The sequence below is a fragment of the Urocitellus parryii genome, chromosome 5, assembly GCF_045843805.1.
Source record: "Urocitellus parryii isolate mUroPar1 chromosome 5, mUroPar1.hap1, whole genome shotgun sequence".
Lineage (NCBI taxonomy): Eukaryota > Metazoa > Chordata > Mammalia > Rodentia > Sciuridae > Urocitellus > Urocitellus parryii.
In genome coordinates, this window is record NC_135535.1 from 82,903,287 (window position 1) to 83,480,002 (window position 576,716).

The 576,716-nt window shown below is 34.7% G+C and overlaps 1 protein-coding gene and 3 pseudogenes across 1 annotated transcript; all 4 read right to left on the reverse strand.

The window, feature by feature from the left end:
• Window positions 1-47,286: 47,286 nt before the first annotated feature.
• Ccdc91 (coiled-coil domain containing 91) lies at window positions 47,287-379,931 on the reverse strand. The gene is made up of 13 exons (XM_026410706.2): window positions 379,743-379,931; window positions 305,751-305,794; window positions 303,437-303,515; window positions 267,923-268,083; window positions 266,806-267,009; window positions 265,697-265,801; window positions 223,903-223,980; window positions 200,895-201,002; window positions 157,173-157,265; window positions 157,011-157,079; window positions 155,052-155,228; window positions 110,144-110,257; window positions 47,287-48,378 (listed from the first exon to the last, which is right to left on the reverse strand). The coding sequence occupies exons 2-13, from the start codon at window positions 305,778-305,780 to the stop codon at window positions 48,268-48,270; spliced, it is 1,329 nt and encodes a 442-aa protein (XP_026266491.1). The 5' UTR covers window positions 305,781-305,794; window positions 379,743-379,931; the 3' UTR covers window positions 47,287-48,267.
• LOC113198114 (U2 spliceosomal RNA) lies at window positions 218,715-218,853 on the reverse strand (annotated as a pseudogene).
• LOC113198111 (mortality factor 4-like protein 1 pseudogene) lies at window positions 358,076-358,875 on the reverse strand (annotated as a pseudogene).
• A 158,032-nt stretch (window positions 379,932-537,963) lies between the features above and the next one.
• Window positions 537,964-538,754, reverse strand: LOC113198108 (small ribosomal subunit protein eS4, X isoform-like; annotated as a pseudogene).
• Window positions 538,755-576,716: the final 37,962 nt, after the last annotated feature.

Below are 576,716 nucleotides of genomic sequence, written 5' to 3' on the forward strand. Positions count from 1 at the left end.
ACTTATGCAGAGTTTATTGCAAATATATCTTGTAAGTAAAGTTACATGAAGCAATAAAATGTAGCAGTGCTTGCTTTACTAGGCCACTCTGGACTTTTCCAAAACTCTCTTGTTCTTATGCAGCGGCCATTAAGCTAGGAGCCATGATTTTTTGTAATGTAATTAAATGGAAAAGGACTTTTAACATTTTTAATAGGCTTATGAAATATTATTCCCCTGGTTCTTTGAAATATGAAAACAGCAGCACATTGGAAACTTGAAACATTGAAGATTTCTTTTAATTAATCACATGGCTTTGAACAGAGACCATTAAAAAATTTTAAACAACCAAATTTGGGGCTATTTTACCAAGAACAGTAAGCACTGATTGCTTTAGACAAGCCATGATGTAGAAGGTTGGAAAAGTTGGCTTCTGTGACCAACTGTGCATCTTCCAAGGTCTTCTTGACTTTCTAGGCTCAAGTTACTGTGCTTCACCTATTTTGTAATCATAAAATATTGCTGGACAGGTCATCTACTTCTCTCATTTTCTCCCTTTTCTTTTATTCTTTCCTCCTTTTCCTCTTTCTTTATTTCTGGAAACTTAAAAAAGACAGAAAATTACAAAGATTTAAAGGGCAAAAGTCCTCACTCTCACTATTGACAATTGAATCCTATTAGTATTTTGCTTTATTTGCTTTCAGTTTTTTTCTCCATGAACATATGTTAAAAAATCATGAGTATCCTATGATGCCATTGTCTTATTAAAAGAAAAAAAAAAAGAAATAAAAAACCCCAGAGATCAAGTAGAAGTCCTCTTTACTCAGTATCTATTTTTTAAAATATAACCCATATTTTCCTTTCCCTGCCTCTGATGCTTGTGATTAAACCCAAAAACTCATGCATACTAGGCAAGTTCTCTATCACTGGCTTCATCCCAGCCCAATATTCCCAACTTCTGGGAGTATTTATTACTATTAAGAATTAATGTATTACCCTTCAAGTCTTTAGACAAATTGTTTGCATACACAGAATAGCTATACTATTGCTTTCAGTATATTTTAAAATTATACACAAATCAAAACATATTGTTCATTTATTATGTAACTTATTTAATGCACTAAGTATTATTTTTAGGCTCTATCCTTATTGCTACAGACAGCTATAATTCATTTGTTTAGATAGCTGAATAACAATAGCCCAACACTAAATTCCACTTTGATGGGTGCAGATATTGCTAATATAAGGTTTGGGATTGGGTTTGTTTGTTTCTTTTTGCGGTTGGTGGGTCAGTATATTTGTTATATCCTTATCTCTTCTCTTATTACCCCTTAGTTTATATTTTCTTAGCAAAGTTTGTCACTATCACTATCTTCTACTTACCTAAGACCTGATTTTAGTTTTACCTGCTTCATTTAATCCAACTATTGTGCTGTTTGCTGAAATGTTAGTTTATTCTTTTCATAGCTAATATGTATTTCTTCCTGCTGCTTTGTGTTCTGAGCTAGAAGCCACTTGCATTTTCTATGTGCAGGTCTATGAAGAGTGAAGGGACCTCTCCTTCTCACTGGTCTGGCCAATGAACAAGTTTCCCTACTGATCTGGGCTTGGATCCAGATATTCCAGGACAATACAAGAGATCTTACATTGAGACTATAATGCTTCAGAGAACTCCACATTAGGGATCGCATGCACTCACCTGGACCAATAAAACTAGCACTTGTTCCTTAGTTTGATTTTGGATAGTGGAAAAGTACTCAATTAAAATATTATTATCCAAAGAACTATATTGTAATAAAAAAATAAATAGACAGTAAACAAACTAGAAATGTCTAGGCTGATAGAGATTTATCTTTCTCAATGGGATCATAGATGGCTTCTCATTCAGGTACATTTTGATTTGGCCCTTTAGAACTGATAGAGCATGGAAAAGGCAGGTGGGGCATTATGAAAGCAGAAGGAACAGCAAGTGCAAAGTCATGGGGATATGAAAGAGCAAGGCCAATTCAGAAAATGGCACAAAATTCCAGATGACTAGAGAGAAGGGAGTAAGGAGAAGAGTGGCAGGAGCTGAGATGGGAGAAGCAGATAAGGCTGAACTGGACTTGGATGTTTACTGTCATGGAACACTATGTACAAAGACTGGAGGAATTGTGTAACTACGGTTGACACATACCTAGCACATGGGCTCACCTCCCTTTCCTCACCCCTAGGAACATTGATTAGCCATCACACTTCTTCTCAGTGAGCTCTAGCATGGCCTTAGAAACCTTTCACCATGACACTGCCAGGAAATGGTTTCCAGTTTAGAAGAGCCATCATTATTTTTTTTCATCTCGGATAGTAACAATGGGGAGCCTCTGAAAAAACCCATTAGTACTTCACAAAAATAACTTTGGTAAAGCGATGGGCAAAAAGATGGAGCAAAAAGAAACTGAGAAGATGAAATAGGGCAATTGATATGGAAAGAAAGTAATAAATTTGAGAACAGCAGGTGGGCTCAATCCAGATTTGGCAACTAAGAAGAATAGAGAAGAGGATAGTAATCAAAGGAAGCATGGAGAACATTTATGATTTATACAGCTGGCTGGGTGGGTAGCACCTGATTCCATATCCCCTTAAACCTTCCCCATCCACACAGGATTTCCACTGAAGCTTCAGTGGACAATTCATGTGCATGCTTTCAGCATCCTACTCCAAGTACCAGCAAAGTTCTACTACTTTCTCCAGAGTGTTAGAAAACTCTAACTATATTAGTAGGCCAAAAATGTGGTAAAATCTATGACTTTGGGAGTGTGAGCAATGAGAGCTAGTAGATAAATGTCCCAGCCTCCTGCTATTCAGAGGGTCAACTCTGAAGCACATTCTACATGGTTATGATTAGATCGATAGCACACATTTATTTATTTTTATGTGGTGCTCAGGATTGAACCCAAGGCTTTGCACGTGCTAGGCAAGCACTCTACCACTGAGCCACAACCCCAACCCCATGTTTCATTCTTTTATATGCCCTTATGTTACTGATTAGTGTCCTTTCTTTTCAACTTAAAGACCTCCACTTAGTATTTCTTTATTATTCTTTTTTTATTTGAAGCTTATTTTTATTTTTTAAAATTTTATTGTTTTTTTTTTAGATGTCCCATAAGTTCCTTCATTCTTCACTCTTGTTCATTCCTTTTTCTTTTTGATCATCTGACTGGATAATTTTAAATGACCTGTCTGTGATTTCTTATGAAGTAGATCTAGTGATAATATTCTCCTCAAATTTCCTTTGTCTAGGTAAGTCTCTATTTCTCTTTCATTTATTAAGGATTGCTTTTATAGTTCACTTGCTTGGAAGTTTTCTTAGTTTGTTTGTTTGTTTCTTTCTTTCTTTCTCTCACACAGAGGCAAATACCCAGCCTTTTTTTAATATTTATTTTTTAGTTGTAGGTGGACACACATATCTTTATTTCATTTTTACATGGTGCTGAGGATCGAACCCAGTGCCTCACATGTGCTAGGTGAGCACTCTACTGCTGAGCCACCACCCCAGCCCAAGTTTTTGTTTTCTTTTACCATTTTGAATATATTCTCCTATTTGCTTCTGGAGGGAAAAATTTCTTCTAAGAAATCCAAAACTATCAAATCTTATGGGTCTCCCTTATACATAATGAGTTACTTTTCTCTTGCTGCTTTCAAAATTCTCTTTGTCTTTTGACAGGTTAGACCTCTTTGGATTCATCATGTCTGTGTCTGTTGGGTTTCATGAATCTAGATGTCAAATTATCTCCCTAACTTTGGGGAAATTTCAGCTATTATATCTTTAAATAAGCTTTCTGCTCCTTTTCTTTTCCCTTATCCTTCTGAGATTTCTGTAATATGTATATCGTTTCATTTGACGATGTCTCATTCATTCTTCACTCTTGTTCATTCCTTTTTCTTTTGATCATCTGACTGGATAATTTTAAATGACCTGTGATTTCACTGATCCTTTTTTCTACTTGATTGAATATGCTGTAGAACTCTTCTAGTGAATTTTTTAGTTCAGTTAATTGCATTTCTTAGCTCTAGAATTTATTTAATTCTAATTGGTTTCTCTTTGTTTAATTTTTCATTTTATTCATGTATCTATTTCCTGACTTTATTTAAGGTCTGAGTTCTCTTGTAATCAAGTATCTTTAAGACAAATATTTAAAATGAAAGAAATATGACCCACTCACTCTATGTATTTATTTACTTTTTCTTGAGTGGGTCATAGTTCCCTCAGTCTTCATTGTAGTTGCTTGTAGCTTTGTGTTGATGCCTGTTAATGAGAAGAAATAGCTCCTTCTCCTAATCTTGATGGACTGGATTCAATGGGAAAAGACATTCATCCATCAGACTGGCTGAAGAATCTGAGAGGCTCTCAGAAATTTTCAGTGGATATGTCTTCACTAGACTTGTGCACACGATTGATTCCTAATTAGATAGCTTTACTTCTGCCATTATTTCTTTGTTTAAGAACCACTGGTTTCTTGTACCCTGTGGTGTCTGGCTACTGGATAACTGACTGGAACATTGCAGGTACATTTACTCTTTGCCTTCCCTTCTTGGGAAACCAGTATTATGATGGAAAAAGAAGTCCTGGCCCTTGATTTCTTGTTTTTTTTTTTTTTTTTTCCCTCGGTTTTCTCCCTTCATGGAAAAACCAAGGGCCAGGACTTTTTATTCCATCATAATACTTTGAGTTGTGCACCTTCTCCCAATCTTGTAAGCTGTGCAAATGACAAAAAGATCCTTATTTCTTTTGTTCTAAATTGCCCTCAGGTGTTGAAACTGTGCTGGTTCTACCAGTGCTCCAGATGAGATGAGTCAAAAGGTGGTCCCTTGCTTAACACACTAAAAGGCTGAGACATTTCAGGCATTTTTCACTCTTCTGTCATCCCTCTTGGGGGAGAGGCTTCCTAGGCATCTGAAGTATGCTGATTCTATCAGAGATAGGAACCAGGCCTTTGGGCAGCACCACAGGAGGCTAAGGCTGGGGACATTGAATCCTGCTTCACTTTTCCTCCCCTGAGGGAGAGATCACAGCCTTAGGTAATCTGGTGCTGAACTGGGTGAGCTTGTGGGAACGGAAGTGAAACTATTCTTCTTACCTGTTTCCATGTGGCTATTCTTAGATTTGTGCTCATATGAAGTACTCTAATTTTTAAGTGGGTTCTGGATTTCTCATAAAGATATTTTGGTTCATGTACTGTTAAATCTGTGGGTTTTTTATGGAGAAATAAAGGACCAGGACTTCTTATTCCATCATAATACTGACATCATTAATTTAGTAAGACTGTATTACAATTGGCTGAAAAATTATCATCTGATTGATATTTGTAATATTAAGTAGAAAAATAATGTGAAATATCTTTTTACATTATGTAAGCATTTTGCAATGAGGATATTTGGGTTAAATAAAATGCATCTTTTAAAATAATTTCACTTTCTTTTTACTTTCACTTTTTAAAAAGCAATTATTAGAAAACAAAATTATTTATGTGACTAACATTGTATTTCCATTGGTAGTACTGGTATAAAGTGTCCTAAGTCATAAGTTACAGATCCCTAGCTAATGAAGGCCTCTTCTAGGTGTAGGAATTATGATTGGGAAAACCTCTTAGCAACCCTTCTTTGGCTTTGTGCTTATTGTGTGTCTACTGCACTGATATCCTTTAACTTTAGGGGCTGGAGAAAAGTACAAGTCTTATTTTTTAAAAAAGCAAAAGCTTTGTTAGGTTTTAGTTTAGTTTTGTTTCCATTTTTGACCCAGATTTTGGCTTTTTAAATTATCTGTCAGTTTGTTTTATTGAGTTCTTGAACACTGGATTTTCTTTCAAAATGGCAGGAAGAGGGTGCGGGTGGGGCCTGAAGAAGGAATAAACAAAAGGAAGCAAAACAAAATGAAACAAAACAAAAATCCCTTGGCTCTGTTGAGAACTGAGTGAGGGTGTGGCTGGAACTAAACTGGCACCTACTCCTGGAGTCCAGATGTAAGGGATCAGGTGGAGGGCAGCCTGGGGTGGAGCTGAGACAGTCACAGAGGAGAAAATGCTAAGCCAGGGGAGTGAATGTTGTTCTTGAGACGGGGTCCAAGAGAGAAGATGCCAAAGGCAGTTGGTGCCAGGGACGAATCACAATGGTGAAAGCATTGCAAATGAGCTGCTAGAGAAAACACAAGCGTGAGGGGCAAGCCAGGTGGAAGTCAGGGAAGATGGGGCAGGAGGACAGGTAGATGTGTCTTCCCAGAGTCCACATCGTTCTTGCCAGGTGACATGGCTTCACTACCTCTCTTATCTGGCTCAGCAGCTCTGCTGATGACATTTGTTTTCTTCTCTGCCCTAGCAGTCAGAGCAGACTCAACTGGGCTCTCTTAAAATTGATTGGTAGTGCTTAGTTTCTCTCTCTCTCTCTCTCTCTCTCTCTCTCTCTGTCTCTCTCTCTCTCTCTCTCTCTCTCTCTCTCTCTCTCTATATATATATATATATATATATATATATATATATATATATATATAAAATTTATTTATCTCCCTCACTGAGTCAGAATTACCTTCATTTTCTCTCCATTGCCAGTGCCCAGCACAGTTACAAACTATAACCAAGTAGTAGGAGCAGTGGTCAGAAAAAGTGGAATGGAAATTAGGAAATTATGTCATTCAAGGATATGTAAATCCAACTATTTCTTAAAATGTTCTTGCAAATTCCTTTTTGAACAATGCAGATATTTAAATATTCATATATACACATATTAAAATGCAGCGTGTAATAGAAAACTTCCATTTTGGTGTCAATCTAGGCAATGGAGCCCTGCTTTAAATATGAGTTGGGGAGGCTGTTTTTGAGAGCAGTGCTTTGTAACTGCATTGTTCACTAACTTGAAGCAACTAAAACTCTCCCAGAGAAGTGAACTGTCCTCATGAAAATAACTGAAAGAAACACACCAAGTTTCTTGGCATGATGCAGCAAGGCAGGCTGCAATAGATTAGCTCTGCCCTTAACAACAAGTTTCACTGGGCTGATGAGAGATGTTATGGAAACGTATCAAGGGAAAGAGCACTCCAGCTTCAGCTGGCCAACAGACCATCGGGTAATCACTGCAATGAAAACACTGAACCAGCACCAAGACTCACAAAGCAGCTTATTATAAGGATTTAATATACAGTATTATGGAGAATCTTGATAGCTCTTGTAATAGGATATGGAGCCTTGCTCTTCTCAGTCCCCAGTTCAAATTTGGATTGAGTCCATTTTGACTAAAATTAGTTGGCATTTGAGACAATTTGGAGATCCTGGCAAAACAAGTTGGTCATCTCATCCCAGCTACCAGAGAGCTGACCTCACACACGGGGGCCACCTCCAAAAAGTCCTGACTGATGCACACAGTCATGCTACAGGTTTCCTGGTATAGAAATAGCAATAGTGTTCTCACTAACATTATTTGAAGGATGCTCCAATCACAAATTCCAGTTCTGTGATCAGAAGGACCTTCAGTTCTGGAAAGTGGAGGTTTCAAAAGTTGTTATTTGTTTGTTTTAAAAATAAATACCATCTTTCAAGACAAGTTAAGTTCTTGTAATCAAACTTCTTTTAAGTAAGAAACATGGCTTTTCAAATCATCAGCAGCTCAGGTAGTTTATGTGGAGGCTACTTGCCAAGGACCACGTCTGCTCTGCATTGAAGTACAGTTGAAGGTTTCAGAAGAAGTTTTCTCCTGCTTGCATAATACTGGCTTTCCCTGGATCCTCATCTATCATTGTTTATCAAACTCTAACCTATCAAATGGTTGAATCTGCAGAACAAAAATATAAATAAAATGAAGTTAGCAAAGGCTTGCTACCTGTCTTCATCTAATGGGAAGATAGTGTCTGCCATCTGCCCCACATTGCTACCTCCTTTTTTCTCAAAAGGTTGGGAAATAAAAGGTTATCAGAAAAATGCCAGTGAACATCAAGTTAATTGAGGGAGTTGAATGGCCAGGATTTTCTGAGACACTAAAGCCTTGGGAGCATTGTTATGTCCTCAGTTCAGTACCTACATACATCGTCTATCAGACTGCCTCCTACATTGCCTCAGCCAGAAGAATGGAGTAGCAGGGAGAGCTAGGGAAAAGACGAGTAGTACTATGGGCTTCTCCTGCCCACACTCCTGAGTTTCCCTGCACACTGCCACCTTGGGGCTCTTCCTTGTGACTCCAGCATATCTTTTTTATACTAGTCATAAAAATCTTCATTTGAGTGCAGTCTTCCAGTTATCCAAAATCTAGATTGATACATGCTTTCAGGATTGTGCAGTTTGAAGATGACATAGTAGTGAACAGTCACTGCAAGTATCTGGTTTTCTTTTCAAACTGTCATCTTCTCAATCCAGGGTCATTAAAACCAAAGAGGAGATTTGGAAGTATCTCACTCTACCTAAACAATACCCTTTTAACAGGCAGAGCTGTGAAGATTGTCAGTTGAGTGACATCACCAAAGGCATTTTTAAACACTAGAGAGGAGAAACAGCACAGTTCTCTGTCTGGTGTTTATTTTGTTCACTTTCCTTCAAAAATCAAACCAGAAATGATATTTCACAGATAAAATAACCTACCTTTTTCATAGATTGAAAAAACCCAACAAAATGTGCCTAATATAAAAGTAATAAAAGGAAAGTAATTTATATTTCAAAATGTATTTCAATGCGTCTATAGGCTCAATAATCATGGCAGAGAGATCTAAATGTAGCCTCAAAAAGCTGTGTTTTATTGGCAACATTGCCAATAGTGACATGCATTTAATGGAATTATGGACTGAGCTTTTTAGCTTTGAATAAAAAAAAGGACAATCCTCTACATGAGTTGTTCTCCTTAAACATTCAGTATATGTCAAAGCTGAGGAAAAGATACTTTATATAGATCTGCAAACAGAGTAGGGGTTAGGCTGGGGTAATCATAAACAGGTTTTTCACCTTTGTGAATGCCAAGTCATGAGAGATGCTAGGCAATTCTGTATATCTCAGGTCAGATGGCACAGTACAGGATGTCTAGCAACCCTGCTTCCTGATACTTAGAGGTCAATAGCAACCCTCCAGTACTGTAGCAACCAAAAATACACCACCACTTCCTGAAGTACCTTCACCAAGGACCACTGAGCTAGAACATAAGTCTTGGGATTTTGTTCCTGGTGAAGCTCTGTGGTGTGTTACCCCAGAATTTATTGTAAATTACTTGTTCAGTGTCCACTAAATTATAAGTTCTGGGTGGGCCCAGGCTATTTCTATTCTGGCTCATCACTGCATAACCTAACTAGATTGGACTAGACTGCATAACCTAACTGTACTAGACACTCAATAATTATTTGTTGGATGCATCAATAAGAAAATGAATGAGTGGATAAATACATATATTGCCATTAGACCCACATTAATTTATAAATACAGGGTAAGTCTGTGTTGCAGTACTTAAAGCATCCTTCCCTTTAAAAATGATTTTACTTAAGGATAATTATAAACTGACATCCTATTTAATTCTAATTACTTCTATGGCATCTCATATGAATATAAGAAAACTCCTACCTGGATATCTGAAGCATCATAGCCTTCCTTTTCTTAGATCAGAACAATAGAGCTTTGTCCCAGAGAGTCAATATTTTGAGAAAGCAAGTAAGGCTGGCCTCAAAAATCCCAAATCTTTCTCTTTTCCTGCCTTCTCCTTTTTCTTTGGGGCTGTGAGGAAGATGTAACTTTTGGAACCCAGCTCTTTGGACTAGGAGTCAGAAGTATGAATTTTCATGCCAGTTTTACCATTAAACAGCTGTGTCACCTTAAGAAAGTGACTTCACCTCTCTAAGACTCTGTTTCCTTATTTATAAAATGAAATGGTAAGATTACGAGTTTCTAACTGTTCCTTTCAGCTGTTACACTTAACATTTCAGTGACATTTTATAAAAACCAGGGACAGGTAGACCCAGTTGTAAAAAAGGTAGAAACATTCTTTTTTTTTTTTTTTTTAAACACAATGGTTAGAAACTGAGCTTTGCCTTGCTGAATGACAGAATATTCTTGGAACTTCACAGAAGAAAAGAAAAACATGTTTATAAGGATTGTATGTTTTTTTGTAAAGTCAACATAACTAATTTCTCTTTCTCTCAAGAATGTATTTCCTTTATTTATACTTATATATTTATGTGTAATTGATATTATTATATGTTTATATTTCCTTCTGTGTTAGCTGGTCAATCTTTTGCCTGATACAGTTTTATTTTTCTTTACTTCCAATGTTCAAAAGGCCTTAACCAAGCCATCCAAAGTAGATATGACTTTCTGATAATGACTCCCCTCTATCAGAAATGGGATCTGGATATTTCAATATCCATAACAGCAAATAAGTAGTTTTCTCCATTGTAGTTTCCTCAAAACTCTGTGCTTTTGAGTTAAAGTTTAATTACCTGAGAACTTTCTTGTTTAGGCCTAACGACATGTAAGTTTAATATTGAGATTTCAAAGAGATACAATCTGGAATTCTAAGATCTTCTATTGTTAGCCCATGAAATCAGGGTATTGTTTTTTCCTGGGGAAAAATGAATTAAGATGCATCCATGTGGCCATTGGATTTTATTTCAGCAGTGAGCCTCCTGCCAACATTGCTCTCAGAGGGGTTGTCACCTATGCTGAGGTACAGAGCTACGTGATTTAAGCATGAGGTACATCCTAGCTCACTGGAAAACAGGAGCATTTTGAGGGCCACCCTCAAACACCAGGCTAGGCTCCTCCTTAAAGAATCCACAGGTAGATACTGATCCACTTTCTTTCCAGACACAGAGGAATACTGGGTTTATCAGTGGTGGAGAGGAAATTTTAGCAGTCATTAACAATCCTATACTACACCAACTACATTCTTACTTCTTGTATTGAAGGAATCAAAGAAAGAAGAGGGAATGTTGATTGTTCAGTTTCCCATATCCATTTGCCCTAGGATCCTGATGATTAAAAAGGCAGAGAATTCTATTCAGAAGTTTATCATTCTTCAGTGGCTTGAAATTTGGTATGATGGTGGGAAGTTATCACAGGGGGGGGAGGAGAGGGGGGGGAGGGGGGAGATATCCTCAGGGAAGGATCTGGCATTTTGGATGACTTGGATGACAACACTCAGTCCTTAAACTCCAACAGTAAGATGGCAAATTGTGACAATTTTAATACCAACCAATATAGAGAATCCCTGGATGCAATTTAGAAGCCCCAGGCTAGATTCTTCTTCATCTTTCATGCAGAACATGCATGTTTGTTTGGTCTCAGTGATTACCAGAGAGTTAGGCCACTTCCACCCCAGCTTATAAGTAGTTAGAGGAGAAAGACATGGCAGGAATCATATGGAAGATATATCAAATAGGGTTTGTGCCAAGTGCTCAAAAAAAAAAAAAAAAAAAAAAAAAGAATGGACTGATAGCCAAGCCCACTGAAGGGTTAAAGCAATAGACTTTTCTCTCCTCATTAAAGCATTTTAAAGCTTAACATAGTTTTCATTTTTTTAGCATTAATTCAAATCTAAAATCCTCTCCTCTGCCCAACTCCTCACCCTGCCTTGTACTGACTGCTCCAGGAGCATCTTCCCTGTTATTATTAGTGGATAATTGCTTAACATTTTCTAAAGGTAATTAACCTTGCCTTTGAAATGAAAGAAATCCCTAAATTGAGCAATATGATGAAAGCCATTCTTTAGTGTAATTTAGTCCCATCAGCCAATACCAGCCATTAAGTACATCAATTTCTAGCTCAAAGGCAGTACTGCAGAATAAGCAGTGGCAATATTTTAAAGAAAAAACTCAAGGTCTTAATATTGTCAATCTCAATTTCTTCAGAAAAGAATTTCTTCTTCTCTTTTCGCAAGAAGCCAGAGGTTCTGTGGAAACTCCACAGAGTGACCTTGATGGAGGGCATTTGTTAGAAGGAGTCATGTCAAGCTGACAGCATGCCGGAGGTTGCCTGCATACTTGTGGACTCTGAAAGATCACCAAGAACTTATAATTCTGTGTTAAAATTTAATGTCTTGTAACGTTTTTTGGAGAAATAAATCTGTCACATTACAAAGAGCTCTGATATTTTGCTACGGTTCTTCCATCTCCACTAGCATATTTTCTGCAGGTCTGTTTTGTAATTAACTGGTTAAGCATCTCCTCTCTGATCATAGGTTTCGCTGTGGTGAAGATTCCACAGACAACACATTCAGCCTCCTGCCTCCATGTAAGGTTGTGCCCAAATGATTTTAGACTGATGGATATCAGAATTTTCCTCTTGCTAAAAGAAAGATTTCCAAGATGGAGACTAAACAACATCCCCTGGTATCTTGTTCCAAGAGTTGGGAAAGTTCTGTGCCAGCAAACCACTTTGTGGTTGCATTAGATGCTCTCTGCCGCCCTGTGGTTAGCTGGAAGTCAGTTTACCACAGGGCTTTTATCACCCAGCGGCTGCATTTAGCTTTCTGGGTGACCCTGGCCCACTCTCCAAACCAGAGGAAGGCCCCAAGGGCCTTTTAAAGGACCATCCAGAAACCTTCAGAGATGCAGGGAATCCTTGCCAGATCTAGAGATTAATTTAAAAAAAAAAAAAAAGTGCAATGATCACTTTGGCGCCCTCTAGGGGCAATTTTCTGCCATCTTGTAGATTGTGAAATAGTACATTTGGGGAATTTCATGTCAGTGTAGACACAAACATCTTGTTAGCAATTTCCTCATATGGCTTACCAGTACCCTTTCCTACATTCTTTTTGTTGATTATTTTACATGACCACAGGATCCCTTTTCTCATGGAAACTTCATCATAAAATCCTGTACCAAGGGGAAGAAACCAACAACAACAAAATTAAAGCCAGAGATTATGATTGTGTCTATCAGATCTGTTTATTTTGATGCAAGCAGTAAAGGCAGCTCTTCAGCAATCCCTTTTAAATGCTTCCTATTCACAAACAAATATGTGATTTGAGTAGGTTTTATCCCCTTTTAACAAAGGGGGGAACTCTGCTGTGATGCTTTGTATTTAAGAATATGACATTTAGAATCTGTGTGCCTATACCTCAGTTGCACTCTTCACTGCCTTTGAGTAAGTTAGCTACTCTGTGGCTTGGTTTCTTCAAGTATAAATGGGTAAAATAAGAGCAACTTCCTCATAAGGTTTCTGCTAGGATTAACTGAAATAATGCCCATCAAGCACATTGTCACCCTACATGTTTATTGAGTGTTTTCAGATACTCAAGAGAGTAGAGAGGAAAAGACTAAGAAGTCATATAAGAAAGAAACCCACCTTATAGGGTTGTTGAAAGCATTATGTTAGTTAATGAAAGCAAAACGCTAGAAAAAGGCTTGGCTCCTAGTAAACACTACACTGTTTGCTGTTATTGTTATCTTCATTTTACACTGGAGCAAACTGAAATATGCAGAGAGAGAGGTTAAGCAACTTACCCAGAAAACAGATGCCAGTAAGCATTTGAGTCAGGAAATAAAAGCAGACATCTAATTCAATGGCTCATGCATTTTAACTTTTTGCTCTTAATAACTAGTTCTGGTAGTATTACTTCGACTATAGAGCTAATTTTCAAGTAGATTTGCTGTCATCTTACTGAAGAGAATCTTCTTCATCAGCCTGAGACATGTACCCTCCAGAACATGAGCCTGCTACCCTAAGACACTAACAATTTAACACCCCATTAACCAGTCTACTTGGGGGTAGAGAACAAAAATCTTCAGCCGCTTTTCAGGAAGATATTATTTTCCTCCTACTAAATCTTTGAGTTGGTCAGAGAGTAAGGAGACAGTTGAGAGGGGTTTAGAGGGAAGAGTTCTCAGGAAGCTTCCTGTGGAGGTGAACTGAGTCACATGCATGGGATGGCACTCTCTGACCTTTTTCAAAGTCCCCAGGCCACTTCACTTTCTAATGGAATGATGAGGATTGTCTGGCATAGAGAATGATGTGAGTTCTCTGAATAGGGTCCTGAGAGTGTTCACAATTGCATGAACTTGCCTAGAGCTGTACTGTACTTCAACTGTTAAAACATTCCTAATGCAATCCTAACAAATGTGTTCCCTGACTGTATGATTTTTTTCCAGCCATCTTTGTTAGCATATTACCAGCTCTGCTATCTAAGCTGCGAAACCTCAGTCTTCCCAAGTTAAGGATTTCCCATTGATTTTTAGTTTCCAAAAACAAATTTCCAGGGAGGCCATGAAGCACTTATCACCAGATCATTTCCGTTGGTGAAAAGTCTGTTGCTCTTCAGTTTATGGTCTACAATTGCTGAGGCTGTGGAAACTCAAATCTCTGAGGTTGTCTTATTTTCTCTGAGGGCAGAGAGCTAGAAGAAGATAGTTTGTTGTTTTAGGGAAGACACTCTCTCCTTAGACTTTTCTAGCTTCAGGCAGGGGGAAATTGCTAAACTGGAAAATATTGAATTTTTCTGTTGGTGAGGTGCTCACAAATATGTATTAAAACAAATGCTTTCCTTAGAAGAAGGGATGCCCAGATGCATGCCCACCTTGAGTTCAATTTGACTATGAGACATCCTAGTACATTTTCCTGTCCTTTATTTAGCCCAGATGATAAAACTCTTCATGTGTTAGCTCACTCTTCTATTCCTTTATGTTATTTAAAGCAGAGACCCATCAGTACTGATGCAAAATCACCTGAACTTTTTTCTTTGAAGAAAAAGAAAAGTTCTTTTTTTTTATCTGAAGGAAAAAGTCTTAAGTCTGAATATTAGTTTGGAAGACTAATATTTCTAGTAAAATCAGTGAAACAACTGACAATGCCACTTTGTTTTTGCAGTGTGAAACCTAAGAAGTTCTCTGTGTCAAGTCTTAGACAGTCTCTCAGGTATGTAACTGCTCACAATAAGTTTGCAAACATATATGTCTCACTACAAGACAAGGAACAAAATAATTCAACAGAGACAAAAGAAAACACACATTTCTTTCAGTATGCAAAACTGTGCCTTTAAATATGTAGCATAATTTCCAGTATAGGCTTGGTAAGTATGGCTAAAATTAAATGAAGTTAGCCTTAAAGAACGGGAATGCATAATATAGTCATTCATTAATTAAATTGTCAATGAGTACTCACTATTTGCCAGGTATTGCTCCAGGGAGAAGGGAATACAGTCCTTAATCTCATGGTAGAGTTTATACTCTGGTGGGGAAGTTAAGAAGTAAATCAAAATGCCACACCACACACAGATTCACACATTCACATGGACCTTACTGTGAAGTGTGTTGTAAGTTCATAGCTGGGGGTGACCTGAAGAAGTTGAAGAAGCTACACAATTTACATTGGAAAAAAATTGGAAACTCTGGTTGTGTTTTAGTCACTTATTTTGCCGCTGTGACTAAAAGACCCAATCAGCACAATTATAGAGGAGGAACAGTTTATTTGGAGGCTTGCAGTTTCAGAGGTCTTAGTCCATAGAAGGCTGGCTCCATTCCTTGGGGTTGGAGGTGAGGCAGGACATCATGGCAGAAAGCAGCTCACATGATGACCAGGAAGAAGAGAGGGAGAGAGAGAGGGAGAGGGAGGGAGAAAGAAAGAGAGGGAGAGGGAGAGGGAGAGGGAGGGAGAAAGAAAGAGAGGGAGAGGGAGAGGGAGGGAGAGGGAGAGAGAGAGAAACAGAGAGAGAGAGGGAGAGGGAGAGAGAGAGAAAGAGGGAGGGGGAGAGAGAGATGGAGAGGGAGAGAGAGATGGAGAGGGAGAGAGAGAGGGAGAGGGAGGGAGGGGAGGGAGGGTGAGGGAGAGAGGGAGAGGGAGAGGGAGAGGGAGAGGGAGAGAGGGAGAGGGAGAGGGAGAGTGGGAGAGTGGGAGAGAGGGAGAGGGAGAGAGGGAGGAGAGAGGGAGGAGAGAGGGAGGAGAGAGGGAGGAGAGAGGGAGGAGAGAGGGAGGAGAGAGGGAGGAGAGAGGGAGGAGAGAGGGAGGAGAGAGGGAGGAGAGAGGGAGGAGAGAGGGGGAGAGGGGGAGAGGGGGAGAGGGGGAGAGGGGGAGAGACTGACTCTACCCTCCAGATACAAATATATACCCCAAAGCCACACCCCAATGCCCCACCTCCTTCAGCTGCATCCCACCTGCCTCCAGTTACCACTCAGTTAATCCCATCAGGGATTAATTCACTAATTGGGTTAAGGCTCTCACAGCCCAATCATTTCCCCTCTGAACCCTCTCACATTGTCTCACACATTAGCTCTTGGGGGACACCACACATATAAATCATCACAGGTTGGAAGGTGAAAGTGGAGAAAAGTTTCAGAAGATAGCAGAGTGGTAGACTTAAAAAGTGGTGGTGAAGAGAGGGGAGAATGGATTTGTACCGTGTTTCTCTGCTTTTCTATGTCATAAAAATGTATTACCTCTACCCCAGTCTCCACCTTTGTCTCTTTCCTGAGGAGGCTGAGTAAAGATATAAATCAATTCAAATTACTTTTCTGGTTGCTGATTGAACTGTGTTCTCTGTGAAAGAGAATCATAACGATTCCTGACCCACATCTGGCACAACCTTGTTCTGTCTCTGAAATAATCCCCTGCATTAGCGTGTTTTAGAATGAAAACATTCTCACTGGAAGCTGAGGGAAAAGGGAAACAGGAATATTTCTCATGACTGGAGGGTTGAAGGGGTGTCCTGCCAAAGGAAGAAGCACAGGTTGTCCCTCCACCCACACACTTACCAGTTATTGGCAAGATGAAAGTCTGGAGCTCCTTCTATTCCCTCCACCTCCTTTCACCATCCTCCATCCTCTGCTCTAGCCTCCGGGTTCGGATTCACATTTGACTCTGTCCACATGAAGTCTGCACTTCAGTCGCTTTCCCTTTTGCATGCTCCAGACTGCGCATTAACCCATCTTTCAAAATGTTTCCTTTTGGGGTTGGGGATATAGCTCAGTTGGTAGAGTGCTTGCCTTGCCTCACATGCACATGGCCCTGGGTTCAGTCCCCAGCACCACAAACAAAAAATCTCCTCCCACTTGTTATGTTTCTTGAAAATGCTCCTGCCCTCATGATATCTTAATTGCCTCCCAGAACATCAAGTATTTCTAAATTTCTCTATAACCAACTAAGTGATGATACCCAAACTAACCGAGGTCCTTCAGAATGAGGAATGGGGGAAGGGTATAGGGAGTGCACTTTGCCTGTGTGTTACTTTAGCTCCTCTAGGACATCTGAGCAGGTGTTCAGTGGGCAATTCCTCTTTGCTCCCATGACAGTCTTTGACTAAAGGGTGAAGTTCAGATATTAGACAAGAATATGATGGAACAGAATGACAGCAGTATCAGTTGATGCTCCTTGTCCCCCAGCCAAGAAGGTTAATATGTGGAAGGGATGGTGTGGTAGTGAGAAAAAAAAAAAAAAGCTTGTGATCCTAGCCTGTCTGCTCTAAGAGGCCCTTGCTCCCAACATTGTCTCCATACTGTCTGAAGTCTACCAATTAGAAGTGCATTTAATCAAATATCCCAGAATGATTGAGAAGAGAGACCTTCATTCTCTCATTGGGTTAATATATATCTGTTTCCTTTTTTTGTTTCATCAAAGTTTCTGAGATAGGGAGAACAGAATTGCAGAATCACAGAGTGGGTTAGGGACCCTGGATTATCAGGACCAGCAGGAAGGAGTTGGGATGAACACAAACTGAAAAGAGCAAAATGGTGACCACTTTTGTTCTGATCTCAACCCAGACTCATGATGTGAAAGGTAGGTCAGGCCAATGAGGAGAAGATTGCATCTGAGCCCTGTCCTCAGCCAGTATCTTCAGGTTTCCAGAAGGTCCAGACTCAGTGTTCTTATTCTAGTTCCTGCCCTCATGATATCTCAACTTACTTGTCCTTGATGTTGCAAAAACAAAAAACAAAAAACAAACAAACAATTGAAATACCTAAGTCTATTCTTGTTTATCCTGGCCAATGATTTCAAGTTTCATCCAGTCCATGGTGGTACCAGGAAGCATGATTATGTTCTCCGTCCCATCATTAAGTTAAGAATTTGATTTCCAGTTGCTGAGAGGCTTGGATTCTCCTTGGAAGAAAATACCTTTGCCAGAAAAGTCTGTATCAGATTATTTCATCTGTTAGCAGCAGAACCAGAAGATAATGAGGACTATTTGACAGAGACTAGCATTGACAAATGGTACACATTTTTGAACTCATTTCAAAGTACAAATTCCCATTGCATTTCATTTTCTAAGGCTCTGAGTAACTTATAGTCAATTTAATTGCCTGTATTTGGAATAAGGAATTCTTAAAATTCTGAGTATAATATTTGGATTTAAAGAAAAAGACACCATAATAGAGGCCATTGTTCTAGTAAGTAGAGACAGGTTCATGTATTTCAAACCTTGGGTAGAATATAAAGAAGATCATTGAGCTTTAATTTGAAAGAATTCTGCTGAAAGATTCAGAAAACAATCCACTGTGAGAATATGAGACAGAATTAGAATATTTAATAGACAATTGTTTACTAAAGACACATTTATTTTATATCATTTTTGACAAGACCATATTGTCAAACTATTTAAAATTTCATTAGAAACATTTGGATGACCATGAAAGTGTTTACTCTTTCATCCTTCCATGTATATTGGATTACTCAAGGAAGACAATGGAAAGAATTTAAGAAATGCTAGTTTAGCAGCAACTCAGACTGCATTTCAGAAATATTATAGACTATGTAAACAGATACAACTTTTGGACATGTATTATCAGAGCTTCAATATTATTGGTGCAAAGTAGGCACAAAGAAATGAAAAATTCCATCACTATCAACAGAGATGATCCTTTGGACAATGATGGTACAAATAAAACTTCCTTCCCATATAATAACTATGCTTGTCTAGGAAAAAAAGAATCATCTTTATTTTGTTTTGCTAAATACCACTGTTAACTGCAGAAGCTATGATTCATAACCTGTGCAATAATATATGCCCTTTTAAAGTCATTCTGGAGCTATGGCATATGAAGATCTTGCCATCATGAAAGCCCCAGACCATTTGCTGAGTGAACAGCATGTTTGGAATAAGATTAAACTTCTTCTTGACATTAAAGTCACCTTTGGTTATTCATTCTAATACCAAATGGACATTTCTGACTTTTTCTTGTACTATCTGAGTTCTAGGGGCATAATTTACAATGAGGAAGCAATTCTTGGTCATCTGAGGATCAACCAGAGGGCTTGCAACTACAAATTGTTGGGTTCAAGATCCAGAGTTTCTGATTCAGTACTATTGAAGTGGAGCAGAGAATGCATTTCTAATAAATTCCAGGTGATGTGGATGGTGCTTTTAGGGGGGACCACACTTTGAGAACCACTGCAATTAGACAAATGGGCAGGGGTAGACAGTTATGCCAAGATGCAATCTTTTGAAAAAGTTTTCATGTGTGGATCAGGCTGGACCAGTACAAAATGAAGACTAAGTTTCCCCTAAAGTCCAACTTCCTTATGGAGTCCCCACCTGTGCATAGAAACTTTTTTATTTATTAAATTATTTACTTATTCTAATTTGATATACATGATGGCAGAATGCAATTCATATCATAGCACACATGTAGAACACAATGTTTCAAGTCACTCATTGTACACAAAGTATTTTCATACCATTCATGTCTTCATACATGTACTTAGGTTAATGATGTCTAACTCATTCCACCATCACTCCTACCCCCATTGTCCCCTCCCTTCTCCTCCCTCCCCTTTGCCCTATCTAAGGTTCCTCCATTCCTCCCATGCTACCCACTTCCCACCGTTGCCATTATGAGTCAGCATCCTCATATAATAGAAAACATTTGGCCTTTGGTTTTTGGGGATTTGCTTGCTTCACTTAGCATTATATTCTCCAGCTCCCATCCATTTACCTGCAAATGCCATGATTTTATTCTCTTTTAATGCAGAATAATGTTCCATTGTGTATGTATACCAAAGTTTCCCTATCCATTCATCTACTGAAGGGCATCTGGGTTGGTTCCACAATTTAGCTATTGTGAATTGTGCTGCTATAAACATTGATATGGCTTTGTCCCTGTAGTATGCTGTTTTTAAGTCCTCTGGGTATAAACCAAGGAATGGGATAGCTGGGTCAAATGGTGGTTCCATTCCCAGTTTTCCAAGGAATCTCCATACTGCTTTCCATACAGGCTGCACCAATTTGCAGTCCCACCAGCAATGTATGAGTTTGCCTTTCCCCCCACATCTTCCAACACTTATTGTTGTTTGTACTCTTGATAGCTGCTGCATGTGGAAACTTTTGCCTCCTGTTTTTCTACTTTTTTCCATCCAGTTCTAAAAAGAGTTCATAGATCTTGTTATTTTAATTTACCCTAAATTGTAAATTAGTTGTGGTTAGTTAATCTTCTAAAAGACTATTGTGTCTTAACATAAATCAAAACTTTACACTCAATAAATGAAATTCAAACAATGAGAAGTCATTCATTTTAAATGGGAAATGCTTTGTTACACTTCCACTCTCTGGCCTACATTAAAGCAGAGTGATCTAAAGGTCACATCTCTTCATTCTACTTCATTGATTAAGTTCTTTAATGACTATCTTTCTCCTACAGGTTAATTGAAAATTAGCAAGATTTCCAGGCTTTTCAATATATGCCACTGTGATCTGTCCAACTGCACCCACCACTTCTCCCTATTACACTTTAAATAAAACAGTGCTGAAATTATTTCAAATCCTCTGAAAATGTCCTATTATTAACATCAGCTACATTATTTTCAGGACTTAGTTCAAGATGAGAATGCACAGCCCTCTGTTTAAATTTTGCTAAAGATTTTCAAGAGGGCAGATCACTCATTCATATGCAGAGGCTTCTCAGCATGGGTCCTGCATGACTGCAGGTCACAAACTCAGAAAGTATCCTTAACTGTCCTAGAGACAATAACTGCCTTGGCACCTGTATTGGGATATCACAAAGAAACCATTCAAAAATTTTTATTTCCTTTTGATCTGAGTTACTATCTCGAGATTCAAATGAAGGAATGCTCTTGAATCTCACAACCATGCTTTTGCTCCTCTTCCAGGAAAATTCTTGCAGAGCTAGAGCTCTTAGCATACTACCTTGACCCTAGCACCACTTGTGTCCTAAGCCATTGTCATATTCTCACCTCTTTTAGTTCCTTTACAACATATCATTCCCTCCTTTTGAAAAGCCATCCTCCTGTCTCTCATCTGATTAACTTCCACCCAACTAGCAGCCTCTCAACTCAAACTTCTCCTTTGCCATGAGACCTGCACCAACACCAGAGCAGGCCCGTGCACATGTTTCGCACCTGTACTTTAGTGGCTAATTTATTTTTAACTTGTTTGCATGAACATCTTGTTCACCAGACTCTATTCTGGGGTGTGGATAGTGCCTTTATTTTGTGACTGCAGTATCTGCACAATGCCTGGCCTCTGGGGTGACTCAAAAATATTCGTTAAATAAAAGGATAGATGATCATACACCTTAACATTTTTTTTTATTAATTCAAAAACACTTACTCTGAAGAAAATCATTTTTAAAGCCAACAGGTAGCCTTAATATGATCCAGTTTTCTGGAATTATTAGGTGGAGTTGTAAATTTGCTTCTAGTTTCCACAAAGATGGAACATGCTGGAACAATAATTGAACTTTCAGTCTTTCAAACCTAATATAGATGGGTTTGGCCCCAAAGATGTGTCAGTTCTGTTCAGTGCAAGACTCTAACACTTGGGATTATTTGAGAGTCATCAAGAACGCCTTCCTAGACTGGTTGCAAATGGAAAATTTTATTATTAATTCAAATATCCGAAACCATTTGTGGTCTACAGTCAGTTTTCCAGGGCTGGTGATCTAGTCTGTGGTTGCTTTAGGTCCTTTGCTCCTCCCTCTCCTTGGTGACTTCTGACTATTCTCACTGTTGCCCCACCACAGGTGGGTGGGGATACATGAGTGTGCCAAGTCAGACCAATAATATCTGCTTTCTGTATATTTATGGTTCACCTATGAATTACATGTACCCAAGCTATGTTCACCCCTGGCTGACACATAAAATTTGAGCATTGGCAGGATATTATATTTACTTAGGTATTTTTCATACATATATGAAATATAGATACACATGAGAAATATATATGATAAAAATACATATATGAGAAAAATGCACACACACATACATATATACACCCCCTCCCCCCCACACACACATACACACTATTTGGGGCACATTTTTGGAGAAAAGTCAGAAAAAAAAATTACTACAATATTTTATACTTGTGTTTTTAGCAATTATTGTGTTTTGTCCTTATAAACAGTCTAGGATTTGTATTAGTCAGCTTTTCGTTAATATGATGAACTACCTGAGGCAGGAAGTACATTAAAAAATGAGGTTTATTTAGTTCAGTCAGGATGCTAAAAGTCAAAATAGCTATGGCATAGGCTCTGACAATTCCCCCTATCCTGGGCTGTGTCATTTCATGGTAATGGCTACAATGCAAACATGTGGGAGTAGAGATTATATTTTAGAATGGGAAGCCAGCAAGTCTGCAGTCTCATAATCTCTTCTAAGGACAGATCCACAATTGATCCAAAGATCTCTCACTAGACCCCACCTCTTTAAAGTTCCATGCCATCATTGCCACATGATTACAACACATGATTTGAGGGCATACTTAAAACACATCTACAACGCTAGTAGTGTTGGAGCAGTACCTGGTTTATTATTATTCCTGTTTGTTTTTCTAGCCAGTACATGGAGAAAGAAGAGCTTGTTGGTGCTAATGGTCTACCTAAATTTCTGCTTCTTGGTTTTTCTCCCTTCCTTCCTTCCTTCCTTCCTTCCTTCCTTTCTCTTCCTTCCTCCCTCCCTCCCTCCCTCCCTTCCTTCTTTTTTTCTTTCTTTTCTTTCTATCAGAGATTGAACCCAAGGGGTGCTTAACCACTAAGTCACATCCCAGCAATTGTTTATTTTTTATTTTGAGACGGGTCTTGCTAAGTTGTTTAAGGCCTTGCAAAGTTGCTGAGGTGGCTTTGAACTTAAGATATTACCGCTTCAGTCTCCTGAGCTGCTGGGATTAAAAGTGTGAGCCAGCACATGGAACTTGTTTTCTTCTCTCTTGAAGCAGATGGACTTTCATTCTCCCAAGGCACTTCTAGTCCTGTGAACATTACTAATGAGCTGTGACAAAGGATGACTAGGCCCAGACATAAATCTCAAGGCAAGATAATCCTGAACAGTTCAATCTATTTTCAAAGGACATCCATACAGACAGGTGCATTTGTCCACCTGCTGTGAAAGTAAATCCTAGGCTTCGAAAACCAAGCAACTGATTATGAGTAACAGGACATGTAGAAGAAAGTTTGAATTGAACCAAAAACTTGTCTAAAGGGTAAGGCAACTTTATCCTTGCCTTCGATGCTAATGGTTCAGTTTTGCTTTTAACCTGTTTGGCTGGATTTCTTACTTACTCTTCACTCTGACTTCTATTGATTGTGCATTCCCAAATCCACATAATGTTTTCCTGGATATGTCATTCATTTAGGGCTCCCCCAACTTTCTTTCCTCAATTTTGAGTCTGGACTTTCAGGGTTGGGAGGAAGTATGACAGGTTTTGTAGTGTATCTTCATGTGGCAACTGAATCCTCTCCACCACCTCCTTGCCTGTTTTGTGTGTTCTTTGCCTAACCACAACCAGGAGAGAAAATTAACTGCTGACCAAAGTCCCATATCTAATCCTTGAGCAGCTCTATCTGAAATGTCTTTTTTTTTCATAAGCCAGATGTCAGCTAAGGTCAATTTGCCATATTAAGATTTAGATGAAATTATTCTGAGATTCATTCCTTATGTGATAAGTCATTTAACAACTCTTTCAGATTCTATGATCAGAGGACATGTGGTCAGGTTGTTTATAGCTTTCCTGTTACCTCTTGCTAAGGTTTGATCACTCCATTTATGGGCCCCTGTCTTCTCTGTACCTCTTCTTCCTCTGTGTGTCCTGTGACTCCTAGTGAACATTCTTTTTCTTCCTGTTTAGACATTCAACTTGAGCCTGTCTCAAACACAAGGCTCTGTGAGTATGTAGGACATATTTTTATAGCAGAATTAAAGCAACTGCTGAAGTTTATAGTGCAATAATGAAACAACCTATGATTACATATTAGACATTCCTATTTTGCAAAATCATTCAACCACCCCATCACCAGGAACCTCTCTCTCACTGGCCACTTTTCTTGGCAGCTTCAGCCTCCCACATGGCCCTTGGCACACTCTCTTATCCTCTCCCCTCTTTTGCTTCTTTATATTTTTATCCCAAATTTCAGTTAACTTCTTCTACATAGAAATTAGCTTTTGCTTTTGTCTTCTTCTGGGCTTTGACCTTGGGACCTCATACCCTACAACCTGGGCACTATGTCTAAATGTCCTCCTAAACATAGTTCATTTCCTGAAGGCCTTGTTCCAGCTGTTACCCAGCCTCCTCCTGGTTACAGAAAGCCCAAGACTGACTTTCTGCAGCTTCTATTTAACTCATTAAAACCTGACCTCTCTTGGCTGATCTCTTGCTCTGGAGTCGATGCAAGGATGGAGAGAACACAAGCTCTGGAACTAGACTTGAACTTGAATCCTAGATCCACTCATGTTCTTCACCTGTGAAATTGTGGTCATTATATCCTCTAAGAGATTGGTAAATTCTTTAGGTAATGCAGTGTCTGGCACACAGTAAATATTTTCACATTTTTAAATTTCCAATTTCCTTTCCTTCTTTTCTTTCACCCTCACACTTGAGGATCAGTATAGGTAAATCATCCTCAACCTGAACTTTGAACTTCTTACCCTGAGCTACTTGATATATTCAATCTCATGGATACTTAATTTGGTTCCTGCTTTTATCCTGGGTTTGGATTTCATTACTCAGCTACTCCCACTCTATGGAACAACTTAGTGGTCCCAAACTTACTCTCATCTCTGGAATCTTGCATGTGCAGCCTCTCCTGAGATTTCACTTAAATACCACCTTCCCTTCCAGAAAGCTTTCCCTGGTTCTCCCAAGACCAAACTGGGCATGACGACTATCTGTTCCTCTCACACTCTGGGGCTATTTATCTCTATGACAGTACCCAGCAAAGTTTTGAAAACATTCATTACATGACTATTCCATAGATTATCAGCTTCCTGAGGCAGAGGAAGATTCTTCATCAAAAGTTTATCTAGTGTTGGCACACCAGTAATACTTCAAGAATGTCAACATATCCTGCCCTGCTTCCACAGTTCTGCCCTGGCAGATGGTTTTCCACAACCACCCCACCCTGACAGATGATAAACATCACCTTTAACCACTAACCTCTTCTTTCTCCCTTACCATCCTGATACCCCCATAACAAATATATTATAAGAATATGTTTTTCTGAGTTGTAAAAGTAGAAAACAGATAAAACTTAAGATTTATAATTCATTTAACCTTGATAAAAGAAGTTGTGTAACAAAGGCGAGACACCTAGAGGTTAGTCAACACAGGTAAGAATAATAAACTTCAAAAACGCTAGTGAATGACAACTCAGATGCTCTCGTTAAATGACATTTAACAATTGATAGCTAACTATGCAAAGAAACATATGTGGAAAAGACAAAGATAACATATAAAGTTCTGAACATAGTGGTGATACAAGGGCTTTCACATATACACATAAAACATGATATCTTTTTATTATACTCTACAGTTAATATAACAAATATGCAGAAGGGAAAGAAACTTCTTCTGCTTTTCCTGCTTACTCATATGCTCCTACCTTGGAAACTGCTTCAGAGATGACTGGCATTAAGTTATGGCTCACAGATATAACCAAGCTGTGTTGCTTGAGTAGTTCTTAAATCTAGAAATTTGCAAATGATATTAGAAGTATGGGAAGCATTGTGAAGTAATGGACATTTTATGTGTGAAGATGTAGAGAGGTTGTTTGGGATGACTCAGGAAAATTCTGGTTGCCCTGTCTCTTTAGGCATGTTCACAAGTAGTTCAGTACCCCTGAAACATACCCAGCCAGATGCCATGATCACTCTCAAAATCCAATATGCATTACTTAAAATTTTTATGTGAACATACAAAATACCTTGGAACATATTCTTTGTTTTGGTGTTAAACAATTTTGTTTCAAATATATAAAATTCAAACATAGTATCTTAAATACTAGTAGTAAAATTAAGGAAAGATGATAATTTTTATGATGTATTGACCTACCACATGGTTTACCTTAATCTCAGAACCGATTCAGCTTTGGCTGCGGGTAGAGTCTTGGCAAATGGAGGTTCACCAAGAGTACGTCCCTGCCCACTCTGACATGTGCTCACAACCAAGAAAACCCCATCAGGCAGATGTTCCAGAATACACATGGCACTTAGCACTAGGAATTCTTGTGGAATGGAGGAGGAGCTGTATGATTTCACAGGTATTTCCATATTAGAGATAGATATGAGGGGACAGTTTCAGAAGCAGTATATTATCTCTTTTGATAGTCAGATGCTCATATGCACAAAATATAAATGTAAATACTAGTAACAGTTAAGAAGCGGGTCTGGCCATTATAACAAAAGTCAAAATGATTATGGCTGAAAAGAAGCAGAAATTTATTTCTCAGGGTACAAACTGAACACAGTGGTCTAGAGCTGAAAAGGCAACTCTACAGTTTCTGGACCAGGCTGCTCCCATGCTGTTTGAAGTCTTCTCTACTCAGTTTACATCTCAAGGCTAACCTGTTGATTCCCAACTCTTGCCTTCAATTATAGTCAGAGTGGGAAAGGAGGGGAAAGAGAGGGCTCAATCATTCTCTTTTTAACGACAGGAATCACAAGTTGTTTGCACTTTTTCTGTTCACATGCCACTGAGGAGTTCTTGGTCATGTAACCACGTCAATTTGCAGGACAAGCTGAAAGGTGGAATCTTTAGCTGGGATGCCTTGGCCCAGCTGAACTCAGGACTTACCTTGCTAACAAAGAAAGGGAGAATATGTACTTAAAGAACAGCTGGCAATTACTCTTAAGTTTCCTTCCAATATTTTGTTAAACTAATACAGGCAGAATGTTTGACATAATGTTAATGTTTAATTGGTATTACTTTGTATGTTTTTAGAGGCAAAAATTTAAATCCATCAATTTGATAATCAGACAAAAGAAAAAGGCATGTAGTATCTCTATATAGAGATTAACAATGAGCATCAGATGAATAAGGTTTGGAGATAAAGTGAATTGTGTTGGTCTCCTGGCCCTGCTCAGTTCTGGGCACTGAAGATTTTAACTGTGAGTCTAGCATTGACTGGTGCCTCAATCAATCATGATCAAAATGTCTAGTGGAAAATTCTTACAGATCTGTTTCAGGATCTGGTGACTTAGGTAGTCTAAGTTGCAGCCCTCTCACGCAATTAATTTCTCTAAATTCACACATCTGAGTTTCTGTTGCACTTGTTCTCCTTCTCCATTTGTCTGAGCACACCATATGACATAAACATGATGCAAAGGAATATGACACATAATGCGTATATATACTGCTATGCTATTATATTTATACCCATCTGCCTTTCATGCTGGAATTTTCTCCCTACCCTCCAGGTTCAATGGAAGAGATGATTAGAAGCTGAATGGTAGGACACTGTTATAATCTGAATCTGGAATGTCCTTGAAAGGTGAAGATTTGGTCCTCAGTGTGGCAATGTTCAAATGTAGAACTTCAGGGAAGTGATTGGATCATGGGAGCTCTGATCTCATCAATGGATTAATCCATTATAGGTTCATGATTGAAGGGACCATTGGTAGGTGGTGGAAACTGTAGGAGGAGGTCGGGTCTAAATAGAGAAAGTAAATCACAGGAGGCATGCCCTGGAAGGTCAGATCTTATCCCTGGCCTCTTCCTCTCTCTTTCATTCTCTCTCTCTCTCTCTCTCTCTCTCTCTCTCTCTCTCTGTTTGCAGGCCACCCAGGGGTGAGCAGCTCTTCTGAACAATGCACTCCCTACCCACCGTGAGGCATGATGTTCTCCATCACCACAAGCTCAGAGAAAGGAGCCAAGCAAATGTGGACTGAAACCTCTAAAACCATGAGCCAAAATAAATCTTTCCTCCTTTAAGTTGTTTTTCTCAAGTAAATGTCACAGTGACAGAAAGCTGACTAACAAACACTATGCTTGAAGTGATGTATTCCAGAAGAGAAGCCAGAAAAATAAGAACACATATATGGCTGCAGGACTTTGCAATAGCAAGTGGTAATACAAAGTGCTCCATAGACCCTTTATCACAGTACATGAAAAGTCTTACTACATTGAAGGAATGAATGAAGTTGGTAGAAGGTACCAGGAGGGCAAGACCAATAACTTTACATTCTCAAATAAAACTAACACACAGCAGGACAACCACAAAGGCTACACTCACGGCAAAAGGAAAAACATTTTACCATCTGGCTAAGCTACTTTCTAAGATATTTTACTGATGACTAGAAAAATTTCCAATTAACCTATAGTCTGGTTCCCCTGGATCTGTGTAAACATGGAATAACAAATAGGTGTTTCTGGGGCTTTTTTTTCCACTCATTTTATTTTGTTTTGTCAAAAACACAATAATCAGACCAATTAGATCATGATTAAATAATTAAAGAAAGATTTAAAAAAAGAACTCTTAGACTAACAGCTGAAACAGTAATATGAATCAATAAGAGAGCTTCAAGGTATCTTAGTGGCTACTCAAACACAGTATTTTGTAGTTGAAAGAGCTATGATTCTGATAATGATCCTAGCTTTTATCCTAGATAATGGCAGACTCCAAACTCAAACCTAAGGATTGGAGGCCATTGGTCTAGCCAATCTGATAAAGTCCTTTCCAACATAAGAAGAATATATTACTATAAAAAGAAAACATCTCTCATGCAAACTCATTTATACATTCCTAAAACTGTATTTACCAAAAAGGATAAAACAAGTTCTTAGTGTATAAATAATATCATCCAACTGCTATATAATGACCACATTCCTGGGGCATTTGCAGAGTGACAAGTGACGTCAAACGAACATTTGTTTTTGGATGTACATTTTGTACGAGGCTTTAGAGAAAATGTTGATTCAAGAGTGCTGGAGGCCAGTGATCTAAATCCGCTGGGAATGAGGAATATTCTACATTAAAGACTGGTACAGAGAACAAGGCAAATATTTAGGAAACACCCCTTCCTATTTGAGTGGAATAGAATGAGCTGCAGGCACTCAGATATTGCCTTTAAGGGTAAAGCTGTTGTTTGACTCTGGGGATGACTCACCTCATTAGCACGAAAGGGGAGCAGAGGTCAGACCTTCCAGATCAGTAGTTAGAGTGGGCAGGGATTGGCCTGGGAGGCGGTGGACTGGGGTGGAAAATACACTGTGCAAGGCTTCAGAGGACCTAGGTTCCAGTCCCAGGCCTGTTACTAGTTGTTCTAGTTGTGTCATCTTGGTCAAGTTATTTCTGTTTGAGCTTCAGTTTCCTCCTTTGTAAAATGAGAGGGCTGGACTATATACTTTCCAGCTCTAACACTCTGTTTTCCAGAGAATATTATTCAATGCTTTCCACTATGGTTCTCAACCCAAGGTGATTTTGGACCACTCCAGGAACCGTTTGGCAATGCCACAACTGATTGTCACAACATATGAAAGGTGCTACTGGCATCTGATGAGTATAAGCCAAAGATGCTATGAAACACCCTAAAATATGCAGGATGACCTCCTTTACCACAAGGAATTATCCAGTACCAGATGTTAATAATAAAGAGGTTGAAAAACACTAACAAAGAAAAATATAAGGATGAATTCATTTTAGCCAATTACAGTCATGTTGGGAGATCTGGATTTTTAAAAGAATTCAAAAATTTGGACTTCTTAATGTAAAAATATCCCACATTTAAAATATACTAACACATCAATTTCTTTTTTTTAATAAACACTTCAGGAGCCAAATAAAATAGGGCTTCAAGATAAATCCTGTCTGCAGGCTGTCAATTTTTGAAATCTAATTTAGCCACATACTATCTAATTAGTTCATTTTAGCTGAAAGTGTGAATTCCTTTATCTGCATCTGGTTATCTGAGCCAGAGCTAAGCAGGTCAAGGTTAATCTATGTTGTGCTCACACATGTGTACGGCATGGTGGGAAAAGCACTAAATGAAACATCCAGAGATGTTACTGCTCACCATCTGGGTAGCCTTGGGAGAGGAATCATTAAATTCTCTGAATAACAAGGTCTCCATTGGATATCAATATCTGCCTTCTTCAGATTGTCACAGAATAACAGTGTCTTGGAGCAGGGAAGAGCTTCAGCGTTCATCTAATATACAGCTGTACCCAGGGAAGTGAAGAGACTTTTCTCAGGAACTCAGGTAGGAGTAAGAGCTCGGCTTAGAAGCCAGGTGTCTTGTCTCCATGTCCCAAGCTCTCTGAAGGGAGGAAGGTGCAGGGGGCGGAGGTGGGGGGATAATGCCAGATGTGGTCCACCAACAGTTGGGCATCCAGATGTGTCTGAGTAGCACCAGATGTGATCTGAGAATTAAATGGGAAAGCATGTGAAAGTGCTCTGGAGCCTGTAAATGGTTACCCCGTCTCCCAAATGTAAGGTTGGTATTAGTATTAATTTGTCTCTGATGTACGACCACAGTCAGCTCTTGCCAACAGCAGTGTGAATGCCCAATATTGGTCACAAGAAGGGCTGGCCCAGAGTGTGCGGCTGGCTCAGTTCAGGCGCTTTACTCCTAGAAAAACTGCATAAAAGCAGACTAGTAACATTACTGAGGCTGCTGAAAGGCAGTGGTGTTACAATGCCGGAAGGACAGAAAGTGAGGCTGCCATTATTTATTAACGTGAAGTAATGGCACTAAAAGATCAACCTCCAGGGTACCCTTGGTTGCAGACACCAAAACTCAACATTCCCACCACCTCTTCTCGAACCACCTCCCTTGCTTTCCACTATGAGACTTCGGTTCCCTTTCCTCCGCCTACTGCATGTTTTGCCCCATTCTCTCTCCTGTAAGGGCCTTCATCTCTCATGACAAGAGTGGAAGGCTCTCTTTGAGATTTTACCTGCATGAAGTGTGGGCTTGAGTCCACAATTTTGCCACATGGCAGACTTGCTTCTCAAGTCAGATCATGTCTGCTATGGTGCGGGCAAAGCCAGCTCCGTCTACCGACTTTAAGTTCGTACAATCAGCTCTATCTTTGTTTAGTGTGCTGATGGTGGTTACTGTAGAGAGGCCTGAGTTTGGCAGCTACTTTCATTTTTTTTTCTTCCTTATATGTGCTCATTTAGTGCCAAAATTTCTCCTGAGTCCATGTGAGCATTACAACCAGTTGTGCTGCCTGTGTAATGGGGGAGTCAGGAGAGGCAGATGCTGTAGGGCTGCCATGGTGGGCTGGACCAGCAGGTTTTACATTTTTTAGTGTTAACGACAGAGTTTTCAGTTACTTACAGGATGTAATTATAAATACTTATTTGCAATAGAACCAACTTGATGTGCTTATTTTTCCATTAATAGAACACTGCACTTTGAAATGCATGTACCACCCTTTCCTTGAAGCTCAGCTGAAATCTTACCTCCACATTAGGCTCACCAGTCCATATCTTTCTCCTTTAATGTTCCCTAGTTCTTGTATCTGTACCACTCACTGGGGCTCACAGCCTTTCTGTTATAGTTCTCTATCCTTTCATGTGATATCACAAGCTCCTTTAACAAGATTTGCCCATTTCAGTCTTCTTTAACCTAAAATAAATTACTAACTGCAAAACAATACTTCTTGTATTTTTAAATTCCTATTGTTTTAGTTTAGTGTCCTCTGTTTATTAGATGCCTCGTAAATGTTCATTGCTAATGAAGTCTATGAGGGTCAGAGGCCTAATAAAAGTTATCTCTTTTCCCTGTTAGAGCAACAAACATTTTAAAAAATAAGACATAGGCATAACAGAAATAAAAGCTCAATTAATAAAGATTAAGTTGGAAGACAGGTCAATATGAGAGGCAACTGAGTCTCTTCCTGCTGAATCAGGTGGTGGTGGTGCTGGGCCAGGGAAATCTCCCACAGTGGGGAGGAGTCTGCCTCTAGTGAGTAGTGGAGAATGAGGCACCATATTGACAGTTCACTCTTATAGGATGAAGGACAGTAATTAATCTTAATTATATTCATCTCAAATTGGGCAATCTGAAAATTAGTCTAGCTGCACTGAGGAAGAATGGATAAAGGTACAGATAGAATCCAGGAGCTACACCAAGTTCCGTCCTTTTGGAAGGCTAAAGTAGGGAAGAATTGCTCCTCCTGAACAATCATTTCTAAATGATGGTGACATTCAAAATCTGCCCAGATCTCAATATAACCTTCTGATTTTACCTATCCCTCATGGAAAAATAAAAGCAAAGAAGAATGATTTTATAACGTCATGAAATGCTCAAATTATTAAGGATTAAGATGCTAACAATTCAGTCTTATGAACTAGACCAAATCATGTCTATACATGACTGTATAAGCATGAGGTACCTTACAATTCACCTTTATCTATCCAGACACTTCAGAGAACATGGAGGAAAATTAGATTAGTTAGGAAGTTTGTCCACCCACAGAGACTGGTGAAAAGAATGATGTCAATCTGAAAACTTATTTAGGTCAATTCAGGGAATAAATTCAAAGCTGCTCCCAGAACTTTTTGAGGCAAAGGGAGCAGCATTTTAAGGTTTCTAGCTTAGTACTTTGTTATTCTTAATAGTCCCAGTAATAAGCTTAGACTTTGGAAAATGTCATGATGGGAGGATGAGTCCAGAAATGATCGCTCTTGTGGACAAAGACTGGAATTCCCCATGGAGTTTTTATTGGAATAAAGGGTAGAGGAATAATGAGAGACATGGTATCTTGAAGAGAAAAGGAGAACTTGGGGCAAGAAATAAGGTTAGGCACTGGGATGGCTATAGGTCAGTGCTTGGAAAAACATAACTTTGTGGATTTATATTTTTATTATTACTATGGAAATATTAAGTGAAGAGTCAATATTTCCCCCACAATATATCATAATTTTTGTTTCTCCTAGTGTTTAAGACTAGCTGGCTACATATTTATTACTTTGTGAGATAGCAGTAAAGACAGTAATAACAGCTATCAATGAAAGTGAGGCCCATTCCATGTTCAGCCACCATTTCCCTGTTCTAAGTAAGCCTTAAAAGAGATGGCAGTGCTGCACCAAGAAGAGCCAAGGGGACTATACAACTTAGGTGAGTCCTCCCTCAGGCAACCAGATAGGATCATAGAAGAATCTTCCTATTATATCTACATAATTTTTATAAAAAGATAGTGATCATCTTCCAAGTAAGGGACATATTGCAGGGCTGCTTCCCTTCCTAACTGGTTTCTATGAATAATCTACAGAGTTGTGCAACACACAGATGACACATGGAAATCGGAATTATGAATTTTTTTATGTTTCCCACATTGGTTTTTGCCAGTAAATTGTCTCCAAATGGCTTGGAAAGGAATATTGTTTAATAATGCCTTCAACCAAGAAGAGCTACCTGAAAGCATCTGCACTGATATTCAGTAGATCCTATTCCTGTGATTCCCCCCATCATGCCACTCAGGGAGGATGAGCCAGTGAGAGTTTCTTCCTAAGAAACACCCCTCTGGGTTTAAGAGTTTACAGTGCTGGTGCTGAAAAGGTAGAGGAATAAAATATAAAAAGAAATCTGGAGCATCCTAAAAGTCACTGTAATTAAGACACACAGCAGTTTGTGATTATTCTGAAGGAAAACAACATGGAAAGAGAGGCATGAAAATACTAATGTGGTTACCCAAGGCCCTGCTACATTAATTTAAATTGACTTGGGCAGATACGAAATCCTCAGATGCACTGAAAACTAGTTGGAAGGCTTAAAACAAAAGAAAATGCAATATAATTAGGTGGAAAAAACATTGGATTTGGAGTCACCAGCACATGGTTGGTTCTACCATTGACTAACCGATTGACCTTTGGCAATTCATGGAACTTCTCTGTGACTCAAAGTTTTAAACATCAAAACAGGATTCTATTACTTAACCTTGGGTTAAAAGAATGTGTGCAAAGGTTATTTTCTATTTTCAAATGCTGTTCCCCTCCACACCCCTTTACTGGTCTTGGCTTCTTTTCCTTCTACACAGTGACTGACAGCCTCCTGGCTGATCTCTCCACCAGGCACCTGCTTCATTTTCCTTTTGATGTTTTACTTCTTCCTTAGTACAAACTCTTAATTCATAATTTTTTTCTTTCCTAAAACCAGCATTGAGCATCATATTTCATTTTATTTTTTAACTATAAAATAAGTATTTTATTTGAGTGATTTTTTTCTTTAACATTTTTAGTTATCTTAATTTAAGATTTTTTATTTTTTATTTTGAATTGAAAAAATAATTATATGTATTTTATATTTATAGGGTATAGTGTAAAGTTATGATATATACTCACATCATGGAATAATTAAGTCAAGCTAATTAACAAAACTCTTTTAATAATTTGAAATATATAATGAATTATTATTTATTATAGTCCCATTCTGTGCAACAAGCCACTGAAGCCTATTCCTAGGAACTGAAATTTTGTAGCATTTGATCAACATCTCACCTTTTCCCACCTCTCCCTCACCTCTAGAAACTACCATTCTACTCTGTACTCCTTCTACCTAACGTTTTAAAATTAAGTTATTTATATATTTAGTGTTTCTTCAAGTTACACTTCAAATAAGAACAAAAGTTTTCCTTTCATTGCCTCTTATAACATTGCATCTTCTTGGCTTCCACTGTTATCTAAATTTATTATACTGTTCAGTTTGATGTAGGTGAAGTAGTCAAATTAAGAAGGGCTTGTTGAAGTATTCTTTTGAGAAAAGTCAGAGTCACTTCTGTGATGGCTTAGAGAGATTACCCCACTGGTAATAATGTTTATATTTATGATCAAGCTGAAGTTCTTTGTCAAACTTCACTGTGTATTATATTAGAATCATCTGTAAAGTAAGTTAAAACTGGAGTATTCTGATGTCTTCTTCAAAAGTTTTTGATCTGGAAGGTAAGGTAAAAGAACAGGAATCTCCACTTTAAACCAGCAGGCTAGTAATTCTAACACAAGAGTGATCCATAGTCTATACTTCCAGAAACTTTGTTGGAGGTTAGTTAGGCAATTCAAAAATTAATCTGGTGCTTTGAATCCTTGTGATTTTAAAAGAAATATTTCATCAAAAGGAATATTAGCAAAAAAAAAATTATGTTAAAAATGCAATCCTGTGTGGGGAGCATAGCCTTGAATGTGTTCACTTGATGTGTGTGTCTTTGGAAGTTAAATAGTCTTATTTGCCTAAAGCGTAACAAGTCATCATCAGCCACTCAGGGAGATGTTTTTATGAATGACATTATATGTATTAAAAACAAATGAACAACAACAAAAAAACCTAATCAAGAAAAGTAGAATAGGAACGTCGATAATTACCTCTGTGGTTATGATAATTTTAAAAACTAGGTTATTCAACTAAATGAAGAAAAGCTAAGAACAGATTCCACAAATTCCTTTTCCATGTATTAATGTTTTCACTCAGATGAAGCATGAAGGATGTACTTCTCAACACCCAGTGGTATACTTAGACCAGCAGCTAAGGTGCAACCATGAAACAGCACAGGTGGTTGAAAAGCAATTATCTGGAATCAAAAGTAATGTGATAAAATGTGTATTTGATTTAGCACAAAGCACTGCTACTAAATAAATACAATGTAATAGGAAAAACAGTTTTCAATGGCAGTTTTAGACAATCCTGAACCATTCTTCAAAAGAAAACTATTTGTTACAAACTGGCTGTAAATTATTCCTATTGTCTGGAAACCATTTTTTATCTCGTGTAAGATGGTATCAGATGGACTACAATTATAAAGTGCAAATATATTGTCTGGACTTTAGAATTTAATGAGACAAACAGAGTGCCTTATATCTTTTTCTCCACCCCCACCCCCGCCTCCTTTTTTTTGTGGTGCTGGGGATTACACCTAGGTCTTGTACATGCTAGGCAAGAACTCTACCATTTGAGCTATATTCACCAGCCCTCTCCCCTACTTCTTCATACATTTATAACATTTACACAGATGGAATGCCTAATAATGTGTAACATACACTGTGTGTGTGTGTGTGTGTGTGTGTGCGCGCGCGTATGTGTATGCATGTATATGATTTACAAATTAAAAAATTTTTTGCTAAGAGAAAAATTTTTCACTAAAATTTTCTAACAGAGAGTAACTCTTTGGGGAGTATTTTCTAGCAACAGGAAGGAAAAAAGACCTATCTTCATCCTCTTCCTCTCCCTTGTGTCTTGGATAGTGCCTGCAAACTGTAGATATCAAATATTCAGTGTGGTTGAAGTTGATGTGATCTTCTTCAGAACAAGATTTAGGTAGGTTTCAGTGAGTTTCTGAAGGGAGTGGTTACATGAAGAGAACAGATTTCCTCCTAAGTTTTGCTTTTTCCTATTTAGATTATGCCATAGTAATAGAAAACCTCAGGGTCAGAGATTTAACAGAAAGGGGGCTATTTTTCACTTAGTTAAAAACCACTCTTAGTTATAGGAGACCCTTCAAATCAATTATCCTGTATGTGGCAATTTAATGATGCTGTTTTGATCTTGTTTCTCCAGAATCTCAACACAAAGTCTCTTCCACTTTCACTTAGAAGGAGGAGATAGCTTTGGGTGGGAAGGTCTTACAACAGTAATTAAATGTTTTGGCATGGGCATGATCTATATTACTTCTGTTATATCCTATAAGTACTAGCAGCATTAACTGCTGTGGCACAAGGAAATGGAATCCATTCCATGTCCTTGAAGCAGAGAAAAATGGGAAGGAATGAGAATAGGGGATCTCTACTGTACTATTTCAAATGGTTTACAAAGAAATTCATAACAGTGTAATCAACTTCTTTTAAGAGGAGGGAGAAATCATAAAAGATAAATCAATAAACTATTTAATAATAAATGTAATGAACAGGTCTAAGACACTGATTATAAAGGGAATTTCTGTGATTTGAATATATTCTTAAGCCTAACTAAAGTTAACTTTAAAATCAACATGAATTTATTTAAAATAATTTTTAAATACCATGTATTTAATATCTATCTTTTCTTAGTAAGTTTTAGCTGAATATAGAATTTAAATACTAGAACTGTGATGATGGCAGGCCTTATGGAAAGCTGAATCAAATATTTTGTTCTGAGGCAAATCTTCATTCTGTCACTATACAGTATTCAATTATTGGGAGTTTGATTAAAAGCAGTTTTTCCTTCCTTTGACCATATACATTTTTTCTTGTGGAATTCTTTAAAAAATACTATAATGTAGTGATACCTTAAATTCATGATAGGCCAAAGTTTAAAAACACATGGATTGAGCTGATTTCCTGAGGGTTCTTTACCATAGCTTTTCTCCTGGACTTTTTCAACACTGGATCCTGGATGGGTTCTTAAACCTGACACATAAAGCTGACACAAAGAATTTGTAACTAACTTGTTAACATAATTTACCATATTTAGTTTCCTCTTCAGTTATAGAGGTGTGATTAAACTCACTGGGTTAGCCATTGGAATTCGCTAGAGATCCTTGCACAAGAAGCAAACATTGTATGAACTTATAAAAAATAGAAGCCAAGCTTAATTTTAACCTTTGTGTAAAACAGTCTTTAATCATATAATTAATCTTGTTTGGATGTCATGTAGGATAGTTTGAAATACCATCTGCTGTGGAAAGCTCAAATGTAGTACTTTTGGGATGTGCTGGACTAGGTAAAGTCTGCAATTCCCCTCCAGACCTAGGATTTGATGTGTAGACAGAACGTGCAATTTTGCAATCTGCTGAGCCAGAAGAGGATTTAATATTACATTCAGAACTGTACTCAAATTGTCAAAAAATATTCAATAAAATAACATAGCAAATCAGACTCAGTTAAACTAGCTGGCAAAGGTAGCATGACAAAATTGAGAAATAAAGCATATGGGACATAGTGCTATTTACATGTTTTCAGGGCTTACACCCTGGGTGGCTTGCTATTTACAAGTGAGCCAGTTTCTACCCTACCCCTATGCTTTAGATTTGATACAAGGCCAAATCCTCAATCTGACTTCATTTGACTGTGGTCTAGTTCAGATTAGTTTTTGTCACCACTCTTCACAACAGACAGGAATTCAGACTGGAGAAGGAGGAAAAGGAGGAAGAGGAAAAGATTAAGGGATTAAGTCCATTGAAGGTAAACATACCTGGGATCAGCTGCCTGTGATAATGACAACAGTGAAACACAGAAGGGTGCAGGAGAGCCAGTGCTCACAAGACAACAATTTTTTAGATAACAACTGAAGGAAAGAACATCTGAGAATTCTCAAAATATTTGCTGCCACCAGATGGAAAAAATAAAAGGTCATGCAATAAACCACTATTATTATGCACCCTCTCTGAAAATATTTAACAATTCTAAGCTTCTTACTTAGAAGCTAATGGGACATCTGGCTGAAAGAGGACAGACTGTAAATGTTCAAGTAAACTGGTTTAACAGAAAAGAAAACTGTCGACCAGAACCACTGAAGCAATATTAAAAAAGTATTTAAAAAGTCAAAAAAGTAGCATTTCATATGTACTGAAAATATTACAAAAATGAGAATGACAAATTTAAAAGTAAAGATGATGTAAATAGCATTTTTTTTTTCTTCATGAATACAGAATACAAACTTTTAACTATGGGCCTAACACCACTGTAATTGTTCTTCATGTATTAACATTCAAACAACTGTAGGAAATAAATTCTAGTGTCTTCTTTGTAAATTGAGGAAACTGAGGTAATGGGGAGTTTATTTATTAAGCTGATAGATGGCAGACTTGAACCCAGGCAGTCTGGCAGAAACTGTAATAAATTATGGAAGAAAAGAACACAAATCTCTTGTTTTGCAATGGGATCAGTACTCATTAATGTATTTCCAAATTTCTTAATATGTAATGTGACTTCTGATGATATCACTAATGGGCTGTATTAATATGAATTAATTAAGTAAAATCTAAAGAAACAAGCTCTTTATTTTTTTTTTTTTAAACATAGTGTTGTTTTTCATGGTTTGGAACAGAGTGAAATTATTGTATTCAGTCCTTCCTGTTTTCCTCTCTAAAAACATAAGGCCATACTGTTCAATGTGTCATCAAGTTATTGATTTTGGACTGATGTTTTCCCTTAGGAAATGATTAGAGACTGGGAGATTAGAATTCTGGAAGACTCTTTTTCTTTTTGGTACCTGGGATTGAACTCAGGGGCACTCGACGAAAACTGAGCCACATCCCCAGCCCTATTTTTATTTTATTTAGAGACAGGGTCTCACTAAGTTGCCTAGGGCCTCGCCATTGCTGAGGCTGGCTTTGAACTTGCAATCCTCCTGCTTCAGCCTCCTGATCCTCCTGCTTCAGCCTCCCATGCTGCTGGGATTACAGGCATGTGCCACTGTGCCCAGCTGGAAGACTCTTTATTGTTACATTCTATTAGTTAATGTAGTAGTAACTGGTTTCTTGACTTTACGGTCTTGCCAGTCCTTCTCTTCATTTAGGTAATGGTAATTTCAAGTCACTGAATTCAAGCAGTATTGATTTGCTTAAGCTTCACAACAAAAATCTTTTCCCACCAGGTAAACAATATTAATTAAATGGAGTTTGACTTATAAAAGGAATGATTTTCCCACAATGTTGCCCTGTCAGCATAAACCCTGACACTCCATAAACCAGGGACTTAGTATAGACTTTAATGATAAGCCACTCAGGATAATCTGATTGCCAAGAGACTGTGCTTGTGCTGAGAAAGATTACTGGTATCCTTCCGTGGGAGACAGTATTATAAAAGTAAATCCAAACAGAATGTTTTACAGGAAATCACCTGGTACTGCTTCTCTCCAGAAAAGGAAACAGGTGAATGTGGCTGGTGAAAGGCAACATTTGTCATCTGAAAAGCATGGTTTTAGCATTAGGCAGGCTTGGGTTGGAAATCAGATTCATACCTTACCAGCACTGATCACTGGTGAGTAACTTAACTTCTAAGCCTTAGCTTTCTCTTCTTAAAAAAAGGTGATACTTACCTCATTGAACTGTTAAAAGCATTAACTAGTTGTAATATCTACAGCAAAATACATGACATAATAGAAGCTCTATTTCTCTCATTTTAATGAAAAGTTACTTCTCAAAAAGTTATATTATTAGAGAGTAAAATAATTTCGAAGACTCTTACACATTATTTTCTAATCACCCAAAATGCACTTTGCAAGTTCAAATCCTTATGTGGGGTTATTCAATTTCTGCTTCATTTAAAAAGCTAAGATCATTATGATTCTCCAGGATACTCTGAAAAGCAAATCAAGGCTGAATTCATAGTATTTCTTCAAACTTGACGAATCAGTTTTTTATGATCAGAGAAATCCTTTCTTGCTAGTACTAAACTAGCAATGTTCATAGCCCCAAGAGCCAAACACAAGAAGAGTCTTTTCAATATGGTCTTTTATTCTTACACACGATAAAATTAAGTGATGTGTCAGCAGCACTGGTTTTTCACCCTTCCACTGGTGAGGTGCCTTTCCTTGAATTCCTCACCTGCTCTTGAACTCCTGACATGCCTATTTTCTAAACTAATCTTAACAGGGTAGAAAGAAAGAAATTTGAGAAATTTAAAGATTACAGAAAATCACCTGGTTACTGCTTTTCTCCAGGCAAGGAATCTTTAGACTGGCATTCTCCAATATAGTTGCCACTAGTAATATGTGAGTATATGGTAGTAATGGCCACTTTCCAAGTGTTCAATAGCTAAGGGCTATCAAGTTGGACTTGCCATCATCTCAGAAGTAATCTATTAAGAAACATGACAAATGATTGACAGTGAAATGTGCAACTATAAATTTTCTTTCTCATTGAGCATCCCAATAGGCAGAATTTCTTTATTCTTTAAGAAGTAAGCAAAAATACTTAACAGTACAAAATGTAAATGTAAGATTGAATATCGATTCATATATTTAGCCCATCCCTTGTTTTTACTTCCTTAAATTACATCAGAAGAGTAAAATGGCTTCAACTCTGTGGTTCCATGTTCTACTGGTGATAGTATCAAATTTACGCCAGAGAGAAACACGAAATGGCCACCTGACAGTGACCACAGTTTTGTGGAGGTTTTGTTTCCCAAGGGTTAGTGGTATAGTCCATCTCTTAAGTATTTCTATTAGTCAGCTAAATATATAAAAATTAAAATAGCTATGCAAAAAAGGACAGGCTAGAATTGCTACCTAAGTCAGGGGGTTTTAGTGAATGAAATAGCTCTTTTCTATCCTGCTTTTCCTATTTGAGATCTCTTGGATTTTGTAACTTCCCTTACAATCCCACCTCCATTTCATTTACACTTTATATGTTGGCCTTCTCCCTTTATCAACTCAGATGTATTTTTACCGTCTTGCAGACTTGTTAGTATCCTTACCTCAGTGACATAAACTACCACCAATGGCTTGAATCTATTCCTACTATGTGGTCTATGTTCCTAGAATCCAAAAGGAAATAATGAATGCATTTTACAGAAAGATGTAAGTTAAATGAATACATTTGGATTTTAGGAGATCATTAGCTTTTATGTGGAGAACTATCGGGGGCAACTATGGAAGCAAGTGCTGAAGTGGCTATTTCCAAAGTCTAGGCAAGAGATCATAAAGACTTGTGAGGGAGGTAATGGTGAGAATGAATGGAAAGGGTAGGAGGAGTCAGGATACATTTTGGACTAAAGTTGACAGAACTGAGTTTGAAGTAGGGAGTGGAGGAGGGAAGGTAAACAGGGAGGGATAATTTTGCTGTTCACTGAGATGAATATTTATTAAAAAAGACAGATGAGAAAAGATATTCGGTGACAGAGGTGGAGTGGGGATGAAGAGTACTGGTTTTGATATCTTCAGTACCACATCTAAAAGGAAATATTAAGTAGGCAGCTAAACATAGAATTCTGGACTTAAGAAAAAAGAACTGGGCTAGAGATACAAATTTGGTGGTCTTCAGCATATGGACAGTATTTAAAGCCATAGAGCCAGTTGAGATCACATGAATAGGGAAAATAAAAAATTAATGAGGGTAGTAGTCCTGTTACATTTGAGGCTTTAGAGTCTACGTAACAGTGCATTATGGGTTGTAAACAACTTTTAGGCTTCTTTGTGAGCTAATTATTATGTATAATTGAAAATACACATCTACAATTCTAAAGAAAACACACTTCTGAACACAAGTATCATGCATGTGGGGAACTGACATCATAACAAAAGGTTTATATTAGAATCACTGTGGCACTTTGAAAAAAATTCATTAATTTAAAAGTGAACAAATCCTAACTCATCAATGACTGTGGCTGTTTATTTATAATCGATTGCTGAGAATCACACAAACCAGAGTTTTCTAAAACTTCAGACTTTATGTTTCTACCAGTTTACCTAATTCTCTGTAACTGCTAGTTACATGCCAGTTTTAATTTGATAAAGAATGTAAAAATCTTTCCTGTTTTATGATAGAAGAGGAAATTATAAGAAAAATAAAATGTTGTTGTTGCTTCTTTATAGTTACCTGAAAGCATTATTTGTTTGCATATAAAATCGTAACTATGAAGTTTAAGGTCCAAATTATTAAGACAGTAACTATATATTTATTAATTAAATCACTGTTTAAAATTTATATAGTTTAAATTAAACATTTAGATTTTTGGCAAAGATGGAAAACAGGCAAAAGACTAAAAAATATAACCAGAAAAATACATATCTTAAAATGTAGTGCTGTCCATAATAGTGTCTTGTGGGTGCTAGCAGTTTCAGAAAAGAGTACTTCAACAAAAGGGGTAAAATCTCAAATTCATTACATACATATCTTGCCACAAGGAATTTTCTATAATCTGTTTCAGTATCTGAGCTGTGTTGAAGTCAGCAATTTGTACATTCTGTGGCTTCATTTTTTTTTCCTTTGTAAGTCAGCTTCCAGACTTCCGAGAACTGAATGTTTGCCAGAACTGAGTCAAATTTTCCTACCTTTTGAATGAGTTTGTCCCTTGATGAGATGGGTCTAAAAAAACTACCAGACAGTCTTGGTTTTCATTATCATCAGGACTCTCACATAATTTGCTCTGGATAGTCCCTGTTTGAGTCAGTTTTCCATCTCTATGACAAAATACCTGACATAAACAATCTAATAGGAGGAGAAATTTATTCGGGTCATGGTTTCAGTATGTGGTTGCTTTATTCTTGGGCTTGTGGTGAGGCAGAACATTATGGCGGGGAGCACCTGGTGGAGCAAAGTTGTTTACTCATGGTGTCCAGGAAGCAAAGAGTGAGAGAGAAAGGGGCTGGAGTCCCAATACCTCATTAAAGGGCACACCACCCCCAATGACCTAACTTCCTTATCCCAAGCCATACCTCCTAAAGGTTCCACCATATTCCAGTTGTACCCTCAGATGCAGACCAAGGCTTCAACTCATGAGCCTTGGTTGGAGGCTGAAGATATTTGCAATCCAAACCAGAACATTCCCTGATCTACCATCTCTTTTCAACCACAACTCCTACTATTATAGGGTCTTCTGCATCTCCTACTCTTGAATAAAACCCTATGCATTCAACCCCTATTTCAAACTTTTTTGCTCTATCCTTGCTATAATTGAAACCAATGAGTCTAATACTGCTGTATAGCTCTCTCAATGGGAGGCTGTTTCTTACTTATAACCAGGCACTTCTCAGCAGCATAAGAAATGATTTCACATGTAATTTCTCATGTGTTCATCCCTACTTACATTCATAGAGGCTCTTATAAATTTGAGTCGCTCATTTCTATTATTACTATTTTGTCATTCCAGTAGTATTTGAAAATGCAAAGTTGATTTTAGAGTTTTCAGAAAATTTGATGATTTATAGAGGGCTAGCTATTGTTTTATGAGGGTTGTTTACATTTAGAATAGGACTTTCATTTAGAAATATAACAATTTTAACTAAATCTTTTGTGTTAGTCGTCGGAATCTATCAGTTGTATATTAGGTAATTAATTACACTGCAGGTACAGTAATTCTTTTATCAATTGATTCAATTGTTGATAAACTCCATTATATACTAAGTCCTTATTACAGGTAGGCACTGTGAAATGCCTTCAGGATACAACGAACAAAATGTATATAGGTTCTCTCTTCAGGAAGAAGAAAACATAAACAAGAACATGAATTATTAATTATAATAATCAACACAATATATTATTTAATCATGTCAGCACTCCATAGGAAAAGTTCAGTATGTAATGTTGGTGGGTGGATAATTTAAGGGGAGGTCAGCTTGTTGGAAATGGATGCTTTAGGGGAAAGAAAACAGAAAACCAGATGAAAGCCAAGAAAATTTTACCAGCTCCCTTCCTTCTATTTATATATGCCAATAACTGATGACCAAAACTGCATTATGGGGAGGGAGTGTGTGAAAAATATGTATATTTTAAAAATAAACATAGTTTTAATTTTGTCTAGCCTAAAAAAGAAGTCTGGTAGTCACAGCTGTGGGCTCTTAGATACTGCTTCTACCCACTTTCGAAGATGCTAGTGAGGATGCCTAGGTGTAAGAGCCTCCACTGTGGATTCAGAGCACACTGCCTTTCTGCTTCTTGTTAGTGGAGTCTTAGGAGACACAGTAGAGCTGTTTACTGGTATGTAAACAGAACACTAAAGGGTATGTGCCTTGATCCAAGTCTCCTTCTCTAGGAGTTTATAAATGTTATCCAGGTTTTTACATATGTTTTTTCTTAAAACAGAATTTATTATGCAAAGCCTATCTATTTTCCAGTAGATAATGCTTTTGTTTTTATTGTTGTTTAAAACACAGATTGCATGTCTAATTCCATTCAGTTTAACTGTCAAGTTAAAATAAAAAGACGCTATAATTACAGATACCTGACTCAGTTCAGAATAACACCAATCATGGGGACAATGTTCTGCTTTTGATTTCAAAGCAATCACTGAGTGAGCTGCCTTTGATTTGGAACATGAGTCAGCATTTAGCAAAGCTAAATTAAACCACTACTGCAGATTTTGAGTGACAGAAAAACTTTAAATAGGGCACTGCTTGTCCTTAGTTTCGGGTATCTGTGATTTACTTGGCTTTATTAGGCAAAAGAGGCATTGGTTCAGTTATATTTTTAACATTCCTTAAAATAAATCAAAGAGTGTTCCCATTTGGATGTGGATTAGTATGATGGAGGAAATGAAGAACTAACAAGTGCTCAGTATCCAGGGATTATGTGCTGGGCTCTGTGCTGGATTGTGTTCGTTAATGTTTTTTTGGTTGCACATAACAGAAACTGGATCTTGGATAGCTTAAGGGAAAAAGTGTTATGAGCATAGTGGAAGAATGTTTGGGTATCTCCTGGCATCCAAGATTCAGGAAAAGCAGGGGAGAGGGGTTCTCTTATCTCAGAACTGGGGGTACCTATTTGTCTCTCTAGTATAAAGTATTTGAAGTGATTTTTCATGGGATCTCTAGTTCAAGCCAGATTTGTACCTGTGGATCAATCAAGGTTGGAGAATGACATAGGTTAGCTATTGGTCCATGGGCAACCACACCTGCATTTCATGGATAGGTATCAGAGAAGGGGAGATTATTGTGAAATGGTGGACACACCACCAAGGTCTACTCTACTGGCACTCACCAGGTTATTTTCACAGAAAATTTATAAAAATTACTATTTCTACATCACAAATTAGAAAACTAAGTCTCAAGTTGGTTAGGCAACTTGTTTAAGGTTTTGAAATTAGAATGTGGCAGAGCTAGAATATCAAATGTCTATAAGGAAGGTTTTTCCTTCTTGGAACATTGACAGTGTGATAAGGCTATTTGGTTAGACACTTTAAAATATTTTCTCATAGAGATGCCATTAGGACCTACAGGGTACTGGGAAGAGTACACCTACATATTAAAAGCCCTTCTGTTGAATCCTAATTACATTCTGTCAGGATGAGCAGAAAGAAACTCAATCTACTCCATTCATAAATGTGGATATATCATCTCCTTCACAGAGTTGTAGAGAAAACACGGGGAAATGCTTGCAGATTCTCATTTTGGTGGTAAGAAAGAACTTTTCTATTAATGAAAATGAGGATTGTTCAACTATTTAAGCAAAATATGACACTGGTCATAGTCTGAAAGTGGTTTCATCATTCAAAATTACTTCACCCTTCAACTTCCAGCCTTTTAGAATAGTGCCTTATTCATCTAGACATAAAGGTAGAAAATGCTATGTAAAAAGGGTTGAGGAAATCCTATACCAAGCAAAGAAAGTTTTAGATACAAAACATTTAACTATTTCTCTTTGAGACTTGACAGGGAGGTGGGTTCCACATTTCAGGGAAGAACACTTAACATTTCGTAGCACAATGCTTGATCCTCAAATTCTCCTAGTGATTACCACTCTAAGATGAGCTAAGTCCTTTTGATAACCACAACAAAAACAGAATATGATTCTTAATGTGGAAATCTGTAACTTGAACATCACCAAAACAGATTATTAGCTAATTCAGTTTGGAAGAATTCATGCACATAATTCATCAGAATTCTATACCCAGATTACACCAGTTATTTTTAAGGACGTCTTTGTGAAAAAAATCACTGTAATCCAAAACAGTGTATTACTGTACATGGTGAGTATTCGGCAAATACTCATAGATTGATAGGTCATAATTTAATTTGACCTAACAATTTTTAAGTCAACAGCAAAGTTGAAACCCCAAATGGAAACTAAACAAAACAATACTTTGCGGTGGTCAGAGATAAAGGAGAGGAATAGACTACTATGTTGTCTTGACATTTTCAATATCTTTGGATCTTAGACTCTCTTGGTCTTAGCTTCAGTGATCTTCTATGCTTCATACTAAGTCATACCTGACTAGCTTGTAAAATTGTCCTATCGTTTAATTTCATGCTAAAGAGAGTCAAGAGGTTTTAAATAATGAACTATATCACTGTGTTACCTGCTGGCTCCTAAATTAATAACTCTCTTGCTTTTTTTTTTTACTATATTGAATTCAAGTCAATGTCATACTTTATTTAATTTTTACTTGAATTATAAGAGAAAACTGAATGCTAATTGTTAAGACTCTCAGTAACGATCATAAATATTTAAAGGAGAATATTTATAAAACATCATCATACTTAGATACAGAAGTTTAAGAAAGAAAATGTTCTAAAAAGAATTAAGAAAGAATTGAGGAAAAAAGAATTAAACAAGAAAAAAAAATAACCAGTAAGTTTTGGAGCTCCTTTTATTACACTGAGAAATCCCATAAAAGTACTAAGCCCATGAAAGTAGAAGCATTTCAGAAAATAAGACAAAATGTTTGCATCCATACATTTTATTGACATTTTGGTTTTGATGTTAAAATGCTTGTGATTTTGCACTGAAGCACACTGTTCATGAATTAACATTCCAAAGTACTGAGAAAAGATATATATCATATATTACATATCCTACGTTTGAACCTGAATTCCTATAAGTGGCTGAGTTATGTTCTCTGTCTAGAGAGTGAGTTCATGATTCAATTCATAGGATAAATGACCTCATTGATCTACACTGCCTTTAAAGAGCAGAAATGGGAAATAAGCATGTATCACACATACTCCTTGAGTTTAAGTGGGATATCAGATCAAAGTGGAATTAATATCATTATCCTTAGTGTTTTTATTTCTATTTTGTTATTCAGTAGACCAATCAAAGTATATAGATCCAACTTCAGAAAAGAGGTTTAGTAATATCAGAATAATTCTCTATCATATCCAGCATTTCATCCAAATTACATAGGTAAATAGTTGATGAAATTTATGTTATTTCTATCCTTGAAATCAAATAAATCCTTGATTACATTCTAGCATCTTATCAAAAATTATCATGAAGCAATCATAAAGATATTTATTTCTTTTGCCAAAGGCAGTATAACAGGCTATCAGAGGATATGAAATTTACTTAATTGCCTTTTGATAATATGGCACTTTTCAATGGCTTTTGGGTCATATTATACTTTGTTGCTGTTACTACTACAAATAAAATAATAAATGTAAGGGAGAAAATAAGAGAAAATAAATTAAATTCCCTGGTAGTTCTTCTAAATATTGTTTTGCCTTATCCTTGAACTAGAAATCATTTTTCCAAGGCTTGGAAAAAAAATAAACCAAAAGCATCTTTATAATTCATGGCATGTATTTTAGAGGTCTAATGATTTATGCAATACCAGTGTGGGTTAGCTTGTCATGTTCTTTATTCAATGTCAACTGGTTCCGTAGCTATTAAAGCACTTAACTGTTTCTGTGCACAGGAGAGGAACAGCTCCAAACTGGACAGGCTTCTTTGGCGGATGACTTGGTCAAGCTGTTGATTTTTTTTTAAGAGAAAGAAGAGAGAAAACGACTTAGTGAAAGGATAAAGAATATTATATATCAGTGAAACCCACTAGAAAAGCTGTTGTAAATGAGATGATTTAGGAAACCAAACAGTACTTTAAACTGAGTGACAGTGGAGTTACTGCCATATGACCTAAGATGAGATGATGATCATTATAATTTTAGAATTATTTAGTATTTAGTTACTGTAGAAATATCATAAATTTATCTGAAAGTGCCATGATTTTATTATCTTTTAATGATGAGTAATTATTCCATTGTGTATATATATCACATTTTCTTTATATATTCATTACTGAAGGGTTCTAGGTTGGTTCCACAATTTAGCTATTGTGAATTGTGCTGCTATAAACTTTGATGTGGCTGCATCACTGCAGTATGCTGTTTTTAAGTCCTTTGGTAATAAACCAAGGAGTAGATAGGGCAAAGGGGATGGAGAAGAAGGGAGGAGATATGGGGGTAGAAAAGATGGTGAAATGAGGCAGACATTATTACTCTAAGTACATGTATGAAAACACAAATGGTGTGACTTTACTTTGTATACAACCAGGGACATAAAAAATTGTTCTCTATTTGTGTAACATGAATTGAACTGAATTCTGCTGTCATATATAACAAATTAGAATTAAAAGAGAAAAAGAAATATCATATTTTCTCAGAGTGACTTTAGAAAATAAAAAAATACTAAAACATACTGCTTATTAATAAATGTACAGACTACACATCCACAAAGAGTATATAAATATCATAGATCATATAATGAAAGAAATGTATTACAGAAAAGCAGCATAACCACATCATGCATAGGATTAAATAGAATAAATCACAAGTAAGTAGATAATATCCTAAAATTAGAGTAAGTTTTTAGGAAGATATACTTTGAAACAATTTTTGGTAATAGTTGAAATCTATTTGACCTAGTTCTCCTATTTCAGCAGATATTTTTAAATTAGGATTATTTCAGTATACACACAGCAAATTAATGCCATGAACAAAATAAGAGATTTAGTAAGCAAAATTATTTGAGTTATATATAAGAAGAACTTTCTTACATATAAGAGCTTTCTTATGTATACGAAAGAACTTTCTGGATGAAAAAGATTACTTAATACACAAAGAAAAGTTTCCAGTTCTTATGCCCTACACAATTTGCCTATGGTATAAATATAAAAGCAAATGGTGATAACACATTGCCTACCAATTACAGAACAATGGAAGAATTCAAAAGAAAGCCAAAGAAATTCAATTTCACAATATATACCTGTCATATTTATAAGGAAAATTGACATCTTCTTCCTGCAAGCCTCTTTCCAAAAAAAATGAAAAAAAGAGACAAATTCCAACAAGAGCTTTCTATTAAATTATACTTTGATAGTTCACTGATATTCAGAACAACTAATAAACTGGATGATTAAAATTTTGAAGTATTCTAAGAGTTAATGACAAAAAGAGTGCAAATTAGCAAAATCTCAAGAAATAGAACAGAACTCTTAACACTCCAATTCTAGTATTCTGAGACTTTACTATATGTAGAGAAATAGCATTTTGGCTTATCCTTGTTCCTCCTTGTCCCTTTCTCCTTTCTGTATCAGATGATACCTTCAGACAAACATATTCCTTCTGCTTACCAGAATCTATTGTAACAAGAGACTCTAACAATTTAAATCCCAAAGAGCCCATATCTTGTGTATCTTGTTAACTACTTATCCCCATATCATTTAGAAGAGGGACTGGCACATGTTAGACACTTAAAGCAATGTACTAGGATATTACAGAGGCACTTTAAAATTTTTTTTTAGTTGTAGTTGGACACAATATCTTTATTTTATTTATTTATTTTTATGTGGTGCTGAGGATCAAACCCAGGGCCCTGCATGTGCTAGGCAAGTGTTCTACCGCTGATCCACAACCCCAGTCCTGACAGATGCACTTTTAATGCATGTTCAACATAACTTCAAGGACATGTAGGAGATTAGAAGGGATTTTTAAAAAGTGATTTTAATATACATAAAATAGATTGAAAGTTAAATACCTGAAGCTTTTAAATTATTCCATACTTGGTCAAAATTCAAACAGCACAGAAGAGTATCCCACTACTCACTTCCAGTCCATTCCCCAGTGACTTCTGTCTACTTATGGATCCTTTCAAGCATTTAAAGTAGGCTTTAAAATTTTTTTGAAATATTGTAAAAAATATTGTAATTGTTATGTGAAATAGGAGGGTTCATATCATTACACTATTCCACTGCCATTACTGGAAGGTTTTTCCCCATTTCATTTAAAATAATGACTTATTTGATAATATCCCACAATTTATTGTTGAGTCACTCATTGTTATATAAGTTTATTTTAGCTTTTTTGTTTTGAAGCAATAAGGAAATTTACAACCTGAATGCAAGATGTTCAAGGATTTCTCCTGGACAAGATTTCAATATGTGGAATTTCTATGGCATAAAAGTTGTATACTGTAAATTGTAATAGATATTACTGTTTTGCAGGGTGATTATATCAAGATATCAGTCCCAAGTGAATTCAAGATATAACTCCTAGTCTTATAGTGTATAAAAGTGCCAGTTTTCCCCATTTTATTCTTATTGAATACTAGCATTTTTACAATTTAACATATATAAATGATATTTAAAAGTATAACAAACTTATACTATTTTTCATAAAGTACATGTACGCATGCACACACATACACACAAATAAAGCTCAGAAGTATATAATTTTGGGGTACATACATTGGCAAGAAAACATTTCTTTTTAAGGCAAGGAAACAAGAGAATCAAAACTGAAGAGAGTGCAGTCAGGCAGGGTAAAATTTTAAGATTAGTGATAGCTTCATGGGTGTTTGTCTTATTATGCTCAATAAAAGTGCATATATCATTTGTGCTTGTTTTAACAACTCAAAAGCTTCCAGAAATCCCACAATATAATCAGGAGTTTCACTAAAAACAAATCTGACTTCATCTCATAGAACTTATGGGTATTAGATAAAAGAGAAACAAATCCTCTTTTTGAGGACATAGAGCAAAAATTCAGAGTCTAACTAGTATTCAATTTCTGATTCTTGCATAAATAATATAGATTTATGAATTCAGAATTCTAGAATTTAAAATACCAAGGATATACATATAAGGAGAAAAATTTAATAGATTTCTATTACATGCCAATTTCTTCTTTCCTTTTGCTTGTGTTAAAAGTCACACTGGAATTACTAAGTATATAATGATGTACATGCTAGTTTTGGTTTGAGGGAACTGCCAAGGTTCATTTCAGATCTTTCCCCAACACCTTCCCAGAACTCTCTTGAAGTTAAAAATCCATTAAATAAATAGGACCAAGGAGCAATAAGGTGATACTGACACTCTGTTGGGAGAAAGCTAGTAATTGGACCACCATGCTTCCAATTTAGTCTGTTCTTCCTGGCCTGGTGAGATCACCCCTGTGAGAGGGGACACTTTCTATTATAAGGAATTCCCCTCTCCAAAACAAGTCTTTCAAATTGATGTTCTTGGTTAATTTCTGAATTTCAAAACTTTCTGTTGATAAGGCATGACCTTATTATCCTTTATTAATGAAAGAAGAATTTCAGCAAGATATCCAATGTCTTTAGCTCTTTAAACAATGGGACTCAGTTGTTATTTGTAGTTTTTATTTCGAAGTAAAACAAAGACTTGTATTCTGTGACATATAAGTATAATAAATATTATATCCATAGTAGTGATGGGTAAATATTTTTAGATACGGGTTTGTAATTTCTTCATAACAGTTGTTATGGTTTGGATTTTAAACTCCCCTGTCCCCTTCAAAAGCACATGAGTTAGAAGGCTTGGCCCAGCATAGCAGTGCATGGAGCTAGGAGGCCTTTGGTTCTCCAGGGCTCTGACCTTATTAATGGATAATCCATTTATGGATTCATGATGCAATGTTTGAGGGAGGGGCTTTGTTATAACAGGAAGCTTTCTTTTTGTTTCCAGATTGCCCTGAGGTTAGCTCTGTGCTCCACCACGTGCTTCCTGCTATGATGTGCTGTCTAACCACAGTCCCAAAATGATTGGACCAAATGACCCTGAACCCCTGAAACTGAGCCAAAATAAATCTTTCCTTTTTTTAAGTTGTTTATCTCAGGTATTCTGTCACTGCAATGGAAAGCACAATAGTATAGCTCTAACTGCTCTGTTTTTGCTCCAATTTTTTGTGCTTCAGTTTCTATTCAGCTCTTATAGATTCCTGAGAAAAACTTGGGAGCTCTGAGACCTCTGAAATAGATAACCATATTTTACCAAAAAAGTTATAAAATATTTCCCTGTATTATCTCTGGTTTGCTAACTTTCTGCTGAAACCCATTTAGAAGTTCAGTACTACCTATTCAAAGTTAATTTTAATAAACTTAGAATGGGGTAAAGAACATATGACTGGCCAATAATTCCATGTACCTATCTATTAGTGTTTCATACCATAGCAAGAGAAAAATAAAAAGCATTTATTGACCTTAGCTTTTATTTCCTTGCCATTAAAATGCAATATGACTTTAAACCAGTGTTTAAAGTCAATTACATGCAAAATCAATTAAAGAAAAATATGGCTTATTTGAATGTGACTGTTTATTAAGAACCTGGTTCATATACTAAAACACCTAATACATTGTTTTTGAAAAACAAAATATTGAAAAACAAAATATATATCCATACATAACATATTTAGTACCAACTGTGCTTTAAGTATCTTTTAGGCCTCTTCCAACAAAATATACCAAGAAATGTGAAAATATTAGGACTACCTTTAACATCATTACACTTCCAACCAATGTGACTGCATATTTTAAATTTGGGCTTAAGAAATGATTTAATTTTTCAAAATGCTAGAAAGATATCTGGCAAATCACTGATGGAAAGTGACTCACACACAAATGTTATCAGTTTAGTAGCATTTTATGGACTCAGTTTTAACACTGATTAAGAAGCTCTTTCATGGGTATTAAAGAAAGGTCAGATATGATGATTTGGGACTGAAAGTACAGAGGCAAATTTTCCAGTTAACATCATATTGGGTAAAAAGGGTTATTTACCTTCTAATGACAGTCTCTCACTTATTACAAAACTGCCTTTTTAATGCTGTTATTTGAAAATGAATGTCTCTTTCTCTAAAGTTATTATATATTCCTCTTGCTTATCATACTCATCTGCCATTTTATTTACATACTTTGAAGTTGAGCCAATCAATTATTAAACAGGACAATGAGCTGATCAATAAAAAAGGCTGCCCACTATTTGTGCATTACCACTATAAAGCCTGGGTAAAAATGTCGACAATACTCTCCCTGTACTTAAGAGATTTATGATCTTTTTGGAGAGACACGCATGTAACAGTTAAAGACCAATTATGCACTAATATGTGTAGTAAAGAATGAATCCAGTGGAAGATGAGATACAGAGGATGTTATAGTGAAGAGTGTAGCAGGGTCTTGGAGGGTCAAAAACATTCCCTTAAGACAAAGAAAAATATATGGAGAAAATTTCAGAAAAGGTAAATTAATGAAATGAAAGATATGGAACTTTTAGAGACACTGAAGTGTAGTAAAGCCAGTGGAAAAAACCTAATTACATAATTCTTTCAGTTACCCATTTGTTTGCTACAATGTGCCAGGCAATGTTCATGCATTAGAGATATAGTAGTGAATGAGAGGCCATTATACATCTGCCTTCATAGAATTTTCTGGTCTTATCATATATTTAGGATGAAGAGACAAATTAACACTCTCCAGGTGGAGGTCAATGGTATTTAAAAAATGATAAAGGAGAGATATAATGGGTAGGCTGATTAGAGAAGACTATTGGAGGAGGTGTGTACAGATTTGAAGAAAATGAAGGAAGAAGGGAGACATGCTAGAAACGTAAGAGAAGAATTTCAAGGCAGTTAAAACTGCAAGGGAAAAGTCTAAAAATCGTTCAGACTATTTGGAACGAAGATTAAGCAGAAATCAAGTTTGAGTTTTGATGGGAAAACATTGGAGATATTTGAGCACAATTGCTCCACTTTTAAATAACATCACACTTGTTATTATGTGGACAACAGTGTATAAAGTGGAAGAGTGGAAGAAGAAAACACACTGAGAAGACTTTTGGTATAGGGAAGATGTAAATTTGATGTCTGCTGGCAGAAGGTGTAAGAGCAGGCCAGGTTTAGAATGTTCTGAGACAGGGCTGACCTGAATGGCCAATGGATTACAAGTGTAGAAGAAAGGAAAGGAAAAATATAAAGTGTTCCTTAAAATGATGGGGCTATTTCTTGAGATAGGATAGATTGGAGCAGGAGTGAGTTGGCTAGAGGAAAATATGGGTCTTGTTTTGGGATGATAAATTTTTCTAATCCCATCAGATGTGTCACAGCTATCAGATCTAAGAGTCTGTAACTCAGGGGAAAGCTCATCTGCATATAGGAGGCATTTAAAACATACATAAAAATTCCTAGGGAATAAAGGTAGATAAAAGAGAAAAGACAAGAGGACTAAGTCCTGGGGCACACTAACACATGGATCATTATTATAATCGGTTAAACTGTGTTTTAAATCCCAGCCTTCATACATGTGGGTGTGATCTTACTTGGAAATAGAGTCTTTGCTGATGTTAAGATGCAAGTTAAATGAGTTCATACATGACTAGGAGGGACCCCAAATCTAATCACTGTCCTTATAAGAAGACACATGGATATGTGGACTGGGATAAGAGGCCACGTGAAGAAGGCAAAGATTGGCAAGATTGGAGTGATGTAGCTATGTGTTAAGAAATGACAAAGATTTTGCCAGTTGTCACTGGAAGCAAGATAGCAGTGTGAAGCACATTGTCCCCCAAGTCTCAGAGAGATTATGGCCCTGCTCACACTTTGATTCTGGGCTTATTGCCTCCAGAACCATGACAGAATATATTTCTCTTGTTTTAAGTTATCCAGTTTGTTGAAAATTATTATAACAGTCTGAGGAAACAATTATTTTCCACACTGGTCCTTACATTAGAGAAGTATTTCTTATGATATGTTCCACAAAATACTATTTCTATGCATGATCCTTTTTTTTCTTTTGTTTTGTTTTTTAAAAGGGTCATTTTGTCAAGTAAATTTGAGAAATGCAGGATTAGAATTGTTCCAATCACATAAGACTTATCAGACCTTTATGCTAATATGCATTGTGAATTGCCAAAATGCTACTCTACAGGTAGTGTTGCCCAAACTTCTTAAACCTTAGAATCACATGTGGGTATGTATATAAGGCATATTTTGGAAAATACCCTATGAATCAATTTCTTTTGAGAACTTCTCTAGACGCCAAACTACAAATAAAAGGAGAAGAAAAGTTTTCCCTTTAATAATAAGTAATCATGGAATTTTGTGAGATTTTGAGACTTCTTGGTCTAACATCTATGTTACAGTTATGGAAAATGGATTCTTTAATTAAGGACCAATTTTACATTCTTAACATAATCTGCTCTACTTCTTTAAAAATTTTACTTCTTTAAAATATATTTAAAGGTATTATTTATTTATTTTTGATACTTGGGATTGAACCCAGGAGCACTCTACCACTGAGCTACATCCCTAGCCCTTTTTAAATTATTTATTTATTTATTTATTTATTTATTTTGAGACAAGGTCTCAAAAGTTGCCAAGGCTGGCAGGGGTGATAGCTATGCACCACCTAACCTGGTTACTTAAAGGTATTTGACTGAGTTTAATCTCTGCTTAAGAATTCTACTATGTACTGAGGAGATTCTATGGGCTCACCCAGTCTTTGACAGTGGATAGATAAGAGACTCATCCTGGAGTATCAAGAATCAGGACCATGTCCAGAAAGGTGCTGACAACTGCTCCAAATGAGATGATATGACCACTCTTAACTTGAGATAGCCACTAAGAAAGCAGACTATGGATTTATTTTAAAGCTTAATATGCACACACAATTGTAATGGCCTAGCTTACTTTATAAAGTCATCATATATGGTCTCATAAACTTGAAGATCAAGTTTTTTCATGAGTAACAATTATTTTTATTGTGATATTTCATCACTTTTGTGTTCAGTACCATCTATCTTTCCCTTTCTCTTGAACCCTTGAATTCTGTTTCTCATCACTAGAGTTTAAAAAAATTCAGATTTATCTGTAACATTACTGGTTACATTAATGGAGATTCTCTAGTACCTATTTTACTACTGGTATACTCATCAAAAAAATCCTTCTCTTTTAAAATACTCTTTTCTTTATATTTTCAGATAATTAAATTTGATATGAGAGGACTATGTTGTATGTAAAGCTGAAGATTAGACATGAAATTCCCTCCCTGGGAATATAGCTATGCTATTACTGTAAGTCATGCTGAAAAACTTTGAGTCAACTTTAGGATGATACTGTTATATAAAATAAATGTTTCACATAACTCAGACTCTAAAATAAAGATTCAGTATAGTCTTGGTAGTTTTTTTGAACTAAGTCAGTGCCAGTTGCTTCAGTCTTGAACTTCAGAAAATTTAGGCTTACCCTCTCTTCACTAGGACATCCACAGGCCATCATCCATGCTCTATGAAGATTTTCAACTCAGTTCACACCTCCTATTCTCTTTGAGAATACTTTTGAATGTAAAAGTATAAAAGTATATTTTGCATCTATTTAGATAGTTCAAAAATGTCAAAATATGAGAAAGGGGTGTAACTTTCCAGTGTTCACAAGATGAATTACAGATGCTCTTTTAGAGCAAATGAAAAACTGGTATAAAGATTCTTAAACCCCATTGGCCACAACAAAAAAAAAACTTTTTTTTTTTTTTTGGTTTTGTTTTGTTTTAAGATGTCTTAGGGTAAGTAAATTCTCTGCTTTTGAATCATCTAAAGTAAGTTCTACATATTTGGGCTATTCTGCCTTTTGATCCCAAACTATCCTAGAATCCACTAGGAAACAGGATACTCAAATACTCATTTTTTTCTTTACTAAATCATACAGACACAATAAACGAATATGTATTCCAGACTGTAATGTGTGGGCGCACCACCTTGGAACACATCCTTATTTGATCTTGCAAGTTAAACAGCAGCAGTTGGCCAGAGAAGGATGAACTGTGGCGAATGAAGACAGCAGGCATTAAACTACACTTTCCTATGTGAAGTTTAGTGAATTTGAAAAGAGAAGTTTTCTTATTACAACTGTTTTACTTCTTTTGAGCGGGGTTACTAGGGATTGAACCCAGGGATGCTTAGCCACTGAACCACATCCCCAGCCCTTTTCGTATTTTATTAGAGACAGAGTCTCACTGAGTTGCTTAGGACCTCACTAAATTGCTGAGGCTGGTTTTGAACTCATGATCCTCCTGCCTCAGCCTCCCAAGCCACTGGGATCACAGGCATACACCACTGCACCCAGCTTGTTTTACTTCTCATTCTGACAACCTCCAAAGAGGATCTAAAAATGTGCAAAACAACTAAAAAAATAAATACTGTAGATTTAGGAGAACTTTGAGAAAAAGTATACATGGATGAAGTTGCACAACAGGTGTACCAAAATCCTAACTCAGTCTATACTTACCTATTAATAAATAAGTTCTGTGTTCTACCTTCTAGAGGTCAATGACAGGTAAAGAATTTATTTCAAATAAACCCATAGTTTGAGTCTGTCAAGGAATATTTTAATATGACATTCCACATAAAGTTTTTAATACTATTTGTTACATGCTTCCAAGCCATGTAACATTATTGTACAAGATCAGGCAAATATTGTGTAGGATGTCCTTTTGTAAATTAAATATAGGTAAATATTTAAATATTATTTATATTGTTCTAAATATATCTTGCTCCAAACAAAATTCTTGTATTTTTTTCAACTCAACTTTTATTTTAGCAACCCCACTGTGCTAACATAAAGAACAGTATCTGCCAATCACTACTTCCCCTTTTGTTTTGACCTTTAGCCTTTTAAACTTTTGAAGTAGAAGAATTACATGAGCTCTTTGATTCTTGACTCCTCATATTAACTTTAAATCTCCCATTACTGATACTTTGCCATATATGTTTCAATCTACAAAAACAAGCCAAGGGTTGCCCACAAGTTTTATTCTTGAGCTCTTTGTACACATGTATTGAAAATGATTTTATAGTGCCTGGGGAATAATAATCCTGTAATACTAGATTAAGTCTGATCTTTTCTTGTTTTTCAAATAGCTTTAATACTTCTTGATTGGTAGTGCTTACTACCTGTTATGCACAGGTGAAACCTTTTTATGTGTTATATCAGTTATCTACTGCTGTGTAACAAATCACCTAAGTTTAATGTCTTAATAGAAACAATAAATAGTTATCATTTCAGTTTCTGTAATTCAGGAAATTGAAAAGTGAACATGGCTTACCAAAGTGCCTCTGGCTCACGTTCTCTGGTGAGACTGCAATCAAGTTGTAGGCTGGGGCTCTAATTAATCTCAAAGTTCAACTGGGGAGGGATTTGCTTCCAAGCCCAATCAGTAACTGTTGCCAGGCCTCAAAATATTAACTTCCAATTAAGCCCAGGTGAGCTGCCTAATGATATGGAAGTTGCCTAATGCTATGGAAGCTGGCTTCTTCCTAAGCAAGCAATCCAATACAAAATAAGAAAGCAAGGGTATACCCAGAAAGTGAGAGAACACCCAAGACAGAAGTCACAATCTCCAATTCCAGAGCAAGGCATCTCTGGGAAACACCTACTATGCATTATCACAATTTTTCCTCTCTCAATTACCGTATGAATGAGGCCACTGAGACTTAGAGAGGTTATGACTTGCCCAAGTGGCAGGGCTAGGGCTTAAATTCAGGTGTGTATGACACTAAAACCTATTCTCTAAAGCAAAATAATTCACAGCCTTCTTAGATAAGAACTTCAGTTATGTCTGTAGGCCTTGGCACAATATCTGTTTTGATATAAATAGGTAGGAATTTCTTCCATTGTATTACACTAGTGCAAAAACTTGTCAAGGTGCCAAAAGCCCTATAGATACAATAATTAAACCATGTAATTATCTTCTCTTCATAAACAGTAGATTCAATAGAAGATTTCTTTATATGAACATACAAATGGCTCAATACATTTAAAGAAAACCAGCACATTAAATACATCATAAAAGAAATCACTGCCTTAAAGAATCTGTAAACCTCATGTGGCTATATATAAAAACATTATAATACTTCCCCATAGGTGCATAATGAAAGAAAGGCAAAACATTCATAACAGGCTATGTGCAGTACTAATCTCACTTTTTGGTATGGTACTTTGTAGGCTTGGGCAATCTTTGCTTGCTTACCTTCACATTTCCACTACTAGTAAAACTGATAAGTATTCAAAGTACAACCTGCTCCACATCTGGGATGCATACATGATTCCCATTAAGAATTCTAATTCCTTTGTATTCAAAATGGAGCTAATGGAACAAAGTACTATTCAATCAAAAGGAAGGTAATTGTGAATAGACTCCCCCCCTCCCTTTTTAAATGAACAGGGTGCCCTTTCTCATTCAGGATTTTATGGTGAGTATTTGATCATTGATGCCTTAAGAAAACAAAACCATCTATCTGGAATATTTTAAAACAGATTTATCCTGCTGAGGAGAACAAGTGGGAAAATACCCTCCTTATCAGTCCTCTTAAAATCCTTGCTGCCTCCCAGCTGGATCTAGGAATGTAATGAAATCCTAACATTCCTCCTTCTGGTACACAAGTAAAGGAGGGCTGTTTTCACTTAAGAAAGCTAATGCTGGATGCTACTACCTAAAACTGCCAATGACACCTGCTCAAGTAGCAGATGCTGAGTAATAATTAACACTGAAATCAAGGATCATGGCAAAGCTTGGTATTTGCCTCTCTAATATGCATTCTTTTTCTTCCTAACCAACAAGGTTCCAGATTCATTTTAAGAACAATGTGAACATCATTCTCAAGTCTCCCTTGCAAGGAGTAGCCGAAGAAATCTGAGGAGTCAGTGCATGGGATCTCCAGGATAGCATCTTACAAGCATGATAGACAATTATGCCTTTTCTTTTTTTGTTCTATGCATTTTTTCCTCCCTCCACTTTCACAAATGTGAAAGTTTGATGGGGCTCCAGGAGCCACTCTAATGACGTAAGTTAATGTTAAGGATAGAAAAAGAACCAAGACAGAAGGATCCTGAATTCTTTGTGACTTCCTTTAGCTTCTATGCTAGCTCTGAACTGCTTGTTTCTGAGTTTGCTTATGTCATTGTTATTCATACTTTCTTTTACAAGAAACAAATGTAAAAGTCAAGGGATAAAGGTAACAACTTTACATTGTACATATCTACTGTTACAGCAGAAACAAAAATTTAGTTTTCAGATTATTATTTCAAGATTTTGGGAACAAGCTCAAAATGCTAAGTAAGATTGGAATTCCATAAGAACTAGAAATTGTAACTAAAGGGATAAAATAAAACTGATAAACTAGTTTAAGAGTCTATAAGCGGTAAAAAAGTAAATATAAAATAATTATAATAGAGTCATTATGGTGATTGCCTGAACATAAATGTATGAGAGAAAATTATGTTCCTCTTGCATTGGCAAGTACTTCTTTTTTTTTTTTTTTCCCTTTTCTTTTTTCTGCTACAGAGCCTTTGAGCTACAGGCTACAAGAGTGAAATATACTTAAGATGTTGAAAAATATAAAGTGGAGATAGATTTAAAAGTATAGCAATAAAATATTGCCTAAACAAACAAGTTTAACTGATGGTGTCTGGAAAGAAATTTAAGGATCCTGATCAAATTTAAATTATGAATATCATGGAAAAAATACAAATTTTGTCCCAGGAAACTCCAAGCTGTTTCAGCAGAACAGTTATGATAAGAAGACAGAAGCTTATAGCACATATATGTTTATACTGAATCTTTATAAGTTTCACCCTCATTTTTGATGCTTGTTTTCAATTCATCATGATTTTTAATAGTATATATATTTTGATTTGCTATAAATCTCTCTGGAACAAAGAGGTATTTAAATTAATAATTAACAGAATATGTGGAACCAAAGACATTCTGGTCAAACAATTCAAACAGGAAAACCATCCCAATCATTAACAGCAGTATTAGCAGCAAATTCTGAAAGTGAACTTGTTATATCCCAGGCAATGTTCTAAACACCTCCTATGTGCTAACTCATTTAGTTCTCACAATAATCCTATAAAATGGGTAGTATTTTCATCTTCATTCTATTGATGAACAAACTGTGGTCAATTTGAGGCTTGCCAAGTTAAGAACAGCAGTAGGAAGATGAGGCCTCAGAATGATTTTTAAATCCTGTTCATAGGAAAACAAAATCACAAACTCTCAATTTGATTGAGGAACTGAACCATTTGAAGTGATCATTAGTGGGATGAAGTTCCAGAAAGTAAGTTTATACCTCTAATAAATAGTGAAGTGTGGTTTTAAAACTTAATCCTAAACTGCTCTTAATCATATATTAAAATTTTCTAAGATGAAAAGTGTTTCTATATCATGCTCCAGGTAAAGCTAAAAGTCTTTTCCAAAACTGGGACAATGCAGTAATGTTAACAAATGAAGTCTATGAAATATTAATGATCTTTCTGTTCTTTTCTTTTAAAATCTGTGGGGTATTACAACATAGAGCTAGTGGCATTTTAGGCGAAATTTTATAAGTCCACACCTCGCAGGCATTTGTAAGGCTGAAAGAAGCTATTATACATGACTTTTGTTACTACTTAGTTATTCTCTTTCCTTGTCAACTAAGTGTATTAAACTATCATATTTGTTTTTTTTACATCTCAAATAAACAAATGTTTTAAAATAGAATTTTCACAGAAATGGGCCTTTGCCATTATTTACATACTAAGATGGTATCTCAATTGGTAATATGTCCCATTTCCCATTTTTATTTTCTAGGTGAGAAAGATTCAGAAGAAACACTGGCAAACGTTACTTAAAATTTTTATGTAACCAATCTTAATTTCAAATGCATTGGAGCTAGGAGTTAAAATTTATAAGGAAGAGGGTGAGAATAATTTTCTTTAAAAAAAATCACCTATAAGTGCACACTACAATTGGAATGACACTGAAATAACATAAATTAGCCATATCATCCCAAGAGATTTGCTTTTTTTCCAGTGTACAGTATAGTTATTGAGGACTCAGCAAATCAAGGCAATACAGCAATTGCATTAAAACTTTTTCTTCTTCTGTGTTTTAATGTAAACAAATGACATCATGCAAGGGAATGGAAGGATCAAGTAATCTAAATGGTGTGTGGTGAAGCTGATGCAGACAATTATCACACAGAGATTCCATGGGTATGAGTTATCCAAATGACTTGTTGCTTCATTTACTATATAGGTATCATCACTGTGCTTGGAAGAATAAAGATAGTTTTGTTGATGTATTTCCAGATTTCTCTAAGGAGATTAAAGCTTTTAGATAATATAGAGGGAGCCATACTGAATAGAACTGTATACATTAAAATCTGTTAAATGTAAGCATGCCAAACTGCAAATCTAATCATATTCTCTGAATATGTCTGACCTAGTTTTTTATGAAAATCTACCAGTCAAAAGCTATATGAAGATATCATTTTACCCTTCTTTATTTTCTCAAGAAAACCACAAACTATAAAGTATATTTATATTTATGGTCAGCATATATATACACAGGCTTGTCTGTGTTATTCAGGTAAAAAAGAAGCAGGGGAAAGAAGGGTTAATGTGTGGAAGGGAAGATGACTCTGTGAGTGCCAGCCTCAGAGACCTCTGTAGTACTTTTCTTCAAATGCAGCATTAAAACTAGGATTACCAGAACTATGTCCATTCACAGATTACACTGAAAAGCACCAATCTGGTATTCATTTTTAAAGGAGTCTGGAACCACAGTTAAGAAAGACATGTTTGAGGCTTGCCTAGTTAAGAACAGCAGTAGGAAGATGAGGCCTCAGAATGATTTTTAAATCCTGTTCATAGGAAAACAAAATCACAAGCGCTCAATTTGATTGAGGAACTGAACCATTTGAAGTGATCATCAAATAGTGGGATGAAGTTCCAGAAAGTAAAAAAAGTTGAATGGCATTTCCTTGCCTGAGTGACTTCATACTACTCTTTGATGATTAGTCCACAAGTTTCCTTGTACTGAAAAAGCCAAGGACCTGTAATGTTCATTGATACACAACTCTTCATAAAACTTGTATAAAATACTGATATTAGGACTCAGCATTCCTTCCTTTCTTAATTTCACTAGATTCATTTACTATTTTCAAAGGAAATCTCAAAAGTACAATGGAAAGCATTAACTTTATGATCATTACTCCTATTTTACAGATGAGTAAATTAAAATATCAAAAAGTCTATGCCAGGGCTGGGGTTGTGGCTCAGTGGTAGAGTGCTTACCTAACATGTGTGAGGCCCTGGGTTCAATCTTCAGCATTACATAAAAAACAAAAGCAAATAAAGAACAACAAACAAATATATAAAGGTTAAATTCTTAAAAAAAAAAAAAAAGTCCATCAACATCTAAAAAAAAAAAAGAAAAAAAAGTCTATGCCCAAAACAGAACAAAGCACAGTCCTATGCCTGAGGATCACTAGTAAAGTCATATAAAATATGCAAATTTCTTGTTCCAAAGTCTAAATTCATACTGCCACACTGGATTAATGCACATGCTGCATTAATGCATTAATGAAGACTGAATGAAAATAACATTCATGAGGAGGTAAGCATTTAAATAAACTTTATTAAGTTGTGTAAGAAGAGTAAACAATATAGTAAAAGATCCTAAAGTATATAAAAAAGTACTAACAAACATTGTGAATAAAAACATTTGATTAGAAAAGTATTCCAAAGTATTAACACATGGTAAAAGACTACAAAGTACTTTTGTTGCCCAAATCAAATAGTAAAGCTATTGGCCACAATAAAGCCATTGGAAAGGCTAAGGGAATACCTTTCAATTGAAAAAATTGTGGCAAAGCAATATTTTCAAATCCAGTTCTCATTATTCTGCAATATTTTTCAAAATAAGTTTGAGGAAGGTGGAACACAATAAGGATCATTTTAGTGGTTATACTTTCTATATTTTTGAATTCTTACTGGGGGACCATGTTTAAATTATACATACATCAAAATAACTGTTGGTAATGCAGGAGGAACAGTAAGGTTGAGAAATATAATTAAAATATCAAAACTGAAGTTATTAGTAACAATTTAAGTGTGACTTATTGGTGAAACTAACTGATGAAGAGACAAAACCATAAATATCACTCTGTAAGCAAATTTTCCAAAGATATCATGTCACTGGCAAGCAAGCCAGTGACAGAAAATAAAATGAGCAAAGTAATGTAAAAATAAGAATTGCTGTAGAAATGTTCTCCTAATTACGCCTTCAGGAGTTTGATTTTTGACTCTGAATAAGCTAGGTATGATTCCACCAATCTCAAAAATCTGGAAAAGGGATTGAATGAAAACATTTTTATAATAAAACCATTATATAACTAAAAGCCAAGTAACTTGATTAACGTTTCATATAGACATGTGTTGTTATTATAAATGAAATAAAATTTATTAATATTGAAGAAATGCAATGGTGTAATTATCAGATCAAATATGGCACTGGGGCTACTGAAACCAATCAACAAAGTTAAAATATGGAATATTGCAAGGAAATAATAATGATAGTACTTTCCTGATGGTTATTTAATAAAAATATGTTGAATGAATCACTGCTACCAATCCAGGTGCTTTGAGAAGTTCTTTGAACACAAGTTTTAATGACCCATCCTAATATTATTTTTCTAGACTAACACCTGTCATTTTATTCACTTCTGACCAAGGGTGAAGATAGGTACACTATGTCATAAAGTACAGAGAAAAAATATATTACAAATTCATAATGCAGTTCTCAAATTGGTTTAATTTAGTTATCTTCAAATAATAGGTCATGAATACCTCTCCTCACACATTCTTAAGTTCACACCTAAAATTTTCTTATCATTAGGTTTCATAGTTTAAAAAATAAAATTTTCAGTATATTAAACTTGACGTAATAGCTAGAATGTTACTCTTTGAAATGTATTATATGCATACCCTACCATCACCCATTAAAAAACAGACATTCTTGTTTTAAATCTAGAAATTTTGTCATTTCCTTCTCTCCTTAAACTTTGTATTCCTCCCTCTGCCCCTCACATTTTATACATGTATTGCATCTTATGCATAAAACTCATACTGATTATTCTATATATTTGAAATGTATACATATTCAAAAATTAAAATAGCTATGATCATAAATCTTCTAGCAATTAAAACAATTTTAGTACCTCTAATGTAAGATCATTAGATATTACATTTATTAAAGATTGCTCAATTGTAAGTTCACATTTCAGTAAAACACACTAGCAATATTTGATATTCCCTACCATCATCTAAATCACTTTTTTCATTTTCCTCTTTGGCTTTTTTTTTTTTTTTTTTTTTTTTACTTTTAGAGCCTAAGCTCAATTTGCTCAGCCATCCTGTCTTCCTCTCCGCTTCTCAAAGGCTCCTTTCTATACCATACCTTTTTCCCTCCATCTGGATCGTCCTTCTATATAGCTGCATGACTTGATCACTCTCTACATTCAAGTCTCTTCTTAAAGGCCAACTCAGTTCATCTCTGAGCCCTGCCATCACTTCTAAAACAGTATTTAAGCTCTTCAATCTGAATCACTAACTCATTATACCAAAACTACAGGCACCAATAATAAACATTTAAATGTGTCTTAATTGATAAAATTACTTGATGGAGAAAACATAACAATCAATCTGGAAGCAAATATCCACAAGAGTGTATTTTTTATAGGCAAACAAAACACTGATAGAAAATGAATAAATTTAAGTAAAAATAAAGACTCCTTCTCATAGCATTTGCCATCCCAAATGTTATATTTTGCGTGCTGTCAATCTCATGTCCCAGTATAATACATGCTCCCTAGAAAATTTTAAGAAAACAGGGATTCTGATGTATTTACTTCTGTAATCTAAGATCTTAAGTGAGGCACATGTGGACTGACTAAATGTTGAATTTATTGAATAAAGAACAAAAATAGAAGAGATGATTACTAACTTTACACTAGCAATTATTTTTACAAAAAATATTAAAATACAAAAAATTTCAGAAGTCAAACAGTATCTTTGCTTTCCAAAAATTATGTATACAAAGGAGACAAGATAATAAAAAGAAACTAAAAAAATATTTTATAAAGTATTCTGAACTTAAATGGTATTCTTTACATTTTACATTATTTGTTAATGAAATACAATACCATATTAAATGGTGGGAAGTTTGCAATGCTAAATAACAGATAGCAGGCTGCCTTTATTTTTATGGTACACAGGTATAATAATCCTGAGTGGAGGAATCTAAGAGAATTAGTAAATTAATAATTGATATAAATATTTAAAAATTATATTATTTTGAAATTTATGAATTATGTACAAATGAGAAAATTTGTCAAAGTTTTTAACTACCAGTACCTAAAAACCTGATTTATTAAGGTTCATTCATTTCCCAAATTATGTTTGACTTATTTAAGGCACTGAACACTCTAGATTTATTTCTTTAAGGCTTTGCTAATTACGTGCTTGTGCAACTGGAAGAAATAGTTTATGGCATATTGAAATCTCTCTGAAAAACATGGAAGTATTTGCTTTTTAAATAAATAGTCCTTTGGTCACTTTTCTCTATGTATTATTTTGGGAGGGGGGTTATTGAGGATTGAACCTAGGAGTGCTTTACCAACGAACTACATTCCCAGCCCTTTTAATTTTCTATCGAGACAGGGCCTTGAAAGAAAGATGCTTAGGGCCTTGCTAAGTTGCTGAGGCTGACCTCAAACTTGAGATTCTTTTGTCTCAGTCTCCTGAGTTGCTGGAATCATGAGCATGTGTCACCATGCCTAACTTCTCTGTGCATGTTTAAAAAAGTATCCTAGAGGTTAACGCTCTATCTGAGGTGCATGTGGTAAAAATTTCCTCCCATTCTGTAGGCTCTCTCTTTACATTATTGATCTCTGGGATATATAAAAAACTCAAAACCAAAAAAATAAATAACCCAATCAATAAGTGGGCAAATGAAATGAACAGATACTTCAAGGAAGAAATATGATCAAGCAACAAATATACGAAAAAGTGTTCAACATCTCTAGTAATTAGAGAAATGCAAATCAAAACTACTCTAAGATTTCATCTCACTCCAGTCAGAATGACAAATATCACGAATACAAGCAACAACAAATGTTGGTGAGGATGTGGGGATAAAGGTACATTCCTATGTTGCTGGTGGGACTGCAAATTGGTGCAACCATTATGGAAAGCAGTATAGAGATTCATCAGAAAACTTAAAATGGAACCACCATTTGACCCAGCTATCCCACTCTTTGTTTTATACCCAAAGGACTTAAAATTAGCATACAACAGTGATGAATGGCCACATCAATGTTTATAGAGCATCTCAATTCACAATAGCCAAACTATGGAAGCAACCTAGATGCCCTTCAACAGATGAATGGATACAGAAAATGTAGTATATATACTAATAATATACGAATATTACGAATATTACTCAGCTTTAAAGAAGAATGAAATTATGGCATTTGCCAATAAATGGATGGAGTTGGATAATATCATGCTAAGCAAAATAAGCCAATCCTCCCAAACCAAAGGCCCAATGCTTTTTCTGATATGTGAATGCTAATTTACAATAAGGGATAGGCTAGGGAAGAATAGAGATACTTTGGATTAGGCAGAGGAGAGTAAAGGAAGGGGTGGGGCTTTGGGGATAAGAAGGATAGTAGAATGAATTGGACATTATCACCCTATGTACTATATGATTACACAACCAGTGTAATTCTACTGCATATCCAACAAGAAGAATGAGAAGTTATACTCCGGTTATGTATGATGTGTCAAAATGCATTCTATTGTTATGTATAACTAATTAGAGCAAATAAAAACATTAAAAAATTAAAAAGTATTACGTACATATACCTTTTAAAATTACTTTTTGGATCCAAGTCCCACCATGAAGACAGAAAATTATCTCCAAAAGACAATCTTGTCCTTTTCTGCACATATTTCTTCATCCATCTCTGAATTAAGAAGAGGTCCTGTACCCACTATGGCTACAATACTACTCCATAATTCAGTTCTATAAAGCCACCGTTTATTATGTTCATGAATTCTGTGGTTAAAAATTTGAAAATGGTATGTCTGGTATTGGAAGCTTGGGCCCTCACTTACTCTGCACGTGGGCTTCCTCAAGTTGCACCCCTGTTGTTCCCCCACATAGGATACTTTGAATTTTCTCACAGCATGGTGGCTGGCTCCAAAGTGAGTGTTTCAAGAGAGAAAAGAAATAGGTGGAAGTCTTATGCCTTTTGTGATCTAGCCTTGAGGTCATTTTTGTCATGTCCATCCCATTCTATTTTTGAGGTAGTCATAAAGTGAACCTCAGATTCAAAGAAAAGAGAAACACCTTTGTGGCCATTTTTGGAAAATACAATCTGCCACAGTTCCTATTTAAGTACTATTTCTTTGCACTGTCAATTTTCCAAGGGTGTTTATCCTATCTCCATTTCAGAGGACTGTGGAATCAATCAATATTCATTTTAATTAAAGGGGTTATATTGCTATCTCTGATTTATATCCAAGAAGAATAACTTCAATCTTTATGTGACTCCAAATGCAGGAAAAAAATAATGGTTGAGAAATAACATATATGGAAGATTAAATAAATGATGGTGGAGATAATATATGTAAAAGACTAATTAGTTTCCATACTAGCTTTATTTTTTTAGTTTTCAACTAGCTTTATTATTATGACTTGATTGGCTTTTCTTCTTATATTGATTCAGCTTAGGAATATATCACATCATGTCTCTGAAAAACATGCCCTTACTTACACATACATTTCTGTTTCTATTGTCTCAAAATGCCTTCTTCAGCAAGAAGAAAACAAGAACCAGGTGCATGCAGTCTTCTTACTCCACTGACTTTACATAATCCCTTTCTTAAATCTATGGATTTATATTTCTGTGGGTTGAACTGTGTGAAAAGGTTCCTTAATCTTCAGTGTAAATGTTTCTCTAATCTTAATAAAGCCACAAAACAGACCCAGATGAATGAGTAGGAAACTGAGCTAAAAAACTCTCCTTGACCCTGATATCACTGTCAGTGTTGGCATAAACTTCACTGGTCAGCATTTCCTTCTAAACAGAGTATGACTCAAATGGGAAACTGAAACTCCAACATGTACCTGTCTGGTAAACTCACGTCAAAATGTGTGCTATTCTAGCCACAGCTCTGGAGAGAATTTGAAACATACTTTTAAAAGCTAAAGAGAAAATGTTAAAATTCTGGACAGATAAAAAAATACACCCAACACAACAATATTTTTAAGTTGACTTTCTCTTTTGAAAAGCTAAGACACAATATATCATATATTTAGAAAAAGAAGTATAAAGCAAGAAGCATAATCTCTCCTAATTTCATTTCCCAGAAAAGATGTCAGCCATCTTTGTCTTTTGCTTAAATATATTTTGCAATACACACATACACAGAAAGTATATAAAAATATAGAGAAAACTATATTTATATAGACAGGTTCTTAGGATTCTGGTGATTTTGCAACCTTGCTAACAAATATAGAAAAATATCATTCCTTTACATTAATGATACATGAATGATACACAAACTCAGATTTGAGAACTTGTCTTCAAGAGCTTAAAGGGCAGTTGAAAGGAAAGAGGAAGTTATTGAAAGATGTACCCACAAAAGATGATATACTACTTAAAGAAAGTGAAAAAGGCAATTTGTTAAAATGTGTTTGTTGGTAGTGGAATTTAGGCCTTGGACTCTCATTAATGAGGTCTTGGGGAAAACATAAAACTCCTTTTGAATTCAAATCTCAAGCTTGCCCACCACATTCTTGTTTTCTCATTTGAGTTTCTGGCACTTCAGCCTACACAACTGAAGCCTTAGATCAAGCTGGGACTGTAGCTCAGTGTTGTAAGGGCTTGCCTAGCACATGTGAGGTAGTGGGTTTGATCCTTAGCACCACATAAAAATAAAACACAAGCCAGCCATGATGATGCATGCCTGCAGCATCCCAGCAGCCCAGGAGGCTGAGGCAGGAGGATCTTGAGTTCAAAGCCAGCCTCAGCAACTTAGCAAGGCTCTAAGCAACTCAGAAAGAACCTCTCTTTAAATAAAATACAAAAATGGGCTGGGGATGTAGATTGGTGGTTAAGCATCCCCGAGTTCAATCCCTGGTACAAAAAAAAAAAAAAAAAAGTATGATGTCCATCTACAACTACAAAAAAAAAAAAAGCCAAAATAAACAATTTCATTCTTTTTTGTTTACTGGTTTGAAGTAATTTAAAAATATATTACATGAAATAAAACAATAAAAAATTAGGATGGGGAAAATAACTCCAAGAATTAGGAATGGTATCTTTCAAAGCATTTTCTTGGATATTCATACATTATTTAAAGAAAAAAGACATATGTAATTGTGAAAGTAGAATAACACAGCCTTTGCAGCTGAAAAGAGAGGGAGAGGAGTCATATGAATTCTATCATAGACATTACTGAGAATGCAAAAATAAGATTACCTGAATGCACAGGGTAGACACACACCAAAAATTTGTTGATATTCACTTTTCACATTTTCATATCCAGCTAAGTGTATAGAATTGATGGACATCATAGCGAAATCTCAGCAGACTAACATCTTTTTTTAAAAAATAATGAACTTTTTCAGGTACTTACACTCTGTATTACTCTTTTAAAGAGACGACCACTGAAGGCTTTCATACCACACATATCTAAACATATTACTGATGAAACTGAAAATACTTTGACATGCTTAGCATGAAGCACACTTCAATGTCAGAAGACTATTCTCTTCTTAAAAAGCCAGACTGTCCTCAAAAGACATATGTGGACTTATTAAAAGAATATGCTATTATATTAGTCTTTTTGATTAGTCTTTATAATATATGCTCCTTAGGGCAAGAGAGTAGTTCCCTTGGGAAGTGGTTTTGAGTGGAAAGAGGAAGTGGTTTTGTGGAGGAAGGCCCGGGATGTGGGAATAATCTGCTTCTTGACCTGGGTGCTGGTTACACAGGTTGTGTAGCCTTTGTGAAAATTCCTTGGGTGATATTTTTAGAATTTATGTTAAACTAAAATAAATTTTTATAAAGGTGAGCTTCTGATTGGTGTAGCTTCATATACTATAATTTCTGTTATCAAAAAGACATTAATGGGTTACTATTGATAATCAAATAAGATAATCAAATAACCAAATAAAAAGAATGTTTCTATATTGACAAAACAATTGCTAATTTAAAATCTATCTTGTAAATATAAATGTCTTCTTTTTTATTTCATTTTCAAGAAAATTTTATTGTTGCAACTAATGTTGCCTTCTTCCATCTACTGGCATAATCCATGGGGAAAATACTAGGATCAGGTCCATTTAAGTATGAATTATTATTAAAAAAATTATTTAAATCCAGAAGTAATCAAATTTTAATTGTAATCCAATCTTTATTCCTTATGTTTTGATTAATCCAATCTTTATTGCCCTTATGTTTTTTCCCATTTTTTATTAGTGCATTATAGTTGTTCATAAGAATAGGATTTGATGTTACATATTTGCACATGCACACAATATAACAATATTTTGACTAATACAGTATTAATAACTAGTATCTAATACCCTAATATGTCTCATCCTCACCACCTTCCCCTTGGTCCCTTTCCTCTACTCAAATATCTTAACATGTACTCCAAAGAGTGATATAAACAAATTTATCTGCTTTTCTACAGAAAAGAGAATTAGCACTATCTCTGGAGAACAATTCAATTTCCAATAAATAATGACAGTAAAAACTTATATAAAGCACCTATAATTTTAGGCACTGAGCAGAGTTCTTTACATGCATAGTACTGTTTAATCTTTTAACATCTCAGGATGTTTTTCACTGTTTTTACAATAGTACACTGTATTATTTATTTTTTATTTATTCTTTTTATTTATACATGACATTAGAATGTATTTTGACATATTATAAACACATGGAGGGGGATCCAACATGGCGGCCGGCAAGGAAGCAGCGATTCCAATGTCTCCACTTTAATGGGATCAGAAAGACCCATTGGAACAGCTGCAGTCTACCTACTGAGGAACTTCTAGCAAAATTCAGTTAAGAGGAGACCTGCCGAGAACTGGTAGGTTTATTGAAAGTGACAGTTTGTCCCAGAGAAGTGGATCTTGGCTGGCCACGCGGGCACAGAGATCCAGTCCCGCAGCCATAAGCCGCTCCTGCAAGCGGCTCTCCGGGGAGGCCCCGCTCTAGCTCTGCGAGCGGCAGCGCGAGCGGCAGCCCCACCCGCCCGGCTCTTAACCACGCAGCCGCAGGTGCCCGGCTCTACAGGCTGCCCCACGGCGGGTGCAGAAGTCCAATCCCGCGGCCACCAGCCGCTTCTGCAAGTGGCCCGCGTCTGCAGATGCCCCCGCCATCCCGGCTCTCCCGGGAGGCCCTGCTCTCGCTCTGCGAACAGCCACACCGCCCGCCCGGATCTTAGCCACACAGCCGCAGCTGCCCAGCTCTTCAGGCGGCCCCGGCAGCCCAACTCAGCTAGAAGTGTCCCCGCCTGGCCCAGCAGACGGCCGTGCCCTCCGGGCTCTGCTAACAGCCCCGCCCACCTGGCGAACGGCTCCCCACCCCCCAGACGACGTGAAGGGAATATAACCAAGCCTTTACGAAATAGCGAACTGGGAACCAAAACCAAAGATCGTGTTAGACTAGAGACAAACCAGTTCCACCCCTCCCTTCGGACACTCCGGGAAGGAGCCAGGGGCCCACCATAACAAAGAGGGGAAGTCACCAAAGCTCGGCCAAAGAGATTCCTTCCCAGCGGAATCTACTTTAGCAGGTGTGTGACTCCCACCCACATCAGATACAAACAACCGGGAAACTTCAAAACCTCTCCGTGGGCGTGACCGTAAGGGCCAAAGGACTCTCGACACCCAACTCCCCCTACTGACAGTGACAGGCAGACCTGCGACCCACTGGCGGAACAGGCCTAGAGGCCTGCCAGCATGGTAGACACGTCACAAAAATTGGAGTAGTGGCAGAGCAGAGCCACAGCCCGCATCCGGATCAGGCCCAACGACCTGAGGGCATGGTAGTCACGTCACCACAATTGGAGTGGGGGCAGAGCAGAGCCGCCACCTGCGTCCGCAGGGTGGGCAGACCTGCTACCGACCAGCAGAACAGGCCTAGCGGCCCGCCAGCGTGGTAGACAGATCACCCCAATTAGAGGAGGAGCAGAGCCACTACCCGCCCTGCAAGGGAGATTGTTCAACTATACAAGAGCAATATAAATAATTAGGATGAAAATTTCAAAACACAACAGTTTCACCAAGCAGAAAAAAACTTGAGCAGTATGAAAAGACAAGGAAAGAAAGGACCACAAGCAATGCAGGTCAAATCAAATTTAGAAGAGGTAATAGCTGCAACAGATGGAATGTCAGATAAAGAGTTCAGGATATACATGCTTCAGATGATCTGGAGTCTCAAGGAAGACATGAAACAGCAAAATCAGACAATGAAAGATCACATTGACAAACAAATCCAGGAAGTAAAAGATCAATTACACAAGGAGATAGAGGTAATAAAAAACAAACAATTAGAAATCCTAGAAATGCAGGAAGCAATAAACCAACTAAAAAACTCAATTGAGAATACTACCAGCAGAGTAGATCACATAGAAGATAGAACATCAGACAATGAAGACAAAGTATTTCAACGGGAAAAGAACATAGACAGCTCAGCAAGACTGCTAAGAAACCATGAGCAGAACATCCAAGAATTATGGGATAACATAAAGAGACCAAACTTAAGAGTCATTGGGATACAGGAAGGCATAGAGCTCCAAACCAAAGGAATAAACAATCTATTCAATGAAATAATACGAGAAAACTTCCCAGACTTGAAGAATGAGACAGAATCCCAAATCCTAGAAGCCTACAGGACACCGAATGTGCAAAATCATAAGAGATCCACACCTAGACACATTATAATAAAGATGCCCAACATACAGAATAAGGAGAGAATTTTAAAAGCTACAAGAGAAAGGAAGCAGATTACATTTAGGGGTAAACCAATCAGGATAACAGCTGATCTTTCAACACAGACTCTGAAAGCTAGAAGATCCTGGAATAACATATTTCAAACACTGAAAGAAAATGGGTTCCAACCAAGAATCGTGTATCCAGCGAAATTAAGCTTCAGGATGGAAGATGAAATTAAAACCTTCCACGATAAACAAAAGTTAAAAGAATTTGCAGCTAGAAAACCATCTCTTCAAAAAATCCTCGGCAAAACATTACAGGAAGAGGAAATGGAAAACAACAATGAAAACCAACAGAGGGAGGTAGGACAGTAAAGGGGGGAGAGTAATCAAAGAGGAAAACAAATCAGGTTTAGTAACATTAATAAACAAATATAGCTGGAAGAACAAACCATATCTCAATAATAACCCTAAATGTTAATGGCTTAAACTCACCAATTAAGAGACACAGGCTAGTTGAATGGATCACTAAACAAGACCCAACAATATGCTGTCTACAGGAGACTCATTTGATAGGAAAAGATATACATAGACTGAAGGTGAAAGGTTGGGAAAAATCATATCACTCATATGGACTGCGGAAACAAGCAGGAGTGTCCATACTCATATCAAATAAAATAGATTTCAAGATAAGTTAATCAAAAGGGATAAAGAGGGACACTACATACTGCTCAAGGGAACCATACACCAACAAGACATAACAATCATAAATATATATGCCCCAAACAATGGTGCTGCTATGTTCATCAAGCAAACTCTTCTCAAGTTCAAGAGTCTAATAGACCACCATACAATAATCATGGGAGACTTCAACACACCTCTCTCACCACTGGACAGATCTTCCAAACAAAAGTTAAACAAGGAAACTATAGAACTCCATAACACAATTAACAACCTAGACTTAATTGACATATATAGAATTTACCACCCAACATCAAGCAGCTACACTTTTTTCTCAGCAGCACATGGATCCTTCTCAAAAATAGATCATATATAATGTCACAGGGCAACTCTTAGACAATATAAAGGAGTAGAGATAATACCATGCATCTTATCTGATCATAATGGAATGAAACTGAAAATCAACGATAAAAGAAGGAAGGAAAAATCATGCATCACTTGGAGAATGAACAATAGGTTACTGAATGATCAATGGGTTTTAGAAGACATCAAGGAGGAAATTAAAAACTTCTTAGAGTTAAATGAAAACACAGACACAACATATCGGAATCTATGGGACACACTGAAAGCAGTTCTAAGAGGAAAATTCATTGCTTGGAGTTCATTCCTTAAAAAAAGAAAAAACCAACAAATAAACGATCTCATACTTCATCTCAAAATCCTAGAAAAAGAAGAGCAAAACAACAGCAAAAGAAGTAGAAGGCAAGAAATAATTAAAATCAGAGCTGAAATTAATGAAGTCGAAACAAAAGAAACAATTGAAAAAATTGATAAAACTAAAAGTTGGTTCTCTGAAAAAATAAATAAAATCGACAGACCCTTAGCCATGCTAATGAAGAGAAGAAGAGAGAGAACTCAAATTACTAGCATACAGGATGAAAATGGCAATATCACAACAGACACTTCAGAAATACAGAAGATAATCAGAAATTATTTTGAATCCTTATACTCCAATAAAATAGAAGATAGTGAAGGCATGGATAAATTTCTTAAGTCATATGATCTGCCCAGATTTGAGTCAGGAGGATATAGACAACCTAAACAGACCGATATCAATTGAGGAAATAGAAGAAACCATCAAAATACTACCAACTAAGAAAAGCCCAGGACCGGATGGGTATACAGCAGAGTTTTACAAAACCTTTAAAGAGGAACTAACACCAATACTTTTCAAGCTATTTCAGGAAATAGAAAAAGAGGGTGAACTTCCAAATACATTCTATGAGGCCAACATCACCCTGATGCCGAAACCAGACAAAGACACTTCAAAGAAAGAAAACTACAGACCAATATCTCTAATGAACCTAGATGCAAAAATCCTCAATAAAATTCTGGCTAATCGGATACAAAAACATATCAAAAAAATTGTACACCATGATGAAGTAGGATTCATCCCTGGGATGCAAGGCTGGTTCAATATACGGAAATCAATAAATGTTATTCACCACATCAATAGACTTAAAAATAAGAACCTTATGATCATCTCGATAGATGCAGAAAAAGCATTCGACAAAGTACAGCATCCCTTTATGTTCCAAACTCTAGAAAAATTAGGGATAACAGGATCATACCTCAACATTTTAAAAGCAATCTATGATAAGCCACAGGGCAGCATCATTCTGAATGGAGAAAAATTGAAGGCATTCCCTCTAAAATCTGGAACAAGACAGGGATGCCCTCTCTCACCACTTCTGTTCAACATAGTCCTCGAAACACTCTCCAGAGCAACTAGACAGACGAAAGAAATTAAAGGCATAAAAATAGGAAGAAAAAAAACTTAAATTATCACTATTTGCAGATGATATGATTCTATACCTAGCAGACCCAAAAGGGTCTACAAAGAAACTATTAGAGCTAATAAATGAATTCAGCAAAGTGGCAGGATATAAAATCAACACCCGTAAATCAAAGGCATTCCTGTATATCAGCGACAAATCCTCTGAAATGGAAATGAGGACAACTACTCCATTCACAATATCTTCAAAAAAAATAAAATACTTGGGAATCAACCTAACAAAAGAGGTGAAAGACTTATACAATGAAAACTACAGAACCCTAAAGAGAGAAATTGAAGAAGATCTTAGAAGATGGAAAAATATACCCTGTTCATGGATAGGCAGAACTAACATCATCAAAATGGCGATATTACCAAAAGTTCTCTACAAGTTCAATGCAATGCCAATCAAAATCCCAGCAGCATTTCTTGTAGAAATAGATAAAACAATCATGAAATTCATATGGAAAAATAAAAGACCCAGAATAGGAAAAACAATGCTAAGCAGGAAGTGTGAATCAGGCGGTATAGGGATACCAGACTTCAAACTATATTACAGAGCAATAGTAACAAAAACAGCATGGTACTGGGACCAAAACAGGCGGGTGGACCAATGGTACAGAATAGAGGACACAGTAACCAATCCACAAAACTACAACTATCTTATATTTGATAAAGGGGCTAAAAGCATGCAATGGAGGAAGGATAGCATCTTCAACAAATGGTGCTGGGAAAACTAGAAATCCATTTGCATCAAAATGAAACTGAATCCCTTTCTCTCGCCATGCACAAAAGTTAACTCAAAATGGATCAAGGAGCTTGATATCAAATCAGAGACATGGCGTCTGATAGAAGAAAAAGTTGGCTATGATCTACATACTGTGGGGTTGGGCTCCAAATTCCTCAATAGGACACCTAGAGTGCAAGAGTTAACATCTAGAATTAACAAATGGGACTTACTCAAACTAAAAAGTTTTTTCTCAGCAAAAGAAACAATAAGAGAGGTAAACAGGGAGCCTACATCCTGGGAACAAATCTTTACTCCACACACTTCAGATAGAGCCCTAATATCCAGAGTATACAAAGAACTCAAAAAATTAGACAATAACCCAATCAACAAATTGGCCAAGGAACTGAACAGACACTTCTCAGAGGAGGACATACAATCAATCAATAAGTACATGAAAAAATGCTCACCATCTCTAGAAGTCAGAGAAATGCAAATCAAAACCACCCTAAGATACCATCTCACTCCAGTAAGATTGGCAGCCATTATGAAGTCAAACAACAACAAGTGCTGGCGAGGATGTGGGGAAAAGGGTACACTTGTTCATTGTTGGTGGGACTGCAAATTGGTGCAGCCAATTTGGAAAGCAGTATGGAGATTTCTTGGAAAGCTGGGAATGGAACCACCATTTGACCTAGCTATTCCCCTTCTCGGTCTATTCCCCAAAGACCTAATAAGAGCATGCTACAGGGACACTGCTACATTGATGTTCATAGCAGCACAATTCATGATAGCAAGATTGTGGAACCAACCTAGATGCCCTTCAATAGATGAATGGATAAAAAAAATGTGGCATTTATACATAATGGAGTATTACTCTGCATTAAAAAATGACAAAATCATAGAATTTGCAGGGAAATGGATGGCATTAGAGCAGATTATGCTAAGTGAAGCTAGCCAATCCTTAAAAAACAAATGCCAAATGACTTCTTTGATTTAAGGGGAGTAACTAAGGACAGAGTAGGGACGAAGAGCATGAGAAGAAGATTAACGTTAAACAGGGATGAGAGGTGGGAGGGAAAGGGAGAGAGAAGGGAAATTGCATGGAAATGGAAGGAGACCCTCAGGGTTATACAAAATTACATACAAGAGTAAGTGAGGGGTAAGGGAAGAATAATACAAGTGGAAGAAATGTTTTACAGTAGAGGGGGTAGAGAGAGAAGAGGGGAGGGGAGGGGAGGGGAGGAGGATAGTAGAGGATAGGATAGAGAGCAGAATACATCAGACACTAGAATGGCAATATGTAAATCAATGGAAGGGTAACTGATGTGATTCAGCAATCTGTATAAGGAGTAAAAATGGGAGTTCATAACCCTTTTCAAACAAACTGTGAAATATGATATATCAAGAAATATGTAATGTTTTGAACGACCAACAATAAAAAAGAGAAAAAAAATAAACACATGGAGCATTACTTCCCATTTTTGTGGTTGTACATGATGTGGAGTTACACTGGTCGTGTATTCATATATGAACAGAGGAAAGTTATGTCTGATTCATTCTACTGTCTTTCCTATTCTCACCCCCATCCACCTATCCCTTTCCTTCATTCTTTTTTGTCTAATGCAATGAACTTTTTTTTTTTTTACCCCCACCTCTTATTGTGTATTAACAATCACATATCAGAGAGAACATTTGGTTTTTTGGGACTGTTTTTTTTCATTTAGCATATTTTCCATTTCGGTCCACTTACTGTAAATGCCATACTTTCATTCTTCTTTAAGGCCCAGTACTATTCCATTGTGCATATGTACCACATTTTATTTATCCACTCATCTGTTGTAGGGCACCTAGGTTGGTTCTATAGCTTAGCTATTTGTGAATTAAACTAGTGTGGTACATTATGAAAATTCAATAACATTAGCTATTACTCTGCACAGGATTTCCTTACCTTTATGATTTGTAGGGATTTTTTATTTATTTAAACAATAACTGAGAGTCTATGATATGCTAGGCATTACTCTAGACAATATGTTAATCTAAGGAATCTTGTCCTATTTTCCCAGGAATTCGGGAAACCATACATCTGGGAAAAGCTTAACTAACAAAGTTTTTAACGTTTCTTAATTTTAAAGCCTAGTTGAGACTTATAAAGCAATGCAAAACAAAACCATAGAATGAGGGAAGAAAGGCAGCTTAAGAAATCTTTCTGCCCTTCAACATTCTCATCAGCTCCTCTATAAATGAGGTTTTTTAACCAATAACTTTTTTGTGGTATCTATCTCTGTGGTATCAGACAATTTGGCCTTTATTGATTCAATAATTGTTTCATGTTTTAACAATCAATCCACTTAGTTCATAAGCTGTATGGGAATGGAGGTGATGGTTTATATGCCTGGGGTTGGCAAACTTTTGTAGAAGGCCTGAGAATATATTTTAGCCTTTGGGAACCATAGGGTCACTGTCACAGTGGCTCAAATCTGCTTTTTAGCACACGAGCAGCCATTGATCATATGTTTACAAACGAATGTGGTGATGTATCAATGAAATTTTAAAAACACTAAGTAAGAACTGATTTGCTAGCCATATTTGCTGACCTGTGCTTATTCCACAAGTCTTACACCCCTAGAAAGATAGCTGGCCTGAGCAAATACATCTTGTTTGAAAGAGTTAAAGGCACTGAAGAAGGAAATGCAGGAAACAGGAAAGTGGAAGTGACTGAAGTCTCTAAAAGGATGTATTCATGCTCTCTCTGCTTCCAACCTAGAACAAAACACTCTTTCCACTGATTTAGGGAGTTATTCCCTTAGAGAAAACCTAACACGATATTAATATTGTTGAAGCATAAAATTTGGTACTTAGTATGGTACGTTTTTCCCTATAAATACAGACACAGACATTGTACACAAGGGAAGAAAATAACTGGAAAAAAGAACCTATCCATAAAGCAATGCACCAGAGAAACCCAAAGATGGGTGGTCCAACCGGGCAAAAGTGGTTGACAATGGGATTTAAAAAAAATAAAAACAAGATTAACACAAGATGCTAAATACTGACATACAGTCCCACACATTTATGTTTTTAATGACATTCAAAGTCATTTTTATAAAGTGAAAGAAGTTAAATTATTTCATTGAAAACATTATGAAAAATCCTAGAGTACCCTAGAACTGAGAACCTTTTAATATTTTCTTACGGTCAAAAGTCATATTTATCTGCCGGTGACAAGCAACACTCAACATGGGAGACAGAAGACTGCTGGCAGCATAGGAACAGCAGAAGACCACACCAACAGATTTTTTTTTTCAAAATAAAATTGACATATGAGATGCAGACATGGTGCAGGGGGTCCTGTATAAACTAAAGTAACAGAACAAGTACAGCTTTTTGTTAGATGATACTGCAAAGAATTATTTCAATAAGAAGAATCATTCAAGGCTCAGTCCTTACTATGACCTCCATTCTCATTTGTCCTGCAAATATTTACTGAGTGCCTAGAAAATATCAGGCACTGTTGTTAAGTACTGGAAACACATGTTTTTTTTTTTTTTTTTTTTCTTCTAAGGCACTTCATTCTCTTCTGGGCAAACAAGCCAACTATCACTTGAACAGTAAATAAGATGATTCCAGTTACTGGTAAACGCTAGGACAAAAATAAGACACTGGTGGATAGAACATGACAGGTTGCGGAGGATATTATGGAGGTATTTGACCTAAGTTATGGTGGCTTTTCTTAAGAGGTAACATTTGGAAAATGTATGGAAGATTCTCAAATATAATAATGTGATGATTTCATTTATGCTTGGAAAAGATAACCAGCTGCTGTAAGAAAAATGTCCTGCAGTGGGCATGGGAGTGGGTGCAAGAATGGAAGCAAGTAGTCCAGGAAAAGATGATGGTGGCTCCCTCTTGTGACATAGTAGTGGAAATAATGACAAATGACACACTCAGGAGATATTCTGAAGGCATCTTTGACCTGGTGAAAGACCACAGGGTTTGGGCTAGAGAGGATGTAATGGAGAGATAACAATAAGTTGATGAATTTAATAATATTTGGAGTGTATTTGTCAATCTTTCAGAAGACTATATATTAGTTTTAGAAAGAGGATAACTAGGTTTTGGGTTTGTGTAACCAGTGCCATTTATTGGGAAAGACTTGTGAAAGATCAAATTTGGAATAGGTGGTAGAAATCAAGAATTCTGTTTTGGATATATCATGCTTCTCCTTAGCCCAAGTCCTAATGTACACTGAGGGAGAAGTATGGATTTCATGTTCCCAGGGGGAAAAGAATTGTCTCTTAATTCTTAATATCAGCTAAGGTATTAAACACATGACAGAGATTCAACAAATACATGATAAACAAATTTATGCAACATGATAAAAAATTTATATAAATTTATTCATTATATAATCATGGTTAATTTTATTTATCATCTTGACTGGGAATGGGATACCAACATTTGGCTAAAGATTATTATGGAAGTGCAAGAGTGTATCTGGATGAGATTAACATGTAAATGAATAAAGTAGATTGCTCTCTCTAATGTGTGTATACCTATTCCAGTAAATTGAAGATATAACAAGAGCAAAAATGCAGAATAGAAGGTAATTCTTCACTCTGGAATGCTTGAGCTGGGACATGGTTTTTCCTGGCCTTGGGACTTGTACTAACATAGTAACTTGTCTTGGGTTTTGAGCCTGCAGGCTTTTGTTCTGGAATTTATAACATTGGCTCTCCTGGATTTCTAGCTTGTTGACTTCAGATCTTGGGACTTCTTAGCTTTTATACCTGTGTAAGCCAATCTCAAATAATAAGTCTCTTTATTAACATACCCTATTGGTTCTGTTCCTCTAGAGAACCCTAATATACCAACTACTTATCCAAAGTCTAATTATTTGAAAACAACTTGCATGTTAGGCAAGGAACATGAAAAATTTCAGGGAAACCATGTCATTCATTTCCATTTATTCCTTAAAGATCAGCTTCCCCACCCATTTCAATTTTAAGATTTAGCTCTTGAAAGCTCTACTCCATTCTTCACTGATACCCCACATTTTGGTATGACCATATTCTCAAAATGAAGGTTGCAGGATGACAACAGATGCACCAGTAGAAACTGCAACACTTTTATCAATCCAGGGAAAGGAGAAGAGTCCTTGGATAAGATGCAAACTTTGCATTTATGTAAAAATAATACTTCTTCACCCAACATTTTAGACTAGAAAGTCTTGAGACATTAGACTACCATATTAAAACCTACTTGGAAAGAAATATAAATTCTATAATCCTTTCCCTTTTCCCATAATTATCAGCCTTAAAGAATAATCCAATCCAGGGCTGGGGTTGTGGCTCAGCAGTAAAGCACTTGCCTAACATGTGCGAGGCCCTGGGTTTGAGCCTCAGCACCACATAAAAATAAATAAAATAAAGGTATTGTGTCCAACTACATCTAAAAAATATTAGAAAAAAGAACAATCCAATCCAAATATTTTCAATTTGATAGTACCTACTTAGTTCACACATGTTTTTCTATATATAGATCTTTTAATAGCACATAAATTTAATTATATAATGATTACAAGGAATTATTTTTAAAGACAACTTAAATAAAATAATATAAACAAACACTTTAAGTCATTCATATGATTATCTAGCAATAAACTCTATTAAAATCTGACGTACATCATACTCCTATCTAGAGAATAGTATTCCTTTGTTGCTTTAAGATAATAAACAACCCTCTGCCTTGTAATATGATACAAACACTCCCATTACCCACAACAAGATCTGTCCCCACCTTCTCACCGGGGTCTTAGATCAATATCATGGATTAAATTACATCACAATCCAGTGCTGTGTCTGCTAAAAGAAGTAAGGGACTGCATGTTAAAGGATCTATAGGACTTAGTCAACATGTAGCAACAGGAGGCAGGAGAGTATGTATGAGAGTGTGCTGGATTAGGGGAAAACAGAATCTAAGTTTGGATAATATGGAGTTTATTGATATGGTTGCATTCTCTCAGAGGATTTAACACCTTCACAGGATGATTTGAGATGATGCTAAGACATTGCTGGGGGATCAGCAGAAGCCCTCGTGAAACTGTATTGCAATGTTTCCCGTTGTCCAATCTTCCTTCTCCAATTGGTGTTGATTTTCCAGGTATGCACTAATGAGTTTCCTGCACATGAATCTCCATTTTAAAGGAGTGTCTGACCTAAGACAATTGGATAAGGCTGTACTAGTACCAAGTAATTATTAGAATGGCTATGGAATAGTAAAAGGCATTAATCAACTCCTAGAGATGAAAAGGACTAGGAAAAAATATTCTATTTAATGGTAAGACCCTTTTCTCTAGAAGACTAGTTCAGAAAAAGGTGTGGGTGAAGGGGTATGGGTGGGAAGGGAAGGGAACAGTTGAAAAACATTCAGAATAATTTATATAGATGCCCTGGAAAAACTAATGTAGAACATTTACCTTAGTGATAAGAGGCAAGTTATTGAGAAAACTGGCAGTGGTTCTGGAGTCAGTCATTTTGGTTGTTGCTACTAGCAGGACGTTGCTACCGACAGTTACTGGGTAGAGGTCATTGAATGCTGCTGAACATCTGACAATGACTGCACAGCTCCCCACAGCAAAGAATCCCCTGGTCTTAAATACCAATTATGCCAAGGTTAAGAAGCCCTGGTGTCAAGACTACCAGGCACATTACACTCATCCTTTTTGGAATTGGGAATATCAGTATCTCCAGATGGCAGTCAGTAAGTGACCAGAGAATGAGGAAGCTCTGTGCCCACTTAATCTATTCCCTGCAAACCAAGAGGGTAAAAATCTGCTTAGAAAGCTTGATCTGCAGGCTGAAGACTCATGGACAAATTTAAATCCTTTATTATGTTAAGAAACTAAACAATGAATTTGTATCAGAGAAAAATTATTTGAATGTATATGAAATATACATGTGTATAAGATGTATTCCCAAAGTTTGATTCTAATAAAGAACTTGTATGTGACACAGTAGTCCACTAGGACTACTAGTGAATTTAATGTATATATACATATTACGTTTTTTGAATCTTTTTTGTCTTCTTAACTCCTGAGAGACAGGCTCAGGAAATACTACCAGCAATGACAATATACAGATCTACCAAGAGGAGTCTGGAGTCAAGATGTTAGCAGTGTTCTCTCATCAGTCCCAATTTTGCCATTTTCTAGTGGTATGGCGTTAGACAAGTTATCTAACCTTTCTCAAAGCTTTAATTTTCTAAACCGTAAAATGAGGAATTTGAAAGTATTTGAGTACTAGGTCTATACTACGAATTAAACAAGATAATACATGTGAAACACAATGACTGGTAAACCATACAAACTGAATAAAAAGCAGTATTCAACGTTCATTGCTTTTCAGCTTCCATTATTTATTTCTCCTTTCTAATAGCAACTTAAATTTCAGTTATTTCTTATTCTTTGGACTGCAATTAAGAATCCTACCTTTCCCTATCTACAGAGCAGGCTGTAACTCAAAAAAATCCAATTAGATGCCCCTTCCCTGGAATTTATATGCTCAGTGGAGAAACAAAGAGACAGGAATGGTTAGTTTTGTGCATTCCTGGTAACAGTATCTTGAACAGTCTATTCTTCATTATGAGACCATTAATTCTTAATTAAATGCAAATAAGATTTGATGACTTCTCTACTTTCAGAAATATGTCGAATCATTAATTTGTCTTTTGATTTAAGCCTATTTCATACCTACACACAGTGAAATCTACATAGGAATTGAATACTGTTTACTTAAAAGAAAATGTTCCTGTGGAGCAAAGATGCTGTTTAAGCAGTCATCTCTGTTTGCTCTCTGTTGGAGAACTTCTTGGTACAACTTCAAGAAATACAAGGCAAATGAAAAGGAACTGAATGTCTGATTGATGTCTGATTGCATGAGTCTACAATTCTATAGGCTCACCTGAGATCTTAAATAAGAATCTTTTCAGATACAGAGCCTTTCATTATTTTTGGCTTTACTCCTGTGTCTTGGATGTGGTTGCTCTTTGGGTATAGCTATGGGTCAAGACGCTATGTGGTAAATCTGAATCTGCAATTACTGGCATCAGGTTTGGAGGAAAAGAGTGTAGCAGTGGTTTAACTGTGAGTTTCTAAAGCAAAGAAATGAATAATCATTTTGGTTTTTTGCTTTATAGATGCAAATTTTTACCACTTGCACATCAGATAGAGCACTAATCTCTAGGGTACATAAAGAACTCAAAAAGCTAAATACGAAAAAAAACCAAATAATGCAATCATTTAAACGGGCCAAGGAATTGAACAGACACTTCTCAGAAGGTGATATACAATCAATCAACAAATATTTGAAAAAATGTTCAACATCTCTAGCAATTAGAGAAATGCAAATCAAAACTACTCTAAGATTTCATTTCACTCCAATCAGAATGTCGAGGATGTGGGGGAAAAGGCACACTCATACATTGCTAGTAGGATTGCAAAATGGTGCAGCCAATATGAAGAGCAATATGGAGAGTTCCTTGGAAAACTGGGAATGGAACCACTTTTTTTTTAAATCAATATGGTCTCCATTTTCTTTTTTTTAAAATTTTTTATTAGTTGCTCAAAACATTACAATGATATTGACATATCATACATTTGATTCAAATGGGGTACATAATCTTATTTTTCCACGTGTACAGATTGCAGGATCACATTGGTTATACAGCCACGTTTATACATAGGGCCATACTAGTGTCTATTGTATTGTGCTGCCCTTCTTATCCCCCCCTCCCCTCCCCTCCCCACCCCTCCCATCACCTTTTTCTACCCAATCTACTATGACACATTTCTCTCTCTTTTTTTCTTCCCCCTCACACCATCTTATATGTAATTTTGCATAACCACGAGGGTCTCCTACCATCTTCCGTGCAATTCCCCTTCTCTCTCCCATTCCCCCACACCTCTCATCCCTATTTAATGGTAATCTTCTTCTCATGCTCTTCCTCCCTGCTCTGTTTTGAGTCGCCCCCCTTATATCAAAGAAGACATTCTGCATTTGTTTTTTAGGGATTGGCTAGCTTCACTTAGCATAATCTGCTCTAATGCCATCCATTTCCCTGCAAATGCCATGATTTTGTTATTTTTTAGTGCTGAGTATTATTCCATTGTGTATAAATGCCACATTTTTTTTATCATTTATCTATTGAAGGGCATCTGGGTTGGTTCCACAGTCTAGCTATTGTGAATTGTGCTGCTATGAACATTGATGTAGCTGTGTCCCTGTTGTATGCTCTTTTTAGGTAACCCTCAGTCTATACCCAAAGAACTTTATAGATGCTGTGATGCTTTGAATCAATTCAGTTTTTACAGTGGGAAAAGAGAATGACAATTTTCTGGGTTATTTTAGCATTCACATCCCAGAATAACTATTTCAAGGCCTTGGGATATTATGTTTCTATTATCTAAGTTGCAATATGAAGATGCACTAAGCCAGGTACAGTGGCGCACACCTGTAATTCCAGCAGCTTGAGAGGCTGAGACAGGAGGATTGTGAGTTCAAAGCCAGCCTCAGCCAGCGGTGAGGTGCTAAGCAACTCAATGAGACCCTGTCTGTAAATAAAATACAAAGCAGAGTTGAGGATGTGGCTCAGTGGTTTAGTGTCCCTGAGTTCAATAGGAAAGAAAGAAAGAAAGAAAGAAAGAAAGAAAGAAAGAAAGAAAGAAAGAAAGAAAGAGAGAAAGAGACAAAGAGAGAAAGAAAGAAAGACATTTTAGAGCAGGTTACAAAATCTGCTCTTTACCATCACTTGCTATACAAAATTCAGTGTTTCATTTCTTTTCTTATATTTCAGGTTATATTATTCTGAAGGCAAAAAGCAATAATTCTTTGAGAAGGGACTTAAAAAAGGTCAAAGATAACTTAAAAGTCACAAGATAGAAAGTTATCATTGTATAGATAACAAACAGGCCAAAGATTCCCTGGTTCTTAAATTCTTCCACTGACCACCTGATTTCTATTAAAAAGTATAAAAAGAAAAAAATTAATTCAGCAGATACTGTAATTGATAATAAATTTTATTCTCAGTACTATGGAACCTGCTTTTACTAGTTAGAATGTGTACAGTTTAGGTTGTTATATAGCACAAATGTATGTGTATAGTTTAGGTTGTTATGTCTTTTTGTAGCTCATTTCTAAAACTGAAATGGTAACTCCAAAAGGATCTCTACAGATTAGTTAAAATCTATAGAGAAGCTGTTCAGCTAAACTTCATTTAAGTCAGTTAGCTGCCATACAGGTTATTTTTTTTTCTGGACCTATACATGATGAGTAAAACACATATGAAAGAATATTTTAAGTGGCAATATATGACCTCCCCTGGTGATGAGGAAGCCATCGATTCAAGTAGGTCCTTTGTTCATTCTTCCTAGTTATGTACTCTCTTCTTTTAAGCAATTCTATATTTTATGAGAAGTTGCTAGGGATTTCATGGTATTATGGATAATGCTGCAATAAACACAAAACAGAACTCATCAATTAGAGATCTTTTGGATTCCTGGAATGGCATTTTCAACATCATGTCTTAGGAGAATAACAAGTATAATAAAAATCCCAGTGTCATCAATTACTTTGGTAGGTACATTTTAAACCCATAATATGACTTTGCAAGCAAATGTAGCCTAGTTAAAAATATGCTGTGAGATTTAGAACACACTAATTTCAACCATGAAAGCAGATCAAATGATCTTCAGAATGTAGATACATAAAACATTCATTCTTTAACATCCTGAGGAACAAAAGAATGAAGTATATCTCAGTGGATTCCCACTATTTCTTCCATGAAAGCTCTACTTATCCCTTTTTCTCTCCAGAGGCAAGTTCAGTGCTTAACTACTTTTATTAAACTACATCATTTTGGGTTTTATCATTTTGTGATACTGACATATTTTCCATTTTAATTGAATATAAACTAACATACTCACTACTTCATATATCTAATTACTTCTGAGGATATTCTCTGAACTTAAATCAGGGACTACTATAATGTAGCTAAGAAAACTGTAAGATGGTTATACTTTATTTTTGTTATAGGGCATTAAATCCAGAGGTGTTTTACCACTAAGCTACATCTCTAGCCTTTTTCTTTTTGGAGACCAAATCTTGCTAAGTTGTTAAGGCTTGCTTCAAATTTGATATCCTGATTCAGCATCCCAAGTTGTTGGAATTATAGTCATGTGTCACCTCACTTCATGTGCAAGAAGATTATACTTAAAAAAAAGATTCCTTTGGGAAAATGCTAGATGTCAATATATATATATATATATATATATATATATATATATATATACACACACACACACACACACACACACACACACACACACATACATACCCTTGGTCAAAATGCATCTGACAAACTACATCCAGTTCAGGTGACTCTTTCTTATCTGAATACAGCATTTCTGTGGTGTAAACTTCTTCAAAAGAGATATAAACTTACTGTAATAGATTATCTTTGATGGCAAGTAGGCACTTTTAATAACAGAAGTAGATTGCAGAAGTCTACAACTGACTGATGGACTAACTAAAGATATTTCAAAACATGGATTATGAAATTCTTCTTTCATTAATAAAAAAGGAATAGAAGAATGCCATGTTCTTTCAAATACATTCATAGAAAATGACAAAGAAAATACTTTGAAATATTTTCCCAAATTAAATGAGGACAACATACATTTAGAACTAGCTGAGCTGAAACAAATTTCACTCAGGGCCTTAGTCCTACCATGGATTCAGACAAGTAACATTCATTCTGATTGTGAACTCCGTGTCCATATTGTTGATATCACTTCTGACTTAATGCTTGTTTCTCCCCTTCATTTTTTTACTTATCAAAATTCCAACTATTTTTTATCAGTCACAAGTACATTTAGTTATGTGTAACAAATCTGATACATGGCAGTTTAAAAAAGAGTTTATTATTTAATATATTATGCTCCTGGAGATAAGCAGTTCAGAGCTGCTCAGTCAAGGGAACTAGCCCATCTATCCCACAGGGGTATTGTTAGCATATGTATATATATATTTCTTTTTTTTCCTGGTCATAAAATAGCTGTTGCACCTTCAGGCATCCATCTATGATCCAGAAAGGAAAGCAGGTGGGGCGGGGATAGGTAAGGCATATTACCAAAATTATCCATCCCTTTTTTACCAGGAAAACAATAGCTTTCATGGATGCCTTACTTACAGTGGAACCTCAGAGGCCAGAGCCAGGTGACACCCAGGCTTCAGAGGTGTTAAGGAATATGTGTGCAACAGCACAGTGCAACCTTTAATAATCCTGAGGCTCTATGAGGAGGCCAAAGAGGGAGTGTCACATATGTAGGTACTTAGTGATGTCTGTCATTTCAGTGCTAAAGAAGAACCATGGTCTTTACATAGTCTGGCCTGTTAAATTTCAGTCTTCCTCAATGTTTCTCTGAATACTTATAGCAAGATAAGTTCAGTCACAATTATGTATTAAACAATTAGGTATATATTGACTTATACAATGTAGTAATTTTAACATATATTTAGACTTACAAGTCCTTGAAAATGTGGGTCAATCTTTATATTACTTCTGCATCATATAAATATAATAAATTTTTGACTTATTAATTTATTTCTATTTACTTTCATCTCAATCATGTTCTCTGGAAAAGTGAATAACAGTCTACCATTTGTTCCTTTAAAAGTATATTTCATTCCTTACTGCTATTTAAGCAACCTAGCCTGAGCTGCTAGAAACCTTGTCTGAACTCTTTAAAGTCCTAATGGCTAACTATTATGCTCTTTCAAGGTTATAGTTTTCCTATCAACATTATAACAATTAAACAAAACAAAAAACAAACACTATCCTGTATTATTTCAAAAATTAAGGGATTGAGATAACTTTACACCTAGTATTGAAATTACAGTAGTACAAATCAATGATGACAACCATTTTTTTATTCTTTTTCATCTTGATTTTCATTTTAATCATGTCTTCCAGCTAAGAGAAATAGGTAAGCAAATTGAATAGTAATAGTCTTCAAAAAGAAAGTAAAATTTTCTCAGTAAATATCTAAAAGTGATCCCCTTTATGTTATTCCTTTTTAGATCTTTAGGAATATTTCTTAGATAAGATGTGGAAGAATCTATCATTCTAAAAACAGGAACTTAGAACCCCAAAGAAATGCTTATTATTTTATGAATACATATTATTTTATTCACATATTATGCACATTATAAAATATGATTTTCCTAAAAATGAGACTAATACAATTAAACTGTATTTGAAGATCTTGGTTTAGTACTTTGTGATACAGCAATTCCAAAGTTTGGCTCTTGATGTAGTTTAATTCTGGGTTTTAATGGCTGTCATAGCTGAGTAAGACACAAAATGATATATAGGTCAAATGCAAAATGACATATAGGTCAAATATGAAAAAAGTATAATCTGTATGTAATTGTGCTTATTAAATCATGAGCTTATTTTTCAATTTCACCAACAGATTAAGTTTAGTGAAATTTTGAAAGCACTGAAGTGAATATTATGTGAGTTTAAAAACCACTGACAATGTTGTAGTACTTTATATTATGTCCTGCCCACATGCCGCATGGGTGGTGGGAATGGGGTTCCCCTCGATGGAATGGGCTGGCTGAGAAATAAAAGCTAGGAAAAACAGAATGGTGAAAAAAATCACAGAACACAGAAAGTAGGTTTCAAAGCAGGGGCAGGACAGACAAGCTGACCACATGGCTCTAACTTCTGACACAAAGGAGCCCACACCTGCTTTATTCTTTTTAATCAAACAAATTCTCTAGAATGTTCTCCACCAAAATAGGAGAAAAGTGGGCTGTTCAGTTCCTAATGGGTGCCCATCTCCAGTGCTATTATGAGGAACTTTTCTAGCAGAGAGGAGAAGGTCACATGCATTGGGCAGTCTGTCATTGGGGAGAGCCACTGGGAAGTTCCCAATGCCAGGCCTATCCCTCCCTTGCTTCCATGATGAAAAGAAGGTCCTCATGTATTTCACAGATGGCTTCCCGCAATTATGTATGGCTTATTCAGGAGGTCGAGAGAAGAAATGAGAGTCCAGGTCACTTAGGGACCAGCAGGCCAATGCGATGACTGGCTTTCACCCTGATTGGCTTTACCACTTCAAGATTCCAGCAGTGAATTGGCATAATGTGATTTAAGCTTCAAAAATTAGTTGCTTGAACTGATATAGATTTCCATGCATGTATGAATTTGTCGGGATGAACCCAACTACTACATATAACTATAAAGCTCTAATGAAAAAGTGACTTATTATGTTACGAATAGAATTTGGAGTGCAAAGACAGAAGTAAATATATGAGCTAGGAGGTTTTTGCAGAACTCCAGGCAAAAGGGCAGTGGCTTAGACAGTGGTGATAGCAGTGTAGGTGGTCAAATTCTGGATATATTTTCAAGATAGATTTCCCCATGTTTTGGATTAGGATAGGAGACAGGCATCGTTTTTGAAATTTTATCTTAAACAATATTATGCTGAAAAGGGTTCTGTGATCCATTAAGACTTGGCTAATCTTCATTCCATGTGGTTCTATTGTACCCTGTCACCCTTTTCTCTTAGCACTATGTATGGCAATTTCCTGTTTGTTTTTTCATCTCTTACTAGATTATAAGCCTTAAATGAGTAGGAATCATGTTCATCTTGCTTACTGTGCATAATTCAAATAAAAATATTTCATAAATGGTTGTTAATGAATGAGTGAAATAAGTAAAATCTATGTAACAAAAACGGAACACTCAGTTGGTAATGAAAATACTGGGAAAAAAGTGTCTTTGTGTAGAATTATCCAAAACCTTTCTTCTTATTTTGCAATGGTACTATATCACAAAGTTTATAAATGAGTTCATAACAATTTTGTTGTGAACCACTGTAGTTAAATAATAGCATATTCTTCCACAAATAGTGTTAGCTCTTAATGACCAGATCAAAAACATCTAGTAGTATGCATAGCTTAATTCAGGAAAAAAATTTAAGAATCTGAAGTATATATAAACATTTCTATGACTTGTTTTATTTGAAATGTGAGATTTTCCCAAGCCATATACTATCAGACACTAATGTGCTGAGTATAAAAATATAACAACTACTGTTCCAGAAGTGGGAGCTGGTAAATTTCCTGGGTTGACTGCTGATAATGTAGTTCACATCTCTATGGAACACATCTATTCTGAGAATCTTTTGTCATGTCCATGCTTGGTTCTGTATGGTAAACACATACTCTGAGACAAAGTTCTTGAAACAGAGATAAAATGTTCAATGATTAAGCATGGCTTTTCACTAGACTCAAACCTCAGTGATGATATTTAACCATTTACCAAATCCTGTGTGGTTGCTATGTATGAGCATAATGAAAAAAGAATAATACCTCACCATAAAAATATGTATTTTTTGTAGAATCCTTGAAGCATAGATGATAATTTATTTAAACTAAGCATAACCCTCATGAAACATGATGTGTCATGTGGTGTGTGTCTGTTTATAAGGGAATTAGAAGTACATTTAACCAATGGTGATCATCTCTTTAAGAAATCGCTCAAGAGGGTTTTTACCTTGTTGAGTTTACTATATTCAAGAACTGATTTTCAGCTGTACAAGTTCACACTCATCAAAAGACCAATCATGGAACCTTTTCTCAAGAGAAGACTTAGACTAACACAAAATCACAAAACTTTCTGTAAAAACATCTATGTTGCAAACAAATCATAATCAGATGCTGCCTGGTAAGAATGGAATTTGAGAAAATGTGGTTATATTAATGTTTAATGGCATTTCTTCATTCACTAAATAAAATTTTATTCAGTATCTGTAATGTTTCAGGTTTATTCTAAATACAATGAATAAAATAGTGTTTACACTTTGGTATCGGAAAAAGACAATTAAAAATTTTTAAAAATTTACTGATGGTGTACTTCTTTGCACACATTAAATATCTGATATTTGTTCAATGAATGAAGAATAGAATTAAAAACTAACACAATTTCAGATGGTGAAATGTGCTAAGAGGAAAATGGAAGGGGGCATTCATATGACAAAGGTTGGAAAGGAGGGTGGCTAATCTAGATTGTATAGTGTGTAGATTATTGTTTGTCTAATATTCACCCATTCTTTCTGCCTACCTTCATGGAAGGAGTGGATTTTTCCACTCCATTGATATTGAGCTAAACTGTTCGACATGCTTTAGCTTCACGCTGAATGGAATATACTTCCCAGCCCCTGGACCTTATGCTCAGTCACATGACTTGCTTTGGAGATGTCAGCAGATATGTCACAATTAGAAGCTTGCAGGGTTGTGTTTTGGGCTTTCTCTTTTGCACTTTACCACTGCCATGGAAAAACGTGCCTTCAGTAGTGCATCAGTTCCTTCTGAGCTTTGGACACTGTTCAAGTGGTTTAATTTACTTCACTAAATTCAAGGTCTTTGATTCCTAAAGGTGTATGCTATTTTCACTCATCTCTTGACTAACAATGTGGGAGTCTTAAGTACAGAAGTGAGTAAACCAGACTGTATTCTGGTTAGAGAGGTAAGAAGAAGTGATTTTTACAAACTATGAAAGTATATAATAAAAACAAGGTAGATGTAAAACTTTTTTTTTTTTTTTGACTTGACTGTTAAATAACCAGGAAAACCAACTAAGAGCAGGAGGGCATGTTTGTTTAGTCCAGTGGCTACACTCCACCCCAGACAAGATATATTCATTTTCAACATACGATACATATAAAAAGGAAAATGTGAACCACAGGAATGGAATACATACTGAGGACAAAAGCAAAGTGTTGAATATATTATAGTCAACCTAGTAGATCTTAAAATGAATAAGTGGTCTAAACTATAAGGGAAAAACTCAGCAACAAAGTAATTTTAAATGCCACATATCTCCACATCTGAATCAAAAGCAGACATTAAAATTCTCAGTAAATGGTAAAAAGTTACTATGATTAATGTGTTTCTACTACAAGGTATTAATGACATAATATCTACAAAAATAATGAAAAACCATGGTGACAAAAATACTGGGATTATTTCTTGAATCAACCTCAATGTACATAGAATGCTGAATATAGGATTTATCCTAAAATATTTTACTTGAAATAAAATGTTTATGAAATAATCTCTATTAGAAAACAACATCTGGACAAGACTCAGATAGATTGGAAGGATCTATCTTTGAAACTTACTGGTGTATCACCTTGACTGGCAGCCAGGTTTTGAACCAATAACCTTCTGTAACCACCCAGATGTGATGAGGCCAGTGAAAACAGACACCTAGGAGCCTATACACTTCTCAGATAGATAAGTGTTCAAGGCTTCTTTTTCAAGCTGTAACATATATGACTTATTTTGATAAACCATCCTTTGCTACCTAGTTTCTCATCTTTAGTTTTATCCCTATACCCAAAGTTGAAACAGTAGCAGAGGCCAAAAATAATAGGTTTAGTAGCAAGGAAATGCAGAGGAAGGTAGAAGAAACAGACTCTCACTGATGAGAGTGAGATGCAAACACAAGAAGCAGAGGTGATGCCAAGGATGTAAGAAACAATTAAATTTAATCTGCTGAATTCAGTAGAAAGTCAACTTAATCAAGCTTTTTGATTTTAATCAATTTATTGTCATAATTTTATGAAAGTAACTTTAATGTATATAAAATATCCCTGAAATAACTAAGGGTCCAGGGGGAACTGTTGATTAACATATGCATAGGTATAATTTAAAAAAATGCCTACCTATAAACAAAACCCTTTACCTATTCAAAATATTGCAATCCCTTTGAAGACTGTCACAAAATTTAGGGATTAACAGTAGAAATGTTCAGATTACTTGAAAGAGAATGATACTGTCTATGCAAGCAAAGTGGCAAAGTTTCTCCAGGATGTCTGATGGACCTGGCAATTGCTAAAGCTCTGTTTTAATAAGAATGAAACCCACCTCGTTTAACTTCAAAGGATATTTTAGAATTAATCAAGAAACCCAAAAACTAGAAAAATATTTATGTAGTAACCATAGAAACTTGGAAGAAATTTCCAAAGTATGTAGTGGCCATTTGTAATGTTTCCTTATTTTTTGATATCCTTTGTATATTTGATGAATTTCCAACATTATGATGCATACTTCCCCTAGGTAAGACCTGGCAACACAGTTATTTAGAGCCTTCCACTCCTCAGTCAGTTATGCAAGACTTAGATTCAGAAGTGAACAGTTAAACATGTCTGCACAGCACCTATTTTGCTCATAAGGATGGTAATAGAAGCATCCAAATGTTGCCCATGGAAATAACTGAATTGAGCAATAGTTTATCTCAGTGCTTGATGTGAATGTTAAAGCAAAAGGGAGTTTATCTTTTAGTTAGTTTTGTGGTACAGTTTTTGGTTTTCTTCAGGGAAGTTGAAACTTGATCCTGGTTTTCCAGTCCTCTAATAACCTTGGTGATACGCTCAATATTCCTTTAATAAACTCTTCTGTAGTTTACCCAGATGAATCCTGGTTGATATATAAATTGGTACTAGAATCAGTTAAAATTAATATAACATCAGGAAAATCAGAAAGGTATGTGATTAGTTATCTGGCTCTCTAAGGACTGATGACTAAAAATCTAGGTGACATTCTGGAGGAAGAAAAAAGAAGTAAAATATGGCAGTCCATAACCTGCAGTAGCAAATTATTAACTATAGTGACTTGAAATAAAGTGATCACTGAAAACAAAAGTTTGGAAGGTCCAGTGTCTACTGACATGGAAGTGAAAAGCATGAAGAATTCAAAGACAAAATTAGTTGCTGCTAATTTCACAGCACAGCTTTAAAAATTAACAAAATGCTCACAATCCTAAATTCTCAATTCAAGGCAAGAGGCACAGCCACTGGCTAATCACACTGTTTCTTGAAAGGTAAAAACCAGTTATCTGTAAATGGCCATACCTATCTTCTGCTGTTCAGGAGGTTTAGAGGGTTACACTGCTTTCAATATGGATAGTGGGATGCTAAGGTGGCAGGACTCAAGTAGAAGTACTTTGTCATAAGAGACAGGAGGAAATGGTTACTATTATTTCTAATTAGAATTCTCTGACCTGCAGGAACTACTGGTTTTGGGTACTTAATGATCAAACAACCCATATGTACAAAATGGATGGTTTCCAAAAAAGGTCAACTTAAAAAAAAAACACACAAAATATTCAGGTTTAATGAACAGAGGCCTGCCTCAAGTGATTGCAACAAAATTTTGTATGTCATCCCCAATTTCTAGTCTTGAGTCAAATGACAGACTGGGAATTTTCTGAGTGAAAGGGAGACTATATCTTGGGAGATGTCTACTACAATAATATCACAGAGATTAACTGTAAACTTTCAGCTTGTCCTTCCCTGTCAAGGGTTAACTATATAGGAGATGGGGAAATACCACGTATGTTAGTATTGTTGTATAACAGCTCTGAACTAACACTAAAACTGGGGGCCTAGAATACCACTGTGGACTATGGTCAGAAAGGATGCTTGCGGGAATCAAATGATGCACGGAGTTTTAACTTGACTTTGCCTACATCCAGCTCAGCAAGGTTCTAAACACACACTACAGTCACTTCCAGAGTATATAGTTGACACTGAAAAAGGACAGTGAATTATGAGAGACTTAATCAAGTAGTGACTTCAAAAGCTGCTATTACAAATGTGCATTTTTACTAGAGCTCTTAGCACCAAATATATAACTGTTATTGTTAATCTGGCATACCTTTTTTTCCCTGGATCTCAGTAAACAGAATACCTATGAAAGCTATTTTTATATGACAGGTAGAATACTGAATCATTTTATCTTAGTGTTATATAAATTATTTGGCTCTATACCATAGTATATTTTGCAATGTCCTTTACTGTTTCACCATCATGCAGGACAATTATCTTGATGACATATTTCTAGGACCTGGAAAATAGGAAGTAATAAGTATTCAAGATTCTTTAGTAAAGCATACCTCTAAGCCCAAGAAAGAAGAAGACACTGAAAGGACACTCACAGAGTCCATGCAAAGTGCAAGGACCACACCACACACCAGAATGTCAGGCAAGAGGTTTTTTTCTCGGTACCTTGTGTGACATTCTGGTGTGTGGCATGGTCCTTGGGCTTTGCATGAACTCTGCCGAGTGTCCCTTTCAGATATGGCATGGAAATATCAGAGACACACCTCAATGAAGTTCCTCAGTTCAGTAATCTTGAGCATATCAGGACAGACCCTACAAAGTTGAAGGTATCTTACTGTACCTTGCATCTCCTAATGCTGGAGGCATAATACTAAGTGGGCCTCCTGGAAGATATTACATATTGTTTTGAGAAATCTGTTTGATGCATCTATGAACTGGCCTGAAAGCCTCTACCTGTGAGAAAGTGCAACAGGAAAAAGGAGTCTTTCTTATTAGTCCAGGCTGCTGTGTACATACCTGGCCTTAATTAATAACCACCAGATTCACTGGGTGTTAGAACTGTGAATAGTTTATCAGGATGCTATAGTCTGAATCCCAAAAGAATTCTCTAAGGTTTTAGAGCAAAGCCACAAGGTAGGAAACTCTTGTCCCTTTGAAAAGCAGCACTCAGGCTATACTATTAAGTGCTATTAGAGACTCTATATTTGCCTGTGAAACAAATGTGACTTGATTTGACCCAAATGAACAAGTTTTAGCTAATCCACCAAGCTATTAAATGCCCAGTAGCAAGCCATAACAAGTAATTGTGATACATACACAATGAGATCCAAGAAGGTCCTAATAGTAGAAGAGGATTAAGCAGACCACTCACTTGCTTATTGAGAGTTACCTGGTAGTTGGACTAGAGAGATATGTGCAAATTTTTATTTTTCTAAGGGTTAACTGAAGTATTTTGGTATATTTTAGCTGATGCTACTGTTATTACATTTAAGTATGGAAGAATAATGTATTTTGAGGGGTAGGTTTAAGTATAAGCTAAGGGTGTCTAATGACATTGGATAGCCAAGTAGCTTATGTAATATATACCTATATATATATTGAATGAAATGCTTTCTTGCTTTGGCGCTTTTTGAAAACCTTTAAAGTGTTGGGAATATCCCATGCATATACTTTCTGTCTCTAAAAGGTTAAAATCCATCAAAAATGTTGTCTCTGGTTCTTTTGTGTCTAGTATACATACAGGATTGTGACCAAAGTTCTACCAATAAGTTTTACCCCATGAGATTTCAATAAGAAATTAACAATTCAATAAGAAAGACTCCATGAAGGGAGCTTTGTTGCTGCTGAGGATGGTAGCAGAGACTTTTGAGGTCAGTGGAGGATGTGAGATAGGGCTTATACAAGAGGTATAGATGGCGAAGAGGAAGCAACAATGGCTTTCTGTAGTCTTGGTAAGGAAGTGGTAGCAGGGCCAGTTCTAAGGCATCAATTTGGGCTTTGCTTAGAGAAGATGAGCCCAAAAGCCTTTTTCTTCCATGCAAATAGCCTCTTAATCAATAAGATTTTGCAGCTTCTAATGCTTATAATTAAGAATTCAATTTGAAAAAGAACATGCATAGTTTTCAAATGGACCACCAATCTGACAAATATTTGTAGCATCATAATCTTAGGTTGATTTCAAATACTCTGAAAAAAGGATGCAATGATAAAAAGTGTTTCTTAGAGGGTAAACTAATATGAATGCTAGGGATTTAGTCCTAAAACTTGGTATCAAGGAATCTCATCTGAAACAGTTTATGATGAGAAAAATGAATAAAAAGTTACTAGGGAAAGAATACAGATGATGACAAATCTTTTGAAAAAGAGAAAAGAAATGTACAATGATTGGTATATCAATCACAGAGAAGAAAAAGAGTGGTAGGGAAAAAAAGATAATGTTTGACTATCCATTTACTTATGATTTCTTGTTTAAAAAGATAATAAAAATAGTTTGACAGTTTACTCGAAAGCTAAATTAGACTTGCAATATACCCACAATCCAATAGACTCCATTAAAAATAATAATATGATAATAAAGAAGATAGTTTCTTCCTGTTATAAGCTGGCATTAACAGATATGAAATGACTGATCTTCCTTTGAGGAATGAGCCCACAGCCTCCAGATCAAGGCAGGAACACAGAGAGGTCATGTTGGTGCATATGAATCAGCAAGAAGCACAATGTCAAGAAGGTTTTCTGTTTTCATATGAAAAGAAAAATACCACATCTCTTAGAAAGTGATTTTTTTCATACTGTTTCCAAGACTATTAGTTACAAACCAAAAAAATTTTTTTTTGCTATTTTTTCAAAGGAAAAAATTGATGGCTGTAGAGATATATATGATGGAAAGTAACTATATAATAAATCAAATAGATGAAATCACTTCTAAGTGTCATTTAGGAATAATGCTATTTCCTTTCTACTGAAAACAAGATTTTGATAGTGGAAGGAAATAAGAAAATATTCACTTCAGGGGTTTCATTTAAATGTTTCTTAACTATATATTTGAAAAATAAATCAAGGAATAGGAGGTAATACCTCTTTATAAATATTCAGGATTTATAGTTAAAAATAGTATTAACATATTATGGGGGTAAATCTATAATGCCATAGATAAAATTTATATAATCCAATTATTTAAAGTAAATAATCAAGAAGGTTATTATATTTATAAATGTTTTACAATAAACTTGTAGAAATTAGTACAATGCCTGAAATACTGATTCATCATTGTATTTTTCCTATAAATGATGAGAATTAGTCCATACAAGTAAGAACTCACAGCCATTGAAGAAAAGTAGTAGGCTATAGTAAGTACTAGGGTTACACTGCTTAGCTCCATGGTACTAAAATAGAATTACTTTTTATTTTTTTTAATATGTAATTTTCAAGGCAATTTAACTTCAAAACTTAACAGAATGGGTGGTTTCTGGAGTATGCTGGGACCTTGATTCAGGTTTTTTTTTTTAACTTGCTGCAACAAAACAAAACAAAGTCTTATCTGCAGTAATAACTTGTTTATTTGGATAAGCTTTAAAGGACTGAAATGACTCTGACATGTTAGATTCCCCTCTTTCTTTCTTTCTCTCCCTAATTCTTAAAGGAAACACTTTTTTTCTTTTGGTACTAGGGAATGAACAGAGGGGTGTTTATCCACTGAGTCACATCCCCAGTCCTTTTTATTTTTATTCTTAAACAGGGTCTCACTAAATTGTTTAGGGCCGTGCTAAAGGCAATACAACTTTTTTTTTTCTTTTTTTAATAGGAAATACAATTTTATGGGAGCTGGCATTAGCCCATGTTTAGAAAAGTCTTTAAAAAGTGTCAAGTGTTCTTTTGGAAAGAAAGTATAAGAGCACATTCCTTAAGTCATTATGTGAGGTCAAGGGAATGGCTTGAAGTAATAACAGATACCATAATACATGGCAGAGTTTGAACAGAGCTCAAATGTACTATGCTGACAATAGAATTCCAGAAGTCACTTAAGACTAGTGATCAGGATCACATTTTGATTTGAAAGGAGTAGTACAATTTGGACTAGCCTAATACAGTAAAAGGAGGGAAGCCTGTAAGAAACCAAAGAATTTGGTAGTTTCTAGGAATAAACAAGATTTTTATATGAATAATTTTGTTTTAAAATTCTATTTTTAGATTCTTGATATACTTTTTGGTTGCCATTATAGAATTTCTTGGTTCATGAATCTCAGATTTTTGGGAGCAGTGGAGATGAAGGGATTATTTTTTTCCCTAGTGTATTATGTTACTTACCCTTCAACCACCATTAGACGTTATCAAAAGTACACACACAGAGACATATACGTGGGAAGAATCTTCATTTACTCATGACCTATTTGTTAGATGAACTATTTGGTAGGAGTCCACAATAACCTTCACTATGCTATTCCAGCTAAAGTTGTTAAACTGTTTAGAAGAAATGAAGAATGGAGTAGTATTCCAAATTGCCAGCATCTGTCTACACAGCATGTATCTGTATTCACCTTTCCCTGTCTATGTATCTGTCTACACAGCATACATCTGCATTCACCATTCCATAGTCCATCTTAGGCTAGGTATTAAAAAGTATATATGTATATATATATATATACATATATATATATATATATATATTTTTATACACACACATTTATTCAATTAAAGAAGAACTTAGTACCTTTAATAGTCTGATACTTTGCTCAGGATATAAGGACAAATGTGAAAACCAATAAAGAGAGTTTATATTTTAGTATCCATAACAACAATATGTATTTGTTTAGTAATTAAATTTATCAAGATTTTTTACATGTGTTATTTGGCATGTCTGTCATTCTGTTTTACAAACCAGGAAGTCACAGTTTGTAGAAATGCTGACTTTTCCAAGATTACTTCTAATAAACAGCAAAAGTGAGACTTGAGTTTTCCTATTCTTAATGCTGTGCTCTTTCTCTATCTCACACCCACAAAGCTTGTCAGCTTCATCTATCCTTGCATTTTCACTGTGCTCTCTCCAATGAAGCAATTGGCTGAAGAACATTATCAAAACCAAGGCAGTCAAAGACAGTGAAGAGCTACAGTATAACACCAACAGCTCTCAGAGCCAGAGGTAATGAGGAACCTAGTGATGCAGAGAAGGACTGCCCCCCACCCCCTAAAAAAAAACTGGGCCTGCATGTCACCACTACATTAGTTTCTTATGGTATTTTAACTATAAAATGACCAGTCTGCTTTCCAAATTTGTGAAACTATGTCGTTTCATGGAAATTAAGCTTTCCAAGTGAACACCTAAAGACATAATATTACAGAACAGCTTGAAAGATCTTTAGCAATTAAAAAAGTTGCTTATTATTAAAAATTAAGCAACATAGAATTCAGAAAATATTATCCTAATATGATCTTGACAGTAAAGAAATATCTAGAACACTCATTTACATGGAAGTCTAAAATGTTCTACATTAGAAAAATGAATAAAACCCACAACCACTTAGTGCCAGGTTTGTCCAACATACTGTAGTCAGTCAATACTTTTTTGTTTACTGCCTCAATCTGCAAAACAACTCTCAAATAACACTGCACTTCACGGGTAAAGTAAATTTAGGGTCAGTAACATTAGACAACTATTGCAGATCACTAAGAGAGAGAAAAGTTTTTAACTTCCTTCTACCTAATTGTAAAACATATAGGGAATTGGGGAACCTACCTCAGGAACTCTTTAAGACTGAATAATTTAATTTATAAATTACTTTTCATATAAAATAGGAGTTATTTAATGCCTCCATGATGAGACATTTAGCATATTTTTCTACTTTCACAGCCTCCATCTAATTTGTACCTTTTCAATATGTCAGAACTAGATAAATTAAGAAGAAAGGTGGAAAGATGTAGATAGAACACAACCCACATAGAAAATTACTTGAAATTATGCATCTCATAGAGGTAATTTATTTATTTATTTTTGGTGATGCTTAGGTTTGAACCCAGGGCCTTGTGCAAGTGAGGCAAGCACTCTACCAACTGAGCAAGTTTATAAGTCACTTTAAAATAGCTTTTTCATCAACGGGAACTTTTGTATATCCTAGCAAAGACTACTGGTGCATTTTAAGTATTATTTAGTTCTCTTAGGGTTGTAAGGTTTTGATTTTGATAATAAGTAGATGTGGTGTTTTCCTAATTATTGCGAGTATATCACTGATAAAAGACTGATGCCTTACAATTAGTTTCTAATAAATTAGGTTATGAAGTTAAAAATCACCATATGTTTACGTATTATCTGTGAAGTGTAGAGAACAGTTTGTCTTCTTTTGATTTAATTAGTCTAACTCTACTATTCTAGGTACTAATATCTGTACCTTTTGTTCTATCTAGCTCATGAATCGCAGTGCTTGAAACTAAAACTCAAAGCCTCCACTCTTCAGTTCTCATAAAAGTCCTCATAGACATATCTTTGTAATTAATGCATATTTCTACTTAAATTCTAAAGGTAGGTGAATATAATAAGTGGGAGGACACACTATTTATCTTAATACGTCCTGATCAGATAAAAGCATTTTTGACTATAAGACCCAAATCAAAAGTTACAAGATCAGATACTTTAGATTGCAGATAGTGAATTGTTACTGAGATGCTTCTTGCATGCGCATCTATGGAGTTTGCTCCAGGTTGCGTTTTAATTAATTAGGATGGGATGGGCAGGAGGCTCAGGAATGCCACAAAATTGCCATTTTCTATATTAATGTGTGTGTATGTGTATATATATGTGTGTATATATATGTATATATATATTATAAAATAACTACTATGATGAAATTCATTTTTACCAAGAATTAAAAACCCTTCAAGAGGTTTACCAGCTATCGAGAAAAATATATTTTATAGCTTATGAATATAAATTCCAGAAGTATAAGAGACATTAGTGATCTGCTAGTCAAACTTCTGTATTATTAAGATGAGAAATAAGACACTAAGATTAAATAACATCTCAAAAATTATGTCGAGTTCAAGTAAGTGTGTTATGGATCAGGAACTAAAGAAAGTTCATTGTGCCTAAATATTATCTTTTGAATGGTCTGAGATGCAAACAAGCACACAAAAATACTTCAGTGAAACTGAACTAGAAGGGTCCTTTAATAATTAAGAAATTATAACAATGTGTTGACCACAAAATCTTTGATGTAAAGATAATTGCTCCTTATTCCTCTCTGAAAATCTAAAAGAATTCTCCAAAGTGAATGTTATTTTCCTGGAGGTGATTTAGAAAACACAGGCCATAATTCTGGTTCTTAAGAGGAAAAAAAATAATGTTTCATTACATTTGGATGAGACTTTATTTTTTAGGAATCACTGGTTGGCTGTGAGTAGTTGTTGCTTGCAGAATATTATTCACACTTCCTCCCTCATAGCAAAGTCATGTGTAACAGTCTGAACTTTGTGGGATGGATTGGAACTCTTCCTTCTAATCCAGGGGCCATAGGTCACTGTAAACCACAAATTCTTCCTCCCTAGGGAATTGTCAGGGATGTGGTCTTCCCCATCTCATTCTTCTGCCATTTCTTTTATACAAAATAAGTTCACAGTATTAATGACACATCTGCCATATTATAATACTTTATCTGGCAATTTATGTGAAGAGAAATAAATCTTCTCTAGAACCAGCACCTAAGGACTTTCAATTTCAATTGTCCAATTCCACGAAAGAATAAAATTTTTAAAGGACCAAGAGGAAAACATTTTCCCAAGGTAATTTTTTTGTTTGCTTGTGTGCTTTTTGGTGCTAGAAATCTAACTCAGGGGTTCTTTACCACTGAGCTACATCTATAACCTTTTTATTTTTTATTTTGAGACAGGGTCTTGCTAAGTTGCTTAGGGTCTTCCTAATTTGCTGAGGCTGGCCTTGAACCTGAGAGCCTCCTGCCTCAGCCTCTTGTGTTGCTGGGATTATATAAACATGCACCACCATGCCAAGCCCAAAATGATTTTTATAATCAAGAGCAAAGATTGACAATATTTTTTTTTGGTAAAGAAACAGATGGTAAGTATTTTAGGTTATGTGATCCAATGGGCTCTCAACTACTCAACTCTGTTGTTACAACATGAAACCATCCAGGAGACAGGACATAAATGAATGAGTATGGCTGAGTGTTCCAATAAAACTTTATTTAGCCAAAGAGGAAGCAGGTTGAATTTGGCCTATGAGCTATAGTTTGTATCCTCTGGTACAGAATTTCTATTAATGCGAGAGAGTTTGAAGTTAAAATTTTGGTTTTAATAAGGTACAGTATTGTACCATGCAAGTTGCTGTACTTGTAAGTACCTTGCTTATTCTCATGCAAATTAAATATATATTTTAATCTTTAGTTTTTCAGTCCAACATTTCTATAATATAAATACAGTAAAGATGACTAAATCCATTAATAATTACACAATTTCTCTTAAATGCTATTCAAAAATTATGTCCCAAGCTGAAAAATATTAGTTTTCTAATTCCTTAATAAATTTGTAAATTAAATGTAATAATTTTTCTTGGCAATAGAAATAAAGACTTTATAGAGGAGTTTTTAAAATGACTATCAAGTTGAATATCCATTATCACCAAAGTTGACTCATCATTAATTTGAGTTATTTTTCTGGTTTATAATTTAAAAGGTTTTATTTGGATATTTTGATTATATACATATTTTCAGATATAACTTGGATTAACAACACATATATTACATAACTTAGGAAAAATTTATGACATAATTGAGTGTAAATTAGGGCTCACTTAATTAGTACATATGTAGGCAATCCCTCTGTATTGTCCAAGATGTTTAGACCAAATGATTAGTAGGTATATATAAACTAGTGACATCTCTATTGATTTGACACATGAAAAAGGAGAAAACATCATTTAAAATTAAAACTGTTTTCTCAGAATAATTCTAATTTTAATTCAAGCATATTCCTAATTCTGAGTATAGTTTTAATACTCAACAGGATTTGATAACTAACTAAAAATTTACTGATAGATGGTAAAAACTACATTAAGCCCTGTAATGTTCCTTTCAAACGTTTAGTGAATTGGGAAAGACTGTTTAAGACAAAGACATATAGAGACGGGGCCTAACTCAACATTAGACTTTTTCCTTCAAAGATTTTTTAAAATTTCAAGAGGAAAAAATGATTACTTCACAGTCTAGATTGTAAGCCTAGTTGGAACCAAGGCCTGCAGAGCTGAGGTGTAAAATGTTAAAAATCTGAGATTGACTCTAGTTAAAATAAATAAATAAACAAACAAAAAACCCAAAACTGAAAAAGAAAAAGGAAAGGAAAAGCTTTGTTCTGAAAATGTGTTCTTTAATGCAAATAAAAATTCACCTTCCAAAAGGAGAAATAGAGATGAGTGGAGGTAATTTAGTTTTTTGGGAAAGAAAAATATTGTTTCTTCTTAGTTTACAAGCTCTGAGAATGACATCTCATTCTCATTGTAAAAAAACTTCTAGGACCTAAGATATTCATAAAAATCAACTTGAAATACTTTTTTTTTTGAAAGAAGAGGACAAAAAAGACCTTAACTTTTAAAAAGTGAAATAAAAAAAGAGGTCTCAGTAATTGGTCTTTGATTTCAGATATTTTATCTACTTACTTTTCTTTTTTTAAAATTCATATATGACAGCAAGAATGCATTACAATTCTTATTACACATGTAGAGCACAATTTTCCATATACACAATATGTTCACACCAATTTGTGTCTTCATACCCATACTTTGGATAATAATGATCATTACATTCCACCATCATTAATTACCCCATGCCCCCTACCTTCCCCTCCAACCCCTCTGGCCTGTCTACAGTTTGTCTATTCCTCCCATGCTCCCTTCTCCCTATCCCATTATGAATCAGCCTCCTTATATCAAAGAAAACATTCGGCATTGGGTTTTTTGGGATTGGCTAACTTTACTTAGCATTATCTTCTCTAACTCCAACCATTTACCTGCAAATGCCATGATTTTATTCTCTTTTATTGCTGAGTAATATTCCATTCTGTATATAATGCCACATTTTTTTTATCCATTCATCTATTGAAGGGCATTAGGTTACTTACTTTTCTTCATAGCTTTTTTGTTTGAGAAGATAGAAACATTCAAACATTGAACTTATTCCACAATATGTATTATTAAGAAAACTCTGCAATCTCTGAAATGGAAGTAATAAATTTCCTACAAGTAAGCTGATTCAATTAGTTGGAATCTTCTATGAATTAGTACTAGGAGTGAAATAAAATTATAGAATTCAGACTGTAAACTTCAGAGGACACAGAATGTCAAACATTCTTCTGAATAGCATATGTGTAATTATCAAAAATAATGCAACTAGTGGCTTTTTGGTATTGTTTAATAATGTGGTAAATATGATAATAATCATAGCACATATTTATATAGTGTGTGGCTCATATCATCCTTAGCACAACTATTTTACTATTATTAACTTATAAGCACTCTGTGAGAAAGGTATTAAATTTATTCTTCTCATGTAAGAAAAGAAATACAGAAGTGAAAATATCATGCAAATGGTGTTTTATTTTTGTTGTTACTGCTCTTGTTAAGTGAATATCTTTACCCATAATAACTGTCTTATCTGACTAACACAATGAATACTAGTCCTTTAATATGATCTGGTAGAACACACAGATTAAAATGGCAAAATTCAATGTTAGTTTTCTTCAACAGTTAATCTACCTCACACAGGGACTGGATAACTCTTAAAAAAAGGTTTCCTTAAGGAATGATCAAATTATGTTGTATGCATATACAAATTAGGCAAAATGATTCCCAATATTATTTATTATAATGTACCAGTAAAAATACATCTAAAAATGAAAAAAAGGTGTTTCTTATATTATTTGAAATCTTATAAATGGGCTTGCTAATTTCTTTCATAATCTCTTATCCAGATTTAGAGATTGAATACAGTTTGGCAGTACACTATATTAAGAGATATGTGGAAATAATCTAAATATCTATCAAAGATGAATGGATAAAGAAAACTCAGTGTGTGTGTGTGTGTGTGTGTGTATAATATATATATACTATATGTATATATATGTGTATGTATATATATGTGTATATATATGTATACACACACACATATACAACATGCCATTCAGCCTTTAAAAATTAAGGAAATTCTGTTATTTGTGGCAACATGATGAACCTTGAGGATATTATGTTAAGTGAAATTAAGCCAGTCGCAGAATGTCATATACTATAAGATCCCACTTACATGAAATGTATGAAATAGTCAAATTCAAAGAATCAAAGAGTGAAATGGTAACTACCAGAGGGTTGGGGGTCACTAATCAACTGCATGAAGTTTCAGGCCAGCAAAATGAATAAGCACTAAAGGTCTGCTCTACAACACTGTATCCAATGATAATGTCCTGTAGACTTCAAAGTTTGTTTAGAGAGTAGATTTCAGGATAATTGTTCTTATCACGAATTATATAAAATAAATTATTATAAAGGAAAACATGATATAAAAGGATATACCCACAAGAAGCCTCCAATTTATTTCAACTCTATGTTCTTTAACTATTGCAACCAATCCTGTATGCATGTGAAAAGTATCTACAATTTCTTGAATGATTTCTTTTGAACCTCTTTAGGGGTACATATATACCTCCAACTGAAAAGGCAATTGATTACTTTGGGCTCAGAATTTTCTCTTTAGAAGGTTAGACATCATCAGGAGTTTGGATGGAAATAGTTTTAAAAACACCCTGTGGTAAGATGCTCAAAGATTTACTCCCACACAGAATGTTTTTGTGGGTGGTTAATTTATCTGAAAAGGCTCCTTACCAATTATTTTTACTCTGGTGACAAGTTCTCCTTTAATAAAAATGTAATGGTAACCATAAAGATGTGGGAATGTCCTTTGTATTATATCAAATTTGACTTTAAAAGATTTAAGTGGGTGTCATGAATTTTAATTCACTTCTCATCTTCAACTGCCAACTATGGGCCCACCAATTATTTAAGTTTAGATATTATCCATCAAATTCTCTCATATGCATTATGTTTTATGTTATGTTATAGTATATAACACAAGACATAGGTTATATTATATATTCATACACATATAATACATATAGTATTTATGCATAATATGACATCTACTAAACATATAAAGCATGCTAAACATTATATATGATAAAATTATATAAGTATGTAAAAATATAATACATTTAATAAAGATAATAATGAATATCTCATTTTAAGGTGTCTCTTAACTTGAATGTTATTTAAGAAGACCAAAGTTTTGTTGAAAAGACAACAAATCAACTTTGGCTTGTTATTTTCAGCTACTCACTCAAACTCATTAAACCATATTATACTGAAATATGTATTTTGCAAAACTTTAGTATATAACTTAAATTATAACCAGCATATTCTGAGTTATGTTTTTGAAATGGAACTATGGCAGAAAAGCCTTAATTTGCTAACTGTAATGAAAGCCTTTAAAACCACAATGGAGTTAACAGAGAGCTTAAAGGGTGCGTGTAAATCTCTACAAATATTGTAAGAAGTCCACAAATGTATGGCAAAAAATACTAAAATCTATTATCTTTATAGTAATGAGTGCAATGCTAAGTTGGAAATTACTAGAAGACTAGCAAGAAATTATTCACTGTTCCTTTTGTGCTGATAGAATTTATGTTTATAGATTTAACTATTAGGATATATAATTATATATGGAAAATAATCTTAGGGATTTCCACTTCTATGAAAAAGGACATTTTAAATATCTTTAAAGTTTATGTTAGTATATGAAAGCTACTGCTTGAATTCATGGAAGCACAAATTAAAATTTTCAGAAGATACTTACCCTTTTCTGTTCTTTTACATATTCTATCAATTCATCTCTTGTTCTTTTCACTGCCTCTTCTACAGCCTTTTCACTTCGCTTCTGTTCTTCTATTATTGCTGCCTTAACAGTTTCCTGTTTGTGGAAAGAGGAAAAACTCAGCAAGGTAATACCAAGACATATTTGTGCCCATTTTATATAAACCAGAAATACTCTTCAGTAGGTGGGAGCTCTGTTCAAAGCTTACCTTTAAACAGGAGTATGAACTTATAAAATCTTTTGGGATCTGTTACAGATTTCGCAGAACTCTTTCCTAAACTGAGTTAAAGGGAAAAGAAATGGAATAAGCCATTTATTGCAGGGAGCGCCTGACAGACTCCAATGGCTTCCTTACCAACCTTTCATTTGATGTTTACATGATTGATTGCCTTCCTGTACTTTGCACTATCCACATAAGACTTCCAACTTGTGTTTATTCTTCCAAGAACACCCTAATGCTGTTTTATTCACATTTAATTTTACCATCATACAATAATCAAGTGTGGTCTGGGTGGTAAGATTTACAGCTAGTTTGGTTCTCCTGCCAGGTTAGGATGTTGGGAGCTGGACACCATGAATAGAGGTAAAAATTCTACTCTGTGTGCTAACATTTGAAATAGAGACCTAGGGAAGAAAAAGGTATTCCTCATATTAATGAATTAGAAATCAGGTACCTAAGTGCTTCCAGAATGGCAGACAAAGAGAAAAAAGGCTAAAATCCTATAAAAGAAATGTAGCATTTCTTAAGAAGTTGGAATATTCTTTGCTAAAAGAATGCCTCATGGGTTAAAATGTATATTACATAACAAAATTTGTTTCATTTATTTATATAGGTCCTATCCTTTATCTGTTAGAGAATAAGAAAATCAATTACAAAATGCTTTGAAGTTTCTCAGAACATTTCCTTCATTTTTTATTTTTGAGGGCTTTCTGCTTGGTGTGTTTATGTTTTGCCATCATTTTCCCCAATTTTAGATATGTATATATGACCCATAAAATATAAAATAATATTAAGGATTCACTATTCTGAAAATATCTACTATTTTGAAAATAGAGAAAACCACAAAGCAATCTATACATATAAGTGGACTTAGACATCATGAAGATAAGGACCTAAGATGTACATACTGTTTTCTAACTCTAACATGTTTAACTTAAAATATAATTTGAATCCTTTTTTAAGCTATTAGAAATTATTTTATGATTTATATTTCATTACAAAGTTGCATGATAATTTGTTAACTGTTATTCATGGGTATTTTAGTTATTTTAAATAAAATAAGAAGCATCGATATATGTAACCTTGTGGTTAGATATTTATGTTGAATCAATTGAAAACAATTTGGAATTATTTGGCCAATGGATATCAACTCTTTATGGCTTCTGACATTTTATATAAATTTTTTTTCACACAGTAGCCCGTGAGCGTGCCTATTTCTTAAAAGCCTTGATTACATTTAGCTCTATCAGTTTAAAAAAACTTTTGTTTATTTGAAGGACAACAGCATCTTATTCTGCATTTTAAAAAGACTATTATTTGACTATTATTAAGCACTCTGTTGAAATATTGGCAATATACATGCTGCCTTTTTTTTAGGTCCTTGAATACTCACTCTGCCCACTCTAATTTTAGTATACACATCATTTTTGGGATTCCCTTCCTAATACATAAAACTATGTAACAATGTTGAAAGTATATATAATAGTTATTTTGAAAATTGTTACTATTATATTTCCAATCACTAAATACACTAGCCTTTAGTTCCTTTGATAAAATAACAGAATAACACAATAACACAACTTGAAAAAACATAAAGCTGAAAAATTATAGCAATTAAAAAATGCAGACTAATAATATTAGTTAAAATTAAAATATATGCTATTATAATTCTTTTTGATGTTTTACAAATTTGTAATTTGAAAATTACCAAATTTAAAAAGGCCAAAAATGTAATATGTGTTACTAAACCCTCTGAAATAAAACACACTAATAATTCTGTAGTGATGAGTATGAATATTTACATTATATGGGTAAAAGTATCATATCAGTTCAGGTTGGGTTTTGCCACCCACTGAATTACAAAACTGTACTTTTTAAGCCCTGGGCAATTTAGAATTGTAGATAACCATGCACTAGGACTATTTGAATGTAAAAGATAAATCCATCATATATTAACTATCAATCAGAATTTCTATCTAACAAGGGACAGATCAGTAAATTTGATCAGGCCTGTTTGAAAATGATGGTTCAATTTACATAATCGTGCTGTATCTGAAAGAAAAAAGAGTTAGCTATATGTCTTTCACCTGACATTTTTTGGGGAGGCTGAGAGTATATATTATCTTCTCTGTCCAAATATTTGAGGATCTACCATTTTTGAGCTGGCAAAGTATTGCTTAGAAATTTCCTTTGGTTTTCAACTCCTCAGTTGGAAGTTAAGCAACAGTTTTGGTTGTGAAGCTCACCCTGAAAAACTATTAGTCAATAAATATCATTTGAATATAATACAAAAATAAAGTTTAAGCCTTCTATTCTCTAATCAGACCAAATTCTAAATTAGGTGGCATTAACTAATTTGTGTGCTTGTATACAAATGCCTGTGAATATCTGCCTGAAGATTTTATTGATTCCATTGGTGAAGTATATTGCCCCTAAGTCATGAGAAATTAATCTAATATAAAATAGTCCACAAGGAATGAGGAATGTCACCAGTAAATATACGTAAATAAGCAAACAATATTTTTCAGAATGTTTTAGTGATGGTAATACCATTGTAACACAATCTATTGGGTAAGACAGGGTTTCTCACTCTTCACACCACTATTGGTAATTCTACCCTGTAAGGGAGTATCTGTGTTAAGCAGAACACCTGCTATCTACCCATTAGCTGGTCACCAAATGAGAACTACAAACCTAAGGTGAGTAGTTTGGAGAGAAAAACATTCAAGCATACAATATACATGCTGTTATTTATCTGTTAAGATATATTATCACATTTATTGTCATGTTTTAAATATATTTTACCATCTAAAATATATGCAGAAGTATAATGAATTGGTTATATCATGAGTTTATAAATGTAGAGAAAGTTCTTCATACTAATGTTTTAAAACTAAATGACTAAAGTCAATTTCTATAACTTTATGATAAAGTAGGTCATATTAAAAGTCATTTAGCGCTGAAAGCTTATATGACACTTTGTATAAGATTTTTAAATTTCTCCTTATTTCTTAAAAGTGTAGTTTTGCTCCGGCATCTATGAAATCCACCATACATTTCAGTAATCAGAGAATCACAAACCAATAAAACGCCTGAGATTGTATACTTTTTATCAGTGTAATTTTGCAAGACTATAAAAACAGTATTTATGGGAAACAAATCTCAGCAATCAACTCAATTCTGGTCTGTGGCTTATAAATCACATGATTATGGAGCTGTTTAATTTTCTGGGGAAATCGCTTACTTTATTTTTTAATTTTTTTGTAGTGGGAATTGAACCTAAGCGCACTTTACCATTGGGCCACATCCCCAGCCTTTTTTATTTTTATTTTGAAACAGGGTCTCCTAAGTTGCTTAGAGCTTTATTTAGTTGCTGAGGCCGACCTTGAACTTGTGACTCTCCTGCCTCAGCCTCCTGAGTTGCTGCAATTACAGGCATGTGCCACCATGCCCAACTTACTTTATTTTTTGTTTACAAACACAATGTATGCATATTATCTAATTATGTGTCATATTAAAAGTTGAACATGATTGTAGAAATGCATTCTAGAAAATCAGTGACAACTAGAAAGGAAAAGAACAGGTATTACATATTATACCCAGTTCTGATTTGTGGTTGGTAGCAAATTCTCTTCATATGTTCATTTATCTAATTATTTTCTGAATATCTATTATGTGTGGAAAAAAGTCCAAATACTGAAAGCTTTTTTGTCTTTCTCTTGATGAGTTTAAAATTTACTTGCAGAAACAAAACATAAGTACACAGAAATTAAAACAGCAGTATAAAAAAGTAGATTTCAAAGGCACTGTAGTTAATGAGTGCTGGTGATATTAGTTATGAGTTTTATTTAAGGAAGGAAGTGTTGATGTCTCCTATGGTTAGAGAAGGACTTAGAAAACAGGTGGGCTCTGACTTGAGATTTAACAGGTGCTTCACAGCAGAAGCATGAGGATGAAGACTGAGGGAACAATATGAGTAGGCTATATTGAATGTATTTAGAAACAAATGATTATATGACATAAGAGCATGAAGATAAAACCCAAATGTATGTTTGAGACTGCTGGGTGCAGATGAGGGTTCTTATGAGAGAAATGGAAGGAAAAGAAGCTAGATATCCAGACTGGATAGTGGGAAGCCTAAAGCTTAAAGAGCTACCAGTATTGGCATGTGCACTGATGCTGCCCCAACGACTTGTACTATCTTTCCATGAGCAAGCAAATGCACCCTTGGCTTATACTCTACACAGTCATCCTTGCCTCACCTTAAATGGTATATCCAAAGTAAACAAGCTGGCTCTTTATCATGGTCTCTCAGAATTTACTCTCAACTTAAACTAGCTCTAGGCCTGGAAAAGATAAGTTTCTGTTCCCTTGCTATATATGAAGAAATATTACTTAGATAAACAGCACCCTGTGTTCATGGAGATCAGCTGTGATCTAAGGATACATATGCCAGAAATCTGTCAGTTATGCCAATGTATAGATAGAACAATTTCATGTAAAGTTGGGAGAAAATCTTCTGGAGTTTCCTAACTTTTATTCTTTCCTAAATTCTACTATTTAAAACAACTAACATTCAGTATTATGGATAGTGATTTGGAGATAATGAACTAGAATTCTTGTATTTGATATAGATTGTTAGGCAAGATACTAGGAAATTGAGAAACATTTGTGTCTAAAATAAGCAATTCCCCAAATGAAACAAGTTTGTTATAATCAGAAAAGTAAATTTTTATGAACCAAGATATCTCTGTTCATAAGTATTACTAAGCAGGTACACAGATTTTAAAAAAAGGATTGGTTATATATTTAATGATAATTTGATTTAACTTTGGAGCAAGGAATGGAACAAAATTTTTCTTCAGAGGGAATATTGAATTCTATAAAAATAAACAGGCTTAGTCTCTGCACTCAAAAAGTTCACAATTTATTTGGGAAAACAAATATACAGGCTGTATCAACAAAATATAGAATATGTCATGATAGAGGTTTAGAGGGGGGAGGAGTTATCCATACAAGAGTATTATGGAAGGAGGACACCTACAGAAGGAGAATGCATAAGGAATCTGAAAGAAATGCATCTCAAAGAATAAGGGATTACCCAAATAAAGGAGAAGGAGGAGAGAATTATAATCAGGGCAGTGGAGCACGAGGATTGCAATCTGACATGTATGAAGTACAGGAATTTTAGTATCACACAGCAGGAAACATAAGGCAAAGTGTGGCCAGAGAATAGGCTGGTGAGGTAAGTCATGGACAGATGTGCCTCTGATTTTTAAAATGAAAACAGTAGTAGTATCTTTTAAAATAGGTGGGTTATAATGACTGGTTAACCTGTGTCAAATATTTGAGACTTCCCCAGGCACCTAGGGAGTGCTTAATGAATGTAAACACTGTTAGATATCCTGGACTTTAACATACATACATGATGGTGCCTATCATGTCATGATGAGATCTCTATCTCAGTTGGAACATCCTGTGACTCTAAAAGATGGATTTGTTTGGGATAAAACTATAGTCAAGGAGACCCGTTAGCACATGACAACATAGTCCAGGAAAAAGTTCAATGGAGTAAATGGGAAAATCTTAACTGATAGGAAAAAATATTTAGGAAGAAAAATTAGCAAGACAGTGAATAAACAGAAACTGAAGAAGAGGGGCTAGGGTTGTTGTTCAGTGGTAGATTGCTCACCTAATATGTGTGAGGTACTGGGTTTGATCCTCAGCACCACATAAAAATAAATAAATAAAAATAAAGGTATAAATATAAAAAGGAAACTGAAGAAGGGGTGGTAATGGGGGGAGGAGTTATCCATATAAGAGCAACAAGTCTGCTGAACAATAAAAGAAATAAGTTGTGTAGGTATGCTATTAGCTTTTATGCTCCAATAAAACTAGTCTGCAGAGATTTTATATCCTCCCTTTTTAAGTGATAAAACAAATTACAGGACATCAACATAAAAGCTTTTAAAGAACTTTCCCAGAGATGTCTCTTTCTTGCTTCTTTTCTATACATGTAGAAATAATACCTCAAATATCAATTTCTTTATTCAGGGCTACATTAGCCTCTGCCTGGCTAAATAGAAGATGTGCATCTGTGGAATGCCAGAATGATTATGTTTCAAAGCTTGATTTCAAATTGCAGAAATTATTACATGCTCTTTTCTAAGTGAGCTAGAAGAATTAAAAGACTATCCATATAGCTATTGAAACAGATTCAGACAAATTTCACAGTGTATCTGGAAAATTACATTATACTATGTATATAAATATGCACAAATCAGTTTATATTCACAAAATCAGAAAAACTGCTGATATGTAAACACAGTATGTCTGGCCCCAACTTACCTCTCTAGCCTCACTTTGCTCTCCACTCTGAATCACAATCTCTGAGCTTCAACCTTAACACCCTTCTTTTGAACCTGTCTCTGTACCATACTTCCTTTGACTCAGGGCCTTGGCACACATGCCCTCTAATGGCATCTGTACCCTATCTATCTTTTCATTCCCTTGGAGAAGTCTTTCTTCATGTTCAGACCTAAATCATATCTTTCTGTTGTTTTGTCTCTGAGTATCTCGTATCTTTAGTACACAACATAGTTGACCTTGAACATTTTCATGTGTGTTTATCTAATGATTATTTTCCTTACCAGAACATAAGATTCATGGGGGAATATCCAATGCCTATTTTCCTCAGGTGTATATACCCTGATTCCAAAAGAGCTCCTACCACACAGTAGATATGGAATAATATTATAAGAACTACTAATGGACAGTATTATCATCATGCATGTGATTCAATAACAATGGGAAAAAATTGGATATTAAACTAGAAACTTAAATAAATGGAACACATAATCCTTATTGTAGCATTTTATAATCAACATATTTAACTACAATATATAATGTGAATTTCTTTCCTGTTCTACACATAATTTTTAAGTTGTTCTTTATTGTTCTTAACCAAAGCCAAAGTTTATTAGGGAGAACTTGAAAGCCCATTTACCCATTTTATCAATAATTCTTACAATCTCAATACTCTTAGATTTTAACAGTTATAAATTACTATTTATTGTAAAAGTCTGATATTAACCCAGTGAGAAAAAATATCTAAAATATTTTTAGAAATACTCTAATAGCTAATTAAGAAAGGATTAGGTTTCTTCTTTCTTTGGCGTGAGTTCATGCATACTAAGTTCTCTCTCTGCAGAATTATTCCTATGATTAGGAGGATGATTTTCTCAAGGTGATGGTAGAGCTTGCAAATGAAGGAAGGCAGTGAGTAAAGGCTGACTTTCAGATTAGTTAAAAATGAGTCAGTAATTGTATTTTCCTCTGAATAAAATTTTAACTTTCTAAGTTGTTATTATTAAATGTTAATATATGTAAAAAATTTTAACACATTGAACATTATACAAAATAACAGCATACCTATGCCCTTCACCAAAGAATAGAAAAATATCAATAATGATTAAGTCTCTTACCATTATGAATACCATCATGTTTCCCAAATCCCAGAAGAAAACCCTTTATCTCTTTTCATTTTCCTTATCTTTTCAATTATCTCTAAATAATATACTTTGATCATTCTACAGTTTCAGCCATTACTTTTGACTTTTCAGCATGGAGTATAAAGAATTTAAATTGCTTAGAACAATTCCAAAATCCAAAACATAGACATTTTTAGTCCTCTTATCTACCCAGTTTAGATAGTTAATGGTTTTGAGTAGATAAACAATCAATATAGTAGTTTTTGTTGTATAACAAACACTTCAATTTTAGTGGCTTAACAATCATTTATTTAGATCAAGAATTAGCAAACTACCACTACTGAGCCAAATCTGGGTTGTTGCCTGTTTGTGTACAACCCACTTGTGTTGGTCAGCTTTTCATCACTGTGACCAAATCATCTGACAAGAAAAAGTTAGAGCAGGAATAGTTTATTTTGGGCTCATGGTTTCAAAGGGTCAGTCCATGGCTGGATGACTTCACTGCTCTTGGCTCAAGATGAGACAGTTAATGATGGTGGAAGGGCATGGAAGAAGAAAAGCTTCCCAGCTCATGGCAGCTGGAAGGCAGAAAGAGAGAGAAAGAAAGAAGCCAAGGCCAATATATAATCCTTAATAGCATGTCCCTAGTTACCTACTTCCTTCACCCATAATCCCTGTCTACAGTTACTACTTAAAAGTTCATTCAACTCACTAACCCCTAAAATGAATTAATTTACCGATAAAATCACAGCTTTCATAATTATTTCATCTCTGAACATTCATGAATTGTCTAGCATGAGGTTCCCTGGGGGACAACTCATATCCAAATCATAACACTATTCAAATAGGCTTTACATTTTTTTAAATGGTTGAGACAAAAGAGAGTATAAAACAGTTCAGGATGTGAAAATTATATGCAATTCAAGTGTTTTTTCATATATAAAGTTTTATTGGAACACAGTACAACAGATTGTTTTATATATTGTCTATGGCTGCTTTCACACTACCATGGCAGAGCAGAATATTTACAAAGAGATCACAGGTAGCAGCCTCATTCATTCATACTGTTTGGTACATTACAAATTATAGTAAGGCAGTTATAACATGTCTGCATTTGTGTGTAAAGAAGATTACCATGCTCTAACAGTATTGTCATATTATGCCAAAACAAGTAACAAGAACTTCATTGCACTGTGAAGGCATGGTGGAGTGTGGGGTTATTTTGTTACTGAATTAGATGTTCAAAAATGGTATTAATTATGTGGTAAGACCATAATTATTCCTAAAGGATACAATATGTCTACATTACCAAATGAAGCACTCATCACAACATCCCCAAATACCAGGAAAGAAATGATTTGGGAAAATTACAAAACTTAAAATGGAATACCTCAAAACAAAAGAGTTTCTACACACATACAGTGAGCCTGAGAAAATCACATTTTCTAGTAGATATCTTGTTATTCAAGCAAGAAAAGCCATTTACCAAAGGCGAGTTTATTAAATTATTAAAAGCAGCAAGATAAACATGCCCTGAGAAAATAAACTTGCTTGGAGTTAATAGCCTTTTGGTGATAACAATTGACTGAACAGATGGAGAACAGTGGTAGCAAAATCAACAATTAAAAATGTGGCAAAAAAAAAAAAGACATGAAAGACCAGTAGTATAGAAGAAAAAACATAGACAAACCCAAATAAATACAGTTATCCCATACTAGACAAAGGTGCTGTAAACATACATTGGAGAAAAGATAGCCTCTTCAATAAATGGTGATAGAAAAACTGGAAATCTATATGTAACAAAATCAAATTGGACCTCTGCACAAAACTCAATTCAAAGTAGATCAAGGACCTAGGCATTAGACCAGAGACCCTGCACCTAACAGAAGAAAAAGTAGGCCAAATCTTCATCATGTTGGCTTACGAATCAATTCCTCCAATAAGATTCCTCCAGCACAAGAAGAAAATTAAGAATCAATAAATGGGATGGAATCAAACTAAAAAGTTTCTTCACAACAAAGAAAACAATCAACAATGTGAACAGAGAGGCTACAGACTGGGAGGAAAACTTTGCTACCTACACCTCAGATACAGCATTAATCTCTAGGATATATAAAGAACTCAAAAAACTTAACACAAAAAAATCAAATAACCCAATCAATAAATGGGCAAAGAAACTACATAGGTACTTCAAAGAAGAAAAAAATAAGATCAGTTAAAATATATGAAAAAATGTTCAATATCACTAGCAATTAGAGAAATGCAAATCAAAAATACTCTTTAAGATTTCATCTTACTCAAGTCAGAACAGCAGTTATCAAGAATACAAGCTGGGCGCAGTGGCACATGCCTGTAATCCCAGTGGCTCAGGAGGCTGAAGCAGAAGGATCTTGAGTTCAAAGCCAGCCCCAGCAATAGCAAAGTGCTAAGTAAATCAGTGAGATCTTGTCACTAAACAAAATACAAAACAGGGTTGGTGATGTGGCTCAGGGGTTGAATCTTTCTGAGTTCAATCCCCAGTAACTGCCCCGAAAAAAAAAAAATACAAGTAACAGTAAATGTTGGCGAGGATGTGGGGAACAAGGTACACTCGTACATTGCTGGTGGGACAACAAATTGGTGCAAACACTCTGGAAAGCAGTATGGAGCTTCCTCAGAAAACTTGGAATGGAACCACCATTTGACCCAGTTATCCCACTCCTCAGTTTATACCCCAAATACTTAAAATCAGCATTCTATATAAAGACTCACATCAATGTTTAGAGCAGCTCAATTCACAATAACAAAGATATAGAACCAACCTAGGTGCCCTACAACAGATGAATGGATAAAAAAAAAATGTGGTACATACACACAATGTACTATTAGCCATAAAGTAGAATGAAATTATTGCATTTGCCAGTAAATGGATGGAACTGGAGAATATATTGAAATATACTGAATATTATTTCAATATATTGAAATAAGCCAATCACCACAAACCAAAGGCTGAATGTTCTCTCTGATATACAAATGCTGACTCACAAAGGTGGGGGGAGGGGGAGACTGAGGGGGGGAGAAGGGAGAAGGGCAGATTCACTAGATTGTTCAGGGTGGAGTGAGAGGGAGGGACTGGATGGGAATGGGAAAGACAGCAGAATGAATCAGACATAATTTTCCTATGTTTGTATATGAATACATGACCAGTGTAATTCCGCATCATGTACAACCACAAAAATGGGAAGTTATACTCTATTTATATATGATATGTGAAAATACATTCTACTGTTATGCATAACTTTTTAAAAAACATGGTAAGTGATTTGAGCAATTTTTGTTTGTCTCTTTATGAGTCAAATATTACTGATATGGCTCCACTGTTGAATTTTTTTATTTCAGGAATCAGTTTGAAGTGATTAAAGACTCAAATTCCATGAGAGTGTACAAGGAATACCTACAGATAAGATCTTCTTCAAAAGCATCTAGGAACATTAATGCAGTACAACCGGATGTAGAATGTACTATGTTACAAGTGATGTTATTAACAATATGTATGGAACAGGGTTGGAGATAAAGCTCAAGAAGAGAGGGCTTCCTAGCATGCACAAGGCCCTGTATTCTATTTCTAGCAACTGCCCCCCACCCCCTCAAGTGTGTATGTGGTTGTGTCTGTAAAACAAAAAAAGGCTTAGCTGGACAGATGTGACTCTCATGAAAAGATAAGTTATTTAAAACTCATGAGTATTCATATCAATTATTTTGAATACTTAAATTAAATCTATACCTATTATTGAATAATTAGTGCTTACAGTAACTTCCATTGTTTTTGTGGACTAACTCATCATCATTTCTCTGAAGTTTTGTAATAAAGTGAAACTGAATATTCCTGACTTGATATACTATACAACATTTCAGTAGCTTAGCAGTGGTGGTAAAGATTTGCTGTGATTATTTTTGAGCCCAGGGCTGAAAAAGAATTTTGGAATAAAAATCACTCTTACCATAATTATCAAACAATGAATGGCTTTAGAAATTAGCTTTTGTCGTAAGCTAGATATTGTTTCTTACTGAGAGCAGTTAAAAATTACATCGTCTAGTAATCCCACACAAGGTACCTAGCCAAAGGAAATGAAATTAGTATTTTGAAAAGATATCTGAACTCTCTTGTTTATTGCAGTTTTATTCCCAATAGCCAAGATATGGAATTGCAACTATCAATGAATAAATGGATAAAGGAAATATGATACATACACACAATATAATACTATAATGCCATAAAAATTAATAAAATCATGTCATCCATGGTAATATGGATGAACCTGGCATACATTAATTAAGTGAAATAAGTTGGGGACATGAGGCAAAAACCATAGGATCAATCATGTGAAATATAAAAACTTGATCTCATAGAAGTAGAGTATAAAAAGAATGGTTAACAAAGGCTGGAGATATAAAAAGAATGGTTAACAATGGCTATGGTTTGTCCCACAGGTTTTCATTTGGTGGCATGTGCCTAGGGGAAGGTGGTTAGATCACTGAGAATATTACATGCAGAGGTTAATGCTGATCTTATGAAGTAAGTTAGTACTTGTGAGAGTGGCTGTTATATATGAGCAAGACTGGACTCTGAATTTCATTCGCCATATGAACTCTCCCTTTCACACATGCTTCTGCCACAATGCCATATACCACGTTGTAACAGCCATGTAGGCCCTCACTAGAGGCTGAAATAATTCTGCCTCCTGATCTTGGACTTTTAGCATCTAAAACTATGAAGTAAGTAAACCTTCTTTCTGGGTACAGACCTCGTGTAATGTGTTATAGCAACAACAACAACAAAAGGGACAAAAACAAGAAGATAAGGAGAAACTGATCAATGGGAACAAAGTTACAGTTTGCTAGAAGAAATATACCCTGGTGTTCTTTGGTGCAGAATAGTGACAATAGTTAACAATATTATATATTTTAAGATAGCTAGGTTTTAAATGTTTTTGCCACAAAGAAATGACAAACATATAAGGTGATGGATATGCTAAATACCCTGATTTGATTATTATACAAATATACAAGTATTTAAATACCACACTGTATCCCCTTGTTATTTTGTATCAATTAAAAAAATACAATGTAAAACAGCACTTATATGCACAACTTACACTGACCTTAGACATGTGATCTGCAATCAAGGTGTGTGAATTGTAAAGAGAGTCAAGGTGCTTTATGTACTTCCTGTGAAGTATATAAAGTTTCAAAAAACAAAGACTTCCACTTCCACACAAACTTATAAGCTCAAACTACAGTTCCAGAAGTGTTTTTTTTTTTTTTTTGATATACGGGCAAGTAAAAATGAAATTTCCATATTTCAAAATCTGTTCACTGTACAACCAACCTTTTATCTAACTTTAAATTAGAAGTAATTAATCTGCCCAGTAATGACGCATTTGGGGTAAAATTGGGAGTTCATAACCCACTTCAATCTAATGTATGAAATATGATATGTCAAGAGCTTTGTAATGTTGTGAACAACCAATAAAAAAAAAAGAAAAAAAAGGAAACCTACAGAATTTTAGAAATGCTTCTCAAGTAATGAATACACTCAATCAAAATCATAAGCTTTTTAGAGTGATATATTTGTCAACACCTGTGTAAAAAGACATTTTAAAATATGATACATTTGGATTGTTGTAACATCAGCATTAACAAATGAAATTTGAAACTAAACTTTGGTGATACAGATACCTAACTGAATCACAAACAAAATGTTATCACTCAAAAGAGAATGCTACTTTTTTGCATAGATCTATATTACCAAAAATTATCACTATATTTTGAATTTTATCAATAAAAATTGAAATATTTTTAATCATTATATCATCACATCTATAATAGTCTCAATAAAGCCTCATTGCCCATAAGTCTAAAATATCTCTTATCTGGCCTTTTACAGAAAAAGTTTGCTAATCTCCAATTTAGGTCATGACTTTTCAAACTGGCAATTTCTACAAGCTCAGCTGTGCATTTCTTTTGATCCTGGCTGGGCTTTCTTATGTATCTCTGTAATCAGCTGGTGGGTCTAATGGGGCTGGCTACTAGAGAGTAGCCTTAGGTACCAAGGCTTCTCTCCTTTCTGTGGTCTCCCTTTCTCCAGATGGGAGGGTTCTCATGAGTTTTCACATGGAAGCTAGAATGAGTTTCAAAACAAAGAGTGAAAGCAGAAAAGGCCCTTTATGTGGTAATATATACACAATGGAATATTACTCAGCAATAAAAGAGAAAATAATCATGGTATTTGCAGGTAAATGGATGGAGTTGGAGAATATAATGCTACGTGAAGTTAGCCAATTCCCAAAAAACCAAATGCCGAATGTTTTCTCTGATATGAGGCTGATTCATAGTGGGATTGGGAGTTGGAATATGGGAAGATTAGATGAAGTCTAGATAGGGCAAAGGGGAGGGAGGGGAAAGGAGGGGGCAAGGGGGTAAAAAAGATGGTGAAATGAGATGGACATTATTACCCTAAATACATGTATGAAGACACCAATGGTGTGAATATACTTTGTATACCAGAGATATAAAAAATGTGATCTCTCTATATAATATGAATTGTATTGCATCCTGGGGTCATATATAACAAATTAAAATAAAAAAATTAAAAAAAATACAAGGTCTTTTAAGACACAGGCTGGGAAATGATAAAATGACAGCTCAGCCACATTATACTAGCCCAGATCATATTTACTACAAATTGACTCCCCAATTCTCTTCCAACTGTTTAAGCAGCCTCTAAATATGTTCAAAGATATCAGGCATCCTTTTATCTTCTTGGAGGCAATTCTCCTGGAACTATCTCCATACAAAATTGATTCTCGTTTAGATCTGTTACACAGCTGTCCATCCTAGCATCTCCCTGGAGTCACATTTCCAGTGATCATATCTCATTTTAATTGAATCTTTAGCGTTCCAGATCCCACTGGACTCTTTTTTGGTTCACTCCTGTTTTGGCAGAGTATCTCCTCAAGGAGATGCCTGAGAAAAAGTAGATGGGAAGTCAAAGTTTGATATCTGGTTACATTTATACTATCACCACACATGATTGACTGTATTTCTAGGTTGAACATTTCTGCAGAATTTTAAAGGTTGTTGAGAAGTCTGATTATATTTGAACTTATCATCATTTGTGTATTGCTTTTTTCCTTCCAAGACAACTTATCTATTTCCCTTCTGTTTCTCAAAAATTTCATGTTGAATCTAGGCTTATCTAGAAACTCAAATCTTTCAAACTAGAAATCCATGTTCTTTGATTCTAAATTTGCTTTAATAATGATGATGATAATGAGATAATAATAAAGTATTATGATTTCCTGAATTTTATTTCTTAAAATCCTAGGATTCAGCTGAAATGCCTTGTGAAATGAATGCCTCATTGTCTGATCCATTCACTCCAATTTTCTATTTCTTTGTATTTTCATATTCTTTTCTCTAGACTTCTGCAACTTAAGCTCTTAACTCCACATTTTTTATTTTTACTTAAATTTTTAATTTCTATGCTTCTCTCATTTCATAGATGAAAAGTCTTCTCTCATCTCTCTGAGAACATTAATAATAGTTTTTAGAACTTTTAATATCTCCACAAAATCTTTTATTCTCTTCTTTCAAGATAATTTACCTGTTCATACTTGATTATTTGCTTGTGGTTAAAGAGTAGAGCACTAAAAAGTAGAGTAATATCTCAATGCTTGCAGTTGTGGTTTAAGGACTGTGATCTTAATAGTGGAGTAGTCTGGCTGGGTGTTTCCTTCAGGCAATTTCTGACATGGATATATTTAGGTCTCTTTATCTTGGTCTCTCCAGGTTCCTCAAAAAATCATCTTCCAACTCCCCATGTGGCTATCAGCATGGTAAGAGCTGAATAAACAATACAAAATTTCTGAATTTTTATTTAGAAAGTTCTGAATAAGGAGTATAAATGCCCCCTCTTCATCCCATTCCCAACACAGAACCTGTACTTTTGAGTTAGGTCATGTGAGGCCTTTCATTTTGTCTGGTTTGGGAAAGATGACTCAGTATCTAGGCTGCTTATTAAACAGACTTAAAATTTTCTTCTATTTGCTGCCTCTACCTTTAGTAGTATCTAATATCACCAACTAATAAATCTTTTGAAGTTTCAACATGAGTTTTATTCTTCTTAGTCATCTCTACTCCAGCTTAGGATTTCATTTTGGTAAGGTTTTAGGTGCAGAGAAGAAAACAATGAGTATGCTAGATGCTCTTTTTAATTAGTCTATGTTTGAAAAAAATACATTAAACTTTTTATTTTGAAATAATCTTAGATTTACAGAAAAGCTTCAAGAAAAAAAAGAGTTTCCCCATATATTTCATCCAGCTTCCCCAAACATTAACATCTTTACATAATTATGGCACATTAATCAAACAGGAAATGAACCCCATATAATATTATTGAATAGTTTACTGATTTTAATTGTGCTTCATCTGTTTTTCCACTAATGTTCTTTTATTGTTCCAGGATCAAACCATTGCACTTAGGTCTCATGTCTCACTAAGTCTCCAGTCCCAACAATTCCTTGGCCTTTCCTGATGAAAGCACTGGCACTTTTGAAGAGTACTTTTCAGGTATTTTGTAGAAATCTGAAGTTGGTGCTTCTTTTCTCACAATTATAATGGGTCTATAACTTTTAGGGAAGAACAACACAAAGATGAAGCATGCTTCTCACTGGGTCATATCAGGAGTACATGCCATTTAAATAGCACTATTAATATAATCTTGATCCCAGCATTAAACTGCTATCTGCCAAGTTTCACCAGCATTTTAGCATTTTTACTTCTTATATAGTCAGTTCCTAGACTTATATGTTTCCAAGTAATATTTTATTTCATCTTTTAAAATTTATTGGTATTTATTTGTATGGTCTACATCATCATAAAAATTTTCATAGCAACTATGTTAATCATTTATTCCCCTGATTAGCTCCATTAATAATCTCTTTTTCTAAATCAACCTTGTCAGAGATTTGCAGGTTTTGTGTCTTTTAAAAAATGATGGTATAGTTTTTCTCAACATACCAATCTATGTCAAGAAATTTCTGCCATGACCTATCTTTATTGTTCTTGTATTTTCTTTAGATTTTTTTCCTGTTCTTCACTTCCTAACTTTCTGGTAAAATTGGAAGTATTAGCCAATTATCTTCCAGACTTCTCTTAATGTAACTATTTAAGGCTGATTCTCTTTTAAAGTAACATTTTAGATCCCGCTCACAATTTTGTGAAGTTGATAACTATTTTAATAAGGACTGAAATACTTTTTATTTGTGCTTATCTTTTAAAAAAAATTTACATGTAGTGAAAGGAAAAGAGGAAAGTGCCCCAGACAAACCAAGATACTGTAATAATAGAATCTATGGACAGTGCAGTTGACGAAATGTTAGAATGTACATAATTAAAATGATCTATGCATTAAAGAATGACTGAAGTGAGCAAATATAGGCAAAAGTTGATCACTCCACTAAATAGATAAGAGCAAATATAGGCAACCATTGATCACAACAAGAAAGAGATAAGGGAGCACCTATAGGCAATCATTGATCATACAAAGAAAGCAATAAGGGAGCAAATGCAAGTAGCAAAAGACTACTTCAAGAAAGAGAAATTCTGGAAAAAAAAGATCAGCAATCTTTGAAATGAAGGAAACAGTAAACAAAATAAAAAGCTCAATAGAAAGCATCACCAACAGACTAGATCACTTGGAAGACAGAACATCAGATAATGAAGACAAAATATACACTCTTGAAAATGAAGTTGACTACACAGTGAACATGGTAAGAAACCATGAACAGAATATCCAAGGATTATGAGTACTATGATTCGAAGTGTTTTCGACAAAATATAGTACCCCTTCAAGTTCAAAACACTAGAAAAAATAGGGGTAACAGGAACATAGCTCAACATTGTAAAAGCTTTCTATGCTAAGCCCCAGGCCAACATCATTCTAAATGGAGAAAAATTTGAAGCATTCCCTCTAAAAACAGGAACAAAACAGGGATGCTCTCTTTCACCGCTTCTGTTTAACACAGTTCTTGAAACTCTAGCCAGAATAATTAGACAAAAGAAATTAAAGGGATTCAGATAGGAAAAGAATAACTCAAACTATCAATATTTGCCAACAACATGATTCTATACCTAGATGATCCAAAAAAAAATCCCACCAGTAAACTTCTAGCACTAGTAAATGAATTCAGCAAAGTAGCAGGATATAAAACCAAAACCCATAAATCAAAGGCATTTCTGTATACCAATGACAAATCCTCTGAAAGAGAAACCAGGAAAACCACCCCATTTATAATAGCCTAAAAAAAAAGTACTTGGGAATCAATTTAATTTAAGAGATGAAAGACTTCTACAATGAAAACTTCGGAACTAAAGAAAGAAATTAAAGAAGACCTTAGAAGATGGAAAGATCTCCCTTGTTCTTGGATAGGCAGAACTAACATTGTTAAAATGACCATACTACCAAAAGCTCTATACAGGTTTAATGCAATCCCAATCAAAATATAATGACATTCCTCATAGAAATAGAAAAAGCAATCCTGAAATTCATTTGGAAAAATAAAGAGACCCAAAATAGCCAAAGCAATCCTTAGCAAGAATAGTGAAATAGGTGGTATCACATACATACTAAAGCATACTACAGTGATGTAGCCACATAAATGTTTATTGTAGCAAAATTCAGAAGACCTAAATTATGGAACCAACCTAGATGCCCTTCAGTAGATGAATGGATAAAATTACTTTAATATATATATACACATAATGGAATATTACTCAGCATTAAAAGAGAATAAAATCACGGCATTTGCAGATAAATGGAAGGAATTTGAGAATATTATGCTAAGTGAAGTAAGCCAATCCCCCCAAACTAAAGGCCAAATGTTTTCTCTGATATGTGTATGATGATCCATAATGGGGATGGGGGAGGAGCATGGGAGGAATGGAGGAACTTGAGATAGGGCAAGGGGAGGGAGGGAAAGGAAAGGGGCATGGGAGTAGGAAAGATAGTGAAATGAGATGGACATCATTACCCTACTACATATATGAAGATTTGAATGGTGTGTCTCTACTTTGTGTACAACCAGAGACATGAAAAATTGTGCTCTATGTATGTAATATGAATTAAAATGTATTCTGTTGTCATGTATAACAAATTAGAATAATAAAATAATAAAAAGACAGCTTTCTGGTCCTGGATAAAATGGACTCAGCTACCTTGAAATTATAAATCTGCTTTTCTCAGTTATAAGTAAACTTATCATCCTCTAAAGATTTAGAAACTATCACAGAAATGATTATAGAAATAAAAATAAAAAATTTAATACTTTATGTACTCTCTGTAGTGGTAAATTTTAAAATTATTATATTCTGCCTATAACATAACACATTTAAATCCACATAAGAGAATGACAATTTGTACTTGTGAATTTAATGTGAAATATTTAATTAACATTAGGTTTCTGATTTCTATGATAAGGGTATTTGATTTGGTTTATAAACAGTATTTGAATATTTAAAGAAAGCAGATGAATGAAATCTTTATATTCAGCTTTCTTAGGTTCATAAAGCATCATCTAACTGCTTAGGAAAGTTTGGTTAATAAAATGTCTGGGTCTATCCTGTTAGGCATATGAAGACTTTGAGATACTCTTAAAATTGGTAATTATGGTTTAAAAGGCTTAACTGAATTTAATTTAGGTGTTAACTATTTGGGGTCAATTACTGTTAAACATTCATTTTTAGATCATTAATCAACATATGTAACAAATTAGAATAAATAAAATTTTTAAAAAGGAATATTTATGTGCTCCAGAAAGTTCCCTTGTAGTTTTTCCCATTCAACAATAACCAGTAATCTGCTTTCTATCACTGTAGATTTACAGTAAATTTTTGCCAATTTTTAACGTCTTAAAGTTCTAAACACATTGACTGAAGCACATAGTTTTCAAGCTTTTGTGACTATCTCTCTTGTTCACATTATATTTTTGAGATTAATCCATATTGAGATATGTACTGATAATTTGTCTTTTTAAGTTTTTGGTATACTATTCAATTAAATTTAAAAATCATGATTTATTCATTATGTTACTAAAGGACTTTTGTAATGTTTCTACCTGAGACTACCATGAATAAAGAACCTGTTAACATTCCTTTTCGCATCTTTTAGTAAACATAAGAACTAATTTCTATTTTAGTAAACATAAGAACTAATTTCTATTGATGGCATACGTAAGAGCAGAAATGATCTTATCAGAGCATTTATGTGATGAACTCCAGTAGATACCACCATACACTTTAAGTAGGTAGACAAATTTATACTGCCATCAAGAAAGTACAAGAGGCCCAGCTGTTCTTCATCACCAACACTTGGTCTTGTCAGTCCTTTTAATCATACAAATAGGTCAGGTAGGGTTATACTAGAATCTCATTGTGGTTTTAAATTTATATTTCCTAGATGAATAATGATATTGGGCACATTTGCACATGCTTCTTGCCAATTTTTACATGTTTTTAAAGTGCCCTAACTTCTCAATATACCTTATTCTAAGGGATAAGGCAGGCCTTTTGAGGTTTTCAAATGAAAGCACTTGATTTACCAAAGCCCTTCTAAGTTAGAAGGACTTAATCTCCAAATTCTACTTTCCTATTCAAACATCTTTGTCCTTTAAGCTTTTCATCATCGTTGACTTCTTTTTTTTTTATGTTTAAATATTTTTAGCCATAGATGAACACAACACTTTTATTTTACTTATTTATTTTTATGTGGTGCCGAGGATGGAACCTAGTGCCTCATACATGCTAGGCAAGTGTTCCACCACTGAGCTACAAACCCAGCCAAACTCCTCTCTCTTAATTTTATTTTTTTTGTTGCTGTTGAATTGTAAGAGTCTTGCCTTTCCACACATGCACTTCAGTAAGTTGCCAATGACTTCAGGAATATCGAAACACTGATTTTTGTTCTGAGAGTATGTTCTGAAAATTCACCCATTGGCAGGACTGAACTCTGCCTTCTGCCTCAAAGTGTGGTAAAGCTGATGATTTCTACTTGAACTTTCACTCTACAGGATTCCAAATGGAAAATAATTTGAGAGAAAGCCTGAATATTAAATTTGCCTTAAATGATTCCCTTTTTTCAAGCACTGCAGCCCATGTGCCATAACTCCTCCATGATGCCTTCAGAAAGTTGTTCTATTGTTCTACTTTTGAACCTGTATTTTTATAAAAGGGTTAGTTCCACACAAGCTACACTGTGATGGGTGGAATAAGAACTTCCACCCATTGTTTTAAATTTCAGTTATTATCTATTTCATTTCTAAAAATTATTTTTACTTTATAATATTTCTTATAAATAAAATTTTATAATTAAAAATTATTTTTGTTTCTTTTAAAAATCTTATCTGGTCATTTTTCAAAGTCTCTTGTCTTGTTCTTTACCCAGATAAGACACCTGTGAATTAAAGAAGATATTTTCCCTTTTAAATCCATTCTATAAGGCTGGGGTTGTGGCTCAGTGGTAAAAAAAAAAAAGTGTGAGGCACTGGGTTCGATCCTCAGCACCACATAAAAATAAATAAATAAAATAAAGGTATTGTGTCTGACTATAAATAAATAAATAAATCTATCTATTATATAAGAGTGTGTGTGTATGTTTTAATTTAATTTTTATTGGTATTTCTACTTGAAAAAAATTAAAAATTAAAAAATTTAATTTTTCAAATTAAAACTCACTGAGTTGCTTAGGCCTTGCGGTTGCTGAGGAAGGCTTTGGACTTGTGATCCTCCTGCCTCAGCCTCCTGAGTCACTGGGATTACAAGTATACACCACCATGCCTGGCTATAAGACAATATTTAATCTTTACATGTTATAAATGCTGATACATTTTATCATTCAACATATTTGTATTTAGCATATATTTTTATCATTCAGCATATATTTTCTTCTCTCAAGTGATGCTTTATTGTATATAGAAATAATGACATCACTGCACTACAGATTAAGTGGGAAATCTGTTGTAGTATACCAAAATAACTGACACTTAAGTTTGTGAAACACAGTATCTCTTGAATATAATGATTCTGAACCACACCTGAGTTAGACACATATACAAAATATAAAGCTAATAAAATGAAAAATTTAAAAAAATAAGTACTCTGCATCTCAGTAATTAAAATCTGCACCACTATAATGTGGATAGAATAATTTGTTATTTGAAAATCAAGCTATTTGCAATAAATAAAATAATTAAGGAGCTATTAAGCACTTAAATCTTGTCAGTTTGGTAAAAACATTTCTTCTTTTCATTAACTATTTTCACATTAATGATACACCCAAAATGGTCAAATTGTGTTATTCCCTCAGATAGAGATATTGAATTTTATTTATTAAAATGAAAGTTAAAGTCACCAAAATTTCAAGTCTTGGGACATGTTTGATTTTATATCCTGTTTCTAATCACCAGGTTCAGTCTTCTTTCCTCCAAAATGTATATCTGTTCTTCCTTCAACATTTAAATTGCCACCACTTGGTCTTAGGCTGCCCTCTTCTTCCATATTAATTGTCCCAGAAACTTTAACTTCATATGTTCTTAACTTTATACATTCTTCTGCTTTAATGCATCACATGTAAGGCTGCCCAGTTATTCTTTCCAAAAAGATTTAACCCCTGTCACTCTTGACAATAGTCTTCAGTGGCATTATTTCAGATAATGTTAAGTGTGAATTGGCTATTAGATTTCAATGAATCTCATATTCTGTTCAAGCATATCAATTCCATCTCTGTTTTGTATTACTTTCCCCCAAAGTATTTTCAATTTCTGACATATTGATACCTACCAACCTCTATGCTTACTCCATTGTTCATGTCTTCAAATGCCTCAACCAGTTGTGCTTTGTTACCTATTACTCTGTCTTGAATTAGAGCAGTTTATATATTTAACACATTCCCATAGCTTATTGTAAGGCCTTCAAAGACAATGATAAAATTTTATTTATGCTTTCATCCTCTGTAGGAAATACCATTTTGTCATGTATATAATCTGCATTTCCTTGGACATGATACACTCTCCTACTTTGGAATGATTTTCTCTTATCCTTCCCCTCTATTTGCCAGGCCTCCTTTTCCTACTGCATGACTCAGTTTAAGTATTATCACTTCTATGAACCTTTCTGATTTTCCACATCTTCTCATAGTGTGGGGGCATCTAGCAACCCTTCTACCTATGTGTTCAGGGAACATCCTATATTTTGCCACTTTCAAAACATTCTGTACTTTAGAATTGAAATAAGTGGTTTAATTGTCTATTTTACCAACTTGATATCCTTGTGAAACAAAGGATTATATTTATTACAAACCATAAATATTATTAGAACTCTAACAGAGTATCTGATAACGTACACATGCACAGTTTATCCTCATGAACACTACATTCTGGATCGTAATCATCCCATAAAATTTCATGTAGTACACGTGTGGCACTCTTGGAGGTGGTGGAACATTTAACAGGTGGGTCCTAATGAGAGGTCTTTACATAACTAGGGGTCATGAATTTGGCCTCTTCCTTTTCTCTTTCATTTCTTGGCTATGAATAGAGTTGTTCTGTTCTGAAACATGATTTTGCCATGCTAAGCTGTACCCCACTAGAGGCCTAAGGGCACTGTGTTCACCAGATTATGGACTGTAACCTCCCATAACCTCCCATATAACCTTTTTCTCTTTATAAGCTTATTATTTCAGGTATTTTATTATAGCAACAGAAAGCTGACTAATACAATGACTGTGTGAATTTTTCTCCCCAATTCAAAGAAAATCTACTTGAGAGTAGGGACCATAGCTTACATTTCTTTCTTCCGCCAGAACAGCTAATACAATGGTTATGTATTAGCTGTTATGGCTAATATTAGGCTCCTATTAGGACAAAAGAAATGCCTAATTATTCTATTTATAAATTATTTAGATCATAATTCAACATCCATTAAAATATGCAAAACTTGATGGAAAAATATTTTAAATTTATCCTTAACTGCAGTTACTCATGAGAATTTTGTACATACTAGGCATCACACAACTTCTTCAACTTTGGAATAAGTTTGAATAATAACTGTCTCATGTCCTGTTTCATATAGATTTTTACAAGGTACTTTTTGCTTTGTTTTACTTTATATCTCAGAATCCTCACAAATCTAACTTCATAATATAAGCAAAGAGAAAAGAACATAATGAAAATTGATACTGACAAGCTGGTACTTTACCTGGTTTCAATAATTGTCAAGTATTGCTGTGTTGCCCTCCAATTTGTATTTTTTTTTTTTTTCTGGGATCAAGCGCAAGGTCTTCTACATGCTAGGAAAATGCTCTACCAGTGAGCCTCATGCCTAGCCCACCTTCTAATATTTAAAATATCTTATAGCTTTTGAGTTCATTGCAACATCTATGGTTTCTTGATGCACAGTTTGAAAAACACATAATGTAATCACCAATAACCATCAATTTACCTGCAGCTTAGTATGCACTGCATAATGCTAGGTGTTAAAACTACTGAAGTGATTAAGGTGGTAATATTAATAATAGTAATGATCAAACAACAACCGCAGTGGCCAACCTAGCTAGAAACCAACACTTGCTGTTCTAAGGATTGTGCTAAGTAAGTTAAATTAATTTATGCTGAATTATAAACTCTTTTGTAAAACAACTGAAGATTCTGTGATTTAACAAAAACATACAATAAAGAAAGCAGAATTAAACAGCAATGTACATATTTGAAATATATCTTAAAGAATTTTATAGTAATTTCTGAGAGTTTTCTACAATTATAAAAATCATAGATTTTTTTGAATGGTAATAATTGGGTAAAAATCTGTGGAATAGCAGATTGTCAAGTATCTGTAATTTCAGAGAAATAGAAACAAAGATGCTTAGTTTAGAAAGGACAATAGAGATTATATTCTATAATACTTTCTTCAATTTTCACCCAATGCAAACTTTTTAAAATTATTTGTTCTTTTTAGATATACATGACAGTAGAGTGCATTTTATACATTCATGGAGTATACTTATTCTAAATACACACACACACACACACACACACACACACACACATACTTATTCTAAATAGGATCCCATCTTGTGGTTGCACATGATGTGGAGTTGTGTATTCATATATGAATATAAGAAAGCTACGCACGATTCATTCTACTGTCTTTCCTGTTCCCTTCCTCCTCCCCTTCCCTTCATTCCCTTTGTCTAATCCAATGAACTTCTATCCCCCTGGCCCGCCCATTGTGTGTTAGCATCCACATAATCCTAGTGACTTAGGGAGATTGAGGCAAGAGAATTGAAAGTTCAAGATCAGCTTCAGCAATTTAGTGAAACCCTATCTCAAAATTAAAAAATAAAAAAGGCTGGGGGATGTAGCTCAGTGGTAAAGTGCTCCTGGGTTGAATCCCTAGTACCAAACAAAGGAAAAAAAAAAAGATTTCCTATTATAAACAAGGTTACCATCAAATGGTGGTAAATAAAAACTTCAAAACAAACAAATCAAAATTAAAGAAGTTAATTCAGAAAACTTTCAGAATTGTGAAACTATTTGGTCTGCTAAGCTAAACTAGAAATGCTATTTCCTTTTTTCAGGGTCAGGTGGCAATACTAAATTTCTTAAAGAAAATTTAACCGCTGATTGTAATGTCTGTGGCTTTTGAGGAAAACATAACCCCAAATTATAGTGGCTGTGGTTATAGACTATTATGAAGGGCTTCCATCGTCAGACATAGTTTGAGTGTCTGTATGCACTGGAGTCCTTTTACAGGACTTTGCTAGAACAGCAAAATTAATGACTATCCTTTTTTTTTTTTTTTTTTGCAGACTGCGGTGTCAATAAAAAATGTATTTTTCCTTAACAGAAATTTTCAAGGGACACTGAATTAACTTAATATGAAAATGAGTACATCAGAGTCATAAAATCGTATTTGTGTCTTGGGAAAAAAAAAGTACTAATACACAATCAACACCATGGTTTATACTTCATGCATGAGGAGAGAATGCTCCCCTCCAAAAAAAAAGTCTCTTAAATAAGTTCTGAGAAATAATACCATAATCCTTAGGCATTGTGTTTTTGTGGGGGTTTTTTTGGTCACAGTTTAACATTTATCTCCTCAGTTAATGCCAGTATTAGCACACAGAAAACACAGAGGTAAATTATAAACTAGAAGTTGTTTTATCCCTCTTTCATATTTTTAGTTATGTTTATAATGATTGTTCTGAGTTTGCCAATTCTATCCTTTTCTCATGCCTACTGTGACTTAGTGGTCAAAGAAGGACATTAATTATTATCAATTATGTTTTATTTTCAGATTGTTTAAAAACTCATTTGAGTGAAGTGAATTAAACTTTAGAATTAAAAACGGGCTTTCAGGCTTTAAAAAAATCCCTCAGTGAGTGCTCAAGTAGTTTGTAGGCCCCTCAGGAATGACTCTTCAGGCTCTAGGTATTCCCTACTGGCTTCCAGAGACCCAGAGCATGGAATTCGCACTGGATTCTGCAAATTCGCAAAAGCTTAGCAGAAGTGCAGAAGCTGCTACTCACACATGATCCTGAGCATCCTAGAAAGTGTGGATGAAGCTCTGGCCACCCACCATGGATAAGAAAGTGTTTTCAAAAGCACCTGCTGCTGGGCATGGTGGCACATGCCTGTTATTCCAGCAACTCAGGAGGCTGAGGGAAGATGATCATAAATTTAAAACTAGTTTGGGCAACTTAGTGAAGCTGTATCAAAATAAAAATTTAAAGGGGACAGGGGTATAAATCAGTGGGAGGATGTACCTGTATTAAATCTCCAATCCTCTATCCAAAACCCAACAGCAATGACAACAAAAATCCCATCATTAACAATCTTATTATTTCCTTGTAAATACAACAATGTAGATGTGATACTCTTTCTGTTATTACAAGTTAAGCTGAAGTAGCCATATTCTTTCTAGGTAGAAGATGGACATATTCCAGAAGAGTGTCATATAGAGCTCTATCCAGAAAATATTAAAATATTAAAAATAACACATCTGTACTTATTAATTCCAAAGTTTGATCTGTAGTCTTGATGACTCAACCTGAACTCCAGACCCATATTTCTAACTACTTAATTCAACATTTCCTCTAGGGTTGTGAATAGTATTCCAAATTTAATACACACAAATGAAAGTTTTATCCCAATGAAACTCAATTCTTCCTCACCATTCTGAATGAAGTCAGAGACTGAAATTACAATCTATCCAGTAATTTATTCTAGAAGTCATTTTAATCTACTTTATTAAGAAACTACTAACATATGATAAATTTTACAAGTGAAATGCATAAATTCATAATTTTTTTTCAAATAAAACCAGTGGCACAATAAAGTTATTAAACATTATCATAGCCCTCAAAAAGTTCCTCTGCCCTATGGAAACTACTGATTTGTTTTTCCTCTTATATAATTTTTATCATTTCTAGAATTATATAAAAATGAACTTATATAGCATGTAAGAATATTTTATTAATGTGGCTTATTGACTTATTTCCTAAATTTCTGATCTAATAAAAAACCGCTGCCACTCTACTCAGGCAAACACATAACCCCCATTTTTTCTTCATAGCCTGTATCACTATATGGAATTATCTTATTTATTACAGCAGTTTTTAAAATTGAATGTATGCTCCATAAAGGCCTAGGAACTTGTCTACCTTGTTCAGTGCTATATGCCAAAATCTTTTAGAAGTACTAACAGTTCGTAGATACTGAATAAATACTGCAGAATGAATGAATGAATGAAAACAATACCTTTTTGATGTGTTTATTAAACTATCTATTCATTTCCTAGATGATTTAAAAGTCAAATTATATGATCAATGAGATAAATTTGTACTTTATACTAAGATGAGAACATTGAGCAAAGAGCAAGGCCTCTGGAACTAGGCTGCCTATATTTGAATCCTGGCTGTTGCGATCTCTAAGGAATCATGTGGTCTACAAGAAGTTACAAAATCTCTATATGTTTTAGTTTATTTATCTAAAAATATGGGGATACTTCATAAAGATGGTTGTGAATTAAATGAGATTAGACATGTAAAGTGCTTGGCACTTACTTAGAATTGAATTAATGATATACAGATTGTCATATTTATTACCATTTCAATGAATGCTACCATCAGCACTGTCTTACTATTTTCTAAAGATGTAGCTAAGGGGCTGGAGATGTGGCTCAGCGGTAGCACGCTCGCCTGGCATGCGTGCGGCCCGGGTTCGATCCTCAGCACCACATACCAACAAAGATGTTGTGTCCGCCGAGAACTAAAAAATAAATATTAAAAATTCTCTCTCTCTCTCTCTCTCTCTCTCTCTCCTCTCTCACTCTCTTTAAAAAAAAATAAATAAATAAAGATGTAGCTAAGAAAAGTATTCCATAAAAATATGCCTTTTTTGTTGTTGTTGTTATGATAGCCTAGTATATTTGTTTATAATTAAGTCAGTCAAATAAAAATTGAACATGAATAACTATTATTGTTTTCTTGTTTTTAATGTTTTCTTTATTATTATATTGTTTTTATCATTTTTTTGTCATATAGCACTGAATATTAAATTTTTGTAACACTAAATATTTGAGGATATTTCCCAAAGAAATAAGAAGGATATTAATTATAAATATAAAAATCATGTTAAAATTCTCCAGGGTATGAAAAGAATAAAAAAGTAGTATTTCAAACTCCTATCTCAACCAGAAAAGGGGAAAAGTTTATTTGTAGTCTATATTTCTAGTCCTACAACATAACTAATTTAGGATAATTAATTAATCTTGGGGGATTTTTACAAACAATAATAATTCATTGCTTTTGCCAATTCAGTTCTCCTAGTGAATTTTAGATTAATTAATGATGTAATACCTACAAATTTATGTGAAAATAAGGAATTGATATAATTCTCAGGAAGCATCTTCCAGAAAATGTACTCATTAAGGATATTTATTGAATTTTAGTAAGTGAATTTATTAATTTAATTTTCCTATGCTTTGGGCATTTAGAAAAATATTAACATGCCACATCAGATAATGTTAGCAACAGGTAGACTAGGAAACTCCTGAATCCTGTGTGTCTGCATGAACACAATATTCCAACAACAATATCTGTTGTGAGAAATTCAGACACAAGCTGAGAAGTTCCTTCACCTTAAGGAAGCAGAAAATCAGCCACAATAAAGCTGGTTCATCAAGTTGAGACCCAATTATTATCATAATCACTACTCTTGATACTGTACCATACAACTGGAAGGAAAGTCCCAGTCTCAACTCTCTTGTGGAGAGAGACGTGGACTGTATGTCCAAGAAATCTTTCTGGGAACTACCTGGGGACTGGCTTCTGTCTCATCTGGCTCAGAGCAATGACAGGACCTGTCATAGTCTAAATGATTGAGGGTCAGTGAGAACAAACAGGGTAGTTGAAATTAGAATGCAGGCAGCTGCCACAGCCTCCACCTCTGCTTAGTAGCAGAAAACCCCTGGTCATAGCTTCTCACTAGACAAAGAAAAGGTTGAACTACATGTCCAAAGTTTCAACTTTCCCAGAGGCTACCTGGGGGTCTGGCTTCTGACATACCTGTCCAAAGCACTAACCCAACATATTCCAGACAGATGGAAGCTGACTGAAACAAACATGGCAGTTTGGATTAGCACAAAGTTTGCAGTGGCCACCATAATCTCTGATCAGGCTGACTGACGAGGCTTTTCCAACCCAAAAAGTCAAGAAAAATAAACAAACAAGGAATGATGTACAAAACAAAGGAAAGATAACTCTCCTGAAAATAACCCTAATGAAGTAGAGATAATTGACAAAATTCAAAATAGTCATCACTGGCTGAGGATGTAGTTTAGTAGTAATGTGCTTGCCCAATATGCAAGAGGACCTGGGTTCAACTCCAGCACTATAAGCAAAACAAAACACACACACACACACACACACACACACACACAAAAACAAAAACAAAAACAATCATAAGCATGCTAAATGAGCTCTAGGAGAACAGACAAAGGATGCTAAAATACTATAATAGCAGTAGGTAAATCACTTTTAATTCTAGTACCCAAGGTAAAAGAATATTTTTAAAACTATAAAAATAAATGACTATTAAATATGTTAGAGAATATAAAGGGTTGTAAACTGTGACGTCAATCACATAAGCATTTGTGTGAGGAGAAGAAATAAAAGTAGAATTTCGAACTTATTATCCATTTAACATGGACTATCAAGATACTTTTATAAGTATCATGGTGATCACAAAGAAAATACCTATAAAAGAAAATAGAGACATCAAAACAGATTAATATAAAAAAGTAATGAATTGCAAAGAAAGCAGAAGAGGAAAAGAGGCATAATAGAATTATAAGACAGCTACAAATGCTTAATAAGAAGGTGATAGTAGGGCTGGGGCTGTAGCTCAGTAGTAGAGCCCTTACCTCACATGTGTGAGGCACTGATTTTGGTACTCAGCACCATGTAAAAATAAATAAAGATATTACAAAAAGAAAAGAAAAGAAAAAGGTGATAGTAAGTTCTTCTCCCCCAGTAATTATTTTAAATGCAAAGATACTAAACTCCTCAGTCAAAAGATGGAGTGGCTGAATGGATAAAAAACCAAGATCCAAAGATAGTCTTTGTATTAGAGATAAGCTATAATTTTAAAAATACACACAAAATGAAAGTGAAGGGATGAAAACAAATATACCATGCAAAGGTAACCAAAAGAGAACAGAGATGGCCATGCTTATAACACACAAATTAGGTTCAAAATAATTATAATATACAAATATGGCTATTAAATAATGTAAATGCCAATGTGCCAGGAATGTGCACTAATCATAAGTTATATATGTCCCAAAAGCAGAGCAACCAAACATGTGAAGCAAACATTGATAGAAATGAAGGGAGAAATAGACAACAATAAGTAAGAGACTTCAAGTACCACTTCCAACAATGGACAGAATATCCAGAGAAGAACATCAATAAGGAAATAGCAAATGTGAACAACAGTACAAACAAATGGAACGAAAAGTCATATAAAGAATATTCCAAACAGCAGCTGCAGAACCCATGTTTTGAATAACAGCAGAAAAATCCATAATCTTCTGAAGTACACATGGAATATGTTAGGTCACCAAACAAAATAATAAACTTAAGATTGATATTATACTATCTATCTTACCTCAGCACAATGGAAATGAAACTATATATCAGAAAGAGAAATAAAAAATTCACAAATATGTGGAAAAATTAAACTACCTATTCCTAAGTAACCAATCAGTTAAAGAAGAAACTGAAAAGGGAAATCAGAAAATAGCTTGATACAAACAAAAACATAATATACCAAGAACCATGGGATGTAGTTAAAGCAGTACTAAGAGGTAAGTTTACAGCAATAAAGGTCAACATTAAAAACTAAATCTCAGCAACCTGCCCAGTGACAAAGCTGCCACACACGCCTGCAGGGAACATGGACCTGCGACCCACCAGCAGGACAGGTCCAGCGGCCTGCTGAGGGGCAGGCCCGTCCCCTCCCTCAGTGCCTGCAAGGTAGGCGGGACTGTGACCACCAGCAGATCAGGCCCAGCAGCCTGCTGAGGGGCGGAGCCGGCAGCTCCCCCAGTGCCTGCAAGGTAGGCGAACCTGCGACCCATGGGCAGGTCAGGCCCAGCAACCTGCCGAGTGACAGAGCTGCCACACGCGCCTGCAGGGAACGCGGACCTGCAACCCACCAGCAGGACAGGTCCAGCAGCCTGCTGAGGGGCAGGCCCGTCCCCTCCCCCAGTGCCTGCAAGGTAGGCAGGACTTTGACCACCAGCTGATCAGGCCCAGCAGCCTTCTGAGGGGCGGAGCCGGCAGCTCCCCCAGTGCCTGCAAGGTAGGTGAACCTGTGACCCACGGGCAGGTCAGGCCCAGCAACCTGCTGAGTGACAGAGCTGCCACACGCGCCTGCAGGGAACTCGGACCTGCGACCCACCAGCAGGACAGGTCCAGCGGCCTGCTGAGGGGCAAGCCGGTCCCCTCCCCCAGTGCCTGCAAGGTAGGCGGGACTGTGACCACCGGCAGATCAGGCCCAGCAGCCTGCTAAGGGGCAGAGCTGCCCCCTCCCCCCACACCTGTAAGGTAGGCGGACCTGCGACCCATCAGGAGGTTAGGCCCAGCAACCTGCGGAGTGACAGAGGTGCCACTCGCGCCTGCTGGGTAGGTGGACCCACTCATATGGACTGCGGAAACAAGCAGGAGTGGCCATACTCATATCAAATAAAATAGATTTCAAGCCAAAGTTAATCAAAAGGGATAAAGAGGGACACTACATACTGCTCAAGGGAACCATACACCAACAAGACATAACAATCATAAATATATATGCCCCAAACAATGGTGCTGCTATGTTCATCAAGCAAACTCTTCTCAAGTTCAAGAGTCTAATAGACCACCATACAATAATCATGGGAGACTTCAACACACCTCTCTCACCACTGGACAGATCTTCCAAACAAAAGTTGAATAAGGAAACTATAGAACTCCATAACACAATTAACAACCTAGACTTAATTGACATATATAGAATTTACCACCCAACATCAAGCAGCTACACTTTTTTCTCAGCAGCACATGGATCCTTCTCAAAAATAGATCATATATAATGTCACAGGGCAACTCTTAGACAATATAAAGGAGTAGAGATAATACCATGCATCTTATCTGATCATAATGGAATGAAACTGAAAATCAACGATAAAAGAAGGAAGGAAAAATCATGCATCACTTGGAGAATGAACAATAGGTTACTGAATGATCAATGGGTTTTAGAAGACATCAAGGAGGAAATTAAAAACTTCTTAGAGTTAAATGAAAACACAGACACAACATATCGGAATCTATGGGACACATTGAAAGCAGTTCTAAGAGGAAAATTCATTGCTTGGAGTTCATTCCTTAAAAAAAGAAAAAACCAACAAATAAACGATCTCATACTTCATCTCAAAATCCTAGAAAAAGAAGAGCAAAACAACAGCAAAAGAAGTAGAAGGCAAGAAATAATTAAAATCAGAGCTGAAATTAATGAAGTCGAAACAAAAGAAACAATTGAAAAAATTGATAAAACTAAAAGTTGGTTCTCTGAAAAAATAAATAAAATCGACAGACCCTTAGCCATGCTAACGAAGAGAAGAAGAGAGAGAACTCAAATTACTAGCATACAGGATGAAAATGGCAATATCACAACAGACACTTCAGAAATACAGAAGATAATCAGAAATTATTTTGAATCCTTATACCCCAATAAAATAGAAGATAGTGATGACATCGATAAATTTCTTAAGTCATATGATCTGCCCAGATTGATTCAGGAGGATATAGACAACCTAAACAGACCAATATCAATTGAGGAAATAGAAGAAACCATCAAAATACTACCAACTAAGAAAAGCCCAGGACCGGATGGGTATACAGCAGAGTTTTACAAAACCTTTAAAGAGGAACTAACACCAATACTTTTCAAGCTATTTCAGGAAATAGAAAAAGAGGGTGAACTTCCAAATACATTCTATGAGGCCAACATCACCCTGATGCCGAAATCAGACAAAGACACTTCAAAGAAAGAAAACTACAGACCAATATCTCTAATGAACCTAGATGCAAAAATCCTCAATAAAATTCTGGCTAATCGGATACAAAAACATATCAAAAAAATTGTACACCATGATGAAGTAGGATTCATCCCTGGGATGCAAGGCTGGTTCAATATACGGAAATCAATAAATGTTATTCACCACATCAATAGACTTAAAAATAAGAACCATATGATCATCTTGATAGATGCGGAAAAAGCATTCAACAAAGTACAGCATCCCTTTATGTCCCAAACTCTAGAAAAATTAGGGATAACAGGATCATACCTCAACATTTTAAAAGCAATCTATGATAAGCCACAGGGCATCATCATTCTGAATGGAGAAAAATTGAAGGCATTCCCTCTAAAATCTGGAACAAGACAGGGATGCCCTCTCTCACCACTTCTGTTCTACATAGTTCTCGAAACACTGGCCAGAGCAATTAGACAGACGAAAGAAATTAAAGGCATAAAAATAGGAAAAGAAGAACTTAAATTATCACTATTTGCAGATGACATGATTCTATACCTAGCAGACCCAAAAGGGTCTACAAAGAAACTATTAGAGCTAATAAATGAATTCAGCAAAGTGGCAGGTTATAAAATCAACACGCATAAATCAAAGGCATTCCTGTATATCAGCGACAAATCCTCTGAAATGGAAATGAGGACAACCACTCCATTCACAATATCCTCAAAAAGAATAAAATACTTGGGAATCAACCTAACAAAAGAGGTGAAAGACTTATACAATGAAAACTACAGAACCCTAAAGAGAGAAGTAGAAGAAGACCTTAGAAGATGGAAAAATATACCTGTTCATGGATAGGCAGAACTAACATCATCAAAATGGCAATATTACCAAAAGTTCTCTATAGGTTTAATGCAATGCCAATCAAAATCCCAACGGCATTTCTTGTAGAAATAGAGAAAGCAATCATGAAATTCATATGGAAAAATAAAACACCCAGAATAGCAAAAACAATACTAAGCAGGAAGTGTGATTCAGGTGGTATAGCGATTCCAGATTTCAAACTATACTACAGAGCAATAGTAACAAAAACAGCATAGTACTGGTACCAAAACAGGCGGGTGGACCAATGGTACAGAATAGAGGACACAGAAACCAACCCACAAAACTACAACTTTCTTATATTTGATAAAGGGGCTAAAAGCATGCAATGGAGGAAGGATAGCATCTTCAACAAATGGTTCTGGGAAAACTGGAAATCCATATGCAACAAAATGAAACTGAATCCCTTTCTCTCGCCATGCACAAAAGTTAACTCAAAATGGATCAAGGAGCTTGATATCAAATCAGAGACATGGCATCTGATAGAAGAGAAAGTTGGCTAAGACCTACATGGTGTGGGGTTGGGCTCCAAATTCCTCAATAGGACACCCATAGCACAAGAGTTAACATCTAGAATCAACAAATGGGACTTACTCAAACTAAAAAGTTTTTTCTCAGCAAAAGCAACAATAAGAGAGGTAAATAGGGAGCCTACATCCTGGGAACAAATCTTTACTCCTCACACTTCAGATAGAGCCCTAATATCCAGAGTATATAAAGAACTCAGAAAATTAGACAATAAGATAACAAATAACCCAATCAACAAATTGGCCAAGGAACTGAACAGACACTTCTCAGAGGACGACATATAATCAATCAACAAGTACATGAAAAAATGCTCACCATCTCTAGCAGTCAGAGAAATGCAAATCAAAACCACCCTAAGATACCATCTCACTCCAGTAAGATTGGCAGCCATTATGAAGTCAAACAACAATAAGTGCTGGCGAGGATGTGGGGAAAAGGGTACACTTGTACATTGTTGGTGGGACTGCAAATTGGTGCAGCCAATTTGGAAAGCAGTATGGAGATTTCTTGGAAAGCTGGGAATGGAACCACCATTTGACCCAGCTATTCCCCTTCTCGGTCTATTCCCTAAAGACCTAAAAAGAGCATGCTACAGAGACACTGCTACATCGATGTTCATAGCAGCACAATTCACAATAGCAAGACTGTGGAAACAAACTAGATGCCCTTCAATAGACGAATGGATAAAAAAAAAATGTGGCATTTATACACAATGGAGTATTACTCTGCATTAAAAAAATGAGAAAATCATAGAATTTGGTGGGAAATGGATGGCATTAGAGCAGATTATGCTAAGCGAAGCTAGCCAAGCCCTAAAAAAAAAAAAATGGCAAATGTCTTCTTTGATATAAGGAGAGTAACTAAGAACAGAATAGGGAAGAGGAGAGGTGGGAGGGAAAGGGAGAGAGAAGGGAAATTGCATGGAAATGGAAGGAAATCCTCAGGGTTATACAAAATTACATACAAGAGGAAGTGAGGGGAAGGGGAAAAATAATACAAGGGGGAGGAATGAATTACAGTAGTGGGGGTAGAGAGAGAAGAGGGGAGGGGAGGGGAGGGGGCATAGTAGAGGATAGGAAAGGCAGCAGAATACAACAGACATGAGTATATCAATATGTAAATCAATGGAAGTGTAACTGATGTGATTCTGCAAGCTGTATACGGGGTAAAATGGGAGTTCATAACCCACTTGAATCACAATGTGAAATATGATATATCAAGAACTGTGTAATGTTTTGAACAACCAACAATAAAAAAAGCAAAAAAAACAAAAAAACCAAAAACTAAATCTCAAAGGGCTGGGGTTGTGGCTCAGTGGTAGACCTCTCACCTAGCATGTGTTAGGCTCTGGGTTTGATCCTCAGCACCACACAAAAATAAATAAACAAAATAAAGGTATTGTGTCCATCTACAACTAAAAAATAAATTCTTAAAAAAAAAACAACTAAATTTCAAATAAGCAAATATCTACACTAGAAAAAGAACTAAGCTTAAAGTTACCAGTAGGAAAAAAATAATGATTAGAACAGAAAAAAATAGGGAATAGCAGAACAATATGAATAATGAAACTAAAAGTTGTTTTCCTGATAATAAGCATGAAATGACAAAAATTTTAGCTACCCTAAGAAAGGAAGACTCAAATGAATAAAATCAGAAATAAAAGAGGGGCATTACAGCTGATGCCACTGGCAGGGAGTGAGGGAAAAACATAAAAGAAAGAAAAAATTATATGCAAATAAACTAAATAACCTAGAATAAATGGATAATTTTCTGGAAACATAAACTTACCCATATTGAATCGTGAAGAAATGTAACATCTACACAGATATATAACAGTAAAGAAAAGAATTAGTCAAAAAGTTCCCAGTATAGAGAAGCCCAAGAACAGACGCTGTCAATGGTGAATTTAAGCATTTTAAGTAAGAAATATTCCCCAAATTACTTCTTCTATTCCACATTATCCTGACACCAATGTCAGACAAAGATATCAAAAAAGAAGTATATTACTTGCCAACATCCTTATGAATACAGATGAAAATGTCCTCAACAAATACTAGGAAATGGAATTCAACAGCACATTAAAAAAAAAAAAAATCACACACCACGACCAAGTGGGATTTAGCCCTGGGATACAAGGATGGTCCAACATATGAAAATCATTTTATGTGATAAACCACATTAAAAGAATCAATATAAAAATCATATGATCATCTCAGTAGATGAAGAAAATGTACTATAAATCCTAGCCAGAGAATTTAGGCAAGAGAAAGAATAAAAGGAATCCAAATCAAAAGAAGCGAGATGATCTTTGTTTGCTGATAACATGATCTTATTTCTGAAGTTTCCATCTCCAAAACTTGCTAGAACTATAAATGAATTAAGTGCTCACAGGATACAAACTTAACATTAAAAATCATTGATGGTTATATACACAAACAAGAAGCTCTGCATAAAGGAAATCAAGAAAACAATTCCATTTCCAATAGTGTGAAAAAGAATACAATACTTAGAAATAACTAAGGTGGCAAAAGCCTGTACACTGAAAACTACAAAACATTGTGAAAGAAATGAAAGACAGAAATAACTGAAAAGACATCCTGCGTTTTAGGATTGGAAGATTTGATATTATTACAATGTCCATATTATTCAAAGTGATCTAAAGATTAAAGGCAGTCCTCATAAAAATCCTAATGGTATTTTTCTTTTTTACAGAAGTAGAAAAAACAATCTTAAATTCATATGAAACCAGAAATAACTAATAATAATAATAATAATAATAATTATAATACGTCTTAAGGACAAAGCCTGACTTAAAAACACATTACACAGCTACAGTAATTAAACAACATGGTGCTGCATAAAGAAATGCCAATGAAATGGAAAAGAGAACCCAGAAATAAGACCACGCATATACTGTCAATGTCCACAATGATGCTAAAAATTCACACAGGGAAAGAAGAGTCTCACTTCCTTATGTCAACAAATGGTGTTGGGTTCATATGCAAAAGAATAAAACTGGAATTTTGTCTGACATCATATAAAAATATAAATTCAAAATGAATTAAATATTTAAATGAAAGAAAAAAAAACTGGAATCCTAGAAGAAAACATGAGGGAAAAAATTCATGACATTCAATTTGACAATAATTTCTTCAATGCAACACTAAAGAGAACAAAAGAAAAACAGACAATAGCAGTATATCCAACAAAAATAGCTTCTACAGAAGAAAGGGAATAATAATAATAATAATAATGATAATAATAATAATAATAATAGAAAGCAATAAAGAAGAAAAGGCAATGAGAAAAAAATGTTTAAGTATTTGAAAATCATAAATATGATAAGGGACTAATGCCAAAAATAGGTGACAAGGAATTCATACAACTGAATAGCAAAACAAAACAATAACAATAAAAAAAATTTAAAAAAAACAAGGAGAAAATGGACAAAGAAGTTGAATACACAATTTTCAAAGACAACATACAAACATCCAACAGGTATATGAAAATGTATACAACGTCACCAACCATCAGAAAAATGGTAAATTCAAAGTCCAATGAGATACCAACTCATATCTGATAGGCTGACTACTTTAAGACAAATGATAAGTATATGCAAGGAAGTAGATAAAAGGGAATGTTTGTGCACTGTAGGTGGGAATGTAAATTTGTTCAGCCATTATGGAAATTGGTAAGAAAGTTCCTCAATTAGTAAACAAACAAACAAACAAACAAACAAATCCAGCTACCATATGATCCCAAAGCTCCATTTTTCTGGGTATATAATCAAAGGAAATTAGTATCTTAGATATATGTACCTCCTGTTCACTGCAGCATTGTTCATAATAGACAAGATATGGAACCAATATTATTGTTCTCGAATGGATGAATAAATAAAGGAAATACCTCATCCCATCTACACAATACTTTTATTTAGCAATAAAAAAGGAGTTTCTGCCACTTATGAGAACATGAAGAACATTATGCTAAGTGAAATAAGTCAGACACACAAAAAAATATTGTATGATCTCACTTCTACATGGAATTTTAAAAAAATCAAACTAACAAAAATAATAGTGGTTGCTGAGGGCTGGGGTGGCAGAAATGCAAATATGTTGATTAAAGTTACAAACTTTCAGTTAGAAGATGATCAGATTCTAGGGAACTGAACATACAGCACAGATACTGATGTATATGTTCAATAATTTGATTGTGATACTTCATTACATAGCATATAAACATCAAATCAAATACATGCCTTGAATATATAAGGAAAAAGAAGAAAGTTTGGCTGTCTTGTAAAGTCATACTTGAGCACTGTAGCTTCATCAACAATGTTTATCAAAAAAAAAAATCTTTCAATTTGTTAAGTGGAAGACATACCATGTTCCAAATGTCATGGTTCTAACTATGAACAAAACCTGAAACATACTAGTTATGAGATGGTTTAAGATGCTAGCAATTTCATTTACACAAGTCACAGTAAGTCCTTAACACTACTTTTCCAAAGTTGAAATCCCAAACAAATGCACTTTTCAACAAGAAATGATGCAGTACAAATTTGATAACAACAAAATAATTCAAAACGCTATACCATCCATCTCATTTTACATTTCTTTCTCCTTTGTATTATGACAAATTGGAATAACTAGCTTTATTCTACAAAATGGTAATGGTAAGACTTCTAGTACTGGTTTATTACATAATTAACACAAACAGCCTTGCTTGGGAAACTATAGGAGGTAACTAAAACAAAAATGAAATTAAAAATGTTTTAATATAATTAAGAATTTTATTTTGTACAAAAATATATTGATTTGAGATCAGGGGAACAAAACAAGAAAGTAAATTCAGTGTCTTCTGTTTGGGCTACTGTAGTAAAATACCTTAAGCAAGGTATCTTCTAAGCAATTGAAACTTATTTTTGATAGTTTTAGAGACTAGGACATCAGTGGTAACGGGCCAGCAAATTTGATGTCTAGTGGGGTTTCAATGTTCTCATACCTGATGTATTCTCACTGTGGCCTCACACAGTATAAGGGTTCTCCTAGCTCTCTTAAGTCCCTTAAAAGGACATCCCATTCATGAACACAGAAGCCTCATAACCTAATCACCTTCAATAAAAGAGAATTAGAATCACAACACATTAACTCTGAGAGGACACAAATACTCAGATTATAGCACCCAGCCATTCAAAGTCTATTTACCTTGATGACATTTGCCTATTCTGACATTAAGCAGTGGAAGAAAACAAAGTAACATATTTCATTAAAAACAAAAAAATTTTAAAAATGCGACAAAAAATTATTCAGAAGTTTAATTAACTAAAATTAAGAATACAATAAATAGATTTAAAAAGCAAACTAGAGAGTGAATTAATGAGTTGGAAAGTAGAAGACATTAGCCATAAGCATGACAGAAAAATCAATTTTAAATTAACAAGTGATTAATAATACTTAAATTATTAAGTATCTTAGAGAAAACAGTGAAAATTTATGTATATAAATAAATAATTGGTGGCCCAGGAAGAGCTAATGTATGAAAATATAGTAGGATCAAACTTTCCAGAAGTAATGAATCACAATAAGTTGTAGATATAATAACACCTGCTGAGGAATTTTAATAGGATTTATCTGCTGATGATTTTATATTACAAAAAATACACAGCAAAATTACCTCCTGAAGACCCTATACTAGGGTCTCCTGTGTATAAATATGGATGAGAAACTTGCAACTCTCAGATGAGTATGCAAATTAGTGAATAAATAAGTACATGAATTGAATAGGCTGTAAGAGAATTATAAATGTGGAGAGCTCGAAACAGAGAATTTATTTCCCCAACAAAATGGTATGGACTCACAGGTAACAGTTAGGATAAGAAGTAAATGTGCACCTATGTATTCCCCCTTGCATTTACAGCAAAATGAACACTCTTTTTAAAAATTAATGAAGTAGTCCTTCAAAAAATTGTGATGCTAATTTCAATGAGCCTACAATACTCAAAATATATGAGATATTATAAATCTAGAGGCATGGTTTTCTTTAGTTCTTTGAATAGAATTCTAATGGCACATTTAAAGACTTTGTCTATTAAGTCCAATACCTAAGTAGTTTTAACTTTGCTACATTTCTTTATCCTATGTATGGATAATATTTTCCTGATTTTTAAATCTAATAGTTCTTTTTCTTTTTATAAGAACTGGACATTTAAAATAATGTAATAAGTAGCAACATGAGAAATCCCTCCAAAATTGTTGTTGCTGCTTTTAAATATGATTATTGTTGCTATTTATTTAGGAACATTTAATGTAGTAACTTTTTTAGACTAAATCTGTGTGTACTGTCACATACAGCTTCTGAAGTCTCTTACAGGAGTTATTTAGTAGTCTTCTAATGATTGGACAGAGATTTCCTTAAATACCTTGAATTGAAAAGTCTTCCATCCTTTTTCAAGGGGCTCAGGTGTGGGACACAATATCAATGCTGCCAGTTTACAATTCTACCATAGCCTTCACTTTTCTGCTTGTGTACAATTCAAGGTCAGCTAGAGATTAGAGTCTTTTCAGGTCTTCTTAGGGCAGGTATGTGACCTTTAAGAACGCCAGGAGTAACTTAAAAAGTCAGAGGTTTTGTTTTGTTACTTTTTTTTTTTTTTGGTGGTGCTGAGGACTGAATTCAGGCCTTGTGCAAGGTAGCAAATGCAAAACCAATGACTTACAGGCCCAGCCCCCAAAGTCAGAGCTGTTTAAAACCAACTACGGTAAACATTTTCTTCTTGTTTGTTTGTATATTGCCATTCTCTTGTTTGCCCCAACTAATATTTCAGTCCAAGGCAGCTGAAAAGATAAACAGTTTGTTTATCTGAAAGCCCTGAAAGTCAGGACTTGGCAGGAAGCTATCAGGTCAAATAGTAACAAATATCTAGGGACATGCCTCCTGTTTAGTTTCAAATTTTATCTTACTCCTTCAGTGGCTTCTATATCATGGGTTTTCACAGTGTGTGTCAGGTGGGGACTCAGACTCAGGAAAACAGATTCAGGATCCCAGCAGCTTGAAGAAGATGCAAGACACAGTTGGGAGAGTAGACATTTGTTATTTAGAGGTGGCAGCAACGCCTAGCCTGTAGCATTAGCTTCATTTTTGCCCCAGCCACTTCCATTTAGCTTTCTCCTCAATTACCATTCGCCATTTTTATATGCAGTTCAGGCGGAGAAGGCACATTGCCAACAGGTTACTTAAGTGGGTGCATGCTCACAAGCGAATGTTTATGACGACAAATACATATGCCAAATCAGGGTGTTCAGGACCTTGGCTACATACTAAAATCACAGCCCACTTGAAGTCGCATCAAGGAAGCCTAACTATATCCACTTTGGGCTTGCCCTACAGTGTGGCTGTCTAGTTATAAGATTTTCAAGCTTTTTTGCAGCTGGGGAGAGGAGGATGGGAATAGAGCAAGTTAAAACTTCACAAGGTTGACTGTTCTTAATACAATTTAATCATTTGTCTTGAATAAATGCTTGGATTGTTAAAAGTCTTTGGTTAGTATCCAGAGTGCTAAAAAAGTTTCTTTTGAAAAATTTTGCTAGTGTTTTCACTACCTTTATGAAAAAGCTAATTTGTGGAGGTTCTAATTTCACCATTCCAGCAGTCCTGCTTAGAGTTTTCTTTCAAAGACTATCAGAATCTTACAGAACTTATAGAAAAGTTGCATAATTTCTGAATTCTATCCTGTTTCATTAGTCCTTTTGACTATATATACGCAAAACAATACTATACAGTTTTAATTACACCAAATATCTTTCTGCCTCTGAAGCTTTGCTGTGCCTCGAAGACTTTCCTCCTGCCTGACACACTCTTTGCCTAGCCATCCACAGGTGAATTCTTCAACTTATGCGGGTCTCAGTTTAAATGCTGGCTCCATAAAGAGCTCTCACCTGACTACCCTCACTCTCTAGCTACTTATACAGCTTTATTTTCAGGACACTAATAGTCGCTTGGCATTATGTTATATATTTATTAGTTTCCTATCCATCTTCTTTACAAGATGGTAATCTTGAAAATTTCTTTGCCATTTCAGAAATAAGAACTGTGCCTGGAATTTAGCAGGTAATCACTTCAATTATGTAGAACAGCAAAGAATAAATTTGACCACAGCCACTTACTTGATTATCCTGTTGGTTCAAATAGAACAGATTTGAGGTTCAGCTGGCTCCCAAGAAAAAAAGGAATTTATTTATTTGTCAATTTCCTAGGATGGGACCATGAAGTTTTAAAGGGCTATTGGAATGACAGTTGTTTGGTTGTAGTAAAATCATATGAAAATAAGAATCTATTTACAGATGATTTTGACTGCATTTGATATACCACTTTACTTTTGAAAACCTTAAAGTTACAATATTGTTCTTTCTTTTTTAACAATAATTCTTTATTTTTATTAATTTTTTATAGTTGTAGATGGACAGCATGTTTTTATTTTATTTGTTTCATTTTTATGTGGTGCTAAGGATCAAACCCAGTGCCTCATACATGCTAGGTAAGTGCTCTACCAGTGAGCTATAGCTTAGCCCCCCAACAACATTGTTCTTTCTGATAGATATTTCCTGTGCAATTCTTTTAGCTACATGGCAATTAAACACAAATACAAAACACACACACACACACACACACACACACACACACACACACATCTCTAGCAAAACCTTCAAGCATTTCTAAGAAAATAAACACAATGTATTGTAACATGCTTGGATTATCTTCACAATACTCTGAAACTACATGGGACAGATTTTAAAGTTTATTATATATATTACAGTTTGTCTTGCAGACTGCTGACAAACCAAAGGAGAAGTATGCTCTTTACACAAGTATTTTTATTTGAATGATGAATATGTGCTGATTCACTCATGCCCTCTTATTCGATTTCATGGTGAACAATGGCCTACATCTATGCGAGGTTGGAGAAGTGAACTATAGTCCAAAATATATATTTTAGATAAACTCTACCAAATAAGGAAAAATAAACAATAATCTTTCCCTTGCTGGCATGAAGTTTCAAACTGAAAAGATGAACAACTGGATACTCAATATATATTCACTGATACTAACAAGAAGTTACAGTAAGAATCAGAAGGTAATTATTAATTTAATGAAAAATAAACAAACGAAAAGATCTGTGATTACACTATTGTTATCTCACTATAAATATAACCTACAGAACTTACAGATAGGGTAAGCATGTGTTCTTAAGAATGAATTTAACTGGCATCCTTAAAAAAAAATCTAACATAGTCTTGGATATTGGAAACATGAAATTTTTAGGGCTTCATGAAGACGAGTCTTAAAAAATTTATTAGGTTGATTGTTTTGAAAGGGTAAAGCACTTTGGCTACATTTATAACAATATATTTATACATTTATAACAATATAATGCTACAAAAGTAAGGCATCCATGAAAGTTATCGTTTGCTTTTATATATTTGCTTAAGGGATGATTTGTTCAAGTATCTCTGCCCACACAAAGAAAAGACTAAATGGAAGTAGAATAGAACCATACAAATTCAATTATGGAAAATGAAATTTAGGTCAGGTTTTTACTTGTTCACACAAGGGTTAAAAATGTTACTTTGTATATAGGACATGCTTGTATCTGTGTATGTCCTTTATGAGACACAGAGTATATTTTTGAGGTTTTATTAACTATTGTTACCAATTAAAGGTACATATATGTACAATTAGACATAAATTATTTGAATCAAACTGGTTTCTATATAAATATATTACTTTGTATTGATTATGTGTGTGAGAGGAAAAAAAGAACAAAAATAAAAAATCTTAGAATTTTACTATAGTTGCAATATAAAGGTAGATCCGACTTGTGAAAATAGAGTAAAAGATAAAATACACTACAAAATGTTTAATTGAAGAAAGAAAAGGAACATTAAAATATTAAAAATTACTAGAGTTTGAAACATTAATATCAAAAAACACTAAACACTGCTGAGTCTACTAAGGTAATTTCAAGTAAGACAAAATAATAGAAAGGCTACTTTATTTAGAGAAAAATAAGAAAAAAAAATGTTTTCAAAAAGTTTATTTTACTAACCTGACTTATTTTTCTTTGTTCTTGTATAGCTGTTTGAATTGCCTGGGATACTTTTTCTTGATCTTTTGCATGTTCTGTCTTCCATAATTCCCTTTCTTCAGCATGGGCTTTTTCCAAATTTTTTCGTTCTTCTTCTACTGCTTTCATAACTATCTCCTTCATTGCTTCTTTCTCAAGCTTCCAAACAAATAATGACCAAAACAAAAATATTTCCATGACTGACCTGGTTGACCCAAAACATAATTTGATCTTATACAGTTTAATTCTCACTTGCTATTTTTATTCTTATTAAATAGTTACATAAAATCATATTGTTCTTTTTTATTCCTACTTATTAAAATCCCTACTTATTTCCCAGGCATTTGTATACTTCAAAGAAGTCAAGCCTTTGTTTAGAGTAGCAGAGTTCAAACTGGTCTTAAAACTCCTTTACTCAATAACTGAAAAGTTATTGAGTGTATCAAGAGGTTTTGTTTATGCTGGAGATATATCTATATATCTGGATATCTAAATATACATAGATATAGATATTGAAATTCATTTAAAATTAAAAACTATAGTTTCCAAAATTTAAAAAGTGAGAAGAATGTTGTTTGTAAACTTCTTTTAATATCTGACTTAGTAGAAGACTGCTAGATTCTCCTACCTTCCTTCTGTATTAAATCTGTAATGACAGGTTTTGGTTAAAGTACATAAGGAAAATTCAGTCTTGTAAAAATAGATGGTTAAAAAGCCAGGAGGAGAAATATTTAGTTAGTTTAGGTAACTGTAGATGTTCTTGATTATTTCATACCAAAATTTTTTCATACTGTTATATTACAATTCTTTCTTATACTTTGAATGAATTCTTCATCAACACATGATTTTCAAATGTGTTACTTAGAAAATATTGATCGACACATTTCTTTATATATAAAAGGAAATTTGTTAATATTATTATCTATCTAATCATAAAAGTCTTGAAGTACTGGAAAACAGATTCAAATTTTCCAGATTTTAATTTTAATTTTCACTACTTCACAGTCCATTTCAAAGATAGAGCTTTCTATTTTGTTCTCTAATCCATGCTCTGGGAGTTTAGAACCTGGTTGTCTTTGTTATCCCCACCAAAAGTATGTTGATTTTTATCTTCTCTTTCTAGAATTAGTCTATTTCCTTAATTTCCAATCTACTATTAGTCTATTTTTAACACTCTTTCTAACCCTGACTTTAAATGTACTCCATTAATTCCTTCCCTACTTTCAAGCTTGTGTTTTCCCAAATTTTCCCCAAATTAATGTCATACTTGTGCTAAAAAAAATTCAACATGTCTTCCATATTTATGAAATCAAACTCAGTTCAGGATGCTAGCCACCCTTTAAAGGGACATTTCAAAAGTAATTTATTGTTTAAAAACTTCTATGACATGAACATACCATATCTTCATGTTCCCCATAGTTTAATTAATTCCTCCTTGCCTTATTAGCATATAAGTAATATATTTTTTCTTAATGGGTTAAAATTCTTTATGACAAAAATCAGTCATCTTTAGATTTGCAACTTTGGCATAGTAGTATGCACATGCACGTAAGAGTCATTCAGTATCTATTAACTAAATTTAATTTAAAATCCAAAACTTCAAAGTTACTATTATAAACACATTTGTTAATATACATGTATATTAACCCACACAAACACCGATACATGCTCTGTATCCTACCAGGTGGACATTCGTGTCCTAACATATATGTTCATTTTAATATGTAATTAACAACATATATTTAAAAGCATTTTGGTGCCATCAGGATCTTATGTAATATGAATTTAACAAAAATGTAAAAAGTCATATCCCGAGTTTAAGAGGAAAGAAACATTTTTTGAATGAAACATTATAATAAGTAGACTTAAAAATTAATGAAAATAGTTTTCAACTCCACTTATTTATAGAGAAAAGAAACCCATTATCACAGATGAAAATACCTTTGCAGCAGACACCAATGCCTCTTTATTTTTTTGCCTTTCTTCCTCCAAACATTTTTCTAGTATTTCCTGTAAATGATGATAGTGAGAAAGAACCTAAATGAATTATTTGAAGTAATAAAATGCATTCTTTCCATACTCTGAGCACACTTAAAATATTACCTTCTGTTCTTGAGATTGCTGAATCAAAGCTTCCTTTATTTTTTCTTTAAACAGATCTTTCTCTGTATCTAGCATTTCAAGGAGCCTCTGATGCTAAAAGGAAAAATAACTGAATTATGATTGTGACTCTGATACAGATAATATATCAAGAAGGAAAACAGCTGATAAAATTTATTTGCCAAGAAGCACTGAAGTAGTTACTAGAGGAAACAAGTGGAAATATGCTTAAAATGGAGGTGGAGGAACCCAAGACAGTGAATTCACCTTTCTCCAATCAGCCTAAATATATTTTTTAGCTCCCAAGTTCAGTAATCTAATTTAGGAAAAAATACTCTAAATTAGAAAGTTAATCAGAAAGTGATACAATATCTTTTTCCAAAATTAAATTTGGAAGAATATTTCCCTAAAATGATTATTATCTTGTAGCCACAAAAGTGATCAGATTGTAATTGAGAAAAACTGTTTGCTTAATGAGCAACTATTATACTATATTATTTATTTCTAGTAAAGCACTGTGGAGAAGACTGAAAGACTTATTAATAGTTCTTGTCCCAAGATTTAACCAGTTTCACAAAATTAATCTATGAAGTCATCCCAACAATATGATGTCATAGCACAAGTATCAACATTTGGGGGGTGGAGGTGCCAGGATTGAACTCAAGGGCACTTAATCACTGAGCCACATCCCCAGCCTTTTGTGTATTTTATTTACAGACAGAATCTCACTGAGTTGCTTAGTGCCTCACCACTGCTGAGGTTGGCTTTGAATTTGTGATCCTCCTGCCTCAGCCTGCAAAGCTGTTGGGATTTACAGGCGTGAGCAACTTCGTGCAGCCCAAGTATCTACTTTTATTATAATATGCTAATAAAAAAGCATAGAACTATTGGGCAGTTATCACGGACTAAGTGCTTGGAGTCTGAATACAGCTTTCTAAGAAAATTAGACATATAGCCTTCAATATCTCGAATAAAGATAAGCCATATACTGTTCTGAATCAATGCTCTGATATAAATACAAAACTAAATATTACTATTCACTTATACTTCTCATTAAGATAATGCAGCAAATAAAATTTTTTTTCAGATTTTGTAGGTAGAAACATCAAAACACCCTTTAAACATAAACTCATTTTGATATTCTACATTTTAAAACAGATTTATGTCTTTCAAAGTTGTTTTGGTTTGAAACATTTAAAGCACTTTTTAACAGTGAATAAATAGTCCTTGTCTATTTAAGATAGTCTGTTTTTCTTGTTTTTAATTGTTATGTTATTTTTCATTTAAGTTTTCAAAAGAGTAATAAAAGTCACATGAAAGATGTGGTTTTTCCTTAAAAAGCAAATCTAAACTGTGATACAAATCATAACATGATTCTGAGAAATCATTACTACCATCTGAATTTGTAAAATGCAACTGAAAAACAAATGAGTATTCTGTACAAGTAATAATACCTGAGACTTTAATTTTGTATTCTAAGTAGGTCTATATGCACAAAAAATTTCAAAGGACCACAAATAATACTTAATCTATCTTAGACACACACATGAGAAAATATACAGATATATCAGGAAAATAATTAAGCTTAATATGAAAAATATGAATCTCATGAAATTAATAATAGTCAATTTAGGTTTATAGAGGGGATAATATACAAATAGAACAAATAAAATTGTGAATGCTAATTCACAATGGGAGGGGCACTAGGGAAGAACAGAGTTACCTTAGATTAGGTAGAGGAGAGTGAAGGGAGGGAAGGAAAGGGGACGTAGGTATAGGAAGGATATTAGAATGAAACAAACCATATATATATATATATATATATATATATATATATATATATACACACACACATATATATATACATACACACACACACACATACACTCTGCATGACCAATATGATTCTACAACATGTATAATCAGAAAAGTGAGAAATTATATCCCATCTATGTATGATATATCAAAGTGCATAAATGATTCTGTCATATATAACTAATTAAAACAAAAAAATTAAATCACTGAATCAAGAAACAGAATGAAGCTTTCATCAAAAATAACTCTGAAATTAATTTTTCCTTAAAATAAAAAAATCTATTATGACAGTAAGGCACATTAATGAAGTCATTAAGTAATTAATTACAAGTGGGCCAAGTTTCCTCAGTCATCCAACAAGAACTAAATACAAAGAGGATACTAAGCTAAAATGACAATTTTTATAAAATTCATTTTGAATGACAATTCTTAATTCTGACACTATGCTATATAGAAGACAGCATTCAAGCTTGCTTGCACAAAAATAAACCCGAAATTATCCTTTGAAACAAGCATTCTACTTAAAATACGCCTGAAATGAATTAATGGATCTGCTTGGGAAAAAAATACAATTAGGTTACTGGGTTTTCTCATTCATTATTTTAAACACAAGGCACTGTTAAATTGTGCTTTACATGAAGTAGTACCACAAAACCCTTACAAAAAACCTGCTATCTTTGGGTAACTTGCCAGATTTTTAATGAATCATTTCAACAATACTCATATTCTATTTACTTGTTACCAGAAGAGGTAATTATTTAGTAGCTAAAATTAGCTCCAGTACTTCATAGTTATTACCTATAATAACTAAAAGCTGCATGATATAACTAGTATGTTAGGTAACACTTCACTTCCATTTGGTTATAATAACATATGTGCCTTTATTCTTTTTAGAGTACTATTAAACTAAGATATAAGTTCTGGTCTTTCTCATTCTTTCTCTTTTTATGCATGGGAGGAGGGGACAAAGGGTGGATTAGAAAAGTGGATATCATATTCAACTAGATTTAAAAATCAGTTTTTAGAAGATTTTAATATTTTGTGGGGATATTATATCTAGGTACAATGTAAGGAACTTTACAAATGTTATTAGTAAATGTTCACAATAACTTGGAAATGTGTTATTATTTATCAATTTTAAAATTAAGTTACAGCTACGTCAACTGCTTTGGTTCAATGGACTAAGAAATGGTTAAGTTGTAACTCAGACTCAGGAAGAGCTGAATACAAAGAGCATGGGATTCTTTAGAAATCCGAGGACTCTCAGATCTCTACTCCATCACCATGAATTGCATCATTGACTTTTTGGATTAGTCATATAATCATAGTACTTATCTAGCCTTAAAATTTATAGGAAAAAAAACTTTTCAAAAAACCCTGTAGTTATATTGAGATTATGGTGAGTGCCTCAACTCTATTTCCCACTCCCTCTCCCAGGTCAAGATACAGTAACAGAGACTGTTTAAGACTACAAACCTAGAAGGGAATGAGGAATCATTCGTTCTTGACAGATATACTTTTTGGAAAGTAAGAATGTAAAACATTTAGATAGCTGAGTTTCACCCACTAGAATGCCAAGAAATACATAGCAATAAGTAATTCATTCAGCAGTTAACAAACAAGTTGACTTGTTTACAAAGATCATACATTCAGAGAAAGAGAATAGTCTGTGGAAAAAAAACAGAGACTAATATCCAAGCCACAATTATAAACTCTGTCTTATACATTTCTGTAAGTGATTAAATGTATTCTTTAGTTTAATTTGCATTCTGGAGATATATCTCTTAAGAGGCAGCATACTCTATCAGATTTATCATAGGCATTGAGACCAACTGACTGTTGTGTGGAGTTCACTCACCAGTATTTTATTTACTAACAGTACAAGTTAACTTTTCTAAGTCTCTAGTTTTGTTTACTTTTTTTTAATGTAATGCTAGTAATGCCAACTTCATGGTATCATGAGAATTAAACTAAGTAATGTAAGTGATGTATCTGTCACTCAAAAATGTTAACTAGACTTCCCCTTGGATAGTTTACACAATTATGACAATTAAGTTCACTTATGAAAATAAGTGTTGTGCATATGAAGGAAAATATTAGTTTCTACTGAAAATAAAATGCCTCAGAAGCAATGTTCATATACTTTTGCAAAAAAATATATATATAGTATAAAAAAACAAATATCAAAGTATCTCTCCCTAACATATAATACATTAACTTTTATAGTACAGACCAATGTCAATCAAAGAAAAGCAGCAGTTTGGGCATTCTGTCTTGAAACCTCTATCTTGAAACTTTTCAAATTTTTATTTTATATCCACAAAAATTAGGATTACAATGTATTTTTTGTTTACAGTGTGACTGTTGTCTTTCATAGCTCTTATAACTATAATAGTGGGTAGGAAATAGTATCTCATGGTTTTTAATTGTATATCTCTAATGACTGAGGGTGTTATGCATCTTTTAAAATGCTATGTTATTTTCTGATACTATAGCAACAACTCTTGTAGTATCTGCACAAAAAGGGAAATCATTAGAGTGCTTTTGCAGCCTTTGTAAGGGACTGCAGGAAAAAGTGTATGGTTTGAAGTCTGTCTGTTGTCTGACTTCTGCCAGAAGTAGCAATGCCTTTCCTTTCTGGGACAGAGCTTATTTGGGTTATTTAATCACAATTAGTTAGAAATTATAAAGTACCAAGATAAAGCGTGGCCAAAAAGCTTTTCAATCCCTTTATTCTATCTAACATATAAACCATATCTGGAAATAGCCCTTATTACTCTTACCTTCCATGTCAATATGAAGCTCTTTAACTATCTGGGCATTCCAGCACCCCAGAAATGGTTTCCTTGGGGTGGCTGAGGAAGGGTTGATACTATTCCACCTTACTAGCTGACTAAGGTAGGGATGTTCTAAAAATTAACTGTTACATACCTTAGAGCAGACATTCAAAGCAAAGGCAACATCATAAAATTCATAAGGATCATTTTTAAAAATCTTATTCAAGACACCAAACTACAGGATTGTCTCTGTTCTTAATAGAGACATCAAAACATTTATAAACAAAGAAGAGATTCCAACAGATTTTTTAAATCTTACATGTTCTCTACACTTACAGTAGTTATTTTTTTTATTTTTGGGGGGTACCTGGGATTGAACTCAAGGGCACTCAACCACTTAGGCACATCCCCAGTCCTGTTTTGTATTTTATTTAGAGATAGGGTCTCACTGAGTTGCTTAGCACCTCACTTTTGCTGAGGCTGGCTTTGAACTCAAAATCCTCCTGTCTCTTCCTCCTGAGCCACTGGGATTACAGGCATGCACCACCACACCAGGCCTACAGTAGTTATTATAACCTATTGCAATAAACTTTACAGACCATTACATTTAACTCCAGACTTTGCTTATATCTACTAATTCCTAGAGGACTTTAGATTCTATACAAAGGATATCTGGAGTTTCTAATGAAAAATTCTTTATTTGTAAAGTTCCTAATAACATAGACTTTTCTCACAGGAGAGTTAAATTGAATTATACATATGAAAACATATTACAAACTATTTCTACACAAATATAACCAAGTATATCTTGACTTTGCTATTTATAATTATGGTTTTCTCCAAAGTTAATAACCTGTAAGATACTATTTTGTTCTCTGCATATATTTTATACACTGTAGCTTTATGTTACTACCACTGGATAATTTTTCATTAGTACTACTGTATTTTACATTATACAGAAAGTAGATGAACCCAGTCATGATGAGGATTTAGCATATGAATCCAAGGAGATGTTGATCAAATGGTAAAATGTTTCAGTTATGGAGGATGAAGAAGTTCTGAAGATCTAATATACAACATGTTGACTACAAGTTAATATTGTATATTTCATGATTGACATCTGCTAAGAGAGATCTTAAATAGTCTCATGTTAAATTGAGCTAAAATTTGTTTTCACATGAAGGGACTGTCTTTTTAAATCACAGAAAATAGCTAACCTCCCTGTAAACATTTAAAAATAAAATCCATTTTTGAGCATATCTCCCAAAAGTTCTCTTCTCTAGATCAAATATTGCCACTTCCATTAGTGATTTTTCATGTGATCTGGTTTGAGTTCCCTCAAAACTATACATGTTTTCCAAGATTTAGTGGAATAAGATGTTTCAAGCATATAGAAAGCAAACAAAATAAATAATGCAAATATCACTCATCTTCTAACAACTGTCAATAATCTACAAATATTTCACCATCAATAATGTCACCTATGGCATAATTGACAAGAATGATTTTAAGTCTTTGTCTTTAGCAATTTTTATATACATGAATATATACAAATCTTAACTACACAACTTTGAAAAAAACCTTAGCCATGCACTTTGCTGCATGACACACATATCTTATCACCATCTGTGTTGTCCAAGTAGCCTTCCCTAGAAGCAATAAGTGTTCAGATTTTTTTCACATTTGTTTTGCAGATTTTTGAAATATCTATCTTTATTATCATAAAGTATAGATTATTTCATATATGGCTTCACTGGGTCTATAGAAAATTTTTAAGATTAATCTAAATAGTTAACAATGTGTTATCAGTAACTGATTTATTTATATTCCTGAACAGCATTCCTCTGTATGAATATATCATAATTTGTTTACCCATTCTACTTATGATAGACATTTGGGTTGTTTGCAGTTTTGGCTGCTGTGAAAAAAAGCAGTCATGTTTACTCTTTGACACGCACTTTCATTTCTTTTGCAAATAGGAAAGTGTATGTTTAAGTTTATAAGAAACTGTCAGATAGTTTTACAAAATGGTTACAATACTAGGAATTATGAGAATTTCCATTGCTACCTATTCACCATTTGGCTATTTTAGTCTGTTTAATATTAATAATTTTAACAGGCAGAACAAAGTCTGTCACTATGGTTTGAATGTGAATTTTTATAATGATGTGAAATGTTAAATGTTTTATCATGTGCTTTTTGGTCATTCTTAAATTTTTCATGTTTTTGTCTTTTTCAAGTTTTTGTCAATATTTATTTCAGTTTCTCTTTTATTACTAATTTATAGATATTTTTGTATAATATAAATCATTGCCAAATATAAGTTTCATGAATAGTTGCCCTAGTTTCTGTACTGCCTTTCCACTTTTTATTTTTCATTTTTTATTCATTTATTTATTTATTTTTAAGAAATGGGGTCTAGTTATGTTGTCCAGGCTGGCCCCAAACTCCTGGGCTCAAGTGATCCTCCTGTTTTAGCTTCTTAAATAGCTGGGACTACTCACATGCCACCAGGTCTGGTTCTTTTTGCTTACTTTAGGATTTAGCTAGCAGAAATTTTCACCTTGATGAAACCTAATTTACCAAATTTTTATAATTATTGCTTCATTTGACATAAAATTATTGTCTAAATTTTGTTCTTTTAAAACTTAATACTGTTTTAATAGAAATGCAAATACAAAAATATAGAACAACTTCATAGAGAATAGCAGTAGACTATCATGACTGACCTACAGCAGTTTAAAAAATAAATAAATAAAGGGTGAACATGTCTAAGTTGTGCTTAAAATATTTGATAATAATTAAAGATACAATCTTGTCTTCCACATAACAAAAATTTAAAAAATAATAAAACTGTTTATTGATGTCCCAGGAACAATATATCTTTTCTGAAGTTTTTATTTTTAAAATTAGCATGTAATAATTGTACAAATTTTTAGAAAGTGCAGGAAAACACAGGCAAAAGGAATAGCATACATTATGTACATTCAGTTGGATAAAGAAATAAAAATAGTCTAGAAATGAAAACAATTTCTCAAATCCTACCTTATTGACCTCAGAGTTTAAAGTCTGCCATTGGAACTTTATGATCTTCCATAATGAAACCCTAACATATTCTTTTTCTCAATCTACATGAGAAGACATTTCAACATTTTGATGGTCAACTTATTTTCTCCCATATTTCTCTGCTATACCACCATTTTTCTGTTTCTATAGATATTTAAAATCTTCTCCATCAAAAGTGATTTCATGGGGGCTGGGGCTGTAGCTCAGTGGTGGAGTACTTGCCTTGCAAGTGTGAGGCACTGGGTTCTATCCTCAGCACCATATAAAAATAAATAAAGATAGTGTCCATCTACAACTAAAAAAATTTTTTAAAAAAGTGATTTCATGGATCAAAGATTGATTGTAAGCTGTGTATTTTTAATGTATAACCTTTATTAAGCTAATAAGAATTTTAAACCACTAAGCAGAAAAGAATATACATGATTACCAGGTTTCTCTACAGAATATATTATATTTCTATGCTGGGAAATGTGGTTTGAGAACTGGTTTAAATAATTACTGTCTTGGGTTGGTTATTTATTATGTGACTTTAACTATTTTAAAATAATTACAAATATAAAGTTGATTGAAAGCTTATATGTAGTATTTACATTTACTCATAACAGAGGAATAAATAAAGATGAATTTTATATTTTTTCTGGTTTTAGATATAGAATATATCATGAAAAACCCAGTACAAAAACGCTGAATGTAAAATATAAAACATACCTTTAAGTTATCTAGATCTTAAAACTAAGCCTCAAAGGATTATCAGAATTAAATTTCCAATTAAGATGATCTCACAAATATGAAAAACAAAATGCTTGAGGAAACAAGCTACCATGAGTGTGAGTCAGCACAAGTGCAGAATCAGACTTTAAAACACAACAAATGGTCGAACTACCAGATACAAGGTATTTCTAAAAAGTACATTTAACATCTTTTCTTAAGCATCAAAAATATGAGTAAGAAATCAGATGCTACAAAAAATGATTATGTATGCTTATAAAAAAGGAGAATATAAAATTTTAAAATATATTGGTTGAAAAAAGGCCAGTAATTGATTTACACTTCAGTTTACAAAGAACAGAAATGTGTGGCCAGGAAGACAGATTCTGAACAGATTACACAGAATGCAGAACACAGACAAGAACTGAAAAACATACTAGAGAAGTATGACATATCAAAGTAGAGTTGGAAAAGAAAACAACAGGAAACAATGGGGCAGAAGAAATTTTTCCAGAAAGAAGAGAGACATGTATACACAAACTAAAACACAATATGACATAAAAATAATAATTAAAAAAGTTCTCACCAAATCACATTAGCAAATCTCAAAGCAAAAGGAGTGTATTAACAGTCATGGAAAAGTGGATTGATTATCTTAAAAAACAAAACAAAACCCCCTTATCACTAGTATTAACCCATAACTAAATATGAATTAAAACTACTGTATCAAAATAAGGAGGAAATAGATGTACTATCATAAAAAAATTAAAGTTTTACAACAATATATCTTCATTGAAGGACTATTCAGTGCTACCTAATAACACTTTCAATTTCAATTCAGAAATCACATGAAAATGACTAACTTAAAGAAGTTAAGACTAATGGCCCCCCTCCAAACAAAACATCTAATATATGGTCAAGTATGTACAAAGTTGATTACACAGAATGATAACAAGAAAGTTAAAACTGTGAAAATGAAGATAGGACAGGATTAAATAAAAATCACAGGAGAGAAACAGCATCAATATCAGGAATGGAGTAACTGGTGTTAAAGCATTCTAAGGTTCTTATAAAATTCAGGAAAGTGATGATTGGTTAACACTATATTTTAAGTTCAATATTTATAGTAAATTCTGTAATATAACTTCACAACTATCGATTTTAGCACACTTCTCACTAATGGAGCTGAAACAAAAATCAATGAGGATATACATAATCAGCAAAATATTCGCTAAGACTAAAAAATTTGGTATGTGACTTGAAATTTTGAATAAAAAAGAAAAAATAAAGAATTAACCAAAAAGAAGGTAAAAAAGAAAAAGAGTATTTTAAAAGCTAAAATTGAACAATAAAATTTAAATACAAAAGTATTGTAAGAAATGTAAACTCCAGTTAAAAAACAGATTATTGACTTCCAGTTTCTGATGCAGACCATAAGAAGCTTAGTAGTTGCCACTATGTACTAACATCAAGTAAAATCCTAAAAAGAAAGAAAGAAAGAAAGAAAGAAAGAAAGAAAGAAAGAAAGAAAGAAAGAAAGAAAGAAAGAAAATGAAAAATCCACAACTATTCTTAGATTTAAGAAGTAAAGTCACAGGAAAAAGTGCTAGCCACAAAATTTAAAACATACCCAGGGAGAAACAAAGAAATCACAACTTACAAGAGTAGAAACTTCTAAATAGAAACTTTCTGTGGAAGAAAAATCCAAATTGAAATCAATGAACTGCTGGAGGCTCAATGTGAATAAGTTGAAAGCTCTGCAGAGATTCGATTACAGAGCAGTAATGTCTTGAGCTTCATCTACAAGAGCTCACAAGGTTCTAACACAATATCTCAGAAAAATCCTTTTATGCTTGCTTCCAGTCAATAGGAGAGCAAAAGGAATGATTTTGAATAGTCTAGATATTTCACTCTCCTTAACAAAGTCAACCTTCGGAAATTTAAAGATATATTAGAGATTACAAGAGGTACTTACTCTCCTGTCACAATGGAACTAAAATACAAAACAGTATAGCTCAACACAAAGAAAGCTGAACAATCTCAAGCTACTTGGAGATTAAATAACAGTTTGAAATAACATATGCAACAACAAAAAAAAAAACAATCTCTAGAAAAATTTTATAGATACTTTAAACTAGAAGAAAATTAAATTAAAACTTACCAAAATTTGTGGGATGAATAAAAAGCAGCACTTAGAAGAAATGTTTAGCACTGAATATGGATATCGGGGAAAAAAAGAATCTAAAAATCAATAATCTTTCCTATTAGTTTGGATCCTCAGTGTTGACTAAAGGTGGGTGGCTTAAAGCTTTCTCTCCACAGTGGTGCTACTAGGAAGAGAGCTATGGGACCCTGCTCCCTCCCCTTTCTTTCCTTTGCTTCCTGGCTATGAGGTGAGCATTTATGCTCCTCCACTGCACTCCACTATGAAGTGTTGCCTCACCATAGACACAAACCAATGAGGTTAAATGATCATGGACAGAAACTCTAAAGCTGTGGGTCAGAAATTAACCTTTTTTCTTTATAAGTTGATTATTTTAAGTGTGTTTGCTCTAGCTTTGAAAAGCTAGCATATCTACCATAAGAAACAAGAAAAGGAGAAGCTAAGTAAGTTCAAAGCTGAAAAAATGAAAATAAGAACAAAAATCAATGAAAGAGAAAATCACTAAAACCCGAAGCTAATTATCTGAATTTAATAAAAATCAATAAGAATCTATCCAGGATAACCAAGAAAAAAAGCGAGGACATTAATTATTAACAATAGAAATTAAAGAAGCTACAGAAGAGGCTATCACTCAGAAGCTATAGATATTCAAAGGAAAACAATACTAAGAAAACAAAATCTATGTAGACAAACTGGATAACCTAGAAAAGGTGAACCCATTCTTGGAAAAGACACAATCTTCCAAAATTCACCAAAGAAGAAACAGACAATATGAGTAGTCCTATATCTTTTTAAAAAATTAATTAATAATTAATAATCTTTCAAAACAAAAAGCACCAGATTTGGTTTGGTTTTATAAATTCTAACAAACATTTATGGAAGAATAGTTAACAATTCACTATGATCTATTTTTAGAAGGTAAAAGCTGAGGGAATAGTTCTTAGCTTATTCTATAAGGCCAAAATTATCATAATAATGAAATCAGACTGGGACATTATAAAAAAAGAAAATCTCAGACCGGTATCACTCAGGAACACAGATTCAAAATCTTCAACATATTAGCAAATCAAATCTAACAAAGTATAAATAGAATTATTCATGACACAAAGTAGAATTTATATTAGGTATGTAAGTCTGGTTTACCATTCAAAAATCACATTTTTATCAACAGAGTAAAATCACATGCAGACAAAGCATGTGACAAAATCCAACATGTATTCATGAAAAATTCTCTCATCAAACTCGGAAAAAAGGAAAACTTTCTCAATCTGATATGGAGCATTCACAAAAAGTCTACAGCTAACATTGTTAAGTTTTTCTATTAGGATCAACAACAAAGAAAGCATGTCATTTTTACTACTATTTTTCAATGTCATACTGGAAGTTCTAGATGATGCACTAAAATAAAGAAACAATAATACTAACAATAAAATAAAACCTATACAGTTTGTGAAGAAAGAAGTAAACCTTTGTTCACAGAAGATGAAAATCACAGTTTCAATGTAATCCCAAACAAAATCCTAGGAAATTATTTTGTGGAAAATGATAAACTAATTCTAAAGTTTATGCAGAGAAGGAAAGGCTCAGAATAGTCAACAAAACACTGAAGAACAACAAAGTTGGTGGACTGGTCCTACCTCACTTTAATACTTCCTATAAAGCTATGTTTACCAAGACATTGTGATGCCGGAATGTGAATACACAAATAGTTCAACAACAGAGAATGGAGGAGCCAAAAACAAACACATGACAGTCAACTGGCATTTGAAAAGGAGTAAAGGCAATACAATAAAGAAAACATAGTCTTTTGAAAAATGGCGCTACCCAAGTGGACATTCACATACAAAAAAAAAAAAAAAGTCTCTAGATCCAGCACTTCACAAAAGCAAATGCAAAATGTTAGATCTAAATGTTAAAACACATTATAAAATTAGTATAAGATAATATATGTGAGAAATATATAACTTTGAGTTTGGTGATCAGTTTTTATACATAAAGAATACTGAAGTTGCAATTCATGAAAAATAACAGATAAACTGAACTTCATCAAAATTAAAAGCTTCTGCTCTATAAAAGATGTCAGGAAAATAAGATTACTATCAATTAGAGAATATATTTGAAAGAGATACTTCTGATAAAGCACTGTTATGCAAAATATACAAAAGCTCTAAAACTCAACAATTTAAAAAATAAAAATTAGTAAAAAAAACTTCAAAAAAAAGCTTGCCAAAGAAGATATCTAGATTGCTAATAAGTATATGAGGATGAAAACATATGTCTTGAGAATTAAATTGACAAGATACCAGAATAAAACTATTGAAATTGTAAAAATCCAGAATACTGACATCAAATTCTGGTGAGATATGGAATAAGAGAAACTCACATTCATTGCTGGTGGTATGAAAAATGATATAGCCACTTTGACAGAAAGTTAGACAGGGTATTAGAAATCCAAAGGTAATTTTGACATACTATCCAACACTGATTAAACTGCCTTGGTATTTAAATAAATAAGATGAAACATGTCTACATAGACACTGGCACATAGATCTTTGCAGCAGCTTTATTTAAAATTCGTAAAACTTAAAAGCAACCAAAGTATCCTTCATATAAATGGATAAACTGTGGTACATGAATAATGAACTATTATTCTGGGCTAAAAAGAAATGAATGATCAAGCCATGAGAAGACAGGTTGGAATGGTAAATTCATATTACTAAGTGACAGAAGCCAATCTAAAATGTCTACATACTGAATGATACCAATTCTATGATTCTCTCAACAAGGTAAAACTAAGGAGAGAATAAAAATGTCAGTGTTTACCAGGGATCAGGTAAGGGAAGGATTATTAGATCATGGACAGTTTTAAAGCAATGAAATTATTTTGTATTCTATTACATTGTTAGATATACATTGTGATGTAGTTGTCAAACCTCTTAGAATATACATCAACAAGAATGAACCATAAGGTAAACTATGTACTTTTGAGATAATGATATAAAGAATTTCTCCTTCACTGACTAAGACTAAGGGAGAGGGATGCCTAGAAATATTACTCTCTACTTCACTCTTGATTTTATCTTAATTTAAGTGATAACTATAAAATTGTATAAGCTGGTCCAAATTCATAGAATAATACCAGCTATAAAAACAAATTTTACTATGAATAATATTTCAGTAAATATGAAGAAATAATAATATACATGTTAAAGTAATTTAATTTCTAACACACTATTTCTCTATAGTCATAATACCTTCACTTTCTTTGTGAAGTCTTCCCCAAATACTTAGGAAGAATTAACTGTTATCTTCTGAAGAGTTAAACGTTCTGACTTCCAGATCATTTTGTTTCTATCACTAATGTATTAATTATTATAATGTACTGTGCTTTATTTCTGATTCCCATGATAAGTTTATTAACTACTTTAGGACTAAAAATGTTTATATTTTAAAAATTCTTTCTAGTACAAAACTGTTATATTGAAAGCTCTCAAATTACACTTATGACAATACTCTAGACACTAACATTCTAGAGAAGTTCTATCAGTTATCAAAATGACTGCTTAAGGACCACTTAAAAGAATACAGGACTAATATTTGACTGTGAAAATAACAAACAACTGTCTTTTTCCAAATCATGATGAAAGAAAAAAGTAGGGGTCACCTAAAAACTGTATACAAACATTATTGGGAAACTAATTAAATAACTCCCCTAAGTGCAACTTGACCAAAGCTTTAACAAGGTTACAGTCAACCACACCAATCATCTGGTTTGCAAGATTTCCTGCTGGACATCAACACCAACCACTCGTTAGACCCCAAACCACCTTGGGAAATAGCTGTGGCTAAGATTTACACAGACCAGTAATGGACTAAATTACTGGTTCAGTAGAAAAACAAGTCAGAAGCATATATAACATGACAGAAATTGGAAGGTCAATAAAAAGATTTATATATCTGACTCCTTGCCCCACTCCTCAAAATTTAGCAGAATTTTTTAAAGATGTGAAGTTACTAAATGACTTAAGAAAGCTCCAGTTGTTCTCTTATATAAGCCTTATAATTATCATTTAAGGCAGATTTGGTAAATAACATCTGGGGAAAGATTATCACATCTTTAATGTCTTTGAGATTGGAAATGAAGCAATCATATCATACTTTTGGTATATTTCCTTAAAAGATTAAACATCCATCTAGAGAAAGAAAGTGGAAAACAAAAAGGCAATGCCTCTTTCTCCTTGATATACAAGAAATAAACATTCCCTAGATGAGAAGGGGAATCTCAAGTAGCACAAACTATTTTCTAGTACATATGTAGTATATAATTCTACATATATTGGAAAATACATCTTTATTTTCCTCTCTCCAAAATAAACTATATTTTGGGATATATAATAAATACTGTAAATAATCATAAGTGAGCAAAACATGTAATGAAAAATACAATCTAAACAAAATAACATCAATAAAGTTTGATTGCTAGACATAAAAATGATAGTGTCCAGAAGGGTTCAGTTCTGATGAGTTTAAACTTAATACCCACATTTTTCAGATTTTTTCCAGCAGAGTGCTAGATAAGTCAGAAGCATATATAACATGACAGAAATTAGAAGGTCCTCACTTCAATTAGAACTAGTATGCTTTTACTGGTCTTGTTTGTTAAGAACACAGTCTTAATCTAAGAAAAGGTTAATGTTTAAAATAAATTTGTATACTGATAAAATTTGCTAAAGTAATGAAAACATAAATTCAGATTTCATATCTGACACATAAAGAGCCTGGAAGTCATCATTTATAAGAAAAAACTGATCAAACTAAAGATCAATTATACTCCTTAAATCTGTCAGAACTATCACAAACTGCCACCTCAAACTAGAGAAACACACAAATTCAGTGATCTGCGTATCTACAAAAGGAACTGCTGGTACAATTTGTTTGACACTCTTATATGATAATTTGGGATATTGCTTTGGTGCAAATAAGGATATTTATGAGAATGAGAACTTCTGTTGTTTGAAAGTCTTATTGGAGGGTTCTCACACTTTGGTTTCTCACCAGGAATCCAATCAGAATCTCACAGTGAAGAACCAAGAAAGTTGCCTTCATGGGTCTGGCAAGGGGAAGAAAAAAGTAATCAAGTGAAACAGTGAAATAGGCCCAGAGCATTCTAAATTACAAAGTCCTATTCTTCAGATAAATAGACTTTATCAGAACTTTCTGTCACCTGAAAGATATTACAATATCTTCTAGACTTCATATCTCATATAAAGAAGGTAGAGTGGGGAGCTAACCAATACCTACAAAGGTCAAAGGCTCCTGGAGATTCAATCACATGATTACAGATGGCTTCCTCTCCTTAGTACCTTATCACCAAATCAACAGCATTCTGCTATATTAATAGTGACTAAGAGTCTCACAGGTCTTTTAGGTATCTAAACAGGAGTTACTTAGAGGTTAAAAAACAAAAACAAGGATACTTAAAGGAGTTTGAACTCCCTTAAAATTTACAGCCAACAGAAAACACTAAACATCTAATCCTAGACAGATAATAACTTAACACCTGCCCCTAAAATCTATGGACATAACACCAATCACATAGTCTTTTAACAGAATTTATAAGGCATATTAATAGGCAAGAAAGTCTGAAGAAGCAACAAGAGCATAAGGACCACTTTCAGATATAAGAAACTTTTTGGAATTACCAGAATAAGAATTAAAAATCAAAAATGATAAACATATTGAAGAATGTAATGGAATGAATAGCATGCAAAACCAGATGGATAATGTACGAGCAGAAATTGAAAGAGACAATCAAAATACTGGAATCAAAATGGGAAAAAAATGCCTTTGGTGGGCTCATCAGTAGATTCAACATGACCAAGGGAAGAATCATTAACATGACAATAGGGTAACAAAGACTTCCTAAATATAGTGCAAAAGTTTAGATTAAGGAAAACAAGGGGAAAAAATGAACAAAAATATAGACCAGAAGAGGCAAGAACTGTGGGACAATTTTGAATGATGTAACAAAGTGTACCTGAAATACCAAAAGGAAAAGAAAGAAAGACTGAAGTGGAAGAAGTATTTGAAATAATAAGGGCTAAGAATTTTCTAAAATTAATGACAAACAGCAAACTGCAGGTCCAAGAAACTCAGAGAACATTAACAGAATTAATACCATAATCCACACATAAGCATATGTTCAGGCTGCAAAATATCAAAGAAAAAGAAGAATCTTTTTAAACAGCCAGAGGAAGAAAACACCTTCTTATAGTGGTAAAAATTCAGAATTACATGTAAGAAAAAAGGGAGTGGAGTCAAATATTTAAAGTGCTGAAAGGAAAAAAAAAACACCAAGAAGAAAGAATAAAGATTTACCATACCATCTATTAATATACATCACACTATAATAAAATATAGTTATAAAACATATTATGGTATTTATACAAGAATCAACATACCAATAGAGCAAAACAAAAAGCTCAAACAAATCCATGTATGTGTAGCAACTTCTGTGTGATAGAAAAGCACCATGAATATTGTATGAAGAGTACACTGTTTGTTAGTTCAGTGGCTCTCAAATTTTAGCATGAATTGACATGTGGGCTTTTAAACATGGAAGAACACACAAATCAAGAGGCAGAGAATTGGCACAGACATGGGGATTGTCTCAAGTTGCAGAAGTCCCAATCAGAGAGCTGCAGAAGTTATATGAACCCCAGGGAGAAGAGGAGGAAAGGAGAGGACTAAGAGAAGAAAGTACTGAAGAGACCTCTACGCTTCTCCACTCCTCCTTCCAATAAGCAGGCCTCAGCTGAAGGGTCTGAAGATCTCCACCAAACTCCTCAGAGACCTGGGAACAAGCACACCTGGACTAGGAAGAGAAATATGCAAAGAACGGGCTGGATACTTGATTTTGTCTCCCATCAAACACTATAACTTGGTAGTCTAGTGGGGGGAGAGGAGATATTCCCTGTGAATCTTGTCAGGTAAAGCCTTTGGAGGTGCCTTTGGGTCAGGCTAGAAAAAGTCACACAAAGGGTTTAGGTTTGCTTGTTTTGGAACAAGGCATGGAGTTGTATTCTTCAAGTATAAGCTACTAAGAAAAGTAGCTCAGCTTAGAGGGGAAAATGAAAATAGATACTGTATCTTTCCTTAAAATCACATATAAATTTAAACTCCATAAATTCATTTAAAGGGATGAAATACAAAAATGGAAAAAGGTAAAATTATAAAGTTAATTTGCAAAAAAAGCACAAGTAAATCTTTACCTGTGAGGATAATTAAGAAATTCTTAAAGAAAACAGTACAAACCACAAGGCAAAAATTGATTGATTGAATCACATTAAAATCAAAGATTTCATTTAACTACAAAGTTAGTATATTCACTTTACAGACAAAAGACATGTGCTTCATATAAGACCTTTAATGGGTTAATAATGTTATTTACAAATAGCCCCTGAAAATCAGCAAGAAACAAAACCTAATGAACTTCAACAGTGAAGGGGGGGAGGGTGTTAAAAACTGGCAATTTATTGAAAAGTAATCCCCAAAGTTAACAAACTATGATAAAAATAGAAGTTAGAAATGAGATTATCATTCACTAAAGAGTACAAATTACAAACTGGATAACACTAATTATCTTGGGGGAAATGGCATATAGGAATATCTCGGCTTTGTTGGTAGAGTGTGGGCTTACACATCACCATCATTCTAAAGAACACACTAGTGGTACTTAAATTTAGGCATAACCTGTCATCAAGAAATTACACTCTTGGATGGAAATTATGATTGACAACAAATAGATCAGTGGATAAAGAGCCAAAGTGACAGACGTAATTTTCTTTTTTATCTCACAATGAACTGTAAAGACACACACTTTTTTTTTCTTAAAGTTAGTGAGAAGTTAATAAACAACCCAATGTCCATTACTGAAAGAATGGATAGGGAAAATATTGAGAATTCAGACTATGGATTCTTCAATAACAAAAAATGAACTCAGTTTACACATTGTAACAGATGAATGGTATAGGATTTACGTACACATACAGCAATTGTTTACAATTTTCAAAACATGTTTAATGGATCTCAAAATAGTCCTTAGTGGAAAAAGGCAGGAAACAAAATAAGTTCTGTTCTATACAGAATGGATTTTTTATGAAATAAAAATAGATGCACACAAAATAATATAACACAGATTATGAAAACACAATAAATGTTCAAATAAGTGTAAAGGGCCATAGAAAACCAAACAGGTAATAATACCACAAACTGAGGAGGATGACTGTTTTCTCCTGAAGTTTAAAAAGAAAAGAAGATCACAGTTATACTGATAAAGTGAGAAAACAATATTGCTGACAACCAACCTATGAGAGAGAGCTATAAATGGAACTAGAAACTACATTTTGCAAACTTTTGAGTTACAGAACAAATAAATTATGCTATACTTAGCCATGATGTGCGTAACACATCATTTAAGCTCAAACCTTTTAGCAATACTGCATTCAGACTCTTATATTCCAAGATAAGACCAAAGAAAAATCAATCTATAAGTAACCTGGTACAGACTCATGTGTTACCAGGTTATTCCAACAAATTCACTTTGTAAATTCTGACAAATCTCTGCAAGTCCATTTTATGACTAATCCTAACTCCCAAATCCTATAATTCATTTTCCTTACTCCTCCTTTTGGATCATTGTTCTCCCAGTATGTATTATTCTTGCTCCAACAAGCTTCCTTAGAACACAGGTGGATTCTTGGTAACCTCTGCTTACAAGCTTTGACAGCACAGCTCAAGTGGTATGTAAACAAGAAGCTGCTTTGGAGCAGCTGGAGGCTGCTGGTAGTCTAGAGCTTTCATTTGTTGATACAACTACAAACTCTTCATGTAGCTCTGTTCTAGGTTGTCTAATCTATTTTCTTCATTCCAGTAATATATAACATGAAATATAAATGTCTATAATTAAGTATTAAATGAATTAATACAGTAAAATGCTAGAGACTGAACACACCAAACAATGTAACTGCGCATGCTTTTTGGAATAGGCTGCCTGTGATGAGTATGATATTTTTAAACTCTTAACTTCAACCCTGACTTTACCTACATACTTATTTGTTCTTTCACTAGATTTCATACTATCAAAATACTACAGGCTTTACAATAGGTAAGACAGATGAAGAACTAATAACTCTGAATAAAATTATAAGATACCTAATGAATCATCATTTATTGAAAGAGACATTGAAAGTGGTTCAAATGATGATAATTTAAATGCAGGCTATTACTGCAGAGCTTGATTCAGATAATTCTTGTGGCCTCTGAACATCCAGGTAACAAGAGAGTTTCATCTAACATCCAACTTCTATCATCATACAGTACCCATATTACATATACAATATTACATATAATAACTTTCCAATTGGAATCCATTAAGCATGAAGATCTTTCTCATACCTCATACTTTAATTAGAACTGTTATTTAAAACATGACTTATTATAAACATCTCTGAGCAAAGAAACAAAGTTAGTGGGTAGAAACTCATTTTCAATATAACTTTTCTACAAAAAGGTAGCAAACTTAACCATATTTTCTGCTATCTACTTAGGACAGTTTTTCTAGTAAAGTTTAGTATTTAACAAAAGTTATTTCAAAATATTAATTTTATCCAGAGTGAAGATTTTAAAGAAAATTATCAATATTTCTGAAATAAAGTATCAAATACACTGGTTTATAATAGAAAAAAGTGTTAGAATTTTGCTTGTTTGTTAAGCTGTCAACATAAGGAAAGCAGAAATGGTTTTTAGAAATATTCTCATTAAAGATTGGAGAGCAAATGGCCCACCATTGCATACAATTTTCTATTCAAATAAGGACATATTACTTTAAAATTGTTCCCCCTACTGGAGGGGAAACAATGGGAGCTGCAAATGAAGATAAAAATTTAAGTTTAGTGACAAATGTTCATGAAACCAGATAAATGAAGACATTCTAGGGTCAGGAATGATGATGTCAATCATGGCAATGCCCTGATCTATCTGGATCTTCATTGAGCAAATGTATATTAAGTGCAAAAATTAAATTCAATTTCTAAAAGGACAAAACCTTGGGATTTAAAATAAACTTAAAGAACACAGAATCTGATCACTCATTTAATGCTTGAAACCTCTGTACAAATTACCCATCAAAAGAGTATCCATGCTATGATTGGTTACTATAGGTAAAGAAAACTTGCTACTTCAATGGAAAATTACACACTACCTCTTTATATTAGGTAGAACTATATTAAATAGCTATTTTGCATGCAAAAATTATCTAATATAAGGTAAATATAATATAATGTCAGTATAATATAATTAGGTTCACCCTAATTCAATTTTAAATTTTCATAATGAGTTGAATGTGCATTAATTTCAATGCATTCACCTTAGTTTTCTGTGTATCATTGTAACCAATATACCTGACGAGATCCACTTAGAGAAAGAGAAGTTCATTTTAATTCATGGTTTCAGAGGTTCAGTCTGTACCCAAACTCATGGTGAAGGGTGTAGTTGAAGAAAGCTGCTTAGTTCATTACAACCAGGAAACAGAGAGAGCTCTGCTCACCAGAGAGAAAACCTACACTTTGAAGACTTGCTGCCCCCCCCCCACCTACTTCCTCAGGGTACACCCTACCTGCCTACAGCCAACAACTAGTTAATCCATTCAAGTAGATCACCCCACTGATTAGATTATTGCTTTCATGATCTAATGGTATCACCTCTGAACATTCTTGCATTGTCCCACACATGAGATTTGGGGAGATACAACATATCAAAACTATAACAATAATAAAAAAAGTCTAATATTTTTCCCATATAATAATCTTCCAAATAGGCAATTTATTTCAAGGACTTTCAGCTGTTATCCATATATTTTCCTTTCCCTTCAACTCTATGTTCATGTTCCTATAAATATTCAATCTGAATATAACCTTAAAAATATAATATCCTTAATACCATTTTTTAGAACTTAAATTTCTATTATATGAGACTAAAATTACCTTTTGAAACTCACAATAACAACAACATCAAAACACCCTAAATATCAAATATATGTTATATGGTCAAGTTTGATTCTTCCTAAACCTCCATTGATGCAGAAGTTTTTAGAATGAGGCCCTAAAATTTATTCCTTGTGAATTTCACTTTGGATGTAGTCCCACTATTTCAGGTTTCTAAAATACCTTAAATATGACTTTTACATACTAAAGTGAATATATGCTTTCAGTATTTTTAACAAACATTGATAACAATATTGAGCAGAATAAGGATGCAAATAACATTCTGTAGCATTTCACTACAGATTTTCCTCTAAGTGGTACTGATCCATACACTGAAAAATTTGGTACAGTCTTTTAGACAGTTTTTACTCTAATGCCCTTGTTCTCATATATTTCCCACTTCTGTTCATAATGATTTTATGAGAAACTTAATTTATTAAAAGTAAGCAATTTGGTTCTTTCTCATCTTCCTGACTAGTCTAACAAATTTGTTCCTCAAAAATTAAGGTTTGCCTGACAATAATTTCTTAGAAATCCATCTTGCTTACAATGTTACCATTCTTCTTTAATAGTTCATTCTGGAATCATGCCTATCGCCATCATTATGAACACCATCTGGAAAAATATCGTTTTGGAAGTTAAGATTATTACTTTCCATTTGCATAGTTGAATATAACTAGGTCACTCTTTAAAACATCTCAAAAGATCATAGGCATCATTTCACTGTTTTCCTTTGCATGTTCCTTGATCACAACTATCCTGGTCAGGAAATCATGCACATAATTTACAGTCTAAATGCACAAATACAGCTTTTTTTTTTTTTTAACTATTCTGGGGCTTCTGTTTTACTCAAACAAGTCCTCTATCTAAAAGAAGTAATTTTGTACTAAGGGATGTTAGGGAAGAAAAACATCGAAGAATCAGAGAAGAAAAATATAAATACAGGAGTTAGGAAGTACTAATTTCCCCTTTTCATTATATAAAATTTTCCCCAACCAACGAGCAGAACTATTCTTTCTCTACTTTCTTCTTAATGTTACTTAAATGTTACTTTCTTCATAATATTACAAAAGGGTTTTTTCAAGTGAGAATAATGATTTCTCTACTTTCTCAAAGAATGCATTTAAGAGAAGCAGAGTGTCTTATTTTATGAGTAGATTTCAATTTAAAGTTTTACTTCTTTCACTCTTTAATTTGCCAGATGTGGAGGATAAAGAAAAGTAAAGTATGTGGTAGGAGAAAAATAGTTTTATGACCAGCTACAATCTGCTAACATATTAATATATACATTTGGGACAATAATTAGCAGTTAATAAAAGTGTGTTTTCTGGCAGATAAATAGTCTCAAGGCACACTTTTTTATCACCCTATTTTAAGAGATTGAAATCTTGTTGGTATGCTAAGAATGCATAATAATGCCATAACTCTTTTTACAAAAGTAGTGTTGTTATTATTTATGGTACCTGTAAATGATGTTAAGTGAAAAAATAAAAAAAGAATTAGTAATATTTGCAATTAACTAATTCTTATAAATTTTGATTTTGATACTTAGCTTTTTATCCCATATTACCAAATAAGGATTAGCATGAAAAGATAATTGCTGAAAACAATATTGAATTAAATTGACCCAGATAAATTCTGCTGGAAATCAATGAGAAAACTAAACTTTGACTATCCTGATGTGATTATAGTACTTTTGAAATGCACAGTAAAGATAAAACCCCAAATTTTCAATATCTACCTAAATAAAAAAACCCAGACCATACAGATAACATTAAGCATTTGTTGTTCTCAAAAGGAGAAGTGCTAGATGCAAATGTTCCATTAGGGACTCTATCCACCACTAAACAAAACTCCAGGAGATAATAGCACAGACTACATAGAGACAAATCAGAAAAGCACCACAATATAAAGCTAATAACGTACCCTTCCCACGGTAGAAAACCCCCCAGTATGGGGGGAAAAAACTTGTTTAGGAAGAAAAAATGAATTTGTATATTCTAAATTATTGAATGACTCTAAAAGAATGGACATTGGAAATTAAAATATTTAATGAAAATATCATTGCCCCCAGTAAGTTTTCAGAGTAATGAGGAAAGGGGACTTAAAAATGCATATCTGTAATACCCTTAAGTGAAAGGTGAAGATGTCATATAACCTATAATCACAAATATGGGGAAAGAAATAGAACAGAACTGGAACAAAAAATACTACTTGAGTGTTTTTCTTCTTTTTCTTCCCTTACCCTTTTCCCCTCTTTTTCTCTCTTTACTTCCCGTTTTCCAAAGAACATGTAAACTAAAAATTCCTTGACAGTAAAATTCGCTATTTTTCTAGCACTCAACCATGTCTAGTACAAATGTCAAATAAATATCTACCTAATTATTATACTTTTAAAACAGGGAAAGTAAGATTTTAAACAAGAGAATACATGTTTAGGTTTTACATTTCTATTTTCATTTACAGCTCTATGGACATCAAGGTCAAGCTGACAATAGTACTAAAATTTAACTACAATAATTTCAAATTTTCTATAATGGCTAAACTTCTCTAAATAGTTTCAAGCTGAATAAAGTATCAATTGCTATTCACAAAGAAACAGAAAAGGGAAAATCTTACCTAGAATTATTTGTAATGTATCAAATTTTGTACATATTTTCTAGATATCAGAAGGTATAACAGTTACAGGCAATTTGAATGAAATTTTTATCTACCAATCCCTCTGTCACACCCCGCTATGGGGTATAACTCTACCCTTAGCACTGTATTTTATATGAAAATGAGAAAGTACATTCAATCTATAATTCTACTTCTGATTTAATTTATCATGTTATATTATTAGGTTATAAATTTTATAAATTTCTCCAGTCATTTGGCAAAGAAAAAATTCAATGTCATATGTTCTTTCTACTTGGAAATTATTAGGTTCAAATATTCTATAATTATAATTCAAAATTTCTAAAGTATATGCTATGGATCACTAGTATTCTCTGCATAGAAACACTATTCTTTAGGGAGGGAGGAGTGTAATATGTGAAGGATGAAGAGGAATTAAGTTTATAAGAGGACTGAAAGCCAATACCATACATAGACTTGTAACCATCAAACTTTTTTTCTTAATTCTTCAGTTCCCCAATTAATAGCAAATTATTAAAGTTTTAGTTAGTCTAATATTACCTGTCATAGACATATCATTATGTTTATTTACAACAGAATTTTTATTAAATTCTCTTTGCATTTGTGGTATTTTTTGCTTTAAATTCTGAAGTTAGATTTGCAATCAAATCCAAATTTGTTAATTGCATGTTATTCGAGTTATTAAAGTTTATCAAATTACCAGTTATCCCTCAGTGTTTCAATAAAGAAATCTTAAAAAACAGTAAATGAGAGGAACCTATTGCAGTACTTGGCACACAGTAAATGTTGTAGATGTTACTATAAGTTGTGATTTATTTATTTTTTTCTTTTTGTACTGGAGATTGAACCCAAGAGCCCTTTATCACTGAGCTATATCCTCATCCCTTTTTAGTTTTTCTATTGAGAAAGGGTCTCACTAAGTTACTGAGGCTGGCCTCAACCTTGCCATCTTCATGAGTGGCTGGGATTACAGGCATGTGCCACCCCATATGGCAACTGTTGTCCTTTGTTACAGATTGACCTACATCAACAAAAAAGGCTTATAAAATGGCTTTTAATAAATTTTCTTCAGTATTCTCAATGGACAAAAATAAACACTTTGTTGATAATGGTGTATACTGTTTATTGGAAGCGGACTGACAAAGAAATATTTGTTAGTATTTTTCTCATGATATTTTCTTTTGTCAGTAGGAAATGACTGAATTTGCTTTCAAATCCAATCTGATTTGAAAGGCTTAACAGGATAATGAAAATAAGACTGTAGTTTTACTTGTTGGCTTAAACCAGATGATGTTTCTACCTAAATGTGATAGAATAAAGGAGTCAATGTATCTGTAAAGCATCTTGTCCTGATTCTGTTATTACCAATTATTCTCATTTTATTGTAATTGCCTGGTAGTACCTTTGGTTTTCCTCACTTGACTGTAAGCCTGTGGCTTACACTTTCTTTCCTAAGGACCATTTTCAGGGTTTGATATAAAACATGCAAAATTGTTTCCTGTCCTTATATATAATATGGACAAACAAATGAAGAGTGCATAAATGAACAGATAAATAAAATGATGTCTATCAAGCATTTTGACCAATACACAGGATATAGTTAGTCCTCATTAAATATTATAATTATTTAGTAACTTTCATATTTAACTGTTGGACTTATTTCACCTTTATCTTCTATAATTATTTTGATGGCAGACGTTTTACTTTAAGTTCTATAATAGCCACATTAAATGTCTCAATAAACATTCTGAATGTTATATTTACTTAAATTTGGCTGTGCAAAACACTAATCAAAATTAATCAGATTTTGGAGATATAGCTCAGTTTACTTGTATTCTGGATTTTTTTCACCATTTCTTAGATTATTTTAGTTTTCTGTTTTTATTCCTTTGGTTTTACTTACTAATCTTTGATCATACTCAAATTACTAAAATTCATGACAAAAAGGAAGTTTCACGATGGATACTATTGAAATAGATAAGACAATCAGAAACTATTGAAAATTTATACCCCAATAATATAGAAAATCTTGAATACATCTATATTGTATACATGAAGAATTCAATGAGCTTCTTATTTCTAAACCTTCTTTCCCTTCTATTTTTTTAATGTTTTATCTTTTCAACTTAAAAACGAGAATCATATGATCATCTCAATAGATGCAGAGAAAGCATTTGACAAAATATAGCATCTCTTCATGTTCAAAGCACTAGAAAAACTAGGAATAGTAGGCACATACCTCAACTCTGTAAAAGCTACATATGCTAAACCTAAGGCCAACATCATTCTAAATGGAGAAAAATTGAAAGCATTCCTTCTAAGAACTGGAGCAAGACAAGGATGCCCTTTTGTATCACTTTTATTCAACACTGTTCTTGAAACTCTAGCCAGAGTAATTAGGCAAAACAAACAAACAAACAAAAAAAAAAAACAAAGAAAGAAATTAAAGGGATACCAATTAGGAAAACCAAGCTATTACTATTTGCCTATGACATGATTCTATATTTAGAAGATGCAAAAAATTCCACCAAAGAACTTTTAAAACTAATAAATGAATTCAGCAAAGTAAGAGAATACAAAATTAATACCCATAAATCAAATGAGTTCAAATACGACAGTGATGAATCCACTGAAAAAAAACTTAGGAACACTACCCTATTCACAATAGCCTCAATAAATAAAATATATGGGAATCAATCTAACAAAAAAGGTGAATGACCAATACAATGAAGGAACCCTAAAGAAAGAAATTTAAAAAGACCTTAGAAGATGGAAAGATCTCCCATGCTCTTGGATAGGCAGAATTAACATTGTCAAAATGGCTATACTACCAAAAGCGTTATATAGATTTAACATAATTCTTATTCAAATCCCAATGATATTCTTTGTAGAAATAGAAAAAGCTATCATAAAATTAATTTGGAAAAATAAGAGATCCAGAATAGCCAAAGCAATCCTTAGCAAGAAAAGTAAAGCAGGAAACATCATAATACCAGATTTAAATCATTACTAAAGAGCCATAGTAACAAAAACAGCATGGTATTGGCACCAAAACAGATATGTAAACGAATGGTACAGCATAGAAGACACAGAGACAAATCCACATAAATACAGTTATCTCATACTAGACAAAGGTTCCAAAAACACACACTGGAGAAAAGATGTCTTCTTCAAGAAAAGATGCTGGGAAAACTGGAAATCCATATATAGCAAAATGAAACTAATCCCCTATCTCTCACCCTGAACAAAAATCAACTCAAAGAGGATCAAGAACTTAGGCACTAGAACACAGACCCTGTGCCTCATAGAAGAAAAAGCAGGCCCAAATGTCTACCATATCAGCTTAGAAAATGATTTCCTTAACAAGACTACTAAAGCACAAGAAGGAAAATCAAGAATCAAGAAATGGGATGTAATGAAACTAAAAAGCTTCTTCTCAGCAATGGAAACAATCAATAACATGAAAAGCTTACAGAATTAGAGAAAATCTTTACCACATGCACCTCAGATAAAGCATTAATCTCCAAGATATATAAAGAGCTCAAAAAACTTAACACCAAAAAACCCAAATAACTCAATCAATAAATGGTCTAAGGAGCTAAATAAATAGACACTTCACAGAAGAAACACAATTGATCAACAAATATACGGAAAAACTTTCAATATTTCTAGCAATTAGAGAAATGCAAATCAAAACTAAGATTTCATCTCACTTCAGTCAGAATAGCAATTATCAAAAATACATGCAACAACAAATGTTGTCGATGATGTGGAGAAAAAGGTACACTCATATATTGCTGGTGGGACTGCAAATTGGTGCAACCATTATGGAAACCTTTGAATGGAATCATCATTTGACCCAGTTATCCCACTCCTTGGCATATACCCAAAGGACTTAAAATCAGTAATGTAGCCACATCAATGTTTATAGCAGCTCAATTCACAATACTAAACTATGGAACCTAGATTCCCTACAATGGATGAATTGATTAAAAAAATAGTGGTAAATATACACACAATGGAAATTACTCAGCCTTAAAGAAGAACAGAATTATGGCATATGCAGGTAAACAGATGGAACTGGAGACTATCATATTAAGTGAAATATTTCAATCCCAAAGAACCAAAGGCTCAATGTTTTCTCAGATATGCATATGCTAATTCACAAAAAGAGGGGCAGCCAAGTAGAATGGAATAGAGGTTCTTCAGATTATACAGGGGGAGAGCAGTGAGGGGAGAGGGTATGAGGGTAGGAATGATGTTAGAATAAATAGGACATTATTATCCTACGTGCATATATGATTACACAACATCATGTACAACTGTAAGAATGAGACCTTATACTCCATTATGCATGATGTGTCAAAATGCATTCTACTATTGTGCATAACTAATTAGAACAAAAAAAAATCTTTATTTATAATATCAAACTGTTGCCACTTCACTTCAGACTGCTGGGTGTGATGGTACATTCCTATAATCCCCACTACTTAGGAGGCTGAGGCAGGAGGAACCCAAGTTTAGAGTCTGCCTGGGCAACTTATCAAGTCACTGTCTAAAAATAAAAAAAATAAAAAGGTCTGGGGATATAACTCAGTGGTAGAGTGCCATAGGTTTAATTCCTAGTACAAAAGGGGGGGGGGGAATGAGACAAACTAGGTTTATCTTTCTGCTTAAATAAATAAAACACAAGAAAAAAACATAACATTTGTGAGGTAGTAAACTACTGGCAGTCCAGAACAGCCCTGAAAACAGGGAATCAAATGAGATAAGTTCTAGAAATACCCACATTTCACTGCCTGGAATTTTTCTGGGGCTCAATGAAGAAAATGCAAAGCAAAGCAAAACCTGGCAATATCCTTCTCAAGATAAAAAAGAGATGAGATTCCAGAGAAGCCAAAGCAAGGCAGTTTACCTAGTGAAGTACCAATGAAAGAGGAGTACCACAGAGATCTTTGAAGATCTGCAAAAGGTTTCTTCCCCAGAATCTGGCTGAGTGTACATGTGAGAAAAACCATCCCAGGTTAAAGGGAAAAAAATACCCCAAAGAAGAAGCAGTAACAATACCCAAAGTTCACACAAGTCTAAGAATAATTAGAATTTTTCCCAGCCAGATTGAAGAAACCCCCCTAGGGCACTAAGTAGAGGGATCAAAAGGATACTGTCTCAGGAGTTAGGCAACATCAGCCATAGATTACAAGCTGCTCTGGTTTAAAAAAATTATAAAAACAAAGTTTAAAAGGGTCAAAACTATTTCTAAATAATAATTATACCCCAGGGAAAAAGCCACAGAATGCTGTTTGAAATATCTAACTATCTAGCATCAATGAGTAAAACTGACAATGACTGGCATCTTATCAAAAACTAGCAGGCATGAAAAGAAGCAGCAAGATACAATTCATAACATGGAGAAAAGGAAATCATTCAAAACTGAACCAGAAATTATACAGATGATAGAATTAATAAGAACATTAAAATGATTATTATAGCATAAGCCATAGGCTCAGGAAAGTGAAAAGAAGCATAAATATACTACGATTGAAATCAAATTTTTAGAAATGCAAAACTGAATTTCTGAGATGGAAAAAAAAACACAGAATGGGAGTTAATGGCGGAATGCAGAATGTAGAATTAAAAAAATTAATGGCGAAAGACCAAATGCTTTCCTCCAAGACTGGGAACAAGGTTAAGAATATCTACTCTGATTATTCCCATTCATGGTTTACTGGATAAATTGTCCAGTGCAGTAGGATACTCCTCCCCCCACCAAAAAAAAAAAAAAAAAAAGAAGAGGAAGGGGAGGAAAGAGGAAGAAGAGAAGGGGAAAATATGAATATCGGAGAGAGAGTATCTGTATTTCAAGATGGCATGATTTTCTATGTAACAAATTACAGAGAATCTCTAAAATAAGCTCCTAAATTTTTCCCATTGAAAAAGAGTTTGTCAAAGTCACATGATACAAAGTCTATATTTTTAAAGCATCATGCATATTCTACTAACAAGAATTGAAAATTGATATAAAATTGGAACCATTTATAATCACACTAAAACATGAAATAGTTGTAGATCTAACAAAGTTTATATAATATTTGTACATAGAAAACCACAAAAAACTGTACTATGGTTTCAATGTAGTTGGTCCCCTTTGAAACAAATATTGGGTTTAATAACCACTCTGAGGTATTATAAGTGTGGAAACTTAATCCAAGTATGGTGTTTTGAGGTGTGGCCTTTGGGAGGAGATTAGGATTAGATAATCATGGGTGGAGCCCCCATGATGAAATACTGAGAGAAAGACATATGTATGCTTCCTCTCTTGCCATGTGATTCCCTGAATGGCCTTGGTACTATGCCAGCAAGAAAGGCATCACCCAGTCTGGCTTAGCTTTGAACCTCTAAAACCATGAACCAAAAAGAGCTTTTTTTTTTTCCAATACTTATCTATTCTGTGGTATTGTATTACTAGCAACAGAAAATGGACTAATACATACTGATAAGAGAAATCAAAGGCGGACTAATAAGAGATAAGATCATTGTTCATAGGAAGATTCAATAAATTTTTAGTTTCACTGTGGCAATATAATTCAAATCTCAACACATCACCAATATATTTTGTATAACTCAACAAGCTGATTCTAAAATTTATGTAATTATGCATCATTTAATAACAGAGATACAATTCTGAAATATGTATTATTAGAAAAGACATATCTACTATCTTGGTAAGAAGCGATATTGCTTCCATTCACAAAACACTGAAAATTAAGCACTCAAATCTTGTGTACTGTCCGGGAAAATAATAATAATATAAATTAAACTGTTGAGTTTAAAAAGTACTATTTCACATCAATCATTTTATTTTTCAGTATTTCATGGGAGCATCAAGGAAATAGCAGGTTTCTTATGAACTACAACTACCTAATAAAAACAAGGAAAAAGGTTTCCTGGGCAGCAGCAATTTGCCAGAGATAACCCTATACTAAATATGAGGAAGAACAATTTCTGCAGATAGTTAGCTATCATTGTCATGACTCAGCAGAATGTTTAATTATTATAAAAATGAAGTTATAGACTATCAAGGATATTGAGACATGAAAAACGATTCCAAAAACCATGTAGAAAAGATGGATTACCTATAAAACACAATTATTTAAAACAATATAAGAGATAAGTAACAGAAGAGATATAAAGGTATAATTATATCTTCAGTGGAAAAAACTGATATTGAATTTCATATAACTTATCAAATTTCATAAAACTTGTTAAAAACAGTATGAAATATTATTCATTTATTAATGGCATATCAAAAAATTTCAGAAAAAAACATTAATGAAGTTTTATACTTTATAATTAATAAATATCATAAACAAGAAAGAAAAATAATTGAACAAAATGGGAGAGGAAACACAAAGCAAAAGGTAAAAAAAAATTTGTAAATATGGGGTAAAATCCAGTGAGACCTATAGAAAAAGCATATTTTATTCTAATTCCAAAGTCTTAAATTGGAAGGGAACCTGTAACAAAAGATAATTTAATTAAATAAAACAAAGTCTTAAATTGGAAGAGAACCTGTAAGAAAAGATAATTTAATTAAATTAAAAAAGCAGAAGTTTACTAACGTTTGTATTTTAGAAAACCCCAAGAAATGAGTAGTTCTTCAAAAGATGGTTTTGAACTCCATCTTAAATAACATTTACAAACAACAGTGACTTTTTAGAGAGGCGACAAGACAAGGAAAAGACCAAGTCTGTAGGGGTGGCAACTTATGGGGAAAGGCAAATGATGGCAGATAAAGGTTGGTTAGTAGAGCTTGTCAATGCAGATTCCTCTGGTATCTTCTCCAGGCCAATTGGGATACACTGTTCTTCAGTACCTACTACAATGAACTCTAATGAAAAGATTTCAACAAAGAGGTATAAGGAAATTATATAGTTGCCCAAATCTAAATACAGAATAAAAATTATGATGTAAACTGACTGACTTTTCAGCTCACAAAGATATAAAAATATAAGCACACTTTGCTCTAACCTATACCATTAGCTAATTTGAGGCTAAAGGCATAAAATAAGTGGAATGAGAAATTCAGAATAACAGTTTCTGGATAAGAATAATAAGAAAGCAGTGTTTCTCTTCATTGATAAGGATTATCTAATATACCTATTAAAAATGTAGATATATGAGCTCAAACTAAATCACAAAGAACCAAAATGAATAGGGAAGAAGTCTCTTACTCTGCACAGTTAAAACACACTCTATCCCCATTCCCGCACACTATTCTCAACATCAAAACAATTTGCAAAATGATATGACAAATCATGTCTCCCAATATTGTGGAAACAATGAATAAACCCAGTTCTTGTTAAAAAATATAACAGATGGAAGTGTACCAAAAAAGACTGCTTTTGTAGACTAAAACAGCTAAATATTGCCAATTTCCTAAGGTTAAATTTCATATATTCTTTTACCCTCTTAGAACTGCTTCATCAGACTATGCAGGAAAAGGAGCATTATTAAAAAGTAATACAAGGGATTTTTTCATGATGTTGAATATTTGAGTAAAAATTACTAGAAAGAGGAAATCAAGAACCCAAGATTCCCAAATCTTCCAAATTATACCAGTTCCAAATTTTACCAACTTCAGAAGCAGAAATTGGTTGAATTCTTCACACTTCAATTCTGACCTATAAACTAATTTGTGAATAAAACTCTTATTGAAACACAGAGATGCCATTCATTTTTACATTGTTTATGGCTGTTTTCTCACTATATTTTCAAGTCTTAAATTGGAAGGGAACCTGTAACAAAAGATAGTTTAATTAAATAAAAAATAAATAATACCCCCCAAAAAACAAGGAAAAAGGTTTCCTGGGCAGCAGCAATTTGCCAGAGATAACCCTATACTAAATATGAGGAAGAACTGCAAGAGAGAGCAGCAAATATTTACTATCAATCCTTTTTTTAAAAGTGCCAATAACCTTCCTTTAAAGCAATCATTAAACATTACAACAAAGAATTATAGATGACAGGCCAACAAAAAACATAAAATTGTATCAGTACTCAAAACAGCAGTAAGCAGAAAATTGGGAAGGGGGCAATGAACACTTGGGACAAATAATAAAATGATAAATAATAATGAAATGATACATTTAAAAATATTAATAATCACAAGAAATCTAAGATATTTAAAAAATACAATTAGAAGTCAGCAATTGTCTGTTCAAAAAAGCAAGTTTTTTCAAAAAAGTTCCAAAACATTAATAACAATAAACTACCTTAAAGCTTTCAACAAGGGATCCATTTTAAACATACATAAATAGGTAAAAAATGAAAAGGCCACGGAAAATACACCCCACTAACAATAATCAAAATAAAGGTGGAGAGTTTCTATTAATATGATTGACACAGATTTTAGGGAAAAAATATTACCAGAAAGAGAAGGGCATTTCACAGCAGTAAACATACAACTAACTATATTAAGAGGATATAATAATTCTAAATGCACATGTTTCAAATATATGTGTGTCAAAACTAATAGAATAACCTGATAGAACAGTATGCAAGACCAGTTATATCCATAACTACAAGTCAGATATTTCAACGTCTGCCTCTGACTGGCAGAACAAGGAGAGTAGAAAACACTAACAACAGCAGAATACTTGACCAAGATGATCAAAAGCCTGACCTAAGTGATATTTGTAAAACTCTCCACTAACAGCAGCATATACAATCTTTTCAAGTAGATGAAGAACACTTATCAAGACAAACCATATTCTCGGCCATAAAACGAACCTCAAAAATACATCGAAACCACATAAATATGTTCACTTTCTGCACTACAGTGAGATTAGAAACTAATAAATGGAATACATCTGGAAAACATGAAAATATTTGGAAACTATGTAAACACTTTTAAGCCCTTTGGTTAAAAAAATCAAGAGATAAATTAATAAGCATTTTAATTGAAAATAAAAACACGACATTTGAAAATGTGAGACATGAACCCAAAGTAGTACTTAGAAAAAAATTTATGTCATTAAATGGCTACATTTAAAGAGAAATATCTTAAACAATGACCTAGGTGTCTAAGGCGCTAGAAAAATGTAGTCTGAAATCCAAATAAGCAATAGAAATTAAATAATAAACATTTAGAGAAGAAATTAGTTACACAGAACTCAAAAAAAAAAAATCAATGAAACCAAAATTTGGTTCTTTGAGAAGTTCCAAAACATTAAGGTTTGTTTGACTTCTACCAGACAAAACAAGAAATAAAGAGAGAAGACACAAATTATCAATATCTGGAAAACAACTACCAGAGATCTCAGCAAAATTTCAACATATTTTAACAGGAATATTATGAAACACACACACACATATCCACGTATACAATAAATGTGTGTATATATAGTGTTTGATTTAATTCAACATCTATTCCTGAAATAAAAATTAGTACTAGAAAGAAAAAACACACTAATAAAGGATTTTGACAAGGACAGACATAGATAAAATGTTATTTAGTGATTAAAAAAAATCAAACACTTTCTGCACATGATCAAGCAAAAGGGACAGTTACCAACTTGTTATACTTCTATCTTTCCACTCTACTAGAAGTTCAGTCAATGTGGTAAGGGAAAAAAAATGCATCAAGAATAAAAGGAAAGATATAACAATGTCCTTACACTCAGAAAATTATAGTTGTATATAAAAAATCCTAGGGACTTAACAAAAAAACTACTGTAATAAGTTTTGATCATTTAGAATAAAAGATTTAGAGCAACTGTATTTCTATATCATACTAATTAAAACCAGATAATTGAAAAGGAAAAATCATTAAAGTTCAAAAGTGAGCATTCGAATTATAAAATACTGGGGCTGAAGCTATGGCTCAGCAGTAGAGAGCACTTGCCTGGCATGTGTAAGCCACTGGATTCAATCCTCAGCACCACATAAATTGAAATAAATTAAATAAAGGTATTGTGTCCATTTACAACAACATCATCAAAATGCAAATTAAAAATTTTTTAAATAAAATATAAAATACTTGGGTATAAACTTGACAAAAGATGTAAAACACTGATCATTGAAACCTTATAATATTGGTGAGGGAAGTTAAAGAAGCCCTAAGTAAATACAGCAATGCACCATGTTTATAAACAAGAAGAACCAAAGATGCAAAAATATCTTTTGCCCAAATTGACTCAATTTAAGTGCAACAAATAAGACAAGAGGCTTTGTTGAAAAAACTGATAGGTGCTAATAAAAGTTATATGGAAATAAAACATACCTAAAGTAGCTAAAAACAACTTAGAAATATCTGAACAATTTTGGAGGATTTATCCCACTTATTTTAAACACTAACAAACTATCTAGAGTAAATTAAACATAGTAGTACCAGAGACAGACAACTAGTTTAATAGAAGGAACCAGAATCATGTAATAGATCCACATAAATATGTTCAACTAGTTTCATTTTATTTGTTGATTTTTGACAAATGTACAAAGGAGATTCAGTGGTCGAATATTCTTTTGAAGCAAATAAAATTGGAAAAAGAATGGATACTGATATGCAAAAAAGGTAGTAATAGTTCAATCTACATCTAGCACCATATATAAAAATCAACTTAAAATGGGTCAAATTAAACTTGTAAATTATTTTAAATATCAGAGAAAATATTTTAATGATGAATCAGGCAAGAGTGTTTATTTTTTTAAAATATGAGACCAAAACTACAACCAGTACAACAAAAATGGATAAATTTAAAATTATAGCTCTAGAAAATACATTAGTAAAATAAAAAAAGTTACAGATTGTGGCAAAATATTTACTAATCCTTCTAATGAATGATTTATATCCAGAATATATAAGGAAATCTCAAATTAATAATAAAAAAAACATCAAATGGCAAAAAAATTCAAAGACTTTCCACATATACTTACCAGATCACCTAGTTAGGTATCTCCAACTAATTAGTTATTCAAGAGAAGTAAGCATAGATCCATATAAAGTCTTATTCACTAATAAAGACCTTGTACAAAAAACAAAAATGTAGGGATTTGTTGTTAGACCAGTTTTACAGGAAATATTTACAGAAAAAGAAAATTATATAGGTCAGAAACTTGGAAGTACATAAAGATGGGGAAAGTATCTGAGATAAAACAAAATTCTATAACATACACTATATGTTTTTATGGTTTATGTTTTAAAATGAAACAAAAAATTTAATTTTCTTATTCCTAAGTGAATAATAAAGTTTGCTCAAAATAATAATAGCAACAAGTAATTTGATTATATGTACATATATATGTGTCAGTGAAATAGACAATAACTATAATGATACAAGGAACAGGATAGAGGCATTTGGATTGTTTAATTATTATGAAATTATATTCACACTATATGCAACACAGGTAGTGTTTTTAGGGCACCCACTACAAAAGTTAAAAAAAAAGTATAATTGACATGCTAAAGAAGCAGAAAATAGCATTATGTAAATGCTCAATTAAAACTCACAAGGAACAAATAAAAAGGGCAATAAATATAAAATAGTAACAAATATGGTAGATATACAATTGACCACATCAGTAATCACTGTAAACATCAATGATTATATAAACATACTAATTAAGAGAGCATTAGAGTGATGCAGAAAACATGACATGACTATATGTTGTCCAAACGAAATTCACTTTAAATATAAAGACACATATTTTAAAAGTAAACAAGTGGAGAAAGATATGCCATGATAACACAAATCAAAAGAAGCACAAGTAAGTACATTAATTTCAGAGGCCACAGACTTCAGGGCAAGAAAAGTGGCATTATAGAATTATCAATTCTCCAAGAAAATACAAGAATCTTTAATGAGTGTGTACTTAACAACAGAGCAGGAAAATCCATGATGTGATTATAAACTTATCAGAAGAAATAGATGAATCTAACTATTATTATTGGAGACCTCATTGTGATTCCAGTATAAATGAACAGATCCAGTAGTCAGAAAATCAGCGAGAACACAGTTGAACTTAACACTAATATCAACTGAATATAAGAAATACAGACTGCACCTGCAAACAGCAGAATATCCATTCTTCTTGATCTCTCATGGAACAATCTCTAACACAAACTACATTCTAAACCACAAAATATATCTTAAGAAATATACAGTAATAGAAATCATACAATATCTGTTCTTGGATCTTAAAAGAATTAAACCAGAAATTAGTAAGGTGGATGGTGGGAAAATACCACAATACTCTTCTAAATAATTCATGGGGTTAAGAAAAAGAAAATCTCAAGAGAAATTTCTAAATATCTCAAACTAAGTGAAAACATAACTTGGAAAATTGTGGGATGAAGCAAGTAATGGGAAATTTAGAGCAGTGAACATATATATTGAGAAATGAGAATGACCTAAAAATCAACAATCTCTGCTTCTCCCTTAGGATTTGAAGAAGAGTAAACTAAATTTAAAGTAAGCAGATAAAGAAATAATAAATTAATAGGAGATAAAACAGGAAATATGGAGAAATCAACAACACAATACCTGGCTTGTTGAAATGAATCCATAAAAAGTGATAAGGTTCTAGCCAAGCTAACCAAGGAAAAAAGAGAAAAGACAGAAATTACTCATGTCAGAAACAAAAAGGGGCTATTACTACATATCCCATTAATATGCAAAGGTTAAATAACAGATTACTATGACAACGTTATGCTCACAAATTTGATTAACCTAGATAAAATAAACCAATTCCTTCAAAGACACAATCTGCCAAAATGCACAAAAGCACAAACAGACAATATGAATAAATTTATGTATTAAATTTAACTAAGTCAATAATTAACTGCTATGGTCTTACAGTTAATGTCTCTGGAAAATTAGCATGTTAAAATACTAACCACTAAGATAAAGGTAATAGGAGGTACAACCTTTGGGAACTGATTAGGTCATGAGGATTATGGGATTAGAGTCCTTATAGAAAAGATTCCAGAGACATTCCTTTACCTTTCTGCCATGTGAGTTATAATAAAAAGACCAGTTTAGGAATCTGTTTCTTGTCATATGCTAGAGCTGCAGGTGATTTTTCTTGGACTTCTCAGTCTCAAGAACTGAAAAATGAATTTTTAATGTTTATGAAATGCAAGTTTGTGGTATTCCATTACAACAGTTCTAATAGAGTAAGACAACTTTCCAAACAAGAAAAGGACAGAGCCAGATGGCTTTACTGGTGAATTCTAATGAAGAATTAATTAAATATTTAGACTAATTCTCCACAGTCTCTTCCAGAAGGTAAAAACAGAGTATATACTTCTTAACTCATTCTATGACATCAACATTACTCTAATACTAAAACCAGACACAAATATTAAAAGAAACCTACAGACCAATTCTCTCATGAACACAAAGGCAAAAATCCTCAACAAAATATTAAAAAATTAAAAATCAAATAACATAACACATCAACAAGCTAAAGAAAAATCACATAATCATATTGACACAAAGCATTTGACAAAATCTAATCAACATATCCAACATGTATATGTGATAAAAACTCAATGAAATGAGAACAAAAGATAACTTCCTCAAAGGAATAAATAATACCTAACAAAAATCTATAGCTAACATCATATTTAATGATGAAAAACTAGAATCTTTTCCAGTAACATCACAAAAAAGCTAATGCTTTAGTTGTAGATTGACACAATACATTCATTCATTCATTTATTTGTTTGTTTTTGTGATGCTGAGGATTGCATATGGTGCCTCACACATGCTGGCCAAGTGCTCTACCACCGGGCTACAACTCCAGCCCTCTCACCACTGTTTCTTCACATCATACTAGAAATCCTAGCTAAAGCAAGACACAAGTAAAGGAAATAAAAAGTACATGGATTGGGAAATAAAAGTGTCCTTTTTTATAGATGACATGACTGTTTATGTAGAAAATTCTAAAGAATGGGCAACCTCTGGAATTACTAAGTGATTATAGCATATCAAAGTTATAGAATGCAAGATTAGTATACAAAAGTCAATTACTTTCCTATACACTAGCAATGAACAAATGGAACAAATAAAACTCAAAATATATTACATTTCCATTAGCAATCTTTAAAATGAATCATTTTATTAATCCAACAAATTGTATATAAGATCTACATGAGGGGAACAACAAAACTTCAATGAATTAAATCAAAGAATTACTAAATAAATAAAGACATACTCCATGTTCATAGACAAGAAAGTATCAATATTGTCAGGGTGTCAGCAGTATCTGAGGGCATTTCTGGTTATCACAATTGAGGATGTTCCACTGCCACCTAGTAGGCAGATATGAGGGATGTTGGTAAGCATTTTACAATGCATATGACAGTTCCTCAAAACAAAGGGTAATTAAGCTCCAATAACATTAGTGCCAAGGTTGAGAAACACTAGATTGAGTCCATAAATCTGTACACAGCACCTTTCTCCAAAGGTGTTAGAGTAATGAAAGTCTTTTCTCTGAAAGGTGCTAGAATAAATGGATCTGCATATGAGGTGGAGGGAGAAGACATCTGATGATATCACCCCATCATAACCCAAATTAAAAAACTGATCACATAATTAATTGAAGAAAATACACATCTTTTGAAAATACAGGAGGAAAACCTTTGACAGCTATAATTAGGCAAAGATTTCATAGATACAGAATTAAAAGGATGATAGATAAAAGAAAAAAATTCCATTCATCAAAAGTAAATGGAATTAAAGATAGCATTAAGAAAATAAAACTAAAATAAAATATTCATAATGCATACATACAGTCAAAATTTTGTGAAAAATCTTATTATTTATGTATGCAACTTAGGAAAATGAACAAAAATTCTGAATATGTATTTCACGAAAGAAAATATACAAACAGCCAGTACTCACATGAAAAGATGTTAACCATCAAAAGTCATTCAGATAAATGCCATTGGATTAGATACCATTCCCCACTTTCCCCTGTAAAAAACACTAAATGACTGAAAATACCAAGCTCTAAGAGGATAAATCAAAGAGAATTCTTATACATCAGCAGTTAAGAATGTAAAATGGAACAAAACTTTCAAAAAGCGTTTGGCACCTAGTTATAAAGTTAAACACACTTACCATGTGATCCAGTAAGTCAATATCTAAATATGTATAAACAAAAATAAAAATATGTCCCAACAATTTTATGCAAACATTCATAGCAGCCCCTAACTTTAAGCAATCTAAGTATATAACAATAAGTGAATAGATAAAAAGATGCTATATGCCTGTATAAGAAAATATTATTCAGTAACTGAAAGGTATAAATACACCTCCCCACCACATACACACACAAAGAATCTCAAAATATATTATGATGAACCAAGGTATACAGACACAGAAGAATCTAAATTATATTTTATATAAAATTATAGAGATGATCAAACAGGGCTAGGTTCAGTAGTAGAGCACTTGTCTAGCATGTATGAGGCCCTGGGGTTCAAACCCAGTACCTAGGGCGAGGGGGAAGGAAAGGTGAAACAAGCAAATAGCAAGAGAATACAGATTAGTGGTTGCTTGGGACCAGAGATCATTTGAGGAGCATGACTAGACAATAATGAGAAAGCTTCTTGAACTGATGCAAATGTTCTATGTATTGATTATGATGCTTATGTTCCCTATAAGTATCCTAACCTTGAGTGTTCTTGGCCAAATATAGGTACACACATTCCTTAATAAAGGATGCAATTAATTTTACGTAGAACATATCTAAAATAGTTGATAGGCTTTGGGGCACAGCAAATTAGGTACAGATAGATTAACAGAATTAAGCGACAAATCAGGGTTGAATCCAGTTTTTCCCTTAAATTTTCCCTTAAGTTTTTCATTTAAGGAAAGAGAGAGGGGAGTCAATTGATTACTAAGGAACAATATTGATGCTATATTTGTACTCCTCCCCCAAAAATTCTTCTTGTTAAATAAAATTTACTTACTTCCAGTTTGAAATGACATCTTAAGAGCTAGCAAATGTGAAATCACCATTTCTAGCACTCATGTGGTTTTACAAACTAACCATCACACTGAACTTCTTATGTTCCCTATAAGTATCCTATCCTGGAGTGTTCTTGGCCAAATACTTCCAATTAATAAATAGGATACATCTTTCCTTTTAGGCAACTTTACATTTCTTTTAGTGATGTTTTATAGTTTTCATTGTAAATGGTTTTCTGCACCTTGGTTAAGTTTATACCTAGGTATTTTCTTAACTTGGATGCTATTATAAATGGAATTGCTCTCTTTATTTTATTTTCAATTCTACTTGGTGTAAAAACAACTGGTTTTTGTATATTAATAATTTAATCCAAAACTTGTTTGAAACCATAAATAGCTTTACTCTTGGCTATTTTTAATGAGACATCACTAAAATAAATTATTTACAAATTTATAGGAAAAAGTCAATTCACAAGCATCAAATCACAGGAAAGGTTCAGAACTTTGGGAATTTGCAAATTCAAAAACCAAATTAAAAACCTTGGACAAACTTTAAGATGACAAGAAACAATGCACTAGGGACTTCTTCCAAAAACCCTAAAAAGAGAATCATTATCAATCAATTAGCAATCCCTACACCCAGACCACATGCTTCTGTTTAACCTGTCAGTGAGATTCTATAATTACTACATACTAAAAATAGCCATATCTTAAATTCTTTAACTTTCCTCTTGGGAGTAGTTACAGTAAATGCCCTACCTTTTATACTAGATACGCTTCAGGTAAACAATTTATATTTTAGTTCCTAGTTCTTCAGATCAAAAGGAACCATATCTGGACCTGAGAATAGAGACTGCAGCACACCAAACCCTTCCCCTATCACCTACAAATCCTGGACTTTTCAGTCCAAGGTCTTAGTAAGACAGACCTTTCAGATTTTCTCCTATGGAGACAAGATATATAAATTTGCCTATGAGATGCAGGCTTCAAATACATGGTGACCAAAAGAGCACTGCAATATATTAGTGCAGTTTAACAAATATCTCTTGCTCTCTGCCTTTCAGATGGATGGTAAGATCTCATTAGCTGGCCCCATTATGATTGGAGTTTGGGGATATGTGGACATAAATTGGAATTGAAAATGTCAACTCCAGGTCAGAGTACTTAATTATTGATACAAAATCTAACAGGGCTCTCTCACTCTGCAGTGATATACTATATTGAGTATATTTCAATGTTCCACATAGGAAATATACTCAATATAGCTGCCTTGATGGCAACATGAGACAGAAACCGAAGAAAACCTTCAATATAATGCAGCATGAGTAAAATATAAATGTTTGTTTCCTGGAGCCAGAGTCTAGGAAATATTTCGACTAACATATGTTTTATAATGCTTCAAAGTTCTATGACTTGAATTTTTCTCTGTGATATTTCTGTGCATAAATGAAGTCATTACACTTTATACTACTGATGGCATGGTATTTTACCACCCAAAATAGTATGATTGTTATATCCAACTTATAAAATTCCCTGTGTGTTCCTTTTTTCAAGCCATTTATTAAAAGAACACTGAAAAATATTTAATAGAACTGGTCCCAATCTTCAGGATGAGGTGGCACATCTATAAATCTATTTAAATTCGCTATTTAATTTTGTTTTCTAAATTGTAACTAATTTTCTTTTCATCCTATAAACATTACATTTAAATAAAGTTGATTTAATTTTCAACTATATTATTGAAAAGTTGTACAAGAACATCTTGCATACATTATTTATACTAGGATACATCTACAAATTCTCCTCAGTTGATTCCTTAACCATTCAAATCTTTAAAGACAATAAACATAAAAAGGGACAAAAAGTAATAGAAAAATTCAAACAGAAACCATGTGAAAAAAATGTAACTCAAGAATAAGTGTTTTGTTACCTCCATTAATATGTACAATTTTTAAGTTTTTAACATATTCGTTAAAAATAAATTATATATGTGTTATTATTTATTTATTTTGGTACTGTGGATTGAACCCAGAAGGTTTCTACCTCTAAGCTACATTCCCAGCTCTTTTTATTTTATGTTTTTGAGACAGAGTCTCACTAAGTTGCTAAGCTTGGCCTCAAAATTGTGATCCTCCTATTTCAGCCTCCCGAATCACTAGGATTACAGGTATGCACCACTACACCCTGCCTGAATTTTCAAAATTCAAATGTTATTAACTTCTGGTCACTAAAAGTCATTCCATTGCCATAGTGCATTTGTAGTTATCCCTTTGCTTCTGCTATTTGTTGAATATTATTACAACCCCGAAATTAACATAATAATCATTAATTTGGGAGCAAGCCCACATATTTTAGGACTTTAGTCCTATTTTAGGTCTATCATAAAAGTCTCAAAATTTGAATTTACATAAGCATACTTTTTCTCCGAAATACATCAAGTGAAGTAAATGGCATGAAACTGAACAAACAGCACTAGAGCTCTCAGAGGAGGAGAGTCAAAAGAAAAGCATAAATATACACTGCATGTGCACTTTTATTACCTGAGTATTTAGCAACTCTTCACACTTGTGGGCTTGTTTCTCAATTGCACAGATGTACTGTTTTTCAATAGCTTCTACTTGTTGCTTAACTGAAGACTGCAGTAGTGCCTATAAACAAGCAAAAGAAATCATTTTGATCACAAACAACCTGAAGGTATACTGTTGGCATGTGAAGTTTTTGACAGTCATACAAATTGGAAATATAACACCCCTTCGCATTACAAAATACATATTTCTCAACAGAGAAGTCCATTTATAGATATTACTTTAAGCTTTCAATTTTAGGTTTTCCTATTTGCTAATATTATAGTTTTTTTTTGGCTCACCTATTCATTCCACACAACTTCTCTTTAAGAAAAGCCAAGTCATAGAAAATGATAAAGAGAGTGAGTAGTTCTGTTAAATATAAATTCAGTTCAGTGAAGACCACACAGGACGAGAAGCATATGAAAGCTGCTGGGAAAAAAAAAAAAAAAAGAAAGAAAGAAAGAAAAAGAAAAAAAGAAACATGAAAAAAAAAAAAAGCCAGACATATTTCACTGGCTGACAAAACTCCACATCCTCTCGGCACACTGTAAGATCCCATGGGCCAAGCATGATCTACAAGACCACAAGTCAAGTAAAAGCAGATGGAAATTCTGAAAAACTTCAAACATAAAATAACTGCCCCCCAGGAAGTTCATGCCGCCAATGCAAAAAGATATAAGTTAAAGTATGTAAGTTAAAATCTCAAGGCAATCTTCATAAAAAGTAATAAAATGTGAGACTCGACAATCAGAATATAAATGCAAGAAATTAAGTAATATATAAAGATATAACCACTGTTCTAAGAAGAGCCAAATCATCATTTGAAGATGTTCCACCAACTCACCTTACTGGAGATGTTTAAAATATTATAATCTCTTTTCTTTTACTTTAAAAAACTTTATTTATGTTATGCTAACATGATTGTAATGGTCTCTTCATGCTATTTATAAGTTCTCAATCATCCTAAAATAAGCACTCAACCATGTACATAGAGCTCTTCAATATTCTATTTTTAAAGGTCTATCTGGATAATAAACTACTCATAATCAGAATAGTAAGTTGAACAGACAAATCTTATAGAAAACAGACCATTGGCACATTCACTGAGAAAAGAAAAATAAGTCAAATCCCTTAATCTCTGTTTTGAAAACAGGTTTATTAACTTGGAAACAACATGCATTAAAATGATAAATAAATAGACATGTATTTTCAAAAATAGACAAAAGTATTTTTTAAAGGAATGACTAAGTCTCAAATTTTCAAATAATTTTTTTCCAATGCAGACTATCTGATGATGCTACTATTACTACATTTCATTAGTTACCACTGAGAAACTGCAGAATTACTAGTATATTAGTAAAGAAAAATAATATTAGGAATTGCTTACCAGAGCCATGTTAGACCTCAATATATATAAGATATGTCTTCTGGATTCCATAATGATAGATTTATATACAGCATCAAAAGTCAATCCTTTCACACTGTATCTAGATGCTGTAAATCTTTAATTTACCTTTGGCAAAGTGTAATATTTGGTGAATTTATAAAATTTTAATTAGAGAATAATAAAGACAATTCCCTTGGAATAAACATAGTGTCTTTTGTAAAGACAAAAATATCATTCTTTGGGGTGGGGTGGGGATTAAAGATATGGCAGAACTGTTTGCACAGTTACAAGTTATTCCAAATTTAAATACACAATCATAATTTTTAGTCAACTATATTCTTTGTAGGCCCAAATTAATAAAATAAAATAACATTCTTTTTATATAATTTTTTTTATTTTTATTTATTTATTTATTTTTTATTATTATTGGTCGTTCAAAACATTACATAGTTCTTAATACATCATATTACACAGTTTGATTCAAGTGGGTTATGAACTCCCACTTTTACCCCGTATACAGATTGCCGTATCACATCAGTTACCCTTCCATTGATTGACATATTGCCTTTCTAGTGTCTGATGTATTCTGCTGTCTGTCCTATTCTCTACTATACCCCCTCCCCTCCCCTCCCCTCCCCTTTTCTCTCTCTACCCCTTCTACTGTAAATCATTTCTTCCATTTGTATTATCTTGTCTTACCCCTCCTTTCCTCTTATATGTCATTTTGTATAACCCTGAGGATTTCCTTCCATTTCCATGCGATTTCCCTTCTCACTCCCTTTCCCTCCCACCTCTCATCCCTGTTTAATGTAAATCTTCTTCTCAAGCTCTTCGTCCCTACCCTGTCCTTGTTTACTCCCCTTATATCAAAGGAGTCATTTGGTATTTGTTTTTTAAAGATTGACTAGCTTCACTTAGCATAATCTGCTCTAATGCCATCCATTTCCCTCCAAATTCTATGATTTTGTCATTTTTTAATGCAGAGTAATACTCCATAGTGTATAAATGCCACATTTTTTTTTTATCCATTCATCTATTGAAGGGCATCTAGGCTGATTCCACAGTCTTGCTAATGTGAATTGAGCTGCTATGAACATCGATGTAGCAGTGTCCCTGTAGCATGCTCTTATTAGTTCTTTAGGGAATAGACTGAGAAGGGGAATAGCTGGGTCAAATGGTGGTTCCATTCCCAGCTTTCCAGGAAATCTCCATACTGCTTTCCAAATTGGCCTCACCAATTTGCAGTCCCACCAGCAATGAACAAGAGTACCCTTTTCCCCGCATCCTCTCCAGCACTTATTGTTGTTTGACTTCCTAATGGCTGCCAATCTTACTGGAGTGAGATGGTATCTTAGGGTAGTTTTGATTTGCATTTCTCTGACTACTAGCGATGGTGAGCATTTTTTCATGTACTTATTGATTGATTGTATGTCCTCCTCTGAGAAGTGTCTGTTCAGGTCCTTGGCCCATTTATTGATTGGGTTATTTGTTATCTTATTGTCTAATTTTTTGAGTTCTTTGTATATTCTGGTTATTAGGGCTCTATCTGAAGTGTGTGGAGTAAAGATTTGTTCCCAGGATGTAGGCTCCCTGTTTATCTCTCTTATTGTTTCTTTTGCTGAGAAAAAACTTTTTAGTTTGAGTAAGTCCCATTTGTTGATTCTAGATGTTAACTCTTGTGCTATGGGTGTCCTATTGAGGAATTTGGAGCCCGATCCCACAGCGTGTAGATCATAACCAACTTTTTCTTCTATCAGATGCCGTGTCTCTGATTTAATATCAAGCTCCTTGATCCATTTTGAGTTAACTTTTGTGCATGGCGAGAGATAGGGATTCAGATTCATTTTGATGCAAATGGATTTCCAGTTTTCCCAGCACCATTTGTTGAAGATGCTATCCTTCCTCCATTGCATGCTTTTAGCCCCTTTATCAAATATAAGATAGTTGTAGTTTTGTGGATTGGTTACTGTGTCCTCTATTCTGTACCATTGGTCCACCCGCCTGTTTTGGTACCAGTACCATGCTGTTTTTGTTACTATTGCTCTGTAGTATATTAAATTATCACTATTTGCAGATGATATGATTCTATACCTAGCAGACCCAAAAGGGTCTACAAAGAAGCTATTAGAGCTAATAAATGAATTCAGCAAAGTGGCAGGATATAAGATCAACACGCATAAATCAAAGGCATTCCTGTATATCAGCGACAAATCCTCTGAAACAGAAATGAGGACAACTACTCCATTCACAATATCCCCCCAAAAAATAAAATACTTGGGAATCAACCTAACAAAAGAGGTGAAAGATTTATATAATGGAAATTACAGAACCCTAAAGAAAGATATAGAAGAAGACCTTAGAAGATGGAAAAATATACCCTGCTCATGGATAGGCAGAACTAACATCATCAAAATGGCGATTTTACCAAAAGTTCTCTATAAGTTCAATGCAATGCCAATCAAAATCCCAACAGCATATCTTGTAGAAATAGATAAAAGAATCATGAAATTCATATGGAATAATAAAAGACCCAGAATAGCAAAAACAATGCTAAGCAGGAAGTGTGAATCAGGCGGTATAGCGATACCAGACTTCAAACTTTTTATATAATTAAAAACATAACTTGAATAGTAATATTTCCTTTATTGATTGATTTATATATAATATACTCATTTTCTTCCAGACATCAAGGAGGATCATGAGTTAAGTCAGAGCTAAAACTAAGGCTGTGGATCAAAAAGAGGAGCAATGCAAAAGTAACTAGCTTCCTATAGAGTTCAAACCTGTCAGTTTAGTCTCAGTCATTTATATGTACAAAGGGTATATCTATAAAGGGGATACAAAGGGAGGTATGTATAGATTTTTTAAAAATATCTTTACTCATTGAGTTTAGTCTAACATTGAAGACAAATATTCTCTTGATAATCACATACTATAGTTATGTGCAGGGTGCATAACAAAGAAAGAAAAGATACTCAAGATCGCCTGTAAAGACTCAGTACTATACACAAGAATATAAAATAGATAAGAATAACTAGAGTGTGAAAGGTAAAGTTAATAAGATGGAAATAGTGAGGCAGGGAGGAATGAAATTAGACAAGTGCCAGATATTAAAAGATCTTGTACAGCACAACAAGGATTTTAAAATTTTGACCCACACTACTCAATAGAGTGATTATTAGTGCCATAGTCCTAGAAAATGAGGTAATTTTCTAAAACTGTCCTTACTCCTAGAATATTAACTATTATGGACATACTTATGTTTACATATTAGTACTAGCCAACTGCTTTTATGGCTTGATTTACTATTATGTAATTGAATATGTATCATTCAATGTAATATAACATAATAACTGCTTTTAAGTTTCTCATATATTTTAAGTACAAAAATGAACATAGATCTTAATTTTCCAATTCATTGTTTTCTTCTGCAATTGTCTTTATAAATACTAAAAACAAAAGCATTTCCTCAATACAACATTATAAAAAGATATATGAAATTATTTCCTTTCTAATCTATTTTAAGTCATTCTTAACACACAGAAAAAGCATTAAAATTCTCCTGGTGTGTGTGTGTGTGTGTGTGTGTGTGTGTGTGTGTGTATCTATATCAGAGATAGAAATGCAAGATGTATATCCATGTATTCCATATTGAAAAGAATGCTACCAAGGGCAAGAAATGTTTTGTACCCAATAAACTTAGGCCTTGGTCACTGTTCTATCAGAGATTGGCAGTATTATCTCACCGAATCCAACTCACTAAGCTTGGGGAAAACTCATTACCATACTTGAGGAACACTGCAATTTTAGAAGTGTGAGCAAGATTATAGGTTCCTTTAGTACAAGAACTCAGTGGTACTTGTCTCTATACCCATGTGCACTCATTGTAGTGTTCCCTGCACTTAGTGTGAGTAATGCTATTCCCTAAATGGTAGTCCATTTTTTTAAAAAAAAACTTCTACCATTAGAAAATGTAGGCCCAACTCCCCATCATATTGGCTTAGGAACTGACTTCCTTAAAAAGACTTCTAAGGCACAAGAAATAAAATCAAGATCAATAATTGGGATGGTATCAAACAAAATGCTTCTTCACAGCAAGAAAACAATCAAGAATGTGAAGAGAGAGACTACAGAATGGTAGTCTTTATCACATGGACCTCAAATAGAGCATTGATCTCCATGATATACAAAGAACTCAAAAACTTAACATCCATCAATAAAAACAAAGAATCCAATCAGTAAATGGGCAAAGGAACTGAACAGGCACTTCACAGAAGAAGAAATACGAATGGTTGAAAAATACATGCAAGCTGGGTGTAGTGATGCTCGCCTATAACAACAGCTGGGGAGGTTGAGGCAGGTTGATGGATCTCAAATTCAAAGCCAGCCTCAGCAAAAGCAAGGTGCTAAGCAACTCACTGAAAGAGACCCTGTCTCTAAATAAAACACAAAATGGGCTGGGGATTGGCTCAGTGACCAAGTACCCCAAGTTCAATCCCAGTAGCTCAAATACTAGAAACTATTGATGTGCATTTCTTTAATGAATTGGATGTATGCTGGAATTTAAATGACAAAAAAGAAGCATATCCAAAGTGGACTATTGCCATCAGACTACAATTCATTGTTTCAACAAATCTGCCAGTTTTTCTTCTCCTTTGAAATTGCCAAACTGTTACAGATCAGATTCCAGCCTCCTGAAATTAATTACTTGTCCAGATTTGCAGAGCAGATGTGTCTTTCAGAACCAGATGGTATCTGAAACATTAATATGATCTTGGTAGTTATGAAGACCAGAAAAGTATACTAGTTAACAACAGTTATTATTATTTTGAAAGTCACAAAAATTTTATCTGTCCATCCTTTCAGTTACACTTACTTACACAAATGGAGAAAAGTATAAGCTACAGAGCAATCCAGAGGCAAAACTTACCATAAACAAAATATTCCAACTAGGATTTAAGCTGTAGAAAACGGGAATCTTTCCTCAACTCACAGACACACACGACGTACCTACGACAATGTCTAGCACATAAAAGCCATTCAACAAATGTGCTGAATCAACTGAAAAATCAATCCTGATTTTGATATGTCCAAATCTGTCTATTTGCTTTTCAAGCACCAATTTTTCTCTATCATTTTAAAATATTTCAGTCTTTTTTTTTTCAAACTTCTTTTCTTCTTTCAAACTTTCTTTTCCCATCATAGCTAAAAAGAAAAGGAGCATAACTGAAAGGTATCTGCAAAACACTTAAATTAAGAATGTGAAGGGATACTTTTATATTTTTTATGGTGTAAATCTTCTTTTTGAAGATGGTGGAATGAGATGAAAATCATTACCTTAGGTACATGTATGAGTGCATGTGTGGTGCGACTCTACATTGTGCAGAACCAGAGAAATGAAAAGTTGTACTCCAACTATGTACAATGAATCAAAATGCATTCTGCTATTATGTATAACTAATTAGAACAAATAAAAAAGCTTCCTTTTGAGAAAAAGGGTACTTCAAATTTTACAAAGCCAATAAGTTGTTAGCATGTTCTGTAATATTCCCTAAAAAATTTCAAACATAAGCAAATTTTTAAAATTATTTTTTATTTTGTCATATAATTTATACATAATACTTGGATTATAAGCAAGTTTTATTATTTAAAAGGAGAGCCCCCTTGAATAAAACTTTGTAAAAACTTGACTAAAGCACCTATGTAAAAAATGATCTCTTACTGAATTATTCATTTATTTTTTTTCCATGAGAAAGGTTTTAAATACCTACTTTACAAATTAAGAAACAAACACTATGATTAAGAGATGTGCCCAAAATCACAGAAAAGACAGTATAACAAATAATTGAATTTCACTCCATTTGCTTCTGTTTGTCTTAGCTACTCTAACCCAGCTAAAGCAGACTTCTTTTTCTGAAAAAAACACTTATTCTCATTTTTGTCCTTCATTTAATTATTGACCCATTCAACAAATATTCACTGAATGAATACTTTATTCCAGACACTGTTTTAGGTACTGGATGTACAAAGTGAATCAAAAAACAAGGTTCTTAATCTTCTGAGTTTACATGGTTGGCAAAATGATTGAAAGGGCAAGGATCATAAGGACAATTGAAGGTCAACAACACAAATCATTACTGATGATACTACCTGCAATGAAGAATATAAGAAGGTAAAAATTAAAGAATAGTGGAGGGTAAATTTTTCAGACAGAATATTCAAGAAAGGCTCTCTTTAAAGATGGATAAATAGAGTTTAACTGTCACAGGTGGAGAAGGAAAAACTCAGCCATACATAAGTCTAGGAGTACATTCTCATCTGTCTTAATTGGCTTTTCATCACTGTGACCAAAATACCTGACAAGAACAACTGAGAGGAGGAAAAGTTTATTTTACACTCACAATTCAGAGATTCAGTCAATGGTTGGCTGACTCCATTGCTCTGAGCCTGAAGTGCAGCAGAATATCATGGAGGAAGAGCAAGACAGAGGAAAGCTTCTCAGCTTGAGGCAAGCAGGAAGCAGAGAGAACACAAGAAGCCAAGGGCAAAATATAATCCCTCAAGGCATTCTCTGAGTGACCTACTTCCTCAGGCCATGCCCCACCTGCCTACAGTTTCCACCCAGAACAGTGCTCCTTTCACATTATCTATCCATCAAATTGATAATTCACAGATTAGGTTATAGCTTTCATAGACTAATTTTACCTCAGAACATTCCTGCATTGTCTGACATGATCTTTTGGGGGATAATATGCAAACCATAATACCTTTAAAGGTCACAGCACCAAGTCCTGGAATAAAAATAATACTAATGAGGAGTTCAAGAACTAAAATAAAGTCTAGGGTACAAACCAGGGAATTTCAATAGATATGCTCACATTGGTCCTTCTTTTGTACTTTAATAATAGGCCAAACTCCTAATCCTAGGGTGTATAGTTTTGCAGAGCTCTATATCAGAATGAGTTTTCAAACATCAGAAAAGTAGGTAGAAAGCCAGGATCCAGTGGGGCATGGCACCTTATTTCTACTGTAACTGCCATGAGAAACCACTACAAAGCTTTAAGCAAGAAAATTTCTATAATCTGACATATTTTTAAAAGCCTTCAAACAATGTTGCATGGTATAAAAGTCACTTAAATGCTATCAAAACTTTTCCCATCAATGTACAATTAAAGAAAAATGTAGTATTTACTTTTCTAGGAAACATTAAATAAATTAGAATCAAAATTAACACAACATGCATGGATTATTTTTTAGTACTGTAGGGTCAAGTAATTAATGCAAAAATCCTGCCTGATAATGAAATTTAATTATAATAAGAACTCACAGAATTATTTTCTTTTTCTATATCTTCACAAGAAAAATCCTACAGGTATACATAAGCCTATCAAATAATATTTACTTGAACTTCATCTGAATATTTTCTAACATGCAGTTTTTCTACAGTACTTACAGTGGTAATAATGACCATAAAAATGAAGAAATAGTGCCCAAATGATGGCAGCTGATTACATCTGGTTGTGAATGTCACTCTTGATTAATAATTTGTCCTACTTATTAACTCTTGGCTATTTAAAAATATTGTGTGTCAATTTTGTGATCTAAAACTTCAACCCATAACTTCATTGGTTTGTTCTTCCAAAGAAGAAAGTGAACACTTGATCTCATTTATTATTATACACACATATTTTAAAACAGCCTCATATTGGTGAGCTAGTAGTCACACTAAGGTACAGAAGTTGTTGGTTGTGTAAGAGGAGAAACATCAGGCACCTCAGAAAACAGTAGACATTTTAGAAAATTTTGTTGGAGTACGAACAGAAATAATGTGATTAAAAACCTCTTATGGAGAGATGATTTAAAAATACAATGTAAAAAGGACAAGGGAATAAAGTTTTCTCAGACAAGGATTTAATCTGAATTTAAAACTTTCCTTTGTTCAAGTCTGGCTCTGGATTCAAGTCCAAGTTCATGGTCTCGCTACCCAGCTGGCAGAGATTAAGCAATATTCAGACCCTGGGAGATCAATCTTTGGGGAGAACATAGGTGCAAGAGTAAATGCTAGTGGTCTGAGAGTGATGAGAATAGATTTGACCCTATTTCTTTTTAGAAAGCAGAACAGAAACTAATACCTAATATTTTGAGGGAAAAAAATGGGCTAAGAAAAAAAAAAAAGATTTCGCCCTTTTTCCTTAATTTACAAAAAGAAGAGAAATTTCAAGGTCATGTTGAGGCTACTGAAAATTGATCCTGTTTCATATCTCAAGCAATTGGAATTATGATTGGAATTGCAGTGATTCTCAGATTTTTCTATGTATTTGAAGAGTAGTGCACTGTTACTATACAATTCAAAAAGAAAAATGTTAAATTATGGGTGTAGATCTAAACATGGAAATTCAATATAGTCTAGCCATGCTATAAAGTGCTCTGCAGGCTGTGAAAGCCAAAGAAAATCTTCAGGACAGAGGGAATCATTCCTGTTGGCCTTGTTGTTAAGGGATTCTAGTAACATAAGAGTTGTTACCTCAAACACCACAAAAGTCTCCCAGTGAAAATTTCTTTTGTGCCATGGACAACACATTAAAATTAAGAAGTTTCTAAAATTAAGTATAGCACAGAGACTCTACATGTCTGCCTTCCAGATACTTTAACCTTCTGAAATGCTGCCACATGGATAGGCCTCTCCCGCAGATGCCACAATATTGCTCCTTGTGACTTGAATCAGAGCTACAGTTTCAGTTAAAAAAGAGAGGAAAGGAAAAAAGAATTCTGACTGGAACAACCTCTTTATAATCTTTTATAGCATTAAATAAAGCACCTGGTTATTAACACATGAGCCTCAATTCCTAAAATAAGGAATCAGAGGCTATGGGAAGACAGACACTCATATAGATGTCAGAAATATTTGGCTTCAGCACAGATGTATGAACTTTCTCCAAGGAGGCAGTATATTTTGTTAAATAGAGTCTGGAATCAAGTCTTGAGTTAGTAACCCGGCTTTTATTTAAAACTCTGCCTTTGTTTGTTTACATGCATGTATTCATTGCACTATATCTCTCTGTCTCAGATTCCTCATACAATAAATGTGGAGAATTCCAGAATCTCTTCTCTACCAGTGACAAAGAAATCCTGTCAGATTATGACAGTTTACTTAATCCTTTGCATTAATGTTGATATTATACCTAAGACTGTTCTACTAATTTGTTCTAATAATTATTCTAATAATCTGTTGTTTTTTAAGACTTATATTCATGCTCTATGGATTATTTTCTTAGTGATTAGATTTAAGACCATTAAAATAGTAATTTCCTTCAAATTAACTGAGATCCATTCATCAAATACGTATCTCAAATAATAGAAAATAAATTTTCCTCACATTGAAAATTCACCAATAGTTAAAAAGAAATTAGTGATTTGATTTACATAAAGCTCATCAGTAGAAAAATTTAAAAAAAAAGAAATGTGTCACATTAGATTGGGTAGAGAGAAGTGATGGGAGAGGAAGGGAGGGGGAGGGGAGGTAGGCAGGGGTAGGGGGGATAGGAAGCACAGCAGAATAAAGTAGACACTAGTATTACAGCCCTTTATTTTGATATATATATACATGTCTGTATAACCAATGTTATTCTGCAACCTGTACACTCAAAAAAATGAGAAATTATACCCATTTGATTCAAATGTATGATATGTCAAGATCATTTTATTGTCATGTGCAACTAATAAAAAAAGAAAAGAAAAATAGCCTTCAAGATTTCATTTATTCATAAAAAGAAGTAGTTTGTGAACTTATTGACAATTTAAAAAATACTTCTACTAGATGCTTTTCTAGTTAACCGTTAACAATATTACATTATAGAATCTATTACATTAAGGGTAGTATCTAAAATACTTAAAATCCACTGATGTAGGCACAAAAATCTCAGAAGACATCACTCCCAAAACTAAAGAAGGTTAAGGTCCTCAGTAGTGTCAAGTCCTAGCTTAATGGTCAGTAAGGAAAAACCCCAGGGAAAGTGACAAAGTCATCAAAATGTCTCAGAAAGAATAATACTAATGAGTATAAAAATGTCTCACTATTATATCATGGCACAAAGTAAATTTGCTGGTTTAATAATAGACTAGATTGGGTTTTATAATGGAATAATTATCAAAATCTGACTACCTGAGTATCCTGATAAAACAGTAAGGTGAGGTAACCTTATAACTTCATGCTCCAGGTAAAATAGAATAAATCAAACTTACATGTATCATTCCTCAAATGGAAATCCCTTTTTACTTGAAACAAAGCAACTTGACAATACACTGTTAATCAGAAATGTGCCAATTTTAAGCAAATTATTTGACCTCTACTAAGATAAAGGTTGAGGAGAATAAAAGCCAGCCCTTTATTTTGATATTGTATTATACTCTAATTAGAAACAAAACAAACATGTTAAAATGCTATTCTCCAAAATGGTATTAGTTATTACACTCCTGCTTTCCTTTTTCAGATCGTGTTTGATAGTTCAAAGTAAAGAATAAACTGAGTCACTCTTTTCCATCAAGCAAAAAATTTAAAAATTAAAAGTATACACATTCACATATATATGTATGTATCTGTGCATTTATTAAATAGTGGTACTGGGCATTGAATCCAAAAGTGCTCTACCATTAAGCTACAACACCAGCTATTTTTTTTTTAGGTTTATTTTGAAATAGGGTTCTGCTGAGTTGCCCAATATAGCCTTCAACTTGTGAATCTCCTGCCTCAGGCTCCTGTGTAGATGAAATTACATGTATGAGCCACTGTGTCCAGCAGTGATGGGAAGTATAGTCTTCCCATCAGCTTTACAAATAGTTTTTTTGTAATATCCTCATCTGGAATTAGAAAATGTAATTGAGTAAAAAAAGGTCTAAAGTATCACTGTATTTTCAGAGCATTTTCTCTGCTGGCAATATATGACCTTTTACTAACTGGACTATTAAGTGGCCAGTGAATAAATAAATCTATTAACAAAAAAAGATTATTTTTCCCTCTAAATTCTAATTAAGTAATGCTTTCCAAATTCTAAAATTGAAAATACCTCAATCTACAAAAGTCTTGCTGATAGTTCAGTTCATCAGAAAAATTAAAGCTTAAGGAATGCATAATTGATCCACTACATTCACAGGAATAGTTATAGAAATGTATTTTTAAAAATATTTTTAGTTGTAGATGAAAACAATAACTTTATTTTGTTTATGTATTTATTTATTTATTTTCTATGTGGAGGTGAGGATCAAACCCAGTGCCTCACAGGTGCAAGGTAGGTGCTCTACCACTAAGCCACAACCCCAGCCGTAGAAATGTATGCTTTACAGATACTATAATATGAGCACTAATCCAGCCATAGAAATCTGATAAATCAATTTAGATAATGGGAAGAGTCAAACTTTCAATTCCATCAGAACATGTCAAACTTCTATCAGGTGAATATAGAAAGATAATATCATTTATACATTTATAGACTCAGAACACAATAGTAGTAGTCTCAATTTTGTGATAATAACCAGAAATCTGTAATTAATCAACAATATCAGGGTAGAATAAGACTGATATTGACAAATTGCTCAATCCTTACCAATATTTGTCATATATATTAATCTAAAAAATCTATAACATTTAAAGTACATTAATAAGGTGAAGAATCATTAAGGGGTAAGAGATAGGTCTTACAAACCAACTAACACTCCCTTCACTTTGAAATTTCTTATCCCTGGAGTTCTTTTTAAAAGACTATTCTGAAATTCATATACATTGAAATTTGTATCCACCATACAGAATGCAGTCTTACCCTTTATTACTCTATCAGGATGATTATTTAGTAACAATATAAAGGCAAGCCTTAAATCTATAATAGAACAAGTTTTCTTGCAATGTTTCCAATGCTTTTTGGGTTTGGCCTGGCTAGAAAAACCACAAGAATAGCCTTGCATGCAAAATTCTGGTTTAGCACAGGAAACTCACAGGCATACAGAACTATTCTCAACTACCAAACCTTTCTCAATCCTCCACTGAGGTTAAGTTTGGTGGGAGGGGATAAGAAAGGACAAGCCAAGTCATTAGTTCCAAACCAATCACCAGTATCTCTAGTATGCTGTTAGGCCAAACTTTATTGGCCACAGCAAACATCTTTAGTTGTCCAGGAAAAATCTGATCATATGATAAAAGTTGGAATTTATGAGAATCCTTGTTCAATCAAATAACTGAAACTATAAATTTATTTCATACCTTTGGGTTAACAAAATGGTGGAATTCAAATAAAGATATAGTCAGATCTTACATCTCTTAAGTTTTACTTTTCCCATATTTGAACAAAGACTTACCGATATCTAATCAAGGGAATATATTCAAAGAATAGAAAACAAAGTTGTTTCTCCCTCCTTGGAAGAGAACTTTATATAATACAAGTAATTCTACACCCTGGGAAAAACTGGATTCCTAAATGTAATACATTCTCCCTTATAAAACAGTACAAACAATTCAAGAGTTCAAATAAAACACAAGCAAGTGGATGCTTTTGAAAAATGGAATACAGGACTCATGTGATACTGCAAGCTGGCACACAACATACATTATGTTGCTAAAATTCAAAGCAATCCTTACAAAAAGGAATTTAAGGCATATTTAACCTTTTCAGAGAATGCATAGAGGACCAAAATGCTCAATAAAATAAAGGGTAGTCAACATGAGAGATTAATGTTATCAAAATTTCAAAGCAATTTTATATAGCAATTTTGCATCATTTTTCACTATAAGTAACAGAAATTCATGTACCTAATGAGACAAAATTTCAGTGTATCTGATTCAATGATCTAATATTGGAGAGGGAAAATGTATCAGAAAATCCTCTTCAAAAAATATTCTAAGACTTTAGAAAAGAATCTGTCCATTCCTTGCCTTCTCATTAAAATAGTCAAGTATTTATAAGAACTATTTATATGCCCAGCATGGAGTGGTTTTTGGCATTTGGATTACAATACACTAATTTAAAATAATAGATTTAGTTAAGTTTAAGAAACAAAGACCACAAAAGGGCAAAGGGTCTATACATCTGCATGTCCAACTCTGGTGAAAAGATTTTGAAATGTTTAGCTATATTTGAATGAGTTTTTAAAACTTGAATAACTGAACAAACAAAACAGAATGCCCTAGAGTTTGAGAAGACTTTATAAAAAACTCATCTAGTTTCCAGATTAATATGATGACCAGTAATTAACTTTCATATCACCAAAAAATATGGCACAGCAAAGGGTCAGTTTAGCCACCCATAATTTATTAAGTGTTGGCATAGAAACTTTATAACAAACTGCATTTCATTTTTTTTGCTTTTTTATGGCTATTTTCAAATCTGTATTTTGATGAATCTTGTCAACTTTGTCAAAATTCAACAATGTTTCAATACTTCTCCTATGTTATCTGCAAAATGACTAAACCTTTGAAGTTTAAACAAAGAACACAAAACAGTATAATTTAATTGCAAAAATAAACAAACAAACCAGATTTAAAAAAAAAAAACTTACAAATGCCACTACAGGATGAAATTTTTAAAAACTGTATAAGAGTTTTAAAAGGAAGAGCCTTTATGCAACTGATTTATAATAAAGTAAATATCATATTTAAGGAAGGAAAAAAGAAAGGAGGTGGCTACTGTTGTTGCCTTGAAAGAGAAAATTCTATATACAGTAGCAAAACAAAAATTTTAACTAAAAAATATGTTCATATCTTATTTGTGCCAAGTTGGAATTTTTAATGAACTGAGCTCAAAGTGAGATAAAATAAAAACAATATGTTGAACTTAATTTCTTGAGTGCTTTCCACTTACTATTATAGAATGTTAGCAGAAGTTTTGACTTTGAATTTTAACACACTGAGTCAACTAAGTATTTCCCTTGGAAAATTCTTCCCAAAAGTTATTTAGGGCAAAAAGAAAAATCATTTTGAGTGGGTAAGTATTTAAAATGGCTTTACCTCAAGTATTTATATACAAAGTATTAATTGAATATATGTATACACAGATACTTAGGAAAAGAAAAACAAGAGACACATCTGTGCAAGAGGATATTTTCTCTTTAAAAAGAAAAGGCCTTTTGTTCTTTAAATTACACAACTACATCTGCTTTAGCAAATATGCCGCATTTTTTCCATGTAGGACTTTCTTTGATAGTTCCTCTGCATTACTGTACCAGTCCTCCGCTATAAAGGATTTTTTCCCTTACAGTGATCACTTATGCACCTCCAGGAAAACAAGGCATAAGTTAAAAAAAAACAAACAAAACACAACACTGGACATCAAATCCTTGTTTCTTAGTTATAGGTTAACTTCCAGAAACAGCATCCTATCCTACACTCATTTAATTTCTGTTAAGAATTTCTTTCTTTCAACTTTCTTATATGGAAAAATTTCCCAATGAGTTTAATGGGATATAATACACACAAATACATGCATACATAGATGTAAGCACCACACACAACCACACATCTTGACAAAGTCAATAATATATTACAAAAATTGGGAAAATGACAACAGCAAGCTGAAGCAGAATAGACTGACAAATATTTACAAAGGAATAAAGCAATGGTTAACAATTCACTTGGAGGGGCAGGATAACTTACAGAACTTTAAAGCAATACAGATACCCAGATTCTATCTATACCTAAAGATTTAGAATTTACAAGGAGTAAACCTGCACTGATTGATCTTTTTCTTAAAAACAACATAAGTAATTTATTATGTGCTTCAAAATTTGGGAACCAAAGGATTTAGGTAATCTGGTCAATGACAACTGCTGAATGTACCTTAAAACAAAATAGCATCACATTAATATAATTTCTTGTTTTTCTTAAAAAAAGATACTATAAAACATGTGTAGTAATCTTTAATAGAGGAAAGTACAGACATTAATAACTTCTGAAGTCTGAGCCAGTGCAGATATTAGAGAATGACAATTTCAAGACAAAAGCTCAATTAAACAAGTAAAGGAAAATTTTTATAGTTCCTGTGGTAAACAATCTTAGATGTGGCATGCTCTATGGAAAGCCTTCCAAGATCTACATTTACTTTACTGTTGCTAATTATCAGGCTAAAAGATTTTTAAATTATGACATAAAAGAAACAAATAAAATGAAGTAAACATTATGGTAAAAGTTGGCATATTGAGCACATGAGGTTAGTATTAGATTTGTTTTCTTCTAAAGTTTAATAAATTTATATATCCTTTTCATCATTCTTCAGTTAGCTATTTATTTCTAAATGAACAAAAGAAGCTGTTTTTTTTCAACAAGGAGTCCAGTATTATGATGGGCTTGGCTACCATCTACTTCTCTTAAGTGGATACTTCTACAAAGCTTACAACAAGAATATGTACGATATAGTTTTGAGAAGTACACTCACTAGTAATCAGCCATAAGGTAATGAAAAGGAATTACAATTGCTATGCTAGATAATAAATATGGTAAATATAATTAACAATAATAGATAATATTTATTAAGGGCTGGCTTAATTACTAGCTACATAGAATTTATTATTTTCACTACATGCCCACAACACTTTTGTGAAGTTTCCATGGCTTATTCCCTCACTTACTGTAGAAGTTGTATTTTTTTTTTTTAGTTGTAATTGGACACAATACCTTTATTTATTTATTTTTATGTGGTGCTGAGGGCTTTGCGCGTGCTAGGTGAGTGCTCTACTGCTGAGCCACAGTCCCAGCCCAGAAGTTGTATTTTTAAAAGTTGCCCAATGTCTCACTATCAGCAAATAGCAGAGGTGGGGCTTTGACCCAGGTCTATCTAATTTCAAAAATCTAGGCTCTTAATCAGTACCTCTACTAATATAAGTACTTAGCAGATTCACAGTAGAAATTAAGACAGATGTGTAACATTCCTTCAGATAACCATGGGAAAAGATATATAAATAATTCCATAAACTTACTAAAGATAGCATAAGATGAGAGGCCTAATACTAGAAAATAACTACAAATCTTATAGTTGTTTAAATGTGGCAATAGATTGCATATGGTCTTTAGACCACTCCTGAGTAGATGATTTAAAGTGTGTGAACATAGTTATTACTCAAAAGAAATAAATTCCAATTTGATGAGGTGAGCTAAGCTCTTAAATACAAGGCTAACTCAAGTTGAACCCAAATTTTCAATTCCTCGTGAAAAGATTAAGTCAAAACACAGCTTGCTTCTATTTTTAAGTGAGAAATTGCTGATCACATCATTTGGAAGCTTAAAAACTGGTGTTTCATGTGAATGGTGTTAGGTACACATGATATGCTAACAAAAAATGAACTGGAACTTTAGGGTTTTTCTGCATGTATCTGATTATGTGTATAGAATAAGAATGGCACTTTGATTATTAAGGTTTTAATTAATATTTGGAAGTTGTGGAAATTTTCTGAGACAAAAATCACAAAATGTAATAAAATTTATAATCTGAGAAATTATTCATTTAAAAAGACCCATACTGATAAGAACATATACTACACTTGATCTTAGCCAAAAGGCCAAGAAGCAATTATGTCTATCTAGAGGCCTGTTGCCATTTCTGTCTTCAGTGAAATTTTTGTCCTCAGAAATGATAACAGATTGAGCTGGTGTGGTGTATTCTTGGTTATCAAAAAATACTCATGTAGCTTCAGGATTTTGAATTGGTGAATATTCATGATGTGTGGAAAAGCATGATATACACCACAATCTCAAACATACAAAATGGGATATTGTGTATATATGCACAAACCTAGAGGGACACATCCAACTAAGCTTCTTGTGACTGGATGACTTTGTTCTTTGCTTGTGTCTCTGTTTTTTTGTTTTGTTTTGTCTGTAATGTACAATTTACTTTTAAAAAATGAAAATTATTTTTAAAAAGTCCCATACTTTAAAAAAAATAGAAAAGTCATCAGTAAAGATCTGGTGGTTAGCCAGACACAGTGGCACATGCATGCCTGTAATCCCAGGAGTTTGGGAGGCTGAGGCATGAGGATTTCAAGTTCAAAGCCTGAGTCGGAAAAAGTGAGGTGCTAAGCAACTCACTAAAACTCTGTCTCTAAATAAAATACAAAATAGGGCTGGGGATGTGGCTCAGGGGTCGAATTCTCCTGAGTTCAATCCCTGGTATCCTCTCCACCAAAAAAAAAAAAAAAAAAAAAAAAAAAAAAAAATCCAATGGCTGAGGATCTCTTATATGAGAAAAGGATGTACACAAATCTTTAACTAGTATGGATATAGTAAAAGTACAAATAATGTCCTAACTCAAGATCTTCATTATCCCCATTATAGTCATTTTTAAATGAAGGTTTTATACACACACACACACACACACACACACACACACACAAACATATATATACACAAAGTAACTACTACTTTAATTTGGATTAAAAGACATAAGAAGAGGGTGGTAGGACTTCTGGAATGGCAACAGCAGCCATATGACAGATGCAGTACTTGTCCTCTTTCCCCTTAATTATAGCTCCCGTTCTAAAAGTTAGATAAGGGTAAGGAAATCAAGAATAAGCGAATAACCATCTTAGTCTTCTGGCACCTACACACAGTATTACAGTTCTCTAATAAGGAAGACTTACAGAAAGCCTCGAATACTGGGTACAAACTGCCCTTGCCATGGGGGATGATTGCAATTGGATCAGAATATGGAGCAATGTATGCTCCAGGGCACAATCAAAAACAATAGATCAATCATTTTGTAGATGATAGGAGCTAATAGCATGGTATAAAAAAAATACAAAAAAAATAAGTTAGAAGCTAAGCAGGGAAATCAGGTAAAGAGGGGGGAAAAATGTGTTTAAGAGAGTCTTTAAATACTCTTCAGACTAATGCAAGCAACACCAAACCATTCCATATGCAAAAATAAAGCAGGCCACTGGGTGCAGTGGTGAATCCTTTTATCCCTGCTACTTGTGAGGCTGAGCCAGGAGGATCACAGTTATAGGCCCACCTCAGCAACTCAGCAAGAGACCCTGTCTCAAAATAAAATTAAAAAGGACTGGGGATATTGCTCAGTGGTAGAGCACACATGGGTTCAATCCCCAGTACCACAAAAAAGGAAAAAAAGGGGAGGGGAACCAAAAAAGTTAATTACGAAAGTAATTTTAAATGACAACATAATTAGACCTTTCTTCTTCTTTTGTCTCTTACTTATTTAAAAAGAAAGTGCATAAAACTATACACACACATAAAATTTGTGCATAAGATAAACTTTATATTCAAAGACATAAATGGTTTCAAAGTAACAATATGGGGAACATATACCATACAAATAGCAACCAAAAGAGAGATAAAGGGGCTTTACCATTATAAGAAAAAAAAGTATAACAAAACAACTTCTTAGATTAAAAAACATCATAGCAAAAACGTCAAAGTATAATGAAGACATAAAAATGCAAACGTATAATTAGAACATTTCCAAAATAAGCACAAGAAGCAAAAACTAATGAAATTGAAAGGAAACAAATAATTCAATAATAATAATACTCAGACATTTAAATACCCCACGTTGAATAATGGATAGGAAAACTAGGTAAATTATCAATGGCATATAGGAGACTGAAACAGCACTATAAACCAATTCCACCTAGAGACATAGAGAGAATACCTCACTAAACCCAGCAGTAGTAGAATATTCATTCTTCTCAAGTGCACATGGAAATTCCACAGGATAGATTATAAACTAGCTCATAAAATGATCCTCACTAAATTTTAAAAAACTGAAGTTACCAAAAATAAGTTCTCCAACCACAATGAAATTAAAGTGAAATCAATCATAGCCAGAAATTGGGGAAATTTCTGTGGAAATTAAACAACACATTTCTAAAGAACTAATGGGTCAGCAAAGAAATTGCAAGGAATATTAGAAAATATTTAACATGAATAAAAATGGAAACAATATAACAGCACAAATTACAGGATGAAATATAGTATAGTTCAGGAGTAAATTTGTAACTTTAAATGCCCATATTTTAAAAAAATACCATATCAATAACTAAATTATTTTCATTTTTAAAATGTATATTATTTTTATTAATATATATGAACTATACATATTAATGGAGTTAAATGTGTCATTTCAATGTGTGTATAAGGCATTCCCTGATGGACTCCAGAGTTCCTTTATCTATTCTATTCCTTTCCTTCCCAAATTCTACCGGTTACTATTGTATGTCATTAAGGTTGGCTTTTAATTAAATTTTATTTTGTACTGATCACTGCTAGGCATTACTTTAGATGCTTGGATATTTATAATATATGGAGAAAAGCATTTCTACTACATAATAAATCAAAATCTCTAAAATACATGTCTGAACTACATTCAAATGTCTCCAAGATTACAGAACTATATCAGACACTGTTAGAAGGTCTGCTGCAAAAAACATAATTTAGAAAACTCAAAAGGAAAGTCTATTATGTTTACCCATGTTTTTCCATTTCCCTTTGTTCTTTTATGTTCCAGGATTCCTTCATCATTTCCTTTTTGTTGCAACAATTTCCTTTAGCCATTTTTTAAAGGTAGGTCTGCTGTGATAAATTCTGTTTTCCTTCATCTGAGAATATGTTGACTCCCCACAACGACTACTTATTCCTGAAGTATATTTTCACCATATATAGAATTCTGGGTTAACAGTTTCTCCCCCCCCCCCCAATAATTGATAGTTCTTCCATTTCTTCTGGTGAAAACTCTACCATCTTTCTAATTGCTTTTCTCCCATTGGTAAAAATGTAAATTTATTCTCTCTTTTCCAAGACTGATTTCTATTTAGTTTGGAGAAGTCTGGCTCAGAGTCTCCAGAGAAACAGAATCAATAGGATGTGTACAAAGATAGAGGTCTGTTTTTAAGGAGTTGGCTTATGAAATTATGGAGTCTAACAAGTTCAAAATTTGCAAAGATGGACAGATGTTCTAGTTGAAGTCAAAAGGATGTCAGGATGCAGACCTAAGGAAGAGCTAATGATGCAGTTCAAGTTAGTCTGTTGGCAGACACTTGTTTGCTTGGGGAAAACTGATCTTTGATCTTCAAATAATTGAATGCTGCCAATCCACATCATGGAAGACAATCTGCTTTACTCTAAGTCCACAGAGTTAAATGGTAATCTTATCCCCCCAGAAAACACCCTTGTGGAAACATCCCCATCCCAGAAGTGACAAAATAGCTGAGCAACCTGGCCCAGTCAAGTTGACATAGTTAATTAACCATAACAATGTACCTTAGCAAAGATCTTTTCTTTGCTCTTTTGTTTTTGTTAGCATATTTGGAATTCACTTGGTATCTTGAATATATAGTATTATATATTCTGCCATATTTGGGGAATTTTCAGCTACTGTAACTAAATTTTTTTTTCAAACTCCACCCTCTTCTTTCAGGACTCATTTAATGAAAACAAATTTTAGAACATTTCTTGTAATCCCACAGATTCATAAATCCCTACTCATTTGTTTTCAGACTTTTTTCTGTTCTCTATTTTCAAGTTAGGGATTTCTATTCTTTATTTTCAAATTTATACATTCTTTTCTTTTTGTTATTCTACAATCTGCTGTTAAACCATCCCAGATTTTTAAAAATTCTGTTAAATGCATTTTCTACTTCTAAAATTTCCATTTGATGCTTCTTTAGATAATCTATTATTTTGCTAAAGCTTTCTGAGATTTTTGTTTTTCCATTTCTGTTGTGATGTACGTAATTTCTTGTTAAAACATTTTTTATGAAGGATGCCACCCTTGTCAGAACCTTAAAATTCTTGTCAGATAATTCTAACATCAGTATTAGCTGAAGATTGGCATCTGTTTGTTATGTTTTGTTTTTAATTAAAATTAAGATTTTCTTGTTTCTAGTATTGGTTGTACTGGTACTGGGTTTTTAAAATTTGTAATTAAAGCATTACAATTATACGTAGAATTTAGGTTCATCTGACAAAATAATACATATGAGGAATTTGATTTCAATCCCCATTCTCCAACTTCCCTTCCCTCCTCTCTCTTGTTATTCTTTCTCCTCTCCTCTATTGATCTTCCTTTCATTCCCTTATTTATTTATTTTAGATCAGTATTTTCTACATGTGTATATAGGTGAAATCCTTTTTAGTACTTTATATACAATTATATCACGCTATTGTTAAATTCATTCCATATTTCTATCCCGATCCGTTTCTTCCTCCTTCCCTCTTATTCTCATTTTTCTACTGATCTACTTTATACCTTCATTATATCCAGTCTCCTTGCCACTTTCTTTTCCTCATTTTGTTCCACAGAGACAAAATAGATAACATAGGAATGAATTCTACAGTATTTTGTATTCAGATTTCTTCACCTGCTGATATCATATTTTCAAATAGACTAAGTTTCACCAATACAGTGCAATATCTAGCATTATCTTGTAATCCACCAAGTATGTTGCAATGGACATTGATTGATCAACTGAAAGGAATGATATACCAAATATGCTTCACTATAAGTGTACAATTTTTGTATGTTTGCACATGATTTATGTGTGTAAAATTTTTACTGAAGTTTTTCAAGTTTAAAAGAATAAACAAAGAAATTCTAAAACCTCTACCTTATATTCATCCACAATAATGCTAAGGGCTTCATGACCAGCTTTTCTCATGTCTTCCAGTTCTTGTTTATGTTTTTCCTGAAAGAAAAAAAAATCATGATTTGTTCTTCTCTTTTGTTTTCAAAATAACTATAAAACCCTTGACTTTTGCTTCTGTGAATGATCAGGCAGTTTGTAGAGTTCTAATGCTGCAAAGGAAATAAAAGTTCTACTTAAGAGTACTGGGAAGCACAAGGCCATGAGGAATTGAAAGCAAATAACTGAAAAGAGAAAACCAGAAAACTGTGCTGGGAGGTTAAATAAAACAGGTAATAGTGTTTCCCCTGGCAAGTTGCACAAGTTGTGCCTACTTCTAAATGTAGGCGTTTCCTGGTGATCAGACCTCTTTTTAAAACACTAATTAATCTTAATTCTATTACCTTAAATAATATTTATCTGTAACTCCTTACAATATATTCCCAAACTCTGTCATGGCTGACTGCCAAATTTATTTCTCTACTAACCTAATTACATGGGTATCTAAAAAGAATCTGAAAGTTAAGAAGTTCAAAGTCAAAATCCTGGTTTTCCTCTATAAATCTTCCCATGCTCAGACAAAAAATCTCGAAATCATTTCTAATTTCTCTTCTTTTTCTCTCACAAACCATGTGCTACAATTCTTTATAAAATCTTGTTGTCTTTTTTTTAGAGAGAGAGAGAGAGAGAGAGAGAGAGAGAGAGAGAGAATTTTAATATTTATTTTTTAGTTATCCTCGGACACAACATCTTTGTTTGTATGTGGTGCTGAGGATCTAACCTGCTTCGCACGCATGCCAGGTGAGCGCGCTACCGCTTGAGCCACATCCCCGGCCCAAAAATCTTGTTGTCTTGATTTTCATTTTAAATTCCTTAAGAAACTCTTTAATAACATGGCATTGTTCTAAACCCTTTACAAATATTTGTTCCCTTAATTAATTTATTTAAACATATTATAACCATCAGATGACCCAGTGTCTGAGCACTTTGTAAGATTTTCACTGCTACTTCTCTAGTTGCACCATGAGCATTCTTTACCAGGATTACTACAATGCTCTCTTGTTGCTGAAATTCCATTATCTCTCTAGTAAAGTAGCCAAGACAATCCTTTTAAACTTTCAGACAAATCAGAAATTTTATGTAAAATAATAAACATTCATCATTATCCACAAATTGTACTTCATTTTTTTCATAGAAACTATCATTACTGAATGTTTTACATTAACTTATCACTGCCTACACCACCACGCCCTCACACACACATACTATATTAGGAGAGAAAATGATAGTACTCTAACACTATGGCTCTTGATAAGATGAGAAAAAGACAGATATCAGAAATATTTCAAAGTCTGACACATGTTTAGTTAGAGAAGATAAAGTTTTACTTGATATTGAATATATATATATTATGGTGCTTTATTTATAGTGTCAGCTTAATAAATAAGGACTGAACAAAGAAAATAGAATGGGTAGGATTTGAAGGCCAAACATATGTGAGAAATGAGAAAATAATTTTATTTTTCAAAGAGAGACAGAGCTACTTTAAATCAAAATAAGAATATTAAAACATGTGGAAGATGATTTTGAATTTAGGTTCATATACATGTTGGATGGGTGAACAAATAAGATTATAGTTAATGTTCTTTTTCTGATTTGTTATACATATAAATTAACAAACATTTTTTGGTCATATTTCTTTACCTGTTAAGTAAGAGAGTTGGATTAAATTATTTCTAAGACAACCTTCCAACTTTCTTTAGGCTAGTCTAGGATAGAGTATGCTACAATTAGATCAATCAGCTCTACTCTGCTTACTTCAAAGTGGCATATCAGGCTGCCCAGTTATCAAAAGAAAAATACAGGAATAACCAAATACTACATATACATAGTCTGAAATTTTTATTCAAGAAAATAAAGTCAAAAATTTACAACCTATCTTCAATGTAGTCAAAACCAAATTTAACCACAATGATAGCTTTCTTTCAAAATGTCAAATCCCAAAGCATCAATAGAAAGGGAAGACTTAGGAAAATGTTCTTGCCTTAAATAAAACTGCAGAATTTTTAAACAAAAATAGATGTCAAAGATAACTATTCCAATGCACTCATTTTATTATTGAGAAAAGTGAGGCTTGAAAAGGTCAAGAAATTTGTTCAAGGTCAATGAGTTAAATGAGGGCAGGGCAAAGTCTAAATCACATCTCCTGACAGTCATCTCAGTATTTATTTAAAAATATCCTAGGCTAACCATGTAGCTCAGTGGTAGAATGCTTGCCTAGCGTGTTCAAGGAACTGAATTATATACCTAGTACCGCCTCCACCCCCCAAAAAAATCATGTTAAAAAATGAACTGTTTGAATGTATTCCCAATCTTATTAACAGGTTTGCTTTCTGAATGAAATTCAATAATAGAGACTTATGTCACATATCATACCTTCTGAAGAAACTAAGACACAATTGGTCATTCTTGGTAAAACCTGAAATAGTCCTTCATCAATTCTTTACAGCCAAGTAGAAATTTTGGTCTGACAAAAATGCTGCAAAATAGGAGCTATTCAAAGCACATTCCCACCAACCCTCCACTACACATAACCACTTGATCCCAACTCCTTTATTTTCAAAATGATTAAATATCTCATATTCTTAATGTGACTGGACATGATTAGTAATCAGAAAGTATCTGTTGAATAGCTATGTAAACAAGGAACCATGTGCTTTCCAGAAAAAGGATAAATTAGCAAACTTTTTATTGGTATGATTCAGATACCTGACTCAAGATTTATTTATAAAAGACCTGAAGCTATGGTACAAATTAATAAATATTTTTTAATTCAAATTCTATCATTGTTGTACATTGCAAAGCCACACTGAACCCATACTAATCATCTCTAATAAATTAATCCAGGCTTAGCAAACAGAATTCTTTGCCACATAGATGGTTTTAAAATCCAACATTTGATTAATATGTTTAGAATAAATTATTATAAATCTTTAAAAAGGGAAAAAGAGAAAAGAAAGAAACTCCAGGGATCAATCAAGCATTACATTCTACCTACTAAAAGACAACTGATGTTAGTTTCCAAATTCTTTGGCCATGAGCCAGTCTATAAATAGCCTACCAGAACATAATTAGCTAATATCATCTGATTGAGAATGGTTTTTCAATACAGACTTCACTACTTTCTCTGAAGCCACAAGACTGCATGCATCCCTTTCATAACAACTAATCAACTACATTGGAAAAGGCAGGCATAAACACCTCCAGATTATCCAAAAGGAAATCTGTGGGTCAAAAATCAAAATAAAGATAGTAGGCTAACATCCAACTAATGCACTGAAAAGTTCTGACTGAGACATAGTATAAAATTCTTCTCTACCACAATCTGAAGAATCTAGCACACTTTGTAGTCTACTTATAAATGCCAAAATAGTACAATAAAGATTTGTTTAGACCATACTATCAAAACAGAAGAAAAACAACAAAACAACACCTCTTCATTTTTCATTAATCCTAACATCTAAGAGTTGCAAGAAGCCTAGTTGATTCCTAAAGAAAGCAAAATTCTCACAGTCTTATGCAACAGAAATTTTCCCACTGAATAAGTGTTTACTCTTTATCTTTCCATTCTATCTGATTTCTCAGTATCTTTATACATTCCAACAAAAACAGCACATAACACTTCAAATTCTTCCCCAATTGGTCTCACAGATTAATTATTTTTAGCCAAATACTAAATGGAGAAAAAAAATTACATAGGGATATCAGAATCAGTCTAAAGGTATCACGTAATACTACAATTTGAAATAAAACATGTTTGCGATTAACATCAATCTCTGGCCCTATCCCATTAATGGCTACCTTAACACGCTGCATAAATTTCATCAGCTAATAAATACAAACTTTCAGCTGTGCTGAATCCTCTCAATCAAAAGCAACATAATAAAGCAAACTCTTTCTGGAATTTTCTTAACAGATAAAAGATGAGGTATGCAAAAACCCCTACAATCTGCTTGTATTAGCAAAGAAGTAACTGATATTTCTATGTGCTAATTTACAAAAGAAAGACATGACAATCTCATAGCCATGTCCAAACCAAAACTTTTAGGAAAGGAATTAATAAGTTAGCAAATGAGGAATTTATAAGCTAGTCACCAAATTCATCATTCTGAAGAAGAAAACAACTACTCATGTGGAATTCATAAGAGAAGATGTGTTTACAACAATGCAATTATTGTTGTCATTGTCATTTCTCCATTAGCATAACATCTCCCTTACCAGTTACATGCTGTTAACAAAGGCCAAATCCTGCACAGCTTGAGAAACTTAGCCTCTTAGAAAATCCTGGCTTATGATGGCTAATTTGTTGATTTGATTGGCTATATTTCTACTGCTACTTCAATGTCACATTATTATTTGCTTCAACAGGAAGAAAAAAAAGAAACAACTCAGCACCAGATTAGATTATTATTTATCTTCAGCTTTGTTAAGATCTTAAAAGGTTGGTTACCTTGAGAAATAGATGCTTAAGATTAACTCAAGCCAAGCAGGGAAGAAAGAAATGGAAGCGAGGTAAGGAGGAAGAAAAAGAAGGTCAAAAATAATGAAGGAAACAAGGTGGGAGAGGGAAGAGAAAAAGGAGGAGGAAGGGAAAAAAGGAAAAGAGGGAGGGGCGGAGGGAAGTGTAGACAACATTTTGAATCTAAAAAAAGCTTCACATACTTGTATTTAGGACAATTACAACAACCCTCCCCACTCTGTGGTTCCAGGTGTGGCCATCAGTGTAGAAAGGAACAATTTCCAGCCAATGATAACTATGATAAAGAAATAACAATGATAAAGAAAAGACCTTATATGTACACTCAATCTATAAACATTACCCTAATCATTGTAGATATAAACCTCTCTAAAATTTTTATATAAGTTTTATGACTATTTCCTATTTTAAGGCTGTTCTCCAGAGTTTGATTGGACATGGCACTGCTACCATATGGACTTAAGAATTCTGACATTCATACATAAATTTATACTATTTAAAGTCACCAAGTTTTGGAAAATTTTTATCAAAAGCTTAAGAAAATAATATAGATTTTGGTACTAAGAAGAAAGGTGATGCTATAACAAGTACCTTAAAAAAATGAAAATGACTCTGGAATTATGTTATAGGCAAAGACTGAAAGAATGCTCAGATACAAGTAAGAAAAGCATAGATTGCTTTGAAGATGGTTAGTAGAAATATGGGCATTAAAGGTAATATTGATGGGGGATTAGGAGGAAGTGAAGAACATGGTAGAAAAAGCACTGTTACTTGACCTTATATTTTGGAAGGAGGGGAACTGGTGCTGGGCATTGAACCCAGGACTTGATGCATGCTGGGTAAATGCTCTACAACTGAGCTACATCACTAACCCTGAGCATCTGTCATTTGAAAGTGTAAATAAATCATAATGAAAAGAATACTGGTAGAAGTATGAACATTAGGGTGCTTCTGGTGAGACTGCAGACAGACCAGGGACACAGGCCCAGAGGCAGAAGCTCAAGTCATGGATATAAGGCAGAAGCCAGCAGTCATAGTCACAGAGGAAAACAGAGCTCCCAGTGCAAAAGGTAATAAAGTCATAACCCTGGGCACAGAAGGCACCTGGAGTGCAGGCCCATACATCAACTGAGCTGGAGGCACACATCCAGATGCTCCCCACACTGGAGCCACAAGTGCAACACATAAAATCACAGAGGATTATTCTCAAGCCTTTGAGACCTAATGGAATTTACTATACTGGCTTCTGAACTTTTTCAGGACTGTTGATTTCCCCCTTTCAGATGGGAATCTGATGCCTGTACCACCATTGTATTCTGGAAGCAAATGACTTCTTTTCTGGTTTCACAGGTCTATTGACTGAAAGGAAATATACCCCAGGACTGCCTGTACCCAGAGTCTCACCCACACCTGGGTTAGATGGTTTAGATGATGACATTTGGAGCTTTTGAGATGGTGGTATTTAGATGAGATTTTTTAGACTTACCACAGATGTTTCAGTGAATTGAAATTTCTAGGGAAGTTGAGACTGAATAAATGAATTTTACACAATGATGTATAAAATTTGGGGGTATCAGGATAAGACTGTAGTGGGTTGTGTTATGTCCCTAAAAAGATTTGTTCAAGTCCTAACCCCTGGTACCTATGAATGTAATCTTTTGCAAATATAATTAAGGATCAATGAACTAAGGATTTAAGGCTGGCCCCAAATCCAATGACTAATTTCCTTATAAGAGAAAAGAGAAGGTGATTTGAGACATAGGGAAGAAGGCCATGTGAAAATGAAGACAGAAAATGGAGTAATACTGCCCAAAGCCAAGAAATGTTGTATATGAAAACCTAGAAAAGGCAAGAAAAGATTCTTCCATGCAAACTCTGAGCAAGTGTGTCCCTGACAACATGAATTCTGACCCTTACAACTTTGAGACAACATATTTATTTTATTTTAATCCACCAAGTAGATGATAATTTGTTATGGCCACCTTAGGTATCTAATAGGGTACTTTTCCATTACCTTTCTTTGAATGAACTTCTTCCTTTAGACCTCAAGTGCTTTCACATTTACTCTGTCCCATGTGTGCCCAGAGGAACTAGTATGTTAATAGAAAATGTTTTTCCTGATGAGACTATTGCATAGCCTCTATCAAATTTCTTCTTAAGTGTTAAAAATAATAATTACTATTTATTTGAGTTCTCTCTCCTAAATGGAATTCTGGAAATTTAATATGGATCTTAATACTAGCAATAATACCAGATCTTTAAAATAGACAGCAAAACATACACAAATCATTTACGGTTGCTGCCATGCAGAGTGCAACTAAAACACTGGAAAGTAGTTCTTGTTTTTCTTATCAAAAAACCCTACAGTTAATCCTATACTATACCATGCCTCATCTGTAATATGGAACTTCCAATCAAAACTGCTTATGCCTAAAACTCATTAATAAGAGGTATCTATGAACCACCAGCCATTTAAAAAGTCCTTAGATGGATGACAAATATTAGAAGACAATACCAGAAAAAGAAAAAAGAATATTCTTGAAAAAAACAGATTATGGAGGATTGAAAAATAACCTTAACTTCATGGAATTCACAGAAAATAGGACATTCACAAAACAAGAACAAATACTATAAAATGAAAAGATTCAAAGAACAACAATAATATAAAATCTCTTAGAAATTCAAAACAATTACATGAAAACATCAACTACGAAAAAAGGGATTAAAAAAACAGCCAAAAACTGAGATAGAAATAAAACATGAAAACTTAATACAATAAAACAAGCATTTCAGTAGATACAGGAACCATACAATAGTTGTTACAAAGCAAAGAGAAAAAACAAAACAGAACAATTCATCAAAATTCAAGAAATTCCCCAGAACTAAATAGCAAGTTGTAAAATACTTGTTACAAAAAACAACATTCACAGATCCCTTATTATTATGTTTGAATTTCTAAGAGCTTTTTAATTGTTGTTGTTCTTTGAATCTTTTCATTTTATAGAACTGAAGAGATGTTTGAGATAGCTCCCCAATGGACATATATAAGTCCAAGACTTCTCACCTCTAGTTCTACTGACTACTAAAAAGGACCACCATTAAAACATATCTAACTCATACATTTACCTTAATGTGTACAATATTATTTGTCTTATAGGAAATAAGGGGAATTAACTTAAGGTCCAAAATAAAATAATCTTAAACGAAACATCATTTTTATGTGGGAAACACTCCTAAAAGTCAGAGTTGTCTTAAGAACAAAGCTCATAATAGCCTTCCCAATCAGAAAAACAAATCTGGGGAAGCAAGGCAAATTAAAATAACTTGTTATTAGTAAAGACCCTAGAAATGTATAAGTGTACTTCCAGGACAGTTGACATACTCCAAATTAACAAATGAGTCAAACATAAGGTCATAAGTTCTAATAACTTAATTAAGATTAAACATATGTAAGATCATAACAAAAATTAACAGAAAAACTTTTCATAGAAAAAAATCATAAAGAGTAAGAAGCACAGACAACAATAAATTCAAGATAAACAAAAAGTTGTTCAGGAAGGGAAAAAAATCATAATATGTGATGTCATTCAGAGGACAATAGCATTTACATAAAAATTATACTTGAATACTGATCTAACCAAATTTATGATACAATTGTACTAGAGAATAAAAGGGCATCAAATGTGGATTAGAAGTACGATTTACAAAATCTGAAAAAACAAGGGGTACAAATACTATAAAAAGTATGTTACTTTAAATATACTAAAGTATATCATTTAGAAGCTGAGACAGAAATACTAATTTAATAATTGAAGGTAGTTGCTGTTGGGGTAACAGAAAAAGAAGGAGTGGGGAAAGGATCTGTGAATGTTGTTTTTCATAGCAAGTATTTTACAAGTGACTATGTTTTCTTATAATTCTGATAAATTATTTTTTAAAACAAATATTATCTGTGCTTAAATCTCAGACTGCAATAACTATACATGATGAATGATTAAATACTTACACAAACCCTACAGTTTTCATACTTAGTAACAACATCTAAATACATAAGAATGTGTAGGTAAATGTAGCGAAAAGTTAAAAACCACTTAAATGTTCATTTTAGGAAACTCACTAAATGAGTGTTAGATGCAAAAGCAAAACAGAAACATTCAAGGGCAAACTCCAACATAAACACAATTTCAAAACGTCCTTTCCTTTTGTTTCAGCTAAAACTTTTGGGTGAAATTTAGGAAGAATCAGCAAAGATCATAAAGCCACTTTAACTTTTCTTTTAGGATCCTAAACTTGGCTCATTATAAAACTGAACTGAGCATACCAAAAAAATCTTTCTGTCCTCCATTTAACCATTGTAACATGTGCTCTTAAGACCCTGAGTTGAGCATGTCCAGAATCCTGTCAGTCTTTCCTTCTTGAACAATGACCCTGAACTGAGCACACTCAGAAACACACATCCTAAACTAAGCCATTTCCTAAAAGGCCTGCCTCTATGATATGTATAAGCTCGCTGAATAAAATCCCTGTGCTTCTCTTCCTTAAGGAGAACATCCCTTTGCAGAAAACTCTGGTGCAACCTTACTCACTGATGTTAAGAAATTCTTTTGCATTTTCTTATCTTCTGGTCATACTTACTGGTTTAACACTCACCAAGGAGAGAACCTCTTGCATTTGGTTACAATAGATGATTAAGGAGAAGCTCTTACTACTATACTGATATAATATATGTTCTTTTTTTCTTGTTGTTTATGTTCTTAACTAAAAGATCACATGATACCTTTGTATTTAAAAAGGAGAAAAATTAATACATACACATAAATATAAACAGTATACGTGTATATACCTAAAATATCCATGGAAGGATATATAAGAAACTGACAGCATTGACTGCACAGCAGGGACAGAAACCAGGCAGCAGAAACTGTGAGAAGAAGACTGTATCATATTACCTTCTGTACTTAAGATATTGAACCATGTAAATATACTGTCATTTCGAAAATAAATTATTAACCTTTAAGATAGTAAACCACAAAGTATCCATCTTAATAACCTAACTCAATGAAACAAATTCTCTCATAAGATTTCTGATAACATGGCTTAAGATAAGTGTTCACATTTTGAGGGATAAAACAATAATCTCAGCTTCCTCTCAGTTCATTATGTGGGCAGGTACCTTTTCTATTGGCACCTGAATGACATTAAGAAGTGAATATAAACAACCAATGCTTTTTAAGAATTTACTGAGGAAGAAAATGGTAGAAGGATAATTGGCCTAGAAGAAAGACCTGAATGATGTCAAAAACTAATATCCTCATTGGTAAAAAGAGACAATAAACTTACAGGTTTATTATAAAATTTAAATAACTAATGCATACAAAGCAGACAGCATAGTGCCTTATACACTGTAACCGATCAGTAAATACTTGTGTTCCTCATTATCACCTTTCTTTCCCTTTTGACAAAAACTGTAGATAAACCAAAGAGATTTTAACTTAAGTTTTTGTCTCAGAATAAAAACATATTTAACAATAAAGACTGAAATGGAATACAAATAAACATATTACACATATGAATTTTTTCAAATGAGAAAAACAATTCATAGAAATAGGGAGAAAGTCTAATGCCTCATAAAAAGTTTTTGTTCTATATATAACCACAAACATGATATTTTTAGTATACATACTGTTCCAGATTTCCATAATACTAAAAACAAAAACAGTTAAATATATCTATTGACAGAAAAATTGCCAAAATTTACTATTTTCCTTGAAAGTGGTCCAGTAATTAGTATGTGGTTGTATTAACACTAAATTAGGTATATTCATATATATATATATATATATATATATATATATATTTTTACAGCTCACTAAATTCAATTCTTACATAAATATTACCTTCTTGATATAATTTTAACCTATGACTATAATTATGGCCCTAAAATTTCATACTGCATTTTTTTCTACTTTTGAAATATCTATTAGTTTGAAAGTATAAAATTAAGAATTATTTTAAATATGAAATTAAAATACCAGATGAGGGCTGAGGATGTGGCTCAAGCGGTAGCGCCCTCGCCTGGCATGCACAGGGCGCTGTTCGATCCTCAGCACCACATAAAAATAAAAATAAAGATGTTGTGTCCACTGAAAACTAAAAAATAAATAAATAAATAAATAAATATTAAAAAAATACCAGAAGAAATTGTTGTATAAAATATAGATCATAGCCTTCAGATGATAACCTACTTTTTGTTCTCTCCTACTGTGACAAAAGTAGCTAACAAGATAGCAAAAGAATTATATCACTCAGAAAAGTCATGTCAATTTTTCTGAAATTAATGTTAGAATAATGCATAGTATCTATGAAAAAATAGAGGTTCAGCTTTGAAAGGACGATAAAATCTTCAGTGCACCAAAAAGTTAAATAACATATATTTCTAGAGAATTTGTTTTATAAAGTAAGATAACAACTCCCTAAGTACATTTATTATTTTAAAAACTACTATTAAATCAGTAAATTGTTTAGTTAACATAATTATACAACTAGTAAAGATCATAAAGATGAGAAGGGCATATTTTTCCCTTCATATTTTATAATTAATGAAAGGACTGGTAAAGAAATTGAACTGCTGGGTCTTTTCCCTGAGGTCATTTTTCTATATGATAAGGAAATTCAGTAATTCTTCTGGCCTCTTATTCCACCTACTCTTTCAACAAAGAGAAAGCAAGATGATTGCTTATTCCTTCAGTTGGTAAGAAAAGGTTGAGTATGTGTGGCTCAGTACCCTTCCTCTCAAGCTCTCCCAACCCCACACCTCTATATACAGATAGGAGTCTATATATGACATTGTGCAAATGTACATATCAACAGGTTACATTGTTATATATTATATTTGAGAAATAGAGATGTTAAGGGAGTTGAATGTATGCATTTGAATGTATATGCATATTGTGTGCATGATACAGGTCCACATACATGTGTATTTCCTCTCTATGTACTTCTGACTCTCTTCTCATCTCTTTCTCAATCTGTTTTTCAATCTCTCTCATCTCTCCCTCTCTCTTTCAACACACACACACACACACACACAAACCTGACTACACAAAATATGTATTTTACGCCCTTTATCACCTTAAGTTTACAGGGCCAGTATCCTCAGAGGATTATGTAGGACTTTCCACCTATGCCAAATAAAAAAAACAAATAAGTATGTCAAATTCAGATACAAGGTACTAGTGATGTTTTTTTAAACAGCTGAGCCTACTGGTTCACAATTTCTTCACTCTGAAATCTCCAGTATCTCTTCAATTCTCTTTTCTCCAGTCTCATAAAACAGAAGATGACTTCTTACATATGCCTATCTACTGCTCTATATATGTCTGGACCCATGTATGTAGTCTTTTCTACAATTATTGTGAAAAAACTGTGTTCCATATAAAGACAACACACTTACTTTTCAACTAGATCCTACATCTCCTCAACTACCAGGAACCTGGCTCTCTTCTCGGAGCTTCTCTTTAATTTTCCCACTCAACTAAATCAATCCCACAATCATATTATATAATATTTTCTAGCAAAAAAATAAAAATTCTCTCTGGCCCCTCATCCACTGAAGAATTTTGTCTACTCAGTGTGTCTCCACTTCCATTCCTCTCATTCTTTTAAATAAGCTCCAACAAGGTTTAACCCCAGCCCTACCAAAGTTGCCCACTGAGATAATAAATGGCTGTATCAATTGCTTAATCACTGCCATAACAAACTACTATAACCTTAGTCATTTAAAATAACAAAAGAATATTATCTTACAGTTCTGTATGTCAGCAATCAACACAAGTCTCACTGAGATGAAATCAAGGTGCTAGCAGGATTGTACACCTGTCTACAGAGGGATCCTATTCTTTGCTCATCCAAAATGTTGGCAAATTTACGTCCTTGCACACAGCACCTGTATCTGAGAACCAGCAGAGGGAATCAAATTCATCTAATGTTTTCCCACCTCTGTCTGTCTGATTTACCTGTTAGACTGAATCCACCGGGAAAATTAAAGTATTTCTCCTCTTCAAAGCCCAAAACCTAATCATAACTATTAAGAATCTTTTGCCATATAACACATCCACAGGTTCTATAGATTGGGGTGTGGACATCTTAAGGGGAATGTTATTTTGCCTAATATGTTCACAAAATAGTTATTTCTCAGTCCTGAGTTTAGGTAACCTCTCATCATTATTTCACACGGAAACCACTGTCTCTTTGAAATAGTCTTTTCTTGGCCAGAATAACAAACTCTCAGTTCTCCTGCCCACTGGCCATTCATTCTCAGGCTCCTTTTACTGATTCCTTCTCATCTTTTCTCTAAACATGGGGTGCCTCAAATTTCAGAAATAATGGCAATGAGAATTAATAAATAACAACAAGAAATACCTTCAAAGAAGTACACTTTTCAAAGTATGGTAAAGAAACCCTAAATATTAACAGGATGAGTAATAGCCTCCTCCTAAAGATTACCACATCCTGATTCCTGGAACCTGTGAATACATCAGGTTACACAGCAAAGGGGCTTAAAGTAGCAGATGGAATTAAGGATGCTTATCAGATAACCTTAAAATGGGGAGATAACCTTGGTTCATTCTGGTGAGTCTAATGTCATCACTAGAGTCCATGAATGCGAAGAGGGAGGGAGGCAAAGGGTCAGTGTAAAAGTGATGCAATATGACAAAGACTCAAACAGCCATTCCTACCTTTGAAGACAGAAGGGGTCATAAAACAAGAAATGCAGGCTGTTACCATAGCACTAGAAATCTAATGTACCAAGTGTAATGCAACCCTTTCAGAGAGGTTATAATCTCAAAACCATTTAAATAAAATTACTAAGATGCTGTTCTTTTCACTCCTGTTCTCTCCTGAATATACAGTGGATTTTTCTAGAGGTTGCATGACCTATGATATCACCAGAGAATGAATAAACTCACTGTCTTCCATAAGCCTAACAAAAATTATAAACAATCCCATTCTCTTTATTCAATTTGCTTGTATTTTTAAAAATGTAGTTGCTTTCATTTTTAAAATGATACTTATCAGGTAATGGGTTTATTGCAGTTTTTAAATGCATATTTTAAATTTTTTAAAGTTTTTTATTAAAGTATGATGAATATGAAGAGATATAACCACATAAATAAAAGCTCTTTGAGAGTCACAACAAGAGCATTAAAGGGTCTCAATACCAAAACACTTAAGAGCAAATGACAGAGCGCCTACTATATAGGAAATAAAGCTCTAAGTAGTACATATATTAATATAATCATCACAATTACCCTAACAGACAAATACTGTGTTTAACCTTATTTTACAGATGAGGAAATTGAGATATATTAAGAATAAACTACATGCCCAAAGTTGAGTGAGGTGAGATCCAAGCCTCCCCAGTTAGGCTCAAATTTATGATTGACAGCTGCCTCTCAGGATTCCAAATTTTCTTTTACACTGACTTTGATGGAGATCTCATCTCATCACATATCTAACTCTTTCATTCCAAGCCCCTACTACAGACTTATAGTTTAACTACCTATTCAACATATGACTGAAATTTCAAAATGATATTGTTTTTTTCCAGCTTCAAACAACAAAACTTGTAAAATGTAATTTAAATATACCAATGAATACAAGAAAGCACTGACAATGTAACTTAATCCAAACTTTTCTGAATCCAAATTTAATTTTATGCACACATTTCCATCTCTAATTCAGTAATAATTCTTCTAATAATGTAGCTGAAAATAGCCATAAATAAAAACAGGTTTTTCTGCATAAGAAAATGCAGAGATAGGGCTGAGTTCATAGCTCAAGTGGCAGAGTAGCTTGCCTAGCATGCACAATGCCCTGAGTTCAGTTTCAAGGAACACACACAAACACACACACATAAAAAAAAGAAGAAGAAAGAAAGAAAGAAATTCAAAAGAGAACATGACTTTAAAATAGTAAAAAAAAAAAAAAATTAAAAGAATCTAGATGTATTACAAGGAGATGATTTTTAAAATTATGGTTCATTTCTCTGATAAAATATTATGAAATATGTTAGTAAAGAATGTATAAGAAAATAGGGAATGTTTGCTATTTTAAATGAATTAATAGTATATGTTAGCATGAATTTGACCACAGTCAAAATACTCATCAAGAACAGAAACATACCAAATGTATGCTCTTATTTGGTGGAAGTACTATGGATAATATTGCCTTATTCTTGGAATTAAAGAAAGATGTCCAAAGAATAGCAATTATCTTCAAAATTGTGTCACAAATTGAAAAAATAGTAAAATTAATCATTTCATGTTGGGAACAATTAACGTAGGAAAGATACTTGACATGGAGGCTTTACTAAAGGCTCTGTAACTTGAAACACCAATAATGCTGGAAAAATATCATGCGTAACCTCTTGGTAAAACACAGCAGAAATGAAACAAAGATTTTCTTATAGAAGCAATTGCTTTAAATAAACATACTGTAAATGGAAGATACTTTTAGTTAGGAGCAACTCTGTAAATAAAGCTGAAAATTACATGCAATGATCCATATAAATACAAAAATGAAATAATTAACAAATTTTAGTTTAGAAAAAAAATTGCCACCAAGCATTCTGGCAACGAACGACCACTTTAATTTTTCTACTTTTAGGAGTGGGAATATTATGTTATGTTGTGATAGGACATCCAACATTGAACCACCCGTGGGTGTAAAAGCATAAACAATGACAACTTTCCTAGTCTCTCATCTACTTTCATGTTTATAATCATTTCCCCAAATGTCACTCCATTTCTAGGCACAAAAAAAGTCATGCATCCTACAAACAATTTATCAGTAACATGAATACAACTCTTTGAATTTTAGAAAAATAAATTGGTTACTAGTAGACTAAGCCTACCCCTCTGCCAAATGTTAGCTTAAAACAAAATTCTGAAGTTGAATTATTAAGTCATGAAAAGTTCTTTAACAGATAATGTAACCACAACTACAAAAATCACCACAGTGTAACCATGCTAAAATTTCCAATATGTATAATAATATACCGTGTAAATCTTATTTCTTCCAATAGAACTTATGGAACACTCTTTTAAAAATCACATTTAGCAGAAAAATAGGGATTTCCCAATATTCCAACAATTATTCTGATTAGTGTACCTATGAATCAGATTCTCTTCCTGCCCTGTCATCAATTATTAATTGTTTTCTGCTCACAGCTAAGCAGGCTAGACGAGAATAAAATATTCCAACCAATTCCACCCTGGGAGTATCCTGTTCTTTTGAATTAGGGACCTAGTGACTGGGAGTTGCCTGTTTATTTTTTCCATTTATTACTAAGAAATTAGATAAAATGATCTGTTTGTGTTTCCTTGGGAAGGGGATTAAGGGTAAGAAAAAAGCAAGAGGAACTGCTTTTTGTTTTTAATCCACCCCTCAAAGTAGCTCAAATTTACTTTATTATAGTAAACTAATCATCATTTCTGAGAAAATAAAAACCTCTGGCAAATATCTCTTGTTATGTATAAGGGGGGGAAAAAAGTTGTGGTTTTTCTTCTCTTGGTTCCCTGTAGGAACAAACAGTTCTGACTCCTCTACACGCCATGATGGCAAACACTGTTTACACATCAGTGTAGGAACTGGTACTGAAAAAGCTGTCCTTCCAACAAATGAACTGTAAGAATAGTTAAAATAACCTTTAAAAGTAAATTAAAACAAAAATAAAAGATGGGGGAAGGTTTGTCTTATATTGGAATAAATACTTCTAAAATTAAATGATGAACAAAACAATAATGAATATTTAGTATCTTCTCTGAGGAAGTAATTAAAGTCTCACCTTTGTATAGGTAAATGCTAAGGATGTAAAAAAGAGACATTGGGAAACAGCCTGACTGATGGAAGAACACAGCTATACCTAGCATTTCTCACCTGAAGCTATGGGTATATTTGTTCCATCTGGAGAGGGGTTTTGTTATGATGCTGGATTGTTTACTTTGGGGACCAAGTGTTTTCACTCTTGCCAGTACAAAAAGCTGAATTTCCTATAAGCTGTTTATATGATGCCACTCCATTTGATTGGATTTCTTTATTAATCAAACCATAAGTCCAGAAAAACATTTTTAAATTTTTTATTTTTAAAAAAGCATCCTCATGACTAAATACAAGTATAAAATTTGTGTGCTCTACAATATAATGCATAGGAAGAATGTCCTCAAGTTTAATACAAAAGCCACCTGCCTTTCTTCCCACTATCCTAACAAAACTAGTTTACTGATTTCCAAGACTTCTGATGATTAAAAGGTGCAAGGAAATGAGAAGAATATGGTAGGGAAAGATAGTGAAGAAATAAAAATAGATGATTTTAAACCAAGAGAACTCTTTAGAGAAAAGGTTTTACTTATTTATAATTCCCAGAAAACAAAGAGTTCATATTAAATGCTTTTTAAAATTTGCTTTAAAGAAAATCAGTTCCTTCTTCAAAAAGCAGTCCTTCAAATTGCCAGAGGCCATCCAGCTCGATAAAGAACAGAACTCTGCCAATAGACGTGACTCTTGCTAAAACCATGTTAAACGTAGAAAAGCAAGTCTTCCAAGTAAAAGACTTATCTACAGCACCTCAAGTTCCTCAGGCAATTAGACTAATGCAACTCAAATGCCTTCCCTACTGGGCTCCTAAGAAATGTGCACATGCACACATACACAGTATGCCAAAAATCATCTCAACTCCACATAAAGGATAAGTGCAGAACTGTAAAAATATAGAAACAAACCAAAATAAACCACCAGGGATACTTTGTGATTGGTAATAATTAACAAAAAAGATTAAAAAAATGGTAACTAAGTAATTATAGAAAAGGTCTTGGACAGAAATGTAACTACAAAACAGAAAAATATTTTGGAAAATTTATAATTCACATTATTATTTGAACATGAAAAAATAAATGTGTGAAAACTAGAAAGTCATAAAAGTCTAATCTGAGGTAAGGAAAGACCATTCAAAAACAATCCTAACGATTCTTAAATTTAAAGCTACAATAAAGGCAATCATGAACAGTGCAAGAAATAAAATAATGAAAAATGAGAGTGCCTAAAGAATGTTCTCCAGAAATACAAAATGATAGATACAAAGGTAAAAAGCAAAAGATGAGACACCAATAAAGTCATCAGTTCCCAAAAAGAGTGGATCTGCATTATTCACAAATTCCCTATGTATGAATTTACCCTCTTGCTAAATTTAATTGTAACTGAAAATCAACACTCCAGGTGCTCCTGCTGTTGTTCATACATGCTTAGTAGTGAAAAAGTTGAGTTGCCGAATAAATGTAAACAAGGTAACACTGCCTTTGTGTTCCAGTTGTCATACTGTAAACAAGAGTCATTTTCATGGTCTTTTTAGCATTGTATTTTTAAATCTGTGTGCTTATTATTGGTGATTTCACTGTTTAAAATGGTACCCAAGCATTCCAAGAAGGCTGTGATGTGCTATCAGACAAAATACTTGTGCCAGATAACCTTACTTCAGGCACCAGTCACAGTGCTGTTGGGTATCCGGTCAGTGTTAATAAATCAATACGATGACTGCCACAGAAATATGCATAATATATGCTGATCAATTAAAAAAAATAACTAGGAAAACTACATCTTAGAAAAACTCAGAAAGGAAAAATGACATCCAACCATCTTGGTCAACTTTTACACTATCATCAATCATAAACACATGTAATCTTTAATGACTTTCATAAAATACTGAACTCATTTCCTGATTCAAAAATTAAGACAAATATTCTAAGAATTTTTTCTCATTTGTTAACTTATTCCTCTGAAAGATAATATGCATGTATAAAAAAGTATTTTAAACATTATTTTTAAAAATAGTTGAAAAAATTCAAGATACAGTTCTCTATACTTTCAGATCATGCTGCCCTTTAGTTATTTAGGATGTTCTTTTCTGAATCTCCTTCAGGCCTTTCAGCATCTTTTCTTAAAAATGCAATCTGTAAAAACTAAGAATAAAAGTTATTCTTAAAGTGTCCAAGAAACTTCAGCTATACTTTAACCTTAACTCAAGCTAGTGTACATCATGTTATTTACTATCTGCACTTTTTATCAATCAAATTTTTCTTCTTCTTCTTTTTTTTTCTTTTTTTGGTCACTAAAGCAACATTAAGAACCAAATCTGGCTTCATTCTCTGTTACTACTTTACTTTCAACATCCACACAGTTTATTTACTCATCAAGTACTTGTAAATTTCCTACTAAGCATCATTAGCAACTTTGATCCTGTCTGAATAAGGGCTAAAACAATTGCAGAAAAACAGTGAACTGTTTTCTAGGTCTCAGTAAAGAACTGTTGCATAGAGAGTAACCTTTCTAAAAATAGACTAATTTGTTATGACTATCATCACCATAATGTCCTGGGCTTAAAAATTGGGGAAGATTATATTTCAAGAACTGTGACATTTCCACAATGTTTTCAAAATGATTTTCCAAAAGGACTAGTGGCAAAAAGTACAACAGAATCACCATTTTCATAGAACACAATACTTTTGCTTCTCTTTTGTCCTGCAATTATAGCCCAACCTGACTTTTCTTCCTCATATGAACCTCTGTCAGAAGGACAGCTGTGTTGGCAGCAAATAGCCAGTCCACAGTATTCATCCTGGAGATTACTGACAACTCAAAAACCACAAGCAGAGAGTTAAGATAGTATTTAAACATGTCTTCGGGTTCAGAGTGTAGTATTTAGCTTTAGTACACATCAGTTTCGATTTGACCAAGGTGAAATAAATGTGAGAGGAAATCTATGTTTGATCATCTTTGCCCTGGAATATTTCCTGATCTTTTTAATGAATTCACAAACTACTAGATTACAGTTTTAAAAGATCCTTTGACTTGGATATTTAATTGAAAATGCAAACATACATTCTGATCTGTAAGTATACACTTTTCTTCCTCAAAGAATACAAAAGAGTGGGCCAAAATTCATGTTATTATCCTTATCTGCAATAGTTAATAATCTCTTCTCAAAAGGCTTTCTCCCATGACCCAGGGATTTTGATTTCATTTTTAGAAGGGGCAAAACTTTAAAGTATGTGAAATAATAGTAGCAAAGTACCTATAAGCCATTTAACTGCAACAAGCTCTGTAAGAGCAACCTTGGGACTGCAACACCTAGTATTGTGCCCATTGAGGCACTCTACTAAATGTATTAGCACCCATCTCAGTGTAGGCAAAATGTCCTTAATAATCTGATAATTTACATTATATGCACTACTTTGTAGGGTAGTCACTAATTATTGATTTGGCTTCTATTTAAATAAAAAGTGTGCCAAATATATTCAACCCAAAGATAGAAAATCAAATACAATGCATTTAAGTATATGCAAGAGAGTTTATGGCATATGGAAAAATAGTTTAGCTTATGGAATATATCTTTAGATTTTAGATCTTCTATGTCCACATTTTATGCCAGAGATACAAAAGGAAAAATTTAGTGGGAATAAAATGCATGCCACAATACTATAAACAAGCACTCTAAAATGAATAAAATGAAAGAAAGTCAACCAAAGGACAAAGATTTTAAAATCCAATCCAAACACCTTACTTTAGTAATACTTTCATAAAAATTATTGGCCCTTGAAGTCCAACACTGAACTCAATCTTTTTTTTTTTTTTTTTTTTTTTTTTTTTTTTTTGCATTAACAGGCAACTGATTCACATTTAAACTTGCTTTCTTCAGTATTATTTCAGGAAGACCTCTTTATTTTCCATTCAATACCATATGCAGAGTCCAGGTATGAAAAATGCACTTTTAGTTTTCAAAAGGCAGATTTTATGATACTAGTGGGAAGTAAATGGATTACATTTTCCCCAAACATCATCATTTCTCATTTCTTTTCCACTGTCTGAAGCTCATAATTTGCCTGTACCATTAGGTCACCAACTGATATTTTTTATGGTAAGCATCTATTCTCAATAAGATATTCTGTAGCTCAGTAGTCTAAAAGGGAGACTGACTGTGTTTATTCTTTGTTTAAGAAAAAGAAGGTTTACAAAAATGGCATCTGTTTATTTAGCTGATGAACTCCTTTATAAAAACAATAATTCCTGTTTCTCACTTGCATATGGAAAATGTGATGCCTCTCCTATAAAATAAACAGAACATCATTATGGATAGAAAAATAAAGTTTTATTCTCTCACTATGTCTTAATTTTACTGCTTTTAAGTATAAGCATTTTACCCAAATTCTAAGGCCTCATTACTGAAAATTCTATGAAACTTTTATGTGACAATCACTAAGGAAGTGGAAAGCTTTGCTTTATAACTTACCATGTTTCCCTTCCTGTTTAGGAAAATTAGAAATCTGAGAACCTGCAGTTCAATTTTAACAATGCTTAAAAAGAAACCACATATACATTTATTTTTAATCTTGGTCTTAATATTCAATTCTATATGTATATTCATCATTGATTCTGATTTTTTTAGTTTGCACTTTCCTACTTTGATGTTTAAATCATAAAACATATCCAAAACTTTGGGGAAACAAGTCACAAGAAAGTAAATGTAAAAAGTACAGGAAAAATATTCTGCTCACAGAAAACAAGTAACAACCAAAGTTACAAACATCTGTGGTGAAAATTTGAGTGGAAATATAGTTCAAATATCTTTCTCTAAACAACAATGTAAGGTAGATGGCAATATGTCTAAGTTTCATTTTCCTGTATTCTTTTGGGGAGTGGTTATGATCCCATAAAAGACACAGTAATTTAAAAGTAAAATTTCCATGTTGAAGTTAGCAGAATACCTCTATATCCTCAAGGATATATGACACAAGGGTATCCACTAAAGTCGACTGAGGACAAAATCTGGATGATTTATCACCTCTCATATCTTTTAAAAAAATCAGGTATGAACCTCCCTAGAATAAAGATTTAAAACTATCTTAGAAAAAAATTTAAATCATTCAAGTACTAAGTCTTCATAAATCTACAAAGGACATATAAGAAAATCTCAAATAGCCTAACAAATTTAATCTTGTTTGAAAACTAATTCTAGTTTGAGCTACAGCTTCAGTTCACAATTTTAAGGGGATAATGCTAAAATTGTATGTTGCTTCTAGGAAAAATCTAAGCTTTGTGCCCACAGTAGCACAAACTTAAAATGGGGGACCTGGAAGAAAAATATGAATTATCAAGGAAAGCCTTAGACCAAAGATTTTTTGGAAATAAAAAGTATGCTCAGCCATTTCTGCATCAGTCTTCAAGAAATAAAAGAATTATTTTTACTAATCAGATATCACTCACAAAGAAAATATATGCTATCAAAAGATTACAGACATCCTGTTTAATACAATGTAAAGTCTATTATTTCTTATGCTACTTCTTACTGTGGCATACTCTTTAAACACAATTTGGTTATATCTAAACATTTTCTTAAAAATGTAAATAACATACTCTTATTAAAATAAAACAACATTACCTAATAAAAGTAAAAGTGACTAAGCCCTTCAGATCCCTGCCCTGCTTTTAACTGTTAGGTGATCTCATCTATTATACCTTCCCCTCAACCATTCTGCTCCAGCAAAACTGGTCTTTTTATAGGTTTCTACTTTGGATCCATTTCACTGCTATTCCTTATGACTCAAATCTTCTCCCTTTACCATCTTCAACTTTGTATTCAAAACTCACCTTAAATAAAATCCTGATCACTTCCAAATCCCCCCTCCACTGTCACAGTAATCACAATCCCTTACCTTGCACTAAATTCTTCATGATTTAATTACTTTATACTTTATAATCAACCTATTTTATGTTTATTAAATATATTCTTTCTCATCCATAAAAAGTCTTTGTTTGTTGTTATTGTTCTTCTTGCACTGATGTATTTCAAGCATCCAAAATAGTGCCTGTCTCATTAGAAAGCACCTAATAAATATTTGTCAGATGAATGAATACATGAACAAACTCATTTCTCAACCATTTTGGTAGAAAAAAATACATCCAAACCCTTAATTAATCAAGTTACAAGAAAACCATGTTAAGATACTTGCAATTAATAATGCAATGTTGCCATCATTTTTTGTTTGTTTATACATATTAAATTACTTCTGTTACTCCATATATAATCCCTTTCACAAATAATACAAAACATTTAAGAGGAGCAATCTTACACAGAAATAATTAAATGCAACTGGTCCCGAAGCAACACAGGATACTATGAATAATTATTATCTATTACATTATAACAAACATTACAATTCTACCTAAGCATTTAAGTATCTGAGTGCTCCATCATCATACTTCCAGAGGACATCCATTTGTTCATAAACTGACTATGTATTGGGCAAGTAATATTATTAAAAATGTGCTAAATACTGAGAATCTAATACCAAAAGAGAGATAGACATCATTTCAATTCCTATAGTTCCTACAGTCCAAATAAGGAGTTAGATATTAAACAAGTAATAAAAATAACATGAGCAAACATTTATATAGTGTTGTATGCCAGACATTGTTCTTGAACACTTAAGAGTATGATCTTATTTAATCCTAAATATAACCAAAGGGGAAGTGTTATTGGTGGTGATGGTTGTGGTTTTAATACCTTATAAGGCATTCTGCAAGACTTTCCCTTAATCCTAAACAAAAGACACAGCCATTGAAAAGTTTTAAGACACAGATGAAATGATTAGGTCTGAAGAATTATGCTGCCCCATGGTTGCAGTAAAGCAAAACTACAATGCAGTAATCCAAGTGAAAGGTGATTGCTCCCCGGGCTAGGGTAATTATATTCCTAAGGGAAAGAGTGCTAAGAATTTAAGAAAGACTTAAGATATATAATGATTAAATGCAGGTAGAGATTATGTGTCCTCCTCTGACAGTCCTCTGAAATTATATAATAATTGCATTTTTAATTTGATAAATGCTAAAGGAAAAAACCACTTTTATGATGCATACATTTATAAAAAAATTTTCACAGGTAAAGTGTATAAATTAAGATTTAAAGAATTTCACAAACCCAAAAGCAAAGCCATTCTACACTCCTCCTTCTTCCTCATTCCCAACAGTTACTGAATTCTGTAAGTTTTCTACTTTATTACCTTGAAGATACTTTTCTCCCTCCTCTCCACCTTTATTTGCTATTTCCCCATTCCAATAAGATTCCATTATATGTCTCTTGGATCAATGAGTCAGGTCTAAAAAGGACCAAAAGTCAGGTTCTACTTAACTCTAACTCATCTCTCTCCAACTCATCCTCATCAACTGGAAATAATGTCCTGAATATGCAAGTAGGTTCACTGTTACTCAACTGCTAACAATATCTTAACAGCTTCTAACAACCTTTTCAGAATCAGCTATAAAAAGCCTTCCTTTGGTATCCTCTGCTGACATACAAACTAGATACTCTCACTACTGAAACTCTAATACTAGCAGTTTTTCAACAGATCAACTATTTTATAACTGCCAGACTTTACATATGACACTTCCTCTACAAGAAGCTCCCTTCCCACCTAACTGCTTGGCAAAGATCTGTTCATGCTTTAAGTCTAAATTCTAATGACTTCTCCTCATTTGGCATCTTCCATACCATATATCTATGCCATTCTCCATTAGAAACCTCAGATTGCATAGCAACTGCTTAAGCACATTTGTTCATTCATTAACCCAATATATTTATATGTGTGAATCTTCATTGCCTGACACAGTTTCTGGGAGAGCACAGATGCTCAAGTTTGTCACACTGAATGTCAGCACAAAAATGATAAGAATTTCAGGTGCTCAAACAACTTTTTACCCCACAGACTGAAAGCCAGGGCACGATTACAGGAAATCTGATTTCTATATAAGGTATATGTTTATTATATGTGAAGCCAACAAAAAGTTCTTAAAAGTTTGAGAAACAAATTAACAAGTGTCCAGGAATTCTCAGAAGAAAACTGTGAAACTCAATTGACAGTTATTTAGAGATAATAAAACAATGGAGAAACACCTTAATATTAAATAGAAAAACGAAACATATAACTGTCAATTTTACATCTCTAAATCTAAGAATAACCGAATTTCTATCAAAATGCCAAGAGGATTATTTTGTGGAAAAAAAAAAGATTAAGTGATTATTAAATTCAACTGAAAGATTAGAGGCAAGAAAAGGAAATATAGCTATATCAAATGCCTAAATAAGCAATAAAAGAATAAAAAACAATGTAGGTGGTATTGCTACATGAATACACAGACATACATAAACAGAATAAAAATAAAATCCATAATATGCCCAAATATATATGTAAATTTAGTATGTGGTAAAGGTTCAAGCAAAATAAGGAGGGGGATTATTATACATACATCTTAAGAGCAAGAAGCTACACATTTGGGGAAAGGAATCATGGAACCTAACTTCACTCAAACAATAGAAAATACAGCTGTGCCAAAAGATAAATGTAAAACGACAGGAATAAAAAATACCTAAATATTTGTGAACCCAAAACTAATATATAATAAATGAAAATACTTTATTATATTCACTATAGTAAAAGGTATCATTAATATAAAGACCAAAAAAATCCTCTACTAAATGGAAAAGTGTAAACCATCCTAAAGATTCAAGGTTTTCATAAATTATTTAAAATAAGATAAAAACAATTTTTTTGAAAAACAACAACACAAAAAAAGGACAGACACAGAAAATATAGAGAAGAAACAAGAGATCAATAACCATTTTATTATTAAGAAAATGCTAAATATTAAAAGACTGAAATGTTCAATGTAGGCAAGGATACGGTAAAAAAAAAAAAGGCACATTTATTCATTTGTTGGTGAAAGTATAAATTTGCATGATATTCTGGAGAAAAAATCAACAGCACCTGTCTAAAAAGTTGTTATCCATAACATGAAATTATGGGCATCTTTCATTTTTTAAGCTACAGATTTATGTATTTGAAATTCTGCTACACTACAGTGCTAAGAAAATTAAGTGTGTCTTGAAGGAAAAAGGGTAAAGGAGAAAAAAAAATTTTAAACCAGAAATTGAATCCAAGGGCACTTAAACACTGAGCCACATCCCCAATCCTTTTTTATTTTAAGACAGGGTCTCTCTACTCCTTTGTAATTGGTAGGATTTGCCCTGTGACATAATATATGGTCTATTTTTGAGAAGGCTCCATGTGCTGCTGACAAGAAAGTGTATCCGCTTGATGTTGGGTGGTATATTCTGTATATATCAATTAAGTTTAAGTTATTAATTGTATTATTGAGCTCTATGGTTTCTTTGCTCAACTTTTGTTTGGAAGATCTGTCCAATGGTGAGAGAGGTGTGTTAAAATCTCCCATGATTATTGTGTTTTGGTCTATTTGACTCTTGAACTTGAGAAGAGTTTGTTTGATGAACATAGCTGCACACCTGGGAATCAAGTTAACAAAAGAGGTGAAAGAGCTATACAATGAAAAATACAGAACCCTGAAGAAAGAAATAGAAGAAGACCTTACAAGATGGAAGGATTTACCTTGCTCATGGATTGGTAGAATTAATATTATTAAGATGGCCATACTACCAAAAGCACTTTACCCATTCAATGCAATTCCCATCAAAATCCCAATGACATTCCTTGCAGAAATAGAAAAAGCAATCATGAAATTCATCTGGAAAAACAAGAGACCCAGAATAGCTAAAGTAATTCTAAGCAGGAAGAGTGAAATTGGTGGTATTGCGATTCCAGATTTTAAACTATACTATAGAGCAATAGTAACAAAAACAGCATGGTACTGGCACCAAAACAGGCTGGTAGACCAATGGTACAAAACAGGACACAGAGACAAATCCACAAAATTACAACTACCTTATATTAGACAAAGGTGCTAAAATCATGCAATGGAGAAAGGATAGCATCTTCAACAAATGGTGCTGAGAGAACTGGAAATCCATATGCAACAAAATGAAATTGAATCCCTTTATCTCACCATGCACAAAAGTCAACTCAAAATGGATCAAGGAGCTAGGAATCAGACCAGAGACTCTGCGTCTAATAGAAGATAAAGTTGGTCCTAATCTTCATCATGTGGGGGCAGGCCCCAAATTTCTTAATAAGACACCTATAGCACAAGAGTTAAAACCAAGAATCAACAAATGGGACAAATTCAAACTAAAAAGTTTTTTCTCAGCAACAGAAATAATATGTGAGGTGAATAGGGAGCCTACATCCTGGGAACAAATTTTTACCCCTCAAACATCAGATAGAGCTCTAATCTCTAGAGTATACAAAGAACTCAAAAAGTTAAACAACAAAAAAGCAAATAACCCAATCAACAAATGGGCCAAAGACTTGAACAGAAACTTCTCAGAAGAGGATATACAATCAATCAACAAATACATGAAAAAATGCTCACCATCCCTAGCAATCAGAGAAATGCAAATTAAAACTACACTAAGATACCATCTCACTCCAATAAGAATGGCAGCCATTATGAAGTCAAACAACAATAAGTGCTGGTGAGGATGGGGTGGGGGGAGGTACACTCATACATTGCTGGTGGGACTGCAAATTGGTGCAGCTAATTTGGAAAGCAGTATGGAGATTCCTTGGAAAGCTGGGAATGGAACCACCATTTGACCCTGCTATTGCCCTTCTCAGACTATTCCCTGAAGACCTTAAAAGAGCATGCTACAGGGATACTGCCTCATCGATGTTCATAGCAGCACAATTCACAATAGCTAGACTGTGGAAACAACCTAGATGCCCTTCAATAGATGAATGGTTAAAAAAAAATGTGGCATTTATTCACAATGGAATATTACGCAGCACTAAAAAATAATAAAACCATGGCATTTGCAGGCAAATGGATGGCATTGGAGCAGATTATGCTAAGTGAAGTTAGCCAATCCCTAAAAAACAAATGCCGAATGTCTTCTCTGATATAAGGGGGGTGACTCAAAATGGGATAGGGAGGAAGAGCATGAGAAGAAGACTACCACTAAATAGGGAAGAGAGATGGGAGGGAAAAAGAGGGAGAAGGGGAGTTGCACAGAAGATGGGAGGAGAAACTCATTGTTATACAGAATACATATATGATGTTGTAATGAGAAAAAGAAAAAAAGATTGTGTCACATTAGAGTGGATAGAGAGAAAGGATGGAAGAGGAGGGGAGGAGTAGGGGGATACGAAGGGCAGCAGAACAGAATAGACAATATGATTGATGTATGTATATTCCATGTATGTATTATATATCAAAATTCATTCTGCTGTCATGTATGACTAAAAAATAAATAAATAAATAATTTTTAAAAAAAGATAGGGTCTCGCTAAATTGCTTAAGGCCTCACTAAATTCCTGAGGCTGGCCTTAAACTTGTGATCCTCCTGCCTCAGCCTCCTGAGTGGCTGGGATTCCAGGCATGTGCCACTGCACCTGGCTATAAAAGAAAAATTTAAAGAAGAAAAATGGAAGTCAGAAGGTATTTTAGGCACATGTAAAATTTATACATACTAAAATCAAACTCTCTAAGCAGCCTATTACTTGAGAATAAAAACACATTTATAATAAGAGAGGCTTCCATAAACAATTGAGGAACAGTCTGAAGTGATAGAGTAAAAAAAGTTTCCTGAAACAAAGCAAAAGAGGAGGTCAATGATTTTAAAAATGTTTGAGGTCCTAAAGCCTAGTAGGACTAGAGCTGTGGCCGCATCCATAAATTCCTAGACAGTAAAGGGCAGGTTAGTGTTTGCCAAGAAGACTGGCCTTTTCAGCTGCTGTAGGATTCATGGTGCTCTTATGATTTTAGACACTGCTTTAACTCACAGAACTTCTTTGGCAGCCAGTATGTAATTTTAGATGCAGATGGAGGGGGTAATACATTTATATCTATACTTTTCTTATTTAAAATGCTCTCAACTCTGTATCTATAGCTAAAAGCAAATTCAATATTTTCTTAGAAGATGTTATATTAGCTTGAAAGAAAATAAACATTTCTAAGTCTTTTATCACAAAAACCTCCTCCAAAAACTATAAAGTCCCTTAGTAGTTTTATAATGTGAAAAGGTATTTTATTTGTTTAAAAATTGAATCCAACAAAGTTTTAACATAAAGATGCACGCTAAATAGATGATAAAATATACTACAGCTTTAAATAAAGAAAAACTATACTCCATCTTACATTATTGAGACTGCCAAAAAAAAAAAAAAACTACAGATTGGGTTATCTACAAAAGAAATTTATTTTCTCACATTTTAGAGGCTAGAAATCCAAACTGAAGCTGCAAGCATGGTCAGATTCTGATAAGGGCTCTCTTACTATCTTACATGATGGTCTCTTTCTCCCTAAACCCTTTCTTGGTAAGAGAGGGAAAGACAGAGCAAGCTCTCAGTATTCCTGATAAGGGAATTAATCCCAGGATGACAGTGCCACTCTCATGATTTCATTCATATCTATTTCCCAAAGGCCCCATCTCCAAACACCATCTTATGGGGAATAGGTGTTCAACATGAATTTGGGGGGGCAGGGTGTACACAATTCAATCCATAGTACTCTCCAAATCACACAATGAAATCGATTAACCACCTAACTAACATGTATTTTTTGTGTGCAGTAAATACTATTCCAGGATCTGAAATGAAATGGTTTCATAAGATAGAATATGTTCCTCTTAGGAATGTTCATCATGGGATGAAGGGGAGATAGTCAAACAATAAATACATAAACAAGACATAAAACATAAAGTGGTCTCAAAATTTAGACCTAAATAACAAAGATAAAGTAGCAATGAATAAGCTAACAAGTACAAAATGCTCAAAAAAGCATTTATTCTTCATAATCATATTCCCAAAATGTGGTACCATTCTCTGCATTGTTAAGAGTTTTAGATGATAGATTTTGTCCACTCCTTTCAAAACCACAATATCCTTCTTCTCTCAGAATATATAAAGACACATGGCCTTCTCAAAAGTAAATACTCAAAGAAAAACTATAGTACTCTTCTAATCAAATCTTATCAACTCATAGCAAATATCCCCTAAATTACGCCTTTCCATATTAAACATTTATACCTGAGAAGAGTTCAAAATTCAAAAATCCTTCAAGTGAATATAATGAAAATAGACCCAGGAGACACATAACCCTAGCCAAAATTTTCTTCTATTTCTAAGCCATGGATATCATTCTTTCTTGAACATTCTTTGGGGCTACTATAAATACAAATGCACCTCCCTCCACTGTCTAGCTGAAAAACAAAGGCTCTTGACTTATCTACTAAATAAAGTATATGGATTTTAGGAGACTTAGCTTAAAACTAGTCTTTTCATTTATTGCTGAGGTCTGTGGCTTTGTTCTAGCATGGCTGAGGTCAGAATCTGCCCTCAGATAAGTAGGGAAATATAGTAAATAACATCCCTTGAGATTGTAAACTAGGGTATTCAAAAATAATAGGTTTGCCATACCACTGGATGAGAATGAGACTTAGCCACATTTTAAGGCCATGTTTTCCTATTTTGCGGCAATGCCATTATGCATGATAAAAACAACTATCACACTACGCACTTATAAAAAGCATTTACTAAGTATGCAAAACATTTGATCACTCTGAGAATAATCCTTGAAAGATTTACAATCCAAATGAAAACACAATATGTACATCCCTCAAGTAATAAGTGTACATGCTGAGAGCCACAGCTGAGTTGGAATGGCCCATGGCATTTAGCCAGAAGTAATGGTTGTGAGGCAAGCCATTAAGATGATGATATTAAGTTAAGCTGTCCGCCTGCTGTCCGCCTGAGGCACCAGCTACTTTGGACATTGGTTGCTGAAGTTCTGCATTGGTTGGTGAAGTGTGTGTGTGTGTGTGTGTGTGTATTGGGGGGGGGTAGGGAGTTCCAGTTGGTGTGTGGTGTTCCAAGGAAGGGCCACAACAAGTTTCTGAACAGCAGGGGTCTATATACAATTGAATACACAGCCTGTTTCAATCCAGCATCACAGCAGTTATAGACAGCTTAACTTAATAAATCATCTTAATGGCTCGCCTCTCAACCATTAATTCTGGCAAAATGCCAGGGGCCATTCTGACTTGGCTGTGGCTCTCAGCACATACACACAAAACAACCTAATATCTTATGAAATGGTTATTAACATTAGAATCATAGTTTACCAAATTATACATTATGGAAAAGACAACTTTGAGTTATATAAATTTAAAAATCAAGTAAAAAATCAATGTCAGAATAAGTATAATTACAATTGTATTTCTGCAATGTGTTCATATATCTGCAATTATATTAGCACAGATCACACGAAGTCGTATACTAATTTTTCAAGAAAATGTTTATTAAAATTTAGCATTTACCCCTGAATCACAATTAAAAATGAGTAAAATCTTTTAGATTAAGTGAATATACAGAAGTAATGCATGTTTGCTAGAGAGATTTTATGAAGAGTCCTAATATGACAACTTAGAAACCCTAAATTTAAGGTAGGTTTAATGTATTTTGGGGAGGAAGGGGGTACTTTTTTTTATCTGTAGAACATCTCTTTGATGAGCCTAATGTTTTGAAATGATGGAGCTATTTTTATTTATTTATTGTTCTAATTAATGACACATAACAGTGGAGTGCATTTTGAAACATCATACATAAATGAAGTATAACTTCCCATTCTTCTGGTTGTACATGATGTAGTTACACCAGTCATATAATCACATATGCATATGCACACAGAGTAATAATATCCCATTCATTCTACTCTTATTCCTAATCCCATACCCTCTCCCCTCTTTTCACTCCCCTTTGTCTAATCCAGAGAATCTCTATTCTTCCCTAGCCCCAAGCCCATTGTGAAGTAGCATCTGCATATCAGAGACAATATCTAGTCTTTGGTTCTTTGAGATTGGCTTATTTCTCTTAGCATGATACTCTCCAACTCTATTAAATGATGAAATTATTTTTAAATTTAAAAACACAGAAAACAAATTTGTTTTCTATGTACTAAAATATTTAAAGTTTCTTTGCTTAAACCCAGCAAAACTTTGGTTTTTCTTCTTAAAACATTTTAAAGGTCTAACTAAACTATTTACGATTCTTAACATATTGAAAATATTTGGGATAAAAAAATCTCATTAACCAAATCTAAAATGCATATTTTAACATGTTTTTAGACTTTTAAAATAAGGATTTCTTTTTATTTGTTGTTCTTAGTTATATGTAACAATAGAATCTATTTTGATATATTTATACAAGCATGGGATATATCTTATTCTAATTAGGATCCCAGTCTTAGGTATACACAAAATTGAGACTCACTGTGGTGTATATACTTAGAAAGTTACATCAGATCCATTTCCTATTCCTATACTCCTCCCTGCCTTTCATTCTCTTTTGTCTAATCTGCTGAACTTCTATTTCCACACCCCCATTTTGTGGATCAGCATCCACATATCAGAGGGAACACACTAAACCTTTCATTTTTAAGAATAGGTCTCATGTTGTATTTCCAATACCCCTGAACCTTTATTAAGTTGATGAGCCTAATGCTTTTAAATGATTGAACTATTTTTAAATGTAAAAACAGAAAAATAACTCAAAATCTATATCATCTTGAATTAGAGGAAGTATTAACATACACTTTAAATACTAATATTAATCTGTAAATTTTGGGAACACGATTTTCCCAAAGGCTTCAAAACACTTCAAAACACCAATTTAGTTTCTAAATAAAGTAATAACTTGATTTTCTGAATTACTAGAACAGGGATAAGAAGATGCCATACTGGGCTTCAAAGTGTAAAATAGTATAAAATTTTCAAAAACCTCCTATATTTCAATTATTAAAAATCCCCTCAATCCTGGACACTATTTTTAGAATAAAGGTCAATTTTCTCACTACTACTATTATTCAGTAACAAATAATCAAAATTTTAAAGCTGGTATTTTCCCCCATTACTAGAAAAATACTAAAATAATTGCTTTTGATTGGTTACTAAACTGGGTGCAAGAGTGCTTTCTTAATTTTTTTTTTTTCCCCTCAGCACTGAGGATCAAACTCAAGTCCTATATGTTAGGCAAGTGTCCTATCACTAAGCTACAGTCCCAACCAACAATTTCTTCATTGTTTAAATTGTTATCAATTTAGCTATATTTTTTATAAACAAAAGTTAAAGAAAGCTATTTCATTTTGTAAAAAGAAAATACTAATTTTTTTAGTATTTTAGTATTTTACTTTTTAGTATTTATTTTTTAGTATTTTAGTATTTTATTTCTTAAAATGATCTTTAAAAAAAGTTGCTAACCTCTTCATTATAAACACAGTGAAGTAGTTAAAAGTATAAAACTGAAGTGTTTGTTTTGAAATTTAATATTTGGAGGAGAATGGCTTAAGGTTGTTATTGTAAATGTGTAGTGATCTGCATCTGCAAATACAGATACAAAGGTACAACAATAGTTAAATCCTATAGTTGCATTTGTAAATACTGCCTCCCCCAACAAATAAACAAAACACCAGTTTACCCTCTTCTTTAAAAGAACAAGGAAAGAGAGCCTACATCTTGGGAGCAAATCTTTACCCCTCACACATCAGATAGAGCACTAATCTCTAGAGTATATAAAGAATTCAAAAAGCTAAGTACCAAAAACAGAAATAACCCAATCAATAAATGGGCTAAGGACCTGAAGAGACATTTCTCAGATGATGACATATAATCAATCAACAAATACATGAAAAAAATGTTCATCATCTCTAGCAATTAGAGAATGCAAATCAAAACTACTCTAAGATTTCATCTCACTCCATTCAGAATGGCAGTTATTATGCATACAAACAATAATAAGTTGTTGGTTAGGATGTGGGGGAAAAGGTACACTCAATACACTGCTGGTGGAACTGCAAATTGGTGCAGCCAATATGGAAAGCAGTATGGAGATTTCTTGGAAAACTGGGAATGGAACCACCATTTGACCCAGCTATCCCTCTCCTAGGTTTAGACCCAAAGTACTTAAAAACAGCACACTACAGGGACACAGCCACATCAATGTTTATAGAGCACAATTCACAATATCTAAACTGTGGAAACAACTTAGATGCCCTTCAGTAAATGAATGGTAAAAAAGATATGGCATATATACACAATGAAATATTACTCCGCAATAAAAGAGAATAAAATCATGGTATTTGCAGGTAAATGGATGGAGTTAGAGAATATAATGCTAAGTGAAGTTAGCCAACCCCAAAAAACACAATGCCGAATGTTTTCTTTGATATAAGGAGGCTGATTCATTGTGGAATAGGGAGCAGGATCATGGGAGGAATAGACAGTTATGACACAAATTGGTGTGAATATACTGTGTGTACAACCAGAGATATAAAAAATTGTACTCTATATGTGTGATAAGAATTGTAATGCATTTTGCTGTCATATATAAATAAAAAATAAATTTTAAAAAAAGTACAAGGAAGCTGAAATTTAGTGACTCTCAGATAAATATGATTAACTTGCTACAAAATTTAAGGTAAAAACAAAGAATAAAGAACTTTTCCCCAAGAAGGTTTTTTCCTCCAAACAACTCTATTTTGACAGTTCAAACAGACCAGTGCCAAACCATAGCATACAAGAATGAATAAAACATGGCCTTTCCTTCAAATTTTACTAAGGCAAGATTAAGACTTCTAATTTCCTGCAATCTTCTACTAATTCCATGAAGAAAAGTAAATATTCATACATATTTAACCCTTATCATCATGGATAATTCATTTTAATATTAATTAACAGTGAGAGAATACTAACAATATGGTAGTATTAGGATCTCAGAAAATCCCATCACAAAACCACAGAACATGTTAAAGAAAAGTACAGTAAAATTAAAAACTCATATTCAGTATCTGTCCCCAAAACAGATGCCACAGTGTCCCTGTAAATGCCAAAGCATGAACAGGTAAAGACAAACTATCAAGAGTCCTAACATTTGCACACAGAATCTTGATAAAAGGTAAGATAAAAAGCTATCATATAAATGTAAAAACTCCAAAATAGCTAACAGATATTCAATGGCATGGTCAGTCTAATACTGTAAGGACAGTTGCTGAAATTGAGAATGGATTGTACACTGCAACTGGGGGTATGTACAAGTGGTCCTCAGTAAGATGTCAATGGCCCTGGAAACACTAGGCTGAAGAAACTGTAAATACTCTCAAGATAAAGCCCCAGGATGACTGGGAATAGAAACCAAATTGACCAAGACTAATATCTGTCAATTAAAAGGGAAGAATAAGAGGATCAAGATAAAAGTGGAAATAGGGAAGAGTCAGAAAAAACAGCTAAAAATATTGTCACATATTTTCTTTAATCTGACAAAAAAACAAAGATGAGAATACTTTACATTATTATTGCTGTATGTATACAGGTGACTGAATGACCAATGTGATTCTGCAACCTGCACAATCAGAAAAATGAGAAATTATACCCCATTTGATTCAAATGTATTAATTGTCAAGATCATTGTACTGTCATGTATAATTAATAAAAAAAGATAAAAAAATAACGAAGAAACAAACTCTTCATTCATTCCTCTACTTCAAAAATATAAAAACTAATGTCACATAAAAACAAATAACAGAAATATATTACTGAAAATACAATGCTATTATGAAAAAAGAAGAAATAAAATGAGAGTCTTACAGAAGATGAAAACAGAATAAAATTCATACTAGAAAAACTAAAACTTATATTTCAGAGTGAGCTAGAAGGTATTAGGAAATAATAAAACAAGTTAAAGAACAACATAAATCAGAATTAGAAAAACTCAGACATATTGTGAGAATTCAAAAAAAATCAGAGATTTCAGAAATAATTATTAAATTAAAAATACCCCAGAAATGGAATGAGAAGCAGCTTTATAGATTAAAAAAAATGAAGATAAAAAACTTCAAGAGTAAAAACAAAATGTAGGAAAAAAAGGACTATCCAACACACAAATAGGTGTTGACGTAAAGGAAAAAGCCACAATTACAGAACAAAACAAATTTTATGTTCATAACTTAATAAAAATCTTCAAATTAAAAAAGGAATTGATATTATATATAATAAAACAACACACTGTGAAACTAAGTTAATCACCTCAGAATGACCAAAACCATGACATATGCTGGTATAATTACTGAATTTTAAAGAGCAACAACAAAAAAAACTGGAAAAAAAATTAAATAGATGTATGACTTTGACAATAATGCTTTATGATGAAAGAAAATAGTAGTGCTGTATTTCAGGTACCAGTGGAAAGAAAAAATAATAAGGAATCGCTATATGATCAACTGGGGGCAAGCCTCCAAAAACAATTCTTAGGCAAAAAATGAAGTTTATTTCCTACCATCTGTATAGGAAAGCAGGAGGGAATGTAAGTATATCCCACTCAATAGGAGGATAAAAATAAACCTGTTGAAAGAAACAGGAACAAAGTAAATGAACCTGGTTTGTCCAGGTAAATTTTGTCAGGTAATGAACCATAAGATAAGGAGTTGGCTTTTTGCTACATACTTTATTTATTATACGTAATTTTTTTTCAAATTTGAAACATGTTATTTAACTGGTGTGAGGTAGCAGTTGAGCATTTCTTAAAGTTTTCACAGAGATTATAATGTGAAACAAGATTGTGAACCATTGTTTAAAGATGAAAAGGAAGTCAAATCAGTGAAGCAAAACAAATGAAATAAATTAGTGAAAACTACTAAATAAAGCAATGCTTTAAAATTGGTTACTTTGACCTGAAAATCTCATTCATAAAAGTGTACCAACGTAAGAAGTAAAATACCTTCAAAATATTACTCTCATTAGATAAATTTAAAAAATTATTTATTTTTATTATTGTTTATAGCGGGTACTAGGGATCAAACTTGTGGGCACTGAACTACTGAACCACGTCCCCAGCCCTATTTTGTATTTTATTAGAGACAGGGTCCCATTGAGGTGTTTAGCACCTTACTTTTGCTGAGGCTGGCTTTGAACTGGAGATCCTCCTGTCTCAGCCTCCTGAGCCTCTGGGATTACAGACATGTGCCACAGCGCCTGGCTCAGTTTATTTTTTATAAACTTTTCTAGCCTAGGCAGCATGTTGTTTTTCAATTAATTAATAAAAATGCTTATTACAACAATGATTATTGGTCTATTACATTATGACAAAGAGGTCTTCCCAATCTCAGTATTTACTGTGAATTTAATAATTCAATCATTCAAAAAGCTTTGAAATGTAGAAAAAAAAGGACTATCCAACACACAAATATGATGATTCTTATGATGATTCTCCCCTCATAACATTCGCTCTTTGTAAGGGCTGTGTAGAAAATGTATTGCTAAACAACTGAAATTTATACATACCCCAATATTTAATACAAGCTAAAATACAGTAGAAATAGAAAGACATCTACAATCAATCAAAACATAAAATTCTTATTCTCTTTATATTTTTATTCTCCTCATCAGAGTATTGATCATGAAAAAAAAAAGCAAGTGAGCAAGTGAATAAATGTGATGTTTTCAAGCTATACTTAATGTGCATTTCCTTCAACATTCTCCACTCCTACATAAGAACACAAACTATGAACTTTCTGGTTTATCTATGCAGAGCTCCTCAATTCCCCACATGCCATGTCATTAAGCTAAATGTTCAGGGTTATCAAGCCGCCAATCTCTTCTACCCTTAACTAAACAACATAAAGCAAAATAACCACAGCAACTTCTGGTAAAAGGCCAAAATGTCCAACACTTGACTAATACTCATTTTAAAACAGTACATAAAATATCAGAAAAAATATCTACTAATATTTAAGTAATATAATCTGAAATTGGCAACAGAATATACATAACCTAAAGCTGTATGAATCCACTGATTAGGTAAATTTAAGATTTTCCAAAACACTTAATTTTCATATAATAGTATGTGGGTTACTTTTTTTAAAATTAAATTTTCAAATAAAATAATTCAGCTACTATAACTAGGAAGCATTCCAATAGAAAATGAAATTGTAACACATAGGCAGAGTCTAAAAAGCATATAGGAAGAATTTCTCAAGGTCGCCATAGCTACCAATACTGACAACTATCAGAGATGATAATTTAAATATCAGCTATGTCTGTTAATTAAAATTTTTAATTTGGCAGAACTATAACATGTGTTGCCAAGTTTCCTTAGTGCTTTTCTAAAGTACTGGCCCACTTGTTACGGGAGTCTCAGAGAGAAGACAGAAGAGACTGAAATCCAAATTATTCAAAGATGAGGAGTTCTCTATTCAAGTCTTTAAAATAGCTATCTCTGACAAATGCAATGTGACTCACTTTTCTTCCTCCTGTTAAGCTACACACCCTGGACAGACAGGAAAAAGGGTGGGAGTACACACCCCCATTGTACTGTAGTATTCACAGCATCCATTATTTCCTTCTGTTACAGTGTATTCACACACTCTCCGCCTATCCTGGTAATTTAGACCATATCATATAAAATAACAAAATTCTCTATCATAGTTAATGTTGATTTAAAAAAAAAAAGTTTGTTTTAAGATTTTACAAACATTTGGGCTGGGGTTGTGGCTCAGTGGTAGAGCACTCACCTAGCATGTGCGAGGCCCTGGGTTTGCTCCTCAGCACCACATAAAAATACATCAGACACTAGAAAGGCAATATGTCAATCAATGGAAGGGTAACTGATGTGATACAGCAATTTGTATACGGGGTAAAAGCGGGAGTTCATAATCCACTTGAATCAAACCGTGTAATATGATGTATTAAGAACTATGTAATGTTATGAACGACCAATAAAAAAAAAAAGAATGAAAATAAAAAAAAATGAGTAAAATAAAGGTATTGTGTCCAAATAAAACTAAAAAATAAATATTTTTTTAAAATATTTTACAAATATTTCATTTATAAATTATTCTTCTTCTGGTTAGATTAAAATCTTGGCAAAAGCATATCCAACACTGGCCTAAAATGAAGAGTACATTCCTCAATTGAAAATTCAAAGCTTAATATTCTGAAATCAAAGGTGCAGGGTGGATCTCCTAAAGATCAAAGGAGATCAGTAGAGAAAAGGAAACAAGGGGTGGAAGTTATGGAAGAAGCGGGAAATACTGAAAAGTGATACTGGCCAAATTAAATTGTTATATTGTATCCTGTATGAATATGTAACAACAAATCCTGCCATTATGTACAACTCTAATGCACCAATTAAAAATGCAGAAAAAATATTCTGAAATCAGGTAAAAATGCTTGAGATTTCATGGTACAAATAGGTATGAATTTTGCTTCCTTTTTTTGTATTGTCCACATTTTCCAGGATAAATATTTTTTATAAATGCATATACATATTAATCCTTCTCAGTAAATTTAATCTAGTCTTTTCAGTATATATTATTATATTTCTAAATGTTTTGCTTCACTTAGGATACCACAAAGATTCAAGCACCACTCTATTATTATACCTATCATTATAAATAACAAAAAAGAAAAATTTCTACTTCATTAGTGAATAGTTTGTTAATGTCCATGAATATTTAGAAGACCTATAAGCTAGGTACCTTAATATAAAAAAAATGTGGAGTACCATATTTTACTGAAAATATGTAAAAATATATTGACTTTCAAAACTTTAACAAATAAATGGTACACTATAACTCTCAGAATGTGAGTATATACATACACACACACATACACACACAAACATCTACTGTTTAATAACTCATTTTTCTACTATTTCATCCTACTTGTACTGAACATATTACAGCCTCACTTGACATTCACAAATTTAATCACATGTACTATTCCTAAGAGATTATTAGGCAGACCAGGCACAGTGGCATACACCTGTAATCCCAGCTACTCAGGAGGCTGAAACAGGAGGATTGCAAATTTGAGTCCAGCCTCAGCAACTTAGTAAGACCCTGTTCTCAAAATAAAAAAGGGCTCAGTGGTTAAGCCCTTCTGGGTTCAACCCCTGGTAATCCAGTCTCCCAAAGAAAAGAGATTATTAGGAAGAACAAGCTTGGTACCTGTTTGAAAAATGCCTATAATCCCAGCAAGAAATGAATTACAGAAAGGCCAATGATTAAGTCTATGATTTTCTGAATTCTTACTGCATCAGGACTTTAGGGTATATTTAAATATTTTGTTGTTGAAAATATGCCTCTAGAATAACTAGCATCTCCAGAATATATATGCACAAACTTGACAAATATAAAGCAGACATACAGTAAAGAAAGAGGGTATAAGAATGTTGAGCATGAATCCGTGGTCTTATTTTATGTAACATAGTCAAGGAAAGCCCCCATAAGAAGGTAGCATTTGAATAGGTAAATAAGGAATATAGGGTTCAGTGAGAGGTGTTAAAAGTATTTTTAAATTAATATGGGATTCATAAATATAAATTAAACATATAACTAAGATTTATTCTACTTATTTGTGAATAAATAAATCTTTACATTAAGACTTACTCAAAATGCATTTGAAGAGCTGATATCCACAAAGGAAACTTAACAGTGGAGTACTAACGGTACAAGAATAGAGATAAAACTGGTTAATATCCTACAGAGCAATAAACCATATTATTTGAAATTATCATTTCTAAAGTACAGAAATTATTTTTCTTTTGGGAAAAAAAATCTACAAATTAATATGTGATGTCACCTTCAATCAATAATAAACAGTTAAATAAAGAACAATCTTCTATGTGGTCCTGGAGTAGGCTTATTAAACAATTTTCTATTGGTCATTAAAACATATACACTGCTCATCCTTATCCTTATTTCCAATTTTTGCATTTTTTAAGAAAGCTATGAATATATATGAAAGAAGAACATTCCAGACAGATAAAATAAGAGTGAACCATGAACCATACCTTTACTGCAAAGAAGAAATGCCCTTCCCACTCATGTATTCATTCAGCTGAACTTTATTTTGAAGTTTGCATAATAAGTAACTGGGAAGATAAACTAAAGGAACCAGAGAAGCTGGAAGATTTACATTGGAAAGCAAATAGGAATAAAGGTTGAGATCTGGTCTGATTTACATTTAAAACCCTATCTGCTGAAATAAAAACTCTTCTCAGGAGAAGAGCCAGTACTGGAAATTTGAAGGCCACGCACATATTACAATTATTCAGGAAAATAAATAACTAAATGCATAGTTTGTCACATGTAAAAACTGATATGAAGTAAAATAAAACAGAATATGGTAAGGTTGGTGGAGGGGTTGCTAGTATTATTTGGAAAGGCCTTCTGATAAGATAATATTTGAAGGGAAGAATGTTAAAAACAACAACAACAACAAAAACTATGCATGGATCTGAAGGAAAGACACTCCAAACACTGGGATAAAACAAAATGACTGAGAACAGGATAGGAAAAAGAAAGGGAAAAGGGATCAAAGAATGTAAGGGCTTTTAATATAGTTAAAAAGAACTTGGCTTTTAATGTAGTTGAGGAGGAGAAGCCACTGAAGTAAAACAACATGATCTAAGTGTTAAACCAATCACGGGGCTATAATTTGGGAAATGGAAGGCAAAAAAAAAAAAGATTTGTTATATGATATTTTAGTATTCCAAGGAAGAAATAATGGTAGCACAGAATAGGAGCTGTGAACCTGAGAATAAAGAAATCAGAATATTTTGAAGGTAGGATCAACACATTTTGCTAACAGGCTGACAGAGAATAAATTATATATATGTATACATTTATATATATATATGTACATATATACACACTCTCCTATATGTGTTAATGTACATATATACACATATATTTTATATATTATAAATGTGGGTTTTAGCCTTAGCAATTAGAAAGATGAAGTTGCTATTTACTAGAATGGGAAAAACTACAGAAGAAACAAATTTATTAATAAAAAATTTCAGAAGAGACAATTACTACAATTTATAAAAATGTTAAATATCCTTTTTAGATTTATAGGATTCTAAACTCTTCATGTAATTATAAACTCTTCATGTAATTAGAATATTCCGTTGCCAAAGTGTTACCTACTAGAAACAGAATATTTTTCACCAAATTGTTTGACCTCAAACTACTAATCAATGTTTCTCACAGATTACACTTTCTAAAATGGCCATCTTCACTGATTTCATCCATACTGATTAATGTTTTATCATTTATTCAAGCCAAGTATAAGATTACTCATTCATAAGACATTTACCAAGCAATTTTTGAAATTAGGTGCATACTTCATCAAAAGGGCTACATTTTAAACTTTAAGTCCACTAGGCTTACCTGAAGTTCTTTGTATCTATCTTGAAAAGAAATGGCCTCTTGCTCTTTTTCTTTTAGGAAACCTTTTTCTAACACACTATGCTTTTCCATTAATGATTCAACATCCTAAGAGAGAAAAAAATAACAAACTTTGTAATGTTAATGAACACAGAAAATACCTGTCAAGGAAAGAATCCATAGAAAGTACGGTTTAAAATCTAATAATATTATAAATTATATTTTTCATTCTAATTTCTACCAAACACTAGAATTACTCTAACAAATGAAGAGAGCATCTCAAGTAATTCCCATTGACAAAACCAATCTCTTATATAAACTTTCTACAAATTTGTCAAGATATTTATATATAATTGTAGGAAAGACAGATGAGAACATAAATAATTTATGAAAATTATTATACATCTAAATATTCTTGTCAAATATCCCAATGATGCCTGAACTCCCATAGGGAGAAGTTAATGTTATAAAACTTGAAATCTGCATAAGATATATAATACTGCCTGCTTCCAAAGTAAATTAAACTAAATCAGAAGGAAAGTATTAGCTGAGTGGGGAACCCTAGTCAAATTGTTCGTATCTTTAAAAATTCATATATAGTCAATTTGAATGATCATACATGAATATATGAAAACAAAACATTGTTTTCAGGAACCCCTGCTCACATCAAAATCTGAGGATACTCAAGTCTTTCATATGAACTGACATAGTATTTGCATATAACACTATGCACATCCTCCTATGCATTTTAAATCATCTGTAGATTATGTAATATAATGTAAATACACTGTAAATAGATATATTGTATTGTGTATGAAAAGCTAACAAAACAAAAATGATCTGTATGTGTTTGGTACATGGATTTTTTCCTCCCTAATAGTTTTGATGTGTGGTTGAATTTAAATATGGAACCCATGGATATGGAAAGCTAACCACTTTTAAGATTTCTTATCAAAGGCTTTTCCAATTGATAGCCTGATATGACTGATTTAAACCCACTATTCAAGAGAAGACAATATCCCCTTCCTCTGGTGAGTTTTTAATTATAATTTTGGATTACATTGAATTTTCAGTTCACACAATCCAACTTTTACTTTTTAAGCAAGTATTACCTTTTTAATTCTTAGTTTTTCTTCTTCAGAGGCTTTGAGTTTAATCTCCAGGCTTGAAATTTTTTGCTGAAGCTGTATGTTTGATACATGGGTTCCAGAATCCTCAGACTCTTCCACAGTAGCAATTGTTCCATTACTTGCCTCATCAGTTAAGCCCAATGGAAAAAGTGGGATATCCAGATGAGTGTGTGTTGTTTGCTGAATCTAAACCACATTAGACACAGACACAGACACATATACACATAAGAAAGAAAGAAGAAAAGAAAGTTCACACTTTTTCAATAATTAAAATATCCAAAGAGCATCAGAAACCCCATATGGAAAATAAATTGAAGCAAAGGTTCCAAAATGATTTCCCACTTGAAATACATCTACAGAAGACCTCAAACTTTTCCAAGAACATAATCCTGGCACTAAGAATCAAAATTTCCTATTAACTTCAAAGCCTAAGGTACTTCTTATTTTGATAATAATGCATTAAAAAAATTCTTAATGCTTTTTCTTATGTTTGAAAATGTACAATTTAGTGTAGATACATCTGATACTTACCAATTCTTAATTCTATGCACGTAGAATTTTTTTACATTTTAAATTGTAAATTAGAATTTGAAATTCATCAGTGATCTCTATTTGATCAGCATTTTTTAGTAAAGTTAATAGGTTACTTAAAATTGTGAATTATACTTCATAAATCTAACTTTAGAAATCTAATTTCAGTACACAGCACAATATTTGGTTCAACAAATATCTGAATAGATGGACAATGACTGCTGCCTCTTTAGTTTATATCCTAAAATTAATATAGATGCTCTAATGCAAGTAAACATGTTAAAATTCCCTTAAAATATAAATAACCATACTTTTTGTAATTATTTTTCATTTTAAAGTTCAAGACTTGAAATACAAAGCTAATTCCACTTGAATAAATAACTAAGGCTACCCAAATGTTTTTTAATTGTGCCAAAAAATCATAATTACCTTGTTTTTAAACTCTAAGTATTGCAGAAATATTTCTGTTAGAAAAACTAAATGGAAACAGAAATCATAAAAGAATCAAGTAAACCAGTATGTACTTTTTAGGTATACAAATTTTCTGTTAAAATATACTTGTCTTTACCTGTGCTTTAGGAATTGTTTGATTCATAATAGTATTGTCTGCATGTAGGTTCTCTGGTGATGAAATGATGGCATCAGAAGAGAGGCATCCAAGTGAAGGAGACGAGTGGTCATGGTCCAAAACAATCTCAGGAGAAGCTGGTGAAAGATGGACTCCAGATACTAAAGAACAACAACAACAAAGAATAAGATAATAAAAATAATAAATAATAAATAAAAAATGAGGATTTTATGACTATTATTCAGGGATCAATACTGAAATCTAAAACTAGTGTTTCTAAACTTAACATAATATTTCCATATAAGACTCAAATGTGTAAGGTCTTAGTGCTTATATACTAACTTCCATAACACATGCATTTGGAACTCAAAGGGGATGGATGAACACACACGAACACACACACACACACACACACACACACACACACACACACACACACACATTCTCACAATTCTTTTAGTTCAGAAAAGTCCATTTATTTGGGAAGGAAAAAAGCACTGGAGGGCCTACAAGTGCTACATACAGGAACTGGGCACTGGGGAGACATCAGAGAGCAAGACAGATGCACTTATATACTCAATGATCTTATGAACAGTAGGAGGTCAATCAAATAAGTAAACATTAATTAGTATACAATACATAAAGAAGAACAATTACTGTGAAATAAGGAGTCCGATTGTCTCCATATTAAGTTCTTATTTTGTATCAAACAAAAATTTTTTTCCTGTTAAAGTCAATTACATACTGTTTTCCATATTGGCCGCACCAATTGCAATGGAACCACCATTTGACCCAGCTATCACCCTTCTCGGTCTATTCCCTGACGACCTTAAAAAAGAGCATACTATAGGGATACTGCCACATCAATGATCACAGCAGCACAATTCACAATAGCTAGACTTTGGAATCAACCTAGATGCCCTTCAATAGATGAATGGATTAAAAAACTGTGGCATTTATACACAGTGGAGTATTATGCAGCACTAAAAAATGACAAAATCATGGATTTTGCAGGGAAATGGATGGCATTAGGGCAGATAATGCTAAGTGAAGCTAGCCAATCCTTAAAAAACAAATGCCAAATGTCTTCTTTGATATAAAGAGAGCAACTAAGATCAGAACATGGAAGAAGAGCATGAGGAAAAGACTAACATTAAACAGAGACGAGTGGGGTGGGAGAAAGGGAGAGAGAAGGGAAACTGTATGGAAATGGAAGTAGACCCTCATTGTTACATAAAATTACATATAAGAGTTTGTGAGGGGAAAGGGGAAAAAAACAAGGGAGAGAATCAAACAATAGCAGATGGGGTAGAGAGGGAAAATGAGAGGGAAGGGGAGGGGGGATAGTAGGGGATAGGAAAGGTAGCAGAATACAACAGTCATTAATATTGTATTATGTAAAAATGTGGATGTGTAACTGATGTGATTCTGCAACTTGTATTTGGGGTAAAAAATGGGAGTTCATAACCCACTCGAATCAAATGTATGGAAGATGATATGTCATGAGCTTTGTAATGTTTGGAACAACCAATAAAAAAAGAAAAAAAAAGTCAATTACAGATTATTGGATTATTTCTACAGAAATATAATGTTGAAATACAGTTTTACAATTAGTTTCACAACCATCACTACATTGTGACTAGGATCCTAATAAAAAAGTCATAAAAGAGGGAGTACTTCCAAATTCATTCTATGAGGCCAATATCACCCTGATTCCCAAACCAGATAAAGACACCTCAAAGAAAGAAAACTACAGACCAATATTCCTAATGAATTTAGATGTAAAAATCCTCAATAAAATTCTGGCAAATAAGATACAAAAACACATCAAAAAGATCGTGCACCATGACCAAGTGGGATTCATCCCTGGGATGCAAGGCTGGTTCAATATATGGAAATCAATAAACGTTATTCACCACATCAATAGACTTAAAGATAAGAACCATATGATCATCTCCATAGATGCTGAAAAAGCATTCGACAAAATACAGCATCCCTTTATGTTCAAAACTCTAGAAAAATTAGGGAAAACAGGAAATCACCTCAAAATGGTAAAAGCTATATATGCTAAGCCTCAGGCCAGCATCATTCTAAATGGAGAAAAATTGAAGGCATTCCCTCTAAAATCTGGAACAAGACAGGGATGCCTTCTCTCACCACTTCTATTCAACATAGTTCTTGAAACACTAGCCAGAGCAATTAGACAGATGAAAGAAATTAAAGGCATAAATATAGGAAAAGAAGAACTTAAATTAGCACTATTTGCCGATGACATGATCCTATACCTAGCAGACCCAAAAAATTCAACCAAGAAACTTCTAGAACTAGTAAATGAATTCAGCAAAGTGGCAGGATAGAAAACCAATACCAATAAATCAAAGGCATTCCTGTATATCAGTGACAAATTCTCTGAAATGGAAATGAGGACAACTACTACATTCACAATATCCTCAAAAAAATAAAATAAAATAACATACCTGGGTATCAACTTAACAAAAGAGGTGAAAGAGCTATACAATGAAAACTACAGAACCCTGAAGAAAGAAATAGAAGAAGACCTTACAAGATGGAAGGATTTACCTTGCTCATGGATTGGTAGAATTAATATTATTAAGATGGCCATACTACCAAAAGCACTTTACCCATTCAATGCAATTCCCATCAAAATCCCAATGACATTCCTTGCAGAAATAGAAAAAGCAATCATGAAATTCATCTGGAAAAACAAGAGACCCAGAATAGCTAAAGTAATTCTAAGCAGGAAGAGTGAAATTGGTGGTATTGCGATTCCAGATTTTAAACTATACTATAGAGCAATAGTAACAAAAACAGCATGGTACTGGCACCAAAACAGGCTGGTAGACCAATGGTACAAAACAGGACACAGAGACAAATCCACAAAATTACAACTACCTTATATTAGACAAAGGTGCTAAAATCATGCAATGGAGAAAGGATAGCATCTTCAACAAATGGTGCTGAGAGAACTGGAAATCCATATGCAACAAAATGAAATTGAATCCCTTTATCTCACCATGCACAAAAGTCAACTCAAAATGGATCAAGGAGCTATGAATCAGACCAGAGACTCTGCGTCTAATAGAAGATAAAGTTGGTCCTAATCTTCATCATGTGGGGGCAGGCCCCAAATTTCTTAATAAGACACCTATAGCACAAGAGTTAAAACCAAGAATCAACAAATGGGACAAATTCAAACTAAAAAGTTTTTTCTCAGCAACAGAAATAATATGTGAGGTGAATAGGGAGCCTACATCCTGGGAACAAATTTTTACCCCTCAAACATCAGATAGAGCTCTAATCTCTAGAGTATACAAAGAACTCAAAAAGTTAAACAACAAAAAAGCAAATAACCCAATCAACAAATGGGCCAAGGACTTGAACAGAAACTTCTCAGAAGAGGATATACAATCAATCAACAAATACATGAAAAAATGCTCACCATCCCTAGCAATCAGAGAAATGCAAATTAAAACTACACTAAGATACCATCTCACTCCAATAAGAATGGCAGCCATTATGAAGTCAAACAACAATAAGTGCTGGTGAGGATGGGGTGGGGGGAGGTACACTCATACATTGCTGGTGGGACTGCAAATTGGTGCAGCTAATTTGGAAAGCAGTATGGAGATTCCTTGGAAAGCTGGGAATGGAACCACCATTTGACCCTGCTATTGCCCTTCTCAGACTATTCCCTGAAGACCTTAAAAGAGCATGCTACAGGGATACTGCCTCATCGATGTTCATAGCAGCACAATTCACAATAGCTAGACTGTGGAAACAACCTAGATGCCCTTCAATAGATGAATGGTTAAAAAAAAATGTGGCATTTATTCACAATGGAATATTACGCAGCACTAAAAAATAATAAAACCATGGCATTTGCAGGCAAATGGATGGCATTGGAGCAGATTATGCTAAGTGAAGTTAGCCAATCCCTAAAAAACAAATGCCGAATGTCTTCTCTGATATAAGGGGGGTGACTCAAAATGGGATAGGGAGGAAGAGCATGAGAAGAAGACTACCACTAAATAGGGAAGAGAGATGGGAGGGAAAAAGAGGGAGAAGGGGAGTTGCACAGAAGATGGGAGGAGAAACTCATTGTTATACAGAATACATATATGATGTTGTAATGAGAAAAAGAAAAAAAGTGTGTCACATTAGAGTGGATAGAGAGAAAGGATGGGAGAGGAGGGGAGGAGTAGGGGGATACAAAGGGCAGCAGAACAGAATAGACAATATGATTGATGTATGTATATTCCATGTATGTATTATATATCAAAATTCATTCTGCTGTCATGTATGACTAAAAAAGATAAATAAAAATTAAAAGACAAAAAAAAAGTCATAAAAGCAAAGTCTATTGCCAAGAATAAAAAATGGTGCTGGGAGAATTGGAAATCCATATAAAAAAATAAAATAAAAAAGATAAAAATGTAAAGGACAAAACTAACAGATCATACATATATGACTTTATTTTTAAATGTTCCTTCACAATTCAAATAAATTATGTGCTCTCATATTTAAGAAAAGTAATTTTTAGAAGTAACTCATTTATATGTTTGACTTTCTAAATTATAAAGACCTTTATTCCACATTGGCATCAGTAGCAAGGTCAGTGAAGTTCTACCATAAATTCTGGAAGGCAGCTCACAATGGAAATTGCATTTTTCCCTGAAGAGAGATATTTATAAGGCCATTAGATATTAATAAACTAAAGAATATATTGACTTATGATTGGCACTTTAAAGTATTATTTATCTTATCTATATTTTATTATGTAGCAATATTATTTTTGAGATACTATGTGCCATATCAGATACTTGATTCTACATTCACAAACAAACATTTCAATTTACTTTTACTCAAATATAGAAAACTAAAACTGCAATTCATGTTTATATTTGGTAAATACTCTTCAGAATCTTTCTAATTTTTATTTTATATGGTGGGAAATAAATCTCTAAAAATATTCCAACTTCTAGTTATGAATTATAATTCATAACAAAGATATTACTAATGAACTTTTAAAGGTTATGAAAAGTAGCTTATCCAATAAGAAGGAATATAGCCTTCTGATGAAGATACAGATTCTGAAACCATGCTGCCACAACAGATACAAAACAATGCGCAAATTATGTAATTTATCTGTTATTCAGTTTCTTTCTTTTTTTTTTTAAAGAGAGAGAGAGAGAGAGAGAGAGAGAGAGAGAGAGAGAGAGAATTTTTAATATTTATTTTTTAGTTTTCGGCAGAGACAACATCTTTGTTGGTATGTAGTGCTGAGTATGGAACCCCGGCCCCAAGCATGCCAGGAGAGCGCACCATTGCTTGAGCCACATCCCCAGCCCTGTTATTCAGTTTCTTCATCTATAAGACGCACACTGAGTTGTTGGTGGAGCTTTAAATAGGCTAAAATATGTAAAGCACTTATCCAGTGTTGCTATTACTTTCATTACTATTTTAAAGGTTATTATAAAAATTTATAGGACAAGAGTGTTTATGACCCTATATTCAAGAATATCTTGAAAGTATCATTTTTAACACCTGAATATTTCAACTTCTCTTTATGTCATTCATATTTATAGCCATATTTTAAAACAAAATCTATACTGTCTAAAGTAAATTTTCATCCTGTAACATTAAGTATTCAAGTATATCACATTAGGAGAAGAAGAAAAGCAGTCAGAATACATGAAAGGTGAGAGAAAAGGAGAACAAAGAAAAGCAAAATAAGGACAAAGTAAGGGGGAGGTTTAGGAAGAAAAATAGGAATCCTACACTTCACAGTAGCTATCACCTCCCTCTCACCTTTTCCCTTCATAAACAAATTTCCTGAATAATGTATAACACCTATTTCCATTTTCTTCTTCATTAATCCTATCATCAGCCCACTGGACCTGTTATTAGAGATACTACATGTCATTTCAGCTATTATTAAATTGAATGAACACTTCTGATCTTATCTCTCCTTAGTTCTCAAGAACACAAATGGTTTTCCATTATCTCCTAGATTTTCCCCGTATAAGTTGACTAATTTTTTTTCTTTCCTTTTCAGGTTCTTTCTAATTAAGCCTTAAATTTCATTTTCCTACACTTTTGAATTCACTGAATACAGTATTTTGGTTTGCCACTTTAAAACCCATGATGAAGTTATCAATTAAAGGCTAATGGCAAACAAATCCACATCTCAGGCATAAATAACTTGTCACATCTCCACATCATTGTACTCACCTTATGACCAGACAGATCCATTTGGATGTCCAACAGGTACATTAAACTTAACTAACATTTTATATAAACCATGTTTGCCTCATGTTTTCCTACTCAGTTAACAGTACCTCAATAAACACTGAATTTACCAAAGTCAGAAATGAAACCACTGTAAGTGCTAACTTTACTCCAGTCACACCTTGCTACTAAAATTCCCTGATTATGTCATACTGTTCAATACCTTTATGATCTCATAATATTATTGCCTAAGTACAAGCCATGGCAGTGGAGTCAAAAATGCATTCCAATTTGAAATAACTGCTTAACAGTTGAGGAGCCCTAGGCAAATTATATAAACCCCTGCAAGTCATAGTGTCCTCATCTGAAAATGAGAAAATAATATGTGCCTAAAAAACCATGTTACAGAGCTTAAGTGAGATAATGTATAGAAAGCACTCAGCTCAGTGACAGATACATGGTAAGTACAACATTAAATGGAAAGTGTCACTAACATTATCATTCAGTAACATTCAAAACAAATTTTTCCAGGAATCTTTTTGCATATTCCATTACGGGCTGGGGATGTGGCTCAAGCGGTAGGGCGCTCGACTAGCATGCGTGCGGCCCGGGTTCGATCCTCAGCACCACGTACCAACAAAGATGTTGTGTCCGCCGAGAACTAAAAAATAAATATTAAAAATTCTCTCTCTCTCTCTCCTCTCTCACTCTCTTAAAAAAAAAAAAATATTCCATTACCCACCCAATCATAATATTATCCTAGGTTGCTACTTTTTGTTAAAGATATTACAGGACTTCTAAATACAGTAATAATAATAATGTCAAAGCAAACTTACATTATCAGAGATCTATTAGATATGTTTAAAGCAGTAATTAGAAAAAAATCTATATTCTTGAACATATCAACAAAAAAAAATCAATGAATTAAATCCCCAGTTGAAATTAAAGATACAAAGAAAACTTAAAAAAAAGAGAATAAGAAAAAAACACACAGATAACACAGACTCATGTAGATTAGTAAAAGAGTACATATAATTTTAAAAACCCTGAATTAAAAAAAAATCATACCTTATTTAACCAGTAGTAATGGGGTAGTACAAATATACAAAATTAAATGGCAAAGAGAAGATAGTTATCAAAACAGAAGAAATTTTTTTTAAAAATCTTGACTCCTCTCTGGGCATGGAAGAACACTCCTATAATCCCAGTGGCTCCGGAGGCTGAGGCAGGAAGATAGCAAGTCTCATCAACTTAACTAGACCCGGGGCTCTAAGTAAGAATACAAAAGAGGGCTGTGAATGTGGCTCAGTGGTTAAGCACTCCTGGTTCAATCCCTAGTACAAAAACAAACAAACAAACAAAAAAAAAACCCCAAAATCTTGACTCCTCTATATATTAAGGAAAGATATTTTAAAACTTAGAAAAATGGGCAATCCTTTATAGAAATGTAGTTTGCAAGAGCTGATTTTTATTAGCAATTTTAAAAAACACTTCTTGAAAATAAATCTATTTCTTGGGAAAGAAAATTACATTATCAGGCAACTAACCTACAAATAATGCATAAGATTCAGATTATTTCAAGAAAAGGTAATGATCCAGAAAACACTGTTTTTCATTGCAACAAAGAAGATCAAATTATTAAGAATAAATCTAGCAAAGTGATGTGAAGAAAACTAAAATGCTCCTGAAACACACAAAGAGAGACCTAAACAAGGTAAAGATATCCCTTGCAATTGTACAGGACAACTAAACATCATATAGATGCCAGTCTTCCCTTATTTTATTTATAGGTTCACAATAATCCCAATATAATATCAATAAGCTTTTTTAAGATAAATGTACATTTATCTAGATAAATGTACATTAAATGTCACATGGAAAAAGTAAACCTATAAAAATAACAAAGCACTACAAAAGAAAAACAATAAAGAGAATACCTGCCTCACTTATTAAAATGCATTAAATAAACTATATTAAAATATAATACTATCATTATTAAAATATGCCATATTAAATTATACTAAAACATACTATAAAACTTCTACACATAAAACAATGTATTATTTGATGAAAACAAAAAAAAACTATGAGTGTATGAGTGAAAGAAGTGTATAATGAAAGTGGTATTTACAAATCAATGAAGCAAAGATAGACCTGTTAATAGACAGTACTAATACAACTGATTAGCCATTTAGAAAAGGCTAAAATTACACAGATTTCACATCAAACACAAATATAAACTCCAAGTATGAGAAAAGATAAATATTTTTTAAATGACTCTACATAAATGCTAGACAAAACCCTGATTAAGTTTTTTTTTTTTACCTATGGTCTAAGAAAGGCTACCTATGTCTAGGTTCTAAACAAAATAAAAGACTGAATAATTTGACTATTATGAATATATACAAACTTTTTTCTGTCAAAAATTACTTCTAAAAGCAAATCAAAAGCCTATAAGCTAGGGAAAAAAAGATACGTGCAATACATATTACAGATAAGGCCAATACTCCTAATATTTTAAGAAGATTTAAAACTGGGCAAAAGATTGAGGGGATTAAAAATAAGAAATTTATAAGATAATAGGCAAAAGATGTTTAAAAAAAACTTACCAGAAAGAAAATAAGCAAATGGCCCTCAACAGTGTAAAAAAACAAAGAAACATGTACCTATTTGTCATAATACAGTTCAAAACCAACAGGAAGATAAGGGACAGATGAGAATGAGGCAGAAAGACAGAAGAAATGAATAGCAGAAAACATCTTTTCTCTGAGTAAAGGTTTCAATACAGTTTTGGACTTTTAGAACCACATTAATGTTGCACATAGTTGAAATAAAGAAAACAAAATTGAAAAACAGGAAATAGGAGGATTAAATCCTAAAATGGAATATAAATAGCAAAAGAATTAAATCCTATTGCATATGAATGTGGGATAAGTAATCCAGGTTTTTGGTCACTAGGCTTTTGGTATTTGGGTTACTTTGGGACTTAGTATTTTGACTATCTGCCCTCCATTTAGGAACAAAAGAACATTAAATAAATATTGAGAAGGAGAAGAAAGAGAAGGGAAGGAAGAAAAAGGCAGAGGAGGAAAAAGAATAAGGAGAAAGCAAGCAAATGTTAACCTTTGAAGAAAATGGGTAAGGATAAAAGAGAATTATTTGTCCATTTCTTTAATCTTTTTATTGATATGCAGATTACAACTGGCAGAAAGCCAAACTAGAAAGGCAACTGAGAGAAAGTGGTTGAGGGAAAAATAAATAATCCTATAAAAATAAACTATAAATAACAAAATAAGGGAAAATAAAGATTTGGGAGAAATGTTTGTCTCAGAAATTAATTTAGGCCACCAAAATAATAATAATAAGAAGAAGAAGAAGAAGAAGAAGAAGAAGAAGAAGAAGAGGCAAATTGTTAGCCAATTCAGGATGCCTGTAATCCCAAAGGCTCTGGAGCTAAGGCTGAGGCAAGAGGATCACAAGTACAAAGCCAGCCTCAATAAAAAGCAAGGGGCTAAGCAACTCAGTGAGACCCTGTCTCTAAATAAAATACAAAAATAGGGCTGGGATGTGGCTCAGTGGTTGAGTGTCCCGAGTTCCATTCCTGGGACCCTGCCCCCCAAAAAAAACAGAGAGAGAGAGAGAGACAGAGAGAGAGAGAGAGAGAGAGAGAGAGAGAGAGAGAGAGAGAGAAAGGAGATACTCAGTATGCTTTTCAATAATCCAGTCAAGAGATAATGGTGACTCAAAAAAGGAGACTAAGATTTGAGGTACTGAGAGGTGGCAAAACACTGCATGAATTTTGTAAAGATGTGTAACAAAATTTTCTGATGAATTGGATATAGGATGAGATACAGAATAATCAAGAATGATTCCAAGATTTTGCTGAAGTGAATGGAAGGAGAAAATCTCAATGTTTAATAGGGGGAAAGCTGCTGATGGGAAAAGTAAGGGGCAAAGACACTATTGTTCCGATGTGGACTTTGCCATATATCATTTCAACTAGACACTTGGACTCTTAAAACTATCTCAGACCATAACAAGCATCAGATTTACTTAGAATGCACATGCTAGAAACACATCACACAGGTAAGGTAAAAAGTTTCTCTTTCAAAAGAAAAGTTTCATCATTTAAAACTTAGTCTCTGCCCTCAATACAAATTCCAGTTCCTGTGCAAGTAGATAGGCTCTTCTCAGGTGACTGTGAGGCCCACCTTGGCTTAGAAGGCAGGCATATGCCTCATAAGAGTTGCTATCTCTTGAAACAATTTCATAGACACCATTACAATGATATCTCTAGAAAAGACACACTTGGTTACAAGTACCAATACCCAGGAAAGCCCTGGCTTTCAAGCAGGTATACATATTTCATTGACAGAGCTCCTAGACAACACAGAATGTTTTATTTTTCCTTGAGGTACTACAGATTGAATCCAGGTCCCTTGCACATGCTAGACAAACACTCTACCACTGAGTTATATCCTTAGCCCTTTTTATATTTATTTTGAGACAGGACTGGCCTAAACTTGGAATCCTCCTTCCTTAGCTTCCTGAGGAGCTGGGATTACAAGCACATACCACAATTCTCAGCATTATTACTTATAAGGGTCATATTTACCAGAAACACTGCTATCTGATAACAAAGATGCATGTTTCCAGGGGAATAAAATTAAAAAATTAATCCAATATCAACCATGACCTTAGAGAAGAATATGTTGGTTCTGAATGTCTAATAGATATCCAAATTGAAAAGTAAAGAGACTGTTGATTATGTAAATCTGAAGTCTATAGATTTAAATTTACTCATAACAGCCATCCCATTTTGAAAAGAATAACTGAAACAATGAAATGCAGTCTAACTGCTTCTAGAAAACACAGATCAAAACATGCCTCAAAAGTGCAAACACCAAAAAGAGTTTATTTTACCCATAAAAGACATATGTGTTTTCTAGTACACAAACACTAATTTTCATATAACAAAATACTGCCATACATAGATATTTTAATTTTAAAATCAAAAGCAAAAATGGGAATAAAATAAAGATGATATTCTATACCCACAAGCAAGTTTAAGAATTGTAAGCAACTCAAAATAACTTAATTCTGTGATAAGCAAAATTAAGAGTAATTCTACAACCTTCAATATTTCATTTACTTTTATCTTCTATGATGAAAACCACTGTTATCTAACAGTGTTCCTTTTAATCATCTTAATGTTAATTTGTAGTTTAATATATATGTATTGGTAGAATGATGGAAATCATCAAAGCTAAGGAAAAGAAAACCCATTATCAACCTGAAATTAGTATATGAGTATATGAGTATACACTATTCTTTGTAAATAATATGAGGAAAGTTTGTTGTCATTCTTTTAGTTGTCTTTTTTTGTGGCATATATACATTTCTATCTTTAAAGTATTATATTCAGAAGGCTCCTCATATATTTTTGAATATATAGTTAGTAAATGCATCAATTAATTGGTTTACAACTCTTTTTTTTCTTTCTTTCTTTCTTTGGAAGAAGGAAAAAGAACTTTTACTGCTCTGTCCCAGAGACTGTGATTCTGTTCATCAGTAGGAATGGGGGCGGAGGAGCTTTTAAAGATTCAAAGGCTACATTTCACATGTTCTCTGTTAGAGTTGTAATTCACTTGTGAATTTGGAAAATAGTCATTTCTGAGGTCTTCTGGTACCATACCCAAATCCTGGATTACTTCATTACTATGGTGGGTGTGTACTCAAGGACAGATAATTCTGCCTAAAATGGGGAAGAAAGGTAACCCTGGTTTCCCCTGAGATTAGGAAGCAGGAGAGATTAGGGAGGAGCAGGGAGAAAAGGAGAGAAAGAAACACGAAACACAAAAAATGTTGCAGTGGCAGAACAGCAGGGGCTATAGTTAAAACATAAAATGGAACACTGTTACATTTGTCCACTGTCAATTCCTACATTCCATGTCTATGGAAAAATAGGCAATGACATTTACAAACTGCTTCCCACTGAAAAAGGGCAAAGTTGGGGGAAGTGAAACCCAAAGTCCTTATTCTCTATTAGGTGCAGTGTGGAAAATTAAGGACATTCGGCATCAGAGCAATCCAGAGGTCCACAGCTACAGAGGGTAGGTGACTGGACAAGGCATACATAGGGCAGGGATCATACAGACAACAATAAACAAGACAGCAAAGCATTACTTTTTTGAAAACATTAGCAGAAAACCAATTGGTATTTCAGCCAGTCTCTGAAAATCATGAAGATAGTAACTCATAATCATATCAGTGAAAAACACATCAAGTTTATCACTGTAGGAAGTTAGGAAGATTTACAAATCCATGAAATTAGGTTCAAATTAACTCAGGACAAACTTGTTAATCTAGAGTCCTTTGTGATCATTATTATTAGGCATTCCCACACAAGGACCCTTCCTCTATAGTCTTCGGCTTCACTTATTTTTGGTAGAGCTGACAAGTGTACATCTTAGATTACATTAAAAAAAATTGCTTTTCCTTTTAAATGTCCATGTGGGACTGTGTTTTGGCTATACTCTCCTGCCAGGTGTTTAAGACCAAGTTGGTCAAAACCAATCTTGTTCCTATCTACTATTAAAAGAGTCAGATTCCTCAGAGATCACTTTTGGGGACATGTGCAAAGCTTCTTGGCTCCTTTAGTTTTCCTCTACCAGTGGAAACCATCTGCCAGGATGGGTCAGATGGGAAGTCTTGCTGATCACATGTGGCTTCTCTTGGAAACATCAGGGACATTTTCCTCTCCAATGACCTTTCTATTTGCAGAATGGCTGGCTTCCTGATCCATAGGGTCCTCTCAATTTCCCTGATTAGATGATTCACTGGAGTTTAAGGGCCCTCAGAGGGTTCCAGTCATTCTTTGGGTCCTGGCTGACCTTTGAGGGCAAGGACAAAATGTTGGCTGCTTTTTCCTTGATCCTGTTGCTTCCTTGACTTTGTTCTCCAAGGTTTGGATTTTAAACATCCAGCAGGCCAGTTTCACCAGTCTTAAAAGTGGGAGTGACAGGTTATAACTTCAATATCTATAATTTTACAGTCATCACTTTAATTGGGATCAGTATAGTAGTTATAATAGTTAATTTGAATTGTCAGCTTGACTGGATTAAAAAATGCCAAGGATTAAGAGAGTTATGGGTGTGTCAATGAGGTTGTGTCTAGGAATTATTGGCATATGGGACAGCCAACTGATATAGAGACCCTACCTAAGCTTGGCAGCATTGACCAATAGGATGATAGCTTGGATGGAATAAAAGTTGAAAGAACAAGGAAGCGCTAGCAAATGCAAGCTTGATTCTTCTTAAACAGGTTCTTGATTGCTGCTGGGATCACCTGAGGATATCGGACTTTCACTTCTTCACTCTTTCAAAGCAGACTCTGCCAGTGATTCACCAGAAGCCTTTAGTCTCAGACTAGGGTAGCACCATTGATCCCTCTTGTTCTGGAGCTTCAGTCTCTCGGACTATACAGCTACTGGTTCTTCCAGCTCTCCAGCCTGCAAGCAGCCACTGTGGACTATCCAGCTTCTGGTTGCATAAGCTAACATAATAAGTCCCCCTTTATAATTATATTTCCTATTGATTCTGTTCCTCTAGAGAACCCTAATACAGTACTGTGAGTCAACATTATAACTTATCTGTCCTGTAGCTTATTATCTCAAATTAACTCAGGTTGTTTTATTATTAGAAGCAGTACCTCTATAAAACACTAATAGGCAACAGTTATAAAATTTATAAGGAAAATACAAAATGAAATTAATAGAGCAAAAACATATTAAGCTTTTATAATATATATGAATCAAGTAAAATGGTATTTATAATCTTAAACCATTACTTAGTTATGTATTGAATCCCATTTATTTTGAGATCATAGTAATCAAAGAGTAAAAAAATCTCTTTTGAGCATAACTTTAAATAAGCTTAATTCTAACCTACTTCAGAGCCATCCTAACATGGAGAAGGACAAGGCTTAACTCAGGTGAGGCTAGCCTCTTGACAAATCTTAAAAACAGTTCTATTTCTGAATCTGATCATTGCCGCTTTTGAAAACTATCATTCTACAAAGTTCTCATGTATTATTTCCTAAGTCTCCTAATATCAGTTAATATAATACAACATTACATCTTAAACATAATCCTACAGAAAGGCTAATAGAACTTTTAACTTTCCTATTATGGAAAAGGTGGTAGAATGTTTTCATGTTCACATTGTTCACCTTTGAGCAAATCAGGCTCTTCTTAATACCTTCCAAAAATTCATTTAAATTTCCATCCAGTGTAAAGAGTAACACAAATTTTATATATAACTTATAAAACATTAAATGACATATATAAATGTCAATCAATTTTGTTATTTCCATATAAATCTTAAGAGGAATATTGCTACAAATAATTTAGAAAAGGCTTAGAAAAGGCTTAGACAGACACAGTTCTCAAATGTATACATATACCTTGTCACATATGTTTAGGGTGTCAACTATATTGTTAGAACCTAAATAACAGTTCTTTGTTTAACCAGTTATAAAGTAATCATTTAAGACTTTAAAACAGGTACAAACACTCTAATTCCTTTACAACTTAATTTCTCCAAGTAATAAAGCCTAACAAATACAAGAAATTATCTTGATAGATAAGAGCAGATCAATGTTTCAGACTTTGCTTCATATCAGTACATTAAAGTTCAAATAACTTTGATAGACTATGCTAATTATAGAAAATTTAATCACAAACACAAACTTTTTGAGATTTACCTTCCACAAACCTTCTTCTACTTACTTAAACATTCACAACTTACATCCTTAGTTTTGTCCTCTTTCATCTTGGACCTTAGCACAAGAATATTAATTTACCAGACAAAATACCTTTTCAGAATCATTTTTTTACTAATTTTCCATATTAAAATATTTCCATACCTAAAACTTTGTCTTCTTTTTTTGTTTCAGACACTTTCTTAAATTCATATTTTGCAACAATCTTTATGAATGTTATCTGTGCAGTTAATTTCCACAACAAATTTCATTCCAGAAGAGGGGTTGGACAATCTTCCAACAACAACAACAACAACAAAAAAAAAATGTGCCTTAATCTTTTTTCTCCTAGGTTGCATTTAAGGGGTTGGAACACAAAATATCTGGAGCCTGGCCAATCCCATCAACTTTAAGTAAGTTCTCCACTGTCAATTGTACCCAGAGGCTCCTCTTGGGTCTTTTTCTTATACTAGGAATATTGATATATAATGGAGGATGCCCTTTCCATCCTTTTCTTTAGACCTCCTTGAAGATCCTTTTGCAGAGGTTGCCTACAAAACACAGGCTGGCTTTAGTTTCTTTTTCTTTTCTGGGTGCAATTGTTTACCCTGCCAGCCTCCACATACATTTAGTTTGATCGGATACCATCATAGCAAAAATTGCTTTGCCCAGTGATGGATATCCCCTGGTCAAATGGGGTATCCTGTCAGATTTTAAAAGGGGACACTATTCCTGTCCCTGTCATGAACTAATAGTGCTGGAGTCTAATTTCACATCCTTTGTGGCCAGTGGCCTCTACCCACAGCCCCACTCTATGGGTAAAAGAGGCTGGGAGGAAGGACAAAGGCTGGGTTCTCTTAGGCCATTTTTCCACAGCCCAGGCAGCGTTCCTGGATTCCCATACCCAAGGCCCCACACCCTCAGCCCTGGGATGGTATCCTAGACCCACAGTGAGAGGATCAGTGGCTGCCTGGGGCCAGGCTGAGAAACAGTGCTGGGAGTGCCAGCAGTGGGTTTAAAAGATTTGAATCTATTTTAACCCTTTCTTCTCGTGCCCTGCTATCCTTGCACTCCAGATGCCTTCAAATTAGTTCCTAACTGTTCAAACCCCTTATCATGCAACGGCATAACTGCCTGTACATACAGAATCTCTTTCATATACTTGACTCCTGACAGACCAACTTCAAATACAAGATTGTATAATAATCCAGAAAAACCATTTGAAGGCCAGATTGTGTTGCAGGGACACAGTTTTACTCTTAGACAGGCTTACACCTATAGATAGCCCATTCAGTCAAAATATCTCTACTCCACAGACTACATGTAAAATCAATACCCTAAAGGCATGCCCCCATGGATTCACCTCCTCCAGCCATATCTTACCAGTCTACAGTTAGCATCAAGTTAATACTAATAGGGAATTAATGCTCTGATTCGGTTAAATCTTTTATAACTCAATCATTTCATCTCTAAACTTTCTTGCATTGTCTCACTCCTGAGCTTTTGGGGGACACATAATATCTAAACCAAAACAAAGACATACACACATACACAAAAAAACATAAGAGTATCATAACGGCCTTTTGATACATCAACTTGGGTAAGCAATAACCTCCAGTTTTTCACTGGAACACTAATCCAGATACTACTGCTAAGGTATTCTGTATATGATTAAAGTCCATAGTAAATTGATCTGAAGCAATTCAGAGCAGCCTAGATAATTCAATCATTTGAAAAACCCTAAAAGCAGGGCTGAGGCTTCTCTGATAAATAAATTCTGCCTGTAGACAGAAGCTTCAGCCCACACCTAAGAATTCTAAACTATCCTCCTGACAGTCCACCCTGTGGACTTCAGACTTACTTGATCAGTGCCCAAAATCATGTAAGCCACTTACTTACAATAAAGTTCTTAAATATACTTCCCACTGGTTCTGTTTTTCTGGTTAAACCATGAATGATATAAACACTATGTCCACACAATATATGACACCCAAATCTTTCTCAAAATTGCATAATGAATAAAATCCTTTCAATTTACTTTACCCAAATAGATTATTTTCAACAACATATCAGTGCTTTAAACTCTTCCTTAAAAAAATGAAAAATGAATGAAGACACACAGAGATTTTTTTTAAAAAGAACAATACAAGCATGCAAATTAAAAGCAAAGCAATACTATGGAGGATATCTTTTTTAAAGGTTTTATGATTTCTCAAACATTAATTAGCAATTCTCTTTTTTTGGGGGGAGGGGGAATACCAGGGATGGGAACTCAGGGGCACTTGAACACTGAGCCACATCCCCAGCCCTATTTTTGTATTTTATTTAGAAACAGTATCTGAGTTGCTTAGTGCCTCACTTTTACTTAGGCTGGCTTTAAACTCTGGATCCTCCTCTCTCAGCCTCCCCAGTTGGTGGGATTACCTGCATGTGCCACCGTGCCCAGTGGCAATTCTCTTTAACAGAAAGATATTCATAAAGAGGTGCAAATCTTTCTTTCCTCTTTATGTTCTGCCAATTCAATATGCAATCCATCACCATTTTAGATTTATATAGGTAGATTATAAAAATTGTATATTATCTATTACTCATTCAAATAATAGCTAGAATAAGATCAGTTATTACCACACACACAATGTTTTATAGCCAGTCTCAGATTGTGCATGCAATATTTCAAACTGAATTAAATCATAAGATGCAGAGTCATACGGTAATCCCAATAATGAGAGATAAACACAGGAAAAAAGTTAAGAACCTATAGTAAATACTTGAAAGAGTTGAAAGGAAGGGTAAATCAGGTATAAGAACAATTTCCTCTTCACATATAAGACATAAGAAAAAGAATTCTTTCTGATGTCTCTGAAATTCTGTTCCTTAACATTCCATTTAATTTTGCAAAATTATTTTAAAATTCTACTAAAATCTTACAGTATTATCAAAGTAACATCATAACTCTTAGGTTAAGTAAGTCAAACCTAGGGAAAAGAGTTGTGTACTTTATGTTTTGGTTCAAATTATGATTTTTTTAAAAGGTGACAACCTGCTCATATTAGAGATTTTTCTGAGATGAAATTTTGAAAGAAATTAAATACATATGGAGATTCACTGTCCTCAAAGTACTTACTTAGATATTTTTTCTGTTTATACTTCCAACAACCCAAATAAAGGAAGCAAATAAAATTAAGTCCTAAATAAAAGGTGATGTTATGTTATTATATTTTAGGCCAAGCCTAACTGATGTACATAAAGAAACAAAGAGAGACAAAGATGACAAAGTAAGAATGAAAGTATGTTCTTTCTTTTTCTGTCCAGGAGACATGAGAATATGCTTTATATAAAGAAAAATTATATTTATAGCATTTTATCAATATAATATTAATTCACCCAAAATGTATAGTCTATTCATATCTGGAAGGGTTTAGTGCAACAAATAAATCATTCCATAAGTTTCAATCAGAAAGAGCTTTAATGCAGGGAAACACCTAGCTATAAATTCATTCAAAGAGCTACAGAGGACCAAAAGTTAAGGGAGGAAAGTAGAGGTGGGAATCATTAGCTTTCAGATTCCTCTTTCACAGATGGGATAGGAAAACAGAAAATTGCTGCTGCTATCACCCAGTGTTCAAGAAATTCATGGTTTAATTCAATGCAATATTATTTAATAGGTATCATGTGGTAGGCTATGAGTCCTTATCTTTTTTAAGAAACAAATTCTTCTGAGAGTCTAAAAGAAGCAATGAACTTCCTCTTCCCAGGAAAACACACAGGCTTTCATGGACACAAAACTCTGTGCCTAACTTACGGGCTATCATAGATGCTATTATTAGTTTTATTAAAGAGAATTAAGAGGCAGTTTCCCAATCTTAAAGATTACATTCCACTGAAAAGACATGTAAACATATTATTTAACACATAGTAATAGAAATGCAAAATTAAGTATAAGAGCAGAAAAGTATTATATTCATTTTTATAAAAAGAAAGGTTTAACAAAGGATTTGATCCTAAGGTAGGCTTTCTAGGTAGAGAAACAGTAAGAGAAAGGGAAAACTAATAGTTAAATGACAACATCTCAGTTATATATTCAATAGTATATATTATCACCTTCAATCATATGTGAGAATTTGTATTTTATATTCACAATACCTCTTCTGAGCAGATATTAGTACATTGTAGCAGTAAAGAAACAGGTACTTAAAAGGCTAATTGATTGGTCAAGTTCATTATTAATACTGAAGCTAGGATTCATGTCCAGCCTATATAATTCTTAATAGGAATTTTCAGGCAAAAGGAAGAGCATATAAAAAGCTAGAGAGTCATGAAACCACAGGACATACTTAAGGGAACAGCAAGTACTATACTTCAGTATAAAGAGCACAAAAAGAATAAGGTGATCACATATGCCCCAGTAACACATCTATACCAAATAAAGACAAAGATTTGAGGCTGGCTTATAGTTATGTGGCTTATGCTCCTGGGTGAACAATAATGTTATTGTGAGAAAATAAATATAAGAACAAGTGCAGGTTTGATCAATACAAGGGAAAAGATGTTGTGTTTTAGATATTGTTCACGTTAAGGTATATCCATCTGGAACAAGCCATGAGGGGCAAGAGCAAGAAGGCAAATAAAGATATATCTGAAGTTCTAAAGAAAGAGTGAAGGCACAAATCTGAAACCATAAATTAAAATTTATTATCAGAGTGCAAAAGATATACGGATTCAGCACAAAAGCCTAAAAGTCAACTTTTAAAAAGATAGGAAAATAAGTCAAATGAAGAAACCAAAAGTCAAGATCAGAAAAGGATTAAAGAATCAGAGTTTATGCAGTGTCATAACTAACAACCTGAAGGAGACAAGCTAACAGCATGAAATGTCACAGATAAACAGTAATTACTAGGAAAAAAAGAAAGGTAATTACCAGATTTGTTTGAGAATGGAGTACTTGGGGGAGTGGCTAAGGAAGGCTCAATAAAGAGACATTAAAACTAGGTCTTGATGGAAGGGTGTGATTTGTACTTGGTAGAGATGAAGAACAGTATTCTAGCTGGAGAGAAGTGCTAAAGCAAAGAACTGGAGGTAGGAATACATTGGGAAAACGTGCAGAGAAGATCATGAAACTTGGGTTTTACTGAGACACCAATACGTTCAGAGTGATAATGAGTGGAGTGAAGTCTATATGTTAGTCCATCACTAGATCATAGATTATAGTAATTTGCCACTGAAAAGAACTTTGGGTTTTGAACATCCTTACATAAAGAAACCACCTACAGAATGAATCAGAAGGCAAAGAAGCCAATGAAATTTGTGTTATAACATCCCAGATGAGATGTTATATAAACTAGTTTAACTGAAGTGAAAATAATAAGAAAGTCTGATGCAAGAAACAGAAAAATCTGACTAATAGTATTAAGTAATGCAGTTGTGTTTTTGTTGAATTTAAATAACTAAATTAATCAAGAGACAATGTAATTCAAGAAAAAGCTAAAATAAAGAGCATCTGACATCTAAAACTGAATACCTGCATGAAAAAACATTTCTTAATTGAGGTAGCACCTACAGAACCTATAATGGGTATCAAGAAGTTCCTTATGACCATGGTATTTATAAATATCTAAAATGTTCAGTTAATATGAAAAAGGTAAGTTAATGTAAGTTAATGACTTATTCTTATAAAAATATATTTGAACATATAAGGCTTTTACAGTTTCAAAACATTAATTAATTATAATTCCTACTTTAAATGGTCTTACATAGGTATGTTAATATTAGTTACCATACTTATAAATATATCACTGTAAGTTATGGGCTTCTGAAATGTGGCTTCAATTAGCCTTTGGGAAATGTGATAGCATATCTCTGAAACTCAATTTCCCATAAATCTTAGCAGGTAAGTAAAACATAATTATAAAATTAAAAGTCTAAAACAAAAACTTGAAATTTCTCTAAATTACACATATAATAATTGTAAATAAACTTTAAAATTATACGTATAATTTTCAATAGATAAACATAGAAAAGTTTATACTATGAATTCTATTACACCAGATTTTTTTGTTATTCTACAAAAAGTCTTAACTAATATACCCAAGAGGCAAAACAATGAAATTTTTTTAAAATAGATTTGACCAGTTACACTCTACACTTTCAAATTTAGAAAAACACTGTTCTTTTATGAAAACTGAAATACATTTGCTCCAAGAACTTGAAAGTCTACTACAGACTCAAGAATCTAACAGCAATCAGCAATCTGAATAAGGCAAAAACTACAATTTGCCCATAAGTGAAGCTTTTTATAATTTCCAGGACTTCATTAGAACTGTAAAATGTATACAAGACAAACATAAAAATGTGAATAACTTTCCAGAAATACATAATTCATATAACCTATACCCTTCTCATTAAGGGAGAAAAAACAACTAATTATTTTCAACATGTACTTATAAAGTATAATTGTCTATTTATTTCACTTTTTATTATAAGATACGAAATAAAACAAATACATCTCTGATTTACATCCAATGAAATTCAAAATATTTAAGCTCTGAAAATATTTAAACTCTGAACAGAACTGCCATGACCAGTAACAATTTCTTTCTTTCTTAAAAAAAAAAAGTGGAAATCAGAAATTATAAGCAACATATGTAATATACATATATAAAAATATAAAATATTTCAATTACATAAAGTACCAAATGTTCTTTAAAATGATCTAGATATGTAAATTTATTATTTGCATAGCTAATGCATAAGAAAAAATTAATTTGGGGGCTGGGGCTGTAGCTCAGTGGTAAAGCACTCTGCTCACATATATAAGGCACTGGGTTCGATCCTCAGCACCACATAAAAAAAATAAATAAAGATACTGTGTGCTCATCTAAAACTAAAAAAGATTCAAAACAATTAATTTTAATTCTAGCCATTTGACTTCATCATTTTTAATTAGGCATAGCATTTATTATAAGAGTGATGATACAATATTTGGAAATGCATTAAGGTACACAAATGGCCTAGCACTAGAGACAGTAAATATCAGAATCTAGTAAATAAAAGTCAAATCTGCATCATTTTTCATAACAATATTTTAACACTTTTGACAAAGTTAACTTTAAAAGCAGGCATCAACTAGCAGACTGCATAGATAACAAGGCTTTTTTATATTTTGCTTAATTTAAGATTAAAAACTTCTGCTTCCAAAAGTAAGAAAGACTAGGTATCTATCTAAACCACCCATAGAAAGCAATTAAAATACAAAACAATACCAAAAAAAGTTTTTCAGATACATTGTTATCTGAAAACTGGTCAAAATAGTAAGAAATAATCAGGCAAAAACTAATCATAAGGGGAGATGAGAAACTTTTTCCCTAAACATACCTGCCAAACTTTGTAAACCTCAACTGGATTTTCAGGACCTCAAGGAAAAAAGAAAAGTTCAGGATTTACTCAAGTACCCTAACTCTTAAATTGGGGGCTGCAAATAACTATATTCCCAGGATAAAAGTGAACCAAAACTAATACACTCATCCTTGAAGATAAGAAAGAAAATGTCCTACAAATAATAGTGAACTACGTCAAAAATAGAAAGGAAAAAAGAGGAAGCAAAAGAAAGCAAGGAAGAATGTAAGGGAAAGAAACAGATAATCTAAATGTAAATGCATCTGGTAATATGATCTCAAAATAGACAAAGTAGTAAAAGCAGAAAAGACAAGGGCAGAGGAAGGGACAACAGAGGAGAAAGGAAGGAAGAAGGAAACAAGAAAGACAAAATTGACATTATAAACTGAATGCATAAGTTTGACATCAGTTAAAGACAATGGTGAAGATTTAGTGAAATAACAAATATATTTGAGATTACTCAGACTGTATTACAGACAGAGTGTGAAAATGTGAAAAAGAGGTCAACAGTAGAGTTTTTAAAAGTCTAATTAGAGTCCCAGAAGGAAAGACAAAATGAAGCAAAACCAAAGTGGGTAGACACAATGGCTGAGAATTTTCAAGAGTAGAGTACTTTTCATAATTTGTTGAGTTTCTTGAATCTAAAGATCATTGGGTTTCTTGAATCTATAAGTTCAATAGAAATATTCATGAAACCCAACAAATTATAATCAAGGAAAATAAAAAGATATTCATACCTAGTATCATCACAGTGAAACTACAGAAAACCAATAATACAAAGCAAATTCTAAAGGAAGCAAGAAAGAAAAGACCACTTTCCTTCAAAGGAGCAACAATTAAAGCAGCCAACTAACTTCTCAACAATAATTATGGATACCACAGAACAGTGGAGTAATGTCAGCATTGTGCAGAGAAAAGAAATGACTGGCAATCTAGAAACCTAAGTCAAAGTAACTTATAAGTACAATGACAAGCGTAGTGATGCTAATAATAATGTCTTGTAGAGTTAAATATGATACACACACATAAACATAGATATTGGTATTAAATATTATATACCCACATAAAATCTTTATATTATGTAAATAGATATACAGTGTGTATATATGCATGTATATGTACATATGTATGTGTGTATATTTACATATAATAAATATAGATTTATGTATACATATACATACATATACATATATGTTATTATGCTATTAGACAACAATAGCATAATAACAGAGAGAGGAAATTTAAAAACTTCAAATCTTCCACAAGGAAATGTGGAAGACAAAGATACTCAAAAGACAAATGACATTCATTTTTGTTTGGTGTGTTTGTTTAAGTGCTGGGGATAAAATCCAGGACTTCAAGCATGACAAGCAAGCATTCTACCACTGAGCCACATTATCAGCCCTTATTTTAGGTTTTAATAAGTTAAGAATCTTTGTTAAAATTTCTAGAAAAACCACCAAAAGAAGAGAAGCAAAGTACATTCAAATTAGTAGAGCAGGAGCAAAAGGAAATTTAAAAACCAACTCAAAAAGATAAAGAAAAAGAAACAAAAAATAGCAATACAAAAAGAAAGCCAAAATTAAAATCATAAATATATATATGCATTTTTGTAACAGATATGTGTATGTGTGTATATATGCTCATATATACACATATAATTTATTACATTAAATATAAATGAACTAAATATTTCAATTCAAAGACAATGACTACCATATTATGCTTTTTAAAGAATATAAAGATAAAAAGAGATGAAGAAACAAAAGGATGGAAAAAGAAATACTAGTTAAATTCTAACCAAAACAGAACTACTGTATTTGTTATTGGATAAAATGGTTGCGAGGCAAAAAAAACCTAGAGACCTAATGATAAAAAGTTCAATAACCCAAACAGATATCCCAAATGTGGATGTGCCTAGTAACATAATCTCAAATTAAGTTACAAAGGGAAAAGTTACAGAAATTTGACTATACACAAAATTGTCAGAATATAGTAAAAGTACTAATAAGAGGGAAAACCCATGTAACTCTACATCATGTACAACCAGAAGAAAAAGTTATTGCATTTATGTAAAATGTGTCAAAATGCATTCTACTGTCATGTGTAACTAATTAGAGCAAATTAAATATATATATATATATATATATATATATATATATATATATAAAATTAATGAGATAAGTAGGAAACTTTTTTAAATCAGTAAAACCAGAAGGATAAACCCAAGAAAATAGAGGGGGTGGGGGACAAAGAAAAGAAATTAAAAAATCAGAAAAAAATATATAAAATTGAGAGACTAAGAACATTGACAAAATTTAGAATTGGAAAGAAAGATGTCCTGTCTCCCCTTCTGATTCTGCTGCACAACTGCCAGGAAAGCCCTGCCTCCCTAAACAGAATAGGCCTTTGTTCTGCTTACCCATACTTGGACTTAAAAACCCTTCTGGAATGCAGTTTTCACTTTATTAGCAGTATCTTTATAATTACTTTCCCTGTACTCACCCTTAAAAGTATATCCTAGTTATAATTCAGTAATCATTTGTTTAATTCTTTGTTTAATTTCACTCTCTTACTAGCTTGTAAGCTCCAAGAACCAGGTCTATCTTGTTTGCTCCCACTGTGCCACCTGTGGTTTGTATACAATAAATATTTATAGGATAGGGGTTGAAAACCCAACCAAGAGAAAATGGAAAGTAACTAGTCTCAGTTCCTAATTTCAACAAGAATAATAACCAATTATTGATTGGGTTATTTGTTTTTTGAGTATGTAGCTTTTTGAGTTGTTTGTATAACCTAGAGATTAGTGTTCTATCTTATGTGTGAGGGGTAAAAACTTGCTCCAAAGATGTAGGTTCTCTATTCACCTCATAGATTGTTTCTTTGGTTAAGAAGCAACTTTTTAGTTTAAATCCATCCCCTTTATTGATTCTTTTCTCCAATGAATGTTTTTGGCACGTTTGTCTAATATAAGATAATTATAATTTTGTGGATTAGTCTCTGTGTCCTCTATTCTGTACCATTGGTCTACCAGTCTGTTTTGGTGCCAATACCATGCTGTTTTTGTTACTATTGCCCTGTCTTATAGTTTAAGGTCTTGTATAAGGATGCCACCTGCTTCACTCTTCCTGCTAAGGATTGCTTTAGTCTATTCTGGGTCTCCTATTTTTCCAGAAGAATTTCATGACTGCTTTTTCTATATTGGCTGCATCAATGTGCATTCCCACCAGAAATGTATAAGTGTGCCTTTTTCCCCACATCCTCGCCAGCACTTATAGTTATTTGTCTTCATAATAGCTGCCATTATGACTGGAGTAAGATGATATCTTAGAGTAGTTTTGATTTGCATTTATCTAATTGCTAGAGATGATGAATATTTTTTCATATATTTGCTGATTGATTGTACATCCTCTTCTGAGAAGTGTTTGTTCAGGTCCTTGGCCCATTTATTGATTGGGTTATTTGTTTATCAGTGACAAATCCTCTGAAAGGGAAATGAGGAAAACTACCCCATATACAATAGCCTCAAAAAAAAAAAAATTGGGAATCAACGAAAGAGGTGAAAGAAATATATAATGAAAACTACAGAATCCCAAAGAAGAAATCAAAGAAGACCTTAGAAGATGGATAGACAGAATTAATATTATTAAAATGACCATACTACCAAAAGCACTATACAGATATAATCCAATTCCGATCAAAACCCTAATGGCATTCCTCATAGAAATAGAAAAAGACACAAAGACTAACCCACAAAATTACAATTATCTTATATTAGACAAATGCCCCAAAAAACATGCATTGGAGAAAAGATAGCCTCTTCAACAAATGGTGCTGGAAAAACTGGAAATCCATATGCAACAAAATGAAACTAAACCCCTATCTCTCACCATGCACAAAATTCAACTCAAAGTGCTCAAGGACCTAGGAATTCAACTAGAAACTCTCCGTCTAATAGAAGAAAAAGTAGGCCCTAATCTTCATCATGTGGGATTAGGCCCTAACTTCCTTAATAAGACTCCTATAGCACAAGAATTAAAACCAAGAATCAATAAATGGGATGGACTCAAACTAAAAAGTTTCTTCTCAGCAAAAGAAACAATCTGTCAAGTGAATAGAGAGCCTACATCTTGGGAGCAAATTTTTACCCCTCACACATCAGATAGAGCACTAATCTCTAGGGTATATAAAGAATTCAGAAAGCTAAACAACAAAAAACAAATAACCCAATCATCTCTAGCAACTAGAGAAATGCAATTCAAAACTACTCTAAAATACCATCTCACTTCAGTCAGAGTGGCAGTTCCTATGAAGACAAACAATAATAAGTGTTGGTGAGGATGTGGGGGAAAGGCACACTCATACACTGATGATGGGACTGCAAATTGGTGCAGCCAATATGAAAAGCAGTATGGAGATTCCTTGGAAAAGTGGGAATGGTACCACCATTTGATCCAGCTATCCTTCTCCTCGGTCTATACCCAAAGTACTTAAAAACAGCAATATTTACAGGGACACAGCCACATCAATGTTTATAGCAGCACAATTTACAATAGCCAAACTGTGGAACCAACCTAGATGCCCTTCAGTAGATGAATGGATAAAAAAAAGTGGCATATATGGAATGAAATTTTACTCAGCAATAGAGAATAAAATCATGGCATTTGCAGGTAAATGGAGGGTGTTGGAGAAGATAATGCTAAGTAAAGTTAGCCATTCCCCCCCAAAAAAAATGCAGAATGTTTCACTGATATAAGGTGACTGACTCATAGTGGGGTAGGGAAAGGGAGCATGGGAGAAATAGACAAACTCTGGATAGAGCAGAGGAGTGGAAGGGGAAGGGAGGGTACAGGGAGTTAGCAATGATGGTGGAATGTGATGGACATCATTATCCAAAGTACATGTATGAAGACATGAATTGGTGTGAACATACTTTATATACAGAGATATGAAAAATTGTGTTCTATATGTTTAATAAGAATTGTGATGTATTCCGCTGTCATGTATTTTAAAAATAAAAGCAATTTAAAAAAAACAATAACAAGGGCTGGGGTTCTGGCTCAGCAGTAGAGAGCTCACCTAGCATGTGCAAGGCCCTGGATTCGATCCTCAGCACCACATAAAAATAAATGAATAAAATAAAGGCATTGTGTCCAACTACAACTAAAAAAATAAATAAATTTTTAAAATAACAATAAAGAGTAATTTCATGAGGCTAAAGAAATGTAATTCTGAAGGAAAACTAAATAGATATATTGATACAAGACTGCTAAGCAATGATTTCTACTATTACTGAGCTACAAAGATTTTTTTGCTAATTTAGAATTACAATGATAGAGTACTATCTCCATAAAAAAATCACTGCTAAAGTTTAATTTTTTCAGTAATAACAGAAAATATCTACAACATTATTTTTAAGCTATTCATTTGTATATAAATATATTCTAAAATGTTCTAAAAAGCACACCAGTCTTTGTAAAAAGCAAACTCCGAATCAGAACAGATACAGATGGTACCATAAAATACTATAAGGGAAAAATTATATATAAACAGTAATTCATCATTAAAATATATAGAAGAGGACCAAGTTTGTCTTAAGTATTATAGTTATTCATATTAATATTTGTATTCTATGTGTATAGCTATGTTTTTAGAATAAATATAATTTATTACATTAGTTCTATTGTCAGTTGCACCACACAGTTAAAACTAGGCACCATGAAACCCAGTAAGTTGAAGCTACTCATATAATAGACAACTGTTACCAGAAAATATAAATAAATAACAAACACACAACTTGAAATCTTAAAGAACACTTACATATCATTTAGTCTTTCAATCAACAGATTAATTATCAACATTTCAAAGAAGTCACAGTTAGCTCAACAACGTAGCCAGAACTTTTCAGTGTGACTCTAAACCACAGTGTAAACCTCATCTCCAATGGCATAACAAATATTACTTGTATAATCCTCAATTATGTACATTAATGAACATGGACTGCCAGAAATTACTGAAAACCCACATTAAGACTAATACTTATTTGTTTAGTAATAACTCAGAACTTTATGGAAGCTATTGTCTTAGGTATCATTAAAATAAACTGACTCCAGAATAAAAGAATGTAAGTCAATAACCTGGAAGGTAACTAGAAACATAGAAAGTAGTAAAAAGAAGCTATATGGCAGTCTTCTCTTCGAATAATCTATTATTCGAAGATGCTATTAAATTATACTACAATGGAATAGAGTTTATATAATCCAGACAAAGTGTCTAACACAGATATAAAATAAAAAATATGGAAAGTTTTTAAACATTATCCATATTGCCTATTACATAGTAGTTATGTGAATATGTAATGAGTCACCTTGAAATTTTACCTCAAATATAGGCCAGACCAATGCATTTGATTAATGTTTATTGTTACCACTGCAAGTCACAGATAAATCTGAAGAAAAATATTCAAACAATCATTCCTCAAACAAAAGTTTGTAGACTCAGGTTCTGAGCTCTCATAGATGTGTAACACAGATTCTCCTGGAAAAACAGGGTTAGCAAGGAGAGTAATGGGATATTAATAAAATGACCGAGGTTGTTGTCCTAGGTTTTCCTGGCCAGGAGAATGGAGAATGGAAAAACTGAACCATGAAATCAAAAAGGCATCTGTCTTCCAGGTTTCTCTCTGCCAATGTCTTAAGAAAAATGTTTGAACTTTCCTGTTGGCTTTGTATGCAAATAGCTCCAGATGCAAAGTGAACCACATCTAAGTTATTTGGTTCAACATCTGCTGGTCCAATTCCCATTATTCCTTCTAACGGGTCGGCTTGTGACAGTTTAGTTTGCCCTCTTTATAAGCTGTTTTGAACGAGCTAATTTGGATTAAAGTATCTATCTGGACCACTTGTTTTTCCCTTTGATGGTCAATGCATTCTAATGTGGTCTGTGTAGTTCTACAAGAACTGAGAAACATTATTGGAAAGGACAATATTCAAGGTTTTGCCTCCCACCTCGCCTTCTAGACAATTTATATTTATACAGTTAAAAGTAAAAAGCGAAGAGTCATTTGCCTGTAAAACAGCACCACCCACTTTGTACAAAATGGCAACATAACAATGCATTCTGACCTGATATTCTTTTCACGCAACTGCTATCAAAGTTTTGAAGCTAAAATTACTGATGAAAGTGTTTGCCAACATTAACAATAGATTTCATGAAACACCCTGTCCTTCAAGGTGACAGTTTTCATATAACATCACTAAAATAGAATAAAATTCACAGCATGTGGCATTTAGTGTCTGTTACACAGTATAACTGCAAATATATAATAAATGAGTGAATGGAGGATGAATGAAAAAACAAACCAAAGAATTAATTAAATAAATTCCATGAATTCTGAAACTTTGGGTCTACTGCAATCAAAAAATATGATCAAAACCACAGATGCCAAACTAAGATACAATTCTTAGAACTTGCAAGGTCAACTAAAGACATGGTCCCTCTTTCAAAGAGTATATGTACAGAACTTGCATTAAAGGTGAAAGTGGACAAAGAAAGAAATCAGAATGTAAGTATAGGTATACTCTATACTGTGTATGTGCATGTGTGTGTGTGTGTGTGTGTGTGTGTGTGTGTACACATATATAGTAGTCATTAATTTTGAAGTCTCTGCTCATAGTTTCCTAAAAAGAACATTACCAGTCCATTTATGAAAGAAACATCTTTGATTTAGAAAAATTATAAATAACAATATATTTCCTAGTCAAAAACTGAAAAGTCCTTTTCTAAAAAGTACAATCCTATAAATAGCCTAATTAAAAACTTTCTTCTATTATGCACAAAATCTAAAATTTTTTCCTTTAGAAAAATTAATAAGAAAAAAGGAGGTAAGAAAATTGGATAGTGCTATTATTGCATATAGAACTGTAATATATTAAACTAAAATTTGGTCTAACTTCTACTGGTACCTATTGGTACACAGCAGAACTAGAACAGAGATGAGAGAACAGACTTATAAAATAGCTGTGCTTTCATTCACAGAATCTATAGCTACTCTTATTAATCATTATTTCTAGGCATATGTCTGAGCTGAGGATGACCAGAAGTAAACTAAGTCCCAAAGGAAATAATTTCTTAGCTATCTTTGAATAAATACCAAAGATTTTCAAGATTAATGTATTTTTAAAGGAAAGTTTAGGTTTGTACCCTTCTAACTTATCATCGAAAGACTATTTAATTCACCCAACAGAATTAAAAATAATCAAGAAGAGATAACTGAAAGTAAATCTGTTCTACTAATCACCAGGAAATAGTGGGCACTGATTTTTAACAAGGCATAGTGCTATATTAGGCACTTAGGGGCTGGAAAAGTTTAAAACCTGGTCTCTGTCCTCCAAAGCTCAGACTAAAAAGGAAACATAGAGATGAGTCATACTGATAAAATGATACTAAAATTACAAAATAAACACCCATATTCATAGCAGCCTTATTTAAAATAGTCAAAGGTGGAATCAACCCAAATATCCATGAACAGATGAATGTATTAAGAAAGGAGATCAAAATACACAATGGAATATTACACAGGATTAAAAAGGGAGTAAATTTTGACACATGCTACAACATGAATGAATCTTTAAGATGTTATTCTAAGTAAAATAAGACAGTCACAAAAAGACAAATACTGGCCAAATGTGGTGCTCATGCCTGTAATCCCAGCTACTCAAGAGGCTGAGGTAGAAGGATAAAAAATTTGAGACCAGTTTGAGCTACTTACCAAGACCCTGCCTCAAAATAATTTTTTTTCAAAAGGCCTGTAGATGTAGTTTAGTAGTATAGCACCTGACAAACATATACAAGTTCTTGAGATCAATGCCCAGCCCAAAACAAAAGACACATACTGTGTGATTCTACTTAAAGAGGTATCTATAACAAATTCATAGAAACTGAAAGTACAAAAAAATAATAAAATCAATAAAAAAAAGAAAAAGAAACTGAAAGTACAAAGGTGATTGTCAGGGACTGAGGAGAGAGGGAAAACAGGGAGTTGTTTAATAGGTATAGAGTTTCGATTTTATAAGATACAATACTGACCTATATACTTTAAAATTATTAAGATGGTAAATTCTGTTGCATGTGTTTTACCACAACTTTTAAAACTATGAATTAGCAAGAACTAAGCACAAAACAAGTACTACAGGAATAAAATGATAACAGTTCCTCATAGGAAGAAGTTAATGAGATACAGAACTAATTTAGAATAAATTTAGTATAAAGCTTTTCTTAAAAAATATGACTCAGGTAAGCATATGGGAGACGAGGAAAGATATTACAATTAGGAGCAATGGCAAAGGCACAGAAACACTACATAGATCATAGTTTAGCTCACAGGCTTCTAAGAGAATAATCATAGAAAGCAATCTAGAAGGTAAGACTATGGAAAAGGAGGAAAAAGTTTGAATAAAGGCAATTCTTCTTGGATAGCTTTCAATGAAATAAAGTAATAATATCCATGTTTATAGAGAGTAAGAGCAAAAGGTAAAGAAGAGATTGCTAATTTCATATTCATCACTTACCTCCTCCAATTCCTGATAATGGATGTGTAAAGACACATATTACAAGTTAGATGCTCTACCATGATATAAGCCCACAGATAAGAATTTGCTTTCATTTATGCTATCTGGCAATTAATTAATTAATTAATTTCATCATCAGAATTACATATAAGCTAGAATTTTAAAAGGCTCCATTATGTTAATGATGCTAATGTACAGAAAAATGCAGATCTTGAGGTACTTGGACCTACTGACAGATTGGCAGGTTATAAACAGACACTTGGAGAAATCCATTAATTATTCCTGTTGCTATTACAAAAATCATGCTCCATCTAACCCTGAGTCCTGAAAAAGTACAAACACAAGATCTACTAATCCATTATACTCTAACAAAATTCCTTAACCTAACACCAAGAGTGAAGATTTTCATTTCCCCCATGAATACTTCAAAACCTAAAACAATATTACTGAGTTATCGTCTTAAATTTTAAGCTACAGTAAAACTTGATTAATATTCATCTATTTCAAGAAATATTTTTCATATATATCATAGACAGCTGAGGCTATACCTCAGGTAGAAAAAAAACAAGCAAAAAATTTGTCTTAGGCTGAAAAGAATCTCAGATCTCTTAAAGGTTCTATCTTCACAGGTGTTAGTGTAGAAATGACTAAATTGTTATGCCAATTAGCCTATTCATATCACTCTCATCTAAACATTTTTTAGCTACCTAAATCAGAGGCTGACTTCCCCAGGAGCCAGAAGAAAACAAACTACCTATGGAAGAGAAAAAAGATTGCTTTGGCTAGAAGAACATGTAGCAGGTTTTTAACTTCAACCCTTAACCAGGTTTGTTTTTTCTCCTTTCTGCAAAAAAAAAAAAAAAAAAAAAAAAAAAAAATCCCAAAAGAGTACTTTCTATAGCTCTGGGAGATTTTGTTTTGTTTTAAGGAAGTGAGGAACAGACTCTGTGTGTGTATGTGTGTGTGTGCGCCCACACACACAGAAAAGAAGTTGTTCTTTAATTCTAACTGGTTTCAGCTTTGAAGACTTTGAAGACTTGAAAAATCATATAGTGAACACACATATCATATAGTATTGATCTGAACACAAAAATCATATAGTGTTCATTTCTGAGAAACAGAAATTAGATAATTTTCCCATAATATATAATTCTTTAGTATACTGCCATAAGTTATTACAGAAAAACAGATTCTGTTCCTGCTTTTATAGAAAGTTAAAAATTGGTTTCAACTTCAAATCTACTCAATCTATTTCCTCAAAAACCATGGTTAGCCACCTATGGGTTTTCCATGAACCTACAATCTCACCAATCATCCTCTCTACAGCCTTTGACACTAATTGATAATAGCTTTTTCTAACTTTTCTAATTTCTATGCTGTAGTACTTAACTACCCTCCCCTTACCTCACAGAATTCTATTCTCAATGGACACCTGTATTAATCCATTCAGCCCTACTCTTTCTATACACTGTTTCTTCCTGTGATCCCCTGCAACTTTTTGTGACCTTTTTATTTTAATCTGGTACTGAGGACCCAACCCAGGGCCTACATGTACTAGACAAATGCTTTACCACTGAGTTACATCTCTAGATTAATCTACAACTCCCAAGCTCAGAACTCTAGCCCTGACCTTTCTACTCAGTTCTAGAGACCTTAAATACACAAGTTTAAGAGAATTCATTATGTCCCCACTCTCTCTAAAACCAACCCCGAAATTCTCTATTTCTATTTCTAGTCATACTAACAACATTTCTTCATAATCAAGGCTTGAAACCTCAAAAATCAATCTGACTCCTCTTTCACAATCACATCTAGTCAGAAAGTCCTGGTGCCTTTTTTAAAAAAATTAAGTTACTGAAAAGAACTGAAATAGAATTAGAAAGACTAAATTTCATCTCTAAACATACCTATACCATCATTTTTTCATCTGCACAACAGGAAAAGGGTAGTTGTTCTGTACATAAATACATTACACAAATATCATTTATTATCCTTATGCTTCCTATTGATTTCTACTGCCATCTTAATCTATTCATTGATTCCATTACTAAATTCATTCATTTTTTCCAATTATTCATTCTACAAATACTTATCAAGGGACAACTATAAACTAGACACTATGCTTGGCAGTTAAGATACAATAATAGTACAAATAGACATGATGGCTAAACTCACAAAACTTAAAATCTAACTGAAAGTTGGATAATAAGTTGCATGTAGACATGAGAGGGTTTAGTGGGAAGTTTCACAGAAAAAGAAACATTAAAGCAAGAAATAACATAATTAATAAGTAAGACGGTAACAAATGGGGAAAAGTAGCATGGGAAGTAAGGGAGACAATTCTGGGCAGAGTACACAAAACATGAAGCAAGAATGAGCATTCTATCTAGGCCATCCCTTTTTGTTCCTCTGTTGCATTTTTGTTCCATTTGTCTTCCTCCCTTCAAAATCCTCCCCTACTGAGGCTAGGGTTATGGCTCAGTGGTAGAGCGCTTGCCTCACATGCAGGGGGCACTAGGTTTAATCACATACTACTATCCCATCCATATCTGTCTTTTGAAATCACATGCATCTTTCAAAGTTCAGATCAACAATATATACTGACTCAGCCACACCAGGCATGAAATAAGCATTTACTAAATGAATGGGTGACAAAATCATCATTCCTTTCAAATGACAAATGTGCTTCACAAAATAAGTATGCATGTGCTTGCCCTTGCCCTTGAAATATGGATTAGACTATGCTCTACACAACACTGTATCCTCATGGGGTCTAATGCAAACTAAGCACTCAATAAACACTTGTAGGATGCATACCTCCAATAATCTAGGATCAGGCAAAACTGTCAAAGAAAAAGACTTTCATCTTTAAGCCCTAACTTTATAATGATTTGACAAAAAAAAAAAAAAGCCTAGCAAAGTCAAATTCTTATATAGACATGAGTTATACTACTACTGAACATTAGATTTCTTAGAAATATTTCTCAATAATATAATTTTTTGTACTTAATTTCTTTAATGACTTGTGCATGCATCTGTGTGTGTGTGTGTGTGTGTGTGTGTGTGTGTGTGTGTGTCAGGGGTTTAAATCCCAAGACCTTGTACATACTAAGCACAAACTCTACCATTGAGCTACACCTCCAGCCTTGATGATTTATTTTTAATATTCAATATTTCTAAATGATTTTACTATGAGCAATTTAAATACTAGCAAATAAATGTTATTTTTAGGATATTAAATGGCAGTCTTTAACAAATGATCAAGACGAAAAAATTATTTGACACCTCACCTTTCTAAAACTAAGATAAATTAGAAAAATATAAATTATACTTTAATTTCATTTAATGTTCCGAAGATCATTTTTAGGATCAAGCCATTATCATGGAATTTGTAATGTAATTCATAATTTTCTCTTTAAAATTAAAACTAGATTAAAGAGTCAATCTTCTGATCAGAGAAAGACAAGTGAAAAAGTAGAAAAAGATTCTGAAAAAGGCAAAAATGTTAAATGGGGAAAAACTCCTAATTATTGTCTATCAGTACCTGTAGGGAAGGCAGCCCAAGGAATAGCAGGAGATGTTGTTTGGGTTTCACCATTTCCACCATCAAAAGTCTCTGCAGCCTAGGAAAAACAAACAAATAAACAAAAAGGCAAGATTATTTTAGAAGATCTAAAAAGTAGAAATTCTATTTAAGTGATCAAATATGCCTATCTTCTGTAATAAACTAAAAACATTTTTTAATTTTTTTATTTGTTTTAATTAGTTATACATGAGAATAGAACATCAAATACTTCCAAATTCTAAATACCCAGTTGCTCTTCAGGGTTTATTGCTGCCTTCCCTACCATACATTACCACCCACAGCGCCCATATCCTATTATCTTCAAGTAAATATCTTTCTTCCTTGTTCAAATAAATCTCATCTCAATGAAATTTTTATTTCAGACATCCTTAATCATGTTTTCATTTGTGAACTTTTTTTAACTATTCTAACTTAATTCACCACAATATTTACCCATCCATATAAGAAATATAAAAATATAGAGCCCAAATCTTTTAAATTAATTCACATTAGACTTAGAGATTTAGAAAATTAAAAATGTAGAACCCAAATCTTTTAAATTAATTCACATTAGATTTAGGTATTTAAAAAAAAATAGGAAAGGAATTCTCTAGCTACTTGAATAATTACTAGCTGGACTTACTAGCATTAACATTAGAAAATTCCTAAAACTGACATTTTGATGATCAAGTGCTCCAATTTTGGGACAGTCAATTACTGAATTTTGAGTTTGTGGGTAAGAATACAGAGTTTTCTGTCTCTTAGGTGACCAGGTCACAGTAAAATTATTACTAAAAATTAGAGCTATAATTTCAATTTGAATTCTGCATTGAATTGTCAGCCAAGGAGAAGTCAAGTGAAACAATCTGCCACAGGAACTAAGTGACACTGGATATAGTACTACTTGCTACAAGCTGAAAAAAAAATAAGCATATTTTATATGACCAAGGATAGTAGCCTGACATGCTTCTACAGCTGGGGTGAAAAGAAACCTAATAGCAACAATTATTACAATGTCAGTTGACACTGCACCTATGAAATAGTGAAAGGAATACATGGATTGAACATAATATTGAGGTATAATTGTTACTCAAAGAGCACTACCCATTCAGTTTTATATATTTTATATATTAAGGATGGCTTAAACAAAGGGAATTATTCTTGATTGTATCCTCCAAATAGCCAACAATTTCCAAACAATTAACAATTGTTTAACAATTAACCAGATGATAATATGGAAATAATATATTTCAATAATATAAATAAGATTCAATCACCTCAGAAAAACTAAAATACTAAATAAAATGCAGAAAACACTCAAATGTGCTAAGCAAAAACCAGTGTTAGATGAAACACAAAAAATAGGTTTGTCCATACACTAAATAGCTCCTATTGATAGATATTAAAGATAAACAAAACAGAAAGTTATCTTAACTTCAAAAAAACACCATTCTTTCATAAAATTAAGAACATTATATGTATACTTAAAACCTTATTTCTCCTATTAATGACATTAATTACATTCCTTAATTTTATGATTCACTTTTTATCAAATCCAAGTGAGGTGAAAATTGTACTTTAAAAAAAAAGAAAAAAAAATCGCAGAGCTCACTTGATGGTAGTTCCAGGACTTGAGCTCAGGCATCCTGACTCTTAATCCAGAGATTTTCCTGCAAGACTATACTGGCTCCATAAAAATAACTGGGTTATAAAATATTTCAATAAAATGAACTCACATTGAAAAGGATTAAGGAAAAGACACTGCTTCTTCAGTTAACAATTTCCACTTACAAAGTATCCAACCAAAACTTGAGAGAATAATCTAATAACACAAACATGCTAATTAGTTTTATAAACCACCAAAAGGCTATGTACTTCATATGCTAAATCAACTCGTTACAGGTGTAAACATGCAAATGTGACAAGATCTCTAACACTCATTCCTCATCTCACAAGTATTTCCTAATAGATATGTATCCCAGCAAAATCATCTGCTGACAATTTTTAAAACCTCTTCTTTAGTGCTTCTACTGGTAGCACTTAATTACCTCAATTTAAATCATTCCTATGGGTAAAACCAAACCTTCAATAATAATAAATCAGTTTTGACTTTCAGAGGGATGATATTTTTTAATTTTTCTTGAATTCTCTTTTTTTTTAATTCCAGGATTATAGTCAAGATGATTAAGAAAATATCATGAATGCCAACAAAAAATAATATATTTTCAAAATAGATTACTGCATTATAACCTTACAAAAGTTAAAACCCCAAAACATAAATAATAATACATACCTCAAAACCACCAAAATCATCATCATCCATTCTTCAAGTGTCACCTGAAAAATATCAAAAGACACTAAAATAAGGCCACACACACAGCCATTTATGTCAAAACACTTCCCCAACTTAAATGTACATACATTTTGATTTTTTCCCCCAACTTAAATGTATACACATTTTGATTCTTACAGGAAAACTACTTCTTATGTGTTAAAAAAAAAAGTTTAAACTATCAATGTATGCATTTTTTAACACCAAAAAAAATGGTAATTGACTTTGACTTTCTGGCAAAATTAGCAATTTCTGTAACTTTTTCAGTAACCATGTATTTTGCCATTTTATGTTCAGACGCCAGGAGTGGAAAAATATTCTTTTACATTTTAATTTTCTTTTCCCAAATTGGCGCTAGGGCTCAATTCAATAATGCTTCCTGCTTTTTGCATCTATTCCTCAGTTGTCTGGCAACATCAGCACAAACGCTAGCTAAGAACAGGACTGTGGTGAATTGTTGGAAATCTGTCCTTCACCACAAAGGTTCTTCCCTCGGTTTCATGGCCGGGCTGATTTAGATTTTCAAAATTGATCAGCATTTTTGAGCTGTGGCCACAATTTTTGGAGCATTTTGATATGTGTATTTTTAGCTGAAACTGCTTTGCACTTTTGGAAAAATGTGGAGCAAGTTACTAGGCTGATCAAGATAAATCAAGTCATGTATTCATGGGAGACTAGGGATGAGAAAAACACAAGCAAATATCCAGATTTCCTCTCTTCCTTAACCTTAAAGTATGTAAGAGACAAGCAATAGGATAACATATACTTCATTCTGTTCTAAACACATAAAAATGGAAGGATGAACTCATACTAGTACCTGTGCTTAAAAAACAAAATAGCAGGGGCTGAGGATGTGGCTCAAGCAGTAGCGTGCTCGCCTGGCATGCGTGCAGCCCGGGTTCAATCCTCAGCACCACATACAAACAAAGATGTTGTGTCCGCCAAAAACTAAAAAATAAATATTAAAAAAATTCTCTCTCTCTCTCTCTCTCAAAAAAAAAAAAAAAAAAAACACAAAATAGCAGCTTTACCTAACAAACCATGAAAGAACTAAAAAACCTGAAAAGGTAAAAATAAGTATTAGATGGTCCGCCTTAATATGGAAAAAAATTTCTTACATAGTTTTTCAAGATATGATTTGGAACTCAAAATTGTGAGTCAGCAGCTGCAAGTGACACTTTAGTCAGTAATACCTGGGTTTTTTTTCTTTCAAAAGTGAGTATATTCAAATACTAATTATAGTTTCCTTGACACAGTAATACAAGATAGACTTGATTACAGGAAAATAATTCTCTCCCACTTCTCATAAAACAGCTATGGAAATTAAGCCATATGTCAAGTAATAATCCTAAAGGCATTTTCTAAGATTCCTGGCTTTTAGCAGTCATCTGTAGACATGCTCTGTTTGCTCACTGAAATTAGTATTAGTGCCTTTGAAAGGAGAACTTAGAAAATTGTTAAAATAAAAGTTTAAAATGTTAATCTTCATGGATATTTTAATAGGCAAAGCAAATTTGTTTGCATAAAAACTCAGTAGGTAGATAGATTTAAAACAAAAAGGGCATTAAAATGGCATTGGTATGTGATTTTTGAAAACACCTAAGAGCATTACTCTTAGAACCAGAATATGATAGCATATTGTCACCATTACCACAATTTTTAACAATTGGATGAAAAATTCTAAAAGATGTATTTCTCCAAAAATTAAGCTAAGCAAGGCATCCACATACAGCACTTACAAAATATAAACCAGACTTACAAATTTTTGATGGTGGTTAGTTTGAAATAGAATTTATATTAATTTTGTGTTGCAAGTGAACAGAATCTGTATGATTATTTTTTTCATGAAGAAATTATGAAAGAAGAATTATATGGATACTGAGAATTGACCTAGTCAGACTATAAACACCAAGCTTGTCTTAGCCACATGTATCCCACAAATCTCAAGAGACAATTAAAAGATATTTTTAGTATCTAAAAATGCCATACTCAAATAATATGGTTTCAAAAGAATGGTATTTTTAGAGTAATTCTCTTAGGCTTTTTCATAAATCACATACCAATAAATTATTTGTAAGGTGCCAGAAAATTTGAAAACAAAAACAAATACCCATACAAAACAATCATTTCAGTTTGTTTGGTTATGGTAATGAATCAACTACCATCCTAAGTCTGATTTAGCTCACAAAAGAACATATTAGTAATTCCTGATATTTTCCATATCCCAGCAACTTCTATATACTAAAGGCAAATGACAGATTTCCTCTTCATTTTTTTCAAAGCAATATTGATATATTTCATTTTAAAAAATGTGTCCCTGTTTCTTAGAATATAGTACTAGAGAAGTAAAAACTATTTTAAAGCAATAATCTTTCTCTAATGTAAACATCAAATCCTGCAAGTTTGTTTCTCTTTGAACATTCTGAGGAGTAAGAGGAAAGAAAATTAATAGCATTCATTTGTAATAATCAATTTTACAAAATACAAAAATTTAAAATTAGTTTTTAAAAGGAAATATTACAAGTGTGGCCTTGTTATAGATTTAGCCACTCCAGTACATTTCAAATATTATTTTATCTAAAATGCATTCCTACAAAACATTTTAGAGTATTTCTGCAACTTAACATGCTAGCCTCTAAAATACAAATATTCTAAGAATGTACCAACACCAAATACGACTTTCATCTAAGTTACAGAATCATAAGCCTGACCAAACAACTAAGAGATCATGTAATTCATTCTTTTGTGTCATGGCAGGAAAAGACGTGGAAACTTTGTTATCAGCATGAGAATTTACATTCAAAATTTTCAGAATATCTAGGTTTAACAATTGTCAAAAAGTAAAAAATCATTCACAAGATAATTCAAGAAAATTTTCTAAAATTAAAGGATGTTATATACAGATTTAATAGGTCTATCAAGTACCCAAGAAAACAGAAGAAACCCACACCAAGACACAGTAGAGCAAAGATCAGATTCAAGAAGCTTCCCAAGACATAAAATAGGGTTTATAGAGAGAATGAATGAAATAACGGCATCAGATTTCACAACAGCATCAATGAAAAACAATGGAACAATGCTTTTAAAATTCAAAGGGAAAATGATTTATAACATAGAATTCGATAATTAGCCAAACCAACAAATAACTGAAGAACAAATAAAGTCATATCCCCACCTATAGTCTTGAAACATTTTTTTATTTCCCACTTTCTTAAAAAAGTTATGGCATTAAACCTAAGGAATAAGATAAAAACGAAGACTATGTGGAACTGGGAAATGAGATCCAACTATAGTAAAATGTGAAATGAAAAGGGAATTCTTCCAGAATGATGATGGTAAACTAAATTCCCAAGATACCTATGTCACAGGATCAGAGAACAACCAGTCTAGGTTGAAGCAGATCAGGAAGCTCCTCCAGGATGTATTCAAGCAAATGAAATTAATAGACTATGTCATATGTTTTACCATCATTAATGCAATTTTTTTAAATGAGGGGAAATTTTAGGGTTGGATTAGTGACAAAAAAACTAACCAAATGAAAACAGAGAAACCAATATGTTGGACAAGAAAAGTAAACATTATACACTACATTTTCCAGTTGTGAATGGCATTCATATAATCAAAATAATATAAACAATAAATAAGTTATTACATCAAAATTAAAATATAACCATTTGTGAACTATAAAAGGAGATGGGATATGTGCCATGGGGTAGAGCATGTAATAAAAAAGACAACTTCAAGTCCTAACTTTAATATTAGAAAGCTGATGAGTCTGAAGTTGGAAAATAAAATGGTAACAATAATAAGCATATTATGTACAGATACACTGGTGATGACTAAAATAATTGTCTATACGTGTTAAATATATGGCCACTAGAAGGTAAAAAATGAGAATGTGAAAAAGAAGGGAGGGTACAAAGAGACTTACAAATTTCAACATTGGGTATAAGGAAAGAAATTAAGTACTATGAGCCAACCTATTATTTCCATCAAAATTCTCGGGAAAAAACTCAGTAGGCTCTATGAAATTAACTATAAAAGGAGACATAAGTGCTTTAAAATAACATTTAGTGAATGAATAAATTAGAATTTTTATAATGTTGCCCTCCATTACATTTTCCTGTTACATGTATTTATACAAATTGTAAACTGTATCTCTAGACAACAAAGTTGCTCCAAAACAAAGCAAATTAAAATGAGTATTGGGGGGGGGTGATTCTGAGAAAAAGACCCTTAGAAAACTGACTTCAAAAAATAATATCTGTCAAGAAGTCATCTATGTTATTCACCTTGGGATGCCAAAGTGTCCTTCCAGTTAACACTGTCCACTTAGCATTTATCCAATCTCTATCCCATCTGGAAAACTACTTGCTAACCACCATCCTAAGAATCACAATAATACTCTGCAATCTGATCCTTTTCCATGCTATGTTTCCTAGAAGCAAGAGACAATTTTTTGTTATTGTTTTCTGACTCTCCATGGCAAACATAAAGCAGAAAGAGGGAATGACGCGCGCGCGCACACACACACACACACACACACACACACACATGCACTTGATTTAAAATTGAATAGCCATTAAGACTGAGATAATAGAAAAGACTAATTGAAGATCCGAACATGAGGCTTATCAGTTCAAGGAAGCTATTTGCCTAGGATTCTATAAGAAATCTGGGAGCAGTGTGGGGACTTTTTTTTTTTTAACTTCTTTGCACCTTGAACTGAGCAGTTCCTACAACATTGTAAGTTATAGGGGCTCAACGAATATTTTGAATTAATGCTTTTGGAATAAATGACTGAATGGAAGCAAATGAGTTGTTAATAGTTCCCACATGACTTCCTTTTTCCCTCTTATTTTTCCAATAAAAACACATTGGGGCTTGGTCAGGAGAAGATCAAGTTGCTAGCACTAAAACAGTTCTACCCATATTAAGGCAAGAGCCTGAAGGTCTAGATCTTAACAGAAATTACTCTACTTCATTCTACTCTCTTCAAGTATCCAGTTATTATTGGGGCTAATTATTAATTTTGAAATTCCTATGCAGTGAATAAAAGAAGTACTGCTATACATTATACTACAAGTGAAACTTTGCCAATGCAGAATATTATCACAAGTCCAAAAAAAATTACTGAAGTATAAACTCATTACTTGAAGAACATTCTATTCATAATTGATCAGAGAGGAAAACATCTCATCCACTAATAATTCTAATAACTAAGATATTTCTTTTTATAATATTCATCTGCACTGCTAACCAAGACTTTTGTGTTTACCAGGAAATTTACACATCCCAAGATAACAACAAAAAATAAAAATTATAAAGCACTTACCTTCCAAACTCTTATCCACTTTCCATCCTCTCTGGTTAATTCTCCTACCTCCCCCAATTCTTTAAAGGCAGTCTTTCCACAGGTTGAGAGTTAACTGATTCTATGAAAATATCACCCTTTCAAAGAATGCACGCACTCATGATCTTAATTTTCTGCACAAATTTTCCAGAACTAACCAAATGTCTGGGGTCATATATTCCCAACAGAAAGACTTTTTAAACAAATTTATTTGTTTTCATGTAGTGCTGAGGATCGAACCCAGTGCCTCCTCACACATGCCAGGCAAGTGCTTCACCACTAAGCCACAAACCCAGCCCACCATATAATTTTTTTTAATTTTTAAATTTGATTTAGTTTTACATGACAGTAGAATGCATTTATGCACTTTGATATATCATACATAGATGGGATACAATTTCTCATTTTTCTGAGTGTACATGTTGTAGAATCACATTGGTCATGCAATCATATATATATATATATATATATATATATATAGAGAGAGAGAGAGAGAGAGAGAGAGAGAGAGAGAGAGAAGAGAGAGAGAGAGAGAGAGAGAGAGAGAGAGAGAGAGAAATAATTTCTGTTTTGTTCTACTCTCCTTTCTATCCGAAAATCTCCTCCCCTCCCCTCCCCTCCCTTCACTTCCCTTCCCTCTTTCTGATCTAAGGTAACACTATTCTTCTCTAGTGTCCCCCACCTTATTGTGAATTAGCATCCACAAATAACCCAATCAATATATGGGCTAAGGAACTGAACAGACACTTCACAGAAGAAAAAATACAATTGATCAACAAATATACAAAAATGTGTTCAACATCTCTAGCAATTAGAGAAATGCAAATCAAAACTACACTATATTTCATCTCACTCTTGTCTGAGTGGCAATCATTAAGAATACAGGCAACATTCTTACTGGAGTGAGATGGTATCTTAGAGTAGTTTTAATTTGCATTTCTCTGATTGCTAGAGATGGTGAGCATTTTTTCATGTATTTGTTGATTGATTGTATATCCTGTTCTGAGAAGTGTCTATTCAGGTCCTTGGCACATTTATAGATTGGGTTATTTAACTTTTTGAGTTCTTTGTATACTCTACAGATTAGAGCTCTATCTGATGTGTGAGGGGTAAAAATTTCAGCCATTATGAAGACAAACAACAACAAGTGCTGGCGAGGATGCAGGGAAAAAGGTACACTCATACACTGCTGGTGGGACTGCAAATTGGTGTAGCCAATTTGGAAAGCAGTATGGAGATGCCTTGGAAAGATGGGAATGGAACCACCATTCGACCCAGCTATTCCCTTTCTTGGACTATACCCAAAAGACCTAAAAAGAGCATACTACAGGGACACAGCCACATCAATGTTTATAGCAGCACAATTCACAATAGCTAGACTGTGGAAACAACCTAGATGCCCTTAAATAGATGAATGGATAAAAAAAATGTGGCATTTATACACAATGGAATATTACTCAGCACTAAAAAAATAACAAGATCATGGCATTTGCAGGGAAATGGATGGCAAGAGCAGATTATGCTAAGTGAAGTTGGCCAATCCCTAAAAACCAAATGCCGAATGTCTTCTCTGATATAAGCAGCTTGACTCAAAATGGGATAGGGAGGAAGAGCATGAGAAGAAGATTACCACTAAATAGGGAAGAGAGGTAGGAGGGAAAAGGAGGGAGAAGGGGAATTGCACGGAAGATGGAAGGAGATCCTCATCGTCATACAGAATACATGTATGACGTTGTGAGGAGAGAAAAAAAAAGAAGTGTGTCACATTAGATTGGGTAGAGGCAAGTGATGGGAGGGAGGGGAGAGGAAGGGGAGATAGGAAGGACAGCAGAATAAAATAGACATTATTATTGCTGTATGACCAATGTGATTCTGCAACCTGTACAATCAGAAAAATGAGAAATTATACCCCATTTGATTCAAATGTATGAAATGTCAAGACCATTGTACGGTCATGTGTAACTAATAAAAAATTATATATAAAAAAAGAATACAGGCAACAATAAATGTTGGCAAGAATATGGGGGAAAAGGTACACTCATACATTGCTGGTGGGACTACAATTTACAACCACTCTGGAAAGCAGTATGGAGATTCCTCAGAAAACCTGGAATGGAACCACCATTTGATTCAGCTATCCCACTCCTTGGTTTATCCCCAAAGGACTTAAAATCAGTATACTACAGTAATGTAGCCATGTCAATGTTTATAGCAGCTCAATTCACAATAGCTAAACTATGGAACAAACCTAAGTCTCCTTCAATAGACGAATGAATAAAGAAAATTCAGTGTGTGTGTGTGTGTGTGTGTGTGTGTGTGTGTGTGTGTGTGTGAGTCTCCAATGGAATATTACTCAGTTTTAAACAAGAATCAAATTATGGCATTTGCACTAATGGATAGAGATAGAGACTAATGACCATTTTTATGTGGCCATTGCCTATTAACTTAAAACTCTCACTATATGAATTATACTTCCATTGGGCAAAATCACATCTCCTAAGGAAAATCAGGGATAATAAATCTCACTTCCACTTTTTACATTTTACAGGAGGACACAAGCCTCCTCTCAATAATAGGAAATAAAACTGAAGAACTAGTCCATAGAATTCTCTACCTCTTTACTGTTGGCCAAGAAAAAAAAATAATGCTGGTGACTGAATGTGTAAATTTAACTTAATAGAGAACTTGTGAAGGACATTTCAGTCTTAGGTCTAAGCCACATTTACATTAACTATCTAAAAATAGAGCCACAATTCTAATTTCTATATGATTCTTATTGCTATTTCTCAATCATTTCAGTATCCAGAATAGCTGTAAAGCAACTGTTAACAGTTCCCCCACTACAACCACCACCAATATCCAATCACTTGTCTTCTGCTGAGAACTATCAGAGAATAATCACTCAACAAACCCTGTTTCTCACCTCCATCTAAATTCATGGTGCTGCCTACCACATCATGTCTCTAGTTAATGTTCTTTCTTTCATTCTCCAAAGAAGCAATTTCAGAGATTGTAAGCTCTCCTCAAACTCCCAACAATCACATACTTTATACAAAGATATGAGAAATTGTGCTCTATATGGGTAATAAGAACTGTAATATATTCCACTGCCGTTTATTTAAAAAAATAAAATCAATTTTTTAAAAAAACCCAACAAAGAAAATGGCCAAACCTCCTATTAAATGGAAAAAACATAAGGTATTTCAAAAAGTCCCTTAAATTTTTGCTATCAAAACTTCTGTACTCAGCTGTCCCACTTTATTTTGCTCACAAAGAAAAAAATAATCCCTAATTCCATCATCTGTACTCTCCGAGGCTTGGCTCTCTCATTTCCCTCCTAAATACTCAACTTCTCCCTCTTATTTGGCTCCTTCCCATCAATACTGAAACATGCTCCAGGTTCCATGTCTTTAAAAATGAAACAAAACAAAACAAAAGCAAAAGCAAAACCTTCCTCAACCACAGCTGACTCAACAGTTCAGCTTCATAGCCATTCTATTCTAAAATCACATGGCTGCAGCCAATACTTCCTTTTCATAAATGCAAGAAGACACTTTCAATTCCTTGTCTTATTTGAACACTAATAGCATCTGACCAAACTTTCCTTCTCAAAATACTCTCATTCTGTGATTCACAAAACAACCATATTCTTTCTCTTTTCCTATTTCTCTAAATACTTTTTTCTAGTATCTCTCGATTATTCTTCTAGCTGCCCTTTAAATGCTGGTGTTCCCAACAGCTCCAACCTAGCACTTCTATGCATTTCAGATACTCCTTGAACTATCTGACTCATTCCTGAGTTCTAGATCCATATACCCAAGAGACAATTAAATAGTTTTCAATCTAACTGTAACCTCAAATTCAACACAAACTACAATGAACTCAAGATCTCCCTATCATACTCAGGTTTACTCTTCCTCAAAATACCTTATCCCAATAATTGGTACTACCATCTATAACATAGCTGGCCAACACAACAATCTAGATTCATCTTTGCCTCCCTCTTCTCACTCCATTCATAAAATCAATTGTCAAAGCCTGTCTCCTAAATACCATTAGAATCCATCTACTCTTCTCAGTCCCCAATATCCTTCACCCTAATTAATGTCATCATTAACTTTCATTTGATTTAAATCATCAACCTCCAAAACAGTTCTGTTTCCAGTTTCCAGGTCATTCTCCATTCTGCTCCCCAAGTGATGCTTCTAAATACTTCCCATGTTTAAAACTTTATGGATGAAGCCAAAATTCTTTCAATAATTCTATAACCTAGTTGCTGCCATCTTCATATCTGGCATTTCCATAGCCTACAATAATATAGGAAGTTGTATTTGAATGGTATGACTTTGGCTAAAACCCTGAACCTTTTTGAACCATTATCCTCATATGTAAAATAACAGGTTTACTAGATGATTTCTTAGATAGTGCAGTATAAAATTCTTTATATACATTACTCTGTTACTAATATCAGGTTCATTTCTTCTTCCCAAACAACTTACTATCCTAAATTTGTTACTCTAGTCAATGCTATTATTTTTTCATATATTATGCTGCTAGAATTTTTGTTATGTTATTCATTCTTTTGACTGCTATAGTGTACCACAGTTTATTCAGTGATTTCCTGTCAACAGATGTTTAAATAGTTTATAGGATTTCTGTAATTAAGAAGAGAATTGCTATAAATATTTTTCAACATAACTAATTCTGTATATACACAGAATTTCTCTTGGGTTGTCACCAATAAGAAAAATCACTGGGTTACAAAGTTTACCTATATTTACTTTCACAAGATAATGGTTGCACAAGTTTTACTTGTGGAAGCAATGTATAAAAGTCCACCATTCTCAACACTTGGTTCTAAATGTTCTTTCATAACCCAATCAACAAATGGGCCAAGGACCTGAACAGACAAATACTTCTCAGAAGAGAATATACAATCAATCAACAAATATTGTAAAAATTATATTAAAATTATTTCTAATAATTTATCATCATATTATTTAAATTTTATATGCAGGTGATTATTTTGCATCCAGATAACAACAGTTTTATTTACCCCTTTACAATTCTTACTGTTTAAATTCCTTTTTCTTATCTTCATACACTGGTCATGTCTTCCAATGCACTGTTAGGTACATGAGGTAATGTAGCAGACTATATTTTCCAAAGATGACCTCAAAAATATCACCCATCCCATACATTCTTCTAAGAATGAAACACCAATACTTCTCCCACTGAACAGTAGGTTTTCTGTCTCCTCCTCTAATCCAGATAGACTGTTATGACTTCTGTAAGTAGTACAGTAAAAGAAGCATCCTGTAACATTCCCTTGCTAGGTTACGAAAATGCAGTGTACTTCTGTCTTCTGCTCTTGTACTGCTTGCTCTTGGAACCTAGATGCCATGATGGGAGAAAGATCAAACCAGCCCACACAGAGAGACCACATGGAAATGCCACGTGTAAGTTTTCCAACTGACTGCCTAGTTGAATTCCCAGCCAACAGCCAGCATCAAATCACCAGATGTATGAATGAACATAATTCTAGATGACTCCAGCCTCTAGCCATCAAATCACCTCTAGTGATCAAATAATCCCAGCTGAGACACTAAAAAGAATAAAGCAATAAAAACTCTTATTCTGCACTACTGGAGTCCTTGACCCTCACAATACACAAGCATAATAAAATGGTTATTTTATGCACAAAATTTGGGATGATTTATAAGCAATAATAACTGGAACAGGTGGATGATTCAGACTTTTAATTTCTCCCTCAGTTTTTGTTAAGTAATATTTTTCTACAGATGTTATTTTAAAATAGTTGGCATACATTTATTAACACTAGTCTTATTATCTTTTTAATCTCTGATTTATCTTTTTCATTCTACATATACTAAATTCCACGGGTCCATGAACTGTATTATTGAAGTCTTTTATACACTTGATATTTTCTCTTGATCTATCAATAATCACAAGAGGTATAAATTGAATTTTCCCATTATAATAGTAGAAATATCAATTTCTACATAAAAAATTGGGGGGCTATATTTTTATTGGAAAGGAAAACAAATATTACAACTTAGAATGACTCTGAGGCAAACTGGGCAATAAGTAAATTTTCTTTAAGTGGCTAAACAAAGTTTAAAAAGCAAGTAAAAAAAAAAGAAAATGTTTCTTATTAAGACCAGCAGGAAAAGAAATAAAATAAAATAAAATAGTGTACACAATAAATATTTTAAAAACTGGCAACAAGATACCTACAAAAATACATTACTCTATAGTAACATATACCAAATTATCAAAGTGGATGAAATGCCAAAGAATTCAAAAGACGATTTTATAAAAACTCAATAAACACCTGTAATCCAGTGACTTGGGAGGCTGAGGCAGGAGATCACAAGTTTGAGGCCAGCCTTGATAACTTAGATAAGCCCTAAGCAACTTAGCAACACCCTGTCTCAGAATAAAATAAAAAGGGCTGGGGATACACCCTGGGTTTAAACCTCAGTACAAAAAAACAAACAAAAAACAAACAAACAAAAAAAAAAAACATGATATCCAAAGAACTACAATTAACAGCTGAATAAATTAAGAAAGGCAGTGTAAAATATGAATCAGCACTTCGAGATTTTGAAAAAGAACCAAAGAGAAACCTTGAAAACGAAAACTCAATAATTCAGATAAAAACTCAGCTAAAAGTCTCAATAATAGACTAGATTAAGAAAAAAAAATCAAAGCCTGAAGACACCTCTCACAAAACAGTACCTTCAGATAGCAACAGAAATAAATATTCAAATAAATAAAATGAAGAGAATATGCAAGATCTCTAGAACACCATTAAAAGAGCAAGCATCTAAATAACTGGCATTGTGGAGGGAGAAGAGCTACATGCTGAAGGCACAGAAAAAACCTAGTCAGTGAAATAATAGCAGAATATCACATATCTTGGGAAAAGACATCCCAGTACAAAGATGCATTTAGAACCATAAATAGACCTGATCAGAAAAGAACCTCTCTACAACATATTATACCTAATCGCCCAAAGTACAGAATAAAGAAAATATATTAAAAGCTGAGAGAAGCATCATAACATATTTAAAAGCCAACCCATTAGAATAAGAGCAGATTTATAAGCAAAAAATCCAAATGCTAGGTTAGCATGGAATTACGTACTGCAAGCCCTGCTACCCAAGATTACTGTAACCAGCAAGGTTACCCATCAGAATCAAAATAAGAAATAGAGACATTCCAACATAAACATAAACATATATTTCATAATCACTAAACCAGTATTATAGAAAGTAGTTAAGGGAATCCTATAGCAAGAAGAGGAAGAAAGATTAACATAATCACAAGAACACATAGTTTAAAAGATAATCTACAAACTGACATAATTTACAGATGCATCTCAGAGAGTTGAAACAACAAGAATAAATCAAACCCAAAATCAGGAGAGGGAAAAAAATAACAAAAGATTGGAAGTGAAATAAAGTTTGAAAGAACAGAAAAAAGGATTAATGACACAAAGAACTTATTGTTTGAAATGATAAATGAAACTAACCAATCTTTAGATAAAGAGAAAGAGACTCAAATAAAATAAGAAAAAAAAAAAAAGAAATACTACAACATATGCCACTGAAATTCAAAGAATCACTAGGAAATATTTTGAAAAACAAAAATGCCAAAAAGGTGGAAAATGTAGAAGAAATAGACAGATTTCTGGAAACACATGGCCAATCAAAATGGAACCAAAAGAAATTGAACCAAGAATGTAAAAAAATAAAAACATAAATAGATCAATAAAAAGTTATGGGATCAAACCAGTAATAAAAAGTCTCCAAATCAAGAAAAGCCAGATAAATAGATTCAATACCAAATTTTACCAGATCTTTAAGGAAGAAATGACTCAGAAACAGTCAAGAAACTCTTCTAAACTCATTATACAAAGTCAATATTATCCTGCTTCCAAAACATGATAAGGACACAACAAAAAAATAGACAATTATAGACTATATTCCCTGATGGACATAGACATGAAAATCCTCAACGAAATACTTGCAAATTAAATTCAACAACTCATTAAAAAGATACACCATGATTAGGTTGGTTTCATTCTAGGGATGCAAGGATGGTTCAATATAGGCAAATCAATAAACATATTACAACACATAAATAGAATTAAGTATAAAAATCACATGATCATCTAAATAAAAGCAGAAGAGCCGTTTCATGAAACTCAGTATCCCATTATAATAAAGTCCTGAATAAATCAGAACATCATAAAACACAATAAAAACTACATATGAAAAACCCATAGCCGACATTATACTAAATGAGGAGAAACAACGCATTTCCACTAAGATCAAGAACAAGACAAGGCTGTCCATTTTCAACACTATTATTCAATGTAATCCCATAAATCTTAGCTGGAACAATTAGGCAAGGGAAAGAAAAGGGATAAAAATAGGAAAGGAAGAAGTGAAGTTATCACTATTAGCTGATGGTACTCTATAAAGATTCCACTACAACTCTTAGAACTGAAAAATTCAACAAAGTAGCAGGATATAAAATCAACATACAAAAAACAGTAGTTTTTCTACACACCAATAATGAACTTACTGAGAAGGAAATCTAGAAAGCAAACCCATTCACAATAGCCTCAAAAAATAACTAGCCATTAAAATACCTAGGAATAAATCTAACCAAAGATGTGAAAGACCTATACAATGAAAATTACAAAACAGAAAGAAACTGAAGAAGACACTAGGAAATGGAAAGCCCTCCTCTACTTTTAGAACTGGAGAATAAATATCATTAAAATGGCCATACTAGGAGGGGGAGGAGTGGAGCAGGAGGAGTTGCTAACAGGAGGAGTTATAATACGGGAACTTGGCGGCTGCAGCCTGAGCTACAGCTTTGGCAGTGAAGGATAACAAAGAAGAAATAAATTTACAAGCAGCACTTTTTTTTTAATTGTATTCTGTAATTTCCTAACAGATTGAAGAGAGAAAAATACTCTTTAGAGGGAGTGACAACATGACAAAGTTTTTTTTTTGGAAAGTTATGCAAATGCATAGAGCAAGAAGGCAACTACAACTTGTTTCATTAAAAAAAAAAAAAATCAAATTTAGGATTGACCATGGGACTATACCAGTGATTCCAAAAGAACAATAGTTTCTTAACATATGATGTGAAAAGATTTTCAAGGAAAAATTAATTTGGAGTTTTAAAATATTACTTATTATATGAATCTTCAATATCTTTAAGATTCGTAATTCATAATAGCATATTAATGTCTCTGTAAAGTCTAACTTAAAAACTTTTTTTTAATTTATTTTTTTATTGGTTGTTCACAACATTACAAAGCTCTTGACATATCATATTTCATACATTTTTGAAGCCCACCCGCCAGAGACCAAACACACGACTGGGCGGATAGAGATCGCCCGCCCACCGGCGATAGCCAGCCCGCTGCCCGTGCGACTGGGCGGCTGAAGACCACATGCCCGCCGGCAAACAATCACCCGCAGGCTGCCTGCTTGACTGGGCGGCTGAAGACCGCCCACCCGCCGGCGAACAATCACCCGCAGGCTGCCCGCATGACTGGGCGGCTAGAGTCCTCCTGCCCGGTGGCGACCGGGAGCTGAAACCAACCATAGACAGTCTAGTCCCACCCCCCGATTCGGACACCCCGGCAAGGAGCCTGGGGCCCACCATAGCAGAGAGGTGAAGTCACTGGAGCTCAGCGGTCGGAATTCCTTCCCAGCGGAATCCACTTTAGCAGGCATAGTCTACCAACACAAAGGAGGGACAACAGAGATATACAAAACCAAAACAAATCTATAGAAGAGAGCAGAAACATAGCAATCAAATAAAACTGGAAAGTAACGTGAACATCATGAAAAAACAAGGGAAAAAAGGAGTACAAACAATGCAGGACAACTTAATTCTACAGGAGGACCTAGAAGCATCAGAAACATGGATAGGGAAAGAACTCAAGGCATACCTAACTCAGATGGAAAGGAATATTAGAGAAGACATGAGACAGCAAGTCCAAGCAATAAAAGTATATTTTAAAAATGAATTAAACAAACAAATTCAAATGGCAAAGAACGAGCTTTACCAGGAGATATCTAAAAAAAAAAAAAAAATCAAGCAATAATCCTAGAAATACAGGAAACTATAAACCAAGTTAAAAACTCAAACGAGAATATTACAAATAGATTAGATCAAGTAGAAGTCAGAACATGAGATAATGAAGACAAAGTTTATCAACTTGAAAAGAATATAGTCAACACAGAAAACATGCTTAAATCCCATGAGCAATTTATTCAAGAGATATGGGATGTCATAAAAAAACCAAATTTGAGAGTCATCGGGATAGAAAAAGGCATAGAGATTCAAACCAAAGGAATGGAATGGACAACATATTAAATGAAATAATTCTAGAAAACTTCCAAGAGATGAAAGATGGAATGGATTGCCAAATCCTGGAAGCCTACAAGACCCCAAACATTTAAAACCATAATAGACCAACTCCAAGACATATAATTATGAAGATAGCCAACATACAGAACAAGGAGAGAATATTAAAAGCTACAAGAGAAAGGAGGCATATTACATTCAGGGGTAAACCAATTAGGTTAACGACTGATTTTTCATCACAGACTTTGAAAGCCAGAAGATCCTGGAACAATGTATTTCAAACGCTGAAAAATAATGGATTCCAACCAAGAATACTGTATCCAGCAAAATTAAGCTTCAGATTTGACAATGAAATTAAAATCTTTCACAATAAACAAAAGCTAAAAGAATTCGCAGCCAGAAAACCAGCACTGCAAAGCATTTTGAGCAAAATACTAAAAGAAGAGGAATTGAAAAATAGTGCCCAAACCTAACAGCGGGAGGTATCTCAGTAAAGAGGGAAGAAAATAACCAAAAAGTAAAAACTAGCCAAACTAAAATAAATAAATAAACAAACATGACTGGAAGTACAAATCATATTTCAATTGTAACCTTAAATGTTAATGGCCTAAACTCACCAATCAAGAGACATAGGCTAGTAACCTGGATCATAAAAACAAATCCAACAATATGCTACCTTCAGGAGACTCATATGATAGGAAAAGACATACACAGGCTGAAGGTAAAAGGTTGGGAAAAATCATACCACTCACATGGCCCTCGGAAGCAAGCAGGAGTGGCCATACTCATATCGAATAAAGTCAACTTCAAACCTAAGTTAATCAAAAGGGATAAAGAAAGACACTATATACTGTTAAAAGGAACCATCCACCAACAAGACATAACAATTATCAATTTGTATGTACCAAACAATGGAGCTGCAACGTTCATAAAACAAACTCTCCTCAAGTTCAAGAGTCAAACAGACTACAACACAATAATTATGGGTGACTTCAACATACCGCTCTCGCCATTAGACAGATCCTCTAGACAAAAACTGAATAAAGAAACTATAGAACTCAACAGCACAATCAATAACCTAGACTTAACCGACATATATAGAATATATCAACCATCATCAAGTGGATACACGTTCTTCTCAGCAGCACATGGATCCTACTCAAAGATAGACCATATATTATGCAACTCTTAGTAAATATAAAGGCGTGGAGATAATACCATGCACCATATCTGATCATAATGGAATGAAACTGGAAATCAATGATAAAAGAAGGAAGGAAAAATCCTGCAACTCTTAGTAAATATAAAGGCGTGGAGATAATACCATGCACCATATCTGATCATAATGGAATGAAACTGGAAATCAATGATAAAAGAAGGAAGGAAAAATCCTACATCACATGGAAAATGAACAATATGTTACTGAATGATCAATGGGTTACAGAAGACATAAAGGAGGAGATAAAAAAATTCATAGAGACAAATGACAATACAGACACAACATACCAGAATCTATGGGACACAATGAAAGCAGTTTTAAGAGGGAAATTCATTTCTTGGAGTTCTTTCCTCAAAAAAAGAAAAAACTAACAAATAAATGAACTCACACTATTCCTCAAAAACCTAGAAAAGGAAGAGCAAAACAACAGCAAATGTAGTAGAAGACAAGAAATAATTAAAATTAGAGCAGAAATCAATGAAATTAAAACAAAAAAAACCATTGAAAAAATTGATAAAACTAAAAGTTGGTTCTTTAAAAAAATAAATAAGATCGACAGGCCCTTAGCCATGCTAACGAAGAGAAGAAGAGAGAAAACTCAAATTACTAACATACGGGATGAAAAAGGCAAACAGACACTACAGAAATACAGAAGATAATTAGAAAGTATTTTGAAACCCTATATTCCAATAAAATAGAAGATAGTGAAGATATCGATAAATTTCTTAAGTCATACAATCTGCCCAGATTGAGTCAGGAAGACATACACAATTTAAACAGACCAATAACAAAGGAAGAAATAGAAGAAGCCATCAAAAGACTACCAACCAAAAAAAGCCCTGGACCGGATGGGTATACAGCGGAGTTCTACAAAACCTTCAAAGAAGAATTAATACCAATACTTTTCAAGCTATTTCAAAAAATAGAAAAAGAAGGAGCTCTTCCAAATTCATTCTATGAGGCCAACATCACCCTGATCCCGAAACCAGACAAAGACACTTCAAAGAAAGAAAACTACAGACCAATACCTCTAATGAACTTGGATGCAAAAATTCTCAATAAAATCCTGGTGAATCGAATACAAAAGCATATGAAAAAAATTGTGCATCATGATCAAGTAGGATTCATCCCTGGGATGCAAGGCTGGTTCAATATACGGAAATCAATAAATGCTATTCACCACATCAATAGACTTAAAGACAAGAACCATATGATCATCTCAATAGATGCAGAAAAAGCATTTGACAAAGTACAGCATCCCTTTATGTTCAAAACACTAGAAAAACTAGGGATAACAGGAACTTACCTCAACATTGTAAAAGCTATATATGCTAAACCTCAGGCTAGCATCATCCTAAATGGAGAAAAACTGAAGGCATTTCCTCTAAAATCTGGAACAAGACAGGGATGCCCTCTATCACCACTTCTATTCAATTTAGTTCTTGAAATACTAGCCAGAGCAATTAGACAGACAAAAGAAATTAAAGGCATAAAAATAGGAAAAGAAGAACTTAAATTATCGCTATTTGCAGATGACATGATAATATATTTAACAGGCCCAAAAGGGTCTACAAAGAAACTGCTAGAGTTAATAAATGAATTCAGAAAAGTGGCAGGATATAAAATCAACACGCATAAATCAAAGGCATTCCTGTATATCAGCAACAAAACTTCTGAAATGGAAATTAGGAAAACCACTCCATTCACAATATCCTCAAAGAAAATAAGATACTTGGGAATCAACTTAACAAAAGAGGTGAAAGATTTATACAATGAAAACTACATAACCCTAAAGAGAGAGATAGAAGATGATCTTAGAAGATGGAAAAATATACCCTGTTCATGGATAGGCAGAACCAACATCATCAAAATGGCGATATTACCCAAAGTTCTCTATAGGTTTCATGCGATGCCAATCAAAATCCCAATGGCATTTCTTGAAGAAATAGATAAAGCAATCATGAAATTCATATGGGAAAACAAAAGACCCAGAATAGCAAAAGCAATTCTAAGCAGGAAGTGTGAATCTGGAGGTATAGCGATACCAGAGTTCAAACTGTATTACAAAGCAATAGTAACAAAAACAGCGTGGTACTGGTACCAAAACAGGCAGGTGGACCAATGGTACAGAATAGAGGACACAGAAACCAATCCACAAAATTACAACTTTCTTATATTTGATAAAGGGGCTAAAAACATGCAATGGAGGAAGGATAGCATCTTCAACAAATGGTGCTGGGAAAATTGGAAATCCATGTGCAACAAAATGAAACTGAATCCCTTTCTCTCGCCATGCACAAAAGTTAACTCAAAATGGATCAAGGAGCTATATATCAAATCAGAGACACTGCGTCTGATAGAAGAAAAAGTTGGCTACAATCTATATACTGTGGGGTCGGGCTCCAAATTCCTTAATAGGTCACCCATAGCCCAAGAGTTAATAACAAGATTAAACAAATGGGACTTACTTAAACTAAAAAGTTTTTTCTCAGCAAGAGAAACAATAAGAGAGGTAAATAGAGAGCCTACATCCTGGGAACAAATTTTTACCCCTCACACTTCAGATAGAGCCCTAATACCCAGAATATACAAAGAACTCAAAAAATTAAACAATAAGATAACAAATAACCCAATCAACAAATGGGCCAAGGACCTGAACAGACACTTCACAGAGGAGGACATACAATCAATCAACAAGTACATGAAAAAATGCTCACCATCTCTAGCAATCAGAGAAATGCAATTCAAAACCACTCTAAGATACCATCTCACTCCAGTAAGATTGGCAGCCATTATGAAGTCAAACAACAATAAGTGTTGTTGAGGATGTGGAGAAAAGGGTACACTTGTACACTGCTGGTGGGACTGCAAATTGGTGAGGCCAATTTGGAAAGCAGTATGGAGACTCCTGGGAAAGCTGGGAATGGATCCACCATTTGACCCAGCTATTGCCCTTCTTGGACTATTCCCTGAGGATCTTAAAAGAGCGTACTATAGGGATACTGCCACATCAATGATCATAGTGGCACAATTCACAATAACTAGACTGTGGAACCAACCTAGATGCCCTTCAATAGATGAATGGATAAAAAAAATGTGGCATCTATACACAATGGAGTATTACGCAGCACTAAAAAATGACAAAATCATAGAATTTGCAGGGAAATGGATGGCATTAGAGCAGATTATGCTAAGCAAAGCTAGCCAATCCTTAAAAAACAAATGCCAAATGTCTTCTTTGATATAAAGAGAGCAACTAAGAACAGAACAGGGAGGAAGAGCATGAGGAAAAGATTAACATTAAACAAAGAGGAGTGGGGGGAGAGAAAGGGAGAGAGAAGGGAAAGCATATGGAAATGGTAGAAGACCCTCAATGTTACACAAAATTACATATAAGAGGTTGTGAGGGGAAAGGGGGAGGGAAACAAGGTAGAGAATTGAATAACAGCAGAGGAGGTAGAGAGGGAAAATGGGAGGGGAGGGGAGGGGGGATAGTAGGGGATAGGAAAGGTAGCAGAATACAACAGTCACTAATATGCCATTATGTAAAAATGTGAGTGTGTAACCGATGTGATTCTGCAATTTGTATGTGGGGTAAAAATGGGAGTTCATAACCCAATTGAGTCAAATGTATGAAAGATGATATATCATGAGCTTTGTAATGTTTCAAACAACCAATAAAAAAAATAGCCATACTACCCAAAGCAATAGATTTAATGTGATTTCCATAAAAATGTAAATGCTGTTCTTCACAGAATTAGATAATTCCTAAAATTCATATAGAAGCACAAAAGATCCCAAATAGTGAAAGCAATTCTGAGTAAAAGAAACAATGCTAAAGATATAACAACATCTAATATCAAAAGACACTAAATGTATGAAAAACAGCGTGGTATTGGCATTAAAAAAGACATGTAAATGATTCTTGACAAAGGTGCCAAAAAATATACATAGGAGCATAGACAACCTCATCAATAAATGGTGGAAGGTAAACTGTATATCGACATGTAGAAGATTCAAACCAGACTCCCACTCTATGCAAAAATCAATTCAAAATGGATCAAAGACCTAACACTGAAAACTTTGAAACTCCAAAATACTGACACAGAAAATGATTTACTGAATAGAACTCCAATAGCTCAGGAAACAGAACCAGTATTTTAAAAATGGAGTTATATCAAATGAAAAAGCTTCTGCACAGCAATCAACAGAGTGAAGAAACAAACTATAGAATGGGAGAAAATCTTTGCTAACTATTCATCTGACAAATAATCAATATTCAGAATATTTGAAGAAATCAAAAACAACAAAAAAATCTATCAATCAATCACAACAATCAAATTGGCAAGTGAACTAAACAGACATTTCTCAAAAGAAAAACTAATGGCCAACAAATATATGAAAAAAAAATGTTCAACATCTTTAGCAATCAGAGAAATGCAAATCAAAAATACACTAAGATTCCATGTCACCAGCTATTATCAAAAAATCCAAACAATAACAAATGCTGAAGAGAATACAGAGAAAAAGGCATCCTTTTACACTGTTAGTGAGAATGCAAATTAGTACAGCTATTATGGTAAACAGTAAGGAAATTCCTTAAAAAACTAAAAATAGAACTACAACAGGATTCTGTCATCCCATTCCTGGGGATATATCCAAAGTAAATGAAGTCAGCATACAAAAGAGATACCTAACATAGCTGTGTTTAATTGTGGTATTCTTCACAATAGCTAAAATGTGGAATCAGTCAGCGTGCCCATCAACAGATGACTAAACAAAGAAAATATAATACACACAAAAAATATGAAGTATTAATCATCCATAAATATGAATGAAATCATGTTGTTTTCAGGAAAATAGAACTGCAGGATGACATGGTAAGTGGTATAAGCCAACCACAGAAAGACAAGTATTGAAGGCTTTCACTCCTTTGTGGAAAGTTCAAAATAATAATAACAACAACAACAACAATAACCACTAAAAGTAGAAAAAGGACTTTAAGGGAAGGGAAAGAGAACCAGAGAGCAGGGAGAGAAGGAAGGGTAAGAGACAGGGCAGAATGAAAGGTGAACCTCATCAAGGTACAATATAGTCATATATAGAAGTGTTGCAGTAAAATCCATTAATTTGTACAATTAATGTGCCAACAATTATAATAATTAAAATTTTTAAATAAAAACTAATTAGCATTTAATGGATGCTTAGTATATGCCATCGTCTTACACCCACATCTCAATTGCACAATGTCCACCTGAGAAACTCATATTCATTCTTCAAGTACAAAGCTGGCAGGGCTGGGGGTAAGTGGAAGGAAGGAAAGAAAAGAGCTAAACCCAAACATCTGTTATATGTCTCACATACAACAAAAGGAAGCTGGAATTATCTGGCCATCTAAAACCCCTCTTCATTATACAACCTTAATAAATAAAATGTCACTACAATGCCAATATTTTTATTTTTAAAAAAGGATTTGAACTGATCAAAAGAAATATGATCAAATGCAGCCTAATCACCATGTCTTACACTATCACTAGTTGCATTAGTTTTATAATCTTTAACGCCCCTTATTACAATATACTTTAGCCAAAAATAATCACAGCTACCCATATTGACCTCTTTGAACTGTTAGAATATGCTCCCTTTTAAATTTGTGTTATAGCTGAGTAATTTTTCATAATAAACTACATAAGCTCCTATAAGAACAGACTCCATCTTTCAACCCTGTCTTTACATGGACCAAGAGTAATTTAACACAGTGCTTTTCAAGTAGTGTCCAAGAACTAAAAAAATGACTGCCTGCCTTTGTACCATACATTAGAAATAATTAAAAATGAAATGACCTAAACATACTTAAGAACTTTAAAAAGAAATGAATTCATATTGTGTACATGTATGAATTTGTAACAACAAATATCAACATTATGTACAATTATAATACACCAGCAAAAAAAAAATGTATATAGAAAGAGGGAAAAAAATAAGTTGATAAACTTTGAGCACTCATTCCAAATATTCTCATATCTTTCCTTTTCTCTATTAAAAACTACATAAGCAAGTCAGAGAACTATAAAGAAATTTAGTCAGCAAACTAAAATAGCATGATACACAGTAACAAACTGATAAAGGCAAAAAGTCAAATAATCAAAAAGCATAACAGAAAAAGAGTGAATAAGTCAGGAATAGAACTAAATAGCATTACTGAGACCAACTCACAGTACTCTCCTGAACCAGACTTCTGACACTGAAAGTTAAAAGCAAGATCAGAATATGCTCTCCACATTGGAATAAGATTGTTTACAACAAGAATATTGTACAGTCAATGAGGCCATGAGATACCAGAATTTTTTAAAACTCAAAAATTTCTACCATAAGTAAATAAAAAAGACCAAGATTTTTTACTTATTGAGAATGTAATGTATTCTATACATGACACTCTTCATATAAAATGGGAACACCATTCTTTCTGCACTCAGAAAGTTTTTCTAATAGGATATCTAACAAACAATAAGTAAACAAAACAATTATTAGTTCTGATGGGTGATAGAGGAAACAAACCAAAAAAAAAAAAAAAAAAGACTGAGATAGGCAAAAAAACAAATAAGAACTGCTTTAAAAAAAAAAAAAAAACAACTCACTGAGAGGCTGATATTGATATTTAAGTTGTGATCCAAAGGATAAAGACATTATTTTACCGATCACATTTCAGTTTAAAAAAATTAACATAACTGGCAGGAGAGATTAAAATAACTATTAATGAGAGGTATATTTGGAGTTACAAAAAAATAATTCACTCACTTGCAATATAATATGAGCCATACAAACAAAATCCAACTCATCAATTTTTACTTCCCATTCATGCATAGTTATATATATACTCCTCCTACCTAATGTTTTCCTAGAAAAGATGTCTCTAAAACCATACCTACTATATTCAAATGAAAAAGATGAAAAGGAGATACAAAAATGATCAGCTTTGTAAGGGAGACAAAGCTGTGAACAAAGTAATTAATTTCTATGAATTATGTAAAAGATTAAAAGTACATATGAAATTAATGTCATTTCCAAGAATTGTATTTTACAAATCACTGGAAATAATTAGTCTTTGTCTAAATAAAAGAGCCAATTAAATTATAGTAGAATTAACATTTACAAGTAATTCCTCTTGGTTAGCTAATTAGAACAAATTTTTAAAAAAAGAAGAAGAAGAAAGAAAGTAATTCCTCTTGGCAACATCAGAAAAATAGATGCCAGTACCAATTAGAAAGAGAAAAACATTCTCATTCTTGGTATATTCAAAATACAATTCATTTTTTTTTGAATTTTGAATATCAAATGAAAATTGCCATCTTTCATTTGATATTCATTAAACAAGATATATTGATCAGACTTCCTTGATCTATATATTCTCAGCATCTAACAAAGCATGACAAAAGTTTTGTAAATGTTGACGATCTTAAAAAAAACTTACATTACTTCCAACACCAAAATACAGCAAAATCTCCTAAAATAAATTATTTCTAAAGACTATTTCAGAAATTCTTCACTGTTTCTTCAGTTGTAATTCACTGGTCATCAAATAAGATCATATTTAGTTGTATCATTGAAAAATGTTAATGAGAAAATATGATTTTCCTTTATGTTTTTTGTGGGGGTTATTGGAGTTTGAACTCAGGGGCACTAAACCACTGAGCCACATCCCAGCCCTATTTTGTATTTTGATTTAGAGACAAGGTCTCACTGAGTTGCTTAGTGCCTCACCATTCATTGCTGAGGCTGGCTTTGAACTCGAAATCCTCCTGTCTCAGCCTCCCAGCTGCTGGGATTACAGGTTATGAGCCACCGCACCCAACTGCCCTATATCTTTATAAATGAAGAGACCACATTTTAAAATTAAAGGTAAATCAGTCCCACAGACCTCCATGGGAGCCATGGCCAAAGTTAGGCCCAGGACTGCCTCACCAAGGTCCCGGCCCAAGACCACCCCAGACAACCAGCAGACCAACACTGGAACCCAGGCTCAGGCCTAGGACAACCACCTGCACAGGAGCCCAGGCCAAGGTTAGGCCCAGGGCCACCCTGCCAAGTAGCAGACCCATGCTGGAGCCCAAGACCTGGCCCAGGACCACCCCGCCAAGGTCCTAGCCCAGGAGCAGCCCTGCTCACTGGCAGACCCATGCCAGAGCCCAGGCCTAAACTACCTATATCTTAGAACAGTGCAGCCATGACCATAACCCTCAAGCAAGAAAATAGAAGATTCCATCAAAAGCCTACCAATCAAGAAAAGCCCGGGACCAGACGGATTCACAGCTGAGTTCTATAAGACCTACAAAAAAGAATTAATACCAATACTCTTCAAATTATTCCATGAAATAGAAAAGGAGGGAACCTTGCAAACTCATTCTATAAAGCTAGTATCATCCTGATACCAAAACCAGGCAGAGACACATCAAGGAAAGAAAATTTTAGACCAATATCCCTGATGAACATTGATGCGAAAATTCTAAATAAAATTCTGGCAAATTGAATTCAGAAACATATTTAAAAAATAGTGCACCATGATCAAATGAGGTTCATTCCAGGGACGTAAGGTTGGTTCAATATACAGAAATCAATAAATATAATTCATCACATCAATAAACTTAAAGATAAAAATCATATGATTATATGAATTGATGCAGAGAAAGCATTTGACAAAATATAGCACCCTTTCACATTCAAAACACTAGAAAAACTAGGCATAGAAGAAACATACCGCAACATTATAAAAGCTATCTATGCTAAACCCAAGGCCAACATCATTCTACATGGGGAAAAATTGGAAAAATTCCCTCTAAAAACTGGAATAAGACAGGGATGCCCTCTTTCACAACTTCTATTCAACATAGTCCTTGAAATTCTAGCCAGAGCAATTAGACGAAAGAAATTAAAGGGATATTAATAGGAAAAGAAGATCTCAAAGTATCATCATTTGCTGATGAAATGGTTCTATACTTAAGAGGATCCAAAAAACTCCACCAGAAAACTTCTAGAATTAATAAATGAATTCAGCAAAGGATGTAAAATCAATACCCATAAATCAAATGCGTTACTATACATGAGTGATGAATCCTCTGAAAGAGAAATTAGGAAAACTACCCCATTCACAATTGCCTCAAATAAATAAATAAATAAATACATACATACTTGGGAATCAACCTAACAAAAGATGTGAAAGACCTCTACAATGAAAACTACAGAGAACTAAAGAAAGAAATTGAAGAAGACCTTAGAAGATGAAAAGATCTCCCATGCTCTTGGATAGGGAAAATTAATATTGTCAAAATTATCGTACTACCCAAAGCGCTATACAGATTCAATGCAATTCCAATTAAAATCCTAATGTCATTCCTTATACAAATAGAAAAAGCAATCATGAAATTAATATGGAAAAATAAGAGACCCAGAATAGCCAAAGCAATCCGTAGCAAGAAGAGTGAAAAAAGAGGCATCACAATACCAGATCTTAATGTATACTACAAAGCTATGGTAACAAAAACAGCATGGTATTGGCACCAGTGGGACAGAATAGAAGACTAGAAGACGCAGAGACAAACCCACATAAATGCAGTTATGTCATACTAGACAAAGGAGCTGAAGACATACATTGGAGAAAAGATAGCTTCTTCAGAAAATGGTGCTGGGAAAACTGGGAATCCATATGCAACAAAATGAAAATAAACCCCTCTCTCTCACCATGCACAAAACTCAACTCAAAGTGGATTAAGGACCAGAAGACTTCTAGAATTAATAAATAAATTCAATAAAGTAGCAGAATATAAAATTAATACCCATAAATAAACATTTCTATACATCAATGATGAATCCTCTGAAAGAGAAATTAGGCAAACTACCCCATTCACAATAGGAATTAGACCAGAGACCCTGTACCTAATAGAGGAAAAAGTAGGCCCAAATCTTTATCACATGGAATTAGGCACCGAATTCCTTAACAAGACTCCTAAAGCACAAGAAATAAAATCAAGAATTGATAAATGGATGGATTCAAACTAAAAAGCCTCCTTTCAGCAAAAGAAACAATCAATGAGGCGAAGAGAGAGCCTACATTTTGCGAGAAAAATTTTTGCCACATGCACGTCAGATAGAGGACAAATCTCTAAGATATATAAAGAACTCAAAAAGTTTAACATCAAAAAAACAAACAATCCAGTTAATAAATAGGCTAAGAAGCTGAAAAGAAACTTCTCAGAGGAAGATACACAATCAATCAACAAGTATATGAAAAAAATGTTCAACATCTCTAGGAATTAGCAAAATACAAATCAAAACTACTCTAAGATTTCATCTCATGCCAGTCTGAATGGCAGCTATCAAGAATACAAACAACAATAAGTGTTGGCTATAATGTGGGGGGAAAAGGCACACTCATACATTGATGTTGGAACTACAAATTAGTGTAACCACTATGGAAAGCAGTATGGAGATTCCTTAGAAAACTTGAAATGGAACCACCATTTGACCCAGCTATCTGACTCCTCAGTCTATATTCAAAGGACTTAAAATCAGCATATTAACACAGCCACATCAATCATTACAGCAGCTCAATTCACACGAGCTAAACAGTGGAAGCAAACTAGATTCCCTTCAATAGATGAATGGATAAAGAAACTGTGACATATATACACAGTGGAATATTACTCAGCATTAAAAAAGAATAAAATTATGGCATCCACAAATAAATGGATGGAGTTGGAGAACATCATGATAAATGAAGTAAACCAATCACCCCCAAAAAACAAAGGCCAAATGATCTCTCTGATAAGAGGATGCTGATCCATAATGAGGGTGGGGGAGCATGGGAAAAATGGAGAAACTTTAACTGTACAAAGGGGAGGGAGGAGAGGGATATGGGGTCCGGAATGATGGTGGAATGTGATGGACATTATTACCCTAGGTAGGTGCATGACTGCACATATGGTACAATGCTACATCGTGTAAAAGCAGAGAAATGAAAAGTTGTTCTGCAATTGTGTACAATGAATCAGATGCATTCTGCTGTCATATATACCTAATTAAATAAATAAATAAATTTTTAAAAATCAAAGGTAAATGTTACAAACTTATACACAAAATAACACTACAACCAGCTTAAGTTCTATCAAGGAAATAAATCATTTGTAAATGTGAAGTTCATTTTAAAGTGTTGCCTTCTCAAACTTGAAATTCAGACCTAGTTCACTTAACAATGGTACAGAATAGAGGACACAGAGCATAACCCACAAAATTGCAATTATCTTATATTAGACAAAGGTGCCAAAAACATGCATTGGAGAAAAGATAGCCTCTTCAATAAATGGTGCTGGGAAAACTAGAAATCCATATGCAACAAAATGAAACTAAACCCCTATCTCTCACCATGCACAAAATTTAACTCAAAGTGGATCAAGGAGCTTGATATCAAATCAGAGACTCTTTGCCTCATAGAAGAAAAAGTTGGCTATGATTTACATATTGTGGGGTCGGGCTCCAAATTCCTTAATAGGACACCCATAGCACAAGAGTTAATAACAAGAATCAACAAATGGGACTTACTTAAACTAAAAAGTTTTTTCTCAGCAAGAGAAACAATAAGAGAGGTAAATAGGGAGCCTACATCCTGGGAACAAATTTTTACTCCTCACACTTCAGATAGAGCCCTAATATCCAGAGTATACAAAGAACTCAAAAAATTAGACAATAAGATAGCAAATAACCCAATCAACAAATGGGCCAAGGACCTGAACAGACACTTCTCAGAGGAGGATATACAATCAATCAACAAGTACATGAAAAAATGCTCACCATCTCTAGCAGTCAGAGAAATGCAAATCAAAACCACCCTAAGATACCATCTCACTCCAGTAAGATTGGCAGCCACTATGAAGTCAAACCACAACAAGTGCTGGCGAGGATGTGGAGAAAAGGGTACTCTTGTACATTGCTGGTGGGACTGCAAATTGGTGCGGCCAATTTGGAAAGCAGTTTGGAGATTCCTGGGAAAGCTGGGAATGGAACCACCATTTGACCCTGCTATTGCCCTTCTCGGACTATTCCCTGAAGACCTTAAAAGAGCATGCTACAGGGATGCTGCCACATCGATGTTCATAGCAGCACAATTCACAATAGCTAGACTGTGGAACCAACCCAGATGCCCTTCAATAGATGAATGGATAAAAAAAATGTGGCATCTATACACAATGGAGTACTATGCAGCAATAAAAAATGACAAAATCATAGAATTTGCAGGGAAATGGATGGCACTAGAGCAGATTATGCTTAGTGAAGCTAGTCAATCCCTAAAAAACAAATACCAAATGTCTTCTTTGATATAATGAGAGCAACTATGAACAGAGCAGAGAGGAAGAGCAGGAAGAAAAGATTAACATTAAACAGAGACATGAGATGGGAGGGAAAGGGAGAGAAAAGGGAAATTGGATGGAAATGAGGGAGACCCTCATTGCTATACAATATTACATATAAGAGGTTGTGAGGGGAATGGGAAAATTAACAAGGAGAGAAATGAATTACAATAGATGGGGTAGAGAGAGAAGATGGGAGGGGAGGGGAGGGGGGATAGTAGGGGATAGGAAAAGTAGCAGAATACAACAATTACTAATTGGGCATTATGTAAAATTGTGGATGTGTAACCGACGTGATTCTGCAATCAACATTTGGGGTAAAATTGGGAGTTCATAACACACTTCAATCTAATGTATGAAATATGATATGTCATGAGCTTTGTAATGTTGTGAACAACCAATAAAAAAAATAATAAAAATAAATAAATAAAAAAAAATTGATGATGATGTTTAAAGTGTGACTTAAGAAAATTCATAATCAATTATGAATATTAGGAAATCTATGCTAATATAAAAGATTTGGGTCCAACATAAAAAGACTGGACTTTACATACATATTATGTTTTAAGGTCTGTAAACCAACAAAAATATATTTTTATAAATGTAACAATTAATAGGCCCATGTGAGATGGGTAAAGGAGCTTATAATCTTTGTAAAACAGTTCTGCTATTATTATTTTGGTTTGATTTTCTTTGAGGGGGTATCTTTGAGTTTGGGGGTCTTTTGTTTGTTTTTGGTTTTGTTTTTGTTTTGTTTTCTCCCTTTATGTCTTATAGTATTGGGGATTGAACTCAAGGGCACTCTATCACTGAGCTATATCACCAGCCTTTTATTTTTTGTTTTAAGACAGCGTCTTACTAAGTTGCCAGGCTGGCCTGAAATTTGAGATCCTCCTGCCTCAGCATCCCAAGTTGCTGGAATTTCAGATATGCACTACCAAGGCTTGCTTATATAGATCAACAAACATAAATCAATGTCTTTCCTATACTCCAACAGTGATTCAGCTAAGGAATAAATCAAGAAACCATCCTATTCACAATAACCTCAAAAATTTTTTTAAGTACATGGGAATTAATCAAACCAAGGAGGTACAACAGCTCTACGACAAAAATTATACAACATTAAAGAAACTGAAGACCTTACAAAAGGGAAAGACATTCCATGTTCTTGGATGGGCAGAATTAATATTATCAAAATGACCATACTACCAAAGCAATATACACATTCAATGCAATTCCCATTAAACCATCAATGATATTCTTCACATAATTAGAAAAAACAATTTCTCTTAAATTCATTTGGAAAAATTAGAGACTCAAAATAGTCAAAGTAATTCTAGTCAAGAAAAGCAAAGCAGGAGACATCGAAATACCTGACCTGAAATTATATTACAGAGCTGTAGTAACAAAAACAGCATGGTATTGGCATCAAAATAGAGATAAAGACTAATGAAATAGAAGACAAAGAGACAAATCCACCTACCTATAGTCCTCTGAAATTTGACAAAAGTGATAAAAGTGTTTCTTGGAGAAAAGACAGCCTTTTTACAATCAGTGCTAGGATAACTGAATGAAGAAAAATGAAATTAGATACCTATCTCTCAACCTACACAAAATTCAAATAAAAATGGATCACAGGCTTAGGAATTAGGTCAGAAACTTTACAACTGCTAGACGAAAACATAAGGTCAACATTCCATCATATAGATGCTAGCACCAACTTCCTTAATAAGATCCCCAAAGTACAAGACATAAAACCAAGAATCAGTAAGTGGAATGTCATCAAATTAAAAGACTTCTGCACAGCAAAGGAAACTATTAATAGCATGAAGAGAAAGATACAGATTGGGAGAAAATTTTGGCTAGCTACCCTTCTCATAGGAGATTAATATCCAGAATATATCAATAAAGGGGCAAAAGAATTAAAGAGCAACTTCTCAAAAATATAAAACTCAAATGGCCAATAAATACATGAAAAAATGTTCAACATTTCTAGCAATTAAGAAAATACAAAACAAAAGTACACTAAGATTACATCTCACTCCAGCCAGAATGGCAATGATCACATCTCCTCCAAGACTCTCCTCCAAGACAATAAATGCTCCAGAGGTTGTGGGGGGAAAAGGTACCCTTGTGAATTGTTGATGGGACTAGACTAGTACAACCACTCAGGAAAGAAATAAAGATGATACCAAGAGTGATTCCCCAATGGAACCACCATATGACCTAGCTCTCCCACTACTGAGTATTTTCCCAAAAGACCTAAAATTGGTATACTACAATGATAACAGCCACATCAATGTTTATAGCAGCACAATTCACAATAGCTAAATTATGGAGTCAACCCAGATGCTCAGCATTAGATGAATGGATTAAGAAATTGTGGCATAGGGCTGGCTTTATATCTCAGTGGTTGAGCACTTGCCTAGTATGTATGAGGCAACAGGTTTGATCATCAGCCCCATCACATAAAAATAAATAAAATAAAAGTATTGTGTCCATCTACAACTAAAAAAAAAGTTAAAAAAAGAAATTGTGTCATATACATACAATATAGTTCTACTCAGCCATAGAAAAGGTTAAAATTGTGGCATTTGCTGGTAAATGGATGGAAATGGAGAATATTGTGCTAAGTAAAATTAGCCAAACTCAGAAGCTCAAAAGGTCAAATGTTTTTCCTCATCTGCAGAAGCTATAGTAAAATAAAGGAAAGGGGAAGGATAGGATAATATAAAGAACCATTTGAATACAAATTAATAGACAAGCAAAAGGAATCCCAGTAGAACAGAGGAAGAAGAATGGGAGAGGGAGGATGGGAAGCAAAACGGGGAGGGAAGAGAGGAGGATCAGGAACTGAAATCAATTTCCATGCATGTATAAGTTTGTTCGGATGAACCCAACTACTATGCATAACTATAAAGCTCTAATTAAAAAAAAAAAAAAGACTGACTCGTAAAATGTTTTTTTAAACTAAGAAGTAAGAATGAAGTTTCAGTTTTGTAAGATAAGTTCTATGGATGGATAATGGTGACAGTGACACAACAGAATTATACTTGATGACACTGAACTACATATTTCAAAATGATAAAAATTATCATTTTATATGTATTTTATCAAAATTTTTTAACAAGAAATGAAAATGATACCAAGAGTTGAGCCATATATACTTGATTTATATCCCCCAATGAACTAATGGTGACCTGTTTCAAAGACTTGCTAATTTATAGTGACAGAAGTATATATTTATGAATTCTTCACTATAATCAAGATCAAAACCAAATGTGAGGATAAAAACTGAATAGAAATGGAAATTTCTTCATTCCAATCCTGACCTTTTTTGGAGCAGAGTTCAATAATTAGGACAAATTACTATTCTGACAAAATAAATATAATGATTATTTTAATTTCCAGATTAATAGAACCTAGTAAATATTGAGCGGCTGCCCACAACAATTTCCAAAAGAACTACTCATGTAGGTCACAAAAGTATATTGTAGGTATTGTCACTTAATATAGATTCTTTTGGAATATATATAGATTCTCTGTATCAAACAATAACAGTTACAGGGATTTTCTTACCCACAGGAGATGTTCTCTAACACTTCTCACTGAACTATTTAAAAAGATTTCACAGTAACAACAATTAAAAAAAATATATTGAGAGTTACAAAAAAATATATGTTGTAAAAATCAATTTACATGAAGTTCAACAACAGGCAAACTAATCTCAGAAGTGAGGATGCCAGGGAATAGAGTGGTGGGGGAAAGACTGGCTGTAAGATAAATGAGGTAAGTTTCTGGGGAAACAATAATGTTTTATTTTTGATTCAAGTTATTAATGCACAGGTTTATTTATCAGAACTCAACATACTGTATACCATTTATCTGTACATTTTATAATATATGAAAATATATGTGCTTTTTTTTTAATTTGGGGGAGTGGGAAGGAAAAAAAACCTAAAAACTAATTCATAAGATTTATCCCCTGAAACAAAATAATGGTGTTTTTTAACACTGGATTTATTAGCACACAGAGCAGTTTACTGAAAGGTAGCTGGTAGCAGAACAAGCACATACTACCATTTGACTTGTCAATAACAGTGGTTTCAATGGTGAATAAAACATCACCACTCTTGATTATTTAAACTAAAACAATTATCTTCCCTCCAGTTAACCCTGTTTTTCCATTTATCTAATTCCTCCCCTCTAATTCAAGTCAACCTAATTTAATTAGATAAAGTCATTATTCTTTGTCTATATAAATTATTGTGTGAGAAGCTAAATATAATAAAATATAAAGAAGATTTATAGTAACCCCTACCCTCAAGACATTTATAATCTAGTAGAAGGTCTTAACAAACTGGTGATGGCTACCAGAAAAGACTTTTTGGTACCTTTCAATTTGAAACTGCAATACAAACCAGTAATTTGAAAAGAAAAAAAAAAAGATTTTAAGGAAAGCAAAAGAGCAAAAAGTGGCTTGTCTAGACTTATCCCCCACTCTTCACTTTTTTATTAGTAATACAGGAAAATTTCATAAATATCTCTGAATTTCTATATTTCCAAGAAATTTTCAAGTGCAAATACAAAGAGTCTTCTATAGTTTTAAAAGTAAAATACAGAGGGCTGGTGCTATAGCTTAGTGGCAGAGCGCTTACCTAGCATGTGTGAGACACTGGGTTCGATCCCGGGGGCACTGCCCTCCGAGGGGATGAATGCTGGTTTTGAGGAGTGATTTCTCCGGAGAGCAACTTGTTATAAAAAGAGCAATACTGGACGCTGAGGCAGGAGAATCACAAGTTTAAAGCCAGCCTCAGTGAGACCCTGACTCCAAAATATATCTTTAAAAAAGAGCAAGACAGGCCCTTCCCCGCTCTCTCACCGCTTAGCACCACATAAAATAAACAAAATAAAGGCATTCTGTCTATCTACAGCTACCAAAAAAATTTTTTTAAAAAATACAGAAAATCAATGGTCAACATTCGATAGGTGCATTCTAATAAAAGATATCAGTTTGATTCAAACTATTGAGCTCAGCGTACCCCTCAGTATATAGAAAGTCACAAATTTCAATCTTTTCTGGAGTAAATTATCCTGCTTGAAAAACCAAAACTCTAAAGTTAGAATTATTAAGTGACAGAAAACATCACAATCTGAATTCTACTTACACAAAACCACATGGTTTTCAATGCCAAGTTTCCAATTTATAGCTGGGAAAATCACCATTGAAGACAGCTGAGCCTATAACCAATTCACTTAACATAAAACCAGATGTAGACCTGAAATTACATATGACATCTCCAGCCATTCATATAAATAAGAATTATGTAAGCTTAAAGACAATAAATTCACCTACACTTTCCTAAATTTGATCAACCTAACATATCCTAAAATATTCTAAAATTCCCAAATAAGTTAGAAGAATGGAAAGAATAAAACATACACATCCTCACTTAAGGACTGTTCAAAAATTACTCACTTATAACACAGAAAATATTTTTTTTAAAAAATCAAGATATTCTAGAACTTGAAATGCACCTGCCATTCCAAAAACATGAAAAAACCCACCAGACTTTTAGAATATCAAGTCTTGGCATGCAATCTCAGACTTCTTCCCCAAACAGCTTGTTACAAATGAACAGGAACAAGCTGTACTGAGGATGTACAAAGGTACTTCGTTAGTTGTTTGCCTAATCAGTTATTGAATTTCCTACCATAAGTTAAGAAACCAAATATTAGTTAACAGGAATCTGTCTGCAACTATAAAATCATTTTACATCATTTGGCCTCAGAAGTTTAGAGCCTATGGAAAGTCCATTGAAAAATTTACCGGACACATTAATGCTAAAATATTTTGTTTGCCTTGTGAAGCCACACCAGATTCCAACCCATGAAGACAGGATTTCCAGTTTATTTCTCACAATCCACATGTACAAAATACAAAGTTACAACACAATAAAAGCCTTGTTAAAATTCTGTAATAGTAGCAAAAATATTCACCACAGAGCTCTAATTCTTAGGAATCCCTTAGAGCCTCTGGTCTAGGGTCCCATCCATAATAAACATTTCAACATCTAAATTAAGTACTCACACACCCAGGCTCACGTTGGCACTCCAATATAAGAGTTCTTGCTTTACGATGGACTCAACACTGTAAGTTTAGTACATAATGGCATGATTTCTTAAGAAGACTACGATAACAAATACTATGATTATTGCAGAACTTAGTAATTATATCATTCATATTCAATTCTTTACAAAAACTGGCCTCATGCTTCTTTACAGACACCTATTCCAGGTGAATTTAAGAATTTAGATTGTCATACAGCACTACAAATTGCTGCAACCTCAACAATTCAGAAACATCAAAATCTCATATTAACCTTTGTCCCTAATAGTGAACACCACTATGCATTAATACTATGCACCCACTGCTATACAGAATTCAAACTGCATGTCTTCGCTAACATAATGAATCAAAGTTTTAAATACTATGAAAAGCCAATAAGCAAAAATATTCCACCAAACATCCTTAACCAGAATATGTGAAGGGTGAAACATTAAGGGTTAACAAAGTTTTCTCACTTAGAGAAAACTTTTTGAATTTAAGAAGTACTTTCTATAATATACTAGCCAATTTCCCTGCTTTAGGAAATAAATTACAGAATGATCCCAAGTGACATATTTATCTTTTATATGTGAATGGGATATAATCAGGGAATGGACTAGATATGTCCATAGGGTGCACTGAGATGTCCATCTTTCCACTTCTCGCCCTCTCTACTACCATGCAATGTTAAAGTAATGCGTGTGGTTAAAGATTCATTTCAAAATAGAATGAAAAGTTTAGCCTTGGTAAAAAAGTTACCAAAGAAAAGTAAAAATACATATGTTAAGATAAAACTGTTAGTTGACTTAATGAAAAGCTCTAGTCCCACAAAGCCTACAGTAAGTGGCATCTCTTAATTTGCCAACCCAATATCCTTTCCCCCAACCTTCTAGCCTTAAGCCCAAGCAATCAACACAGCCTGAGCAAAATAAAAACAAAACATGTGCCCAGTCATAATAATTAATCCAACGAACAGGAAATTGACTCAATCTGGATCAATCATCCCTTCCCTGGGATGTTTCCAAACTAGAGACAAAAGAGGGAAAGCCCCATTTCTTTCTGATCACAAAACTCTCCTCATCTACTAAGCTCTCAACTCAAGTGCTTTATTTTACTTCCTCAAACATGCAAGTTAAGTCCCACTTCAGAAATCTTGCCTGAGCTAGTCCCTGGAATGTTCTTGCCTCCTAATATTTGCATGGCTGGCTATTTCATGTGATTCAGATCCCAGCATTAATGAACCCTTTGGACAAAAGCTTTTCTCAAAAGCAGGAAAATATTTACTGTTGCATCATTCTAATTCTCTGCAAATCACTTATCCCTTTAATTACTTCTTTTTAAGACTCATTACTATATCTCCAGCACCGAGAACCATGAATGGCACAGAATATGTACTCTATTCATAATTTTTCTTCAGTAAACAAATATAGAGTGAATAAATTAGCCTAAAGCCAAAAGGAGGCAAGGTTCTTATCACAAAGAGAAGCCAGTCAGAAAGAGTGAAGCTATCAGAGAAAGAAGCAAAGAAAAATGTAGAACTATTAGAGGTATCTGAAAGTCTTCAATAATCCCCAAGACATTTTCCAACCCTGTACATAATACAGTTTGATTATTTACATAGGCGGCCTTTAAAATGGTGTATATACATCTCCCTAGGAGAAGGGGACTGTGTAAAATAATCCATCAGAAGATGAAAAAAAAAAATACCACAACATGTGAAATAAAATACATTTATTTTTGTATTATCCTTTGAAAAGTGCTCTATTTCTGTCTTTCTTGATATACCTACCACTACATTCATATGTGTATGTACAGATAAATGTACCCATACTGAGAATGCATTCTGAAAAATGTATTTCTGATAAAATAATAATAAAAAAATCTGGAAATAACCAATGTTAATAATCAAATTAGTTTTTCTCTAGCTAACAGGTTTCAGGTTTTTTACATGTATAACTAAAACATTTCTAAACTATGTTTAATGTATATTTGGTGTTCAAGTACTTATAAATATGCTGAATACACAAACTAACCCTTTATGGCTCTGGATCTTAGACAAAGAAAAGCTTAAAATGGGCAGATTTCAAATCTGTATAAAAATTACTTTCTAAGATTTAGACCTGTTCAGAAGTCAGTACTATATATCCAACTATATTTCCCACTTCTGGTCAGGTTGAAGCACAAGCCTGATAACCATTAAAAAGGATACTTAGACAAGATTTCTGCATTTTGAGGTTATCTATATAACAAATATTAACTGAGGGAACATTAAGAGCAAGGGTTGCAGTGAAAAATTAAATTTAGCTATTATCTCCTTGGAGATCACAGTTTAATGGAAAGAAGGGCTTGCAAGTTATGGTAAACACAACATGTCTATGAACATGACACAATGACAATAGAGAACAATGATGATTTACTCTGCATGGATGAGGATATCTAATTTGAATACAGAAAAATAAGTAACAGCTAATTTTCCTGTTATGCAAGAAAGATAAGGGCATTCAGATCTGCAGGGTCAGTTATACATAGTATAACAAGCCCAAAATACCACAAATAATGTGGGATTTTTAGATAATAAGGTACCTACGGTAGAAGAATACCCATAAAGTTACTAGACAGCTGGCTTACCAACTATATTAAAAATGGTCATGCTAAGGAGTTTGACCCACTGAATAAAAAAATAATCACTTTTTATAGTATATAACTTTTTACCAGACACATATCTAAAACATCAAAACACTATCATTTTTAATTCCTGAATGATTCCTAACATCATATCATCTTTTTCAATAGAGAAACTTAGTCTAGAGAGAGATCAAGTAATTTCCTAAAATCGCACCTGCATTAGTGGCAGTGATAGACATCACTATAAGACTCTGAGAAGGAGTGAGATAAGTACTTAATAGGTGACATGTATTTTGGGGAAATGGCTGTAAGGTAATATGAATGATGGTGTGAAAGCAGAATAGGGTAGTTTTAGGGAAATCAATGCAACAGAAAAATGCAATCATCCAAGTTGAGCTACTTAAGAAATGGGACTAAGAAAAGGAAACCTTAAGAATCCCATTCATTTTGAAGCTTAAATGAGTGGACAATAAAAGCAAATCTAGGTGAAATGAAGCACATAGAATGGAGTAGATGGGGTATAATACATACAGTTTAGTCAATGTAGACACATTGAAATCAAGGTTTCAATAAAACAAAGACCAAAAAGGAAAAGGTTTAATAGGAAGTTGACTAGAAAGAGGCAGAGTTCAAAAGAGAAGTGTAGAGAAGTGCTAATATAATGTTTTCTCTGATATAAAGAGGCTGACTCATAGTAGGGTAGAGAGGGGGAACATGGAAGGAATAGATGAATTCTAGATAGGGAAGATGGGTAGGAGGGAAAGGGAGGAGGCAGGGGATTAGCAAGGACGGTGGAATGTGATGGACATCATTATCGAAAGTACATGTATGAAGATATGTAATGCAAAAAAAAAGTACATATATAAAGACATGAATTGGTGTGAACATACTTTATATACAAAGATATGAAAAATTGTGCTATATATGTGTAATAAGAATTGTAATGCATTCAATTAAATTTTAAAAATTCATCAATATCTATCAGCAATTAAAATTTAAACCAGTACAACAGATCTACACCAAGGAAAATTATAATGAAAATGCCTAGCATATAGAATAAGGATAGAATATTAAAAGCCGCAAGAGAGAGGAATCAGATCACATATAGAGGGAGACCAATTTGTAACTGAGCAGATTTTTCAACTCAGACCCTCAAAGCCAGGAGACTGTGGAACAACATATACCAAGCTCTGAAAGATTATGGATGACAACCAAGAATCTTATATCCAGAAAAACTAACCTTTAGATTTCATGATGAAATAAAAACTTTCCATGATAAACAAAAGTTAAAAGAATTTACAACTAGAAAGCCTGCAATAAAGAATATCCTCAGCAAAATATTCCACGAAGAGAAAATGAAAACCAATGATGAAAATCAGCAGAAGGAGGTACACTAAAGGAAAATCTAATCAGAGGAGAAACCAAGTCATGTTAAATGCCAAAAATAAATAAAAATGGCTGAGAATACAAATCATGTCTCAATAATAACCCTGAATGTTAATGGCCTAAACTCACCAATCAAAAGAAATGGACTAGCAGATTGGATCAAAAAAAAAAAAAAAGACCCAACAATATGCTGCCTCCAAAAGACTCATCTCATAGAAAAATACATCCACAGACTGAAGGGTTGTGAAAAAGTATACCACTCACATGGACTGCAGAAGCAAGCAGGAGTTTCCCTCCTCATATCAAAAAAAAAAAAAAAAAAAAGTAGACTTCAAGGTAAAGTCAATCAAAAAGGATAAAGAAGGATACTACATACTGCTCAAGGGAACCATGCACCAATAAGACTTAACAATTATACATATATAGGCCCCAAACAATGGAGCAGCTATATTCATCAAACAAACTATTCTCAAGTTCAAGAGTCAAACAGATCACAACACAATAATTTTGGGTAACTTTAACACACCTCTCTCACCACTAGATAGATCATCCAAACAAAAGCTGAACAAAGAAACTACAGAACTCAATAATAATATAATCAATAATTTAGGACTTAACTGATATAAATAGAATATTCCAACCTTCAACAAGAGAATATACTTTCTTCTCAGCAGCACATGGATCCTTCTCTAAAATAGACCATATACTATGCCACAAAGCAATTCTTAGCAAACATAAAAATGTAGAGATACTACCCTGCATTCTATCAGATCATAATGGAATGAAATTAGAAATCAATGATAAAATAAGAAATAAAATCCACTCTAACACCTGGAAACTAAATAATATGCTATTGAATGAACAATGGGTTACAGAAGACATCAAGGAGAAGATAAAAAGTTTTTAGAGGTGAATGAGAACACGGATACAACATATTGAAATCTCTGAGACACTATGAAAGCAGCTCTAAGAGGAAAGTTCATTGCATGGAGTTCATTCCTTAAAAGATAAAAAAAAAAGGTCAATATAAATGACTTAACACTACATCTCAAACCCCTACAAAAAGAAGCACAAATCAACACCAAAAGCAGCAGAAGACAGGAAATAATTAAAATCAGAGCTGAAATCAAGGAAATTGAAACAAAAGAAACAACTGAAAAATCTGACAGAACAAAAAGTTGGTTCTTTGAAACAATAAATAAAACTTACAGACCCTTACCCATGCTAACGAAGAGAAGGAGAAACTCAAATCACTAACATACATGATGAAAAAGAGATGCCACAGAAATACAAAAGATCATTAGAAATTATTTTGAAAACCTGTACTCCAATAAAATAGAAAATATCGAAGGCATCGACAAATTTCTAGAGTCATATAATTTGCCCAAATTGAATCAGGATGATATACAATTTAAACAGATCAATTTCAAGGGACAAAATAGTAGATGCCATCAAAAGTCTACTAACCAAGAAAATCCCAGGAAGGGAAATGAGGAAAACGACCCCATTTACAAAAGCCTCAAAAAAATAAAAATAAAATAAAATACTTGGGAATAAACTTAACAAAACAGGTAAAAGATCTACATAATGAAAACTACAGAACCCTAAAGAAAGAAGTCAAAGAAGACCTTAGAAGATGGAAATATCTACCTTGCTCTTGGATAGGCAGAATTAATATTATCAAAATAACCATCCTACCAAAAACACTATACAGATTTAATGCAATTCCGATCAAAATCCCAATGGCATTCCTCAGAGAAATAGAAAGAGCAGTCATGAGATTCATCTGGAAAAATAAGAGACCCAGAATAGCTAAAGCAATCCTTAGCAGGAAAAATGAAGCAGGTGGCATCACTATACCAGATCTTAAACTGTACTACAGAGCAACAGAAACAAAAACAGCATGGTATTGGCACCAAAACAGACAGGTAGACCAATGGTACAAAATAGAGGACACAGAAAGTAACCCACAAAACTACAATTATCTTATGTTAGACAAAGGTGCCAAAAACATACATTGGAGAAAAGATAGCCTCTTCAACAAATGGTGCCGGGAAAACTGGAAATCCGTATGCAACATAATGAAATTAAACCCCTATCTCTCACCATGCACAAAACTCAACTCAAAGTGGATTAAGGACCTAGAAACCAGAAAACCTGCAACTAAGGGAAGAAAAAGTAGGCTCTAATCTCCATCATGTGGAATTAGGCCCCCACTTCCAGAATAAGACTCCTATAGCGCAAGAATTAAAATCAGGAATCAATAAATAGGCTGGACTCAAAAGTTTCTTCTCAGCAAAAGAAACAGTCTGTGAGGTGAATAGAGAAAGGTGAATAGAGGTAGTCTACATCTTAGGAGCAAATCTATACCCCTCACACATCAGATAAAGCACTAATCTCTAGGGTATATAAATAACTCAAAAAGCTAAATAAACACCAAAGAAACAAATAACCCAATCAACAAATGGGCCAAGGACCTAAATAGACACTTCTCAGAAGAGTATATACAATGAATCAACAAATATATGAAAAAAATGCTCATCATCTCTAGCAATTAGAGAATGCAAATCAAAACTACTCTAAGATTTCATCCCACTCCAGTCAGAATGGCAGCTATTATGAAGACAAACAACAATGTGGGGAAAAAGGTACACTCATACACTACTGGAGGGACTGCAAATTGGTGCAGCCAATATGGAAAGCAGTATAGAGATTCCTTGGAAATCTAGGAATGGAACCATCATTTGACTCAGCTGTCCCCCCTCCTCGGTCTATACCCAAAGGACTTAAGAACAGCATACTATAGGGACACAGCCACATCAATGTTTACAGCAGCACAATTCACAGTAGCTAAACTGTGGAACCAACATAGATGCCCTTCAATAGATGAATGGATAAAAAAAATGTGGCATATATACACAATGGAATATTACTCAGTAATCAAAGAGAATAAAATCATGGCATTTGCAGGTAAATGGATGGCACTGGAAAAGATAAAGCTAACTGAAGTTAGCCAACACACACAAAAAAAACAAATGTAGAATGTTTTCACTGATATAAGGAGGCTGATTCATAGTAGGGTAGGGAGAGGAAGCATTGGAAGAATAGAGGAACTCTAGACAAGGCAGAGAGGTGGGAGGGTAAGGGAGGGGGTTAGAAATGAAGATGGAATGTGAGGGACATTATTATCCAAAGTACATGTATGAAGGCACAAATTGGTGTGAATATACTTTGTATACAACCAGAAATATGAAAAATTGTTCTCCATATATGTAATAAAAATTATAATGTATTTCATTGTCATATATAAAAATTAATTTAAAAAAATTTAAACCAAGTAAATAAAATAAATCTCTGTAAATCTTCACAAATAAAAAACAAATGGAAATTAATAGATATATTTTTCATGAAGAAAATCCTAATAATTTATGTAGCTTCTTTACCCTCAAGGAAGTTGAAAATAACTTCTCACCTCTAAGTGTGGTCTCAGTAGTGACTTCCTTCCAAAGAGTACAACATATTATAGAGGAAAAGAGGAACAACTTCCCAATGGAAAAGCCTGACAAAAAAACACCTCAGTCAAAAGATCAGAGTCAACATTAATAGTAAGTACGTCATGTTAATAGTATATACTCAGAAACAATGTGATGAAACGGCACTTTACCTCTGCGTCTTCCTCCAAACCCCATAATTTCAATCTAATCTTGAAAAAAGCATCAAACCAATTTTGACTAAAGAGCAAACTACAAAATGCCTGACTAATTCTGCTCAAATCTACCCAAATCATCATAAATCATTTTCTGTAAATATAAAACCATTCTAAATTTAAAAAGTAATTTTTTTAAATTAGGCTAAGAGTAAAACCATACAACATCATTATTATTAAAGGGATGTATAGATAGAGGAAAATACATCAATAAAAGAAATTTAAAAGGAATGATCAGAAATATAGAAAGATATTTTATAATAAGGTGATAATTTCATCTCCTTTAGGTATATACTCAGAAATGGATTGCTGAATCATATGGAAGTTCTATTTTTAATTTCTTAATGAACTTCCACACTGTTTTACACAATGGCTATACCAATCTACATTCTCCACAACAGTGTACGAGGGTTCCCTTTTCTCCATGCTCTTGTTATTTCTTGTCTTTGTTATAATAGTCATTTTTACAGGCTGAGATGGTATCTTGTAGTGGCTTTAATTTTAGTTTTCTTGGTGATTATTGATACTAAGTACTTCCATCTTATTCTTCTGTGGAGAAATCATTGTTCAGGTTCTTTCTCCCTCTTTTTCATGGGATTATTTGTTTTTCTGCTATTGAGTTATACTAGTTCTTCGTGAATTTACGATATTAACCCCTTATCAGACATATGGTTTGTAATTATATTTTATCAGTTCATAGTTTGCCTTTTCATTTTGTTTTTTCCTTTGCTGTGGAGAACTTGTGAGATTAATGCTCTAGTGAGGTATAGGTGGTAAAGATTTTCTCCCATGCTGTAGCCTCTCTCTTCATGTTCTTAATTTTTAAAAAGTACATATAAACAGAGACAGAGAATGAAATAGATACTACAAGACAGGAGGGAAAAGATAATTGGGAGATACAGTTCAAAGGATACAAACCTAAAGATGTATAGGATAAACAAGTGATGTATAGGATAAACTATGATCTAATATACAACAAAAGAACTAAATTAATTGTACTGTGTTAGAAATTTTAGATTTTAGCTGCTGTTGTTACAAATGAGTATGTGAGATGATTGATATATTAATCTACTACTGTAACCATTTTATTATCTGTAAGTATCCTATAACATCGGTTGCATACTTCAAGCTTTACTCAACAAAAAAGAAAAATAATAAAGGAAATAAATGAGGAAGGAGAGAATTATTTCCAGGCAATAATAAAGAACAAGTGTACAAAGACAGAAATAAGTCTAATAGAATCAACAAAAATGAGAAATGATGAGGATCGTTTGGATTTATGAGCTCATCAGTTTTGAAAAAGAGAGAAATAAGTTCAGTGAAGCTACAAGGCCAAAAGGTAAGTCAAAATGTGATTTATGATGCCTTATGAGTCATGACTTTATGAATCTTTTAAAAGATTCTACTAGTTTCTATCTTCCCTCTTCCTTGAATACACATTCACTTAGTTTCTAAAACCTAATCCTACATGGAAGTGCTTTAACAACATATTAGAGATTAGAAATGCTATAATATCTTGAGATACATCAGATATAACATTTTCATCTGGAAATTAACAAAAAATTCCAAATTCAAACTGGCTTAAATAATAGGAAATATATGAATAGTATCTCACAATAAGAAATCCATACGTAAAAGTGGGTCTAAGCACTACGAGTCAGAGCTTTGAAAGTTCTCTCTGATTCCTTAAGATTGGGCCTTTTATATAAGTATCTTCATGCATACACTAATAGCAAGACATCAGAAATATTTTAAGACTGTGATCTGCCTATCCTTGAAACTTTCCACCAGGAAATAAAGGGAATTATCATATTTTATTTAGACTTCTATGAATCAATCCTAGAATGTGGAATGAGGTCCCCTTTCCCTGAGTCATGGAAAGGAGAGCTACATACCTAAATAAGAGGGGATCCATTAGAAAGATAGTGAGGAAATGTTTAATGTTAAAAGTCAATGAATCCTAGTCAACACAGTTTTCCTAGATTGAGAACTTTTAAAAATTACTTTAATACAATGAAAAATAGGCTTGAACAAAATAAGGGCAACATAATGTCCTCCTTCAACCTCAAAGACTATCAGTACAATTTGACAGGTCAAATGGGGAAATACTGTCAGAATTTCTAAGCTTTTCTCATCACTTTTATTTGTATTGCAAAGATAAAATGTGTTTGGGTATTTTCAAACCAAAAACCTATTATATTTTTAACTTTAAATTCTTATTTTAACAGGGACAAAAGATCCCAAAATAGTGGAAAGAACACTAGACTTGGAGTCAAGTACTAGGCACTAGTCCTAACTCTTCCACTAAATTACAGTGTTATCATAGATGTCACTTAATGTACCTAAGGTTCATATTTCTCCTATGTTAACAAGTAAGGAGAGGTGATCTCTCAAGATGAGAGATCTTACTTCTGATTAAGCTTATTTCTGATTAATTCTAAATTAGAAATAACACTCACTTGTTAACTGAAAGATTTATGTAGACTATTTTAACTTGTAATTCTAGACTAGCCAAATTCTAAAGATCTTTTCCAAGACTGGGCTGATGACACATGAAGTTTTTTCCTAAAAACTTCACTTTCACAAAAACTTTCACTGTTGCTAGAAATGTAAAGAGCATGATGCTACAGCTTCTGAAATAACTCAAAAATTTAATTCAATTTCTCTTTAAACCCAAATTCATTATTAAAGGTTGCAGTTACCTTCAGATGCAAACCCTTACTGCTGGATAGAGGAACGGAAAATGACAAGAAACCTAACCACTTTGAAATTCAATTAAAGACAAGATTTCTAACCACTAAGCCTAAATGAGGAAGAATATGGAAATCAAATCACAATGAAAAACCTGGAATTAAAGTCACAATCAAAAATGGAAATTTCTATATAGAGTAAGAAAGCAGCAGGGGCAGGGGCAGGGGAACTACTTCCCCAAAGCTAGAATATATGCCTAGAAGAAATTAAACCTAAAAGTCTCCTGGGTTTCTCTTAAAGACTGTTGATTTACACAAAATAGATAGGAATAATTTCCAAAAACAGGTTGGTGACAGTGAAAAATGGGATAGGAAACCATTACCATGCCCTCTGGGAACCTTAGATTAACAGATTTTGGCAAAGCAGACACAAAATCATATGGGACAACTCTGGATAAAACCTGATGACTTTAGCCAACTGTATTATGACCTGAAGTTGGTTCATCTCAAAATTATTAGTAATGAAAAATACTTACACAGGATACACATGACTGCCAGGAAAAAAAAATATATACTTCTTTGAAACAGTTCTTTTAAAAACAACAAACCACCCACAGAAACCACATGGGCACAAAATGAAATGATTCTGGTCACTGATTTGTGGAGTATTTAAGCACTCCACAAGTGAAAAATTCAGCTTTAGGCTCTTTTTATGAGGCTAGAAGATCATCCATAAAAATACCTGATTTGGAGTTACCAAGAAGTCAACACAAACATATCTCTAATGATCTAAGTTGCAAGATAAAGTCATTTTCTCCAAGGAGAACTTTACAGATTTAAGAAACTACTTTTACTTCTCTTAAGAAGACATTTCTTTTCCTCATAGTAAAAATCTAAAGTTTAAAATCTGGTTCTCAAAATAAAATGAATAAAATCTTACTCAAAGTGCTTAACATTATAATAGTAATGATCTGTAAACTTACAACTCCTAAAATGGTCAGTTTCAAAACCAAGACTCCCTGTTATCAGTACCATCATCATTAATGGTGGCAGTATCATGAATTTGATACTCTAATAAAGCATTATATCAAATACATATTTAAAGGTAAGTTTTAAAAGAGGAATGAATAAATATAGAGGAAGGAATAGTGTCCAAGAGACAGGCAAAAGAAGACAGGAAATGAGTGACAGGTAGCTGCTTTGGAACACTAGAAGCTAGGCCAGGAACACTGAACAAATAAAGAGAACCAGAAAGCAAAGCCAAATGAAACCAAAACACCAGCAGGTAGCACTGCCTAGGGTAACGTGCAAATTCTATCTAAGAATTCATTTAGACATGGAAATATAAGAGGAGTACTAGATATGGTAACAAAAAAATTGAAAATCTATTTTTAACCTCAGTACCATGAAAAGACCATTCACTCCTCTGAGTAAATAAGAAAAGAAAAAAAAAACTATTTAACCTTGGCCCACATGTATTGTCCCTACAGAAGATAAGAACACATTAAAAGCACAGCACTAGGCAAGAGCTACAAGTTCACACCTATCCACACACACACTCTTTCACTATGCTTTTAATTTCCTAAGACAATGTCATAAAAATGGAATTTTTTTCCTTCTATCTTGGCTATATGTAAGGTACTGATTTTTCCCTTGAACACGCTAGCAAAGCTCAACTTGTCAGAGCCTGCATAACCTTAAAGAACACATATAATTTCCAAAAGAAATAAAAGAAGAATGGAAAAATAGGTAAGTTTCCAAAAGAAACAATTTAAAATTATACATATCTATAGTCCTCATCCTGTAGAGATGATGTTACTGGCAATATCTGTTATCACTTGCATCCTAAAAAGACCATAGTATTAAGAGCTATCCAAATGTAATTATAGATATCTTATACAATGTAGCTCCAACACAACAAAAGAATAATAATGCCAAGCATGGAAAAGCCCGGGATTGTCACCTACACAAAAAGAATACTGTTCTGAAGAAAAATGAGATTAGAATCATTTCATAAAATGTAGAGGGAAATCTTATAACTTTATAAAGCTAACTAACCAAACAGCAAAATAATTTTACACCAAAATTCTTCATGTTATGGGTAAAACTACATGTTTTCTAAACAGTTGCTAAGTACAATGATATATTATGATACATAAATTAGTAATGTCTGGTTTCTCAAGGCTTACTAAGGGTAGGAAGTGATAGGTCTGAAACATGGAAAATCCCCAAAGTATAAGATGAATATCCCCAGAGTATAAATTTTATGCACAGATTTAATGACAGGTTAAGTGAAGAGTTTTACTTAATATAACATATAAATTATAAAGCAGAATAAAAGATGAATAGAGCAAATGCATAATTGAATTGTACATTCCCTACATATCAACAGTAGCTTAACAGGCAAACAGATATCTTCACAACAACTCACACTCAACTCACAGTCTCTTCTGCACTGTGGTTACTTAAATATAAAAGCACAATAAAGACTGGAGGAAATTTTAAACTACAGTACACAAATAGCATTCTACTTCCAACAAAAATGGAAACAGAGGAACCAGATTAACTTCCCATCTAAAACAACCAGAAAACTGAACAAACTATATGAAATAATGGTTTTCAAATATTGGGCATCAGGACAGAATTTTAATTCCTGAAAGAAAAGAAACTGCCAAGCTTGCAAACTAACCCAGAGCACATGATGGGGGAGTTTAAGCAAAGCTGGTCTCTTGTTGAGTTGAGTACACAGAGCTAAGAATTTACAAAGCATCTAGAATCTGCAAGGCTAACGATCTGAATTTAAGGTTCCAAAGACAGAAAGGTCTTACTAAATTTGGGGCTAAGTACCAAACTATTCACATGAGAGAAAAAATTACCCAAAGATGAGGAAAACACACACACACACACACACACTAATGGACAAAACAATACTAGAAGCTGAAATACTGCTGACAGTAGGTTGTATTCCTACCAGTAAAAGTCCACAAACCTTATAATACATGATGGAGTCCTCGGGTGGATCCTCAGAAGGGTATCTCTTTAATCTCAGGAGGGGCTATAATAGAATTAAAAGGAAGGTTGTTCTGGAGGGACACTAACATATCTTAAAAGTAAGGTTCGAAATATTCCAACAGATTCCAGGCAATACATTGAAGAGTCAGAACAAAACACAATTCTACTTAAAATAATACAACAAAATTCAGCAATCAAGAAGATACTATTCAAAAATATCTGGCCTATAATCAAAAATTAAATGCAAGCTGGGAACAGAAGCACATGCCTGTAATCCCAGCAACTCCAGAGGCTGAGGCAGGAGGATTGAGAGTTCAAACCCAGCCTTATCAATTTAGCAAGGTCCTAAGCAACTAAGCAAGACCCTATCGCTAATACGCTAAAATATAAAAAAGGGCTGGGGACATGGCTCGATGGTTAAGTGCCCCTGGGTTCAATCCCTGGTTCAAATTTAAAAAAAAGTTAAACACATATAAAGAATCAGCAATGAAAAATAACAAGATCATGGCATTTGCAGGGAAATGGATGGCATTAGAGTAGATTATGCTAAGTGCCGAATATTTTCTCTGATATAAGGGGGGTGACATAAAATGGGGTAGGGAGGAAGAGCATGAGAAGATTACCACTAGATAGGGAAGAGAGGTGGGAGGGAAAGGGAGAGAGAAAGGGAATTGCATGGAAGATGGAAGGAGACTCTCATCGTTATACAAAATACATGTATGAAGATATGAGAAGAAAAAAAAGAATTACATCACCTTAGATTGGGTAGAAAGAAGTGATGAGAGGGGAGGGGGGGGAGGGAAGGGAAAAGGGGGAAAGGAAAGACAGTAGAATGAAATAGACATTATTATTGCTGTGTGTATATATGTGACTGCATGACCAATGTGATTCTACAACCTGTACACTCAGAATAATGAGAAATTATATCCCATCTGATTCAAATGTATGATATGTCAAGGTCATTGTACTGTCATATATAACTAATTAAAACAAATTTTTAAAATTTTAAAAAAAGAATCAGGGAACCATGACCTATTACCAGACCATAAATCACTCAGTAGAAACAGACACAAACATGAGAAAGAAGCTATTATTAATATGTTTTATATCTTAAGAAACAAAAAGGACACGAGGTATGGAAGACATGAAAAAGACTAAAATGGAATTTACAAAAAAGAACTTCTAAAACAAAAAATGTGAAGGACAGAATTAATAACAGATTAAACATTGCAGAAGATCATGAAGTTAAAAAAAAAACAGCAATAGTGACTATTCAAAATGAAGTACATAGAGGAAAAAAAATACCAGAAAAAACATGGAAAAATTTCAACTGGACTAAAACATGTTCAACTGGAGGTCATCCCCCAAAATGGAATACAGAACCAATTATTTGAAGAAATATTGTTGAAAATTTTCTAAATTTCAGGAAACTATAAACCATGAGATCCAAGAAACCAAACAGCAGCCAAGGAGACTAAACATAAAGAAACTGTGCCAATGTATATTATATTCTACTTGCAGAAAGCAAATAAAAGAGAACATTTTTAAATAAGTCAGAAAAAAAGAACACATTACATAAAAAGAATTAAAATAAAAATAAAAGTAGAAATCTTTTCAGAAACCTTATAAACCAAAAGATAATGAAGATATATCATTAAAGTATTAAAGGAGAAAAATATAAGGCAGGGTAAAAATTCTTTGTCACCAGAAAATATCTATAAAATTTGAAGAGGAAACAAAGATTTTTTTTCAGACAAACAAAAGGTGAAATAATTACTTGCTATCAGATCTGCACTAAAAAAAATATTTTAAAGAAATTTCTTCAAGGGAAGAAAAATGAGAACCAATTGAAATTTGGATCTTCACAAAAGGAATCAGGAGTACCCGATTTATATTTATGTAGATAAATATAAAACTTTAAAAGAAAACTGACTATATAAGACAAAAATAATAATAATGCATTGATGGCTTTATAGAGTATAGAATTTATAGAATTAGAAATAAAGTATATGTCAATACAATAAAAATGAGAAATAAAACAGAAATATATTAATCAAAGTTCTTAAACCATATATAAAATGGAATAATACTTATAAGTAGTCTAATAAGTGAAAGATATACTTATTATAGACTGTTGAGAGCCACAATCCCAGCCCCTTTTATTTTGAGACAGGGTCTTGCTAAGTTGCTTAGAGCCTCACTAAGTTGCTGAGGCTGGCCTCAAACTTGCAATCCTCCTGTCTAGAGCATATAATTAATTAGTTAATTAGTGAAAATATATACCTAGGAAGCCCACAGTGGGCAAAAAATGAAATTATTAAGGGAAAAAGTTTGAACTGCAATATGTAAGGAAAAAGGGAAGAATGGAAAAGATGAGAAAAGGGAAATAACTAGTAAAATGATACATTTAAATTCAATCATAATCAATGCATCAAATATAAATTAAAAGCAGGTAAATTAAAAGCAAGTATTCCAGAATAAATGAAAGAGTAGGACTCAATGGTACTACATAAACATGAAACTCACCACTTCAACAATAAAGACAAAAAAAAATGAGAGAGAAAAACCTAGAGGGCTGACAAGATATGCCATATAATTACTAATCAAACAAAAGATGAATTACATATATTCACTCAGGTAGGTTAGGCCTCAGATAAAGAATATTACTAGATAGACATTTCATATTGATAGTTTTATTCGTCAAGAAGACTTTTTTTAATTTAAAGAAAAAATTTATTGAAGATTTGAAAAACAATTCCTAAAAGATTTGACTTTTCCAGAAAACTGTAGCTACACAATGCATTGCGCCTATTATATTAAAACGTGCGTAAGACACAAATACAAAAACCATGAAACAAGCCACCATTCTTCAATAATTTGAGCAAACAACATGGATGACTTGCGAAGGATGGGCTCTTTACTTTAAGCACCATTAAAAAAAAAAAAAAAAAGGAGCACAAATGGATAAGTGTGTTCAGTTATATACACTGAATTGAACCTTTGGCACTAGGAATCAGAGCATTTTATCATATAGCATTAACACATATTATAAAAGTGCATAGTGTCAAAAGAATAGAACCACCGGCATTCAAAAGCAGTTTTGTCAACTAGGCAAACATTCTACAGCATGTCTCTCTGTTGTCCATCATTGAATACACTGGTGGCAACTCTGAAGTGAAATTAAAAGAAAGAAAGGAAAAAAGGAGGAGTAACCCCTTTTATTTTCTGTTTAAATTCAAACAGAAAACAAACATCAATTTTGTTATACACTAACATCTTCAAAGTACATCATTTGTACAAGAGAAAGACTAAGAACAAAAATTGTGTTTACAGAGATCCAAACACAAGTGAATGAAGAACATCTCCTCACACTGCTTTCTGATGGTATTCAGGAGGCGTGACTTCATAATTGCTGGAACTAAACAAAGTTGCAGAATTCTTTGCCAGGTACTTGAGGAAATCATGAAGATAATTCAGTAATAAAGCAAGGCTCTTCTCATCCAGAGGTGTATAGGCCAACATTGCTCCAATTCGTGCAAATAATCTCAGTACATGCTGCGTTCCATACACCTGGACATGGGTGCATCAGGATGATCTGCAAGGATTTCAGCATACTGTGGTCTCTCAAATTTGTAGAGCATCTGAGTAACCAGCATTACATTGAAATATTCTTTTATTCCTGCCACAACTTCATTAAAAGCATATTCCTTATTATCTGTGTTTACTCAAGATTTCTTGTAATTTGCATAATCCTCGAGAATAGAATCCTTATTTTTCTTGGAGGAAGATAAAAGAGCTGTTTTTGTCTGGTAATTAAGTCCCAGTCATCAGCAAGCCCTGGTTTTAGCTCTTCAGGAATCTTTACTTTAACTTCAACTATGTTCATAAATGTTTCTTCATTTTCAACAGTAGGATCTACCTGGGCCCTTTTCTTCCGAGAAGGCTGACATGTCTCATTGGTACTACCATCATCTCCATTTCCAGGTGTTTGTTCTTTTTGGTTTTCACTTCAACATTTTTCTGTTGCAGACCAGATGTCTTCTTTCCTGGAGCAGCCCCTCTCATGTTCCCCTCTGCATACTGCTCCTGGATTGGCTTTTTGGAGTTCTCCCTGTTTCTGCAGATTGGTGTCCACGTACTTGAGCACTCTGCTCTCTGGAACCCATTCCTCCCAATTTTTATTCCAACCACTGTAATGTATAAAGTATTTCACTTATTTGTCCTTTGTGGCAACCTTAACGCATTCTGCTTCATAAAGAAGAGGCTCATGAAAGCACAGCACTCACTCACCCTCCTGGAATTTCGGCTTCGGGTCCTGCTTGGGCGCCATTTATAATGATTTGCCTTCTCCTCCTTCTCCCACCACCCCCCAATACCACCTCCTACTCTCTACCCCACCCAACTTCGCATCAGACACACAGCCAGCTCTACATCCTGGACCTGATTTTTCGTCAAGAAGACATTAAAACCCCTGAACATGCATGCATCTACAAAAGAAACTTCAAACTGCATTAAACAAATATGCTATAAGGCGGTGGCATCAAAACAGAGAAGATGACAATGTAATAGAACACAATGCACAGAGATAAATCCACAAACCTATAGCCCTCTGATATTTGACAAAGGTGACAAACATGTAGGTATTTTGGAGAAAATATAACTTTTTTAACAAATGGTGCTGGGATAACCGAATAGCTGTATGTAGAAAAATGAAATTTAGACACCTATGTCTCACTCTGCACAAAACTCAAATCGAAATGGCTCAAAGGCTTAGGAATTAGAACAGAAACTTTACAACTGCTAGAAGAAAACATAAGGTCAACAACACTCCATCATATAGGTACTTGCACCAACTTCCTTAATTAATAAGACCCCCAAAGTGCAAGAAGTAAAGCCAAGAATCAATAAGTGGGATGCCATCAAATTATAGGGCTTCTGCATAGCAGCTGAGTAGAGCCATTAAGAGCATGAAGGAAACCATTAAGAGCATAAAGAGAAAGACTACAGAATGGGACAAAATTTTGGCCAGCTACCCCTCTCATAGAGGATTAATATCCAGAATATACAAAGAACTTAAAAAACTTAATACCAAAAAAACAAATAACATAATAAATGGGCAAAAGAACTCACCAGAAACTTCTCAAAAGATGACACCCAAATGGCCAATAAGTACATTAAGAAAATGTTTAACATCTAGCAATAAAGGAAATGCAAATCAAAACTACACTAAGATTTCATCTCACTCCAGGCAGAATGGCAATGACCAAGAATATGACAACAATAAATTGTTAACAGGGTTGTGGGGAAAAAGTAAACTTGTTTATTGTTGGTGGAACTAAAGAGTAGTACAACCATTCAGGAAAGAAATGAAGATAATACCAAGAGTGATTCCTCTATGTATCCACCATAAGGCCCAGCTCTTTGGGTATTTTCCAAAAAAAAATCTAAAAGTGGCATACTACAGTGACACAGCCAATGTTTACAACAGCACAATTCACAATAGCTAAATTATGGAGTCAACTCAGACGCCCAGCATTAGATGAATGGATTAAGAAATTCTGACACACACACACACACACAAACACACACACACACACACACACAATGGAGTTCTACTCCATGGCATTTGCTGGTAAATGTATACAAATGGAGAATATCATGCTAAGTGAAATTAGCCAAACTCAGAAGCTCAAAAGCTCAAATGTTTTCTCTCATCTTCAGAAGCTAGAATAAAATAATGGAAAAGGGGAAAGAAGGGTAGGATAACATAAAGAACCAATCAAATACAAATTAATAGACAAGCAAAAGAAAGTCTAGTAGAGTAGAAAGAGGAGAATGAGAAAGGGAAGGGAGGACAGAAAGAAAAAGGGAGAGGGAAAAGGGGAGGATCATGAACTGAAATCAATTTGCATGCATGTAAGAGTTTGTTGGGATGAACCCAACTACTAATGTATAACTATAAAACTCAAATAATAAAAAAGAAGCTTCAAAATGCATAAAACAATGAGTGATAAAACCAAGAAGATAGACAAATCAACAACCATTGGGAGAGACTTTTACACTTCCAAGTAATTTAATGATAAAATAAGTAGAAATACACACACACACACACACACACACACACACATATATACACACACACACACATACATACTATATATATAAATTTTAAAATAAAGTACATATATATTTTATATATACTATATATCACATATTTTACAAGTATTAAATATTCTATATATATTTTCTTTTACATGTATACATACGTATACATTCATTTAGAAGACTTAAACAGTATTATCAAATATAATCTAGCTGACATTTCTAAAAAAATTCTACCCAATCGGGGTAGATTAGGCATTCTTTTCAAGTGCATATCAAACTTTCAAAAATAGATGATATTCTGAACCATAAAACAAGTCTCAATTAATTCAAAAAACTGATATAAAATTATCTTCTCTAATCACAGAAAAAAAATGTTAAAGAAAGAAATCTAGAAAGTACTAAAATAACAAAAAAAACCCTTCTAAGTAAACCATTATAATTCATAAGATAAATTAGAAGATATTTTGAAGTAAATAAAATTGAAAATATGAAAATATGTGGATTGCAATGAGCAAAGAAATTTATAAATATCAGATGCTTATATTTGGTGAAAAACAAAAGACTCCATAAGTGAGACTTAAGATTTCTCAAGAAACCTGTAAGTGTATTCAGATACAGCACATTAAACCCAAAGTAAACAGAAGGAAAAAAAAATAATAAGAAGCAGCCATCAATAAAATAAAAAATATAAAAATAAATTGACAAAACTGAAAAATAGATGTTTTTTTCTAAGGATCAATGAAATTAAACCTCTACCCAGGATGATAACAAAAAAATGATATGAATTACTGTTATCAGAAATGGAAATTTTACTATCAGAACATTTGTAAAATTATGCAGATATTAAAAAGATAGGGGAACATCTTGCCAATAAGTTTAACTATATACATGAAATGGACAAATACCTTGAAAGATAAAACTTCCAAAGATTACTCTAGAAAAATTAATTAGTGATTAGATCTCTGCCTATTGAAGAAGTTCATTTTCTTATTACTTTTCACAAAGAATAAAAGAGGCACAAAAAGACTTGCTGGGGAATTCTATGAGACATTCAAGAAATAAACAATATAAAGTTTTCAGAAACTATTCCAGAACATAGAGAAATGAACTAGTATTTGATATTATTCTGATACCAAACCAACAAAGTCACTGCAAGAAAACAGAAAATAACATCCTCCACCAACACAGATATCAAAATTCATAATAAAGATATAATAAATCACAGCAATGCACATAGAGGATAACAGAACATGACAAGTGAGTTTTATTCCAGGAATGCAAGGATGGTTGAATATTCAAAAATAAACCAACATAATTCACCCTGAGAAAACTCTCATGATCAACTCAATAAATGCAGAAAAATAAATGTCTTCAACCAGATTCCTTTTAAAAGGGTATATACATTTTTTTTCTTATAAAGGTAAAAAACTCACAACTAATATAATATTTAATGGTCAAAAACTAAATGCCTTTAGCCTAAGATCCCGAAGAAGGCAAAGATGTATGCTCTTACAGAAGTTCTCCCTAGTGCAATACTAAATACAAATAAAATTTATATAGATTGAAAAAGAAATTAAAATATACATATTCAGAGACAACATGAAAACTTTAAGAAGCTGACTAAAAGATTGGTTGAAGAATACAAGATCAATTTTTTAAAAATCAGTTAATAGTTCTACATACAGCTGTCCCTCAATATACATGGTGGATTAGTTTCAGGCCCCTTTACAGATACAAAAGGCCATGTATTCTGATATGGTATAATATTTTCATGTAGATTACACATATCATTCTACACTTTAAATCATCTCTACATCATTTATAATATGTAAAACCATGTAAATGCTATTGTTATGTCTTATTTTTTGGACACAATGACAAGAAAAAAGTTTGTACATATTCAAAATGGACATAATGTTTTTTAGAACATTTTCAATCTAGTTGAATTCATGAATTGCAGAACTCATGGAAAAAATAAAACCAAATATACTAGAAGCAAATAATTGAAAACTAAGTAATACCAATATAATATCATAAAAATTTTGAAATACTTAGGGATAAATGTAATAAAATATAAGCAAATTTATTAATGAATCAGACAATGTTTTTGTTCATTCTCTCTAAACTGATATAGACAATATAATGACTTATATGTAATTATATATCATTTAATTCCCAACAAGTTTTATTTCAGAAATCATCAAGGTTTTCTCTAAAATATATTAAAAAAATGAAAAGAAGGTAAAAGTGAAAATAATTTTGAAAAAAAATGATTCATACTACCTAATTATGAATCTTACTATAAAGCTAGAGTAATAAAGACCATATGGTAAGAACGGAGTCAAGAAATGGCCACCTATATATGCCATAAAACTCCAAAGATAATATACAATGAGAATAGAATGATTTTTTAAAATAACTGGACACTATACATAAAATAATAAACCTTGATATTAAAATGCTATCCGTTTTTTAATTAAAACTAAGAATGAAACTACAAAATCTTTAGTATACCATATTAAAAAAAAATCTTTAAGACCATTGGTTAAGCCAAGATGTCTGAGAACACAAAAAGCACAAACCAAATTTGATAAAGGAAACTTCATCAAATTAAACACTTTTGTTATTCAAAAAACATTTCTACATTTCTGTCATCCTCACTTCCAGAGTCTGAAAAAAAAAAAAAAAAAAAAAAAAAAAATATATATATATATATATATATATATATATATATATATATATAGTGACATTTGGAAAACTACTTATATAACAGGTTATTTGTGATGCTGCTGGTTCCAGGATCACTTTCTGAGAAACACTAGTTTTCAGATCAATATGTTAACAAAGATGATGGCTCTTAGCAAGACTAAAGATTGTTTGGCTGCTACTCACACTATACTAGCAGCTCCTTCCTAAAGGTTCACTATCCATTGAACCAAATAAAGGAAACAGACTTTAAAATACTGAGTGTCTAGGGAAATAATGTGGTACTTCTTTAAAATATCAAACATAGAAATACCATCTCCCAGAAAATAGTATAATCACACAAAAAAATAAAATAAAACTACTATAAAACCTAGCAATTTCACTTTGGAGCACATACCAAAAGAACTAAAAGCAGACATTCAAACAGATGTTTATACACCCATGTCCATGGCAGCAGTATTTGCGATAGGCATAAGGTAAAAAACAATAAATAAACAAAATATGGGATACACATACAATCAAATATTCAGCCTTTTAAAAAGAATGAAATTCTGATACAGAAATATACTATAAAGGAACCCTAAGCCATGATGCTAAATGAAATACGCTGGTCACAAAAAAGAGCACAATTGTATAATTATATGATTGTATAAAGTCAGAAATAATTTGTTATAGTTGCTCTTCTTTTAGAGAATACACAAAGTTCATTAATTCATCATACATAAGTATCCAAAAAGATGACAAAACTTTCTTGATTAGAATAACTGAGTTCTGTGATAATTTTGAGGTACAATGTATCCTTTTTATTATCAAAACATGTTCAAACAACTGAATTGCAGGAGAAATGAAGACATGTTCTACTTACAAAATGACTTGACATATTTCTAAGACTGAGAACCAAGAAAACCTTGCTATATAATGCAACATAAGAAACACAGGGAAAGAGTTCTGGTGAGAATGGAAGACAAACAAAAAAAAAGCTCAGAAATGAGTTGCATGATTCCAGACCTCAGCATTGTTACACAATCACAATGGAAATGGAAAGAATGTGTGGTAATTAACCAACTTTAAATGCTAAAAGTATCCAAACATTCTTTAAAAAAAAAAAAAAAACTTTTTAAAAAAGAAATCCTATAGTCTTCATGACTCCCTCTTTAAAAACACAAAACAAAGTAAAATTAAGTACTGAGTACAGTTATTTATTCATGGGTTTCCCCTATTTTATTTAAGCAGTATCTTATTCAGCATAGGATTCCCTTTGGATATATAGGTGAAATTTTTTCCCAGTAGGTGTAATTAACTTCTTAGCCCTCAACAGGGAGAACAAGGGCATAATGATTATTCTCCATAATCCAAAATGGTATTGTGATATAAATAAATAAACAAATCTCAGCGAACAATAGAAATAACAGTACCTGAGTTTTACCAAATATGTTTAAATCAAAGCAGATATTCATCAGTCACGAAGGATTATTGCTAAAACTCAATATACCTGGGGCTGGGGTTGTAGCTCAGTGGTAGAGCACTTGCCTAGTATATATACTGGGTTCGATTCTCAGCACCACATATAAATAAATGAATAAAATAAAGGTGCATCAACATCTAAATAAAGAGCATTAAAAAAAACTCAATAACCTGATAATATAGATACCATTGCTTGAAAGTGTCTGTAGCTAATTATGAAATCTTAGCCTAAATTTCTATGAAATTTACTACAATTTTTCCTTGCTCTAGGACTCAATATCTTAAACATCTTACTATTTTTCATCCCCCTTCCATATAGTATAGACATTTATCTATTAAGTTGCCTTTGGGACACTAAAAGAAATAAAGGCAAATTGTTAAGAAACTTCAAGGCTACTCTTCTTGATAGATTCTGTGGTAAGATGACAATACATTATTAGCTCTATATTTGACCTTCTTCCATGCCAACCACAGTCTATTGTTGCTATTCTGGAAAAAAGAAATAGTCAATTGAAGTTGGGGTTTTTGTTGTTGTTGTTGTTGTTATTTTGTTTTTGTTTTGTTGTTGTTGTTTCTGGTAAATATCTTACTCAGGGTTCCTCAGAGATAGAGTAACAATAGAGTGTGTCTCTGTGTGTAAATTGATGGATTATAAGGGCTCACACAATTAGGAAGGCTGAGAAGTCCTGAGATATGTAGTCAGCAAGCTAGAGGCTCAGGAGCATTGCTAATACAGGCCTAAGAACCAGGAAGCTAACAGTATGAGTTCTAGTCTATGTCTGATGCTCTGAGAACCAGAGGAGCCAACAGTCCAAATTTCAGTACAAGTTCAGGAGAAGACTGATGTCCCAACACAGTCAGGAAGAATAAGTTTCCTGACATAGCTTTCTTATTCCATTCAGATCTTCAATTGACAGAATAAGGCATTCACATTAGGGAGGGCAATGTGCTTTATTCAGTCTATGAATTCAAATATTAATATTCAAAAAATATCCTCAAAGACATACCCAGAATAATGTTTGATCAAATATTTGGGTAAACTATGGCCCAGTCAACTTGACAAATAAAATCAATCATCTCAAGTTCACTACTTATCAACCTGGCACCCACATGAATCATCTTAAGTGTGGACTTAGTCTCTAAATAAATAACAAGGTCATAATCCCACTTACAATGATACAAACAGCCTATATATAACTGGAAATGCATTAACTCTCTCCCCAGAAGAGGTGAAGTCCTTGACTGATGTTTACCCTTCTTCTTGATATAACTTAAATACTACGATGCAAAGCTAACAATATTTAAATTCTATGATATAAAATCAAAATATTTTATGTTACTGAGGAATAAAAGAGGGAACAAAAAGATATCTGCTTTATATTATACACACACACACACGCCACATACATATTCATAAGAAAATGAGAAGAAAATATATGTGAAAATTATAAATCAGTAAACAGAAGATAAAGTTCCCATGTAAAAGATGTTCTCCCTATATCAAAAGGAAAACAGCATTCTTGTCATGAAAGATGGGAAGATGGAGCCATGTGAAATCCATATAAGAAAATCTTAGTAAACTCATCTTCCTAGTGAGGGAGAAGTAGTGATTACTCTAGTAATAATATATAATTCACTGAGATAATTTTCAAATTATAGTCAATTCAAATCCAGTCATTTGGTCATACCTGGTATTTATGACTACCTTCTTCCACTACTTACTCTATATTCCCTTTGCCTTTAGGAGGCACTTTAGCTAGTTATGATTATTTACCTAATTGGGTGAACCTAACCTTATTCTGAAATGTCATGGCCATCGTGCCTGGGTTGGGTTGTTGTAGATTTCTACTCACCTTAACCACAAGCATGGTAATACTGAGATATTCTAAGGGGTCTCTTATATTCCATATATATTCTTCATCGCCTCCACTGTGGAATAGCAGTCTACTTTCTCCCTAATAGTCAGGACCAATCACCCAAGCAAGAGCCATGCTCTTCTTTTTCTATATATTCAGAGGCATGAAGAGGCCAAAGTTGCCAGGAAAAGTCTTAACTTCCAGTTAAATGGAAACATTGTTGTGCCTCCTGGTAGAAGCATTCCTCTAGGCCAGCAGGGCATAAGATCATGGGAACATGAAGTAAAAGTTTGATAGGGGGGTCACTAGAAGTAATTGTGAATAGTGAAACTCACATTTCTACTCCTTCATTCCTTGACTCATGAATCCTTCACAATGGGAGAACAATGCCATATACTGGATGCTGTTTCCAAGTATATGCAGCCTTCTGGGGAATCTTGGCCCAGTTTTTCAAGGTACTGCCACCAAGCTGGCACTGTAACTGAGTCTTCAAAAGGCCACTGTTCTATCAAGCCAACTATTTCTGGAGAGTAGGGAACATAGTAAGACTAGTGAATTCCATAAGTACCACATACTGCCACATTTCCTTTGCTGCAAAGTGAATTTCTTAATCAACAGCAATGCTGTATAGAACACCCTGATGGTGGATAAGGCATTCTGTAAACCCATGGATGGCAGTTTTGGCAGAATTCCATGTACGAAGGAAAATTCACAATCAAAATAAATGTCTATTCCAGTAAGAATAAAATGCTGCCTTTTCCATAATGGAATAGGTCCAAGATCTGCAGCCAGGTAGCTTGCTAGCTGATAGTCTAGGGGAATGGTGCCGTATCAAGGACTCAATGTTGGTGGCTGCTACTGGGAGTTTAACAGTGGCCATACTCAGATCAGATCAGCCTTCATAAGTGGAAGTCCATGTTGCTAAAACATATGTAACTTCCATCCCTTTCAACCACTTGATTTATGAGCCCATTGGACAATGGTATGAGGTGAGGGAAAGAGGAAGGCTAGGAACCACAGAATAAATCAATCTATTAGATCATTAAAATCCTCCTAATCATTAAAATCCTGATGACATTACCATTTGTTGTACATTAAGACTGGACACAAATATATTCAAGAATTTTTTTGTCTATTCAGAGAGGTCTATCTATTCCTTCCCCAAGTTTCTTCTTCATCTGTTTCCTAACCGTGTTCTTTCTAAGTTCCTAGCCATCCAGCCAAACCACTGACACAACTCATATCAATATATCACACACCTGGCCATTCCTCCTTCCAGGCAAAATGAATGACCAGGTACATCACTCAAATTTTTGCCCACTGGGAGGATTTCCTTTCATCACTATCCAGAGATTCCCCCAAAGGAACTGCAAACGTCTAATTTTGAAGGATGCCTGCATATCCATGTAGACCATCTGTAAATCAGGCCTGAGTTTTCTTTTCATCTGTCAATGGATGTTATGTAACTCCTCATGAGGTCACAGGTACAGGTTCGGATAAAAGAGACAGTATAGCAGAGTAGGCATCACCTCTTCATGGAACTCTTTTGGGCTTCCAGGGCCTGCTTGGGCCTAATCCCAAATATAACTCTTTCATTTGGTGATAGAGTGCTGCTGCTGAAGGAATTGAGAACATGCTACCCTGAAGTATGCTGCTTGGGTGTTTTTATTATTTTAAACCAAAAATACTTTTAAAATAGCAGGTACAGGACTATCACTAAACAGAAGATAAAGTTCCCATGTAAAAGATGTTCTCCCTATACCAAAAGGAAAACAGCATTCTTGTCATCAAAGATGGGAAGATGGAGCCATGTGAAATCCATATAAGAAAATCTTAGTAAACTCATCTTCCTAATAATTTCTCTACCAATTAACAATCTAGCCCATGATCCTTTGCCCCATCACATTTTACAACTCACTATTATTTATTCAATTCAGTAGATAATGGTTAATTCTAACCACTTCTTTTGAGTCTTTCTTATGAGTGTTCCCATGTCGCATGAAACTTACCTTGTCTTCTTTTCTATTGTTAATCTGTCTTAAGTCAATTTAACTCTCAGGACCAGTCCAAAAAAAAAAAAAAAAACCTGAAAGGATAAAGGTTTTGCTTCCCCAGTACTACACACACCCAAATTTATGGGTTAAGTCCAACACACAGTTCTCAGGTCACGTGGTAATTTGGTGGCCCACGTCACTATCTACTGAGGCTCCACAGCAGATCAAGAGCTGTTTCTCAAGAGTGAAATAGTTATTCATGGAGGATAGCAGGGCTATGTTCTATAATTTCAAGGATATGAGCTGTGATTCACCTATAGGGCCTGTCAAAGGCTCCAAACAGCATCCCTATCTGCCACTGAAATATCAAACACATTGGAGATACTGGATATATGGCCCAAGTGGCAGAAGTGATTGTATAGCAATCTAGACCCACTGCAGAACATTTTCTTATTCTGGACCCCATTCAAAACTTGCAACTTTTTAGGAGTCACATGGTAAATAAGCTAGTATACCACCACCCAAATGAGAAATATGTTTCAAAAAGGCCCACTAGATATGATGCCTCTGTTTTGGGCTATAGGAGAGGACAACTGTAACACTTTCTTATCTTTCATATTAGTATAAATATCTCAACATTCCCCACACCAGCACACTCCTAGAAATTTCACTGATAAAGTCCCCAGAATTTTACTTGAATTTATTTCCCACTCTCTGATAGGCTGATGTCTTATCAATGAGTCTAGAGTAATCACTACTTCTCCCTCACTGGGTCCATTCAGCATGCCATCTATGTAATGGACCAATGTGATAATTTGTACAAGAAAAAGGTGATCAAGATTCCTGAGAACTAAAATTATGACACAGGACTGGAGAGCTGTTATACCCCTGGGATAGGACAGTGAATGTGTATTGCTGACATTACCAGGTAGAACTAAAATGCATCTGAGAGGCCTTGTAGACACAGATGTGGAAAAATATATTTGCCAGATAAATAACTGCATACCAAGTACCAAGGAATAAAATAACTTGCTTAAGCAATGAAAACACATCTGGTACAGCAGCTATAATGGGAGTGGTACAGCAGCTACAATGGGAGTCACCACTTCATTAGAATTATGATAAGCCCCCTCATTGTTACACAAAATTACATATAAGAGTTTGTAAGGGGAAAGGGAAAAAAAACAAGTGAGAGAATTGAATAACAGCAGATGGGGTAGAGAGGGAAGATGAGAGGGAAGGGGAGGGGGGATAGTAGGGGATAGGAAAGGTAGCAGAATATAACAGACACTAATATGGTATTATGTAAAAATGTGGATGTGTAATCGATGTGATTCTGCAACTTGTATTTGGGTAAAAATGGGAGTTCATAACCCACTTGAATCAAATGTATGAACGATGATATGTCATGAGCTTTGTAATGTTTTAAACAACCAATAAAAAAAAGAATTATGATAAGCCACTGTCATTTTCCAAGATCCGTTTGTTTTCTGCACAGGACAAATAGGAGAGTTGAACACGGATATGTCAGGAATCACCATTCCTGTAACTTTCAAGTCCTTAATGATGGCACTAATCTCTGCAATCTCTCCTGAAATGTATTACTGCTTTTGATTCTATTTTCCTAGGTAGACAAAGTTCTAAAAGCTTCTAGTAAGTCTTTACCACCAGAACAGCTCTCACTTCATTAGTCAGGGAACCAACAATAGGGACTCTGCCAGTTATACTTTAGCACTCCAAATGGGGAAATAACCCAAGAATGCATTTAAGAACTAACAAGTCTTAGTGAAAATAATGTAAGCTAACCACTGATCTCTCAATGCTCATGATCCCCTATTTTGACTGATGGATCATAGGTACATTTTGAGCCTCATGGAATTAATTTCAGTTCAAAACCAGTACCCAAGAGGTATGATTTCTTTTTCCCCAATGCATAGTTATCCTGGTAAAAGAAGCATGGGTGCCTTGGAAAGGATGGAAAAAAGGCTGAGTATAAATTTTTGGCAGTGTACTAAGGATATTCTGTGATTTCTCTTCTCAAAAGGCGAGACCTTATAGTGGGAACTGCAATCATTGAATTGGAAAATCTATACAATTGTAGAGGTAAATTCTGGTATGGCAGGGAGCAAGTAGCAGCACTGAACTGTTCAATGCAAGGTGGGTGTGGTTACCATAATGGTCATTAGAACAGTAGAGTGAAAGAAACAATCAGAAGAATCTGATTCTTGCCAGTGGTTATTTGATCATGGTGTTTCTAGTTGATTTGCATAAGCAGAAAATTTCTAGGTTAAGTGAACAAAAGTCAAATCAAAATAATAAAAGCAGTGCATTACAACTCTCAGTTCCCAAGACTTGAGATAGTTTGCAGACCTAGAACCCCTTGAATGAAGGGGAGCTGAACCCCTTTGAGGAGTTCTGTCTAGCTCTCCAAGCTGCAAGAGTAAATGCAGAATCTCTGCTTAGTGAACCAATGTCAATAAATTCAGCCTGATCCAACTTTAGATTCCTTCCACCACTATCCTACATCCTCACTATCAATACAAACATGTGTCCCAGATGTGAAATTTAAAAATTCACAGTTCTTTCAGAGTGTTGCACATTTCCTCATAAGTCATACTTTGCACCTTATCTCTAGAGTCTACTGAGACTTAAACCTAACTTAGGTCCAGAATGAAGGATGAATACACCCACAGTGAATCTCCACATCAGGTACAACCACAGGAATGGGATGCTAATTAGAATAAGATGTTACTCCTTGTTTACATAAATATGTCAAAATATATTCTACTGTTATGTATAACTAAAAAGAACAAATAAAATTTAAAAAAAAAAAAAAAAAAGAAAAGATGAGCCAGATACAGTGGCTCATACCTATAATCCCAGCAGCTCGGGAGGCTGGGACAGGAGGATTGCAAGTTCAAAGCCAGCCTCAGCAAAAGCAAGGTGCTAAGCAACTCAGTGAGACCCTCTATAAATAAAATACAAAATAGGGCTAGGGATGTGGCTCATTGGCCAAGTGCCCCTTAGTTCAATCCTGGATATAAAAAAGAAAAAAAAAAAGATAAGGGATGGCAGACGCAGGTCCTCAGGAGCTTCAGCATTACCTTGTATGAAGTTTCCTCCAAGCAATGCAGAATTAAACCTCTCAGGAGTAGGGTGGATATTCCCCCAGGAGAGGGGAGAGTTCTCTTCAAGTGGCAAAGAAGACGTGTCACAATTTAGGAGTTTAAAGTCACCAACTTTATCAGGATACCCATTCCAATTTTGAGGATCCTGTTCCTTAACAATCAATGACCTTACTATAATATATTTGCTTTTATTATTCTCATATCTCAAGATGTCTAGATAGTCAAATCTAGTTGTTTTTCTTTTACTAGAAAACTCCTTAACCAGAAAAAACAATTTTACCAAGTAATATATTCAGGTACAATACACAGCAAGTATTTAAAAAATGTTTCTTTATTTTGCCCTTTCAGCATAATCATTCTAGCAGTTCAATTAACTTTTCAGCCATAATTCAGAAGCCCAAACTGAAATTTTCCTCTATATAAATTGATCCAATTATATAAAGACAAAAATGGCATAATGATTTACAACATTAGATGTCTGAGGTAATGATCTATATTATCAATAAAAGTATTTTACATTACCTCTTATCAGATCTTTTTCACTCATTCAACTAACAAACTAATTTTCCTTACATTTACAAATTTCTGACTAAGTCACTCTCCTAAAGATAGGAGCATACTATAGTTCTTATCCACAGCATCAAGCAGATGCCTACTTCAAATGTACTGACTTTAAATGTATGGGGAAATTTTATATATCTACATTACAATACTGAAAATGATTTCTTACATGAGGCTGTAATACACATAGGTGAAGAAGAGAAATAGTAGAAAATAACTGGGGTAAAGTGACATTCAGAAGAATTTGGATCACTGAAATACTGTACATGACATCAGCAAAAATGTTCTCCATAAAATAAGAGCAATAGTGGCAAAATCTGTCAAAATCAACTTTTTCAGAACTCGAAATCAAACAATCTTACAACAATCTAGGGAGCATGTAAAGATAAACTGTTGAATCTGAGTAAGAATAGGAAGCTTCGTGGGATTTTAACCTGTCCCTATTCTCACCTCCCTCAGCTGCTCCCTCAGCTCCCTAGCACCATGATAGCCTTGAAACCAACAAGCTCAAAATCATGATTCAATTCAGCACCCTGGAAGCTACCAGAGAAGCAAAATGGGGTTGGAACTCCTCCAAAGCCCCATTCCCAGAAATTTTCATTTTTGTCCTTCACAGCAGTTCCTTGGAAAATGCCACTCCTGTACTTGTCTTTATTTGATCTGACTCAGAGCATGCCCAGTGCCAGAAATTTTTTCCCCAAACGGCATTTGTCAAAAAACAAATAGGACCAATTGTTTAACATCACATCTGCCTGACATGGTATAACTGTTGGAACAAACAACAAGCTAACCAAACGAAAAGCTGGGAAATTTCAAAATTAAAGCTGGGGAATAAGATGTCCATAGAGTGACTTTGAAAAGATACAATCAATATTTTCCTGAAAATCTAAAAAACTGAAGTCATGTATACTGCTGTATGCATACTCATGAATATCTGTGTGGACTTAGGTCTTTCTTAAGACCTAAGATTGTCCTAAGCTTTCGCAGGAGGCTAATCCTCAAGTCCTGCACAAACAGGAAATGAAGGCTAAGGCAGAGTTGTAAACTGCCTACCTGAGTATTACAGGCATGCCCATCATGCACAGAGATCCTTGACAAAGCCTGAGAGACTCACTGTTCCAGGCATTTATGGAAATAATCATCTGATCATTACACGCCCTAAAGGTAACCAGAAAGAGACTTCAGTGGCCACATACATAAAGAATTAAGGAAAATTACTATGCAAACAAAAAGCACCAAGATCAATAACAGCTACGATGACAAACCCTGGGAAGGAGACAGAATCTATTTTTATAATTGTATAGTTTTCAAAGGACATGCAAGAGACAAGATATCATGGTACACACAGAGAGGGAAAAGGGCTGTTAATAGAAATTAGCACTAAGGCAGCACAGACATTGGAGTTATCAGACAATGAAATCAAAATGGGCTACTTTAAATATGGTCAAAAATATAGCCTCAAATAACTAAAGGAAACCAATCTTAATAAAGGGGGGAGACTGATTGCAATATCTCACCAAACAGATTATTAATAAAAAATGAGAAATATAAAAAAAAGAAATAAGTAAAATTTGGAGTTGAAAGTATAACAACTTAATTGAAAATTTCACTAGAAAGGCTCATAGCACATTTGACCTGACAGAGGAAATGAACATGAAAATAGGTCAATTGATATTGTCCTGTCTGAGAAATAGTAAGAAAAAATAAGGGACAAAAATGAACAAAAACATCAAGAAAACTGTGAGAAATCATCAGGCATATCAACATGAGCATAATGACAGTATCAGAAAACAAGGAAAGAAAGGGACAGAAGAATATTTAAAGAATAATGACAGAAAACTTTGCAAATTTAATGAAAAATATTAACCTATATACCTAAGGATAATCTTAAATAAGAGTCCCACAATTCTGACACATCATACTCAAACTTCTAAAACACTAAGTGAATCTTCAAAGCCATATGAGATGCAACTCATCACAAACAAGGAATACGGATTTTACATCTGATTTCGCATAAGAAAATGGGTAGTTAGGTGACACATTCAAAGTTGGGTGTGGGGCACTATCAACTAAGAAATCTAAAACAAGCAAAACTATTTTTGAATATGAAGAAATTCAGACTTTCACAGCTAAACAAAAAGAAGAATTCATCTCTAGAATTTCTTACCTAGGACAAATAGTGAGAATCCTTCAGGCTAAAATGAAAGGACAACAGAGGGTACTTGAATACACATAAAAAAAATTAATAGTACTGGTAAAAGTAACTGCATAAGTAAATATAAAAGACAATATAAATGTATATTTGTGACTCTCTTTTACACCTGATTTGAAAGACAACTGCATAAAGCAAAAATTCTAAATTTATATTGATGAGCACATAATATAAAAAGATATAATGTTTGTTACAACAGCACAAAGGGAAGCACATTTTTAACAAACTTCAATTTGTATTAATCCAAAGTAGATTGTTATAAATTGTCATTTGCAATTCCCGCAGCAAAAACTAAAAAAAAAAAAAAAAAAACAACCTTCAAAATATGTAGTAAAAGAAACAAATTAGGGCTGGGGTTGTGGCTCATGGCAGAGCGCTTGCCTTGTATGTGTGAGGCACTGGGTTAGATTCTCAGCAGCATGTATCAATAAATAAAATAAAGGTCTATTGACAACTAAAAAAAAATCTTAAAAAAGGAATAAATTAAAATGGTACAGCAGAATATATCTATTTACTACAAAAGAAGTCAGATAAGGCAGTAACAGAGGAATTAAGGAACAATAGCAACAATTACAAAAACCACTCACACTGAAAATGTACAAAAAAGTAAACAGAAAGATGGCAGGTCTTACCTTAAAGATAATAACTGTAAATGAACTTAACATTCCACTCAAAAAGCAAAAATCAGTAATATGGATAAAAAGAGAAGTTAATACGCTATTAACAGACGATAGATAAGACATCTATCTCATGAAAACTATTACCAATTTTAAGCATTCAGTAGAATAAAATAGAAGTATTCATTTCAACTTGTCATCTGATTCCAGGTAGCTCCTTTATGCTGTTCAGTTTTTGCAGGCTTAGTTTGGTTTTCATGGCCAATTTGGGCAAATTGAACAAAATATATAATCTCATTTTAAGTAGTGTTTATTAAATTCATAATTAAAATGATACTTAATCTCACCTTTAATCACTATCGATTACTGATACCTAACCATCCATAATAATATTCATATACACCTCCATCTACCAGTGAAGCATAATCTTGAAGCATATAATGGATCTTGCAGAGTACGTAGCACTATCTTTACTATAACTGCAGTTCTGAACTCTCATAAAATTAAAGCAACTTTTTGAAGTGATCATGTAAAGCTGATCTTTTATCACAGGGGTAGACTGTGGGAAGCCATTCTAACACGTGATTGGGTGACTCCCGTTAAGGGTCTGAGGCGCTTTGGCTGTGTCGAAGCTTTCCTGGCCCTTTCCTGATGAGAGAGCCCATCCGTGTGGAGGTGTGCCTGACCACTGACCCCGAGGACCCAATCACTGACCCTGACCTTGGAGTACAGCCCCCCCTCAACCTTCATTGGATGGAATTCTCCCCTGAATCTCTTGTTCCCCAATAAAAGGCTACTCCAGGCGTGTTCAAACTCTCTCTCTCCTGCTAGCCCTGAGTAATCCTTGCTGCCCTGCTGGGCGGTTAGAGGAGGGAACCAGAGAGGGGAGCCGTCTGGGACCTAGCAATAGAAATAAGGTAACTGAGTCTGTGTGTTTTATTTCGATCTCTTCTAACTAACTTTATGCCTAGAACCTCATTAATGAAACCATTGCATAGGCCGCATGGTAGAGTAGACACAATACAAAAAGCAATTTGGCTGGTCTTTCCATTATCTAGGCCTATTTCTGGAAAGAGATGGCAAAAGGAAAAGAAAGTCAACCTCCTCTGGGATTATCTTTATAAAAAAAAAAAAGATAATTACACAAGGGAAAAATGGTTTCACACTTCACAAAATAAGTGTTTTATTCATATAGGTAGTCTTGTGTTGAAATGCAATACATAAATACCAAAATGTACATATACTTTTAAGGAAAACACATAGGCTTACTAAAATTTTAACATGATGCATTTTAAAGTAGATAACATTATCTCTAATCTTCATGTATTAAACCTGTTACAATTAAAAAATCTTCACATTTCAAAAATTTTTAAAAACATGCTGTGACAGCATGTTTCTAATTCTTTAAGTGGGATTCTATCATACACGGCCAACAGAAATCTTTGTATTAGGAATTTGACAGTAGAAGAAAGATAGTATAGGTCAAATGTTTAAACTAATTTAAAATTAGAAAATAAAGAAAGTCTGGGGCTGGGGATGTGGCTCAAGCAGTAGAGCGCTTGCCTGGCATGTATGCGGCCCGGGTTCAATCCTCAGCACCACATACAAACAAAGATATTGTGTCTGCCGAAAACTGAAAAATAAATATTAAAATTCTCTCTCTCTCTCTCTCTCTCTCTCTCTCTCTCTCTCTCTAAAAAAGAAAAGAAAAGAAAGTCATAAAAGGCATAAATTTGAGTAAACACTTCAGAAGTACTGATACCTTATTTATTAATTTTTAGTGAGTTTATTCTAATCATTAAAATTAATAGATTCATGTGGTAAAAATGGGAGTTCATAACCCACTTGAATCAAATGTATGAAATATGATATGTCAAGAGCATTGTAATGTTTTGAACAACCAATTAAAGAAAAAAGGACATACAAGTGAAATAAATAAATAAATAAATAAAATTAATAGATTCAAAATAAACATACAAGGCTAAGAATGAAAGATGTGAGTTCAAGCCCAAGCTGGGCAACACAGGGAGATTTCATATTGAATTAAAAAAAAAAAAAAAAAAAAGTCATGGTATAATCCCAGAGGCTTAGGAGGCTGAGGCAGGAGGATTCCAAGTTCAAAGCCAGCCTCAGCAACTTATTGAGGCCCTCCACAACTTAGTAAAGCCCTGTCTCAAAATAAAAAATAAAAAGGGGGGGATTGGAATGATGCAAATGTTATTTGTCTGGAGTGTGGTGGTGCTTTAAATATATTTTTCAGAATATATATAATGATGTATACTAAAAATTACTTTTTATTTGTTGTAAATTATATCTCAATGTGCCTAAATTTTAAAAGAAGTATGTCCTTTGGAAAAAAAGCACATTGAATTAAATTTGTTAAATCCAGTTTACTGTATTACAAGAGTAAGGCAAGAAAGAATAGTAGAGAAACTGTTCCTTAAACCAAAAATATCCTTAAAATATTGCAAATTTTAAAATTTTATTATTAATACGAACAGATGTACATTGATACACAGAGTTAACCTAAAGAAAGTCACCTTTTTAAAGTTCTCATTGTTTGATCCCCTTTCAAGAAAGAACAGAAGGTACAGGTTAATAAAGGTGATGGTGATTATAAGCTAGTGTTTAGAAACAATTTACCTGAACATTCCTCCTTCCTTTTAAATGAAGGAAACATCTTATCCACTTCAATCCTTTCCCAATAATTTCAGAGAAAGATCCTATCTTTAAATGGTTTTCTTTATTCGTAACAATTCTATGTAATTTACAAATCTTACAAGAGCTGGGGAATCTGTAAAATGCCTCATTAGACAAATTCCTGTTTGTCCCTTTAAGGTCCACACAAGCTAATAGTTAACCATCTTCTCATTTTTATCTGCCACCAAAATACAATAATGATGATGATGATGATGATGTCCTTTTGTGATGATTTTTATGCAGTTTTGTATGTTATTAAATATTAAGATTATTTTAAAAATCTCAGCGGTTTTGAGCTAAGCATTGCAATAAGCACATACATTTTCCATTTAATAAAAGTTAAGAAGTAAGTTGTAACTTTCATCACTGTGTTTTCTTTATGTTTATTCCATTTGGCTTATACTGTTGCTGGGAAACCAGTTTGCAATAAGATTTCCCAGCCCACAGAACCACCTCCTAGCCAGTCTGAAGGTTACCAAACTTTGTAACCAGGGCAATTTTCTACCACACAATATACTGGTCAAGGCACACCACGCAGGTGTACTCTGCTTGGCATCCCCGTTGCTCCATTTACCTAACAGGTACAGTGCAGCCAAGACTCTTTAACAAATTGTACCAGCAGTTATCACAAGTGCAGAGTTCTCCAAATGACGGACAGCATCCTGTGAATTCCTGCAACTTCTGTTTTTGCCTTACATTGTAAGGTGAAATGTTAGCCCAACTAATGATAAGATGAAATATCAGCCCACCCCAATAGTTCCATCACACAACATGCAAACTGCTTCAAAAACCATCAACCAACTCCTGCCAGGATAAATATCTGAAGACGAAGATGGATGGCATCAGTATCTGCACAGTTGAGGGGAGGAGGGAAGGAAAGAGTGGGAATTCAAAAGGGGCCGCTGAGTCACCTACAGTTGTGGCCAAGACTTTACCCTCCAGGAAATCAGGCTCAGCCCCAACTCTCAACAGGGAAGCAAGTGAGAGTAACAGCGGCAACACCATCCTACCAAAAAAACACTCAGCGCTGCTTTTAATAGTTCCCACTCCTTAAAGCAAAAATTAGGTTTCGTGTCCAAAGCTTTCCTCCGCGGTAGGTGACAAGCGCAGATGGAGGAAATATTTTTATTATGTGGCCTGGGGGTCGCGCTTTGGGTGATGGAGGATATCTGACCACTTGGCAAAAGTACTTGCTCCAGCCTTAACTCCAAAGTGCCACTTTTACTGCAACTTGTGGCCCAAGTCACTTTAAGGAAATGTAGCTGGTGGACCCAACAGAGCTTTTATCCCGCTGGTCTTGGCAAAGTAAAAGGAAACTTAAATCTGGCGTGGACAGTGACACCTAGGCAAGAATCAAAGTATCCTATCCGTGGGCGCTTCGGTGACACAATAATCACGTGTACTTGTGCGTAGACTTTCCAAAACACTCAACTCTGCAACGTGCAGGTGCCAAAGCCTGCCGGCGAGCAAAGAAACCGGTCTGCACTCCTAGTCCGGGCAGCCAGGTTTCCTTCCCGCCCGAGGCGGGTCACGCCTCCAGACTCGGGGTCGCGGCGACCGCCAGGGGCGAAGCCACAGCTGGAGGGCGGCAGAAGCTCCGCCGCCCTCACAGCCCTAGCGGGTTGCTCCCCGCCGGCCTCGCGCCGCCCTGGCCCCTAGACCCAGGCCCGGAAGGCGAGCGTTCATTTACCTGCTCCCCGCTCTCGCTCGCTGCCGCCGCCGCCGCCGCCGAGCCGATGCCGGGTGAGCCACCCCCAGGACACAGACCCGCAAACACACACCCCGACAAGACCCCAGACCCTCGGGGGAAACTGCGGCCCCAAGAACCCAACTTGGGGCAACCCACGCACCACCCGCCTTCGAACACCTCTGCCCCCGGAAGTTGATTTCCACCAAGGCCCGCCCAAGCCTGCGCGCTGTCACTCAAGGCACACGCGCGAGTCACGTGGCCCTGAGCCTGGGGGGGTGAGGGGAGTCCATCCTAGCAACCCAGTCCACCCTTGGCTTGGTTTATCCTCAGAGGGTTTTTCTTCTGAAGGCATTACCCAGACCCAACTCCTGTTAAGTACAGCGTCTCATTCCTCTTGAGGACAAGCCCTGTTTGTGTGACTAAATGTCATAGAAAAATAAAACCAAATCACAATGTCTCTCCCAAATGGAAAGCTAGGATTGGCTGGGAGAAGATCCCTTTCCCCCACCCCATCACTTCACCACTTCCAAGCTGAATTCAAAAAACAAAACAACAATAAAGACAAAACCATGGGAACTAAGCAGAGTGTCCTACATTTATGTAGTAAATGCAATGAGTTCTCCTCCCCCTCACCTTTACATATCTGGACTCTAAAGCACCAGGATGCACCTAAGCTAAGAACCTCTCCAGATCACTACTAATGTGAAAGAATTCTGCTCTAGAAGGAATTTTGTTCTTATCCTCAACTCCAGATAACAGCAAGTCATACATGCCATCTCTGTCACAAAGACAGTCATTCCTTTTTTCAAAGCTGTCAAATAGATTCTCCTGAAGAAAAAAGGAAAAAAAAATGACACAATTGACAGACTTTTATTTCCAAGGAAGAATAGGTATGTAGACTTGGCTGTTGCCGAATGTCAATAGCTGTAAGTAACAAAGAGGCAGCTTACTTGTTAAAGTCTTTGCTTTTGCTATGGGAGAGATTTGAAGAACAGTCACTTTATAATTTTTTATTAAGTATACACTATCCTTTTCTGAGTCACATGGTAACAATGCAAGACAAGACACACTCAAAATCTTGGCTTTCAAGATATTACAATGTAGGAACCTGGGTACTTGGAGCATCAATCTCCAGAATATTCATACACTTTTATAAAAAGCATTCTTGAACATCTTGGGCATTATTTTTCTCTTCTTTCCACTCAATAAATAGACTTAAATCTGTAATCTCTAATCTGAACTGGAAGTGGAAAATATCAGCAAGATACTGACAAACATCCAGTAATTGTGGGCCTCAGACATTAATGAGAATTTCCAATACTGAGCAGGGCACCTCTTCTATCCCCTTTTTCCAGATCACCCTCTTCTTTGTACATTCAACCAATATTAGAGGAAACACAATGCTTTCTTAGACGTATTTGTTTACCTGCCTTCTGGACCATCAAGTCAAGGATCACTTCTCATTTGTACATCCAGCAATTTACTTCTCATTCATCTTTCTAGCATAGTGTCTAATAATCAGAAAAAAATATTCAATAAATGATGCTTAACCTGAGTGTGATTCCCTTTATATCATTTTGTCTCTCATATCTCTTCCTGCTTGAAATTTCAGGTAAGTTTCTGGGAGTTTCTTTTGCAGTGTTTACATGCTTATCCACATAATCCAAAACTTAGTATTAAACACATCCAGAATCAAATACTAATAATTAATGTCTGTTGACCATTTACTGTGTCCCTGCCATTAGGCTTAATATTTTCAATCCATTATTTAATTTGTCATCACAATAAGGCTATAAATTAGGTATATTAACATGATCACTTTTTTGTTGAGAATACAGACTTAGGGAGACTTAACCAGTGGCAGAGCCAGATCTGTCCACCAAGAAGATTTAATATTCATTCTTTACAGCATACCACCTCTGCTTTTCATATCACTTGTGTATCAGTGCATCCAAATCTCACCACCTCTATGAAATCTCTTCCCTACAGTAATTGCTGTATTTGTTTTCTTATTTAAGTGTACAAACCAATATATTTAGTATATTCACAGAGTTAACAAGTGACCCAGTGGAATTACCATTTGAGAATCTTCCTGTTTTCCCAAGTGCCTGTACTATATTCCCAGTACACAAGGGCTCTAATTTTTCCACTGTGTCTTTTCTTAGACTCCTCTAGAATACATGTATCTATTACTTTTCAGGGCACTTTCTATAAGCTATCTGATATTATAACTTATCTTTGTTATATATCTGTCTGCAGTCCAATCACCCTCATAAAAATTGTGACCTTCTGATATGAGAAACATGGTGCCCTGTCCTCAAGAGTATCAAATGTGGAGAAAGATACAATCAAATCAGATATTGTAGTGATTACACTGAAATCAAGTTTACTGTGAAAATATGAAGAAAGAGCATTTCACTCTACCGAGGCTAAACAGGAAGTACTTCTCATTGTCTGTAAAACTCAGGACATATTTTGAAGAATCACTAGGAATCAGCCAGCTATGGAGAGACATGACCATGCTCCAGACAAAGGATGTATTTCCTTGTGTCAGCACTGTGGAGGTTAGTATATCTTGTAGGTAGGTATAGAAGCAAAGATGGTGGTATGTGGGAATGTGGCAGGAGAAATGGAAGATGTACATGGGGCAAGATAATGAAGAATTTTACAAACTGTACTAAGGAATTTGAACCATATTCCAAAGACAATGGAAAATTTCTGAGTTATTTCATCAATGTTGAGAAGAATTACTTCAAATAGAAGTGTAGAGGATGGATTGTTGGGTAAGAGAGAAGTGAAGATTATAAATACAGAAATCAGTTAGAAGATACGAAATAACCAGAATGAGGAATTATGAAGACCTGAGCCAAAGTGGTAGCTAAGAAGTTGGTGAAGAATATTTGAAAGGCATGTGGGCAGCAAAAAAGAAGGAACTGAAGATGTTTCAGGAATCTGAAGCTAATCAAAGAGGTAGGAGACTCAGGGTAAGATGGTATGTTTGGTGAGAATATTAAGTGTTGGGAGCCGCTCTGGACAGGAGCTATGTACACACCTTTAAGTCCTGAACAGTACCTTTAAGGTACTGAACAGATCTTGCACCCCAAAATATGTTGGACTTTACCTCCGCTAGAATAATGAGGTATAGCTCCAGGAGTGGGCGTCACCAGATGGGGTTGAACTATACCCACCTGTTCCTTTGTAATCCTATCCTTTTGCCCTTTTGGGATAGAATGTTCCAGGGAACCTCCCCTTATGTGTCCCTTATATAAGAATAAAGAATTCCAGTGGCTCTTTCCCTTTCCACTGACTCTAAGATCACAGAGTTGTCCCCAGATTTTGAAGAGATACTTCTGTGTGTTTGCATGCTTTCTTCACCATTTTCTTAAGTTACTGGAATAGTCAGATTTTGTGAACCCAGCATAGATCACCAGCTTGGATAGATGGTGATAAATAAGGAAATATTACAATGATAGTTTCTTAGTTGGTTAAGACCATTATAACAAAATTCTGGGTAGCTTAAAAACAAAAGCTCTGAAGGTTGGGAATTCAAAGATCAAGGTGATGCCTGGTGAGGGCCTATTTCCTGTTTTGTAGATGACACCTTATTGTGTCCTTGAAAGAAGGAAGGTAGTTTTCTGATACCTTTCTTATAAGGGCAGTGAACTAATTCATGAATCGCCTCCCAATGTACCCATCTCCTAATACCATCATATTGATGATTAGGTTTTAAGATATGGATTTGAGGAAGGGGGCCTATTTAGACTATAGCTGGTGGACTACACTAATTTCAGTTTACTTCCACTGTACTTTGTGTGCTGCTATAGTCACCCACAGGGAAAAAAAAAATCAACCATACTCAAAATTCAGTTATATTTTAAGAGTTGCAATAATACCACATATGCACCAAGAGTGTCAAAGTTTATTACTCACATAATGAGGCTTTCTAGGAATTGCAGGGCAGAACTCCCCAAGCAGGTCTAAAAACCTCTTGAGAGACTAGGGGAGAAGATTTGGGTTTTTTTTTTTCATAGCATAAAGCTTGGGTAAAAATTCCCACACAGGGGACTAAGCTTATATGGTTTGAATTTCCTATTGGCACCAAAATAGGGAACACCCAGGCTTTCTTATATCTTGCCCAGATGTGGTACAACAAATTAGGGAATGGGCTTGAAAGTTGTCAATAGTAGCACATCAAAAATGCAATCATACTCTGTATTACTTAGATATATACTTAGATCTAGTTGTTTGCTTGTGTACTTGTTTACCTCCAACTAACAGAATAAAATAGTAGTCATACATTTATACACTTTGAAAATGATTATAGTGGACATTGAAGTTGCATTCCCAACACTTATTCTACTCTTCTCATGTTGTGCAGCACACTCCTGAGAAGTTTTGGGGAAATTAACTTCACTTTGGTCTCTAAATATACTGCAATCGAGACAATCTGATCCCAACCTAGCTTGTTCTCTGACCAAAAGAAATTGTTTAGGATTAGGCAAATCAACACCAATCACAAGACTTTAACCTCAGAATTGTGAAGTATGACTCCTTTTCTCTACCTTGAAGTGAATAAGAATGCATGTGGTCCTTACTGCTGAGAGCAGTCATCTTGTGACAGAGAAAATGAAAGAGAAATGGAGCTTGAACCCTGATCAAATAAACAAAGGTTCCTGACTGTATATAGGCAAAAGGATATAAGCATAAACTGTGAAAGTTTTAAATAAGCACTTTTCTGCTCCTTCCTTTCCATCTTTTGGATTCTTCAATTGTGTAAGCCTTAAATGAAACCAGTGAATAGTTTGATTTTTTTAATGTTCCTCACTGGTACTGAATGTTGGCCAAGTCTCTTTGAATTTGCTGTTATTATACTATATCTCAAAATATTTTAGTGTGCATATGTTAGTCAGCTTTCCATCATTGTGACTAAATGCCTGAGAAAGTTTACCTAAAAGGAGAAAAGTTTCATTTTGGCTTATGGTTTCAAAGGTTGTGGTCCGTAATGAGTTGGTTCCATTGTTTTGGAGCCTATGATGAGGTAGAAGAACATCAATCAGGGCAGGGAGCATGTGATGGAAGAGGCTTGTTCACCTCATGGCAGGGGAGATTCAAAGAGAGAGACCAAAAGGGCACACCCAGTGGCCTAATTTCCTTCCACTAGGACCCACCTACTAAAGGTTCTACCACCTCCTAATAATGCCTAACTGAGGACCAATCCATTAACAAATAGGCCTTTGAAGGACATTCCAGATTCAAACTATAACAGTACATATTGTGATATTAATGTGTACATGTATGTTATTAAATTTACCTTATCCTATGATTTGTCATTAGTTGTTACACTGATGTGCGACAATTCACATCAGAATTCATACTCTGGAAGTATTCATCTGGTATTTGATCATAAAGGCTACACTTGAAAAGAAGCCATTTAACTGTTGATGTGCTTTTAATTATTTCTCATTAACACCTAAGACCTTGCTAATCAACGAAATGAAATTTGGGGGCGATTAGTGATTTTTTAATTAGCATATAGATGTTATAATTTTACCCCCATTGATGAAGCAGTATTATTCCCAATACATACATTGAGTAAAATATTCCAAAGACATTTTGTAATTTGTATGATCAAGTGTCCTGCAGGGGTTCAGATCCTTGGAAACAGATTCTGGATCCTGGCAAGTGAAAGAAGATGCAAAACTTAGTTAGAATAGTAGACATGCTTTATTTGGAGATAGCTGCAGCTCCCCCAATCTTTGCAATAAACCCTTTTTAATGTGCTGGCCAAAGAAGGCCCAGTGCCAACAGGTTATATAAGTGAGTACATGCTCACAAGCAGATATTTATGAACTTTATCTTATCCTTATCAGAGGATAAGGTAAATTTAATAGCACACATGTACGCATTGAGCATATGCTAAATCAGGATATTTTTTAAGTTGTTGATAGATCTTCATTTATTTATTTATTATTTATTTATATGTAGTGCTGAGAATCGAACCCAGTGCCTCACACATGCCAGGCAAGTGCGCTACCACTGAGCCCCAGCCCCAACCCTGAATCAGGGTATTTATAACCTTGACTATATTCTAAAACAATAAATGATGAGGGAGTTTAACTATAGCCATCTTGGGCCTCTCCAATACCAAAGTTGTAAAAAGGCAGAAAATCCTGTAGCCTACACATTTAGGAATAGCAACCTTCAGATTTCAAACCCAAATGTCTACAGGTTCAATTATCTTAACATGTTGTTATAGTTTAAATATGAGGTGTTCCCCAAAAGCTCATATGTGAGATCATGCAAGAAAATTTAGAAGTGAAATGATTGGGTTATGACAATCTCAACCTAATCAGTGAATTAATCCTCAATAGGGATTAACTGTAGATAGGTAGAGTGTGGCCAGGGGATATGTCTATGAGGTCTATATTTTGTCCTTGTGGAGCAGATCTATCTCTCTCTCTCTCTCTCTCTCTCTCTCTCTCTCTCTCTCTCTCTCTCTCTCTCTCTCTCTCTCTCTCTCTCTTTCTGATCATCATGTCCTGAGCCTTCCACCATGATGTCCAGCCTCACCTTGAGCCCTGAGGAATAGAATGAGCTATCTATGGACTGAGCCCTCTGAGACCCTGAGCCCCCAAATAAACTTTTCCTCCTCTAATTGTTCTTGTCAGGTCTTTTGGTCACAGCAGCAAAAAAGATGATTAAAGCACATGTCAAAGATGGGAAAGTTCAGTGCTTTGCTTAACTAAATGGAGACTCATGCTTATTTATTATGGAGATAACTAGAAACACTATGCCCATTATTGAGACAAGGAATAAATTACTTGGGCCTTTCACTGTCCCCGGAATCCATCTTTGAAATATGCCCAATGCAATTACCATAAAACTGAGATCTCTAGATGAGCCATTAAACTAAATTAAAATTGGCAGAATATGAAAGTGTATGAAGAAGCAGAAATTCCAAGATATATTTCCTGTATAAGGACAAAAAAAATATAGACATGATCTCTGATCTTGGTTACTTACCTATGGAAGTAAGAAGTAACTAGATCTAAGACCTAATATTCAAGGGAAAATGTGTTCTTAAATAAGCCTCAAACCTGACTGATAATTGAATGGGACTATTTAATTTTAGGAGTATCCTCAGACATGAGCTACCAAAATGGGGTAACCTGAAAAGAGCATCTTCACCAATAACCATCTCTAATGGGACAACAGTAAGTAACTTCCCAAAGAACACACGCCAGTGCCAGCCAGAAGTCCTCACTCTTCCTGCCCATAGAATATGACAAGGAGCAGTAACCACTGTGTGATATTTCCACACATCCTCTTTTTACTGAGAGTTTTTATTTCAGTCATTTTGACCTTGATCTTCCATTGAATTTTGCTTTTATTGGGAGTATATGCTTGTCCATACGCTATTGGTGGCTAGACCATAAGGTACCTAACAAAATTGGAAGTGGTGGATACAACAGAGAGAGAGAGAGAGAGAGAGAGAGAGAGAGAGAGAGAGAGAGAGAGAGAGAGAGAGAGAGAGAGAGAGAGAGAGAGAGAGAGAGAGAGAGAGAGAGAGAGAGAGAGAGAGAGAGAGAGAGAAAGAGAGAGAGAGAGAGAAGTATGAATGTGCTAGTTAACAGTGGTTGAGCAGCAAAATGGTAAATTACAGAGGACCTGGCAGTTATTATCCAACACTCATTTCATCCTTGCCTGCTTGTTTAGTATCCAGGTGAGATGCTAAACCACCACTTTTTCAAGGTAAGTACTGATTGGTCTAAGCCAGAAGAAGATATCCTGACCTCCTTGCCATAATTGTCCAGAGACAAAAACCCAGTCCTAAGCCAATCAGATCCCTACCCTAATCACAAAATTATTTTAGGGCCCATACATTAAGTACAAAGCTCAGTACAATAGTTCAGTGGTTATTGGGAGGAATTTTCTCTTTTCCATAATATATATGAAGAAGGATAAAACTACTTTTGCTTTCAATAACTAAGTTGCAACCATGAAGGAAAGCAGTCTAAGGACAAAACAAATATAGAGCATAAAACCAAAACTGATATAATTTAGAGAAATGGAGGTGATCAAATCAGTTCTAAAGTTTCCTTTACTTCCAAGGGGCTTTCATTTATGTGAGCAAGTCCTATTTATTATTTTTTAATTATTTTTGTAGTTGTAGATGTATAGCCAATTTATTATTGAATCCAGTTTGAATTAGGTTCTCTGTTACCTGCAATCTTAAGTGCTATTAACAATAATAGTATTTCATATATTGACTTGTATTATTGTACATAGTTTACATAAAAAATAAACTGTGGAGTTTTTAAATAAGCCCCCATGTGGTCCTTTCTCCAGTAAGATCTCTTATGAATTATGTGCCATGTGTAAGTTGTCTACAAAATCTCCAGTAGAGAAGGGATACATGATCCCTAATGTCTCACTCTCTTATAAATTGTCAGTGGTTGCCATTTGGGTTTACATAGTTTAGATTACTTATAACTGGACAAGAATCTCTCCTTTAATATCTGAGAAATGTGAATTGCTTCTATTACCTCGTAGACAAAAGAAAGCCCAAGTCAGAAAAAGAAGAGAAACCATGATTGCATTCACATACTTATTATGGTAAATTAATAAAAAATTATTTTCATGGTCAGTTGTCTTTAACTATGATCTCTAAATAATAACTCAAAAAGCAGTGACTGTAGATAGAAAGCATCTGTCCAACTCTATTTCTTTTACTCTTTATTATATTCTTTAAAAACTAAACCTGTATATCAGTGGAACTAAACTTTGTAAAAAATCAAGGCTGACTTTTTTTTTTATTCTGGGTGAATTTTGACACCTAAATTATTCACATAATTTCAAGTAGTTAATTAAATTTCATGTATCTCATGCATCTTACTGTTAAATCCTTTTGTGATGCATACTGGGAAATCAAAAATCGGGTTAGGTTTTACATCCTTATTAAACTATTATATTGCATCTTTGGAAGTGACTCCACCACTTTTGCACATGTAGCAAGCAATACTCTGGGCACAAAGCCATACAGAACTGCTGCAACTAAGATAAATTGAGTTTGAGCTAAACTTTTTCAAAATTTTTGGTGCACCACAAAATTAACACATCATGAGAAAACTCTGAAGTTTGAAAAATGGAGTTTGAAAGAACATGGTTGAACCCCAAGCAACAATCCCATGAGAGTTTGATCTCTTTTAAGTTAACCAGAAAAAGCAAAGTATTATATGTGAACAGTAGAAGTCCCTTCTGTTTGTTCCTCTTTCTTTAGGTCTTGGATTTTTAAATAATCTAATGATAAAAGAGAATTATGCCTTTATGTCAAACTTTAGACTTGCATAGAAAAAGAAGTCCTCTAAACATCTGAAAGAAAGTTATTACTATTGGGTACCAACTCTGCCTGCATATTTTTTTATGTTGTCAATTCAGAAGTACTTGGTTTACAGTTTAAAACATAAATAAAAATGTAATCAAAAATGTTCTTCCATAAGAGTTTTATAATTTTGAAAACATTGTTATAGAGACATAAAGTTACAGACTGTTTCAAGCCTGCAGTTCTAAATCTACTTCTAGTAATAAGAAACCCCCTCTGCCTTTTTGAGAAGAAAGAGGATTTCACTAAGAACTACAACAATGTTTTGTCTATTAGTCATATTATAAATTTTTGTTTTATTTCTTTACATTTATCAGAATCTTTAGTTAAGATCTATATCTTAACTAAAGACACATATATGATATTTTGCCTGATAATTTTCTACTTTCTAGGAAAATGCTAAGAATATTTTGTTCCCAGTGCTGGGAGTCAAATTCAGGACCTCAAACAAACCAGGCAACTGTTCTACCACTTGCTCGACCCCAGCCACAAATGCTAAAACTTCCTGATCACCATGTGATTACCTCTTGAATTGACAGTATTCCCCCAATTTCATAATAAAAGTAGTTATTGTTAGCAATCTTTAGTGGCATTAATATGCCTTATAATCACTACATAGAAGTAGAAGATATATATGTATATCTAATAATTGAAATGCATATATGTTAATATATTTGTATTCTCTAAATTTTATACATATATATAATATGTAGTTGGAAGATATATAGATATAGCTAGATAAAAATTATATATACATATATGTCCCAGTTACTTTTAAAAAAATATTTTTTCATTGTAGATGGACACAATACTTTTATTTTATTTATTTGTTTGTATGGGTGCTGAGGATCAAACCCATTGCCTCACACATGCTAGGCAAGTGCTCTACCACTGAGCCACAACTCCAGCCCAGTGTTTCAATTATTTTTATTCCCTAAAATATACATATGCTTGAGATTGGAAGTCCCTGTAGGTAAAGAAATTCATTTTCCTATAAGCCTTAATAAATGTATTCTCTCCTGATTCTCTGACTTTTCAAACTATAGTTTATCAAATTCACAATCCCTTTCCTTCAGTATAGCAGTTCTGCAAGTTTCTGTCCGTTATTCTTTCCCTACTCAGATTTAGCTCTCTGTGAGTAATATTTTCCATTAACTACAAATGATACTCCTTAATTTAAATAATTCTGAAAACACTAGTTATCTTCTACATAAAATCTTCTTTCTCAATCTTTATTCATTCATTCTAAACGCCCACCCAAAACTCATTACCATATGCAGCTTTGATGATCCAATGAAGGTTTTATTTTAACTCTCTAGCCCAGAATTATCTTTTGAGCTCAGAATAGATTTTACAGCTGTCTATTAGTATGTACCTAGATATCCCACATGGAATTAAAACATTCATGTTCCAGAACTAACTCATCATCTGTCCTCTACAAAACCTATCCACCCTCCTTGTTCAATTGATTTGTAAGCACCTGCATTAGTAAGGAACCTAATTTCAGCTCCTTAAACAAAAATAAAAATAATTGTACCTTAAACAAGATAAAACCTTATTTCTATCTCACATTAAAGCATAAGCATGGACAACCCAGGGCTGATATTATGGCTCCATGGAGATGCAAACCAACCTCCTTACATGTTGTTTTCCAATTTTCAAAACATGGCTTCCTTCCCAGGGTCATCATATTGGCATTCAAACTAGCAGGAAAAGGGAAAGGGGGAAATGAAGTGTGTGTCTCTCATTTTTAAAACCAGGACACATATTTCACTTCCGCTCACATCCCATTGGCCAGAATATTGTCACATATCTCTAGTTACAAGAGAAGTTGGCAATGTCCTCTTTAACAGAGCAGTTTTGTAATCTATTTAATCTATTACAGAGGAAGGAGGTGATATTTTCTGGGGAATAACTGAGAGTTTTTTTCATATCCAGTTAATATAAAGATCAGCCTCCTTCCTCTACTTCTCTGGTTTGCATTGGTTTGCATTCACCAAACCAATGGCCACATACCTTGTACCTAAGGCCATGCTAGTCATTCTAACAAAATGAATTCATTAACAGAGACACCACATCTAGCAGAGTAGCCATCAATTAAGAGAACTACTTGGTTGAGTTTGAGACAGTCTCTATTCATTCCTCAGTATCCATCCAATACTGCAAGAATTATACTAGTGAATCAAAGGGAAATATGGAATTCAGAAAATTAAATGATACTACCACCTCTGTACCATTAAGTACAGAGCTAGCACACTTTTTCCATAAAGAACAGATAATACTTTAAGTTGTATAGACAAGGTGGTTTCTGTTGCAAGTAGTAAACCCCACATGCAAGCTGAACTTTGGACAGCACTTCACTTTTAGCTGTCTCTCATATGCCCCCACTCTACCCAGAGGACTCTGATATTTTTGGTCTCTTGGTCTCAATGTCAACAAATTGTCCAATTGTTTTTGAAATGTTTGGGTGCACATAACCTGAATAAATGGTTGTTGGTCTTTTTGAAGCAGCACTGTGGGAATTATTATGAGGTATCGTAGGGTTCATCTCATGGAAACACAACAACTTCAATGAATGGGTTCCAGATCTGAAAATTGGTTCAAGACCATAAACTTGACGCGGAATCATGACATTTTATTTTGATGGCCACTCTCCACATTCCATTTACCCATACTCTATTTCTCCTGCTTGTGCATGCTGAGTTATTTTGTTGTCACTGCTCATTGAATTTGCCTGTAGGATCACCATTTTTATTAACCTTTCTCATAACACTTTGAGTCAGATTACCAATCTGACCTTGTTGGTCAATAAAATAACTGAAAACCCTTGGCTTCTGGAATTTTAAGTGCCATACCTGGCCTCTTTTGTTTCAGGGTTCTAACATTATTACCTTTGCTATCAATAAATCAAGTTCTATAGTGGCCTCTCACTATCATCTCTGATAAAGAGGAGTATCACCCCTCCCTGTATAACTATTGGTATTTCTCAGAAATTATTCAATTATGATCTTGGTAAAATGTCTGTCTTCTGGGCTTTCCTATGGAATGTATTCATCTTACAGTCTTCCAGTGGTACTTGTATATCTATTCCAGCATGCCTATTTTCCTGAGCATGTTACTCACTTCTTCAACTTTCTGCCATGGCAATCGTAGCATGTCAACTTTGATCACTATTGACCATATATCTTGGTTGGCATTCAAGTTCTGCTACTATAACAACAAAGTCTTAGGTCTTAGTCTTTGTCCTCAGCTTTCTACAGCTTCCTCTTGCAAGAAATTACATCTTTGTATGTAACCAAAGAGGCCCTCTAACTTTCCTACTTCTTACTCACTCTCACTAATTATTGTTATTATTATTATTATTATTATTATTATCTTTCTGTACAGTATCAGTCTGCTTAGCAATAATTTAACCCAATCTCATTATCCTTATTCTTCACATATCTCAAATATCTGATTCATTTGGCCAATACACTAGAAGTGAAATTTTTAACTGTTGGAATACTGCCTTGTGCTGTATGTTCCACATACCACAAATGATAAGATTTTCATTGCCAGCAGACAACAAATGACTCAGATCAAAATTCCATCTTATCACCTATCTCTTTGGTACCAGTGCTGATACAAAATATCACAGAGTGTGTTCTCAGGAAGCAGAAGCTGAGACACCATTTGGGGTTCAAGAGGGATGTTAGGGATCAAACCTTTGATAGAAAGGGAAAATGAACCAGGATTGACAGAGAGAGAAGTTGAAAGGAATGCAGACACACAAAAAAATCTCCAAGCCAATATAGCAGCAAGCTCTAGAACAAATAATGTCTGTCAGAGTTATCCTGCATCAAGTTGAAATGTCCAGGTCCTTGTATTTCCACTTCTCTCATTCACATAAGCAGATTGTCCTAGGAAGGGTGGGGCCTTGGAAAGACAACTCTCTATGCTTAAGCAGACTGGAAGAGGGCAAACAGCTATAGATTTCTGGGTGCACTTCCTGCAGCCACTTAAGGAAATCCTCCTTGAAGAGGAATCTGGTGGCGCTTCTCGCTGTCTAGTACATTGTACCACTTGTAAGTTTCTCCATGGCTGAAGCATTCTCATGTTTGTTTTTGAACATGTTATCTTCTCTTTCAAGCATAATATTCCTCCATTTCTGCTCCAGATAGCCATCCCTGCACAGTCAGCTCAGTTTACCTGAGCTGGAAATCTGGAAATCTCCTGTGAAACGTCCACAATATATTAGTTGCCTATAATCCGAGGAATCATCAAACATTATTTACGCTATTATTATAGACATTCTCAAAGCTATAGTATAAAAATTTGCTGATAACCTTTTGCCCAATATATTGTGAACTCCTTTAGGATATGGATTATGTGTTATTTTTGCAATCATGACATCTAAAACAATGTCTTTCATATAGGAAATACTCTTTCCTCCATGAATGAGAAATCTCCTATGTTTTCATCCTATCCCCTTTTCTATCTCCTATATAAACACTGGACCCCAAAATATTTCCAATTGTATTTTTTTTAACAATTTAAAGTAATGATAGACTGAGCAGTAGCATTGGAATTTATATACTCAATTCAGACTACTTCATATAGATATCACTATATATTCATATATCTTCCTAATAGACATTTTCGTCTGCCCCAAGACATCTCAGACTCAATATATCTACATATCTTAAAGGGCCTGCATCATTTTTTCTTCTCCAATGGCCCTTCTATATTCACTGTCTTCCCTAATGGTACTTTCTAGTTATCCCCTCTAGAAAACTGAAAGCCTCTATAGAGTGCTTCTTTTGCCTTCATTGTCCATGTTCACCAAATCTTAATCACTTAAAATTCTAAAAGATAGCAGGTCTATCTTTTCAGTTTTATCCCTAATGTTGATGGACAATTTAAATTTCTGGATACATTTTAAGTGATCACCTCGTCTTCAGACTTTTTCCATTTAACTCGGGAACCTGATATCACTGAGCCACATCCCCACCCCTTTTTAAGTTTTATTTTGAGACAGGATCTCGCTAAGACAGGGCTCAAACTTGCAATCTTCCTGCCTCAGCCTCCGGAATAGCTAGGATTACAGGTGTGCGCCACAACAACTGGCCAAATAACATCATTCTTAATGGTTAGAAATTCTAAGCTCAATTGTTAAGATGAGGAATAAGATGAGAATGCCTTTATCACCACTGTTTTCCAATATCATGATGGAACTCTTAGCTAATGTATTAAAGTAAGAAAAAGGAATAAAAGGGAAGAATGAGATAAAACTGTCTTTGTTTGCAGATGATACAATTTTTTTATGTAGAAAATCCCTCCAAATGAAAAAATCTCCTGTAACTAAAAAGCAATTATAGCACATTTGCAGAACACAAGATTAATATACAGAAGCCAATCACTTTCCTATACACCAATGATGAACAAATAGAATTTTAAATTAAAAATATATTACCATTTATATTAGCATCCTCCAAAATGAAATGATGTAGGAATAAATCTAACAAAATATGTGGAATACATATGGGGAAAACTACACAACTCTGAGGAAAGTTATTAAAGAAACCAAATAGATGAAGAGATATTTCATAGTCATAGATAGTTAGACATGACATTATCAAGATGTTAATTCTTCCCAAAATGATTTATGGATTCAATATGATCCCAATTGAAATCCCAGTTGGTTGTTTGTGTATATTAACTGACACTATAATGTTTAGATGGAGAGGCATAAGGCCAAGAATAACCAACTCAACTGTAAACAAGAATAGAGGACTGACATTTTTAGTTTTAGAGAACCGAAAGCACAGTGTGGTACTGGCAAAAGAATAGACAACAAGATCAATGGGATAGAATAGAAAGTCTAACAACAGACCCACACAAAAAAATGCTCAACACAGCCAGGCACGGTGGAGGGGAGGTGGCATATGCCTATAATTCCTTAGCGAGGCTAAGGCAGGAGGATCAGAGTTCAAAGCCAGCCTCAGCAATGACTAGGCACTTAGCAACTCAGTGAGTTGGGGATGTGGCTCAGTGGTTAAATTCCCCTGAGTTTAATCCCTGGTACCAAAAAAAAAAAAAAATTGCTCGACAAAATTTTGACAAAGAAGTAAAAGCAATACAGTGGAGCAAAGATATTCCTTTAAAAAATCAAGCAGGAACAGCTAAACATCTTTATGCAAAAACACGAATCTAGTACAGACCTTACCATTATACTCTTATACTCTTCACAAAAATTAATTCAAAATGAATCATATTATGTTAAACATAAAACTCATAGGACATAATGTAAGAGAAAAGCTAGATGGTGATAAATTTTTAGATATAACACTAAAGTTATGATTCATGAAAGAAATAATTGATAAGCTGAATGTCATTAAAATTAAAAGTTTGACTATATGAAAGACAATGGCAAGAAAATGAGAAAACAAGTCAGAGACTTGGAGAAAATATTTACAAAAGACACATCTGATATAGGACTATTACCCCCAAAATCCAAAGAACTCTTCAAACTCAACAATAAGAAAACAAACAACCCAATTAAAAAATGGGCAAAATATCTGAACAGAACCTTGTCAAAGACTATATAACAAGCAAGTATATGAAGAGATGTTCAAAATATCATTAAGGAATTACAAATTAAACAACAATGAATTATCACCACACTCTTATTAGATATAGCCAAAATCTAAAATACTGACAACAACAAACACTGGCAAGGATTTAGAACAACAGTAACTCTTACTCATTGCTGGTAGGGATGCAAAATGGTATAGCCACTTTGGAAGACATTTTGTTAGTTTCATATAAAAGTAAATAAACCTTTATTATATGGTACAGCAGACAAATCCTTTTGTAATTATTCTACAGATGGATGTTTGTAGCAGCTTTATTCATAACTGTCAACAGTTAGAAAACACTAAAATGAAATGAATTATCAAACCATGAAAAGACATGGGGGGAAACATAAATACACATTACTAATTGAAAGAAGCCAATTTGAAAAGAGTCACATACTATGATTTTAACTATGATATTCTGGAAAAGTTTAAGCTGTGGGGGAAAAAAGAAAAAGATCAGTTTTTGCCAAATGTTAGCAGGTAAAGAAGGAAGAATAGGTAGAGCATGGAAGATTTTTCAGGCAATGAAACTATTTGGTAGGTACTACAATGGTGGAAACATACTATTATGCATTTGTCAAAACCCATAATATGTACAACATCAAAAGTGAACCCTCATGCAAATTATGGGCTTTGTGAGTAAGGCAGTGTCAATGTAGGTTGATCAATTACAAGTTTGTTCTTGTAGTGGGGTCAGAGAGTATATGGGAATTCTCTTAAATTCTGCTCTATTTTGTGAACCTAAAACAGTATTTTAAAAAATAAAGTATATTAACTTTTTAAAAGTCCTATAAAGTCATATATAGAGATGTCAACATTATAAATGAAGTCACATAAAAATATTCCTTTTAAATTCTATGACTTGGTGACTTGTCTTTCTTGATTGGTATCCATCAAAATAAATTAGATGCAAGAAATAGGAAAATAAAAACTTCATACAATAAATCATAATATTGTATTCACACATGATGCTATTAATTTTCCTATTTCACATGTAAAGATTGAGTCTAGATGCATATTATATATAATAATCTTTAAAGGTTTAAAATAATTTTTTACTAATGTATGATGCCATTAGAAACCAAGAATTTTGCAGTTTGAGAGAACTTAAATATTGATTTATTTAAACTTCTCTCTCAGTTCAGGAAGGTATTTTCCTACCTCTAAGCAAAAAATCAACAGAAGCCAGCAGAAAACCTTCCAGGAAGACTTTCTTAATTGAAAGTAAAATAAAGAAACAATAAGTAAAAGTCAGTTTACTGAGTTTATATGTAAATGGCTTCAGAAAATTGAAAGATTGAGAATTAAGAAAGAATTTAGTTCTAGTACAATTTAAACTTTCAACTATATAATAAAAACATAAGGAAAAATGTATTTCTATTTTTGAAGGTTCTGGATGATAAATCAGTTAGTTGGAACTTGAAGAATCAAAATCTTGATACAAGGAATTTCTTTTTACAAGATTCTCACTCCATTAAATGACAAGAAGCACATATTCTGTATTTCCACAGGTATTATTTTTCTTTGCTTCAGAAATTTCCACTTAGTTGAAGATCACCTTCCATTATTTATCTCATTCTTACAAAATTTGTTTCTTGAAGTTAAGAATGGGATTAAAAAAATAATGAATGTACTTATATACAAATAGGAAACTGTTGATTACAAGAGCTAATGAAACCCCTCATTAGACACTGTGTTATTTGTATTCCTTCTATAATGTGAGATTTGAGCATTTACATGTCTATTCTGGAACTTTTCATTATTGATTTAGCCATGGATGTTATTCAGTCAGGTGGTAATGAATAAATGAGTAATATCACCCAGCAATATGCCAGTTTTAATATGGTCAAAAGCCAGAAATATTTGTGGTCTCTCCAAACCAAACAGTATTTCTAATGTTATTTGGCTTTGTTATTTGGTTTTTGGCCTTCCCTTTAAGAATAAGAAAGCCCCACGTTTTTTATATATGAAATGGGACTTGTTTACCTGAGTGTAGGATAACTTACCATGTTAATTACTGAGAGCCTGGTTTCCTTGAAAACTGTTTTCATGCAATGCTTCGGGTATATTTAAAGATGCAGAAAATGCAGAGGTGGAAATAATAGTTCTATTTTTTTTTTTAATGCTTAGTTTAGTAAAACTCATTACAACTATTCTGGATCCAGTTTTGGCTAAGTGAAGAGGAAAATTTCACCAACTGATGGCCGTTTGATGACCTGCATGGAAAGAATTGGTAGAATTAGAAGAGCACACAATTGAGAGAAGTGATCACAGTACAGAATGTGACATCATTCTTTGGCACCAGCTGGTATCCTGGGTTTGGAGAGTGAATTATGTTCTTAACTCTAAATTTTCCCCTCTAGATTACCCTTCTGGCTCACCAGAGGGCAGTGTGCAGTAATCGGCTCTACTCGTTCCTGCATTGGCTCTCTCCCATGGAAAAACCAAGGTCAAATACGCTGAGTTGATCATTACATACTGTATGCATATATTGAATTATAATACTGCACCCCCATAAACAAATATAAATATTATAGGTAAATTAAAATTTAAAAAATCACAACTAGATGATGGGCAAGATAATAAGTTAGCGAAGTTGTTAGCTTCATTGTATCCGTACTCCCTATATATTGAAAAATTAATCAGTCACAACATGAAATATTTGCAATGAGTTTTTGGCAAATTCTGAGTTACAGTTTCAAGTTTATTACAAACATTTTGGGATATTGAACTCATTCTCCCTTTTAGACTTAAAAATGCGTAATATTATCCATGGGTGGGTAAGTGGCCCTTTCACATATTTCATATGCTTCACAACTGAATTCTCAGGTATTCACATATTATCAGTAAATATTGGCCGAAAAATTAGAATGTTAAATACAACACAATTAAGCACCTATAGATCCTGCTCACAAAGAGTTTGAAATCTGTTAAGGAATTAAAGTGTAAATGAAAAATGAAATACATGATCAAAATTATGAGGAGATACAAATATGGTATGGGTGTGAGGTATCCCCCAAAAGCTCACGTGTGAGACAATGCAAGAAGGTTTAGAGGAGAAATGATTGTGTTATAAGAGTCTTAACCAAATCAGTGAATTAATCTCCTGATGGGGTTAACTGCGTGGTGACTGAAGGCAGATAGAGCATGGCTGGAGGAGGTGGGTCATTGGGGGCATGCCTTTGAGGTATACAGAGTCTCTGCTTGCTGATCATCATGTGAGCTACTTCCCTCTGCCACACTCTTTCGCCATGATATCTTGCCTCACCTTGAGCACCAAGGAATGGAGTTAGCTGTCTTTGGACTGAGAACTCTGAAACCATGAGCCTTCAAATAAACTTTTCCTCCTCTATGATTGTTCTGGTCAGGTCTTTTAGTCACCACAGAAAAAAAAAACAAAACAAAACAAAAAAACATGACTAAAACAATATAAAGTGCTACAAAAACTCAATATTGAGAAATGAAGTCTTTTGGGGAAGGGGTCAGAACTTGAGCTGAGTCTCAGGTGAGGCAGATATCCGGTGGCGAGTGACAAAAGCAAATCTCGAATAAAGGAAGCATCATGGGTGAGCACAATTAAAGGACGCAGAAGCATAGGGGATACGAAAGGTAGCTGTGGGAAATAATGCTAGAGAACTATTTTGAACATATCCTTGAGTGTATTGAGTAGAAGGCATACTCCAAAACCCAAACCAACAATGGGACGAACTTATAGAGATTAAGGATTCATATTGGGAATTGTATGCTTGATATATATATATATATATATATACATACACACACCACACACACACACACACACACACACACACACACGACAGAACTCAAAGGTAGGGAGCACAATTGAATGGCTAATTTTAATAATCTTGCAGGCTCTGGAATTGAAAAAGTAAGCAAGCAAGAGATTCTGTAAAGGCAGAATTGGCCCTAGTAGTGATTCTGAGAAAAGAAGTCAAAGCATAGCCTGACGTTCTGAGTTAATATGGAAAGATGATGACCTTATTCATTGACATCAGGATCCAAAAGAAGCAGGTTTAGGAGAGAAATTGAAAGTTCATCAGATCCTATGCAAAAATCTATATGAATGTCGTTGCTTATTTTTTTCCCAAATTAATTCAGATGACTTTGGAAGTATCATTACTCTTGATATGCAAACATGTTACTCAAACGACATTTTTTTTAATGTAAAACATTTCAACGGATTGTCAAATATACATAGTGATTAGAACTCTCTAAATATCACTTATAAAAATTGGTATATCAAACAACATATTTTTGTATTTAAAATGTTTAAAATTTTTAAATGTGAAATCAAAGAGGAGTATATTGTGGACTCAAGATTGACAGACTTAAATGATAGCATCTCAATAAAGAAGAGGAGCTGCAGATGTTCTCCCACACTGAAGAAAATAAGGATTGCTACATTTTATTGTTAGAAAAAAAATAAGAATACTCTAATTTTAGCAAATAATGAATTTCTGCTAAACACAAGGATAATGATTGTAACCTTCCTCCAATGCAACCATGTTCTATGCATTTTTTTTCTAATAGAAAAAATGACACTTTACAAAAATTAATAATAATCTTATTGAAAAAATTAAAAAGAATATGACTTGTTTAATATTTTAAGCATCTTTTATATATTAACTGAAAAAGGCCAGTGATGGAGTCCCTTTTGCTCAAACACATTGTAACATTCTTCCCCAACTTGTTTGACAGTTATGAAACCCAGAGACCAAGCTGTGAAAGAAACTCTTCCAGTTGAAGCATCTGCTTTTGTGGCAATTTTTCCAATCAATCATATTGGAAGTTTTGGAGTCGCCTTGAGTTCATCTGTTGGTTTTTCTTCTCAAATTAAGTAAATGATATCATAAGTGGCATGGACTTATTTCTTGGCCATTGGGGATAAAAATCAAATAGTAAGTTTTCCCCACTTGAATTCCAGAATCCTACTTTCTTGATCCTTAAAACATTAATCAAATAGTTCTTGTTCGTGCTTGCGAACCCTATAGCTTAAAATTATTTTTCCATTTTAGCCACAGAGGAGCCTTCTACATATCAATTAAGTCATTTTCAACTTACCCTCATATCTATGTAGCTAATTAGAACAAAAATTGCCTATTAACGGGCTATTGTAATTGCTATTTTGTTATATGTGTTGGCAAACTAAAATTGAAAGCCATTATACAATTTATCAACAACACTTTGCTTGGTCATCTATATGTGCTAACATAATACAGGAAACCCTCAAGAATTCAGCACCATTAGGACATCAGGTGAACTTCTAGAAAACGAGACCACCACACTGCCTGTGAGAGACTCCATCTCTTGTGAATATACCATCCTGTAATGGAAGCCATTGAAGGGGAAGGATGGTGCCAACTTCAGGAAATGCTCTAAACACACCAGTCCTTTAGGAAACAAGGAAGGAGTGGAAAAGTCGACTGTACCAAGGCTTCTGGTAGAAGGAAAGTCCACGATTATTGGCTGGTATTCTGCTAAGAGAGCACCAGGTAAGTGGCATTATAGTTATTATCCAAGAATCAGAAACCATACAGAATTAAAAATCTCTCTAATATATCTTTATGAATTGATTTATGCACTTACTCATATTTTAATTGTGGTAAAATTACATACATAAATTTTATCATCTTAGCCATTTCTAAGTGTATACTTCAGTGGCATTTACCATCATTCCCATTCACATCCATCATCACTATCTGCCTCTGGAAGCTCTCTTCATTGCAGAATTGAAACTCTGTATCTATTAAATAATTCTGTTGTCCTCCTCCTGCTGCCTCCTGCAGCCACCATTCTCCTTTTGGTCTCTCAGTTTGACTACTATATATACTTTAGGGAAGTGGAATCATAATCACATTGTATTTGTGTGACTGGTTTATTTTACTTAGCATAATATCCTCAAGGTTAATCCATGTTTCAGAATTTCTTTCCTTTTTTAGGACTGAATAATATTCCATTGTGTGTATATATCATATTTTATTTATTCATCATCTATTCATTAGTGTACTTTTGGGCTGCTTAAACCTTTCAACTATTGTGAATAATGCTTCTATGGACATGGATGTACAAATATCTCCAAGATTATTTTGGATTTGCTGAGTCACATGGTTATTCTCTTTCTAATTTATTATAGAACTATCAGACTGTTTTTCATAATGGACGCACTATTTCGTATTCCCACCAACAGTACATGTATCTAGTTCACCTCCAATACTTGTTATTTTTTCTCTCTCTCTTTTGATAGTAGTCATCCTAGTGAGTATGATGTTATATCTATTTCAGTTTTGATTTTCATTTATCTAATGACTAGCACTGTTGAACATGTTTTCATATTCTCAGGGGCCATTGTATATCTTTGGAGAAATAGTTATTCAAGTTCATTGAAGATGTTTAAAATTGGGTTCTTTGGATTTTGTTGAATTGCAGGAGTTCTTTATGTATTCAGATATAAATATATCCAGTATATGATTGAAAAGAATTTCTCCCATTCCATGAATTAATTGTCTTTTCACTTTATTGTTTGTGTCTTTTAACACACAAAAGTTTTTAATTTTGATGTAGTTCTATCTATATTTTTTTGATGCCTGTGTTTTTGGTGTCATATCTAAGAAATCAATGACTCCTCCAAGGTCACAAAGCTTTTCCCTATATCTTTTCTAATTATTTTATAGTTTTAGCTCTTATATTCAGTTATTTGATCTATTTTGAGTTAATTTTTGTATATGATGTAAGATAAGGTAGGTTCTTTCTTCCTTTCTTTCTTTCTTTCTTTCTCTTTTTGTTGTTGTTGTTGCATGTAGATATTCAGTTTTACCAATGTCATTTGTCAAAAAGACTGCTTCTGTTGAATGGTCTTGATATCCTTGCTGAAAATCATTGACTATATATGAAAAGGTTTATTTCACAGCTCTCTATTATGTTCCAATGGTCTATGTGTCTGTCTTTATGAAAGTACCACAGTTTTGATTGTTGTAGCTTTGTAATAAGTTTTGAAATCAGAAAGTATAAGACCTACAACTTCATTCTTCTTTTTTGAGATTATTTTGATTATTTGCAGTTCCTTGAGATTCCATATGATTTTAGGATAGATTGTCTAATTCTGCAAACGAATGAAAAATTGGGGGATTTTGATAAAGATTGCATTAGATGTGTAGATGGCTTCAGGTAATGTTGACATCTTAATCTTAAGTCTTCCAATCACCAATGTATCTTTAAAGTAGAAAACAGCATTTTTCTAATTTAAAAGTTCATTTATTGAATGAAAGACATAGTACACATTTTATTTTAGACACTCACAATGGCAAATTATAAGTAATTGGTGAGAAATGGAGGATTGAAGTGGTTTGTCTATAAAAAAAATTGAAACATAACCAGTGGAATTTACTAGACTGTGGCAAAAATAGTAAAAAAACAAAAAAGAAGAAAAAGAAAAAAAAATTAAATCACTTTATTTTTATATTAAATTCCTATGTATAGTAGTTCCTGTTTATGCATTTTTAATTATATTTCCATTGATCTAACTCTATTTTGGTACTGTAACACATTTGTACTACTATAATGATGTAATTTAATATTTGTATATAAATTATTGATACATTTTTCTCATTAATAATTTAATCTTGCTCATGATTTTTAAGAGCATTACAAATATTTTATCAAGTTTAAACATTCTCATTAGTATTTAAATCATATTAAATATACAAAATAATCATTCAGAATGTTAAATATTCAACATCCAAAAATGTGCTAAATTTTTTCATTTGTTCTCAAAGACTTCTTTTTCTATATTTCTTCATTTCTACATATCTGTTGTTAACTCTGATCATGAGACATATAGATAATATATACATACACAGATATACTGTTAAGTTTTTCCACCACAATTTCTGACTGTATACTGCTATTGTCTACATAGGAAAACCTTATAGATTTGTATTGGTTTTACTTTTCATACATTTAAGTTTTATAGATTAAAAAAAAAATCACATCTGCCAATTCTAAATATTTTATTCTTCTCCTACCCTGTAATTGTGCCTTGTTCATGGACTAATACAGAAACATGTCAACAAATAATAGAGGTATTAATAGGCATCATGTTTTGTTTCTGACTTTTGTTGGAATGCCTGTAATGTTTTACCATAAAACACAGTGGAACCCAGTGGAAGATAATATTATTGTATTTTCAAAGTGTTTAAAGTGTATTTATTTATTTATCAGTTTATTATGGATTTTAGTTTTCTTTTCCTTTTTTTAAAATAACTTTGTTGGGCTGGGGATGTGGCTCAAGCGGTAGCGCGCTCGCCTGGCATGCGTGCAGCCCAGGTTCCATCCTCAGCACCACATACAAAGATGTTGCGTCCGCCGAAAACTAAAAAGTAAATATTAAAAATTCTCTCTCTCTCTCTCTCTCTCTCTCTCTCTCTCTCTCAAAAAAAAAAAAAAAAAAAAAAAAAACTTTGTTTTGTTTTGTTTATTATTTGGTGCTGAGAATTGAACCCAGTTCCTCACGTGTGCTAGGCAAGCTCTCTACCACTAGCCACAAACCTAGCTCTGGTTTTAGTTGTTGATTAAGAGTTGGATGATGAATTTTTTTATTCAATATAATATTTCTGTGCTGTATCAATTGGGGATCAGACAGGAAAAGAGAAACTACTCCCAGTAATCCACATGGAAAGAATTTGTTATAGTAATTACAAACTCATACAATACTGGAAGACCTGGAGAAACAAAGGCCAGGGAGTTCATGACTCAAGAGCTCAGCCTGGACCACCACAGCAGGTATACTCAAGAAATCTTGTGAAAACCACTGTGACTCTCATGTTTGCTCGTTTGTCAGTTTGCAGGTGCCTCCAGATGCAAATGGCCTCTCCTTTTCCTGGGACCTATAAAGCTCATTATGGATGAATGCTTCTAAATTGACTTATTTTAACCAGGAATAGTGGCCCTTGGCTTCTCCTCTGCCAAGCCAAGAGACCATAGAAGGGAGCAGAAGTGATCCTAAATGAACAATTATCCAGCCAAATTATTAGTTATTGAGATGAGCATATAGTTTTTTTTAATATGATAAATATGATAAATTTTAAAAATATTAATACCTACATATATTAGAATTAAAATTTCAAATTTCAAGACAAATGGGTTTTTAAATATCAAGGTATATTTGAAATAGAATTCATGTTATCTTGGTATACTTTCTAATACATTGTCAAACTTGATTTATTAAAACTTTTTTATTTAATTGGGATTTTATGAGAGAATTTTATTGTCTAAGTTTGGTACCAAGATTATACTTGCTTTATAAAATAAATTGGCAAGGTTCTTTTTTCTGTATTCTTAAAGAAATTGAGTTTATCATATAAAAATGATCTGTTATGCTGGGTGTGATGGTGCACGCCTATAATCCCAGTGATTCAGGAGGCTGATGCAAGCAGGAACCCAAGTTTGAGACCATTGTAGGCAACTTAGTGAGACATCATTTCCAAATGAAAAACTAAAAGGGCTAAGGGTATAGCTCCCTGGTAGAGAGCCCCTGGTTTCAATCTGATCAGTAATGAAAAAAAAATTATCTGTTGTTTGGTAATTAGAAATAACTGATAAAAATCTGACTTAATCCATTTTTATCCCCCTCTCAACCTCCATCAGTGAGTATTGATTTGTGCTTTTTTCAACTTAACGAATATTATAATAGAAAAAAAAAGTAGAAGAACGTTCCAGGGCCAAAAAAACAAAATGTATATTTGTAAAGGAAAGAGTCAAATGTCAATGTCTGAGGCAGGCTAAATTGATCAAAAAATATTAATACATATATATATATATATATATATATATTATAGAATTAAAATTTCAAATTTCAAGACAAAAGAAATAAATTCAACAGCATGCTGATTGTATAGCACAGATTGCCTCGCAGGGAGTAAAAATGATTGGCTTGGCTTGACTGTAATATTAAATGAGAAAAAAACAATTTACCCTTTTAAGAGCAAGTTTTTACTACCCCTAAGTTTTAAACACAGCTAAATTCTTATTTACATATGCAGGCAACAGAAGGACATTCTTATATAAGCAGGGACTCTGAAAGTACACCACCCAAATATCCTTAATGAAAAATTTCTCAAAGATGTGGCCCAGTCCAATGAGAGATACATCAAAACAAGCAGTAAAAGAGGGAGAAATGCTAGTAAAGGAAGCTGGGATAAGGATTAAGACAGATAAACATTGATTTAAACTTAAATATTTGTTGATATTGTTGATGCAAACAATGCAAATGTTAAAAAATAAGATAAAAATTAATTTTAATATTGAAGGTAAACATTAATAAAATTTAAAACAACATAACTGCACAAAATTTAAAAAAAACTTATACCATTCACATGAGATTGGATATGACACAATTTGTTTTTTCAGTTATTTTTGATAAACAGATAAATCTATATAATCATTTTATAAGATAATTTGATAACACTTTGCAGAATATTACTAAGTGTATGATGTATCACCAAATATTTCCACAATTAGAAATTTTTTCAAGAAATGAGCAGATGACACACAAAGATTTACATATAAGGATAGTGTTTATACTCTTGTTAACAATAGTAAAAAGAAATCTAATTCTTTTGTCTTCTTTCATCTTTTTATCTATTCTTTTACACTGAAAACAGTTTATTTTCTGCAGTGTTGCTTATTTTCTTACAGAGACTTAAAAAAAATCTCAGTGCATGTTTACCTTATTAAATCTTCTATTTTCTCATTCAACTACTTTTAAATTTTCTCCTTTTACTGTGGATTGCTTCTTTTTGTCTCAGTTTACACCCTTGCCTCTGATCTTTTCTTTCTTATTTCATAAAAGCCGTTGCTCTTGACCTTGTCTTCAATGTGGCTCCATGTACTCTGTAATCATTAGAAATCCCTTGAACATTGTTACAGGTGAAAAATACCCTTCCACAACTTTTGTGCTAATGCTGAGATTGAGCCAAAATGCTAATAGAGGAGGTGGACAGCTGTGCTTATGTTGTGGACAGCTGTGCTCATGTTGTCACACTAGCAAATGTCCTTTGAATGGTGCTATATGCAGCATGGATGGCAGTGTGATGACTCCAGCCAGTGTGCTAACTGTAAGAGGGGTACTCGAATCTGAGGCAGAAGACCCATTTTGAGAATATAGAAATATTTTAGGTTTAAAAAATACACAACACACACACACACACAAACACACACATATATGCTCTCAACTAAACCTATGTTACTGGAAATGAGGAGAGAGGATAAATTTGAGAAATGTTGAATTGGTCCTAATAACAAACAATGATTTATTTACATATGGGTTAAATAAGAAAAAGGACAGAATTGAGAATTATTCAGAAATTTCTACCTCCGATGACTGGATTTCTGAGAAAATATACAAGAAAATCAGACTTTAGATAATAATTTTATGTTGTCACAGAGTTTGTGATATTTATAGGAAAAACAGATGGAAACGCCAAGTAGACTATTCAAAATCCAGAACTGTAGACCTCAGGTTTGGAGGTAGAGACATGAATCTGAGCATTATCAATAGACTGTACTTAAAACTCTGTATCAGATTCACCAGGAAGAAGAAAAAGAGGAAAGCAACATAGAAGAATGTCAATATTTAAGGAGTGGTTGGAAGAATAAATTCTAGTGAAGGAGGCTAAGAAAAAAAAAACAATAATTAGGATTAAAGTCAAAATAATGTGGGGCTACAAAAGCCACATTAGGGGGAAGTTTTAAAAAGAAGAAATGGTCAAAGATCAAAGGTACAGAACAGTCATAGGAGGGAAGAATTGAAGAGTGACAAGGGAGTTGCTGATTCTGTCCTCAGCAATCTCCTAGACCGTAGGATCTTCAGGTTGGTGTGTGGAATATACTGGAAAGCTGTAGTGGCTTTGAGAGTTGGCAAAACTGAGGGAACTTGCTTGAAAAACAAAAGGAGGATGTATCTCTTAAATTTCCCCATCTGTTTTCCTTTTCAATATCATGTAAATCTTTATTAAAGTAAAAATTCAAAAAAGTACACAAACTCTGCATTCAGCTCATGCTGCTTACTGGCAAAGTGAGTATACTCATGTACACTCAGACAACACACAGACCAGAATCAAATTACCAGAGTCTCAAAAATCTCTTTTATGTTCCCTACTTTCACTATAGATCACCACCAAGGTTAACCATTATTTTGACTTGTAGCACCATGGGTCAGTTTGTCATCTCTTTACTTCACTATCTTTTACAAGAATATTTATCTAATATAAATTTAACATTTTCCCAATCAGTCAGCATAATTATTATGAGCATTAGTTACAAGATAAGGCAGTAGCATTATTGGCCTCAGTGTCCCCAGATCTTGGAGGAGGGCTGGAAGCATAATAGGTGCTTTAAATGAGGCAAATAAAAGAGGGAGGTCATCATCAGTGGCCATTGCTACTCCTCAGTCTTTATGTGATCTTCTCAAGGCCATTGCAACTTCTTTGGTTTTTTAAAAAGCTGAATCACTCCCGCCTGCATTGTAAGACATTGGCAATGAAAAAAAATACTGCATCCTGAAAAGAAAATGGTTTATTTACTTCTGTTTGAGAAGTGTCTTTTAGCGTGCTGCTTCCTTCAGCATTTGTGTCACATCCTGCTCATTATTTCGAGTGCTGCTCAGGACTGCCTCCTAACAACTCTCCTGAATTGTCTGTCAATTCTGCAATTCATTAGCAAAACCCCTGACTCATTTTTCTTCCTGAGGCTGCTATAAATGTAGCTGTTTTATTAATAGCAAGATCCTCAAGAGCCAGGACTTAGTTTATTCCTTAAATCATAAAGATATATCCTAAAATTATAGACCTCTATATATAACTCCAAATTATTTATGTATTTCTATTATAAAAATACATTCATTTGTAGTAAAAACCAGCTGAGTGGAAATCTGATTAAAAAGCAACTGTCATTGATTTTCATATGGCTCTGTTAATTGCCATTCCTTCCACATAGTCTCCATTGTATTTAATTTGATCTGATACCATTAAAATATTATCCTCAAGGAAACTTACAGGGATCCAAACGTTTGAGATTAAAACCATAAGTTAAAGTTGCTTCCTTGCCCATATTCTCCATGCCTGTTCCTAACAAAAGCAAAGATTAAACAGAATGCTTTCTTATATTGGGCAGTGCATTTAACTCACTCTGCCTGAACAACATGTCCATTATGACAAAGCACCAATATTATGTTTATGAATGAATATAGAGATGCATTTTTTTTTCTGTTCAAGAAAAGAAGTCAAATTCTTTTTTGCAACATCTAGGTTGTTTTGTTTTATTGAAAACTCATTTATGAACATAAGAATCTTTGTTATCTAAAACAAAGTAAAACGTTATAAGTATTATTTTTGCTACAGTGAACTGTAAGGAGCAAAAAAGGAAAATACAGATATGAAAAACCCCATAGCTCTAGAAGAAAATACTTTCTGAATCACAATGATTTCAAATGGAAGAATACCAACTGAAAGTTTTAGGTATTCTAGAGTACTTATTATTTAGACCCTATTTTAAATTTTTTTAAAAATTTTTAATTGATTTTTTAAAAATAAATGACAGAAGAATGCATTACAATTCTTATTACACATATACAGCACAATTTTTCATATCTCTGGTTGTATATAAAGTTTTTTCACACTTAATTTACATAGGAAACAACAGATACAACTGATTATTGAAGCAAATATAAAAGCACAAAAAAAATTCAAGAAATATAAAAGGGGAAATGGCAAAAAAGCAAATTTGTTATATCAGAAAGCCTGTGCTCAAGATAACTACAGATTTAAAAAACAAACAAACAAAATAGCTTGGACCTACTTGGTTGCCTCCAACTGAGTTACATGGCTTTTTAAAATACATATAATAAATGGAATCATATGTGTTAGAAAAGCTTCCTTCCAGGATTAAACTTTGTTAGTCAAGTGACTCTTCATATTATACAGACAGAACAAAATGATATGTATTTTTAAAAAGGATATTTTTATGAAAGTTTCAGAACTAGGGGATTATAGAATTTTATACCAAAGTTTATCAATATAAGTTGTGTTACTTTCAAGGGACATATAAACTTAAATTTATGAATTGTTTTCATGGGTGCAAGTAAATTTAAAAATATCAATGCTTAATGTCTTCAAACATTTTTGTATTTACAAAATTTTGCTTAAGAAGCAAAAATTCAAAGGGTAAGGGGAACTAAGAAGGAAGGAAGATAGTCATTGACATTAATATTTATTGAACAACTTGTAAATGCTGAGTAATGCTACATAGGCTCACATCAGTTCATTTGTGTTGATTACTACAAAAGGGTTGTGCTTTGTTGGTTATCTTCCCTTGGACTTCTGAAATATGAAAAAATATTAATGTTTAAGAATCTATGCAGAAAAAAATAAGGTCTTTATTTCCTAATCAATCTTCTAGTTTTTCAAAGGACAGCCTCTTGATTTATTAAAATATGTGGTTTTAGAGTATATAATAATTTCAAATGTTTTTATCAGCATAATTAGTTCTGACATTTATAACATGGGCAAAATGCTAGATATTTCTTCCTGGAGAAATACAGCCCTCTATCTAATCATTTAAATGCCCTCTTTTAAAAAATGCTTTACCTATGAATTTTAAAATTATTTCTGTGAAGAGAATATTTTATCAGTGAAAGAAGGTATAAAAGATAGAGTTGTTTTTTATTTTCTTATAATCCTACTGCTTTATCATCTATTTTCTCTATTATTCACATTTTTGCACAAACTGCTTTTACAACAAAATCTGAGAATACAAGGTTCTTAAGCCCAAAACATCACAGTAGAATAAGAAAAGGTACTTATAAACTACCTAGAGTGCCACAAACTTCTGGCAATTAATTTCAATTAAGTTATTTACAAGGTGTGCCACTGCTAACTGTGCCCAGATGTTTCATTTGGCAAAACTCGATGGCCACCAATGTAGTCAGCCTCAGTAACAATCACTCAGTGAGGGAATTTTCACACTGAACTCACAGCACGTTCGTAACATTACTACAAGATGTCGTCACCCTTTGCCTCCTCACAACCATACAAATGCCAATACAAGTTGCAACAAATTACTGCAGGCCATTGCTGAGTTCTAGAGATGTTGGAGTGAACACCTGGACTGGCTTGGAATCTAGCAGGTTTCAAAGTTTTGTACCAGATGTTTGTGGAACAACTTATGCATGTATGGAAAACATACATTTTTTTTTCATTTGTATGAACGATTACCAGACCTTTGGAAGTAGTGGAAACATATGTTTCATTTTTTAAAAAATACTAATAAAAGTTTATGAGGGAAATATTTTTATTAAATGAGCATTGTTAATTTTAAACATTGCAAACTGAATTTGCATAAACTGAATTTGTTTGTAGACAATTATTTGTTTATGATAAAGCACAATTGCAAGTTAGGTAAGTGGTACTGGGATTATAACCTTTTGGGGGAAGAAAATAAGAATCTAAAAGAGTTTATTAACATTAAAAATCTTTAAATCGGCTACTAAATGTCTGATTTTGTTTAATAATTGTGTATGTTTTTAGAATAATATTCACTTAATAATTTGACATAGCATTGGCTTTTGCTATATCGTAGAATTGCACTTTGTGACTCAAATAATAATAGTGCTCTTAGAAAAACACTTTTCATGTCAGTTCCTAATATATTCTCTGCCCATAATGAGAACGTGAATAAGAAAGTCAGTACAATTTTCATAGATTGATTTCTTAGGTGATTCTCATTTTTAATTTAAGGAAAGTGATGATTCTTAGTTTTTATATCAGCCAAAATGCTAATAGTATGAGAATAAACAGACCTCCCATCTATTAAAGCTAAACTATGGTTCCCAATGTAATGCACTTTACTTTATATAGGGACCTGAAATGGACCACATTTTCCTCCCCCTGGGCAACTACAAAATGTTGTTAAAACTACTAACAGCTGTACAGTAACTTTTAGACTCCCAGTAATTTCGTTTAGTTCAAAAGAACTCTAAATTTACCCAGGTGTTGAAATTGTGTTAAGTCCTGGATAAAATCAAAGAATATTCTATTAGGGATGCACTTTAGGATGATGACTACATTATGTTCGTAAAGTCCAGATATAAGAAAACATTTCTGCTACTTACTAAACAAATAGGTTAATGAATACTGAACAACAACAACAAACCTATCTTGTTTAAGAAACAAGTATTTTCAACACTTTTACTGAGAAGTGAGAATTATACATACCATTAAAACAGACCTGTTCGCTATCAGGATATCAACAAAGTGAAGTGCCAGAAGCAAACACACATTAATAGGCTGGAGAGTAAATTGGGAATGTAAAACCTCTTTGCAGCTTTAACACTTAGGAAATGGATACACATCACCCTTTGCATTGCTATGAAGTCCACGGTGGTCCTGGGATATGGCTCTGATGGCAGTTTGCCTTTCCTTCTTCATGTGTTCAGCAATCCCTCCTCATCTCCGAGAGCCATTAGTAGCTGCAGGGTGGTGCTGCACACAGTCACCTGGTAGGCATCTCCAGGAAGCCACAGATCTGAGATACACTAAGAGTCACTATGGAGCCACATTTTCTCCTTCCTAGTTTGTTATAAGACTTGTACCCAAGGGGGTATGAAAACAAAATGAATATAGTCTGAATACAGTCCCCTGTGTTTTGTTAAGAAAATGTAAATGTCTCACTGTTGCAATTTTTTTTTTACCCAAAATGATTCTGAATGTTTAATTTTCACCCAAAGGCAAACCAACAGAGTACCTCTTAATGCTTACTTTAAAAAATGAGCTGCAATTTGTTTTTATTTCTAGGGACATTTTTACACTCCCATTAAATAAAAGAAATAATCACAAAGGAAATTAAACCACACAGAAAATATGTTAAAGTCATGTTAAGCGTCTGACCTAAATATATAAAACAAAGGAAATATATGGTTGTGGTTAAAATTTGGTCTTTAACTCATCTATTGCATTCACAGCACAAGTGACATGGTAACAATGTGTTAGAGAGATTCTTAAGCTGTATTTACTCAAAGCAACATATTTAAAAGAAGGGTGAAGGAACCACTGAATTATCCCAATGTTTTATCCATTTGAAAACTTCCAGTTTTTTTTTTTTTTAAATAAACATCAGTAGTGTTAGAAACATCAGAATTGGAATTTGGGAATGCTTACTAATAATATCTCCTCTATATACAAATATAATATCCTCCAAAAAAGTTGAACATTCATGGTAAGTGCAAGTCACCCATATCAGTACATGGCAATTAAGTTGTTCACATTGTGAGGAGATGAATACAAAATTTTCATTGTTACCTGGAGGCACTGCACAGTGGGTTATGCATTTACACAGCACATTGCTCTGCAGATTAGGATATTGAATTACTAAACAGTAGGTATGTTCTGTAAACCTAGGTAGTTAAGGATCCTTCTCATGCACAGGAGAGTGCCTGAAGAAATCCCTGCCAGCCAGGGTCTGAAGATAGAAAAGGGCACCTACTCCAAGAAGCTAATAGAGGATGGAGAGTTTTGCTAGCCTCTTGGCAAGAATCTCATAGAAGTTTATTTTTGTTGAAATGGTACTTTGATGATATCTTACAGTTTCCTAACTCAATGCAAAGGTTTCTTTTACATGCATTTTCTCATTTAATTGTGTTTCAGTTTTCCCCTGTAGATTCAAATGAGTCTGTTAATTGGAGCTATTTAGTACCATAAGCAACTAGAAAAATTACAGTTGAAATAGAAGAAAAAAAAATGAGTCTGAGTACTTATTTTATCCTCATTAAATTTGGCTTTTATTTGAAAGTGTTCTTAAAAACATCAAAGTAAGCAGGAGTATAACAATTGAATACGATGTGTCCACGTAGGAGAGTTACCTTATACAGAAAGAAGCCATGATGCTGTACTGTGATTATAATGTGCTTCATCAGGTTATGCTGCAGTAAATGTACCCAAACCTTCACTGAGCAGAGCTTAAATTCCTGAGAGACAACCCATAGAGCAGCTCTGGGACAAAATTAGACTTGGGAGTTTCCTGCCCCTTAATTAAATTTAAACTGTTTCTGCAGTGACAGGGCTCCAATTAGAGGACAAGTTCAAAGAAATTCTAACATAGTTACCTGTGGCCCTATCATAAGCTTTACTGCAGCCCAGGGTCTGGAGGTACAACCTTTAGTGAGCCTTCTTTATCTCACTTTGTTTACAGTGACACATTTAATTCATATAAATCCTGAAGCCCAGGGGGAAAGTTTCTTCTCTTTGTTGCATTTTTTCCTAAGTAGTCTAATCCACATATATGAATCACACATAATGCAGTACTTGGGGAGACTACTTCCTTTTGTTCAACAAGAAGTGCACTTCCCACAAAAGCTGGAGCTAAGATTCTCACGCACTTCAACAAATACTAACACCCAAAGACGCTAGCATGCTAGGAGCATTTCCTATATATCCAATGTTCTGAAATTGTACCGATACTAGAAAAAAAAAATAGCAAGGCACTTTGGGATGATCTTCATGAGGCTTCCAAATCCTCAATGCCTTGAACCTTCTCAAAGCAGAATGAATAATGATTTCTTCAAAATGTCACTTAAAATTTGTTCCCCTTTCCCTCTACTTAAAATTAGCAGAGACCATCCATTTTAAGTCAGCATTTTCAAAAAGGATCAACTGAAACTTGAACAGGCAGAAGGAAAAATGTTTCCACTTCTACCAGACTTAAAAGAAGTTGGGCATCTTTTCGTATTTTTCTTATTAGCATTGTAATATAAAACATCTGTAATAATTTACTAAATTAAATACATTAAAAAAACAAATAAAAGAAGCTGTAATGAATAAAATACAGAAGACCCCATAAGGCTGCCTGTTCCTTTCTTGCCGAGCCGCGCAGTCAAGTAGCCATGAATAACTGTACCAGCAGGCAATAAACCAATGAAAAGGCCGGTGAGCTGCTGCATGCCAGAATGAAAACCAGCTTTGATTCATTTCACCACCTTTGTAACTGAAGGTTAAATTCTGCCATTTCTCGCTGTTTTTTTTTTTTTCTCTCTCTCTCTCTCTCTGTAGATACACCAGTCCTCTAACTTCTTATTTTTGTGTAACTCTCATCTGGCCCTTTTTTTCTTGCCTGCTATTTCTCCTTTCTGTGATTCTTTCCACCTTTAGAATGACAACGTTAATCCAGACTGTTATCAAAAAGGATTCTGAGTTCACATCTTCAAGATTAATCTTTACATACTAGTCAAGAACTATTTCTCAAATAACCCTTAAACCCCAAAAATTAGAGTGGAACTGTTTGATGGGGGAGATCTAAATTCTTTGGACTAGTACTTAAGGGTTTCTATTACATGGTCTTAGTAAAACTATCCATTATCATTTATTGAGATTCTACTATTACAGTTTCTTAGCTTCATTTGGGACAATTTCTGGTATATCTCTATTTCACACAAACACACTTATGGCTCATATCTCTTTGCCTTTGTGTGTACTAGTCCCCAAAGAATGAATGATTGATTGTCTGTTTCTTTATGACACTCTATCTCCATGACCTGCAGGCTCAAATGTTCTCAGAGGTCACATGAGCATTACATTCACAATAGAGTAAATGCTGGAATAAAACACCTAGATGTGGTACAGAGTGTTGTTAAGCTGCAAAAGCCAAGTTCTATGTAAAGGCACCCAAGGGAGTTGTTTTTTAAAACATTATGGTTCTCCAAAAAGACCTGACTTGGCTATGGACCACAAATTTGCAAACTCTAAAGTACACTCATCATTATCTTTAAGGTCTGCTAAAATTTTGCCTTCTGCAGAAAAGAGCCCTGAAGATTTCCATCCTTTGTCCTTATTCCCCTTCCCTTCAATAATTTATATGCAATTTATCTTACATTTCTAGACGTTGCTTCTGCTTTCTTTTTGTTCATATGTGGATACATTATTTTCTCAATTATTTGGGAATTTTATTTTAGAATGACAAAAGTTGTGTGTTTGATTCTTTTATCCTCATTATCTAGAGATAATCTCTTTCTATATATGTACATAAAAGCATGCTGGTTGAGTCTAAGAAAGAATCAACAAATCAATTTGCTACCAGGTTAAGGTCTTTTGAAACAAACCTGTCTCTAACTTAAATCTAGCATTTTCTCTTCTTTCCTAGACAGAAATGAATAGATAAAAGGGATTTAAGATAATACCAAGAGAAGTGGATTGGTATTTTTGTATAACTTACTTAATATGAATCAGCCTTTTATCAAGAAAGAAATCACATAGTGGAAAAAGAACTGGATTGATGATTTTCACTCTATGACCTTGACCAAATAATTTTCTTTTGAGGAATATTTCTTTATCTGTAAAATGGTGTGTTTTGATGGAGAGTGGAGTCAAGATGGTAGTAACTTTTCTGGTGGACGCATTTTGGAATATCTACTGTTATGGTTTGGATCTGAAATATCCAGAGGCTCATGTGTTGATGTCTTGGTCCCCAAAGCAGCAATGTTCAGAGGTGGAGCTTTTGGGAAGTGATTGGATCATGAGGGTTAGGCTCTGATCAACAGATAAATCCATTGGGGAATTCATAGCTGAATGGAATATTGGAAGGTAGTTGAAGCTGTAAGAGATGGGACCTAGCTGAAGGGAGTAGGTGCTTGGGGACATACCTTTGGGGACTCTATCTTATCTCCAATCCCTTCTTTGCTTCCTGCCTGCCTTAAGGTGAGCAGCCTTCTCTTCCACATACTCCTGTCCTGTGGTGTTCTGCCTTGCCTGAGGCTCAAAGCAAGGGAAGCAGCCAACTTTGGACTGAAACTTTGAAAAGGTGAGCCAAGATAAATCTTCCTTCCTCTAAGTTGCTTTTTTCTCAGATATTTTGTCATAGCAGCAGAAAGTTAATCCATCTTCTTAGTTCACAGTGATCCCCTTAACTGTTCCCTACTCCAAATATAGAGAGACATGCCTGAGAACCATGTTTAGACAATGTGATCTTCGTTTCTGGACCACAATGGATTAGACTATGAGAGGGCCTCCAATCCAAATTGAGACAATATCTCTTCCCTGGAATTTGGAACTGGTTGGAGAGATAGAGATTCAGTATTTAATGTTGTTAGGCATATTTAATGTCATCACTTATTTAATTGGACTATGTTCTGACTTTATAGCCAGGACACACAGGAAGCAGGATTGGAGAAATACAGAAGCATGTAGTAGGGACCATAGATAAGAAAGTCTGCCTGACTTCAAGACTGCTTTCCCCTTACCTGTTCCAGTCACTTCTGCTTTTAGTTATTAGCAATAAGCAACCCCAGTCTTCAAGAATGCTCTCTGGCCCCAAATTTTATGAAGCTATATGCTTAAGATCTTCATTGATAAAATAGAGACTATAAATAGAAAAACAGATATCTGAGGAGTTCATTGTAAAGGAACTCAAAAAACTATGTTGTCAGCCAAAACTGCCTGCAAAAGCTGGACTTCCTGGGATAGATGGCAGGAGTTGTGATAATAACACATGTCTCTTTCTACTCAAGGTGATGATATGGAGTTTACAAAAAAGAATTAAAAAGCTGCCAGGATTACTAAGTATCTGCAAGAGGTTTTAAGTTTACCAGATATGAGAACCATATGCAGTTTAAAGCACTTTATACATCACATTTCTTTTTACATATATAAGGAAACTGAGGAGGGAGGCTCAAGTATGTCAGTACATAATTGTTATAAAATTACCAGTGATACTTTCAATGTTGTACAAAAGAAATACTTATGGAATAGTTTTTAAAATTATTTTTAACCTATAAAATGAAACTCATAAAGAGAAAAAATGCAAAATATTGTAATAGATGGTATATCCTCACACTGATCTGAAAGGACTTAATTTTCCTGAGTGATTTTCAATTTCAGTATTCTTGGAATTTCTAGGGGGTGGCATGACTGCACGTACTCTTCTGTACAAGCAGAGTAGAATCTTGCTGAAGGACTAGAGGCTAGGATCAGAGAGGTTGGTCTATTGCCAATCAAATTGTGTGCCTTGGAACATCAGAGATGAGAAAAACCTAAAGTGAAAGAATGACCTCCTACAGCAGATCAGAGATGCTCACAAATCAGAGCACCTCCATAGAATCTTCCTCCTTAATTTTAGCCTAAAAATATATCCTTTCTAAGAAAGAGAGACAAAGACAAGAAGATGATGATGATGGGGAAGGAAGAGGAGGAGGAGGAGATGAAGAAGGAGAAGGAAGGGGAAGGGCGAGGAAAGCAAGTTCTCCTTCTACTTTTATGAATATTCTTGAAAAATAATACATCCTGAAGTTGTCACTCCACCTTCTCCCTTCTGTTTTTCAGTCTTTTGCAATCTGGTCTTTCCTTCGTTTACTTCCAGAAAATTGTTCTGTAAGGGTCTGCTTAGAAAGACTGTGGCTGCAAAATTTGATGAGCACTTTTCAGTTATTAATCTCTATTCCAGAATATTAAAATCAAAATATTTATCAATTGCCATCTGAAATATTTGCTTTTTATTATGTGGCAATTACTTTGTTTTCTATGTCTATTTGCCCCATCACCTTCTTCTTCAGTATCTTTTTCACATTGGTTCTTTTGCACTCTGTTTTTCCTCCAAGATTCTGTCTGTGATCCTGTCCTTTTCCTCTATCCACTCCCTCAGGGCAACCTCATTCCCTCCTGGGATACCAAGTACCATATACTCATGACTCTTGACTTTTTATCTTTTGCAAAGACCCCCCTCTTGAATGTAAGACTTGTATTTATAAGATCCTAATGGGCACCCTTTGAGATACATCACAAAAACCATAAAGTCAACATATCCACAATTAAATTCCTTTTTATCCTCTTTTCCATCCTATTTTTCTTTACTTATGTATCTTAGTGGCCAAGTCAGAAACTTCAGAATCATTTTTTCTTGGTTACTTATTTATCCAATTAGTCATTAAATCTAGATTACCTATAAATATATATGGATCACCCCCATGGCCACTGCTTCTGTCTTACTTCAGACTCATCATTTCTCACCTGTGCTATTACAGAAGCCTCCTATCAGTCTTCTATGTGCAGATTTTCATACATTTCTTCCTTGAATTTGAATCTGTATTCTGTATTTCTGCTTCTGGTATTTAAAGTATAAATCTAGTCAGTACTATTCACCTTTCAATGACTTTCACCACCCATAAGAAAAAATATCAGCTCCTATCCTCAATGAGCATAAATGGCCCTTCAAGATGAACCTCCTTCCTTCTATGCTAAATTATTTCTGCTTTCCCCTACTCTTGTCCTATAGTTCAGTCAGTCCTCAGTGTCTCCTTACAGATTCCCAAACATACCATGCTATTTCATATTTCCTAGTTTTTGGACAGGCTAAGATGTTTGCCTGGAATGCTTCCCTTCATGTGCACTTGGCAAATTCCTGCTCCATCTTTCAAGATTTCACAACCATCATGTCCTGTATATATCTTATGACCATTCTCAACCATAAATGTGCAAGATACATCTCCAATAGCTTTCATCTCATTGTGTTGTAGTTGATAACATGAGGAGGTCTCAATCCTTGAGGCCTCCAAAAGTAGGAAGTATGTTTTATCTGTTTTTTTCCCCCCAGTGTTTAAGTTATGCTTAGTGCTTAACACATGCTCAATGCATGCTGGTGGAATGAATGACATAAAAATGACTAGAGAGAGCAGCTGGTTGGGGATGCTTGGCACTCCTTTCTTGTGCCATTTGGGATATAGGTAATACTGTGTAACCATTTTCTTACGTCTATTAAATGCAAAGTTTCAGAGAGCAGAGAACTGCACAATAAAGTGAAAAATTTGAAAACCAAACATTGTCCTCACAAAACAAATGGTTACTTAATGCAAGACAAGTATCTGAACTAATTTAAAGGAGAAACTGCTTGTTGTGGCTAACTGATGAAATAGGAGCAATTAGTTTTGGCTTTCCCATTGTTAATTCTTCCTCTCGAAATATTTGGAAAAGAGTAACCAATCTTACAGCCTGTGGGGTCAATTCTGCCCAGTGAACAAAACATGGACGTGTGCGTCACCATCTACCTTGCAAAATCCTCCGGCAGGCCTGCATCTACATGCACGTCGCTGATTTATAAGATCCTGTACGTGACAATAAACACCTCGACAGTAAGTCTAGACTACAAGGTCATGTTCAGAAACTTATGACTTCAACAGGGGTGGAGACTGTGGGGAACAGAGCCTAGATCAGGTGAACTTCTATACAGAAAAGGTATTTGTGTGCTCATGCAAAAAAGGAACAAGGAAAGAAGCATGATTAACAAAAGAATGATTTGTCGTAATTCTGGGAACTATTGGAGTAATGAATTATGAACTTAAACAATCCAATACTAGGTAATGGTAGTGACGGATATGGCTTTTCAGGAAGAAGATTTCTACTAATTCTTGGATGAGAATAAGGTGAAGACTAACACTCAAAAATGCAGATTAAGATCAGTTTGCAGGGGCTGAGATTGTGGCTCAGTGGCACAGCCCTTGCCTTGCCCACGTGAGGCACTGGGTTCGATCCTCAGCACCACATAAAAATAAGTAAAGAAAATCAATATATTTTTTTAAAAAAGATCGGTTTGCAAAAGGAATTTCCATCTAAGTTAAGAAAATTCTTTCTTCGGACAACAGATAATGTCTGATTGAAAAAAAAATAGAAAATAAGAATATTTCTCCAAATAGGAAGTAGAAATAAACATTCACAAGTCACAGGCCTAATCAGAATCTTAAATATATCTTAAACTATTTCCTTCATTCATCCCTTGCCCTATTCCACTTATAGTCCAGTCTTTCCCCTTTTTATCTTGGATAATTGCTCATATCTTCCCTAGTAATTTCTCTCTTTTTATTTGGGAGAGAGGTGATATTACCAGTTTCAAAAACCAGAAGCACCAGGCACAAGTACAGCCAAATTCTGTCAAACTGCAAGTTTAACTTGAACACTAAACTCATAGAAAACAAAAAATAGAGGAATATTGCCTTTTTTGTGTTTTTTTAAATCTTAGCAAACCTATTTTTTTTTAAAAAGCCCTTCCACTAATATTTCCACTTAAATCCTTAAATTACCAATTTTGAGCACAAATAATAAATGGTAAGCTATCATTACATTGTATTCCATCAATTTGGAATTTATAATGGAAAAAAAAAAGCCTGGCCATTTTGGTCAGACCCAGATTCATTCACCTCAAGTCTCTGTCCCTGGCAGGAACAATACAAGATGTTTTATGGGGAAATATGTGGTTGAATTTCCTAATCTCAAATTACAATATTTAGAATCATACTCCCAAATTCTTTTTTTCCCTCTTAAAAATCTAGTATTAATTTTATTATGCAAGAATTCTTTTCTTTTCTTTTCAGTATGGGGGATTGAACACAGGGGTCTTCTACCACTGAGCTACATCCCCATTCCCTTTTATTTTTTCATTTGAGACAGGGTCTAAGTTGCTGAGGCTGGCCCAGAACTGTGATCATCCTGCCTCAGCCTCCCCAGTGGCTGGGATTACAGATGTGCACTACACTACATCTGGCTATCATACAAGAATTCTTTCTTTTACCCATTTATACACAGTCTCCAATCTCTTCTGGGGGCAATGAATTCCAAGTTTCCTTTCCAAAATATAAAGATGTATGATTTTCTTCTGAATTTCTCCTTAATGTATTTTATGGAAATGCTTACTTTTTTAATAAGATTAATAGTATACCTGATGATTTTAGAAAGTCAAATTTTTTTTGACCCCTTGCCATTGTTTTCCAGTGGTTGATCCTAAACTTTTTCTGCTCCTTTAGATTATTCATGCCATACACTTGACTATCTAGCTTTTGGGGTTAAAGCATATAATTATGGTTTTGTACAAAAGATATCCATTGTTATGAACTTTTTTAGCTTGTTTTGATTGTGGTTGCTCACTGGGCTGCTATCACCTGACTTCTCCAACCACAGTTTTCAAGGACTTCAACTTTCTTGTTTATCTGACTTTTAAAAATGAAAATAATGTTTTTTATTAATAAAATATCCAACAAATAAAAATCCAAAAGATATAAAAAAATGACTTGGTATTTTCCCTGAGGGGTAGTTACAGTTAACATTTTTCTGGATATTTTTTTCCTTGTATATATATATATATAATATATATATATATATATATATTTTTTTTTTTTTTTTTTACTCAAAGGGAAAAAATACAGCCATTATTCTCAACCTTGGAAGAGTCTGAGAGGAAAGGGTATGGGAGTAGTGATTCAGAACCATCTGAGTATCTTTCTCAAAGTAAACGATTCCCTACCTTACTCTATTGTGATTTCTGCAAAGATAAATAGAATTTTTGAGACGGAGAGGAGTGGATGATATATCCCTTTTATCACCTTGCCTACCTCTCCATTCAAGAATCACTGCTCTAATGCCATTGTATAATCAGATCTGTTTTAGTTTTGTTTAGATCACTCATTATATGTTGCAAACAGTATTCTGTACCAGTGGCCATGTATCAACGATTCAGACAAAGAAAAATGTCCATGGTATATTGTGAGTGAAAAATACAAATTACAGGACAGAGTATTCAATATGTTCTCATTAATGTTAATTTTATTTTTATAGATGTATTTATATATACATAAAATATTTTGACAATCTATGCCTATATAAAATATTTTGAAGATCTATGCCTATATATTCATAAGTTGTCTCTGGAAGTTTTGGATATCGGAGTATTGGGAACATTTTCATTCTTCTGCTGTTTGATAATACAGAGACATTTGTATAATAAAAAGATATTTTGTAAATGTAAATCTGACTATAAAAATAATTTTAATGGCTGCTTACTGTGGTGTGAATCAAGTATAATTTTAAAATAGTCCCCATTACTTGATATTTCCCTTTTAAATATACTGTAAATGATGCTGCCTTGAGATATAATATACCTATCTCAGTACACTTGCTTATTTTTAACAGAATTCTTAGTTATGGAATGTATGAGAGGAATGCACCTAAAAACATGGCCAGGTTGCGAGAATAGTGTCTGAAAAAAAAAAAAACTTATCAGTTTTCCTCTGTCAGTGAATTTGTCCATTAACTCAGAACTTCATAAAAATGATTTTTAAACCTTTTTATCTCTGCAAATATAATATGTAAAAGATATACCATTTAAGTTTGCATTTCTTTGACTAATAGGAGAGAATGGCTATTTATAAATTTATTGATCAAATATACTTTTTTTGGTATATTGCTTATTTAGGGTTTTGTCCACCTTTTTATTTGTGTTTACTTATTTTTATTATTAATATGTAAATGCTTCTCATATCTAAGTATACTAATGATTGCTATATATTATATAAACATGAAATTTATATGCAATTTTCCATTAGCCTGTATAGGTTTTTTGATTATAGAAATTTATAATGCCTACCCATTTTCCTAATTATTCTTTCCTTTATGATGTTGGCTTCTCTGAGTCAGAATTATTTTTAAAAAATTAATAGTATTGTTTCATACATATATGAAAAAAAATTCATGAAGACAGATACCACTTTCCTGCCAGTTGTTGATGTACGTTTATTTTTTGAAAATTTATTTGTATATGGTGCTGAGGATTGAACTCAGTGCCTCACATATGCCAGATAAGTGCTCTGCCACTGAGCCACAATCCCAACCCCTATATATTTACATTTTTAATACATCAGAATTTTTTTTTTGGAACTGGGAATTGAACCCAGGGATGCTTTACCACTGAGTGACATTCCCAGACTTCTGATTTTTACTTGAAGACAGGATCTTGCTAAGTTGCTTAGTACCTCACTAAGTTGCTAAGGCTGGCCTGGTCTTGTGGTCCTCCTGCCTCATCCTCCCAAATTTCTGGGATTACATTTGTGTGCCTAGCTTCCATCAAGAATTTATTTAAGTATTCTTGATTCTTCTTAGCAAACTATATTTTACCTTAATTTCTGAATATTCAACATAATCCAAATTGGCATTATATTAATACAGAAATAAACCAATTGTATTAATTATTCTAATTTGTTTAGTGCTATTAAAATACTCTATTTTACCTCCTTCTTTTTCGCACCTTACCCTGTTCATCTTGTTGTTAATTGTAGCCAAGGTTATTAATTATATGCGAAATATGGAAATAATGGTTCATTCTGCCTTCATTGTTTTTACATAACTCTATGTTTATTTTAAAAATGTAGAATAATCCACATACTAATTTGCCATGGTACCTGACACTTTACAGGCTCTTGATGAAGATTTTGGGAATGGCTAGATTAGCAAAGCAAACAAAATAATTATGATAGCAAGTAAATAGCTCTATGAACTCAAAATTAATGTGATCCTTTTACTCATGTTCAGCAGAAGTTTGTTAGTCATTCATTAAATTTTTCACAATATAGGGTAAGCACATTGCTTACTAACTTGGGCTTTCCCATCTCCGTTTGGCCTAGGAATCTAGCAATTTTTACTAACTGCTTCACAAGATGGTTGGAGGAATAATAAGATACAGATTCTGAAATGACTTTGAAAGAAAACAACTTTTTACATGGAAAATGCCATCATATAAACAAAGGCAGTGGCCACGGATGGTCTGCTGCTGTTATGAAAACAAATAAAAGCATGATAGACCATCAACATGTTTCCAACTGGTCAATAAAGGTATGTGATTTTGATTTGAAATAAAAATGAACTCCTTGCACAAAAATTCATGAAGACAGATACCACCTGTCCTGCCAGACCACAGTGAGGAGGAGATTGATTGCGGGTCAGGTGTTTCCTGTGGGCCCAGCTGTATCTATGATTCCAAGTGGCTAGTTTTCATTTTTCAGAGCTGGTGTGTGCTGATGAAGCTGTTTGCGCTCTGTGGCTTGCTTCCAAGGCCTTCCACATGACAGCCAAGCCACGGTGGGAAGAGCTGCGTTATGCAATAATGGCCCACCCCACCTTCTCCTTACATCATATTTCACACTCTCTTTGTAGTCAGGTGGCAATTATTCCTCACAGAGTTTCGAGGAAGAAATTTCATTACTACCTGTGAGTAATAGTAGTATGTGCCATACTGATTTTACATTAAAGAAGCTAATCCACAGAAAGACTTGGGAAATTTAAAGATGCATGCTCTATAACCACTGCCCAATGGCAAAATTAGTGTTAGACTCAGATCTCTCTGCAGGTATTCATTTAGAAGCTGCTATATCCACAACTATGGTGACTGAGAATCAGTCATTTTTTGGTTTTCCAGTTCATGTTCTGACTTACAGAGTGAAATCTTGAAACTCAAAGATATGTGTAATTGAACAATCAATTGTACCTCAAGAATCATAACTACCTGCTATAGCTTGAAAGTTTGTGTTCTGCCAAAAAAATATGTTGAAAATTTAATCATCAATATGATGCTATTAGGAGATGGGGATTTGGGGAGATGACTAGATCATGAAGTTGGAGCCCTCATGAATGTGATTATAAAAAGGGCCTCAGAGAGCCACCCTTCTCCTTTTTTTTTTTTTAACCTTTTAAGGAAACAGTGAGGAAGTTCCATCTAAGCACCAAAAAATGAGCCCTTATGGATATACAATCTACTCATGCCTTGATCTTGACTTCCCAACTTCCAAAACTGTAAGAAGAAAATTTCTGTAGATCATAAGCCTCCTGGTCTATGGAATTTTATTATAGCAGCCTGATCGTACTAAAACACTATCTGCATGTATGGATCAATATGTTTAAGGGACTGATTCTTAGAGTCAAACCCATACATCAAGACTCACTCACATCCCCAAATGATGGAGGACCTTAGAATTTATAGGTTCCCTCTTAGGGTGAGATTTGAAGCTGTTTCTCCATTTGGAGGTAGTATAATTCTTTGTGACACAATAGTGGCAGATGGATGGAGGAATCCTCAGTCAAGAATGAAAATTATAAAATCCCCATACTTTTACAGATGCCTCCTTGGAGGTGGGTCTTGCCCCAAGTGACAACCACTGGATTGTGGACATTCTAAGAATAAACTTTGTTTTTAGCTCATTTTCACTATGAAGATCCACAGGAGTCACAGAAAAGACAATTCCTTTTTTTTTTAAAAGAATGCTTGGGATTATCCCTGCTTCTGGCTTTCAATGTAGGTCATTCTATATTTAAGACCACTGTTCAACCAACTGTTAGAATGATTACTAACATAGGCAGGCTAGGATGTCTTGTCAGGTATAGAAAATCTATATGGTGTGCACGTATCTGCACACCATAACCAAATCTCACAAACATTACAATAAAGGGATAAAGACCCATCAGGATAAAAAAAAAGGTGGGAGAGCAAGCAACAGTGCATATAAAGTACAAACTTAATCATTACTCCCTACTCAAACCCATCAGTAGATTCCTATCTCACTAAGATTAAAATTTACTGTCATTGGCATGACCTGGATGACCCTACACAAATTGTCGCCCCACTGTTCTCTGACTTTACCTCCTCCTTTAAAGTCATCAGGGCACTTCGCTGTTCCTTATGCAGGCCAAGCATGCTCCTACTTCAGGTTATTTGTGTTTGAGTATCCCTGAGCTTAGAATATGTGCCTGCATATTCCCTTCCCAACTTTCTTCAGGTTCCTGATTCATTGCTACCGAATAAGAAAGGTCTTCCCTGCACATCTCAGATAAATAGCAGTTCCACTTCTCTCCTCGCTCTTCCATTCCCTCCTCTCATTCTAATTTATTTTTCTTCATAGTAATTATTGCCATTAGTCACATTTTACATTTGTTTATAAGAGTTAAGAGGGCAGGGGCAAGATGAGATCAATTATTTGTCAATAAGTCAGTCAAAGAATATCAAAAATACTTTTTTTTTCAGGAACTGAACAGAGAAGAAGATGCTGAAACCTGAATGTCTGCAGATAGAATGCCAGCAGAAGCCAACAGAGTCACACTAAAGAAATGTCACACATGAAAAGTCTCAGAAATTGGACACAGCAAATACCTCAGAAGAAGTGTGGAGTTGAAAAATAAGATAGTGCATATCAGTTGAAATTCCTAAAAGAGAAACTGTATTCCTAGCTTCCTCACTAACTTCAAGTAGCCAGGTGATCATCCCTCTTTGAGCATGGCAAAAGAGACCAGATTATTCCTTGGAGAAACTGAATAGAAGATTAGAATGAGGGATGGCCAGGTAGGGTTCAGTGATGAGGCATAATAATTAATTTAGGAGATATAAGTTACATGTCTTCATTGTGAACTGTGAGAAACCTGCTTCCCCCATCCTATACAGATGTGGACTTTTTAGTGTATTTAGTACATATATACACTGCTTTTAAGTATAACACTCTTAACTGTGAACATACAGCCAAGGATTATATATATGAAAAAAAGTCCAGAATGAAAGACAGAAACCAAAGCAAAGAAATATAAAAAGAAGTTTGGATGAAATATGTCATTTGGGAAGAAAAAAAAAAGATGCTTTAGAAAAAATGGTTGATATCCATATGAGATAGAAAAAAGGACATAAGAAAAATATATTTTAGATTTAATTATGATAGAATAAAAATTCAATAGAAAAGTTGTGTATACAAATATAGATTTACAAAAAGATAAAGAGACAGAAGGTATATAAAGCTGTTGAAGAAATTTAGGAGCTCAGTCCAGATAGTTTCATAGCCAAGTAATAGGAGCTCCAGAAACAGACACAGAGGGAAGAAACAACCAAGTAATAAATTAAGAAAGTTTCCCAGTACTGAGATATATGAATTTTTATTTTGAAGAGACAAATTCCCACCACAATGAATGAAAATAATCCACATCAAACAGACCATCATGAAAATATCATAATGACTATAAAAGCTTCCAGAGAGATTAAAAATAAGGTCATATCCATGATATTCGGAATGAAAATGGCAGCAGATTTCTCAGCAACAATACTAGAAATTAGAAGGTAGCCAGTAAAGACTTCAAAATTCTGAGGGGATAGTTTTCCACTTAGAATTCTAAACATAGAGAGGGAAGATGGGAGGGAAGGGGAAGGGGGATAGTAGGGGATAGGAAAGGTAGCAGAATACAACAGTCACTAATATGGCATTATGGAAAAATGTGGATGTGTAACCGATGTGATTCTGCAACTTGTATTTGGGGTAAAAATGGGAGTTCATAACCCACTTGAATCAAATGTATGAAAGATGATATGTCATGAGTTATGTAATGTTTTGAACAACCAATTATATATATATATATATATATATATATATATATATATATATATATACACACATATATGTTATAAATCAAGTACAAAGGTAAAGACATTTCATACATGAAAGGTACTGTAGTAAAGATCACTGTAGTAAGGATCAGGTTATTGCCTATAAGCTATTTCTCTCTTAAGTAAAAATGTAGGTGATGCAGGCTGCCACTATTCTAAGACTAAGGAACTCAGGCCCCTTTCAATTCCTTGCTCCATCATTCCTATGTTTGTCCTGTGGCCTCATGATCCAAGATGCCATCTATATTCTAGGAATGAAAAAAAGTACACTGCAGGCTTCTCTCAAGGAAGTCCCCCAGATCTTTGCCTCTAGTTCATTCTTCAGTTTTGTCACAGTACTCTCTACATAGCAGCTCAAGAGGCTGGGAAGTGTTGTTTTTATTCTGGGCAGGCAGTCATGGACTCAGCTAGAAGTTCTAGCACAGAAGTTCCCCATAGATAAGACTATGAGAAACACTCAAAGACTCCTGACAGATGCCTGAAACCACAGGAATGTATACCATGTTTTATCCTCCTAAGTTTAGAATTTCACCTTTTCACGTAAAGGACATACTTTACAGGTTTCTGTTTTGTATATACAAATTGCCAGCATCTCCACTGTTACTCTTTGGGGCCATTGCTAATTAAAATAAGGGTTATTTGAATACAGCACTGTTGTTACACCACAACAGTCAATCTTATAACCAAGATAGCAACTAAGAGACTAACAAGGGACAGTATATACAGCTTACATCCACTGGACAGAAGGATAATTCATGTCCTGGGCAGGATGGACTGGGGTGGCATGATATTTCATCATGTTATTCAGAATGGTGTACAACTGAAAATTTATAAACTCTTCCATTTCTGAAATTTCCCATTTAATATTTTTAGACTACAATTGATTGCAGGTAACTGAAACTAGGGAAAGCTAAAAACATTGGCTAAGCAGGGACCACTATACAATGAAAAAAGAGAAGTACTGGGAGAAACAGGCAGTTTTGCCATGCAAGGACACACACCTGCGTCTCCTTAGATAATTTGTGTAGTGTATGTGTTAGTAAAACAGGGAAATAAGCCAAGAAAAGAGGAAGATGTAAGATCTGGGAAGCAAATTCCAACAAAGGAGAGAAATTCTTAGCAAAGGAAATCCCAAGAGAGCAGCCATGAAGTATACCCAAAGAGCAGCTGTTCAGATTGAAGCAGAGTAGTAGAGGCAGGCATTAGGTGTAATTTGGTGGATGCGGCGGGAGGATTGACAGGTTACCCTATTGTTTGAGATTTTATTGGCAACAGTTTTATATATAAGTAAGATAGAGAATTTAAGCATACGTTAATAATAGGTATCTAGGAAACAACTAATTTTTTAAAAAAGTTGTATTTTATTATGGAATGAATCTTTGTGTCCCCTCAAAATTTATATGTTGGCATCTTAATCCCCAATGTGATGGTACTAGGAGGTGGCACCTTTGGGAAATAATTAGATCATGAGGACAGAACATCATAAATGGAATTAGTACCCTAATAAAGAAGAATCCAGATAGTTCTCTTGCCCTCTTTCTGCCCTGAGAGGATATAATAAGAAGACAGCAGTCTGCAACACAGCAGAGGGGCCCTTGGGAAGCACCAAATCTTCCAGCACCCTGATCTTGGACTTTCAGCCTCCAGAGCCATGAGAAATAGAGTTCAGTTGTTTACAAGCCCCCAATCTATGGTATCCTGTTGTAGTATCCCAAAGAAACTAAAAACATGTGTTACCTCTTAGGAAAACCAAAAAGTTGTGCAATAAAGAAGATGTAATCATAGTATATCACAAGGCTCAGTAATGCACATAATGGAAAAACAGACACTGAATATAATGTAATTCTCTTAGGAAAGTGACTGTGTGTGTGTGTGTGTGTGTGTGTAAAAAATATAACATTCTTGTCTCCTACTTGTAACTCAGTAGATACATTCTAATGTTGAAATATAAGGAAAGAAATAAAAATATCACTATAAGCATGTTATACAGAGATATCAGAAGAAAAAGATAGAATAATAAAAAGATTGTCTCTAGGAAGTGGGATTTGAGTGAGAGAGAAGTATCATGGTTAGCTGTTTTCTATCTACATTTCTATAATACTTTTTGACTTTTTAGATTATATTCCTAAAATACTTTGATTTAAAATGAATAGAAGAAAAATTGGCATAAAAAGATAAGGTAAATCTTAAACTTTCTTAATAAGAGCACCTTACAGAAATTCTTTCACTATTCCTACCAAAATAGCAGCAGTTTTTCAGGGATTCACTCCTTTGTATCAGAATTAATAATCTACTGGTAGAATTATTATTATTATCATCATCATCATTATTATTACACAACTAGCATTATTTGGGCACTTACTATGTACCAGGATTGTTTAATTCAATTCTGAAAGCAATTCAAAGGAAAAGGCAGGATTATCACCCCTACTGTGCACATGAGGAAATTAAGCTTATAGCAGCTGACATAGCTTGCCCAATATAGCATGGGAAAAAAAAGAAAGAAAAAAGAAAAGAAAAAAAGGAGGAAAGAAAAAAGATAAAGGAAAAAATTCTGTGAAGGAGCATATTTCAAAAGAGCAACTTATTTATCAACTCACAACATAGAGGTCTCTTACTTTGACCTTTGAATTTGATTTGTCCTTTAAAAATTCTAGTAAGCCTTGGGCAAATGCAATTTAGAAATTTGTAGCACTTTTAATCTCAGCCTGACTGGACACCCAAGAAGTTTCCCACAGACAACCCTGCCAACATATCTCCGTCCTGACCTGCAGCACCCTTGGTTTGAGACTCTTCTGAATTGAGTATGCCAAGAATATTAAATTATATAAAATGATGTCAGTGCTTTTATAATATAAATATTGTGCATCAAGGCTTTGGGGCTACATCAATAAAAGTTCCATTTCATAAGGGGTTTAATGAAAAGTTTAATTATGCAATTATCATTTCTCTGTCATATAGTGAAGATACACATCTAAAAGGTCAAAAGAGCAGTAGAGATAAGGAAGATGAGAGAATAAAGTGGGATACCCAATTTGCTTTTTCAAGCCCATTTCCTTATGACTAAATTCTCTAAGCAGAATTATAAAATTGGAAAAGTTAATATTTTAGTGTCTTTCCATTCCTCATCTTGGAAGGTTTTGAATGTTCCCATTTTTTTTAACCACCTTCTTTTCTCTCACAAAGAGGTACTTTTCCCAAGCCTCCTCCTAGATTGCCATAGATGATAGGAACAACTCTGACATCCTCATCAATTTGGCTTGCTGTGCTCCCCTGGGCTTTCAGGCATGCTAAGGGCCAACAATGTCATTTTTCAACTGTAATGGAATTGCTATATCTTCATCTGACAATTTAAATACAAAGTGGGGGCTACCAGAGAAACAAACTTGGAAAGCTTAAAGGAAGCTCTCTATCATTAAAAATGAGGGCTAATTTCTAACAGGTGACTAGATAGATTTGAACAGTTAAACTGGAGTGGTGAATATTGAGGCAGGAGCAGGCTTTCTGAAGGGAGATGACAAGTCCAATTTTGAAGTAGCGTTTGGGGTGTCTGCAGAAAAACCAAATGGAGATGTCCGCTAGGTCTTCAGGGCAATTCAGTAGCAGAACCCGGGAGATTCCATCAAATCCAAACTAGGGGGACAGCGCTGAGAACAGTTTGTCTTATTCAGGGTGTGGTACCATAGTCTGGACCAAAAAGACCATTTTTCCAGACATCAAGAGATGGACAGAAATAGCTCAATTCTTTGTTTTAGTTTCACTGCCTCCTTCTACCCTTTGGAGCGTTCCCTTCTAATTATCCTCATCTGTTTCTGCTTTAATTGCTTTTCTGGCTTACTGTTTACCTCAGGGTGGAACATGCAGATACCGCTGCCACTGCCACTCCTATGCCCACAGAGGACATTGCTGATTGCACTAGACCCTGCTCCCATGGACTCTAGGTGACCAGCAATGTTCTGCTCTACCTAGTGTTCCCAGCAACGCCTGCCACGCAGAGCTACCAAAGAGGAAACCCACCTCCCTCCATTGTCTTCACCCAGCCTTGGGCTCTCTAATGTGGATCCAATTGTTTGTATTTTTAAAAAAAATCTATTTTCCTCTAGTCTTTTAAACATCTCTGCACAATTTTTCATGCTTTTGCCCCTTCGTGGTTACCAGTCATTATCTGGGCTTCCAACTTCTGAACCAAGACCACAATTTCAGCAAATTGAAATCATGGCCATGCAGAAGAAAAGACGTGGGTTGTGAACACTTAACAAATGTTAGATCAAACCTCCCGTGATTCCCTACAAACCAGGTGATTTGGGCAGACTACCTGACCTCTCTGAGCCTCTGTTTCCATAACAGTAAAATGGTGAAAATAATATCTACCCATAGGATTATTTGGAGTCTAAGTAACCTGCATATAACTTGGTACATGGCTTTTGTTCAGGAAGTATTAATATTTTAAAATTGGAACCATTCTCTACTTCATGAATTTCCTCCGGTCCGGTCTTTAAGTTCCCCAAGAGATAACTGTATGTTTCATCTATCTTTGTGTCCTTCACGATGCCTACTATTGCATAGGTTCTCAATATGACCTCAATATCCTGACTTATATATCCTGAATACATGGATAAATTGCCTGATGATTTCAAGGGTAGGGATCTTTTATCTTTATTTTAGTTAAACCAAGTGATTATCTTAAAATTAATCTAAGTTAGTATTTATTTTCTGCTTCCTGGATGCCCAGACTCTGTAGTGAATATTTTACTGGAATTAACACATTCTATTCTCACAACAATTGTATAGAGAGGGCCTATGACGTTCAATTAACATATGAAGTTATTGAAGCGGAACAAGAACAGACTACTTGCTTAAGGACACTCAGTTAGCAAATGGTAGAACAGGAATTGAAGATCAGACCATGGGGCTTCAAGAGCCTATGTTCTTGACCTCTAGACTATATATATATATGAGAAACTTGAAAAAAAAAAAGGTCTACCCTGGCTGATCTCTTTAGGTTTTGTTCCTAACTGTGGTATTTCTCTTGCCTAAAGTTAAGGTCTGAAAATGTTGGAGAGGCTATGCCTAAAGAAATCAGCATAAATGTGTAAACTCACACAACCTCCTTTTAGCAGATGCTTCATTTCTAACATTCAAAGTAGATTCAGAAAATGTCCTCAAAACAAAACCAAAAACTTACTTCAAATAAGGAAGCCACACTAGTTTGTAGAGAGAATATCATGTTCCTTGTTCCCAAGGTCTAACTGAAAAGTTGTTTACAAGCATAAATTGATGACTTACTCATGTCATTATCCTTTTGCAGATTTGATTTATCCATCTTCATATGCAAATATACCACCTTCATGTGTGTTTTCTGCATGCTAATGAGTGCACCTGGAATTATGACATGGGAGATTGAGTAGGTAGGGGCTGCAGTGGGTGGTGAAGTTGGGACGTGCAAACAGATAAACAAGAAATGAAGCTTAATGTAGTCTTACAAAGACCTTGTCTTTTCTTTGCTGCTTACTTCCTGCAGGGAAGACTTACCCAGGGGAAGCTATCCAAAGAGGTTCCTTCTCCACTTCATCTACAGCAAAATTATTCGTTGTGTGTCCCATACTTAGCAGGTTTGGGAAGAGTTCAAAGTAGTCTGCTTAAGAAATTCATGAATTCTTAGAGGGTTAGTTACAGTTTTTCCTTTCTTTATTTCTTTCTTTTTTGGTGGGTCCTGGGAATTGAACCCACATTAAACACATGCTGTTCCTGTTAGTTACACCGCAGTCTTTGTTTTTCTTTCTTATTGATAATTTTTCTTAATCTTTTGCTTAGCTGTAAATTTTCTTTCATCATCTCATGATAAAACTGGAAAAAGGGCATAGATAGTAACCAAGCACAAATTTCAAAATCAATCTTTCTACAATGCCAGCAATAAAGATCAATGGCTAGAACTCATTTCTTCACTGACTAAGCCATAGATGAACAAGGCAAACTGTTGTCCAGGATAAGAGAACTGAAATATATCTAAACAACATGGCCACGAGGAAGAATAAACTGGTGTTAGACTGGAAAGACTGGAAAGACTAGGAATAAGAAGTCCTGGACCTTGTTCCTTACCATTATGACTTTGGGAAATTCACTTCCATTCTTGACCTTAATTAATTCTTCCTTTCTTCCTTTCTTCCTTCCTTCCTTCCTTCCTTCCTTCCTTCCTTCCTTCCTTCCTTCCTTCCTTCCTTCTTTCTTTCTTTCTTTCTTTCTTTCTTCCTTTCTTCTCTTCTTCTTTTTTTTGATACTGGGGATTGAACTCAGGGGCACTCGGCCACTGAGCCATATCCCCAGCCCTATTTTGTATATTATTTAGAGACAGGGTCTCACTGAGTTGCTCAGCATCTCGCCCTTGCTGAGGCTGGTTAAAAACCTTGATTTTCTCATTGATAATAATAATAAATAATAGTAAATAATAATAAATTAATAGTAATAGCTATCATTTAATAAGAACTCATTGGAGATGTTAGATTCTGTTCCACAAATAAACATATTAACTCATATAATCTTTATGCTAGCTAGAATGATCAGAATGAAGCTAATAATACTAACATCTGGCAGATCAAAAAAATAAGCTATAGAGAATTGACTAATTTGCTCAAGGTCTCAAATATACCAAGTGAGAAGAGTCAGGGGTCTCATCCAAATAGTCAAAGTCCAGAGTCTATGTTATAGTTGTAAATCTATGGTACTTTTCAATTCTAAAATTGTATTTTACTCTAATATGTCCTTCTAACCACCACTGCCAGAATCAATTTCAAACTCCCATTATCTAGTAAGTACTTCGAAGGCATGCTTCATGGAGTTGCAAAAGACTTTGGAATAATACCCAAAAGTTTACTAAAGTTATTCTGATTTACATATCCTTTCAATTCATTTACTTTGCATATACAATTTTGCATATTTCCTTTGGGTGGAGTTCCTCAATTTCACCTACTTGAAAAAAAGAGGTCAACTTTTCTTCAAATCCAGAAATTAGAAAACTCAAAAGTACTTTGGGCATACACTTTTATTTATGGTTGGAATAGTAATAGTAGTTAATATTAATTAGAAACCTCAAGTCCTTGCACACATTGTTTAGAGAACACCTTACATGTACTCTCTGACTGAATCTTCACTCATTCATGAGATTTTCTTGTATCATTCCCCTTTTACAGAAGGGCTAAAGAATTTACCCACAGTCACACAGCTTAGCCAAATTGTGGGGATTTGAATCCAGTCACAGTTTTGATTCAAAGTCATCTTATTCCACTTCTCTATGTGGAAGGAAAGAGAAATAATGAAAATGGATTTTGGGAGGAAGGTAAATAACAGTCTGGAGGGTATTGAACTAAGTATTTTAAAACCTGCTCAAAGGTTTAGAATGGCAAAATTAAGACATGAACAAAAACCAGTCCATAACGACTACTGATCATTGCCAATTTAAGCATATTATTAGCATTAAAATTAAATTTCCATTATCTATGTCATCTAGGACTTGGAAGAGAACAAGAAATTCTAATTTTCAGAAGAAACTTAGACCTCATTTTAGTTAGTACTTTCAGCTTTTTCCCTGACCAAATATTTTACAGAACAGCTCAGTATTACAGTTTGTAAGATGGAATTCCCATGAAACTTTTTGAGTTCTTTTTTCTTCTCTGATTTATGTTCCAGTATAAGGTGAACATAAAGTGAATAAAAGTGTGTTTAAAGAAAGAACATATGGGTAGATACATGTCCTGTACCCAGATACCATTTTGGATGAATAATCAATTCCTTATTCACTTAATTGCTTGCCAAAATGCCTCTGAAATCTGCAACATACACATCAGATACCATGTTAACAACTTTATATTCAAATTTCTGCTTTAAAATGTAGAGAGTTGAGCAAGCTTCAAAGTCAGTTCCAAAATACCCAGGGAACATTGGCTACTAACTAAACCAAGCACAGAGCAGCAAATATGAGAAACTCAAGATAAGGTAGTCTTTTCTTTACCTAAGAAACCCCAAGGTTTTCCTTCCTTCTAGAATATTTCGTGTTACCATCCTGGAAGCATTGTTTCCTCATCACTACAGCAAATAATGTCAGGCTATTCCCTGCAGAAAGGTAAATATGCATTGCTGGGAACAGCTGGGTGTCTTCTTTACAAGCACATTGCTATATGAAAACACGATTTTGTCAGTCTGTTGCTGCCATCAGATTCTTGCTATAAACATTTCATGTGCTGTAGCAAATTAGAATTTAAACACTGGGTTTCTGTGCTTTTTTGGGTTTGTTTTATAGCCACAAAGAAAACCCACCTTTTCTTAGTTTCTAGTGTCATGAATCACAGGCCTGTTATTTCCTTCTTCCCATCTACATTTTACAATTTTCAGACAAGTAGCACTGTCTCCAAAAAAGCAATGATTTAATTTCTGCCAGTTATGTTCTTTGTTCATTTTCTATTTGACTTCCCAGAACCATATGACTGAAAGGAACAATGAGAGATCATCTGGATCAAGCACCCTCTGAAGGCACCTTTCATCTTGCACTGGGGCTAGATAAGAGAGCCTCTATTTGGCATATGGTCTCTTCCATTAAGATAACTATGTACTTGAATTGATCAACCGACAAACATTTATTTTTATTTTTTGTCCAGAACTATTGCAGACTTTATGAGGATCATCATAACAATGAGAGGAGGATATATTATATCATAGTTTTCTTATCTGTAAAATAGGAGGGTTGATGTGATTTGCACAGAAGTCCATTGGGAGTAGGAAAGTACTATTTATGAGCCCATTCTGTAGATAAGGTAGCTAAAGTTCATAGAGGTTAAGTTGCATCATTGAATTATGCTGTACCAATGTCATCCAGCTAGTAGTTATCCCAGGCCTCCTGATCTCAAAGTTTTCCCTCAAATCTCTTGTTTTGTTTCCTTTTCCCCACTTGGAATACCTTATATTTATGTAGTAGTACACACTTGATAAGGTTCCTCCACACACACTCTCACTTTGAGTAGATATTCCTGTTTTTACTTCACAAATGAGGAAACTGATATATACTTAACATATGGTTTGTCTGTGGTGATTTGGCCAAGGAGGCAAAGCAGGTCTTAGACTCCTCTTTTTTGAGCATGGATTCATGCATTTTCCACTGCACCAGAGCAGTCACCAGAGTCTACAATCTTGCTTCGGAATTCACATAAATGCAGTTGAAATAAAGGAAAAATTAAGTTGGGAAACTACACTACTATGAACCACGGAGATGAGAGTTCATGAGCTGAGATGATTTTTTTCATACTTCCTCTATTCTTCTTAGCAATGTTGTCATTTTCTGAGCCCTCTAGAGTGAGATCTTTCCATTTCCCTATGTCAGTCTAGTCAATCAATCTGCTTCCCCTGAACTTCGTTTGACTTCTCCATTAAATATTTTCAAGTAAAAGTACTACATTCCTTTCATCCTTTAACATGGTTGTCTTCACAAATGTTCCAATTTGCTTAGAACTATTTCTCTTTGTGTTAACTTAAGTGACAGATTGCTCATTATTTCACAGGGTTTACGTGTTCATACAGATTGTTAAATACCTTCCATGTTATTCCACAGCTTATGTGGCTGTGCAGGAAATTCTCAATGACTCAACTTAAGCTGTGTGCCAAGTAGCTGTGAGCAATGCTCCTCTTTAACGGCATGTCCTCAGTCCTGCTTTGCCTCCCACTGAGAAGCACATCTGTGGCAGCAGTCATATCTTGGATTATTGTTATTTCCTCAATGTTTTAGCTTAGCAGAAGGTCATTTTGGTTCCTTGTATAACTGGGAAAGTAGAAGCAAGTGAAGAAACTGCTTGAGTAGTGTACAGCTCTGGAGTCACGCTCAGTTCTGCCCAAGTGTTCTGACCACTACTTAGCTACCCTGATGTCAGTTTCCTCATTTGTAAGATGTGAATAATAACTGTAGCTGCCACCTAGGATTATTGTAAAGATCAAATGAGTAGAAGAGCACTTTTGGAGCACTAGATGTCATCTACTAATATCAACTTTTAAATGAATCCTCATAACATGGCTTGAAGAATGTAGGGAAGCTAATGTTTTTATTAGCTCATTGAGCCCTTATGGGAACATGAAAGACCAATGTCATCATGACCACTTATGAAGAAGAAATTGAAACAGACTGGATAATCGATGTGCCCATGCTATTATGGCTGGAAAAAGGTAGAATCAGAAGGTAAATTCGGATTAGCCTCACTCCTATATACCAAAGAATAATAACCAGAGCTGATATTTATTCACTGCTGATTTTATGACACCAGGTACTGTGCTCTTTTGTCTCTCATATTAACCCCTTAAAATAAGCACTATTATAATAACCTTTTTATAATTCAGGAAACTGAGGCTTAGTGAGTTCAAGTGATTTTTTCAAAAATCATGTCAATTCAACAATGATTCAAAATGGGAAATTGTTTTGATAAGAGGATGATTAAAATTGAGTCACTTTGGTAAATAACTTGGGTAAATAACTTCTAATTAATGAAACAAAACAATTTCAAAAAAGGAAAATTCTCTAATGAAAATTAAATGTGAAAATATTTCAGAATTTAATAGTTTACCTACAATTTAATACATTTCCAAATGAAGTCTAAAAGAATCAAGTGTTTTTTCCTCTAACTTACATGGTTAGCTGTGTTTTTTCAAATCTAAGGCATATTTTTTTATATTTTAACATCTCCTAGACTAAGATATTATTAAAATTATAATTAGGAAACACATTCTTTAGCAATACCTGAGATAATAGTGGATTTTTTTTTCGCCTTTTTTTTTTCCTCTGAGATTTTCTTCTAGTGGAGGGGAACTGAACCCAGGGATACTTTACCACTGAGCTACATTCCTAGTCCTTTTTAAATTTTTATTTTGAAACAGAATCTTGCTAAGTTGATGAGGTTGGCCTTAAACTTGCAAACATCCTGCCTCAGTCTCCCTGATGGCTAGAATGCCAGGCAGGTGACACTATGCCAGGCTAGTAGTGCTTTTTATAATTGATGACTTCTGAAAATTGAAGAAAACTTAGTATTTTGTGCTTTGGTTCTCTATTCTGTGATCTCATTAGTACAGATTTCAAGTTTGCTTTCTACTTAGAAGCAAGCAACCCTTAGTAGGACCCATTAAGAAATGAAAACCCTCACCAAACAACAACAACACAAAACCAAATGCTTTTTCGTCCACAGCGCTCTACAGTTTACTGGTAGTAAAAAGAAATCATAAGATGTTACTTCATGGGGGGCTGGAGGGCGGGGAAGAGTTTTCCCTGGACAGATTTAAGTTGACTCTGCACAAGAAAAATGGTAATCCAATGAGAAAGTCCACGTGCTGTTTCAAGATTTTTTCCCTCAAAGATTTCTTTGGCTCTAGGAAGTCATAGTTTAAACATTTTCAAGCTCTTATTTTTGAAAGATACTAATTACTCTCCAAATTCCCTACCGTAGACTTCACTTCTTCTTCTCTGACCCTGATATCTTTCCAATTCCTGCCCTTAGCTTAATTTTTGGGTGACCTCTTGCAGGCAAGAGTCCTAGGGGATTTTTCTGATTCACTTGAAATAAAATTTGCACCACTCCATGCTTCCCAGGAGAATTTTCTTTTGTGTTTCTATCACTCTTATATTTCCTACCAAATTTAAATGATATACATTCTTATTCTGTCTACAATAAAAGACAGATTAGCAAGAAAAAAAAAGCTTACAACTTTATTCAATGTAAGTTTTACAAATGAAGACCCCCCAAAAAAAAAAACAGGTAAACTTGTGTACTTTTATGCTTAGGTTTGACGAAGAAGTGGATAGTCATGGCTAAGTGTGGTTGGACAAAGGGGGTGTGATTTAATGCTGGGGAGGGGAACTTAACAAGGCCTGTTTGTTAAGATTTTTTCTGTGTCCCTGTGTCTTCAGAGATGAGAATGCTCTTTTCCTCTGGGTAAAGGCAGGACACCTCCCAAATGAGGGTCTCATGACCTGCCTGGGCTGGAGTGGAGGGGGAAGCAGGGAGTAGGGGAATGTGAAAGTAACCTTCTTGCTTTTGCTGTTTTGTCAAATGCCAAGTTGCCATATTTTGGGGGGGCTTTTGTGTCCTGAACCACATCAACTATAACTAACATACAACACTAATACAAGGGGAAACTCTGCATGAGTGTGTGTGTGTGTATGTGTGTGTGTGTGTGTGTGTGTGTAAATTCTCTGCACTTGCTGACAAAATTTTCTGTAAACCTAAAAACAGAAAAGTCTTTTTAAAAGTCTACTATTTTTTTTTAATCTATTGCTCAAATAAAGTGACATAGACCATGACTTGATGGCTTTCAATGTAATCTACTAGTTACCTTCCAGGAGCAAGATCAGACCCAGTCATCCTGGAATGGCACTTTTTTTTTTTCTAGGAAATGAACTCAAAGGACTGAAGGAAGGAAACAATGCTGGTAATTCAATGTACAGTGTGCTCCTTTTCCTCACTGAGTCAGTACCATTAATGCTGATGCGCTTACAAAGCGCTTTATGTTTTTAGGACCCTTCACAATAGCCTACTAGTTGAGGCTCACAGTGCTTCAGTGAGGTGGGTGGTCAGTAAATAGCTTGGTGAGCAGTTTCATTTGAACAATCAGTATAACTAATGACCCAAGGCAGCTATGAGTCAAAGACTGAGGAGGAAAGTGGACATGGAACCTCTCCTTCTGAATGCCTTATTCTTTATCGTTGAACTTTTCCACATCAGCATGCTGGTTGAAGGGTGTATAATTATTAAAGGTCAGTCTTTCATGGGATAGTTATTTAGAAAGTAAGGATTCTTGGATCAGTAAGAGAAAACAAGACTTTGCACCCCTATATCTTCCATAGGTAAAGTTGCACATGACCATAACCAGAGCATAATACTAGTAGAAGGGGGTGGCCAGTTATCTCCATGGAAACAGTTTTCCCATGGGTGAAAAATAAAATGGAGATTGATGGAAAAATCTCTTCTACACTGCTTTAAAAATGAAAGTACTACCATCATTGTTCTTGTGGTAGAAGCAAGAATAGGCAAGTTGTGTTGAAACCTTGTGCTCAATAATTGTTTAATGACTCATTAGTATAGAATCAGTTCTGCAGAATGAAACCTGTGGGGTATATACTGAGGTTTCCTCCGTACCCACAGAACTTCAATTATAGAGGTGTGTGCATTTAGAATTTATTCTAGAATCTTTTTGAATGAAGGATGTTATATTTAAAAGACATTTCTCTTGTTATGCAAAGCGTTCGGGGCTTTTCAATTCCTGAAACAATATGCTAACTTCTAAAAGCAATCAGATATTAAGGGGAAAGAGGAATACATATATAATTTTGCCTTTATTACTTGTTTTTAATTTTTCAGAAGTAGTGAAATAGAGGGGAAAAAAAAGATATTGGTCCTTAGTTCACAGGTAAGCAGGCAAATTGTCCTGACCTGCACACTGTCTCTTGAGTGGAATCAGGGATATGTATATCATAATGAATAAATTAAACATTAAATGTAAATGATTAATTAGCAAACAAATATTGAAGTAGGAGAAAAATCTACATTGAAGGCTGACAAAGGAAGTTCTTTGGGTTGAAATAAGGGTACACAGAGATAGTCATTCACTACAATCCATTTTTTTCTAGGAAGCAAAGAGGAAAATTTATATCAGATCATTTTAACATGAAATGATATTGGCCTTACTTTTTTTCAAAGAACGATTATTTCTTGAGCAATCGTTTTGTTCAAGGTTGTTCCTGGGTGTTCTGATAGATACAAAGATAAATTCTCCATAAAACTTACTAAGATCTTTGTAAGCTGGTAAGATTAATGTTTTCTCTATTTAGTGAAAAATTAAAGTCCAAGAACATATTTATTATATGATTAAAATTCAATATAGACTTATGCTTAATTCAAAATGGTAATTTGTCTATAGACTATTTAGAAGATAAGAACTTTAAAATTTTATTCTTTTTTATCTTTTATTGATTTTATTTTTTTAAATACACAACAGCAGTGGAATGCATTACAATTCTTATTACTCACATAGAGCACAATTTTTCATATCTCTGTATATAAAGTATGTTCATGCCAATTCATGCCTTTATACATGTACTTTGGGGTTTTTTGCATTACAATTCTTAATACACATGTATACCACAATTTTTCATCTCTGTTTGTATATAAAGTATGTTGACATCCAATTCAAGTCTTCATAGATGTACTTTGTATAATGATGTCCATCACATTCTACCATCCTTGCTATCCCCTGTCCCCTCCCTTTCCCTCCCACCCCTCTGCCCTATCTAGAATTCATCTAATCCTCCCATGCTCTCCCTCCCTACCCCACTATGAGTCAACCTCCTTATAACAGAGAAAACATTTGGCATTTGTTTTTTGGGATTGGCTAACTTCACTTAGCATTATTTTCTCCAATGCCATCAATTTACCAGCAAATGCCATGATTTTATTCTCTTTTATTGCTGAGTAAAATTCCATTGTGTATATGTGCCACATTTTTTAATCCATTCATCCACTGAAGGGCATCTAGTTTGGCTCCACAGTTAAGCTATTGTGAATTGTGCTGCTATAAACATTGATGTGGCTGTGTCCCTGTAGTATGCTGTTTTTAAGTCCTTTGGGTATAGTCTGAGGAGAAGAATAGCTGGGTCAAATGGTGGTTCCATTCCCAGATTTCCAAGGACTCTCCATACTGCTTTCCATATTGGCTGCCCGAATTTGCAGTCCCACCAGCAATGTATGAGTGTACGTTTTTCCCCACATCCTCGCCAACACTTATTGTTGTTTGTCTTCATAATAGCTGCCATTCTGACTGGAGTGAGATAATATCTTAGAGTCGTTTTGATTTGCATTTCTCTGATTGCTGGAGATGATGAACATTTTTTTCATAAATTTGTTGATTGATTGTATATCCTCTTCTGGGAAGTGTCTGTTTAGATCCTTGGGCTATTTGTTGATTGGGTTATTTATTTTTTTGGTGTTTAGCTTTTTGAGTTCTTTATGAGATTAATGCTCTATCTGATGTGTGAGGGGTAAAAATTTGCTCCCAGGATGTAGGCTCTCTGTTCACCTCACAGATTGCTTCTTTTGCTGAGAAGAAACCTTTTAGTTTGATTCCATCCCATTTATTGATTGTTGGTTTAAATTCTTGCGCTATAGGAGTCTTATTAAGGAAGTTGGGGCCTAATCCCACATGATGAAGATTAGGGCCTACTTTTTCTTCTATTAGACGCAGAGTCTCTGGTTTAATTCCTAGGTCCTTAGTCCACTTTGAATTGAGTTTTGTGCATGGTGAGAGATAGAGATTTAATTTCATTTGTTGCATATGGATTTCCAGTTTTCCCAGCACCATTTGTTGAAGAGGCTATCTTTTCTCCAATGCATGTTTTTGGCACCTTTGTCTAATATAAGATAATTGTAATTTTGTGGGTTAGTCTCTGTGCCTTCTATTCTGTACCATTGGTATAGCAGTCTGTTTTGGTGCTGATACCATGCTGTTTTTGTTACTATTGCTCTGTAGTATAGTTTAAGGTCTGGTATAGCAATACCACCTGCTTCACTCTTCCTGCTAACGATTGCTTTAGCTATTCTGGGTCTCTTATTTTTCTAGATGAATTTCATGATTGATTTTTCTATTTCTATGAGGAATGCCATTGGGATTTTGATTGGAATTGCATAAAATTTTATTCTTTTTACAGAAATGCCTTATCATAATACTACAGCTACACAAACTTTAGTATTTCAGTACTGGGGGATCAAACACTGGGCCTGGTACCTACCAGACAAGTGCTCTACCACTGAGGTATAGGCCCAATGTAGCTGTACAAATTTTAGAGAAACACTGCCATCAACTAAAAAATCTGAAGACCCCAAAATTACCAAGTATAATCAGTGATTAGTGATCAGCTTTAAAAAACTATGAGGGGTGGGGTTGTGGCTCAGAGGTGGAGTGCTTGCCTACTGTGCTTGAGGCACTGGGTTTGATCCTCAGCCCCACATAAAAATAAAATAAAGATATTGTGTCCTCCTATAACTAAAAAATAAATATTTAATTAAAATAAATTTAAAAATAAAAAACAATGAAATATAAGAAAGTTCTCCTGATATACACTTATAAATTTATCTTTTATTTCATCTATATGATCATTATTTCAATTTTTGTTACAAAATTTTTCTTCAAAAATCAACATATCTCTATATCTTGAATTGGATGTTTCAACATTTTCCTTACATGAAAGGAAGAAACAATTTTATATGTGTTTCATAATTAAAACAAAAACATGGAAATTAAAAAAGAAAAAAACACAGGTGTTGCTACCGCTTGGTCATATATTAAGACTAGTGACATATTATCTTTCAATTGAAAGCTAACATAGTGGTAGGTTAATTAAATCTGTCATTATCGGTTGCTACTCTTGATGACCATTTTAATTTGCCAAGGAAAAATATTGCAAATACTTGAATTAAGAACTTACTAATCAATATTTTTTTAAAAAAGAACAGAGATAACAATATCACATGGGTGACCAAAAAATGCTCAAAACAGGTTGTTTTTTTCTTATGACAGAAATATTTATTCCTTTATCCATCACTAAAGCACTGCTTAAAAGAATCTCTTTAAGGCTCAGCACTGTGAAAGCTACAGCAAACCAGATGCTTGAAGCATTTCAGTTTTGTTTATTTTGGACTGCACATGATATGTGGATATTGTTTTTTCCCCCTAATCTGAAACACAAAAAGTACTAGAGATCCTTCTGTTATCAGTATGCATCAGAATATGAAGGAAGAAAGTTAGACATAAAATGTTTCTTGGAAAAAGAATAAACAAGTTATGCCAGTTATAACAAGCCAAGGAATTTAGAACTACAATATTTGTAAAGTTATTAGTAAATTGGGTAGAGCATGAGGGGAAACCCATAATCAAAATGTTTGCAATAGACCAGGAAAAAGAAAGAAAGATATTTAAAGAAATGTCATATTTTCAAACAACGTGAATGTTTTCAGCCATGCTGGGAGCTTTGTGTTCAATCCAGTTGGCATTTTACCCTATCTGTGCAGAATTCTGTGGAACTTTTCAAGCTCTGAGAAATTTGATTAAGCATTGCATTTGTTTCTTACAGTAAGAAATTTTCTCATCTGCTATAACTCAGCTGTTTTTATCCAGTTTTCTAAACAAGAGAAACTATATCAAAATAAAGGTCCACTTTTTTCGAAAAAGAATTAAACCTACTCACCATTATTAACATGAAAAAAATTCAACCTGAACTTTTCCTCTTACTGTTTATACCCTGGGGCTTGAATATGATTCTTCTTTATCACTTTGTGAATGTCAAAGAATGAACTTCAAAGATATAAAATGATTGATATAAGGTATTTACAATAGGTTGTTTTAAGTAATACATGCATGTAATATTTCATTTAAAAATGTCCTTTTGAAAATTAAAACCTCTTTATTAAACTTAAAACAGAGAGCACAAAGAACTACCGCATATATATCTGTCTCTTCTGGTATATATCTCTTTTAAGGGTTATTCCCTAATATATTGAATTCTTATAAATTCATTTCATTTTTTGCTTCCATTCTCACTTTTTTTGGGGGGTGGGAAGTGGAGGGACGTTGCTGGGATTACATCCAAGGCCTCACACATGCTAAACAAGTACTCTATCACTGAGTTACATCCCTGACCATTATTTTGTATTTAAATATTTTAAAAATATTTTTACTTCATTTAGAAATTGTCTTTTTGTTTTATATATTACTTTATTACTACTTTAATTTTATCTTCACTAAACTTAAAGATTTTGTATATTCATTTTGTACCTCTAAATCTCTTATTGTCAATGCTGCCTTTTTAATATTTTACCTATCTCATAAAAAGAAATAATTTACAACAAATGGGAGAGATACCTCAGATTAAAATTCTCTAAGATGGAGCTTCTCACATTTCAGAAAAAAAGGAAAAAAATAATCTTTATTGAAAATTGGTTGGAAATGACACTAACAATAGCTATTAAGGAATGGAAAAGATAAGTAAGAATTAAAGATCTTCATGATTTTTATCCTTCTTTTACATGGAACCAAATCAAAACTTACCTGAGAAGGGCAGAATGAAAATAAAGGGGGTATAAAATATTCAAATTGCCACAAAAATGTCTAGACTTTTGATTCTGTAGGCAATATAGGAAGCTGCAATCCTCTTAAAAATCTAAAACCAAAATTTCTAAACCAGAGAGCTATGAAAGAGACACCACATACAGGTTTCAATAACTACACTGAAAACATTAAAAGAACTTTCACTTTATGGTGAAAAGGGCTTTGGCCAGGAAGGAGGGATTCTCAGAGAGAGCACTGCACTGCAGCTACCTCCTTGTCACGGCTTCACTGACTGCATGGCAGCCTTCTGTCTGACTCCAAATCCAAGTTCACAAGCTTCATCTTTTCATCAGCCTTTACACACTATATGCATTTTAATATTTACAGTGGGTATAATTTTAAATGATCTCTTTCAAAACCAATGAATAAGGTAAAATTCCAAGTTAATTCACTTTAGAACTACTGAATATGTTTTGTTATACAACATGTATTTTTTTCTGGAAGTTGTTTATATATACATAGTATATAATACATAGTATATAAATATATATATATATATATAATATACTTATATATTATTTTTATTTTATACATGTATTTTTAGTTATTGATATAACTTTATTTTTATTTATTTATGAGAATCAAACCCAGTGCCTCACCCATGCTAGGCAAGTGCTTTATCACTGAGCTATAATCCCAGCCCCTGGAAGTGTTTATTTGAAAGATCAGAAAGTCAAATTTAACAGTGAGGTATTTATTTCATTCTAATTAATAGTTACCTGATACTGTAATGGACATCACTACCTCCCTTACTCACTTTCTTGTAATTCCATTTCTTTGGGGTTGGGGTGAGAATTAAGTGGGGAACGGTAGTCCTGATGTAACAGATTGGTCAACGTTAGGACTTTTGTGAATGACACACTGTGAGAAGGGTCAGACCATTTTCAGAAGGTAATGATCCCAACAGACTTGAGGGACCACAAACTTCTTCCTTCTCTGTGGGAGGAGACGGTCTAGGGTGATCTGCTTTTGTTCCTAAAAGGTCTGTATATTGGAATACTATCACAATGATGGTCCTGCTCAGCTGTAGCACCAGTTCACCCCTTACTGCCACAAGCTCGGAACTACTCTTTGGTATTTCCTTCTCTTCTGATATTCACAGCAAAATTCCTCTCATTCTAGATTTTATATCCCTCACCTACTTATAGACATTTGCATGTCTTCTTGTCAGTTCATACTGTATGCGCATTTTTAATCTTTATGTTAGAGTCAAATGCATTCTTTCCTTCCATTTTCTCTTGCCCTCTCCTTCTCCTTACCTCCCCACTTTCTCTTTGTCCCTATCCATACATACATCCTTCCCTTCCTACTTCTCCTTTTTTCTTTCTTTTTCCTTCTTTTCTCTCTTTTGTTTTTTTCATTTTTGTTCTGAAACAGATCTCAAGAGCAAAGAGCATATGGTCAAAATCTTTCCAAAGTCCTTTTATTGGTTTACTAAAAATACTTAGTGAAGTGACTCTGTCATTAAAGTGCTCTTTTGTGTAATTTGAAGCTAGTCTGCTTAAAATCGATGAGGATGTTTCTAAGTAACTGAGACAGGTGCCATTCCATGACTGTTTCCTTGGTGGTTCACTTTTCCTGTATGTCCTCCAGTACCTCCATTAATTCTGTGAGGGAAGATACCCCATTCTCCTTTTACAAGGAAGGAAACAGGTTCCTTAAGGTTAAAGACATCGGTTCAAACAGATTCAATAATAGTATCCATTATATAAAAAATTAACCACATACTTATTTGTTAAACTAAACATAGCTAAGACATAGTTACAGGAGATGAAACTAGAATTCAAAGCTAAACTGGTGAAATTCCAAAGATCTTGTACTTTCTGCTATAACACATGGCTGGTTTTCAGGTTTTACACCAGAAAGAGGCAAAGGGACTAATTAAGAACCATGCCAAAGAAAACCCAACCAAAGTTTGATTTATTTGACCCTGCTTAAAACAAAACAAAACAAAACAACCAGATCAGCCCTACTGACCTGAAAGGTTTTAAAAAAAATCTTGTATAATTTTCTTAAAAATGAAAACCAAACAAACCCAACGCTGTGATGTGTTTCAATGGTGTAAAAAAACCTGCATTAAAAAAATAATAATAATTCAATGGAAATAAAGGAAATGCATAAAAGTTAAGCAGGAGTTATTTTTCAGTGTGGGGAAGATGGATGTTTTATTTATTTTTCCTCTCTCTACTTTTCTGTATTTTCTGAATTTTCTATGGTATGAGTTGCTTTTTCGATGAATTAAATCTTCAGTAAAATTAACTGGCAAGTTAAATTAGTGAAAAAGAAAAAAGACATTATTGTTGTTATCAGCTTACATTTTAACCATGGGTTGAAAAAGCAACCACATAGAATCAGGTGATTGTGTATTGTGTTTATAAAGAAATGTTTTAATCAGGGCTTAGAGACTTTAGGAACCCCCTGCCACGACAAGCATGCTACCTGTTTGATGGAAGAAAAAAAGTCTTAACTGAGTTAAGCTTTGGAGTTTAATTACTGTTTGAATGAAGAATTAAGACTTTAAAACCCAGGTGGGCATTAACTCATCAAGGCCTCTGACATACTGTTTTAATAAAGCTTCTGAAGCTGAAGCCACACAGGAAAGAGGAGCAAAAAGAACCAACTCAGTGGATTCCAGGACTGAGTTTGTGCTTCGTGAAAACTCTAGCTTGTCTTATGAAGCTGAGGGAAGGGAAAACCTGTTCAGCTCATTTTTCTCCAAACTTCACAATTTCCCCACAATCCTCCTTTTTGGGATAAGCCTCACCTTCCAAGTTTATTACCAACTGAGATAAATATCCAACATAGGAAATGGTTTTATGACTTTAGTACTTCCAGTTTAAGTCATTTTAATTGAAATGTATTTAATTTGAAAACTGCAATATCTGATTGTCTAACATCATCTTGCATAACCACAGTTCAGTTTTCTCAGAAGTACGCTCATAAGCACCCTGGAAATAATTAGGTGGACTGTGGCCAGTTATGTTGTAAATGTAAAGGATAATTTTAAAGCGTTACTTTATTCATTAATTCACCAAGAATATCTTCAGACGCTGAGGATAAAAAGGCAAATGTAAGCTGGTCCTGGCCTTCCAGAAGTCAGGTGAGTGACTAGAAGACAGTGCTTATCCGGGCTATTGCACTGAGACACGGGACTATTGTCTTGTGCGCTTAGAAAACCACCTAACTCAATTCAAAATTTCTAAAAACCATCCTAGGGTATTGCGGTTTGTGTGAGCGCACGTGAGTGTGTGTGTGTGTGTGTGTGTGTGTGTGTGTGTGTGTACATATACGTGTGTGAGCATTTTTTAAAAAGAACTCTAGTTTAGAGTCATAAAATCTGATTTCAAGCTATAGGATAGCTACTTAATATGTAACTGTGCAAATTTGGATAAATTTGGTTTAAAAGTTAGTATACCTAATATGTATATTAGTTAGTAATATACCTAAATATACCTACATATGTATGTATATGTATTTATTTTATATGCATATTTATTTATGTTAGTACTTATAACTCAAATTCTTTTTTAAGTTATTAAATTGGGAACATGTGAAAGAGTCTGGGGGAGAAAGGAAGATAAGTGACTTTTTTTTTCCCAGATGGGTAACTTCCAGCTAAAGAACTTATCAATGAGCACAATTTTTTTTTTGCATAGTAAAAATGCTTTTTATACTTAATTTTAAAATATTTTTTTATTTTTCAAAATAAATAAAATAGTCAACAGGTACAAATGAGTATACAGTAAATACATCTCTCATTTCCTTATTCCTTTTCCTTATTCTTATTCCCCAATCACAGCAAGCACAACAATTAGCAGTTTCTTATTATCTTTCCAAAAATGTATTATATTTGTAAATATACAAAACTAAGATTAGGATACTGTACATTCTTAGGCACTTTGCTTTTTTATTTTGTTAAATTTTCAAAAATGTTTTGAAGCATTCCAAACATACAAATGAGAACCTACTCCTTCACATTATCAGGGAAGCTGTGGACTAACAGCTCTTTGGGTAAAACCTCACATTGACTATGATCTATGATTGTCTCTGCAGTGGGGCAGCTCACTATAGATAGAGAGAACACTATACATAGAGAGAGCTATATATAGATAGAGAAAAAAATCAATATCCCTGCATCCCACCCCCCACACAGCTTTATGAAAGCATATCAGAATGTCACTATTTGCTCCAGTTTTTTTTGAAACTTAACAGACACAGTTGACATCATTTGAGCGTCCTTTCTTGGTTTCTTGGTTTCAGTACTATATCATACTCCTAACATAATTCAAAGACTTAGAGTTTTATACAGATTTAGAGTTTTATAAGTCTCAAGCACAATTTATATCTTCACTAGCATTTATGCATCCAACAATGTGGATAATACTATACTATATAATGTGTTCATATTTGCTGATATTTTAGTTTATATAAACAAGATAATAATATACATATCATTCTACAACTTGTTTTTAAAAATCAACCTGTTTGTAACATGTTCATCTTAACCACATAACTACTGAATTTTTAAATATATGTATTTAGTATTCCACTGTATGGTTTTATTATAATTTATTAATCTATTTTCCTATTAAATTCTTTTTCTATTCTTAATTTTTTAAATTAGAATCACATCTGTCTTTCTGTACATGCTAACATTTCTCCAAGTTATATGCTTAGAAGTAGAATTGCTAAATTGTAGAGTAAGAACATCATCAGCTTTATGAGATATCTTGAAATTGCTCTCTGAAGTAGTAGTACAAATTCACATGCTTATTTACAGTTCATGTTAGTTACAATTACTCTACCCCATGGCATCTCTTGCTATTGTTTTTTTCTTTTTTCTTTTTTTGGGCAGGAGTCGGGGGCGAGTAACCAGGGATTGAACTCAGGGGCACTCAGCCACTAAGCTATATCACCAACCCTATTTTGTATTTTTTATTTAGAGACAGGGTCTCACTGGAGTGCTTTTTTTTTTCTTTCTTTCTTTCTTTTTTTTTTTTTTTTTTTTTTTTTGGTACTGGGGATTGAACCCAGGGACACTTAACCACTGAGCCACATCTTTTTTATATTTTATCTAGAGACAAGATTTCACTGAGTTGCTTAGAGCCTTGCTAAGTGGCTGAGGCTGGCTTTGAACTTGTAATCCTCCTGCCTCAGCTTCCCAAGCTGCTGGGGTTACAGGTATGCAACACTACGCTCAGCATCTTGCTATTGTTATAATGTACATTTTGTGAATCTGAGATGATAGCTAACTGCTATTTTTTATCTATTAGTAGATTGTCTTTCCGTGTTTCTCATTATTTAAGATTACTCTTTCCTTAACTTCCTGTTCATACACCTTGTTTATTCTTCTATTGAGTTATTTAGCTAAAAATATCATTTGTCCTTTATGAGTTATGAATATTTTTCAAGGGCTGTGAAAACTTACAGAACAAAGAATAAACATTCTTTCACTTCATTTTTTATGTCTTTGTTGAACATAAGAATTGTTTTCAAATCTTGATGTCATCAAATTTACCAATATTTTGTGCTATTTTTTGTGTCCTCAGTAAGAAATTTTTCCACATGAGAAGGTTTTGAAGCATTCCATATTTCCACCAAAAGCCACTTTTAACATTTAGATCTTTAATTCATCTGGAATTTATTTTTGTATATGGTGATCCAATACAAGAGGATCCAATTTTATTTTATTTTTTCCATGAAGTTAATCGATTATCCTAGTACCATTTATTGAAGAGTCCTGTCTTTCCTCATTCATTTGTACTACCATATTGATCATACTTCAAGTTTCCACATATGTGAGGATCTATTTCTGGATTCTCTATTATGTTTCTTTGGGTTTTTTGACTCGTCCTGTGCCAATACCACACTGTATCATTTTCTATAGCTATATAAATTCTTGATATATTTGGTCAGATAAATCTCCCCTCCCCCTACTTCTTATTCTTTAAATTTATCTTGGCTCTTCTTGATTCTTTGTGCTTCAATATTAATTTTAGGATTACTTGTCAAGTTCCATAAAGTCTCTCTTGGATATTGGTTAGAATATTATTAAGTTTATTGAGGATTTGGGGGAGAGATTGACATCTTTATAATTCTTGAATGTAGTGGTATATCTCTGTATTCAATATTTTTTTCTGGTATTCAAAAATATTTTCTTTTCCCCGTGGAGGTCTTAACCATCACATATTAGGTTTATTTGTTAGGTATTTTATAGAGTTTTTTTTTCTATTTCATTTTCTAGCCAGTAGTATTATTTCGTTGAAATGCCAGTGATTTTTGTATGTTGATTTGAGTCCAATAAGCTTATGAGACTTTATTAGTTCTAGTAAATGAAAAACACTTGGATTTTCTTTGTTTAAAATTATATTGTTTACAAATAACGACAGTTTTATTGCTTCTCTTTTGAATCTCAAGTCACTTCCTCCCCTTTTTCCTGTTTTGCACAGGATGAGACCTCCCTCACGGTTGACTCCAAGTGGTTGTGGTAATACCCTTTGTTGCTGCTGATATCTTTAGGTATTTCCACAGATATCTTTTATTTGGTACTATTTCTAGCTTGCCATTATGGTTAATTTTGTGTCAACTTGACTAAGTTATATAGTATCCAGACATTTAAATGTTATTCTGGGTATGTGTCTGTGAGGGAGTTTCTGGAAGCAAGTACTATTTGAATGAGTAGACTAAATAAAGCAAATGGCCCTTGCTGCTGTGGATGAGCCCCATCTGATCACTTGAAGGCCTGCATAGAACAAAAAGGTTGATCCTCCCACAAATAAGGTGACTCCAGTACCTTACTACCCTTAAGCTGGGACATCATTTTTTGCTGCCTTAAGCCTAAAACTGAACATCAGCTCTTCCTATGTCTTGAGCCTGTGGCCTGCAGACTAGAACTACACCATCTGCTCTCCTGCACCTGCAGCTTTCTGACTGTAGATCCTGGCACTTAGTAACATAATCCCATGAACCAATTCCTTGTTCATGAATCAACTCAATCACTCTGACAACTACCTAGGACAAGCCACCAAGTCACTTTGTCTGAAGCACTGCCTTTCTCTGTTAAATGTTCTTCCCTTTTGATCAGCTTTGCTATCAATTTTACATGCTCTAGTATAGGTTATTCTCTACACAGTAACCAGAAAGTTTTATAAAAACACAAATCAGATGATGTCAGTCCTATTCTGAATATCCTCTTTACCATCACATTTAGAAACAAATCCAAGCTCCTTACTTTGGGCTACAAACTCCTATGTAAGCGGGTCCTAGATGACTCTCCTCTCTCATCTCTTAACTCTGTCTCAGCCCCTCCATCCACATCTTTGTTTCTTTTTTCCTGCCAAAGGTGCTCTCAAATGTTCCTCCCTTATCCTAGATTCAAGCAAACTTCTGTCTTCGAGAAATTTTCTCTGCCTGATGTGCTCTCTCTAAAAATGTGCTTGTCTTACTTCCCTACTTCATCCAGGTGCTAGCTCAAAATAGCACTCTTCATCACATCCTATCTCAAAATCCTGCTTTGTTTTTTTTATGGCAGTTATTACATCATGGTACTACTTGGTTTAACTATCTGTTTATTTGATTATTTCTGATTCACCCACTTGAATGTAAAATGTAAGAGGCAGGGAATTCTTATATTTATTTATCTGGCATGTCACCATGCCTGAGACAATGCCTAACACATGGTTTGTTTACTAAATAAATAAATGCATCAATTTTGTTGGTTTTCTTGCATTTTTGTGCATCTACTATGTGCTAATGCAATGGAAGACTTTTTGATGCTGAAACAGCTTTGTGTTCTTGGAATAATATTGCTTGAACATGGTGTGTATGTGTGTGCTTTTAATATATAAATGAATTTGACTTGTTAATGATTTATTTGGAATTTTATGTCACATAGGAGTTATTCCTCCTCTTCTTCTCATTCTCCTCCCCATCTTTTTCTTCTTCCTCCTCCTCCTCCTTTTTTTTTTTTTTTTTTGTACCAGGGATTGAACCCAGGGGTGCTTAACGACTGAGCCATGTCCTCAGACCTTTTTTATATTTTATTTAGAAACAGGGTCTTGATGAGTTGCTGAGGGCCTCACTAATTTGCTAAAACTGGCTTTGAATTTGCAATCTTCTGCCTCAGCCTCCAGAGCTGCTGGCATTACAGGTGTAAGCCACTGCATCTGGCAGCAGTTATTCTTTAATTTTCTTTTCTTTTTGTAACATCCTTGCCTGGTTTGGGTATCAAAAGTATATTAACTTCAAAAATTAATCCAGCCAATATCCCATCTGTTTTTTGCTTTCTCAATCTTAAATAATTTCTATAAAATGGCCTTTTTTTTTTTTAAAGATGTAGCAGAACAAGGTTTATTCAGCACCAGTGCAGGCTCAAAGAAGTCTTTTCCAAAGGCTGAGCACTGCCCTTTTTCTCAGTATCTTATATACAGTAAAGACTTCCAGGTTTGAAGCTTTCTCATGCAAGAAGCCCTGACGTCTCCACTTTTCTCCAGGCAGCGCTGATTCCTGCCAGAGCTGCTGAGCAAGCATGACTACTGAAGCAGAAACTAGCAGATTTTAACAGAGATGAAAAGAAGCATCTTAGGAAGGAGCTGCTGTTTCATTCCCCATTTCTTGATGCTCAGGATGCATCTGCTGTAAAATGGCCAATTTTTATCTTCAGAAAATATAAAATACATTTATACAGCTGTCTTCATCTTGTGTCTTTGGAGGGGAGTTTTCTAATAATTTGACTTAATAGTAAATATTTATTTATATTTTTAGGGTTTTTTTTTCTCCAGTCAATTTAGGTAATTACCACATTATCTAAATTTTCATCTGACATGTTATTGTTTTAAATTATTATGTCTATATTTATATCTCTTTTTATTACTAATTATTTATGATTTATTTAAATTTTCTGTCCAAGCTCTAGGTTTTAGGTCTATTAATCCTCTAAGGTATTTCTTTATTTTCTAATTATTAGTTTTAGCTTTTATTTTAATTATTTCCTTAGAGTAGATATCTTTTAATTTTTTTTTCTTGTCCTAGTTTTAATACTATTTTTTTTCTACTAAGAATTTAACCTATGGTGCTTTGCTGCTGAGCCATATCCCCAGGCATTTTTTATTTTTATTTTTTATTTTGAGACAGGGTCTTACTAAGTTGCTAAGGCTGGCTTCAAACTTGCCATCTTCCTCTCAGTCTCCCAAGTTACTGGAATCATAGGTGTATGCTACTACACCTGGCTTAAATCTTTATTTTAAATATGATAAAGGCAATAGTTTTGTTATATCCCTCAAGTGTTATAGTATTGCTTTTATTATTACTTACATTGAAATATTTTCCTAACTTGATATACAGTTTAAAGCCCAACCATATATGGATTCTTTGAACTACTTTTTGTTTTTTCTCTTTTCTTGATTTATTTTTTAAATTGTTGTATTATATGTAACAGTGGAATTAATTGTGATATGTTTATACATATACATGACAGAGTTTGGTTAATTTCATTCTGCTGTTTCTCCCCTATCCTATCCAATGCCATAATTTTACTCTTCAGAGCAAGGTAAAATTTCATTGTGTGTTGCTAAGAGCCACAGCCAAGTAATATGACACATGGCATTTTTAGTTGAAAGGTGACGCCAGCAAGACATTGAGATGATATGATTATGTTAGGATCTGCATTTATATGGATATTGGACTCCTGCTGTCCACCTCGGCCTGCTACAGGACTCCTGGAGAGTTCCCATTGGTTGGGGAAGTGCGGTAGGAGGGAATTCCAGAGGAGGGACTTCCTGTTGGGGTCTGGAAGAAGCCGCGTGGGTAGGTTAGCAATCTTCCTGGGAGCATACGGGGCATTGGTGGCAGTTTCAAAAATAAAGTTTGTTCCTGTTTGAGTGGCTCGTGGCTCCTGATTTTGTGCATTTGTGTGTGTATGTGCGTGTGTGTGTGTGTGTTTATCCAATTATCTAATGAGGGACACCTAGGCTGGTTCCATAACTTGGCTATGTGAAATGTGCTGCTGTAAACATTGGTATGCATATATCATTATAGTATGCCATAACCCCAGCCCATCAATTCTTGATTTTATTTCTTGAGAATTAGGAATCATATTAAGGAAGCTGGTGCCTGTGTCAATATGCTGGACTGTTGGCCCTACGTTTTCTCCTAGCAGTTGCAGTGTTTCTGGTCTAATTCCTAGGTCTTTGTTCCATTTTGAGTTGATTTTGGGGGGTCTAGTTTCATTTTTCTACAGATAGATATCCAATTTTCATAGCACCATTTGTTAAAAATGCTATCTTTTTGGCAATTTTGTCAAAGAATGCATCTAAGTGAATGTAGATTTGCATCTACATTCAATGCATCTATGTAAATTTGTCTCTGTGTCTTCTATCCCATTGATTTTCATGTCTGTTTTTATGTCAATAGCATGCTGTTTTTATAACTACAGGTGTGTAGTAAAATGATCAGGTTTTGTAATGCCAACAGCATCACTTTTATTGCTCAGTATTGCCTTGAATATTCTGGGTCTTTATTCTTCCATGTGAATTTTAAGACTGTTTTTTCTAGTTCCATGAAAATAACATTGGTATTTTGATGGAGATCATATTGAGTCTGTATCTCACTTTTGGTAATAAGGCCATTTTGACAATATGAATTCTGCCTATCCAAGAGCATGGTAGGTCTTTTCATGTTCTAAGGTATTCTTCAATTTCTTTCTTCAATGTCCTATAATTTTCACTGTTCAGTTCTTTTACCTCATTTAGATTTATTCCATAGGTTTTTTCTTTTCTTTTCTTTTGTTTGTTTGTTTGTTTCTTTCTTTCTTTTTTGTAAATCCTGTTTTCTTGGAAGATTCATTATTGGAATGTAAAAAAGCTGTTTATTTTTTATGTTGATCTTTTATCCTGCCACTTTTCTGAATACATCAGCTCTAGAAGTCTTTTGGTGAAGTTTTCTGGGTCTTATAAGTATACAATCATATCATCAGCAAAGAGATGATTTGACTTCTTCTTTTCCCATTTGTATTCCTTTAATATCCTTCTCTTGCTTAATTGTTCTTGCTGGAGTTATAAGAATTATATTGAATAAGAGTGGTAAGAGTGGACATCCTTGTGTTCCTGATTTTCAGTATGATGTAGGCTTTGGGTTTGTTGTATATAGCCTTTATTCTGTTGAGGTAAGTTCTTTCTATTCCTGGTTTTTCCAGTATTTTTAATATGAATGGACACTGAATTTTGTCAAAGGTTTTTCTGCATCCATTGAGATGATCATGTGATTTTTTTGCCCTGACCTTTATTTCTATGATGAATTACATTTACTGATTTGCATATGTTAAACCAAACTTGCATCCCTAGAATGAAACTCATTTGATTATGGTGTACTATCTTGTTAATGTATTTGGAATGTGATTTGCCAATGATTCTATACCTAGAAGATCCAAAAAGCTCCACCAGAAAACTTCTAGAACTAGTAAATGAATTCAGCAAAGTAGGAGAATATAAAATCAACACCCATAAATCACATGCATTTCTGTATATCAGTAACAAATCCTCTGAGAAGGAAATGAGGAAAACTACCCCATTTACAATAACCTCAAAAAAATTAAATACTTGGGAATCAACTTAATAAAAGAGGTGAAAGATCTATACAATGAAAACTACAGAACCCTAAAGAAAGAAGTCAAAGAAGACCTTAGAAGATGGAAAGATCTGCCTTGCTCTTGGATAGGCAGAATTAATATTGTCAAAATGACTATACTTCCAAAAGCACTGTACAGATTTAATGCAATCCCAATCAAAATCCCAATGGCATCCCTCATAGAAATATAAAAAGCAGTCATGAAATTTATCTGGAAAAATAAGAGACCCAGAGTAGCTAAAGCAATCCTTAGCAGGAAGAGTGAATCAGGTGGCATCACTATACCAGACCTTAAACTATAAGACAGGGCAATAGTAACAAAAACAGCTGGTATTGGCACCAACACAGACAGGTAGACCAATGGTACAGAATAGAAGACACAGAGACTAATACACAAAATTACAATTATCTTATATTAGACAAAGGTGCCAAAAACATGCATTGGAGAAAAGATAACCTCTTCAACAAATGGTGCTGGGAAAACTGGAACTCCATATGCAACAAAATGAAACTAAACCCCTATCTCTCACCATGCACAAAACTCAACTCAAAGTGGATCAAGGACCTAGGAATTAAACCAGAGACTCTGCATCTAATAGAATAAAAAGTAGGCTCTAATCTTCATCATGTGGGATTAGGCCCCAACTTCCTTAATAAGACTCCTATAATGCAAGAATTTAAATCAAGAATAAATAAATGGGATGAAATAAAACTAAAAAGTTTCTTCTCAACAAAAGAAACAACCTGTGAGGTAAACAGAGAGCCTACAACTTGGGAGCAAATCTTTACCCCTCATACATCAGATAGAGCACTAATCTCTAGGGTATATAAAGAACTCAAAAAGCTAATCACCAAGAAAACAAATAACCCAATCAATAAATGGGCCAAGGACATGAACAGACACTTCTCAGAAGAATATATACAATCAATCAAAAAATTTATGAAAAAATGCTCATCATCTCTAGCAATTAGAGAAATGCAAATCAAAACTACTCTAAGATACCATCTCATTCCATTCAGAATGGCAGTTATTATGAAGACAAACAACAATAAGTGTTGGCTAGGATGTTGGGGAAAAGGCCCAATCATATAGCTGGTGGGACTGCAAATTGGTGCAGCCAATATGGAAAGCAGTATGGAGATTCCTTGGAAATCTGGGAATAGAACCACCATTAGACCCAGCTATCCCTCTCCTCCGTTTATATGCAATGGACTTAAAAACAGCACACTACAGGGACACAGCCACATCAATGTTTATAGCAGCACAACTCACAACAAATAAACTGTGTAGCCAACCTAGATGCCCTTCAGTGAATGAATGGATAAAAAAATGTGGCATATATACACAATGGAATATTACTCAGCAATAAAAGAGAATAAAATCATGGCATTTGCAGGTAAATGGATGGAGTTAGAGAAGATAATGCTAAGTGAAGTTAACCAATCCAAATGTTTTCTCTGATATAAAGAGGCTGACTCATAGTGGAATAGGGAGGGAGAGCATGGAAGGAATTGATGAATTCTAGATAGGGCAGAGGGATGGGAGGGAAAAGGAGGGGACAGGGGATTAGCAAGGGCAGTAGAATGTCATAGACATAATTATCCAAAGTACATGAATGAAGATATGAATTGATGTGAATATACTTTAAATACAAACAGAGGTATGAAAAATTGTTCTATAAGTGTAATAAGAATTGTGATTCATTCCACTGTCATGTATTTAAAAAATAGAATCAATACAAAAATAAAATAAAATAAAATGTCAAAAAAACTTAGTTTTTAAACTCATATAAAAAAATTGTACATAATTATAGGGTACCATGTGATGTTTTGATACATGTGCACATTTTGTAAAGTTCAAGTCAGGGTAAACAGATCTCTCAAAACATTTATCATTTCTTTATGGTAAAAACATTCATAATCCTTTCTTCAAATTTCTTTAAAAAATAAATGGTACATTATCATTATCTAAAGTCACCTCACTTACTTCTTACTCTTAAAGAACTATAACTTAGTACCTGTTAATTAATCTCTTCACATTCTTCCCTCTCTCCTATTCACTCCAGCCTCTAGTAACCACCACTCTATTCTTACCTTCTGTGAGATCAAACGTTTTAGATTCCACATGTGAGTTAGATCATGTAGTACTTGTGTTGCTGGACCTAGCTTATTTTATTTAACAAGATGACCTCCAGTTTCATTTATGTTGTTACAGATGACAGGATTTTGTTCTTTTTTTTTCGATGAAGAGTATATGATTATATATACTACATTTTCTTTATTCATCCATTGATATACACTTGGATTGTTTCCATTTCTTGGTGATTTTGAAAAGTCTCATCACAGGACTTATTGAATACATAATCAGTCGTGGGATTAATTACATAGTAGATTTAGATTTTTTAAGGAAACTCCATTTTGTTCTGCACAATGGCTTTAACTAATTTACATTTCTCAACAGCATGTAAGGGTTTCCTTACCTCCACATCTTTGCTAGCATCTGTTATCTTTCATCTTTTTAATAATAGTCATTCTTGTTGGGATGATATGATATCTCATTGTGGTTTTAATTTGCATTTCTCTTATGATTGGTGATGTGAAATATTTTTTCATCTACCCTTCAGCCATTTGTATCTTTTCCTTTTCTATTCAGATCTTTTGCCCAGTTTTAAAATGATTTATTTGATTTTTTTTTTGTTAGGAGGGTTTTTGATTCCTTGTGTATTCTGGTTCTTAACCCACTTTCATATGTACAGTTTGCAAATATTTTCTTCCATTCAACAGATTGTCTCTTCATTCTGTAACTGTTTTACTTGCTGTGCAAAAGGTTTTTAGTTACATAAAATCCCAATTGTCTATTTTTTCTTCTGTTTCCTTGGAGCTTTTGTCAAAAAGTACTTGCCTATTCTAATGTCCTAAACCATTTTCCTTCTATTAGTTTCAATGTTTGAGGTCTTATAATTAGGTATTTTAATTCATTTTGAGTTTCTTTGTAATTGGTGAAGGATGAGGGTCTAATTACATTCTCTGCAGATGAATCCAAGTTTTCCAGCACCATTTGTTGAAGAGACTGTCTTTTCTCCAATGTGTGTTTTCAGAATGTTTGTTGAAGATGAGTTGGCTATAAATATGTGGTTTCATTTCTGAGGTCTCAATTCTTTTCCATTGACTGTGCATCTATGTTTATGCAAATAACATGTTGTTTTAATTACTACAGCTTTGCTGTGGGCTTTGAAGTCAGGTAGAGTAATATATCCTGCTTTGTTCTTTTCACGCAAGAATACTTTGGCTATTCTGAGGTTTTTGTTGTTGTTTGTTTGTCTTTATTGTTGCATACAAACTTTACAATTGTATTGTTCTAGTTCTGTGAGGGATACAGAACTAAATCTATAGATTCAGAGATTGCACTGAATCCATGGATAACATTGGGAAGTATGAGCATTTTTTAACAATATGGATTATTTCAATCCATGAACATGGGATGTCTTTCCATTTCTTTGTGTCCTTTCAATTTCCTGCATAAATATTTTTATAGTTTTCAATGTAGAGATCCTTCACCTTTGGTTAAATTTATTCCTAGGTAAAATTATCTGAGAATTGCTTTCTTGACTTCTTTTTCAGATAATTCACTGTTGGCATATAGCAACACTACTGATTTTTTACATGTTGATGCTGTATCCTGCAACTTTGCCGAATTTGTTTATCAATTCTAAAAGTCTTTTGGTGGAGTATTTGGAGTTTTCCATATATAAGATCATGTCATCTGCAAACAGTGACAATTTGAATTCTGTCTTTATATTTTGGAACCTGTTATTTCCTTGGCTTGCCTAATCACCCTGTCCAGGATTCCCAGTACTGTGTGAAATAGGTGGTAAAAATGAGCATCCTTGTTGTGTTCTTTTTTAATTTTATCTGTTTCCTACCATTCACTTATGTATATGAACTTATTATCTTTTTTGACTCAGAGCCCAAATAATATTGTCTTTTTCTTTTTTCTATTTCGTAGGGGAGATTGAACACAGGGTGCTTTATCACCAAGCTACACCTCAAGTCCTTTTTATTTTGAGACAGAGTCTCATTAAATTGCCAAGGCTGACCTTGAATCTACAATCCTCCTGCCGCAGCTCTTGAGTCACTGGGATTAGAGGTATGCACCACCATACCCAGGCCTTTTCTTTAAACTCCAGAAACTTTACAAGGATGTATGTGTGTGTTCATTTTTCTAAGTCATGCTACACATGTCCCTTCTTTCTACACACCTGAGGCTATTTATGTTGTAATTTTTTTCTTTAGTTGTATCTTTAAATATGTTTCCTCTGAAACCATTTATCTTCTAAGAATTCTTAAAAACACTATTTGTAGGTTCAACATTTTGTCCATTAAATCTTTTGTATGTTTTCCATATTTATCATTTCATCCCTAATCCTGTCAATCTCCTAACTTTTCATTCTCTTTTGTTCTTTTTATAATATTCCATATCCCTTACTGTGTTTTTAATAGTCTTCTATCCTTAGGCTGCTTCCATTATGGCCTTTATTTTTGTGATGGTTTTATTTTTCTCTTTCACTCTTTTTTATCTTTCAAGTTTCAATGTATTCTGTTGCTTCACTTTTTTCCTATGATTTCATATTTATACTTAGAATTCTTATTTTTATAGAAGCAATAACTTCTTAACCTGTAAAAATTCATAGCAAATAATTATTTAGTTTCTTAGGAACTCTGTAGAAGTATTTATCTGGTGATGGTTTATTACCTGACCTTCTTGTTCCCTCTTTTCTTATAATTTATTTAAATAGTTTTATTATCATTCTTTTATTTCTTTAATCTGCCTCTTTGAATAAGTTTACTTCCTTGGTATCCATTGGGGGATTGACTCCAGTATTGCCATCCCCTCCAGATAATAAAATCATTGGATGCTCAAGTCCTTTGTGTAAAATTATTTGCATATATGCCATACACATTTTCCCATATAATTTAAATCATTTCAAGATTACTTGTAATACCTAACACAATGTAAATGCTATCTATTTAAATAGTTATACTCTATTGTTTAAGGAGTAACAACAAGGAAAAAGTCTGTATATGCTCAGCACAAATGAAATTAATTTTTTCCAAATATTTTCCATCCATAGTAGATTCTGTGTATATAGTATATTCAGATATGAAGGGCTGACTGGAACCACTTATGGTGTGATATATAGAGAAGGGCAAGAGTTATTCTATAGCAGCAAGAATATTCATTATGATACTAGTTTATTAGTATTGAGCTGCTTTTCCCTATCAAAGAAAGTGATATTTCAGTACTTTTCACAATGCATTCTTCCTCCTCTACCCTATGTACCAATAGACTGCTTCCTCACACTATGGCTTATCTTCATGTTTACATTTTCTCATTTAGCACCCCACCACCACCACCACCTTTTTGTTTTAAATCAATCATCTCTGTCTAGGGAAGTTCTTCTTATTTAACCATATATATAACTATATTGTCCCATGCAGGGAAAAGTTGGGTTTTGCCATTCTTCACATAGCTTTGCAACCTCCTGAACCCTTTTAGCATCTTCCTGCATTCCTATTTTATTTTAAAAGATGTCATGGCTCACTTTCTGTATCAGGGTTCAGAGTAACAGGTGCCTTTCAGTGTCATAGAAGATGAATTTTAGTTTTTAAATTTCTTTCTCTTCTTGGTGATTTGGGTGATTACTAAATGAAGAGGATAAACATGTCTTCCTTATTTCACCCATTCTAAAACTGCAAACACCACATTAAAATTTTTTTTAAAAAACTTCTATGACAGATAACTCAATACTCTCCTTAAATTTCTCCATCGCTTTCATTTCTAACCCTTGAGCCACTTTCATTCCTTTCTTTCTTTATGGCTACCTATAACTCAATTTTAAGCCTTCTCAATTTTAGACATAGTATCATAGCACTTACAAAACAAAAAAAAACCAGTTTATTTCAGAGCCTTGCCCACAACATATATTTGCCCATAGCATATATTTCAGGATCATATTATTTTTCTAAATTATCACTTCTTAGTCAAGAATCACAGTTAACAAAATTCTGTAATTATATGTTCAATAAAAAAATCATAGTGAAATTGTAACAAATTTTTTCCCTTTGTGATAAACAAAAGCATGATGCTATATGTTGTACAAATAGAATATTAGTTCATTCCAAAATATACACATTATCATAAAGATCATTGTACAAAAAAATATGCTGTATTTGAAATTGGTAAACTGATTTACAAAGACCTTATTTTGAAATAGGACATCAATTATGATGAAGAAGCATGTTCTCATATATTTCCATATTAAAGGTCATTGCTGTTGCAAGTTTCTTTTCCATTAGTCACCAAAAGAATTCAGTATATTTAAAATAACAAACAATTTTAAAAAAATTAAACATCCATTTATCATTTTGTTGGGAGAGTCGCCTCTCCACAATACATTTCACTCTAGGTTTTATAGAAGTGCAGGGTTCAATTAAACTTCCTGTCCCCTGGCTGCCTGCTTGGGTAGCTGTGGAAAGCCATGTGATTGTAGCAAATATTGGGTGTAAATTTATATCTTTGGCATAAAATGAAAGATAAAATTATCGGAAATCTGAAAATGTTTTTGCTTGTCTAACAACTTGATCTTAGAAGTTCCATACACCACCTAGGAAAGGGAGAGGGTTAGGATAATGTCAAGAGTCTAAACATTGGTTTGGGCTTCTGGCAAATCTTTCATGAGAGGCAATGGGGGTGCAACTGATGCTTACCAAGAACACTTAAGGTATTCTCCATGACTGGCCCACACATACTCTCTGTGCTGGAACAGCTGACTGCTAGATCCCCAAGCAATTAAACTATGTGACCTAAAGTAACATTACATCCAGGCCCTAGAATTCCATAATTCTAGTTAAAGTAGGGAAATGGAGAGATTTAAATTTACATACAGGTTTATTTAAAGAAAAAATAATCAGTCAACCAATGCACACAAGAATAATATCTTACTAAATACTTCTACTAAATGAACAATCCTCCACCCTGAAATACATAGCTTCTTTATTTCCATCAAACTTCCTAGGTATTTTTAAATTAGATACCCTTGTTGTCTAACAATAAGATTGTTGCCACAGCTGCACCAATTCTATCTCCCCCCGTCTCTGATTTTTGGGGGGACTGGAAACCAGTGTGGTTTGTTTTTGTACATAGCAACTTGGCCCACATCACATGAAGACCACAGAAGAATCTGATAGCACATTTGGATTTAGACTGCACATGCACAGATAAACACACATCCAAAGCCTAGTTTTTCATTCTCACCCACAAGGACGAAATACTGCTGCCTTTAGAGTTATCAAGTGTTTCAGAACATGAAATGTGTTTAAATACCGTGGAGCTCTGCCAGGTATTTGTTAAAGTACTTTAAAATGATTGTTCTGCTTTTAAAATTCTGTACTTTAAAATGATGTTACCTTATTTTTTTTCTGGCCTGTCTTAATCAGTTCAAATCTAACCAATATCCCTAGAAATTATATTAAAAATGGGGTTTCTAGTTTCTTTTCAGTGTATGTGAGTACATCATTTTAATGATTGTACTGTGTATTTATGAATTTAAGAAACATCAGGCCAGCTGAAAAGTTGATTATGACACAAGTTTTGCCTGTGAGGAGGTGAGGATTTAGATGGAGGCAAAGGTTAGAATTGAAAAAATATACTTAAGGAGTATATGCCAAAACACTTCCTAAGCAAATGGCTTTTGAATTTGTGGCATTTGTGAAATCCTTCCTCAATTGAAATCTTATATTTAAGTCCAAGTTATTAGACACATAAAAGCAGAGCTCTTGTACTTCTGATTAGACAGAGGGGAGTGAAGGGAGGGGAGGAAGTATGGAGGTAGGAATGATAGTAAATGTGCATATGTGATTACACAACCGGTGTAACTCTACATCATGAACAGCCAGAAGAATGAGAAGTTATACTCCATTTATATATGATGTGTCAAAATGCATTCTAAGGTCATGTATAACTAACTAGAACAAATTAAAAATAATAAATAAAATAATTTTCAAATCCAATTTAAAAAAAAAGTCTCAACGGCCTTCTGGACTTTCCAAGCCAACTGACATATTGTAAATTGAGCAAAACTGCATAAGCATCCCCAGGGAGCTAAATAAATTGCTTGTTGTATTAAGTAATATTTAGACCAGTTCTTGCCTGCAGGGAACTCTTAGCCCAGGAAGACTAAGGGGTAATAAGGACAGAAGGATGGCCAGCTGTTGACAGGTAGAGATGGAGATGGGCCTGTTTTATTACCAGAGAAAGCCCTGTGTTACTGCTGACTCATCCTAAATAATTATTGTTCTCTCTGGCTAAATTGCATTTAACTAAGTTGCTATCACAGACTAGATATTTTCTTACCTGTTTTCCCCCAACATTTTACCCAATTTAATATGAATTATAGAATTGTTTGCAAATAGACTTTTTAATGACATCTTTTAAAAAAGCAGAGCTCTTCTTATTGAAATGGGAATGGTACCATGAATCTCTCCTGTGAGATCCCTTAGCCCCTGGCAGTATCTTCTGTGGATTTTTCAGGAATATAGCTCAGTTTCCAAAAATTCTTTTAATCTCTACTGTATTCATGTATTTTATTTTATTCAAATTATTGGGGATAGATATGTTTACTGTACACTAGTCTTTGGTAGGTAGCAATTTCCTCCTGTATGGGTTGGAATAGCCATGCTGTAGACTAGGATATGATTTTAAAGTAGAAATAAATGGGGACTAAATTAGAGAGGTGTGTGGTGGGGGAATGAAAAATGGCAGATGAGAAATTTTCTTTCTCATTATATGACATCATTATATTATTTATCACATATTGCACTTCCTTCTCATCATATTACAGACCTAACCACTTGCTGGTTAATAGATACTCAAGCCAGACTTTCCAAAACCAAGCTTCTATGTATACAAAGTTATAAGAACTATTGCCAATTTTGTCCCTCAATTCTCCCCAAATGACTTTGCCAATGGATTAAGGACAATGGAACACTATGTACATGTCTATAGATGAGATCAGGTGCATTCAGGGTGTTATGGCTATACACTGCACATGTCTATAGACAGCTAAAGGATTTGTGTGCTGTAGAAGGAATGAGAACATTCCAGGTAGGTGTTGGGTTGGAATAAGCCTAACCTTACTATAATATATGTGTTTTTAGAAATTAATCAAATTCTGAGACATATACTCAGTAGTTTTGTGTTATCAAAATTCATAAGGTGGATGCCTGAGTACAAAAGCAACTTGAAGTTTTAGGTACTGGGTTTTTCCGGTCACTAAAAATTGGAGCTACAAAAGAAGATAGCCCCTCATTACTTTATTTTGCATTTACTTTCCTCTTTCTATCATGTAAGCACATGACAAATGAGCTAGAAAGTATACTTGGGATATGGACAGGAAAGTAAATTCCATTGTCCTTAATCCATCGGCAAAGTCATTTGGGGAGATTTTTTTTTTACTGTAGTTGGGGATTATGGGATTCTAGAATTTCCATGATGTAAGCACTGTTAACTACAGTTCTTGAGTTAGTACCCCTTGTCACATAATTCATTGATTTTCTCATCCATTTGATTTTGAAGAAAAGAGGTTAGCCAGAAATATGGATGGGTTATAATACATGAATAATGAAGTGAAATTAGATCATATTAATCAGAAGAGCAGAGATTTCAAGTGAGAAAAAAAATAAAAAAAAATTTACAGAGGAAAAAGTGATTAGTAAGAAATGACAATAAAAACTGCTTTTGTTAGAATGCTAGAGGTAAACACAGGTTCCCAACTCTATATGTGTGTGAGAGAGAACTATATAAAAGGAGAGATTATTGGAACCGTTTGGTGACAGAATAGTATCAGCAAATGCTCCTTGTTAGGAGGATACATATTAATATTGACATGGTGTTCCAGATTGTAGACCCTCCAAACTGTCTGATAAAGCTGCCATAGATCCACTGCATATGGGCATGAACAGTACAGGGAAGAACATTTAAGAGGGTGACCTTCACATCATGTATGTTATGTGTTCACCTACTTATAATATTTCCTACTGAAGTCAAGTGTCATGAGGAAGAGGCACTTTTTTCTCACTTGCAGAGAGATGTCACATGTGTTAGGAACAGTCCTACTGTATATTGTGAAAGAAGTGTTAATTCTTCAGGAGAATCACTTTGACTCTATCCAAGATGTTCCTTGGGCCAGATGAATCATACCTCTTTTTTTTTTGATCATGCTCATAAATGGGTTCTAAAATGCTCATTTGATCTTTGGACTCTTTTGGCATCCTGAAATATAGTTGGCATCCAAAAGATTGGGAATGAATCCAAGACAATTTGCTGTACTAAGACAAGATGGTGATTGGGTAGTTCCAAACAGAAAAAGAATAATTGGATTTGGCAAAGGAAATGATACTTTTTTTTTCCCTCCTCACTTATTTACTGCATGGTATATAGTGGCTGCTCAAGAAAATATTTCAGGAATGAATTAATGTCCATAGAAGAAGACATCATCTCTAGAACCATCCAAAGTCTCTTTGCTTTCAGAATCAATTCAAAGGCTAGGTACTGATGATTCCACCCGGGATGAATATTAGTGGCTGATAATGCATTGTTGTTTGTTGCATAGATTCTACCATCTGATTTTTATTATATTTGTGATTTTCCAAAACATGCCTGTTCCACTATATCCAGTTATTCTCCTTTCTGTTTAGCTCAGTGTCCACTTCCTGGCTGGGTTCTCAGGCACACTTGACATTTTCATTAACAGAAGGAAAATCACTTCAAGTCCAAAGGATAAGCACCATCATGGTAAAAGGTCATAAAACACTAGGAGTTGCTCTTTAGCAATAGATTCTTGAAGGTAAGTCCAAAGAAAACATGGGACATGGTTTGGAACAAGCTTGCGTATACTTCATCATCAGGGCTGTGGTACACAGTATGAGAAGGCTTCAGGGGAATTAAAACACCACTGGAAAGGAGGGTTTTGCTTGCATTGGCTATAATAAATATGTTTTTACAATAAACAAATGGGTGGCCATAAGACATGCATGTCTGATGTTGAAGGAAAGCCTGTTTGCACCAAATAAATTACAGAAACAGTTCAAGAGCAGTTCATCCTAGCGAAAATATTATCCCTGAACTACTGGCAGGGTTAGTGTCAGGTTAGGTTATCTTTTGTGTAAGTGCCAACTACACTCACTAAACCTGCCTTGGGGTATCTGTTGAAACATGTATATACTTTGGTGTTTTTCAGTAACCTTACACACTCTTTATTTTGGTCAGAGCCAAACCTTTCTGGCTTTTTTTCTCTCAGGATTGATTTTTTTTTTTTTCCCCAGGGGCTGACTATCTCTCAGCTTGGACATCATCCCCCTCTACCCCTTCCCATCTCCCTGTCCCTGCCCTATCCTATGTGACTGCATTTCAAATGAATGTCTGAGATGGGGCCAGGCTGATTGATGCTAATTCTATACAAATCACAAAGCAGACACCGCTGATCTAAAGACCATCATTTACTCAAAATCCAGTCCTTTAGTTCACTAAGGGGAATAGCTTCTAAAATCTGGCCAGCAAAAACAATGAAGGAAGAATCTTTGGAGAAAGGATTTAATAATTTCATTAAAACTTTTGAAAATTTTCAGATGCTTCTAAACTGTGGCTTTTTAAGAACAGCACAGGAATATTATATATTGATTTTAATTTCTATGTATATAATGTATTTATAAGTTACAGTTGTCCAAGCCTCTCTGCAAAAATGAACATGGAATTGGCTGAGTGGCTAATAAGACAGATGGACACTTCCCAGAATTATCAATTAACTGCTCCAATGGCTACGATCTATACAAATTTGCAAATAGAACAAAACTTCAAGTCAAAAGTCAGTCACCAAGCACTCATGGAATACCCACAAACTCCAATGGGTATCTGAGGGAAGTCACCTGTGGATACTGTCTTCAATTACCTTTCTGCCTTTTTAGGCACGTAAGTCACTTAGAAATAAACATCTGTCAAATACTTGGTCTTATTTATTACAATGGTATGGGTTTTAAAAAAATAATAAGTTCCTTTTTAGTCAATTTTTAAATGAGAAAGAACAGGTGTTATTTCTTTGCCTACTTGCAGGACATTGGTGCCACAGTGCCAGAAGTCCAGAACTTCCAGGCAAAAAGCAGGATTTGAGTTTTATCTATCACTTAATTGAGCAAATGATTGAAATTCTTTGTGTCTCATTCTCTTCAACCATAAGATGAGGGTGATAGTGATAGTCTCTTGACATAGTTTTTTGTTGAGGATTGGAGAGGATGATATATAAGATGAAGTCATCAAGGCTACATAATTTGTCATTCTGAATTGCTTTTTAACATCTAGTTCATGACATCGAGGTGATCATTTAAATTGGTGGTACACAATGAGAACTTTGGTGCACATCAGAATTACCCTTGGAGTTTGATAAAAATACAGCACCACAGATTATATCAGTGTTTTGGATATAGTGCAAGGAGGTTGGGCCAGGGCTTAGCTATTTAATAGTATCACAGGTAGACCAAAATTTGACAGCTGCTGCCTGTAATACACAAGGATCCCCCTTTCCTTCTGGGTGCTTCTGTGAATATAACTATTGTATCTTCAGATGAATTCAGATTACCAATAAAAACTTGAATTCCAGTACAATCTGTGATGATCCAAATGCTGAGAACTTTGGTAAATTCTAGTGAAAAGTTCTAAATCTCCAAATATTAGGATCCATGGAAATGCACTCAACCTGGTTATAAGAACTTGAATTGAAGAATAGTAAAGAGAGTTGATATTACGTCATTAAAATATCTGCTATATTATTGCTAATGACAAGGGAAATATGCTAAAATACAACTGGCCAAAATGTTTATAGAATCTTCAGTTCTGTTGAAATAATGTTTGGGTACAACCGTGTGAAAACCAAGAGGAAATGGTAATTTTTAATTTCCTCCTTCTTTACCATAGAGGGGCTGTCTTACTCATGGTGTCCCAAATCTCTCCTAATGCATATTATGAGGCCTATGGTTACTTGTTAAAATTGACTCAACATGCTCTTAAAAGAATTTAAAACTGAACCTTTCGAAGTAGCAAAAAAAATATATATATATCAGTTACCATTTTATTATTTTTCATTCTCATTCACCTCTGAACTTCCTGGTTCGGTCTGAGGCCAAAGTAAAAATTGCCAAAACACCACGGGAAAGGCTGCTCTCACAGTATTTCTGGCTCACCAAAAATTTCTTAAGAAAGCCAGTTTCCATGAGATTTCAGTTCCAATTTTGTAGACCCAAGAAAACTCAGGATAGTTCAGATAAAGTTCAGATAAGCATTCAAATTTTCAGTTACTTACGCCAGATGAACCACGAAGTCGTTCAACATGTTCACATCACTGTTTTAGAACAAAAAAAAAAAAAAGAAAACTAGAATTTTGACCCAATGTGGACAATTTTAGAGGCATACAATGTGCTGAGAAGTCACTAAAAAATCATGAATAGTTTTTTCTTTTTCTAAAAAAAAATTTCAAGATAAAAATAATGACCCTGTGGTTTATGTTAGGTACATATGAAACTGAAATGAAGTCACCCAGCAACATCAAACATTGAGCAATAGTCTGAGTAACGCTCCTGTGGTAACTGACACAAGATATGGCCTGGAGGGATAATTCATTGTCTACTTATTTATCTTTCTTAGCTCTTTCTTTCCCTCCTCCCTTAAAAATGGAAATGCTAGTATCAACACCTCAATAGGGTATAGCTGATATATTCCAGGAGGCATAATGAATTACTAATCCTTAGAGCTCAGAGCTCCTTAAGAATCAGTTTCTCCCACTGGCATGGAGAAGGGTGGGAAGGATGAAGTTTATCTTTCAAATCATCACAGAAATTATCCTATGAGGCAAAAAATAAATATTGAGTTTTTCAAAGGATGATTTGAATATGAATTTACTTACCAGGATATCATGTTCCTCCTATAAAGGGTCATCAAAACAAAACAATACAAACCAAAAACACATTGCATGTCTACCAGAGTGGTCTTCTAACACAACCCACGATGGTGTGAAGTTTGGTAGAGCAAGCTTCTATATCTTTGGAGCCCACCCAAAGAGATTTGGTTATTTTGAGTGCCAGAAAGAAACTGCTGTGACATGGTTCCACCTATAATACTTTGGGGGTCGGGGATAAGCAAACCCCTATTACACTCAAATATAGTCATCGAGAAAACTAGGCCATAAGAGGCTGGCAATAACTGCCATTAAAATGTTTAATATGTTTATTATTCACTAAAAATTTTACCAGCCTTCTCATCTCCCAGGAGATACATAAGCATTAGCAAATGAAATCTACATTTTCCTCACACAACATAAACCCTCACTTATTCTTAGCTAATGGGAGAGTTTACACTTGCAAAGATGAATAAAATAGTTTGGACCCTTCCATTATTGAATTTACAACTACAGGAGAATTCTTAAAGACTATTTTCAATGGAGACAGCCATTTTGAAATATTTGGGTAAAGAAAATGATTAACTCCTGAAACTTTAAAGTGCTACAACATCTGCTTTCTTTTTATTCCATCACCCAGCTGCCCAACCTGGGGAACTAAATTACTCAGATTATTTGTCTCTATTTACCACACTTAACTAAATAATTATTGCCTCATATTTCAGAAGAATAGAACCTGGGTTCCAAGAATGAGATTAACTGCCTTTTTTTTTTTTAGAATTTAACATTTATTTATTTATTTAATGAGGTGCCAAGGATTGAACTCAGTGCCTCACCTGTGCTAAGCAAGCACTCAATCACTGAGCTACAACCCAAGCCTAACTGCTTTTTAATACTGTCAATTCTTCAAAAAGAATGGAAGATGAAGAAATGAAAGATGAAATGATGTTTTATTTCTAATAAGTACAAATTTGTACTTTTATTTCTAATAAAAGTACAAATTCCCAATAGTTTATAATATTAATCAAGTTTTGTCTTTAAATTTTAATACTCATGTATTTCAAGAGGAGTAAATTCCTCCAAGAGAAAATATACCATAGTTAACATATTTAAAACTTGTCAATGAGTAAAGTCTTAACATTCAGTAGACTTAAAACTTCTTGAATAATTCAGCATGTTCATCTGACTAATGCAATTTGGGAAATAATGGAGTTGGTTTCTTTCTCTTCTCCCAACCACTCATTTCAGTAGGAACATGACTTGTGGTAAACACAGGAGTAAAGGACTATAGAAAGAAAAAGTCTTAGAAAATGTACATACGGATGTGTATTATAAATATTTAAACCATTAGTCATCTTTTAATATGGTACCTACTAGTTATTTAATGCTATTGATTATTAGATTCTAACCAAGGCATTCTACATAAATTATATCATTTGATTTACTTTAATCTAAACTTTACAAGAACAATTTAAAAATAAGTATTATCAATCCCCCTATTTATAGGTGGGAAAACTGAGAATGAAAAGAATGGAGTTAACTTATCTGTGTTCGAACATCTAGCAAAAAATAGAACTGATTTTTGAAATTAAAATGAAAAGCCTGCTCACTATTCACTGAGAAATTTATTCTTAAGGAGTACAACATGATTTATCAGTCTATAAACATTGCATTGGTAAACATTAAAATGGTGTAAGCTAACGATGGAAGTTTTTAAAGCCAGGAATGCTTATATAATTTAACACTATCCAACAGCTCTTATTATACATTTGCCGTAATGAACTCAATGCTCATATAGTTTCAGTGATCTCCTATATTTAAATGTTTTCAATTTTACCTTTGGATTTAACTACTTACTCTGTTATCATATTAGATCTGTTCCTTGTAAAACACCAAAAGTCTGAAATATAACGTTGAAAATAGAAAATGAGCCCACTGAGAAAGTGACACCTGCTGCTCTAAATATACTAACATGACTGCATAAGAAAGATTCTTTTTCTCTTTTAAATTTTCTTCCTACTGAAAGAAAGAAGAAGAAAAAGGCAACTAAGGCAATGATTAGAGTACCAAATAATCAATGAAGCTGATAATCTGAGCTATGAAGGTCAAAAATGAAGCGGACAGAGGATCTAAAAAGGACGATTAAGTAGAAGATTCCCCAGGATGCAGATCTTTGGGATGTGTGCAGTTGAGGTTCTCCAGTTAATACTGCAAGGGTGGTGATGTGGAATAGATAGTATCCAAGAAGACTGCAGCAGACTCTAAGATCCGTTAAGTGGTAGAGGGACCAGTTGCATGGGCCAGATTGGCTTGATTCAAGAATAGAACCATAAAGAGTATTAATCTCCAAGCTAGATAAGGAATTCAAAAAATTTAACACCAAAAATCCAAATAACCCAAACAATAAATGGGCAAAGGAACTGAACAGGCACTTCACAGAAAAAGAAATACGATCAGTCAGCAAATATATGAAAAATTTTCAACATCTCCAGCAATTAGAGAAATGCAAATTAAAACTACATTGTATTCCATCTTACTCTAGTCAGAATGGCAATTATCAAGGCTACAAGTAACAATACATAGATGGTGAAGTTGTAGGGGAAAAGGTACACTCATACATTGCTGGTAGGATTGCAAATTAGTACAAACATTCTGAAAAGCAGTATGGAGTTTCCTCAAGAAAACTTGGAATGGAACCACCATTTGACTCAGTTACCCAACTCCTTGGTTAATACCCAAAGGACTTAAAAATCAGCATACTACAGCATACAGGCACATCAATGTTTATGGCAACTCAACTCAATAGCTAAGCTGTGCAAACAACCTAGGTGCCCTTCACAGAAGAATGGATAAAGAAAATGTGGTATATACACAAAATGGAATATTATTCAGCCATAAGGAAGAATGACTTTATGATTCTTGCTAATAAATGGATGGATGGATCTGGAGACTGTCACTGTAAGTGAATAAACCAATTCCAAAAATCCAAAGGCCAATTCTCTCTGATATGTGGATGTTAACACATAATAAGTGGGTAGGGACATAAGAATAGAAGTTCAGTGGATTAGATAAAGAGGGATGAAGGGAAGGGAGTTAGGGTGTGAATAGGAAAGCTAGTAGAATGAATCAGACATAACTTTCTATGTCCATATGGGAACACACAACCAGTGAAACTCCACACCATGGACAACCACAGAATGGGATCCTAATTAGAATAAGATGTACTCCATGTACGTAGAATGCTTTCAGAACCACAAATAGTCCTGACCAGAAAACATATTATAGCTAGTTACCAAACGTACAGAATAAAGAAAGAATATTAAAAGCTGAGAAAAACATCAAAATATATTTAAAAGCTAACTCATTAGAATAAGAGCAGATTTATAAGCAAAAAATCTATGCATGTATCATATGTCAAAATATACTCTACTGTCATGTGTATCGAAAAAGAACAAATAAAAACAAAGGAGGACTATGAGTTCCAGGTCAGACTGGACAACTTAGCAAGACCCTGTCTCAAAATAAAATATAAAAGGGGCTGGGGATATAACTCAGTGGTAGAGCACCCCCAGTTTCAATCCCCAGTTTCTCTCTGTCTCTCTCTGTCTCTTTCACACACATACACACACACACACACACACACACACACAAGAACCAGCCTGATTGTAAATTTGTGACTTGACTTCAAACAACCTGAATAGAACAGAGAAACAGGGGGGACAAGAAGAAGCCTTTGTGGGAGGTGGGAGAGGTGAAAGGTGTTGTCAGGAGGAAGAGCGAGGATCCCTAGGATAAGAAAAAGAGTGGGTGAAAGCCCAGGAGAGGAATCTTTGTGGAAAGATCCAGAAATTCCTTGTGCATCTAGTGAGCCAGAAGCTCTCACAGAGCCCTGGAGAGACTGAAGGCAAAACTTCAGGGAATCCTGGGCAGAGAGAGAGGTAACCTTGTGAGAGCTGGATACAGGGAAGAGGAAGCTGAAAGCTGCTGCTGGCAGGAGGAGCCCCACCAAATCGGCCCATGGTGTGGATCGCAGGCAGCGCCCTGCCACACTGGTTTGTGTAATCTTGTCAAATCTCCAAATGGCTGGTAAATTCAAGATCAGAAAAGGATCTACCCAATAGTTGTTCTGGGAACACTAAGATTAAACTGACATTAAATATATTTCAATAAGAAATCTGTTAGTAAGCTCATGTTTTGATGAGTTTTAAATTCTCTTGTAGATTTTTGTATGCAACTGCTTTTGGAAAAATGTTTAAGACTTTCTCTAATGAATCGAGAAGAAAAGGAATTCGTTCACTTCTCTCCTGAGAGAGCTGAAAAGAACTGAAGGCCCCCAAGTGGTTAGAAGATGTGGGTGTGGGGTGGCTTTCTTGAATCTCCAAGGTTAACCTGGGAAGGTACATCTCAGGTGGAAGGAGGCAGCTGATCAGCAGCTTTTAATCTTCTTCTCTCGCTTCTTCTCTCCTCTGTGAATCTCTGACTTAGAGAACTACTTGCATTTCCAAAATACCAGGTGGAATATTCCTAGAGTTGATAGTTCCCTCCCATTACATCATGCAGATGGTTTCAAAGAATACAACTCTTGATCCCATGGCTCCCCTGAAACGGCAACCTAAATGAAATGTTAGGGACAGGGCCTCTGAGATGTGCAATCATAAATCAGATATGTTGTTGTTACTATTATTGTCTGTCTGTCATTATTTGTTTAGAACTGCAGCAAAAGGAGTTTTGGGAAAACCTCAGGATCATTACAGATGGGGAGAGTTAGGACATACTATTCCTTCCCATTTGGCTCATACAAAAAATCATCTTTCTAAAATATGAATAGTGTTTATTTGCATTCATAAGTCCAAGTATAATGATGATATGATATCTGACATCACAAATGTAGTCCTTCTGAGACACTCCAACATTACTTTTGTCACTTTAAAGTAAAACTGTACTGTGCCTGAACTATCAAACCCCATCCATATGGATCTAGATTTTATTTTTCTAAACCCATAACTGAAGCTTCTTCTAATCAAGAATCCACCTTTGGGGTAGGAGGAGGTAGAGGAGACACAAAGTAATCCAAGTTCTGACAGCGGAAGGGCAAATAGACTAAACTAATTAAAACGGTACTTACAAAATTTTCAAGTAAAAATTGTGCTTTTGAAAGATGTTTTGCAGGATGGACAGGGGTCTGGATTGTATATTCAAATTGTACAATAATGCAGGTTACTGAGCACCTAAAATGTACAATTGGCACTGTTAATTAACACTTGCTGCATTTAATTAACACACTTGCAATGTTTTGTGTATGTGTATCTTGTCTTCCTTAATTCCTTGAAGGCAAAGATTACTTGTTACTCTTCTTTCAAATCCCTCTGCTCAGGAGATGCTTGTGTATGCTTATAAAAGACATTTTCACTCATACAGTCCTGGGCACATTCCACCTATAGAGCCTGTTGAAGTGTCAGCAAAACATATGCCACACAGCAGGCTTGTGAACAGTCCGTTTGCATCTGGAGAGTGTTTGAGCATGTGGTGTGCTGGGCCTGCTGAACAGACTGTGCACATCTTGTCTACATTCTGTGTGCTCAGTAACCTCACCTGGGTAATTGTAAACCAGTCATTGTGAGTGTACTTACACCACAGAAATTGTCCAGTGGGTTTTAACATTCTGAATAGAAATGCTGTGTCTTTCTCATCCCAGGTAGCTTACAAACTGTTTTCAATTTAGCCACTAAGTCTTTCCTGTGAGATTTACACTTTGAGTAACTATATTTATCCCTGTTAAAAAAAATAATTTTTGATTTATGAAAGACAAGCAATATTTCTAATACCTTTTAATATAATTTTAGACAACCATTTTCAGGTAAAATCATCTTTTATTCAGTATATGTAAACTATAGATAATAAAGGAAAAAGCACTATTCCATTTTTGTCAAAAGTATTGTAAAATAATTGGTAATGGCTCTAAAATTTATTTTGTCAATGACTAGGAAACAAAATTGTCATGTGTAAAATTAGAAAATAACTTTGGGTACTAGAAAGTTAATTCCATTGCATTACAATTAGTGTTTTTGGAGGTTCTATTACTATCTGACAAAATAATTACTGCTTTAGCCAAATTCGTAACACTTTCTGTCTAAAATAGGCTTCATGATTTTCAAACATGAACATTCATTTTCCGGAACAATTGTCTTTTGAAATTAAATTAACTGTTTAAGAAGAAAAATGAGGCCCAGTACTCTTTGGAAAGGCACTAGAGTGCTGTGCTGAGAAGCAGAGAATCTGGGGCAAACTACTATGGTTCTTCTAGTTCTAGATACTCCCTCTATAGGCCGTGTCACCTTAGGAGAGTCACTAACCTTCTTAGTGCCTCAGTTTCCTTGTATGTATAAGAGAGATGATGATAGAACCCTGCCTCATACATTTATGGTGTAAATTAAATGCATTGACACTGCATATAAAGCAGTTGGAGTGATACCTAGTACTCAATGTGCTCAATAAATGCTTATCATTATAATCTTTATTTCTTGCCTCTATATTTTTAAGCACAGAATCTTACACATACTGAATGATTCATAAACAATTCTGAATTAGTTAGTTCAATGACTAGTTACTGGCATGATACAAAAAATAGATGGGTGCCTACTAACTACCAGGAATATAGCAGTGAAAAAGGCAGGCGAGGTCCCTGAGCTCATAAAGATTACATTTACCTCTTTATAGTTCAGCCCAAAATGTACAGAGAACCAATCTCAATGTTTAGGGATTGAAAAGAAGAATCTGACTTGTAAACTCCCTAGCAGCACACACTAAGAGCATGAGTTACAGGATAAAGATTAGGCTGTGTCCAAGAGGCCCCCAGTAGCTTTTGCATAAAAGAGATAGAAAAGGCTTTCTCGTGTAACTGTCCCGAGTGGGGAGTGCAGCACTCCACACACTGTCTGGGGACTTGGGTCCTCCACCATGGCTAGAGTGTTCTCTGTCTGCATAGTCTTGGATAGCACTTCATATTCTAAGCAATAGGTTGGAGGAAGGAGAAAGACCATGTCCATTAAGAGAGACATAAATAAAAAAAATTATTTATTTACTTCTTTGCATAAACCAGTAGGTAGAACTTCACTTACCCATCTCATTTATAAGGTAGCCTGATAAATATTGTTAAGCTGAGTGCCCTTGTGCCTATCTACAGTCAAGAAGAAGCAAAATCCAGATTCTGAAGGACACCCAATCATTTCAGCCAAGTTCATCTTTTTTGCTGAGTTTTATATCATTTACTCTCTACAGGATGTCCTCATTCCTTTCCCAAGGAATAAAATCCCAAAGCCTCATCTAGTTCCTGCATCTACATCAAGGCCAAGGATTCTCTGAGCAAAATCAACCTCATAAATCAAGTCCTGATGTGGCTCTGTGGAATATGAAATATGGCCTAGAAACTAAGAGCAAAGTAATCTGCCTCCAACACCCCATATAAAATGAAGGAGTAGGAGTAGGATGGCCAAACTAAAAATTTCTATTGAAAAGGGAAAATGAGAAAGATACAGCTTGTCGTTAAATATATAAGAATCATCAAGGAATTGTGGAAACCTCCTACCCTTGCTGGTGGTGTCAGTCCTTTGGTCAGTGCATCTGGCAGCTGTGGCTTCAGCTCTCTGGGAGGATTCTTTTGTCTATTGTCTTCCATGGCCACATCCAAGGTAGGCACTGAAGACCTACCTTAGGGTCACCACAACTTGGGGTCACTACAATTTCCACACTCTGCTTCTTATTGATTTCAATTTATGGACCCGGGCGTTGGGCTGATGGGTCACAGGTTTTTGCAGGCCAGTTTTCTGGCTTCTTTGGCAATCTAGTTCTCTTGTAACTCTAAGAATGCCTTCCAGGCCATTTGTTTCTGCTCAATTCCATGTGTGGGTAACCACAGCCAAGGCTCTGGTCTTGATATAGATTTTAAGAACGGGAGTTCTGGTCTTTATAAGGACCTCAGTGTCACTTGGATTCCCAGAGGAAGGATTCGTTTATAGTGGAAACTCTTCTACTCTAGTGCTGCTCCGTGTTGACAAGGGTGTTAAATCATAGCCTGTCCTGTCAAAAGAGTGCTTGGGGGTGGCACTCTCTCTCCTAGCCATAGCCACTCAGCTCCTGTGAAGGGCCATGGTCCTTCAAGCTGTCCTTAGGCCCACAAGCATGTGTCAGCCCAGTCTGAGCTTGCCAATAATGTACTTTCTTCCAGCCCAACTCTTCAGCAAAGTCTGTTTCCTGTCTCTAAGCCTCCAAATAAAAAATGCTGTCCCTAGAGGTCTGATGTAACCACCTGTGATACAGGGGTCATATCAGAACTCTAGAAAGGGGTTCTTTTATGGTTTCTTACTCAGAAACTCACCTTGCCTAGTTCTGACCAACATCCTATGCCACAGGGGTCAGGGATTTAACCGGGCTGAGGAGGGAATCAGAACACTTAATGACTTGAGACATTGAGAAGTGTCTTTACCTTTCTAGATCTAATTTCTTCACTTTTAAATTAACAATTTTGACAAGATGATCCCCATATCCCTCCAGTTCTTTTATCCATAACTTTTATAAATGTATATGATATATCCATGCACACACACACATACACACACACACACACACACACACACAAGCTATGCCACTCTGGCCTTCTTTCCTCACTCTACCATCAAATCTTCTCCATAAGAATTTACTAGGGAATAGGCAAACATGACTCCATCTGCTCAACAGGCTCCAGACTTCCGGGTTCACATGAATCTCATTTATGTCCTCTACTCCACAGGCAACACCTGAGCAATCTGCAGATGTCCTGCCTAGTGAGGCTCCATGTAAGGATGAGGTGCCAATCGCTCCCTTCAGGAACCTCACAATACTTGGAATTCTTACCTTGAGGAAATACCACAGTACTACCCAGTAAACTGAAAATATACTAGTCCTTGAATTCTCTACTTCAAAAGATTCTTGCCAGGTGTGGTGGTACACACCTGTAATCCCAGTGACTTGGGAGGCTGAGGCAGGAGGATCACCAAGTTCAAGACTAGCTTAGCAAATTAGGAAGGCCCTAAGGAACTTAGCAAGACCCTGTCTCAAAATAAAAAGGGCTGGGATGTGGTTTAGTAATAAAGCACACCGGATTAAATCCCAGTATGCACTCCTACCCCCCAAAAAAAGAAGATTCCTGAATTTCACACTGGTCTGTATGTAAGTGGTAGTAGGTGATGGAATCAGGACGAGTTAGCTACATTTCAGTAAGTCCTGCAGAACTCCTTTAAATATGGGGTACTTATCACTAGTATTTTTACTAATTTTAACTAATTTTAAGGATTTAGTTGAACTCTGAGATAATAAAAGTCTCATTCAACTTTCTGTTGCTAATAATAATGATGGTAATAATAACAACATTAGCTACCATTGGAACTATGTGCTGGGCATTGTCTAAGCACTTTAAATTTATTAAAACGATTAAAGTTCTAAAAATCATATAAAGAAAATTGAGTCCCCACTTTGTAGATGTAGAAATTGAGGCATAGAAAATTTACCTAAACTGGTATAACTGGTAAGTGGCAGAATCTGGTGCTCAAAGTCAGGCAGTCTTGTTGTAGAGTTTCTATCCTTAACCACTACACATTTCTGTCTCTTTTTGTTAAGAGATTTGGACTTTATTCCCCCCATTTATCTATAAAGTAAAGATAATAAAGTCTATATTACATAGTGATCTGGAGGGTAAAATAAGAAAGACGAAGATTCTGGAACCAACCCTGATGTAAGAACTTGATAATAATTATCATTATTTTTTCCTTTCTGTGCACGATGGTTGGTACAAAGCCAGCTCCAAGAAAATCCAAGACATTCATTCCTTTAGAAATAAGAGCACACCCACTTTGCCCCCACCCCAAATCAGCTGGCAGAGATATTCAGCCATCCCCACAATTCCCCTACATAGTAAGCAAAGAATGGGAATTGCTTCCCAAATAAAACTACAGTCAGCAACAGTTTGTTTCCCGTTTGGTTTATTCCTTTGAAGACAGCGCCAAAGAATCAGAGACAAGTTAGAGAAACTGAGACTGAGCCTAAGCTCTCTGATTCCCCTTGATCAAGTTCCCAACACAGAGTCTGGACTGGGTAGTGACTGAAGAAAGATGTAAGTTTTATCTCCTCTGGCAGGCAAAGTGTCGAAATTAGTCCCAGACAAAGGGATATGCAAAAAACGTAGCATAAAGCAAATCCCCTCCAAGGGTTGAGTTGACCAGAGTATTGGAGAAGTCCAGTCTAAGACTACAGATACCTGTACAAACCGGATGGTTCCTATAATTCCCTGGGCTATTAGGAAAAGACTTGATTACCTGCGCAGAGCCAGAATTAAAAGGCAAAGCAATTATACAGAAGCTCTCATTTAACTTGTAAGTGGGATTAGGCCCACGCTAACTTTATGACACTAGGTTGCTAAAAACAAATGATAGTTTCTCATATGCCCTAGGGGAAAAAATGGGGGTTTATATAATTTTTCCAAATTATGAAGCACTTTGCCCAAGATGGGCAGATAGTACCTAGAACCAATGTACCCAGTCTTACTGTTCAACAAGGAACAAGAGAGCACCAGTTTTATTTTTGTTTTTCTAGTCACACAGAAAGACTGTGTGGTGTGAGGGAAGAACCAGGTTGTATTCCCACAGTCTCTGCACTGGAGTTGCATGTCCATGGGGGGAAAAAATTGAACTACTTTTTATCTCACTGTCCTCATTTGAAAGATAGGAAGCTGGAGCCCAAAGTATAAATTTGTGTTCTTGGAAATTTAATTATTATAACTCAACTATGGGGAGTATATATATAAAGAGGAAGAAGCAAAGATAGAGCTAAGGAAAAGGAGAGACAACTGGGAAAGTAAGCATCTCCAATCTGCAGATGAGTGCTTCCTTAGCCTTTGTAATTTAATAGCCCTCAGGAAACCCTCCAGTTCCCCAGGGAAGGGAGTGAGGGTGTGTGTAGAAGTCACACCGGCGACTTAAATGTTTTCCCAGAACCCACAGAGAGTCCATGCAGCCCGATTTGTGGGATGTGGCCAGTCTCTCTTGAGAATATGTATATCTTTTTCAGTGCATGCACAAAAATTAAATTCTCTTATTTCTCTAACATCCAGAAAAATTCAAGAATTTAAGATTGATTCAAAATCAGACCCTAATTAAGCTAGTATTTTTTACTCAAGCACAGCTACCTGGGCTGATACTGATTCTGGTGGGCACTTAAACAGCTGTTTGGTTGCCAGGGACATCTTAATACCAAGAGTGTATTAAAAAATAAAATAATGCACTGGCTTTGCAGTACGAAAGCAGAGTCCATAAACCACAATATCTCTCTGTGAGGAAATAGACTTCCTGTCTGCTATTTTTTTATGTGCCCAATTAAGTGCAGATTTTTGGCTGCATGAGCAACATAACTGCAGCATTTTTTCCAGAAAAACCAAGAAATGAAATAAAAACTAAACAAGAAAAAGTCTTATAAGAAGATGGTCTGATAAGTGCTGTAAGATGATTTTTTTTTCTCGTTTATACCTGATATCTTCTAACCTGAATGTGACCAACCTCCAGCACAGCAATGTTAGATCACATTTCTAATGCCCTGGCAGCTCCCCATTCCGGAGGGATTTTCACTGAGTAAGGTGAGTACTTTTCAAGGCCTTATATGGAATAAAATAGCAGGGCATCAAGGCAGGGTGGGTGGTTCAGCTAGGATGTCTGAGAACTAAAAAAAAAAAAAAAAAAGTTAACCAAGATTCTTTGATGAAAAATAGGGCCCCAATGACCTGGTTCAAAAGAAACAAGAACCTGCCTAAAACCTAGTTGCCAAAACAAAACCAAACCAGAACACGTGAGGTCTTAAAAAACATTCACAGATTTTAATTTTCCTACTGAGTTACACACACCTGGGTACTTCCTGGCTTAATCCAGAAGTCAGATTACTAGAATCCTGTGAGGATGATGGACTTGGAAGCAGCACTAGTAGAGTTCCCAACTCTGCTACCTTGGAGAGACCCCACAAGCTTTTAAGTAAGTTTACATACAGTCCTTAAGTCTGGATAAAAGCTTGAGAGCATTCAACTAGGTCATTTTTTTCCCTCTACGTACTTATCAAAAAACCCTCAGTGCTAGGGTTGGAATCAACATCAGTCTTGAAAACGTAAGTACTTATGGCAGCACATAGCATAAGCAAATCTCTGTCTTTATCGTAGAACTAAAAGGCAACAACGATGTTTTAAGCAGGAGGTGATTTCCTTATAGGGGAGGGCTTCAGAATCTTCCCCAGAACATCATTATCTTCTGAGATTTTGTCTTCCCTACTCTGGGTTACCAAATTTCTAGATTAATATTATCAATAATAAGATATGTTAAAGGTTCAATTTGCCCAATCTTCCTGCTCTGGGTACAAATTAGGCAAGATTTTTTTCTATGCCTTTCTGAATCTACTCTTTTGTCCATTTTTTAACTCAACCCCCCTAAAACTTTACTGTTGGCATGGGCAAGCTACTCTCTTCTACCGTCATTTTCCTTATCTGTTAACTGTGCTTGGTAATGTGTGCTGAACCCACTCTACACTGACACGGTAATGACAAATCAGATAATGTAGCTGAAAATGATTTTAGAGTCTCCAGGAAAAAAAAAAATCATGAGCCTTTCCAAGTGTAAAATTCAACCCCTTGGTAAGTCCAAACCACAATTGTTGTTTTCAAAATAAAGATTATAAATAGGGAAGCAAAATAAAAACATGTGCCTCGGTGTGGACTGGTATGTGAATTTTAATGCACTGGTAGGTTCAATGGAAAATGTTAACTTATAAGAAAGGAAAAGAAGGGGAAAAAATCCCATGGCGTGGGTGGATAGGTCTACTCGTGTAATTAATGGGCTGCGGCGATTCTGATCACATTATTTCCCGTTTACATGTGAATGTGTTCTGCTCTACCTCTTGTCATCTAAAGTTTCAATATAAGCCGTGGTTTGAGTCCTGATTTGAAATGTAAATGATATCAGACATGAAATAAGCTTGTTAAACTTTGCATCACACCCTCTCAAGAGTCTGCATGCTTCGTGAACCACTGCACTGCTATTAAAAAAGTGCCCTTCTAATGAGGCCAATTCTGACTAATGCATATTCCAAGAATAATACTTGACCAAAATTGAATGCAATTCTCTTGTACTTATTGTAATTTTCTATGACAGAGAGCAGGGGCTAAATTCGGTGAAAGTATTGTTTTTCTTCTAAGCTTGGGTCTGCCAAAATTTGTTTTTATTTCTCTCCCTACCCCCAGCCATCCTTTTTGGAATGATGTGGTGGTCATGACCAACTAGGAAACTTGCTGGCATCTGCATGGTGCCAGTTTTCACTAGTTTCCTTCACTCCTTAGATAGTTTTTTGGTACAGAACGGAAATATTCCCAAATGGAAGAATCATTAGCAAGAGCAATGTCAAGAGCAGCCTTGAAAAAAGGCATCTGATATTCCATACGTACAGTGCACTTATCATGCTGGCAGTGTAAAGCCATTTGAGGTCTGCAGCTTCCTTTTCTTCTCAGAAGGAAATGTGGCAGTGAGTCAAATTGATACAGGAATTTTAAATATGTGTGGTCACACAATGTTAGAGAAGATTATAAATTCAGCATTAAAAACCAAAAGAAAAAACAACAACCCACAGGTAGTATTCTCATATTATATTTGTTTGAGCTGTCAGGATAAAATACTAGAGAGAAACATTTTTATGACATGGAAACAGATCTGCTTTCCAAAAGTATTTTCCACTAACTTAAAGCTATGTATCATTGTGTAAACCTAAATGCTCCTATCCTTGTAGAATCAAACATTCATCTTATTAACTGGTGAAAGGATGCCTACGTCAAATGAGCAAGCGTATGTCGTGGTGATGCCTGGGATTCTGAGGCACCAGAAGGGGGTATGCCTTCAGAAGAATGGACCACGAGACTTCACAGATCATGAATAGGTTTAACTTGAGGGCAAGGCCCACAATCTGGACTCCGTACACACAGTACAATTCACTGTGTGAGTGTGTGCTTAAGAAATGAGAGTCATAATAGAGTTCAGTGGAAACAATTTTGTGGAGAGTCAGTAGGCTTGAATTCTTTTTTCCCCAAAGTTCACTGCATGTGTTTCCTTGCCGTTGCCATGACCCATAGTCTTGTCTCCAAAAGGTCTCCTGAAACAAATCTTTAAATTTTCAAAACATTCCTGTGAAGTTATGTCCACATAAGTCCACATGCCCAATCTATTATTACCGTTGGACTTTGCTTCACAGACATGGAGCCTAAAGCAGGTGTTTACTCTTTCCTCTTTTGCTCTATCTTCCCCTTTGTAAGCCTTATTGTTACAAGTCCCAGAACACAACTGACTACTGACACTGGCCTTTACACGTGTGTAATCACAGAAGTACCAGAGGGCTAGTGAGAATGTCCCACTCATTGTCATGGCTGCTGACCCATACCCCCTGCCTAAAACCTTGAGAAGCCTCTCTGGTTCACCAGGATTCAGGACACAAGTAGTGTCCTGAGCCTCTCAGATATGGCACCCAGGATATCATGATAGATATTTAGATTCCTTTCAAAGGTGAAGACTACTGTGAGCAATGATGTTGGAGGACTGTGCCTGTGATTTACAAATATTTATCAACAAGGGGAAACTGATGACAGCTAACCTTTGGTTAGGGCCTTGGAGCTTAGAGTAGTAGGAGGTGCAGTCAAAGATGTAGAAGGCAATTCCATTTCTGCAGGGGCTTGTATTCTGTTTTGAATAAATGCAAAAGCAGGTGTTATTCAAAATGTGCAACAGCAAGTACAGTACAGATACCAAGCAACTGGCATAGGTGGCTGCCCTTAGCACCAATGCATAGTCCAAGAGGCCTCCTGAAGTTCTAAGCATGACCCCTTAAGTTGGTGCATTTTGGAGACACTTCCTGATGAATTTCAGACAGAGGAATCTGGGCTGGAGCCCCCATTCCAGTGTGAGCCAGTTGGATATCAACCCTGATAAGGAATCATGGAAGAGTGACATGATTGGACCCACTTCTTAAATGACTTCTCCAGCTGAAATGTTGAGCCCCTTAGAAAGACAAGGGTAATCTGGTGAGATGATGGTCACTTGAACAAAGGCAGTGGTTGAAGTGGTGCAAGGTATGACACTGAGAATGTTTTTAAGTCAGAGCCAAGAGAATTTCCTGGTGGATTTGATCTGGAGTAAGAGAAAAGGTGTCAAGCATGACAGACAGGAGGACCTGGAAAACAGGGGTTGCAATCAACTGGGGTAGCAAAGACTGGGCATGGAATAGGACTGGAAAATGAGATTTAAAAAAATAACAACTTCATTTTAGACATGTTAAGTTTGACATGAGTTAAGATATGCACTAACTCCACAGCCCTGTAAAGCTAAGTACCAAGCTACGATCTTCTTTTCTCAGTTACTATAACCTGACTAAAATGTCACAACTATCACACAGCAAGTAAATGGCACACCAAAAACTCAATCAAAACTTTTTAATTTTGAGCCAAATGCTTTTCTTAGGTCACAACAGCTGAGAATCAAACAGTGCTATAACTAGATAATTGATGAGAGAGAATTTCTTTTTCTGTGACTCACTCGAATGCAAAATTTAAATCAAAACTTTGAAATTCTAAGATTTAGGGAATCTGCTATAAAAGGAGAGAAGAGTTGAATCTTAAATCTACTTGAAAAATCAAGAGGGCTTTTTTTTTCCCCTTAAAAAATAAAACAAAACCGAGGTGAGCCTAAGGCCAGCATGCTGATTGCATCAGAGAGACAAAGATGAAAAGAGGAGAGAGGAAAACGGGCAGGAGCCCTAAATCAGCACGTTAAAGGGGCTGGCCTGGGAGGTTTGTATTATCAGACGTTAGTCAGAGAGGGACGTTCTTTTGCTGGCTTAGAAGAAAACTGAAATAACACATTAATTTTAGGTCCTTTGATATTTTTTTCCTGGAGATATTTTGTTTTGATACATCAGACAACAGCCAAAGAGAAAGCCTCAGAAGACAGACATAATAAAAACAGCTGATGATCCATAGTCACTAAGCATAAGTTCCACTTTCTTAGTCTTGCCCAGCACAAATCAGCAGCTCAGTGAGCAGCTCCAGGGCATCCTAGAGGATTTCAAGAGCAAGCCTCAATAGTTTCAAGTTCCAGCATCAGCACTTCCTCTATAGCCAACAGCTTTGAGAAAAGCTTAAGCTTGAGTGTTTCTGAGAATGATGTTTTACAATTAATTGAGAGATCACTGAGTTTGTTGCAGGGGGGGGGGGAGTGTTATCAACAACAACTACAAAAAACCCAAATAACTCAGCATGGGAAATCTTCATTTGAAGCCAAGAGGGGCCTGGTTTAGAAACCAGGGTACCACATTTTGTGCAAAGAAATGAGAAGAGACATTGGAATGTGTACTCACCCATTTAACCAGCATTTATTGTCAAAAATCATAACTATAAAAATCAGAACCTGAAAGGAAGAGTGGGGAGGCAGTGTAAGAGATAAGTACATTGTTCATCTTTTATTATACAAAGATAATGTGCAAAACTTATAAATCGATAAATACACACTGACCAGAACAAATAAAAACAGAAATTGAAGGTTAAGGAGAAGTTTAAGGAAATGAGGATACAATATCTTGTATTTTATATCAGGCATATCTTTTTTTTAATGCATGTATTTGTATTTCATTTGAAATTTTAAACTAGATTAATGTATTAAAACTTTTATAAACAAGGGGTTAGGGTTAAATGGTGATTAAGACACACATATTCTGTGATTTTGTGGAAGCTTAAGAATTGAACATCCTGAAGCAAAAGAAGATAAAAAAAGAATCAAGTAGAACACAATAAGAAGGGGGAGCCTAGATCTCTTTCCTGATCATGCCTTGGATCAAATTAAACGAAGAAAGGATATAATATATTACCAATTGGTACAAAAGCAAGCTGTTCCTGGCTCTAGCATATTTCCTACCAATTTCTCCTCACTTCCTTTTCTATTTTCTTGCAAGAGCAACTCTTGAATTCTTTTCCTCTGCAGGAACTGATCTGCCCATGGAAGGTATGTAAGATAAAAAGTGGGCACAATGGAGGAAGACATTCCTTACCTTCCTTTTGATTCTACAACTCTGACCTGGCTGTGTACTTGCTCACCAGACTCCCCAACTGGATCTTAAGTAAGATGTTTCAAAAATAAATTGCCAGAAGCAAAGGGGTTAATAAAATTAAACATGCTTGAGGTGAATCATTCACAGAACTTCAGACTTCAAACATGGGATCATTAAAACTATTAGTGTTGACTCTGAGTTCTGTTCTCCAAAAGCTGGGGGTGTCAGGCAACCTCTGTTTTAATAGCTCTGGCAACTCTTTCTTCACATAATTGCTTTCAATGTATCCAGACTTTTCTGTCCTAGGCTAGGATTCCTGATTTGTTTAGTTCCCTAGAAAAACCTCTGCCCTTCAGTGGCCCATAGTCAGTTCCAACCCAGGAAAATCAGCATAATTTTACAATTAAAGTCAGGCTTCTTACTGATAATAACACTGCTTTATATTTGCACTTGTGTGTTCATTCTGTGCATTCAACAAACTTTAATTAATATACCAAAATTATAATATAAATGAGGTATTGGATGAAATAGTCATTCCTTGCTCTGAAGGAACTCATAGTCTGGTTAAAATAATAATAAATGCTTTAATAAGAATTTGTAGTAGAGTGACGTTTTTCTACCTTTCCTACTGAGTACGCTTATCTGTGTTATTTCCCATCAACATTTATGAATCAGGGAGGACAGATGCCACTCAAAGGGTATCAAAGTGTGCCTCCTCTAAATATGTCATATTTGAGGCTGGGGCTGTAGCTCAGTGGTAGAGCATTTGACTAGCATGTATGAGGCACTGGGTTCTATCTTCAGCACCACATAAAAATAAAACAAATAAAATAAAGGTATGCTGTCCATACACAATTACAAAAAAAAATTTTTTAAAGTGTCACATTTGTTAAATAATTATTCTGAAATGTAGTCGATTGAAAAATAGCAGATGAGAGAAAGGTTCTTAGTCTTTTGAGTTTAAAAGCAGAGTATAGATGTTCCTTTGTATAGGTAACATAGATTTCCATTTGTAAAGGTTTTTCCCTCTCCCGTACCAGAAAGAGAAGGATAATTTATTAATGGAGAAGTCACCACTTGAGTTTGTATCACAGACATTACTACATAACCCTATTTTCTACTCTTTTCTTCACATAGTTACCTTCCACAATTTATAACCCCTAGATACTTAAGTTTCTTCCTTTCCTTGACTTCTCCACAACATATTATACTTGGTTAAAATGACAAATAAACCTTTGAATCTAATGCTGCTTTGGATCTTCACTTCCTTCTTTCCTATGAATACTTCCATATGCATGTGCTATAAACCACTTGTACTATAAAATCTTTTTGTGAGTTTAATTTGCAGGGCCCCACTTATACAGCATAAGAGAGTATACCACCTACAGATGTCTGTGGTGGAGGAAAAGTCCATTTCATAGACGAAAAGAAAGTAGAAAGCCTTGTTATATCATTTATAGGAGTATAAGAAGAAATAATGATATACATTGAAGAGGTCACACTCAGATAACTGCATTTCTCCATTCTCTCAAAGAAGGGTGATTCGAATGAGGCATACAGAAAGATCAATATAGACATAAAGGCAGCCTGGAAATGCCTGGAAATGCTGTGTGCCTCTAGAAGCCTTAATATTCAGCTTGATATACTGCTGCAATTTACATTATAATTTTTCCCCAAAAGACCATAGGCACTTATCATAGTGACTGTGTATTGGTGAAAGAAAATAATCAGATTTGGGGGAAAATTATTGGATACTAATCAACTCTGAACTGATAAAAATTCATGTTGCCCAAAGTCAGTGTAGAGATTAATGGAGATCAGGGGATCAATGTAATGTTGGCCTAGGACTATCTCTAAGTAGACCAATGGGGCTCAAAGACTACCTCATTTATTTTCAAAATTCTAGCAGACATAATTGAAACATATATATTCAATAATTGACTGCAGCCCATATTTGCTTTCTGGTCCATAAAATGAGAGCGATTGTGAGAAGAAAGTACAAATGGAAATTTCTAGAATTTCCTTGCCCTACCAAAATATTAGACAAAAACCAATACCACATTCCTAGAAGGAGTGTAAAAGTTAGTCACATCATCAAGGACTTGAATGATACACGCATGGTAAATCCTAACATGCTCCTATTCAGATAACTTCTTAATCCTGTTTATAAGACAGAGGGATCCTGGAAAATGACAGTTTATGATCTTAAATTTGATAAGGTAATGACTAAATTTCCAATTGTTGTCACAGATTTTTTTTTCTTTTGCTGGCATCTTCTGGCATCTCAGATGTAGTTGTTAATCTGGTAAATGTTTTGTTGCTCTGTTGGTTAGTCTGTTAGTAAACACATCAGAAGTTTTGTGCTTTCAACTTGGATGGCTCCTAATATACATTCACTGATCTGCCACTGTTCAAGGCTATATTAATTCTCTATACTCAATTATAACTTAAAGCACAGGACCTTGGTAATCTTCCCATTTCACAGAGAAAATTCTGTCCAAATACATTGAAGATATCCTAATTGAATATGGCAAGTAAGACACAGTAATTACTCTGGAAATTTTGGTAAGACACATACAAGATGGGATACAAATCCCCATCAAAACTCAAAAGACTATGACAAAGTAACAGATATCAAGCTTATTCTTCTGTATAAACAGTTATAAACCTGGACAAAATACTTGAAAAAAAATTGTGTTCAGACATTGAGGAAACAGGCAGCAAAAGAATGATCTCTAAAAGAAAAATCAAATAACAAAGACTTAGGATCACCTTGGATTTCTGCCAGGAAGCACTTGCAAGCCTGTAAACATAGAACGTGGTGATCTTTCGGAGTTGAAGAATCAAGAGTCTGTATTTGAAGAGGATGAGCAATTAGAATTTATGGAGTTGAGTACCAAAGAGAAGAGAAAGAGAGAGAGAGAGAGAGAGAGAGAGAGAGAGAGAGAGAGAGAGAGAAAGGGGGTGTCTAGAAACCTAACCACAGGTATCCCTAAGTTCTTCTCATTAATAAGCTATGCATGAGTATCCTGAGCTCCATGAGACCAGGCTCACCGCAGCTCCCTACCCGCCCCCCAAAAAAAACTATTGGGAAGATACAGGATAAAACAATTTCCAGTGCTGTACCAGGCAGGGGAACATTCATGTTCTGGTCAATGAGACCTCACTGAATGCTTGGAGCCCTTAGTAGAGACTTCAGAAGAGTCACACGCTGGGGTAGAGCTAAACCAGCACTAGAGTAATGCCTTATACTAGGCCATCCTAAAAAGAGCTTCAAAGAAGCCTGAAGAAATGCTGTGACTAATAACCTGAAAATGTAGAAGTGGGTTTGGAACTGGGGAATAGGTTCAGCCTGGAAGAGTTTTGAGGTGCATGCTAGATAAAACCTAGATTTCCACTAGTAAAGTTTTAAATACAATTCTAGTATGGCCTCAGAAAGAAAAGAGGAGAGCTATAAAAAAAAAAAACAAAAAAACACTAATCCACAAGTAACTCATTTTATCCTACCAGAGTAAAATCCAAGAAAGTTTAAAGAAAACAAACACAAACCAGCACTCAACAGTATAACATTTTCAATGTGTGACACAAATCAAAAAGAAACAGGAACGGAGGGGCTGGGGTTGTGGCTCAGACGAAGAGCGCTCATCTCGCACGACCCTGGGTTGGATCCTCAGCACCATGTAAAAAATAAAATTAGTGAAATAAAGGTATCGTGTCCAACTATAAAATAAATATTAAAAAAAAGAAACAGGAAGACCAAGAAAAAAAAAAGAAGTCAACAGAAAAAGCACCAGAAATACCACAGATGACGATGGACTTAACTCACAATGAATTTAAAACAATGATTATAAATATGAGGATAAAAATATACATACATGTTTTTAAAGGATAAGGAATTTTTAGAGGTGAAATAATAGAATATCTGTAATGAAAACTTTACTGGTTGCAATAGATCAAATGTTTGTTTCCTCCAAAATCCATTTATTGTAATTCTAATTCTAATATTACAAAGTAAAGCACTTGGAAGATAGCTAGGTAATAAGGGTAAAGCCCTCATGAATGGACTAATATCCTTATAAAAGGGACCTCAGAGATCTCTTTTGCTTTCATTCTATCATATAAGAGTACATTGAGAAGACAGAAGTCTTCAGTTTGGAAGAAAGCCCTAACCAGGACCAGACCATTTTGAAACCTTGATCTCAAGAGTTTCATCCTTCAGAGCTATGAAAAATAAATTCACTTATGAATCATTTTGTTTATGGTGATACAGCAGCCCAAACTGACTAAGACAAAAAGTGGTACCAAGAATGCATGATGCTGTGACTAATACCTAAAAATGTAGACGTGGGTTTGGAACTGGGGAATAGGTTCAGGCTGGAAGAGTTTTGAGGTGCATGCTAGATAAAACCTAGATTTCTACTAGCAAAGTTTTAAAGGCAATTCTAGTGCTGCCTCAGAAAGAAAATAGGAGATAGAGAAAGCTTCTGGCTTCTTAGAGAATACCTATATAATCACAAATGTCGGCAGAAATATAGATGGTAAAGGCCATTCTGATGAGATGTCAAATGGAAACGAGGAACATATTATTGCAACTGAAGGAAAGGTGATACTTATTATAAAGTGACAAAAAACGTGGCTGAATTTTTTTTTGTTCTAGTGTTTTATGGAAGATGGAACTTATGAGTGGTTTTATTAGATATGTAGCTCAAGAGGGATCTAAAAAAAACAGTAGAGGTGTTACTTGGTTCCTCTTAACTGCTTATAATAAAATGTGAGCAGAGAGAAATCATTTAAAGATAAAATAGATTAGTCAAAAGAACTATAAAGAGTTGAAAAATTCTCAGCCTTTCCATATTGAAAAAAAAGTGAGAAAGTATGTTTGGAAGAGAACACTAAAGGTACAGCCAAGTGACTCTTTGATAAGGAGATTAATAAGGATATGAGGCATGGATTCAACCATCTCAAAAAAAAAATCTACAGAGATGGGATTACACTAGTAGAAACAGAGCCAGTTAGACTAATGGAAACAAAGCCTTAGCAGTATGTAAGACAATATTGGGTGACTGAATATATGTGTAAAGTCCCAGAATGACAAGAGAATGAAGCAGAAAAAAATATAAGAAATAAATGGCCAAAAGTTTTCCAAATTTATTATGAACTATGAATCCACATATCCAGGAATCCCAACAAATCCAAATAATGTAAACACAAAGAAAAACACACCAAGACATATCATAATCAAGTTGGTAAAACTTTTTCAGCAAAGTTGAGAGGATATGTTACCAGTAGACCTGCATTCTAAGAAATAGCAAAAAAAGCTATTTAGGTGAAAGAAAAAAAAATCATATAAAAACTTACATAGAGGGAAACTTACATATATCAATTTACACAGATGGAAAAAAAGAGGACAAAACTTTCAATATGTGAGTAAATATGAAAAATTTATTATCTATTTTAAAAAATTAATCAAAAGATAAAATTAATAATTGTATTAATCTCATTTCTGTTCATATAACAAAATACTTGAGGCTTGGTGCTATAAAATAAAAGAGGTTTATTAAGCCCACAGTTTTAAAAGATGAAAGTCCAAGATTGAGCAGCCCCGTCTGTTTAGTCTCATGGCAGATGGCATTAAAATAGTGGGAACATGTGTGGAAGAGATAACATGCTAAGACAGGAAACCAAAGAGATTTAAGAACAAGTTTTGCTCTTTTTATAATCCACTCTTGCAGGAACTAATCAGGACTATATGAGAATTACACCAATCCTTTCCAAAGGCAGATGACCTAATTACCTTGAAGTAGGTCCTACCTCTTTAAGTCCACCATTTTCCAACACTACCAACAAGGGACCAAGCTTTCTGCTCATGAAACTTTGAGGGACACACTCAAACTATATCCAAACCAAAATAAAACTGTATTGGAGGATTGTAATATATATAGAAATAAAATGTATCAAAATAATAGTAAATAAAAGGGACGAAATGAAAGTATAGTCTTTTAAGATACCTAAATTACACATGAAGTAGAATAATCTTATTTGAAGTTTTGTGATAGATTTAAGATGCATATTTCAAACCCACAGCAACCACTAAAAATAAAGGGAAAGAAAAATAGCCCCCCCACACCAAATGAAAAGGTAGAGAGAAAAAACACATGCACACAAGTGAGAGATAGTTAGAGTATAGTTAATTATGTTTACATGTAAGTAGACTAAAAATACCAGTTATAAAAGCAGTGATTTTTAAATTAGACCAGCAAGTCCCAACTATATGCTATTAGAAACTCACTTGAAATGTAAAGAAGGGGATAGTTTAAAAGTAAAAGGAAGATAAGTGATATGATAGGAGTTACAATCTCATTCTTTGTCATGTGGATATTAAGTTTTTTCAACAACATTGTTGAAGAGACTGCCCTTTACCTATTGTACATTCTTGGCACCCTTGTTGACTATATACACATGGGTTTATGTCTGGACTCCATATTCTGTTCCATTGGCCTGTCTGTTTCTCTGCTAGTAACATACTGTTGTAGTTAATACTTTGAAATACATTTTCACTACTTTGAAATACATTTTCACTACTTTGAAATACATTTTACTAAGGAACTCTGATACCTTTAGTTTTCTCAAGATTGCTTTGACTATTCACAGTCTTCTGTAGTTCCATGTGAATTTCAGGATTATTTTTTTCTGTTTCTGTTAAAAAATAATAGTAATAACAAATTGCTGGAATTTAGACAGAAATTACACTGAATCAGTAGATTTCATTGAGTACTGTGGACATTTTAGCAAGTCTTCCAATCCATGAGCATGAATATCTTTCCTTTTATTTGTGTATTTTAAAATATATTTCATCAACAACTTGTAGTTTTCAGTGTGTACAATTTTTACTTCCTTAAGTTTATTAGTATTTTAGTCTTATTATGCTTCTATAGAAATATTATTTTCTTAATTTCCTATTTATACATTAATAGTGTATAGAATGCCAATAATTTTTGTATGCTGCTTTTGTATCTTGCAACTTCACTGTATTTGTTTTAACACATTTTTTATTGTTGTTGTTTTGCATGTGTGTGTGTTTGTGTGTGTAGTATTTAGGGTTTTTTAGTTTACATTATCTAGAAACAAATAATTTTCTTCTTCTATTTCTATTTAGATGGCTTTCATTTCTTTGTCTTACTTAATAGCTCTGACTAGGACTTCCAATAGCATATTGAATAGGAATTACAAGAGTAGGCACCCTTGCCTTATTCTTGATATTAGGAAAAGTTTTTATACTTTCCTTTTCATATGTGGCCTTTCTTAGAATGAGGCAAATTTCTTCTGCATTTAGTTTGTTGAGCATTTTTATCATGGAAGGATGTTGAATTTCATGGAATGAATTTTATGCATCTGTTGAGGAAATAATGTGAATTTTATTCTTAAATCTGTTGACTTGCATCTGTTAAACCGTCCTTGCATCCCAGAGATAAATCTCACTTGGCTTCAGTAAATAATATTTTTGAAGTGCTGCTGAGTTCAGGTTGTTAGCACTTTCTGGAGGATTTTTATATCTATGTTCATCAGAGATATTGGCCTTCACCTTTCTTTTCTTGTACTGTCCTTGTCTGGCTTTAGTACATGGGTAATGCTGGCTTCATCAAATGAGTTTTGAATTGTTCTCTTCTCTTCAGGTTTTTGGAAAGAGTTCAGGAAGAATCTGGTATTAATTCTTCTTTAAATGTTCTGTGGAATTCACCAGTAAAGCCATCTGGTTCTAGTCTTTACTTTCTTATATACAACCTATCAAGACTGAATCATGCAGAAGAGGATATACAATCAATCAACAAATATATGAAAAAATGTTAATCATCTCCAGCAATTAGAGAAATGCAAATCAAAACGACTCTAAGATATCATCTCACTCCAGTCAGAATTGCAGCTATTATGAAGACAAACAGCAATAAGTGTTGGCAAGAATGTGGGGAAAACGTACACTCATACATTGCTGGTGGGACTGCAAATTCGGGCAGCCAATATGGAAAGCAGTATGGAGATTCCTTGGAAATCTGGGAATGGAACCACCGTTTGACCCAGCTATCCCTCTCCTTGGTTTATACGCAAAAGACTTAAAAACAGCATACTACAGGGACATAGCCACATCAATGTTTGTAGCAGCACAATTCATAATAGCTAAACTGTGGAGCCAACCTAGATGCCCTTCAGTGGATGAACGGATAAAAAAAAAGTGGCATATATACACAATGGAATTTTACTCAGCAATAAAAGAGAATAAAACCAGGGCATTTGCAGATAAATGGATGGCATTGGAGAAGATAATGCTAAGTGAAGTTAGCCAATCCCAAAAAAACAAATGCCAAATGTTTTCTCTGATATAAGGAGGCTGACTCATAGTGGGGTAGGGAGGGAGAGCATGGGAGGAATAGATGAATTTTAGATAGGGCAGAGGGGTGGAAAGGGAGGGGGCAGAAAATTAGCAAGGATGGTGGAATGTGATAGACATCATTTTCCAAAGAACATGTATGAAGACACGAATTGGGTGTCAAAATACTTTATATACAAACAGATATATGAAAAATTGTGATATATGTGTAATAAGAATTGTAATGCATTCCACTGTCATTTATTTTTAAAAATCAATAAAAAGATGAGAATCATGAAGAATTAGAAAACTTGACCAGACCAATAAAGAATACTGAAATTGAATTAGTAATCAAAATCTTCCCAATAAAGAAAAGAACCAGATGGTTTTATTATCCACTATATTCATTTTCTTTTGCTGTGTACCCAATTACCATAAATTATCGTGTTTTTGGCTCACACCAACCCAATTTATTATCTAGCGATTTCTGTGGATAAGGAGTTTGGCATGTTTTAATTGGGTCTTTTGTTCAGAGTCTAATAAGCCCCAAATCAAGATATCAGCTGGGATTGTGATCTCACCTGAGGATCAGGAGCCTCTTCTGAGGTAAACAACAGTGGTATTCTGTTCCTTGTGGGCACAGGACTGAAATCCCCACTTTCTTATTGGCTACCATCCAGGAACAGCTCTCAGATCCTAAAGGCTACCTTCCATTTCCTGCCACCTGTCTTTCTATAAGTGTTTGCTTCTTCAAGGATGGTAGGAAAGCACTTTTCTCGCTTCATTATCTCTCATGCCAGTCTGCTAAGGTAACTTAACTGATATAACATGATCACAGGAAGGACCATTCCAGGTTCTGTGCATACGAGGAAATCAGGGAAGTGACTATTCCACCATATTTGCAGGTCCTGACCCCATTTACTCTATCATCTTATCATTTAATCCATCCAAAAGTAACACAAAAGAAATGTGTATTAGAAGAAGGATAGAATTTGGAGAGATGAAGATAAAAGGAAGAAAATGTCTACCAGCAGAATAAAGTAAGGTATTATAAAGTAAGGTATGTCGTGGGGCTGAGAGAGAGGGGAAGTTGGCATAGAAAAAGCTAAAGCCAAATGAAGGAGAACATTCACGCTGGAGATGGTGGGAAACAGAACTAAAACTGGAGAATAAATTCAGATCCTGAGAATCTTTATCACTATACCAAGAAATGTGCTCTTTTCAACAGAAAGTCAGAAGGAAAATGGTATGTGGATTTTTAGTATGGAGAATGACACAATAAAATATATATATCTATATTAACATGATAAAACAAATGAATAAAATTCAGAAGTCATTACTATAGTGAGAAATCATGATTCAGATGAGTGGTAGATATTCAGCTAACTGTGGGACTAGAAAGGAAAGGACTATTTAAGGAAAACCTGTGACATTTTTGTCCCTTCTATATAAAGTATTTCTCAACCCACATTGATCTTGATTTTATAATTTTGCTTATAGCTTTATATTCTAAAACCCAGTATCTGCTCATGCATTGTCCTGGATAATAAATCATAAAAAATTAATAGTGCTGCCACTTATGGAGCACTATTAATTTTTACAACAACCCTATGAGTTGGTACTATTTTTATATCTCATTCTGATGATAAAATAGAAATATGGAGAGGTTAACTAATTCACATAGTTAGTGTAAAGTTCTCAATTGAATCCAGGCCTCTCTCCCTCCTACTTACCATGATATACTGCCTTTATAAATTATTAAGCCTACTAAGGGTATAAAAAGCAGTGTACAGACTTGTTTTACTTCTGATGGCTGTAATTTCATATTCATTTGTCTCAAGGAAGGATCTGATCCATAGAATGCCACTCAGAAAAGGATCAAAAGCAGAAGGCTGTATATACTTACTAAATTGAGATTGAAAATGGAGATAATCCCCTTAATGATTTTAGCCTACCATATCTTAAATCATATCACTGATATTTATGAGATGATGTTCCTGAAAGACCAGGCAGGATGCCTGGATCATGGCAGTTCCTTAGTAAATATCAATTTCGCTCCTTCCTTTTCCCTCTTTCACTCTTCTGCTTGTTATTCCTCGCTTACTATCATAAATTGGGATTACATTTTTATGGAAAGAAGAAGGAGAAAGTTCACCAAATTGGCATGTCCCCAAAAGGCTGCAAGAAAGGAAACAGAGGGAGATTATACACTTTTAGGAAAGAGGAAGTAACTGGCAGAGATGAGGTTTGGGGGGGCAGGAAACTTATACTAAGAAAGGGAAACGCATGGGCTCACTGTCAATAACCTTTCATAGTGACCTTAGAGTAGGAAACAATCTGTGGTTTGATTTACCCAGATAATTACATTGGTTCTGCATTCGGCATATCAGAAAACTAAAAGTTGTGGTTCTGCTGTGGACTGAACTGCCCTTTGGAAGTTGACTTTTCTCCTTGAATGAACTGCACATCAGTTCAGCCCCAGCTGCAGCTGAAGGAGACCCCTCTGCTCTCTCACTAGGTAACAAGTTCAGACTTAGCCTCTGGGCCACATAAATCCAGGCAGGTATCGGTTCATCTCCAAACACTCAGCATGTCTGCTCCATGAATTAAGAGCATTAGACAAGTGAGCCACTAGAAAGTTCAAGCTTAATTAAGTAGCTATTCTATGTTTTCATATCCACTTTTAGCATCCCCATTGTTTCAACGAAAAGCTCTAGTTATTAGATTTATTAAAAGAAGGGTAAGAAGAAGAAAAAGAAACAAAAGACACAAACTTGATTCCCAGGCAGGTTAATACAAGCTCCTCCTCAGCCCTCTATTCGAGATTTAAGAAACATTCTCAGAGGGAGAGCAAAGGCGTTTGGGGTTGTATGGAAAATTTGACTCAACCCCAAAACCCAGCCAACACCACAAAATGGATTGGAGTCAAATCAGATAAATAGAAAAAGGAAAGAATACAAAATATCTTTGAATGACAGTATCAAAAAGGTTAAAAGGCTTAATAGAATCTGATTCATGAAATACAGACCCCAGGTTAGCTTCATCTTCATGAGGTGCCTGTGAGTATGGATTAAATGATGCTTCCTTTCCTATGTCCCTAGAATAGTAATAAAATGTTCACAAACATATACATGCCTCTTGGGTCTGGTTTCTGGAACTACCAAAAATATTGTCTGAGAAATCACCCAAATCTCCTAGTGTATTATTCATGTAACCTAGAGATCTCATGAAAACAAAATGTACAAGACTCTAGTGCCAGTTAGCATGTGAAAATAGTCGGCAGTGGTCTGTTTTTACTTCTTTGATAAACTGTATTGTCTTTTGGTCCTAATGGAAAAGGATTAGTAAGACTTACCAAATAAACAGCAGCTGCCCTAGAGACATTGACCCTTGTATTTTAAAAAAAAAACAAGAAATCAATTCTGAATAGAATATGGGGGTCTTTGACAGAGTAGTAGAGGACAAACTTCAAGGTCAATAACCATGAAGAGGCATGGGTCAAATGAGGATTTCAGCTAGTGATACATTTTGATACTTTCTATTTTAAGCACCACCAAATTTAGAGGCTTATACACAGCTTATCCAATTTTTTTTTCTGAAAATCTTTAGTCTGCAAAATTGTGTTCTTACAGGACATTTTGCCTATGTTTGGCCTGGAAATGATATTATTTATAATAATATATTTTGAAATGCAGAGGTGTATTCAAAGAGGGACAAAATGAACCAGATACTTCCAAACCTCCAAAAAAATATTTGGTTTAATGAGTACTTTGGGTGAAGGCTCTAAGGGTAGAGGCAAGAGACACTTTGAAAAGCCCAAATAAATTTTCCTTATCCTTTGCCAAAACAATTATTGGTATTTTTTCAAACAAAAGTTTTACTATAGATTGAATAAGTAAAAGAAAGAGAATGAGATAAAAGCAAGCTTAGCTTAGAATCTAACTTTTGTGTGGGAACATAAAGCACTTAAGAAGTAGAATGTAGTCATTTTCAAATACACATCAGCTCCTGTGCTGAGTTAAATCACCTGTCTGAACTAAGACCCAGACCTGAATTACCAAATACTATGCCCTTTTCAGCAAAGTCTATGGCTTGAATCAGCTTTTCTGTATCACTTTATGAGTAACCTGTTTTCTTGACCACTAAAGTCTGGTCAACATCCTCAATCCACATCTCAATACATTAATCCAGAAACCTGTAATTGATACCAACACAGAGTTATCATTAGGTGATAAGCCTCCAATTTTATTTTCTTCCATCATTCATAATGAGGAAGTTCTTGCTTCCGAGATAATTAAAGGTTGGCAGATTTATAAGAAGGTTCACTTTGCCACTTTTGTCTTTATATGGTTTCTTTTCAGATTCTCTTCCTTTAATAACTGGCTTAACACCTTTATATAATAAAAAAGGTCAGATAGGCTCCAAACAAAGCACCCATAATAGTTGGCAGCCTATCCAACTGCTATTAGCCATCATTGAGCTAAGCAGGAGTGTTGGAGCATGTAGGAACAAAGAGACAATGGAGCATTTCTAGGAGCACCTCAGTGAGAGAGCACAGAAGGAAAGAGGGACACCGAAAGCGAATTTGACAAGCCAAACCACCCAGAAACTTCCTTTTGAAGTAGGTTACCGGTTTCCTTGCAATATCATGAGATTATTCTAGAGAAATAGATGCTTTGCTGGGGATAAAAAAGAAAACACGCAGTTATGAAAGTCAGGTCCAGGCAATGCAAAGAACAGACCAGCATGGCTTATTTATTTACTGCTGGTTTTCAGTAGCAATATCAGTGCACCAAGACCTATAAGAGTCCAATTTTTTAAGGAGCCCAAACCAAAAGCACAAATCATAGTCACTTGAAAATGTATATATACATATTCTAATTTCCCAAGATTTTTTTATTTAATATTAGGTTGAACTAAGAAATTACTAATGTTGATCATTTTTGACCTACAAAAAAAGAGCCATTTTACACGGGTTCTATTTATATTTATAAATAGATTGGTGTAAAGATTTCCTTTGGACTTGAAAAATCAGTTTAATCCTGTGGATTTTTCAGATTCAGTGCATTTAAAAGCTGAACCCTCAGATATTTGTGTTTCTCCTTTTCCTAGAGTCTCTCTCTTTCCCATTTCCATGGATATCAAGTGTTTCATAGATATCTGGCTCCACATGCCAAGTTGTGGGGAGATTTAACTCTCAAGTTCATGTGAAATCAAGGATGAGATGTCTACTTAAGCCAGTAAACTTTGAACAGGAAATACTAAATGTTCTCCAGCCACATTGTGTATATCTTGTCCTAGCCAATCTGCCAGCAAATGTTAGTCCTTGGTTCTAAGAAAGGCTGGGGGGGCGGGGGATGGCTCAGCTCTGAAAAAAACAATTACCAGTGTCTTCATGGTGTCAGAAAAGTTTGATCTATTCTTTAACATCTTTTTACCGGGTAGCAGAGAGAAGAGTGCAAGAGTCTCTGAGTCAGAAAACCTCATATAATCTCTCTGGGTCTTGTGCCTTTATGAGGGGTTGGACCACATGATTGAAGAATTCCCTTCTTGCTTTAAACTCTGATTTTGAATCCTGTATTTATGATTTTTAATGCTCGTGGAATTGTTATGGTAGCATAATGAGTCAACATAAGGCTTGCTGTAATCTGCCTGAATTTGCCCCAAACCTTTAAAAGCACACAAATATGAACCAATGAACCGAAATTATAGTATACTGTACATCTGCTATAGGAAACTTCCTATTATCGCTACCTTTATATAAATGATTGCTTGTCATGTAAGTAGGAGACAAACCACTTAATAATTTCCAGGCCAGTGAACTTCTGTCCAACTTCAAAATAAAGTTGTTATTCCCCTTTGATCAAAAATTTGGGAGACCTTAAGCCTAATGAGAATGAGTTTCCAGAAAAAAAAAAAAAGTCTGTCACTAATAGCAGTACTAACAATGTCAGATCAAGTAGTGGGGGGAGGTTTTAAAGAGGTTCATAGTAACTTTAAGGTAACATTCTCAGGAAAAAATTATTTCCAAATGTCTGTATTGCAGATTGCCAAGCACTGGGATCAAGTCTTGATCCTTCCATTGATATGCTCTGGAACTGAGAACAAGTCAATTTCTCTCTCCCTCAAGGTATTGAAATTGATGTTTTATCTGGATCACCTATGTCATAGTCATCAAGGTTTCCCAAGAATAAAGTGGAATTATAGGGCATCTGAGATTCCTTCCAAAGGTGGTGTCACTGTTTCTTTCTTCTTAATTAGCTGATGATATTGCCAACTTCTCCCCAAGGCATCATATTTATTCCAGCAAATTCTTATTTAGAAGGTTCACATTACACTGATTCAGTACACTTTATCTGGATTGGCAAATTTAAGACCCCATCCACTAATTTATGTTTTATTAAAACTGATTCAGGGGCTGGGGTTGTGGCTCAACAGTAGAGCGCTTGCCTAGCATGCGTGAGGCTCTAGGTTTGATCCTCAGCACCACATAAAAATAAATAAATAAAATAAAGGTCTTGTGTCCAAATACAACTAAAAAATAAATTTAAAAAAAAACTGATTCAGTTGAGGGAGCATATCTAAAAAGACTGCAACTAAATTCCTTGAGGGTGAACTACAAATTGAAGGCTCTCTTAAATCCCAGTTGCAAGGGTAAATACGTGTATGTCCATATGTGAGTCGATACATGCAGCGCCGAGGCAAGGAGGTAACCATAGTGTGAATTAGAAATGCCCTCCAGGACAATGATGCTGATCAGGACAGCTTTGTTCTAGAATGAGTATGTTCCAGGATAGGTCCAAAGTGGCTGGTGCTAAAGTCAATCTCATGCTAACACAGGGATGATTGCCCCTCTCTCAATGGCAACCTGGTGCAATAAGGAAAATTATGCCTCATGCTCAGCCTCGGGAGGTTTGGAAGATGCATTTAAATTTAGACAGGAAGAGACAAGGCTGGAAGAAGAAAAAACTGGTGGGTGGGCATTCTCAAAAAGGAAAAAGGATGATGGAAAAAAAGGAATTGAGGGAGCATAAAAAAATGGAAAGAAAGCAACTAAAGGAAAATACATGTCAGCAAAAATGAGAGGGGAAAACATGAACTAAGGAAAGAAGAAAGTGCATGTGGGGAATAATTAATGAATAAAGAAAAATCTTCCACCTTCTAAGCCTGCAAATAGTACCCTGAAACCTTGGTCCTTATAAATAAGAATTTCAAAACCCAAAATGTTCAAATTGGCTATTGCACTTAGTCAGTTTTTTTCCCCCACTGTATCAGGTCATCTTGACCTAACAGAAGATCTTGCTGTTGTAAAGCAAGTATTTGGCTTAGTGGGTACTTTCCCTCCTGTAAGACATGAACATTATCCTAGATAAGCGGCAATAGAGCATATTCTAGAAACATCCAGACTGGGAAACTCAGGAACAAAGTGGGTCATTGTCACTCTCCATTGCTTTGGCCTTGGATTCAACTTCTCTGTCACCAAGAGAAGGGACACAATGCCCTATTTCAGGAACTGCCTTTAATTTGAATGTTGCTTTGATTAGCAAACAAGTAGAGTCAGTGAAAGTTAGTCCCTGGTAGACTATGTGCCTAAACAATGAGATTTAAAGGCAAAAGAAATTTTCAATCACTGAAGTAATCCTCACTGGTTCTGTGGTAAAACTTGAAGGTACTGACAGCAAGAAGCTCTTGTTGAAAGCTCTTGCCTTAGCAAGAGAAGGGGAACGACATAAAGTCACTATTATTCATTATCTTCTTAGAACAGATTGGTTAGCAGTTTCAGTGACTTTCATCTGGGAGAAGACTGTGGGGATAAGACAGAGTTGGATATGTTTTATTATGGAGAGTAATGATGAGAAGGCCCAGGGCAGGGTTGCTCGTAAAGAGGACTAGCTTACTGGGGAGGTGGGGTGGGAAGAGAGGCAGATGAAGGAAAGGCAGTTTGAAGGGGAGCCAATGTGGACCGACTGAATTAAAGGCAAGATTTGGTATGTGAGGTGTGTGTGTGTGTGTGTGTGTGTGTGTGTGTGTGCATGTGTATGCGTGAGACACACATGCATATGTGTGTCCTCCTACATGAATAGTGCAAACTGAAATCTATACACTTGGGGAATTGGAGGAAGGAGAGACAACATATATCATTCCCAGACAAGGTTCCACTACATTTTAAGAGTGCTCATAAAAAAAAAAAAAGTCATCTTTTTATCAGCCACCACAAATGCCAGTTTCAACACAATACCAGTCTATACGCTAAGCAATGTGGCTTAATCCAGGCTGCTTGACAGCAAGAACCTAAAGGTATTGTCCATCATAACCTCTTTCAGAGGTTTACTTAAAGTAAACGGAGGTGAGTGCTATCTGTTGATAGCCATCTTTTATGTGAAACAGAGTCAGTCTCATAAATGATCATAGTCCTGACTGAATGTATAGAATATGTTCATGTCTTTGCTACTACTTTTCTGGCAGCTTTATAGATTATCTCTGTGATATAATTATTTCAATTTTAATCAAGAAAACTAAAGTAGCTTGCTTAGAGCACCCAGGAACTTTGTGTCTTGGGTAGAAATCATGGCTCCCCACTTAGACCACTTCTCACAGAAACTATCATTAAAGCTGAGGAGTTTTTAATTTGACTGTGAACATCTTGACCTCACTCAAATTTCACAAAACAAAGGTAATTAATAGATATTTATCTTCATGTATAATTCTCCTGCTTACTGATCTTGGCGTAGGGAACTGAGCTTTGCATATTGCCAAGAACCAATTGCCAGAATTTCCACTGGACTCAAAATACCATGGGATGCGGGTACAGATGGCAAGCACTGACTGTTTGGACTCCAATGAGATAGAGCTGTCCCTTCTCTCAAGTGTTTCCAAGAAGAGAAATTGCTCAAGGAGAAAACTCGTGGGAACGAACTTAGGAGCCTTGCCTCATGCAGTATAAAGACACAAGATTAAGAATGTCTGGATGGTTGCATTTACCGGATTTCAAAAATTTATCCTAATTGAATTCAGACCCTAAATAATTTTTGAAATGCACATCTCTAAAGTGTCTAATTGTTGAAATCTTTACAAATTGACCTAATATTTAGTTGTTAAAGAACTAAATATTTGGGCTATGGAACAAATTGTACTAGGTTTTCTGGGTGAATAAACTGCTTTATTTTGAAGAGGTGGCATTAAAATCATTTCATCAATTAAAGAAAAAGAGCAAAACAATTATTTCCACATAAGCTGTTCTGCAATCAGCTGTTATATTTTAGTGCATGAATAGGAACAATTTCCTCTTTCTATAAAAAGTACAGGCACTATGGCGACAGGATGGAGGGAAGGCAGAAATAGGAAATCAGAAAGATTAATAGAGATAAGAAAGTCTAAGTGCCAATTGTGGAAACATGTAGCAGGAACTTGGCAAAGAGAAGAATTAGAGAAGAGGCCAAAAGTGGAGGTACCATACTTTGAAGAGTAATACAAGGTTCTTCAAATATGTCAAGACCAAGAAAGGCTCAAGAATTATTAAAGATTAAAGGAGAATAAAAAGATATAACAATTAAATCCTATATGTAATCATGGGCTAGATTCTGAGTGATTTTGAGTGATATGGATAAAGTATTGTAAAGACTACTATTATGACAATTAAAATTAGAATATAGATCAACCTAAATTTAACATTATTTTAAACTTTCCTAAACCTGATAACTGTACTATGGTTATATCTATTCTAGTTTCATATAACTGAATATTTAGACATAAAAAGCTACAATACTTCAACTTGCTTTTAAATAGTTCAGAAAAAAAGACAGGGATAGGTATGTGTGCACGTGAGTGTGAGTGTGAATGTGTGTATGAAAAAAATCTCTATGTCTGAATATATCTGTGTATGTGTCTATCTATCTATCTATCTATATATATATATATATATATAAAGACATATATATGTATCTTTCTCTCTACACACATATACACAAATACATGTGAGTATGTGCATGTATATGGAAAGAGAATGATAAAAGAAATAGTACAAAATATTCACTTTATCAGTGAATCTAGATAAAGGATATATATGAGTTTCTTGTACTATTCTTAGAAGTTTTCTATATTTTTAAATGACAATAGTAGAAAGCTATGAAAAGCTAATACTGGGTAGAGGAACTAACCAATTTCTTAAACAAACAGTCTATTGTATGCTTAAACACTCCGGACTACCCTGACATCAAAGTTTTCACCCAGCCATTAACAGGATACATAGTGAAACAGGAAAGCAAAGACTCTAGTGTATGCTTTTCAGCTTCCTGTTGACTTTCAACATGAATTGCCTACCCTGTCATCCCTTGAAGTTGCCATTTCTATCTTAAAAATCTTAGGGTTCAAACAAAAATCTTTTGTTCCCAGTCCTACCCAGCTTGACTCAAGGTAGTGACAGCTGCTAAGGACCACAAAACAAATGCAAGCAGGAAGTAAGCCTCACACTCTCCTGGTGGCTATATGCACCCCAACTGCAGAAGATGCCAGAACAGTCCTATATTCTAGGTGGCTGTAGAAATTCTCATTTCCCAGCTGCACTGCAAGTCCTGAAACTTTCTGATTTCTCCCAGCTGTTTGGGAAGAGTCTACTAAGCCCTTAGGGACATGATGTTCAATTACCTTTCAGAAAACCAGTAATGGTATTTGTGGTCGTGGGCACATTATACACACCACAGGCACAAATACACATCTTCTCACGAAAGTGAGGTTCTGGGGCAGCTGTGACTCACTGTGCCTTCTATTCAGATAGGTAGCATATTGTGTTTGGCTGGGACACAAAAATAGTAGCAAGAGCATGTGGCCTTTGTCCATAGCCCAAAGGAGATCACCTGCTGGGCCCTCCATGGAATTTCCACTCCCCATGTAAGTCAAATGCATAATTGAAAAAAGATACTGTTGGTCTCCAGGTGTTTCTTTCAGCTGGCCAACCTCCGCCCCCTCAATTGTGTTTCCCAGGAATGAGAAGTAGCAGGTAGTGGATTATCATAGGAAGAGCTGAATAGGAAATAGCACCCAAACACTCAGACGAGATATCTCCTTCTGAGGGAACTCTGCAGCTCACATTGTCTTTTCAAAAGAGCCAGTACCAGGATGGACATAACGGACATGGGCTGCCACTTGCAATCTTCTCCAGGCTTATTCAGATCTGTCGTTGTCTTCCAAATTGTATTAAATATACTTCTAGGAAGTCTCTACAGATCAACCCCACTGATCCCATCTGCTACTCTCCTTTATATCCCTTTCATACTAAAGTGTAGGTTTATCTTCCCTTACAAAACATGTATTCTTCAAAAGTTGAGTGTAAATATAATTTTTTAAAATGCAATATGTATTATCCATGTCCTGAAAAACAAAAGTAATTTATATGCTGTAACTGTAATCAATAAAGGAGCTTAAAAAAAAAACTTGGGGGAAAAAAGAACAGAAGCAAATAAGACCAGGTTGTGGGAACTATGTATTAATCCCCAGGAGGAATCTATGTGAGACATGACACTGACAATTCCACCTTGGCCACTATGCTAGATAAAAGGAACCACTGCCACTGGGAATAGTTTCTTCATGTCTTTGCACAGCCCTAGGTGGGAGTGTGCAGGTGACTGAGCCCAAGTCATATGCTTTAACCTAGCTAACTGTACAGTAGTAGGGAAGGGTTTAGTTTTGCCAATACATTTAAAAACTTCAATGTAATTAAAATGAGAAATTCTATTTCCAATTTATTTGTAAATTTCGAAATCATGTTTTTAATACTTGCTCTTTTAATGACCTCTCTCATGAACTCATATTTTTGGCATATTGAATTTATTCACTCAATTCCCCCATCTTTGTAATTTCCTTTATTCCAATCTGTGCCCACTCTAAAACAAGGAGAGGATTATTTCCGAGCTTGGTCTTAGCTTACTAAAATATCTCTGAATTTCAGTCCACTTATCATCATTTCAATGAGCAAAGAGTGGAAATGAATTATTTAATCAGAAATAGTTAATTGGCCTCTTCCTTTGCATTTCATTCAATAGAGTTATCATGTTTCTAATGATGTGAAGCACTTGGCTTGCTATTTTCCTGTATTTGAAGGTTCACAATAAGCCTTGAAAAGAAAAAAGCTAATATCTATTCCATCTAAACCACTGCAGAATACCTCAAAATACTTTATAGTTTTCTTTCTTTTATTTTTATAATGACCTTAGTTTTCAAGTTACTAATTAAAAATGGAGATTTTATGATCTCAATTTCACAATAATCTGTACTCCTTAAGGGCAGAGATGGTGCATCTTCCTTGGGACTCAGAATGTGCTTATGGTATCAAAAAGGACTAATATTCATTGAGTGCATGCCTATAGTATTCCAAGTTTTGTCTTAGGTACTTCATGTATTTTAGTGTATTTAATCCCTACAATGATAGAAGGAGAATAACAGTATGCTCTATTCAGATAAATAAGTGCAAGCTAAACTAAGTCACCCAAAGTCACAGAACAACAGATGAGAGTCAGAATTCACAGACTCCCAGAAGCCTGCATTTCTCACTCATACCATAATGCCTTGGAATTGCATCTCACTATCATCTATCTATCTATCTCATACGTTATCTGGTCTCTAGTTCTTTCTCTACAATCTGGAATTGCCATAAAATATAGCATTTCCTCCCCTTTACCAGAAGGACCAGTGTGGCCATGAACCCTGACAGGTTTGGAATGAAAAAGAAGTGTCATGAACACCCATTCAGATCAACTACTAAAGTGATCATGTTTCATTCACAAAGCATGTTGCTTTACTGTCATTTTATACAGTAGGATGTGTTACTCAGGCCCTCAGAAGAGAAAATTAGGCAAGACTTCTGAATGCCACATCATATTTGAAATCCCAGGTGGGATAAAGGATGTTTGCACTTTAATTTTTTATGATTAGAAAAATATGTCCATGATACAATTAATTTAGAAAATGTTAACAATGTATAAGAACAAATTAAGTCATCTGTAATTGATTCGATGGTTTTGATTTGGTTAATACAATCAGAGATTTCAATGCAACAGGAATGTTTTCAGTATAGAACTAAACTCAGATTCCTCTAGACTGGCTCCTCAAGCCACCCAAGGCAAGAACTAGATATAAGAGCTCAAGAGAGTCTAGTATCAGAAACATAATTTTCACTTAACAACTGTTTGATTAATTAATCTCAAATAATTTGGTCACTGGCAAAAAGAGGCAAAGTAAGTGTTAATGATATAAATCAAGCAGTGGTGACAATTAATTGTCCTTTCTGCACCTGAAGAGAATGCCAGAGGAAGCCAGCCTAGCCTAACCACTATTGCCAGGTCTCCCTGCACTCTGCATCTCATAGCCATAGGAGGAGATGCGTGACTGAGATGGATTCATTTATCCACTCAACAAATATTTATTGAGAACCTATAATTCGCCAGGGCCTGGCACACGTTCTAGACTCTGGGGAGTTAGCAGAGTCTTCTAAAGAAAAACAAAATAAGGAGTGTTTTTAGAAAACCAAAGTCCTTGTATATTCCAATGTTTCAAATGAACTTTCAGTCTTTTTGTACTTTCTAGATTTATATCTGGACTAGAGAAAAAAAAATCACTCCATCATGATTTGCTGAAAAGCAATGTCCAGCAAAATACTGTGTTAAGGAAACTGATGTTATAGGGGAAACAGGTTCAAACTGGTTCAAATTTCAGGTTAAAATGAGGCTCCAAGATGGAAGGTAGTTTAAATCCCCTGATGCAAGGTAATGGATTGATTGTTTATTTTTTTTCCTCTTGTCTAGAAAATGCCATATCTAACAGAAAAGGAACCTCAGAAAGTGTGACTAATTTTCCCAACAGTCTTAGGGAATACTACCTTCCTTTCATGGAGCCATCTTGATGCCTTTTATAGTGTGAGGGTTTTGCTAGGCATATTTTAAACTGATTTCTGGGTGTAATAGTTTTCCCATTCTTCATGAATACAACACACCCAAATTACCACATAGAGTTCCTGGCTTCAAAATATGGAATGCCTTTTTGTATAAAGATCTCTTTGCTCTTTGGTCTTCCAATGCTTGGTAGTTAAGAAGCATCCTTAATGTTTTTTTTTTTTTAATTCCCCATGATGCCCCAACATAAGCAAGTTATTAATTTGGGAAAGCCTACCCTATCAAATTATATGGGTACCTGTTTGTAAGTTGCTCAAAATTATCTCCCTGTCCATTAATCTTCCATATATTTGTTTCAGAGACTGCACTTCTCTTGGGTCCACCCTCTGTTACCTGTGTGTGAGCTAAGACTAAACGGTGGGACTTGATGCTCAGTTACAGAGGTGCTCAGTAATGAGAATGTTGAGCACAGTGATTTGGGCGTGTATCTGCTTTCTCTAGCACGTGCTTTCAGTTACTATTAGAGAACATGGAGAATCTTCTTTTTTATTGTCTATATCCCCTTTCCTTTCCCGTACTTGAATGAATGAATCATCATTGTTGGAGGGGCAGGGGTGACTTGTATGAAAAGAGGATGAATGAAATGCAACCTCCTCTTTGTAGTATATAATTCATTAATTTGAGCAACAAATAGAAAGAAAAAGATGCAAAAAAACCTTAATTTTTAATTCTAGGCTTGTGCCAGATAGTGCTTCTCAATGTTTTTGCACATGAAGATCATTTTTTACATTTAAAAAGCAGGGGTTGGTGTTGTGGCTCAGTGGTAGAGCACTTACCTAGCATGTGTGAGGCATTGGGTTTGATTCTTAGCACCACATATAAATAAATAAATAAATAAGAGGTCCATCAATGTCTAAAAATTTTTTTAAAAAACAGTCACATAAATACATACCCACACACAAGTGTGATTTTATTTTTGGTGAGTGTTATTTAGTAAGACATGTAACAATTCAGATGCAACTATGTTCAGAAGTCTTTAATGAATTTTTATTTTAATTACTCATAAGTACATCTATATACATTTGAAAGATAACAATACTTACATGTAGAAGATATTTTTAGCCATATGCATGCTTGGTACATCTATGGACTTAATAGATTCCTAATAATAGCACTGGGGTTTTCATAGATTTGGATCAGACCACAAGTTGAAAAGTTCAGAGTTGGGGAAGAAACACTGTACCCCACTTGAATTGGGCCAGAACCAGGAGTAGGCATCCAAAGACCTCAGGTTTGGTTGTGTTTGTGCCATGTAACTACGTGAACTTGGGCACGTTGCTTAATCTCCTTGGGTTGCATTTTCTTCATTTATAAAGTGGTAATGAGATCCAATGATGTTAATGTGGTTCTCAAATCAGATAATAAAGATAAGGAGGCTACATTACTGGGACTAAAGCTAGTCTTTCTCTTTCTATGCCTCTCAGACCTGACATGACAGCACAACATAGCTGACACACTGGCCTTAAAAGGCCAGAAGTGAGAGACATTTCTAAAGGACTCAAGCCATATGGGTGGTGACATTTATTCACCACTAGCTGTGCTGAATTTAAAAGGATGACCTATTCATAAAAAGCCTTGGTGTCTGCTTTCCAATCTCCCAAGTCATTTCCCAAACAGAAGTTCTGCTAATCCCCAAGTCTCCTGATATGACATGCAATGTCACTCTCTTACAAACTGGCCTTTCTATTTGTTGTAATTTATGCAAAGATTTTTTTTTTAGAGAGTATAAATTCACAGTGGAGATGAACTGAGGGAGTACCACATTTGTAGAAGAGATGACACCACCAATATTTTAGCATGTTGAGTCCATAAATAGTGCCCCTTATGTAATCCATTATTCTCAGCAAGGATTCGTGGGCATGAGTCTATTTATTGTAACTCATTTTTTTTTCTTATGTCATCTGGTAAGATTTAACCATAACTGTAGCAGCTGTGGTCCAAATTACTCCTCAGAACAGGCTTACAGTGTGCTATTCTAGAGTGATTATGACTTTTTCATAACGCAAGCTGAAGAGCATGGGGTTCCATGCTAAATGTATATCCATACCCCAGGAAGAGTGGGCGAGGCAGCTCGGGAACAGGTAGCTTCCCAAAGGGCACTGCTCTTAGCTGCAGCTGCTCAGCCCTTACCCCAGGGCAGCCAAAACATCTAGATCAAAGGGAGTTCAGAAGGAACAAAAGTACAGCCCTAATTCAATACAGGAAAATTGCCATAACTCTAGTGCTTAGTTCATTCTTCCAAGAAAACAACAACAGAAGGCAGAAAAAAGGACAAAAAAAAATCCTAAGATCAGGCTCTGGCATCAGGAATTAGCCTGCCAAAGCGGAAGGCATACCCAGTGGGGAAGGCGGCTCGTTTTCCTAGATTAATCAGGGTGTTTTGAGTCTGCTTTTATTTCCATATGTACCACTGCCAAAGTACAATATAAGCCTCTTAATTCCTTCCCACAATCTAGAATTGTTAGCTGTCATACAAGCTAAACACTTTTAATAAAACCCCAGGAAAAGTGAAGCCCATCTAAGGTGGAAGAGTTAAATCAGAAGATAGGTAATCAGAGGCTAGGGGGTTTTCTACCTCATTAAGAGCCTGAAACGAATCCATCACAGGGTGTTGATGAGAAGCAGTTACCCTGGGTGGTTGCCTATGATAACCTGTCCAATAAATTGGTCGGTAAACCTGTTTTGTGATGGACGGAAGGGCAAGGTGCAAAGGGAATCATCATAGCCAAAGTTCCTTTAAGGAAAGACCAAAGACACACATCTAGGGGAAAATTATGCTTTCCATTATACAAGTTTCTTCAAAGGTTTCTCTGGGACAATAATAGGTCCAAAACTAGGCAAAAGAGGCAGAGATATTTGATTCCGAGGCCTTTGAGCCAAAATATCTTCCCACAGCATCTGATACCGATGAGTGTCTTTCCCCTGCCCCATTAGTCATTCCTTGGAGTTGACAGTCCCCAGGAGATACTTATTAAAATGCCAATACATTATCTGGGAGGGCTACAGGTGAAAATCCAAGAGTACGTCAGTTTGCCAGGATGGCTGGAGATCAAGGCTCTAAGCCTTAACAAGAAAGAGTAAAGCCATTGAATTCTAGTAAAATAGGTATCTTTCTGAGGTAGAAAGGGATGCTCTCTGGGATGGGAATTTCTGTGGAGAGTATTCCAGCAGGAGCCTCTCCCCACCCAGGAGAGCTGGAGTAAATGAGGGTCAGCATAAGATTAGTAGCAGATCACAAGAGGGGCAAAGAGAACTCAAAGTTCCAGACTGGACAGTACTGACTACCTGTTACTCCAGAACTGGAATTCAAGAGCAGAAAGCTAGAGTTTTCTTTAGAACCAAGTCTTGAATTGCTACCTTTCATGGTTTTCATGACATTTATCAGTTTGATTGGAAGCACCACCAACTCAGACCCAAACAGTTCTTTGAAAAATAATAATCTTAACCAAAAAGATAATAAGGCATAGATTAATCTTTACTTTAATATATCACTTTAGGCCAAATAAATATGGCCCTGATTACACAGTATAGCTCCTTTGCATTGACCCAGCTCTAGTTATTTATATTACACACTGGTATAACTGACAAGTTGAACTTGGGGAGAAAGTGAGAATTCTTGGTTTTAAATTAAAGAGCTGCCTGATGTGTTTCCAGTTTTGTGTATGTCTACCTCTTGTTCAACATTGTAGAGTAAAAGCATACTTTAAAAAGATTCATATTTGCTATGTTTTGGGGGGAGATTATTTTTCTATCTTTATTTAATATGTTTTCATTTGGTGTTTTACCTTTCCTACCATTGCTATAAAGGTTTATGTTTCTTTTTATATAATTTCCAAAGAAAGAAAAGTTGAAACAGGGAATTAATGTTAATTTCCACAATTTCCCTCATGAACAGATCCACCAGTAGTAGGCAAGATGCCTTTCTTTTCTAGCAAGAAAGCTGCTCTGCACTGCAGCTACATCCCTCTAGGGTCCCAAATTGAGCATGTTCATGTCGGCTCTCCTTAGAGGAGATTATTGTTATTGTATATGTTGAGTGAAAGGAAAAGATCTAAAATGATATCTAATTTCAAATGAATTCCTGTTCTTACTAGGGAAACAGTAAGTGAAGAAGGCAGATTCTTGATGCTTCCCTTTACCAGTATTTTATTGCTAATTGGGGAAAAAGGAAGTCGGGATAAGAATAAGAAGGGGAAATTGGAGCAGCTATCACTGCCGCTTCATCCTCAGAATTTCCCTCTAGGCCCTACAGAGATGAGGCATAACAAGGCTTAAAAATCAGGCACAGGGCTGGGGATGTGGCTCAAACGGTAATGCGCTCACCTCGCATGCGCGGAGTGCAGGGTTGATCCTCAGCATCACATAAAAATAAAATAAAGATGTTGTGTCTACCAAAAACTGAAAAATAAATATTAAAAAAAAATCTCTCTCTAAAAAAAAAAAAAAGAAAAAGAAAAAGAAAAAAAAATCAGGCACGGCTCATCGTTCACTCCTTCCATTTGGCCAGCCCTCACCTGAGGCTCCCGATGCGTTAAACCCATCATCCTCAGAGCTAGTAGCACTCCACTCCCTGGTAACTTAATATTAGCCAGTGTCACCCCCCAAATACATAACAAATGTTTTAGACACCATTTCTACTAATTTGCATAAAATAGTACAGACAAAGTCCTCCAAGCCTAACCTTTACCTGAATACTTTAATCATGCTGTTTCTCAGGACTCTGCTCTTAAGTAAGATTAGTACCTTTTAACTGGATATGAAAATGGGAAGATGCATAATATCCACCAACTCAGAACAATGAGATCATATTCAATGGGTCTAAGATATGAGTTACTTTTTCAGAAATGAACTAAAGTCTTCAGTGTGTGGTGTTAGAATGCCATTTGATCCGAACTCCCACTCAATGAAGTGGGAGAATCTTCTACACCATGTCCCCAACAGATACATTCTCCACTTTAGTATTTTCAGTGTGTAAGACATACAACCCACACATTTGCAGAATGACCCATATCAGTTTTTTGAGAGCTTCAATGTTTACATTTGTGTTAGTATAATACAGTTGTCTTCCTGTCTATATCTTCATTCATCTGATCATTTCACTCCCTTATTCAAAACACTGATAACCTTCTAGTGGCTTCAGAGAAACTCAAATGCCTTAGCATAGCCTTCCAAGAACTTTAAGATTTGTATTTCCTTTTTTTCCCCCAATCTACTTCCATTCCCTTACTTCAGTCATTTATTCAAAAAACATATCGGAACCTCCATATATGTTGGACACTGTGTTAAATGCTGACACCACAAAGAAGAAAAACACAGTTTCTAGAACTTTAAGAACCCCATGGGTTCATTCCAATAAGCACTAACAATATCAGGCTATAAATTGCTTTTCAAAGATGTCATATATTCTTGTAACACTGTGTGTCTGCTGTCCTAAAATGACCTTTCCCACTTACTGCAGCAGATAAGAATTCTACCTATTAATGCTACCTGCTATAGGAACCCTTCTTTTTAACCTCAACATCAGAATTAAGACCTACCTTATCTGTAGTCCTGTAGCACTTAACTTGTTGGAAATAAAGGTCTGAGAAAATGAGACACCTAAGGATATGAATGGGAGAAATCCAGCTTACATAAGCAAAGATAAAAATGTATTGGAAGGACACAGAATAACTCCAAGAATGAAAAGTGAAATTGAAAAACCAGATTTTAAAATCAACAGGAACCAGGGTAGTTTGGAGGATCCAGGGAACAAACGCAAAAGATATTTTTTGTTGGCCAGGGAAGGTCAAATGTTTTGGCTGATAATACCAGTAAGGCTGAATCAATGGGGAAAGGGTTGTTCTCTGAACCACAGCAGATATGCTATCACCAGAAAAAAGATGAGGTGGATTGCCACTCCAGTACATGTTATAGCTGTAGGAGTTATCAAATGTTTTAGAATAAACTTGCTTAGAAGTTCCTAGATTTAAATATAGATAAATTCATACATGGTAGATCGAAACTAGAATGTTAACAAAGCAGGACTATGAGACATGATCTAACTTTAACAACAAAAAAGGTACTGATGCCACATATATTGTAAGAGACCAAAACATTTTTATAAGACAAAACCATTCATTTTTTCCTATGCTTCCTTCTAACTCTCAATCTTATATACATAATCCTAGCATAAACATAGTTATGGTTGCTGAATTTTCCCTTTTTTATATAATGTACATTTTCCCAGGTTGTTTCCAGTCTTTATAATTTTTATTTTACTATTTTCATATATCCTATATGTTCCTAACATAATTGGCTGATCGAATCTCATGGACGTTTAGGATATTCCTTAATTTTGTTCCTATACATAATTTTATAATTAATGTCTTTGTGTATAAATTTTTTTCTTTCTTTGTATTATTTCCTTAGGATGAATGACAATAAGTGGGATGGGTAAGATAAAGAAAGTAAGAGAAAGAACATTTTATGACTTTTGAAGTACTTTGCAGAGTACTCCAGAAAAGGTATACCAGCTTAGATTTGCCATCAGTAATATTATATTGTTGCATTCTCCCCAAATTATGGCATTATCATCATTGTGCTAATCATTAAGATTGAAGTGGCACTTTGTTGTTCAGTGTATGAAGGGATTCTCAACAATCCATCTCCTGATTGAAATCTGCCAGGGGAAGTTTGGTCTCAAGCCATCACTTCCCTATCCTGATGTTGTATTTCTTCTCATTATAGTTGTTTTAATTCACCTAAGTTATCTTCTCCATTCCAGTAAAAACAATTTTCTTGCTTTATGATGTACAAAACTGAGTTAACGTGACTTTTATTTATTTATTTATTTATTTTGAATCCTCAAATGTTTTCTTGAGCAGAAAAGATTACTTGAAGTCATTTCAGATTAAAAAAAAAAACAACTTTCAATCCATCGAAGTTAAAAACTTAAGAACCTAAGGCTTTTAAGTTCACCTTTCAAATATTATTTTACTTATGATCCAAAAAACAGTAAATTTTTAAAATATTTTGTTCCACTTATAACTTTGTTACTTAAACACAAATAATCAAACTGCATTAACATATTAAATATAGTTTCTTTGTAAGTACTCCTATCATGACAACCATTTTCTATGTACTTTTAGAACTTTATTGTTCTAATGAATTAAACTTATAAATATGATTGACTTTATGTTTTATTAACTCTTTCAATACTCTAAATAAGTTTGGTAAGATTTAATATTAAAGTGCAGTATAAATTATTTATGTCATTATACCTTTTATGTTCTTAAACATCACAAGACAAAATATGACATATATCAGATTTTTATTATAAAAGTATTAATACTATGTGTTATTTTTCATAAACATCTATAATTAATGCTAAATCTACCCATTAGGAAGCATTCTCAGCTAATTGAGATAGTTTTTCTACCGGAGATTTTGTTGGGATGCTGCCTGTGTTCTCATTGGCAACCCTGGAAGTCCCCATTTATAGTATATAACAGAAATGTCATAATTTAAAGGAAGTTTTGGCTTCATACCCAAAATGGTCCTCCTCTCTGCTTATCTCATAGAAGTCTGAAACTCCTACCCAGACTGCCCACTTGATAATCTTGGGCACTTATTTGGCTGAATAAGTGACTGACTTATTGAAACTGACTCTGTTAGTTTTCTCATATTTATCCTATCAGATCTGCCCAAAGTATTATGGATACTAAAATGATACCCAACTGAAATCTTGACATCTTGTGTGGCTTTGCCCAATTACTCAGTTGCACTTTCCAAATTCATTCCATTGACAAAGATAAATGCCTACATCGAGCATTTTTCCCCTCCCCTTTGGAATTCCTACCTTCTTTTCTATTAGCAACACTTGATGATCAAATCTTGCAGAATTTTGACTTGATTAACAAATTGTATGCTACATTTCTTTATACTTTATATTCTCACATTATTAGGTTCATTAGCTGGTCATCCCTCTAGTACAACAGTAATTCGTAGCCAGTATATCTAGAAGTATATACCATGTAAAAAGGTTCAGAAACTTCCCAAGGACTAAAATAAAATATTTGTCTTTATTCTAGCATTTGTCAATATCCAAGATTTCATGTATTTGATGGGTATAAGAAGATGTTAATAACCATATAATTATAATAACAATTACAATGCATTGAGCATTTACTCTAATATCAACTAACATCTCACTATGTGTCAGAGGCTCTACAAAGTATTTTATATGCATTGTCTCATTTGAAATAATCAATAAAGAACCCATGGAATGACAGGCTTCATAACTTTCTGGCATTCTTGGTGTCAGGCAGAAAAGGAGAAGTTGTAAGGACAGAAACACACAAGTGAACACTGATGTCGTGTCTGGCTCTGAGAATGCTTAAATGAAGTGCCTCATGAAATGTTTTGAGTGATTTTCCTTCCATGTATCAACAAACAACAGACACATAATACACACATCAGAACACGAACCATTATGAAATCATTTGAATCTTCTTATTCAAGTTTCTGGCCCTATACAGATGGAAGAAAGATCCAATAATGTCGGTTATAAGGAATCCTACCGTGTGTCACTTCAATAACTCCAGGAAGGCTGTCCAGAGGAGGTCACCTATAAACCATCATTTCCACCCCATGTGGCAAACAAAAGGGCAGTGATGGAGGGCTTGCAGACCCACCCAAAGCCTCCTCGTTCCTGTTCTCCTCCCTCCACTTTAGGGCTAAAAGTACTAACAGTGCTTCCATTTTTACCAACCCCAACTCCATCTTCCCCAAACCATTTTCCATTTCTATCCAGACAGAATCAAGAAAAGTCACAACCAACAAAGTCAAAGTTTAGCCTCTCTTTACATTTGCCAAAACATCAGGTTGGGGGAGGTAAGGAATAGGGAGGATGGATGTGGAGCCCAGGGGGATCAGGGAGCCATCTTCCCTGGCAGTTCCGGTGTTAGAACAGGGCAGCTGATGTGGGGACAAAGCTCCCTCAAATAAGCTCCCAAATTCAAAATGTGGTACACAGATGGCTTTTAATAACAAGGCTGAGCCATCTGGTAGCTTCCTATTTTAGCTAATTACTCCCAGTAAGTAAGTGCTAAGCTTTTAAAATCATTGTTCAATTTTGTTTTGTTTTGTTTTGCCACCCTCCCTCTGTATTTTGGTTTCCTGGGGTAAATCCCTGCCCCAGTTACTTTTCTAGGGAAAGCCTGGCTTGTCTCCTATTCTTAGTAGAAAAGCCCCTCAGAAAACCTCAAAAATGCTTCCATTGGCACTCTGATTCTCCAAGTTATCCACCAAAATACACTACCTTCAACAGCAGAGTTAACCAGAGACATACCCCAGGAGTCTAGGTTGTGGCCCAAAGCAGCTCTCACCAGCGACCTTGTACCAGGCCCTAAAATTTCACTCCAAGCTAGCTTTTTGGCCCCTTATTATATAGATTTTTATTTGAATATAAAAATGGTTCAATTACCCTTGAGTAAAGTTGAATCTTTAGGAAGATGCAACAAATTATCATATGACATTTGATACCCTTCAGAACTTGGTCACGTTGGAAAAGAAGATTATGGGAAACAGCTTTAATCATAGGGAGCAACTGAAGAGAGGGGCTCTGGTCAGGTCATGGCGGTGGGGGAAACTAGCAAAGTGAGTGTGGTAGTAGGAGGCAGCCTCACACCAAAAGACCATCCCTGGACATTTACCCAGTCTGAGGCCTTGGCCACTAAGGGTTCAACCTTGCTCTTCATTCCATCTAGGGGACCTTCGCCCTCACCCATTCCCAGCCCCACGACCCAGCCCTGAGAGCCATCACCTGGGGCCACTCTCCTTTCTCAGTCCTTAAAGAAAAAGATAAGGGAAACGTGTGCTCCAGAAACTCCAAAGTATAATTCTGAATTCCCTGAAAAATGTCAGTGAATGAGTGTCAAGGCATGACTAATTTGACTCAAATCCCAGCTCGCTCTCTCTCTCAGAAGTTGTGTTGCTTTCTGCACAATCACTTCCGTTTCCTCGGTGGTTAAGGTATACTGATTTATCTCATATCATTCTTCTGAAGACTGAGGATAAGCACGTAATAGGTGCACATAGTAGGTGCTTTTAACATGATAGAAGATTTACACGTTTATGAAATGCATGGAAATTTCTTTGTGAAGAAAACACAGCCCTCATTTTTCCTATAACTAATCTAATACCCCAAATGAGCTCCCATACTGCCGAGGGTAGAGTGAAATGAAGTGATGTCAATGGGACACATTTGTCTAGTGACAATAACTTTTTAAAATTTTGTTCTAATTAATTATACATGATAGCAGAATACCTTTCAACTCATTATACACAATGGAGCACAACTTTTCATCCTGGGGTTGTAGACAATGCAGGTCACACCATTCGTGCAATCATACATGTACACAGGGTAATAATGTTCATTTCATTCCACCATCTTTCCCACCCCCATAATCCCTCCCTGCCCTCCTTTCTGCTCAATCCAAAATTCCTCCATTCTTCCCTTGCCCCCCTCACCATTAGGGATCAGCATCTACTTATCAGAGAAAACATTTGGCCTTTGGTTTGGGGGGATTGGCTTACTTTGCTTAGCATGATATTCTCCAACTCCATCCATTTACAAGCAATACCATAATTTCATTCTTCTTGATGGCTGAATAATATTTCATTGTGTATATATACCACAGTTTCTTTATCCATTCATTTACTGAAGGGCATCTAGGTTGGTTCCACAGTTTAGCTATTGTGAATTGAGCTGCTGTGAACATTGATGTGGCTGCATAGTGACAGTAACTTTGTGCAGTCTAGGGCTCTAGGATCTGTGTTTGACTCCTTGGTTTTCTCTGTTTTCCATTGAAGAAAGCTTGATCAAATCCCCAGGATTATCATGCTAGAGTCCACACAGAAAAGCTGGCCAGCCTCTAATTAATCGGGCCAGCATGCTGACCAGTGATGACCATCTCACATTGCAGCAGCCTACCCTCTGTGGCTGCCTCCTTGTCAGGGTTCAAAATGGTGAGGGAAATAAAATAACTCCCCTTCTTTTGGCTTCCCTTGAATCCCTCTAAATCTCTCTTTGGTCTTCAACATCCAAGACTTGCTCTGTGCCTATCTGTCTCTCTACTGCCCACTTTCCTGTGGCCTCTCCCATGGTACTCAGAGTTCTCTTCAGCCCTGGTTTACAGAAACTGAACAGTCTTTCTAGATATGTAACTATGTACTTTGTGCCTAGGAAATCTAAAAATCTTTTCTCTCTAGATAAATTCTAGATTTCATGACTATTGTCTTGCTGGGTCTCCGAAATTCTATTCCAATTGTCAAACATTGAATACAGACTCTGCATTCCTGTGGTAACAATTCTAAACCTCCCTGATACAAATGGATGCCTCTGGCAAACAGAGAGAAATACAAACAAGAAAAGCACACTGATAGATTTAAAGATATATATTATGCTTATGACATTACTTCTTTTTCCATAAAAGCAGTGTTTTAGTTGGTGAGGAGGTTTCATAGAACTAAACTATCAATACCATATTTTGTGTGACAGGAGTTAAATAGGGTTTTATGGACTGCCCTAGGAATATAATCATCATAAATAACATTATTTCTATGGGAAAATTTTTTGAGAGTGCTTAATATCTGACTTCCAATGAATTTTTGGAACACAGCTGGTTTGTAAGTTGAGAATGGACAGTATTCCACTTTAATACCAAAACTTCCCTGAGTTACACACAGTGAAACCCAAGGAGGATGATTATCTTGGACTAGAAAAATTAATATTTCTAGTTTCTCCATTTTTATAACTCACTTCCTTAGCTTTTTAGCACAAATATAATAGATCAGAGAGGCCAAATCTGAACTATAAACTAGAGGCTGTGGTGAATTAAACGTATTTGCTTTGTTCTGCAGATGTTAAACACAATTCCCACAAAATTTGAAAGGTGGAGTCAATTCTGACTTAGACGAATCTAATGAGCATCTGTTTTGATTTTTCCAACCATTGATCTGATTTTCTTTTAACTTGATACTGGTTGGTTTACACAAGTCTGTGTGATAATTGCAAATAGTCAAAGGTGAAGTCATTCCAGAACCCCCAAAATGTTTTTTTTCCTTAAAATTTCATGTGATTCTTTAAAGACAAAGTCATATGAATGCAGAATGCATGATGCATAAATACACTTACATTTTTCTTCAATATATGTGTCTATACATAAATATATAATAAAACAAAAATCGAGAAGTTGGGTATTATATTCTGGAAAAAGGAAGACATTTCTTTAACAAGAATATAGATAATCTTGAAACACCATGTTATGGGCTAAATTATGTCATCTCAAAATTCATACATTGAAGTCCTAATCCCCACTACCTCAGATATGACCATATTTAGATATAAGATCTTTAAGGAGGTAATTAATTTAAAATGAAGTCATTAGGTTGGGCCCTAATTCAGTACAACTGATTTCCTTCCAAGAAGAAATCTGTACATGGAAACATATATGAGGGAAGACCATGCAAAGACACAGGAAGAAGGCAGTCATCTACAAGCCAAGGAGAATGGCCTCAGAATAAACCAACACTATTGACAGACACCTTAACCTTGAACTTCCAGACTCCTGAATTTTGAGAAAAGAAATTTCTGCTGTACTACCAATTTGTACTTTCTTATGGCAACCCTGGCAAACCAATATACTCCACGACCTAAAATTATATTTAGAAGAATAAAATATAATTTAGCCTATCTGATAGAATAGATAATTTATACTGCATCGATAGATCATGAGTTTTCAAATTAGGTTATATGATGATATTTTGGTGTTCTGAAAATGTTAATTTGAATTTTACTTTAAATTATATTTGAATGTTTAAAAACTATAATAAAAATTCAAATATACCAGGTATTAAAGTTTGGCTCATTGAAGGCCTTCATTTCATTGACTTACACCAAGTTCTTTACACCATTCTTGTGCAGCTTTCAAAGCTTCTCTTGACATCACTGGGCACATGTTTTAATTACTTGCAAATATTATCAGACAAAATGCAACTGCACCCAAGTCTTTTTTTAAAAATGTACTCCTACATAAAAGGTACAACCTACATTTTACCACCATGTTTGGAGGTAATTCTTTAATGTTTTCCATTATTTAAAGATTAGTGAACCACCAAAAATCATATATTGCATATTCTTACAAGAAAACCTAGAAAAGCAATAGGAAGAGACATTCTTATAGACATATTTCTTAGTTATAATGTTGTGATTTCTTGTTAGATAGTTTTACAATATTATTATTGTAAATAATATATATCATTAAGTCACACCTTAATGTTATATTAAGACATACACATACTAACAATTGAAATCAAGAAATATATAATTTATGAGAATAAATAAATATGTAAATGCTTGGTGTGAAACTTTCTGAAAATAATAAAGAAGACAATAAAAATCACTTGGAATCACACACAGTTCCATAGACTGCTTACCATTCTGAGTGTCCTGTTGTATGCAGAGAGCTGAGTACAGGTATGCCACCCTCTGATAGAGGCCAAAGGAGGCTCCAGCACACCTGTTCAGTACCTGCACTTGTCATCCTAGACATAATAAGCAATTTCATTAAAATTGTTAAGTCATGGTGACATCATGTTAGGGACAGTTTGGGCATATATTATAACCATTTTATATGACTTACATATATATCAGAAGAAAAGCAAGCAGTTGGTAGACATAATAAACAATTAAAATTTGAAACAGAAATGTCCTACTAATCCTCTTTCGTTTCCATTTCCATCATTTTAATTAAAGAGAACCCTAATGTTGCAAAGGGGACTGCTTTAAAACCTAATATTATTAAAACTCAGGATTTTCTTAATATAAAAGATAATTGGATACTGATATAAATTTGCAGCAATTATCCATGCCTCCATTTCCTTTTTTTAATGCCATTAATGTTTAGTCACTTTACTATACTAGATTGATTTTATAGTAAGGAGATACTAAATACCAATTAAACAGTGGTTTCACTTCCTCATTTCAATGTTAGACTTCCTTTGGAAAAATATATGAAAACTAATGACAAAAAGAAAAAAGGAAAGGAACCAGGATCTTTAGTCTAAAGAAAAAAAAAAGTTAAGAAGGAAACATTCAAGCAGTCTTTGCATTTCTGAAAGAGAAAGTTATTCTTACTGCTTCCGAAGCAAAGTGAACTGATTAAGTTGCAAAGGGACAAATCTTAGCACGATATAAAAAAGAACTTTTCCACAATGATTTCTTTCTAAAAATAAAGACTTGCCTTGTGTGTGAGTGAACCCCCAAGAATCTCCACAGGGGAGATTCTCAGGCAAAGCTTGGGTCTAGAAGGAGTTCAGGACGAGACCGCCTTCCTTGGGGAAGAAAAGATTGACTTCAATGCAGAGCTCAAAATCCAAAAAGGAACCACTTTTCAAGAAGAAAGCAAGCATGTTGGCCCTGGTTTTTAGGGATTTGGGAGACAATCCTTGAATTTTCTGCACACTTAATCATGTAAACCGGGAGATTAAAGTCACATAGAGCCAGCACGCTCTGCCTGCTACGGCAGAGCTCTAGAGCACAGAGCAACTTTAGAAAAGCTCTCTTTTGTGGGGATAAAGTTGTTCTTGGAAATACAAAGCTTCAGGAATTGGGGCTTGTAAGCTAGGAAAAACAAGAGAAGGGATTCAAGAAATTACAACTTGAGGGCTGGGGTTGTGGCTCAGTGGTACAGCGCTTGCCTAGCATGTGTCAGACACTGGGTTCAATCCCTGGCACCACCTAAAAATACATAAATAAAATAAAGGTGTTGCATCCATCTGCAACTAAAAAATATATATATTTAAAAAAAGAAGAAATTACAACCTGAAAGGGGGAAATAAACATTTTGAGTTGACTTCCATAAGAACATTTTACATGCTCCACTTTTATGCAACTAAAAAGAGAATCAGGAAGCCCCTCAGGGAAGATGCTCCCAAGCCTATACCAATATTCAAGTTCTTGACTATTTACTTGGGGAAAAAGTTGAGGCATGCCCTCTGTAAACTGTGACTTACTGTTGAATCCATCTAGGAGAGGCAGTATAACATACCCAGAGTGAAACCAGCTCATTCTGGTTTTTCAGGGACTTTCCCAATTTTAGCCTTGAAGTCCTGTCTTTTGAGAGCCACCTCTGACTCCAGCAAACCAGAACAGTTGGTCATCTTAGCTCTACAACTTGCCAGATGGGAGAACTTTATGAGGTACCTAAATTCTGTGAGGGTGATCAACGTGCCAACTGCATAGAGCTGTATGTGGATAAAATGAGTAATAAATATAAAGTTCATAGAGCATGGTCACTCGGTAAATGAGTGATTTTTATTATGTACGATCTGTTCAGTCAACAATGTAACCTTAAGTTATATGTCAGTTCTAGTATGTATTTATATACAGCTCTTTAAAATATATTCCTGCCCTTTTTGCTTCACGGTCCTAATAAGAGGTGAATTGCTAGCCATTTAAAAAAAAAAAAAAAAGGATGCTCACAATCATTTAAATCCATAGATTTAAAACCACTACATGCATTTCTCAAATCCACTGATCAGAAGACTACATTCTTCAGAAATCTCACAAAAATGAGCTCTATAGAATTACCTAAAACAGTTCTAAGCAGAGTGTGGGAAGGGTGGGGGAAAAGAACCAGGGACAAACTAGATTGTCCAGTTAGGTGAACTGGAGGGATGACACGGACCGATGCAAACCCAAGCAGCAGTGGAAGACCGAAGAGAAGGTTTGGAACAATGCAGGGCTTGTGTTCATCATTTATATAACACACACACACACACACAAAAAAAAAAAAAAAAAAACCTTATTGTATAGTACATATTCTACATCTGGGGTAAAAGAGCAGGAGAGACCCCACCTTGTTTGGATCATGAAGAGGATCTCATCTGCTTGGATGTAACACCACCAAAACCACTGTCATTATTTCTATCTTAGCAAAGGTGGGCTGGTCTTTGAGCATCCTTCCAGGAAAACAAACAGAGGAACAACAACAACAAACAAACAAACAAACAAAAAATACAGGGCAGGCATGCGGATTCAGAGATAAGAAAGTTAGAAATAATCACTAAAATAAAGCAGTGTAGCCTGGGATGATGGTGCATGCCTGTAATTCCAGTGACTCAGGAGGCTGAGGCAGGAGGATTGCAAGTTCAAGGCTGGACTCAGTCTCTTAGTGAGGCCCTAAGCAACTCAGCAAAACCCTATCTCAAAATAAAAAATAAAAAGGGCTGAGGGTGTAGCTCAGTGGTAAAACATCCTGGGGCTCCATCTATGGTATCAAAAAATAAAATAAAGTAGTTTAACAGGGTTAATTAAGAGTCAACTAAATGTGGATAGGCTCCTCTAAAGCACATTTGTTGGAGGACATGATTGTGCTTTAAGACTTGTAAGCAGCTGGTGTGGGGGGTGAGGGCCAGCGGTACATGCCCCTAAGCATCCTCCGACCACCAATCTCCCTGGAGACAGGAAGCTGGGCTTTTAAAGTATTATTCTTTGAGATTATCCGGAGGTAACAGACCACATGAATTCTATTCTTTCATTGAATAGTTACATTTATTCACCCTAGAGATTGGTTTAGACAAAATAAAGCCTTACTCAACTGGAGCCTGACTTACTACAACCATCAATTAACATTTTTCCTTTTCATTTAGCTTGAATGAGAAATGAAGTGAATCACAAGCAAGTCATTTGACGTCAGGGATTTATCTTTTTAAACAACCAATTCCAGGGCATAATCAGGTATTAGCAAGTATCTTTTTCTGGTTCATCTGGTATGCCTTCCATATCTATGATCACATACAGAACATAAATTTATTTTTGGCTTCAGTAATCCTTTAAAGTAAAGTGATATGAGATATCTAGAATAATTTCTACTTAAATTTTTTTCTTTTTTTTTTTTTTAACTTGTGATCAAAGAGCCTACTAGAGTTTCAGAATTGGGAAGGACCTTAGAGATAGGGTGTGCTTCTCATCCAAAGCATGTGCCTCTCTCTCAAGGGTATCCAAGTTTGGATAACAAACCACTTGTGCATCAGAATCCTCTTTTCAAACTAAACCTTACCTAGGGTACTGATATATACACAGGGTGATCTGCCAACTTAGTTCTATCAGAACAACTGAGGAGTTTAAAACTGAAGGACCTGAGTAAACCAAGATTCACCCTATTACAAAATACATAAAAGTTCTTCTTTGCCAATGTAAATGTGTTTAAAAACTATCTATCCCAAACACTTATTTATCATTAAGTTAATCAATAAAAAATAAGGCATATCAATAACCACAGAAAGAAAAGTATTGAGAGCGATAGTTGCATTCTGATATAAGCCTCAGATACACTTTATTTTGTATTTATTTGTAATGAGGAAATTATTATTCACATGAATAAGTAATTGCAAAGGATAATTTGTTGTTATTATTATTATTTTAAGAATTTCCTTACAAGCTCAAGATTCTTTACAATTAGTCTGGTCCAGATATTTATTTTTTTAAAAAAAAAAGCAGAATATATTTGTTTTAATGTCATATCACTAATAATATCTAATATATTCTTTATGACAAATGCAAAGTTCAAATAAGAGGTATCAAAAATCTATGAAGAGCATCAAAAAACTCACTATCATACCACATATATAAACACCATGACATGCCAGTAGTCTGCTTCCTATTGCTCAACTATCCTAGTGTTATATATTGAAATTCCTGGGCCTGGCTGGCTTTCTTATTTAAATGAAGCTCTAGCATGTGTGCAACAAGAATGTAGTGTTCTTTATTACCCTATATGCATGTATGATTACACAACCTGTGGACCTCTATCTACATCCTGTACAAGCAGAAGAATGAGAAGTTATGCTCCATTCATGTATGATGTGTCAAAATGCATTTCAAAGTGTGCATGTTTCAAAAATATTATGTTATCACAGAAATATGTACACTTTGGTTTTATGTCAATTTAAAAATTAATTCAAATAAAAACATAATTTAAAAAGAAAAAAATGCATTCTATTGTCATGTATAACTAATCAGAACAAATGAAACAAATTTTTAACAAAAAAGAATGTACTGTCCTGCACTGGGGCTACATGTGCAAGCCTGAATCTTGACAAACACAAATTTTGGGGGGTTTCTTTGGTTGTGTATGTGCGTGTGCTGTTGTTTTGATACTGGGCATTGAACCCAGAGACACTTTGCCACTGAGCTACATCTCCAGACTCCTCTCCCTGACTATTTTTGAGAAAGGTCTCACTGCATTGCTAAGGCCGTTCTTAAATTTGAGATCCTCCTGCTTCAACTTCCTGAATGGCTGGGATTACAGGTGTGTGCCACCACACCCTGAGAAACACAAAAATTCTTTTTTTAAAAAATTTTCAAAATTGTTGATTGATTGATTGATTGATCTGCAATACTGAGAATTGAACCCAGTGCCTCACACATGTGAGGCAAACGCTTTACCACTGAGCCACAACCTCATCCCAAGTATTCTTAATCAATATTAATGCATTTGCAAGAAGATCTGGCCAAAGAAATTTTGTCTACATACATAGAAAAAAAATTTAAATAAGTAGCACAAATTAAAACACTGTTGTCAATGTGATCCACCTATTTTTGTTTGCACGTTATTTTTAATAATCAAAAATATTCTTTAAAATTATATTCAAATCATTTATTTGGAGAACCAGGTTCCAGAAAGCACAGAAATAACAGTGATAGGAAACACCTCTTTTGTAGTTTACTGGGTACCAGGATCTAAATATTAACTCATATAATAATGCTCACAACAACCCTGTGAGATAGCCTCTCTATGCCTCTTTTACCGAAACTGAGGTACCAGATGAAGTGATTTGCTGGAGGCCACAAAGCTATTAAGTACCATCCCCAGACTTTAAAGTCTGGATCCAGAGCTGAATCCAAGTCCCTAGCCGCCAGACTTGACACTACCAGTCACCTCAGTTAAAATCTTGCTCTAAGTGCTTTATAAACCAGGAAACCTGCTTCTGAAAAGTAAAGGGTGTAGGCCAAGATCAAGCAACCAGTAAATGACAAAAGGTCAGGAACCTGCCTCCCTGATGCACCCACTTCAGAGTTCCCTCTACCACACCTCCTCCTCTCTCAGAGCATTTTGCCTAGCCCACCTGCAGAGACTCTAATAACAGATTGCTGCACTACTTAACTCGCACCTCTAAAAAGGGAAGACTTCTCTAAGTCATGGTCTATCGCTTTATGATCCTATGCTCAGTGGGACGCACAGATGCATACTACATAGCCTCGGCAATGGGCAATTATAGAGAGAGTGTACAAGGTCCTGATTCCATTATAAAGAATAAAGAGAGCCCCTTTTCCTTGTGCGGCTCCTCTCAGCTATAAAGGATCTAAGGATCTGTTTACAATTACACAAATATTGCCTGTCTTGTTCCAAGCAGGCCTCTTTAAAACATCATAAGCAAGCCACAAAAACCCAGAGGGTGGCCCCATTTCTCCCCAAGCATTAAATAACTCTGCTGGCTTCTACAGTGCTAGCACTATTCCTCTTTTCATCAATAGCTACAGAGGAAGAAAAACTGCCAATTGGTGCATTTCCCTGGATTACCTGTCATATGTACTCAAAAGAAGCAGACTAATGGAAAATCACAACTGCCCTAATGCATGCCATTCTCTACTTGATTGAAGTGTCACTAAAATTGGATTATGAAGTAGAAGCTTTAATTTCTAATATTTTTCCAAACATCACAAATAGTGGTGAGATTCCCATATCACCCTCTTTCCCAACTTCATGTATCCATCCACATGAAGCTGAAACACGGTTTGCAATTAAAGCAAGTAATTTATATTCCAGAATCTATTGACTCCAACATAGGAGATGCTTAACTAAAACAATGCCTTATAAATAAACTTAAAAAGAAATACCTATAGTAATTTCTGGAATGTGCTGGGACATTTGTAATTGAATGATGTTGAAAATGTAATTAAATAAGTGGTCATAGTTATCTTTGAGTCTGATGCCTGGAGGGGAAAGCAGATCTAATTAGAAAAGAGTGTGCAGCGATGGGAATGCTGTAGGGAACTTCTGGGCACTTCCAAGGGTTAAGACTAGAGGGAGAAAACATGGGTTCTGTGTCTACTTTTGCCTCTGAACAGAGGCTCCCTCTCTCCTTCCTTCCAGAGGCACATCAGCAGTGAGGGTCATTTATTGCCTCCTATGGCTTTTTTTCAACACACTCCCTCTGAGTCCCCATAGACTCTTGGTAAGGTCACATACTGGCCATGGGTTAGGCAGGGTCAGCGCAGCCTCACACAGACTGCCAGCTGGTGCTCAGATGGCTGGTGCTCCCCCCAGAGTCTTGTTCCAGGGCAAGAAGTGATAGCCCTTACTGGCTGGACAGAGTCCAAAGTGCAGGCTGCATGACGGCTGGCCCTGGCTACGTTGGCCCCTACCCACTGCCTTGCCCCTGAGGTCACATCCACAGACAGTAAATAAGATATTCCCTCTTTATATTAGCAGTGTAGGAAAATGGGCACTAAAGAATCCAGACTCGATAAAGCAACTGTCCTTGTTCCACTGTGAAAAAATATGAGAAAAACATAGGCACTGAACATAGATTTCACAGAGATACTAGACTAAGGAAAGATTCCTAACTTCCGTGACTGAGCTCAGAGCTCAAGCAGATTCTCCAGCTCAGACACTCAGTTTGACAATTTTTTGGTCAAATGTGGCTTCCTCTAGGAACCCCGCCCTCCTTCCATGACAGGTAAGGGCCCCTCTGGAGTTCTCACATACTCCTCATCATTGTCCCCATCACTCTGTCTCATACTTCCCAACCTGCTGGTCTTCATTCCTCACTGGACACTAGAATGTGGTTGTTAGGGGCATTTACTTTCATCCAGAATGATCTGGTCTGCTGTGTGACCTTGGGCAAGTTCTTGACTTCTCTAAATCTCAATTATTTTATCTACACAATGAGAATGATACTATTTACAGTTTCTGGTTACTAACATATGATGAGTCCTTAGAGAAAGGGGCCTTGCCTTTTTAGTGTGGTCTCCCCAGTCCCTACCATGGTGTCCAGCCCAGAGAGGGAGGTCCATAAATATCGATTCACTGAGTCAGTGAATAAATCTCACTAAGGAAAGGAAGACAGTGCCAGGCACAGCGTGACATGGTGTTAAAAGTTAAGTTGCCCCAAAGATTTTCTCAGAGCTTGATGCTTCCTCTGATTTTAAAGGTAAGTGGTCTCAGCTATTCCAAGTGTTGAAGGGCCTCCTTGCTCTGAGAAGTACTGTGGCACCAACAGGCCACCATCTGCAGCAATGATAAAAAATGTTTGGCGCCGAATTTGCTGTGCTTGTCAGTTATCGACATGCCTGATATTTAGCACACTTGCTTTTTTATGGAGCTGATTTGGGAGCACAGAAGGCTTCCGGGAATACTGCCCTACATAGCTGCCCTTTACAACCAGAACAGCTGGGCTACAGTTTTGCCATTCTGAGGCTGAGAACAGGGAATTAAAGAATCCTAACAGCCAAGCTCCGTTTCAGTGTCCTCCCTGGATGCTATTCCAGGACAGTGCCTACCCCCAGCTGCACCACGCTTCCCAGTTTTGTTTTCATTTTAGTGCTTAACACTACACATCACTTCAGAGTTTTTAAAGTATTATAGTGGCTCTTTATCAGATCTACATTATCAAATATATATATGTATATACACACACACACACACACACACACACACACACACACACACATACACATATATATGTATGTATATATCTCACCCACAACTTTGATGTGCAAGAAAAATGTTTTCCTGAGGTTTTTTTTTTTCCTATGACAAGTTCATTCCTATTTTGAGTTCTTATTTTAGGGGATTGCAAAAATTTAATTTTAGTTTTACCAGAATCCTTTTACTTGAGGGTTGCACGGAAGATCAGAGGGCATGCCACAGCCCTGCATCTCCATGGATCTTCAAGCTCACTCCTGAGACAGCCCTAGCTGCCGTCTCCTGGCCACATGAGGCACCACTCTTTGGAGCACTGTGATCTTCTGTGGCTTCCTTGCTAGGCAGAGTGTGGGATTCTCTCTAAGCCTTTCCATGGCCCTCTCTACCAAGACTCTTATCAGGGCCATTTCCCTCCCAGGGCTATGTGCTTCTGGAGCTCTAAGCAAGCACGTCCTCTGCAGACGTGGCTTTAGTCTTCACCTGACAGTGAAGCCACACAGGGCCCTATTCTCTAGTACCAGAGCCTGCTCCCCACCCTACATTCTCCCATCTGTCCCAAGAAAATCCCACATGATAATCTTGGAATCCTAACATTCATCAAATTCTCAACACTCTGGATAATTCAGAGTCCTTTCCATTCCCCAAGGCTGTGGGTTTGGGAACAGGAAGACACTCCTTTATTATCTCCCTTATGATCTGTCACGTCGTTGCCCTAAGACAAGAAACAGGCCCCGCTGCCTGCCAAGGGGATAAGGGGGTCAGGACGAGGAAGGGGTAAGAAGGTGGGTGGGGGAAAGTGGGCATCGATAGCTATTTCAAACTCTGTCTTGCCACAATGCACTCTCTGTCTCATTTAATCGTCCCAACAGTTCTGTGAGGTGGAAAGCCTCACTTTTCAGGTGAGGAAACTGGGATTTGGAAAGGTGAAGTAATGTGTTCAGCGTCTGTCTCTCAGATTGGCACTGTTTGTTCTTCATAGGGAGGCTGGGGGAAGGTTGGGGACACAAACCCAGTCACCATACCCAGAGCCAGGGCTGTTTCCACCACACCCTACATTCCAGGACAACTGGACCTCTCTCTGGCTTATGTGCAAGAGCTCATTCCCACATGGCAGGCTCTCCCTCATACTCCCCTCACCCTGGGAATGTCCTCCCCAATGGATCTCAACCTTCAAAACCTCCCCACATGGTTTCCATCAGCCTTTTCCTACCAACTTTCAGCAGCAGCCACCCTCCCGCTCCAAACCCTCAGGGCATTGGCTCCCCTCCCACTACCCCTCCCCCACAGCCTGACAGCAAGTTCCTGAAGCCCAGTCAACCCATCTTTGTTCCTTTAGAAGAAAGGCTGAGTGAACAAAAAAATGAATGGGTGGGTGAGTGGGTAGAAATCAGTGCTTGAGAAGGAGGAGTCTTAGCAGCCTCACAGCTAAAGTTAGTCCATGGGAGGAACAAGGAGGAGAGCTCTGGAAGGGTAGGCAAGATGGATGGCAGCAAGCTCTGTGAACAAGTTGGGCAGACTAGCAGAGTGATGAGCGTTTCTGTATAGAAGAGAAAAAAACAGAATCCTGGACAGTGAAGTCTTCGAGGTCTTCACCCCACACAGGTTGGCTTTCAATTGCAGGGTATTCATACAACTATGGCTTATTACTCTGATTTTTTTTTTTTTTTGGTCCAGATAAATGCAGAAATAACAGAGCACAGGCACATTAGCTGCTGCCAAACAGTCACATCAGAGGATCACTTTGAGAAAAACATTCTTATATTATAACAGCTCTTCCATTTATTGGGGGGGGGGTCTACTGTGTTCCACTCCGAAGCCTAAGATGGTAAAAGAAAAAAAATTCCTCATTTCTACTCATCAAGAGTTAAGTAGCTATCAAGGACAGTTTGAATGGCATCTAGTCATCAACGTGGAAAAAGATGTCCAAAAGAGCATGGAGGAAAATTAATATGTGTGAGACTGGAGGGGGAATAGACACATATTTTCCAAGTGGCTTGCACAGAGATTTTCAAATTATTATTATCGTGTAGGAAGACTAAAGAAAATAGGTATCTAGATACTCAGCCCCAACTCAATCAGCATACCTCTATACTCAATGACTTCATGCAAAACAAGATTCAGTCTTAGGAGCCATGAACTCAGGGATTATTCTGAGGGAGGATCATCCCAGGAAACTGGCATGACTGAAATTTATTTAACCAGCTGGTAGGTGGTTGATCAACAAACACCATGGTTACAATCAGATGTATAGAGCCACATGCTATATTATAAAAGATATTTTTCTTAACTGCTTAATTATAATTTCATTTGCTTCTTTTTATACATGGTAACATAATAATTTTAAAAGGAATGTAAAATTAATTCTAGGGGCTTTTTTCTTTCTGCAATTTAAAGAGAAAGTTGACTATGGCAGAGAAAGCTTTAGATGTGTATAATTTCCCCCCATGTTTTCAACCTTCCTGGCATGCTCTCTTGTAGTCCATGACACCTGTTACCAGGGTGGGACAGACTGCTGCCAGCACTCTTTCACCTTTTGTGTGTGTGTGTCTTGCCTTGGTAATTGCCATTCCCTAAGGTCTAACAACAAAAACAACACTGTGTGGGCAGCAGATAACCAAGTATGTTTCATACATTCTGGAACTAAAAAAGGTTAGCCATAGGTATTAGGATTTGTTGAACCAGATATTCTGTCAGCCATTGAAAGCATAAAAATGGAAAAAAATGAGTAAGCTATAGCCTCCTTCAGCTAGGCAGCCGCTATCATGGCCCCCCACGAGCTCTATCTCCTGGTCTTCCTGCCTGTGTAATTCCCTTGCCTGGAGCATGGGCTGAAACTAGTGACTCACTTTTAAAAAACAGAGGAAGTCAAAATCATGAGCTGTCACTTCCCAGATTAAATGGCAAAAATACAATGGCTACTGTGTTGGGCATCTTCCCTCACCTTCTCATGGCTTATTCTGAGGAAGCTGACTGCCAGGTTGCAAGCTACCCTAGCAAGTAGCCTACCTGGCAAGGAGCCTACGGTGCTGACCAAGAGTTACATGAGTGAGCTTAGAAGTTTGTCCTCCCCCAGCGAAGCCCTAAGATAACTATAGCCCCATCCAATATCTGACTTTTAATCTTATGAGAAATCCTAAACCATAGGCACCCAACCAAGCTACACCCAGGTTTCTAATATCTAGAACCTAAAAAAAGAGATGTTTGATATTTTAAGTCACCATATTTTGTAATGTAGCAAGAGATAACCAAGGGGGTAATATAAAAAAAGAGTAGCTAATATGCATATGCATTATCTTTATTTTATGTCAAAAACTGGACTAAATGTTTAACATGCATCATTTTATTTATTTTTCATAATAAATTAAATCAAATTTAAATAAATTTCAGTCACTAAAATACTATTGTTATCCTGATTTTACAGATGAGAAAAATCTAAGACAAAAAAAAAAAAAAAAAAAACTGAGACCAGGTTACTTGACTTGCTCAAGGCTACATTCTGGCAAATCAAAAGGAGAGCTAGGACTCAGGTCCCTGTCTGATATTTTTAAAGGGTCCTTGCTCCAAAATCAATGAAAACTGTAAAGGATTTCACGCCACAGAGAAAGTATGTAAAACCTCCAGAAGTAATCAAGGGACAGAGTCAGGCAGTAATGACTGCAGGCTTTAGACAAGTTTCTATATTTATGATGGGTCTCAAAGGATAAGAAGTTAATCAGATCTCTAAAAATTGAAAGTCAATGATGTGCAGAACACCTAACATGTGCAAAGGCACATGGACAGAAAAGGGTCTTGCAGTCTGAGAACTTCTTCTGTAAAGTTTAAAGCTATGGGAAATGAGGACAGGTAAATAGATAAGACTAGAGCAAGGTTTTCTCCTACTAAACAGAATGCTATGAATCTTTCATTGGGTTCCTCTGCCTTTATCTTTCAGCTTTTTATGAATATCAATAATAAGATGTCATTTCAAAATAAGATCAAAAATTTAGAACTTAAAATATCAAACTGTGTAAGAGTCACTGGAACTCCCCAGGATTTTTGTTTTAGGTTTTAGAATCATACTATAATAGAAGCAGTTCTAAGAAATATTTACCTTTTTCTACAGTGCTCTACGACAAGTAAATGACAATGAATAGACCTTACCCAATGTTTGTCGACATGAATAATTCTGTAAATATTACCTCATCCTTTATGATTTCATTGATCTCACATCAGGTGTGTGGTTTCATCTTAAAAACCTAATTCAACAAATTGCAAGTCTATTGTGTTCTACCTGGGGAATCTGTGGCCTTGGGTACAGAAAGGAAAACATCAGCAACATTGAACTCTCATGCTTCTGTTGCAGAAAAATATGTTTAAAATTTCAACTGATATTTGTGAGGTCAGATATTAGGTTTCTATATACTCAAAGAGATCCCAGATGGTTTAAAGAATAATCTTACAATAGAAAGACTATCAGAAACACTGATATTTAGCAGACGAGTAGAGGAAAAATAATTCACCCAACTTTAAAGCATAAAGGATATACATGCAAAAATAGTAAGCTTTTAAAATATAAAATCCTTATACTTAAGTTGAACATAGAAGAGCAATAACATATTGAAGAATTATTTCCATCAAACAGGGTTAATAGTTGGAAAGAAATCTTGAAATCTATAAGGAGAACATCAACATTCTAATTAGCAATAATAGTTACTGCAAAAATATCCATTAAATTCCAGATTCTCTCATTTCATCTTTTCAATAATAATATAAGCTCTGTATAGCAAGTATTGTTATTCTAGCTTTGCTGCTGAATAAACTAGCTTAACAAGACTAAATAATTTGCCCAAGATTAATAAGCGACAGAGCCATTCTTTTTTCCAAGAGCAATTCATCTGCTATATTTTCTTTAATTAAGTACAAAGATCTCTACCTTCCAGTCATGTCACCTAGAGACCATTTATTTCACCCATTGCTCTGTTTGGCCACCAGTCTCTTGTCTTTCTCTTCAGCAATAGTGAGGTAGATTCCTTTTCTTTGGAGAAGAGAAATCCATGTTTTTTAGGTCTTTGCCAATGACAAAAATGTTGGAGAGCTGGGTGGCAAAGCTGTTGTCATTGGCATCTTTCACATGAACCACATCAAAAGAGCCAGGATGTCTCTCTCGAAGTTGGTAATCATACCAATTCTTCCCAAGTTAGCACCTCTGGTCACCAAACACAGGTTACCAGTATAAAACTTGATGAAACCAGTAATGTTACCAGTCTCCAAATCAATCTGAATGGTGTCATTCACCTTGATTAGGGGATCAGGGTAGCAAATGGTCTGAGCATCTTGAGTCACCAGATGAGAGCTTCCTTTTGTGCCCACAAAGATCTTTCTCACCTTGAACAACTTGTGTTTGGCCTCCTCAGGTATAATATGATGAACACAATCCCTGGTGTCATAGATGAGATGGAAATTCTCTCCAGTCTCATCAATGCTGATGACATCCATAAAACCAGTGGGTTAGGTTATTTCAGTTTTGACTTTGCCATCAATCTTAATGAAGTGCTGCATGCAAATCTTTTTTAGTTCATCTCCTGTCAGGGCATACTTAAGTCTGTTCCTTGGAAAAATGATGAGAGGAAGACATTCTCTTCCTTGTGGGGACCAGTGGATGGACAAGGAGCAAGCACACCAGTCAATTTATCAAGCATCCAATGCTTTGGAGCTGCTACATGCTGCTTCAGATGTTTCTCGGGACCACGAGCCATGGCTGCTCTAGGCACAGACCCAGCCCAAGCCATCTTTTAAATGAGATTTTCAAGTTTATGTTTCTCCTGCCACAGCCTGCTACATTAGTAAAAGCATGAAGGCTATGAACAGAAGCTATGTAGATACTGTATTATTCTCAAAAAAAAAAAAACTAAGTAAGTTAAAGCAAATTTGAGATGAATTTTAAGCATCATTTAGAAAATGTAGGAAAGGAGGAAAACATTTTACTGTATCAACATTAAGATTTGATAAAACCTATCTGGAAAAAAATTTGGTAAGCACTTATTGTTTTAATTCTTCAGGGATGTCCGAACATCACACTCACTCTGAGCCTTTCCTGGTGTCTCCTTGCCCAGACAGAGATATGGCACCTTCCTCTGTACCTTAGAAATATTTATCTCTGTGTCCTCAGTGCATTGCAAGTAACTACTGGTACATACACAGGATTTCTCAATAAATGATTATTGACTAAATGAAGTAATAATTCTTCAGAAGAGAAAAATGGTCACAAAAATGGAAGTATTTATTTCAGCATCCTTCATAATAGTAAAATATTAAAAACAAGATTGGCAAAACAGAAATGGTTAAGAACATTATAAAAAAATGAATGACTGTTTTGCAGTCTTAAAACAATCTATGCAGTCATTGGTGAAACCTGAAGAATATTTAGTTATTATGGGGGAAAAGCTGAAGACAAAAATATAGTGTGATTGTCCAGATGTTAAGATATATTTGCCTGGCACTAAGACTAGAAGTTAGTATGTCTAAAAGTAACAATTAATGGTTCTGTTAGAGAGGTAAGACGTGATTTTCTTTAATCATTTCTTACGATTTCCTCAAATACAGTTGCTAAATTGCTTATATTCATTTAAAAAATGACCTAATTGTTCTTACTGTTATTTGGAGAGCAAGAAAAAAAAAAAACATTTACTTTATCAAAGTTTCGTATCTTGACCATTACAAAGTTCAGAACTATAATAATTTCCCTTAGCCTTTTGTTTCTGATATAATTTACTTCCCCTTCTACTACCTCTAGTTTTTACCTTTTATTCTTTCTTTTAATGGTTTGAGGAGTTAATTATGTCTGTGCTTTTATAATAAGCTATTCAAATACTTTTTGGAAGTAGAAGGATTATAAATAAATAACAATAAATATTACCAAACAATGAGTAAGCCAAACTAATTCTAATACATTATTCAATGAATTAAGTAGATACCATCAGGCGTCTAGAAAAGCTATGTAAATGCTAATTAAAGCTGATTTCTTTATACTTCTAACCTTCACCCCACCCAGAAGAACGGAAACCCTCACTCTAAACCCTACGGAATTACTTTCCCATGATGTCTTCTTATTTTAAACTTGTAACAGCAGAGACAACCTCAGCACAGGATGTACTGTAAGTATTGAGCACAAGCTCATCTGCATCATGGCAGCATCTGCGGGCCACTTCCCCCATCCCCCTCCATGCCACCACCCCCTTCCACCCCCACAAGCTCTTTTTCTTTCAGGATGTGACCTGTACTTTAATCCTTCTTGCTCCATTTTAATGCTTTGTATTTTTAGCTGTTTTGTCATTTACTAAATACAGGAGTCACATAACTCGGTTGTTCACTTTATAAGCGATTCCATTCACAGAACCAACTTGCTCATTTTAACACAGCTCTTAGACTTCTCCAGTGCAAGCATAAATATGAGTTAATGTAACTGATTCTCTTTCAAGGCTTATTAGCACCTCTTCTTATATAGGTTCCTTTGAAAGAAATGATGTCTAAATAAAAGCAGCCTTAAAATATATAGGAAGTGCAGGTAGGATATTTTAAAAACTGTCTGAATTGACTAAAGCAGATATGATGATCTTGAACCCCTAGGACCTTATCAACCCTGTCTATCACCCTCTGCACTCAATCTACCACCACTGATATGAATTGATATTGAATAGAAATTTGAAAAAAGGTCAATAGCATGTTATGTTATTTCATATTAAAGAAGGAATTGGCACAGTAAAACACAAACAATGCTTACATAGTTCAATTCTGCCCCACTGTGTAATTTGAAGATCATTCAGGAGTTTGAAAGATTAAATATTATTTTCACTGAGCAAAGGAGGAAATAACTTACTTGATACCTGGCAATTAAACCTTTGCAAACTCACAGGTTGACATGTTTTATTTGATTTATACCAAACAGAGACAAAGTTGAAAAGGGTTGGATGAATATATTTTGCAAAGTTAAGTACAATCCTAAGAAACCTAATCTTTTCTAAGTACCCAAAATATTTCCCAAACTGTCTCCATTAAGGGGGATGAATGGAGAGGAAGCTCACACTTTCTACCTTGTATTTCAGGACAGGGATTACATTTTTTAATAGTGTTAAATATAAAGTCTTGATAGTCATTTCCCTTAGCCTTTTGTTATGCAAAAAAAAGTAGAGAGAATGCCTATTATGGGCATGTTACTGCTTCTAGCTGGCTGACTAACAATGGAAATACCATTTGGGATGTTCTTATGAAATGAGCACCAACATGATTTTTCCTTAGCGATGGGCACCTATGAATGAATCAAATCATGTTGAGAAAGCAAGTAGCAAGCAATTTTTGCAATGTGTGACATAATAATATGAATAATAGCTATAGAATCATAAAATTTAGCTCAAGGAAAACCTTAGACTGTATACAATTTCCTATCTTCATTTTATAGGTGAGGAAACATGGATAAAAGAGGTAAAGAGGCTTGCCAAGGTTCAAATAATTAGCGGTAATCAGCATCAAGACAAGGGTTCCTAATCCAGTGGTTTGGTAACTATGTTATCCTTCTCTCCATCCTTCCATCTTGCCATCCATCCCATCTATTCTACAGGCATTTATGAAGTTCAGTTCCATGCCAGAAACAATGTGTGGCCCCAGTGAATCACTCCTTCCTATGTGCACACTCCTTTGCAGCATGACTTTGCTGTTCCTCCCGTCGGGAGGTAGTTTGTTTCCCCACCCATTGAATCTGGACTGACCTTGATTCTTGCTTTGACTTTTAAAATGTGGTAGAAGTGATATTACACAGCTTCTGAGTCTAGTCTCGAGAGACCTTGCAGCTTCGGCTCTCCTCCTCTTGCTGCTTAGAGACTGCCATACCAAGAGGCCTGGGCAAGCCATCTTGAAGATGAGAAGCCATGTGGCAGAGAACCAAGTTACCCCAGCCAACAGCCCCAGCCAACTACTAGACAAGTACACAAGGCCAAATAAGACCAGCCCAGTCTCCAGCCCATGTGCCAACTGACCTCAAATGCATGAGTGAGCTTAGTCAATGCCATTTACTTCAGAGACCAGCTATCAGGGATGAGCCCTGAACATTTTGTTGACCCAAGGAATCATGAGCAAACAAAGAGGTATTGTTTTGGGGGAGTTTGGGGGTGACTTATTATAAAGCAATAGGTAACTGATCTACTATGTTAAGTGCTTGACTCTAAAGAATAAGACAGCTAAAGAAAAGAAAATGGAACTTACTTACTGGTGAGTGATAAAAACACAAAGAGTGACAAGTTTCGTGCCATTTTCTCGGTGAAAAATCATAGGGAGCTAAATTAAGGTATTGCAAGTAAATTGAATAGGGTTTGTGGTAGAATGGAATGGTTGAAGGAGTCTAGTATTATGTCTAGTTTAGAACACTTGATAGATATGGATAACATTAAGTTGGAGAAAGACTGAAGAGGAGTAGGCTTAGGAAGAAGTTCAGATTTGACATGTTGACTTTGATCAAGAATCTGGAAGTTTCCAGATGAAGTTCAGGTCTATATTACGTCTAGGTGGTAATGGATATATAAATCTGAAGTTCTGGAGAGAAAATAGGATTAAAGGACAACCTTGAGAATTGTCTTCACCTATGAAAAGCTTAAGCCACAGATTATAAATTGGCTGGAGAGAGTGTGTCCAGTAAACTAGAAGGAAGAAGTGGAGACAGTGATTCACTCTTATGAGAAGTTTTCTGGGGTCAAAAGGAGAAACACAGTGGATCACATTTAAAAGAGGTTAACTTTATTTAATGCTTCATGTCAGACTTAAAGTAAGACTCTGAACTTATTTACATTCTCCCCTAAAGAAAAATGACCACACAGAGCATCAGCTAAGCATGTACAATTTTCTTGAGAATTTAAAAAGAAGACTAAGTGTGGGAGTTACATCACTGGGTACATAGCATTTCTTGCCAAGGATCCTCATTAGGTAAATCTTTCCAAGTCACTCATTGGGTCACCAGCTGTTGAGTCTCATTCTCCCTTTCCAGACATTTCCCTTGCATGGCCCTTACATCTTTTCTGCCCCCTTTCCTAAGCAGGGAAACTTAGCTTCATCCCAGTTCTCTCTGGGCACCTGGGCACCAGCTTACCCACAGCCCCAGAGGCCCAACCTCTAAGTGGGATTATCAAAGTGGGGTGGAGGTGGAGGGTGCTAGAGTTGTAGCTCAGTGGTAGAGTACTTGCCTGGCATGTGTGAGGCACCAGGTTCAATCCTCAGCACCACATATAAATAAGCAAAATAAAGGTCCATTGACAACTAAAAAAGAAATGTTAAAAACAAAATAAAACAAACAAACAAAAACGCTGCGTGGGATATTGCTAAGAGAAAAACAAGGTATCTTCATCTTTGTACGTACTGAAATGGGTTTGCAGAAGTCAGAGTGAAAAAACAAATAAATAGGAGGTAGAAGTGCAGTGCCATATCAGGCTGGATATTTAGGAAACAGATGATCAAAACTTCTGCAGGTGGGTCCTGGCCGCGGATGATGGGGGTGAGAAGCTCAGTGAGATAATTGGCCTCAAGGCTTTGAATTGGGCATTGCTGACTCTTACTTAACTAACGTGACCTAGTTTTTCTTTCTAATTGAAATACGTTCCTGTTCCAAGAAGAGCTATAAATCAAACTGAGGAACTTCTTACCCTTTGAAATTTAACTTGGAAACCATGAAAAATAACTAAAAATTAAGAAGTACCTTTCCATTTTTAATTAACATGGCACACCTACAAGGAAACCATATACTCAACCATTTTGGCTTTTTAATTAGCATTTCCTCTTGCAGTGAGAAATAAGACTGCACAAATGGTTGAGAAAATAAGTATAACTGTTTTCTTTATCTACCATACTGCACTGGGACCTCCAAAGATTTCTGGCTCTATTTTGGATGCATTTTGTAAAGCAGAAATAACTCTGAAAAGACACCATACTAGAAATTTCCCCTTATAGAATGGGAAAAAATAATTTCTGTATGGCAATTATTCTTGTCCAAAAAAATCTGCTGAGGTAAGATTTAATAGAATAGCCAAAATCTCCATCTTTTACTCAGAGGAATAAAAATTACTCCAATATGTATCCAGTGTATCTCAAGGGAAGGTTTGTGATGTTTTCATATTTTACCAAACCACTTAAGAGGTTTGTGATGCAAATGAAAATAGTAACTTTAGCTGGCAATAAAAATAATACTTCAACAATGGAAAATTTGGCTAATAATTCTACTAATTAGGATGAAGATATAATGACACTTCAACAAATATTTTAGAGTCTGGTATAAAAATTATTATGAAAGGTCACATTTTTTTTCCCAAAAAGTACAAATACAAGTAATTAGACAATGGGGTGTGCACTGCTACAAAATAGAAATCATGAGTCTGCTTCTTTTCAGGGGCCTATATGGATAAGAACACAAATATTCATAAACCTTTTAATCCTAAAGTGTTCATTTTTGAATAGTGGGAAGAGATTATTTTTAAATACTTAAGAAGAAAATTAAATACCTTTAGGAGACCTTCAGCCCTTTCATATTTTCCACCCAATATTTAGGCTCCTATTTGCTACTAGTTTTGCAGTCAGGTGGCATGGACCATCATAGCCTCACAAGCATTCTTACAGCTCTTAGATGCTTCTGGGTCTTTGTACCCTATAAAAATACCACAGATGTGAATAGAAGTATAAAAAAGGCTCTCTTTCCCCCAAATTTCTTGCATCTTCATATCAAAGTGACTACTGAAAGTTCACCATGAGAGATTGTATTCTTTGGTCTTAAAAAAAAGAAAAAGAAAGAAAGAAACATTGCTCTCCATAACAAATATTTACTGAGGACTGTTTTGTGCTTAGGTCTGTGGAATGTGTTCTAAGTTGTATAGCAGACTAGATAGGGTTGCTGCCATCAAGGAGAAACGCAAACTAGAAGAAAAATGGAGACTGTAGAATCCAAGACAAATGTTCTTGTGTTGATCCGTACGACCTCTCGGTTATGTCTGTCAGAAGGGAAAGACACCACGGAACACAAAGCACTCTGGAGAGAGAGGCGGTGTGTAGCAACATAGGGAACACACAAACAAACTCGTCTTACACTAAAATTCTGCCTAAAGCTGGAACTGCCCCTGACCACAGCAGCTCAACCGTCAGAATGATTCACCTGGGAGGGCCGCTTCTCTTTATTGAAACATCTGCTGCCCTGTCTCACTGACTCCTGACCTTTTTCCTACCTCACACCACCCTCTTACCCACCCACCTCCCCAAACAGACACATTTCCAGAAATGGAGGAGGGAAAGAATTCAGGTAAGACAGGCCTCAGGAGAAAGCGCGGAAGTTAAGGTGGCTCAGAGGGCCCCTGGGTCAGAGCCAATTGGCAGGAAAGTCTTGTGTGGATGGAGATATTAGATTACTTTTAGGGCTTACTGAGTCACCTCAGGATCAAAGGAGAGGCCTTCAACCTCCTACGCTACTCTCTCCTTATATCCCTGGGAGTGTAGAGTAAATGGATTTCATATTGAAAAAGAAGGGTCAAGTGGGGATGTGGATTAAGTGAGATGCTCACAGGCATTTATACATGTGTTCTCCAAACCCCAGCTCAAACGCCAAGGGCCACCTCCTTGCCCCTGTGTCTGAGCAAGGAGGAGCGGTTCTGCTAAGATTTCTTCATAAATCTAGTGACTGGAACTTGGTCCTGGGCTCATAATCTGGTGTGAAAATAAATAAAACAGTGCCTTAGTCTGTACAAATTTAATAATGTGTTATATTTCAAGATAGTCTTAAAAGAAAAACACGGTACCCATTGTGGGTTCGCCCCTTCTCTTTTTAATGATGCTATAAACTGAAATAGAAAAAGTGCTCAGGCAAAATATGAAATGGGAGGAGTCAGGGAATCCTGTAAATACATTTTAACATATGTTTCCAAAACAGGTTCATGGGTTTATGAGTTTACTTTACCAACCTTCAGCCTGCTGGTTTACAGACGAGCTTTGAGTCCAATCCCATAACAGGCCTCCAACTTGGCTCTGCTCCCCAAGAAAAGGCAGTGCCAACTGCAGGTGCACACGAGGTGGGGGGTAGGAGGGTTGCGGGGAAAGATGCACTGGGGAGGGTGCAGATATGGGAGCAGATGGGAGGGTGAAATTAAACCCAAAATTAGGAAATATGCAAAGCCCGAAATTATGACTTCAGAGAAAGGTTGGCAATGTATCATCCTCTTTGATCTTGCAGACAGAAGATACTTTATGGTGGATGGGTCATAGAAATTATGAAACCTGGCCACTCTCTTCCATAAAATCATTCAGCATGTACATGATAATACCTTTCTAGATGGCAGCTACTCCACAATTTCCTTCCAGGAAATGTAGGACCAAGAGAGTGACTGTGATGTAGGCCCATAAGAGAGTAACATTTTTTCAGTTCTAAATTAGGAATGAGAAAATTACAGAAAAGATCTGTGATTCATATGCACCCGTCCCCACCTTCCATCTACCCACAAATGAAATACAGACCTGCCTCCTGCAGAGGACTCATGAGCAACTTTCCCCCTCACCTTTGCTCTTTCCCCACTGGAAACATCCTTCCTTCCCTCTGTGCAAGTCTATTTTCCTTTCTTTCACCCAGCCTCCTTCCAATCCTTCCATGATCACCTCTACTCCCCATTCCACACCACCACAAAGTACTAGATACTGTCAGAAATTGATTATTTTAAACAGATTTCTGAGCCTCTGAAATTTCAGTTGCAAAAGATTCATCAAAGGAATAAGACGTGTGTGGTTATATACATAGACATATCCTTTAATATGTCTGTACATACATGAACATACACTTTAATATACCTTTACATGCATACACTTTAAATGTGTGTGTGTGTGTGTGTGTGTGTGTGTGTGTGTGTACAGTAGGGTGGAATCTAAGACACCATTCGAGACAAAGACATTGTCTGAGACAAACACAGGCCAGGCAAACTTTTAGTCTCTGGAATTTTCTTATACCATTAATAAACAAACAGAAATGAAACATTAATAACATCTATTTTTAAGAGGGAGGAAGTCAAGCTCACTATGGAGTCTAATCTTTTAAAACACTTGTTTCTTCATCTCTAATTACTGACATACTATACATCCCTAATTTAAAAGGCTTTAGTGTCTTCATCCACTTATCCCCTCCAAGTCCATCTCTTTCCACCAAATCTTGTTATTCTCTAATCTAACTCAGAACATTAAAGTGGAACCTTTTGCCTTTCAAGGATAAATGAGATGCTTCCCACTACCTAGAAAGCTTTTCTCTACTCTCTGGAGAGTGAAAAAAAATTGCAAATCATATTATGATTTTAGATTTTCATCTCTCCAAAATGATTATAGAATTGGGCTGGGGTTGTGGCTCAGTGCTCGCCTGGCATGCCTAAGGCACTGGGTTCAATCATCAGCACCACATAAAAATAAAATAAAGACATTGTGTCCACCTAAAACTTAAAAATAAATATTTTTTAAAATGATTATAGCATTATTGGAAAGATAATGGCATTTCATAAAAGGCCAAATGCATCCTGCAAAAGGACCAAATACAAAGGTTTGGTACTTAGAATAAAATGTCAGCCAATCTACCTAAAACAAAAAGCAGAGGCTCTGCCAGACACCACTCCTGACAGCTCTTCCCTGCTCACTCGCAGTCCTCTTCCTTTGGAGAAGACCTGGCCCATTTCTTCTGCCCCTCGAGTTCCACTCTCCATGGGGCAACTGTACAATGGACTGCGTGGACACAGGCAGCTTTCAGAGCTTGGAACTGTCCCACAGCATCTGGGGCCAAGGGCTAGCTGCCTCCTTCAGGGGCCACAGAGCAAGCCCATCCAAACACATTGGAGGCACATTCTCCCCTCAGTACTTTGTAGGAAAGCTGGCACTTAATCTCCACCCCTCAGTCTCCTTTGTCATGTTTCTCAACCAGAGAAGGAAAGAAAGGAGTGGGAAAGAAAACAGAAACCGAGAGGACATTTCATTACTGTGCTCGTGACAATGACTAAGCATTTCCTGGAGCCCAAGCATGAATGGCGGTTGCTCTATCTCTCGCTCTGAAACTTCTGTGATCTTATCTTATAGTTTACATAGAAATTTTCTAGTCCTATGTCTGTTTTCCTGACTGCACTATAGGTCCTTAAGGGCATGGATTACATATTATTTACAACTGTATCCCCAGAAGGGAAATATAGAGTCAGAGATTTGTAGGTCAGCTTCATTAAGTCACATGAGGTCACAAAGGGTCCCACATTTACTTTAATACTCTGCTGTCACCATCTTAACTTTGTTAAAATCTTTTTTTTTTAATTTTCTTTATTTTTTTTTTGTAGTTATATATGGACAACATGCCTTTATTTTATTTGTATGCAGTACTGAGAATCAAACCCAGGGCCTCACACATGTTAGGCAAGTGCTCTGCCACTGAGCTACAGCTGTAGCCATAATTTTTTTTTAATCTGTTCTAATTAGTTATGCATGACAGTGGAATGCGCTTGGATACATTATACATAAATGGAGTATAATTTCTCATTCTTCTGGTTGTAGAATCCCACTGGTCATATAGTCATATATACATAGGATAACAATGTCTGATTCATTCTACTGTCCTTTCTATCCCATACACCTTCCCCTCCCTTCACTCCCCTCTACCTAAAGTAACTCTATTCTTCCCTAGTCCTGCCACCCTGCTATCATGAATAGCATTCATATATCAGAGAAAACATTCAGCCTTTGGTTTGGGGGGTTGGCTTATTTCACATAACATGATATTCTCCAGCTCCATCCATTTACTTGCAAATGCCATAATTTCATTCTTATTTAAGGCTGGGTAATATTGTATTGTATATACACGTAGCACATTTTCTTTATCCATTCATCTGTTGAAGGGCACCTAGATTGGTTCCATAGTGAATGAAGTTGGTTCCATATTGTGAATTGAGCTGCTATAAACATTGATGTTGCTGTCTCACAGTAGCATTCTTATTTTAAGTCTTTTAGGTATAAACCAAGCAGTGAGTTCCATTCCAAGTTTTCTGAGGAATCTCTATACTGCTTTCCAGAGTGGTTGTACCAATTAGCAGGCCCACCAGCAATGTTTGAGGGTAACCTTTTCCCCACATCCTTATCAATATTTATTGTTGCTTGTATTCTCTATATTGCCATTCTGACTGCGGTAAGATGAAATCTTAGTTTTGATTTGCAATTCTCTAATTGCTACAGATATTGAACATTTTTTCATATTTTCATCAGTTGTATTTTTTATTCTGTGAATTGTCTGTTTAGTTCATTAGCCCATTCATTGATTGGGTTATTTGGGTTTGTTTTGGTGTTAAGTTTTTTGAGTTCTTTATATATCCTGGAGATTAATACTCTGAGTTGCGCGTGATAAAGGATTTTCTCCTATTGCATAGGCTCTTTCTTTACATTATTGATTGTTTTGTTTGCTAAGAAGAAGCTTTTTAGTTTGATTCCATCCCATTTATTGATTCTTTTTTTTTTTTTTTTTTTTTTTTTTTTTTTTTACCTCTTGTGCTTTAGAAGTCTTGTTAAGGAAGTCAGATCTTAGGCCAACATGGTGATGATTTTGACCTACTTTTTCTTCTGTTAGGTGCAGGGTCTCTGTCCTAGTGCTTAAGTCTTTGATCTACTTTGAGTTCTGTGCCAGGTTAGAGATAGGGATTTAATTTCATTTTGTTACATGTAGATTTCCAATGTTCCCAGCACCATTTGTTGAATAGGCTATCTTTTCTCCAGTGAATGTTTTTGGTGCCTTTGTCTAGTATGGGATAACTGTATTTATATGAGTTTATCTCTCTGTTTTCTACTTTGTACCATTCTCTGCATGTCTATTTCTGTGCCAATACTATGCTGTTTTTGTTACTATGGCTCTGTAGTATAGTTTAAGGGTCTGGAATTGCAATGCCTCCTGCTTCACACTTCTTGCTAAGGATTGTCTTGAATTACTAACCTTATATTTTCATTTTGCAATAGGCGCTTCAAATTACATATCCAATTCTGATTATAGTAGGTATTCATTAAAATAAAATTGCATGCTAAAATAACATGCAGGAAGGGAGATATAGCTAAGTGGTAGAGTTCTTGCTGAGCATGTATGTGAGCCTTGGGTTCAATCCCCAGGCCTTAGCAAATAGATAGATAGATAGATAGATAGATAGATAGATAGATAAACAAATAAATGAAATAACTGTAAATTGGAATACTATGAATAGTATAATTATGGTGAAAATTAAATTAGATACAACAAGTTAAGAGTTTGCTACCATGCCTGATATGTAATATTAATAAATATTCACTATTTCACTTACTAGTAAGCCTGAGGGACAAAAAAGACAGTGTAGGTAATAAATAATTGGGTCAGAAATATGGGGGCTGATTCAGGAGGAAATGAAATGCTAATACCTCCAGAGCCCTTCCCACTCCTGCAACCTGTTGCCAAGGACAACTGCCTCCAGAGAATTGTTTCTTGCTGCAGGGAGTTGTAGAGGCTGTTAATGAATGCCTCCTGGGCTACTCCCTTCCTTCCCCAGGATCCTCCACCTTTGGCCCACCTTTTGGTCACTAGTCAAGTAGGCAGGATGTGGGGAGGAGAGAGCAGAAGAACAAAAGAAATCTAAAGTGCACAAAAGGGGCAAGTCACCCCCACTTCCTCAGACATCCAGCTCTGGGACCCCTTTAAATAAAACTTACTTTCTAGGCTTGCTTCAACATTTCTCAGGTGTTCAGTCTTCAACATCTGGGGAAATGGGACTGGCATCACTAGTAGCACTACTAATGCTACTGCTGCTACAAGTGACATAAAATTCAACAGATCCTAAGGAGAATATATCAAAGGGTCACAGAATGAACATCCTCTGGAATGTTCTGGGTTTACATAGGTTCTAGCTCCCAAATTTCCTCTGCTAGCTCTTTAAAAACCTCTGGGAGAACTGAAGTTATTATTTTACCTCTTGTGAAAGAAGAGACAACTAAGAGCATTTGCAATTCCCCCCATGAGCAGTAGTCGTTTAGATCTGACCTTAAGAAGGCCTGCCTACTATTCTGCATTCCCCTGTCTCTTCCCACAATTGAATATTTATATTTGCTCCACTTTATTCATCTAAGGAAAAAAGGAAAAAGATGCTTTAACAAGTCCCTGGGAGTGTTGGTGGGAATTGGGTTCCCCAAGAAGATGGGAGAGAGGCAATATGCACCCCCTCATTTTTAAGGACAACTCTTTTCTTGGTAGCCTCTTTTTTCTGCTCTCTTAAAAACTTTCAGCATTTACTCCCAGAAGAGCTGTGTCATTAGAAGTAGGTTTTCTGAGAATGTTCTAAATTTGTCACCAGCCTGCTAATTCTCCTGTCCTTTTCTTAGCTTATTAGAAAACATTGAATCTATTTCCTCTTGACTAATGGGGTCAAGAGGACTAATAGAATGGTTGGCACCCAGTTTTTCTAGAGGCAGTGGTTAAAGATCTTGATTGTGTAACCAAGGAAGTTTTCATTATTTTTATCTCTTAGTTTTAGAAAATAAGAGGATGTACTTATTTTGCATTTATCTCTTATTTCATCAAATCTTGATTCTTAAATATATTTTATCATTAATCTAGACTTAGTTTATCTGCATTCCTTTTTAATCCACTAACTTCCAATCACCCATGATGGTTAGGCAGCGCATAGATTTGGGGGGTTAGTAGTCAAAGGTACCCTCGTAACTGCTCTAAATTTAGATTGTATGATCTTCAGTTTCTTTCCTTATCATAAATATACTGCAGAGTCCCCATTTTTTATCAGTTATATTTTCCTCTCTTTTCTCTTTAATAATTCCTAGAGCAAGGTACTGAGATTTATAAGGTACACTAGTGCTTTGTAGAAAAATGGTACCTGTTCATAACTGTCACTTCTCTAGAACACCAGAGAAAGGAAATTATTAAACTCACTGATACTACATTTCTCAACAATCAATGCCATCTATTTTTCAGTTCCATCCTTTCCTTGACTACATGTTGAAGTGTTTTTCTTCCAATTTTTGGATTCTCTGAATCTAGCAGACACCTCATTGATTATGGTTAGTTATAATGTATAATTGAAAATATTTCCATTTTATTTTTGCGACTTGAAGACCTTCTTAAATAAAAGAATTAAGGATGATAGAAAAATTATTTTCTAAATACTATTAAAAATGTACATCTCAACGACAAGTCCAGTGATGCCCACCTGTAATCCCAGCAGCTTGGGAAGCTGAAGCAGGAAGTTCGCAAGTTGGAAGCCAGCCTTAGCAATTTAGGAAGGCCCTAAGCAACTTAGCAAGACCCTATCTCAAAATAAAAAAAATAAAGAGGGCTGGGGTGTGACTCAGCAATTAAGCACCTCTGAGTTCAATCACTGGTACAAAACACACACACACACACACACACACACACACACTGAGTCACTGTAATCCCCAGATATCCTTTGAGTGGTGGTCATGAATCTCAGGCCACAAAATCAGTTATAGAGATGTAACTTCCTTTGTCTTTCTCTAACCAACCTTAATTTTAATTATAGGCCTTCATGCTTCAGATAAGAAAATGTAAGCCCATTCAATTTATCCCTGCCATTCTCTCCCTAGGTAGGGCTGAGTCTAATATCCAAGAAGGATTAGGTGGTACCAAAGCCTGAGAGAACTGTCATCTTATCAGTCATCACCCATCCATAGTGACATGTGTCCAGCTGTCCTGTTTGTATCTGGTCTTTAACCCCATTTCCACATAGGTTCACTATTCATTTGTTCCCCCTTCCTAACCACAGGGCTTAGCCAAATCTGCCATGTATATTTAGTCTGTCTGTTTATTTCATTCATCTGATAATATCTGTGCTTTGTTCTCTTTCTGGGACATGGGATCCTTCTGCTTCTCTAACAAAAGGACAGGCTATCAGAAACCCAATAATACTATTAATAGATCATAATCATGTCTGTGCTACTCTTGGATGCATGGGAGCAATTGCAAAGTTCTAGAACACTGGAAATTCTGTAAGACTGTCTCGAGCCTATCAGTCTCCAACTTTAGTTGTTATTTAGGAAGGAACTCCCTACGCTCTTCCTGGGAAAGGGAACTCAGGCCTCTGTTACTCTCAGATCTCCCAAACTAGCTGGGTTTCAGTTGTCCTCTTCTCTGGACCTGAGAGAGTGGCATGAGCCTTTCTTTCTCCAAGACCCACACTGTCCATTCATTTTTCGCTTCCCCTCACAACTCCTGCAACTCCCCAGCCTACGGATTCTTTGTTCCAGTGTGTACTCATGTACATGCTTGTATCTGTGGAGGAACTCAATGGTGCATTCATTTGGGAATAGGCTAGGGTGGGTGAACCCTGCAGGAAGCCTTTGTGCACTGAGAGCTTTTCCCCAGATCTATTTCATTTCTTCTGCATGAGGCTTTCCTTTACCCCCAAGAGCCTAAAATTTCAAAAGCCAGGGAAAAGAGTACTTGTTTTCTTTATGGTTTGTCACCTGTCCTTGAAGCAATTATTAGAGGGCACTAAGCAATGGAGGTAAAAATCTCCACAACTGTGCTATCCAATACTACAAGCTGAATGAAGCAATTGAATGCTGGAATGTGACTAGTCCAAATGGAGATACAAAAGGTACACACAAGATTTCAAAGATTTTAAAAGAAAAAGAACAAAAAATATCTCCTTAATCATTTTATATTAACAACATGATGAAATAGTAACATTTTTGATATACTAGGTTAAATAAAATGTATTATTAAAATTAATTTTATGTTTTTTTTTACTTTGTTAATGGGGCTACTAGAAAATTTTTAAGTTATTTATGTGGCTTTAACTGTGACTAACATTCTAATTATATTGAATAGCACTGTTTTAGTAGAATAACTAATGGGAACCAAGAATAGGTAAGTCATCTTTTAAGACTGTTATGACACATCTGTACCATATCCTGCCCAAAGATGCTGTCAAAGAATACTCTATTGTGCTGTGAATGGATAATTATGAATGTAATGCATTCCACTATTGTCAGGTATGTAATAAATAAATAAAAAACACTCTAAAATTAAACAACTATGAATTATGTGTTATATGACACTCTGCATATAATGAGTCCTATATTATCCTCTCTGTCCAGGAATTCACAACATGGTGGGACAATCAGGTACATATGTAACTACCAAATCACATGTGACAAATGCATGTGATTTGTCGTGGGGGGTGGGGTATTGAGTTTTTCTTTCTGGGTGAAGAGCTAAGACAAGGACAGACTCCTCAGAGGAGTGGTGGCATGAGATGGTAGACTATGGTGGGGAGAGGGTTCGTGGAAAGCAGATCCCATAGAAAGAGAGGCACTGTTCAGGAGACAGGGAACAGCTCAGAGGCTGAGGGCAAGCTGAGTCAGAAGAGAAGAGGCTGGGCTTCATTTGGAGACAATGAAAAGCTTTCAATGCCTGGCAGAGGGGATTAGGCTTTGCCTTGTCAGGGAATGGAGACCCATCAGAGACTTCTAAGCAGAAAAATAACATGGTTAGATTGGAACTTTAGAAAGACAACTCTAGCCAAACCAGGGAAGAGTTGGGGAAGATCAACTAAAATGGGGAGACTAGATGCTGATGGGTGGGCATGTGAGGGGTTAAGTTCTCCTGTCTAGATACTTTAGGTCTAGAGGGAGAGGCTTGTTCCACAACAGATCCAGTTGGTCTAGCCATTGCTCATTCTTGAAAATAAATTTTTCCTAGTTAAACTTCCCTATTCTCCCATTCAAGGCTAGCTTGGCAACATTCTGTTTCTGTTTGCTCAGTAACCAAATATCCAAGGGGGGAAAAAAAAAGTTTTGTCTATTCCTCAAGAGCATGTAGTTCACTTAATGGCTTCCACTGGTTGTATGAAGTTACCTCTAGAATTTTCTTAGTCCCATTTTCAGAGTTAACAGAGCTATGGGTAAGGGTAAGTTATGTACAAGATTTACTCCTCAGCATACTCTGTGGATGTGAGCAGGAGTGTTCTCTCTTACCTGGCTTAAAAGTAGCCCAATGGGCTCATTCCTCCCAAATAACAGCTTTTGCATTTTACTCCATATTGACCACAATAGCTGGTCAATACAGCTACAGACCAAAGGGAGAGTGGAAACATTATTTATTAATCTCAATTGCCTTCCTTTTGGGGTCATTTTATCAATGTCTAGATGAATCTGAGATAATACAAGTCCTCTTTTAAAACAGGGTCCTTTCTGAATCTGATGCTTTATTAATTAGATCGACATGTATTCATTCTAAGGAGTTATCAGAAAACACTGTTGAGAGCAGCAGAATAAATCTGTCTGAAGCAATGTCAGAAATCGGGGAAAAAAATTGTTTTTGACTCTTGCGATGTGAGTTGTCTCTTAGTCCTGAAGCCAAATAAACAGATATGACGATCAAATAGTTCTATAGTACATTACCCACTATGAACAATATGATGTCTTCTAAATGTACAGTTTAAATTTTGAAACAAGTTTTGTGAAAGCGGGTTCAGAGTTTGGATTTTTTTTCCAGTAAATATTTCTGAAAATCTTATAGTATGAGTCAGGAGATTCTCGAGGATAACCCTTAGATCCAGATAAGTCTAAGAATTATACCTGGTATGTTCAAACCTGTCTATGAAGGGTCATCACTACCTAAGAGCCTGCAGTTAGCTGGTCAGAGGAGTGAAAGGTTTTGACATTCAAATCTTGGGTTTAAAAAAGAAAATAATTTAGAACAAAGTGGAGAAAATGGTATCAGTCAACAATAAGTGATCACAAGGGCTAGCTTTTAAACTGGCATGACCAAAATCCAAAGGCAGCTCCTAGCGTCAGGTGAGTGGGCAATCACCAGTCACAACCTATGTTAGCCTAACTTCTCCTCTAAAAGGGAGATGTGCGCTAATCCAAAAGCAAATAAACATCTTGACATATTTTTGGAGGTAGCACATAATTCAAGAACAAACTTGCTCAAGCTGACCTAGACTTAAGAACTTTTACAATTATGTGGAGTGACTAAGCCTGCTAAATGCTTAATTTTTACACAGTACCCTAAAGAGTCTACCTGAGAGCAGTATAACTATAGTAATTTAGCAAAATGGTCAGGTTTGTTAGCAATAGTATAGACTTCTCTATGAATCAGAAAGGAACCATTAGGGACCAGCAAATCAAACAGCTTATAAGACAAACATTTTGGCTGATTGCTTCTCTGAGGAAACAATTTTGCTTTCTTCTTGTGTTTAAAAACAATTTACTAATCAAAGAAAATTTACTTAATAGTTCCAACTTACTCCAAACATTGTTCTTTGATATATTTTAGGTAGCTAAAAAAAAATGTAAGAGATCCTTTTTTAAAAGTTAATACTGGTACCTTTTCATTTCAAAAAATAACTGATGATTAGTTTAAACTCAGGGGAAAAAAATTCAGAAAATCCTACTTCGGACTATTAGTAATAAGCTAGAACCTGAATGTATGACAGAAAAGAACCTTCTTTTCTTCTCTACTTAAACCATATTTGTGACTATCACAGATTCTCTTACTAGATTCAAACAATACAGAATTAATGTATATAAAACAAATCTCTTAATGTCAACCAAAATCCTAGTTCTTGACAGAACACATTTGGAAATCATTCCCTGCTTCTGTTATGGAATCTCCCATCCCTTTTGTAGGCATAGTGTTTGCATATCTTTAGAATTAAAAACACTTCAAGCTTTATAATCTCTATAGATCATTGTTTTGTTAGGACATACCATGCTGGTTTCATAACCCCGATCAAATCTTTGCCTTCAGGCGGACATCTGCAGTGGTTGGCCTCCAGGTGCTTTGGAGTTCCTGTACTTCAAGACACTCCCCCTAAGGAGGAAAAAAAAAAAAAAAAGAACCTCCAGGAAGTCTGCAGGTGCAAGAGTATTTTAGGGGAAATCAATGAAAGGATTGCCCTTTTATGTTGTGTATTCAAACAGGCAGTTATGTGTTTGCACTGATGTAGTTCTGACCTTAAGTACACGGAATACAAACTCAGGGCTGTTTCTGGGTTTTGTGGTGGAGTTCCCCTCTCTCCCAGCCAAAATGTTTATCTTTAAAGGTCCTGACTGAGGCACTGAGGAAATGAGATTTCTGGAAAAAATATCTAGAAAACATCAGTAAAAGACCACTGAGAACAAAGACAGTAAATATACGGATACCATTGCCTTCATCTCTGGGTGGTCAATGAATGAGTCAAGATATGTAGGCTGTTTTAGTATGAGAATATAGGATAATATGAAATAAATGGTTTATGCCAAAGACTCCCAGATACCCAAAGCCACTGATAATCACATGGTTGTTTGCAAGTTTCTCATATTTATGCTCTGGGTTATTACCTTTCTTTTCTACTGGTTCAAATTCTAAATTATTAGTAGACACTCCTATCCTTTAGTCTTGGTATACCTAGTATCGTTCCAACAAATACTAGAAACAGCATTCATTCCTTCAGTTGCTGGCCAAGTTGAACTACCTACATCAAGTCAAAGGAAAAGCCATCTGGTCATCTGAACAAGATTTTAAGTAGCTAAAGGGATATCTGAGCCACATTTCTCGTAAAATAATAATTTTGGTCTCAGTGTTTCTGTGTTGTAGTCACTAAGTGTGAATATCTGCAGAGTCACTTTCTCTCCAGGAGATCCCACAAATAATTATGTAACAACAACAACAACAACAACAACAACAACAAATACACACACACACACACACACCCCTGTCACTTGAGATACAAATACTCAATTCATCATTGCAACTAATTAAACAGTGATACAGATCCATCCGGGCTCATCATTTTCCTGAAAGATAATGGTCTATCTTTACATTTAGGCTGAAGAATGACCAAAAAAGGAAGACTGAGAGAGAAAACAAAACAAAATGGCCCTGTTGGCAAGGTACTCATATGCAGGATACTAAGAATCAAAACATAAACCACAACTTACAAACCTGCACAACTCACAAGACTGATAAGGTGTACCATTTATGTGACATGAAGCCAAACTGAGCTCAAACCCTCTTAACACCAGCCTGTTCAGACCCATCAATTCTGGATGAGATCACAGACAATTCCTCTAACTGTAACTCCACGTGGACACATGCGTTTAAAGAAAAGGCCACTGACTTCTAGAAAGTGAGCTACTCTACAAATCATGGATCTATCCCTGCAAAGCCCATCCTATGATTGACTTCACCATCCCCACAAGCCCATTAAGTACACTTCCTTGATTTCCACTCCTGAGGTGTCTCACTATCCCCCTGATGTGCATTTTTCTTCCTACCTCAAAGGGTGAAACTTAACTCTGCTTGGCTAAGTTCAGTTCCTGCAGTCAGTGACTTTACTTCCAATCACATGTGGAAGGGAGGACATTATGGTGTTAGGGTTAAGAGCATATGGACTCTAGAAGCAAATCACCTTGGTCTGTATCCCATTCTGCTCTTCAGAAGCTGAGTGACCTTGGCCAAGCTATTTAACTTCTCTGTACCTCAGTCTCCTCATGTGTTAACTGGGGATGATAATAGAATCTACTAGATTAATTTGTTGTAAAGATTAAAAGGGCCAGCAGGGCATGGCAAGGTAGCATAGGCCTATAATCCTAGCAGCTCAGGAGGCTGAAGCAGGAGGATTGTGAGTTCAAAACCAGCCTCAGCAACTTCGTGAGGCCCTAAGCAACTCAGCAAGACTCTGTCTCTAAATGAAATACAAAAAAGGGCTAGGGATTTGGCTCAGTGGTGAAGCGCCCCTGGGTTCAATTCCCAGTACTCCCCCCGCCAAAAGAAAATTAAAGGTGTATTTATGTGGCTTACAAATAATGCCTAGTATCTAGTAAATTGCTGTTACTACCCAAGGTAAATGAAGAGTTTGGAAGTAAGAATCAGTCATTTCATGAAAAATTGTACTCTATAAGTGTACTATGAATTTAAATGTATTCTGCTGTCATATATAATTAGAATAAATAAATAAATTTTTTAAAAATAAATCATTTGAGGAAAGTCTTAGGCAAATAGAAAAAATAATCCTAGAAAAGCAAAGAATGAATGTCTCTGTCTCCAACAGCCTTATGGGCTGGACAGTGTTTCTGCAACAGGTATGTGTGATAGATGATTTCCAGACTACTTAAAAACCATCCCCAAATCCTTTCTCGATCTTCACCTCCCATTGTGGAGTCTGGAAGACCATCTGCTCACGTCCCTGAATGTCCTTGCAGCTGGGTAGAATGCCAAGTTCTGGCCGAGGAGAAACAAAAATCTTCTGGGAGAGCTCTTGGGAAGGATTTTTCATCCTAGATACAAAGATGAGCCTTCACTCTTCATCTTGCCTTGAATGTGACTACTATGCCTGAGGCTATATTGACTTTATGCAAGCATAACATTTAAGCCTAAGGAAGAAAAGAAGGATACGGGAAGATAAGGCAGCAATACCTGGATTTTTGGTGGCCTTTCAGAGCTACTGAACCGATGCCAGCAAACACCTAATTTCAGATTTCTTGTTATGAGGAGGGGAAAAAGCACCTATTGTGTAATTTACTGTTAATCAGATTTGTTGTTGTTGTTGCTTGCCCCAAAGCTCATCCATCAGCTTATCCACAAGCTGTTATGTACATGCATGCAGGGAACTCATATCAATGTTTGCTTCAGGTCCCATTGGTTCTAATAATGACTTTAGGGGTGCCCCAAATTGTATAGTTATCAGAATCACCTGGAGATCTTTTAAGAAATAGAGATTATTGGAAATAACATCCAGAAATATTGCTTCAGTGGATCAGAAGTGCAGTCTGATGATTTGGGAGCCACATCAATATCCATGGTAGCTCATAAGCCACGTGAAATAATACCAACTTTGTGAAATATATTTTTCTAAATGAAGTCCTCAATCCATAGCTATTATTCAAAAAATTTCAGTTGATCCAAAAAAAAAAAAAAGAACAAACATTTTAGAAGTTTGTTTTTCAATGTGGGATGTTTAGACCCCGTCCCTACACTACTGAAAGAGATTCTGAGCTTGGGACACAGGAACTGACATTTTAAGCAAACACCTCCACAGATTCTGAATCTTCTCCCCCAAATGAACTTACAGACTGCCATTCACTCCTTTGATATATTTATTGGTTAACAGGAACTGTTTTAGAGGCTGGGCTTCATGTTGTAGACAAGATAGATGAGGCCTTCAGCATCATTCTGAATGGAGAAAAATTGAAGGCATTCCCTCTAAGATCTGGTACAAGACAGGGATGCCCTCTCTCACCACTTCTGTTCAACATAGTCCTCGAAACACTGGCAAGAGCAATTAGACAGACGAAAGAAATTAAAGGGATAAAAATTGGAAAAGAAGAACTTAAATTATCACTATTTGTAGATGATATGATTCTATACCTAGCAGACCCAAAAGGGTCTACAGAGAAGCTATTAGAGCTAATAAATGAATTCAGCAAAGTGGCAGGATATAAAATCAACACGCATAAATCAAAGGCATTCCTGTATATCAGCGACAAATCCTCTGAAACGGAAATGAGGACAACTACTCCATTCACAATATCCCCCAAAAAAATAAAATACTTGGGAATCAACCTAACAAAAGAGGTGAAAGATTTATACAATGAAAATTACAAAACCCTAAAGAAAGACATAGAAGAAGACCTTAGAAGATGGAAAAATATACCCTGCTCATGGATAGGCAGATCCAACATCATCAAAATGGCGATATTACCAAAAGTTCTCTATAAGTTCAATGCAATGCCAATCAAAATCCCAGCTGCATTTCTTGTAGAAATAGATAAAAGAATCATGAAATTCATATGGAATAATAAAAGACCCAGAATAGCAAAAACAATACTAAGCAGGAAGTGTGAATCAGGCGGTATAGCGATACCAGACTTCAAACTATACTACAGAGCAATAGTAACGAAAACAGCATGGTACTGGTACCAAAACAGGCGGGTGGACCAATGGTATAGAATAGAGGACACAGTAACCAATCCACAAAACTACAACTATCTTATATTTGATAAAGGGGCTAAAAGCATGCAATGGAGGAAGGATAGCATCTTCAACAAATGGTGCTGGGAAAACTGGAAATCCATTTGCATCAAAATGAATCTGAATCCCTATCTCTCGCCTTGCACAAAAGTTAACTCAAAATGGATCAAGGAGCTTGATATTAAATCAGAGACACGGCATCTGATAGAAGAAAAAGTTGGTTATGATCTACATACTGTGGGAGCAGGCTCCAAATTCCTCAATAGGACACCCATAGCGCAAGAGTTAACAACTAGAATCAACAAATGGGACTTACTCAAACTAAAAGTTTTTTCTCAGCAAAAGAAACAATAAGAGAGATAAACAGGGAGCCTACATCCTGGGAACAAATCTTTACTCCACACACTTCAGATAGAGCCCTAATAACCAGAATATATAAAGAACTCAAAAAATTAGACAATAAGACAACAAGTAACCCAATCAATAAATGGGCAAAGGACCTGAACAGACACTTCTCAGAAGAGGACATACAAACAATCAATAAGTACATGAAAAAATGCTCACCATCGCTAGCAGTCAGAGAAATGCAAATCAAAACTACCCTAAGATACCATCTCACTCCAGTAAGATTGGCAGCCATTAGGAAGTCAAACAACAATAAGTGCTGGAGAGGATGTGGGGAAAAGGGCACTCTTGTTCATTGCTGGTGGGACTGCAAATTGGTGCAGCCAATTTGGAAAGCAGTATGGAGATTTCTTGGAAAGCTGGGAATGGAACCACCATTTGACCCAGCTATTCCCCTTCTCGGTCTATTCCCTAAAGACCTAATAAGAGCATGCTACAGGGACACTGCTACATCGATGTTCATAGCAGCACAATTCACGATAGCAAGATTGTGGAATCAGCCTAGATGCCCTTCAATAGATGAATGGATTAAAAAAATGTGGCATTTATACACAATGGAGTATTACTCTGCATTTAAAAATGACAAAATCATAGAATTTGGAGGGAAATGGATGGCATTAGAGCAGATTATGCTAAGTGAAGCTAGTCAATCTTTAAAAAACAAATACCAAATGACTCCTCTGATATAAGGGGAGGAAACAAGGACAGGGTAGGGACGAAGAGCTTGAGACGAAGATTTTCATTAACAGGGTTGAGAGGTGGGAGGGAAAGGAAACGAGAAGGGGAATCGCATGGAAATGGAAGGCGATCCTCAGGGTTATACAAAATGACATATAAGAGGAAAGGAGGGGTAAGACAAGATAATTCAAATGGAAGAAGTGATTTACAGTAGAAGGGGTAGAGAGAGAACAGGGGAGGGGAGGGGAGGGGAGGGGGGATAGTAGAGAATAATATAGACAGCAGAATACATCAGACACTAGAAAGGCAATATGTCAATCAATGGAAGGGTAACTGATGTGATGCAGCAATCTGTATACGGGAGAAAATTGGGAGTTCATAACTCATTTGAATCAAACTGTGAAATATGATGTATGAGGAACTATGTAATGTTTTGAACGACCAACAATAAAAAAAAAAGAAAATATATATGAGCTTTTAATTAAAAAAAAAAAAAGATAGATGAGGCCTTTACCCCAGTGGGTCCTATGTGGAAATATATAAATTAAAAAGTAACATAATAAATGGAGTTTCAAATAGTAAGTTCATTAAAAAAACCAAAAACAAGACAAACATGCCAATGTATTAAAAAATGTATATTTGGGGAAAAAAGAAAACAGAGAAGACACCAAAGAGACAAACTTAGTTCTGAAAGATGGTGAGAACCCACCTGCCTCCCAGGAAACCGCAAGGCAAAGACCTTGAGCAGAAATAAGATGCTATGTATGAGAAATGGAAAGAATGCCAGTGTAACTGGGCATGGTGGCGCACGCTTGTAATCCCAGCAGCTGGGGAGACTGAGGCAGGAGGATGGCAAATTCAAAGTCAGCCTCAGTAAAGGTGAGACGCTAAGCTACTCAATGAGACCCTGTCTCTAAATAAAATACAAAATAGGGCTGGGGATGTGGCTCCATGGTTGAGTGCCCCTGAGTTTAATCCCTGGTACCAAAAAAAAAAAAAAAGGCCAGTTTAGGGGGAGAGGTAAGATAGGCAAGAAATGAGGCAGAGTAGAGATGCAGGTCTCATTGGCCAGTGCAAGATGTTTGAAAGAAACTCTACTTTTATGAAAAGCTAGTGAAAGGTTTTAAGCTAAAAGGAAGAAGAAAGGGGAGAGGGTGTGTGAGTTTGTGTATGTGTGTGTGTGTGTGTGTGAGAGAGAGAGAGAGAGAGAGAGAGAGAGAGAGAGAGAGAGAGAGAGAGAGAAGAATGATGTGCTTTTCAATACTCATTCACCACCCATCCATATCCTTAGATTTATAAAGCAGCCCAAATGGCCCTATTTCTTCCTAGGTCACTTAGACAAAGGTTCCATATCTTCACTACCTGATATCCCCCTTACTAATCAATTTGCTGCTTGTTGCTCCTCTAAAGCACGCCTTTCCACGTGCCTTGTTAATATGCTCCAATCTGTCTTCCTACTTGACTTCCTGCTCCTATAGCCTCATTGACAGTTTTGGAAATCTTTTTCACTTGAATCTTTTAACTTTTAAAAATATTTCTCTATAATATTTTAAAAACATTTCTCTATAACAAATCAATGAAACTATGATCCTGGGAACAGAGCTTTTGCTCTGTCATTAATTAGTAAATATGGAATTAGTAAGGTCATCTATGAGACATGCAGATTAGGCCAATCCAGATGGGATAATGGAATAATTAAATATCTTTTCTCTAAGCTCTTTCTACTCAAAACATGGTCCATGACCTGGCAGCATCTGCTTCATGCGGGAACTTATTAGAAATGTAGAATTTAAGGCCTTACTCCAGACTTACTATATCAGAAATTACATTTTAATGGGATCACTGAGGTTCATATTCACATAAAAGCCTGAAGTGTACTGTTGTAAGCCAGTGATCTTCAACCATGGCTGCACATTGGAATAAACTCAGAGGTTTAAAAATACTATGTCTGAGCCCTAACCTCAGAGATCTTATTTGATTGGAGCATTAAGCATTTTAAGCTCATCAAGCATTAAGGCATAATTTTTGAATGCTGATATACAAAAGACTGCCTGGGAAACTCATATAATGTGTGCTCCCCCAAAGTTTCTGATTGAGAAGAGCCAGAATAGGTTTCAGGAACCTACATTTTTAGCCAATACATACAGTGAATTCTGGTGTAGGTGGCCAACAGAAAAAAAAGAGCATACTTTGAGAAACATTTCATTAAGGAACTATAGAAGAAAAAAAAACACTATGAAGTAAGGATGCCAATTATTTGGTTGCTGATTGATGTGTATCACTGGTTGAATCTACTTAATAACTGCACAGCCTCTGAAAGCATAATGAAACAATGTAGATTTCTTGATAATTATCTCCTAGATCAGAGAGATCCTTCTGTCAGAAATAATGCTGGCTGCAAAGATCCTATAAAACATCCTGTAGTCTAAAAAAGGGCCAAGGTCATGAACAAGCCTACACCAAGGAAACTTTACATGTTGGGAGAAATTTCTTTCCAGGTTAGGGAGGGAATTCTGCTTTTACTACACACTTTCTAGTAATTGACAGCTCAAACAAGAAGGGCCTTATAATTATGGAGAAACTGAGAGGTGGCTTGGTATCATGGAGTGGCCGTAGGAAGTGCCACCCTGGTTGGGTGACTCCTCCTAACTCTACCCAGAAGGTCTTCAGGAGGATTTAATGGAATACTCACACACCCAGGATCTTCTTCTTCTTCTCCAGATTGTAACTGGGCTATGAAACCACTTATCCCTCAGTTCATGGCTATCTCATTCCTGGCTACTTGTCTTATATCTTATTGCTTCATTTCCCTAATTGGATTGTTCAACTGCTTAAAGACAAGGATGATGTCCATCTAGTTCTTTTATTTTCCCACAGCACCTAGAACATAGCTGGACACACAATAAAAGCTTAGCAAATAGTTATTTGATTAAATAATGGCAATAAACACATTATACTGTCTTCCTGAATAGTTTAGTCTATAATGATGAGTGATCCTTAGGATGGCAAAGGCTCCATAATTATTATGAGATTTTGAAATGTAATGTAAGTTATCCAACAGTATTAAACAATATAAAAATAGCAACAATAATAGCAACCAAGTAGGTTTATTGCACTTTATAGTTTTTCAAAAGATTTCATGGGAATTACATCATTGGATTCCCAGGACAACCTTATGAAAAAGGTGAGAAAATACTTTGGTTTTGAATTTTTTTATTACTGTGATAAGAACACTTCTCCTGAAATTTACCCTCGTGACAAATTTTTAAATGTTCAATACAGTATTGTTACCTATAGCACTATTTGCAGATTTGATGAATGGAGAGCCCACTCCACCTCTACCAGGTGACCTTCTAAACTGTGGCAGCAGCCTTACTTGCAAACTCTCTAAGTTGCCTCCTGAAACTTCAGAATAAAATCAAGGATTTAGTCCTCTTTTCACCACCCACTCTGGCTGGATCAGGATGCACTTGTTCAAGTGCTTCAGGAGGAGGAATAAGAGCACAATTTTCAGTCTATAACCAGAATCAGAAAATAGTCATACAGTGTGAACACTTTATAAGGAAGTGTTTCCCAGGAACTGAGGTATCTAATTAAGTGCATATATCTTTTAGTACTTCAGAAAATATATTTGCAAAGAAAAATCCAGTTTGAGTATAGATCACTTCTAAATTCCCAGAAGTATCATTAAACTAATTCTGTCCTTCTGGGTATGCAAGGTGAATAGAGGGGAAAGAATTTTTCACAGCATAGATTTGGCAACTAAAAAACAAAAGGACACAATGTACCAGTCCATCAGTCACTCTACCTTTAGAAAAAAAATTATGATTGATTGAAAAATGACCATAATACTTTATAGTTCCTCCATAAAGAGGTAGTATCCGTGTTTTTACTCCTTGGGCTAGGGTTGTGACTTATTGAAACCTACAAAATGTGGAGGATGTTACCTGAGAAATCTGCATCTGAATCTAAACAGGTCTGGCAGCTTTTAGATTGTTGGATGGTAGGAGATACGTAGACCAGTCATCTCAATCTTCTAGTCAACAGCAAGACAACCATCAGACATATGAAGGAGGCCATTCTCACTCATACGCAGTCCCCAACCATGTCATCAGCTGGTCATAGACACATGAATGAGCCTATCTTACTCATGCACTTACTTCACACCAGCAAAAGTGCCCCCCAAAAATGACTTATAGCTCATGAGTAATAATAAGAGGTTGTAATTTTAAGTCACTATTCTCTGGGTGCTTTGTCTACAGTAAATGCTAACTTAGACAATGTGTGACCCTAGAAGCAACAGAATCAGACAGATCATGAAACTAATCTGCCATTTGCAAATAGCAATGGCCATTGCAAGTAGCAGCAAAACTAAAGAACAAAAAGACATGTGCAAAGCACAGACTGCCAGTCACATCAGCTTTTTATGTCATAGACTTAGAATGAGGAGCTGCCATTAGCAGTATATTTTTAAAAAGAAGAGAATGCAAAAAATAAACTTTATGTAAAGTGACTTATTTTTGAAAGTACTAACAGACACATCACCAATGGCTATAGTGACATTGACCACTTCATTTGGTGATGAAAGAAACCATATAATTTCACCACTTCACCCTTCATGAAGAGCAAAGCTGGTGATAAGTGTGAGGAGGGAGCTCTTCTGCCTTACTGAAGTATTTGGATTTAGCTCTTTCAAGTTTAGGTACAACCTTTTACCTATATCTGTTTTACATCACAGTCAATTTTTACTTAGAGTTTTTATAGCATGAAATAAGAATTAAGATTTTTTTAAGGCTAAGAGGGAAAAAAGAACAAAGAGAAAAGAAAGAACTTGTTATGTCAACTTATTCAATTATTGGAGATTGACGTGTTTGAGCATGTGTCTTCCAACCTTTTTTCCAAACCTCAAACCACCTCAAATTTACTTGCTAGAGGATGGGAGAAAGGATAGGGGAGTGCCTAAAAGATAGAACCTACATCCATACCAAATCCCACAATGACTGTTTTAGAAAATAATCATAGAGTGTGAACACTTCATAAAGAAAGTTTCCCAGGAGCTGAGTATCTAATTAAGTGTATATGTCCTTTAGTACCTCAGAAAATCTATTTGCAAAGAAAAATTCAGTGTGAGTATAGATCACTTCTAAATTCCCAGAAGTACCATTAAACCAATTCTGTCTTTCTGGATATGAAAGAGTCCATGGATTATCTAAAATTAAAGGAAACATAAAATCTACCACTCCCTTATGTCTAATGGTTCCAGGTTATGCCTGGAATACACAGGCCTGAAACTCTACTGGTTAAAAATGGTACCCAACCTTTGAGATCCATCTCAAATTTTTTTTATTAAAGCATGGCTACTTGTCTATGATAAGAGATAGTCTCATGTTATAAGACTCATTTCCCCACCACAGAAAGTAGAAATCATATCCCCAAGTTCCTTTGTAGCTAGGAAACAGCCATGTGACTGAGTTTAATCAATCACAAGTACCCATGGGAAACAACAGTTCATATAAGAGCAACATAAGGAACACCTTTCCTCAGAGGAAGGAGTGTAGAAGCAGCCTCTGGTTTTCTAATGACACTGATATCTCAGCTTTTGGTTACCATCTTTCATTGAATCTATCATGCTATAAACTAAAGATGCACCATTATTTCATGTACCTCTATTTTTTAATGCTGCCAATAATGCTATGGATACAATGTGTTCATAAGTTGAATTTTTATTGTGCACTTATTTAAAACTCTATAGGCATATAAACATAAGATTTTATTATAAAATATATTAAGCATTGAGTCTGACTCTTCTGAATGACTTAAAGGCTCAAAATGAACCATTCCCATGTTTTGCACACAATATCATTCTTTAGATTATTGGGACTGGTAGTGGTGCAACATTTCTTAAGAGCGAGGAATCTCTTCCAACTCCCTAATACTAATTCTAGGAATGTTGATGTCTATGTGTTCATATGACAGCTATATGATAACTTCCATTTGGAGAACAATTATGAGATGTAGTCCAATTCTAGAGAAGGAGTTATGTTAGAAAAAGAAAAGATGTCTGAGAAAAAATGAAATATGGTTTAACTTCCTGGTGACTCCAGGGTTAGTTTCACTGCTATGCTATGGTAAAATCCATTTAATGAAGAATTGGTTCATGGGGCTGGGGTTGTGCCTCAGCGGTAGAGTGTTCATCTAGCACATGTGAGGCCCTGGGTTCGATCCTCAGCACCACATAAAAATAAATAAATAAATAAATAAATATATTGTGTTCAACTACTTCTAAGAAATTAATGTTAAAAAAAAAAAAGAATTGGTTCATGGTACTTAAAAGACCATGAAATAGAGAAAATACCTCCACTCCTGACCTACTGTCCAATAGTTTCTTCCAGTCTAAAATATGAAGACTATGACACATATTCAAAATACTTTACTGAGGGTTTATAATAGGCAGTCTCAAAGGAGGATAAAAGATGTAATTTTAGCTCATTTGGGTTTTCACTGTATTACAACAAGCACTGCAACATATATCATCCCTCTCAAGTTTCTCAGACCAACCAACTTCAACTCTTCCTTTAGGAAAATTTATATTCCATGGCATAAAGTCTGAGAGTTGGTTGCTTGCTTAGTTCTCCATTTCAAGATATATCCAGGACTTCAATTATATCAACAATGGCATTTACCTCTGTATGGGCAAAGAGGTGGTGGGTTCTGCCAGACACAGAACACCAGTGGGAGGTATGGATTCTTTGATTCCCTTGCTCAGTAACTATACCCATTAGGAATTTCTTAGCTATAAAGAACAGAAAACTCAATTCAAAGTGGCTTGTAGCTTAATAATTATAACATTTATTGTCTCTCATAACAAAAAACTTCAAAGGTAGGTCAGTCTCCACATGTCACTTAATTGGGCTTGATTCTGCTTCTCTAAGACCCTCTTGGGTCCTCCTTCCATTGTGTTATCTTCCTAAGTGGCTGAAAACAAGATGGCTGCCACATATCCAGGCACCATATGCAGATAAAATGGTGTCTCTAGGAGTAAAAGAGGAGATTCTGTGTTTCTCTTAGGAGCAAAGAAACTCTTCTTCCCAAAATCTTCCAGCACTCCTCCACTGGAAACTAAAGACGGAATTAGATCACATGCCTACCCCTAACCAATCAGTGGCAATGGAATAGGACAACATGACTGCTTTCTACCAGAAAAGACCCACCCCCAGAGCTAAGAGTTGAGGATGGGGACTGCTTAACCCAAAGAATGTGATCACAGAGTAGGGTGGATGCCTGAACAAAATCACAGTTCTGTTAAAAAGAAGCGAGAGTGAGTGGGGGGAAAAAGATGTTGGGCAACCAACAGTATCTACTGAGTAAGTAATCGCTCTAAAACATTAATTTTTCTGAGATGGTATACTATAATCATTACTGATGAGAGAATACTCATACTCACAAAGTTCTGTCCTTCTTTTTAGAAACAAGCATTACTATGCTCTAGCACAGTGGGCTCTTTTCTGCTCCATGGGAAACCTGGTGCTGTTTAAAGAAGCTAGAGGGTTTTGTATGCCCTTTCTAATTGGAGAAAGGATTCTTCATACGATTGAATTCTTTTTATTCAATTTAATCCTCTGATAAATATTTATTTTATTCTGAAAAGGAGTAAAAGTGGCAGCCTTAATTATCATAGAGAACTAATCTCCATGTGCACAAGTCTGTAATTCCCTCAAGGGAAAAATCATATATATAACCCATGGAAATCAGTTCCAGAAATAAATGACACAATGAATTGTTAATCAATGGATCTTTCTAGACCTAACATAAACTTTTATAACAGCAAGAGTTAAGGCTCTAAGATAGGAGTAGTCCATATCAAACCAGTGTATTAGCAAAGGCCCTCTGGCTTTAGGATACTTTCCTTCCACAATTCCAACTCAAATATTACATAGAAGTGGGAACTGTCAAGCTAGAACTCGAATGCTTTTTATGGTCATGGTGTGGGGATAGGTAAAAAAAAAAATAAAATACAGACCCTAGGTTAGACAAGCATTAACTGGAGAAATCCAGATCTTGGTCAGATCTTACCAATCTATGTCCTTCCGGCTTCTCCTAGCCAGATGGAGTCTTATTCCTAATAATCAGTGGGCCTAGAAATCCCCTAGAAAGGACTATCAAAACATCGACATGTTCAGACAGATGTACATACAAACAGAAAGTCTAAATTAAATTCTCTATATGAATTGATATTTTTCACTTTTTCTCTTTACTATATCCTGTTCCCTTAGTTAATCTCCCCAGTTACAAGCTTTGTTTGTTTGTTTGTTTTTTCCCCCCACTTGTAACACAGTGTATTTGCTGAATATCCTGATTCATGCCCTTTGGTTCTTATTTCCTCACTTCTAATTCTTATCTCTTCTGACACCAGCCTAGAAGTTTGTTATGTCTGAGAAGTCCTTAGATACCATGGTTACCCAAAGGGTCAAACTGACTCTCCCCAAAACTAAATGTTGCTGACTCCTTGGATGCCACAGGGATTGTAATAGCCACAGCTGAAAAAGCTGTCCAAACAAAGATGTTTAGATAATACCCGAGATTGAAGAAGACAAGACTCTGTTACGAATCAATTTGCTACCCCTTATTTAAAAGATATTCAGTACAGCATTCATGCTGGGAATCAGATAGGGTGGTATTTCCTAAATTGATTTATACAATGCAAATATTTATCAGGTAAATATTGAGAGAGTAAAAAGACAAACAAAAATTCTCTGGTCTTAAGGTCATTTTTATTTTTTAATTATCCCAGTGTGTTATCAAATATTATTCTGAATATGGTAAGGGGAGAGGAACTATTTCTATGTATTTCTACCTAGAACAATGATCAAATGTAATCTATGCATTGAATTAAATATTTCAATAGGGCTTTACAGTCTATAAAACAATATTACCTGAATTGGTTATTATGACAGCCTTGTGAAGTATGCACTAATGCTGTACACACTTTACATGTGAATAAACCAAGAATCTGAGGTATTCTGTGCCTTTTCTAAATTGTTAAAACTAACTGGTAAAAGGAAAAGCCGGGACTAATCTCCAGTCCTAGACTCTCATTCCCTTGTCCATTACCAAAATATATTCATGACAAAGGATAAATATAGCTCTCATTGCCTAAATAAGTGTGGCAAAAATTAGAAGCCAACAGATTGCAATTCTGGTGCTCCTTTAACTAGAGCCTCTGGCTTTCTTTCAGTTTCTCCTGGGTTCAATATAAGGCAAGAATGAGGCGTCTTTGAAGAACATTTGGGAGAACAAGATTCAAGACTTGGAAAGCACAATGTGCTGGGCTGGCTGAGTGACTACAGCGAATATTCTCTTGCTAAAGTTGTTCAAGCACTCAACTTTCCTCTGATTTTCACTATTTATACACTCACTGAAGCCCTCATCATCTGAGCTTCATCCTCTAAGAGTGTGACACCTTGTTAAACAATGGATAGTCTAATGTCCCTTTAAAAACCAACACACAGGTCATGCTGCTCAATTATCTCCAGTTCATAAGATGAAAGTACTTTCTGTGACCCTAGGCTCTCTGCCAAAAACATCACCAACTTTTATTCTTCCAACAGCTTCTATTAGAGCTTGATACAGGCCCCACTGAAACACTCTTCCTGCCAAGAACTCTAGGCCAAGGTCTACACTGAATGAACAGGACAACGGCTATGATTTTCACGTCCTATCCAATGATGTGTTGCTAAGAGACAATGTGATGTTGCTTGCTTTTGAGGTTTTAACACACTGGGCTATATACCGGTCTTTCTGGACAGGATGGAAAAAGAACTCAATAACTCACACATTCACAGATGTCTGAGACTCCAGTAAAATAGTAATAGAATTATAAGGGATAGAATTTATAGAACGTTTTTATGTTTTTAATATACTTTTGCAGTCTTCTGAACCAAGCTCTTAAGTCCATGGTGAAATAGAAGGGTATTGCTCAAAACTATGGGAAGGAAAATGTAGCACTTAGGCCACAGTTATAATGAGGTTATGTGAGGGGAAAATGTGGTTTTAAAAAATTACTGAAAAATGTATTCATAGGCATTATTATACAATTGTGGTGCCAGAGAAAGGAGTGGGGAACTGATTCAGGTATGACACTACTCTGCCCAACTCATCTGCCATGACAATAAAATTTAGTTACTTACCGTAGGGAAAAAAAGACAAGTTCAACATACGTAAGGCTTTGGTTGATTAATGATTCTGCTATGAAGTACCACCTAAAGGACAATAGTCAGTTTTTCCCATTAGCAGGTATCTTTACTGAGGTGTGGTAAAATAGCATTCTCCACCTGGGTTACATGATCTAATAATAGAGAATATTCTAATTGTATTCCAGTTTGTGAGATAACACAGGGCTTGCCTTTGATGGTAAAAATAATTTATTTCTAGGCAAGTATAAGTAATTATTACACAGTATGTTTCAAAAGAACATCATATTTAGCCTGACATTATTTTCATTTACTAACAGTCCTTTAGTTTGTTGATAAACAGTAATAATAAATGTGTGACAATCATGAAAGAAATGGCCAACTCATGGTAGAAATCAAAGAAGTAGCATATGCACATGTATCAAGATACATTTTTATAGGAAAAGTATTTGCACCTTTTAAACTTCATTCATTCTTTTAATTTTTAATATTTATTTTTCAGTTCTCGGCAGACACAACATCTTTGTTGGTATGTGGTGCTGAGGATCGAACCCGGGTCGCACGCATACCAGGCGAGCGCACTACCGCTTGAGCCACATCCCCAGCCCATTCATTCATTCTTTAATTTAAAATTTTTTTTTACTGAGCTCTTGCTATTGATAACCACTGCTAGAGATACCACAATAAAACAGACAAACTCTTAGCCTCCCTGGAGTTTGCATTTATTCCAAAGGGAAGAAATAGACCATAAACAATATGAGTAAAATATTTATTACTTCAATATTCAAATATTTATAATAAAAAAGATCAAATATTTAGTAAACATGAATTAAAAGATTCATAGGTCTCAAGAGACTGAAAATTTCATCATCAGTGGAATTCCAGAACATAACACAGTGCCTGACCCTGGACATTCAAGAAATATTTCTTGAATGACTGAATGAACAAATGAACAGACTGTATGGTCTCTGCAAATATCTCTGATGATGTCTTTCAACCCCTTACTAGGTTTTCTTTTTGTACCTGGTTCCTTTCAGAAAATATTTGAAATAACTTACAATGAGAAAGTTAAAAATGTGGTCCAAACAATGAAGGGGAAAAAAATTTAGTCACAGTGAATGGGATTTCCTTATTTTCTTTAATGTAGGACTTTGATCAATAGCTTAAATGGAAGTACTTTGGGTAGCAACTTCTCAAAAGTGTGCTTTTCACATGACTTTTAAAAAAATACTATATTCCTTAACTACAGGTGAGATGGACAATTCCAAATGTGATTTTGAAAGAAAGAAGGAAAAATATCTTGATAAAGCACTTCTATGGGCACCCCAGTAATCATTCAGTGAATGTGGCTTTCTTTATAAAGTTCCAAGAATAAAATTTAGCATAAAATAAACTCTTAATCAATGTTGACTTAGGACTTTCAGATAAAGTTGATTCTCACACTATTTCTGAAGCATGATAATAAGACCATGTAGTCAGCAGATGAGATGGTCTTCTCATTTTGCTTAGTGGAGTTAGAGCATCCTCTAATGTGCTTTCTAGGAGAGGAGATCAGCTTGTCAATAACCGTTGATCAAAGAATGATTCTTCTCAACCTTTTCAACTGAGTGCATAGCCTTCAGCAACCCACACGAATGGATGAGAGACCAGTTGCTTGGCCAGTCACAAAGCAATGCTAACAGAGGTGAGATGAGGCCGCCAGAACCTGCATCTTCCTAAACAAATAATGTAGCATTAGACAAACTATTCAAATCCCAGTTCTAACAATTTTTTCTCCTGGATAGGAAAAGTAAGGTAGTCTGTCATCAATGAAATAATATTAATTTGAAGTTATCATAGTACTAGATACACAAAGGCAACAACTGGGAAGTTTTAGGTGATGAAAAAGGATATTGGATTGGATAGCTTGCAAGTTAGTCACATTGGTCTACACAAGTCCAGATCAGTAGGGAATAAGGTTATGTGTCATTCTGTGCCGAGAGCCATCTGTGTGTGGACTACATCATGCATAGCAGCCTAATGAATAGGAGAATCTGGTGTCTGGGAACTTCCAGTGGACATTTCCTCTGGCTGACTGCCCAGACACATTGTTAGCCCTATTCAAGCTCTGCCAAAGGTCCCACACAGCACCGGAGATGGGGTGACCTGCTGTAGCTACACAGCCCCTCTGAGATGGGTGTGACCAGCCAATATGCCAATCAACCTGCTGATTACAAAACATCAGGAAGCAAGACTCCATCCCTGAAACCTTATCCCTGCCTTTGATGTACCCCTTTAAATAAACCACAAGAGCCATTTTCCAATTGCCTAGCTCCAGCTCCTATGTGGACTTGACCTATCAGGGCTCCATCTTTTGAAACTATCTTTCTGACTCGGTCACTAATTATTCTAGACTTTAAGTTTCTTAGGTGGCTTACACCCTCCTTGGCAGGAAGAAGAACCCCCTAATGAGGCACTGGCTGCCTCCCCATAATTCTGCCCCTCCCTCCCCAAGTATGTGAAGGAATTTAAGATATTGTTCTCAACCAGCAACCCATAGAACTCAACCCTTTCTTTGAGAAAGAACTGAAAGTTTACATGTTAAAAAATAAAAATGCTTTCCTCTGTTTGCTGGGCAAGGAAAAGTGTCATGGGATGGGCAGGGGGCTCTTATAAGCAGAGAAGCCCTTCCTTCACTCCTTTCTTCTATTCTTACCCCCCCTTCCTTTTCTTCCATCTCCCCTTCTTCTTCCTTTCTTCTCTTTTCTCTTTTTTCCTGTCTCTTGTTACAAGGGTCTAGGATGGAGTGATTTCTTCATTATTATTTGCCACTGGATTGTGGATAAGCCAGGTGCTGAAAGATGCTGTTCAGGTTTCAGTTAGCTTGAATCAGACCTGATTTATTTTTCACTCTCCCTTTCCACATCTCCTAGGGCAGAAAAGCACAGCATTCAGATGAAAAATATATGGGTCATCAAGACGAGTTCTCCCATTGGAGAACAGGAAACTGGACCTGTGATGACTGTGAATGAACTCTCAGAGAACCAAATGAAACTCACAGAAATAGAAACCAGATGTAAGCAATCACGAATCCAGGGCACTATTCTGCCTCCAGTTTATTTTTAGCAGAAAAGTTATTAAAGTCTTTTCAGTACCATAATTAATTTTCAGGGACTGCCATTAACCTCATAGTATAAGATGGGACAAGTAAGTTTTTACATCTAAGGTTTGAGTGGAAAATAATGATTTTAAGTAGTTGGGGGGAGTGTTTTATGGGTTTTAGCTTTCTGAGTTGGACCTGGGAGTAATGACTCTCACTCAAACATAATCCATCTTTAGATAATAGTGACTGTTTATATATTTAGGATATGTTAACCTCCTCAAAGCTGGGAAGTATCATAGCCTAATATAATATTTGGCTTTCATGTTTTGGGTGTGTAACAAGAGGACCAACAGTCTTGTTAGCTAAAATCAACCCAAGGTATTAGAGTTTGGACATGAACTTGGCCTGCCCATGCCAGAGGGAGTACAAGTACTTTCTTTCAGGCTCCGGATGAAATCATTAATTATGTCAGCAATCCCAACGATAGACCTGGAGACACTTTGCACCACTTAGCAAACAAGCAACCTACTCAACTGTTTAGAAGTCTGGGGAAGATCTTAAAGATCTGTTCTCACTGTACCTATTCAGCCCTTTCTCTGCAAATTTCCTTGATCCTGCATCTCTTTGGTTTTACCACACCATGATTGGAATTAGATGAGGGAAATTTGTGGTTGGGATGCCCAGACTGTGTATTGTAGACCTAAAAGTATATCCTGGAGCACCTCAACAATGAAACTCTTTTTAAGACATGGATTTGTTTGTTTGTTTTTTAATCAAATCAACTACACTTGAGTTCTTGCTCCAATTAAGACTATCATAGGTTTCCAAGACAAATTTTACCATTGTAGATATGTACATTTTTGCCTATTTAGAATAGCCTTACAAAGAATGTAACCTGTTTATAGGACAAAACAATTATTCTTTCTACAAAAACAAAAATTTGTTTTAACAAAGAAAAGTGCCTTGGGAACTTTCTCTGTAATTAACATCAGGATAAGACATCAAAGAACAAAGTACAGGGGCTGGGGTTGGGGCTCAGCGGTAGAGTGCTCACCTACCACACGCAAGGCCCTGGGTTCGATCCTCAGCACCACATAAAAATAAATAAAATAAAGGTATTGTGTCCAACTACAACTAAAAAAATAAATATTAAAAAAGCAAAGTGCAACAGAATTCTTCTAAGGTCAATTTAAATTTCCTTAGAATAATATATCCATATAAGAATTGATCTCAAATATTATGACACATCTAGAGTCCACATATTTGCCCCCATTCACCAGTGCCTAAAGAGAAAAGCACAAATAAAATGATGGTGGAATTGTCTTCTGGAAAGTAAGCAATGCCA

What these genes read in the sequence shown, in the direction of transcription:
- Ccdc91 (XM_026410706.2), bottom strand. Translation starts at nt 305,780, where the DNA reads ATGGATGATGATGATTTTGGTGGTTTTGAG. An exon ending in AAGAGTTGCTAAATACTCAG is followed by an intron (nt 157,266 to 200,894) that starts GTAATAAAAGTG and finishes TTTTCCTTTTAG; the next exon opens with CATCAGAGGCTCCTTGAAAT. An exon ending in AGCAATCTCAAGAACAGAAG is followed by an intron (nt 157,080 to 157,172) that starts GTAATATTTTAA and finishes CATCATTTACAG; the next exon opens with GAAATACTAGAAAAATGTTT.